This window comes from Xenopus tropicalis, chromosome 7 (genome assembly GCF_000004195.4).
Source record: "Xenopus tropicalis strain Nigerian chromosome 7, UCB_Xtro_10.0, whole genome shotgun sequence".
NCBI classification, from domain to species: Eukaryota; Metazoa; Chordata; class Amphibia; order Anura; family Pipidae; genus Xenopus; species Xenopus tropicalis.
Window position 1 is genome coordinate 43,299,884 of NC_030683.2, and position 534,154 is coordinate 43,834,037.

Consider the following 534,154-nt stretch of genomic DNA (forward strand, 5'->3'; position numbering starts at 1 on the left):
ATAATGGGTGCTAAGTGATGACATATTTGTCATCAGACTTACTGGAACTTTTGTATTTTTATACAAAATATACCCCCTGTTGTAAAATATGAGGATATTAGAAGTCATATTGGAGTTTCTTGACTTGGCCTGCTGTGTCTTTATATGAATCTTGTTGTTAATATCCTTATTATAACTACAGTAGATCTTATTATAAATACTTAATAGAAGAGAACTTTGATGTTGCATAGTCATTTCATATCGGAATACGCCATATTTTAATCTGAGCACTGGTGTAAGTAAATGTGTCAAAAAGTTGCAAATATTTGTCAAATGCAAAGTTAATATGCAAAAAATTCACCAAATTTTTACCCTTATTATGCTCTTACCCCTTTGCAGATGACCTAGAAAAGTCCACTTATCCATAACCTTCGACTTTCCCTCACAAATGGCAAACGTGTGTTGGAAGTTCGAAACTCCGCTTACTGTACAGATATGTCTTACGGTCCATGTAATGTTATTTCTAGCCTCAGTGACCAATTTTGATCTATCGCTGTCTTCATGCTGTAAAACAGTGTTCTATGTGGTGTCTTTATTTTACTGAATTAACTCATTTATCATCGCATAGGATCTGTCGACCTCCCATGAGTAAGTTCCTTTAATTAAGTTACAACAGGGAGCTCTATATCTTTCTTGCCATTAATTTTATAATACACAGAGTAAAATTCACCTACTCTCCATTCTGCAGCTCATTTCCATTTCAAAGTTCTCTGTTAAAAATGTCGCCTAGAGCAAAATCCCATCTCCAATAAGAAAGAGCCAACTTCATTACAGTTTAACATAAAAAGATCAGCTGGTATTGATCCATAATTTGGACAAGTGCCATGATATTGACAGGAAGACAAAATAAGTTAGAATGGCCATGTTTCAAAAAGCCTCCATATACATTCAATCACTGGAACTGAAATTGCAACAGGGTGTATAATAACAGCAGCGTGCACTTTATTTCCCCTGTAGATCAATGCTAATATGAGGTGGGCCTAAGAAGATGGATGGGTGAGGCGCAGTTCGAGCATATAGGCTCTATGCCTTCTCAGATAAAGCATTTCACCACTGGGACTTGGGTTTAAGTGAAATGAGATGTCATGTATGAAATATTTTAGCAGGCTAAATCAGTTACCCTTTGACAACATAAAGCACTCCATCACAAGAGGCCCGAGTGAGTTACCACGCAAGCTAAGTGATGTTGTTTAACCATCAAAGATTCAGCAGCGCACATATAAATTTGTCCACAATTGCAGATTATGAAATGACATTGAAAAGTGCAGATCCACAAATATATTTTCTATTAACTGCAGCCAAAGCTTTATTAAAATGATTGACTCATTTGCACCGTTAGAAAGGCAACAGAAGTAATATCGCTAGCAATAACTGTGTGTAATGATCCTAACTTACCTACTTGCATTTTGCTGATTTTCAGTAATTTCTTTTAACAGGCCCACACTCTCACTCCTTTTCTACTTGTTCTAAATTCTAATTCCTGACAAACAATTTGGACCTGGGTTTTATGGATAAGGCATCTTTCTGTAATTTGGATCACCATTCGTTAAATCTACTACAGAATCATTTAACATTAAATAAACAAAATGGGATTATTTTCCCGCCACTATGGATCCACACAGCTTAAGGTGGCCATACACGGGCAGATTTAAGCTGCCAATTAGAGTCCTTTAGACCAAATCAGAAGTTTATCTGCCCGTGTATGTGGTTCCCCGACAGGCCTCCCCAATTGATATCTAACAAGCAGCTTGAGAAAGGGTCCGGAGGGGCCCAAAACGTTGCTCTTGTTTTTTGTATGTACTTAGGCAAATAAAACACTTTTTTCAGGGCTTGCAACTTCAGTGTGCTACTGGATTTTTTTGCTGTTGGATATTGACCCCCATGCAAGGTGAGGTTCTTCCAGTATTTGCACCCGATACCCGTTTGGGTAAGTTAACAGAGAGTTGAGCTCCCCAATACTGCTATTCCCCAATTGATATCTGGCTGAAAACTGTGTGTCAATTAATCAAGTTTGTTTTTCCCCTATTAATTCTGCATTTTTTATTTAAAGATTAGGGGTCTTTGAATAATTTTTGCACTACCAACCATGCCTACATTCAAGCACCATGAAAGCACAAATTCTATGGGATTAAAAGGTGCATACATATTTGGTCCAAGCTTTTTGCATAAGCAAAACACAAAAGTAACAAAATGATAAAGTGAGCCCAGACTGCTATGGGAGGTGGTAGGTGTTGCTAGACCCTTCAGCAATAGATGTGGTATTTGTAGAAAGGTATGTGCACAGAGCCTGAAATCCCAGTGTTATCCTTCCATTTCAAGAGGGTGGCCAGCAGCAAGTGGGTAGCAAACAAGCAAGCATGAATTGTAGGCAGATGTGGTGGCAGACAATAGGGGAGTGGAGGTTGGCGCTAAGTGCTTGGGTGCACATATTGTTTGTCCAACTCTACTAGTAGGTACAAATCATATCTTGGTGGTACAGAAGGCAGCAATGTAATCTGGTCAGTGCTGTAAGATTTTCTGGTCTTAAGACCCCCTTTGCTACGCAACATTTTGTTAAGGAAATAACCAACTAGATCATTTCTATAAATGTTTAACAAAAATGAGCAGGAGCAATCTTGCCAGTGAAGCCTTACACTGCATCAACTCCCTCCTACAGGGGATAGCCGACAGTTTGGGAACCAATCAAGGTAGGACTGGGCTGCCGGGACACTGCTGCGGGGGGTGCGGGTGACACGACGGTGGTGGCACCTTGGGGGGTGCGGGCCCCTGGGGTGGCAGCCATGGTGGGCCCTGCACCCTCCAGTCTGACCCTGATGGCAATCAAACCATAAAACTGTACTGCACATGCACCATCTATATAAGGCCAAAAGGGAAAATTGACCATTCTATGGGCTTGCTAAATAATACAATATAGATAGATAGATAATTGCCTTTCCAAACTAATCAATTTACTGTCAAAATATTGTTCTTACAGGTATCCACAGGACCAAGCCATCTTCCGACTTTTTAGGCAAGATCTTATTGTCAGTGGCACTGCACGTGCATGGTATGCTCTGGGCTGCTGTTGAAAAATTAAGACTACTGGTCTTTGGATTCATCAGGCAGAAAATGGGGCTCATTTGTCAAAGGCAATGCCAATGTTTCTATGCTGCTGTGTAGTGTGAATCTGAATTAATTACTGAGCAGCGTTGCATTGTGAATTTTATATTATAATTTTGTACTGTATGTTCATAAGCTCAGTTAACTGGCAGCGGCTCGAAGAATCTACTGGGGGCATCATCATTGGAGCAGATCTTCACTGCCAAAAGGGCTATGGTCACCCTGGGTTAATATAAATGTTTAGTTTACTTTTTTGTTAAGCATCAGTTTTTCTTTTAAAAAAAAAGGAATCACAAGTTTAAACAATATATCACACACAAGTTATAAAACAATAAATTGTGGAGAAATTTGGTTTATTCAAATGATTCTGTACTTGTTTGGATTACAGTCGTTTATAGCAGTTCGGTGACCCCTATATAATTTTAACAACATAACTTATACAGACATTATTATGCTGCCTATCGAAGGGATGCTAAATTATCATTATTGTTGACCTCAATTAAAAGACAATAAAAGTTAAAATCACTGGGGGTTCCAATATATTAGGCACCCCCTAGCAATTACATTTGCTAACCCTAAACCCATTCCTCTTCACTGCATATTGCACTAGCCTGGGGTTTGGTTCTTCTGTAAGGTGCCAGTAGCCCCTTGCAACTGTCAGGACCAGACACATGTGCAATACAGTAGGGGCATCACCGGTGATGTTGTCTATAGCAACCAATAAGATATTTGTTTTCTAACTTGTAGGTGGCCATTCAAATCTAATTGCTGACTAGTTGCTATGGGCAACATCAATGGCGACACTATAATAAATATGCCCCTAAATCATTGATTTTTACTGTAATACAAATGCGGATGTTGTAGGACTGCAGCAAGGGACCAGTGATACCACTCTGAGGATTATGCCCCCCTTTGTACCCTTATTTTTTGCACTTACAGGCATGTTTTTCCCAGCAGTCTAAATTTTAGCATAGTTACTAAATACTTTGCTTACTGTCAAAAAAAGTTTTCCCAAAAATTAGGAAAGTCTTTCACAAACTGACACATTTATCAATGTTGGATTGTTTCAAGCAGTTAAACTACATTTTGTAGACTCAGCGCTGCCCCCAAGCTCTAGTATCTCTGATCCCTGATGCAAACTCCAAACCGTGATTAAAAATGTGCCATTGTTTTAAGTGTTGGAAAGAAAATAAGTCATTATACAGTAGAACCCTTATTCTATATACTTTGTATTTAATATTTTCCCAGAACTGATGGCGTTTTTTCGTGACCCCGTACGGACAAGTGGCATGGGGTTTTTTTTCCCAGATTTTATGGTTTCCTGGGATTTACAATTTTTATGCCATACCCCAGGAAACATAACATCAGGGTTCTCCTGTATGTGCAGGGCTTGGCATTGTATAATGTGTTATGCTATATTATTACATTTGTGAATTGTTCATTAGTCAAAGTGGTGAAATGTCACTGCAAACCCATTTCAATGACAAAATTATCAACAGGTAGTAAAATACTGATGATTCATTTTCTTGTTATGACTAAAAGAAGTCTCATCAAACACATGCAAGAAATAAAGAAAAGTGACCAGGTCTGAGGTTGTGAACAAATGGCAGAAATATTTTGGTTAGTGCTGAAGTCCTGTTTAGGTAAACTTTTATAAATAACTGAAGTTTTAATAACCAGTTAAATTGATTTCTTAAATACCGCACTGTATAAATAGAATCCTCTATATTACATAGATTGTAAGCACTTCAGGTCCACCTGTGTCTCTTAACATTTCCCTTTGCTACTGTGCATTTATTTGTATTTATTGTAATATTTGTCCCCTGGGTGTACATTATATTATTACTTGAAAATGTACAGCACTATAAATGTATTATAAATAAAGGTGTATACATACATACTAGCACTTTCCTTAGAGGAACAGTGAACTTGAAACATGAAGTAAGTCTCTTTCATTACTAGAGTGGACTGAGAGTGACATCTAGTGTTAAATAAACTTACTGCATATATAATAAGTTAAGTTTCCTTGATGGTACAGCTGTTGGTACTAGAAGCTTTTGCTTCTGATGTTAGCATACATTTTTTTCTCTTTATGTGATATTTTTATGTACATCTACCTATCTATCATCATACAACAACCTGGTAATAGTTATTTATTCACTATGATTAATTCTTATGATCAGAAGTATTTTCTTTGCTTCTGTTGTGTAAAACAAAGGTACTCCTGTGTTTGACAGACTCTTTCTTAGTATTGGTTTGATAGCCCGGCCACTATTAGACACTTTTCCTTTGAGTCTGTGGATCAGGTTATCCACCCAGACCAACCTTTGCAAAATGATCACAAAAGGCAGGTACATAAGTTTATCCTGTTTATAATAATCTTAGATGCTGTCTGTAAACTATGGAGGATTTGTAACATCAATGTTCCAGTGTCTGACTTCCTCTCTCAGAAACAGCCTTAATTCCTTGGGCCAGAGTCTGCGCAGTTCTCTCCTCTCTGCCCCCTCCCTTAGGAATGTGCAATCACAGCTATAACTGCTAGGGACTGCAAGAAGGAAGCAACTTAAAATGGCAGCTGCTATCTTAAGCAAACGTAGAAAGCTTCTAAAGCTGTTTACTCAGGTATGTTAATGGTTTCTGCAGAATAAATATATAGTTCTTGGTGGCACTAATGTGGCAAATCCATTGTCATTAAAATGCCAATATGACTTTCCTTCTCCTTTAAGCAGCAGTTGGGGGAAACAATAGTTTTTTTTTTTATTTTAAAATAACCCCTGCCAGAACTTGGCTACCCATACTGGGAGAGAGCTCCTGGTGCCAGCAGCCATGTTGTGAAACACACATACGAATAATGAGCAAGTGCCACAACTCGTTCATTATGCCCATGATTGTGACGTAAAAGGGTGAGTGGCATTCACCGCTTCTATGTCAGTTGCATAATAAGAAGCGGGGGAGATTCACTCATTATGCGCATGCGCTCCTAACAACATGGCTGGGAGCTCCCTCCCAGTGCAGGTAGCCTAGGGCTATTGTTTTCACCAACCATAATGGAGGCTCTATTAGCCCACACCTCTGGTGGGGGAAAAAATATGGTGTTGATAGGACAGTTTTTCATGACAATTTTTTGTTCCAGTGGCCAAAATATGATACCCCAGGTAGTAATTCTTCTTCCATGGCCTGTCAATGATGCCTTGAGTTTGTGGTAGAATTCAGAAAATCTCTTCCTAGGCAAGTGACCTCCTTGGTCCCCAACAATCTGGGTTATGCTGACCACAGACACAAGACTTTCAGGCATCAATGTTTTGAAAATCACAGCTTTTTCACCTGTGCTGGTTTTTGGTGGGAACAATAGGACTCTTTCAGACAACACGATTGCATGGCCCCACAGTGATGAGATGGGAACTATGCTGGATTGGTGAGTTTTCTACATAAGGGTAGTGCTCGCCCAAGTTATTTTGCTATTCTGACATGCATGGGTTATGACAAACTGGGCATGTGGTCTGTCAGTGAAAAAGCCCTGCAATAGTTTAGTGATAGGCAGATTTTGTGCACAAAACAAGTGTTTTGGGCCAAAATCGGCTTATCGGCAGCAGTTTTCACTGAAACTAATGATATGCTCATTGGCAGGATTCAGCCGCTTCTCCACAAGCTAAAAAAAATCCAGTGGAAAATGTCCTGTGTTCTATTACCTAGGTCAACTGTAATTCCATTACCTGGCCTACCAGGCTTCTGGAAGCCTGAGAATTCTCGAGTTCAGTAGAAAATGCATTATAGTCATGTGGCCTATGAGACACTTCACAGTGCTGTAATTACTTGTGTTATCCTTTACCCAGCCTTCAGTCCTAATGATACTAGTGTGCTGGTGGAGTGCAATGGCCAATTTTGCACCAAAGAATGGTTGTGTGTCAATAAACCTTTACAGTAGTGATTCTCTGTGAAATTCTGCATTTCACCATTGGCTCATTTTTTTCACAAAACTGCGGCAAAAATTATCCATGGCAAAAAAATTATAGAGGAAGAACACCCATTGACTTAATTGTATTTGGAGTGAGAAAAAATTTGCATGCGTAAAAAAGCCACAGGCATGAAAAAAGTTGCACAGTAGGAGTGTGAAAAAAATGCACATTGACTGTAATACTGTACATTGAGAAAAAAAAGTTGCACTTGTAAAAAAGGTTGCATTCAGGCCTGAATTTGTGGGGACTGGACGCGCAGAAATCTTCAGCATGTACACTCCCCAGTGCTCCATACGTAAGTGAAAAGGGGATGTGCCTGCACGTGATGGGGGGGGGGTGCGGGGGCACAACAAATGTAAATACGCCACTGGTTGCATTTTTCACCTCATCTGAGAGCACATTCAGACCCTCACCTCTACAGCAGCAGTTAAAAATCCCTTACACCATTCACAGCTTGTTTATATCAAAAACTGTAGGTAAAAAATAAAACCCAACTTTAAAACATTTATGATACCTCGATAACAGCGTAGGTACACTGTACATGTCTTTATAGTAGCTCTTTAAATATTACTTTTGTTCACTTTGGGCAAGTTCACCTTTGGATACTATAATCCCATTTTATGTACCAGTCCCTTAGGCTGAGTCAGATAGACCTGCTACTTGTGATGTTTAAACAAAAACATCTAAAAATAATTTAATAGACCTTCTGTGGTTGGGACCAGACTGCTGCCACACATGCATTTTTCAGCTTCAGGACCCCACAAAGAGACATGTCTCAGCCACATTTGCTTTACAGTGGAGAAACACTGAACTGTCTATTCTAATTGTCAGCTCATGACCAATGTTTCATAATGAGTTGAACAAATCCACAATTTTAGCATTCAGGAAAATGTCCCATCTGCTGCATAAAATTTAGCTGAATCTTGAACTAAATCTAATCCATATTTTGCATGTGCAAATAAGCAAGATTAAAAAATGCAGTATACAAGAAAAATTGACAACTTTATTTGCTGGTAGTCAAAGGTATAAAGGGTTTATATTCAGTTCGACCAAGCATTTAGCGAATCTGAATCCTGCCAAAAGGGGATGCATCCCAAAATACCTTTGTATTGCTGCCTATTCAAGTTAATGCATGTAAAAAAACTAAGAAGGTAGCATTTTTGCACGAAAGGACTCTTTACAGCCCGTACTGCAATTCAAAATAAGCCCTAGCATTTCAAGTACACAGAGACCCAAAAATGTCTATGGCATCTTACAGCAGCCCCTCTGGCATTTGCCAGAATTCACAGATCGCCAGGAATGTGCCAGTATTCCTTAAGAAAAACCAAATTAACAGGCAACATTTTTTTGTTTTTGCTTTTCCAAACTTTGATAAATAGGCCTTGTTCAATTGTTAATTTGTTATTATATGTGATGTTAAGTATTTGGCAATTTGTGCATTGTCCACTAGATGGTGGGATACTCACTGACATTACTGTTAAATGTACATACTTATCAAAGCCCATCCGATACATTGCCCTTGGGTGAGTTCCTCAGATACTGTATATTGGCCACAATTCTATTTAGTCCTGCTAAGTTTTGTTCCACATACACAAAAAAGGCCTGTAAAACCTAAGAGATGATTCTCCAAGTAAACATGTTTCAGAAACACTTTCTATTTCCTGTTTTATACAGGAATCTGTTAGTATGACTTTAGTTAGTATGACTTTCTCACTGCTCTTGCCCTCTGCTGCTTACCTGCAGCACCTAGGGTCTGGGACAGTGCAAAGATCTGACTGGCTAAAAACCATGTAAATAGCATAGAGCTGTAGGACTGGGGTAATTGATGTTGCGCACCACATGTTCTGTCATGTATAACTTCACAGTTTTCAGTGGAAAGTGTTGACAGGTGATGCAGCTTGCTCCCTGAGAGCATCCTTTTTGTCAATATGGCATATGTGTGTGGCATACGTTCAAAGCCAAATTTTGTAAAATGGGAGTGTTATTTAGGAGGTGTGGTCACAAAAATGGGCCAAAAATTTGCTCATTTTTGCATGCCATATATTTTGTCCCTATTTGCATTTTTCAAATGTTGAGAGGTATGTTATACGAACGAAGCGTCATTAGCCACTAAATTAGAGAGACTTAACAAGGACCCCAACCTGCACAAATCATTTGGGACTGTGACAGGGGAGTTAAATTAAAGAATTTAGCATAAGGTTTATATTATATACAGGTTTATATCCTTTTTCTGTACTCTATATAATAGTAATTTAAACTGTTACTGTTCTATAATATACTGTTGCCTTAATATTGTCATTATAGTCAGATCCCTGATGCTTGTTTACTCACTTAATAAAAGGGATCTTATTGTTTAACAGTTTTACAAGTATTGTGGTCAGTCTGGGAAAGGCATGGGGTGTCACTGAGAGCGCGCCAAGCAAGCGGATCTTCTCCCGATATCCCCACCTACGGGTGGGCGATATCGGGTAAATGTAGGCTAATTCGATCTTTTGGCCCTGGGGCAGAAATGGGAGCAGTCGGTTCGGGGACCACATAAACGAGCCAATGCGGTTCCCGATCCGACTAAATCTTTTAACCTGCCCGAAATTTTTGTACCGAATGTTAGTAAACAGTGGCAAAACCAATCCGTTTTTTTGCGCAAAAAATACGAAAAAGTCACGCAAGCGGCGAAAAAATAACGAAAGCGCCAAAAAAGTCACGCAAGGTACGAAAAAGTCACAGAAAATATGATTGGACTGATCGAATGAACGCTCGGAGCATTCGTGGATAAGTAAATGTGCCCCTTAGTCTCTCTCCCACAAAAAAGGCACAATTAATGCCCCCAGCAACAAATACAGAAATAGGCAGATTCAGCCCACACTGAAGCAGAAACTATTTGGAACAAACACTGTTTCTCACTAACACAGCATGTGACCAGGCTGTGGCTCAGTCTGAATGCAGCTGCCAGAGAGACTTGTCGTGATATCAGGAGTGAGGCAGTAAACGAGAAGTTGTTAAAATCATAAATGCCATTAGGACATAGGGTACTTGTACCCCTTCCCCTGCTTATGTCTATGCCACCAAGATCTGAAACCTAATACTAATACTTCTGGGGATAAAAGAGAACTTCAGATTATTGAAGAAGCTGCAGCTCCACACAACAGAGCTGAAAAATGCCTGAGTGCGATCGGTTGCTAGGAGCAGAGAGACAGGGGGTGGGACTTGGGTTACTATTGCATAGTTCTAATTGTCACTCACAGTTATGACCATTTCCTGTAGGAGAACGAAAGATCACGCCCAGCCCTCATTTCAGACACAGAGCAGAGAGGATGTCTCTGCAGCTCTGATATAATTACATTTTTAAGAGGTAAAATGCAATTTAAACCATTTTTTTCTGGGGCAATATACATATAAAGGAAGGGGCATATAATACTGGGAGATTAGGATGGTACAATCTGTCCCCTATAAAGTCACACACTTTTTTCCTGGCTTTGTTAGCTTTGTATGGGATGGAACTCAGAATAAAACTAAAATTAAGGATTTGTAGACTGGTAGAGAATTAATAATGTGCTTTATTTTGATTACTATTTTGTGCATATTCAGTAGTTTTGTAGTTATGTTAATTGTGACCAGCCACAGGTTAAATACTGCAACTTTATCCCTTTCAGCAGGATTTTTGTAAAGGGGAGTCACAAAGCTATTTCAGCCTTTACTCTTGATGGGGGGGAAAAATATATTTTCAAGAATTTGTCCCACCAAGTAATGTGCCCTAGGTCATGCTTATAGTGAGCGGGACACTCAGCTTTCTGTGCTGCAGCATGGCTCCTTGTGTGGAGGGCACAGCGCTAGGTGAGAAGTCATTCTTAATAAAATCCCATTGTTTCCACCATCTGAAGTGCTGTCTCTGTTGCCCTGCAGCTCTGGTGTAAAACAAAATGTGATAGACACAGACTCCTGCCATGCTTAATGTGTTAGTCACTCCCACTAATTTGGATCATTGGATGCCGATGCTTGTCTTCACCATCAGGGTGCTATTCTGTTCAGTGCTGTGAATACTTTTATACTATTGCACCAGTGTAAGTTCACAGTTAACTATTGATTAATCCTAATAAAACAACATTTAGTACCTGTACATGTCTTCTATTCAACATATTAACACTGTGGTTATCTCATTATTTACAGTATATTGCTACATATTAGCTAAGTCTTATTTCCACTCCAAAATCCACTCCATGTGCCTGCATCTGGGCCAATGAAATGGCTCTGGGTGCAGGCACATCAATAATGTTTTAGGAGTGTAGGGAGTGGCCTTTGTTTTTCCACAGGCCCGAGAATCCACAATGTGTGGCAGTAGCCTACATGTTACTGTTACACTGTGACTACTACATTTATGTGACATATTTGTGGTATGCGGCGTAGCTCTTGTTCTGACTATTTCTGTTGTATTCTGGCTGTGTTGTTGCTGTGTTATGCTGTTACAGCATGACTACTGTTGTGGATATTTCTTGATGCAACCTTCTCTTCTTTAGCTTTTATATGTAAGTGCTGCCTGTAGGGACATAAGGGAATGACATAATTTATTTACTTACTGTAAATCCCTTTTGAACAGGAGGAGGCATCTGTCATATATGTGTGGCCTTTGGGACTGAGGGAAAAAGGATTTAAGGTAAGTATAAATCCTGTCTTTTACACAGTTTCTTTATACCCCATTGGGTGCCACACAGAAAAGCATTTTGTAATCAAACAGGTATGGGACCTGTTATCCAGAATGATTTTTTGGGACTGTGGATTTTCTGTATAAGGATCTTTTCTTCATTTGAACCTCAAGTCTGCTAAATATAGTTAAAACATTAAATAAACCAATAGGATTTTTTGCCTGCAAAGGATTAATTTTATCTTAGTTGGAAACAAGTACAAGGTACTGTTTTATTATCGCAGGAAAAAGTAATTTTCCAAAATTGAAATTGCATGCTTAAAATTAAGGTTATAGACAATAACCTTTCTGTAATTCGGAGCTTTCTGGATAACAAGTTTCCAGATAATGAATTCCATAACTGTACTACATACAGCATGATAAACAGAATGCCCAGATTTGTTGATATAGTCTGATTTTTAAGCCATTCTTCTTTCTGGCACAAAGTCTTTCCTTGTTCTGTTTCATGTACTCCAATAGAGCTGTGCTTTTTGTTTTATTTTCCCCATCAGGGGAAGAGAACAGGCTTGAAAGGCTATATTTACTACTCCATGGGCTGGTATTATTCTAGCAGCTGGCTGCTCATCAACAACCGGTGCTTATTTTTACTGGTGCTAGAACATTTGCTGTAATCTCTTGTTTCTTGTTGCACAACAGAACAGGACGCCAAGAGCATGGCTTTTGAGAAGATCATCCGTGAATCCCTTACAGGCTTCATACAATGTCACATCCCCCATTCTGACCTCAGGTATGGGCAGTTTATTTGTCGGTGTAATGCTGCAGATTATTCTGAATGCCCAATGCAGAGTAAAAGAAGCAGAGGGGAATGCCAAGGTTAAGGGCAGGGTGATGGGATCAGCCATTATTTATAAGCTGTTTGTTTAGCTCACTGCTGTGATGTCATTTTGCTATGATATGCAGTCAGTAACAGTACTTTGTTTACGTCTGATTTTTTGGCATGTGTTTTCCTGTTTACTTAGCGCACTGGATGAAGTGTTTTATGCCTATGTCTCTGGAGTCTTGGAAGAGCTGGGGTCTCAGTACTCATCAGAAGAGGACTTTGAAATGGAATCCTTCGTAGAAATGCTGGAGGGCTATATTCCAGGATTTTCTGAAATTAGCAGGTTAACTTCCATTGCTATTCTGTTTTCTTTTTGTTTTGTTTTAAATCTCAGAATTTAAAATTTGCATGTTTTGTTTAAATAGAAGTAAGTGGGATCAATTAAAATGAACATGAAAAAGTGCTAGCTTTAAAATCTGTATTCAATAAAATCAAGTGTGGCTGCCATTTTGTGCTAATTGCCAGGAAGGTGCAGCGATACTTTTATACTGCCATTGCCATTCAAAGTGATTATGGGTGACATCATGCACTTTTCCCCCCTACCTGGGTGATATATATGGAATTGATGCAGTAAGACAGTTATATAGAGCATAATGTACCCACTACTGTAAGTTAGAAGTCACCGAGGATGCTTTTATAAAGGTCAGGGAACCCATCTGTGCACTAAAGGGCTAACGCCTTGCCTGTTAGTGCACAGTGATGTCTGGGTGGAGGGAAGTGGATCTTTTTTTTTATCCACGGCAGTTGAGACACTGGCAGAGAAAGCGCCTCTGACTTAAGCCTAAGGTAACTAAGGTAGCTAATTTTAAATAGAATTTTACATTTTAGTAGGGGCACATTATCCTTTGTAATGTAAATTACAACCTTTGTCTCGGATACCATCGTAACAAATGTCTTACTATATTTGCAGTGGGAAAGTATATGATATGTTGTTTGAACTATCTGGGCGTTTAAGTGAAGCACGAGGCAAAGGTAGGTTGGTGTATTTTACAATTACAAGTAACATAGAAGGTGTTTTTGGGTGAGACTCTTACATGTGAATGTGTAGTAAATTAACCAGATTTTACCCTACATAAAATATATTTGCTGATTCTTAGGACGGAGCAGTTCTAGTAGGAAATAGTATTCCTTAGTTTCCTATTTTTGCAGAAATGGAAAGTGACCCTTCCTTCCTGTTATACGGATGTTGAATATTATAGTGCACATTGTTCTGATAATAACGTTATCTGTGAAAGAGACTTTTACATTTAGTGACATGAAGCAGCACAACGATTTCAAATAGGAATGAAATTATTTAATAAGAAATAAACAACCTGGGTGTCGGCTATATTCTTTTTTTTATTTGCAGATTATAACTAGCTCCCCTATTTGCTACTGAGAATTTAGTATAGTTACCTTAACCTGCTTTACCAATTCCACACCACAATTTACTTAGGGATTCTGCAGTCAGTTAACTTAAAGGGCTGAATTTCCAATAAAACAGCTATTTCTACATTAAGGATGTGCATCCCCCCCAAACCTGCTCTGACACTAAAGAGGTAAGCGTGGAGTGGGTGAAAGGCAGTGCCATCAGGGTGCTAGCAGCCCTAGAAATCCAAAAAGAAACTTGCCAGTGCAGGCACTCTATTTCCTATGAAAAGAAGAGGATATTTGCAGCATGCTTTTCATCGAATTGCTTAGTCTTAGCTGTTTCTCTTTTACTACAGGAGAGATATTAAATCTTCACCATGACCCAAAATATTCAACTTGAATAATATTGGCATTAAGAACAGAACCTGTAACTCTCACTTTGTACTGATGCAATAACAACTCTCTAGTTACTTGGACAGTATCACATTATAGATAAGTGTTCATAGAAAGACTAAGCAGAAAGTACAACAACTCTGGCTACATACACTGGACAGCAATGGAAGAAAAACACAGCAAAACATGCACATTAATATAATAAAGCCACCAAATAATTCATTTTCAGAACAGCTAACATTTATACAGTGAAACCCCTTCAACACAGATACCCTGGATAGATAGTACATCCAGTAGTACAATGACCCTAGCACTGTGATCATTAGCTGGCGTGCCTCTCTGTTGGCGACTGAAAGCTGGCATGGCTCACCTTTGGCAGTTAATTGCTTTTGTGACATTTTTATTCAGTAAATACTAAGGATGCAGTCAGTTGTGTTTGGGTTTGAAGTCTGATAAGCAATAACTTGCTTTAACATTATTTAACAAAATTACAGATTTGGCTAATTCTCTTTTTTCCCAGAAGAAAATGTTTCTCCCAAACCTACTGTGGAAGTTTTATTTGTGACACCAGCATCTCCCAGCACAGAGTCCAGCGAAAAGACTACAACAGAGTCATTAGAAGGAGCAGTAGCACAGGTACTGTGTAAAATAAGATACATGTGATTATTCCAGTATGCAGACTTGCTGGCACCATGTACAGTACCTATATATGTGGTATCATAGAATCCTACCAACAAAGCAATCATGTGTTACTTTAGTCTTAGATACAGCATGGCTTGTAGCATACCCATTTAAATCAAAGTCTTAGTCAAACTATGTGACAGCATTTTGTAACAGGGACACATAGTTTAGGATTCAGCCAATCTTAGGACTTAGGCCAGGTCTGAATTGGGATTCAAAATAGGCCCTGACATTTCAAACACACAGAGGCCCAAACAGTCCCCCCACCGCCCACTAAGTAGTAACTGTCTATGACAACTTATAGCGGCATTTGACAAAATCCACAAATTGCCAGTCTGGGCCTGACTTTGGCTTTTGGTCAAATGCTTACTACAGAAACAGTGAAATGTGTTACAGTTCTGCTGAAAAAGAAAGTGTAAGAACATATCTAGTTCTCTGCAGAGAAGAGAAGCAGTGATGCTAAAAATAACCAGAGAAGAAATAATGCAGCTATTTCAGTGGGTATTACTGTGTGGTTAACCCTTGTGTCGCCTGTGTGTGTGGTTCTGGTAAAGGCAAGCAGTGCACTGTGCTCCTTAACCAGCTGCTGTCTCACCTGATCCTTGCAGAGGTTACTGCTAAAGGATGTCCTTTCATTCATAATAAATGTGTTTTTTCTTGGTAAACTAGTTTTTGTAACATTTGCAGTTACAGTAGGGCACATTTACATTTATAAACCATGGAATGATGTCACATAGTACTCATTTGATTTTTAAGGACAAAGATGATCCTAAAAATGATGTTGATCTGCTTTTGGAAATATTCCCATCATGCACTGTGAGCCAAGCTCAAACAGCCCTGTCTATGGCAAAGGGGGACTTGGAAGACGCAGTGCAGGTTATTGTGGATGGAAAGGTGATGGTTGACAATCATTCTGGATCAAAGGTACATACCAATGTAATTGATGTACTGTTGGTTAAGAGATGTGACTGCATGTAAAATTTTAAAATGCAGATTTAGTGTTTTATATTTGGAATTACTGGCTTTCGCCCATGTATTTTATTTTATGCACATAACAGTCATCAAATTTCCAACTATGAATGAGTTGCTTGTGACCTGGCCAATAATATTTTTCACATTCATAAAACTGTGAAAGTGTCTGTTCTGATTGCATTCACTATTAGCCACTAATATTACCTTGGCATTATGGGATTAATCTATGTCATTGAGACTTCAATCAACTTTGTAAATGTAGTTTTTGGATAATATATTACTGAACTCATACTCAGCCATAATCTGTTTTGTTTTTATTACTAACGTTGTTTAAATTCTGTGTAATCTGAAATCCCAAAATATTCATTATGCTTTCAGGATTTGCAAGGAGCTCCAAAAGTAGAAGATCTAAAAGACTTTATTTTACAAAAGTAAGAACTAATATGCCTTATGTTTCCAAATTGTATTCGCTTATTAAAACAGTAATTATTGTTAAAGTACATAGTAAAATCAAAGATATGGAAATATGGCCTCTAGGACTTGTAATGTTGTTGAAACACAGCCAGGTTCTTTAGGATAGATAATCTATTCCATCCATTGGCCACTGATGGCTTTAAATTGCACTAGCCCAACAGATTTTATGAGGAATAAGATTAAATGTTATTGCATCAGTATAATGGATTTGTAAACTGATCGAACATTAGTATTATGTTTGTTGGACTGATATGCAATAGGAGAGGAGAGCATGACCGAGTTATCCTGCCTGAGCTGAACCTGCACAATTAAATTAGATACTATTAAATCAGAGATAGTTAAAAATATATTGCCTGCTTAAGTGAACTACAGATTCAAATACAGCTAGAAGACAGCAAGCTTAGAATTTCCACCAGGATATGTTCTCATTTGTTGTGGAATTTGATGACACTCCAGAACGTTTTAGTCAAAGTGAACAAGAACTTACATCATTCCAGGGATTCTGGGTAGTACATGCCAGGTGTACACACAGTTTGCTGGGTAATTTACTATATCATTGCATCACAGCTACAACACAGTTCAGTTAAATGTGGCATATTGGTAAATTAGGCCAACATAAGGAGCAGAAGATGAAGTAATTTGAGTAGTTGATATAGTTGGGCTGAAAAAATATTATCACACTGATGATTTGTCTTATTTAAGGTACATGCTGGTAGACACTGATGATGACAAAAAAACCTACAGGCCTGTGGCACCAAAAGAGGTAAGCTATTGCTTCCAACAAGATATAAACAAGTATGAGTGACTAAGGTGCCACAAGCAGCCCTCGGTCTAAATGAATGTTTTTTTTTCTTGCTTAGTTTATTTAGAACTAAATAAAATCTGGCTTTTGGCATTAACTAACTATAACCCTTATTAGTTCCCAGCTGGGTCAAGTTTTTACTGAGAAAAGAATGTCCAAGCCATTATTAAGAGACAACCCACTTGGACTCCATGTTATCATTAGGGTTGCCACCTCTTTTGGGAACTAATACCAGCCTTCCTATATTTTTATGTTTATTTACTATTAATAACATTGCCAGCAAGGTGGCATACATAGTAATTGTCCCAGTTTAAATGTATGCAGGTCGGGGGTTTTTATAATAACCATCATACAGTTACAAACTGATACATGGGTGTTTTTTGCTAAGTCAAGCATGTTAAATTAAAAAATAAGCGCTTGGTAGATCAAGGTAGCATCAGGTAGCATTTTACCATTTTCCATGATTTTTTGGCCCATGGATGATATAAGGAGTAATTTACTTATCATGGGGAGTACAAGAGCTTTAATAAGTTTAAGATATGGCCCTTACTGCTCAAAGCACACTTTTGCTTGCGTTCTTTGAACCAGCTAAGAAATCCAGCAACGAGGTGCAGAGTGCAGTGTCAGCATGCCCTTACTTCATGTCAAAAGGCAGGTGGCAAGTATAGGGTGCCATTGCAGCATGTGTGTGCCACTTCTTATTAGGGGGTAGTACAGGGGCACGTACATGCCGCCGCCTCCTGCCACTCATAAATACAATGCTGCCAAAAGTAGGCAGTGCTGTATTCATGGGGACACTGCAGGTCTCTGTGCTCCAAACCAAAGTGCAGAGACCGGTGGCAGTACATATATGCTGGAAGGCAGGATGCAAAGTGCAAAAAATGGTCTGATTGCTCCTATTTTCTGTACTTTGCATCCTGCCTTCCAGATCATAGTATAGCAGCATGCATTCACATGACTAATGCAAATATGCTGATCCACAAGTCTCAGTCTGCATTATAAACTATTTCAATATGTTTGCTGAACATAAAGTCAATTAGTACTAGTAATTAGTACTATTTGGCCTGCTATTCCTTGCTTATGGAATGCAAATTTTCATTTGGAAGACTAGCTTACACTGAAGTATTGCCAAGTTTCATTCTGGATGTGATACTGAACCCAAAAGTACCTGGTCCATATTAAAGCACTATATAAATCTTCAATGCTGTAAAGCAGTTTGTTTCATTCACTTTGGTTAAACTCTCTTGTGGTTCAGAATGTTATTGGGAATACAAACAGGTAGTAGGGACATTTTCAACAGACTATTACTGTTTGCATGGACCTACAGTGCTGGACTTCCCGGTGGTTACCTGGCCAGTACCTGTGCCTAGGGTAACAGCACACTTGTGCCTATATTAAAAGAAAAAAAAAAAAGTTCAAAAAATAAATTCCCCCACCCCACTGATGGACGCATTTTGAATCCAAGGGTGACCTTTTTTTTGCCTTCACTGGTGCGTGCAAGGGGAAAAGGTTTGCTGATGTCTGGTGTCTAGGGCAGTGCCAGACTGACACCTTACCTTACAACAGGCTTCTTCCTTGTGTGTCTTAGGCCAAGTGAAATACGATAGGCCTGTGATTTGCTGAGTTCTTAAATAAGGTTACTAGATCATGTGAGAAATCAAGGACACTTGTAGAACATCCAACCATATGTGCTGGAGAAATTGGGTTGTTCTTTGTTCTAAAAATGCTCTAGTTTGTTTAGTTGGGCTTAATGATAAATCTGTATTTAGATTTAACTCATTACCTACCTGGTGCCTTTGATCTTGCTGAGCTGTGTGTTGCCAGATTCTTTTCAAAGAAAAGGCACCTTAAACTGTTCGTAAAACTGTCCTTTTGTTCTACTTTTCCCTAGGCTCCCAAGAAAATGATCCGGTACATTGATAATCAAGTGGTTAGTACAAAGGGGGAACGATACAAAGATATAAAGAAACCTGAAAGTGAGGAGATGAAGAAAACCTACATAAATCTCAAGCCAGCAAGAAAATACAAGTTTCACTGATTGTTTCTGAGCCGGTACATAATTTTTACGTGACTGGGCTACATTTACTTACTGGATAAACGACTTACTCACATATGTTCTGGTCTTGTTGAAACTGATTGGCTTGCACCAGTGATGGTTAACCTGGTCATTGCTGCATTTCTTCAGTACCCTGAGACTGAGAGTTGCAGTTTAGAAACTACTGACATGTTTAGGTAAGCTTCAACTGACTTCACAGTTGCACTAATGATTCTACCCCAATTCCCCTACCAGGCAAAGACTCACTGCAGAGTTTATGAACTCAGAACAGAATGCAAACAGAACTGTCAATGTGATGTCAGCTGCCACATTTGTACTGGACTGTGTTTTGTATGTATAAAAGATATGTTGCACCTGTCTAAAAAAATGTGTATGCCAGATTTATACTAGGATTAAATAATTGTTAACACTCAAAGTACTTGAAAATGTCCTGTGAACATACAAGCCTCTGTAAAACTTCCATAGAAACTGTCAAACTGTATGAAGTTTAGTTTCTTATGCAATATTATTAATAATACCAGTTTCTATGATGAACTGGCACCTCTTAGGTTTATAACTTTGCCATGGTGATCAGTGATTTGCATTGGGAAGTTTTCTTTCTGTGCTGCTTTTATCTACCTTTATTAATATGGGCAGAATTGTGTGACAGCATATAAAACTCCCTATTGCTACCCAGTGCAGTTACTTAGTATAACTGAGCTGTATTTTCTGCATTTCACATGCACATGTATTTTATTCATTCATTCATTCATTCTGTACTGGCTGCTCTGAGCTGATTCGTGTCCACAACTTCACATGGAATTTTCCCTTCTAGCCAAGCTGCCTGAACAATGCAAAAAAATGCTATTTTTTCTCTTAAAACCACTTTGCCTCCAACCACACCGACTCCCCCACCTGCCAAATTCCATCTGCCTTTCTATCTTTATACAGCATTTACCCTGGCACAGAACTTGGCTTTGTCAGGTACTGCTCTGTTAAGATGTTGGTCCCTTCTGCCATGTACTTGACCCCCCCTACAGCCAGCATCTGATGATACTAAAGCATCATTTGAAAGACTAAATATAAGTTGTGATTAAATAGATATTACAGGTGCCTGCGGTATTTTTTGATGCATAACCTGTTTAAGGAGAATGTTATTGGATAATTAAGATATTTTCTTTTTGTTGTATATATAATAGCTACATCAGTGCTTTTAGTTGGTGCATGCATCTCTTTAGAGTAAGTCTCACATTGATAGAGCCTACTTGTGTTTGACATTATACTTCACACCATACAGACAGTGTTACCTTAAATGGGAAAATGTATGATTATTAGCTATTTAAAGGGTCAGTAAATCCCCCTTTCTCAACATCATTATATTAATATTAAATAGGGCTTGTGCTGTACATTGTTTGACTTTTTAAAAAATATATGGTTGTTTATTGTACTAAGTAAACACAATCTAATTCTAGTCATATTCTACTTCTAGTTCTTAAAAGCACAATAAAAACAAATCATCAGTCCACTGAGAAGCCATGTATATAAATAAACCCTTCCCTTTTCTACTGCTACTACCTTTATTAGGTTTTCATAAGGAGCAGCTCATTGTAAAGACTGCTGATTTGTTTTGTGAATGTAGTTTCAGATTTTGTCAAGAAATAATAAATACAAGAAATATCAAAAAACTATAAATATTTGCTATTTAATATAGTAGGCAAAAAGTTCAATACAAGTCCTGTTTCCACTATTTGTACCATAGATGTTTTGGTTTTAATGTTTAAGGGCAAATGCACAGTGTACATTAAGCCATTCTCAGATGTACAAGTTAGATTTATAGGTTTGTGTACAACCTGACTGCATTTTATTTTGATTCCAGTTTTGAAGAATCTGTTTTGTTTTTGAATGTTACCCTTTATAGGTGTATGTACATATTGTTTCTGTTACTAAATGATGTAGTTGGATTTTTCTCTCTTCTGAATAAAGTTGGGGAAGAACGTTTTCTTTCCTTTTTTTTTTTTTAAGATTTTTCTAATAAGTTGTATGCATTCTGGAGTACAATATGGTACATTTGCTAGAAAAAATGCATTTTAAGCTTATATGGTTCAGAGTATGCTTTGTGTTTTCTTTAGTCTACAGAAGCATTTATCAGTGATGCCTTTCCTTCAGTTTTTCCATCAGCATCAGCTGGCCACACATCTTCAGATCCACTTGTTTTGTGACGGTGCCAAACCAGTGGATGTGTGTTCAATTTGGCCACCCTTGTGTTGACATTATCATTCAAGCTGAGTTGGCAACTTTTATTTCCCCCCGTGTATGGCTAACTTTCTCCTTTAAGATTTGCTGGGTGCTTATTTTCTGTAGCTGCAGTAAAATATGAATTAAATTATCTGAACTAGCACCTAAAATAGCATTAAACCTGGACGGAAAACAACATTCACCCTTAAAGTCACGTGGGACATTTTACCATCACTTCCTGCACGAAAATAACTTTTCACTGTGATCTGTAGGAATCACCTGGAAATGCTACCTTTTGCATTTTTACATAAGTCAAGTGATTTACCTTAGCTGATTCCGGTTGATCACAATAGAATGACATGCTCGGAAATAGTTGTTCATGCAGGACAATATGTCACATGGCCTGCAACAAGTTTTGTGTGACTTTACCCCTAAGAACTGTAACTATGGAGTGTTCACTGCTTTCATTACAGTTTCTGGTCCTGGAATAGAGTTCATGTTGTAGTTGAATCCTGGATGATATAGATATGAATGTAATTTCTTTACAGAATACAATGAACACACCACCAACCAACATTCTGGCAAAAACACTTTAATGATAAGTGTGATTTTGGCTGCCAAAGTATTGTTATGTTCCAGAATCCCTAAACACAAATACTTCTGGTTAAGTTGAGTCCAATAGTTAGTTGCATATTTAAATTAAAACATTTCCATACTGTATGATACAGAATATCATATTTTACTAATTACATTAAATAGTCTATATTATGTTGTACAGAATCATATCATTCACTATAACACTTGGCTCGTGGATCTGTTTCAAGAATTGGATCCCAAGGAGCAATTAAAAACAATTCACGATGATGGTCCAGTTGAATGAGGGCAGTTTACTGCAAGCCAAAAAGTAATACAGTATTCTCTGTCCTCACAGCACCTTTTAAAATAAGAATGTATATTCCACCGCAGTCAGCACAACAAATGGTAGCTAAAGGTATGATGTAATAGGAGCAGCTCTAGATCTGGAGATTTATAAATGGCCCAAAGCCCACAACATCCTGCAGGAGAACCAATGCTCGCTGCAGCGGAGGCTCCACATCGAGCACTACTTCTCTCTTCCGTAGGTTTCCTAGGCTGGATTCCGTGACATTGTGGCAGTGCTTTACTTTCAGGGACTTTAGTTTGGTACAGTATTCAGCCAGGGTCCTGCAGAGAAAAAGAACAGTTAAAAGCTGCACAAGAACACCAACCTCCATAGGTAAGAAAAAGCACTAAGTTTACCCAGTAGTAGCAAGCCATAGCAACCACTAAGATGATTGCAGGTGACCAGTGAATACTACCTTCTAATTGGTTGCTATGGGCTACTGCTCCTGGGCAAACTTACCTTTTATTACATAACCCTGTATGGCTGCAATTTATTTTTCTTATTTAAGTAAATCTTAGTTCAATTAGCATAGTTATGCTTGGAACAGAACAAAACAGATTAATATACGGCAAAATGACAATATACATAATGAAACTCATCGGGTGTTTCTTTGCAACAAATTCTGCTTTACTGTAAGCCTGATCATAACAACTTTAACAGTAGGACTGTCTAGTAACAATATCTGTCTGTCCTAAGAATTGCAGTCTCAACTCAAAGGTGAACAAACCCAGTTCAAAGTTTCAGCGGCTATCTGGTTGTTAGGGTTAATATTACCGTAGCAACCAGGCAGTGTTTTGAATAAGAGACTGGCATATGAATATAAGAGGACCTGAATAAAAAGTAATATAAAATAACTAACAAAAACTGTAGGCTCAAAGAACAATGGTTTGTTCACTGCTGGGGTTAGTGACCTCTGCAAAGAGTTAGAAGAAGGCAAATAATTCAAAAACTATATAAAAAAAAAAAGGCCAATTTAAAAAATTTAGCTTAAAGGTGAATCACCCTTTTAAGGTGGAAATACAAAGTAAAATATGCTGATTTGGCAATATAGCCATATGGGTAGATCTTTACGCTACAAAGCTACCATTGCAGTGGACCAATTAGGAATAATCCAATTGTCCCGTTCCCCCTCTCCCCCAGCTAATGAGCAGATTATAAATAGGGGTCTACCAGTCAAACGAGCCAGGAAAGAGGACTTTATCAACACACCAAAATGGTCCTTATCCAATGAGATTTTCAAACCGGCTGCACTGAAATCTGGATAATTTTTGGGTAGACATTGATTAGGTATGAACTCCCAAAGAACCCCATATATGGATCGATAAGCTGATGGCTAGGTCTGGAGGTGCAGAGTCAGCAGATTATATCGGCCTGTATATGGCCAGCTTTACGGTTTGTTCATAGTTTTAAACAGTGGCCTTTTGAATAAATCACATTTGATTTGAAGTTTGTCAAACATTCAAGTTAAACTATTTTTCTTCTATTTTTTTTTATCCTTTATTTTAAGGCAAACCTGAGCAAGCATGGTATATTTGTAGGTTCTGTCTACTAACTAATAATATAACATTTTTAGTCTATGTAAAATGGACAAAACCAGCATATATTCTTACATTTAATTACTTTGTTTGGTGCCTCTCCATCTGTGGCTGCACCCAATATCCACAATCCTGAAACATAAAATATGCAAGGCACACCCTACAAAAGGCTCTTACAGGCGTTTTTTCTGAATTTAGGACTGGCCAGACCAGGGATGACTTTTGACGGAGTTGGACAGCTTGAATATATTGCAATATATGGATACAAAAAAAATCACTGTTTTGTTTAAAGAGGAAGGCATTTCCTAGTAGAGTAATGCACAAAATGTTTTAATGTCATATTTATAAATTGGTGAGTGCAGAGGAACCCTTGTGTTTGTCTATAGATTTTGTGATCACAGTCTAATTGCATCCCCACATAAAGGTTTAAAATTTTGTGGTGAGCACAGTTATTAATACATTAGCCAAAAAAAATATTGTTAGTACCTAATAGAATCATTTTTCACACGCAGGCATCCTGTTAAATCGAGGTGTTCCAGATCTCTGCAGTTCTTAGCTGTTTCTTCAACAGCAATGTCGCTAATGTTTGCATTGACTGCCAGTGAAAGCGATTTTAATCTTGTGCTCTTCTGCACCAAGTAGCTGATGGTGTCGTCCTTCAACTGACGACAAGCTGTCAGATCAATTGCCTCCAAACATTTGCAATGGTCAACTAAACTGCGCAGGGAAAGACAGTCCACCCACTCACAATGACCAAGGCAAATGTTTTGCAGGTGAGGACAGCTCAGCGATATTGCAACCAATGACTGCCGGGTTAGCTGTCCGCAGCTATTCAAGTTGATGTGGATGAGGTGATGGTTTTGGCCAATGACAGGAAGCAGCTCCTTGTCCGTTAACCAATCACAACAGCTCTGTAGGTCAAGTTTCTGCAATACAGTATTGTTCCTAAGCAGTTCGGAGAAGGTGCTTTTGGGTAAATGTGATCCCAACTGTAAAAACATTTATAATTACAAAGAGATGGATTTTCAAAGTGCACGATATGTACTGCAAAAGATATACAGGTATCGGACCCCTTATCCAGAAAGCCATTATCCAGAAAGTTCCAAATTACGGAAAGGCTATCTCCCATAGATTCGATTTTAATCAAAGAATTCACATTTTTGAAAATGATTTCCTTTTTCTCTGTAATAATAAAACAGTGCATTGTGCTTGATCCCATCTAAAATATAATTAATCCTTATTGGAGCCAAAACAATCTAATTGGGTTTATTTAATGTTTAAATAGTTTTTTTAATAGACTTAAAGGTAGGAGATCCTAATTACGGAAAGACCCCTTATCTGGAAAACCCCGGGTCCCGAACATTCTGGATAATGGGTCCCATACCTGTACATAAAAAGCATAAATAGGCAAAACAACATGACCTTGAACATTGTTACAGATAATTTCTAGAGCGGATATGAGTTATGTTATTTTACCTAGAATGTTAGTTTATATAGGATGAAAAAATTGTATCACACTTGAAAACCTTACATGGGAACTATCATAAAAGCACAAATGTAATCTAAGCATTATCTCACGGAAATGAGTAACTTTCTGAATATTAGAAGTTAAATATCCTGTAGTGTATCTGAATAAATCTTTTTATTCCTTTCAGCAATCAGTCTCTCTACATACACACTCTATGTCAGACACATCATCTAGACCAGTGCAACTTTATTTATATACTTGTTGACATGTTGAGAGGCCAGATTATGACAAATTGATGAAGTCCTCCCAAGATGTCAATGGAGTTCTAAAAGGAGACTTAAAGCTCAACATAAAAGTAGGTCAGAAATGCAGCATATTATGTTTTTGGGTTTTCTACCAGCCCAAGTCAACCAGAGCTCTTTCACAATAAAGATATGTGCCCCTAAAGATGTCCCTTAAGATGTCCTTAAGAAGGATATTAATGAGCTGGAGAGAGTGAAGAGATGTGCAACTAAACTGATAAAGGGGATGGAAGATTTAAACTATGAGGTTAGACTGTCGAGGTTGGGGTTGTTTTCTCTGGAAAAAGGGTGCTTGCGAGGGGACTTGATTACTCCTTATATGTACATGATAGGAGATTAGACAGGTAGTGGGGGATCTTTTCACCCATAAAAACAATAAACACACCAGAAGCACCCCTTTGGATTAAAGGAGGAGCAAAACCTTCATTTGAAGCAAAGTAGGTGTTTCTTCACGGTGAGGGCAGTGAGGTTGTGGAATGCCCTTCCAAGTAAAGTTGTGATGGCAGAGTGAGTGATTGGATGATTTCTTGAACAAGCATAATATCCAAGGTTATTGTGATCCTACAGTTAGATAGATATTGGTATATATAGGATATAATGTTAGTGATCATATAGGTCTATACATGTATGTGTATATATGTGAACTGGGGTTTGTTTGGAGGGGTTGAACTTGATGGACTTTGGTCAAATGAACTATGTATTTCTAAGAGGTTATTAAATCTAATTAGCTGTGTCATCTACTGCTTATATTTAAAAGGTCACTGTTAGAGGTAAAGTCTTCCAGAGAAATTTGAAGATATGAGATCTTATAAAATCTTAATTGCAATTCAAGTGCTGCAAATATCATATATTTTTAAATACTTTGCAATGAACTAAAAAAGACTCCATTAATTAATTAAAAAGTTGAAAAGAATACTCCAGATTGAAGGAGCTACATATAATGAAGTCACATGGAACAAAACTATATTATGAAATCACCAATAACGTATCACACTGCTGCATACACAATTAAATGAAAACAAAAGTTTTAAAGGATATAAATTTATTTCATTGCACCATGCTGTAAACAAAATAAATTATCAGTGGTCAAACAACTAATGTTTCCAAAGAAAGGTAAAAGTGTGTTCTTTCATCAGTAAAGTACATGTCATTCAACTAAGCACATCAAAAGTCAGAATGTAATTTATACTTTATAGTACATTTTTTGCAATGATAATAAATTGTACATGTCTGGGACCTGTTACGTAGAATGCACAAGACCTGGGGATTTTTGGATAAGGGGTCTTTCTGTAATTTGGGTCTCAATACCTTAATACTGCTAAAACCATTAAAATATTGAATAAACCCAATAGGATTGTTTTGCCTCCAATAAGGATTAATTTTAGCTTAGTTGGGATCAAGTACAAGGTATTGTACTCCCATAATTCTGAGCTTTCTGTATAACAGGTTTCTGTATAACACATCCCATACCCTAAAAGTAATTACCTGAGTAGAATCAAAATGGCGGCAGTTGGCAAGATAAAGGTGGACCAGGGACTGAAATGGTTTGCTGACTCTCTGAAGACTTAGTATGTGCCTCAGTGGGAGATTGCGGAGTATATGTGGGACCAACACATCTTCCCAAGGGAGATCCAACAAATGGACACTAAATAAAAATATAGAGATCTGTTTTTTTACATGTATACAGTAGTTATATACCACAAAAGTAATCATCCTGCAACCCTTACTCATTCAAACCTCAACTGAATATCTCTAATATTGAGGTAAAACAGGTCAAAGGACCCTATACCTGGTATTTCATCCTTCCAAATTAATCTCCACAAAACATCACTCTATAGTAACATTCAAGTAGTGTATAAAGTAAGAGATTACCAATTATAAAAAATAAAAAAATAAAGATGTTACTCTTTTTTTTCATTTCTATAGCAACATTTCACAGAAGATTATTAGGTTTTTCAGAATATCCTTATTTTTATAGTTAGTAATATAGTCATTCCACAGAATTACCTTCACTTATTATATTCTAATTATATAACTTCATAGTGGATATAAAACGTATACAATTTGCTATGCCGGACAAATATAATTGCTTTTTATGTGGAGGGGAGCAAAAACCTAGACACTAAGGTTGCAGTGGATGGCAGGCATAAATAGTCCTTTCACTATACTACTACATAAAGCAGAATTGAGGGGGTGAGCCAGGGAACATAGACAAGCAAACTACTCATTGATATAATCAGCAAGTCCCAAGCCACACTGCCACCTGTGGCTCAACCTAAATAAACAGGGGCCAATATACACCATGTCCCTGGTTCTAAACCAAGGAGTTTCTGACAATATTAGACAATAGTAGTTATTGCATACCTTGATTAGACTAGCCCTTTTCTGCTGGTAAATTGTGAAAATATCCTTCAAAGTTGCCTAAGAACTACTGTAGTACATGTGACATGTTATCAAGAAGAGGTTGCCTAATCAATTATACTTTGACCTGTAGCTTCTGGAAAGTACTGTACAATGTGATCAAGGCAAAGGGCATAATTTTTTACTATATTGGCACTAGAACTGTGGTTAAGAGCAAGTATCTTTAGGCAAAACAATGCATGGTTTAGTATATACAAGCATTATTTGGAAAACAGAGTTTCTCCCATTACTACGTACTTATTTTGAGGTAAACATTTTTTTTAGTAATGAAATGCTAGTCCAGTCTCGGCCAAAATAGCCTAAAGCTGCTCATTTAAAGGAAAAGACTGTCTACCGACTTGGTCACTTTTGAAGTCAGCAACTAACTAGCCTTTCCTAACTGGGAGGTAGACATGACCCTGATCCCCCCCTTTCACATGACCCTAACCACTTATTTCTAAGCTCACCCATCGTCATTCTTTTTTTGCATACCCTAAAGTAAAGAAAGAAGTACTGTTCCCCTACCTTATATCTTGGCCATACTTGCAGTGGATAAGGGCTAAAGGCCCTCCTACAATTAGCTGTAAAACTACAGAAGTAGGAATTGCAGGTTATTTTATTTTCTTAATTAATAATATGGCAATTTCGGTACCGCCTCCCTTCAACAGTTACTGATTGGCACAGGCTACTGCCCAGGTGCAAATTTGCCCAGTGTTTATAGATGAGCGCCCAAATGTATACAACAGTGGGAGATAACCGCATCACTTTGAGGGAAAATTTGTGCAGACGTACGAACTCCTTAAAAACTATGAATTAAACCTAGTACCCCAGATCTCAGGGCTAGACACTGTGCCACATGTTGCCAGTAACTGATTGTTGCAGTGATGAGTTCGAATACAGCCTTGTTATTTGCAGTTAGCAATCACTACGTCACTAAAACCCCAGACAATTTCCAGGTCTTGTTTTATTGTCAGAGATAGCAAAATGTCCCTGGCAACCAATCAGTGATTAGCCTTTAACAGCCACCTGTAAGTAGAACAATAAAAGCAAAAATCTGATTGGTTACCATGGGATACTGCCCAAGGAACAAATGACCCCCTATGTTTCAGGAGTTGATGTCAGGCTTTAGGGAAGGGTGCATGGCAAAATTTCCAAAAAGATGCACTGTTTATGTTTATCCTCAGCCTCTTGAGACTTTGGCCTACCCCCCAAGTCTGAAATGAACACCTGTTCTGTTCTGTTGCCACAAATGAAAAGTACATGCACCTTACCTGCTGTTGTCCTCATCCTTAGCCATTTTCAAGGTCACAATCAATGTCAGAATCTATTATCCTTCCTGTTTACACAAAATATTTCATATATATTAATGTCTCTGCTTAGTTTTTTCACACGTACATAACATTTCCTACTTTCCAGTTCTTTTTAAAGCACATAATTTTCCCTAAATCTACCAACTTGCTGCCATGGTTTAGCCTCTAATTTATCTGGACACTATTATTTTACAAATTATTATTATACAATGATTCCTTCTACAAAATTAGATTCATGCTACACCCTTCATTTCAATTATCTCAACCTATGTAACCTTAATACTATTACCAACTGAAATGACAACCTGTCAGAGACAGTTTATTTTTGATAATCTGTCATATTTACTCACTCTCTACTTGGTTGAAATGTTAGAATCTATAGTTGGGAAAGAAATGAATGAAGAGGAACGATCAAAAATCAAGAATATCTTTTAGTTTATTATAATACTAAGCTGTTAAAGGACCACTAATGACTGCTTCAAATGTCTCTCTGACAAAACAAAACAAAAAACAGTATCTATTATAGTATTATAATTAAGTATTATACTTTTCTATCTGATTCTTTCTGGCAATTTATCACTCCCTCTTCTAAATGACTTTTTCTTTTGTTCTTTGACTAGATCACAAGGTCTGCATGACTTGCCCTCTCATATTATTACTCTAAATGGTATGATGTAGGTTACATTATTTTGCTATAAAAAACAGACAGGTCTTTGTAAAGAACACTTTGGATTTTATAGAAAGTATATGCTAATTGTGAATGATACTGTATGAACTCAAGAAAATGCTAGATTAGGCAATCAACAGCATCTGATGCCCATGTGTTGGTGATAAAATGTCACTGGAAGAATGACCTATTTGTTTTCAAACTATGAACCCTTAATACTGATATATTTGCCCTTCTTTGTTTATAAAATATCAACAAGCAACAAGTAAACATTAAACTCACTATTTTCGGTAACAGAAAGAAGAAGGTGAATCTAAAATCCCTACTCTGGAGAGCTATGGGGGACAATGGAGGTAGTTTTGGTGAAGGTTTATGCCCCATTTAAAACATTCTACAATCTATTATTTGTGAGGGACATGGTTATTGTTTATCAAAATGTTTTCATTCCAACACTGGCCACCCATCCTGTTCTGCAGGACTCAAGCATCCTTATACACCCATATAGGAAGCAGCAGCCAGCTCTTCATAATGGTCTGATTCACAGATACCTGCATGCTTTAGCCCCTACTGAATAGGCTACAGGTCTGGAATCCCCCAGGTTCTGACTTAAGCCTAATCAAGTGGAACCTAAATTCAAAACTGCCTGGAAACGTCTCCCACCTAGGATTTAATGGGAAAAAGACACCCCCCCCCTCCCCCTTTTATATAAGCGGTCATTCATCCAGGCTTATGTTAAAAAGGTGCATAAACACTGTATAAACTGCCAGAAATTAACAGACATATTTTTTTTTTAACATTAACATACCTGATTCCTGTTTGAAAGGAAACCATGTATGGAAAGAAATGACCTGCCCCTGACTCGAATGGACCATTTCCCTGCCACCCCCTCCCTGACTCTTTGCGTCATTCCTCCTCCCTCAACGTGCTCCATTTGTGAGTGATGCATTCTGGGAGTTGAAGTTCCTCTACGTTTTAGAGACAATTGCGTACCGCCCACCCTGCCTCAGTTACTCTGTGTGTGTGTTTGGGAGGAACTCCTTATGCCCTCCCCCTGCTCCATACAGTGCAAGGCAGATTGTAATGCCTTCATTCGTCCTTTTCTGCACGTGTGAAAAAACACCTGCTTGTTGATTGGCTAATCGGGTTGTCACTTCACTGAGTGAGTTAAATGCATATATGGGCTCTGCAGGGAGCAGGTACCGTATTGATGGAGTTTTCTGCTCTGTACTGGGCTGCTGAAAGCCTGCGCAAGGTGTTGCAGCGCATTGGGGAAGGATACTTGTGCAGTGTTTCGTGGGAGCCAATGCTCTGCAGCGTATAGGAGTGCGGAATGTTTCCCTGCTATCCTGACTACCCTACAGAGCATTATACAGGGCTTCTGCTTCCAAAGCAAGTGTATTACATAGGCTCACTGCGCACATAGCATGATACAGAGGATTGCACAAATAATCTGCTGCAGAGCATTGCACATGTAATTTGCTCCACCCAGTGCAATGCAGAACATTGCAATAGCAGTTTGATCCTGCAGTACTCTGCAGAGCCTTTCTCAAGTAATCTGCTCCACCCAGTATACTGCAGAGCATTCCACAGACCCTCTGCTCACACTGCACAGGCATTCTGGGAGCATACCAGCAGATGTGTAGAATGTTTCAAATGTGTGCTGCTTTGTGGAGCCAAAGGTATCTAAATAGCTCCAGTTTTATTAGTCACCCTTTAAATTGCCCTACCTTAACTCCCTGATGGAAATGTGTTGTTTCATATGGAAGAGATATTCAGTGTTGGTCATTTTAATACTGTACTGTGGTACAGATGAAGCAATTTCTAGTTAGTCAAAAAGATTATCCTATTATTCCAGCTCAGTGTGCCCAGACGGCAGACTTTTAGCTGCTGTTGAACTACAACCTTGAACATGACAACTTAATGCTATCATTCAGCAATAGCCACAAGGCACATTATAAATCCTTGGTGACTATGGGACATAGCAGCACCTGTGAATCATGTTCCACCTATGGATAATTAAACAATGGTGACATCTTAAAGATCTTTTAGTATCATAAAGCATTTTTTTGCTTTACCTATTTCTGCTGCCTTTTGCTTCTATAAAACTGACAAAGTACATTTTTCCTCACCTTCTCATTGCAACATATACTTTCGTCTGAGCCACTGTCAAATCTGCCAGTATCCCATGGCAACTCTAGTTGACCAAAATTTAGCAAATGAAACACCGCCAGCATGGGACTTTCATTTAGGCAAAGGCCATAATAAGAGGGAATGGTGTTTGATGATGTGTTATTACTGCTATGATTTACACTCTTCACCTGATGGAGACCATTTTATTTGTTTGTTATGTTTTGCTAAGGACCTTTACTTTATTATTCTGTAATGCTTAGTAGAGCTTACATTACGCTTCTGTGTGCCATGTACGGAACAGAGGTTGAGAAAAGGCCCTGGCAGTAGGTACGCAAACAGCCCCACACAGGGCCAAAATATAACACCGGCTCTGGTTGGGGGGGGTATTACAAATCTACAAGGTACATTTATAATTCCCTAATCATCTCCCTGCCCAGTTTTACCACCCATATTAGTCCTAGATTTTCAGCTAAACCATGATCTTTTAAAGTTTATTACTAAATCAGCTTCTCCAGTCACAGTCAAATGAAACAGTTAATCACTGGGGATGCCAGTTGTTAGACACTCACCTTATGAATTCCAATCACTAACCTCAGACCCCAAGCAAGCACCCCTTTTTTCTTAAGAACACACCAGCCCAGGTGCTAATCTATTGAGGATTGGACTGCAATCTTCTCATTTTTCTTGGGATACCTTGTGGCTTCCATGGATTTTGTGCATCTGCATCTAAATCTGAAAAGTTCAGATTTTACTCTGCCACACATGTACTGCATGGGTAACTGCAGGGGTTAAATCAGTTTTTAAATAAGGGAAAGAATATGGCAGAACCACTACTCTGCCTAGAGAAACCTATCCATCAAATCTCAGTGGCCTGGCAAGGAGGGCATTATTAAATGAAACCACAATATGATAACTCTAAAGATAAAGTAGCTGGAAAAAAAACCACAGGTCAGATGGGAGAAATAGCTTGGACACTCCACAAAGCTGGCTTTATGAAAGATTGACAAGAAGAAAGCCATGGCTGAAGATACCCATAGTAATGTTTGCTGTTTGCCAAAAGGCATCTGGGAAATATGTGAAAAAATATTTTTTACGTCTGTTATGACCAAAATTGAGCTTTATGACCTTACTGCGAAACACTATGACCAAACTTATCACCCTGAGGACACTATGCTGACAGTGAAGCATGGTTTTGGTAACATCAGACTGTGTGAAAACTGGTCAGGACAGAAGGCAAGATAGAAGAAGCTAAATAAAGGGCAATTTATGAGGGAAACATTCATCTTTCAGCAGGTCAATGGTCCTAGTCACAAAACTACACTGGAGTGGGTTACAGACCAAGAATTACAGAATCCAGAGTGTAGAAACCGAAACTACGCTGGAGTGGATTACAGACCAAGAATTACAGAATCCAGAGTGTAGAAACCAAAACTACGCTGGAGTGGATTACAGACCAAGAATTACAGAATCCAGAGTGCAGAATCACTTGGCTTGCATTTGTAAGGTACTATTAGGTGTTACCCAGATTATTAGAATTACTTACCCGATACCTCAGGCCAGTAATTATGGTAGCAGAAAACTGCACCGACCTACTTTTGTGCAAGCACCACATTCAGATCTTACTCCTACTTCCTGCCAGGTGTGCATGTGCAGTAGACTAAAAGACCACACTCTTAAAAGACATGTCAACCCCCAAAATAATGTTTTGCCTAGTAAAAGAAAACATAATGCTAAGCAAATTTACAAAATACATTCATTACAACTTTGTAATGGTTTTTTAGTTACTTGTATATACAATTGCTATTAAAAGTTGCATTTGTCTGCCCTTTTCTATTCTCTGCCCTGGTGGCTCTGGCATTTGAAACAATGTAACACTGTAAGTCAGCAGATTGGCAGACTGGAAGAGACTGACCTTTGCAACATTGTTTAACCCTTTCACTGCCAGCCGATTTGGTCATTTGTGGAACTTTTATTGCCAGTCTCATCGGGGGGACTTTTAGTTTACCCAAGAAAACTACACATCGGTTTTTTTTCAGGACAACCTAAAAATAGAATTTTTATATAATTCCACTTCTGTAACAAAATATAGGCATCTAAGTATCTAAAAAATGAAAAAAAAAATATTTGTAATAATATAAACACATATACCAGAAACAAAATTATTTTATGCACAGAAATACAACTGATTTGGAAAGTCCCATGTCTCCCGAATGCGCCAATATCAATATATATAGTTTTATCACTTAACTTGACTATAGGTCAAAAATTCCCAGCAGTACACTACCAAATTTCCAGAGCACTGCTTCAGAAAGTTGCATACTTTAGATTTCAAGCCCCAAAATTCCACCAACAGTAGGTTTACCTTGGAAAGAACAGATCCTGGCTAATTCAGTTAGAGTAGATACAACGTTCTGTCTACTCAAAACTACCAAGTTGCAATGCTTTCTAAAGTTAACAGTTTTTAGAAAAATGTATGAAAATTTTGAAAAATTGCTTCAAAGCTTTCAGTCTACATCATCTTATCTCCTACAGGTCATAAGTTAACCAGATAAATTCCAAATATTAAAGCTAAGGGTCCACTGTACAGTCTGATGCCCAATATGCATAGTTTACCTAACTATATGCCATTTAATTTCTGACATTTCAGCTCTCCTGTAAAATCAACACATTTACACTATTTTATGTACATTTTATGCTACAAGAAAAGTAAGTTCACCCAAGAAAACCATACATTTTTGTAAAGTACAGTCCATCAAATCGAAAACGGGTACAAATGTCTTTCTAGTGCCAAGCCGCAAAGCCTTCCTAAAATTGACAATTTTTATGACATGTATTAAAAATCACCTCAAAGGTTTGATTTGCAGCATCTTATCTCCCACATATCATTAGGTACCAAGTTAAACCAACAGTTTGATACCAATATGTAAAGGTTTACCTAAGTATGTGGTATTTAGCGGTCCCAAGATGAACATATCCCAAATGTGTGTAAATGTATGTAAGTGCTTGTAAGTGTGCAAATAAATGCCACTTACCTGTTCTGAAGCAGGATGGATGCAGGGATCACTTGGAGGGTCCATATTGGCAGTGTTGCACAGCAGGAAGTGAATGGATTGTGCTGGGGTGGGGGTAGGAAGCAAGAGAAGCAGGAGATGCAATGCAATCGCTGCTTGGAGGTTGGTCCTGCAATGATTGAATCACAGGACTGACACCACAGCCCCCCTGACTTGTTGCTCAGGGGGCTGTCATCACTCCTGACTCTCTGCAGGGGCCACCTCTGCAGATAGAAACCTCTATCTGCCCAAGAACATATGCTGTCTATACTTGGCAAATAGAGCTTTTATCTGCCAGCATACATGTTTGGCAGTTAAAGGGTTAAAAAGTCATAACCAGTAGTTATGCAAATGTTGCTTTCAATAGCAATTACATTTACAAATAACTTTTAAAGCACTAAAAATTAGTTAGGCAAAAGAAAGAATTAAAGAACAAAGAAGTGTAAGCATATGATGGATTTGTGGTGGTTAGAGACACTCAGCTAAATTGCTCCAGTGTCCCAGATATCTTTGGGAGCCCTTGTACAATAGAGAACTTCTTTGGTGATTTCTGCACTGCACATGCAACCATCTCTTATGTATGGCTCCACATGTATGGCCCCCTTTACTTACAGTAATATGTAGACTTAGTTGGCAACATACTAGTCTGGGTATACGGCCTTTCCTGATCAATGTCTGGTTAAAAAACGGCCACATATCTATTGTTCAGATTAGAAAATCCCACATGTCCTCTCACAGTGATCCTGGTGAATGTCAACCTTTGGTGGATGTTAGCTGAAGCTAAACTACAGTAGGAGGGCTTTAATGTGGACATCTTTGATCCAGTTATTATTAAAGGAAACACAACTATAATAGACTTTATAAAACTATAATAACATTAATTTTTAATTATACCATCAGCATTTAGTGGCAATGATCTCAGGGTGAGGTTAAATGTTAGGCCTTTCAGCATCCCTGGCCTTAGACTACTGTGCTGCATTATGGGTACAAATGGAACAAGGATACCCTTGATTAATTTATATTTCAGAAAGTTTGAGTCAGCAGTTTGCAATGCATCAATTCCTTTTTGGTCAAGAAGCAGTAGTTTAACCTTGACATAAATATCGTCAATATATTGCAACAGTCTTATATAAGCAATATGGTGCAGCTTATAATATACTAAATATGTCTCTTCCTGTACACTGCAAGTTCAAACAATTATCGGCATGTTAATGTGCACTGTCCTAATGATGTATTTCTTTCTTTCTTTCAAAATAATAATATTAATAGCATAATATATTATGCTATTATCATTTATGTAGCACCAACACATAATGCAATGTTCTCCAAAGAGTCTGTTCATAGTTTATATACCAGTCCATGTCATAGAGGAGCTTACAAAGTTTCATATCACTAGGGTAAATTTCATCAGGCACCAATTAAACTATTTTTAGAGTATGGTAGGAAAATGGAGAACACAGAAACAGAACATGCAAACACCTTGCAGAGATTGCCCTGGTCCGGATTGAACCTGGAGCCCCATATCTGCAAGCTAGCAGTGCCACTTTCTGCTCATGATAAAACAATCATTTGTTTGAAGTAGAATTCATGCAAGATCTTTACATTCATCACATACTTATATCACTATAAATGTATCAGTACTATGAAGTATGGCACTGTTGGTACACACACTGCCCCACCATAATGCCAGTGTTATGTCAATAATTGTTTTGCTTATGCTTTTTCAGCAAATCTAGCTATTGCTTTATTGCAGTTTGAGTAAATTGGCATCATTTTTTTGGACTGCACCTTGTAAGATACCAGCTTTCTCACATATCAATAAGCTACTTCTGCCTGGATCCCTCATCTCAAATTATGGAAGAAATCCAAGAACCAGTTCATCACTGGTTATTCCAGAAGGCTTTTTCTGGTCTTTTGCTGACTTAAACAAAAGTAGTTCTAGGCACATATGCAGTAATGTTGTGCAGCCCAGCCCAAAAACCATGGGTCAGGTACATTTGGGCTGGTCAAATACATCTTTTGTGGGTACCAAGTGGTAATGTCATACACCCTCTGGTAACGTCAGAAATATAAATAATGATAGGTTGGGGTTGGAAGTGGGCGGGTTCTGCCTTGGTGCAGGTTGGCTTTTTTTCACCCTCCAACATCTCAGACTGTGTTGGATTTCACTGTGTTTCCAACAAAGAACCTTTCCTCTGCACTAAACATGACCCTTAGGGGCACATTTACTTACCCACAAACGGGCCGAATGCGTCCGATTGCGTAATGATCGGTATTTGGCAATTTTTCAGGAAATTATCGCGACTTTTTCGTTGCCATTCCGAATGTTGCGCAAAATCTGGCGATTTTTTCGTAGCGTTAAAACTTGCGCGAAAAGTCGCGCCTTTTTCGTAGCCATTCCGAAAGTTGAGCAAAATGTTGCGATTTTTTCGTAGCGTTCGGATTCATTCAAGCTTCAGTATGGTGACTTTTCTTGGGCCAGGTTGGAGCTGCAGGGTGCCATTGAGTCCTATGGGAGGCTTCCAAAATCATTTTTCAAGTCTGAAAGTTTCGCCCGCCGCTTACGAGCGCTCAATACAAAAAAGTCGCGACAAGATACGAGCGAATCGTAATGGCTACGAAAAACTCGCGTTTTTTCGCGAAAATCGTATTGGTAACGAAAAAGTCGCGACAATTTCCGAAAAGTCGTAAAGGCGCCGAAAAAATCGCAAAAAATACGAAAAAGTCGCAAAATGTACGTTTTCCAATCGGAATTTTTCCAATTCGGATTCGAATTCATGTCTTAGTAAATCAGCCCCTTAGGGGCTGATTTACTTACCCACGAACGGGTCGAATGGAGTCCGATTGATTTTTTATAGTACTGATCGGTATTTTGCGATTTTTTCGTATGTTTTGCGATTTTTTCGGATTCTTTACGAATTTTTCGTTACCAATACGATTTTTGCGTAAAAACGCGAGTTTTCGTATCCATTACGAAAGTTGCGTAAAAAGTTGCGCATTTTTCGTAGCGTTAAAACTTACGCGAAAAGTTGCGCATTTTTCGCGTAAGTTTTAACGCTACGAAAAATGCGCAACTTTTTACGCAACTTTCGTAATGGATACGAAAAACTCGCGTTTTTACGCAAAAATCGTATTGGTAACGAAAAATTCGTAAAGAATCCGAAAAAATCGCAAAACATACGAAAAAGTCGCAAAATGTTCGTTTTCAAGTCGGAACTTTTCCAATTCGGGTCGGATTCGTGGGTTAGTAAATCAGCCCCTTAGTGTTGATTCCAAGTGTACTCTTAACAGGGTCCTTCACCCAAAAAATATTTTTGAAGCAAAATGTAGTGTAAATCACTGTATGGGCTTAGGAAAACTTTTAAAAACCATTTCTGTGAGCAACAAGTGCCGTGCCAGCACACTGGACACTGTACAATTATCCCTTCACATGAATGCTTTATATCTACTTAGGTCCTCTTTCTGCATAAATTATCAGTATATCAGGGATGCCACATGACAGTACCACTTTCCTTAGTAAGGGCAATAGCTGGGACTGTTTAGGCCCCCTCTTACCCAGACATCTTAAAGAAGACTTCAGCTATGGCTCAATATTTAAGTGACCCACAAGAAAAAACAAACCAAGAAGTGTGTGGAAACATTTCTTCTTAAATGTATAATGTTACGCACCCCTATGATGGGCATACCTTATATTTATTGTCACCATCTATACAGACATAATTATACATTTCTTCTTTCTTTCCTTTTTGTTCATATCCTTGTAGTTTCCCCTGTGTTCACAGGTTGTATAAACAAACTTTGTCAACATTATATTTAAGATCTGGGTGAAGGAAAAAGAAACTGCAGGAACACACTAAAATGCTAGTCTGCCAGTTTAGTCTGATCCATTCATATAGTATACCAAATGCCCCCCACTTCTTACTTCTCACAAGTCTCAGTAGTTTTTGAAACATTGACGCCCCCATCTCATTAGAGTGAAGCCTATGCCTACAGCAGAGCATGTATTTTATTCAACTCAGTTACTGCCCACATTTGATACAGTTGGGACAGATTTGTAGCAGATATAATGTAAATACTCAGGTACAAGGCTCTCAGGGTATATTTTTCCTCCAATGTCCATAGCTGTAGTCCTTACACTGGAAATAAGTGATAATACTCTTAATTTAATATTAATTTACATCTGTAGTAATAAGTCAAATCAACTTGCTGTGTTTTTCTTAAAGTAGTATGTTAATGAGGGATATGGGTATGCATTTGAACCGTGTTTGTAAGGTTCGGGTGGGTGCATGCATAGGAGGGTGGCCACATTCCCAATTACCAGGGATTATACTGATCTCAGTTAATTATTTTTATATTCTTGCATTAAGAATGAGATCGTTGCCATGCAATTTGGTAACAATATTTCTGACATAAGCACACAATCTCTTTGTGTACTGCAAGTGAATGTAGAATGTCACATTACTCTTTATAATAGTACTGACACACCTCCATGCAACGCAGATAGATAGTTATCTCAGTGTAGGGTGACCCAGCATCCCATAGCAGAAGGCAATAGCATTGCACAACCCTGCACTATTTTACATCCCTTTCTTCCTAGAGTTTGAGACCTGTACACATTTCTAACTTTGATTACACTGAAACTTGCATTGTGCACCTATTTTGCTACTGTTGATCCTTCTTCTCTCTGTTTCCCCCTGCCATTATTTGCCAGCTGTGATCTGTAAACTGAATTCATATCGCCTGCTTCAGTAGAGGGTAATCCTCTATCCTACACATTCTGTGTGTTACTTCATTATTTAGCATGGGAAGTGATGTTGCATATTGCATTCCTGGTGACTGCATAACTGGAAGGCTGACCACACCTGCTCCTGTAATGGCAGATGAGTCACTTTTTGTTGGCATATTAAGCATCTGTAGCTCTCCTAGCCTAACATTATCAGAGTTTGCTGTGCAATAAACAAATATAGCCCAGTAGCTAGAAAGGCGGCCTGAGGATTGCTGATACTGAAGGACCGGCTTTTACCCTTCTCTGCTGATTGCTTTGCCATCCTTTCTTCCAGATCCCTGTATCAAAGAGACTGCACTATCCTCCTCCTTCAGTGGGGCTTCTCTGTCGCAGCTGCAGCTCCTCTTTCCCTTCCTCTGGTCCTGTAAATGAAACGGAATAATAAAATCGAGGGCTTCACATTTTAACCGTGTCAGATCTTGGGTATCCTCCCAGTTTTTTCACCCTGCTTGGGCTTGCCTGCCTATTGTTTTGTTCTCCCAGCCCCCTTGCTGTCTTTGCTGGTTTGTTAAACAAAAGGACCTTATGGGGCCTCAGCAGCAATTGCTAGGCTCATCCTATTTTTGTTCATTCTGCAGCCACCATGGGACTGGCTAGTGTGCAGAAAGGCACATGCGCAGTGAGGCATCTCGGAGCTGTCCGTTCAGCACCATGCGATTCTGAAGAGCAGAAGCTGTGGAACTGTATCCTACATTGGATCCCCGCAAGGAGGATGAGACATTTCAGCACGGTAAGCTCTCCTCATATAACATGTTGTTTCTTGCTCTGCTGATGAGGCCAGTTAGCTTGTGTTTCTATTACCTTGTGTGAGCTTACCAGAGGACAAGTGAATATTAGCATCTATGTGGCTTGAATACATATGGTACATATGGTAAAATTGTGTGGGATTATAGAACCGCATGAAATGGGCACAGGGGATCCGCACCTAATGCAGCTAACAGTGTGCACATTGCATTCAAGATACAGAATTCAGTAACAGTAGCAGTTCTTTGTAACTACCCCACCATCTTATTACTCTGGTTTCCATAACAGCTTAATTTTTAATTTAAATGCTTGATGTACATCCCTATGGTATCATCAATAATAAAGTTGCCAGTTTTCGTAAAATAAAGACAAATGTGTAGGATTTATTTTATAGTGTCTGGATTATTATGCTGCTGTAGGTCATGATTTGTGTTAATAATTAAGGGGTGTATAGAGACTTCTTTTTATACTGTTTAATAATGTGCAAGCTCAGCTTCCAGCGTGCAGATGGCCATACTAATCACAAGGGAAGTCCAACCTGTGACACTCCGGCTGCCCTTGAAATACAGCTTCCAGCATTCACAATACCTGCTGCAGCAATAGAATCAGAGCTCAGGGAAAGTTGTACTTTAACAGCAGGTGGAGTATAGGTAGAACATGCCAGAAATATACTATTAAAAGAACCCATAGTCTAATATTAGATTTTGTACTTTGACAATACTGATCATTTGCTTCATTTCAATATAAGATTAATATCAACCTACAAATCAATCTGTTTGCCTGGGTAATTTCCCTATATTATTACAAGATAGAGAATCATCTGATTAATAACATCTAGAAAATGTACCAGATGAATCATGTTTGACTTTGTTTTACAACAGTTTCTGAGCACAGATCATTATCAGTTCACAGATCATTATCAGTTACTTAAAGACACCATTGGATGCATTTGGATAAAAAATATTTTTTAAACTGTTAAAGCTGACATCTATGCAACTAATATACATCACCTCACTATGTTAACTTTTAGTATGTTTTAGAAAGGTTTATTCCAAGCAACGTTTTAAAGGAGAAGGAAAGGCACCCCCAAGTGACTTTAATCGCTTACCTTTTACCCTGGGCTGGTGTCCCTTTTAGGAGAGAACTGCACCAGCCCGGGGTAGCTGCGAGCGCCTCCTTCTTCCTGTTTCGCGCGCTTGTGCATGTGCAGTAGAGTGAAAAGGAGTAGGGAGCGCTTGCTGCAGGTACCCTGGGCTGGTGCGGTTTTCTCCTAACAGGGGCACCAGCCCGAGGTACAAGGTAAGCGATTAAAGTCACTTGGGGGTGCCTAAGTGACTTAGCCTTTCCTTCTCCTTTAACTGGGCTTTATTTTTTCTCTTTTATAGTTTTTGAATAATTTGCTTCTTCTTCATCTGACTTCCAGCTTTCAAATGGGGGTCACTGACCCCAACATCTAAAAAAAAACCAAATGCTTTATGAGGCTACAATTTTATTATTGTTACTTTTTATTATTTATATTTCTATTCAGACCCTCTCCTATTCATATTCCAGTTTCTTAATGTATGTATGTATGTATAACTTTATTTATAAAGCGCCACAAGGGTACGCAGCGCTGTACAGTCTTACAGAATACAAAATTACACACAGGGAGGACGAGTGATATAATAAATAAATACAATAAATACATATATGTATATATATATATAAGTGCCATGTGGTATGAGACACAGTAGGAAGGAGGTCCCTGCCCCGTAGAGCTTACAATCTGAATCAACTCAATGGCTGCACTGGCTACTAGGGTCATTTGTACCCTAGCAACTGGAGAGCTGGAGAATAAGATAACTCAAAATACAAAAACAATTAAAAAATTAAAACCAATTTCAAACTGTCTCAGTATATCACTCTCTACGCAATGCCAAAAGTTAAAGGTGAACTACCCCTTTAGTATGAAAAACAGATACAGGTCAAAGTTCATATGGTTACTCATGAACTCCCAGCTGCTAGATAAGAATTGCCACTAGCCAGAAGTTCACTCACAGCTCCTTATATTGCTATGTTATAATTAATATATCATGTGTTTAATAAATTGCCCAGATTTTGAGGGTACTGCATTTATCTTCAGTAGTTCAAATTCAGTGCCAGATTGTACACTTGGGTGCAGACCAGCTTCAAACTGTAAATTATTGAATTAGAGAAATGTAACAAAAATAAATATGGCAGACAGGCAAGTTTATTTACACTACATATTAAAGGGGTTGTTCACCTTTGAGTTAACTTTTAGTATGATATAGAGAGTAATATTCTGAGGCAGTTTGCAATTGGTCTTCATTTTGTATTTTTTTTTAATTTTTTTAATTAATTGATTTTTTCAGCAACACTCCAGTTTGGAATTTTAGCAGTTATCTGGTTTCTAGGGTTGAAATTACCTTAGCAGCCAGGAAGTGGTTTGAAGGAGAGGCTGTTATATTTGTGGGAAAGGACCTGAATAGAAAAATAAGTTATAAAAAGTAAAATCAGCAAAAAAATTGTAGCCTCACAGAACAATAGTTACTTTGGCTACTGGGGTCAGTGCCCCCGATTTGAAAGCTGGAAGGAGCATAATTCAAAAACTATAAATAATGAAGACCAATTGAAAAGTTGCTTAGAACTGGCCCTTTAAGGACTTCACTGGCCATTTTTCAAGCAAAGCCTGAAACATGTAGCTTGAATGACTTGCTCTGCTCGGTCTCCCATATTCCTTTTTGTGCTTTACTGGTTATAATTGTGCTCCCATGACAAAGGCGTTTGAGCCGAAACGTTGGGGTATTCTCTCATCCAGAGTATCTGCCTTCATATCTTGTTTTTCAGTTATTACACTGGGGGTATGTATTGATTTGCTTTTTGATGGATATACAATGTTTAAAGTCTGATACTTTTCTGTATCATGTTTAAATGAATAAAATGTTTTTTTAATTATAAATACCTCCCTGGGGAAGTTTTTTCTGGTGTGCAGGGTTTTTGTGGGGTTTTATAATTGTGCTAAAATCAGAAATATATTGCACTTTTTAGAAATACTCTGCTTTGTTCAGTCTTTCATAATCCCTTTCTATGCTTTACTGGTTCCAGTATCTTACTTAGACAGAGCATTAGGGGTGTAGAAAGCACTGCTTGGTCTATAAGGTAGTCATTTTCTTTCTTATCACAATAGGGGTCATATTTATCAAAGCTCAGATTTTTCTCATTTTTATTTTTTCAAGGCATGACTAAACTTCCTACACAGAATGTCAGTCATTTATCAAAAGATTCGACGAAAAAAATCACAAGTGGAAAAAACTTTTTTTAACTTTTTATATGATCGATACCTGCATCTTTATCAACTTGGCACTTGATAACTTCGTCTTTTTCGACTTGTTGCTCAATAACTATGACTTATGATATCACCCAAAAACCACAAAACAAAAAAAGACTTTGAGTTGGGGACATCTGCCATTACAACATGATTTCGACCAGTTTTAGCCGGAGTATCTTCGAGTTTTGTGGCATAATAAATCTTAAAAAAAAGTCTAGGGGTTTTTTTCGGTGAGTTTTTGGTGTTTTGGGGATCAAAAAGCCCAGCTCAAATAAATCACAGCTTAGTAAATGCCCCCCTAAGACTAATGTCACAATATACATGTTCTCTGCTGGCAGGGAAAATGCCAAAACCACTTTGTGTATATAGTAACTGACAAAAATTGTATGCCCAATGGATGGATTTTGTGTAGACAATTCAAACTTTGCAGTAGCAGTTATTTATATGCTAAAGGTGCATATAAACAGAATACAATACAGGGATGGGATCCATTATCTGGATATCCGTTATAAAGAAAGCTCCAAATTACAGTAAGTTCATCTCCCATAGACTCCATTTTAATAAAATAATTCTAATTTTTCAAAAAGATTGCCCTTTTCTCTGTGATAACAAAACTACCTTGTACTTGATCCCAAATAAGATCCTTTAGTTAATCCTTTTGGAGGCAAAATAATCCTAAAGTGTTTAAAGAATGCTGAAAGTTTTTTTTTTTGTAGACTTAAGGTATGGAGATCCAAATTAAAGAAAGAGCCCTTATCCGGTAAACTCCAGGTCACAAGCATTCTGGATAACAGGTTCCATAACTGTATATGTCAATATTAATTTACTTTAGATTACTAATTAGGCTCATTGAGCTCATTCCTAAGGGCTCTGGCACATGGGGCAAATCGCCGTAAAAGCCTTGCAAGTCTTTTTCGGCGATTTCCCAAAATCGCGCCGCCGTGTGTGCCATCCCACCGGCGACTTACATTGTCGCCAGTGGGATGGCTGGGGAAGGCAACTCGGGGAGATTAGTCGCCCGCGAACAGGGAGTTTTGTCGCGGGCGACTAATCTCCCCGTGTGCCAGAGCCCTTAATGTGATTGTAGCTTTTGGGTCTTCAGTTCACCAGATCCTGTGTGGCTTCTTTCTGCACAGCACTACTGGAAGTCACCTACAAAAAACATACAAGAAGAGATCTGAGCATAATACTATTTTTATCTACAAATGCATGTTTCTGGCATAACTTTTGATACTTGATAACAAAACACAACAATTTTTTATCTAGCTGTAACTGTATGTCTAATCTGTTTTTCAATTATTTTCCAACATTCTGGATAAGGTGATGAAACAGTTGTGTAAATATACAACCAGTTCAATTGTTTATTATTTACAATTTAATTGATGCAAGAATATGAAGCAGTCTCTTCTGATCCTTTTTATTCCTAGGGATACCATTGCATTCTGTATGAAGGCAAATATTGTAAATTATTATGTTCCAAGTGAATACCCCTACTCGGGCAAAGCACTGTAATAAATAATCCTTGAACTGCTTCTCATTGCCATACCCTTCAGATTCATGACAAGGTCTTGTAAGTAAAGACTCAGTTAAAGAAGTAAAATGTTGTACCTTAAGAAATGCCTACCAAGACATTAAGTTACATAATACTATGTTAATGACTCTAGGGAACTGCTTACTGTGTAAACTGTATTATCTACAAACACTAGCCTTTTCTCCTCTATTCATTGGCAAGTTACAAGTTACAAGCAATCAGAAAATGCATTAGGGATCATTTACCAAGCTTGAAGCAACATTCAAAGTGCAACTGCCCGCCAATAAACAGGGCTCCCTTGCATCTGTGTGAAGAGATCAGATTTTCAGTCAGACTCAAAGCATAGATTGTACCTTTAACCTGTCACTGGTACAAGTGCAAGGGATTTGTGTATGAGCCCAGTAGGCACAATTAGGACATTGGTTTCTTTTACTATTTTTACTACAGAAGCCCAGTAATGCCTTAATACTGATTTAGGCAGCACTGGTGAGGTGGGGTATTACTGTATATATGGCCATCTATAATACGGGACCAGTACTAAGTATGTAATGTGGTAAAATAAATAGTTTATTTTAACATAATAATTAAAGCTATGTGCAGGACCAGCCAGCAGGTGGCACTAAATCCACCTGAAAGCCTATATAAGGCAGAGCATTAGCCATACACTTCCTCTTTTGGGCCTGATAAGATCAGCAGACAGGCAGATGTCACCAGGTAGCTACCCAAAGCCTTGCTTGGATAGATAGACAGGTAGAAGGAGAAATTAGCTTGTTCTAAGAACAAGAGCTAGACAGGTTAACTAGCAAGGACAGCTTGGGTCCCCACAAGGAGTCAGTTTTTGGGGTAGAGCCCTAGTGGTGATTGTACACCAGATTGGGATTGTGAGTGTGTAGGATCAGGGTAGTGGCCTTGAAGAGGAGCTGTATAGATAGACTACTCATGTGAAGATTGGGCACTGTAAGGAGACAGGGGTACTGGAGAAATATTCCTGGTTGGTTTACTCTGGTTTATTGGTATTACTCTGCCCTGTTCTGCATTCTGAGAAGCCTGCTATAAAGAGGGTTCTGGTTCAAAGCATATCATGTGGTCATGCTGGTCCCAGAGGGAGACGGTAACAACCCCAGATACCAACTTTACAAGTACATACATAAGCTTGAGGTGGCATACAGTGTACTGCATGGAGGTGCACTTTACAGATGTCAGTATACTTTTCTTCAGTGTCCTTGGTCAATGGTATGATTTAGTGCGTATTACTGTTAAAAGGGGTTCACTCAGTGCTCTGGTTCCCCCTAATGCAAACCTTCTTTAGACTAACAATCAACAATGGGAGACTTGTGCATTAGATTTTTTTTCTCACAGTTTACTGCTCCACTTTATTTTACATTCATACACTTTTTCATTTGGTTTAGCAGAGTGCAGTTGGTACAGCATGCTTACATAAAGTAAGATTAAAATTAGATGTTGGGAGGCACATAGAAAGCACTGTATGTACTGTAGGTGATTATTATCTTGCATGTCCCTATGCCCACAAGTCATTATTCCCTTTTGCAGTCTTCTTACAAATGGAACATACAGTCCAGGTTACACCACAATACTCCTCCACACTTCCCTCAAATACTGTGATAAGATTATTGTTTAATGCTAGAACTGATTTCCCTGGGTATAAAGAAAAGCAGAAAATAGCATAGTTTCAGTGTTACCCTGCTCTGAACATAGCAATATTGCAGTTCTCTAGAATGTACTGTCCACATCAGATGCTGGTCGGTATAGAAGTCAGTAAAACAGTAAATAATATGATAGGATAGCAGTAGATAGTTTGCAGTGCTAAACTGTTCTTATACAGGTACATGATCTGTTATTAAGAAACTTATTATCCAGAAATCTCCATCTCCCATAGACTCCATTTTAATCAAATAATTAAAAAAATTTTAAAGTAATTTCCCTGTGCTTTGTAATAATAAAACAGTACCTTGTACTTGATCCCAACTAAGATATAATGAATCCTTATTGGAGGCAAAACAATCATGTTGGATTCACTTAGTATTTACATTTTTTTTTTTGTTGAGCTAAGGTATGGAGATCCAAATTACGGAAAAACCCTTTATCCAGAAAACACCAGATCCCAAACATTCTGGATAACAGGTCCCATATCTGTACTTCACTTAGTAAATTTCCTGAAACTGAGTAATTGGTGGAATGTGCATACAGGAATTGGACCTGTTATCCAGATAATATAAAAAAAACAAACAATAGGATTGTTTTTCCTACAGTAAGGATTTATTATATCTTACTTGGGATCAATTTTATAATCATAGAGGAAAAATATATATATATTTTTTTATTTTTTTCATTATTTGATTAAAATTACATCTATAGGAGATAGCTTCCTGTAATTTAGGATTTCTGGATAACAGGTTTCTGGATAATCATTCCAATACCTGCACAAGCAGATGGAAAAGTAGAGTGAGGAGAATGAATAAATAGTATTATGAATTGAACAGTGTTAAAGATAGTCACAGTATAAAATTACTAAAGCCACAGAGGGAATATTGAGCACACAGTTCAGGAGGATGTGTCTGCCACAAATTATTTTGAATATAAGTGGAGTGCCAGAGTATGTCCCTTCACCACAACATGTATGTACCATTGCCTTCCTGTGCTCCATAACGTCTTCCTTTACCCTCACCTATTCCGCATGCCCCAGATCTCTCCGTAGACTGCAGAATTCAAGTTTTAGGTTTCTTACTGCATTCAGTACTCTGTTTGATAATAAATTTGCTGCCTGTTGCCCTGCTGGCAAATACATTATATAACACCCATAATGTTACACGGGAGCTCAAATCGTATTTAAAATTATAGCTTATCTGGTTGTCTCTGGTAACAACGTACAATTTATAATATCTTATATATCATACCATCCTCTTCACTGAACCTGTCCATCTGCATTCCATGAATCATGAACCATTTCTGCAAACCATCTACTGCTAGCCATTCATATTAGTCATTATATTCTTCTATTTTACATATATATATCCATATATCCATTATCTAGAATGGCCGGTACCTGGGGTTTTCCGGATAAGGGGTCTTTCCGTAATTTGGATCTCCTACCTTAAGTCTACTAAGAAAATTATTTAAACCCAATAGTATTGTTTTGGATCTAATAAGGATTAATTATATCTTAGTTAGGATCAAGTACAAGGTTCTGCTTTATTATTACAGAGAAAAAGAAAACCATTTTTGAAATGTGAATTATTTAATTAAAATGGAATCTATAGGAGATGGGATTTCCTTCATTTGGAACTTTCTGGATAATGGGTTTCTGGATAAGGGGTTCGATACCTGTATATATAGATATATAAATAATGATAAATTTACAGCCAGAAGGTTTTGTTTTTTGTTTTTGCATCTATTAATATATGGGGCTTTAATGGAGTTTTTTTGAGGATAGGCTGACAAGTCATGATTTTAATATACTCATTGAATACATTTCATAAATAGTTATTCACGGAGTGAGAGTTTCCAGTACCACTTATTTTTATTACTTTTGCTGCGATTATTAATTGTGTTATACAACTGTATGTCTTAATATATTGGTGTGTTAAGTTCTAAGTGACTGAGACATCTACTTTATGAGCAGTCTTGGGTTCCTGTTTTGACAGCTGATGCAAATTCATTGAAGTATTTTCTATAAGATCTCTAAGTTTTTATTGTCTTCTATCCATGCACACAGTTCATCTAAGCAGGCCTAGAGGACACATACTGTAGGTGTTTGTCACAAGTTGCTATGGAGTAAGTATGGACACAACTCTGTGAATAGCATCAAGGCACTCTCAATTTTGCATCTAACCATAAGCGATGTGTTTGATATACTGGCCCTAGATGTTGAGTTTCTAGCAGGGCCCGTGACATACAGACTGGATGGCAACCCTAAATCCAGACATTTTGCCATGAAATGGATATTCTTTTGTCTTTGTCATTTAGCATTAAATGCCTGTGAGAGACAAGAGGAATGTGCTGCCAGGGGAAAATCAAAGAAAGTGAGTTTCGTAGCAAGGGACAGAGATGAGGGGATAGTAATGAAAAGGTTATTCTGCTTTCATTTCACCTTCAGAAGAAGCAACTGTAGATATATATATAGCTTCCATATCCATATGCATTAAAAATTAATTGTGTCCTATATTTTCTTTTGAAAGGTAGCAGTTTACTTTATATATAATATATACAGTTTATTGTATATTAGTCTGGCTTTTCCAGGTTTAACCTAAAACAGTATTGTTTTTTTTTATTTTTGCCACACGGTGGTTGAAAAACCATTGTAAAAAACTTTTCAATAGGCTCCATCGCAAAACAACTGTAAAACAACCTGCATAGGGTTGCTACCTGTCCAGTGAAAACAGCCTGTCTGGATTTTTAAATGACGCTGCAATCAGTCAGTTGCCAATTGCTGTGTCATAGCCCCGTCCCTGATGCCACTTGTCTGCCCCCAAAATGACAAAAAAACATCACCTGGCATTATGGACTTTCCCCCACAATGTTCCCACCATGCCAAAACAAAAAAGCATATTTGGAAGTTTGCAACCCTACATCTGCACCATATTTCAGTTTAACAGAATAAATGTTCCATTGTCAAAAATAAAGTCATTGCTTATCACTGTTTATCACTGATCTTAGACTCAGGAAGGCCCGGCTTCACTATCTTCAGTAGCTCAAGCTTAGATTGTTAGGAGTTGAGGAAAAATGGTGGTGCACCATTAAATTAACTTTTTTGTTTGATGTAGACATTAATATTCTGAGACAATAATAATAAGCAATTGCTTTCCATTCTTTATTTTGTGTGTTTTTTTAGTTATTTAGCTTTTTGTTTGGTTTCTCTCCTGTTTAGTATTTCAGCTACAACCAGGTTGCTGGGGACTTATTTACCCTAACGGCCATGGAGTGATTTGAATGAGAAACTGGAATATGAATTACTCAATAGGAAGATACTGATAGAATGTTTGTCTCACAGAGCAATAGTTTATTTTTTGTCTACCAGGGTCAGTGACCACCATCTGAATACTTGAATGAGGTGGAAAAGGAAGGAACATAATTAAAAAAGCTATACAAAATGAATAATGAAGACCAACTGCAAAGTTGCTAGGAATAGGAAAATCTATAACATACTAAAAGGGAACCATTCCTTTGAGACTTGTGTCTAGCAACATCAGGGTTCTGTTCTTTATATTGTTCAATACATTTCCCCTGTTGTCCAGTGCCAGTGACTACATTAAGATGTATTTTCCTAGCTCCGAACAATATCTCCCCCCAATCCATGTTTAATTACAGTGTAATATAATGAAGCCAGAGCAATCTCTGGATATAAGATAACAGCAAGATGCCTGACACTGTGCTTGTAAGCAGCAGTCTCACTGATAGATTGGATTGTATCTGCACATCCTATTGTGTTCAGCAGAATTCTCATTGGTGAGTCAAGTTCTTTAGAGAACTATGGGCACATTGGGAAAATTTTATAGAGGGCATATATCTCTTCTAGAGCAATATTGCTTGATAAAATTTTTCCCCAGCAAGGGGTGGAACTACCGAGTGTGCCCCCCCAAGGCCATGCTGACGCTCGTGCCGTTGTAAATATGCAACGAAAACTGCGTCCGGGGGGGCTCTGCTGCTTGGCCTGCACGCGGGCCCTGGCGCTGATAGTACATTGTCCCCAGCTCTCCAAGTCCAGCAGGGAAAGAATTCCACTTGATCTGTGTAAATCTGGCTCCACTTTTAAAACAATAATTCTATCAGTACACAACTAAACAGCAGTAAGTCCTCCCTTCTGATCATCTCTCTGTGTATAATAACAGCAAGAAAGTTGATGGTAATTCTCATTTGTGAATGCTCTTGTATCTCTAAGTTTTTGCTCAACTACTGTAAAGAAACATTAAATACATTACAGTTTTTTAAAAGGAAGAAAGACTTATAAGTCTAATAATTAAAGGGGTTGTTCAACTTTAAGTTAACTTTTAGTATGTTATAGAATGCCCTTTTATAATTTTTCAATTATTTGCCTTTCTGTTCTACCTTTTTCCAGCTTTCAAATAGGGGTTACTGACCCCAGCAGCCAAAAACTATTGCTCTGTGAGGCTACAATTGTTTTATTGTTGTTTTTTTTTTTTTATTACTTATCTTTCTATGCAGGCCCTCTACTATTCATATTCCCATCTCTCGTTTAAACTACAGCCTGGTTGCTAGGGTAAATAAGACACTAGCAACCAGCTGCTAAAATACCAAATGGAGAACTGCTGAACAAAAAGCTGAAAACTGAAAAACGATCAAAAATAAAAAAAACAAAGACCTAATGCAAATTGTCTCAGAATATCAATGTCTACATCATATTAAAAGTTAATTTAAGGTGAACTACCCCTTTAATAAATAAAATTGTATGTTATGCGCACATACAGTTAATCGAAATTACACACTTTTTGCAAAAAATATATCAAAACATAAAGGATAACTAACCCTCCCTCCACCCTCTGGTTTTTATTGATAGCTCCTCACACAGGGACCCTTTCCCGCTCCTTTAGGGCTCTGGCACACGGGGAGATTAGTCGCCCGCGACAAATCTCCCTGTTCGCGGGCGACTAATCTCCCCAAATTGCCATCAGAGAGCCATCAGTTGCCATCCCACCGGCGAACATGTAAGTCGCCGGTGGGATGGCACACACGGCAGCGCGATTTCGGCAAATCGCCGAAAATGCCTCGCGAGGCAACTTCGGCGATTTGCCGAAATCGCCTGTGCAGCGTGTACCATCCCTCCGGCGACTTACATGTTCGCCGGTGGGATGGTAGTTCGGGGAGATTAGTCGCCCGTGACAAGGGAGATTTGTCGCAGGCGACTAATCTCCCCGTGTGCCAGAGCCCTTACCACATTGATAACAGTGTATAAAAGTCCAGAACAACACATATCTGGGATCTTTATCTGTAACAGCAAAGTTGCATAGCCGGATTAGTGGGCACCATCTTTATCTGTGTCATATCCAGTGTCTGGATCCATGACAGTCATTGCGGAGCAAGGTAACTGGCAGTGCACACAGCAAAACTTTACATAAGATTGCATCCATCCGAATGCAATACACAGAGCTTACTGAGCCAATATATTTTTTTTGTGTTCGTGAATAGCCAGCTGTGTCCACTTTGATGAAAAATGGTGCAAAGTACTGCATTTACAGAGACCCTTTCTATTTGAGAATGCCTGTAATTACTCTGGAATTATGGGCAATAACACTGCATTGTATGTAAAACCATTGCGAGTTGATAATAATATTGAATAGTAAAATGCATAGTGAAATGTATATAAAACTGGGTACATTCCTAATACAATTTAAGGCACAGCATGCAATATCCTTTATATATTCACCATTTTCTATTTAATCCATGGCTTTTATAAACATAGATATTTCATAGACTCAGCAGTCTTTGTATTATCCTTATTATCAGGAACAGGACTAATAGGTCTCCACACAGTGGGTGGATGGGTCTAATTCCTTTCAGGAAGCACAGAAGCCTCATATACATTTCAAAAAGACTAGAACCCAGCCACACATAACCAGCCTGTAGTCTTTCCTATTTCTGTTATTTTTAATATTTTTGTGTATGTGAGAAAACCTGTGCTACTATAATATAATGATGATAATAACAATAGGTAGTGCCCATGAGGTCTTTTTTTTGTTTTAAGTTTTTTAGGAAAAACAGTAAGAGTAGAAATTTAACACTGAGACTGGGTCCAGTGGGATTTGATTCCCATCTCAGATTTTTTGAACCCAAGAGGAATTGCTTCAAGCACAATGGGAAATGCTGTTATGAAGGAAATTTCTTAATTATCCAGAGTAATACAAAATGTATTAGCATTAGTTAAAGGACAAGTCAACCCAAAAGTAATTTTTTACCTTATAAAAGAAAACTTAGTTCTATGCAACTTTTCAATATAGATTCATTACATATTTGTAATGGTTTTTGTGCTGGCATTCGGTGTGCCGCTGCACCACCTCCGACACAGGCACCCCCCGGGTTTACTTGCCCGTTCATTTGTGTGCGCCAGCACGCCAAGTGCACTACTCTTGACAAGCTGCCGACCTGATTTGCTGGAGGAGCCTGACACCTGCAACATTGTATAAAGAGTAACAACCAGGAATTTAGCAAATGCTGCTTTCTATAGCAATTACATTTACATATAACTTTTAAAGCACTAATCATTTTTAATAAATTGATATTGGAAAGTTGCTTAGAATTATGTTTTATTTCATTGGGTAAAAAATTATTTTTGGAGTTGACATTTCCTTTAAAGGAGAAGCAGCAACAAGGTTTGATAGAATATAAATAAATAATGCTAAGTTTGATAAAATATGGAACCTTTGGCTGGCAGACCCACGAATGAGTAGCACAGCACATTAACATAGCCCAGCTGGATGCCCAAGAAACTTTAGTGCAATGTAGCCGTGCAATGCTAAGACCTACATGTGAAATAAAAATGGCCACAACCACCTTCTATCATATTTCCTCTCTTTTCTGTTCTCGTTTACTTCCTATTTTATTACTTGTTTGCAAAAAATCAATAAAGAAAATCTTTAAAAAATAAAAAAAGGAGAAGCAGCAATATTGTTATAGCCACCAGTAAATGAACAAGTAAGGAAGAGATTACATCATTCTATACATAGGGGTCACATGTGAATGAACTGCATCAGTTTTTATCAAGCTGGAATGGGATTGAGTCCTTTTATGAACCAATCACGGCTTAAGCTTCCCCTAGTAATTTAAGAGACAAATTGAAGGTCCTTAATTAATGAAGCCCCGTTTCAGCCATATATGAGGTAAGCAGAGGGGCTCAGTATTGGGGCTGCCACCTGAGGCAGGAATGCCCCTGATGGGCAAATTGCTCTGTTTGAAGGCACCCAAGCAATTCTAGACCATTTATCAAAGTACGATTGAGGCCGAATACAAAAAAAAATCATATTTTTTATAATTTATAAAACTGTATGTATTTTTGTGATTTTTTCATTCACTTGCGCAACTTTTTCGTACCTTGCAAAATCGTATTCGCCGCAATGAGTACGAATGTGTCATATTCATTCAACCGTCGGTATCGTGACTTTCCTTGGGCCTAATTGGAGCTGCAGTGTGCCATTGAGTCCTATGGGAGGCTTCCAAAATGATGCACTGAAGGTTCAAAGTCAGAAAGGTTTTTCCGCCGTTTACAATCATTCGGATACGAAAATTTTGGGACTCTCGGATCGCCAATACAATATTATCACGACTATTACAATTTTTTCGTAAGCATTTTCGTGACATTTCCTATCACCAGACATTAACGTATCTAATCCGAATTTTACCCATTTTGGGATTCGAACTGGTACTTTGATGAATGTGCCCCTATGTGCTTAAGTGGGTCACTGGTGGGTTTCGTTTTTCTTTCTAGCCAACTAACATAGGTATGATTCTACCAGAGCTTGGTTATTCAAATCAATCATTTTGGAGGCCACACACAAAACAATCTTGAAGTTCAGTAAAGAAACATAACAAACTGTATGGGCATATATGGTTACTGTTACATATACAGTACATTATTCCTTTTCAACATAATTGTAATGCAATGAGTTTTTTTAATAAAGGTTTCACCACTCATTCGAGTGGATTCTTCAGTTGAAATGAAGAAGCCACTTGGATGAGTGCTGAAAAGTTTTCAAGAAAACTCAGAAAGTCCAGTTGCTTTAGACTTAATTCTACTAGATATTGTATATCAAGACCTGGATGAATGAGAATCTTCATAGACGATTGTAATGCTACATGTAAAGGAGATAACCCAAACTGTTTAAACCACGGTCCATATTCTGTCTTATAAGAGTGATATTGTGAAAAATCTCAGTCTAACCAAAATGGTAGCTCCCTATCGTCTTATTTTCTATATTAATATTACTGGCATCAAGTACTATTTCTAGCAGCTAGGACAGTGACTGCCATTTAAGTAAACAAAGAAAGTCCACACTCCACACGCTCACGGGTTCTTGTTAACTCAGTCCATTATCCACTGGTGCTGATCCACTGTTGCCTATAACAATGAGCACAAGAAAAAAAGAAAAAAGCACACAAAACGATTTGCTGGTGTAAAAAGATACCTCCAACCTGTTTATTGTGAGAGTTTCACGCCCTCTTCATCAGTGGAAAAAGTACACACAATTCAATAACGATGCCAAACACCCTTACATACCCATAAGCACCACCCTCCGCCTCCGTATAGGAGTCTGACGTAATATGCTAGATTACGCAGAGAACACGTGTATTGGTTACAATGTGCGTAATTTAGCAGGTACATGTCAACGTGCGTGCATAATCTTGCGAGTACTGGAGAAAAATCTGCGTGCGTATCTATGCGATTGGCATCAAAACGCCGATGTAAATATCATTCAGTGCCAACCACATTGTGAATATGGTCGCCATCTTGCCAACCATCTGTATCAGTACATATAAGTGCATTCAATGCCTAAAATAAAAAATAATAAAGCAAATGAATAATCTTATATAAAAATATATCACAATATTTACAATTACCTTATTATAGGAACTGCACAACCAAGGTGCCTACCTAATAAAATATATCGGGTCCAACCTGTATCTTTGGGAAGACCTATCCACTGGTTTTAATTTTACTTAAAAAGAAATGCGGCAAAAGATGATACTCACCCAAATGGAGAGTCCCATATATATCTAGAATTAATAGATACCAACACTTATGTAAACTTTCCAAAAACATTGATATTCAATTTGTTCATTGAGGCCATTAGGCGATACCATATTGAGTCTATATATCCAGTTGGCTTCAAAAAATTTTATCTATTGCCACCTCTCTTTGGTCTGGGAACATGCTCCAAAATTTAAAATCTCAATTGGGATGCATTATGATTTTTCTCTTTGAAATGCCTGGCAATTGAGGTATTTCTACAAAAGTACTTGGACAGGTATCGTACCCAGAGATCGGGATTGCTTTCCCTGTACTAGGATGCATAACACACTCCCCTCTAATCACACTGTTGCACTGGGCACAGTTTCTGCATGAAAATGTCCCATTAACTGGTTCAGATAAGAAAGTTTGTTTTAAACCTTGTCCTGGACTTTCTGCATGTACCAGTCTATTTTTTAAATTTCTTGTCCTCTTATATGCAAAGATAGGCTTTGTTTGAAACAGATGACCAACCTGAGGATCATCTTGTATCAAATGTCAGTTATGTAAAATAATGTCTCTTATTTTGTAGAGAAATTGACAGAAAGTTTGGACACATACTGGTATATCCTTCATCTGTGTTTTGGAGTATACGGAGGCAGGGGGTGGTGCTTATGGGTATGTAAGGGTATTTGGCATCGTTATTAAATTGTGTGTACTTTTTCCACTGATGAAGAGGGCATGACGCTCTTGAAACGTTTGGTCTTTATGTGCACTCTGCAATAAACAGGTTGGAGGTATCTTTTTACACCAGCAATTCATTTTTTGTGCTTTTTCCTTTTTTTCTTGTGCTCAATGCCATTTAAGTGGCAACCCTACATGCACTCGATTAAGTTTTACTCCCATGATTCATAGAAGATAACTTAACCTAATTTCTAGGAATAGCCTTTTTTCTGACTCTCCCAACTGGCACATTTCTATAGCCCACAAATAAAGTTTTCCAACAATCCTCCCAGTGTGTTCCAATTGTTGAGTAGGGCAGGTGCAATGGGCTGCAGGAGAGCATTGAGAACAATGTGTATTACCTTCCAGATCCCTAGTCTTATTCTACCAGCTCTCTTTACTCTCTGACATGCCGTCCGATGGTTGCTAGGCAACCTAAATAGTACCACTCTGCATGGGTTCCAGTGCACTAGGCAGACTTATATTTCTCACAGCAAATCTGTCAGGTTTGGAGTCATTTAGAAAGAGGAAATATGTGCTTGGAATCAAGATGATAAACTGCATTCAATGCGGACTTTTCCATGAGATCATTGCTTTGTAAACACAGAGAAAAGAGCAAAGCCTTCTCAGCATCAGTGGCATAGCCTGGCATCAATCTGTTACTCAGCCATTCTTCTGTCATTTCCACCATGTTGCCTGCTCCTGAATAAAGTCACTATTAATTCCTATACTTTGTAGTATTAAACAACCTAGATATGATTCTAGAAATGTAGTTGCTAAGTCAATAATATATAGATATTAACTTTCAAGAATCTATTTGCTGAATTGGCATGTAAATGACAATTTTAACTCTGTTATTTAACTCTGCCATGACTGGTATGTATAATAGGTACTGAACGTGGCAAGTTTTCCTACTGCCCTGTCATATAAAAAAGTCAGCCCATTCCAAAAGTTCAAATATTGAGCCAGACCAAATGCTTTTGCTGGTAGGGTCTCCTTTAGCATAGACGTGGGGTCCATTTAAATTCAAGGGGCAGTTTTGAAATTCCGTTCTTCTGGAACTAAACCAGGATTGTAACTATAGATTCTAGGTGCATACAATCCTCAGTTGTGTACTAGTGTGATTTGTACAGCACCATCTAACCACAAATACACCCCAAGTACAGAAACACATAAACTTACCACCCAATGCACAAAATTCTAGAACAGTGCTCCCAAGAAGGTATATAAGGTTGCACTATTATATCTCTGTACTGATTACTCTAATTAAATGACACTGAGGTACTCATTTATACATTCAATACTAGGGATGCACCGAACCCACTTTTTTGGGTTCGGCTGAACCCCTGAACCCACCCTGAAGGATTCGGCCGAATCCCAAACCGAATCCGAATCTAACATATTAACATATGCTGATTAGGATCGAAAGGGGTTAAAAATCTATACAAAATCTACAATTTTTTACCCCCTGACAATTTAACCCTTTCGAAGTCTAATTAGCATATGCTAATTTATGCTAATTAGCATTCGGATTCGGTTCGCCCGGTACCGCAGATTCGGCCAAAGCCAAATCCTTCAAAAAAAGCCTGGATTTGGTCTGAATACCGAACCGAATACGGGATTCAGTGCATCCCTATTCAGTACTGTCATTGCTGGATTGGGGGTGTTAGATGTTAGATCGTTAGATGTTAGATCCTCTCTGTTCGATTTCTAAGAGTGGGGTTGAGAAAACTGCCCCTCCCTAAAAGGAATCACATTTTTACATTCATTTTTATACAGTATAAATATATACTGAATATAGTAGCAGTAGCACAGTAGTTAGCATTGCTGCCTTGTACGGGGGTTTTGTGTTCTATTCTTACAAGGCTACTATGTGCAAGATATTTGTATATTCTCCAACACTTCATAAACATTAACTGGTAGTTAAAACTAATTCCTATATATGTGCATCTGTGTATCAGTTATATGGAAACTAGACTGTAAGCATCACTGATGCAAATAAATATAATTTAAAATTAATGTATCTATTGTCACTTGACGAGCAGAAACAGCAATTCATATTACCCCACTAATTTCCCACTTACCCCTGGCATGTGGGGCACTCTTTTTTTCCTTCCACTCTGTAGTAAGCCATATGATGTCATGGTATGATCACATCTTCATGAATTTATTACATTATATGTAAAGTATTATACATTATATTATTATAGTTAATATATTAATAAATAGTTAATATGTTATTATTATAGTGTTATATTATAGTACAGGTATGGGATCTGTTATCCAGAATGCGCGGGACTTGGTGTTTTCAAATAAGGGATCTTTCCATAATCTGGATCTCCATACTTTGTCTACTAAAATAAAATTATTTAAACATTAATTTAACCCAAGAGAATCGTTTTGCTTTCAATAAAGTTTCATTATATATTAGTTGGGATTGCGTTCAATGGGAAATGGCCATCCCATTATTCAGAACTTTCTGGATAACAGGTTTCCAGATAATGGTTCACATGCCTTTTTAATATTAATAAATGTGTCTGATTTTTTTCAATTTCAAGTGTACTTGGTTTATTCATTAAGCAATGTTTCTGCACTTGGGGAAGATATTTTATATCTGGTTCAAGCCATAATAGTATTATGTCTGAACAGACTCTTATTAGTACTTACATTAAGTTAAAATGCATAAAACAGGAAGCTGGGTTTGGTGTGAGACAGAGAAGCACAGATGTAGCTGTTTTTTTAACTGCCTGTATGCAGAAAGGCTCTAGATTAAACAACAGCTCTTTCCTTTGAAAATATCATATCATAACATTTTACACTAGTGGAATCAATTTATTGGGTAATTTACTGACATACGGCTTACATATAATTATTATTCGCAGGTATGTGCAACACCAAAAATGTGATTTGGAACGTAACAACTCCCCAACTCATTGCGTCTATGTGACCCATACTTTGCACCTTGCACCTTATTTAGAAAAGTAAAAGTCTCAGTTGTCCTTGTTTTTTTACTCTGTTAGTTAAAGGAGAACTACACCCCCAAACAATGAAAGTCTCTATAAAAATATATTGCATAAACAAGCTCATATGTAAAACCCTGCTTCATCTAAATAAACCATTTTCATAAAAATATACTTTTATATTAGTATGTGCTATTGGGTAATCCTAAATAGAAAATTGCCATTTTAAGAATAAAGGGCCGCCTCCTGGGATCATAGAATTCTCAGTGCACACAGACTAAGGGCACACATACATGCTAGGTCACATCAACCAATGAATGGACGGCGTTCTGTCTTTTACTCCCACACTTTCTTCCTGTTACAGTTAGAGCTGCATTATTTCTGGTCATGTGATCTCTGAGGGAGCACCCAGCCCATCACTAAATGGTGGCTCAAGGGGGAACATGTAAAAGGGCAATATTTACTGATAGATATATTCCAGTTTGGCAAGATTTTTTCATAGGTCACTTAACATAATATAAACTATCTTTTGGTTAAGTATTCATTCTGGGGGTATAGTTTTCTTATGTCATATGTAGTTACGGCACTGTACAATAATATATAGCAAAAATGTAGCCAGCCCAGCTGTTGTCAAAGTTGCCAGTATTAAAAGACCAAGTAATTTGTTGAAAATGAAACTATGAGAACTGCTGCAGTGGTAAATGGCTTTGCAAAGCACCGAAGCTTGTTTCTATGTAAAAAATGGAGGGCAGTATATGGGTTCTCTTTCTCTCAGCCCTTCCTTGCATGTCATTCATGATATAAAAAGGAGTGCCAGGTATAACCACCAGCTTTTTTACACCAGCACCAAGTGCCTTGCCTTAGTAGATGGGCTCTTTTACGTATTTTAAATGCAGCTTTGACTTCTTTGAGTCTAAGCATGTACAGGATTCCTGTCTTACTCCATTGCTGCGGCTGAAAAATCAATAAGATATTTTTATCGCAGTGGCTCAATAACTGTTACACATGTTTAAAGAAAGCTAAAAATTGTGTTGTGCATTGTGCAAAGGCAGTAAAATCAAACTAAACTGATTTGCTGAATGGATATAATAGGACAATGGTGATCTTGATAAAATGTTTTATATGCTATATAACAGGGGGGTCTCCATTACAAACCCCCCCCCCCCCAACATCAAAGCAAGATAACATACAGTGCTTGATGACAAGACAAGATGGCAAGTTCTTTATCTCCAAAATCTCACCAGAAATCACTTAACATTACAAAATGTTTCCTACATTGGCAACACCCTCAAAGAGTTGGTGATCCCTGAGATCATTAAAGAAACCACCAGGCAACTGTAACAAGCACTCTGCACTGTATTTTTTTCCACTGCTGAATTAGAACCCAGGACCTAATGCCTTTTTTAAGCTATGAATGAAATTGCATTCTCCTGGGTTTATTACAGTAGAATTGCCCCACATGACACAAAGTAATCAGTGAGTGCAAATTGGTTTACCCCAATTGGCATAGTCCACCTATTCAGTTTTGGGCCTCTTCCTCTCATCTTATAAGTTTCAGTTTGCAAGTTCCTGGTTTAAATGTTTCATCTTTAATTGCTTTCCAAATCCCTTATTTGTTGTCCTAATCCTGTATTTCTTGTTGATCGTTTTGTCCTGATTCTGTATTCCTTGTTTCTTGTGGATTTGTTCCTTGGTTCCTGTTCCTATCTGGTATCCTATCTGTCTGGTGTAAGGGTTTGGTGAATATACCCACTGTTAGGAAGGTGATGAGTCCTTCAGGCAAGGGATGGTTATTGCGACCAATTAGGAACAGGACAGTCAGGAGCGGGATGAAGCACACATAGAGACAGGTCAAGGCAGGAGCAGGATGTAGCTTGAATAGAGACAGGAAAAGACAGAAGTAAGTCGGATCAAGCATAGGGACGGGACAAGGCAGGAGTGGAACAGAGTGGGCATAGAAACAGGAGAGACTCATTACAAGAACAGGACCAGAACTAGGCAGGACTGAGGCAGGGCTGGAACAGGATTGGAACAGGAACGGGGCTGGAGCAGGAATGGGACTTGAACTAGAATAGGCAAAAGGGGAGAGAGCAAGAACTAAGGACTAGGTGCTCAAGCTACCGGAAGCTAAAAATGTGGATTCATATAGTATTTTAGTTGCTTCATACATGACATAAGCAGTATAATAACTACGTAAATGAACCTTTCAGTGATCCTTTTATCCTTTTTATCTACTGCCAGACATGGTGGATCACCCCCTTAAACGCTTTAGCATAAAACATCTCAAGTATGCAGTTTTGAGCTGAAATCTGCTCCATGTGCCTGCACCCGGACCCTCACAATGGCTGTGGATGAAAGCACATAATAAAGCTTTTTGAAGTTTTCACTGACAACCATGAGGCTAATCAGACAGCTAATTTCAGCTCTTTATCTTTGCCTTCTTAGGGCTCTGGCACAGAAGGAGATTTGTCGCCTGCGTTTTTTGCCGGTTTAGCATTGGCGTCTTGTCGCTCGTCTTGTCGCCAAATCTCTCTTTTAAAAATCGCCGACGACAAATCTCCTCATATGCCAGAGCCCTTAGCCTGGATTAGTTGTGTTTGTTCCTTCACTTTTTGATTAAGAGAGAAAAGGCAAGGCTGAGCTTGTCCTTGATGAACTCAAGCTCAGTTGACACAGACATAGTTGTAAGGAGTAATTTACTTACCACAAGTGCAGTTGCAGTCACACACAGTTTGCTGCAGTTGCTGTGTGATAAATTCAGTTAATTAAATATACTTGCATCCAAAGCCAAACCGTGCACTACCATATAGTGGCACTTAGAGCTACTGCCCTCTTTCCACTTCCTGCTTTGAATTTTTATGCAAATGCATCCATTGACACAGCAGACCCTGGAGCTACCACCGCCTCAGTATCTCTAGGGTTCCCACAGCGGCCTGTGGGCTGTAGCAACTGGTGCAAAGAACTTGCACCAAAAAGATTGTAAAACGTGGCAATTGCATAAAAAATTGTGCATCAATTCTGTATGAAACACAAGGGAGACTAACATGAATTCTAAAGTTAATTATATAAAAAAAGAAGTTGTTCACTTATGTCTAAATTTATAACTAGTTACCAAAAGTTCAAAGTACTCATGTAGACATGGAGTGTACACCTCTTCTCCTATACAGAAGACAATTGATATCCACCATTTCCACGGCTACTGCCTCCGCCGCAATCATCCTGGACTTATCTGTCATTTATAGAACAATATGCTTTATCTTGAATATTTGATGATCTAATTATAAAACTAGAGCAGTGTCCAATACCAGGGGAGTCCATAATCTTTTTGGCAGAGATTTCTTGGCATTCGAACATTATTATTTTTATATATGTCACTGCCTTTCTTTAACACATTTGTACATTGGTTCCCATTAACCAAGTAGTTCAAGACCAGTAGGGAGGGTTCTTTTTTTACAGTTTTTTTATTTTATGAGGTTTTCTCTATTCATTTGATTGAACAGAATGTACAAATGTACATAGCAGAAGTATGGTGTTCATATGAGCATTGAAAAGGGGACCCAAAAGCAAGAACTAGGAATAGAAGGCAAAGGAGAAAGGCAAGCATGAAGCTAGAGTTAAATAATGAATATTTTTATTGAAAGTCATCTTGCATAACAAGAGAATATCAAAGCTACCTTTCAGTCATTTCTAATATAATGATATAATGATGATGTGGTTGTTTGCTTGATTTGCTTGTCTTAAGATAAGATTTGATGGTGTACTTTTTATTTCTAAATTACACTGTTTACATAGCAAATAATTCACTCTACCATTTGTTCTTGAACCAACAAATGTATCTTTTTTATAGTTGTAATATTGGTATGTAGGCAGCCATCTCAGTGCATTGTGCCTCATCCTGCTCTAAGGAGGAGCCAGGGCTGATTGACAGCTGGGTTTTTTTATGGAGAAGAAAAAAAGGAATTTGGATTTCATGTTTAATTTCAACAGGCCTTTTATTATACAGCTTTTTATGTCTGGGTGACTGGTCCCCTTTATTGTATTTTGGGTGCCACTACTTCTGCCTCTCACTATATAATGTTTTTTGGACCTGAAGTTATTTTTCATAGAAATCAATGTACCATTATTTAGAAATGCAAACTATGTGTATATATTTATATTGTCTTTACTGTACAAGCTAACTGAGGCTAACGGCACATGGGGCAGTTATGGGACAGTATATTTTAGCTGGAGAGAAATGCCTAAAGTCACCCTAAATTATTGTCTGGGAGCTGCTATCTTGCTACCTTCCCATTGTTCTGCTGATCAGCTGCTGGGGGGGGGGGGGGTGGAGGTTACACCACTCCAACTTGGAGGCCCACAGTCACATACAGTAAAAAGCAATGGCACTCAGAGCAGTTACAAAAAGGTCAAGCCCTTGCAAATTTTATTAAGGAGGTGCAATGGTTTGCTGCAGAAAAGCCTTCCTACCTGTCCCCTAACTTGAGAGTCTGCATTCATCAGCAAGCGCAAAGGAGCCCTGTACTTAACACCTTCCCTATTGTACCCTTTATTGCTCTTGCATCAAAGTAAATGACCCCCATTTTTTTAAATAGTATATGTAAATAACATTAAAATAATTGAAAATGTTTAATTTATGTATAATGGAAATGTACTTAGAATTTCATATACCTTCTTTATACAAAATCTTATGTTTCCAAATGTTTTGAAGGCATATTCAAAAATCCAAAGTAGTGATCCCAGGAAATAATGGCATATATAATACCATTACAGTGACAAACTAAAGAACATGCCAAAAGAATCACATGCCATAGGACCACAATATGTTTATTAAAATGTAGATAAAATGCACAGTGCTAATGGTCTCACTAGGTTCATATTTTCAATAAAACAGAACAAAAATGTCCTTTTAAAGCTAATATGAAATTGATATAGTTAGTGAAAGTCTTAGACTCAGACTGTGGTCAGTTGCCCCCTGTGGGTGCCACACACATAAATAATGTCAATCAAGGCACTCATTTGTGACTCCTGCTGGTACTCAGAGCCACCAATTAACTGGAAAGCTGCAGAGAACTCAGTCTGACATGAGGCTATGGGCTAAAAGCCAAATAATTGGAAGCATTTTTTAGGCAAAACAAAAAAGAAAAAACTTTCAAGTCTGTGTTTGAGCCATTCTTCCTGGAATAGTAATAGGACCCGAGAACTCTGCAGGAATATACTGTACTTGGTGGTTGGGAAGCTGATGCTGCTAAATGACCAAAGTGAGTCACAGGATAGCTCGAGAACTATTGTATATTAATTTAATTTTAAAAAGAATGTAAGTTCTGCAAGATAAATTATTCTCTTATGTCTTTATTGGAATATGCAAAAATGTTGTTGTTTTGTTAGTTGAATTAGATCCAATTAGAGGACAAGGAAAGTCATATTTACTGGGGTGGGTGCCAATTTCTGAGGCCCCCCCCCCTCAACTGATTATGATTGCATACCTCAGACTCCAGGGCAATGCTCCTCTTCACTGAAAAACACATGGGCCTGGGGTACCTTGCATAGGAGCTCCCACACAGCCATCACTGAAGTGTTTCCCCGGGGTTCCTTACCAAGATCTAAGACCGATACAGTAGAGCAGTGATCCCCAACCAGTGGCTCGTGTTCAAAATGTTGCTCACCAACCCCTTGGATGTTGCTCTCAGTGTTCCCAAAGTAGCTAGTTATTTTTGAATTCCTGACTTAGAGGCAAGTTTTGGTTGAATAAAAACAAGATTTACTACCAAATAAAGCCTCCTGTAAGCCGATAGTGTGCATAGAGGCTACCTAATAGCCAATCTTAGCCCTTATTTGGCACCTCCATGAACTTTTATGATGCTTGTGTTGCTCGTTTTTCATTTGACTGTGGCACATGTTTAAAAAAGGTTGGGGATCCCTGCAGTAGAGTAAAGTCACCTGTTTTACTGTAATGTGCATTTGCTAGTCCTGCAGTGGAAACCCCTGGCCTAATCCATCCTAAATGCCAAGTGACAGGAATGAATAAAATACACTTGTCACTGTGCACACAATATGAATTTTGTCCAGAAAATGCCAATATGTTTTCTAAAAAATGCCAGGGGAGAAAACACTGTGTGCCATAGGCCTTAGCTGTATAACCTAGATTCTAGAAGAAAGAATACAGAAGAGTTTTATAGTAAAAAAAGAAAAAAAGCCTTGTCTAAAGAAAGTACCAGATGACCTGCAGTGCAGATTAGGGAAGTAGGCATAAAATAGTGCTAAGGGGATTATGTAAACCCTCCAACCTCCTTTGTGCTGATAGGCTGGTTTAAATGGTAATAGATGGCTTTGTCAGTCAGTATATATAGGGTTACACTGGTATTCCCATTGCCCAGTCAGGGCCCCCCCCCCACCAACCCCCAATTTGTTTTTGGGCCAGATGTGGAACAGATTGGCAAGATGGTTGTGTATAGGAACCAATGGGTAAGTTAGGAGGGGAGTTTTTTCACAGTTAATGGGTAGTTTTTAGGCCTGGCCCTTTAGGGGTAGGTAGGCACACCATGAAGCAGATTTAGTTGGGGTGGGACTGTTTCCAGGCCAGCTTGGCAGTTTTCAGCTCTATTTGTGTTGCTATTGTGTTTGCTATGTTTATGCTATATTAAATGTTGGTTGTGAAATATTTTACACTAAAACTTGATTTACTTCTTTAGTAAATGTTCTGTGGCCTTTTCATGCTGCAAGCTTGTGTTTGGTATGTTTATTATAATATTGTATATGTGGGGTTAAGGTTGGTACTTTTCATGGGAGAAGCAATTCAAGACGCTGCATCTTTTAGCGTTGGGGTTCCACCACAATACTTTATAAAAACATATCAGCTATAAGTATATAAGTATATGCATATACAGTATATAAAAATAATGCTATTCAAATAAACCATGTATCAGATAGAGAAGAACCAAATAAGGCAGTATTAAAGTGCTATGCAACATTTGTTCTCCAGGTTGAAAGTGTCACACTAGTGAGGATGAAATCAATGGTATGTTGGATGTTTTCGGAATGCATTCAGCTTGGGAAAAGGAGGCTGCTTCTTGATTGTAGCTACAGATACATAATATAGCACATGCTGGGGAAATGGACCAGTAAACCAAAGTGAGAATATCAAGCAAGGAAGCTTTGTGACCAAGTTGCTGCATATACAAGTGCACTTAAATAGTACATTAACACTCAATACATCAATACATTAACACTCTGCTAATATCACTCACACTATTAAGTTATTCATCTCAGTGATGGTATAACATGGGGGGGCAGTAAAAACTCACAACTAAGGTCAAAGCATCCCCAAAAACCCATCATTATTGTGGACTGGAGAAATAATATGTTTAAAAAGAATAGCATTTGTACTTCATAAATGCAAAATATGAAAACAGTGATAAACTGAAAGCAGCCAGTCTGTCACACATATGCTAGCAGGTCGGAGACTGTACCAGATGGCAAATTTGACAATATGTTTAATAGCTAAAACAAGTCTCATATGGAGCACTCTGGAAAGAAAACCTGTGAAGGCCCTGGCCCTGTTATATCATTGGCAGTTGTGTGATTATATAGGCAATTCATACAGCAAGTCCTTGTTCTAGCCATGACTGCCTATGTTTGAAGTATATTCAGTAATATTGTGGTATATTTGAGTTTCAAATTTTAATTCTTTTAATGTAGGATACATGGCCTTCTCTACACTAGTGAACACACCCTGTCCTGGTCTGAGGAGTATGGCCAGTAAGAGAGCCACCTAACCATAAAACTGACCATAAAAGCCCTGCTTCCTTGTGTGGCAATATGGCTCAAGTGTTTATTATTAATGGTGCCACTTTGATAATGTTGCCATATATTTATTGGAAAATTCAGATTCTGGATTTTCATTTTATTCTGGATGCCTAAGTATTCAGATCTGCATTTTCGTTGTATTTTTAACTTAACATTATGCATTTTTATATGTGGGGGAGTAGGACTAGTAAATTAGTAGCTTTTTTAAGCAGTCTCCTAGTAATTTAGACAGCTAAGGAGGTCTTTAGTTTAGAAGATAGATAAGCTCCTATTATGGGTCAAAGTATGACCTGTTGCAGTTCCTCCAGTTTGGCCACTAGATAGTGCTGGAGACGCTGTGTGCTCAATTTTCAGAAGAATCCCACTTGAGCAGGCAGGTTGGGCAAGAAGTGGAACCTAAGCCAGGTATAGGCCTACTCAGTGACACAATATACTATATAATGTCATAGATCACACTTAATGTGATAGATAGTTTAGGGCTAGCTAGTGAGCAGCTTGAGGTCCAACATGGAGATTTATTGGGATTTGTATACCATGTGCACTACTGCTCAGAGCTGGGACCATGTGTACAGACTTAGGGACAAAGACAATTCACCATGAAAGCTGGGGGGTGAGCCATTATTATTGAGCTAATCCGCTGTTCATTGATTGACCCTGAGGGGCAAAGTATTCTGTTTTTAATAGAATTTTAGAACTCTATTAATTATTGTTAACTGTGTGTAGGCTTTAACCTTTAATAGAATGCAGAATAGTGGCGGAAGCCCTGTCAAGGGCCCTGGGAGGGCCCAAACAGATGGGACAGTACAATTCACAGATGATAAAGTAGTCAGGCCTTGCAAGGAATAGGTCCCCATGTTTTGGTGAGATTGGGGCATGGTCAAGCATGTTCTATTTACCTGGGCATTTTATTTTAACAATGTAAATGCAATAAATACTTAAATCTGAAAATAATATAGGGATCATTTACAAACAGCCAAGCATGGTGCAAGGGGCTTTGGGCACTTTGCACCCTACCACATCATGAGTGCCTGCAGGCAAAATAGAGCACCTATACCTTCCTCCTTTGTGCACACCTTGTACCCTGTACTTTGTTCGTAACTGGAGCATTAAATAGGTTAATACTAGCACTGAACACCTAAACAGCTCTGTGACTGCCCTTCTGATTACAGTGTAATTTTGGCAAGAAAAAAAGCACAGCAATGTTTCTATAAAAGATGACAGAAGAGAATCCTCTTACATCTGTAATTAAGTTTGTAGTGTCTGGAAAGATAGGGGGTGCAAATGGGAGCATTTAATGCAAAGTTTAAATGCCCCTTAAATCCAACACAAATAAGTGAATAAGCATGATTTAGATTAAAAGAATCTCAAAATGCCTGCTAATCACAATAATATGTTCAGCAGTTTTCATATCTTTCTGGGACAGACATCTGAAATTACTTCAACAAATTTTAGCTGATTCACCCAAAACAGCTTGCATGGTGTGTATAGAAAAACAGTCAATGTTTAAAAATAGATAGGAAAATCTAAGGGACAGGGAAAGAATTTGTTATATACTAAAGAGCGTGAAAAAGTAAACAATATTACTAGTTTAGAAGTTACCTTCTCTTTAGTATCCTAGAAATATCTGACTGTTATGATAAGTCAGGATACATTATTCTTTACAAACAGTACATGCAATTTATTTTGTAGTTAAAATTGACGCGAAAAAAACACACGATTCTGAAATGGTCATTTTCAGAACAGTAGTTTTCCGAAAGTAATGGCGTGTATGGCTAATATGGCGTGCGGAAAACGGCGACAGTTTGTGCGCGCTGCGTTAATTAGCGGGCGTTGCGTTAAATACCGCACGAAAATAGTCTTTGCGACTTAAATAACGCAAAAAGCATTGCGTCTAAATTAACGCAAGTATCCTTTTAGTGAATTGTGCGTTAAGACGCGAAAAATAAGACGCAATAAAATTTTTACCGCATGCTATAAATAGCGCTCGTTTTAATGCACCTTAGTGAATCAACCCTAAATTGTATTATCCATATTTTTTTATATTATAAAAAATGTTGTCTTAACTCTATGGGCCAAAGTGCTGAATCTCTATTGTGAAAGCATAGCTGTTTTCATGGGAGAGGTGCAAAGAGCAGTGTGGAGGTGGAACTTAGCCCTGCATTTAGGGCCACCCAGGTTTTGGTGCTCCCTAGCTTGCTCATCCATAGGGACGCACACAATAAGAACACAAAGTTGCAGAATGCAGGCAGAACTATATTCATTTGATTGGAACAGAGTTTGCACTCCATTCCAGTGTCTATGGCGTGGGGCGGGGTGCACTTTTTGAAAGAGGTCTCTGATGTTTGTAGAGAAGTTTCTAACTCAAGGATCCTATTGCTTTAAACATGTCGCTGATCTGGGGAAGCGTTTCGAGTATTAAGGTGTGTTTTATCCCCTGATAACATATTAAGTTGAGTTATGTTATGTTAAGTAGTCTTAATGTTGTAGTCCAATAACATTTGGGTAGACTGTCATTGGACTGGCACCACTGGAATGGAAAGTTCAAGCCCCAAGTCAATGTTATTATTTTAACAAGCAGGGTTTGCCCAACTTGGTACAGTTTTTCTTGGATATTTACTTTTTTCATACACAGCAAATCAGTGATTGGTATGCAGTTCAGTGAACGGATTAGGAATTGTCCATTCCCATCTCTGCATTTGAGGGGAAAGCTGGGTCTTGCTGTGCATATTGATTTCTGTATTACTTCTGACTTATTTAATTATAATTATGGTAGAATAGATAGATCAGAACTCTTGATCTAATTAATCAGCTCACTTTTTTCTTACTACTATATGGACTGCTGGATCATTTTTATGAGAGGCCCAATTCCTGTTGTCTTGTGGTACTCCATGCTCTCTAGGCAGAGCCAAGTGCTTAAAATATAGTACAGGTTGTGCAATCTGTTATCTGAAACCCATTATCCAGAAAGCATCAAATTACAGGAAGGCCTTCTTCCTTAGTCTACTTTAATCAAATAATTCCCATTTTTAATATGATTTCTTTTTTTTTGTAATAATAAAACAGTACCCAACTAAGATATAATTGATCCTTATTGGAGGCAAAAGAATCCTATTGGGTTTAATTCAATTTTAAATTATTTTTTAGTAAACTTAAGGTACTACAATCAAAATTATGAAAAGACCTCTTATCTGGAAAAACCCCAACCCCGATCATTCTGAATAACAAGTCCTATACCTGTAGTATATTTCTGGTATATAGTAGGGGGTCCTTTTATGAGTCTGGCATAGTTTTTTTTATTTTATGTGATACCCCAGAACATGCCTGCTACAGAGGGAAACATATCATGTAATCCCCCTCACCCTCCGTTTAATGCTCGAGACCTGGGGACCTGTGGATAAGGGGTCTTTCCATAAGCTGTATCACCATTTATAAACATCGTGCAGCACAGAATTATTCGCACACTGAATATATTTGCCCTGTCTGTGTTTATATTTATAAAGCTGGACAAGCTTGGTGCATTAAATGTGCTAACATAATTGTGAATTTTTATTCACAGTGAAATTGTCCTTAAGAGCTTTTTAAAGATGACATATTCGCAAATGACAAATATTTATGCACACACTGTGTCTGAGTTACTCCACAACTTTGGTGACAGAAAAAATATTTGCTAAACTGATTTTGCAAATTGTGAATTTATATTTGCAAACTGAAACTTGCTGCTATATATAGGCACAATAAACACACACAGAGGGTATTCTCACAAAAAACGCAATCTCATTTGCAAATTTTGTGCGCAATGCACATTTTACTGCATTGCACAAAAAAATGAAAGTCGGGCACAGCAGTGCAAAATGCAAAAACATGCCCAAAGCAACCATTTGTGAAAAAATATGTGCAGCGTAACCTTCCTAAATGACCCCCACTAAGTATACTAAAAAATTATCTACATTTAATAAACCCAGTAGGATTGCTTTGCCTCCAATAAGAATTCATTATCGAAGTTGGGATAAAGTACAAGGTGCTATTTTATTATTACAGAGAAAAAAGAAATTGGTTAAAAAAAAAATGTAATTATTTGTTTAAATGGAGTATATGGGAGCTTACTGAATAATGTTCTTCCAGATAATGGATCACATACCTGTAACTTCATCCAAAAATATTATTTTTGTGTTCTTTTCAATGTAACTTCATTTATTTCTAATAATTCTTCTTGAAGTTACCTTTTGTTCAGAATTGTGCTGTTAGAACTTTTATTCCAGTTATTGTACATTTCCTAGCCTTCAATTGGATACTGATCACTGTGTTTCCTTGCCTGCATTTGAGTATCTGTTTTTATTGGTACAGAGGGTAGTGTGTGCAAGTATATAGATTGCCCTTCTTACACAGGAAGGTCCATTATCTAACCTGCTGCAGTAGAACTGAAAGAAATTAGCTGCCTTACTTTATGTTCTCAGTGGAGACCTGATGGCTATTTGTTTATGACCTTGCCATCAGCCACCAGGACAAATACACTTCTTCCATCTGCCACCCTGAGTCTTAACTGACAAGACAGGCCCCCTCTACGGTGAACGCAAGCTGACTGGCTGTTAGTGGCGTCCTGCCTTTGAATGACAAAGGATGAGGGAGCGAGAAAAGATTGGGTTTAATCCTGCAGTAGAAGCCTTTTGCTTAACTCTAGCAGCAATGAGATGCTGAATGAATGTAAAAGCTCTACTGTGTGTGTGTCCAGCTACATGCAGCAAGAAATGTCCCTCTTGTGAGGCAGACAAGGCTGTAAACAGGAGAGAAGAGAAGGGAAAAACAAGCGTGACACTAATTGTGAGTATTGTACTATGCTCTATAGCCGATGTTTAATTATCTTAGCTCTTTCTCTCTTCTTCATACAATAGATGCAGAGGGAACAGTATATGAGACTAAAAAATGCCCTGTTCTAGTCTATCAGGCTGAATGAATTAGCTAAATGAATCTGCATCCCCTTGTGCCATAGTGCCAAATCTAAGTTCAGTCCTTTTTTAGATATTACCTTAGCTTTTTTAGGGCTAGCAACTCATTTCTGATGTATTTCACGTTCCTTTGACAGTTTAATAGTTAATTATGCCTTTTTCACTGTATAATTCTTTATTTGGCTATCTCAGATTGTAAACTGTAATATTTATTAAGGTTAAAACCCCCCCATTACAAAGAGTATTTAGTGATGTTGAAACACCCCTATAACAAAGAATAGCACACGGCTGGTGATCACAATCACAGGCGTAGACAACATTTACATGGGAATGGGTGCTGCATGTTAAGTTCCCAAACTGGGTGTTTTCTCATAAAGAAAATCTATAAGAAAGAATGTCTCGAAATAAAACATTAGTATTTCTGTCAGTTTGTCTAATTACTTCTGCAGCAAGGTGAATGTATATTGCTGGGAACATTAAAAAGGGAGTTTAGAAAATAGACAATTGGGACATATTTTTATATTGTCATGGTATATTAATATGCATTTATCTAATTTATCTTAGTGTTCTTTGTGTATTCCATGGCTTTTGACATTCCCTCTTCTCTTTAATGGATCAGAGCCTTTGATTTATATAAAAATATCTATCTATCTATTTATATATCTATCATCTATCTCTATCATATCTCTCTTTTTCTATTTATCTATCATCTATCAATCTATCTATCATCTATCCCTCCCTCTGTCTATTTATCTGTCTGTCTATCTATCGATGTATCACTACCACATTATCAAATTATCACAATAAAGCTTTATCAAACAAAACATAAGTCCGGTTTGCAGGTATCTACTTATATTTTAAATCACACATTAAAATATATAAATTGGCCCTGATTATATTGAACAAATACCTTGCTGTCTGTCGATGCTTACTAGTGTATGAATATATGTATATGAAAGGATAATGTTACTATAATATCTGTTGTATACAAATGTCTCTGTCTGAAGTTACAGCATTTACAGCAAGACCTATTATTCAAACTGTCATAAAAGGAAAGCAGATTTGTCGCTGCAATCGTGCTGCTTATTTCCGATGCCAGGCATATGTTATTCAAAGAGATTTATTGATATCATCCCAATCTGCTTTTCCATTCTGCCCTTCAATCTAATTGGTGTTTCCTGTACTAGCTGAATGAGCTCAACTGGTGGCTCACTGGCTTGTGTTATTGTAAGGCTGGGTTTAGTGATCTGCTATCAACAAATTCATAATCTTGACAGACTGCTAACGTCTTGCCGTTTTGGCATTGATGACCATTGTTATCTTATTATAGAAACAATTACAACATATTAGCAGATAATAGCAAGTAAATTAACTTTGAGTATTAGCAGAGGGATTTGCTCTGTACAGATTTGAAATGCTTCTGTTCTGGTGCTTTATATTTCAATGAATAAAGCAACTTTGTTTGTGGGTAATAATTAACCCTTTACGTGCCTTCATTGTGTTTACATTTGGTAATTAGGCAATAGCTCTTTTGACATACATTCTATGTACTGTTTTAATTAAGAAGCAAATAGTATTTGTTTTTTTCTTGCACCGATCAGTGCAGAACAGTGAACTTGAAAGCAGTTTTTATTGGTTTTTCTTTGGTCATTCAGAGAAATAGTGGGAGGAGAAGGTGCAAATGATACAGTTAAACCCTCTGTATAATTAATTCCTCATTATCTATAAACCTGACAAGCACTACCTTGTTTATACAGGGCTTAATAGGGTTCATGTACAGTCACTTGAGACAGCGCTAGATGCTCTATTGCAACAATCTGTACTGATTCAGGGGGAGGAAGGGGATTTTTAAGGTAAAAATAAGATGATCTGTACTTTATAATAAAAAGAAAATAAAGAAAGATGTTATTGATTGGTATCAAATGTGAAATAACCACAAAATACACAGGTACACCCAGGCCTCCTGAGTAGATTAGCCTGGTGCTCTGGGGAGATGGCACTCCTCCAAGCTGGATATTCCTTGACAAAATCATTGTCAGGACTTGCCCAGCCCATGTCAAATACCGACCCACCCAATCTTAACCAACACCAATAACCACACCAGACATTGACTTGTAGGATGAAAAGGCAACAGAACATTTATTAAAGGAGTATAGTTTTAGTGTGAAACATTCCATAAACATCAAATAGGATAACATAAATAAACACAAAATAACATAAGTTTTGTAAAAAAAACAAGAAACAATTAACTCTTTAACCCTAAAACGGCCCAATATAACTGTCAGCTAGCCTGGAAGCTGCCTCCTCCCCCAAACAAATTTACTTTCTGGAGTACTTACATATCCCTGAGGTGCCAGGCCTGTCAGCTACCCATTAAAAGTGCAACACCCCTCCTTACAAACCCATTATGTCCTGGACTCGGCCACACACCTTGTGCACCGAAACATACCACTCTGAAGTCACTGCCCTTAGCTATTTCCAAAACAGCCAATAAACCCCACAATTCAGAGGGTCCTTAGTGACCTCTGTTTATTGAGAACTCTGCAAATCTAGAGTGGTAGAAGTGGTGCGTTTTTCAGTTTCTTGTTCCTTCGTTTTGCCTTGGTCACTAGTCTTAATTATTGCATTTTAGGTGAGGTCAGTTGGACATCTTCTTCAGGAGGAACATGCATTCAATATAAAAGAAAAGCAGGCTGTGTGCTTAGTCGTTTGCTAATAAATAATATAGTTTTGACTGTAAAATTGTAAAACTCATTACTGTTCACTTGTTGCAATCTCACACATTCCTTTCTTGTGGCAGGGGGCATGAAGACCAATAAACAGCTAATTTTGCAGCTTCAAGGTTCCTGCTTATGCTTATTAGTTACAGTAGTCTGTTATTCTTTCTGATAATGACATTGGATTTGGAATATATAACATACTGCTTCCTTTACATTGTCCAACATCAAGTTGCTAATCAAATGGAAGGCAGAGGATAAGACATAACTGAAATATTGAGTTTTCATTTTTCTAAAATGTTCTGTTTGGGAATCATAAAGTGAAAGGATCACAGGAACATTTAAAATTCATTTTCAAATAAGCATTTCTTTGTTTTTTGTGATGTAAGACCGAATCTTGGGGACATTCATGGAACCTGGTTCTAATCATTTTTTTCACATAAAACTTTCCCATTTTAAATTAGTATTTTACTATTTACTTCTCAGTCACAACCAGCTTTTTAGCAAAGAGCTCCAAAAAGGGCAGATGTTGGAAAAATCCATAGTCAGGCCTGGATTTGTGGAAAGACCACAAAGGCCCGGGTCTAGGGCTGCACAAATTGGGGCATGCCGCCCTGCTGCACCAAAATATTAAAGTTTTTCTCATATACGGAGCAATGGGGACCTCTCCCCCACTGCCCCGTATGCAATTGAAAAGACCCGCGCATACGCAATTGCAACTTACATTGTCGCCGGTGGGATGGCAGGTGAAGGCAACTCGGGGAGATTAGTCGCCTGCGAACAGGGAGTTTTGTCGCGGGCGACTAATCTCCCCGTGTGCCAGAGCCCTTAGGGTAAAGAAACACAGAATTACTAGTAGAGGCTATTTGTCGTGGCTACTAAAATAGACAATGCTAATCTCTTAATGATAATTGTCTCTATGTGTGTTTTAGCAGAGGCAATTCTTAGTATTGTCTTTGGCAGGATATTTTCTGATATTTAGTAGCTGTGACAATTAGCTGCTACTAGTACCTCCATGTATCTTTGCCCTTACTGGTTATTGGTCCCTTATTTCTATAAACGGTACTAAATCTACCAAAGTCTTAGCAAAAATATTCTGCAAGATGGAATATAGAATGGGTGCAATTGGCATTTAGATACATGTTATATTTTGTGGAAAAAATTTGCCTTGACAAAAATTCTCAGACTGAGGAAAAAGTTGGGGTCACAGTAAAAAAAAAGTTATGCACATCAAAAAAGTCATACGTTAGCTGAATCTCACAATTTTTTTGCCATTTCACAAATTTTTCTGCAGTTTTGCAATTTTTTGGTGAAGTAAAATGGGACAGATTTGCTCATCACTAGTGCTATTTTATTAAGGAAATCTGTGAACTATGGATTATAAAGAACACTCTGCCTGAAAATATGTCTTTCTGGCAGATGCAAGGTCTTTTTTGACAATATATAAAGTATAGAATTTTGACTCATATAAAGCCAATATTCCTTCAATTTTTTCCACATTCATCACAAATAAACTGTTTATATTACTTTACTGTGTTGCCTCCTGTATATATTCAATTCTTTTTATGATAGTACTTTTATCTTTGTTTAGTGACTCTATAGCCTTTAATTCAACATTGGTGAGGTTACAATAATGCCCGGACATAGAAGTGCTGACATTCTTCATTTACTAGTGTTTGCATTATTATCAATAGGTATTTTAAATATACCTTTTCCTCTGTATCTTCCTAGGTGCATTGCCTATAGAATTCTACTGTATGGTATTTGAAACCTTTATGATGACACCATAGTTTTAATCTCAATTCCGTATGAACCTTATCAGCCACTGCTTTGTATCTGTTATACATATTAAGCCATTATTGATCATTTAAATACTATTAGTGATAATTTATATTGTCACTTTTTTCTGTTTTGCCCACTGGGTCGGGGTTAGGTTCGCTGCTCCTTGTTCATATACATTTGGTTTAATATTTGTTCTAATTATGGCTTGTGGAAGGGCTCATAGGTCTTTATGCACAAGCAATAAAATTTGGCCGCTTGCCCTTTGCATCTAAAGGTCCAAAGAAGCATCTCGGGGTATAGACACAAAACTCAGTATCACATGTGTAGCCATCACATACCACAGCACAGTTAAGTAGCACCAGAAAAAGGAATAGCACTGAAGAATAAACAGATCTCCTCTTCACAAGTCCAAAGGAAATCAATAGAGCTTGAACAAGCGCCATATCTGCTTGGTGGGGATCAATGATTTACATCCAGGCTGCTATAATGGCAGGGGCTGAGTCGATTTTGTCTCATGCGGTCACTTTGGTGGACGAGGCTTGTGGGTTGCCACTGATAAGTGAGGCCTAGGGAGCGTAAAGGTTGAAAATGGATGGTTTAGTCTATTACACAAAATGTGTGTGTGCAGAGCATTTCTTGTGCTAATTAGTAAGAGTGTTGTGTTATTACTGTTAGCTTTTCAAGATTTTTTGTTCTAGTCCCATTTCACCTTCAGATACTGGGATGTGAGGGTTGTGGTATAAGTCCAGTCCACCGCTGTGAATGCTGATGCTGATGCTGACTTGTCTAGAGCTTACTTGAATATTCTAATGGTCACGTGTAATAGGTGCAGTTTAGCCGGCTGTATTTTTAAACTAGTTGCTATGTACTCTCTGATTATGTGAAATGTTAGCAAACACACGGTGTCATGAACTGAGTATCCAAAACTGAGCTTCACAAGGGATTGTTGAAAGATAGCTAAACTGAATCCCTAGCAATGCTTGCCTATTTCCCCTGAGTACCATTCCTATATCCTTAATGTCTTCTCTTATTTTTAGTATATAACAAGACTTTCTGACATAGAAGTATTGAATGAGCAGGTCACTCGGGTTATTTCTACGTGGGTAGAGGGTTTTGTCAATGAGTGGCTTTTCCAGTTCAGGCTCAGGTCATATCTCCCCTACTGTAACTAGACAACATGCAGTGTGAGTGGCAGCTTATAGTTGTTGTGACACAACATGGCCTCATGTGCTTCATGTGCTAAAGTAAGAACTTTCATTAGCATATCTACATTATTACAGCGTTTCTGGAGTGGCGCTGTCTTTAATAGTCTAAAGCCTTGGACACATGAGCATTGGAGCCCATGCCTTCGGGTAGGACTCACAGGCGATGACCCAACACCGGTTCTGTCTTTAATAGTAACAGTACACAATTGCAGGGGGCCCAGGGGACAGAGGGGCCGGAATCAGGGGGCCTGCTTTCTCTACACTCACTGTTAGTCCCTAAAAAAGTGCCCGTTGCAAACTATCCGCAGCAGGCATGAACACTCAAGCAGGTGGGGAGGAACCAACTTGTTTTCTGTGTGTGCTGATCCCCTTCGAAGATTTGGAGTGGGGCCCAGTGCCGTGTTGATACATTTCCAAATTTATGTCTGTATTAAAGGTTTTAATGTAAGGGCAACTATACATTGACATTTTCTTTCAAAGATGTTCATCATAAGGGATACCTGTACTGGCATAATATTTATGGTCTGCTTTTGTGCAGGCTATGATCTTTGCTAAAAAGACTTTATTTTACCTTCATTTATTTTAACCTTCATTTATTATTCAAATAACCCCCCTGGTTGCTAGGCAACATAGGCAAGATGGAAACTGCAAGGTTTTTGTAATACCTTCATAGAATTTAGAGAATGGGAAAGTAAAGGGTAATAATTATGCATTCCCTTACTATATTAACATTAGACAAATGAAAACAAAAGATATAATGACCCTTTAAAGGCATTTAATGTCCAGATTCCATTTTGTTCTAATTAACTGTTCTGTGTTATCCTAAGTGCAACTGGGCCTCCTGAGGATTTTGTATTCCGTACTGCACTGCTATGTTACCAGGGCCCATGAGATAGGTAATGTGCTGGTCAGCTTGAACTAAAATAATTTATTGCTGGACCCCATTAACCTGTGCCATTAGCAGTGGGTTTCAGACTGGGCCAAGTCACAGCTAGAGTTTGAAAATTTTGACTTGGGCTTGTGTGGGGGGCCCACACATCAATGGTGGGGGTTGGCTGCATGCAAGCAAATGCAGTTACAAATAAGTTAATGGGAGTTAGTTACAGCAGAATGTGGTACTGGACAGGGCTTATAATTCACTGATGTAATATAAGTCAACTACAATATCCACAATGTACAGTAATGTCTTTAGAATGTGTCAGCATTATTGTAGATGGATTCAGTTATGAATTAGCATTTATACATGGGTGTTTCCTTTATATATATATATATATATATATATATATATATATATATATAATAGTCTTTGTCAGGATTGCGGATGTGTCAGTATTTTTAATACATCAGGGCTATCCAACCAAAGGCTGAGATTTCTTGTGCCATGAACAAAACAGTTTGACCCCCACCACCACCACTGGATGTCCCCACCATAATAATGGGGGAAGGGGGAAGAGACTCTTCTTTTATGTAATGGTCAATATTAATCTGTTCTTTCTTTGTACAAGTGGCAAATGTAAGTTCGTGCTCTGAACATTTAGGTAAAGATTAGTGTGACGCTGGTTGAATATAGTCATCCAAAGTGACTACTTTTGGCATTTTTTTGTTACAAAACAGAATGTGCTTTGGCTTCTGCATGGCTTGGGGAAGACTGGTGGCCTGCAGATGAGTGTTTGAGACTACTGTAGCTGTGGCTGACTTTATAACCATGTAAAGAAGGGAAAAATGATCATTGTACCTTTTTGCTATTTTATGTTTTCCTGTAAATGGCCAATAGGTGGCAGCAGGAACTATTATAGCTAGGATGTTATATATACATTTAACCAATAGGTGGCAGTGTCCCTGGAAAATAAGTAAGGTGCAATTCTTAACTCCGGCCACTAGTGGCGCTATAGGCAAAAGGGTATAAAACGGGAACCACACCCATTTTCAATGTATTTATCGGACGGAACGGCGAGTAGGAGAAGGAGAAAACCGGATGTCCCAGAAGGGGCTGGGAAATGTAAGTGGACCGGAAGCTGATTGATTGGATCACAAGAGGGTTTGCTGAAACAGTTTCATCTGGTTTCATCTACAAATTTGTAGCCAAATGTATTTTCATTAGTTTTAAAAATATTTTAGATTTATTTTTTTATTTTTAGGTTGTGATGTCCCTGTGTACTTGGGCACAGAGCTGGACTTACTGGAGCTTTAGTAAAAAAGACAATTGCTTCCCCTGTATTCTGCCATAATATCTTAGATGAAAATATCCCATAGGCTACAGTGCATGTACAATAAATAAAGTGTATGATTGAGTTATCTGTTTAACATTCTTTGCATTTTGATGCCTGTAAGAATTTTGCTACATTGGTTTCTTTGGCACTGTTCACACTAGACTACAGCTGAAGCAGATATTGCCTTTCCTCTTGATCTCTTTGTGTGCAGTTCTAGACATACAGTGCACTGCTGGAATTTTCAGCTACTATTTGGTTTTATTTACTATTGCTAGAAAAATCATACCAATAATAATAAATTGGGTTAAACCCAGGTTGGTTGGTAATTGGTTGGCTGTAATTGAAGCAGTGGAATCAAAGGAAGTTCTTAATCCTAAGAAAATCAACAAATAATATTTATTTTAAATAATTGTCCTTTTAGGGCAATGATTCAAAAAATGCTCTATTTTGTGGCTTATATTTGGGCCAGTGAACCAGTTCTTCCCAATATCTGGAAATATTTTACATTTATAATATGTGGCATGATTATACTTATGTTCATCAAGGGCAGCTAATAATGTACATTAGTGTATGTATGTCTTCAATGACTTTTGTAACACATTGTAATATAGAAAAACAGGCACAAATTGAATCAGTCAACTCAGTGCAATGTGTACATGTGCATGTATGTGTGACTGTGTATGGGCTATGGGTTTTCTATCCTGATCTGGACTCTTGGTTGGTAGGGGTAGTTATGAGGTGTGTCTTTGGGTGATTCTTTTCATTCTGAATAGTATTGCAGTGTGGTATCCTAATAAAGAATAAGGGCTTTTGTATAAAGAATTTTGACCTGATTTTTCTCTAGTTGAAAAGACTTTGAAAAATAAAAGAAAATTAAAATATGATATTTCTAAAATATATAATATATTTATAACATTATATATTGTACCCATATATACTTAAATTGTTGGGTAGCCAACATTCTTGTTTTTCTATTGTCTATTGTTAAGTTGTTTTGTAAAAAGACTAAAGTTTATCAAGTTTGACCCCACTAAATGATCCCTAGTATATGTATAAATATAATTATCAGCCCACTATATATACCTCTGGATCCCCATATCCACACGTTTACTATAATATATATCCTATTTTTACAGTGTAAAACTATAAAAAAAAAAAAACGCTTTCCTGAATGTAACCAATGTGTCCTATGTCTAAATAGCATTATATTGTGAATAATGTACCTTCTATTGTAAAATATTGGGATATTTTAAGTCACAGAGGAGTTTCATGACCATATAAAGGTACGAGGCCAAAGGCCAAGTGCTTTTATACAGGTCATGGAACTCTGAGGTGACTTCTAATATTCTCATATTTTACAACAGGGGGTACATTATTTATTATAATGCACAAGTTTCAGTGAGTCATGTGACTGTCCCTTAAAGGAAAGGAAAGTCTAAGTCACTTGGGGGTGCCAAAATGTTAGGCACCCCCAAGTGACTTAAATCGCTTACCTTTTACCCCAGGCTGGTTCCCCCGGTACGGAGAGAACAGCACCAGCCCGGGGTAGCAGTGATCGCTTCCTTCTTCCTCGTTCGCTGCGCGCATGCGCAGTAGAGTGAAAAGCCGAACTTTGAACAGAGAAGTCGGCTTCTCACTCCACTGCGCATGAGTTTGTCCGGTACAATTGGCAGCAGCGGGAGAAGGAAGGAGGAAGTGCTCTCGACAGGTACCCCGGGCTGGTGCAGTTTTCTCCTAACGGGCACCAGCCTGGGGTACAAGGTAAGCGATTTAAGTCACTTGGGGGTTCCTAACATTTTGGCACCCCCAAGTGACTTAGACTTTCCTTGTCCTTTAAACTAAGCAACATGTCACAGTAAACTGAGAGAACTATCATTTTATTATAAGGGAGGCGGGTGACATTTTTAATAAAAGTTCTCCACAGGTGCGCTTCCTCCACAACTCAGTAGCACTCTGTAATTAGGAAAGAGAAACGCACAATGGTGTAGTAAAATCAAAACAGCATAAAACTGTTCGCAGTATTCTACTTACAAAGTAGATGTTTCATATATGCGTCTCATAGTATGTAAAAACAAGCGTGTATATCACCTCTCCCCGTTACAGTACCTAAACAAATGGACTTTTGGATCCACGGTGTTGACTTGCAGCTGAGCTTTATTTGTATTCTTTCTCTTAGCGCAGTGTTATCACTTTATATACGGGTGACATTTATGTTTGCGTAGGCTACAAATAGAAGCATTCCATTGGAGAACTTATAGCTACATACCTAAACCATTATTGTTTTTCACTTATGAAAACAATGATTTAAACATTTTTGCATAAAATATTTCAGGGATACTAAAGATTTAAAAATGTTTTTTTAGTTACATGAGACAACAAGATTAAATGGAGGGGTACCAAACAGTAGTAAGATCTAGGGATGCGCCCAATCCAGGATTTGGTTTGGTATTCGTCCTTTTTCGGGTTAAATGTGAACACGGAAGTGAAAAATGAACCCTTCCAAATCATAACTAGAGTATGCTAATAAGGATTTGTTTCAGTGTTCATCTGAATCGATGGATTTGGGGGTTCAACCAAATCCGAAAAACTGGGTTCAGTGCATCCCTAGTAAGATCAGCAACAATGCTGCAAACAATAGGCACATGTGAGTATCATAAGCACAGAATATAAGCTAGAATAACAAAAAAAATATTTATTTGATTATCACATAAAGTAGAATTTAACATAGGGCCTTGTCAAGAGACTGATGCTGATCAAGTATTAGGATGTTGCTGTAAGAGCATCATTAAGATTATTTTATCTTCTGGTTATTCAGTGTTTCAAGTAGGGATGCACCGAATGCAGGGTTTGGTGATGATCTATCTATCTGCCTTTTACGGCAGCATAGGGTTCTGCCAAATCCAAGTGCCTGGCCAAACCGAATTCTAGAAATCACATGACTTTTGGTCACATGAACACAGAAGTAAAAAAAAATTTAAGCGTGCGCTTCTATCTAACCCTTCGGTATCCTAATTTGCAAATTTGGGCTCAGTATTCGGCGGAATCTTTCACAGAGGATTTGGGGTTCAGCTGAACCCAAGAATAGTGGACTCGGTGCATCCATAGTATTAATCCCAGAGCCAAACCAAGAGGTTGCAACCAAGGCAAGTACCTGCAATCCCCACTCCCACTTGCTACCCCTGTCACTTGTTCACCAGCTGCTGCCCACAACGGCATGTGATGCCACGGTAACTAAGTAAAAACTAGAGTTTAAGGACAGGATCTCTTTGTGCTATGCATTCCATTATTTCTGTGCATCTTACTCGAGTGTTTCATCCTGAAGTGAATAGACCCCAAGTCGGGGATTCACAAGCATTAGCAGGTTCTTTAGAAAATAAGTCCAATTTCAGTATAAGGCTCTGTTTAAATACAATAAGAATTCTATTCTCATATTTTTTAGATTTTCTCTAAGAACTGTATTCACCATCTTCCCACAGTAAATGAGATAAGTTACATTCAAACTTTGTATTATCTGTAAGAGAAACTTTCCTTTTTAACTAAAGAAAAGTGTCTACAATTTCTTCCCTAACATAACGTACTGTGAATGTCTGTATCCTTGGGAAAAGCTCAATAGGTTGCTCATTCACTTCTCTGTTCCTTAGGATATATTTCAGTCTAACGTTGGTCAGATGTCACAATCCATCAAAGCTGATCCTTACTGAGCACAGAGGAGCCCTGTTTGGTGCTGGAAATCTGGCAGGACCTTCTGTTTGTTCCACCGGATTAAAGTATATTCCCCTTTCAGCAGAAAAGGTTCATCACTTGGTTAAGGGGATTTACAGGGCAGTGACCATTTCTCACTTCCCATGAATGAAACTGAAAGGTATGAATACTGATGGGCTTTCAAACTGTCAAATATAGTGTGACAGGAAACTCTCATTATAGTCAAAATACTTTATCCGAACCTGAAATTCAAGTGTTATTCTGAGCAGAGTTGTATAGTCACAGCTAAAATCTTTTTTTGCTTGCATGGAGAACTTAATATCCTGCAGTTCAGGTGTCTTTCATCTGCATCTTTACTCTTATAAACAGCAGTCTTATGACAAGCATGTCAGATGGAATATTATTGTTTGGCCAAAATCTATATTTACATATCCTGAAAACATAAATATTCTGTTGATTCTGACAAGGAGAGGTATGAGCTGTGTAGCTCTAAGGCTGCCCTGAGAATTGCAGTGATTTAAAATATTTAATATCCATTTAGAATTTTGATCTAATAACCTAAGGTGTTTCTTACATTCCTCCTACCTTTCTACGAGCTATAATTTCTATTGTGGCACAGTAGCATGTCATGCTTTTAGGATCTTTCCTAAGCCTAGATACAGGGTCGAACTGGGGGTGAAGGGCCATCGGGGCTCCCCTGCGTAAAATTAACGCGTCAGTGCAGGAGCGGTCGGGCAGGGGGAGCGCCGCAAGGGTCAGGTCTGGGCCGCCAGGGCCCACTAGAGCCGGTGTCCTGGTGGCCCATTCCGACCCTGCCTAGATAAGAAGAAGCTTTTGTGTTATGTACACTTACCTTGTCTGAGGCCATAAAAATAATTTTATGCCTTCGCAGGACAGTTTTAGCATCTATTGGCCTTTTAAATAGAAGATAGAATATAGGCTAACTAGTGTAAAAGGCTGCAGAGCTCCATGGGCAGGTGAAGGTTTTATAAGGATTTAGAGAAGTAAACTGCACAGTATGGACACAATAGGTTAACATGGTGATGTACATGTCTCATTGTTATATAAAATAGGAAATTGTGCTTTCTGTAGAGTAAGCCAGAGGTGTGAATGATGTGATGCTGTCAGAAGTCAAATTAGAGCAGCTTCATAGCCTATATGGTAATCATGTTTGTAGAGAATTGGGTTGAACACTATTTTACAGTAAAAGAATTTGTTTGAGCAGTTCCACTGATGGGACATTATTTGCATATATCCATAACCAATAATATAACTGGGCCTGACAACAATATTATTTTAGTTTAACTAAACTGCAGGAATAAAACATTATTCATAAACATATATTGAATCTGTCTCACTGGGCCCCATAAACATCATGGGCCCCAAGCAGCCTGCTTCCTCTATAATTATAACCCTGTCTGTAATATTGATGAAGTTATGTATACTTATAGTATTACTGTAATAACATACAGGGCTGTTACCATTTGTTAAAGTAAGGCCAAAAACAGTGCCTCGTAGACTAACATTGCATTCATCCTTACAAGTGCTCCTCTGCCGGTGCACGTAAGATGACAGTTACAGCAAATGGTATCTCTAAGCATTTTCAAACAACAATCACTTGACAATTGCTGGTGTGATTACTTTTTATGAAAAGCTCTTGGCAAAATATGGTACAATTTAGTGAATGAACTTAGTATTATTACTTGAGTATTAAGTATGGTAGTCTTGAACTTTAAATGGGGAGCAAGATCGGGACCAAAACAGAGGAACTTATGCAGGTTAATTCCTCACCTGTTCACTTGCGCACCCAGTCGTAATACTTTAAGCAGGAGTGTACCTCACCTACTTTCCTTTTTCTTTTAAGTGACAGGATGGTTTGGGAATCAAATCAAAAGTAACCTATTGTCTCTTTATGGGGGTGATGCAGTTAAATAAACATTATGATATTTTACTTCAGATTTGTATTTGTATAGGTATAAAAAATGGAATCTGTGTTTTTAGCCATTTTTCTTAATTTTCATAAACAGGCCAGAGCAGAGAAACACAAGGAAACAAATGATGTTGTAAAACAAACTACCCCCTTTGCATGTCCTTCTTCAGACACAATGACATGCTCGATTCCAAGAGATTCAGTCATGGCTATAAGCATGGAATTACATCAGCAGCCTTCCCAGCAACAGCCGCATAAAGCTCCCTGCTCACTCAGATCTCCAATCAGAGTTCTTTAAGAACACACATATAGATATTTTCACTCCAGAGCTACATCCGTAATCTCTTTTACCTGCTAGGTAAAAATTCTCTTGGATTAGGGGGAAACTGAACATAAAATAGATTTCCAGGAAAGAGGAAATGAAAGGAGAAAGAGTAGAAGCAAGGCTAATGCAGTTTACATTATGCAGTTATGGAATTGTGATGTATCCAGCACCGTAAATCATAGAATATCAAAGCAGACATATAAAACACATATTAAAAAAAAAAACTTAAGCAAAAAGTGCCCAACAGGAAAGCAATGGAGCTAAATAACTTATGATAACGTTAAGTTATTTTTAAATGTGTTCAGATCATGTGTGTAAAGAAGGTCACATAGAATATGCTGTGGTGATGCATTCAATAATTGCAGTCATACACAATGTATTCCACTCTCTACACTGCACATTTTGTTTCACTCTCCCTCTACCCTACATCCATTTCTTTCAATGCTCTCCTGTCTACCCTGCATTTATTTATACATTGTGTATTTCTGTCCATTCTCCTCTCTCTCTTTAATAGTTTTTACATGTTTCTACTATCCTATTACTATATCCATGCATTTGTTTCCACTCTGCATTCGTTGTAGCCTAAGTGCATATATTTTCATGTATTTCCCAACTGCATTTCTTTCCTCCCTCCTCTCTTTACCTTAGGCGTTATCCTTTCCTCTCTCTACCATACATTAATACCTTTCCACTCTTCTACATCTACCCTACAATACCCTACTTATTTTTTCTATTCCACTAAATACCTTTCCTAACCTCTTAACACAAAATGAGTGGTTCAATAGAGTGTTGTATAACTAAGATTTACTATGTAGAAAAGCATTAAGGGGATCATATTTGGGCCCTTTAGAGGCACTGGTCAGTGCAGGCAACACTGTGAACTTTGTTCCATCAGTAACATAGTTCAGTCCTTTTGAGGAATTGTGGGGAGGATATAAGTCTCTCTTCCACACTGCTTGTGTAATTTACTCCTTGTTAACTGTTATACCATGTGTTTCTGACTCACTTTCATAGCTAATTGTCTAATTACGTTTTGCTGCCCTTAGTGGTCTAGCACTTGGGCTCACTCATATGTATATAAGCCCTTGAAACGCCTTTAACTTGTAAGAGGTTGGAAAAATGTGCACGGATAATGTAAGGCTGTAATTATACAAATGTGAAATATTTAAATGTTTGTAGATGAAAATATTTGTATTTGTTGTAAAGTGGGAAATCGGCCACAAGATGGCAGCAAGGGCAACTGTATTATATAATGAGGATAAAAATGTAATGTAGGACACCGCCCACCAGGGTGAAGAATAGTGCGTAAAGTATAAAATGTTGCTGAGTAAGAGGCAGGGAGTCAAGAGGTGTGACAGGAAGCAACATCACCTGGAGGAGGGTAAGTTGGACCCAGTGAGAGAGACAGCCACAATTTGCTAGGAATTGCCAGAACAGGTTAGCAACAGTGTATTAGCATACACTGGATGTATGAGGCAGTCAGGAATACCGAGTCAGGGAAGTGATTGTGCTATTTAGGAGGGATTATTTCCTGATGGATACGCCACCAGTTAGGGGCACAGCGCTAAACCAGGACCAGTGTAAGAAATAAGCCATCATTTAAGCCATCATAAAAATGAATTCATATATATTTAATAATCTAGGTTAGAATATAACATCACTGACCAAGAGACAGATGAATAGGCTTCAGGCGAATTACACCAACATGAAAAAGTCCTGTTCAGGTGAGCAAAGAGGCACTGGGGTTAGCCTGGCTGGAGGCTTCAGTAAGAGAAGCTCTGGAAGAGAAGAATGCCACATTGTTAGAAAGAAACAGGTAGGAAAAATGGTGGTGGAAGCAATAATGATGACCTAATGGAAAGGAAAGGAATTGGAGGTGAACTGCATAGAATGTGATGTGCCTGGAATGTGTAATTAAACTAAATAGCAATACCTGTAAGAGATTTTCTTTTTACTAGATTTAAAAAGTCATAGTCTTAAAGTATGCTTAATAATGGATTAAATGTGTACATTAAAATGTGTGAAAATGAGCCTGATGGAGGAGAGTTTGCCTTGTGACGTTTCAGCATATGATTTGGCATTTCCGTTTGATTAAAGAGATCATGGTCGGTGCAAAAACTGGAGTAGATTTTCTATGCAATGCTTTACTGGGATAGTGTGACTAAACAATGTTTTCCTTTTTTTCAGAATTAATGAAAGATGTATCAATGCCATATACATGAAGTTAAAGGATCATAGGGTGGTATCTGGTTCCATTGGATGTAGCTGATACTATCAGTTTTAACTATGGCTCAGGCTGGTGGGGTAGTTCACTTTCTTCCGGAAGGGGACTGCATTCTTTCATCTCCAAGATCTATTCGAGCAATTGATGTTAAGCCATGGCTGTCGTCATTGAGTTCTGATTCAGCTTGTAGTACCCAACGTTGCTTTACACCTACTCTCAACTCTCGGAGAATCCAGGTTTTGAAAAAAAGCCTCACCCCTGAAACCCGACGTTCTCATCTTGGAATGTATAATAGTACAGGGTCTTTGGTTTGTAATCCTTCTGAGACTGTATATAAATCTGGGAGAGTAACAGCACCATGTAGTCCACTCCGAAGCAGAGAAAATGATCCTCTTTATTCCCCTGGTAGTAGGAAACCCTTAGTTTTGCCTCAGAATCTTGGACAAAGTTCTATTGTAACTTTTACATTTGTCAAAAAATCCAGTGTTCAGACTTTAAATGGTGTCTCAACATTGTGTGACTCTGATCAAGACAAGCAACAGCGACAGGAAGAAGACCAAAGAGGTCCATGTTATAACAAAGAAAAAGAGTCAAGCATTTGCCTTGAAAAATCAGCTGTCAATCCGGACTGTATTAGTAATACTGAACTAAAGGTTGGCTCTCCTCAATTAAAATTAGCTTCACACTCTAGAGACAGAACACAATTAGCTTGCAATAGTCCTCAGACAGGACAAAGAAAATATCATTCTGAATTTGGGATACAGAGTCCTTCTTCTGCAAGTTCTCAAGATTTTAATCTGAATCAATCTGTCAGTTCTTCCAGTCAATATGATTGCTCCAAGAATCTGTCACTGGACCTAAAGTCATCTACAAATAGCCCACTTAAAACCTCAAGTCCATCACAAAGTCCATTGTTAAGAAGACTTGCAAATGATAGAAATGCCTGTAAAGATCATATCACGTCTTCAATCCAGGAAACGAATGAAGAATCGTCAAGTAGCGTCAGAAGTCCTAGAAAATCAGAACCGAACCAACAGGTATAATGATTCAATGTTTTTACACAGTATTACCTTTATACTTATTATTTACATTTACTGACCATTTCCTTGTAAAATATTCAGGCTGATCCTTGGGGATTTCCAAAAGAAGTCTCATTACATGCGCAGAAGATAGCAAAGGCAAAGTGGGAATTCTTCTATGGCTCAACTGATTCACAAAAGGAAGGTAAGAGGAATGACTAGTCTACCTTTTTGAAAGTCACACATCAGGTGCATTAAGTATTGACACAGAATCTAAATGTACTCTAAGAAATATCCACACCCAAATGCTATTGATAATGCAGCAACTTTGGAAGTTATTTTAAGGACTTACCTAAATATATAAATGTACGTACTAAATCCTATACAATGACAAATAAATGTTAAAGGAGAACTAAACCCTAAAGGAGACATTTTATATAAAGTTCATATTCAGTTATAATATTCATTCCCCCCCCCCTCAAAATGTGAAATGATGCAGAAATAAAGATGTTTTGAAAGCATTTTACCTCCTAAAACTGTCATTATATTATAGCTGCATAGACAACCTCTGAAGTCAGAAGCCAGAGTGAAATGAAAGATTGGAGTGTCTCTTTAGTCTCCCAAAGAAAGTGGTCACAGCACTGACTGACAGGCTTTACTCAACAGTAGCAGGGAAAGCCCCTCCCAGTTTCTTCCTTCTGTGTCTCTTTGCTTATGCTGCTGCGGGGGGGGGGGGGGGGGGGATAAACTCACTTCTATTTTACATTATTTTACATGGTTTAGTGCATTGTAAAAATGTATGGTATATGTCCCCTTTAAAAATAGTTATGGTTAAATACCATATTTTATATACTGTACTTACTGCACCAGCCTAACGTTTCAACATTTCAATAGCTCCCCATCTGCAACACTCACATGCTCAGTGGGCTCTGGGCAGCCATTGGGAAGCTTAGCTTAGGGGGCCCCAAATTATCAAGCAGAAAGTAAGGGTTTGCTAGTCATATAAGCTGATGCTACAGGGCTGATTATTAAATTGTGATGCTAATTGCAGTGGTTTTAGAGCTGCCATGTAGTAATCATCTGTATTAATTACTAATCACTAATATTGTGACTCGTATTGTATATATACAGTATATTGGGCGCCTGTCCAGTAACTGACAGCAGCACAGAGCATGTGCAGTGAATCAGCAGTAAAAAAAAGATGGGGAGCAACTGGGGGCATCTTCAGAGGAATAGGCCTTCACTGCTAAAGGGCCGTGTTTGCCTTGGGCTGATACAGAAGTCCAAAACATAATCTACAACATTTCTACCCTACTTCTTTAGTTAGGCTTTAGTTCCCCTTTAAATAGTGCAGTTGTAGGAGACCAATAGTGAATTCAAGGTAATTTAAGAAGTTTGCAGAGTTATCCACGCTTATTTATTTTTATACTACTTTCATTTAAAGGAGAACTACAATCAAACAAATTACCACCTCTCAGATTTTTGAAGTTTCCCTTTCCCTCTACTTCAGTGATTTCTTTAGCACTAACCATTAGGCAAAACATGCAGTACATGGAACCTATAAGTTGTTGCAGGTCATTCAGGACAGGTTCAGTTGTTACACAATAGGGTCAAAGTTCATTCAAAGCATCATACAACCTTTCTTCTAATGTATGTCCCATCCCAATTTTACCATCCGCTTTCAGAATTTTTTCACATGGGGATTCCCAACACCCAGAGCAGAACTGGTACAAGACTACCCAGGTGTCTATGGACACACTGCTGAGGTCTTTCTGCTTACAGCAAACCAAGGTCACTTAATCAACTCGGTTCTATCCACTCTGGCCCTAAGTGTACCCACTGGGGTTCTAACACCTTTTACTCCTTGGCAGAGCTAGAGCTGTTCTTCCCTCACTGGACAGTCTTTCTCTTACAGATACAGTTATAAGTAATGGGAAGCACACACTCAAGTCAAACAGGGGTGAGGTTTTAATGTACAGGGATCAGCCCATAGAACAATCCCGAATATGTAATTAAATGCATCAAAAGCAATATCACACTCAAAACAAAACATTTTATTTCTGCAGATTATACATAAAAAATGCCCAATGCATTTCAACCATAGTGGGCTCCATCAAGGGAAGAAGAGTACAAAGAAGTGGTAGAATTATCAAACAGTAACCTTAAGTCTTTTCGGTATATTCATGCCAGGTTCAAGCTACCAAGTGCCTTATATTTTCATTTTCGACTGCAGCATTGCACTAAGCATTAGTGGAATGCATTGCATATGGGTTTCAGTACAAGTATGAGCGTGTGCGTTGGGTCTTTTTGGTACAACCTAAACTCTTCTTGCTCTGGCTGAGCATAGCATCTTCTCCACCTTTTGTAGCTGCCTTGACAAAGTCTGCACCTTAGGCTTTCTAGACGGAGGAGAATATTGGTGATTTAGGTAGGCTTAGCCTCACGAAATAAAAATTAACTGCTATATATCAATTGCAGGCAATGGTATATTGGTAGCCTCCCCAAATACATATGTCCATCTCCCCCATGGGCCCACTTCTTTCTCCATAAGATTCTAGGGAAGTTTCCTGCTCTGGAGCTCCCTCTTCTGGCAACTAATGCTAACTATACATACATCTTACAGTATTTCCACTCACTTTCCCCATCTAGCAGTTAGATTTGCATGTTATAATGTACTATTGGGGGAGTGTAATTAATGGTGAGGACAGAAAAAATATGCACAATGTGAACTGTTTTCATTTGTGCAAATTGAATACATAGTTATATAAATCACATACTGTGCAAATTGAATATATAGTTATATAAATCACATACTGAATGTGGAGTAAAAAAAATACAGCAGTCCATATAATTTCATGAATCCATAAAATTATTTAGTGAGCCATCCATCAGTGCAAATAGTATTTCATTTTATGTAATAAACCTGTTTTCAAAAAAATATTTTTTGTGCTCAAAATATTATGGCAATTTCAAGCGAAATGTGCTAAGTGCATTTATAATATGCAATATAATAACAGTCTAATATTGCATAGTAAATTAAAATTGTTGTTCTTATTTATGATATGATTTTTAAAGAAAATTATCTAAAAATACCAATACACAATTATTGGAGGGCAGTATAGGGAGTTTTGACTATTTACCCACTAAAATTCAGGGCAGTACAAACTGTGCTTATTAGCTCACGTAGGTACTATCAGTTTAGGCAGCTAAATCCTTCAGCATAGGTGTCAGCAAACTGCTATCGGGTTATCTGCCTATTGGGAGGGGGGTGGGGTGCAATCAATCCAACTTGCAACGCAGCAGTAAAGTGTGACTGAAGTTTATCAGAGACCAAGTCACATGGCTGTGGGTGCCTTGGAAAGCAAGGAAATAGTTATCCCCATGTTAAATTTCCATAAAAATAAAAAAAAATATGTTTGCTCTTTTAAAAATGGATTTCATTGCAGGATTCTGCTGGAGAAGTTCTTATTCATTTCGAAAAAAGATTTCCAGTGAAAAAAGTTTTCCAGCTTCAGCAAAAAATAATTCTGAAAGATGTTATAACGATATATAGATGATATATAATCTGTGTTTCCTCCCTTATTACCTGATCCATACATTAACCCCCTGTTATGTGATTGCCGTTATCTTTCAAGCAATCCAGGGTTAAGCAATTTTATAGTGTGTTAACTTGGGCTTTACTGGTTTGGCTTTACTGGCTAGTCATAATAACATGAATTTATAAAGCGCCAACATATTCCACAGCACTGTATATGATGTAAAGATTAATATTCTATGACAATTAGCAATTGGTCTTCATTTTTTATTATTTGTGGTTTTTTTTTAATTATTTCACTTTTTGTTCAGCCTCCCTTTAGTTTGGAATTACAGCAGCTATCTGGTTGCTAGGGTTCAAGTTGCCTTAGTAACTGGGAGTGGTTTAAATGAGAGACTGGAATAGGAATAGGAGAGAACCTGGATAGAAAAAAAAATAATAAAAAGTATCAATTACAATAAAAATGTTAAAATGTTAAAAATATTTAAAAAATAATTAAAAAAATAAAGAATGAAGGCCAATTGAAAAGTTGTTTAGAACTGGACATTCTAACATAAATAAAAGTTATCGTAAAGCTGAACCACCCCTTTAAGGCCCTCACTTAAGAGCATGAGCTGAATTCATTATTGTAAAAATGTAAGTGACTGTTAAAAATAATGGAAATTATCAGGAAAAGGAATAATACTCCCAGTACATATGGTTTGGCAGTTTGATATTTAGATGCTGCATTCATGGTCAATATTATTTTTTCAGGGCATTACATGTCCCTCTCTTGTCCAGTCATGGACTCAGCCTGTGTAAGCAGCACTTACTCATTACTTACGTTCATTTGCGTATGATAATGGAAATAATCATCTTGGTGGCAAGTTGCCCCCTGTAGCAAAATACTTACAGATCAGTTTAAAGCATTGCTACTTAGCTAGAATTGGTACAGGCTGCAAATTGACCATTAGAAGGGAAGAACATAGTTTTAATATTTCCCATTTATTTTCTTTATCATTTTTCACAATTAGCATATCTGTTATAATTAAAATCACATGTATTTCCCATTGGGAATAAGGTGGCATTACCCATTTATCTGCTTAATTAAAGTGCTAAACTTGCTGAATCTATGTTGCAAGCAATCGCGACAACTTCAGCTTCAGCCCAAAGATTCAGTGGTCTCAGTCATTTAATAATTCTTACATAGTGATAGTGTTATTATACCTCTGCTTACACCATGAATGGAAAACAAAGATTGAATCTTATTCTAGGGGACTGGTAAAAAAGACTATCCCTTTTCTCAGGCAGTTCTCTAGAGATTTGGACAGCTAAGGGGTTCCTGAGTTAAATGGGAAATAAGCTCCCCTTCCTGGGTCTAGCCACTTAGAAACATTCCACCTGAGCGGACAGGTTGCAGACATCGGAACCTAAGTCATTGTTAGAGTATACTCTTTCATAGACTCTGTTGCTCCAATGAGTAGGTTTTATGAAATTAGAATCCTTAGTGCACTACTGCCCAGAGTAGGGACCAAGTGTACAGACCTAGGGACTATAGGAGTTCCGTACCACTTGCAGAGAAGATCCTGTAAGAGGGGGTGACCCTTTCTATCAATCTAATCATCTGTTCCTTGATCAGCTCTGAGGGGCAGAGTATTGTGTGAAGATATAACTGTGATATCTGTTTGATGCTGATATCCTTTTAACTTAATGTTAAAGGAGAAAGAAAGGTAAAAACTAAGTAAGCTTTATCAGAAAGGTCTATGTAAATAAATCCATAAGCACTCACAGAAACACTGCACTGACTTCTCTGTGAAAAGATTTCTTGTGTCTGTAATTCCTGTGCCAGGGACACGCTGCTCTCTGCTCTCTCCTGCTCCCCCCTCCCTCAAGAATGCTAAGTACTCACCCCCCCCCTTAGGAATGTGGATCTGAGCCAATCAGCAGGAAACTGACTCATAGTCTAACTAACTGAGCATGTTCACTTGGCCTTGGTCTCGATGCAAAAGTGAGGCATTATGGGAACTTTCTTTACACAGCTCAGCGTTTTTTCTTCCTGTTTGGCCTCTGATCATCTGAACAGGTGAAATATGGGGAGACTTAAGGGCACTATTGAGACAACTGAAGGTATGCCTGCAGCCTGAGATTAACTCTTTAGTAGCCTTTCCTTCTCCTTTAAAGTACGCCTATGTGGATCAGGTTAAGAAAGCCTTTAATATTTGAGTTCAAGAACCACTGATTACTGCTGTCTCCAAGAGATATATTTGGACTACACCCTGCCTCCCAATATATGCATGGGCTCCCACTTGAGATGGAGAGTTTCAGCAGAGAAAAGTATTAGTAAAGCGAATGGTTTTAGGAACTTCATATAATGTTTGCAAGTGTCAGTACATTTTTTTTACCCTTTCTAATGTGTACATTTAATATTTCAGCAGTAATTTGTGTGTAATCTGTATTATGAGTAATGACATTTCATATTGGATTTCTTTACCAGATTCAGAACAGACTGAGATACTTTCTACCCCTTGCTCACCAAATGCCTCTGGTAGTTTAGAAAAGAGACACTGCCATCAGGAAACTGATCTGCTCAAACACAATCTGTGTCATGTGGAAGTAGAAATAGAGACTACCTCTTCTGTGGATCCAAAGCCTGATAGCTGTGAGACAGGCATTATCCGCAGAACTATTAAATACTCTGAAACGGATCTGGACTCTGTACCACTAAGGTGCTACCGGGAGACAAACATAGACGATATACTGGCTGAGAATGAAGGCTTGGACTCAGCTATTGGCAGCCAAAAGGACAGTGAGAGCAACACAGAGACAAGTGCTGAGAAAACCAATGAGCAGAACGAACAAACTACAGTCGAAAACAACCGTGTTTTTGCCAACAATCCAGGACGGGACAATGGCGAAGAGGATGAAGATGAAGTGTTTGAAGCAACAAAAGTTGGAGAAACCAACAGGTAAGGGATATGGCTAAAATCTAATTGCTGCAGTGCAGAATTATCTGTGGAACATTGTTATTTATAATACTTTCTTTTTGACCATTCTTACAAAAGAAAGAATGCTGAGCTTTTTAAGCTTCTCGGATTATTTCTTAGGATGTTATGAGGAACAATTACAACACTGGCTGAATTATTTTTTTAAAGGAGAAGAACAAGATTGCCTTATAGTTGAACTTAACTTACCTTCTGCAGTATGTGTGTTTGTTCTTAGAAAGAAAGACAAATTTCTTCTCGGATACAGTATCTCCTGCCTTCGCTTCTTCTTGTGGTGACCTCAGTATTTGTGTGTTTGTTGCCAGAGAGGATACACAGATGCACCTCAGATCTCCACTGATATCCCTTATTATTATCATTATTAATAAACTAACCTTAATATTTATTTGTTCTTAGGCAGAATACAATCATGGGCAATTTAAGGTGTCAGTGGGCCCAGGGCAAAGATCCCAGTGGTGGGCCTCCTATGGCCATCCCAATAAATTTGTTATAGTGTTACCCTCAAGCAGATGAACTAGAATAAAATAAAGAATTGAGGTCCAGGTGCACCACCCTGAACTATCAGCCATGGCAGCAGATAAACCATAATTACATAATGGGAAAATGAAATAAAGCATGAAAAAAAGTTTTATAGAGATTGTATAACTGTTGTGCTCTCCCAGTGGATTAAAATGAGGCATCTGTCATTTCTGGGGGAATGTTTCAGTCAAAAGTTATAGCAGATGATAGTGCCCCCCCTGTCCTGGTTGGCCCTGGGAATATGCTCCTTGCCTATTTAGTAAAACAGCCCTGAATACAATGATGCACATCAAATCTCCTCTTCCACTTCTTTTCCATACAAAAATAACTGTGACCGTGACAAAATGTGTGACTTTTCTTCTCGAATGCTAGCTGTCGAAAATCACTTTGTTCAATTAATTTTCAATGAGGCTTAAAAACTCTAAAGTTTTAATAAGTGAATGAATAGATATAGACAATTTGATTTCTGTCGAACCTTGCCAGCTTATACTTGCCAAATATTTATTTAATAAATACAGACTATCGGTGGTTTTTACGAACATTTTGTTTCTTCACAGTTTGATAAGTCGACCCCTAAATATAGTATTTTGTTTGTTCCTAGGGTGAATGCACAGCTGCCCATTAAAACCCCACTGCCATTCCTCCTCTGCCATCGGCTTTCAGAAGATGGAATGGACTCATTCAGCAAACATTTTGAAAACATTATGGAATCTCATAGGGCCAAAGGCACCTCTTACTCCAGCCTGGATTCTATTGACATACTCTCGTCTCCAGCTCAGAATCAACACAGCTTCTTCACCTTTGACCTGCCAACTCTAACCTCTGAAACTCAGAAGCAGATCTGCAAAAACGCTCAGCTTATTGAAGATAATTTTGCCCCCTTGGCTCACCTGGAACTGGATTCTGGAACAAGTTCCACCACTGACTCAGCCTGGAGTGAAAGGGAAGATGACACTGTGAATGCTGCAGGGGCAACAAACAATGCATTACGCAGCCCTACCCAGTCTGAAGACAGCTTAATCATAGCGGATGCCATTATACAAAGGTATGTTGTAGAGCATGTATTATATAGTATATAGTAAGTATATATATATAGTAATGTTCAATAGAACACAGCAGATCTCATGCGGTTTTAGTCAGTCTGGCTCCTGCCTGTACATACATAGATTTTAGAATGCTAACTTTTACTTAAAATTTACTTATACTTTAATTATACCTTTATTTATACTTAACAATAAATATTATTTATACTTTAATTTAATAATACCTTTACTTAACAATACATTTACATGACAATGCCTTTACTTTCATTTTAGATTTTTCTTTCATGCATATGTATAATGTAAAGTTCAATAGAATAGATCAGGAAACAAGCCAGGACAGACATAGGGACACATTTACTAAAACTCTATAAATTATTTTAGCTCTAAAAATCCGAATTGAGAAAAAAAAATTATGTTTAGTAAATGGATCTCTATATGTCTCAGTTTAAATTAAAATGATTATTTTTTTGAGGGGGCACATTACTGGTTTAAGATATCTGTTGAAAATTAGTAATTTAGTTGTTATTTATTGTCAGACAAAATATGAGCATATTAAAAAGGTCTGAATGCTTAGGCAAGCAATGTGGGATTAAAAAGGTGGTTAAAATAAAAACCTAAACTTTTGTGCCTCTCTTTGAATTGTAATATGTCTTCTAGGGATAAGTATAATAATAAGTGAGAATGAACTAGGTATCTTTAAATACAGTACATTGTTAGGTCAACCTGCTATTAACTAGGTTGTTTGCAAGGAATATAAGTATTGCTGTGCTGCTGTAAAAGTGTACAGGTATTTGCATTATCTAATGATGCTGTAGGCATGATGCTTTATGCACTGTGACTCTAACAGGCACTAGGTGGCAGTAAAATCATGTCGGATGGAACTGGGGAAAGCCTAGTTAGGATTGCAAATTGCTTTGATGTGCACAGTTTATATATAATTTGAATCCAGATCACTTCCTGAATGTTTTCCTGACTGCAATCTGCAATATTACATTAATGTAGTTAGAAGTAAAATCAGAAATGTTTGCCCTGAGCCCCTCCATATCATTACAGGACCCTCCTGTATATGTGGCGTTACTATCGATGGTAATACTGTTACTGTTATGTGGGACTCAGTATCCCCCTGTAAGCTAAATAGCATGCTTAGTCAGTTCTTTCATCCATAAATAAATGGAAGTAAGATTCTACTAATCAGTACAGACCCATCCCTAGCTAAGCATTTGCAATAAGCATGATCATAGCTGGCAGCAGTCAGATAAGTCTCTTAGGTCCAAAGTGGCTGTTTGGTCTGAATCCAGGGGAAGATTTTGTCTGATAATTACTCTAGCTGCTGCTGCTGCTTTGGATTATAAGCATTAAAGATTATGTTCTTTTGTGACCTGAAAGGTCTAAAAATAGAGTCAAGCACTCACTGAATAGCATTTTACTGTAACAGTGTTGACTGCTTTTTCTACAAGCGTTTTGGTGTTTCAGTTAACTAAGCCCCCCAAAACACCAAGAAGTTTACAAGCCTTAAAAAGTTACTGGCGCTATTTGATACTCAGTTGTAGCTCTGCTGCGTTAGCCAGCATCAAAGATGACCCAAACATGATTTCCCATGAGAAATAACACCTTCCAGTGCAATATGACTACTATGTGTGCATCTTACAGAACCCTTTATCACTTTGATCTCCTTTACCCTCCCTAGTGGGGTAGAGGGTAATTAAGCATTACCCCCACCCTGTGCAGGGCTTTTGCTTAAATATGGATAAATTGAGAATAACGTCAATTTGAATTTTGATAGATCTCACACAAGGGCTCACCCTGAGGGGCTGATTTATTATTGCTCAAACCTTCATGCTAGAGTAACTGGTTACTTAAACCACGCATAACGTTCTCAACTCACGTGTGTTTTCTGTATCCGATTACCTTGGTTTGCAGCTGAACGGGATTTTTTTTGTCCAGAAGGCTTTGGAACGAAATAAAAAGCTTAGCAGGTTTCAGGTGACAAACTTTTTATTTAAAAAAAAAAAACCCAGCTCAGAGAAAAGAAGAGCAGAGGTAATTAGATGCAGAAATTACACGTGAGTTCAGGTTTAAAAAAGAAATACTTATATCCTTGTAACAAGGGCAGGATATAGCTTCTAGAACCACAAAGCTTACATCAATGAAAAAGCAAAAATATATCCTGCAACTCAAAAATTTAAATATTTATAAAAAACATACAGATCCATTGATGCCCTTACACATTTCATACCTCTGTGGTACTGAGGTAGGCAAAAGCTGTGCCTATATATAAGTACGGTGGAGGTACAAAGCATCATGGGGCTATATAAGTTTTTCTTTGTACCAGTTCTGGTAAGTTTTATAGCAGGAAAATGCCAGAACTGCAGAATCATCACATCTTTCTATTTATCAGCTTTTCTTCTTCATTCTTTTTTCTGCTAAAATACTAAGCGGACGGTATTTTGCTATTGGCCTGGCCAGACAGAACTGGACATAACGAATTAAAGATAATGTCTCATGTAAGCAGAAAATAACTTGATTGGTTATGGTAGTCTGCTGATAAAACATAATTGTTTAGCAAGATCCCATTCTAGCAAGAGTTACAAGGATAAAAAAAAGACTTTGCTGCATTGACACAGTTACAAGGACATATTTATTTAATCACTATCCAGCCTTGCTTTTAACTATTAGTTATACAATGACTTCCAAAAGTATTCAGACCTTGACTAATTCTTTCATGTTACTGAATAACAAATGCTAAACTGAAACCTTGTTCTCAATGATATTTGAATTTAGTACCGAAATACCTTTATTTAATGTTATAATGTTTTATGTTTGAAAAATCTGTTGCATAGGTACCAAATTATGGGCCATTTAAGGCAATTTCCCATAGACTTTATAAGCAAATAATTCTAACTTTAAAAAGGTTTCCTTTTTCTTTGTAGTAATAAAAGAGAACTTTGTACTTGATCCTAACTATGATATAATTAATCCTTATTGGAGGCAAAACAATCCTATTAGGTTTAGTTAATGTTTAAATGATCTTTTAGTAGACTTGGCATAGAGATCCAAATTATGTATTCTGGATAACAGGTCCCATACCTGTTATCAGGTATTCAGTCCCCATCATCATCTTTCATCTAGGTAGATTTGTTCCTGGTTGTTTGGTTAGTTAGATTATGCTTGTCTAGCTCAGTTTTCAAATACGGCTGCTAGATTTGTTGGAGTGCTATTTGATCAATTGGATTGAGATTAGGGTTTTAACTGGGTGATTGAAGGACCTTAACGGAGAAGGAAAGGAAAATGAAGTGTATCGATCCTCTTCCTGCTTCTTCTTTCTTCATGCGAGGGTGCATAGGCAGTAGAGTCAAAATCCCAACTTTAACAAAAAAGCCGGCTTCACTCTATGAAGCATGCTGTGGCCCTGGGCTATTGAAAAAAAGTGGAAGTGGATCAAGAGGATCGATCTGTCGTGCTCACTAAGATGAACCCTGGGCCGGTGCAGTTTTCTGCTAACAGGAGCACTGGCCGGGGTATCAGGTAAGCGATTACAATCACTGGGAGGGTGCCTAACCTTTGGCACTCCAAGTGATTTACACTTTCCTTCTTCTTTGACTTTTTTTGTTGTTAAGTCTCTTCAAAATTACTTTGGTCCGTTTTGAAGAACGTGGAAGTAGATCAAGAGGATCGATCTGTGGTTCTCGCTAAGATGAACTTTTTTTGCATTCGTGTTTTTGTTATTTTTGTGTTTACGTATTTAATATCTTGAGTTGTAAGATAGAGTTCCAAGGGTTGCTTACAACCTAAGATATAAAAATAACAAACAAAAACTAGAAATTATAGCCATGGATACTGCTGTACATAGGCACTCCTGGTGATATATAATTTGTGATAACTAGCGGATATATGATTGCAGTTTTTTTCTTTATGTAACCATAGGTAACATCTACTGATCCTCTCCCTCTCGGTGCATATTTGTTTTTGTTACGATAACTACTATTTCAGTTGCATCTGCTATTATGATGGATAATTGATACACAAGACTTAGGTGGTTTGGACAGTTTCTTTATTAAAGTAAAACAAAGGTGTTACGCTCCTTTAAGATTTTGGTTTATGGTTTTCCCATTATTTTTATAAATTTGCTTTGAAATGACCTTTTATTTGTGTGAATTATCTTGGTGTGTCCCTCAGGGTATACGTCATGTATTCACGTCACTGTTTTGTGTTTCCTGCCACACTTTGTATTTAGGTTTGCTGTCTTGTTTGATTTGTAACTTTGAGAAAGGCTGTAGAAAAAGCCGAAACTTCAGTCTTGTTATACTTCAGATAAACCACGTGTTGTTTCTTCATAAGTCCTGCGTGAAGCAGTCCATTTTGTTTGAGTATATATATATATATATATATATATATATATATATATAGATATAAAAAAAATCAACAGATTTTATGAAATGACTCATTAAATGACCACTACAAATGAGTAGATTTTTATAATAGCAATGGAGCATCTATAGGGACTTGGGTCTGGAAGCCAGTGGCACTTGGGTCTGTAGGAAGACAGCAGTGGCAGTGTTTCTAATGACAGCCGTGGGATTCGCTTGTAAAGAGCAGCAGCTGGAGATATTACTCAGCGTATGTCACACCGCGGAGCCCTCCTCTCCCTTGTGTCATGGTGCTTTACCGCCACCACCTGATTAGCACACAGCTGGGATGCATTTATACACGCTCTTGCACACTCGCCCACTCACTCATACGCACACAAGCACGTACGCAGAAGTGTAAAAATAGATCCACTACTGACCACAGACTTGTGGAATTAACCCTACAGTATATTCTGCCAAGTCAATACCATAATAAGGACGAGGACCTTTGGGTTTTGGTTTATTAATTTATGAATAATTAATATTTAAATCTGTAATTGTATTTATTGCCCATAACTGCCATATGTTATAAAGATTCCGGCTAAGTTAATACTATGTGCACCAAAGCAGTTAGCAAAACTACAGACTTTTTCTTTTACATTCTGAGTAAGTTGAAGTTTAACAGCAGCTGGAGGGTCACAAGTTGGACATGTCAGAGTGTTAACTTATATTGGGGCTGTGCCTTTTGTATTGGATCCCCTCTTATATAACTTCAGGCTTGGCGAATGTATTGAATTCTGGGATAGATTTACAAACACAACACAAGATAGAAATCCACAAATTCATTAATGCGTGTATTGCAATGTTCAGTCTGATGGTTTGTAAACCACTGGCACAGAAATTGCCGTAAGCAGATCTTCATCTCTAGGGAACCATTACCATGAAATATTGAGTTCATAATGCAGATACTGAACCAGATAGTTCTTAATATAATAAGAGTAATGGGACAGCAGTATTTGAAATACATAGTTACATGAACCAACAACTAAAAACCCTAATATACAGATGTTGTTATCCATAGTATAGAGGCAGCCACCAGGCATGAAACTCTCATAGCATAAAACTCTCACACCCCACTTGTATTAAATTATGCCTTTAATAATTTTGGTGATAAATGGTGATATCAGCAACTAATAGTAAGGTAACCTGCAGATCTACAGCACTTACAGGGCATCATGATCAATATCAATTTTAAAACTGACTGCACAAAGGGGGGCTGACATTAGAACTATACCAAAAGGAGCACAAAGAGTCAGCTTTGAGCCTTTCTTTAACTGTGTCTTAAATTTGTATTGTCCTTTATGTCTAATGTAGTGTTTATGAATAATTTTTTCCATGGAATTTATCGCTGCAGTTTCATATAAGCAACAAAATTAAAAAATTATAACATGTTGTTTTGAGGTCTTTGGCTTTATCTACTGTCATCTGTGCCTACAAATGGCTGGGCCCACCGTAATTTATATATACAGTTTTATAAACACAGTCTTACAAAGCCACCCACTAGAGATCGTAGACACCATGTAAATACATCCCACATATCATCCCTTAGAATAGGCTCACTGCTCTTTTGGCTTTTGGGAAATCTAATTTTTTGGAGCTTGGTGGGACATGTGTATGTTGCTTACATAAAATAACATACAGTGGAGGAAATAATTATTTGACCCCTCACTGATTTTGTAAGTTTGTCCAATGACAAAGAAATGAAAAGTCTCGGAACAGTATCATTTCAATGGTAGGTTTATTTTAACAGTGGCAGATAGCACATCAAAAGGAAAATCGAAAAAATAACTTTAAATAAAAGATAGCAACTGATTTGCATTTCATTGAGAGTTTTTGAACCCTCTAACAAAAAAAGACTTAATACTTAGTGGAAAAACCCTTGTTTGCAAGCACAGAGGTCAAACTTTTCTTGTAATTGATGACCAAGTTTGCGCACATTTTAGGAGGAATGTTGGTCCACTCCTCTTTGCAGATCATCTCTAAATCCCTAAGGTTTCGAGGCTGTCTCTGTGCAACTCTGAGCTTGAGCTCCCTCCATAGGTTTTCTATTGGATTAAGGTCCGGAGACTGACTAGGCCACTCCATGACCTTAATGTGCTTCTTCTTGAGCCACTCCTTTGTTGCCTTTGCTGTATGTTTTGGGTCATTGTCGTGCTGGAACACCCATCCACGACCCATTTTCAGTTTCCTGGCAGAGGGAAGGAGGTTGTCGTTCAGGATTTCACGATACATGGCTCCGTCCATTTTCCCGTTAATGCGAATAAGTTGTCCTGTGCCCTTAGCAGAAAAACACCCCCAAAGCAAAATGTTTCCACCCCCATGCTTGACGGTGGGGACGGTGTTTTGGGGGTCATAGGCAGCATTTTTCTTCCTCCAAACACAGCGAGTTGAGTTAATGCCAAAGAGCTCTATTTTGGTCTCATCAGACCACAGCACCTTCTCCCAGTCACTCACAGAATCATTCAGGTGTTCATTGGCAAACTTTAGACGGGCCTGCACATGTGCCTTCTTGAGCAGGGGGACCTTGCGAGCCCTGCAGGATTTTAATCCATTGCGGTGTATTGTGTTTCCAATGGTTTTCTTGGTGACTGTGGTCCCTGCTAATTTGAGGTCATTAACTAACTCCTCCTGTGTAGTTCTAGGATGCTTTTTCACCTTTCTCAGAATCATTGACACCCCACGAGGTGAGATCTTGCGTGGAGCCCCAGAGCGAGGTCGATTGATGGTCATTTTGTGCTCCTTCCATTTTCGAACAATCGCACCAACAGTTGTCACCTTCTCTCCCAGCTTCTTGCTAATGGTTTTGTAGCCCATTCCAGCCTTGTGCAGGTCTACAATTTTGTCTCTGACATCCTTGGACAGCTCTTTGGTCTTTCCCATGTTGGAGAGTTTGGAGTCTGCTTGATTGATTGATTCTGTGGACAGGTGTCTTTTATACAGGTGACTAGTTAAGACAGGTGTCCTTAATGAGGTTGACTAATTGAGTAGAAGTGTCTAACCACTCTGTGGGAGCCAGAACTCTTAATGGTTGGTAGGGGTTCAAAAACTTATTTCACTCAATGAAATGCAAATCAGTTGCTATCTTTTATTTAAAGTTATTTTTTCGATTTTCCTTTTGATGTGCTATCTGCCACTGTTAAAATAAACCTACCATTGAAATGATACTGTTCTGAGACTTTTCATTTCTTTGTCATTGGACAAACTTACAAAATCAGAGGGGTCAAATAATTATTTCCTCCACTGTACAATAGTGTCAGTTAACAAATAGATATGAACAACAGTAAACATAGTTGGGCAACAATGTTTTGAAAGCCCCTTCCTGCCCTTCTACACACAATTTCTGCTTGCCACTTATACCTAGCTCCATTAATTTACATGGCATTGTCCTTTCTATACTTCTGGTCTTACACAGACAATTCCCTAGGGACCAAGCCCATGAGGAAGTCCCTGTCCCCCACCAATGATCACTACATTTACCAACATTATTGGTTGCTGTAACTGTCATTATTGTCAATGAACATACCACCACACCCAGCAGACTGACAAGGAACCCCACCAAAAATGCTGTGACTGATTCAAAGAAGGATTAAACTCCCTATAGTCTAGTGTACCCCATAACTTAATGCCACTAGTGACAACTAACAAAAAGAAAAAAACAAAACAAACCACAACCCCCAAGTTGTTTTTTTTTTATTGGATGAATAAGTCATTAGAATAGCTTTATGTATGTCCTATGCATTTACTTGAATATATGACCCTGCCATATTGCTATAGCCATAACAACCATCCAACACATTCAAACAGGTCAACAGAAGATAGCTGCAGATTGTTATCTTTTTATTGCATATCATTTTAAAGGAGAACTAAACCCTAAAAATCAATATGGCTAAAAATGCCATCTTTTATATAATAAACTGACTGCACTGGCTTAGAGTTTCAGCATCTCTATAGTAGCAATGATATAGGTCTTCACAGTAGTAACAGGAGCTCTCCATCTTGAATTCTGTTTGAACCATCTGGGACAGTGTACATGCTCAGTGGGCTCTGGGCTGCTGTTGAGAATCTAAGCTTAGGGGGGGATGGTCTGTCATATAGCTAATGCTATAGGGCTAACTATTCAATTCAGACGCAATCGCCCTGGGTTCAGATCTGTCATGTAATGTGAATCTGATTGAATTACTAATCAGCCTTTTACTGTTACATTTATATTTTGTATATACAGTATAATGTGTGTCGGTCCCTAAGCTCAGTAAGTGACAGCAGCGCAGAGCATGTGCAGTGAATCAGCAGAGAAGAAGATGGGGGCTACTGGGGCATCTTTGGGGGCACAGATCTTCCCTGCTAAAAGGCAGTGGTTGCCTTGGGCTGGTACAGAAACCCCAAACATAGGGGCAGATTCATGAAATCACAAGTTTGAATCCCTAATGGGATAAATTTGGATTGGATACGAAAAAATCGTCACAATAATATCATATTGGCGATCCGAAAGTCACAAAATTTTTGTACCAAACGATTGTAAACAGCGGGAAAACCTTTCTGATTTTTTCGCGCAAGCGTACGAAAAAGTTGCGCGGGCAGCGAAAAAGTTGCGCAAGCAACGAAGAATTTGGCGTAAATACGCTCGGAGCGTTCGAATGAATGCTCCGAGCGTTCGTGTCTTAGTAAATCTGCCCCATAATGTACAATATTTCTGCCCTACTTCTTTAGCATACCTCCCAAGATTTATAAAAATGTAAAGAGGGACAAAAAGAAATGCTGCACGTAACACCCATTATTTTGCAGCCTCAACCCCTAAATACCACCATTTTACTAAATTTGGCAGGTTATTTAAAGTTTAAATACATTTTTGGGGGTTTGGGGTCTTGTTTTTTTGTGTTATTACAGTTTTGTTAAAAAAGCTGAAATTGCCCTATAAGCTGCAAGTCTCAGTTCCCTCAAGAGACCTGTTTAGCTTATTAGTTACAATTGTATTTCAGTGCAGGTGTGGCTTGTTAACTTTCTGGGCTCTTTTATTATTATTATGAAGTTTTAGAAACATTGTATCATTTTTAGCATACAGTGCAGGGGATCAAGAATCTGGACTGAGCTGTTAAACTTTCCTGCAAAAATCTGGACAGTTAGGAGGTATGCTTTAGTAAGGCTTTAGTTCTCCTTTAAGTCTAATTGCACTGTTTATCACAGCTCTGTATTTCACATACACATAGATGTCATTGCACTGGAAGAAAAATAATCATCCCTCCTTTTAAGGGGAGACCCTGTTTCAACCTCACAACATAGGAAAAATATAATTTAGTATCTTCCACACCCTCCTTCACCACCTTAGTATTTCAATACTGTTAGAAAACAGATTAAGAAAACCCCCCTTTTAAATTTCTACATAAAACTTCTGACTTTAATCACAAGTAACTTTATTAAAAAAAAAAAAGGCTGTTCTCTGACAACTTTATTTGCAAACCAGACACAGACGGTAGATTAAAAGATTACAGTAATGACATTACCCCCTAGGGTTGCCAACTTTTTTGAGAAAAAATACCAGCCTTCCAAGATTTTTATCTTTTTCCCTATTAATAACACCAGTCAGGTTGCAACCCTCTTATACCCCCATACCATGAAGTGCCTATAAAGAGAACTAGAGCGGTGTCAGTGATTACATTGGGGGGGGTCACACGCTAGAACAATAAACTTGTAATGAGGCTGAGCACCCAGCCATCTGGCCTCCCCTCTGTCACTGTGCAAACCCTTACCACTGGCAATTACTTTTTTCTTTCCCACTGTCAGTCACTTACGAACCCCATACACTGCCAGAGCCAAAACCTTGCAACTGCACAGCGCCACATACCTCCTGCCCTGATGGGAACTTAACTCACTGCCATTCCAATTTGCATCCCTACCCTGTTGCACTCTAAGCAGCTGCCTATGCTACTTACCCCTACTTCTGGTCCTGGAAGTAGGACTAAGAATTAGGATTCACATATCACGCTTTAGATAGAATGATTTCATTATTCAGTGAGTAAAACTTACAGGAAGACATGCAGTTTCTAACAGGAGAGTTTGGGCATAAAAAAGACAAAGCTCTTGGCCAAAATAAAAGAAAGACATTGGCTGATGTAATGGAGCATGTAGCCATGCCTTTGGTTTGTGTGTGAGCAGAGGGATGGATTTAAAATGTCTATGATGGCAGTTTTTCTATAAGGGATTATTCAATGGTACTAAAATATATTTTTTCATGGAAAGACTTTGTTTCTGTGAAATGTTGTTTTACATACAGTATGTACTGTTTGGTGTGATATGTAGTGAACAATGGACTATTTCTTTTTATATTTGTATGTTGTATTCCTCATCTTTTCTTTATTCACATTTATACGAAAATGAGATTATAGGTCTTGACAGATTTTACATTGAGGTCATTTAACAGCTGTTTTTTTTTTTCAGCTAAGGCTACGGGTACCATGGCAACATAAATGCCCAGAATTGTTATCTGTGGTTTGTAATTAGCAGGAAAGGTCAAAATTCTATACTGCATAAATATTCTTCATAAAGAAGAAAAACAATGGTCTCCCATTTATTTTTTTCAATTAAAGGAGCAATTGTTAATGCATCCCTTCCTTTCTAAGAACTGATTGGTGCATCTTAGTTATAGGCTATATTTGGTTGTGCTGAGAAAATAAGGGTGCATATTAAGGCTGTTTAAGCTCAAGGGTTATCTGCCCCCTCCATATTTTTTCCCTCAAACTGATATTACATGCAAGGCATAATATGAATAATTGATACGTAGGATATTGATATGTAGGATTTACTACCTTCCCCAGTTTATAAAATCAGATGGCAATGTCAAGTATCAAGGGGATGGGACAATGATGTTGAGGGGGTGGGGCAATGATGTTGAGGGGTGGGGCAATTACATTGCAGAAGCAGGTTGAAGAAGTAAGGGGACAGGCAAGAATGTAAGGGGTGGGGAATTGGGCAGATTGTGGGTTCCAGCAGCTGAGTGCTTTTCCCATATGATTGGTAGGTGCGAAGCACAGCTTTGTAATTAACATCTGCCAATTAAGTGAGGTTAAATTAAGTGAAGCTTGGCTTACCCAAGAGACTACCAGTTGCTATATACAAATACTGCATATAGATATAAGCTCTCTGTTATAGATATATAGATATATGCCATCTATTGTGTTACCGGCCTGGCTGGTTAAACACCTGCCAAGGCCAGGGCAATTTAGCTGCCAGCAAATGTGTAATATCCTGAAATTCAGCCCTTGCCTGCGTTAAAAAAGCCACGCGGTACTTGCTTTTTGCAAATTTTTCTATGTTTCATGGATTTTTTCGCAGTTTTTTTCTACAAAAATAAGTGGGAAAGAGTTGCTCATCACTAGCCATCTGCTGTGCCCTACAACTAAGTGCCAGGATCTGCGAAGCTGCATACATGTGTACCAAGAAGTAGAAAGAAGGATGGATTGGGGTGGCAAACATATTGGTAGCCTTACAAAAGAAAATTTGACCCCCCCCCCCCCCCACCACCTGACATATACAACTTATTTAATTTTACTTCTTTTTAAAGGATTTGTTTTTCCTCTATCCAATTAAAAAAGATTAGAGTAAGGAAATGCCACATATTAAAAATAATATTGTAATAACGAAAAAGTGCTAAAACAGTATTGATTATGAAAGGAACTCTGGATGTTCCATTTAGTTAGTTTTCTGCATATTCCCTATAGCTTATTATACATAGTCCCCTCCAGCACTAGCTTTAGCAATATGTGCATTACTGAATGAGATCTAGTACTGCAATGACAAAATGGGGGCACATGGGGGAAAAAGAGTAAAGGGCTGATTTATTATAGATCAAAATGCTGAATCCAGAAGCATTCCCCGCAGTTTGAACTATTTTATGATTTAACAACACTTTCCTGGATTCAGGAACATGTCATATAAAAAGACTCAAGCACCAAAGGCGACACTAATTTACAGAATATAGTATAGTATTTCTGCTTATTTGGCACATCCTTGTTATTTTAATGTACAGTTCACATATATTCCACCAATCTATGCTTAGTAAATTGACTAAACTAAAATCCCTGTTTATTCAGAGGTGAGACTTGGGTAGCCATTGGAAGCTGTGTCCCACCTGATGCATTTTATCTGTTTGGCATCCTCAACATCTAGTAAAGTGTACAGAAACTGACATTTTTTTTTTAAAGCCAATAGATTTGCCAGTTCATCAGCATCTGCTTTAAATAGTCAAATAATGGTCTTCATTTGTTGTAAGCGTCAGAAAGCAGAGCTCCTTACTAACATCTAGGCAAAACGGTCACTAACAATGCAAATCGCATTGCAAAATAATTAAAAATCTAAAAAATCTTAAAAATCACCCTGGTCAACTCCCAACTTCAGCTGTATAAGCTTACCTACTTAGCCAGAGGCTGCACAAGCAAGTTCGAAGGTATTTGGACCCCATGGCTCGAATCCCCTGCAACCACCACTGAATGAAGACTTTCCTGCTCTCCCCTCCTTCTCCCCTCCTCTCTCTTCCTTCCACCTTTCATCAGTTAAAATCAATAAAAAAATACTTAAAAAAAAAACTATATATATATATATATATATATATACAATTATATATGTAATAATATAAATAACTAGATGTTACAGTAAGCAACACTATAAGAGTTAAAAGCATTCTGTTATGATTCATATGGTGTACTTTGTACTTCTAAATTACACTGTTTACTTTGCAAATATTCTGCAATTTACATTTTTATTCTTGAACCAGCAAAAATATTTTTTCTTAGCTGTAATATTGGTGTGTAGGCGCCATCTCAGTGCATTGTGTCTGAGTCTGAGCTTTTAGAAGGAGCCAGTGCTACACATTAGAACTGCTTTCAGATACAAGTAATAGCAAACAGGAAACCTGCATTTTTGTCACTGATCATTGTCTTTCATTGCATTTAATGTATTTTGGGCTAAAGTTCCCACTGCTTCTCTCTGTATTTAATGTATTTTGGGTGCCACTATCCTTTGTCTCTCACTGTATTTAATGTATTTTGGGTGCCACTATCCTTTGTCTCTCACTGTATTTAATGTATTTTTGGGTGCTACTACTAATGCCCCTTACGTTAATCAGGGCACAGTCACATGACTGAGGGCACCTGAGAAAGCAAAGGAAACGGCTAGTCCTATGTCAGATTTCAAAATTAAATATAAAAAAAATTGTACTCTTTTAAAAAACATATTTCAGTGCAGAACTCTGCTGGAGCAGCATTATTTACTGATCTGTTTTGAAAAAAAAGAAAAAAAAACATTTCCCTTGGCAGTACTCCAGTTTCCAAACTAAAAAAAAAAAACAAAAACTGGAATTTGCAGCTAAAGGCTGGTGAGCTTCTGCCAATGGACTCATGCCGGCATCTTGCCAGAAAATTAATGGACCAATGTAAATTTATTTCAATTACTTAACAAGATCAGGGTTTGTAAACATGCTTTCTTTTAAAACACAGATCTTTTACACAGATGTTTTGCCCTGCGTTCTTCTGAGAACTGCCACAACTTGAGGCATTACACATGTGTTTGATGCTTGCATGTGCCTGAATGAGCTTGGTCCAATAAAAAACAATGGGCTGTGCTTTATCCTGTGTTCCTCTAAAATAAAAGTGCAAAATATTATTGAGACTTTACTGTAGCTCTACAGATTCCTATTTTATATCAACAAGCTAAAGGGATTGAGGAGACCGCCTCATACGTATGCAAATGTCATAACAGGATTCTGGGAAGAAATTCCTTAAGGCTCCTAGAAAAGTCCATTTACATGGGCTTTGTTCCATTTACATGGGTTTATCCTATAGGCTAAAGCTCACCCACTGGGTTTAAAGCAGAAGCCAGGATAATAGTTGATCAGATTCCCAACTACAGACCGGTTTCGCCCTTTTTGGGGCTCATCAGCGTAGCGCAGGGTTTTCTGATCAGCTTAGGTAGAGCCAGGAGTGGGGATACACGAACAAGCTAAAGGGATTGAGGAGACCGCCTCATACGTATGCAAATGTCATAACAGGATTCTGGGAAGAAATTCCTTAAGGCTCCTAGAAAAGTCCATTTACATGGGCTTTATATCTATTTTATATCCCAATTACAAGCACACATGTAGTTGCTAAATGGCCCCAGTGGGGTTACTCATATTTTTGAGCGAAGGCATGATTTGCTGTGAAATTCGGAATTTCTCTGTTGGAATATTTTTTCACAATGCTGCTGCAAAATTTCATAGTGACAAAAATTTGCAGAGTGAGGAAAAAGTTGCGGTCACGTAAAAAAAGTCATGGTTGTGTCAAATAAGTTGCGGTTGTGTCAAAGTCGCGGTCGTATCAAAAAAAGGTGCACGCGTCAGAAAAATCATGCAGTAGCCATTTCACATTTTTCATTTCGTGAATTTTTTGCTAAAGTGATTAGTTTATCGTAGTTACTCATAGAAATTAATTAGAACATTGCTTTTTTACTAACTTGCAGTAGAATTTATTAGGAAAACACTTGGATCTTAAGGTGGCCACACATGGGCTGATTAATCAGCTGACTCCTTATTGATCGAGTAGGAAACTTACTTGGCCCATGTAAAAATAGCCAGATGTCAATCAGGAAGGTTTGAAAACTCCATTGGTTAAGGGGTGGCATGTTGATGCATCCTTGGCACCACAGGCTCACTGGATCGTAAGATTCTTGGCCCTAAAAGCAATACATAGCAGCAATGCCAATATGATTTACAGCTCCAGAACTATTTGCACAGCAGGACCTTCAGATTTGGGGCCAAAGAACCCGTCTGTCCCTAGCACACAGCACTTGAGACTGGATAAAGTACATTATTATGTAATGTTTTTGACCTTTATATTGGATTTTGAGTCTAGACTAAAGTTGAAATGTAAATTTAAATGAATTGTACTTTGTCATTATGACATTTTTGGAGATCACAATCTAGTAGGTTGATTTACTCTGTAGAGTTATTGTAAGCATTATTATAATAGTAGTAGTATTCCAATCAGTTAAACAAATAGCAGAATTCAAGGTTATATTTCTGCCATAAACTAATCATATTGTAGATATTTATTAAAACAATTAAATGACAGTAAGTCAGCAAAAAATAAAAAACATACTTTTGGGGAATCTGGCCATTATAATTTCAAGATCCAGATCTATAAATCCCTAATTTGGTGCTCTTTTATCTGAATGAAAAACAAGCAAGTGAAAACAGAAATAAGTAGGCCGAAGACACACGGATCTACTTAGTAGCAGCTACTTGTCATGGCTTTTAAATGCCAGAAATACCCTGCCATAGACAATACTGAGAATTGCCTCTGCTAAAACACACATAGACACAGTTATCAGTAAATGATCAGCATTGTCTATTTTTGTAACTGTGACAAGTAGCTGCTTCTAGTAGCTCTGTGTCTTCACCCATAGAGGCATGGGATACCTTATGCAAAAAAAGTTCCGTGAAAAAATTATTGTTGCATGTAAAAAAAATTGTCATCTAAAAAGTCACACTGTAGGAGTGAAAAAAACATCCATTTGACAAATAGAAATGGCACGTAGCGTGGGGAAAATTTGGGACCACATCCGTTTTTGTGACCACACCCCCTAAATACCACTCCCATTTGACAACATTTGGCAGGTTATTTAGTTTAGTTTGAACACATTTGTGTGGGTTTGATGTTTTATCACAGTGTTGCAGTGAAATTGCCCTTTAAGCTGCAAGTCTTAGTTCCCCCAAGAGACCTGTTTAGCTTATTAGTTACAATTGTATCTCAGTGCAGGTGTGGCTTGTTAACTTTCTGTGCTCTCTGCCAAAAGCTACTTTTAAATTAAATTTGTGTCTTTTTTTAGCATTCAGTGCAGGAGATCAAAGGGAAATGAGGGACTTTTCAGTAAGAATCCGGGACTGTGGGTTGAGCTGTCAAAAGAGGGACTGTCCCGCGAAAATCACAGTTGAGAGCTATGGATTTGCTCATCACTACCCAGAATACTTGGGACCTGGGGGTATCTGGATAAGGGATCTTTACGTAATTTGGATTGCCATATCTTAGGTCTTTTTTAAATCATTTACATAGTTAAATTGGGTGAAAAAAATACCAAAGTTCATAAAGTTCAACCCTTCCAAACAAACCCCAGTGCACATATATCAACATCACTCTGAAGGGCATACCACAGCCTCACTGCTGTCGCCGTGAAGAACAACTCAAAGGGTGGGCCTGGTGTTTTCTGGAAAATGGGTTTCTGTATGAAAGATCCTCTACCTGTATTAATTACAATAAGTATAAAAATATACATTTCAGAATGACAGTTTTCAGTACAGTCCCTATTTATTAGGTCAGTTTTGCAATGCTGTCTTATAATAACCCCAGCAAATAATTGCCCAGATTACCCAGATATATACAGCTTTTCATTTGCCCAAACAATGCATCTTAAATGTTGGAAAATTCTAAAGTACAGAGTAATGAGAGTCTGCAAGATGCAGTTTTCCATTTCCTTTGTTCTCTTCCCACCTGTTGTCAACATTCACTTGATATGATTGATTTTCATGCATTAAGAGTTATCGTTAAAGAAATTCGCCCACGCTAAAATGTAGGTTTGTTTCCACCGGTGATATTGTCCTCTGTTAAACGGCTGAAAGTAATGTGTCTAAAGGTGCTTAAACAGCACACAAACACATAGATAGGTAATTACACACTTACACACATAACACAGCACATATTCCACATGTGGATGAATATTTGTCATCAGCTCCTGGTTTCTGCTCTATTTGCTCACTGTATTAATAGAGAGGAACTTTTACCTCTTTTGGATTTTGCATTTTGTTTGTCCAGTCGGGGTTCTGCAGTACAGGTTTAAATTTAAACTGCTGCCATTCTTTAAATATTAATACTAAGGTCCCCAAACTTTGCAGATCTAGTAACCAGATAACTGCGGTTTAGAGTTAGAAAAAGTGGGTGGAGCCACCAACAGCCAATCAGACTTCACCTATTGAATTTTTTTTGGTTTAAATTTAAAATGCTGCCTTTCTCTTATGCCATGGTTCCCAAACTTTGCACGTATTCAGTGTTAGAAAAAAGTGGGTGGAGCCATCGACAGTCAATCCATTTCCACCCATTAAATTTCTTTGGTTTATATTTAAACTGACGCCATTATTTAAGTATTCCACGGTTGTTAAACTTTCCAAAGTTAGTCACTGGGTATTTGCCGTTCAACGTTAGAAAAGGTGGGCGAGCCACAAACAGCCAATCACATTTCCCTAATTTACTTTCAATGGTGAAGTGTAAAAAACTGTCAGTTCCACAATTTTTATGCCTGAACCAAACTTTCCCACAAAGTTGGTCACTGGGTTGGGCCACTAACAGCCAATTGGTTTACATTTAAAATGCAGTCATTCTCACACTATTTATGCCAGGGTGCCTACTGTTTGTCACTGGGTGACAGTGGGTACACCCACCAACCACCAATCACAATTTACCTTTTGACTTTTATTGGTTTAAATTTAAACTGCTGCCATTCTTTAACTATTAATCCTAGGGACCCTAAACTCTGCCGAGTCACTGGAAACTGCAGTTCCAGGTTAGAAAAATTGGGTGGAGCCACCAACTGCCAATCAGATGTCACTTGTTGACTTTCAGTGGGGAAATTTTGTTTGTTCCCAAACTTCCCTTTTTAGTTTGATAAATATATTCTTTCTATAACCACTACTATTTCTTTACATAGAGTTTGATCCAGAATGTGACAAATAACATTAAAGGAGAAGGAAAGTTATTTTGGTATTCTACTGCCAATAGATTTGCCACGTTAGTGCCACCTAGAACAATATATTTGGTATTGAGGAAAGTTCCCTAGAAGCTTTCTCTGTTCGCTTAAGATTGCAGCTGCCATTTTAGCTTGGTGTTCATAGATGTTCCTGCCATATAGCGCTAGCCATTATTGCTCAGATTACACATTCCTAAGAGAGGGTGTTCTTAGCATTCTTGTGGGAGGGGGGGAGGAGAGAACTGCACAGACTCTGGCTCCAGGAATGAAGGATTTTTCTGAGAGAGGAAGTCTGATACCCAAACAACATGTTTACAAAAAGGGAGACAAGAATTCCTGGGTTTCTTTTGATTGAGGACTGCTTTTCTGTGAGTGCTTATGGCTGTATTTACATAGACCTTTTTTGATAAAGCTTACTTTGTTCTTACCTTTCCTTTTCCTTTCCAATCTTTTACTATAATATCCAATTTTACCAGTAAATGCTACCTACTATTTGGTTGTTGTGGGTCACTAGAGCTTAAGCAAGCTTTATTTATTTAGTGCCATTGTGTCCTTCAGCACTTTACAGTACAAGAGACTATAAAAACGAGACACATACATACAAAAAGCATAATTTTTCACTAGCAGGTACACATTGGTGCAATTCCATTGCGTTAAGATACATTTGGAGGAGGGCCCTGCCGACAAGAGCCTTCAATATAAAAGGGTTTGTGACTTTTCTTACATTACCTCCCCAGTGTAACTGATTTATATTTTTTTAAAAGAACCGGTTGGAGTATATAAATAACTTCTGTTCATTTGGTTTGTTAATAGCTAGAACCTATTTTTTATCAACATCTTTTTGTGATTACCTCTTTGTTTGTTTTATAGTGAACCTCCCCTTGGCAATTTGGCCTCTGAATTTGACTCTGAGATGGATAGCACAGAGCGATTAGCTCTAGGAAGCACAGATACCCTGTCTAATGGCCACAAGGCGGACCAAGAAGCTGCAAAACGTCTGGCAAAGAGACTTTACAATCTTGATGGGTTCAAGAAAGCTGATGTGGCGAGGCACCTGGGGAAGAAGTACGTGTGGGTATTGTAAGAACTATATATATACCAAAGACCTCTTATCCAGTATCTGTGATGTGGTGGACCTTTGGTGGATTTCATCTTCAACAACTTGTCTGTTACCACTTCATATTTACATCTGTGGTGATGCATGTAGCCATGTATGTTTCCAATTATAATCCTCTCAATATGTGTAAGCACTCTTCATGCCATTGACACACTCTGCTCTGCAATATGGATGCACACGATCATATGAATTTGGATGGTCATCCTCTGTGAGCTTTGTGCAGCTTCTGCAAGAATCCCTCATTGTTTAGTGTTAAAGTAGTGGGTTTGGTACAATACAAAAATATAGGGAACTTCTAGTCTAGTTAAAGGGGAACTATCACTTAATTCTACAAGATTAAACTTATAGAATTAAGGATCTTTCTATTGTAATCAAATAAATAAATCAATTAGGTTAATCATTTCTGACCCCTTCTCAGCAATCTGTCTCTCTTCATGCAAAAGTCATATTTTGATTAACAGGTTAAAAACCATTGCCTAGACAATGTATGTTTCAAAGTAACTGACAACAACACAAGTTCCATGTATAGAGACAGATTGCTGATAGTGAAGAATAACTTGATTTTTTAAAAACAGCAGAGAAAGTTAATTATTTATAGAATGTTTCTATTATCCAATAAATTACATTTATATTAACTTTTCATTTTTGCCCATGCTCCCCTTTATTTAATGAATAATGGAACTGCCAAATTTGTTGCAAACACACTAAAGAGGAAAAGACCTGTGTGTATTTCCCTCATTAGGTTTTATTAATTCAGTTTTTGCAAGTACATACATTTTTAAAAACAGGGATATTACAAGTTTTGATAATAATATTTTCCATACTGATGGAATCCCTAAATCAAAGAAGCCTTTTTAAATTTTCAAATTTTATGTAAAAAATGAAAAATAACACCCTTTTGGTGGAGTAATCATATCCACTTTCATAAAATCAATATTAAAAAATAAACATCTGCAGAAGGCACCATTATTCTTTACTGCATAAGCGCTTCAAATTAATTGACCACATAACAAAAAATTCCACATCTCCACCACTATGTAAGGTGTGAACCTTTGCTCTTCATGGTGTTACAAACATTTATAGAAATGTTCAATTAAATTTGTTAAAAACCTTGGCTGCCAGGAGGGCCAAACTGAAGGTTGGAGACAAATTGTGGCCGTAATGAGATTATTGCTGTAAATAAGACACTAGGGGGCCCATTTACTTACTCACGAACGGGCCGAATGCGTCCGATTGCGTTTTTTTCGTAATGATCGGTATTTTGCGATTTTTTTCGGAAAATTATCGCGACTTTTTCGTTACCAATACGATTTTTGCGGAAAAACGTGAGTTTTTCGTAGCCATTCCGAAAGTTGCGATTTTTTCGTAGCGTTAAAACTTGCGCAAAACGTCGCACCTTTTAAGTTTTAACGCTACGAAAAAAGCGTAACTTTTCGCGCAAGTTTTCGCGTTTTCGCGCAAATCGTATTGGTAACGAAAAAGTCGCGATAATTTCCGAAAAGTCGTAAAGGCACCGAAAAAATCACAAAAAATACGAAAATCGCAAAATGTTCGTTTTCCAATCAGAATTTTTCCAATTCGGATTCGAATTCGTGGGTTAGTAAATCAGCCACTAGGCATCCTGTTTGGGAGAGTTGTTGGCCACAGCTTTATCAACCTTTTCAGGAGTCTCCTGTCGCAAGGGAGGTCATAACAATGGTCTACAAGGCTCCCCTGTGGCTAAACTCACCAAATGTGGATTTGTGGATTATCTGGCCGTGACAACAAACCCCCAAAGCTATGACAATAAGAAAAAACAGTGAGCTATGTAATTTGAGATTCAGATTTTAAATATAACCGTTTTTTGGTAAATAATAGCTGAAAACAATTAACAGACCATGGGGCGCTTGATGAACTTGCCAAACATTATACCTTAAGTAGCATCAGATTAAGAAAACGCACAAATATATATTATATTGATAAACCTTTTTATTTTTGCATTTACATTTTGTTTACAATTCTTTAAATCCTAGGAGTGCTGTCTTTGTTCCAGTATATATTATATATATCTTAGATGAAGAACTAGCACTCCTATTTATAAATCAAATGAATAATTTATTTCATATCACATCACCAGACATATGTGATATGAAATGAATTATTCATGCAAGAATTGGTCCCTTATCTAATATGTTATGTATAACTCAATTTTGACCACAAAACCCTTATACACAGGACTGCTGACTTTATGGGGATAATATATATTACACATATTTTGGAATATCATGGTTTAGGGAACTTTTATATTATTCCAGCTCTTACAAACCCATACACTACATACATTAAAAACTAAATACAATAGCATTAGACAATAGCCTTCAAATTTTTGTTGAACTCCAGCTTTTGTCTACGACAACAGACTTGCTGCTCCCCTTGCTCTCACCCTGTGCTTACCTGGAGCACACAAACATGGTGCAAGGTGAGGTGTCCACTAATGTGGTTTCAACCCAGAGTTAAAAGCATCAACCTAAACCTTTTCAAGAAAATCCTTTTCTGATAGCCAGACTGCTTTACTGATATAGAGCCATATATTGAGCACAATGAATTATAGAAACATATTCAAAGCAATAAGAAAAATCCTGATTCTGTTGAAAGCTGAGAGATTCATATAAAATGCATGAGGTTTCTCCACTCAGAAGCCATTCTTCACCCTGCACTGTCCACTATTTGCATATTCTCTAATTTGCAAAGTGCTAGAAGGATTAAATTGCTTCTATTTAGGCCCAGCCAAGAATAAATCGGCCCACCTGCTACTTTCTATCTGGTCACTCTAAGGTTCCGCAATGACCTAGTTAGAGTTACATCACAATCCAGTACAGATCACGACATAGGAGGGAAAGTATTGGGTTGCTGCCAGAGCACTTATTACAAATTTATTGTAGGAAGGTACTTTTCCCACTTTTCGATTGTGGAAAAGCCTTTTGTGACCTAATACAGGAGTATAAATAAGCAGCTACAATTCAGGTGAACAGTGGTTTTTGATTTTTTGCGGATAATCTATTACATGCATGTACAATATAAATATTTTCAAGTGATTTTTTTCTTGCCCCACTTTCCTTGGCCATCCAAATTTCTAGTTAATTCATTCATTCTTGTACATTTTCTTTTGTATTTCTATGGGCTAATCACTTAGTAAAATGTAAAATTGTTATGTCCGCCTTCTGCTCATGATATTGTAAGTATGACTGTAATTAATTAGTTTGCTTGTTCCTTGCAGCAATGAGTTCAGTAAGATGGTTGCAGAGGAGTACCTCAAGTTTTTTGTCTTCACAGGGATGTCTCTTGACCAAGCCCTCAGGTGAGTTTTTTGAAGTACTGCTTTTTACTCAATCTAATGGAATAACACTAACGCTAAAAAACAAAATGATGTTTATAAATGTAAAATACCAGTCTGAGTATTTGAGAGATTACATTGATCTCCTTATGGCAATGCTTGTCAAATGTTTTCAGTTCAACCTCAGTTAAAGTCTGACTTTGGCCCTTTGAAGGACCAATCATTGTTTAGCCTTATTCATTGGCCTCTCTTAACGCACAAAATGAGTACAGATGTAGAAAAATATTGGTGTGTCTGTTATTAGTTTCAAGACTAGTTTCTAGGACAGCAAATACATAGTCTCCCCAAAATCTCATTGTAACTGACCTTCAAGCTAGGCTATTATATATATCTAGGAGCACAATCAGCTTCCATTAATCGTATTCAGGGACTCTACAGCAGTTGGTATCTCTTAACTAATAGACTTGAATTTACAGTTTTGAAGAACTGAAATATGACTTGGAAAGTTATCAAGGAGTTTTCTACCCCTGGTAATGTTCCCTTGAACCTCACATGGGGTATGTGAACCTTGGGTGAGTGCCCAGAGGTGTCTGTAGTAGACAGTAAGCACAGGACTACCTTGAACCTGCCAGTGCTACAATCTTTTTACAAATACAAATTTTTATTCCAGCACTGGAGTTGCAGAGCACAGCAAGCCACTGATGTCACTGATCGGTTCTTATTGAATGAGCACTAAGGGGCTAGATTTTGCAGTTAGGCCTTAAGAAATGAAGAGAAAATGGAAAACAGACTTCTCACCCTATGTAGTGTTTAGGAAGATTCACAGCACCCTAGGGGCTGCTGGCAACAGTTTGTGAACCACTGTGTTGAGGGGTAATATATAGCAGAAATGCTGGATTCAGATGCATGTGTGCCTGTATGATCCTTCACTAGGGATATATGATTCCTGCCCATGATTTATTCTTGGATATGAATAAATACTTGCTCTAATTGAACCTGGCCCCAAAGTTCCCCCTGGGCCTGACTTGAACCTCAGGATATTAACCAGACAGCTTTATTTGAATCATACAGTAATACAGATTATTATAATACGGGGTGTTAAATAATAGTTTATAGCATAAATCTAACATTCTGATATCTACAATATACACAAAAGTTTAGTTAAAATCTAGAAACTCAAATTCACATTTGCATTTTTACCACAAAAACCCATATCGTGTTAAAACCACAACTTTGAATGTTAATAAATATGTATAATAAACCTTTAATGTGTACAAATGTCATAATATCAAATCAAAATTACAACTTAATTTAAAAATAATAAATTATAGTTTAGGGAGAATCAATACATTTCTTGTTCATTTTAGTTCTAGTTACTAGTAATACTGCTTTAAAAGACATCTGAAAAATCAACATGCTATTAAGAAGGTTAAAGAAGTAACTTAAAGAGGTGAAAGAAATTTTGGCAGAGGTTTCATTTTTCACTCTTAAAAGGAGAAGGAAAATTAAAATCTCTGGGAGTGACAAGTTGTTAGGCAACACCCAGTGATTCTTGTTTGTTACCTGTTACTCTGGGCCAGTACCCCTCCTCTTTAAAGAATGGAGCAGCCTAGGGTACCGCTTTCAGTTCAACATCTTCTTTTTCCTCCCAGACTGATGCGGGGCCTAACTGGTCAGGTTCCATAGGCAACAAGGCCAGCTACCTTATACCTCACCTCCACAATGATGAAGTGGTGGGGCAACAAGGGCCCAGGCTAGGGCAACAGAAGAGTTACATGCTTAGTGCCCCCCACTGTTATACCCTAGGCATGTGCTTCTGCCTACCCCTAGGCACCACTGCTACAATTTTGTAGGGCACATGTGCAGTACACAAAGAAGACTTTCATGTGAGGCTTTCAGCAGTACCTTGAGGGATTCTTAGAGAATTGCTGATTAGTTCTGATTTTGCCTTGTAAGAAAAGCACATTGATTAAAGCAATAAGCAAAATTGATGTTCCGCACTATGCTCTATTCATTGAACTAATGTTGAAAAATTAGGTATTTTACCTAAGTTAAAAATAAATTATTGGGGAACTCTGGTCAATAAATCATAGTACAACACACACAAAATAAATATCTATCTATCTATACACTCATGTATAAACTGTATCAGGATGTCAAGATACAGCAAAATTGTACTACATTTTAATATGAATGCCCGTGTTTTCTTCCTGAATGCTTTGTGGTATTAAACTTTATTGCATTAGCTTAGCATACTTATGTTTTCCTACTGTAGGATGTTTCTCAAAGAGTTGGCTCTTATGGGAGAGACACAGGAAAGGGAGAGGATATTAGCTCATTTCTCTCAGCGATATCATCAATGTAATAGCAACAGCATCACTTCAGAAGGTGAGAAACCACTGTGCCATAATTACTATGTTTGGTGTATGCCTGTTATTATAAGTACTATGTTGATAGTTATTAAGGTTATGCATGCTTCCACATGACAAGAACAGCGTAAATTTTGTGGCCCTCTTAAACAACCCTTCACTCTTAGGCTTTTACCTTTTTAGTCCTCTCACACAACAACCTTTTTAACAATAACATATCAATGTCATTAAATAACATAACTTAATCTCATGATAACATAATAGCAAAAAGCCACCGAAGGCTGCTTTGTGGAAGCTGTACCTGCCCCCACCGCAGTCAGTTCCCTGAGGTTAGAAGCTCCCTTTCTCTAACCCCCACATCCCCATTTACCACCGACCTATGGCTGTAATCCCTAGCCACAGGACTAACCTTACGCCTGAATCTCCTTTAGCTATGGAATCCTTGGCTGTGACTATGGTCCTCTACTTCACATCTTCCTTGTTACCACCCCTTTTTCTCCTCAAATAAGGGAGGGAGGGTGGGAGCTGTTAAAGCAAAATGGCCCCTTTCCTCTATGCTCCTGCTTATTCTATTCTTTTCTCCACTTAGCCAATCCCCTACTGGACTACACTACCCATAATCCCTAGCCCCAAAAACTTTCCCGGGCCTTTTTCCTAACTTTGTCATGGCACCGTACAATCAACTCCTGCCTCGTTCTATTCCGGGCCCCCTTCTTGGAATACATTCATGGCAGAGACAAAGCAGCAGAGTAGCCCACACCCTGATACAGTTAAAATACAGCCTGTGTATTTTGGCCATATCACACATGACAGCACCTTACACTTTTCGGAATATCATGCACGTTTCATCACATTGTCCCACTGTACTCTGGTGGGATCTTCTCTTCTTTTCAGACTCTGAGCCAGTCAGAGCATGGTGAGTTTGTCAAAAGAACAAGCAGTCAGCTATCTTTTATAGGAACTAAAGGGAGTAGTGCTTTGAGGTTTGAGAAACTCTACCCATCACCAGCCATATTTTATCACTGATAAAAGAATTAATGTTTGGACATTTTTTGGTCTGCCCAAAATTCTGTTTTTGTAATGGAGCCGCACACACAAATATATGCAGTCGGGGAGCTTACCCCATTTATTGTGACCACCTTGATCAACGTTTCGGGGGGATACACCCTCCTTTCTTCAGGATACAATTCTAAGTGCACACCACAAACTTATAACAAAAAACAATCCTGCCTCCCTTTACCCAGAGCTCCTGGGCAGGAAATAGAGGAAATAGCATGATTTTCTTTAAAGGATCAGTATTCTGATGGTATAGGTATGGGACCCGTTATCCAGAATTCTCGGGACCTGGGGTTTTCCCGATAAGGGTTATTTCCGTAATTCGGATCTCCTACCTTAACTCTGCTAATAAAATTATTTAAACAGTAATTAAACCCAACAGGATTGTTTAGGCTCCAGTAAGGATTAATTATATCTTAGTTGGTAGCTGGTGTTTTATTATTAGAGAGAAAAATGGAATAATATTTAAAAATGTGAATTATTTGACTACAGTGGAGTCTATGGGAGATGGCCTTTCCGTAATTCGGTACTTTCTGGATAATGAGTTTCAGGATAAGGGGTCTGATACCTGTAACAGGTACAAGGGGAGTAATAATGTAAGCAAAACAAAGTTATGAGTTATTAGAAGGTGTCTATTGGGACAAGACAAAAGAGGACATACATATATAGAGAGTTTACAATCACATTTGTATAAACACAACAAAGGTGTATCATATACCAACAGGAATTAAAATGACATAATTATCTAATAAATATTCAGATATACTGAAAGCAAGATAAATGTATGTTCCTGCTATGGCCTGTGATTTATATGATACAGACTTGTTTAGAAATTGGTCACATTTTTGCTTATTATCAAGCATAACTGGTGCCAAGAGCAGCATCACGGTCCACATTATGCTAATGGCAATTACATACCAATATGGAGAGAGTAATGGCATAATGGCTCTTATTTTTAATGATGTATCACAGTTTCTGCCAGTCAATAAGCACTTATTAGTCAGCAGTGACATTTGTTACTGTATGATTAGATTTAGGGATTATGGGGTAATTATTAAATATGTCTTCTTTTTTCTAAGAACAGCAACCAGTGTGTAATACTTTACTCCCTATGAAGCATGAATTTTTTCACAGCCATAGTTGCATGTTGCTAGACAAAAGTCTGATGGGCACATTTGCATATATAAAATATATATTTACATACCTCCCAACATTTGAAAAGCGAAAAGAGGGACAAAAAGATTTGGCGCGCGCACTTTTGTGGCCACGCCCCAATTAACACACCCCATTTTTTTTCTAAAAATACTCCTTTTATATAGTTGAAATGGCGGGATCAGATGCAAATGTGCTGTACCCTCATACTGTACTACCTAAGGAAAACAAAATAGCAACTCCTACATATAAAATACAAATATAGAGAAAAGGCAGTCAGTTATAAGTGAGTTATAACTATCTACCAGTTTTGCCCCCCATACACAGGGGAGACGGTACCCCTCATACACAGAGCCCCCCATACACAGTTCCCCCATACACAGTACCCTTTATACACAGTGCCCCCATACACAGTACCCTTTATACACAGTGCCCCCCATACAGTGTGCCCCCCATACACAGTACCCTTTATACACAGTGCCCCCCATACAGTGTTCCCCCCATACACAGTACCCTTTATACACAGTGCCCCCCATACAGTGTTCCCCCCATACACAGTACCCTTCATACACAGAGCCCCCCATACACAGTGCTCTTCATACACAGAGCCCCCCCATACACAGAGCCCCCCAAACACAGTGCCCCCAAACACAGAGCCCTCCATACACAGAGCCCCCCATACACAGAGCCCCCCCATACACAGTACCCTTTATACACAGTGCCCCCCATACACAGAGCCCCCCATACACAGAGCCCCCATACACGCTCCGACTCCTTGAGCTGCTTCTCTCCTTATGTGGCTCCTTCTCCGGCGGTCCCAGGCCCTTTTATAAGGTTGCGTCCCGTGTGACGTCATTACGCTCGGGCGCAACCTTATAAAAGGGCCTGGGACCGCCGGAGAAGTAGCCAGATAAGAAGAGAAGCAGCTCAAGGAGTTGGAGCGCTCAGCTTAAGACCTCTCATCCTGCTGTCGCGGATCGTTCTATGAATGTCCCGCATTTCCGTAATCTATTACGGAAATGCGGGACATTCAGGGAACTATCCGGGACAGCGGGATGTGCTATAGAAAGCGGGACTGTCCCGCTCAAAGCGGGACAGTTGGGGGGTATGTATTTATAGATCAAGGTGTGAAGAAAAGTTTAATTTTTACATTTAAAGCATGCGTAGTCATAAAGCCATGTAAAAAATGTTGGTGTATCTATATCCATGTATACTATTTTGGTGTAAAAAAGAAGTGTTAGTTTCAAAAAACTGAGCCAAAATGTCTGTGCCACCTGAATTTGTCTCATCGAGATCAGCAGGTTATGACAGGTGGCTGTAACATAGTGACATCATGTTCTCCATGAGTCTGGGGTAAAAGCAATACACAGAAATTACTCAGTCAGCTCTTTGTAATGAATTATTTCTAGAATTGTAAGGCATGGCATAAATTAACATATAGAGAAAAAAACAAAACAAATATGCTATTCATTTTCAATAGACTTTCTTTGTTGCTCACCTTTAAATTAACTTTTTATTTTTTTGTAATGCCAAATGTAGCGTATGGAGCATATTTTTGGCAAGCTGAAAACCGCTTGCTGAGAATACGCTACATATGCTTAAAAATCCTTCTACCTGTGTCTGCACCAGGAGAGCATTGAATACACTTGAGTGCAGACACATGTAGCCGATATCCACCAAAAATGCAAAGTCTCGTGTTTTTTTGGCAAATATTGGCTACATGTGCCTGCACCCGAGCATATTCAGTGCATTTGGGTGCAAGCACATGTCCGAAGATTTTTAGGTGTGTGTATCTTGTTCTCAGCAAAAGGTTTTCGGCTTGCTGAATATACACTTCATACGGTACGTGTGGCATTAGCCTTAGCTTTTCATTCAGCAGCTCTCCAGTTTGGAATTTCTGCAGCATATGCGGATTTTCAATAAGGCTAGGGTAGGCTGAGCCTCCCCAAACCTGCTTGGCACCATAAAAAAAAACAAAAAGAAAAACCACCTCACTCCGTTTCTGCACTGTCCTAGAAATCTTCTGTTCGTGCAATCTCCGGTTCTGCTTTAATCAGCTGTGCTCTGATTGGATCTTTCTTCTTGTGGATTCTCCAATCAGAGAACAGCTTTCTTGACAGACAGAAAAACTGACCAATCAAGGCACAGATGCAGACAGGGCTTGGGCTTGGGGAGCTATTTCAAATGGGGGTCACTGACCCTGGCAGCCATAAAGTATTGCTCTGTGAGGCTACAATTTTATTATTATTGTAATTTTGTATCACTTATTTTTCCATGCAGGCCCCTTAAAGTGGACCTGTCACCCAGACATAAAAAGCTGTATAATAAAAGTCCTTTTCAAATTAAACATGAAATCCAAATTCATTTTTATACTAACACATCCAAACCCATATTAAAGGCATTTAAAAATCCCAGCTGTCAATCATATATTGCTTGCCCCACCTCTATGCCTTAGGCATAGAGGCGGGGCAGACAATAACTTTAGCTTTCCATTCAACACTACCTAGATCACTGCACATCTCACTTTTCCCCTCCCTCCTCCTCATCTAATTGTGTAGCCAGTGCATGGGCATGAGCATCTGGTCCCCCATTCTGGCACATACACAAGATTTTGGCATGATACAAAGCTTGCCTTCATAACAGTGTCCACAAAATGGTGCCTGCCTACTTGCTTTGATTGAGTAATTCCACGACGGAATGAAACAAGATTTATATTATTTATATAAAGTAAGTGAACTTTATGTTGCTCAACTAACAATATAGAAAATAATTTGGAGTTATTTCTTAGGGTGGCAGGTCCCCTTTAACTATTCATATTCCCATCTCTTGTTTTAACCACTACCTGGTTGCAAGGGCAAATAAGACCCTAGCAACCAGATAGCTGCTAAAAATAAAAGAGGACCAATTGCAAATTATCTCAGAATATCAATGTCTACATCATAATAAAAGTTAATTTAAAGGTGAATTACTCCTTTAAGCTAACTGATCACAAACACAAATGTATGGAGAACCCCTCACAGAAGTGCAGGTATAAATACTTTTCCATCCTAAGCATTTTAGGGTAAAAAAAAGCACTCCCACCCACACTTTTGCGCAGTATCCCTGGAAGTCAGTGGGAACCGCAAGAGGTAGTTGGGAGGTTAATTTTTTACACCAGCAGCGAATCCACTAAGTCTCATTAGCTGTAGGTCAGCCTATGCATGGCCCATCTTTAGCCTCCCCAAACAAAAAAGTCACCCTCCGCCCATGTTCTGCAGCTCTCTCCTTGGTAGGGCTGGTTTACCTTAGCAGCCAGGCAGTGGGTTGAATGAAAGACTAGAATATGAATAGGAGGGGGACTGAATAGAAAACTAGGTAATACAAAGTAACAATAAAATTGTAAGATATCAGAGCAATAGTTTGTGGCTGCCAGGGTCAGTGAATACCATTTGAAAGCTAGCAGAAGACAAACAATTCAAAAACTAAAAAAAAAAATAAGACCAATTGCATTCTATAACATAGTAAAAAGTTAATTTAAAGGTAAACTACCCCTTCAAAAAATATGTACCTAACAACATAATGATATCATACATAAAAGACATGTACATCTTATAACTATCTCTCTTAATGAGACACAGAGGTTGATTTGTTAAAATTCAAATTAGGGTTTTCTAATTTGTTTTTCTTAAGAATTTGAGAACATCTTTCCTAAAAATTGTATTGGTGCCTTGGGTGGCACCGGACCCGAATACAGCCATCTACAAGTGCAAGACTAAAGGCTCCTACCAACAGAACCAAAAAGGTACAACATACAGCAAGTCACTGTGCACACAATATCATTAATCCAAACACATACATGATTTTTATTCATCTTTTGTCTAGTTCATAGTTTACAATTAAATAAGCAATGCAAAATGCCCCTTGACCAAAGACTTGAAATGTTGGGGGTATTCTCTTACATGCCAACGTTTATGCCTTGAAAACCTATGTGCTGCTTTTCCCAGTGTCACTGTATGGTATATATTGTTTTGTATGGCTTATTTAATGGTAAATTATAAGAGTAAATTATCATTTTTGTATTAAATGATATTATGTACAGAGTGACTTGCTATGTATTGTACTTTATACAACAGCCACATATAACTTGTAAAATATATACTTTTAAACAGTTCTTAGTGGTGTCACCAATTCTAATCTATATTTAGTGATGTCTCGCGGTTCATATTGCCCAAATGGCTACTTACTCCCTGCATTCATTGTTATTATTAGTTACAAGACATTATAACCTAGAAGAGTTGCATTGGTTTACAATATACAGTATTTGCCCAAAGCAGAGCAGAACATCAGCATTTGTTTTGCTAATGTAATCCAGTCTTGCATAAAATGTGTTCAAATAGGCAGTTAATGTTCTCTCTGGCTAATTTTTGAAGCAGTTGCTAATTTCTTTCGTTTAATATCATCTTAGGTAATTCTTTTGCCTGTTTATTTAATATTTATCTGCTGTTTTCATCTAATAAGTGTTCACACCAAAGGAACACATCTAGCAATCCAATAGAGCTGTTTTATCATCATTTTGCAATCATTTACATTTTCTGTAAACATAAGCAAACCCTATAATGTAAGGAGGCCATGAAAGAACACCAGTCAGGATATAAATTTAATACTGCCCATAAATTACAGGGACTTGGGGATTTTATGTTTTCAAATATGTTATTTGGGGTTTGCCATGTGTGGTAAGTTACAGTGTTCAAAACAATTTTACATTTTAGAAAAGTATAGTTATGCCATCAGATAAATGGATATGATTTTGCAGATTTGCTGCAGGTCTATACTCCTTTATTTTGGATTGCAGAGACTTGCTGCTGCCCCATTTAATACAGTGCTTGTAAGGGGGTCATTTTGGAGTTAATTGCAGTGTTTTGCCACTAGATATTAGTATTGGGAAATGTTAAGTTAGGTTAAGTAGCTTAAGTTGTAGTTTAGTGTCTAGCCACCAGGGGGAGCCAGAGAGGGAAACGCCTAGAAAGTTCAAGAAGGGTGTGGCCAGAGGATATAAAGGAGACAGCACACAAGCCCAGGCACGCTTCATAGGAAGAACATCTACCAGACAGTACCTTAGAGGAAGAGTCATGTCAACACAAGAGTGAGTAGAATAGGTTTAGTTAGCAAAGGATAGGCATGTTATAGCTGACAAGTCTGCAATATTGTGAACAACAGTTTTCTGCCATGTGTCACTGTGATAACATCTTGATCTCTGGGAGAGAATAAAAAGTATTAGTTTGTTGCAACTCCCTGCACCCTTATATTCTTAGTGTGAGTAAACGTAATCAGGAGGGGATTACTGCCTAAATGCTGTCTGTGAATATAAGCATTACAGGCAATGTATATGCTAGTAAATGCAATCAGACCCTTTATTACAACTCATTTTATCCAATTCTGCCCCACCCTCAAGCCCCTCTGGTTATAGCCCCTACCCTACTCATTCTATCCAGGTTTTTTTTTTTTTTAGACCCAAGTGGCAGAGGATTTAAAAAAAAAAAAAAAATCAAAGCTTAAAACGCATGTTAGCTTGCTTAGGGTTTTTTTGGTGTATTTCTTGTTTCTTCCTGTTTGTCTGCACTATAGGCTATTGTCCATTTCTGCCATCCTTTTGTATTAGTCTTGAATATTTCTTAGGCTCATGCCACACTTGGCGTAGGGCTGATTTTTTCGGCAAGCGGAAAAACGCTTGCCGAAAATTCGGCCCTACGCCTGCTACTTGTGCCTGCACCCGAATGAATGAGATACGCTCGGGTGCAGGCACATGTAGCCGATATACGCATGAAAACGCGAGAGAATGCAAAGTCTCGTGTTTTCATGCGTATATCGGCTACATGTGCCTGCACCTGAATTTTCGGCAAGCGTTTTTCCACTTGCCGAAAATTTCAGCCCTACGCCTCGTGTGGCATCAGCCTTAAATCTGTACTAACCTCCTGCAAATTAAAATGTTTGTGGACTCACTACAAGTACAGTGCTACTTGTTGTTATGTCCCAACTCACTGTCTGCACAGCAGAACATTAGATAAGTGGGGGAACAAGACTTCCCTTTATGTCCCCACTAGATATATAATAATTTGTGTCCAGTATGTGACTAGTACAGTCCACCTGTTTAGCACTGACCATGTTGTTTGTCTCCTTTAAGTCCTCCTCACCATAACCCTTTGGTTAAAATCTATAGTTTACCTTACACATGCCTTGATGGATACTGCCAGGAACAATTAAAAGGTAGGACAGGGAGGTCATTTGCCCAGTGAACCCCTGGGGAGAAAAATATGAATTAAAGTACATACATATAATTTTGATTAACAATTGTTAGCTATTATCAGCATTATACAACAGGGGGATGTACCTCTCTGTAGCCCTTTAGCTGTTGTTAAAATGCCTCCTGGAATTACCAGTGGGTTCCTCTCTTCTAATTTAGGCACTATACTCAGAATGGTACACAGGGTCTGGGAGTGCAGGGGCCACCGGGGCTGCCACCCCAGGGGCCCTGCAGGTGCCCCTGCTGGCCGCGTACCCTGCACCCCCTAGGGGCCCATGCTGCACCCCTTAACCACCAGCAAGGGCCCCCATTGAGCCTCCCTAACCCCCCGCAAGGGCCCCAGAGTGATGTCCTCCCCATGTGTAAATTTAACGTGTCAGGGGAGGAACACCGTCGGCAGTGGGAACGCCGGCAAGGGTTGGGTCTGGGCTCCGGGGTCGGCTTTTTTCCCGGTTTCCCAGCGGCCCAGTCCAACTCTGATGGTACATGTGACTATTTGCCACTTTATAGTCCATTATTTTTACTCTGATGCAGTAGAGGTGGCAGGGTATTGGTGTTGGTTTTTGTACACAGATGAAGGAGATGTTTTTCTGTGAATATATAAATTATTTCTTAGAACTGAAAGGGACAGCATTCAGACTGTTTACTACAGGTCCATTTGCATGATATATTGATGGAGTGCTTCAGCAATGAGGCATTAGGTGTAAAGCCAAGTCAAATCCATGAGATCTGAGTTAGCATTTTTAGCATTTTGCAGCAGCTGAGTCTTCATTCACCAGCAAACTGACATAACTGTGTCAGTACAGTAAATGCAAGCTATTCTCTCAGCAGCAAAATGACTAACCTATACATCTAGAAATCTTTAGTCTGAGGTTCTACTTTTAGTTCATTATAGCTTATTTACTTATATTGGCCAGTGCAACCAGTAGTGTAACCAATAAGAAACCTGCATTGATCTGATTGCAGATAAAATAATGAAGTACAGTTCTGTGGTTGGTATAAGTAACTGCACTGGAGTACATTTGTCAGTTAATAAGAAAAATACAAAAAGGGGATTGGGAACAGTCCAAGGCTAAGTGAAATAAAAGTAAAGTATGATGGATGGATGAAGTGCAACTAATCCAAACTACAAAAATTTGGGATTGAGCATATAATATTCAATACAAAGGGGGTTTTCATTACAAGTTGCCAAGCCACTTAACTTTATAACTCAAGTTTAATGTCCAATTTGGGGGTCAAAATCTGTTCTGCAACACCCTTTCTACAACGCTTATTTGCTTAAAACAACTTTACAGATATACAGATATAATGGTTTAACAGTCACTCAATGTACATTGTAGTTACTGGGGTACTGCCTGTTTGTCCCTGTAGGGAGAACAGATCTGTCACTTCCCGTGGAGATCAAGATGCTCATTCTACCCACTTACCCTTCTATGCTACTAGAACATGGCTGTTGATAAAAGTTAACTGATCTAATTAAGGAAAATCAGTAACACACAAGTGCCTTGTTTATATTTTAGTTTGGAGTATTTTATTTTCTCAGGCAAGTGACATATGGTAGATAAAAGGCGAGATATGACTAGGGCAGGCTTCGTTTCAGCATCTGGGAGTAAGGTAAATCATTCACAATTAGGGCTAAACTTTCAAGAATACTGCATGTGCTGCAAAATGCACAGTTTTATAGGTGAGCAATCCTCAGTCTATTTATTTACAACCTACCTACACTTACCATGTTCCCCTTGCAATTATACATGAATTATCTAACTCCCCAATTAATGTACAAAAGAATGAAATCTGTTGATGAACATCAACAATATAACGTGTACATTGAATAATTTTGTTTTGTTATTTTCCTTCCAGATGGTGTCCACACATTGACATGTGCACTCATGCTGTTGAACACAGATCTACACGGCCATGTATGTATAACATTTTACACTTAACACTCTCTAAATACCATAGGCTTAAAGGTGGCCATACACGTAGCAATTTTCGATCCCACATTCAACAGATGTTCAGGGCTGAATCATTAGATATGGAGATAGAAACAATAGGAATTCTACCTCCTTCTGCCGATTCAGCCCTGAACGTAGATTTTGCTCAGGCGCCTTCAGTGGCGCCCGATCAAAATCTTTTAACCCGCCCGATCGGCGAGTCGAACGATATCCACAGCCTTTTAAGATATCGGTGGCCTTGTTGAGCCGCCATACACGAACCGAATGTCGTCCAAAACCTTGTTTCATCCTCGTTTCATCAGTATGTGTATGGCCATCTTAAACCTAGTGTCCTTTTCTTTTAATATATGTGTAAGGGACTGGTAAAATAGCTACCCCTTAGATCTTAGACAGCTAGTGTTGAGGAAATGATCTCCCCATCTTGGGTTAAAATATGACCTTTGCAGTGCCCGAGTTTGGGCAGAAGAAGACAATGTTCTAAAGTATGTAAGCGGGAGCGCACATTTACACCCTGCCTCCAACGAGGTGCGAGGGCCCAAGGAAAGTGAGTCTCATCCAAAAGGTTTATTTTTTTGGTTTTGGGAGCCCCTGGTAGCCCCATTTTGCTATAGATGTGTTTTGTTTCATGTTTCTTTCACATTTTATTTCATGTTAGCTGCAGTAGGTAAAAATATATTAACATTATGTATATTACCTAAGATCCCATACGGTAATTATATCACATACAGCTGTAACAGAGATTTCTTTGATATGTTCAATAAGTATTGTAACCGTACACAGTGCATAGTACTGAGGGCTCTAATGTGGCAAACAACTTTAGGTAGAAATAACCATGATTCTGATGTTCATCATCCACCCTAACCTTACAGCACGCTGCTCAGAACACAGTTTATATTTAGGGAACACATCGTCCAGCTTTCTCGTATGACAGTCCTTCTCCCAAGATAACCATTTAAATGGACATCACTCACACAAATATAAAAATGAGTACTGTTCAAGCTAGCATACAGCATTCTTACCCCCTCTTTGCACAGTCCAAGGACTGTATGTCAGGCTGTTTGTAAATAAAGGAGTATAATAACATAATATTAAACAAACTTTTGTTGTTTTTAGAATATTGGCAAGAGGATGTCCTGCTCAGAATTCATTGGAAACTTGGAAGGTCTGAATGGAGGGAAAGATTTTCCAAGGGAACTTCTCAAGGTAAGAGACTCATCGGATGGCTGTTCTATATATGGGAAAAATGCATGGCCTGTTATGTGCTGTGTTTATGCAATAGCAATGTAAAAAAGAAGTGTATATATGTTGGCAAGAATCAGTTGTTTTTATTAGAGAGGGGGTAATGTTGTATATTTTATCTTTCTCCCTAATATTGCTCATAACAATGCAATTAACAGTGTAAGAATGCCTCTTGGGCCCATTTAAAGATTTTAGCCCTTTAGCTGCCAACAATGTACGGCATACGTCCTTGCAGAAAAAGGGTTTATCTGCGAACGACGTGCGCCATACATTGTTTGGCAGATAAGGATTTTTTAGCGATGACAGCCAGGGGGGCTGTCATGTTGGTCCAGCAACGTGATGGTCACAGAACTGGCCTCCAAGCAGCAGACGCAATCGGATTGCGTCTGCTGCCGCCACCTCACTTCCTCCTGAGGACTGCAGCACAGAGGACCAGCCAAGCAATCCCTGCTTCAGAACGGGTAAGTGTGATTTTTTTTTGCATTTACACATGCTTTTATACACACTTAGACACACTTACATACATTTACATACATTTACATACATTTATACACACATACAGTACACAATTTAGCACAGGTTTTTTTTTATTTTGCACACTTTAGCACACTTGTATACACTCATACACACCTACACACTGTCACACAAATTTTACATGTGTACACTGAAGAAGAAGCTGCAGCATCAGCAGCATGTATGGAGGCACTGTGTGGGGGGGGCTACTCTGTATGGGGGGCACCTGTGTATGGGGGGCTACTGTGTATGGGGGGGCACCTGTGTATGGGGGGGCACCTGTGTATGGGGGGGACCTGTGTATGGGGGCTACTGTGTATGGGGGCTAAAGTGTATGCGGGGGGCTAATGTGTATGGGGGACACTGTGTATGGGGGGGCTACTCTGTATGGGGGGCTACTGTGTGGGGGGGCACCTGTGTATGGGGGGGGCTACTGTGTGGGGGGACTACTGTGTATGGGGGGGTACCTGTGTATGGGGGCTACGGTGTATGGGGGGGCTACTCTGTATGGGGGGCTACTCTGTATGGGGGGGGCACCTGTGTATGGGGGGGCTACTGTGTATGGGGGGGCACCTGTGTATGGGGGGGCTACTGTGTATGGGGGCACTGTGTATGGGGGGGGCAAAACTGGTACATAGTTATAACTCACTTATAACTGACTGCCTTCTCTCTATATTTGTATTTTATATGTAGGAGTTGCTATTTTGTTTTCCTTAGGTAGTACAGTATGAGGGTATAGCACATTTGCGTCTGATCCCGCCATTTCATCTATATAAAAGGAGTATTTTTTTTAAAAATGGGGTGTGGCAATTGGGGGCATGGCCACAAAAGTGGGCGTGGTCAAAAAATTTGGCGCGCTGCGCGCGACAAATCTTTTTGTCCCTCTTTTCATTTTTCAAATGTTGGGAGGTATGGTGTACTGCTGGGAGTTTTTGACCTATACAAGTGAGAAATCTCCATAAAACTATATATATTTGGTATTGGCACGTTCAGGAGACATGGGACTTTCCAAATCGGTTGTATTTTCATGCATAAAATAATTTTTGTTTCTGGTATGTGTGTTTCTATTATGGAAAATTAGATTTTTTTTTTTTTTAGACATTTAGAAACCTATATCTTGTTACAGAATTGGAAAACCCAAAAATTCTACCATATTTTGAAAGCTTAGGTTGTCCTGAAAAAACAATATATTGTTTTCCTGGGTAAACTCAAAGTACCCCCAAGGAAAGGCCCCTGAAGCGAAACAGTGCAAAATGTTTAAAAATACAAGTTCTGCTTTGACCAAAACATCTGGCAGTGAAAGGGTTAAAGGTTCCTTGATTCAGGCTGAAAATGCATTTACTGATCATACATTTCAAGCTTTATTTCTGATGTAGTTCTAAAAAGCTTCTAAAATGTTAGGTCTATGGCACATGGGGCATTTTAATCGCTACTACTAAGAGTCTGACAATAAGATACCCAAAGGGCATTTTTCCTTAGGGTGACGTCACATAGACCAGTTCCGAGGTTTTCAACTTAATGGAGAAATAACATACTGTAAATGCAGCCAAGTTGCTCATTCAGAAGTATGGTCCAATCTTGCTTCAGGTTGACTGATGATCCTGGTATACATACTGCTGTAATTCAGCTGTAATGTTAGCTTAAACTTTAAACATGACTATGGGATTCTAGGGAAATCATTAGGAGTAGGAGTATAGATAAAATTGTCTATCAGGTTATTATCAGTTCAGTTGTGTTTTAAGTGCCCCTTCCCCTTCCTGGATGTATAAAATACATTAGCATATTAAAAACAGAGGAGTTGGAGTCGTGGAGTCGGAGTCGGAAGTATCAGAAACTGAGGCGTCGGAGTCGGAGAATTTATCTACCGACTCCACAAGCCCTGCCATATAGCCTGGTGGCAACTGTGCCGGAATCATGTTCTGTCTTGGGTGCAGCTACCATGGGAATAACAGGATAAAAGGGAACTCTCTCTGTCTGAAACAAAGTTCCAACATCACTTATATGTTTCTCCTAATGATTTTCATGAAAGGCGATGCAATTTTCTTTACTTATTTTTGAACATTCCTCAATATAAAAAAAATTATACTTCATGATAAATGTATGCTTCTGTTTCCCTCCAACTTCTAAATGACAGTAAAAACAAAGTAGCACGTAATCACGTTCCATTATGTTCCAATCATATTTGCAGGTGCAGACACACATAGCTGATTACAGCACTGAAATGTGAAAGTTTGCATTTAGGCACCAAAATCTGCTTTGTGTGACTGCACCCGGTTTACGCAGTTGGCTCTGGGTGCAGTCACAAGAGAAGGAGGATGCTAGTGGAGTGGCTGATTGTTGGCCTGCATTTATTTGCAGGCTGAGAATCAGCCCCATGTGGCATTAGCATAAAGAACAAATGAGACGGAAGTTTAACTATGCATAACACAGTAGCTGAACAAAGATAGCCACTAAGGATAAGAATTGTGTGATAAAAACTTGCCAAACTGCTCTACTTTTTTGAGCCATTCAAAACCATTACATTAAAAAACAAAATTATCTGTCTTGTTTCTCAGATTAAAGGTAGCAAAGCCCCAAAGATCTTAAATGACATTTATGCACACACCAAACAAAGGCAAAGAAACATTAAAGAGAAGCAGCTAAAAAATATATAAAATCAATTGTCACTGGATATTGTGTCTAGACGGGCAGAAATTATGTGATGATTAAACAGAAATACTCTTCTAATGACAGCAATCCATGTAATGCAGTCAAAGTTGTCGAACAGTAATGTAAAACAATAAATCAGCTGCTGAATGGGACCCAGTGGGATGCAATGCAACACTCTCTCCAATTAACTGTACTGGATAGACACACAGCTACAATCACAGATTTAGGATGCATAACACTGGCAGATATATTGTAGGCCTTTTACTAAATGCATCTTGGTGATGGTAATCAGTCAAAAAACCTGCGTCCAATAATAGGGCTAGTAGACTGGTAAAAAAGAAACTTGAGTCGCCGGCTAATTCCCCAACAGTAAGCATAAATAACACAAAGAAGACTTTAACTAGAAATTATATATAGTGGCTTATTTATAGGTCTCCCTGTACCAGCTAAGTGGTGCAGTAGATCTTTGACAGTGGATCCATTGGAAATCTCTGCCATCCAGCAAATTCTCTTCAGCTCTAAAAATTGCTCCCTTCCAGGATTGGACTGGGCCTGGTGGGCTCCACCGGCCCAGATCCGATCCCTGCCAGAGCTCCCTACCCCGATGCACTGAAAGAAAGTTACATTTACACAAGCTTGGGGGTCAAGCACGTGGCGGGGGCCCTTTGGATAGACTAAGGGTCATTTTCTTTATTTGTGGGGGCTCAAGTTCTATTCCCAAGGGCTCAAGCTCTAAAGTACTAAGCAAACCACCTCTCCCGTCACATAACAACCCCCCCCCCCCAAACTGTCAGCTTGCATGAGAGCATTCATTCCCGTGTACACACATAAATAGTGAGGGGGGGAGCGCAATGTGCCAGGACAAGCGTTATGAGCAAGGACGGTAATGGGCCAGCAGTGGGTAGAAGTGGGCAAAGAGTAGAGAAGAACAGGTACACCCCACCACCTTTGCGCCCTAAGCATGTGCCTCTTCTGCCTACCCCTAGTTCCAGCTCTGGTGTTAAGGGAACACTTATTTTAAAACTGTGGCCTTTTTCAGTGTCCACACTGTCTAAAAGGTTCACAAATAACCAATATTTTCTGGCAAGTCAATCTGTAGGAAAATATGTTACATAAGATTTAATTTATTAAAGCAAGCTCTCTATTACTGTTGTTTGTAATTTAAGTATGTTCTGGGGATCTTTTGCTCAAGTGTGAGACTTACAGTGCTCGAAACATGTTATGTATAATAAAACACACATTTTGCAGCTAGTTCTGTCTTTTCTTCCCAAACCTGTTAATTTTTGGCTGAATTATTCTCAAACAGCCCATCACTGTTTCCTATTTGTACAGATTGGGGCACTCTGTATGGACAGAGGCACTCCTGCCTTGGGGCAAGGTAAGAGCTTTGCCTCAGGTGGCAGAGAGTGGCCAGGTACCCAGGCGCCAAAAAGCCACCTCTGGTAAATTTAAGAGGCAAATTTCCATTTTTTAAAATAAAAAATCGGTTCTACTAGCGCTCTCTACACTAGTGATGCAGCCCCCTCCGAACCCACTCCAAAGTTAAAATTGTAAGCGTGGATTGGGGAAGAGGGGGCGGTATCGATGATGCTGCCTCAGGCTGCAGCAACAGGATCGTCGCTGGGCCCAGATCAACGGTTAAAGGAGAATATGAAGCAAAACTGCAGCATGGAAACCATATAGTTGTTTTCATGTTTTTCAGTCAAAACTACTGTTGCGTAAATTCACAGAAGCTAGGGAAATCTGATGGCATTACTGACACCTGGAATAATATAAAATGTTTCCACTGTGAACAGACAATACCATAAGGGCACATTATCCATCATTTTAAGCATATTACCATGGATACTCTTCCTCTGGGCAGTCATTACATAGCATTACCATAGCACTGTATAATTAGAGACAGCAGAACAGAAATAAACTTGCACATATGCAGCATTGCAGACGCAAAGCGATACACAAAATCATATTGCAGCATTTTATATTTGTCTTTACACATCCACTGCATTTCCAGTTCACAACAAATGTTATAGATACGATACAATGATGTACCTGAGTGGGCTAAATAAAGTTTAGAAAATGTTATTAACAGTGTAAAAGCTCCTTGACTCAGGACTCTGCCCCTGGGGCTACACAGCGGGGTATTTATATAAACTATAGTAGGGTTTCTGTAGCAAACACCCCAGCTGTACCAGTGCAGGAATGGCTGCCCCCGGGGCTACACAGCAGGGTATTTATATAAACTATAGTAGGGTTTCTGTAGCAAACACCCCAGCTGTACCAGTGCAGGAATGGCTGCCTCCGGGGCTACACAGCGGGGTATTTATATAAACTATAGTAGGGTTTCTGTAGCAAACACCCCAGCTGTACCAGTGCAGGAATGCCTGCCCCCATACTACACAGCAGCTTATTTATATAAATTATAGTAGATTTTCTGAAGTAAACACACAGTGCAGGGCAGCAGCACATTATATTTTAGTTACTTTTATACACGTTCATTTTTTGGTGTTACTGTTCCTTTAAACTATTGACCATCCATTCCCTTCACGTATACAAGTATTTCTAGTCCTGCAAATTATTTTTACTTACTTAGTTATCAGGGAGAGTTAGGCTAGTTTCACAGTGGGCATTGTGTTCCCTGTAACAGAGGAACACGACGCAGAGGAGCTGCCACACCTTAACTGTCCGTTACGTCCCATTTAGTGAAGCATACAGTCAATGAAAAGCATGCTTCATGGTCGCTCAACATGTTCATTTTGGGCTTTATTCTTATAGCAGAGAAGTAATTAATTATGACTGTTTGTGAATTGGGACATTTAAACTTGCTTTTTTTTTTTTTTTTTTTTTTTAATTCCCATTTAAATTTAGTAGAAGTCGGAGTCGGTTCACTTTTTGCCGCCTCCGATTCCGACTCCAGGTACCCAAAATTGCCTCTGTTACCCCTGTTTGCTTTGCTCTATGCCATGTTACAATGAATGTGAGGGGGCACACACCCATGTACCTGTTCAGCTGGCCCCAGCTCAGTTACCGTTTCTTATTTCTCAAGCTCCATGAACATTGTGTGTGCATTTACTCAGTGCCCTGATAATCTGAACTGTATATAAGGTTTCCCCCTGACAGAGCTGGTATAATGATAATTGGTGGCAATTGTTTCGTAGAGAAAAATAATGACAATATAGTATGGCCAGTTTTTTTTTGAGTCTTTTGGTCATTTACCAAATATATATATAAGCCAGAGAATCCAGGGAGGCTCTTAATTTCAGAGGGTCTTTCCATGGAAGAAACAGTGAGCAAGAGCATTGTGAGAGGTCACATAAAGTCAAACCCACTGAGAGATCTCTGTCTGATACTTGCAGGAGGCTGCATGTGATAGAAGTGGCACGCCCCAAATGACCACGTCTGTAAGATAAAAGAACCAGGAAGGGTACAGTCTACAAGTCTACTCCTGGCAGCCTACTAGGAGTTTAGCAGAATAAGGCACAAAAATCCCTTCCCTCACCTCCATATTTACCACAGGGATTCAAGAAAAACACAGAGACATGTTCAATGGAAAACCTGTTGGTGTTACAGGATTTATTAATATTAGCCAATTTAGTGTTGGACATCCCTAACAGCAATGATCCAGAGGAAGGCAAAAACCCCAGTGCTCAGGCCAATCTGCACTGAAGGGAAAAAATTCCTTCCTGACTCTAAATGGCAGTCGGTTTTACTCCCTGGATCATGGCTTTATATGTTTTATAAGTTACAACTACATACACCCTCCAAAATAGAAAGAAAAGGAAAGCTTGCACCTTCCACACCAGTTATACAAATCAGGTAGGAGTCATCAATGTTTGCCTCCTAATGTTAGATTAATTAGAGTTAGGACGAAGGGAAAATGTGCAAATGAAGTATAGACAAATATAAATAAAAGACGGAAGAGGAAACACCACACAGGTGGTCCTGATCAAGACTTCAAATTACTGCACCATTAACCCAATTATTATCAGGTAGATCAAGTAGTCCATTAAACTGAAATGATAAAACTTAACCTTTATTGCTAATCATTAAAAAAGGAAAAAAAAAAACAAAATAGAAAGATGTGTGTCATTACTCAAATCCCCATTAAAATTCGCAAAGGTGATTATCAGATATAAAATCTGCTATGAGATATGGTAGGGCCGCTGTTATCTAGCCTTTAAAAGGTGATACAATGAATATCAAGGCTCTCAGCACTTAAGTGTTCCTGTGGAGACAGCCAGAGAAAAAAGCTCCTTTGAGTTTGCAACATATGTTGCCAATTCAAACTCGTAGAGTGAAAGGTGTAAAAATGATACAATAAGTACCAAAGGCTCTCAGCACTTAAGCATTCCTGTAAAGACAGCCAGAAATAAACCCCTTTAAGTTTGCAACAAATGTTGCCAGTTCAAGCTCGTAGAAAGAAAGGTATAGCGTTTCTGCCCCTTATCTCATTTCAACACAGAGAAAAACGGAGCCTGTTAGCACATGTATTTGGAGGTGCACAAATGCTCAAATTTTAAGCTATAAATTAGCAAATTCATCAGCCCACCACCTCCCCAACATCAATAGCCACCCGGCCTCTTGTTAGTCTAAATAACACCTCTGCAGTTAAAATCGCACATCAATCGTGTGCCCTCACCTTCCCTCCCTCTCAGAAAAACCGTCCCACATCAACACCCGTTCCTCCCCCCAAAGCCCAACGCGCGTTTCGCTCCCAGATTGTGGAGCTTTCTCAAGATCCTTAAAGGGGTTTATTTCTGGCTGTCTTTACAGGAACGCTTAAGTGCTGAGAGCCTTTGGTACTTATTGTATCATTTTTACACCTTTCACTCTACGAGTTTGAATTGGCAACATATGTTGCAAACTCAAAGGAGCTTTTTTCTCTGGCTGTCTCCACAGGAACACTTAAGTGCTGAGAGCCTTGATATTCATTGTATCACCTTTTAAAGGCTAGATAACAGCGGCCCTACCATATCTCATAGCAGATTTTATATCTGATAATCACCTTTGCGAATTTTAATGGGGATTTGAGTAATGACACACATCTTTCTATTTTGTTTTTTTTTCCCTTTTTTAATGATTAGCAATAAAGGTTAAGTTTTATCATTTCAGTTTAATGGAGTACTTGATCTACCTGATAATAATTGGGTTAATGGTGCAGTAATTTGAAGTCTTGATCAGGACCACCTGTGTGGTGTTTCCTCTTCCGTCTTTTATTTACATACACCCTCCCCCTACACCCACCCACCTATGCATCAACCCACCCCTCCCCCTACACATGAGCCAACCCTCCCACTATACATGCATTTACCCCCTCTACTCACGCACCCCCTACAAATGCACCACCTACACATTTGCCTACCCCCATACATGCATTCACCCACCCCCAATACATGCAACCAAACAAATCCTACATGCACCCAATGCATACTCTGAACTTCATACCCACCCATTTGGCATACATTCACCCTCCCCCTACACATCTGCACCGAACACAAACCCCCCCCAACACAGTCACGCCCCCCCCGTACTCATCCACCATCTACACTCACACCTAACCACCCATCACCCTGCATCCTCCACCCTATATCTGCACCCATCCACCTATCCTACAAACCCATTCCCCAAAACATGCATGCACCCACACACTGCCCACCACACCTTCACATGTTTTCCCCCCTCCCAATCCCCACCCAGACACCCACCACCTACACACCCACACATGCGCCCCTTACTCATACTCTAACACACACATACATAGAGGACATAGTAGAGATTACAAGGAAGGAATTCAGGGAGCAGTGGAGGGTCTGTGGCAACAGAATAGTCTTCTGGTGGAACCCTGAAAAGAAAAGAAAAAGTTTGGAAGGTATTGAAATAAAAAATGACAGATACATACTTGATTATAAAAGACTTAATCTGACTCTACAGTATATCATCTACCTGGAATGGCATCTTTTTTCCTAACATTGATCACCTGGTTAAAAGCTGGGCTGTCTGGGTCAAAACCGAACAGGTGCCAACTTTAAATACAGCTGCCCATCATACCCCCATTGGCCTTTTAGAGAATCCGCTGTGATATATGTGGACTTGGCCAGATCTTTGCCAAGAGTTAGCAGCTTAGTACAATCTAAACACAGCAGTACACTGGCCTATCAATTAGGCACTCTGATGAATCAACCATGAGGCTGAATGGAGAGCTTATAGGGGCATTACTCTATTACTATAACAGCATTTCTATTGTTCTGATCATTTGGGCAGACATCCTGTAGAATTGAAATTCTAGGAAGGGAAGTGGTACTTTACTGACTGACATGCGACTTTGGCAGGTGAAAAGCAATTGCTAATAATAATATATATAAATATATTACCCAAATCCTGCGGAGCCTCTTCACAGCAGCTTTCTTCATCCTTTTTCCTAAGGTTGGCTGCACTGCTTCATGAGGAACTGTTTCTTCCTGTTTGTCTCCTGCAAGGGATTCCTCTTGCTGATGTTCTACAAAATGTTCCTCCTCTTCTTTTCGCTCCTCGCCAGGAGCCACCTCATCTTCTTGCTTCATTCCAGGAGCCACCTCATCTTCTTGCTTCATTCCAGGAGCCACCTCATCTTCTTGCTTCATTCCAGGAGCCACCTCATCTTCTTGCTCCTTGTCAGGAGCCTCATAATCTTCTTGCTCCATGCCAGGAGCTTCCTCTTCTTGCTCCTTGTGAGGAGCTTCCTCTTCTTGCTCCTTGTGAGGAGCTTCCTCTTCTTCATTCTCTGCTCCTTCATTCTCCTCTCCAGGAGCCTTCTCATCTTCTTGCTTCTCTCCAGGAGCCTCAGCAGCTTCTTCCTCCTTACCGGGAGCCTTCCTTTCTTCCTGCTCCTTGCCAGGAGCTTCCGTTTCCTCCTGCTCCTTGCCAGGAGCTTCCGTTCCTTCCTGCTCCTTGCCAGGAGCTTCCATTTCTTCCTGCTCCTCGCTAGGAGCTTCCATCTGTTCCTGCTCCTCTCCAGGAGCTTTCGCCTCTTCCTGCTCCTCGCCAGGAGCTTCCGTCTTTTCTTGCTCCTTGCCAGGAGCTTCCGATTGTTCCTGCTCCTCACCAGGAGCTTCCTTCTCTTCATGCTCCTCGCCAGGAGCTTCCATCTCTTCTTGCTCCTCACCTGGAGCTTCCATTTGTTCCCGCTCCTTGGTATGAGCTTCCGGTTCTTCCTGCTCCTCGCCAGGAGCTTCTGTCTCTTCTGGCTCCTCGCCAGGAGCTTCCATTTCTTCCTGCCCCTCTCCTGGATCTTCTGTTTCTTCCTGCTCCCTGCCAGGAGCTTCCATTTTTTCCTGCTTTTCGCTGGGAGCCTCCTCTTCTGCTTGGATTTCTATAGTAGCTGCCCAGTGTTCTTCAGTGGCTCTGAAGGGGGAAAAAATGTATATTTATCAGTGTTTTCATTTGTTTCCACTGTATCGAGACTATATTTATGGTCACTGGAGGAGTAATATAGAGTTTAGCCTTGTACCTAAGTGTTAACCTTATATCTGCTACACACATGGCCCTACAAATGTGGGCAGTTACTGAGCTGAGTAGGTTACAAGGTCTGCTAGAGGTATAGGCTTTAATCCAATATGAAGGGAGCTCTAATGTTTGGAAAACACCTACTGGCACTTTGAAGCGGTTAGAGGCATTTTGTATATTGTATGAATGTGTCAGACTAAACTGAAAAACTATCACACATGTGGGAAGAGGAATGTAGTTATATGTGCAAGATGCTTTAATTATTATTGCTCCATCCGTACATCCCCCTTTGTATGTACATATGGTTGTAGGCTCCAGAAAAAAGCTGATTCATAAATATGTAATTGATTTTAATATTGATATGGATAAAACACACCATAAATTGTATAACTTTAAAAGGACCTCCATATTTTAAACATATTCAATTCAGTATATATTTTCAATATACAAACCTAGCACGCTCCTCCAACTCCTGTTCCTTCTCCCAGATCTTCAGTACAAGACTGAGAAGGTTTGATCTTACTTTCTGCAAGCACAGGGAAGGTACAAGTAAATGAGCAAAGGGGAATATAGAAGACATTTATGATAATTTCTGTATAGATTAAGACAATAGTTTGTTTATAAGGTGGGGGCAGTGAGAGTGTGGAATTCCCCACCAGGTAATGACAGATTATATTCATGCCTGTAAGGATGGCTTGGCTGACTTCTTGCTCAAGTATAATGTCTAAGGCAGTGATCTCCAACTAGTGGCTCAGGGGCAACATGTTGCTTGCCAACCCTTTGGGTGTTGCTCCCAGTGGCCTCAAAGCAGGTGCTTTTTTTGAATTTCTGGTTAGGAGGCTAACTTTGATTGCATAAAAACCCAGTGTAAAGCCAAACAGAGCCTTCTGTAGGCTGCCAGTCAACATAGGGGCCATCAAATAGCCAATTATAGCTCATTGGCACCCCCAGGAACTTTTCCCATGCTTGTGTTGCTCTCCAAATCTTTTTCTATTTCAATGTGGCTCACGGGTACAAAATTATTATATATATATATATATATATATATATATAAAATCAAGGAAAAAACAGATGCACTCCAGGAGCCTTTAAAAATAAGTAAAATTTTTTTAAGTCATTTTTAAAAATGTATCAGGCGAAAGTTTCGGTCTGCTCCTAAGACCATTATCAAGACCATATATACAATTACAATCAACATATAAATAGATAAAACTTGTAACACTCACCCAATCCCACATTCTCCCACCAGTCATGTGACTGGAAGGGAAGCCCTGTACTCAGGATAAACAATACCCAGAGTATCTATAAACACAGGGACCCGTGCAATCAGGAAAAATACAGTGGTTAAAAACAAGTACATAGTCCCACTGACCAAAGGAAAGCATGTTACAGAAAAAGGATACAGAATAATTTACAGCAGTACAATTACCCACAATGTATCAATCCTACCAGCACATAGTTTCACCTTTGTTCTAAAAAGCATAGCATAGTATTGCTCCTTTCTATGCTTTTTAGAACAAAGGTGATATTACAGTATTTACTGGTGGTCCCACTATCTGCACTCACCAATCAAAACAACAGCTGGGTGCTGACGCACAAAATACATATAGTCCTCCAGAAAGCACTCACGGCATAAGTATCTCAGAGTAAAATTCTTTGTTTGGACATAATGCCTACACGTTTATGTCCGAATAAAGAATTTTACTCTGAGATACTGAGGACTATATATATGTATGTATAGATATTTATATATACACATTTATATTAGACAGCAACAGGAGATACTCAATATATATAGCGCCTTAAGACATGTGTGTTAAGGTACCAAGAAATGCCCCCCCTTTAAGCAAAACAGGGATTGTTTGCCCATGTATTGCAATATACCGCAAGCTGCCCAACTATGTCAAAGTCATCCCCGGTCTGGCCAGTCCTACACTTACTCTGATTCTTATCTAATTTAATAAGAATTCTACTGCTTCAATGTACATTTAACAACTGAGTATTACCAACTTAGTTGCTTTTTTTTAAAACTTCCAAATGGTTGCCCAAATGGCTCCACTGGGATCACATAACTGTAGCTGGTAAGGGTGGGAGCTACAACCTGGAGCTGGCCCTGCTCCTGTATAAACTATAACTAACAAGGAATTTGTTATAGTTATAATTTATACAGGAGCAGTGGCCAGCTCCCTGTTGTAACTCCCACCCTTTCCGTTGTTTGTTATAGTTCTAAATATATAGATTTTGTATTGGTTGGTCCCTGTAGGTACGTGTTTATATCTGTGCACTTGGGGTCATTTGAAAGATTTCAAGTTTCTGGACTGTTATCTATTTTCAAACTTACTGTAACTATTCTTTTTATTGGAGAAAGTAGTACTTGCACAGAATATCTGCATCACCTCTGCACCCAAGATTGTCAGTAAACCAAATACCTTAATAGCAAATCTGGCATGAGCAGCATATTAAGTCAGTAGCAGATAAATAGAGAATACTAAAGAAGTATGTGGTATTGAAAGTGGCTAAAATGCCCAAAAACATGTCGTATTCAATTGCCCTTTTTGCAATAGACTGATCAAACTTAATAAATAAGTGATTACTTATATAAATTATATATTCCCTTAAATATTTGTACCTAAACTGATGAACAGTATATTTCTTTTTTGACAAACAAATTTTGGCAAAAGCTAACAATACAGGTTTATGTTCCCTATAGTCTAAAAAACATTGAGGGTATTGTGCAGAATTTGGCAATAAACACCCAAAAAGCATCAGAGACAGTGATCAGAGAACTTACAATCTGAAGTTGCAGACACTCGACGTACTGCCAACCTTTACGTGTCATCTGTGGGAGAAAAGACTCAATGTTAAGTACTGTTTGTACCAATGCCATTATTGTGGCCATGTGGCCCCTATTAACAAAAATCTGTGCAGTGTCTGTGTATAACCCCATACTGCATTGCAACATTTTTAAGAATTTTGTTACTGGTGAAAATGTTATTTAGATGAGTTAAGCCCCCAGCAAGTGATGCAGTAAAAAAATAATGTTCCTAATTATTATAGAAACACACAGCGAATTGTAACATCTCCAGTAATAAAAATAATGATACTTACAGGAGTCAAAGACATATTGATGTAGAGGACATAATAAGTGTCCTCCAGACGATCCAGATGTTCCTGTAACAAAAAGAAAGTAACAGTGTGAGAAAGGAATCTATTAATCAGTACTATTTCTGCTAAAATCTGACTTATAAGAAAAAGGCTGGATCCCAGAGAAAAGTCTCCTAGACCCAAGTATTGTAGGGGCTCATTTATAATAAAAGCACAACAACAACATCATCTCAGTAGCAGCTGTGAAGCAGAAATATGAGGCAGCGCCACTGTGAAATTACCATTCAGCTGCAGTTTCACTGTAGGGCACTTTATTAATCCAAATGTACTTTAGAAGTAACTGGAAATGGTATAATCCATGTATGTATAGTCACAGAGACTTTAGGAAGACTGACTTGTCACATATTAGCTTTATGCACACTGACACATGGCTCTGTATAAGACCATTATCATTTAAACAGGATAAAGGAAAAAGTTATCAAAGCAGCAGGTTTTAGTTGGAGTCAGTACAGTGCTGGATTCACTATGTTGGGGCAATTTAATATAATTTCTTCCCTATATATAAAAACATCAATTTAGGATTCCTTACCAGGAATGTGATCATCACCAGATAATTGGTGACATTCTCTTCTTCATATCCATGGTCGGCACCATAGCACAAAAGAAAGTGTTCTCTGAAAAAAAAAATCTATTTGAATAAAACATTCTACTATTCCATTGTATTTCTACTATAAATGCACTTATTTATTAAGCTGATACAGTGTGATACCAGACACAGTCGGTCTGATAATGAATTGCAGTGAGCAGATGTTTGGGTATAGGAAGGAAAAGTCAGCCAAAATAACTCTTAAATTAATAATTTATGAATAGGACATTATGGTGGAGCCATTGCCTCAAATCTATACAGTCAAGAGGCAAAAACATAGGAGGGCTTGTATACTATGTATGGGGCAAGGGGATTTGCGTTTGTGTTTGGCACTGTGCACAAGGCACCAGTTTGTGCACCTAAATGTGATGCTGGCGTAGCTGCTTTTACAGGACAGGAAACATTGTTACACCAGGTAGAGAGAGGAGGGGCTTTACTTACTATAAGCCTGTGCCAGGCATTAAATACCCCTTGCTTGTCAGTGCTGCGTTCTGCATCTTGCAGCAGATTTTGAATCTGGCAATAAAGCACAGCCTACAAAGACCAATCTCTAAGTGCATGAAGGGGATGATGTTTCCAACCCTCGTTGCTCTTACAACCCTGGTGCAATGTTTATGATTCTCAACATGTAAAAAGACAGATTTATTTTACTTACAGGTGGACCATTCTTCCAAATTGTCCTCTGTAGTGATGTTCTGCAGGGAAAAATACATTTTTATTAAGCACTGCGCTAAAGAAGAAACAGAATTCACATATAATACATGCTGCAACCTTTGCCATGTTTACACATTTCCCATCTCTTACATTTTGGCCTGAAGTGTCATGTTCTGTGTACTCTTCCAATTTAATATGGTTGTAACTGATTGGGGGTGCCAGTTTTTTAGCTATCCCCATAGAGACAAAAATCATTGCTTTTTTTCCCCCAGACAATGTTGCACTTCTTTAGAAATGCAGTAGCCCAGAGTACCTAGAAAGTGGTCTGGGTGGATAAAGGGAATGTAAAATAACACTGCAGAATGTAAATGGGAATACTGGAAGTTACAGTTTCATAATGGGGAAATACTGTTAGTGGGCTGAGAAACACAATGACTTGATTGATATAAAAGTTTACCATAATAGGAAATGAGGACCTCGCTGTTGGTAGTCTTCGTCCTGAAGTCCTCCAGGACGTCAAAGAGTTTCTGTAAGGGAAAGGAAAGAGTATTAGGGACACAGTTCTAAACAGATGTAAATGCTGATCACAGTCAGTCTGACTTTGAGGATCATAGTGTTTGACCCAAGGTGGTGTATTTTATTTTAAAATGGAGTACCAGCCCAGGAAAAAACTTGGAAATTTTGTTCATTGGGGGTGCCTAATATATTCCCTTTAAGTGAATTAGTTTTTCCTTGCCCTCTAATGCAATTTCATATCTGCACAGAAGCAAATTGTATGGCAGTTTCCTCTTATTTGTGTAAAAGGAAACTGTGACAGAAGTAGGATGCTGTGCAGAGAGACAGAAAGGTGCTCAAGGAGAGGTTATATAGAAAAGTAAAAGGGAAACGGCTTTTCAGATGAGAGTGTATTTTGAACAAAGACATAGAGACAGTACCTTAAGCGGGGGCATCTCTTCTTCTCACGCTCAGCCGCCTAAAAGCATAGATACAAATGGGTATGATATTAGCAACAGCAATATAAGGAGTTTCAGATACATGAATATGCCATTAGCAGGGCAGTTCATCTTCTATTCATCTTCTATTATTCTGCAGTAGTACAGAAGGAATAATAACTTGTAGTTTAAAGTTCCATTATGCCCCTTTTGTTTCCTATGAGCAACTCAAGAAAGGGGGGATTTAATCCATTAGTCGATACATTTTGTAAAGTCAGTGCTACAAAGTGAACACCCTGAGCTTTATTAAGATCAATGAAAACACCAGTTGCTGACATTCTTCTGATGTTGCATCAGGTTTTCACCTAAGGTAGCACATTGGAACAACTGGGGAAAGAAGGGGGCAGTCTGACCTTGTGAAATAACGAACTCTGTCAATTGGATTTGCAAGATTACCTTGTAAAAAAAGCTCTCTCTGTAGAATGGAGGGGTCGGCCCAAGGCCGGGAACCCCAAGGGGTCTCCCTCAGTTGGTTCTTGTTCTCTCTGACTCTAGTTTAGTTAAGAGTGTAATAAACTAAACTATTAAAAAATCAAAAAAATCCAATTCAAATGCAGGTGAAGCACTGAAGCAAAAAAATGCGAAAGCAGGTCGGACGCTACAGCAATATCTGTATAGAGAAAAGAATAAAAGGAACAAGTCAGCTTAAGCAAAATGCATTTAGCACTTAATTTTTCTATGAAACGCAAAGGGAGTCAGAGATCTAGCTATTTACGATAAACTTCAGTTTTTGCATTACTTCCAGCAGGCACTGAGACTTAATTTATAACATACTGAAGGTTTTCTCACAGCAGCCAGCCAATCAGAAATGAGCATTGGTACAGTTAGAATGAGGACATAGTACATTGGTGCTATTGACTTCATGTTTATAAGAAAGGCCCAGTTATGTCCTTTTGGTGACTTTGCTACAGAAGTGCAGGACTTATAGAAACCTAGAGTAAGTTACAATAATTATAGTAATACAAAAGGAGCCAAACTAGGAAAACAGTCAATTAGCAATAAATCAGATAAATATAATAAGTATTGTAGACTACGCCCTCTAGTGACCAAAAAAAGGGAAAATTGCAATCATTAAAGGAACAGTAACACCAAAAAATTAGTGTATAAAAATAATTAATATATTATGTACTATTGCCCTGCACTGGTAAAAGTTGTGTGTTTGCTTCATAAACACTACTACAGTTTATATAAATACCCTGCTTTGTAGCCATGGGGGCAGCCATTTAAATTGAAAAAAGGAGAAAAGGCACAGGTTACTAAGCAGATAACAGATAAGTAGCATAGATTCCCATTGTATTCTACACAGTTTATTTGTTATCTTCTTATGTAACCTGTGCCTTTTCTCCTTTTTTCAATTTAAATGGCTGCCCCCATGGCTACACAACAGCTATTTCTATTAACTATAGTAGTCTTTCTGAAGCAAACTCACATCTTTTACCAGTGCAGGGCAACAGTACATTATATTTTAATTATTTTAAAACATTTTTATTTTTTAGTGTTACTGTTCCTTTAAAGATTAAATCCGCAAAAAGAGAGAAAAAAATTAAAAGTATAAATCTCTATTCTAATCCATTAAAAATCATACCCCATGTATGCAGCCTAACGCGTTTCATGCTAACCTAGCATTTAATCATAGGCTCACCAACATTTATTTGCACATCTATATATACATGGTAAAACACCCACCCACTTTAAATTAAGACCAATCAATGTAGAGTAGGCTCCAACCCCCACTACAGACATCATCAAATACAGACATAGTTAAACAGAGGTTTAAAAAATACATAACATGGGGTTATATAGTAAAAATACAATTGTTTCAGAGTAAATAATATTTTTTCACACAAAGCAAGTAACATCAAAAGTAAAATTCAAACCTAAAGGAATACGTGTATGTAAATAAAAAATCCAGTAAACTTCTCGCTTATGGAGAAGACTAAGGGTATCTCCTCCTCTCCTACCAGTCTTTATCTGTTCTATCGCTTGTACTGAAAAGAACTTTTTATCACTATTATTGCACTCTGCAAAATGTCTAGTGACATTGCTCTTAAATGCATATTTAGTATTACAAATCTGACTAATATTTTCTCTAACTCTATCTTTCAGGGATTGCATTGTACACCCCACATATTGTTTCTTGCATTTCTGACAAGTCACCAAGTATATTACTGCTGTACTGTTGCAATTAAGAAAAGACTGGAATTCCTTTGACACCTTGAGATGTTCACATGTAATGCAGCGTTTTTTGCCACATTCAAAACAGCCTTTGGTGTCCAGAAAGTGTTTTTTTGCTCCACCTCTATTGAAAAAGCTAGGAGATAACCTATCTCTTAAAGGAAAAATAAAGTCAAAGTCACTTGGGGGTGCCAAAATGTTAGGCACCCCCAAGTGACTTTGACCGCCTACCTTTTACCCCGGGCTGGTGCCCCTGTGAGGAGGGAACAGCACCAGCCCGGGGTAGCTGCCGGCGCTTCCTTTTCCTGATTCGCTGCGCGCGCATGCGCAGTAGAGTGAAAAGCCGAACTTTAAATGTTAAAGTCGGCTTTTCACTCTACTGCGCATGCGCCCACCGCTGGCACTCAGGAAAAGGAAGCGAGGAAGACGGAAGCGCTGCGCTCCAGGTGCCCCGGGCTGGTGCTGTCTTCTCCTAACAGGGGCACCAGCCCGGGGTACGAGGTAAGCGGTTAAAGTCACTTGGGGGTGCCTAACATTTTGGCACCCCCAAGTGACTTTGACTTTCGTTTCCCTTTAAAGCAGTGGTCCCCAACCAGTAGCTTGTGAGCAACATGTTGCTCCCCAGCCCCTTGGATGTTGCTCCCAGTGGCCTCAAAGCAGGTGCATATTTTTTAATTCTTGGCTTGGAGGCAAGTTTTGGTTGCATAAAAACCAGATGTACAGCCAAACAGAACATCCTTTAGGCATTCAGTCTATATAGGAGCCACCAAATAGCTAATCACAGCCCTTATTTGGCATCCCAGGAACATTTTTTATGCTGGTGTTGCTCCCCAAGTCTTTTTACATTTGAATGTGGCTCATGGGTAAAAAAGGTTGCGGATCCCTGTCTTAAAGTATAGGCCCTCCTAGCTATACTGTTAATGCCTTTTTTATTTACATACACGTATTCCTTTAGGTTTGAATTTTACTTTTGATGTTACTTGCTTTGTGTGGAAAAAATATTATTTACTCTGAAACAATTGTATTTTTACTATGTAACTCCGTGTTATGTATTTTTTAAACCTCTGTTTAACTATGTCTGTATTTGATGGAGTTAATAGATTGAAGTGTCTGTAGTGGTGGGGGTTGGAGCCTACTCTACATTGATTGGTCTTAAATTAAAGTGGGTGGATGTTTTACCATGTATATATAGATGTGCAAATAAATGTTGGTGAGCCTATGATTAAGTGCTAGATTAGCATGAAATGCATTAGGCTGCATACATGGGGTACGATTTTTTAATGGATTAGAATAAAGATTTATACTTTAAATTTTTTTGTCTCTTTTTGCGGACTTAATCATTAATTGTTTCAAAAATTATAGGACAATACTTTTCAGTTGCTATGGGCAATGACACACTTTACTTATACCAAAAAATCATTTGAGGAAAGACTCACTGATTTGTTAGATTCATATCTATTGTTATTAGCCAGTTACAACCTTATTATCTGGTTGCTATGCTCCCTGACCTTAGCAACCAGATATTTGTGTGACTATCAGAATAAAGTATGAATGTGATATAGCTTGAATAAAAAAATAAGCATTCAGCAATGCTAACAACAACAATTTGCCCAAGGATTCCTGTTGCTAGTGACCCCTAAGCAACCAGTTGGCATTTTCAATTTAGGCATCATAGATGCCTTATTATAAAGAGGAGGTTACATTAGCAACAAATCAGCATTTAGCTTTAACTGGATCTTTAAGTTGTATCACCACTAATTTCACAACCACTGATTTATATTTACCCCCTCAAATAATAAGAAATAGTAAATCAGGCACTGTGTCTATAGTAATACAGTTGGCAAGATTGCACCTGTACATTAACCTATAGCAAAAGTGATGAGTTTTTCAACCAGTTGCAGGCAGAACTTTGAAAGCAAAAATTTGACTGGTCATCATGGATTTCTGCACAGGAGCAGATTTGCCCATTGTTGATAAATGCCCCCCTGCCAAAGGAAACAGTTGGAATGCAGAACAGAGGCTTAAATAAAGAGCCAAAACCAATAATAGCATGTGGGCAGGAAGTGATCAAGGTGCAATTATTCCATAGGGCTGTATATTCCTGGGAAACAATTAAACATTGTTTAATCCAATACAGCCCCTACCATTTACATTATTGCCCCCTCTACGGGGGAGTTTGAAAGTTAAGTGCATGAAATCTACCGATAAATTTTATTCTATAAAAATAAAAAGTAATGGAATTTATTTAGTTAAATTCAGTTACATGTTAGGGTTGGTACATATGAGCAGGACAGATACCCAGGGTAGAGTGTCAAAACTCCAAGGAGCCTATTAATGCTGGAAACAAAAAAGAAGTGTTTTATGATATAAGTCAGGGGTCCCTAAATGGTACTCTATATGGGAGGCCCCAGTGAAAAAAAGCATATTTTTGATGACAGACCGGCATACCCTGCATAATTAACTGCCAAATGCTGGGTCTGCGTCTCCCAACCAGCACTGAGATGAAAGGTCTCAAAAGCCCATTTGAATTTCTCCCAAATTAACTAAAATCTATGAGAATAGTAACATCCACTAGTCTGGGGGGTGTCACCCAACATTTTTTTTAACCAAAATAAGGATTATTTGACAAAAACTATATCAGAAGGACTGTACACCTACCTCTCACCACAGTGCAAACCAACGGACTAAACCAACTGCCACTTTCCAGATTGTGAAGTCATCTCTCATCACATCACAGCTGCTGCTCCTAAAAGGGGAAGTGTACCCTGTTTATGAGTAAGGTTTATATGGTATTTATTTTGCCTTAGATCATCAGCCATGGATTAAATCACTGCTGCTGTGTAACCAGGAAAGGGGGGTCCTTAGCTTTTAGGGTATCCCTTCCTTAGCCTGACTAGTGGAGATGGGGGGGGTTTAGTTTCAACCATAGGAAGGGCCTTGTCTTTAGTTGGTCAAATGGTATATACAAGTTATGTATGGGGGCAGGTATCTTCTAGGGGGCACATGGGTGAGGCTGCTTGTCTGCAGGGCTTTAAACTATTTTCTAACTAGAAACTATTGCATATTGGGAATCAGGAAGTGATCCTGCATGCAGACTGATGTCAGTAACAAAAGATACCATACATGTTAAAAAAACCATAACACATAGGATTAGGGTTACCACCTTACCCTTTTAATACTTGCCACATATTTAATCCAGACCCCTGCATGGCTAGTTAGCAATTTATTTAGATGCATGCTGCATGGTTGCACATAAATCAACATGCAACTAAGTTAATTGCTAATCATTCATGCAGAGCGTATATTCATTATGTGGCCGGTATTAAAGGGGTGAGGTGACAAATCTACAGGACCGTTAATTGGTTACTCCCCCTGTCCCCATAAATATGAACTTTGGACTGGTTGGGTGCAAGTACCAAGAGAAGTTATACACGCAGGTACCTTTAATAAATGGCACCTGTTTCTGCAGTGACTGTGCTGAAAGTCCTGTAGCACCTGGTTTATCAGCAAAGATGAATAAGTGCAGATAGCAAGTTGCATCTTTTTAATCTATTGCTGTTAGTGTGCCAGTGTTTTGACATTCACAAACTGGGAAGTATTTACAGCTAAGGCCGTTGATATGTTTGAATTTATTAGTGCCTGGCTGCTTGTGAATTAGCAGGAAAAGAGGAGCCCCATGCCCAATAAATAGTTCTGCTTGGTGTCACCCTGCACAGAAAAGATAACAGTTAAGTGGCACATACATGGGACCCCCAGTTTTTCTTTGGGCTGGAGCTCCTTTTTGGGAGCAAAATTTATGCGGCGCCCTCTATTGAACTAGGCTTTGCTAGTCCTTTAACCATCTCATCTATATAGAGGGAAACCTCACTCACAAAACTTACTCACTAAAATAAATGGTGCTTTATTCAAGATAACATTTTGGCTAGCAGTTTAACCTTTCTCAAAGTGAAATCAACCAACACAATAAGGCCTCATAAACCAAAAAGTGGTGGCATCATCACAACACAACATAGTGTGAAAAAAATAATAAAGAAATAAAAAATAATGAAATAAAAAAAGAAAAGCAACAGGTATAAGCCAGAGCAGATTGTTAAATGCAGGCGCACATTGCACAATGCAGGTGGAGAGGGTTCTGAATCAGTGTATTCATTTGCCAATGCGCAATGAACAAATGATCAGCTTAACTCTTCCTCCTACATCACCTCCGATGCCAGGCTATGAGAAAGGAGCTTCTCTAAATGCCTGTGTCTTAATACTCAACTTTACCTTCACTACTTTCACGAGACAAGTTGAGAAACTTGCTTTAGGCAGTAGCTTCCCTTTTGCCCCTTTTGATGTGGCCCCCACTCAGTTCCCTCCGACACAGAGAAACCTAAACATGGAGGGGCGGCGTTCTCCAGGCTGCCCCAGCGCAACACTCAGAGACAAAATGTCCCTGGCTATTTAGCCGCACTGCAAGGCCTGCGTGCACTACAATCCCAGGGGGAGGGGCTGATGGCAATGACTTGAAAGCACTGTGACTGGTACTTGCAGTGGGGCAGGTTTATGCAGAGTTTTAAGTTTGCACGTTTTGACATCAGTGTAGATATTTAATATACCCCACTAATTCTTTATTGATTGCTAAGGTATATGATTTATTGCTGCCATGTTGTTGCAACCTGGCTGGTATTTTACCAGTGTGGCTGGTGAAAATTATGCTTGATGCCAATGTTATTAATAGAAAAAAAAAACATGGCTGGTATTTTTTTTTCCAGAAATGGTGGCAACCCTAGTCTCCTACATATTTCACAGTGTAAAAGGAATCCATACTAATATGACTTTAATTGCACCAACATTGATTTTTATTCAGTGACAAACGCAAATGTTTCGGCAATAATGATAAATATATGTAATGGAAGGAGAGACAAATTCTGACATCACATGACATCATTGGAGTGTGACACTATTAAACACAAATACAGAAAAATAGAGATAGTAGAAAAAGAACAGACACCAGGTTATTCAGTAACACAGCATCCCAAATTAAAAAAAGTCAGCTCACTCAAACAAATATGTACATGCGCTCAACAAAGTGTATTATATGCTTCTTCTTAGATACCTGGTGTTAAGAGTATAGTATCCGGAAAACATGTCTTTATGCTTCAAAAAGGACACCAGCACCAATCATTTTCATGTAGTGTGTTTGTAACCACTAACGTGAACGTGGCGAGTTATAGGCCAGCGTAGCAGGTTCTTAGCGATATGTGTAGGACTGCACTTTGTGACATGAGTTGCCAAAACAATAAAATCGCTAATTCACTTAAGCCACAAACGCTTATAGTATTCAGTCCATGGATCCATTTGAGCTCATTTTAAAGCACTAATCGTTTGCCTGCATGTGGGGGGGGGGGGGGGATACAGGTACATGGTCGATATTCATACATCTGAGACTGGCGAGGTTATGATGGAATTGTAGAAAATGTACTGCTACTGTTGTATCTGCTTTTCCAGAGAAAAGAGCATAGTGGATAGCTGTGTGATGGTTAGCCATTCTATCCCTGAAATTGGTGACCGTACATGTGTTCATAAGGGCATTTGATTAAGTAAATGATGTAACTCAAAGTACAGATCACTCTGTATTTATTCTGTGTTGTCATTCCAGAGAGAGGGTAGTTAAATTAGGGACCAAAAATCATCTGTCTGCATGTAGTTCAACCTGTACATCTGTAGCAACCCAGTCTGGTGAGGTGCAGGTTGGTAACAGTGTTGGCTGAGGATCCATTTTTACCAACATGTCCCTAATATTGCGTTATCTATATTTTACTCCTCTAAACATGTGGTTTTTTCAATGTTTTTCGTTTCCCCCTCCTATTTCTAATGATGTAATTTCTGGTTTTCAGCAACAGTACTTCAGTTTAATGGAGGTCAACACATTGCAGATCGAGTTATGGATAAGGCAGTTCCAGATTGCGTTGTGTTGTGGGTTAAGGGTGTGTGCCGTTGGTCCGTGTCAGTCTGGGTTTCAAAAATTGGTTCCAAGCAGGACTCTAGCTTTAGGAAACTACAATCAATTGTTTATCAACTACAGTATCTTTCAATGTATACTTATGTATCACATAATATTATGTAGCAAAAATGTGGATATATAGAAGGAAGTTTGTCCAGCATTGCCACTCTGTAACACATCACCCATCAGATATTTGCTTTCAAACAGGACAGTACATGCTACCTTCTAATTCAGGGGTGGCCAATACGTTGATCGCGGTCCACCAGTCGATCCCCCGTGGATTTCTGGTGGACCACGATCAAGCCAGGGGTGCAGAAGTTCTCTATGAACGAGTACTTACACTGCGTCATGTACGTTTGCATTCACGCCGCACTTCCACATTCTGCGTCCGTCCGGTCAATCGCAACCGAAGAAAGTCTGGCCACCCCTGTTCTAATTGATTGCTGTGGGTGTGAAAGACTTTATTACTGAATGTGTTCAGGTTATAGCAGACAAATTTGCTCCCAAGCTGGCAACCAATTAGATGTTGGTTCACCAACTTGACTAGAATTGCTGATTGGCGGTAATGACCTCCTTGCCTCCTTGGTTATGTATTTAAAGGCACTTAGTTTTCGCAGGAGCAGTATCCCATAGCAATCAATAAAATGGTTGGTTTTAAACTAGTGACCAATAAATACTTCTTTCTGATGCACTTCTTTGCACATTCCCATTCCCAGTGCTCCGTATGTTAGCAAATTAACTGGTTACATGCACTGTTTACTGATCTTGGGCAGACTTGGTGCATTTTATTACATAACCCTTTAATGAAACTGTACTTTGTATTTATTACTGTAGTGACCCCCCCACATTCTGTTTATTTATAGTTCTGCTCTACAGTGCTGTGTACATAAGCAGACCTATACAAATAAAAACATACATATTGCAAGGTTTATTACATTATGCCCACTTACACATCAGTGTGTAATTTGCATTCTGACCCCTGATAACAAAGTTACAAAGTCTTTCCCAGGTAATCACAGCTACCAGTTAGATGTTTGCTTTTTAACAGATTATTAATAAATGGTATCTATAAATTTGACTACAGTGGGTTACGAGTCCTACTGCAAACATTCTGGCCTATATTACATTACTGCATATGTACAGACAGCAGGGTCAGAACAAGGGGTAGGCAGAAGAGACAGCTGCCTAGGGTGCAACGATTAGGGGGCGCCAGGCAGGAGCCTCTCCTGCCTACCCCTAGTCCGCACGCCTTTGTCATTGCCCTGCCGGTTGTCATGAGGTGGGGGCAATGACCCATCGCATTTCCCCTGGTGGAAGGTGCAGGGGCGAGGTGGCTGACCGGGTTGCCTAGGGCGTCCAGTCGGCTTGGCCCGTCCCTGACAGACAGGTAGCACTCCCAGGCCTTGGGGCTTCTCAGCCAGGAGCAGAAGTTGGCAAGTCGCTTATAAAGTTACCTGGGAGGGCTGCCCACCTATACTTCTCCACTTTTGTTCCCTTCCAAACACCATGGGTTTGATGCTTGTAGAACTGCAGCTAACAATTTGGGTTTCATTACACGTACTAATAAACAGAGCAACAGACAACAAATACTGTACAATACAAATACAATACAATGCCGAACATACACCATCTAAAACCTATCAAGATCATGAAGTCAATGGCAGATATCCCTTCATATTCCTGGAAGATCTTTCTTTGCTTTGAAACTTTAGAATTTTTGGAATTTTGATGCTGGCTTTTGTGTCACAGTACGAAAAAGTCACAGTTATCGTGCAAGGAGTTGTAAAGGTTTTGTGACTTTTCTGCAACTTTCTGCACATGCTCTGGATCAACTAGTAGTTAGGCAGGTTATATATAGGCATTATGGTTGAACGTGATGGACGTATGTCTTTTTTCAACCCAACTTACTATGTTACTATGTTACATTTTCAGTTCAGATTTTTTGATAAATGTTAGACATTTGTGGAAATTAGTTTATTCAAATTATTACAAAAAGTAAAATTAGAATTTTAGTAAATCTGCCTTCACTGACTAAGAAAAGTGAATCAACACCCATGTCCAGGGGCACTGCTGACATGAGGCAAGTTGGCAGTGCCATGGAGGTTACCTGGGGCGGAAATTCTGATTTCTGCTATTGCGCTCTGCACGCAAGATGCGCCTCCCCCACCCTCCCCGAAGTGATAAAGCAAAGCACAGTTATATAACGGGAGATCATGAGTATAGAACCTTCTATATATGTACTTTGGTATAATGTAGATCCTATTTTATTGTCATATGTGCACCATCTCAGAACTTCAATGTATTATGCTCATTACAGTTTTTATCCCATGATCCCACTTTACAGATCAGTCACCTGACCTTACAACCCACTTCCTGGGGAAATAACAAATAGCAGGTACCCGGGTGCTACAACAAATGTTTGTTATCTTATAGTTTGTACTTTTTGCTATGTCTGAGAGGCACTTGGATATCAGGGGAGGGAATTGGATTGGTAGAGGAAAAAGAAATTAGTTTTTTGTGCTTCCCAAACATACCCTTCACAGCCCTAAGTTGAACACATATAACAAAATCAAACTTAAGAAAAGGACTGGGTAACACATGTTGCTTTGTATTTACATGGTCCCACCATCCAACAGTGCTTAGTTTTAGAAGCACCTACTGAAATGCTGTATTATAAACATGCCTATAAAGTGACGTGCACGTGGGCCTCTCACTGATTGTCCTTAAACCCCTTCAATTCTCCAGTGTAAGAGGCTGTCACATCTGCATCCAAACTCAACACTTAATGCATATTTCGCCCGATAAATATTTCCACTTCTAATGGCTAAGGTAACAAACAGAGAGTGTCTGAACACTTATTCGGGATTCAATCTAACATAGTAACATAGTAAGTTGGGTTGAAAAAAGACATACGTCCATCAAGTTCAACCATAATGCCTATATATAACCTGCCTAACTACTAGTTCTACTCTATGTATGCAATTATTTATTTGCAGAGGAGGGAAGTGATATCGATCTAACTAAATGTAAAAACAGAAAAAGTTGTCCACTTGGCAAACATTTGTGTCTACATCCCAATGGTAATTCCAATGGACTAAAGGTTACAGTGTTAGAAAATGTTGTGTAAGGCATTTGAGGTTGAAACATTGATCATATTTTATTATCTATAGCAGTGCTGCCCAATTGGTGGCCTGAGGGCTGGATGCCACTTCACGTGGTCCCCCACATGCATCGCTGCTTTGACTTCTTACCTTTGTTTAAGATTTAAATGGTATCAGTACAGAGATTAACTAGCCCCCTGCATTGTACTTTACACCTCAGATTCAGACTGTAATCCCCTGTATTGTTCACACCTTTTAGTCACAGCATTGTTCACCCCCTGCATTGTTTAAAACTCAGGCTCAGAGTTTAAGCACCCACATTATTCACCTGTTCACACTTCAGACTGTAGGAGCAGTGCCAGCATTGTGTCACTGTATTTACTGCCTGTGCTGTCTGTGTGTGTCATTCTCTGCCTGTGCTATGCACATAAGGTACCACATAAGTTGTATGTGCCATAGTCTGCCTGCCCTGTGCAGCCTGTGCGTTCCATACTCTGCGAGTGGTCAAAACTGTCTTCCATTATTGGCTCTTCACCATGAAGGCCAGAAAAATTCCAGCCCTCAAGCCCTCAGTACCACACAAGTTTGACAGCGCTGATCTTTAGAATGTTGATGGATCTAAAGAAAAATTCCAGCCCTCGGTACCACACAAGTTGGACAGCGCTGATCTTTAGAATATTGATGGATCTATAAACTATATACATTGGTCCCTTTTGAGCTGAATGAAAGCCTCTCATTACATACTTACATTGGATCTTAACTTTATTTTGTTTAAACTCATATGCAGAAATTGTTTCTTTCCTAAATATTTTTATTTGTAACCAGACACAACAGATAAAATGCACCTATAATCCATGGGCAGTTGATTGCTCATGTGATAAAGCTGATTAGATTTAAAGTAATTTCCTATGTATTACTGATCTTGAGGAAACATCATAGTATATGCCCCAGCATCAGCAACAAATATGATTGGGGGATGTAACTAACAGAGGCTTTTTCTGATCATGTATTGGCCTTTGACAAAGCCCAGTATGGACAACATGCGCGGCATGTGCTAAAGCTGGAAGAAACTAATCTTGGGGTTTAGGTGAAAGGCGGCAGGCAAAAATTCAATGTTCGGGCAGTGCAGGTGACATGGGCGGGTGGATGTGACTTGCAGCTAGTAGGAAAGACGCCGGAAGGCAGGGACAGCTCAGAGTGAAATATAAGAATCGCCCACGCTGTACCTGTGGAAATGCCAATGCAATAACTGCTTCATACTTACCAACACAGGCTGTGTTAGCCTGACAAACTTATACTATCATAAACTCGCATATATGAATTAGTGACATTGGGCAATGTCACATAGCTATTTTAACGAGTAGTGATAAAGTTGGGATTGGGATATCCCTGATACCAAACACACTCTATACAGCTTTATTTTGCTTTGAACTTGAATGTGTAAAATATAGTGATTTATTTTAGTAATTCATTATAATAATAGTTAAGTTTTAATACAATTCTCCAGCCAGCCATTTGATATAATCTGACATAAAGGATTTAAAGGACAAGGATAGGTTAATATGAATTAAAAGTAAGTCTAAAGGCATGCTTTTTAAGTACTTACTGCATATCTAAATTCCCAGATCGCTGTTTGCTTCTCTGAGATATGGTGCTGGCAGCCTACAGCAGTATGAAGACTACAGTGACATCACTGAAATCTCTCTGTCCTTCCTTTAGGCTGCCAGCGGCAGCCTTCCTATTCTCTGAGCATGTGTGTAACTTGATCCTGTCTCCTGTTCTGAGCTACACATGCCCACCAGCCAATCAGAAGCGGATCTGCAGGAGGGGGGGAGGGAATGAAACACATGCGCAGTATGAAGCAAGGAGGGAAAGGAAGGGAGAATACCTTTTTAAAGATGGCTGCCTGTTCAAGAAAACAGATAGAAAATGTTAAGTAAGTGTGACTGAGTAAATATTTGATTAGGTGAGCCAAAAGGGTGGCGTTTTTACTAAACAATAGGAGGACTATTGGGCAGTATGCTTTTTAAATTTTCACTTGCATTCTTCTTTAATGATGACATTATAAACATCCCAGCAATTCCAGTGCCACAGTAACCACTAGTGAGTAGTGCGATACATTCCTTTGCAATTTATGTGCCATCTTTGAGGTACCAATATATCATTTCAGGTTCTGATCATGTGTAAATTTTGCGAGATTTGACTACACAATAGCCTTTGACAAAGCCAATAAAAGCAAAACATCCATCAGGCATTGAGTTAAGATGCAGATGTGGTCTGACTCTGGGGAATTAATGGGGTGGTGGGACAATCAGTGCTTCTGAGAAGCACAAGGATCGCTTATACTATCGGTTGGGGATGCAAGGGATGGTGGGAGTAGGAGGATTTAGATGGACAAGTATCAAGTGAATAATATATTTTGTGTAGTGCTTTCCTTAGAACAGTGGTTCTTAACCTTCCTAATGCCGTGACCCTTTAATACAGATCCTCGTGTTGTGGTGATCCTTAAAGGGAAACGAAAGGCAAAATCACTTGGGGGTGCCAAAATGTTAGGCACCCCCAAGTGACTTTAACCGCTTACCTCGTACCCCGGGCTGGTGCCCCTGTTAGGAGAAAACAGCACCAGCCCGGGCCACCTGGAGCGGATCGCTTCCTTCTTCCGGCTTCCGTTGCTGGAATGCCAGCGGTGGGCGCATGCGCAGTAGAGTGAAAAGCCGACTTTAATGCTTTTCACTCTACTGCGCATGCGCGCGCAGCGAATAAGGAAGAAGCAAGCGCCGGCAGCTACCCCAGGCTGGTGCTGTTCCCTCCTCACAGGGGCACCAGCCCGGGGTAAAAGGTAGATGGTCAAAGTCACTTGGGGGTGCCTAACATTCTGGCACCCCCAAGTGACTTTGACTTTCTTTTTCCTTTAACCATAAAATTATTCCTAAAACCATTAGAAATGTGTGTTTTCCAATTATCTTAGGCAGAGCTGTGAAAGGGTCCTTCAACCCCCAAAGGGGTCCTGACCCACAGGTCGAGAACCGCTGCCTTAGAACCTCTGAGAGGCCCACATGCATGTTGCTTAGTCAGATATTAGCAGCACTAACTTTTGTCTGTATCTTTTGTAACTAAGTTTACTCAGAGTTGAACTGGGGTGCCTATTGGGGCTTCCGCCTGAGGGCCCCCCACTCCAGTCTGTGCACCACAAACTGCACCCCCCCCACCACAGTTCCAGACAGGCCATGGGGGAGTGCAGGAACACATGTGGGTGAAGCAGTAGTGGGCCGACGGGAGTGCAGCTGGGGAGCTGTAGGGGCAGGCTTTGCCAGCGGGGTCCATAGGGCCAGGGCCCACCGAGTTTTTTCCCGGTATCCCGCCAGCCCAGTCCGACCCTGAGTTTATAATACAGCATTGTGGTAGGTGCTTCTGAAAAGCACTAAAGTAAGACTAAGCACAACACAAGTTACCCAGTACTTTGCTTAGGTTTGATTTCGTTAGATGCCTCTGAGAGGCAAAGATGTGTTTAACTTAGGGCTGTGATGGGCTCATTGGTGAAGCACAAAACTCTGCAGATCATTCAGCAAATGTAATTTTTCCTCTACCAATCCAATTCCCTTCCCTGATTTCCAAGTGTGTCTGAGAGTCTTACAATCCTAAATACTTGTTGTAGCACCCGGATACCTGTTATTTCTTATTTCCCCAGGAAAAGGGCTCTAAGGCCAGGTGACTGGTCTGTAAAGTGGGATCATGGGATAAAAACTGTAATGAGCACGATACGTTGAAGTTCTGAGATGGTACTGATACGACAATAAAATAGAATCTACACTTTACTAAAGTACATTTATAGAAGGTCTTATACTCATGATCTAAGAGATTTCATTAAAGGCCATATATTTGGTAATCACACAATAAAAGAAACAGATCCAACACACCTTTTGTTTTTAATTGCTTTTAAATGTTTTTAAACATTACACGTTATATAACTCAGTTTTAATTACAGTTAAATAAATGTAATGTTTTAAGTGACTTGTTGCTTTCTGAAATACAAGTACTGCTCACACACTAGGGTGCTAGGTGGCATGGATGTTGATCCCTTTAAATTCTTTTGTGATTCACTTCACAGTTACTTGTATTTATGACTAAGGAATTGCTGCTGCTTGTGGCTCCCTAATTGGCCAATTTGCGCACTGAAGTCCTCCACACCAAAGGACCTGCTTAGGTGGCTGCTTAATTGCCTGGCAATCCTGGGGATTCCCGAGGCCTCATTTTCCAGAGGGGGGCTGCCTACGGGTACATATTTGCACTGGGACAGCCCCTCCGAAACGAGGTCAATCAGGGACACATGGTAACTTTCATTTATGACACTCCTTACCTTGTGTTACATGATTCAGTACGATTTATAAATGGAACCTTGTACTTAAAAGATCATGGGATGTTTTTTCACTAATATATACACATTGGAAATAGGAGTTTTTAATATCACATCCAGATAACTGACTGTGTGATGTAATTAACCTTCTTTGAAGCTTGCCTTCATTTTCTTTATTTGCATCACCAGGACACATTCTATTACATATGGATTCAATAAAAGGACTACCATATATCTGACAGTATTATACATCATGAATGAAAGATTATCTGTGATGGTAACCGTGCATCTATCCAGTGCAATTAACTGGGAAAAGTGTTGCATTGAATCTCACTGGCTCCCATTCAGCAGCTGATTTATTGCTTTACGTTACTGTTCGACAACTCTGACTGCATTACGTTGATTGATGTTATTAGAAGAGGAGTATTTCTGTTTAATCATCACATCATTTTTGAGTGTCTAGACTTGCTCCTCCACAACATCCAGTGATGATTGATTTTATTTACTATTTCTAGTTCATTTGGTCCTCAATTTATATTTGCCTCTGATTAGTGCACACATACATTTCATTTAAGACCTGTGGGGCTTTGCTTTCTTCAGTCTGAGCAGCAAGACAGATTTTTATTTTGTCAATGTAATACTTTAGAATGGCTCAAGAATCAGAGCAACTTGGCAAGTTTTTATCACACAGTTCAACATTCATTCGCAGAATATTAGTCTCTCTATGTCTCTTATCTTCTTCTCTCCTTAATATCGTAAGCCTGAGTACAGGCCACGTGGCATCCCTAATATCGGTGTGTAGGTGTATGTGAGGGTCTCTTACATAACAGTATTCATTAGATGGCCATTTGTCCAGGCTTCAACTGTTTGTGTTTTCTGATTTCTGCACAAGTAATTAAGTTTCATGTTGTCTTCTGAGCTTCTGATTTCTACCCTTATTAAACAACCGGCAGCAATGATATATATTATGAACTATTGGCCCTGCCATGGTACTTATAATCAAATAGTTTCATATAATGCAAAATGGTGGTTCATTTTCTTTGAGAATAATAATTGAACCATAATATCACTTGATTACACACTACTGTGTATTTACTGCCATTTAGAAGTTGGTGGAAAACAGAAGCAAAACCTTTATCATAAGCTTTTTTTGTATTAGGAGTTTAGTGGAATAGGGCACAATAATCCCTTACCTCCCCTCAATATTAACCATAGGAATTCAAGAAAAACACAGAGACATGTTTATGGAAAAACCTGTTGGTGTTAACAGGATTTATTAATTTAACAGCCAATTATGGTTTGGGCATCCCTAACAGCAAATGATCCAGACGAAGGCAAAAACCCCAGTGCTCGGGCCAATCTGCACTGAAGGGAAAAAATTCCTTCATGACTCCAAATGGCAGCCGGTTTTACTCCCTGGATCATGGCTTTATATGTTTTATAAGTTTTACAAATATAAATAAGTGCAATTCTCAGTGTATGCTCCTCACTTCAGATACCTCGTGTCCCAGGTCAAATAAAATTCAATAAATAACTCCAAAGTGCCCTCTTCTGCTTTAGACTTTGCGATGAGGTCTTATGAGGAAAAGAAGAAAAAGAAAAAAAAAAAAATATATAGTGTAATACTGTTATTACTTCACAATGTGCACTCTCATGTGCTTTTTAACACCAGTGATGACTTTTACTTATATCACCCTTTTGTGCCCAGTTGTGATATCCCTTTCCGATTGCCAATCTACTTACAGACCCCCTTGGGTTTATATGGCATCCAATTGGTTCACTTGTAGCTCACGACTCTCTGCTTTCCCACCTCTTAATTTCAGGCAGTATTAGGAACCACTTCACATAGGTAAATTTCCAACTTTAGCAACTTTAGGTTAATTCCACGACCTTTCCGCTTCCCTTCCCCTTCTGTGCACTTACTGTAGGATAAATGCATACGCCATATGTGTAAAAACTTAAATACTTTAATATAAATAAAACTTCCCAATACACTCACAAACAGAGTCAGGAGTCACTGGTATGGATCAGGTGGCTGCTCCTTTTTCTTTCCCTGTTCCCGACCTGCAGTGTCGTTTCTGGGTTCAGCAGTCCTGCCCTGTATAGTGCTCCTCCTCTGCGTCCTCTCTCACCGCTGACGCGTTTCGCCACTTCCGGCTTCCTCCTGAGCGAAGGGCAGGACTGCTGAACCCAGAAACGACACTGCAGGTCGGGAACAGGGAAAGAAAAAGGAGCAGCCACCTGATCCATACCAGTGACTCCTGACATGCGCATCCTATACTCTGTTTGTGAGTGTATTGGGAAGTTTTATTTATATTAAAGTATTTAAGTTTTTACACATATGGCGTATGCATTTATCCTACAGTAAGTGCACAGAAGGGGAAGGGAAGCGGAAAGGTCGTGGAATTAACCTAAAGTTGCTAAAGTTGGAAATTTACCTATGTGAAGTGGTTCCTAATACTGCCTGAAATTAAGAGGTGGGAAAGCAGAGAGTCGTGAGCTACAAGTGAACCAATTGGATGCCATATAAACCCAAGGGGGTCTGTAAGTAGATTGGCAATCGGAAAGGGATATCACAACTGGGCACAAAAGGGTGATATAAGTAAAAGTCATCACTGGTGTTAAAAAGCACATGAGAGTGCACATTGTGAAGTAATAACAGTATTACACTATATTTTTTTTTTTTTTCTTCTTTTCCTCATAAGACCTCATCGCTAAGTCTAAAGCAGAAGAGGGCACTTTGATGTTTTATAAGTTACAACTACATATTCCCTCCCCCTACACCCACCCACCTATGCATCAACCCACCCCTCCCCCTATACATACTTCATACCCACCCACTTGGCATACATTCACCCTCCCCCTACACATCTGCACCCTCCCCCTACACATCTGCACCCTCCCCCCCTCCACCCTATATCTGCACCCATCCACCTATCCTACACACAAACCCATTCCCCAAAACATGCATGCACCCACACACTGCACACCAACTTACCCACCACACCTGCACATGCTTTCCCCCCTCCCAATCCCCACCCAGACACCCACCACCAACACACCCACACATGCGTCCCTCACTCATACTCTAACACACACATACATAGAGGACATAGTAGAGATTACAAGGAAGGAATTCAGGGAGCAGTTGAGGGTCTGTGGCAACAGAATAGTCTTCTGGTGGAACCCTGAAAAGAAAAGAAAAAGTTTAGAAGGTATTGAAATAAAAAATGACAGATACATACTTGATTATAAAAGACGTAATCTGACTCTACAGTATATCATCTACCTGGAATGGCATCTTTTTTCCTAACATTGATCACCTGGTTAAAAGCTGGGCTGTCTGGGTCAAAACCAAACAGGTGGCAACTTTAAGTACAGCTGCCCTGTGTGAGTTATCATACCCCCATTGGCCTTTTAGAGAATCCGCTGTGATATATGTAGACTTGGCCAGATCTTTGCCAAGAGTTAGCAGCTTAGTACAATCTAAACGCAGCAGTACACTGGCTTATCAATTAGGCACTCTGATGAATCAACCATGGGGCTGAATGGAGCGCTTATAGGGGCATTACTCACTATAGCAGCCTTTCTATTGTTCTCATAATTTGAAATTCTAGGAAGGGAAGTGGTACTTTACTGACTGACATGCGACTTTGGCAGGTGAAAAGCAATTGCTAATAATAATATATATAAATATATTACCCAAATCCTGCGGAGCCTTTTCACAGCAGCTTTCTTCATCCTTTTTCCTAAGGTTGGCTGCACTGCTTCATGAGGAACTGCTTCTTCCTGTTTGTCTCCTGCAAGGGATTCCTCTTGCTGATGTTCTACAAAATGTTCCTCCTCTTCTATTCGCTGCTCGCCAGGAGCCACCTCATCTTCTTGTTTCATTCCTGGAGCCACCTCATCTTCTTGCTCCTTGCCAGGAGCCTCATGATCTTCTTGCTCCATGCCAAGAGCTTCCTCTTCTTCATTCTCTGCTCCTTCAGTCTTCTCTCCAGGAGCCTTCTCATCTTCTTGCTCCTTGCCAAGAGCCTCATGATCTTCTTGCTCCTCTCCAGGAGCCTCAGCAGCTTCTTCCTCCTTACTGGGAGCCTTCCTTTCTTCCTGCTCCTTGCCAGGAGCTTCCATTTCCTCCTGCTCCTCGCCAGGAGCTTCCGTTCCTTCCTGCTCCTCGCCAGGAGCTTCCATTTCTTCCTGCTCCCCACCAGGAGCTTCCATCTCTTCCTGCTCCTCTCCAGGAGCTTTCATCTCTTCCTGCTCCTCGCCAGGAGCCTCCATCTCTTTCTGCTCCTCGCCAGGAGCTTTTGTCTCTTCCTGCTCCTCGCCAGGAGCTTCCGTCTTTTCTTGCTCCTCGCCAGGAGCTTCTGATTGTTCCTGCTCCTCGTTAGGAGCTTCCTTCTCTTCCTGCTCCTCGCCAGGAGCTTCCATCTCTTCCTGCTCCTCAGCTGGAGCTTCCATTTGTTCCCACACCTTGCTAGGAGCTTCCAGTTCTTCCTGCTCCTTGCAAGCAGCTTCCGTCTCTTCCGGCTCCTCGCCAGGAGCTTCCGTCTCTTCCGGCTCCTCTCCTGGATCTTCTGTTTCTTCCTGCTTTTTGCTGGGAGCCTCCTCTTCTGCTTTAATTTCTATAGTAGCTGCCCAGTGTTCTTCAGTGGCTCTAAAGTGGGAAAAAATGTATATTTATCAGTGTTGTCATTTGTTTCCACTGTATCGAGACTATATTTATGGTCACTGGAGGAGTAATATAGAGTTTAGCCTTGTACCTAAGTGTTAACCTTATATCTGCTACACACATGGCCCTACAAATGTGGGCAGTTACTGAGTAGGTTACAAGGTCTGCTAGAGGTATAGGCTTTAATCCAATATGAAGGGAGCTCTAATGTTTGGAAAACACCTACTGGCACTTTGAAGCGGTAGAGGCATTTTGTATATTGTATGAATGTGTCAGACTAAACTGAAAAACTATCACACATGTGGGAAGAGGAATGTAGTTAGACCTCCATTTTTTAAACATATACAATTCAGTATATATTTGCAATATACAAACCTAGCACGCTCCTCCAACTCCTGTTCCTTCTCCCAGATCTTCAGTACAAGACTGAGAAGGTTTGATCTTACTTTCTGCAAGCACAGGGAAGGTACAAGTAAATGAGCAAAGGGGAATATAGAAGACATTTATGATAATTTCTGTATAGATTATGACAATAGTTTCTTTATAAGGTGGGGGCAGTGAGAGTGTGGAATTCCCCGCCAGGTAATGACAGATTATATTCATGCCTGTAAGGATGGCTTGGCTGACTTCTTGCTCAAGTATAATGTCTAAGGCAGTGATCCCCAACTAGTGGCTCTGGGGCAACATGTTGCTTGCCAACCCTTTGGGTGTTGCTCCCAGTGGCCTCCCAGTGAATTTCTGGTTAGGAGGCTAACTTTCATTGCATAAAAACCCAGTGTAAAGCCAAACAAAGCCTTCTGTAGGCTTCCAGTCAACATAGGGGCCATCAAATAGCCAATTATAGCTCATTGGCACCCCCAGGAACTTTTCCCATGCTTGTGTTGCTCTCCAAATCTTTTTCTATTTCAATGTGGCTCACGGGTACAAAAAAAAAAAAAAAAAATATATATATATATATATATATATATATATATATATATATAAAATCAAGGAAAAAACAGATGCACTCCAGGAGCCTTTAAAAATTATAAGTAAATTTTTTTTAAGTCATTTTAAAAAAATGTATCAGGCGAAAGTTTCTGTCTGCTCCTAAGACCATTATCAAGACCATATATACAATTAAAATCAACATATAAATAGATAAAACCTGTAACACTCACCCAATCCCACATTCTCCCACCAGTCATGTGACTGGAAGGGAAGCCCTGTACTCAGGATAAACAATACCCAGAGTATGTATAAACACAGGGACCCGTGCAATCAGGAAAAATACAGTGGTTAAAAACAAGTACATAGTCCCACTGACCAAAGGAAAGCATGTTACAGAAAAAGGATACAGAATAATTTACAGCAATACAATTACCCACAATGTATCAATCCTACCAGTACATAGTTTCACCTTTGTTCTAAAAAGCATAGCATAGTATTGCTCCTTTCTATGCTTTTTAGAACAAAGGTGATACTACAGTATGTACTGGTAGGATTGATACATTCTGGTGGGAGAATGTGGGATTGGGTGAGTGTTACAGGTTTTATCTATTTATGATAATGTTAATTGTATATATGGTCTTGATAATGGTCTTAGGAGAAGATCGAAACGTTGGCCTGATACAATTTTTTAAAATGACTTGAATAAAGAATTTTGACTTTAAATTTTTAAAGGCTCCTGAAGTGCACCTGTTTTGCCTTTATTTTCTGAATAATTGTGCATAATCTGGTAGCACCCATTTTTTCTGGTGGTGTGCTGAAATTCTATGGACTGTATATGTATATATATATATATATATATACTGTATATATATATATATATATATATATATATATATATATATATATATATATAGCAAAAAAGGGAAAGTTGTGCTCAACCACTAAATTTTAAACCATTAGGCGGGGGTGCAATGAGGTTGTGACCACAAAATACATAGAAACAAAATATATATATATATATATATATATATATATATAAAAAGTCCCACTATCTGCACTCACCAATCAAAACAACAGCTGGGTGCTGACCCACAAAATACATATAGTCCTCCAGAAAGCACTCACAGCATAAGTAAATTCTTTGTTTGGACATAATGTCTACACGTTTATTTCCGAATAAAGAATTTTACTCTGAGATACTGAGGACTATATATATGTGTATAGATATTTATATATACACATTTATATTAGACAGCAACAGGAGATCCTCAATATATATAGCGCCTTAAGACATGTGTGTTAAGATACCAAGAAATGCCCCCCACTTTAAAGTGGACCTGTCACCTTAAAGGAACAGTAACACAAAAAAATTAAAGTGTTTTAAAGTAATTAAAATATAATGTACAGTTGCTCTGCGCTGGTAAAACTGGTAAGTTTGCAACAGAAACGCTACTATAGTTTATATAAATGAGCTGCTATGTCAACACGGGGGCAGCCATTGAAGTGGGGAAAAAGGAGAAAAGGCACAGGCACATAGCAGATAACGGATAAGCTTTGTAGAATACAATGGGGTTTTATCTGTTATCTGCTAAGTAACCTGTGCCTTTTCTCCTGTAAATGGCTGCCCCCGGGGCTACACAGAAGCTTTATTTATATAAACTATAGTAGTCTTTCTAAGGAAAACACACCAGTTGTACCAGTGCAGGGCAGCATTACATTATATAGTAATTACTTTTATACACTTTCATTTTTTGGTGTTACTGTCCCTTTAAGGCAGGCATTATATGATTGACAGCTGGGATTTTAAAATGCTTTTATAATGGGTATGGATGTGGTAATAAAAAAATTATTTTGGGTTTCATGTTTAATTTGAAAAGGACTTTTATTATACAGCTTTTTATGTCTGGGTGACAGGTCCACTTTAAGCAAAACAGGGATTGTTTGCCCATGTATTGCAATTTACTTCAAGCTGCCCAACTATGTCAAAGTCATCCCCGGTCTGGCCAGTCCTACACTTACTCTGATTCTTATCTAATTTAATAAGAATTCTACTGCTTCAATGTACATTTAACAAAGGGACTGAGTATTACCTACAACTTAGTTGCTTTTTTTTAAAACTCCCAAATGGTTGCCCAAATGGCTCCACTCGGATCACATGACTGTAGCTGGTAAGGGTGGGAGCTACAACCTGGAGCTGGCCCTGCTCCTGTATAAACTATAACTAACAAGGAATTTGTTATAGTTATAATTTATACAGGAACAGTGGCCAGCTCCCTGTTGTAACTCCCACCCTTTCCGTTGTTTGTTATAGTTCTAAATATATAGATTTTGTATTGGTTGGTCCCTGTAGGTACGTGTTTATATCTGTGCACTTGGGGTCATTTGAAAGATTTCAAGTTTGTGGACTGTTATCTATTTTCAAACTGACTGTAACTATTCTTTTTATTGGAGAAAGTAGTACTTGCACAGAATATCTGCATCACCTCTGCACCCAAGATTGTCAGTAAACCAAATACCTTAATAGCAAATCTGGCATCTTATGAGAAGCATATTAAGTCAGTAGCAGATAAATAGAGAATACTAAAGAAGTATGTGGTATTGAAAGTGGCTAAAATGCCCAAAAACACGTTGTATTCAATTGCCCTGTTTGCAATAGACTGATCAAACTTAATAAATAAGTGATTACTTATATAAATTATATATTCCCTTAAATATTTGTACCTAAACTGATGAACAGTATATTTCTTTTTTGACAAACAAATTTTGGCAAAAGCTAACAATTCAGGTGTATGTTCCCTATAGTCTAAAAAACATTGAGGGTATTGTGCAGAATTTGGCAATAAACAACCAAAAAGCATCAGAGACAGTGATCAGAGAACTTACAATCTGAAGTTGCAGACACTCGACGTACTGCCAACCTTTACGTGTCATCTGTGGGAGAAAAGACTCAATGTTAAATACTGCTTTGTACCAATGCCATTATTGTGGCCATGTGGCCCCTAGTAACAAAAATCTGTGCAGTGTCTGTGTATAACCCCATACTGCATTGCAACATTTTTAAGAATTTTGCTACTGGTTAAAATGTTATTTAGATGAGTTAAGCCCCCAGCAAGTGATGCAGTAAAAAAATAATGTTCCTAATTATTATAGAAACACACAGCGAATTGTAACATCTCCAGTAATAAAAATAATGATACTTACAGGAGTCAAAGACATATTGATGTAGAGGACATAATAAGTGTCCTCCAGACGATCCAGATGTTCCTGTAACAAAAAGAGAGTAACAGTGTGAGAAAGGAATCTATTAATCAGTACTATTTCTGCTAAAATCTGACTTATAAGAAAAAGGCTGGATCCCAGAGAAAAGTCTCCAAGACCCAAGTATTGTAGGGGCTCATTTATAATAAAAGCACAACATCATCTCAGTAGCAGCTGTGAAGCAGAAATATGAGGCAGCGCCACTGTGCAATTACCATTCAGCTGCAGTTTCACTGTAGGGCACTTTATTAATCCAAATGTACTTTAGAAGTAACTGGAAATGGTATTATCCATGTATGTATAGTCACAGAGACTTTAGGAAGACTGACTTGTCACATATTAGCTTTATGCACACTGACACATGGCTCTGTATAAGACCATTATCATTTAAACAGGATAAAGGAAAAAGTTATCAAAGCAGCAGGTTTTAGTTGGAGTCAGTGCAGTGCTGGATTCACTATGTTGGGGCAATTTAATATAATTTCTTCCCTATGTATAAAAAGATCAATTTAGGATTCCTTACCAGGAATGTGATCATCACCAGATAATTGGTGACATTCTCTTCTTCATATCCATGGTCGGCACCATAGCACAAAAGAAAGTGTTCTCTGAAAAAAAAAAATCAATTTTAATAAAACATTCTACTATTCCATTGTATTTCTACTATAAATGCACTTATTTATTAAGCTGATACAGTGTGATACCAGACACAGTCGGTCTGATAATGAATTTCAGTGAGCAAATGTTTAGATATAGAAAGGAAAAGTCAGCCAAAATAACTCTTAAATTAATCATTTATGAATAGGACATTATGGTGAAGCCATTGCCTCAAATCTATACAGTCAAGAGGCAGAAACATAGGAGGGCTTGTATACTATGTATGGGGCAAGGGTATTTGCGTTTGTGTTTGGCACTGTGCACAAGGCACCAGTTTGTGCACCTAAATGTGATGCTGGCGTAGCTGCTTTTACAGGACAGGATACATTGTTACACCAGGTAGAGAGAGGAGGGGCTTTACTTACTATAAGCCTGTGCCAGGCATTAAATACCCCTTGCTTGTCAGTGCTGCGTTCTGCATCTTGCAGCAGATTTTGAATCTGGCAATAAAGTACAGAGCACAGCCTACAAAGACCAATCGCTAAGTGCATGAAGGGGATGACGTTTCCAGCCCTCGTTGCTCTTACAACCCAGGTGCAATGTTTATGATTCTCAACATGTAAAAAGACAGATTTATTTTACTTACAGGTGGACCATTCTTCCAAATTGTCCTCTGTAGTGATGTTCTGCAGGGAAAAATACATTTTTATTAAGCACTGCGCTAAAGAAGAAACAGAATTCACATATAATACATGCTGCAACCTTTGCCATGTTTACACATTTCCCATCTCTTACATTTTGGCCTGAAGTGTCATGTTCTGTGTACTCTTCCAATTTAATATGGTTGTAACTGATTGGGGGTGCCAGTTTTTTTAGCTATCCCCATAGAGACAAAAATCATTGCTTTTTTTCCCCCAGACAATGTTGCACTTCTTTAGAAATGCAGTAGCCCAGAGTACCTAGAAAGTGGTCTGGGTGGATAAAGGGAATGTAAAATAACACTGCAGAATGTAAATGGGAATACTGGAAGTTACAGTTTCATAATGGGGAAATACTGTTAGTGGGCTGAGAAACACAATGACTTGATTGATATAGAAGTTTACCATAATAGGAAATGAGGACCTCGCTGTTGGTAGTCTTCGTCCTGAAGTCCTCCAGGACGTCAAATAGTTTCTGTAAGTGAAAGGAAAGAGTATTAGGGACACAGTTCTAAACAGATGTAAATGCTGATCACAGTCAGTCTGACTTTGAGGATCATAGTGTTTGACCCAAGGTGGTGTATTTTATTTTAAAATGGAGTACCAGCCCAGGAAAAAACTTGGAAATATTGTTCACTGGGGGTGCCTAATATATTCCATTTCAGTGAATTAGTTTTTCCTTGCCGTCTAATGCAATTTCATATCTGCACAGAGGCAAATTGTATGGCAGTTTCCTCTTATTTGTGTAAAAGGAAACTGTGACAGAAGTAGGATGCTGTGCAGAGAGACAGAAAGGTGCTCAAGGAGAGGTTATATAGAAAAGTAAAAGGGAAACGGCTTTTCAGATGAGAGTGTATTTTGAACAAAGACATAGAGACAGTACCTTAAGCGGGGGCATCTCTTCTTCTCACGCTCAGCCGCCTAAAAGCACAGATACAAATGGGTATGATATTAGCAACAGCAGTATAAGGAGTTTCAGATACATGAATATGCCATTAGCAGGGCAGTTCATCTTCCCAACCAGTTCTATTATTCTGCAGTAGTACACAAGGAATAATAACTTGCAGTTTAAAGTTCCATTATGCCCCTATTGTTTCCCATGAGCAACTCAAGAAAGGGGGGATTTAATCCATTAGTTGATACATTTTGTAAAGTCAGTGCTACCAAGTGAACACCCTGAGCTTTATTAAGATCAATGAAAACACAAGTTGCTGACATTCTTCTGATGCTGCATCAGGTTTTCACCTAAGGTAGCACATTGGAACAACTGGGGAAAGAAGGGGGCAGTCTGACCTTGTGAAATAACGAACTCTGTCAATTGGATTTGCAAGATTACCTTGTAAAAAAAGCTCTCTCTGTAGAATGGAGGGGTCGGCCCAAGGCCGGGAACCCCAAGGGGTCTCCCTCAGTTGGTTCTTGTTCTCTCTGACTCTAGTTTAGTTAAGAGTGTAATAAACTAAACTATTAAAAAATCAAAAAAATCCAATTCAAATGCAGGTGAAGCACTGAAGCAAAAAAATGCGAAAGCAGGTCGGACGCTACAGCAATATCTGTATAGAGAAAAGAATAAAAGGAACAAGTCAGCTTAAGCAAAATGCATTTAGCACTTAATTTTTCTATCAAACGCAGAGGGAGTCAGAGATCTAGCTATTTACGATAAACTTCAGTTTTTGCATTACTTCCAGCAGGCACTGAGACTTAATTTATAACATACTGAAGGTTTTCACAGCAGCCAGCCAATCAGAAATGAGCATTGGTACAGTTAGAATGAGGACATAGTACATTGGTGCTATTGACTTCATGTTTATAAGAAAGGCCCAGTTATGTCCTTTTGGTGACTTTGCTACAGAAGTGCAGGACTTAGAGAAACCTAGTGTAAGTTACAATAATTATAGTAATACAAAAGGAGCCAAACTAGGAAAACAGTCAATTAGCAATAAATCAGATAACTATAATAAGTATTGCAGACTACGCCCTCTAGTGACCAAAAAAAGGGAAAATTGCGATCATTAAAGATCAAGTCCGCAAAAAGAGACAAAAAAATGAAAAGTATAAATCTCTATTCTAATCCATTAAAAATCATACCCCATGTATGCAGCCTAACGCGTTTCATGCTAACCTAGCATTTAATCATAGGCTCACCAACATTTATTTGCACATCTATATATACATGGTAAAACATCCACCCACTTTAAATTAAGACCAATCAATGTAGAGTAGGCTCCATCCCCCACTACAGACATCATCAAATACAGACATAGTTAAACAGAGGTTTAAAAAATACATAACATGGGGTTATATAGTAAAAATACAATTGTTTCAGAGTAAATAATATTTTTTCACACAAAGCAAGTAACATCAAAAGTAAAATTCAAACCTAAAGGAATTCATGTAAATAAAAAGTCCAGTAAACTTCTCGCTTATGGCGAAGACTAAGGGGCTGATTTACTAAGACACGAATTCGAATCCGAATTGGAAAAATTCCGATTGGAAAACGAACATTTTGCGACTTTTTCGTATTTTTTGCGATTTTTTTCGGCGTCTTTACAATTTTTGCGAAAAAACGTGAGTTTTTCGTAGCCATTACGAAACTTGCGCAAAGTCGCGATTTTTTTTGTAGCATTAACACTTGCGCGAAAAGTCACGCCTTTTTCCTAGCGTTAAAACTTAAAAGGCGCGACGTTTCGCGCAAGTTTTAACGCTACGAAAAAATCGCGACTTTGCGCAACTTTCGGAATGGCTACGAAAAACTCGCGTTTTTTCGCCAAAATCGTAAAGACGCCAAAAAAATCACAAAAAATACGAAAAAATCGCAAAATACCGATCATTACAAAAAAAACGCAATCGGACGCATTCGGCCCGTTCGTTGGTTAGTAAATGTGCCCCTAAGGGTATCTCCTCCTCTCCTACCAGTCTTTATCTGTTCTATCGCTTGTACTGAAAAGAACTTTTTATCACTATTATTGCACTCTGCAAAATGTCTAGTGACATTGCTCTTAAATGCATATTTAGTATTACAAATCTGACTAATATGTTCTCTAACTCTATCTTTCAGGGATTGCATTGTACACCCCACATATTGTTTCTTGCATTTCTGACAAGTCACCAAGTATATTACTGCTGTACTGTTGCAATTAAGAAAGCTACCTATTTTATAAGTTTTATTTGGAACTGAAGACTGGAATTCCTTTGACACCTTGAGATTTTCACATGTAATGCAGCGTTTTTTGCCACATTCAAAACAGCCTTTGGTGTCCAGAAAGTGTTTTTTTGCTCCACCTCTATTGAAAAAGCTAGGATAACCTATCTCTTAAAGTATAGGCCCTCCTAGCTATACTGTTAATGCCTTGTCCCAAGGTGTCAAAGAAATCACGGTCAGCATATAATATTGGCTGAAATATTTTTACAGTCTGCACCATTTTATTATATTGTCTACTGTATCTTGTAATAAAGGATATTTTATTTTCCCAAACTTTATCTTGTCTTTTAGAAGTAAAATTTAATAGTGAGTCTCTACATGTTTTGCTTGCTCTGCTATATGCATATTCTATATCTGTTTCACTATACCCCTGTTTCACTATCCCCTTTCCTTAGGAACTGACCCACCGGTATACATTTAATTAAATCCTTAGGGTGACAAGAATGAGCATGCAAAAGTGTATTACCACTACAAGGTTTCCTATATCTGTTTCACTATACCCCTGTTTCACTATATCTATATAAACATGCAGATAAAGGTGGGCTGGTAGTGATGTTAGATGTGGAAGTGTATAGATCAGAGGCTTTGAGACAGTTAAAGGATAGAACAGCTTATATAGAGCTAAAATCTGACCCCACTAAGTTATTTATCAGTAAATTGACCACCTTAATTGATGAGGCAGTTGAAAAGGGCCTAATCACTAACTTGAAAAAGATTTTCTTGTTCCCAAATATCCTGTCATTGCAACTTTTTATCATCTTCCAAAGGTACAAAGAGCAGAGGCCCCCTATTGGTAGAAATATTTCAGCCAGCACAACAAGTAAAGTGCAAGCAGGGCTTAGCCCTTGCGTGTTTATTCAAAATGCAACGTTTCGGGGCGTACCCCTTCGTCAGGCATACAGACACACACCAGTGCACATGATTAAATAATAAATTTTCATCTGATGAAATTGAATATTTGGATTTGAAGTTGACTGCAACCAATAATAGAATTCAGACTACTATTTATAGGAAACCTTGTAGTGGTAATACACTTTTGCATGCTCGTTCTTGTCACCCTAAGAATTTAATTAAATGTATACCGGTGGGACAGTTCCTAAGGAAAGGGGATAGTGAAACAGATATAGAATATGCATATAGGAGAGCAAGCAAAACATGTAGAGACTCACTATTAAATTTTACTTCTAAAAGACAAGATAAAGTTTGGGAAAATAAAATATCCTTTATTACAAGATACAGTAGGCAATATAATAAAATAGTGCAGATTGTAAAAAGATTTCTGCCAATATTATATGCGGACCGTGATTTCTTTGACACCTTGGGAGAAGGCATTAACAGTATAGCTAGGAGGGCCTATACTTTAAGAGATAGGTTATCTCCTAGCTTTTTCAATAGAGGTGGAGCAAAAAAACAATTTCTGGACACCAAAGGCTGTTTTAAATGTGGCAAAAAACATTGCATTACATGTGAACATCTCAAGGTGTCAAAGGAATTCTAGTCCAGTTCCGAATAAAAATGATAAAATAGGTAGCTTTCTTAATTGCAACAGTACAGCAGTAATATACTTGGGGACTTGTCAGAAATGCAAGAAACAATATGTGGGGTGTACAATGCAATCCCTGAAAGATAGAGTTAGGGCTCTGGTACACGGGGAGATTAGTCGCCTGCGACAAATCTCCCTTTTCGCGGGCGACTAATCTCCCCGAAATGCCATCCCACCGGCGAAAATGTAAATTTCGGGGAGATTAGCCGCCCGCGAACAGGGAGATTTGTTACGGGCGACTAATCTCCCCGTGTGCCAGAGCCCTTAGAGAACATATTAGTCAGATTTGTAATACTAAATATGCATTTAAAAGCAATGTCACTAGACATTTTGCAGAGTGCAATAATAGTGATAAAATTTTCTTTTCAGTACAAGCGATAGAACAGATAAAGACTGGTAGGAGAGGAGGAGATACCCTTAGGGGCTGATTTACTATTCCACGAATCTGAATCCGAATGAGAAAAATTCGGATTGGAAAACGAACATTTTGCGACTTTTTCGTATTTTTTGCGATTTTTTTGTCGCCGTTACGACTTTCCCGTAAATTGTCGCGACTTTTTCGTAACCGGTATGACTTGCGCGAATTGTCGCGACTTTTTCATAGCCATAACAAATTTCGTGAATTGTCGCGACTTTTTCATTGCCATTATGCCTTTGGAGAATTGTCGCGACTTTTTCATTGCCATTATGCCTTTGGAGAATTGTCGCAACTTTTTCATTGCCATTATGCCTTTGGAGAATTGTCGCGACTTTTTCATTGCCATTACGACTTTCGCGAATTGTCGCAACTTTCGTATTGAGAGCTCGAAAAAGTCGCGACAATTTGCGAAAAAGTCCGATCATTACGAAAAAACGCATTTGGACGCTTTTCGGACGTTCGTGGATTAGTAAATGTGCCCCTTAGTCTTCTCCATGAGCGAGAAGTTTACTGGATTTTTTATTTACATACACGTATTCCTTTAGGTTTGAATTTTACTTTTGATGTTACTTGCTTTGTGTGAAAAAATAGTATTTACTCTGAAACAATTGTATTTTTACTATATAACTCCGTGTTATGTATTTTTTAAACCTCTGTTTAACTATGTCTGTATTTGATGGAGTTAATAGATTGAAGTGTCTGTAGTGGTGGGGGTTGGAGCCTACTCTACATTGATTGGTCTTAAATTAAAGTGGGTGGATGTTTTACCATGTATATATAGATGTGCAAATAAATGTTGGTGAGCTTATGATTAAGTGCTAGATTAGCATGAAATGCGTTAGGCTGCATACATGGGGTATGATTTTTTAATGGATTATAATAAAGATTTATACTTTTAATTTTTTTGTCTCTTTTTGCGGACTTAATCATTAATTATTACAATAATTATAGGACAATACTTTTCAGTTGCTATGGGCAATGACACACTTTACTTATACCAAAAAATCATTTGAGGAAAGACTCACTGATTTGTTAGATTCATATCTATTGTTATTAGCCAGTTACAACCTTATTATCTGGTTGCTATGCTCCCTGACCTTAGCAACCAGATATTTGTGTGACTATCAGAATAAAGTATGAATGTGATATAGCTTGAATAAAAAGATAAGCATTCAGCAATGCTAACAACAACAATTTGCCCAAGGATTCCTGTTGCTAGTGACCCCTAAGCAACCAGTTGGCATTTTCAATTTAGGCACCATAGATGCCTTATTATAAAGAGGAGGTTACATTAGCAACAAATCAGCATTTAGCTTTAACTGGATCTTTAAGTTGTATCACCACTAATTTCACAACCACTGATTTATATTTACCCCCTTAAATAATAAGAAATAGTAAATCAGGCACTGTGTCTATAGTAATACAGTTCGGCTCATGTATCCACAATGTGCAAGATTGCACCTGTACATTAACCTATAGCAAAAGTGATGAGTTTTTCAACCAGTTGCAGGCAGAACTTTGAAAGCAAAAATTTGACTGGTCATCGTGCATTTCTGCACAGGAGCAGATTTGCCCATTGTTGATAAATGCCCCCCTGCCAAAGAAAACAGTTAATGCAGAACAGAGGCTTAAATAAAGAGCCAAAACCAATAATAGCATGTGGGCAGGAAGTGCTCAAGGTGCAACTATTCCATAGGGCTGTATATTCCTGGGAAACTCGCTGGGAAAGTAACAATTAAACATTGTTTAATCCAATACAGCCCCTACCATTTACAGTATTGCCCCCTCTACGGGGGAGTTTGAAAGTTAAGTGCATGAAATCTACTGATAAATTTTATTCTATAAAAATAAAAAGTAATGGAATTTATTTAGTTAAATTCAGTTACACGTTAGGGTTGGTACATATGAGCAGGACAGATACCCAGGGTAGAGTGTCAAAACTCCAAGGAGCCTATTAATGCTGGAAACAAAAAAGAAGTGTTTTATGATATTAGTCAGGGGTCCCTAAATGGTACTCTTTATGGGAGGCCCCAGTGAAAAAAAAGCATATTTTTGATGACAGACCGGCATACCCTGCATAAATAACTGCCAAATGCTGGGTCTGTGTCTCCCAACCAGCACTGAGATGAAAGGTCTCAAAAGCCCATTTGAATTTCTCCCAAATTAACTAAAATCTGTGAGAATAGTAACATCCACTAGTCTGGGGGTGTCACCCAACATTTTTTTTAACCAAAATAAGGATTATTTGACAAAAACTATATCAGAAGGACTGTACACCTACCTCTCACCACAGTGCAAACCAACGGACTAAACCAACTGCCACTTTCCAGATTGTGAAGTCATCTCTCATCACATCACAGCTGCTGCTCCTAAAAGGGGAAGTGTACCCTGTTTTTGAGTAAGGTTTATATGGTATTTATTTTGCCTTAGATCATCAGCCATGGATTAAATCACTGCTGCTGTGTAACCAGTAAAGGGGGAAAGGGGGGTCCTTAGCTTTTAGGGTATCCCTTCCTTAGCCTGACTAGTGGAGATGGGGGGGTTTTAGTCTCAACCATAGGAAGGGCCTTGTCTTTAGTTGGTCAAATGGTATATACAAGTTATGTATGGGGGCAGGTATCTTCTAGGGGGCACATGGGTGGGGCTGCTTGTCTGCAGGGCTTTAAACTATTCTCTAAGTAGAAACTATTGCATATTGGGAATCAGGAAGTGATCCTGCATGCAGACTGATGTCAGTAACAAAAGATACCATACATGTTAAAAAAAAACCATAACACATAGGATTAGGGTTACCACCTTACCCTTTTAATACTTGCCACATATTTAATCCAGACCCCTGCATGGCTAGTTAGCAATTTATTTAGATGCATGCTGCATGGTTGCAGATAAATCAGCATGCAACTAAGTTAATTGCTAATCATTCATGCAGAGCGTATATTCATTATGTGGCCGGTATTAAAGGGGTGAGGTGACAAATCTACAGAGGACCGTTAATTGGTTACTCCCCCTGTCCCCATAAATATGAACTTTGGACTGCTTGGGTGCAAGTACCAAGAGAAGTTATACACGCAGGTACCTTTAATAAATGGCACCTGTTTCTGCAGTGACTGTGCTGAAAGTCCTGTAGCACCTGGTTTATCAGCAAAGATGAATAAGTGCAGATAGCAAGTTGCATCTTTTTAATCTATTGCTGTTAGTGTGTCAGTGTTTTGACATTCACAAACTGGGAAGTATTTACAGCTAAGGCCGTTGATATGTTTGAATTTATTAGTGCCTGGCTGCTTGTGAATTAGTAGGAAAAGAGGAGCCCCATGCCCAATAAATAGTTCTGCTTGGTGTCACCCTGCACAGAAAAGATAACAGTTAAGTGGCACATACATGGGACCCCCAGTTTTTCTTTGGGCTGGAGCTCCTTTTTGGGAGCAAAATTTATGTGGCACCCTCTATTGAACTAGGCTTTGCTAGTCCTTTAACCATCTCATCTATATAGAGGGAAACCTCACTCACAAAACTTACTCACTAAAATAAATGGTGCTTTATTCAAGATAACATTTTGGTTAGCAGTTTAACCTTTCTCAAAGTGAAATCAACCAACACAATAAGGCCTCATAAACCAAAAAGTGGTGGCATCATCACAACACAACATAGTGTAAAAAAATAATAAAGAAATAAAAAATAATGAAATAAAAAAAGAAAAGCAAAAGGTATAAGCCAGAGCAGATTGTTAAATGCAGGCGCACATTGCACAATGCAGGTGGAGAGGGTTCTGAATCAGTGTATTCATTTGCCAATGCGCAATGAACAAATGATCAGCTTAACTCTTCCTCCTACATCACCTCCGATGCCAGGCTATGAGAAAGGAGCTTCTCTAAATGCCTGTGTCTAAATACTCAACTTTACCTTCACTACTTTCACGAGACAAGTTGAGAAACTTGCTTTAGGCAGTAGCTTCCCTTTTGCCCCTTTTGATGTGGCCCCCACTCAGTTCCCTCCGACACAGAGAAACCTAAACATGGAGGGGCAGCGTTCTCCAGGCTGCCCCAGCGCAACACTCAGAGACAAAATGTCCCTGGCTATTTAGCCGCACTGCAAGGCCTGCGTGCACTACAATCCCAGGGGGTGGGGCGGTGGGCAGAGGAAGATGCCACAGGTTATAGGGGAAAGGGAGGGGATACGTAAAAGGAAAGCAAAAAATAAACCAATTGCCTTACTGATGGCAATGACTTGAAAGCACTGTGACTGGTACTTGCAGTGGGGCAGGTTTATGCAGAGTTTTAAGTTTGCAAGTTTTCACATCAGTGTAGATATTTAATATACCCCACTAATTCTTTATTGATTGCTAAGGTATATGATTTATTGCTGCCATGTTGTTGCCACCTGGCTGGTATTTTACCGTGGCTGGTGAAAATTATGCTTGATGCCAATGTTATTAATAGAAAAAAAAACATGGCTGGTATTTTTTTTTCCAGAAATGGTGGCAACCCTAGTCTCCTACATATTTCACAGTGTAAAAGGAATCCATACTAATATGACTTTAATTGCACCAACATTGATTTTTATTCAGTGACAAACGCAAATGTTTCGGCAATAATGATAAATATATGTAATGGAAGGAGAGACAAATTCTGGCATCACATGACATCATTGGAGTGTGACACTATTAAACACAAATACAGAAAAATAGAGATAGTAGAAAAAGAACAGACACCAGGTTATTCAGTAACACAGCATCCCCAATTAAAAAAAGTCAGCTCACTCAAACAAATATGTACATGCGCTCAACAAAGTGTATTATATGCTTCTTCTTAGATACCTGGTGTTAAGAGTATAGTATCCGGAAAACATGTCTTTATGCTTCAAAAAGGACACCAGCACCAATCATTTTCATGTAGTGTGTTTGTTACCACTAACGTGAACGTGGCGAGTTATAGGCCAGCGTAGCAGGTTCTTAGCGATATGTGTAGGACTGCACTTTGTGACATGAGTTGCCAAAACAATAAAATCGCTAATTCACTTAAGCCACAAACGCTTATAGTATTCAGTCCATGGATCCATTTGAGCTCATTTTAAAGCACTAATCGTTTGCCTGCATGTGGGGGGGGGGGATACAGGTACATGGTCGATATTCATACATCTGAGACTGGCGAGGTTATGATGGAATTGTAGAAAATGTACTGCTACTGTTGTATCTGCTTTTCCAGAGAAAAGAGCATAGTGGATAGCTGTGTGATGGTTAGCCATTCTATCCCTGAAATTGGTGACCGTACATGTGTTCATAAGGGCATTTGATTAAGTAAATGATGTAACTCAAAGAACAGATCACTCTGTATTTATTCTGTGTTGTCATTCCAGAGAGAGGGTAGTTAAATTAGGGACCAGAAATCATCTGTCTGCATGTAGTTCAACCTGTACATCTGTAGCAACCCAGTCTGGTGAGGTGCAGGTTGGTAACAGTGTTGGCTGAGGATCCATTTTTACCAACATGTCCCTAATATTGCGTTATCTATATTTTACTCCTCTAAACATGTGGTTTTATCAATGTTTTTCGTTACCCCCTCCTACTTCTAATGATGTAATTTCTGGTTTTCAGCAACAGTACTTCAGTTTAATGGAGGTCAACACATTGCAGATCGAGTTATGGATAAGGCAGTTCCAGATTGCGTTGTGTTGTTGGTTAAGGGTTTATGCCGTTGGTCCGGGTCAGTCTGGGTTTCAAAAATTGGTTCTAAGCAGGACTCTAGCTTTAGGAAACTACAATCAATTGTTTATCAACTACAGTATCTTTCAATGTATACTTATGTATCACATAATATTATGTAGCAAAAATGTGGATATATAGAAGGAAGTTTGTCCAGCATTGCCACTCTGTAACACATCACCCATCAGATATTTGCTTTCAAACAGGACAATACATGCTACCTTCTAATTCAGGGGTGGCCAATACGTTGATCGCAGTCCACCAGTCGATCCCCCGTGGATTTCTGGTGGACCACGATCAAGCCAGGGGTGCAGAGGTGCTCTATGAACGAGTACTTACACTGCGTCATTTACGTTTGCATTCACGCCGCACTTCCACATTCTGCGTCCGTCCGGTCAATCGCAACCGAAGAAAGTCTGGCCACCCCTGTTCTAATTGATTGCTGTGGGTGTGAAAGACTTTATTACTGAATGTGTTCAGGTTATAGCAGACAAATTTGCTCCCAAGCTGGCAACCAATTAGATGTTGCTTCACCAACTTGACTAGAATTGCTGATTGGTGGTAATGACCTCCTTGCCTCCTTGGTTATGTATTTAAAGGCACTTAGTTTTCGCAGGAGCAGTATCCCATAGCAATCAATAAAATGGTTGGTTTTAAACTAGTGACCAATAAATACTTCTTTCTGATGCACTTCTTTGCACATTCCCATTCCCAGTGCTCCGTATGTTAGCAAATTAACTGGTTACATGCACTGTTTACTGATCTTGGGCAGACTTGGTGCCTTTTATTACATAACCCTTTAATGCAACTGTACTTTGTATTTATTACTGTAATGACCCCCCCCCCACATTCTGTTTATTTATAGTCCTGCTCTACAGTGCTGTGTACATAAGCAGACCTCTACAAATAAAAACATACATATTGCAAGGTTTATTACATTATGCCCACTTACACATCAGTGTGTAATTTGCATTCTGACCCCTGATAACAAAGTTACAAAGTCTTTCCCAGGTAATCACAGCTACCAGTTAGATGTTTGCTTTTTAACAGATTATTAATAAATGGTATCTATAAATTTGACTACAGTGGGTTACGAGTCCTACTGCAAACATTCTGGCCTATATTACATTACTGCATATGTACAGACAGCAGGGTCAGAACAAGGGGTAGGCAGAAGAGACAGCTGCCTAGGTGCAACGATTAGGGGGCGCCAGGCAGGAGCCTCTCCTGCCTACCCCTAGTCCGCACGCCTTTGTCATTGCCCTGCCGGTTGTCATTATGAGGTGGGGGCAATGACCCATCGCATTTCCCCTGGTGGAAGGTGCAGGGGCGAGGTGGCTGACCGGGTTGCCTAGGGCGTCCAGTCGGCTTGGCCCGTCCCTGACAGACAGGTAGCACTCCCAGGCCTTGGGGCTTCTCAGCCAGGAGCAGAAGTTGGCAAGTCACTTATAAAGTTACCTGGGAGGGCTGCCCACCTATACTTCTCCACTTTTGTTCCCTTCCAAACACCATGGGTTTGATGCTTGTAGAACTGCAGCTAACAATTTGGGTTTCATTACACGTACTAATAAACAGAGCAACAGACAACAAATACTGTACAATACAAATACAATACAATGCCGAACATACACCATCTAAAACCTATCAAGATCATGAAGTCAATGGCAGATATCCCTTCATATTCCTGGAAGATCTTTCTTTGCTTTGAAACTTTAGAATTTTTGGAATTTTGATGCTGACTTTTGTGTCACAGTACGAAAAAGTCACAGTTATCGTGCAAGGAGTTGTAAAGGTTTTGTGACTTTTCTGCAACTTTCTGCACATGCTCTGGATCAACTAGTAGTTAGGCAGGTTATATATAGGCATTATGGTTGAACGTGATGGACGTATGTCTTTTTTCAACCCAACTTACTATGTTACTATGTTACTTTTTCAGTTCAGATTTTTTGATAAATGTTAGACATTTGTGGAAATTAGTTTATTCAAATTATTACAAAAAGTAAAATTAGAATTTTAGTAAATCTGCCTTCACTGACTAAGAAAAGTGAATCAACACCCATGTCCAGGGGCACTGCTGACATGAGGCAAGTTGGCAGTGCCATGGAGGTTACCTGGGGCGGAAATTCTGATTTCTGCTATTGCGCTCTGCACGCAAGATGCGCCTCCCCCACCCTCCCCGAAGTGATAAAACAAAGCACAGTTATATAACGGGAGATCATGAGTATAGAACCTTCTATATATGTACTTTGGTATAATGTAGATCCTATTTTATTGTCATATCTGTACCATCTCAGAACTTCAATGTATTATGCTCATTACAGTTTTTATCCCATGATCCCACTTTACAGATCAGTCACCTGACCTTACAACCCACTTCCTGGGGAAATAACAAATAGCAGGTACCCGGGTGCTACAACAAATGTTTGTTATCTTATAGTTTGTACTTTTTGCTATGTCTGAGAGGCACTTGGATATCAGGGGAGGGAATTGGATTGGTAGAGGAAAAAGAAATTAGTTTTTTGTGCTTCCCAAACATACCCTTCACAGCCCTAAGTTGAACACATATAACAAAATCAAACTTAAGAAAAGGACTGGGTAACACATGTTGCTTTGTATTTACATGGTCCCACCATCCAACAGTGCTTAGTTTTAGAAGCACCTACTGAAATGCTGTATTATAAACATGCCTATAAAGTGACGTGCACGTGGGCCTCTCACTGATTGTCCTTAAACCCCTTCAATTCTCCAGTGTAAGAGGCTGTCACATCTGCATCCAAACTCAACACTTAAAGGGGACCCGTCACCCTAAGAAATAATTCCAAATGATTTTCTATGGTGTTTGTCATGTAAAATAAACTTCACTTACACTATAAAAATGGTTTTAATCTTATTTTCTTTAGCCTTGAAATTCACAATTGCAGCCATTGAAGACAGTCTCCATTTTGTGGACACTGTTATTAAGGCAAGCTTTGTCTCTTGCCAAAATCTGTTTTCTGTGCCAGTATGGGGGGGCCTGATGCTCATGCCTATGCGCTGGTTACACATTTAGATGGTGGGGAGGGAGATTGAATGTGAGGATTGCAGCAACATCTAAGAAGTTCTGAATTGAAAGTGAAAGTAACTGCCAGCCCCACCTCTATGCCTAAGGCATAGAGGAGGGGCAGGCAATATATGATTGACAGTTGGGATTTTTAAATGATTTTATAATGGGTATGGATGTGTTAATAAAAAAATGAGTTTGGGTTTCATGTTTAATTTGAAAAGGACTTTTATTTTACAGCTTTTTATGCCTGGGTGACAGGTCTACTTTAACGCATATTTCGCCCGATAAATATTTCCACTTCTAATGGCTAAGGTAACAAACAGAGAGTGTCTGAACACTTATTCGGGATTCAATCTATGTATGCAATTATTTATTTGCAGAGGAGGGAAGTGATATCGATCTAACTAAATGTAAAAACAGAAAAAGTTGTCCACTTGGCAAACATTTGTGTCTACATCCCAATGGTAATTCCAATGGACTAAAGGTTGCAGTGTTAGAAAATGTTGTGTAAGGCATTTGAGGTTGAAACATTGATCATATTTTATTATCTATCGTAGTGCTGTCCAATTGGCGGCCTGAGGGCTGGATGCCACTTCACGTGGCCCCCCACATGCATCGCTGCTGTGACTTCTTACCTTTGTTTAAGATTTAAATGGTATCAGTACAGAGATTAACTAGCCCCCTGCATTGTACTGTACACCTCAGATTCAGACTGTAATCCCCTGTATGGTTCACACCTTTTAGTCACAGCATTGTTCACCCCCTGCATTGTTTAAAACTCAGGCTCAGAGTTTAAGCACCCACATTATTCACCTGTTCACACTTCAGACTGTAGGAGCAGTGCCAGCATTGTGTCACTGTATTTACTGCCTGTGCTGTCTGTGTGTGTCATTCTCTGCCTGTGCTATGCACATAAGGTACCACATAAGTTGTATGTGCCATAGTCTGCCTGCCCTATGCAGCCTGTGCGTTCCATACTCTGCGAGTGGTCAAGACTGTCTTCCATTATTGGCTCTTCACCATGAAGGCCAGAAAAATTCCAGCCCTTAAGCCCTCAGTACCACATAAGTTTGACAGCCCTGATCTTTAGAATGTTGATGGATCTACAGAAAAATTCCAGCCCTCGGTACCACAAGTTGGACAGCGCTGATCTTTAGAATATTGATGGATCTATAAACTATATACATTGGTCCCTTTTGAGCTGAATGAAAGCCTCTCATTACATACTTACATTGGATCTTAATTTTATTTTGTTTAAACTCATATGCAGAAATTGTTTCTTTCCTAAATATTTTTATTTGTAACCAGACACAACAGATAAAATGCACCTATAATCCATGGGCAGTTGATTGCTCATGTGATAAAGCTGATTAGATTTAAAGTAATTTCCTATGTATTACTGATCTTGAGGAAACATCATAGTATATGCCCCAGCATCAGCAACAAATACGATTGGGGGATGGCACTAACAGAGGCTGTTTCTGATCATGTATTGGCCTTTGACAAAGCCCAGTATGGACAACATGCACGGCATGTGCTAAAGCTGGAAGAAACTAATCTTGGGGTTTAGGTGAAAGGCGGCAGGCAAAAATTCAATGTTCGGGCAGTGCAGGTGACATGGGCGGGTGGATGTGACTTGCAGCTAGTAGGAAAGACGCCGGAAGGCAGGGACAGCTCAGAGTGAAATATAAGAATCGCCCACGCTGTACCTGTGGAAATGCCAATGCAATAACTGCTTCATACTTACCAACACAGGCTGTGTTAGCCTGACAAACTTATACTATCATAAACTCGCATATATGAATTAGTGACATTGGGCAATGTCACATAGCTATTTAAATGAGTAGGGATAAAGTTGGGATTGGGATATCCCTGATACCAAACACACTCTATACAGCTTTATTTTGCTTTGAACTTGAATGTGTAAAATATAGTGATTTATTTTAGTAATTCATTATAATAATAGTTAAGTTTTAATACAATTCTCCAGCCAGCCATTTGATATAATCTGACATAGAGGGTTTAAAGGACAAGGATAGGTTAATATGAATTAAAAGTAAGTCTAAAGGCATGCTTTTTAAGTACTTACTGCATATCTAAATTCCCAGATCGCTGTTTGCTTCTCTGAGATATGGTGCTGGCAGCCTACAGCAGTATGAAGACTACAGTGACATCACTGAAATCTCTCTGTCCTTCCTTTAGGCTGCCAGCGGCAGCCTTCCTATTCTCTGAGCATGTGTGTTACTTGATCCTGTCTCCTGTTCTGAGCTACACATGCCCACCAGCCAATCAGAAGCGGATCTGCAGGAGGGGGGGAGGGAATGAAACACATGTGCAGTATGAAGCAAGGAGGGAAAGGAAGGGAGAATATGTGAAGTAAGTGTGACTGAGTAAATATTTGATTAGGTGAGCCAAAAGTGTGGCGTTTTTACTAAACAATAGGAGGACTATTGGGCAGTATGCTTTTTAAATTTTCACTTGCATTCTTCTTTAATGATGACATTATAAACATCCCAGCAATCCCAGTGCCACAGTAACCACTAGTGAGTAATGCGATACATTCCTTTGCAATTTATGTGCCATCTTTGAGGTACCAATATATCATTTCAGGTTCTGATCATGTGTAAATTTTGCAAGATTTGACTACACAATATCCTTTGACAAAGCCAATAAAAGCAAAACATCCATCAGGCATTGAGTTAAGATGCAGATGTGGTCTGACTCTGGGGAATTAATGGGGTGGTGGGACAATCAGTGCTTCTGAGAAGCACAAGGATCGCTTATACTATTGGTTGGGGATGCAAGGGATGGTGGGGGTAGGAGGATTTAGATGGACAAGTATCAAGTGAATAATATATTTTGTGTAGTGCTTTCCTTAGAACAGTGGTTCTTAACCTTCCTAATGCCGTGACCCTTTAATACAGATCCTCGTGTTGTGGTGATCTTTAAAGGGAAACGAAAGGCAAAATCACTTGGGGGTGCCAAAATGTTAGGCACCCCCAAGTGACTTTAACCGCTTACCTCGTACCCCGGGCTGGTGCCCCTGTTAGGAGAAAACAGCACCAGCCCAGGGCACCTGGAGCGGATCGCTTCCTTCTTCCGGCTTCCGTTGCTGGAATGCCAGCGGTGGGCGCATGCGCAGTAGAGTGAAAAGCCGACTTTAATGTTTAAGTTCGGCTTTTCACTCTACTGCGCATGCGCGCGCAGTGAATCAGGAAGAAGCAAGCGCCGGCAGCTACCCCGGGCTGGTGCTGTTCCCTCCTCACAGGGGCACCAGCCCGGGGTAAAAGGTAGGTGGTCAAAGTCACTTGGGGGTGCCTAACATTTTGGCACCCCCAAGTGACTTTGACTTTCTTTTTCCTTTAACCATAAAATTATTCCTAAAACCATTAGAAATGTGTGTTTTCCGATTATCTTAGGCAGAGCTGTGAAAGGGTCCTTCAACCCCCAAAGGGGTCCTGACCCACAGGTCGAGAACCGCTGCCTTAGAACCTCTGAGAGGCCCACATGCATGTTGCTTAGTCAGATATTAGCAGCACTAACTTTTGTCTGTATCTTTTGTAACTAAGTTTACTCAGAGTTGAACTGGGGTGCCTATTGGGGCTTCTGCCTGAGGGCCCCCCACTCCAGTCTGTGCACCACAAACTGCACCCCCCCACCACAGTTCCAGACAGGCCATGGGGGAGTGCAGGCACACATGTGGGTGAAGCAGTAGTGGGCCGACGGGGGGGCAGCTGGGGAGCTGTAGGGGCAGGCTTTGCCAGCGGGGTCCATAGGGCCAGGGCCCACCGAGTTTTTTCCCGGTATCCCGCCAGCCCAGTCCGACCCTGAGTTTATAATACAGCATTGTGGTAGGTGCTTCTGAAAAGCACTAAAGTAAGACTAAGCACAACACAAGTTACCCAGTACTTTGCTTAGGTTTGATTTCGTTAGATGCCTCTGAGAGGCAAAGATGTGTTTAACTTAGGGCTGTGATGGGCTCATTGGTGAAGCACAAAACTCTGCAGATCATTCAGCAAATGTAATTTTTCCTCTACCAATCCAATTCCCTTCCCTGATTTCCAAGTGTGTCTGAGAGTCTTACAATCCTAAATACTTGTTGTAGCACCCGGATACCTGTTATTTCTTATTTCCCCAGGAAAAGGGCTCTAAGGCCAGGTGACTGGTCTGTAAAGTGGGATCATGGGATAAAAACTGTAATGAGCACGATACGTTGAAGTTCTGAGATGGTACTGATATGACAATAAAATAGAATCTACACTTTACTAAAGTACATTTATAGAAGGTCTTATACTCATGATCTAAGAGATTTCATTAAAGGCCATATATTTGGTAATCACACAATAAAAGAAACAGATCCAACACACCTTTTGTTTTTAATTGCTTTTAAATGTTTTTAAACATTACACGTTATATAACTCAGTTTTAATTACAGTTAAATAAATGTAATGTTTTAAGTGACTTGTTGCTTTCTGAAATACAAGTACTGCTCACACACTAGGGTGCTAGGTGGCATGGATGTTGATCCCTTTAAATTCTTTTGTGATTCACTTCACAGTTACTTGTATTTATGACTAAGGAATTGCTGCTGCTTGTGGCTCCCTAATTGGCCAATTTGCGCACTGAAGTCCTCCACACCAAAGGACCTGCTTAGGTGGCTGCTTAATTGCCTGGCAATCCTGGGGATTCCCGAGGCCTCATTTTCCAGAGGGGGGCTGCCTACGGGTACATATTTGCACTGGGACAGCCCCTCCGAAACGAGGTCAATCAGGGACACATGGTAACTTTCATTTATGACACTCCTTACCTTGTGTTACATGATTCAGTACGATTTATAAATGGAACCTTGTACTTAAAAGATCATGGGATGTTTTTTCACTAATATATACACATTGGAAATAGGAGTTTTTAATATCACATCCAGATAACTGACTGTGTGATGTAATTAACCTTCTTTGAAGCTTGCCTTCATTTTCTTTATTTGCATCACCAGGACACATTCTATTACATATGGATTCAATAAAAGGACTACCATATATCTGACAGTATTATACATCATGAATGAAAGATTATCTGTGATGGTAACCGTGCATCTATCCAGTGCAATTAACTGGGAAAAGTGTTGCATTGAATCTCACTGGCTCCCATTCAGCAGCTGATTTATTGTTTTACGTTACTGTTCGACAACTCTGACTGCATTACGTTGATTGATGTTATTAGAAGAGGAGTATTTCTGTTTAATCATCACATCATTTTTGAGTGTCTAGACTTGCTCCTCCACAACATCCAGTGATGATTGATTTTATTTACTATTTCTAGTTCATTTGGTCCTCAATTTATATTTGCCTCTGATTAGTGCACACATACATTTCATTTAAGACCTGTGGGGCTTTGCTTTCTTCAGTCTGAGCAGCAAGACAGATTTTTATTTTGTCAATGTAATACTTTAGAATGGCTCAAGAATCAGAGCAACTTGGCAAGTTTTTATCACACAGTTCAACATTCATTCGCAGAATATTAGTCTCTCTATGTCTCTTATCTTCTTCTCTCCTTAATATCGTAAGCCTGAGTACAGGCCACGTGGCATCCCTAATATCGGTGTGTAGGTGTATGTGAGGGTCTCTTACATAACAGTATTCATTAGATGGCCATTTGTCCAGGCTTCAACTGTTTGTGTTTTCTGATTTCTGCACAAGTAATTAAGTTTCATGTTGTCTTCTGAGCTTCTGATTTCTACCCTTATTAAACAACCGGCAGCAATGATATATATTATGAACTATTGGCCCTGCCATGGTACTTATAATCAAATAGTTTCATATAATGCAAAATGGTGGTTCATTTTCTTTGAGAATAATAATTGAACCATAATATCACTTGATTACACACTACTGTGTATTTACTGCCATTTAGAAGTTGGTGGAAAACAGAAGCAAAACCTTTATCATAAGCTTTTTTTGTATTAGGAGTTTAGTGGAATAGGGCACAATAATCCCTTACCTCCCCTCAATATTAACCATAGGAATTCAAGAAAAACACAGAGACATGTTTATGGAAAAACCTGTTGGTGTTAACAGGATTTATTAATTTAACAGCCAATTATGGTTTGGGCATCCCTAACAGCAAATGATCCAGACGAAGGCAAAAACCCCAGTGCTCGGGCCAATCTGCACTGAAGGGAAAAAATTCCTTCATGACTCCAAATGGCAGCCGGTTTTACTCCCTGGATCATGGCTTTATATGTTTTATAAGTTTTACAAATATAAATAAGTGCAATTCTCAGTGTATGCTCCTCACTTCAGATACCTCGTGTCCCAGGTCAAATAAAATTCAATAAATAACTCCAAAGTGCCCTCTTCTGCTTTAGACTTTGCGATGAGGTCTTATGAGGAAAAGAAGAAAAAGAAAAAAAAAAAAAAATATAGTGTAATACTGTTATTACTTCACAATGTGCACTCTCATGTGCTTTTTAACACCAGTGATGACTTTTACTTATATCACCCTTTTGTGCCCAGTTGTGATATCCCTTTCCGATTGCCAATCTACTTACAGACCCCCTTGGGTTTATATGGCATCCAATTGGTTCACTTGTAGCTCACGACTCTCTGCTTTCCCACCTCTTAATTTCAGGCAGTATTAGGAACCACTTCACATAGGTAAATTTCCAACTTTAGCAACTTTAGGTTAATTCCACGACCTTTCCGCTTCCCTTCCCCTTCTGTGCACTTACTGTAGGATAAATGCATACGCCATATGTGTAAAAACTTAAATACTTTAATATAAATAAAACTTCCCAATACACTCACAAACAGAGTCAGGAGTCACTGGTATGGATCAGGTGGCTGCTCCTTTTTCTTTCCCTGTTCCCGACCTGCAGTGTCGTTTCTGGGTTCAGCAGTCCTGCCCTGTATAGTGCTCCTCCTCTGCGTCCTCTCTCACCGCTGACGCGTTTCGCCACTTCCGGCTTCCTCCTGAGCGAAGGGCAGGACTGCTGAACCCAGAAACGACACTGCAGGTCGGGAACAGGGAAAGAAAAAGGAGCAGCCACCTGATCCATACCAGTGACTCCTGACATGCGCATCCTATACTCTGTTTGTGAGTGTATTGGGAAGTTTTATTTATATTAAAGTATTTAAGTTTTTACACATATGGCGTATGCATTTATCCTACAGTAAGTGCACAGAAGGGGAAGGGAAGCGGAAAGGTCGTGGAATTAACCTAAAGTTGCTAAAGTTGGAAATTTACCTATGTGAAGTGGTTCCTAATACTGCCTGAAATTAAGAGGTGGGAAAGCAGAGAGTCGTGAGCTACAAGTGAACCAATTGGATGCCATATAAACCCAAGGGGGTCTGTAAGTAGATTGGCAATCGGAAAGGGATATCACAACTGGGCACAAAAGGGTGATATAAGTAAAAGTCATCACTGGTGTTAAAAAGCACATGAGAGTGCACATTGTGAAGTAATAACAGTATTACACTATATTTTTTTTTTTTTCTTCTTTTCCTCATAAGACCTCATCGCTAAGTCTAAAGCAGAAGAGGGCACTTTGATGTTTTATAAGTTACAACTACATATTCCCTCCCCCTACACCCACCCACCTATGCATCAACCCACCCCTCCCCCTATACATACTTCATACCCACCCACTTGGCATACATTCACCCTCCCCCTACACATCTGCACCCTCCCCCTACACATCTGCACCCTCCCCCCCTCCACCCTATATCTGCACCCATCCACCTATCCTACACACAAACCCATTCCCCAAAACATGCATGCACCCACACACTGCACACCAACTTACCCACCACACCTGCACATGCTTTCCCCCCTCCCAATCCCCACCCAGACACCCACCACCAACACACCCACACATGCGTCCCTCACTCATACTCTAACACACACATACATAGAGGACATAGTAGAGATTACAAGGAAGGAATTCAGGGAGCAGTTGAGGGTCTGTGGCAACAGAATAGTCTTCTGGTGGAACCCTGAAAAGAAAAGAAAAAGTTTAGAAGGTATTGAAATAAAAAATGACAGATACATACTTGATTATAAAAGACGTAATCTGACTCTACAGTATATCATCTACCTGGAATGGCATCTTTTTTCCTAACATTGATCACCTGGTTAAAAGCTGGGCTGTCTGGGTCAAAACCAAACAGGTGGCAACTTTAAGTACAGCTGCCCTGTGTGAGTTATCATACCCCCATTGGCCTTTTAGAGAATCCGCTGTGATATATGTAGACTTGGCCAGATCTTTGCCAAGAGTTAGCAGCTTAGTACAATCTAAACGCAGCAGTACACTGGCTTATCAATTAGGCACTCTGATGAATCAACCATGGGGCTGAATGGAGCGCTTATAGGGGCATTACTCACTATAGCAGCCTTTCTATTGTTCTCATAATTTGAAATTCTAGGAAGGGAAGTGGTACTTTACTGACTGACATGCGACTTTGGCAGGTGAAAAGCAATTGCTAATAATAATATATATAAATATATTACCCAAATCCTGCGGAGCCTTTTCACAGCAGCTTTCTTCATCCTTTTTCCTAAGGTTGGCTGCACTGCTTCATGAGGAACTGCTTCTTCCTGTTTGTCTCCTGCAAGGGATTCCTCTTGCTGATGTTCTACAAAATGTTCCTCCTCTTCTATTCGCTGCTCGCCAGGAGCCACCTCATCTTCTTGTTTCATTCCTGGAGCCACCTCATCTTCTTGCTCCTTGCCAGGAGCCTCATGATCTTCTTGCTCCATGCCAAGAGCTTCCTCTTCTTCATTCTCTGCTCCTTCAGTCTTCTCTCCAGGAGCCTTCTCATCTTCTTGCTCCTTGCCAAGAGCCTCATGATCTTCTTGCTCCTCTCCAGGAGCCTCAGCAGCTTCTTCCTCCTTACTGGGAGCCTTCCTTTCTTCCTGCTCCTTGCCAGGAGCTTCCATTTCCTCCTGCTCCTCGCCAGGAGCTTCCGTTCCTTCCTGCTCCTCGCCAGGAGCTTCCATTTCTTCCTGCTCCCCACCAGGAGCTTCCATCTCTTCCTGCTCCTCTCCAGGAGCTTTCATCTCTTCCTGCTCCTCGCCAGGAGCCTCCATCTCTTTCTGCTCCTCGCCAGGAGCTTTTGTCTCTTCCTGCTCCTCGCCAGGAGCTTCCGTCTTTTCTTGCTCCTCGCCAGGAGCTTCTGATTGTTCCTGCTCCTCGTTAGGAGCTTCCTTCTCTTCCTGCTCCTCGCCAGGAGCTTCCATCTCTTCCTGCTCCTCAGCTGGAGCTTCCATTTGTTCCCACACCTTGCTAGGAGCTTCCAGTTCTTCCTGCTCCTTGCAAGCAGCTTCCGTCTCTTCCGGCTCCTCGCCAGGAGCTTCCGTCTCTTCCGGCTCCTCTCCTGGATCTTCTGTTTCTTCCTGCTTTTTGCTGGGAGCCTCCTCTTCTGCTTTAATTTCTATAGTAGCTGCCCAGTGTTCTTCAGTGGCTCTAAAGTGGGAAAAAATGTATATTTATCAGTGTTGTCATTTGTTTCCACTGTATCGAGACTATATTTATGGTCACTGGAGGAGTAATATAGAGTTTAGCCTTGTACCTAAGTGTTAACCTTATATCTGCTACACACATGGCCCTACAAATGTGGGCAGTTACTGAGTAGGTTACAAGGTCTGCTAGAGGTATAGGCTTTAATCCAATATGAAGGGAGCTCTAATGTTTGGAAAACACCTACTGGCACTTTGAAGCGGTAGAGGCATTTTGTATATTGTATGAATGTGTCAGACTAAACTGAAAAACTATCACACATGTGGGAAGAGGAATGTAGTTAGACCTCCATTTTTTAAACATATACAATTCAGTATATATTTGCAATATACAAACCTAGCACGCTCCTCCAACTCCTGTTCCTTCTCCCAGATCTTCAGTACAAGACTGAGAAGGTTTGATCTTACTTTCTGCAAGCACAGGGAAGGTACAAGTAAATGAGCAAAGGGGAATATAGAAGACATTTATGATAATTTCTGTATAGATTATGACAATAGTTTCTTTATAAGGTGGGGGCAGTGAGAGTGTGGAATTCCCCGCCAGGTAATGACAGATTATATTCATGCCTGTAAGGATGGCTTGGCTGACTTCTTGCTCAAGTATAATGTCTAAGGCAGTGATCCCCAACTAGTGGCTCTGGGGCAACATGTTGCTTGCCAACCCTTTGGGTGTTGCTCCCAGTGAATTTCTGGTTAGGAGGCTAACTTTCATTGCATAAAAACCCAGTGTAAAGCCAAACAAAGCCTTCTGTAGGCTTCCAGTCAACATAGGGGCCATCAAATAGCCAATTATAGCTCATTGGCACCCCCAGGAACTTTTCCCATGCTTGTGTTGCTCTCCAAATCTTTTTCTATTTCAATGTGGCTCACGGGTACAAAAAAAAAAAAAAAATAAAATATATATATATATATATATATATATATATATATAGCAAGACAATGAGCCGCACACGCAGGGACTTTTTTAGAAAACAAAAAATTTCTTTAATGAAAACGATCGGATCGTTTTCATTAAAGAAATTTTTTGTTTTCTAAAAAAGTCCCTGCGTGTGCGGCTCATTGTCTTGCTATATACATGGTTTTTGCAAGCACCTGGGGCATTTGATTACTATTAGGGTGTGCTCTGTTCTTTTCTGTATATATATATATATATATATATAAAATCAAGGAAAAAACAGATGCACTCCAGGAGCCTTTAAAAATTATAAGTAAATTTTTTTTAAGTCATTTTAAAAAAATGTATCAGGCGAAAGTTTCTGTCTGCTCCTAAGACCATTATCAAGACCATATATACAATTAAAATCAACATATAAATAGATAAAACCTGTAACACTCACCCAATCCCACATTCTCCCACCAGTCATGTGACTGGAAGGGAAGCCCTGTACTCAGGATAAACAATACCCAGAGTATGTATAAACACAGGGACCCGTGCAATCAGGAAAAATACAGTGGTTAAAAACAAGTACATAGTCCCACTGACCAAAGGAAAGCATGTTACAGAAAAAGGATACAGAATAATTTACAGCAATACAATTACCCACAATGTATCAATCCTACCAGTACATAGTTTCACCTTTGTTCTAAAAAGCATAGCATAGTATTGCTCCTTTCTATGCTTTTTAGAACAAAGGTGATACTACAGTATGTACTGGTAGGATTGATACATTCTGGTGGGAGAATGTGGGATTGGGTGAGTGTTACAGGTTTTATCTATTTATGATAATGTTAATTGTATATATGGTCTTGATAATGGTCTTAGGAGAAGATCGAAACGTTGGCCTGATACAATTTTTTAAAATGACTTGAATAAAGAATTTTGACTTTAAATTTTTAAAGGCTCCTGAAGTGCACCTGTTTTGCCTTTATTTTCTGAATAATTGTGCATAATCTGGTAGCACCCATTTTTTCTGGTGGTGTGCTGAAATTCTATGGACTGTATATGTATATATATATAGCAAAAAAGGGAAAGTTGTGCTCAACCACTAAATTTTAAACCATTAGGCGGGGGTGCAATGAGGTTGTGACCACAAAATACATAGAAACAAAATATATATATATATATATATATATATATATAAAAAGTCCCACTATCTGCACTCACCAATCAAAACAACAGCTGGGTGCTGACCCACAAAATACATATAGTCCTCCAGAAAGCACTCACAGCATAAGTAAATTCTTTGTTTGGACATAATGTCTACACGTTTATTTCCGAATAAAGAATTTTACTCTGAGATACTGAGGACTATATATATGTGTATAGATATTTATATATACACATTTATATTAGACAGCAACAGGAGATCCTCAATATATATAGCGCCTTAAGACATGTGTGTTAAGATACCAAGAAATGCCCCCCACTTTAAAGTGGACCTGTCACCTTAAAGGAACAGTAACACAAAAAAATTAAAGTGTTTTAAAGTAATTAAAATATAATGTACAGTTGCTCTGCGCTGGTAAAACTGGTAAGTTTGCAACAGAAACGCTACTATAGTTTATATAAATGAGCTGCTATGTCAACACGGGGGCAGCCATTGAAGTGGGGAAAAAGGAGAAAAGGCACAGGCACATAGCAGATAACGGATAAGCTTTGTAGAATACAATGGGGTTTTATCTGTTATCTGCTAAGTAACCTGTGCCTTTTCTCCTGTAAATGGCTGCCCCCGGGGCTACACAGAAGCTTTATTTATATAAACTATAGTAGTCTTTCTAAGGAAAACACACCAGTTGTACCAGTGCAGGGCAGCATTACATTATATAGTAATTACTTTTATACACTTTCATTTTTTGGTGTTACTGTCCCTTTAAGGCAGGCATTATATGATTGACAGCTGGGATTTTAAAATGCTTTTATAATGGGTATGGATGTGGTAATAAAAAAATTATTTTGGGTTTCATGTTTAATTTGAAAAGGACTTTTATTATACAGCTTTTTATGTCTGGGTGACAGGTCCACTTTAAGCAAAACAGGGATTGTTTGCCCATGTATTGCAATTTACTTCAAGCTGCCCAACTATGTCAAAGTCATCCCCGGTCTGGCCAGTCCTACACTTACTCTGATTCTTATCTAATTTAATAAGAATTCTACTGCTTCAATGTACATTTAACAAAGGGACTGAGTATTACCTACAACTTAGTTGCTTTTTTTTAAAACTCCCAAATGGTTGCCCAAATGGCTCCACTCGGATCACATGACTGTAGCTGGTAAGGGTGGGAGCTACAACCTGGAGCTGGCCCTGCTCCTGTATAAACTATAACTAACAAGGAATTTGTTATAGTTATAATTTATACAGGAACAGTGGCCAGCTCCCTGTTGTAACTCCCACCCTTTCCGTTGTTTGTTATAGTTCTAAATATATAGATTTTGTATTGGTTGGTCCCTGTAGGTACGTGTTTATATCTGTGCACTTGGGGTCATTTGAAAGATTTCAAGTTTGTGGACTGTTATCTATTTTCAAACTGACTGTAACTATTCTTTTTATTGGAGAAAGTAGTACTTGCACAGAATATCTGCATCACCTCTGCACCCAAGATTGTCAGTAAACCAAATACCTTAATAGCAAATCTGGCATCTTATGAGAAGCATATTAAGTCAGTAGCAGATAAATAGAGAATACTAAAGAAGTATGTGGTATTGAAAGTGGCTAAAATGCCCAAAAACACGTTGTATTCAATTGCCCTGTTTGCAATAGACTGATCAAACTTAATAAATAAGTGATTACTTATATAAATTATATATTCCCTTAAATATTTGTACCTAAACTGATGAACAGTATATTTCTTTTTTGACAAACAAATTTTGGCAAAAGCTAACAATTCAGGTGTATGTTCCCTATAGTCTAAAAAACATTGAGGGTATTGTGCAGAATTTGGCAATAAACAACCAAAAAGCATCAGAGACAGTGATCAGAGAACTTACAATCTGAAGTTGCAGACACTCGACGTACTGCCAACCTTTACGTGTCATCTGTGGGAGAAAAGACTCAATGTTAAATACTGCTTTGTACCAATGCCATTATTGTGGCCATGTGGCCCCTAGTAACAAAAATCTGTGCAGTGTCTGTGTATAACCCCATACTGCATTGCAACATTTTTAAGAATTTTGCTACTGGTTAAAATGTTATTTAGATGAGTTAAGCCCCCAGCAAGTGATGCAGTAAAAAAATAATGTTCCTAATTATTATAGAAACACACAGCGAATTGTAACATCTCCAGTAATAAAAATAATGATACTTACAGGAGTCAAAGACATATTGATGTAGAGGACATAATAAGTGTCCTCCAGACGATCCAGATGTTCCTGTAACAAAAAGAGAGTAACAGTGTGAGAAAGGAATCTATTAATCAGTACTATTTCTGCTAAAATCTGACTTATAAGAAAAAGGCTGGATCCCAGAGAAAAGTCTCCAAGACCCAAGTATTGTAGGGGCTCATTTATAATAAAAGCACAACATCATCTCAGTAGCAGCTGTGAAGCAGAAATATGAGGCAGCGCCACTGTGCAATTACCATTCAGCTGCAGTTTCACTGTAGGGCACTTTATTAATCCAAATGTACTTTAGAAGTAACTGGAAATGGTATTATCCATGTATGTATAGTCACAGAGACTTTAGGAAGACTGACTTGTCACATATTAGCTTTATGCACACTGACACATGGCTCTGTATAAGACCATTATCATTTAAACAGGATAAAGGAAAAAGTTATCAAAGCAGCAGGTTTTAGTTGGAGTCAGTGCAGTGCTGGATTCACTATGTTGGGGCAATTTAATATAATTTCTTCCCTATGTATAAAAAGATCAATTTAGGATTCCTTACCAGGAATGTGATCATCACCAGATAATTGGTGACATTCTCTTCTTCATATCCATGGTCGGCACCATAGCACAAAAGAAAGTGTTCTCTGAAAAAAAAAAATCAATTTTAATAAAACATTCTACTATTCCATTGTATTTCTACTATAAATGCACTTATTTATTAAGCTGATACAGTGTGATACCAGACACAGTCGGTCTGATAATGAATTTCAGTGAGCAAATGTTTAGATATAGAAAGGAAAAGTCAGCCAAAATAACTCTTAAATTAATCATTTATGAATAGGACATTATGGTGAAGCCATTGCCTCAAATCTATACAGTCAAGAGGCAGAAACATAGGAGGGCTTGTATACTATGTATGGGGCAAGGGTATTTGCGTTTGTGTTTGGCACTGTGCACAAGGCACCAGTTTGTGCACCTAAATGTGATGCTGGCGTAGCTGCTTTTACAGGACAGGATACATTGTTACACCAGGTAGAGAGAGGAGGGGCTTTACTTACTATAAGCCTGTGCCAGGCATTAAATACCCCTTGCTTGTCAGTGCTGCGTTCTGCATCTTGCAGCAGATTTTGAATCTGGCAATAAAGTACAGAGCACAGCCTACAAAGACCAATCGCTAAGTGCATGAAGGGGATGACGTTTCCAGCCCTCGTTGCTCTTACAACCCAGGTGCAATGTTTATGATTCTCAACATGTAAAAAGACAGATTTATTTTACTTACAGGTGGACCATTCTTCCAAATTGTCCTCTGTAGTGATGTTCTGCAGGGAAAAATACATTTTTATTAAGCACTGCGCTAAAGAAGAAACAGAATTCACATATAATACATGCTGCAACCTTTGCCATGTTTACACATTTCCCATCTCTTACATTTTGGCCTGAAGTGTCATGTTCTGTGTACTCTTCCAATTTAATATGGTTGTAACTGATTGGGGGTGCCAGTTTTTTTAGCTATCCCCATAGAGACAAAAATCATTGCTTTTTTCCCCCAGACAATGTTGCACTTCTTTAGAAATGCAGTAGCCCAGAGTACCTAGAAAGTGGTCTGGGTGGATAAAGGGAATGTAAAATAACACTGCAGAATGTAAATGGGAATACTGGAAGTTACAGTTTCATAATGGGGAAATACTGTTAGTGGGCTGAGAAACACAATGACTTGATTGATATAGAAGTTTACCATAATAGGAAATGAGGACCTCGCTGTTGGTAGTCTTCGTCCTGAAGTCCTCCAGGACGTCAAATAGTTTCTGTAAGTGAAAGGAAAGAGTATTAGGGACACAGTTCTAAACAGATGTAAATGCTGATCACAGTCAGTCTGACTTTGAGGATCATAGTGTTTGACCCAAGGTGGTGTATTTTATTTTAAAATGGAGTACCAGCCCAGGAAAAAACTTGGAAATATTGTTCACTGGGGGTGCCTAATATATTCCATTTCAGTGAATTAGTTTTTCCTTGCCGTCTAATGCAATTTCATATCTGCACAGAGGCAAATTGTATGGCAGTTTCCTCTTATTTGTGTAAAAGGAAACTGTGACAGAAGTAGGATGCTGTGCAGAGAGACAGAAAGGTGCTCAAGGAGAGGTTATATAGAAAAGTAAAAGGGAAACGGCTTTTCAGATGAGAGTGTATTTTGAACAAAGACATAGAGACAGTACCTTAAGCGGGGGCATCTCTTCTTCTCACGCTCAGCCGCCTAAAAGCACAGATACAAATGGGTATGATATTAGCAACAGCAGTATAAGGAGTTTCAGATACATGAATATGCCATTAGCAGGGCAGTTCATCTTCCCAACCAGTTCTATTATTCTGCAGTAGTACACAAGGAATAATAACTTGCAGTTTAAAGTTCCATTATGCCCCTATTGTTTCCCATGAGCAACTCAAGAAAGGGGGGATTTAATCCATTAGTTGATACATTTTGTAAAGTCAGTGCTACCAAGTGAACACCCTGAGCTTTATTAAGATCAATGAAAACACAAGTTGCTGACATTCTTCTGATGCTGCATCAGGTTTTCACCTAAGGTAGCACATTGGAACAACTGGGGAAAGAAGGGGGCAGTCTGACCTTGTGAAATAACGAACTCTGTCAATTGGATTTGCAAGATTACCTTGTAAAAAAAGCTCTCTCTGTAGAATGGAGGGGTCGGCCCAAGGCCGGGAACCCCAAGGGGTCTCCCTCAGTTGGTTCTTGTTCTCTCTGACTCTAGTTTAGTTAAGAGTGTAATAAACTAAACTATTAAAAAATCAAAAAAATCCAATTCAAATGCAGGTGAAGCACTGAAGCAAAAAAATGCGAAAGCAGGTCGGACGCTACAGCAATATCTGTATAGAGAAAAGAATAAAAGGAACAAGTCAGCTTAAGCAAAATGCATTTAGCACTTAATTTTTCTATCAAACGCAGAGGGAGTCAGAGATCTAGCTATTTACGATAAACTTCAGTTTTTGCATTACTTCCAGCAGGCACTGAGACTTAATTTATAACATACTGAAGGTTTTCACAGCAGCCAGCCAATCAGAAATGAGCATTGGTACAGTTAGAATGAGGACATAGTACATTGGTGCTATTGACTTCATGTTTATAAGAAAGGCCCAGTTATGTCCTTTTGGTGACTTTGCTACAGAAGTGCAGGACTTAGAGAAACCTAGTGTAAGTTACAATAATTATAGTAATACAAAAGGAGCCAAACTAGGAAAACAGTCAATTAGCAATAAATCAGATAACTATAATAAGTATTGCAGACTACGCCCTCTAGTGACCAAAAAAAGGGAAAATTGCGATCATTAAAGATCAAGTCCGCAAAAAGAGACAAAAAAATGAAAAGTATAAATCTCTATTCTAATCCATTAAAAATCATACCCCATGTATGCAGCCTAACGCGTTTCATGCTAACCTAGCATTTAATCATAGGCTCACCAACATTTATTTGCACATCTATATATACATGGTAAAACATCCACCCACTTTAAATTAAGACCAATCAATGTAGAGTAGGCTCCATCCCCCACTACAGACATCATCAAATACAGACATAGTTAAACAGAGGTTTAAAAAATACATAACATGGGGTTATATAGTAAAAATACAATTGTTTCAGAGTAAATAATATTTTTTCACACAAAGCAAGTAACATCAAAAGTAAAATTCAAACCTAAAGGAATTCATGTAAATAAAAAGTCCAGTAAACTTCTCGCTTATGGCGAAGACTAAGGGGCTGATTTACTAAGACACGAATTCGAATCCGAATTGGAAAAATTCCGATTGGAAAACGAACATTTTGCGACTTTTTCGTATTTTTTGCGATTTTTTTCGGCGTCTTTACAATTTTTGCGAAAAAACGTGAGTTTTTCGTAGCCATTACGAAACTTGCGCAAAGTCGCGATTTTTTTTGTAGCATTAACACTTGCGCGAAAAGTCACGCCTTTTTCCTAGCGTTAAAACTTAAAAGGCGCGACGTTTCGCGCAAGTTTTAACGCTACGAAAAAATCGCGACTTTGCGCAACTTTCGGAATGGCTACGAAAAACTCGCGTTTTTCGCCAAAATCGTAAAGACGCCAAAAAAATCACAAAAAATACGAAAAAATCGCAAAATACCGATCATTACAAAAAAAACGCAATCGGACGCATTCGGCCCGTTCGTTGGTTAGTAAATGTGCCCCTAAGGGTATCTCCTCCTCTCCTACCAGTCTTTATCTGTTCTATCGCTTGTACTGAAAAGAACTTTTTATCACTATTATTGCACTCTGCAAAATGTCTAGTGACATTGCTCTTAAATGCATATTTAGTATTACAAATCTGACTAATATGTTCTCTAACTCTATCTTTCAGGGATTGCATTGTACACCCCACATATTGTTTCTTGCATTTCTGACAAGTCACCAAGTATATTACTGCTGTACTGTTGCAATTAAGAAAGCTACCTATTTTATAAGTTTTATTTGGAACTGAAGACTGGAATTCCTTTGACACCTTGAGATTTTCACATGTAATGCAGCGTTTTTTTGCCACATTCAAAACAGCCTTTGGTGTCCAGAAAGTGTTTTTTTGCTCCACCTCTATTGAAAAAGCTAGGATAACCTATCTCTTAAAGTATAGGCCCTCCTAGCTATACTGTTAATGCCTTGTCCCAAGGTGTCAAAGAAATCACGGTCAGCATATAATATTGGCTGAAATATTTTTACAGTCTGCACCATTTTATTATATTGTCTACTGTATCTTGTAATAAAGGATATTTTATTTTCCCAAACTTTATCTTGTCTTTTAGAAGTAAAATTTAATAGTGAGTCTCTACATGTTTTGCTTGCTCTGCTATATGCATATTCTATATCTGTTTCACTATACCCCTGTTTCACTATCCCCTTTCCTTAGGAACTGACCCACCGGTATACATTTAATTAAATCCTTAGGGTGACAAGAATGAGCATGCAAAAGTGTATTACCACTACAAGGTTTCCTATATCTGTTTCACTATACCCCTGTTTCACTATATCTATATAAACATGCAGATAAAGGTGGGCTGGTAGTGATGTTAGATGTGGAAGTGTATAGATCAGAGGCTTTGAGACAGTTAAAGGATAGAACAGCTTATATAGAGCTAAAATCTGACCCCACTAAGTTATTTATCAGTAAATTGACCACCTTAATTGATGAGGCAGTTGAAAAGGGCCTAATCACTAACTTGAAAAAGATTTTCTTGTTCCCAAATATCCTGTCATTGCAACTTTTTATCATCTTCCAAAGGTACAAAGAGCAGAGGCCCCCTATTGGTAGAAATATTTCAGCCAGCACAACAAGTAAAGTGCAAGCAGGGCTTAGCCCTTGCGTGTTTATTCAAAATGCAACGTTTCGGGGCGTACCCCTTCGTCAGGCATACAGACACACACCAGTGCACATGATTAAATAATAAATTTTCATCTGAAACAGGGGTATAGTGAAACAGATATAGGAAACCTTGTAGTGGTAATACACTTTTGCATGCTCGTTCTTGTCACCCTAAGAATTTAATTAAATGTATACCGGTGGGACAGTTCCTAAGGAAAGGGGATAGTGAAACAGATATAGAATATGCATATAGGAGAGCAAGCAAAACATGTAGAGACTCACTATTAAATTTTACTTCTAAAAGACAAGATAAAGTTTGGGAAAATAAAATATCCTTTATTACAAGATACAGTAGGCAATATAATAAAATAGTGCAGATTGTAAAAAGATTTCTGCCAATATTATATGCGGACCGTGATTTCTTTGACACCTTGGGAGAAGGCATTAACAGTATAGCTAGGAGGGCCTATACTTTAAGAGATAGGTTATCTCCTAGCTTTTTCAATAGAGGTGGAGCAAAAAAACAATTTCTGGACACCAAAGGCTGTTTTAAATGTGGCAAAAAACATTGCATTACATGTGAACATCTCAAGGTGTCAAAGGAATTCTAGTCCAGTTCCGAATAAAAATGATAAAATAGGTAGCTTTCTTAATTGCAACAGTACAGCAGTAATATACTTGGGGACTTGTCAGAAATGCAAGAAACAATATGTGGGGTGTACAATGCAATCCCTGAAAGATAGAGTTAGGGCTCTGGTACACGGGGAGATTAGTCGCCTGCGACAATCTCCCTTTTCGCGGGCGCGACTAATCTCCCGAAATGCCATCCACCGGCGAAAATGTAAATTTCGGGGAGATTAGCCGCCCGCGAACAGGGAGATTTGTTACGGGCGACTAATCTCCCCGTGTGCCAGAGCCCTTAGAGAACATATTAGTCAGATTTGTAATACTAAATATGCATTTAAAAGCAATGTCACTAGACATTTTGCAGAGTGCAATAATAGTGATAAAATTTTCTTTTCAGTACAAGCGATAGAACAGATATCTCATGTCAAACACAATACGTAATTTATTGTCTACAATGTGAATGTGGTTCCCTCTATATAGGACGTACTATAAGACAGCTGAGAACAAGATTAGGAGAACATCTGAGAGGTTTAAAGAATAAAGATAGTGATAATCCGTTATATAAACACTTTGATTATGTGCATAAAGGAAAACAAATGAAATTTAATATGTTTGGCATAGATAAAATAGATGAAAAAAGTGAAGGGAATTTGGTAACCAAACTTTTACGATTGGAATCTAAATGGATATTTACGCTGGATACTGTGATACCAAAAGGAATGAATACAAAATTTGAGCTAAAACCTTTCCTTATATCACCTTGGAATTAAGATAAAAAAATGTTGAACCGAATAAAACTGAAAAAACTGTGTAAAGAAATTGTATACATTGTATGAATTGTTATTATGTTAAACTGAAAAAATAGTATTAAGTTAACTGGTCTGGGTCATCACGGTCATGAAAAAGTTATGAAAAAATCATGGTTATGAAAAAATCATAATTAGAAAAAATTCATATTAAGAGTCTGTAATATGTAGTTTTATATTGCATATATTTACTGGTTTTATTATCTGTATTGAGTACTAGTGTACACTTAGGATGTTGATGCATCTTGGAGGTCTCAAGGGTTTTTATGTTTAATATTAACATCTATAATAAAGGTATATGATATGAGGTTAAATTGATTAATTACTGTTATGGCCATATGGCTATAATACTAGCCTTTGGCATTTAGGGAATCTCCAGGATGCAACAACATTAAGTGTTTTTTAAGTATTATTGGAATAGAATCCTATGCACAACTATGCACAATTATGCACTTTAATATGTGGGATCAATTATGATATTTGTCTTTACAAGCTCTTTGAGCTGTAGATTTATTGATTTATTTATTTAATTAATTATGTGATTACAATTTTGTTTATGTTTTGAGGTTTTTTTGTGTTTCGAATTTATTGGTGTGTTTCTAATATAATGATATAATATGTGCTATATGCAGGGCGACCTGAAAGCCCACGGCTATGTATGTCTTATAAATTTGATATGCTATTAGCTTGGTATGGGGTGTTTAGGTAGCCCTGCACACTGTATATTTAATAAATTGAGGGTATATAAGGGAAGTGACACAAGTAAACCACACCTCCTCTGATGAAGCGCCACATGGTGCGAAACGCGTTAGGAGATTAGGATGCACCTGGTCATTGTTTGGTATAGTATGCTTTTCATATAATTTATGTTGTTGTTAATTTGAGCCAATAAATGTTGTTGTTTTTATTCCACTGAAAATCTTTGCTATTTATTCTCACCCTATATCTGTACCCATCCACCTATCCTACACACAAACCCATTCTCCAAAACATGCATGCACCCACACACTGCACACCAACTTACCCACCACACCTGCACATGCTTTCCCCCCTCCCAATCCCCACCCAGAAACCCACCACCAACACACCCACACATGCGTCCCTCACTCATACTCTAACACACACATACATAGAGGACATAGTAGAGATTACAAGGAAGGAATTCAGGGAGCAGTGGAGGGTCTGTGGCAACAGAATAGTCTTCTGGTGGAACCCTGAAAAGAAAAGAAAAAGTTTAGAAGGTATTGAAATAAAAAATGACAGATACGTACTTGATTATAAAAGACTTAATCTGACTCTACAGTATTTCATCTACCTGGAATGGCATCTTTTTTCCTAACATTGATCACCTGGTTAAAAGCTGGGCTGTCTGGGTCAAAACCGAACAGGTGGCAACTTTAAGTACAGCTGCCCTGTGTGAGTTATCATACCCCCATTGGCCTTTTAGAGAATCCGCTGTGATATTTGTAGACTTGGCCAGATCTTTGTCAAGAGTTAGCAGCTTAGTACAATCTAAACGCAGCAGTACACTGGCTCATCAGTTAGGCACTCTGATGAATCAACCATGGGGCTGAATGGAGAGCTTATAGGGGCATTACTCACTATAGCAGCCTTTCTATTGCTAATAATAATATATATAAATATATTACCCAAATCCTGCGGAGCCTCTTCACAGCAGCTTTCTTCATCCTTTTTCCTAAGGTTGGCTGCACTGCTTCATGAGGAACTGCTTCTTCCTGTTTGTCTCCTGCAAGGGATTCCTCTTGCTGATGTTCTACAAAATGTTCCTCCTCTTCTTTTCGCTCCTCGCCAGGAGCCACCTCATCTTCTTGCTTCATTCCAGGAGCCACCTCATCTTCTTCCTCCTTGCCAGGAGCCTCATGATCTTCTCGCTCCATGCCAGGAGCTTCCTCTTCTTGCTCCTTGTGAGGAGCTTCCTCTTCTTCATTCTCTGCTCCTTCATTCTCCTCTCCAGGAGCCTTCTCATCTTCTTGCTCCTTGCCAAGAGCCTCATGATCTTCTTGCTCCTCTCCAGGAGCCTCAGCAGATTCTTCCTCCTTACCGGGAGCCTTCCTTTCTTCCTGCTCCTTACCAGGAGCTTCCATTTCCTCCTGCTCCTCGCCAGGAGCTTCCGTTCCTTCCTGCTCCTCGCCAGGAGCTTCCGTTCCTTCCTGCTCCTCGCCAGGAGCTTCCATTTCTTCCTGCTCCTCACCATGAGCTTCCATCTCTTCTTGCTCCTCTCCAGGAGCTTTCATCTCTTTCTGCTCCTCACCAGGAGCTTTTGTCTCTTCCTGCTCCTCGCCAGGAGCTTCCGTCTTTTCTTGCTCCTCGCCAGGAGCTTCCGATTGTTCCTGCTCCTCACCAGGAGCTTCCTTCTCTTCCTGCTCCTCGCCAGGAGCTTCCATTTGTTCCCACACCTTGCTAGGAGCTTCCGGTTCTTCCTGCTCTTCACCAGGAGCTTCCGTCTCTTCCGGCTCCTCACCAGGAGCTTCCGTCTCTTCCGGCTCCTCTCCAGGATCTTCTGTTTCTTCCTGCTCCTCGCCAGGAGCTTCAGTTCCTTCCTGCCTTTCGCTGGGAGCCTCCTCTTCTGCTTGAATTTCTATAGTAGCTGCCCAGTGTTCTTCAGTGGCTCTGAAGGGGGAAAAAATGTATATTTATCAGTGTTGTCATTTGTTTCCACTGTATCAAGACTATATTTATGGTCACTGGAGGAGTAATATAGAGTTTAGCCTTGTACCTAAGTGTTAACCTTATATCTGCTACACACATGGCCCTACAAATGTGGGCAGTTACTGAGTAGGTTAAAAATAGTCTTTGGAGAGTGAACAAACACTCATAAACTCAGCGCTTCTTGGTGATAATCTCTAAATATCAAGTCTCCAATGTGATGAAAAGTGAACTTGTGCTGCTTCCTCTTGATATAAGCTCCCCTTCAGATGAGCCTCAGAATATATGTGCAGAATGTCGATGGAAGCGCATGGAAATAAAAATAAAATATATATAGTGCAAACAAGTAAAAATAAACGGAACAATAAATAAAGTGAGTGCTTTAGTTGAACACCACTGATACATGTGACCCCGATTCTATATATGTTCAAACTGCTCACCAGAACCACATATCAAGGAGCATATAAACCACACCCAGCTGGGCATTTGATTGAAGTGGAATCCAATTCAGCAGTATATATAGGATAGAAGATGAGGCAAATATAGTGTGAAACTGTTTAATAGGTATAAAAGGCCCTGCGCTCTGCAGGCTACTTACAGTACAGCAGTAGTATAAAAGTATTCAACAAACGAAATGTCCTCAAAAGCTCGACGCGTTTCGCGTGCTATACTGCACGCTTCCTCAGGAGCAGTTGAAATAAAGTGTACAAAGTAACATTACCATAATCAATATTTAAACACTTGTAATCAGGCTGAATCCTGTGATTTTACTTTATAGCCTGATTACAAGTGTTTAAATATTGATTATGGTAATGTTGCTTTGTACACTTTATTTCAACTGCTCCTGAAGAAGCGTGCAGTATAGCACGCGAAACGCGTCGAGCTTTTGAGGACATTTCGTTTGTTGAATACTTTTATACTACTGCTGTACTGTAAGTAGCCTGCAGAGCGCAGGGCCTTTTATACCTATTAAACAGTTTCACACTATATTTGCCTCATCTTCTATCCTATATATACTGCTGAATTGGATTCCACTTCAATCAAATGCCCAGCTGGGTGTGGTTTATATGCTCCTTGATATGTGGTTCTGGTGAGCAGTTTGAACATATATAGAATCGGGGTCACATGTATCAGTGGTGTTCAACTAAAGCACTCACTTTATTTATTGTTCCGTTTATTTTTACTTGTTTGCACTATATATATTTTATTTTTATTTCCATGCGCTTCCATCGACATTCTGCACATATATACTGAGTAGGTTACAAGGTCTGCTAGAGGTATAGGCTTTAATCCAATATGAAGGGAGCTCTAATGTTTGGAAAACACCTACTGGCACTTTGAAGCGGTTAGAGGCATTTTGTATATTGTATGAATGTGTCAGACTAAACTGAAAAACTATCACACATGTGGGAAGAGGAATGTAGTTATATGTGCAAGATGCTTTAATTATTATTGCTCCATCCGTACATCCCCCTTTGTATGTACATATGGTTGTAGGCACCAGAAAAAAGCTGATTCATAAATATGTAATTGATTTTAATATTGATATGGATAGAACACACCATAAATTGTATAACTTAAAAAGGACCTCCATTTTTTAAACATATACAATTCAGTATATATTTGCAATATACAAACCTAGCACGCTCCTCCAACTCCTGTTCCTTCTCCCAGATCTTCAGTACAAGACTGAGAAGGTTTGATCTTACTTTCTGCAAGCACAGGGAAGGTACAAGTAAATGAGCAAAGGGGAATATAGAAGACATTTATGATAATTTCTGTATAGATTATGACAATAGTTTCTTTATAAGGTGGGGGCAGTGAGAGTGTGGAATTCCCCGCCAGGTAATGACAGATTATATTCATGCCTGTAAGGATGGCTTGGCTGACTTCTTGCTCAAGTATAATGTCTAAGGCAGTGATCTCCAACTAGTGGCTCAGGGGCAACATGTTGCTTACCAACCCTTTGGGTGTTGCTCCCAGTGGCCTCAAAGCAGGTGCTTTTTTTGAATTTCTGGTTAGGAGGCTAACTTTGATTGCATAAAAACCCAGTGTAAAGCCAAACAGAGCCTTCTGTAGGCTGCCAGTCAACATAGGGGCCATCAAATAGCCAATTATAGCTCATTGGCACCCCCAGGAACTTTTCCCATGCTTGTGTTGCTCTCCAAATCTTTTTCTATTTCAATGTGGCTCACGGGTACAAAATTATATATTTAAAATCAAGGAAAAAACAGATGCACTCCAGGAGCCTTTAAAAATTATAAGTAAAATATTTTTAAGTCATTTTAAAAAATGTATCGGGCGAAAGTTTCAGTCTGCTTCTAAGACCATTATCAAGACCATATATACAATTAAAATCAACATATAAATAAATAAAACCTGTAACACTCACCCAATCCCACATTCTCCCACCAGTCATGTGACTGGAAGGGAAGCCCTGTACTCAGGATAAACAATATCCAGAGTATCTATAAACACAGGGACCCGTGCAATCAGGAAAAATACAGTGGTTAAAAACAAGTACATAGTCCCACTGACCAAAGGAAAGCATGTTACAGAAAAAGGATACAGAATAATTTACAGCAATACAATTACCCACAATGTATCAATCCTACCAGTACATAGTTTCACCTTTGTTCTAAATATCATAGCATAGTATTGCTCCTTTCTATGCTTTTTAGAACAAAGGTGATACTACAGTATGTACTGGTAGGATTGATACATTCTGGTGGGAGAATGTGGGATTGGGTGAGTGTTACAGGTTTTATCTATTTATGATAATGTTAATTGTATATATGGTCTTGATAATGGTCTTAGGAGAAGATCGAAACGTTGGCCTGATACATTTTTTTAAAATGACTTGAATAAAGAATTTTGACTTTAAATTTTTAAATGCTCCTGAAGTGCACCTGTTTTGCCTTTATTTTCTGAATAATTGTGCATAATCTGGTAGCACCCATTTTTTATGGTGGTGTGCTGAAATTCTATGGACTGTATATATATATATATATATATATATATATAAATAAATATATATATATAAAGTCCCACTATCTGCACTTCTGCACTCACCAATCAAAACAACAGCTGGGTGCTGACCCACAAAATACATATAGTCCTCCAGAAAGCACTCACGGCATAAGTATCTCAGAGTAAAATTCTTTGTTTGGACATAATGCCTACACGTTTATGTCCGAATAAAGAATTTTACTCTGAGATACTGAGGACTATATATATATGTATAGATATTTATATATACACATTTATATTAGACAGCAACAGGAGATCCTCAATATATATAGCGCCTTAAGACATGTGTGTTAAGATACCAAGAAATGCCCCCCCCCCCCCCCCTTTAAGCAAAACAGGGATTGTTTGCCCATGTATTGCAATATACCGCAAGCTGCCCAACTATGTCAAAGTCATCCCCGGTCTGGCCAGTCCTACACTTACTCTGATTCTTATCTAATTTAATAAGAATTCTACTGCTTCAATGTACATTTAACAAAGGGACTGAGTATTACCTACAACTTAGTTGCTTTTTTTTAAAACTCCCAAATGGTTGCCCAAATGGCTTCACTGGGATCACATGACTGTAGCTGGTAAGGGTGGGAGCTACAACCTGGAGCTGGCCTTGCTCCTGTATAAACTATAACTAACAAGGAATTTGTTATAGTTATAATTTATACAGGAGCAGTGGCCAGCTCCCTGTTGTAACTCCCACCCTTTCCGTTGTTTGTTATAGTTCTAAATATATAGATTTTGTATTGGTTGGTCCCTGTAGGTACGTGTTTATATCTGTGAACTTGGGGTCATTTGAAAGATTTCAAGGTTGTGGACTGTTATCTATTTTCAAACTGACTGTAACTATTCTTTTTATTGGAGAAAGTAGTACTTGCACAGAATATCTGCATCACCTCTGCACTCAAGATTGTCAGTAAACCAAATACCTTAATAGCAAATCTGGCATCTTATGAGAAGCATATTAAGTCAGTAGCAGATAAATAGAGAATACTAAAGAAGTATGTGGTATTGAAAATGGCTAAAATGCCCAAAAATACGTTGCATTCAATTGCCCTGTTTGCAATAGACTGATCAAACTTAATAAATAAGTGATTACTTATATAAATTATATATTCCCTTAAATATTTGTACCTAAACTGATGAACAGTATATTTCTTTTTTGACAAACAAATTTTGGCAAAAGCTAACAATACAGGTGTATGTTCCCTATAGTCTAAAAAACATTGAGGGTATTGTGCAGAATTTGGCAATAAACATCCAAAAAGCATCAGAGACAGTGATCAGAGAACTTACAATCTGAAGTTGCAGACACTCGACGTACTGCCAACCTTTACGTGTCATCTGTGGGAGAAAAGACTCAATGTTAAGTACTGTTTGTACCAATGCCATTATTGTGGCCATGTGGCCCCTAGTAACAAAAATCTGTGCAGTGTCTGTGTATAACCCCATACTGCATTGCAACATTTTTAAGAATTTTGTTACTGGTGAAAATGTTATTTAGATGAGTTAAGCCCCCAGCAAGTGATGCAGTAAAAAAATAATGTTCCTAATTATTATAGAAACACACAGCGAATTGTAACATCTCCAGTAATAAAAATAATGATACTTACAGGAGTCAAAGACATATTGATGTAGAGGACATAATAAGTGTCCTCCAGACGATCCAGATGTTCCTGTAACAAAAAGAGAGTAACAGTGTGAGAAAGGATTCTATTAATCAGTACTATTTCTGCTATAATCTGACTTATAAGAAAAAGGCTGGATCCCAGAGAAAAGTCTCCTAGACCCAAGTATTGTAGGGGCTCATTTATAATAAAAGCACAACATCATCTCAGTAGCAGCTGTGAAGCAGAAATATGAGGCAGCGCCACTGTGCAATTACCATTCAGCTGCAGTTTCACTGTAGGGCACTTCATTAATCCAAATGTACTTTAGAAGTAACTGGAAATGGTATAATCCATGTATGTATAGTCACAGAGACTTTAGGAAGACTGACTTGTCACATATTAGCTTTATGCACACTGACACATGGCTCTGTATAAGACCATTATCATTTAAACAGGATAAAGGAAAAAGTTATCAAAGCAGCAGGTTTTAGTTGGAGTCAGTGCAGTGCTGGATTCACTATGTTGGGGCAATTTAATATAATTTCTTCCCTATGTATAGAAACATCAATTTAGGATTCCTTACCAGGAATGTGATCATCACCAGATAATTGGTGACATTCTCTTCTTCATATCCATGGTCGGCACCATAGCACAAAAGAAAGTGTTCTCTGAAAAAAAAAATTTATTTGAATAAAACATTCTACTATTCCATTGTATTTCTACTATAAATGAACTTATTTATTAAGCTGATACAGTGTGATACCAGACACAGTCGGTCTGATAATGAATTTCAGTGAGCAAATGTTTAGATATAGAAAGGAAAAGTCAGCCAAAATAACTCTTAAATTAATCATTTATGAATAGGACATTATGGTGAAGCCATTGCCTCAAATCTATACAGTCAAGAGGCAGAAACATAGGAGGGCTTGTATACTATGTATGGGGCAAGGGGATTTGCGTTTGTGTTTGGCACTGTGCACAAGGCACCAGTTTGTGCACCTAAATGTGATGCTGGCGTAGCTGCTTTTACAGGACAGGAAACATTGTTACACCAGGTAGAGAGAGGAGGGGCTTTACTTACTATAAGCCTGTGCCAGGCATTAAATACCCCTTGCTTGTCAGTGCTGCGTTCTGCATCTTGCAGCAGATTTTGAATCTGGCAATAAAGTACAGAGCACAGCCTACAAACACCAATCTCTAAGTGCATGAAGGGGATGACGTTTCCAACCCTCGTTGCTCTTACAACCCAGGTGCAATGTTTATGATTCTCAACATGTAAAAAGACAGATTTATTTTACTTACAGGTGGACCATTCTTCCAAATTGTCCTCTGTAGTGATGTTCTGCAGGGAAAAATACATTTTTATTAAGCACTGCGCTAAAGAAGAAACAGAATTCACATATAATACATGCTGCAACCTTACACATTTCCCATCTCTTACATTTTGGCCTGAAGTGTCATGTTCTGTGTACTCTTCCAATTTAATATGGTTGTAACTGATTGGGGGTGCCAGTTTTTTAGCTATCCCCATAGAGACAAAAATCATTGCTTTTTTTCCCCCAGACAATGTTGCACTTCTTTAGAAATGCAGTAGCCCAGAGTACCTAGAAAGTGGTCTGGGTGGATAAAGGGAATGTAAAATAACACTGCAGAATGTAAATGGGAATACTGGAAGTTACAGTTTCATAATGGGGAAATACTGTTAGTGATCTGAGAAACACAATGACTTGATTGATATAAAAGTTTACCATAATAGGAAATGAGGACCTCGCTGTTGGTAGTCTTCGTCCTGAAGTCCTCCAGGACGTCAAAGAGTTTCTGTAAGTGAAAGGAAAGAGTATTAGGGACACAGTTCTAAACAGATGTAAATGCTGATCACAGTCAGTCTGACTTTGAGGATCATAGTGTTTGACCCAAGGTGGTGTATTTTATTTTAAAATGGAGTACCAGCCCAGGAAAAAACTTGGAAATTTTGTTCATTGGGGGTGCCTAATATATTCCCTTTAAGTGAATTAGTTTTTCCTTGCCCTCTAATGCAATTTCATATCTGCACAGAGGCAAATTGTATGGCAGTTTCCTCTTATTTGTGTAAAAGGAAACTGTGACAGAAGTAGGATGCTGTGCAGAGAGACAGAAAGGTGCTCAAGGAGAGGTTATATAGAAAAGTAAAAGGGAAACGGCTTTTCAGATGAGAGTGTATTTTGAACAAAGACATAGAGACAGTACCTTAAGCGGGGGCATCTCTTCTTCTCACGCTCAGCCGCCTAAAAGCACAGATACAAATGGGTATGATATTAGCAACAGCAGTATAAGGAGTTTCACATACATGAATATGCCATTAGCAGGGCAGTTCATCTTCCCAACCAGTTCTATTATTCTGCAGTAGTACACAAGGAATAATAACTTGCAGTTTAAAGTTCCATTATGCCCCTATTGTTTCCCATGAGCAACTCAAGAAAGGGGGGATTTAATCCATTAGTTCAGCGTTTTTCAACCACTGTTCCGCGGCACACTAGTGTGCCGCGAGATGTTGCCTGGTGTGCCGTAGGTGAAGACAAGACTCCCCCGGTCCCCTCTGGGACACCTTCCACTTCCTGGCTCCATGATGCCCGGAAATCGTCACTGCCTGTGACGTCATCCGGCATCAGATCCAGGAGGGCGGAGCAACCAGAGAGGAGAGGCAGCTCTATCCTGCCCTGGCACAACCCGACCGGGGGGAGCAACTGCCCAGGCCCTGCCCCGACAGACCAGATCCACCAGGGGCCAGGCCCATGCACAGCCGCCCTACTCCCCACCGGAGGACAATCCCGGGACACCCCTGGATGCCGCAGCCTGACATGTAAGAAAGCAATTAATAATAATATATATATAATATAAAATTTTTGTGTGTATAAAAAAAAAAAAAAAAATCAGTGGGGGGGTGGGTTTGTGGAGAAAATGTCCCGGAAAATACTTTCTTTGTGTTTATATGATTCCTATTCAAGAGAATTACTTTATATATAGTCAATATAGGCACAGAGTTAAATTTTTTAACATTTTCTAATGGTGGTGTGCCTCGTGATTTTTTTCATGAAACAAGTGTGCCTTTGCCCAAAAAAGGTTGAAAAACACTGCATTAGTTGATACATTTTGTAAAGTCAGTGCTACAAAGTGAACACCCTGAGCTTTATTAAGATCAATGAAAACACCAGTTGCTGACATTCTTCTGATGCTGCATCAGGTTTTCACCTAAGGTAGCACATTGGAACAACTGGGGAAAGAAGGGGGCAGTCTGACCTTGTGAAATAATGAACTCTGTCAATTGGATTTGCAAGATTACCTTGTAAAAAAAGCTCTCTCTGTAGAATGGAGGGGTCGGCCCAAGGCCGGGAACCCCAAGGGGTCTCCCTCAGTTGGTTCTTGTTCTCTCTGACTCTAGTTTAGTTAAGAGTGTAATAAACTAAACTATTAAAAAATCAAAAAAATCCAATTCAAATGCAGGTGAAGCACTGAAGCAAAAAAATGTGAAAGCAGGTCGGACGCTACAGCAATATCTGTATAGAGAAAAGAATAAAAGGAACAAGTCAGCTTAAGCAAAATGCATTTAGCACTTAATTTTTCTATGAAACGCAGAGGGAGTCAGAGATCTAGCTATTTACGATAAACTTCAGTTTTTGCATTACTTCCAGCAGGCACTGAGACTTAATTTATAACATACTGAAGGTTTTCTCACAGCAGCCAGCCAATCAGAAATGAGCATTGGTACAGTTAGAATGAGGACATAGTACATTGGTGCTACTGACTTCATGTTTATAAGAAAGGCCCAGTTATGTCCTTTTGGTGACTTTGCTACAGAAGTGCAGGACTTATAGAAAGCTAGTGTAAGTTACAATAATTATAGTAATACAAAAGGAGCCAAACTAGGAAAACAGTCAATTAGCAATAAATCAGATAAATATAATAAGTATTGCAGACTACGCCCTCTAGTGACCAAAAAAAGGGAAAATTGCGATCATTAAAGATCAAGTCCGCAAAAAGAGACAAAAAAATTAAAAGTATAAATCTCTATTCTAATCCATTAAAAATCATACAGCAGCCTAATATGCATATAGGAGAGCAGGCAAAACATGTAGAGACTCACTATTAAATTTTACTTCTAAAAGACAAGATAAAGTTTGGGAAAATAAAATATCCTTTATTACAAGATACAGTAGGCAATATAATAAAATAGTGCAGATTGTAAAAAGATTTCTGCCAATATTATATGCTGACCGTGATTTCTTTGACACCTTGGGAGAAGGCATTAACAGTATAGCTAGGAGGGCCTATACTTTAAGAGATAGGTTATCTCCTAGCTTTTTCAATAGAGGTGGAGCAAAAAAACAATTTCTGGACACCAAAGGCTGTTTTAAATGTGGCAAAAAACATTGCATTACATGTGAACATCTCAAGGTGTCAAAGGAATTCCAGTCCAGTTCCGAATAAAAATGATAAAATAGGTAGCTTTCTTAATTGCAACAGTACAGCAGTAATATACTTGGTGACTTGTCAGAAATGCAAGAAACAATATGTGGGGTGTACAATGCAATCCCTGAAAGATAGAGTTAGGGCTCTGGTACACGGGGAGATTAGTCGCCCGCGACAAATCTCCCTTTTCGCGGGCGACTAATCTCCCCGAAATGCCATCCCACCGGCGAAAATGTAAATTTCGGGGAGATTAGCCGCCCACGAACAGGGAGATTTGTTGCGGGCAACTAATCTCCCCGTGTGCCAGAGACCTTAGAGAACATATTAGTCAGATTTGTAATACTAAATATGCATTTAAAAGCAATGTCACTAGGCATTTTGCAGAGTGCAATAATAGTGATAAAATTTTCTTTTCAGTACAAGCGATAGAACAGATAAAGACTGGAGGAGAGGAGGAGATACCCTTAGGGGCTGATTTACTATTCCACGAATCTGAATCCGAATGAGAAAAATTCGGATTGGAAAACAAACATTTTGCGACTTTTTCGTATTTTTTGCGATTTTTTCGTCGCCGTTACAACTTTCCCGTAAATTGTCGCGACTTTTTCGTAACCGGTACGAGTTGCGCGAATTGTCGCGACTTTTTCATAGCCATAACAAATTTCGTGAACTGTCGCGACTTTTTCATTGCCATTATGCCTTTGGAGAATTGTCGCGACTTTTTCATTGCCATTATGCCTTTGGAGAATTGTCGCAACTTTTTCATTGCCATTATGCCTTTGGAGAATTGTTGCGACTTTTTCATTGCCATTACGACTTTCGCGAATTGTTGCAACTTTCGTATTGAGAGCTCGAAAAAGTTGCGACAATTTGCGAAAAAGTCGCAAAGTACCGATCATTACGAAAAAAACGCATTTGGATGCTTTTCGGACGTTCGTGGATTAGTAAATGTGCCCCTTAGTCTTCTCCATGAGCGAGAAGTTTACTGGATTTTTTATTTACATACACGTATTCCTTTAGGTTTGAATTTTACTTTTGATGTTACTTGCTTTGTGTGAAAAAATATTATTTACTCTGAAACAATTGTATTTTTACTATATAACTCCGTGTTATGTATTTTTTAAACCTCTGTTTAACTATGTCTGTATTTGATGGAGTTAATAGATTGAAGTGTCTGTAGTGGTGGGGGTTGGAGCCTACTCTACATTGATTGGTCTTAAATTAAAGTGGGTGGATGTTTTACCATGTATATATAGATGTGCAAATAAATGTTGGTGAGCCTATGATTAAGTGCTAGATTAGCATGAAATGCGTTAGGCTGCATACATGGGGTATGATTTTTTAATGGATTATAATAAAGATTTATACTTTTAATTTATTTGTCTCTTTTTGCGGACTTAATCATTAATTATTACAATAATTATAGGACAATACTTTTCAGTTGCTATGGGCAATGACACACTTTACTTATACCAAAAAATCATTTGAGGAAAGACTCACTGATTTGTTAGATTCATATCTATTGTTATTAGCCAGTTACAACCTTATTATCTGGTTGCTATGCTCCCTGACCTTAGCAACCAGATATTTGTGTGACTATCAGAATAAAGTATGAATGTGAAATAGCTTGAATAAAAAGATAAGCATTCAGCAATGCTAACAACAACAATTTGCCCAAGGATTCCTGTTGCTAGTGACCCCTAAGCAACCAGTTGGCATTTTCAATTTAGGCACCATAGATGCCTTATTATAAAGAGGAGGTTACATTAGCAACAAATCAGCATTTAGCTTTAACTGGATCTTTAAGTTGTATCACCACTAATTTCACAACCACTGATTTATATTTACCCCCTCAAATAATAAGAAATAGTAAATCAGGCACTGTGTCTATAGTAATACAGTTGGACTCATGTATCCACAATGGGCAAGATTGCACCTGTACATTAACCTATAGCAAAAGTGATGAGTTTTTCAACCAGTTGCAGGCAGAACTTTGAAAGCAAAAATTTGACTGGTCATCATGGATTTCTGCACAGGAGCAGATTTGCCCATTGTTGATAAATGCCCCCCTGCCAAAGAAAACAGTTAATGCAGAACAGAGGCTTAAATAAAGAGCCAAAACCAATAATAGCATGTGGGCAGGAAGTGATCAAGGTGCAACTATTCCATAGGGCTGTATATTCCTGGGAAACTCGCTGGGAAAGTAACAATTAAACATTGTTTAATCCAATACAGCCCCTACCATTTACAGTATTGCCCCCTCTACGGGGGAGTTTGAAAGTTAAGTGCATGAAATCTACTGATAAATTTTATTCTATAAAAATAAAAAGTAATGGAATTTATTTAGTTAAATTCAGTTACACGTTAGGGTTGGTACATATGAGCAGGACAGATACCCAGGGTAGAGTGCCAAAACTCCAAGGAGCCTATAAATGCTGGTAACAAAAAAGAAGTGTTTAATGATATAAGTCAGGGGTCCCTAAATGGTACTCTTTATGGGAGGCCCCAGTGAAAAAAAACATATTTTTGATGACAGACCGGCATACCCTGCATAAATAACTGCCAAATGCTGGGTCTGCGTCTCCCAACCAGCACTGAGATGAAAGGTCTCAAAAGCCCATTTGAATTTCTCCCAAATTAACTAAAATCTATGAGAATAGTAACATCCACTAGTCTGGGGGGTGTCACCCAACATTTTTTTTAACCAAAATAAGGATTATTTGACAAAAACTATATCAGAAGGACTGTACACCTACCTCTCACCACAGTGCAAACCAACGGACTAAACCAACTGCCACTTTCCTGATTGTGAAGTCATCTCTCATCACATCACAGCTGCTGCTCCTAAAAGGGGAAGTGTACCCTGTTTTTGAGTAAGGTTTATATGGTATTTATTTTGCCTTAGATCATCAGCCATGGATTAAATCACTGCTGCTGTGTAACCAGTAAAGGGGGAAAGGGGGTCCTTAGCTTTTAGGGTATCCCTTCCTTAGCCTGACTAGTGGAGATGGGGGGGTTTTAGTCTCAACCATAGGAAGGGCCTTATCTTTAATTGGTCAAATGGTATATACAAGGTATGTATGGGGGCAGGTATCTTCTAGGGGGCACATGGGTGGGGCTGCTTGTCTGCAGGGCTTTAAACTATTCTCTAAGTAGAAACTATTGCATATTGGGAATCAGGAAGTGATCCTGCATGCAGACTGATTTCAGTAACAAAAGATACCATACATGTTAAAAAACCATAACACATAGGATTAGGGTTACCACCTTACCCTTTTAATACTTGCCACATATTTAATCCAGACCCCTGCATGGCTAGTTAGCAATTTATTTAGATGCATGCTGCATGGTTGCACATAAATCAGCATGCAACTAAGTTAATTGCTAATCATTCATGCAGAGCGTATATTCATTATGTGGCCGGTATTAAAGGGGTGAGGTGACAAATCTACAGAGGACCGTTAATTGGTTACTCCCCCTGTCCCCATAAATATGAACTTTGGACTGGTTGGGTGCAAGTACCAGGAGAAGTTATACACGCAGGTACCTTTAATAAATGGCACCTGTTTCTGCAGTGACTGTGCTGAAAGTCCTGTAGCACCTGGTTTATCAGCAAAGATGAATAAGTGCAGATAGCAAGTTGCATCTTTTTAATCTATTGCTGTTAGTGTGCCAGTGTTTTGACATTCACAAACTGGGAAGTATTTACAGCTAAGGCCATTGATATGTTTGAATTTATTAGTGCCTGGCTGCTTGTGAATTAGCAGGAAGAGGAGCCCCATGCCCAATAAATAGTTCTGCTTGGTGTCACCCTGCACAGAAAAGATAACGGTTCAGTGGACTTTGCTAAAGTGTTTGATAGTACCTCACAGAAGGTTAATGATCAAATTAAGGAATATCGGCCTAGAACATAATATTTGTAATTGGATAGAGAACTGGCTGAAGGATAGATTACAAAGATTGGTGGTAAATGGAACATTTTCTAATTGGACCAGTGTGGTTAGTGGAGTACCGCAGGGGTCAGTCCTTGGTCCTTTGCATTTTAACTTGTTTATTAATGACCTGGAGGGGGGCATAGACAGTACTGTTTCTATTTTTGCTGATGACACAAAATTGTGCAAAACTATAAGTTCCATGCAGGATGCTGCCGCTTTGCAGAGCGATTTGACAAAATTGGAAAACTGGGCAGCAAACTGGAAAATGAGGTTCAATGTTGATAAGTGCAAAGTTATGCATTTTGGTAGAAATAATATAAACGTGAACTATCTACTGAATGGTAGTGTGTTGGGGGTATCCTTAATGGAGAAGGATCTAGGGGTTTTTTGTTGATAACAAGTTGTCTAATGCCAGGCAGTGTCATTCTGTGGCTACTAAAGCAAATAAAGTGCTGTCTTGTATAAAAAAGGGCATTGACTCAAACATAATTTTGCCTTTTTATAGGTCCCTGGTAAGGCCTCACCTTGAGTATGCAGTGCAGTTTTGGGCTCCAGTCCTTAAGAAGGATATTAATGAGCTGGAGAGAGTGCAGAGACTGCAACTAAACTGGTAAAGGGGATGGAAGATTTAAACTATGAGGTTAGACTGTCGAGGTTGGGGTTGTTTTCTCTGGAAAAGAGGCGCTTGCGAGGGGACAGGATTACTCTGTACAAGTACATTAGAGGGGATTATAGGCAGATGGGGGATGTTCTTTTTTCCCATAAAAACAATCAACGCACCAGAGGTCACCCCGTTAGATTAGAGGAACGGAACTTCCATTCTCAAAGTGAAATCAACCAACACAATAAGGCCTCATAAACCAAAAAGTGGTGGGATAGGTGACATCATCACAACACAACATAGTGTGAAAAAAATAATAAAGAAATAAAAAATAATGAAATAAAAAAAGAAAAGCAACAGGTATAAGCCAGAGCAGATTGTTAAATGCAGGCGCACATTGCACAATGCAGGTGGAGAGGGTTCTGAATCAGTGTATTCATTTGCCAATGCGCAATGAACAAATGATCATCTTAACTCTTCCTCCTACATCACCTCCGATGCCAGGCTATGAGAAAGGAGCTTCTCTAAATGCCTGTGTCTAAATACTCGACTTTACCTTCACTACTTTCATGAGACAAGTTGAGAAACTTGAGAACACAGAGAAACCTAAACATGGAGGGGCGGCGTTCTCCAGGCTGCCCCAGCGCAACACTCAGAGAGAAAATGTCCCTGGCTATTTAGCCGCACTGCAAGGCCTGCGTGCACTACAATCCCAGGGGGTGGGGCGGTGGGCACATGACCCAGGCATTACCCACTGCATCCTCACACTGACCTCTCTCACCAATAAAATGCGTGACGATATCAGCTTGGAGTGATACTGGCCACAGCTTTATTAACATCAGCAAATTCAATGAACATAACAAAGTAATCATATACAGATCCAAATTCTCATTACAGTGACATAAAAAACATATTAAACCTTGCAACAATGTAACTTCCAAATCACATGAGCCCCTGTCAGTCTGCCCTTCCTTACCTGAAGCCTTATCCTCCAGCCGTGAAACATCCTGGCTCAGAGGATATGCCGTCCCAACCATAATTATCAAAGAGCCTCCACCTTACCTGGAGCGCCCGCCATCACCATTGAATTTTCCTTCCAAAATAATGGTCACCCACCTTAGGGGTCAAACCATCCCGCCAAGATAAGCCTCTCTTACCGGGCCCAATATTTCCCCAGCAGACTGACATGGGCCCGCCATTGCATGCATAGTTGGACCCCTTCAACTCTGCATGCGCCTCCACGCCTTCCACGCCATTTCAATCGACTCCTGTAGGGTCATGTTGAACAAGTCCAAACCCACTTAGTTAAGGTGTACCCCGTCTTGGCAGAAGTAGAGGGGCTGGCTTTCCAGATCCTTATGCCTGACTGCTAACCAACCCTTGTTCTGGATATATTTGGTAACTGCCCTCTTAACTTTTATCCTGGCCCTGTTTATGGCCGCCACTGACTTAGCTCCCCGCCAATTTTGCCTTGGAACAATGTCAGACCAAATCAGCACTATACCCGGGAAAGCTGACTCCAGAGTGGAAAGGTCAATCTTTATGTTCCTGATCAGATATTTCATGGGGCAGAAACCCAAATCATTACCCCCACAATGTATCACCACCCCTCTCCGCTTTTTGAACCACTCATGGTAGTAATTCATCCCAGCGAAGCCCTCCTACCCCTAGCCATGATATGATCACCTGTGACCTCGGGAACCCCAACTGTCTCCCATTGTGCTGGACCATGGCACGCTTCTCGGCCATGCAAATGAACGAATGCCCGACGATCCATACGGAAAACGGGGTAATACCTGAAAAACATTTGTAAATAACCAAAATATATATTTTTGTTTTTTTTTTTTTAATGCTTTTTGACCTAAGAATTCTACCCTAGCCGGTCTGATGTAGGACTTGAATCTGTTAGATTCCCACCTCCCGATTCGCCTTACCTCCTCTGCGCCTAAACCCCACCGTGCCGCTTCCGTGGCCGCCCCAATTCAGAAGGAGTGGCTGCCATACTCACCTGCTGCTAAGCCCAATGCTGTTAGCGCCCTTCTCAACACTGCTATGAACTGAAATCTTGATAGGCATGTACCATCTAGGTGTACCATGTATGTGCCTTGCCCTTTGGGTCTGACTTGCCTGTACTCCTTGTTACATTTTATCGGGCATGTGCGGCAGTTTCCCACCCCAAATAGAGGTACTGTAAGCCCTTTCCCTCCCTTGTCTGTTTTGGAATCCCGTATAATAATAATCAGACCTTCTTCTGTTTCCCCTACGTCCTCTGTCTGGATCCCCCCCGCCTTTATGTTTGCTTCCGCTGATCAACTCTGAAATCCTGAAAGCCCCGTAAAAGGCCCAGGAGAATGCTAGTTGGAACAAGGCCACCTCATAAGGTGTTTTTGCTATTTCCTGTAGTTGATTAAATATTCCCTCCAATATGTTCAGTGTGATGGGCATCTTCTGTCTGTTCTCCCTTTTCCCCTCTTGAAACCTTTTACTGCTTGCTTGATAACAAATTCTTTTGTGAGGTCTCTCCACCCCAACATTTTGAATAGGAATGCCCATGCTGCCATTTTTTTGTCCAAACTACTCACTGAAATGTTAGCCTCGAAGTCCTGTGCCAGCCGCCATAACAGAAGGCCCAGTTTAGCGTTATCCGCGGCCATTCCGCCAGCCCCTGCTTCCAACTCAAACCACTCTGCCCATACTCGACTATATCTCTCCCATGTTTTTGGTGCTACTGACCGTTTTACTCAGTCCAGCATACCTGTCAGATGAGTTTCCAGACCGACTTGGGGCAGGGGTCTCCCTGGGCTGCCGCATCCGGGGCCAGCCGCCGAAACCTGTCCCACTGAAACCGGGAAAGAGAATCCGCAATTTCATTAGTGTAACCTGGTACGTGTTTTGCCCTAAATCTTACATTCAGTTGGAGGCAACGTAGCACCAAGTGTTTGAGTAGGACTAGTACCGGCCGGGAACCCGATGTGAGGTTGTTAATCGCCATTACTACCGACATGTTGTCTGTGTAAAAAACTACTGACTGATTTTCTAGTTGTGTGCCCCAGAGTTCCACTGACACTATAATGGGGAAGAGCTCTAGCAACGTCAAGTTGCTCGTGAGCTTCTGTTCCACCCATTTGTTAGGCCATGTCCCAGCGCACCACCTTCCTGCAAAATAAGCCCCGAAGCCTACTGACCCAGCTGCATCCGTATGGAAGTGCAGTTCCCCGTTTGCACGTGGCTGACTTTGCCAGTAGAGTCTGCCGTTAAAGTCTTGCAGAAACACCCTCCAAACTTCTAAATCTTCCCTGTGCCCTTCATTCAGCCGAATGAAGTGATGCGGCTGGCGAATGCCTGCTGTCGCCATCGCTAGGTTTCTGGGAAACGCCCTGCCCATGGGTATGATCCTGCACGCAAAGTTTAATCTTCCCAGCAGCGATTGCAACTGTCTAAGCGTTATCTTTTTTGCTGTGCGTGCGTACCCCACTTCCTCTTTCAGCTGTTGGACCTTGTCCTGGGGGAGCCTGCTTTCTTGCCTTACTGTGTCTATTTCAATCCCTAAAAAACGCAGGCAGGTATTAGGGCCTTCCGTCTTGTCTGGTGCTAATGGGATGCCAAACAGGCCTGCTACCTTTTGTATTGTCTGCAGCAAGATTGCACAGAGCATGGAGTGTCCTGGGCCTACACAAAAGAAATCGTCCAGGTAATGAATTACTGTGTTTGCCCCTGCCCATTTTCTGACTACCCATTCTATGAATGTGCTGAATGCCTCAAAGTAGGCGCACAAAATGGAGCAGCCCATGGGCAGGCAGCGGTCCACGTAGTATCCCCCCTCAAAATAGCAACCTAAAAGATGTAGGGACTCCTGATGTACCGGTAGCAGCCTGAAGGTGGATTCAACGTCCACCTTTGCCATTAGTGCCCCTTGCCCTGCGTCCCTGACCAATCGGATTGCTTCGTCGAAGGATTTGTACCCCACTTTAACTAGTTCCCGGTCTATTTCATCATTTACCGAGCCGCCTTTTGGGTGCGATAGATGATGAATCATCCGGAACTTCCCTGTTTCTTTTTTGGGCACCAAACCCAATGGGGAAACTCGGAGGGCTGGTTTCGGGGGGGTGGGGAATGGGCTTGCCATCCTGCCCAACCTCACCTCCTTTTGTAGTTTTTCCAGCACCATGGCTGGGTTGTCCCTTGCCGACCGTAGGTTCTTTAAAGATGTCTCCCCCCCCCCCTCCTTTGGCTGGTATTCTAAACCCAAATTGGAACCCTTCCCTTAACAGTATTGCCTTCTCCTTGTCCAGGTATTCACTTAGCCAGGGGAGCATCTCCTTTACCCTCACTGGCGTATCCCCCTTTTCCAAAGCCGCCCTTTGTTGCACCTGCCCGGCTGCGCTTGAAACATTTACTATATGGGTGGGAGCAAGGTTAAGATATCTATGTATTCCCTCTTCCCCACTTTTTCCCTGATCTCCGGTTTCAAGTGAGCTCCCAATGGGCCTTCGAAACACAGATTTGCGTGGCCCTTGGCTGCGTCCGAAACTGGGACTTTCTTTGCTGTGGTCTTCTCTGGTTGTGGAGTGCTCGCTGCTCCCCCTGCGACCGGGCCCCCCTGGCCTTGCTCTGCTGTGGTCTGGAGGGGCACGGCTGTGCTGACTGTTGTGCTCCCTGCCCCTTCCTTGTCCCCAGTACTGCTGCTGGGGCCCTGTTTTTCCCACTGGCCTAGTAACTGGCGCATTCCAGTCATAAACCTTTCCCATGCTGCTTCAACCGGTGGTTGTTCAGCCCCCCCGTGTGTTCCCCTGTGCTGGTTGTGTGGTTGTGCTGATGTAATTATATTAGGGCCTGCAGTGCTGTTACCTGCCTGTGTGGCTCTCTGGGTGCTTGGTCCGCTGCCTCCGTGGCTGTCAGTGCTGCTCCTGGTTCCCTGTGGGGAGAGAAGTGGGAGGAGGGGACAGCCTGCCTCCTGGCTAATCCCTGCCGTAGTTCCCCCCCCCACCGCTGCGCCTCCTGGGGCCTGGGAGCCTTGTTCCCCTTGCCCCGCCATGTTGGCGGCTTCTAGCCCCAAGCTCATGGGCTGTTGGGCTGTAGCTCCTCTTCCCACTCCCACTGCTGTGGTGGTGCGCTCCTGTGCGGCACCCACCCCCGCCCTGGAGCCGTTTTCCTGCTCCGGTGCCATTGCCGCCCCCCCCCTGCTGCTAGCCCCCCTGCTGTGCCGGGGCCGCTCCAAACCCCCCCCTCCAAGGGCGGGTAGGCCGCTGCTCCGGCCCTGTACCCCCCGCTTGCCTCACTTGTGCCCCGGGACCCCCCTCCTGCCGCCGCTTCCCCTAGGCCCGGCTGGATAAGGGACCCGCTCCCCCCCCCGAGGGCTCATTCTTGTCTCGATTCTGCGCCGGACGGACCTGCCCCGCGTTGCTCCTGAGGTTGTCGCCGTTCTCCTCTGCTTTCCGCTCCATCCCGTCGCTGCCGCCGGATCTCCTCCTCGCCGCGCTCGTGGACTCGCTCCCGCTGGCTCCTGGTCGATCGGCGCTGGGTAGGTGGGGGTCTGCGCTGCTCTTTGGGCTACCCGGGGGGACCTTCTGCTGTGGGTGGGCTCCTCGCTCTGTAGGGGGACTGCCCTGCTGGTGCTGGCCCTCGGTGTCGTCGGGCTCCGGCCGGCGGGCCTCCTTCTCCTGTTCGGGGGGGATGGGCTCAGACGGCTGGGGGGCCTGGATCTGCGCTGTCCTGGCGGGTCCGGTACCGCTGGCTGTCCCGCGGCGGTGGGCAGTAGTCATCTCAGCCAGTCTTCTCCCCGTCTGCTGGCTTCCTCCCGCAGGCTTGCGAGCATCTCTTCCACTCCCGACATGTTCTGGGGGGTTGGTTGCAATGTCGTGGTGTTCTTCTTTTCTTCTCCCTGTGCGAACGTTTCTTTCCTCTGGCTTCCCACAAAATGGTGACCAGGTATCCTTTCCTGACTCTAAGATGGCCACTTGCTCCACCCCCCGTAGGGTACCCTCCCCTTTACTTAAACCCACCTATGGGGTGCCTGCAGGGGTTGAGCCTGGGTCATGCCGCCCCTCCTCCTACTTCGATGTTATCCGTGGCTTCCTGGAAGATGCCACGGGTTATAGGGGAAAGGGAGGGGATACTTAAAAGGAAAGCAAAAAATAAACCAATTGCCTTACTGATGGCAATGACTTGAAAGCACTGTGACTGGTACTTGCAGTGGGGCAGGGTTATGCAGAGTTTTAAGTTTCAAGTTTTAACGTCAGTGTAGATATTTAATATACCCCACTAATTCTTTATTGATTGCTAAGGTATATGATTTATTGCTGCCATGTTGTTGCCACCTGGGTGGTAAAAATTATGCTTGATGCCAATTTTATTAATAGGAAAAAAAAAACATGGCTGGTATTTTTTTTCCAGAAATGGTGGCAACCCTAGTCTCCTACTTATTTCACAGTGTAAAAGGAATCCATACTAACATGACTTTTATTGCAGCAACATCGATTTTTATTGACACACGCAAATGTTTCGGCAATAATGATAAAGATATGCAATGGAAGGAGAGACAAATTCTGACATCACATGACATCATTGGAGTGTGACACTATTAAACACAAATACAGAAAAATAGAGATAGTAGAAAAAGAACAGACACCAGGTTATTCAGTAACACAGCATCCCCAATAAAAAAAAAGTCAGCTCACTCAAACAAATATGTACATGCGCTCAACAAAGTGTATTATATGCTTCTTCTTAGATACCTGGTGTTAAGAGTATAGTATCTGGAAAACATGTCTTTATGCTTCAAAAAGGACACCAGCACCAATCATTTTCATGTAGTGTGTTTGTAACCACTAACCTGAAGGTGGCGAGTCATAGGCCAGCGTAGCAGGTTCTTAGCGATATGTGTAGGACTGCACTTTGTGACATGGGTTGCCAAAGCAATAAAATCGCTAATTCACTTAAGCCACAAACGCTTATAGTATTCAGTCCATGGATCCATTTGATCCATTTAAAGCACTAATCGATTGCCTGCATGTGGGGGGGGGGGGGTACAGGTACATGGTCGATATTCATACATCTGAGACTGGCGAGGTTATGATGGAATTGTAGAGAATGTACTCGTTAGCCATTCTATCCCTGAAATTGGTGACCGTACGTGTATCCACAAGGGCATTTGATTAAGTAAATGATGTAACTCAAAGTACAGGTCACTCTGTATTTATTCTGTGTTGTCATTCCAGAGAGAGGGTAGTTAAATTAGGGACCAGAAATTATCTGTCTGCATGTAGTTCAACCTGTACATCTGTAGCATCCCAGTCTGTTGAGGTGCAGGTTGGTAACAGTGTTGGCTGAGGATCCATTTTGACCAAAATGTCCCTAATATTGCGTTATCTATATTTTACTCCTCTAAACGTGTGGTTTTTTCAATGTTTTTCCTTACCCCCTCCTACTTCTAATGATGTAATTTCCAGTTTTCAGCAACAGTACTTCAGTTTAAGGGAGGTCAGCACATTGCAGATCGAGTTGTGGATAAGGCAGTTCCAGATTGCGTTGTGTTGTGGGTTAAGGATGTGTGCCGTTGGTCCGGGTCAGTCTGGGTTTCAAAAATTGGTTCTAAGCAGGACTCTAGCTTTAGGAAACTACAATCAATTGTTTATCAACTACAGTATCTTTCAATGTATACTTATGTATCACATAATATTATGTAGCAAAAATGTGGATATATAGAAGGAAGTTTGTCCAGCATTGCCACTCTGTAACACATCACCCATCAGATATTTGCTTTCAAACAGGACAGTACATGCTACCTTCTAATTCAGGGGTGGCCCATACGTTGATCGCGGTCCACCAGTCGATCCCCCGTGGATTTCTGGTGGACCACGATCAAGCCGGGGATGCAGAAGTGCTCTATGAATGAGTACTTACACTGCGTCATGTACGTTTGCATTCACGCCGCACTTCCACATTCTGTGTCGGTCCGGTCAATCACGACAGAAGAAAGTCTGGCCACCCCTGTTCTAATTGATTGCTGTGGGTGTAAAAGACTTTATTACTGAATGTGTTCAGGTTATAGCAGACAAATTTGCTCCCAGGCTGGCAACCATTTAGATGTTGCTTCACCAACTTGACTAGTATTGCTGATTGGCGGTAATGACCTCCTTGCCTCCTTGGTTATTTAAAGGCACTTTGCAGGAGCAGTATCCCATAGCAATCAATAAAATGGTTGGTTTTAAACTAGTCACCAATAAATACTTCCTTCTGATGTACTTCTTTGCACATTCCCATTCCCAGTGCTCCGTATGTTAGCAAATTAACTGGTTACATGCACTGTTTACTGATCTTGGGCAGACTTGGTGCCTTTTATTACATAACCCTTTAATGCAACTGTACTTTGTATTTATTATTGTAATGACCCCCCCACATTCTATTCATTTATAGTCCTGCTCTACAGTGCTGTGTACATAAGCAGACCTATACAAATAAACATACATATTGCAAGGTTTATTACATTATGCCCACTTACACATCAGTGTTTAATTTGCTTTCTGACCCCTGATAACAAAGTCACAAAGTCTTTCCCAGGTAATCACAGCTACCAGTTAGATGTTTGCTTTTTAACAGATTATTAATAAATGGTATCTATAAATTTGACTACAGTGGGTTACGAGTCCTACTGCAAACATTCTGGCCTATATTACATTACAGCATACGTTATTAAGCCTCTGAGAGGCACTTGGATATCAGGGGAGGGAATTGGATTGGTAGAGGAAAAAGAAATTTGTTTTTTGTGCTTCCCAAACATACCCTTCACAGCCCTAAGTTGAACACATATAACGAAATCAAACTTAAGAAAAGGACTGGGTAACACATGTTGCTTTGTATTTACATGGTCCCACCATCCAACAGTGCTTAGTTTTAGAAGCACCTACTGAAATGCTGTATTATAAACTTGCCTGTGAAGTGACGTGCACGTGGGCCTCTCACTGATTGTCCTTAAACCCCTTCAATTCTCCAGTGTAAGAGGCTGTCACATCTGCATCCAAACTCAACACTTAATGCATATTTCGCCCAATAAATATTTCCACTTCTAATGGCTAAGGTAACAAACAGAGAGTGTCTGAACACTTATTCGGGATTCAATCTATGTATGCAATTATTTATTTGCAGAGGAGGGAAGTGATATCGATCTAACTAAATGTAAAAACAGAAAAAGTTGTCCACTTGGCAAACATTTGTGTCTACATCCCAATGGTAATTCCAATGGACTAAAGGTTGCAGTGTTAGAAAATGTTGTGTAAGGCATTTGAGGTTGAAACATTGATCATATTTTATTATCTATAGCAGTGCTGTCCAATTGGCGGCCTGAGGGCTGGATGCCAATTCACGTGGCCCCCCACATGCATCGCTGCTGTGACTTCTTACCTTTGTTTAAGCTTTAAATGGTATCAGTACAGAGATTAACTAGCTCCCTGCATTGTACTGTACACCTCAGATTCAGACTGTAATCCCCTGTATGGTTCACACCTTTTAGTCACAGCATTGTTCACCCCCTGCATTGTTTAAAACTCAGGCTCAGAGTTTAAGCACCCACATTATTCAGCATTGTCACTGTATTTACTGCCTGTGCTGTCTGTGTGTGTATTGTGTCACTGTATTTACTGCCTGTGCTGTCTGTGTGTGTATGTATGTACAGTGGTGTGAAAAACTATTTGCCCCCTTCCTGATTTCTTATTCTTTTGCATGTTTGTCACACTTAAATGTTTCTGCTCATCAAAAACCGTTAACTATTAGTCAGATAACATAATTGAACACAAAATGCAGTTTTTAAATGAAGGTTTACGTTATTAAGGGAGAAAAAAAACTCCAAATCTACATGGCCCTGTGTGAAAAAGTGATTGCCCCCCTTGTTAAAAAATAACTTAACTGTGGTTTATCAATTTCAATTTTCAATTTCAATATCAATTTCTGTAGTCACCCCCAGGCCTGATTACTGCCACACCTGTTTCAATCAAGAAATCACTTAAATAGGAGCTACCTGACACAGAGAAGTAGACCAAAAGCACCTCAAAAGCTAGACATCATGCCAAGATCCAAAGAAATTCAGGAACAAATGAGAACAAAAGTAATTGAGATCTATCAGTCTGGTAAAGGTTATAAAGCCATTTCTAAAGCTTTGGGACTCCAGCGAACCACAGCTAGAGCCATTATACACAAATGGCAAAAACATGGAACAGTGGTGAACCTTCCCAGGAGTGGCTGGCCGGCCAAAATTACCCCAAGAGCGCAGAGACAACTCATCCGAGAGGCCACAAAAGACCCCAGGACAACATCTAAAGAACTGCAGGCCTCACTTGCCTCAATTAAGGTCAGTGTTCACGACTCCACCATAAGAAAGAGACTGGGCAAAAATGGCCTGCATGGCAGATTTCCAAGGCGCAAACCACTTTTAAGCAAAAAGAACATTAAGACTCGTCTCAATTTTGCTAAAAAAAACATCTCAATGATTGCCAAGACTTTTGGGAAAATACCTTGTGGACCGACGAGACAAAAGTTGAACTTTTTGGAAGGTGCGTGTACCGTTACATCTGGCGTAAAAGTAACACAGCATTTCAGAAAATCATACCAACAGTAAAATATGGTGGTGGTAGTGTGATGGTCTGGGGTTGTTTTGCTGCTTCAGGACCTGGAAGGCTTGTTGTGATAGATGGAACCATGAATTCTACTGTCTACCAAAAAATCCTGAAGGAGAATGTCCGGCCATCTGTTCGTCAACTCAAGCTGAAGCGATCTTGGGTGCTGCAGCAGGACAATGACCCAAAACCCACCAGCAAATCCACCTCTGAATGGCTGAAGAAAAACAAAATGAAGACTTTGGAGTGGCCTAGTCAAAGTCCTGACCTGAATCCTATTGAGATGTTGTGGCATGACCTTAAAAAGGCGGTTCATGCTAGAAAACCCTCAAATAAAGCAGAATTACAACAATTCTGCAAAGATGAGTGGGCCAAAATTCCTCCAGAGCGCTGTAAAAGACTCGTTGCGAGTTATTGCAAACGCTTGATTGCAGTTATTGCTGCTAAGGGTGGCCCAACCAGTTATTAGGTTCAGGGGGCAATTACTTTTTCACACAGGGCCATGTAGGTTTGGATTTTTTTTCTCCCTAAATAATAAAAACCCTCATTTAAAAACTGCATTTTGTGTTTACTTGTGTTATCTTTGACTAATAGTTAAATGTGTTTGATGATCAGAAACATTTTGTGTGACAAACATGCAAAAGAATAAGAAATCAGGAAGGGGGCAAATAGTTTTTCACACCACTGTATGTATGTATAACTTTATTTATAAAGTGCCACAAGGGTACGCAGCGCTGTACAGTCTTACAGAATACAAAATTACACACAGGGAGGACAAGTGATATAATAAATAAATATAATAAATACATATATGTATATATATATATAAATATAAGTGCCATGTGGTATGAGACACAGTAGGAAGGAGGTCCCTGCCCCGTAGAGCTTACAATCTGAGTGTCATTCTCTGCCTGTGCTATGCACATAAGGTACCACATAAGTTGTATGTCTTCCATTATTGGCTCTTCACCAGGAAGGCCAGAAAAATTCCAGCCCTCAAGCCCTCGGTACCCTTGGTTGGACAGCCCTGATCTTTAGAATGTTGATGGATCTACAGAAAAATTCCAGCCCTCGGTACCACAAGTTGGACAGCACTGATCTTTAGCATATTGATGGATCTATAAACTATATACATTGGTCCCTTTTGAGCTGAATGAAAGCCTCTCATTACATACTTACATTGGATCTTAACTTTATTTTGTTTAAACTCATATGCAAAAATTGTTTCTTTCCTAAATATTTTTATTTGTAACCAGACACAACAGATAAAATGCACCTATAATCCATGGGCAGTTGATTGCTCATGTGATAAAGCTGATTAGATTTAAAGTAATTTCCTATGTATTACTGATCTTGAGGAAACATCATAGTATATGCCCCAGCATCAGCAACAAATACGATTGGGGGATGGCACTAACAGAGGCTGTTTCTGATCATGTATTGGCCTTTGACAAAGCCCAGTATGGACAACATGCACGGCATGTGCTAAAGCTGGAAGAAACTAATCTTGGGGTTTAGGTGAAAGGCGGTAGGCAAAAATTCAATGTTCGGGCAGTGCAGGTGACATGGGCGGGTGGATGTGACTTGCAGCTAGTAGGGAAAGACGCCGGAAGGCAGGGACAGCTCAGAGTGAAATATAAGAATCGCCCACGCTGTACCTGTGGAAATGCCAATGCAATAACTGCTTCATACTTACCAACACAGGCTGTGTTAGCCTGACAAACTTATACTATCATAAACTCGAATATATGAATTAGTGACAATGTCAATGGCAATGTCACATAGCTATTTAAACGAGTAGTGGTAAAGTTGGGATTGGGATATCCCTGATACCAAACACACTCTATACAGCTTTATTTTGCTTTGAACTTGAATGTGTAAAATATAGTGATTTATTTTAGTAATTCATTATAATAATAGTTAAGTTTTAATACAATTCTCCAGCCAGCCATTTGATATAATCTGACATAAAGGGTTTAAAGGACAAGGATAGGTTAATATGAATTAAAAGTAAGTCTAAAGGCATGCTTTTAAAGTACTTACTGCATATCTAAATTCCCAGATCCCTGCTTGCTTCTCTGAGATATAATGCTGGCAGCCTACAGCAGTGTGAAGACTACAGTGACATCACTGAAATCTCTCTCTCCTTCCTGTAGGCTGCCAGCGGCAGCCTTCCTATTCTCTGAGCATGTGTGTAACTTGATCCTGTCTCCTGTTCTGAGCTACACATGCCCACCAGCCAATCAGAAGCGGATCTGCAGGAGGGGAGGGAGGGAATGAAACACATGTGCAGTATGAAGCAAGGAGGGAAAGGAAGGGAGAATACCTTTTTAAAGATGGCTGCCTGTTCAAGAAAACAGATAGAAAATGTGAAGTAAGTGTGACTGAGTAAATATTTCATTAGGTGAGCCAAAAGTGTGGCGTTTTTACTAAACAATAGGAGGACTATTGGGCAGTATGCTTTTTAAATTTTGACTTGCATTCTTCTTTAATGATGACATTATAAACATCCCAGCAATCCCAGTGCTACAGTAACCACTAGTGAGTAGTGTGGTACATTCCTTTGCAATATATGTGCCATCTTTGAGGTACCAATATATCATTTCAGGTTCTGATCATGTGTAAATTTTGCGAGATTTGACTACACAATAGCCTTTGACAAAGCCAATAAATGCAAAACATGCATCAGGCATTGAGTTAAGATGCAGATGTGGTCTGACTCTGGGGAATTAAAGGGGTGGTGGGACAATCAGTGCTTCTGAGAAGCACAAGGATCGCTTATACTATCGGTTGGGGATGCAAGGGAAGGTGGGGGTAGGAGGATTTAGCTGGACAAGTATCAAGTGAATAATATATTTTGTGTAGTGCTTTCCTTAGAACAGTGGTTCTTAACCTTCCTAATGCCATGACCCTTTAATACAGATCCTCATGTTGTGGTGATCCTCAACCATTAGAAATGTGTGTTTTCCGATGGTCTTAGGCAGCCCCTGTGAAAGGGTCCTTCAACCTCCAAAGGGGTCCTGACCCACAGGTCGAGAACCGCTGCCTTAGAACCTCTGAGAGGCCCACATGCATGTTGCTTAGTCAGATATTAGCAGCACTAACTTTTGTCTGTATCTTTTGTAACTAAGTTTACTCAGAGTTGAACTGGGGTGCCTATTGGGGCTTCCGCCTGAGGGCCCCCCACTCCAGTCTGTGCGCCACAAACTACACCCCCCCCACCACAGTTCCAGACAGGCCATGGGGGAGTGCAGGCACACATGTGGGGGAAGCAGTAGTGGGCCGACGGGGGTGCAGCTGGGGAGCTGTAGGAGCAGGCTTAGCCAGCGGGGTCCATAGGGCCAGGGCCCACCGAGTTTTTTCCCGGTCTCCCGCCAGCCCAGTCCGACCCTGAGTTTATAATACAGCATTGTGGTAGGTGCTTCTGAAAAGCACTAAAGTAAGACTAAGCACAACACAAGTTACCCAGTACTTTTCTTAGGTTTGATTTCGTTAGATGCCTCTGAGAGGCAAAGATGTGTTTAACTTAGCGCTGTGATGGGCTCATTGGTGAAGCACAAAACTCTGCAGATCATTCAGCAAATGTATTTTTTCCTCTACCAATCCAATTCCCTCCCCTGATATCCAAGTGCGTCTGAGAGTCCTAATAAAGAGTTTAACAGTTATACATCATAGAGACACAGCAAAAAGTGCAAAGTATACAATTCTAAATACTTGTTGTAGCACCCGGATACCTGTTATTTCTTATTTCCCCAGGAAAAGGGCTCTATGGCCAGGTGACTGGTCTGTAAAGTGGGATCATGGGATAAAAACTGTAATGAGCACGATACGTTGAAGTTCTGAGATGGTACTGATATGACAATAAAATAGAATCTACACTTTACTAAAGTACATTTATAGAAGGTCTTATACTCATGATCTAAGAGATTTCATTAAAGGCCATATATTTGGTAATCACACAATAAAAGAAACAGATCCAACACACCTTTTGTTTTTAATTGCTTTTAATTGTTTTTAAACATTACACGTTATATAACTCAGTTTTAATTACAGTTAAATAAATGTAATGTTTTAAGTGACTTGTTGCTTTCTGAAATACAAGTACTGCTCACACACTAGGGTGCTGACATGGATGTTGATCACTTTATAGTCCTTAGTGATTCACTTCACAGTTACTTGTATTTATGACTAAGGAATTGCTGCTGCTTGTGGCTCCCTAATTGGCCAATTTGCGCACTGAAGTCCTCCACACCAAAGGACCTGCTTAGGTGGCTGCTTAATTGCCTGGCAATCCTGGGGATTCCCGAGGCCTCATTTTCCTGACGGGGGCTGCCTACGGGTACATATTTGCACTGGGACAGCCCCTCTGAAACGAGGTCAATCAGGGACACATGGTAACTTTCATTTATGACACTCCTTACCTTGTGTTACATGATTTAGTACGATTTATAAATGGAACCTTGTACTTAAAAGATCATGGGCTGTTTTTTCACTAATATATACACATTGGAAATAGGAGTTTTTAGTATCACATCCAGATAACTGACTGTGTGATGTAATTAACCTTCTTTGAAGCTTGCCTTCACTTTCTTTATTTGCATCACCAGGACACATTCTATTACATACGGTTTCAGTAAAAGGACTACCATATATCTGACAGTATTATACATCATGAATGAAAGATTATCTGTGATGGTAACCGTGCATCTATCCAGTGCAATTAACTGGGAAAAGTGTTGCATTGAATCTCACTGGCTCCCATTCAGCAGCTGATTTATTGTTTTACGTTACTGTTCGACAACTCTGACTGCATTACGTTGATTGATGTTATTAGAAGAGGAGTATTTCTGTTTAATCATCACATCGTTTTTGAGTGTCTAGACTTGCTCCTCCACAACATCCAGTGATGATTGATTTTATTTACTATTTCTAGTTCATTTGGTCCTCAATTTATATTTTCCTCTGATTAGTGCACACATACATTTCATTTAAGATCTGTGGGGCTTTGCTTTCTTCAGTCTGAGCAGCAAGACAGATTTTTATTTTGTCAATGTAATACTTTAGAATGGCTCAAGAATCAGAGCAACTTGGCAAGTTTTTATCACACAGTTCAACATTCATTCGCAGAATATTAGTCTCTCTATGTCTCTTATCTTCTTCTCTCCTTAATATCATAAGCCTGAGTACAGGCCACGTGGCATCCCTAATATCGGTGTGTAGGTGTATGTGAGGGTCTCTTACATAACAGTATTCATTAGATGGCCATTTGTCCAGGCTTCAACTGTTTGTGTTTTCTGATTTCTGCACAAGTAATTAAGTTTCAGGTTGTCTTCTGAGCTTCTGATTTCTACCCTTATTAAACAACCTACAGCAATGATATATATTATGAACTATTGGCCCTGCCATGGTACTTATAATCAAATAGTTTCATATAATGCAAAATGGTGGTTCATTTTCTTTGAGAATAATAATTGAACCATAATATCACTTGATTACACACTACTGTGTATTTACTGCCATTTAGAAGTTGGTGGAAAACAGAAGCAAAACCTTAATCTTAAGCTTTTATTTTTGTATTAGGAGTTTAGTGGAATAGGGCACAATAATCCCTTACCTCCCCTCAATATTAACCATAGGAATTCAAGAAAAACACAGAGACATGTTTATGGGAAAACCTGTTGGTGTTAACAGGATTTATTAATTTAACAGCCAATTATGGTTTGGGCATCCCTAACAGCAAATGATCCAGATGAAGGCAAAAACCCCAGTGCTCAGGCCAATCTGCACTGAAGGGAAAAATTCCTTCATGACTCCAAATGGCAGCCGGTTTTACTCCCTGGATCATGGCTTTACAGTATATGTTCTATAAGTGGCAACTACACACACCCTCCCCCCACCAACACATACATCAACCCACCCCTTACACATGCACCAACCCAACATGCACTACATATGCATTTACCCCCTATATTCACCCCCCCATACAAATGCACCCAGTGCATACCCTGAACTACATACTGCCCTTCATACCTACTCACATTGGCATACATCCACCTGCACAAGCATACAACCACTCACCCTCTACACACATCCGCATCCAACATATAGCCCTCCATGCAGTCACCCCCCTACAAACAAACTTTCCTACACATGCACCCACTCACTTACAATAGCACCCATCCTCTGCCTACACAACCTGCACACCCAATACCCTACCCCCCCCAAATACACATGCATTCACCACCCTATATCTGCACCCAACCACCTATCTTACACAGAAACCCACTCAACCCCATACATCCACACAAACCCCATACATGCATGCACCCATTGCACATCAAGTTACCCACAACACCTTCACACACATTCCCCCTATACACTCTTTCCTTACCACATGCACATTCACACACTAAAACACAGACCCACCCACCCCCTACACACCCACAAATGTGTCCCTCCTTACATGCAAACCCATCCCCTACACTCCCACACATGCATCCCTCAGGGAGCAGGAGAGGGTTTGTGACAACAAAAAAATCCTCTGGTGGAACCCTGAAAAGAAAAGAGCAAGAAAGTTTTAAAATATTATTATAGCAATAAATTACAGACAAATACTTGGTTTTTATGATATAAATTAGTCTGGCTCTACAGCATATCATCTACTTGGAATGGCACCTTTTATCCTTACATTGGTCACCTGGCGCCAATCAAGTTCTTAATGGTAAAGCCCTTTCTAAAAGTTGATATTTAAGACAGAGCTACAGCTGCCCTGTGAGAATTGCCATACCCCTAATTGGCCTTCTAATTAGCAGTGATATCTGTAGACTTGTGAAGAATATTGGTCCAAGATCATGGAAACTTTTATATAAAACCAGGCCTGTACTTAGTTATATATATATTTATATATATCACACAAGAGATAGAAGGAGACCTAGGGACAGATGGTAGGGAAGTTTCTGTAACACAAAGAAAGAGTAGAAGGGGACCAAGGAACCAATGGTGGTAAGAGTCCTTAACAGTTGTGGTCTGTTGTAATAAGGCCTTTGTATGAATGGGGATGACCATATGGTATTTTGGAGAACCAGACTAAATAACATAATAAAGATAAAGGATGTATATACAAAGGTGGTCTCAGGACATGAGTGAGGGGACCCAACAGCTGACAAAACAAAGTTAAGTTGGGTAAAATCTTAGGAATTTATGGACCCCTCTATGAGTTGAAAATCATGTTTTTTATACATACATTTTAGTACTGAATCCATAATGTGTTTGTTATATATTTGGTATTATATGTTTTAAGACTATTTAGCTTTATATTGTTAATCAATTATTGGGTATATGTTTCTTTAAATTATTTCAATAATATTGTAAAGTTTGGGATATTTAAAGAGATATGCAAGATAGGGGAATATTGGTTCTACGTCATATGTGATCCAACAGTGACACCTTGTGGTGGTTACACCAAGGGATCTTCCCATTTAAAGACAAAGGACTAATTTCCCATTGGCTCAGAAGTTCATCAAAGGAATTCCTGAACTAAAATTGTATAAAAGACTGCTCCAAAAGTTTGATGGTAGCTCAGCTCAACTTGACTCAACTCATCTTGACTTCTTCTTCTACCACCATCTAGAAGATTTGAACATCCAGAGCTCACATATAAACTGGAGAGGAAGATTCCACCACAGGAAGAGAAAGGTATTGACTTACCAATACTGGGGGAGGGAAGAATTTCTCTCTCAAACCTCTCACTGCTTTGTTGCAGCATCTCAGAACTCTGTGTCTGTCTGTTACAGTTATATCTTGCATAGCTTGAATAAATCCTTCCTTTATTAAGCCTAAAAAGGTTGGACTGGAGTTTGTTAGAGACACTATTTTTCTAACAACTTGACCAGATCTCTACCAAGAGTTAGCAACCTAGTACAATCTAGGCAGCCATGCACTAGCCTGTGGGCTGAAATGATAGAGAACTTATGAGGGCCAGTTCTCACTATGGCTGCCTTTCTATTATTCTGATTATTCAGGCAGTCGTCCCGAACAATTGGAACAGCAGGAAGGGACTTGGAGCTGTAATGACCAACATGGGGCATTGGCAGATGAAATTGAATTGTTAGTAAATAAATTTATTACCCAAATTCTGCGGAGCCTCTTTACAATGGCTTTCTTCATCCTTTTCCGTAGGGGCGGTTGCATTGCTGCAGGAGGAGCTGCTTCTTCCTATTCTGAAAGAGCTTCCTCTTTCTGATATTCTTCAAGAGGTCCCTCCTCTTCTTCATGCTCTTTGCCAGGAGTCTCTGCATCTTCTTCCTCCTTGCCAGGAGCCTCTACATCTTCTTCCTCTTTGCCAGGAGCTTCTTCGTCTTCTTGCTCCTTGCCAGGAGTCTTTTCATCTTCTTGCTCCTTGCCTGGAGCCTTGTCATCTTCCTTCTCCTCTTGTTCATTGCCAGGAGCCTGATCTTCCTCTTGCTCCATACTAGGTGCCTCTATCTCTTCTTTCTCCTTGCCAGGAGCTTCCTCCTCTTCAAGTTCCTTTTCAGGAACCTCTTTATCTTCTTGCTCCTCTCTGGAAGCCTCAGCATCTTCCCTCTCCTGACCAGGAGCCTGTTTGTCCTGCTCCATGCCAGGAGGCTCCTCTTCTTGCTCCTCAGCAGGAGCCTCTTCATCTTCTGGCTTCTCACCAGGAGCCTGCTCTTCTTCTTGCTCCTTGCAAGGAGCCTCCTCTTCTTCTTGCTCCTTACCAGGAGCCTCCTCTTCTTGCTCCTCGTCAGGAGCCTCATCATCTTCTCGCTCCATGCCAGGAGCCTCCTCTTCTTGCTCCTCAGCAGGAGCCTCTTTATCTTCTGGCTCCTCGCCAGGAGCCTGCTCTTCTTCTTGCTCCATGCCAGGAGCCTGTTCTCCTTCTTGCTCCATGCCAGGAGCCTCCTCTTCTTCTTCCATTACAACAGGAGCTGCCCCATGTTCTTCAATGGCTCTGAAAGGAAAAAATGTAAATGAATCAGTGTTGTCATTTGTTTCCTAAGTCCTGAGACAACATTTATGCCACTGGAGGAATAATATACCCTGATAGCCTTGTACCTAATTGTTAACGTTATATCTGCTACTTACCTGTCCCTGCTGTAATGTGTGGCCAGTTACTGAGCTGAGTAGATTACATGCTCTGTTGTAGAGATAGGCTTCACATTGAGAAGAATGATTCAGGGTTTTGGACCTACTGCCACTTTGAGGAAGGGGGCATTTGGTATATTGTATAAATGGATCAGACTAAACTGCTCCATCAGTACATCTTAGTATGTATGTAATCAAGAACTAGAATCCTTTTTTTGCCATAGATTGATACAGCCATACATGTGGTTGTGGGTGCCTAAAAAATGCTGATTGACAAAGATTATATGGTTTTTATTATTTAGATGGCTGAAACACACCCTAGTTTATATAAAGTTAAAAACAGACATATTGATCATGTGTCAGTAAATAGAAATAAAAGTATAATTTGCAATATACAAACCTAGCAAGCTCCAGCAACTCCTGTTCCTTCTCCCAGATCTTCAATACAATGGTGAGAAGGTTTGATCTTACTTCCTGCAAGCACAGGGGAAGGTAGTTTAATAGTATAGGTAGGTATGTATATATATGCACTTGGGGTCATATGGAAGAGTTCAACTTTAACTGTATTTGAGAAAGTAGTATTTGCACATAATATCTGCATGACCTCTGCACCCAAAATTGTCAGTAAACCAAATACCTTAATAGCCAACCTGACACACCTTATGATCAGCATATTCTGAAGTCAATACTAAAGGATCATGTGGTATCATAATGATCCCTGAGCATCCATATTTCTTTGGTTATAATAGGGAGAAAACCAGAGGGCAAAATGCCCAAAAGTGCCTCATATGTAATTACCCTGTTTGCAATAGACTGACCAAAGCTAATAATTAAGCCATTACTATTGGTTACTGCATAGCACTATATATTATATATTTCATTAAATATTTATACCTAAACTGATGGACAGTATATTTCTTTTTCACCCAGTTTTGGCAAAAGCTCACAATACAGGTTCATGTACCTTTATAGTCTAAAAATATTGAGTATATCACTCAGAATTTTGCAGTATTTACCCCAAATACCCCAAAAAGCAGCATTAGAGACAGTGGTCAGAGAACTTACAATCTGAAGCAGCAGACACTCCACATACTGCCAACCTTTACGTGTCATCTGTGGGAGAAAAGACTAAATATTACATTCTGCTTTGTACCAATGCCATTATTGTGGCCATTTGGCCCCTTGTAAAAAAAATCTGTGCAGTGTCTGTGCATAACCCCATACTGCATTGCAACATTTTCAATACTTTTTTTTACTGTTGAAAATGTCATTTAGGTGAGTGAAACCCCCCAGCAAGTGATGCAGTGAATAATAATGTTCCCAATTATTATGGAAACACACAGTGTGTAATTATAATAATAAAAATAACACTTACAGAAGTCAAAGACACATCAATGTAGAGAACATGAGTGTTCTCCAGACGATCCAGATGTTCCTGTAACATAAAAGAAAGTAGCAGCGTCAGAAAGGAATCTATTTCTCCTATAATCTGATTTATAAGATAAAAGGCTGGATCCCAGACTAAGTTCTCCAAGCCCCAAGTAGTTTGTGGGACTCCCTGATTCCTTGGGGCTCATTTACAATAAAAGCACAACAGCAACATCATCTCAGTGGCAGCTGTGAAGCAGAAATATGAGGCGGCGCCACTGTGCAATTACCATTCAGCTGCAGTTTGACTATAGGGCATTTCATTAATCCAAATGTACTTTTTTGATTGCTTACCAGGAAACTGATCATCACCAGATAGTTTCTGATGTTCCCTTCGTCATAACCACGGTCGACACCATAGCACTGAAGAAAGTGTTCTCTGAAAAAAAAAAACATCTATTTAATAAAACACTTTACTATTCCATTGTATTTCTACTATAAATGCACTTATTCATTAAGTTGATACAGTGGCTCCATAATGTATTGCAGAGAATGTTTGGGCTCTGCTTATTCTGTATGAGGTTTTAATCCAAAACATTGACAATAAAAAGCCACTAAAACTATTTTTTGGCAGAAACATAGGAGGGCTTATTTACTATGTATGGGGCAAGGGGATTTGTGTTTGTGCAAGGACTGCACCTGTCTCTAAATGTGATGCTGGCGTAGCTGCTTTTAAGGACAGGATACATTGATACACCAGGTAGAGAGAGGAGGGGCTTTACTTACTATAAGCCTGTGCCAGGCATTAAATACCCCTTGCTTGTCAGTGCTGCGTTTTGCATCTTGCAACAGATTTTGAATCTCACACAAAGTACTTCAATTCTCAACCCTCATTACTCTTACACTTACCCCTGGTGCAATAGTTAATGATTTATTAACATGTAAAAAGACTGTTTTTATTTTACTTACAGGTGGACCATTCTTCCAAAATGCCCTCTGTAGTGATGTTCTGCAGGGAAAAATACATTTTCATTAAAAACTGAGCTAAAAAAGGGAAATGAATTCACATATAATTAACAAATAACACTAACATTTCTCATCTCTTAAATTTTAAGCTAAAGTTTCACGTTTACAATCACCTCAGTGATTGTAAATTTCCGTGTCCTATAATGTGGTTGTAAACTAAGACATTACTGCGAGACGAAAATAATTTATTTTTCCCCCAGCCCGTGTCACACTTCACCCCAGCAGCCCAGGGTTCTTCCCTACAGAGTGCCACAGCACCATTTCCCTCCCAGGTATCCCTTCCATTGGTTAAAGCTGGGTACGTGGGCAATCAGGTACCAAGAAAGTGATTTGGGTGAATTAAAGTTCACCAAATAAAGCTGCTGAATGTAACTGCGGATACTGGGAGTTATTTTCACTATGTTGGGGGAAAGACTTAGTGGTTTGACAAGCACAGTGACTTAAGGAATTGATGAATAATATAGAATTTTACCATAATATGAAATGAGGGCGTCGATGTTGGTGTTCTTCATCCTGAAGTCCTTCAGGGCATCAAAGAGAATCTGTAAGTGAAAGGAAAAAGTATTAGGGAAACAGTTCTAAATGCTGATCACAGTCAGTCTGACTTTGAGGAGAATGTTTTTTTTTCCCCAGGATGGTGCATTTTATTATGAAGGACCAGCCCATGGAAAAAAATCACTGGGGGGTGCCTAACATATTGACTCCCTCTTAGTGAATTAGTGTTTTCTTACCCTCTGATGCAATTTTCTATCTGCACAGAGGTAAATGCAATGCTAGATTTCTGATTATGGTGCACAGAGGCCACCATAATTAGCCCCCACGATCGTGCACATGTATCTATTTAGCGCACATACATAGCACTTTGGACAGGACGTGCTAAACTTTTCTACCTATCCTGTCCCCATTCCTCCGTATTTGAGCAAAGTGTAGGTGCAGCTGGGCTGCATGCCACCTCTAAGTTTGTGCCCCCTTAGGCCCGGGCCTTTGTGGCCCCCCACAAATCTAGGCCTTGGTAAATGGTATGGCAGCTTTCTCCTACTGTATATGTGCGAAAGGAAACAGTGACAGAAGTAGGATGCTGTGCAGACAGACAGAAAGGTTCTTAAGCAGAGGTTAAATAGAAAAGTGAAAGGGTATCGTCATTTCAGATGAGAGAGTATTTTGTACAAAAGAAATAGAGGCATTACCTTAAGCGGGGGCATCTTCTCTTCTCAGCAGCCTAAAGGCACAAATACAAATGGTATGATATTAGCAACAGCAATAGAAGGAATATCAATTATACCTGTTATATGGGACTTGTGGTCTTTCCCAGGCAAGGATTTATTATATCTTAGAATCAAGTATAAGGCACTGTTTTATTATTACAGAGAAAAAGGAAATCATTTTTAAAAAATGTACTTATTTTATTAAAATGGAGTCTATGGGGATGGCCTTTCCATACTTCGGAATTTTCTAGATAACAGGTTTCAAAATAATGGATCCCATACCCGTATGTCATTAAAGTGGGACTTCCCCTCCTAAAACTCTTTTTTAGGTTCCATTATTCTGCAATATTACACAAGGCTTGGCCCAGCACTGCCAGTGATACACCAATTGCTGTCGTTCTTCTGATGCTCTGTCAATATTTTGCCTAACGTGGTAGTTTTCTGCATTGTAGGCCATCTTGCACCAGCTTCCCAGCATCCTTCACGTCTTCAGACTGGGCACAGATACAATAAGGATCTCTTTGGGAAAATGTTGTGCTGCACCAACACTAAGGGGCACATTTACTAATCCACGGACGTCCGAAAAGCGTTTTTTCCGTAATGATCAGTATTTTTTGCGATTTTTTTTCCGTCACCGTTGCGGCTTTTTCGCGAATTGTTGCGACTTTTTCGTCACCGTCGCGAAAAAATCGGATTGGTTTTCCGCCGTTTACAATTGCTCAATACGAAAAAATTGCGACGACGAAAAAGTCGCGCAAAATACGATAAAGCCATTACGGGGACAAAAAATAGCGCAAAATACAAAAAACCGCAGCACCGATGAAAAAGTCGCGAAATTTTTCGTTTCCAATCCAATTTTTTCCCATTCGGGATTCGTATTCGTGGATTAGTGAATGTGCCCCTAAGTCTGACTAAGAGACGGGATGCTGGGAAGCTGGGGTAGGAAGGAGCCAGCCATGAATTCTGTCAATTGGTTTTGCAAGGTTACCTCTTAAAAGAAGCAGGCTGTGTAGAGAAGAAGGGCCGGCACAAGGCCGGGAACCCTAAAGGGTCTCCCTCAGTTGGTTGTTGTTCTCTCTGACTCTAGTTTAGTTAAGAATGTTATAAACTAAACTAGGGAAAAATCCAAAAAATCAAATCCAAAAGCAGGTAAAGCACCGATTCAGAAACCGCGAAGCAGGTCAGACGCTACAGCAATCTGTATAGAGAGGAGAATAAAAAGAACAAGTCAGCTTCAGGGATAATGGATTTAGCACTCAATATTTCTTATAATATACAGATGAAGGACTCATAGTGAATAGTTTTGATTGGTGTAGATCAACTTACAGTAATTATAGTACATTTTTGTTTGATTGCTATGGGTAATGACACTTTTTTACTTATGGCAATTCACGGAAAGACTTGTCAATTTGTTAAGATTCCTATCTTTTGTTTAGTAGGCAGTTATACATAATAATGATTATGGCAGGAATGCACCAAACTCATTTCTGCATCTAATAATACTATTTAATATATGGTTGCTAGACTCCCTGACCTTAGCAACCAGGCATTTGTGTAAAAGTTTAAATGTGTAAATGTGATATGGCTTGACTAGAAAAATAATCCTTCCACAATACCAACAATAATGCAGTGTGAGGAGTAAATTAAACAGCTCAAACCCAAAATTGAATCAGTTACTGGACTGATAGCAGACGGAATATCACATGCGGGCAGTAAGTGCTCAAGGGGCAACTTTCCCATAGAGCTGTTTATCCCTGGCCACTGTAACACTTAACTATTGTTTAATCCAGTGCTGTCCAACTGGCGGCCCGAGGGCCGCATGCAGCCCGCGACCCCCCTCTGTGTGGCCCCCCCACCTGTCTGGCTGCTTTGATGCCTTACTCTTGTGTAAGCTTTAAATGGTATCAGTACTGTGATTAACTGCCCCCCCCCCCCCTGCATGGTTCTCACCTCAGATTCAGGCTGTAAACCCTCTGTATTGTTTAAATATGTAATCCCCTGTACTGTTCACACCTTTTAATCTCTGCATTGTTCACCCCCTGCAGTGTTCACACCTCAGGCTCAGGCTGTAATCACCCCCATTGTTCCCCTGTTCACACCTCAGGAGCAGTAGAAACCCACAAATAATCCCTGCATACTACAAAAAGAACATATACTGAGGTGGTACTGCAATTACAAAGTTTTTTAATATATAGTTATTGTGCAGACTATAGGAGCAGTGCCAGCATTGTGTCACTGTAGGCTGCCTGTGTGTGCCATACACACAGGCAGCATAGGGCAAGCAGAGTATGGCACACACAGGCAGGGTAGGGAAGGCAGAGCATGGCACACACAGGCAGAGTAGGGCAGGCAGAGTATGGCACACACAGGACAAGTTTGGCACAAACCAGCCAAGAATGGCACACACAGAGAAAGTATGGCACGCAGGCAGGGTAGGGAAGGCAGAGTATGGCACACACAGGCAGGGTAGGGCAGGCAGAGTATGGCACACACAGGCAGGGTAGGGAAGGCAGAGTATGGCACACACAGGCAGGGTAGGGCAGGCAGAGTATGGCACACACAGGCAGGGTAGGGAAGGCAGAGTATGGCACACACAAAGGCAGGGTAGGGCAGGCAGAGTATGGCAGGTTTTTGCTGTACTACAACAATTAATATGGGTATGGTCATGTGATAACATGGGTGTGGTTTCAAGTGGGTGCGGTTTCAAAAAGGGGAGTGGTCAAAACTGGCTTCCATTATCGGCCCTCCACCACGTAGGTCGGAAAAATTCCGGCCCTCAGTACAACAGAAGTTGGACAGCACTGGTTTAATCCAACCCCTACCATGTACCCAATTGCCTCCCATAGGGGGTATTTGAAAGTCATGTGCATTAAATTTACGAATAAATGTTATTTTGTAAAAATTAAAGAAATTAATTCAGTTATAAATGAGCTACATGTTAGGGTTGGTACATGAGAGCAGGGCAGATACCAGGGAGCAGAGGAGCAAAACTGCAAAGGAGCCTTTCAATACTAGAAACAAAAAAGATATTTGTAATGGTATGGTACAGGTGTCCCTAAATGTTACCTGTTTATAGGGGGCCCATTGTAAAAAAAAATATTTGATGGCAGCCCTGTGTACATAACTGTCAAATACTGGGTATGTGTCTCCCATCCAGTGCTCAGAAAGGTCTTAAAACCCATTTTTAAATTCCCCAAATTAAATACAGCCCCTACGATGTACCCTATTGATCCCTCACAGCAAGGATTTGAACTTAGTCCATTAAATTCAGTTACACGTTAGGGTTGGTACATAGGAGCAGGGCAGATACTCGGGAGTAAAGGGGCAAAACTCCAAGGGGCCTATTCTAGAAACAGAAATTAAGTGTTATATGGTATGGTTCGGGGGTCCCACTTGGGTAATGTCACTTTTTTTTTTACTTATAACTGTGTTATTTGTAGGTAAAATAAATAAACTAATAAATGTTTTTCTGGAAAAGTAAAAGTATAAATGTATTCTTTTAAATTCAGTTACATTTTAGGATTGGTACATAAGAGCAGGGCAGATACCAGGGGGTAGAGGGGGAAAAATCCAAGGAGCCTATCAATATTGGAAACAAAAATTATTTTTTAATGGTTTGACACACACAGGGGTTCCTAAAATTAACTTTTTATGGGGGGGTCCCAGTGAAAAAAACAAAACATATTTTTGATGGCAATCCTGCATAACCTTCAGGCATAACTGTTAAATGCTGGGTCTGTGTCTCCCAACCAGCGCTGAAATTAAAGGTCTCAAATCCCGTATTAAAATTCTCCAAATTAAATACAGCCCCTACCATGTACCCTATTGCCTAACCCCCCCCCAGCCATGATATTTAAAGCTAAAGTGCATGAAAATTACTAATACATGTTATTCCAAGGTGCCTATTAATGCTGAAAACCTACTAAAGGGGTCCCTAAATGGTACTTTTTATGGGGGGCTCCAGTAAAAGAAACATATTTTGGATGACAGACCGGCATACCCTGCATACGTAACTGCTAAATGCTGGGTCTGTGTCTCCCAAACAGCGCTGAGATTAAAGGTCTCAAAAGCCCATTTACTTTTCTTCAAATTAACTAAAACCTGTGAGATTAGTAACATCCACTAGTTTGGAGGGGTGTCACCCAACAATTTATTTTCTTTTTTAACCAAAATAAGGGTTATTGGCAAAAACTGTATCAGAAGGACTGTACACCAACCTCTCGCCACAATAGCAACCAACAGACTGAACCAACTGCCACAATCTGAGGTGTAAAGTCTAAAATCCCGTATTAAAATTCTCCAAATTAAATACAGCCCCTACCATGTACCCTATTGCCTAACCCCCCCCCCCCCCAGCCATGATATTTACAGGTATAGCTGCTAAATGCTGGGTCTGTGTCTCCCAACCAGCACTGAGATTAAAGGTCTCAAAAGCCCATTTACTTTTCTCCAAATTAACTAAAATCTCTCATCACATCACAGCTGCTGCTCCTAAAAGGGGAAGTGTACCCTGTTTATGAGTAAGATTTATATGATAGAAACAAGGTATGTAGGGTGGGGGGCAGATGGGTGGGGCAGCAAAAATCATTCATTTCTCTGGCAGGGACCAGGCTGCTTGGCTGCGGGGCCAGGAAGTGATCCTGCATGCAGACGGATGTCAGTAACAAAATATACCATACATGTTAGGTAAAAAAAACCATAACACAGAGGATTAGGGCACAGATTTGTGCAGTGACTGTGCTGAAAGCCCTGGTACCTGGTTTATCAGCAAAGATAGCAAGTTGCATCTCTTTAATCTATTGCTGTTAGTGTGCCAGTGTTTTGACATGTACATACTGGGAAGTATTTTCAGCAAAGGCCGTTTATATGTCTGAATTACTTGTGCCTGGCTGCTTGTAAATTAGCAGGAGAAGAGAAGCCCCATGTAGAGCTGTCACACCCCCTCTTTTTTTTCTCCCCCAGTTTCCTGTCCCCCAACAGCATTCTCCCAATTTTTATGAAATCTCCCAAAGTCCTGCACTTAATTTCGTCACCTTAGGCATTTGCAATTCTGCAGGTAAAAAATGTGGGCTTCTTCTGGGTTTTTACACAAGCCCATGAAGCCTACATGATGTCACTTCTTTAACCATCTCATTGTAATACCCCATGAAAGAACAAGTGAACTCTGGCTCAAGCCATCAAGGTGGCCACCAAGGTTGCCTAGAGTTATATGTAGCCCAATATGAGGGGTCATGTGTTTCATTTTAGATGCTGTGGATTTTTTGCTCCACCATAATATTTTTTTGTTTGATGGGGTACATTATCTACAAATCCAAGGCATTGCCATGGGGGGGGGGGGCAAATTTCCCCCAGTTAAGCAAATTTGTTTTTAGGCGAATGGGAAAGGTATGTCTTTTCTGCTAAAGAATTTAATTTATACCTTAGCCATATTTTAAGGTGGCACAGGTATATAGGCAATATGATAATAAGACAGGGGTCTGAGGATTTACTTAAGGAATTTATTGCCAAGAAAATGAATAATATTAGTTAATTTGCATTTTGATACCAAATGTTTAGAGTTTGTGGACCTTTGTCTAGAGGTTGATGAACATGGTTTAATTCTGGTTTAATTCCATCTGTTTTGGAAAAGGACCGCTAGTAATAGTTTACCGCATGCGTGTTCTATGCACCCATAGAGCTGCATTGAGGATGTTCCCAAAGGGCGGTATTTGAGGTTGAGATGGATTTGTTCGTTCGATAAGGAATTTAAAAAACAAGCCTATGACCCATATGTCGGTTTAGAGCATGGGTTATAGAAGTGGAACCCTACATAAAACCAATCAGCGGCCATTATCTCAATCTAGAGGATCTCTTCTTTATACCTCAGTGGGCACAAGAAGGCTGAATAGGGAGTTCAGCAAGAAGGATAACAATAGATATATAATAACATATAGTGATAGTGACAAAGTGGATAATGTATCCCTTACACATTGTAATCACTCCGAGGTGACTTTTAATAGAAATTTTAGTAGGGGTACATTATCTATAGAATCTACAAGTATGTGTATATGACAAATTTATTTAAATTAATGAAGAGAAGATATTATATTTTGTTCTTAATATTTTATTAAAGGGAAACTAAAGGTAAAAACTAAGTAAGCTTTATCAGAAAGGTCTATGTAAATGCAGCCATAAACAAATGGAGGGATCTTCTAGGACTATTCTTCTAAGACTTTTCTGTCTGCAGAATAAATATAGTGTTCTAGGCGGCACTAATGTGGCGAATCTCTTGGCAGTACCTTTCCTTCTTCAAGTTATTGGTGAGGTCTGTGAATGAGACATCATTTGTATTTTTTTTTGTTAGTTTTTTAAATTTGGGTTTAAGTTTTTATTCATACATTTGTAATATTTTGTAACAGTATCAATTTGAAGGAACTTTGAAATCCAGTAGGCTTTCAAATCTAATGTTTAATCAGATTCTAAGCTGTATAATAATTTTACTTAATAATTTTTGCCCACAAAGAGATTCCAGTGTATTTTTGGTAGTTCCTGCCTCTTACTGTTGGAAGGAAATGTTCGTAGCCAGTATTGGTTGTTCGCTTGTTGCCGATGATGTGGATTGTCATTCATTTTGTGTTTCTTATGGAATATTTATGTTTGCGGTTCCTTCATCAGTTTTTTGTAAGATTTTTGCCATTGCCAGATGTTTATTTTTCATTTAGTGATGCATAGTTAATTATGCTGCTTAGACTTTTATGTCTAGATATCTGACCAATTTCTGTTGGGGCTATATTGTTGTCTACTAGCTTCTGGATAGTGGATTTTCTAGTGGAGTTGTATTTTTTTGGAGTCTATTAAAGATGCCTTTAGTTTCATTAAGGTCATCATCATTATAAATTTGTGTATCCCTATCTTCATTGTTCTAAACCAGCTACAGTTGGTGCTAAATAGAAAGGGATGCTAGGCTTATTCATGCTCTCTGGGCGGTTATCTCTGTATCTTTTATATGCAGCTATTTGGGGGGTTTCTGGTGTGCTGTACAATCACAGTTTTATCAGATGGAATCTCTCCGTTTTTGTTTGCGCTCATCGTACTCAAGGAATTCTTTGGCAGTGGAGTCTTTTTTGGTGTCACCCCATTGTAGGTCATATTGGTCCTCTGTTCAAAGTGGAAAATATATTCCTTTGTTGTAGAATACTAAGTTGAATAGGCTTGTTGGATTATCTAGGGACATTGTGCCTAAATAATTGAGTCATAAAATGAATTTATTTCTTCAACTGTTAATCCCTTTGCCTTGTCCGGCTGATTTCCTTTTCCTTCTTTCTTTAAGAATTTTCATTTTTGCAGATAAAGATTATTTGGTTTGCTGGCCCAAACATAATGGCATGTGGATATTTTTTGTTTTTTAATATCTGTCAACACTGCTTAACATACAGTGCAGTGTATGTGGCTCATATTCATTTGAATCCTTTCTGTGAACAGATATTATGACTTGCTAGAATTTTATCTAGTTCATAGTGTGGAATCTCTTCAATTCTTCTTTAAAATCTCGTTGCCATCTCTGTATACACTGAAACCTATTTGAAGAGGTAAATAAATTAGTGTGACTCACAGGGTTAGTTTGCCTTTAAATAAACTTTTTGTATGATGTAGACAGTGGTTTTCTGCAGTTGGCGTTTCTCTCTGCTATTTTTTCATTTTAGTTTTTAGTTGTTTTAACTTTTTGTACATCAGCTCTTCAGTTTGGGATTATACCAGGCAGTGGTAACAATAACAATACATTTGTAGTCTCATAGAGTATTAGTTTTTTTGGCTGCAAATAATTTGTAAAATTTTAAAAAATGAAGTTAAATGAAGAATTGAAATGCATTGTATTACTTATTAAAAGTTTACTTAAAGGAGAAGGAAAGGCAAAATCTATAAATGATACCATTCAATAGTGCTACTACTGTTAATGAAAAACGCCATAGTTTTGGCTCTCTTATTGCAAGAATAGCTTAGTTAAACTTACTTCAAAGTTTAACCTTGCTGAAGTGAATGGTGCCGCCATCTTGGAAGTGGTATGCCCACTTCCTTTTCTTCAGCACACTACACTGCGCATGCGCAATATTCACTCCCCCGAGCGATGGCCGGATCGATTCCATGTATAGCGCGTCACCATAGCAACCGGACGCTTGCTATTGGTGCGCGCTCATAGACGGTCTGTTGGAAGGCAGCGCTCCAGTTTGTGCTCGCTCCCAGAAGAGGAACATGCGCATGCGCCGCCTACAATGCTGGTCTCAGTGTCTGTGCAGGAGAGATGCATTATGGGAAACCTCTTTACCCATCTGAATGATCGAAATATGGGGAGTCTTAAAGGCACCATTGAGACAACTGAAGGTATGCCTGCAGCTTGAGATTAACTCTTTATTAGCCTTTCCTTCCCCTTTAAAGGTGATTTAACCTAAGAAATATTTTATTTTGTATAATAAGGGGGGTTTTAGGATGTGCAGGTGAATGATGTTTATGCTTTGGGGGCTATAGTGTATTTTATTTTATTTTGGGTTACCACTGTGTTTTGTCATATAATATTTGGGGGCCAGAATGTCCATGAAATGCTTGGGGTGCACAGTGTGTTACAAAATAATTGGTCATTATAACGTGTCATGAAAAGCTCGGGGACCACAATACATATCTCCATTTTGAAAGTGCAAAGAGAGACAATTAATTGTCAAGCATATCTTGCATAAAATGTGTATAAAAGTGAGGGTTTTTTAAAGCTTAATTTCCATTTACATTTTTTTTAATAAATAATGTTATATTATATGGGTGTGTTGTAGTTCCATTAATTCATTTGACGTATTTGTATATATATATATATATACATACACAGGTATTGGATCTGTTGGGACCTGGCGTTTTCTGGATAAGGGATCTTTCCGTAATTTGGATCTCCATAACTTAAATCTGCTAAACATCATTTAAATATTGAATAAACCCAATAGCCTTGTTCTGCCCCCAATAAGGGGTAATTATATCTTAGTTGGGATCAAATACAAGATACTGTTTTATTATTACAGAGAAAAAGGAAATCACGTATATAAATTAGAATTATTTGCTTATAATGGAGTCTATGGGAGATGGCCTCTCCATAATTCGGGACTTTTGGATAACGGGTTTCCGGATAAGGGATCCCATACCTATATATAATGTAATTTTGGGAGGGGCTTTACTTACATTAGGATTATGCCATAAACTGCTTCTTGTGGTGCTCATTTCAGCGCTGGAAGATTACCGTAGAAACAGTGTTCTATTTGGAGGTTTGTTTCTGAACATAGCAGCTGTCAGCGAATGGTTTTGTTGTGGTTCTGGTATGATGATGATGAGGGAGCTGATTTTAATTTTCCCGCTTTTGTTCCTAGAACCGACATTTCGAAATTTCCCATAATTCATCAGTGCAAATGCACTTGCTCGCCAGTAGTGCTGCACTTTTGCAGTTTCTGCCGATTGGGAGCTTCGGGCATTTAATTCCTATTTCAACTTCCTATTTCCAGTATATAGCTGATGACTTTTTTGTTTGCTGGCACCTTCCATGTTTTCTGCAGGTTAGGAAGAGCATGGGAGGGGGAAAGGAAAGGGAAGAAGAGAGACTGAGAAGAGAAGAGTGTGGGAGGGGGAGTGAGACTTCAGTGGGAAGTTGAGAGAAACTCGAAACGTTGAGAGCTAAAGAGGGAGCGAGGCAGAGAGGCATCATGCGAGGGGGGAGCCAGATGGAGTTGACATGTATAGACAGGGAGAGTGAAACCTGAGATGGTATGAGGGACCGTAACTGAGAGGGAGTGAGAAAGGAGGAGCATGCTGTGCCGGAGAGCTGAGCTGGGAAATTAGATGGGAGGGAGCAAGAGTGGAGGAAGAGCTGCAGGGAGAGAGAAGTTAGTGGCAAGTGTCTATGAAGATTCTCATTCATCCAGGTCATGATATACAGTATCTAGTAGAATTAAGTCTAAAACAACTGGACTTTTCTGAGTTTTTTCTTTTCACCACTTATCTGAGTGGCTTCTTCAGTTCAAATTCTGTGTGAGGTTTGTCACTTTATAAAACTCTGCAGCAGATAAAAGAGAGTTGAGGCGGGGGAGAATTGAGGGAAGGAGCCAAACCTAGAACAGAGTGAGAGCAAGACCTGGGAAGATGGAGAGTTACCTTAGTTTGCCAACAAGACAAAAGGAATTCTGGGAATGAATTCCAGACTCTTAAAAAAAATCCCATTTACATGGGTTTATCCTATAGGCTACAGCTCACCCACTGGGTTTGAAGCTGAAGCCAGGACAATAGCTGATCAGATTCCCAACTACAGACCAGTTTCGCCCTTCTTGGGGCTCATCAGTGTAGTGCAGGGTTTTCTGATCAGCTTAGATAGAGTCACCATGTGGTTCTACAAACAAATAAATAGGGTTGAGGAGACTGCCTCTGTAGTTGGGAATCTGATCAGCTATTGTCCTGGCTTCAGCTTCAAACCCAGTGGGTTTAGATTTAGATTACACATCTTTGGATCTGAATTCAATCAGCCAGCACCAGGATTATTAGATTTAACGCATATATTAACTCATATAGAATGAAGGTTTCAATCCAGTCCGCACCCCAACAGATGATAACAGTCGGGGTAGTTGAGTAACAGGCAAAATGCTGATTCAGTTCTGCCTTTGCCATCAATGCTTCTGTCCCCGCCTTCCTGACCACTGGCACAGTGTGATCAAAAGATGTATATGAAACTGAACTCTGGGTGTATATCTTCATTCACTGACCCACCATGACAGTATAACTAGTGAGTCAGTCTGAACATCCCAGGCTCCTATAGATTCCATGTGCCATGTGGCCCAGTTGCACCTCCTTTTGTAGCTTCTGGTATGCTGTGTCTGGATTCTTCAGCTCTGCCTTCAAGTACCAAACCCCCCCCCCCCCCATTCCCTGGGCATAAAACCAAAACCCTGACCCAAACCTCTCTACCAACAACTTTGCATCCTTCCTTCTACTGTAATGCGCTAACTATGGCTGCATTGCACTGAGCTTCACTGGTGTCCTCTCCCTAAGGAGTCTTGTCTGGCTTAGCTGCTTATCATACCACCAACAAGCCAAACCCTGTGCATCCAAAAGGCATCCCTGATGCCATCTACCCTAACTCATGTCTTGGTTGCAATTCACATTCTGCTCCCTGTCCACTGCCCCGGATGTTGTCTATCTCATGTCTGGCAAACCCTGTCCCCACAGCTCCCACAATAGGGTTGAGCTCCTGCAACCAGTCCAGCAAACCATGGCTCCTTGATACTGCTGCAGACTCAGCACCGGGGCGTCCCACCACTCCTCAAACCTGGGCTGCTGCTCCAGTGAGTAATGTGCATCTTCCTTCAGCTGTCCTGGTGCCTGCTCCTGCCAGCCTCTGTCCACAGCTGACCTCCTGCCTGGCGGGCTGATGACCGGTGACTCTCCATTCCCTCTTGATGCCCAGCCCGTGCTGGATCCCAGCAAGCAGATATAAGATGTGAGTGGGACCCTAAGGGCCCTGTGCCCCCTGCTGTGCTGTGACAGGAATTTCCCCTTGCTCTAGCTGGGAGATATCAGGGAGATCTAGGGAGTTTTTACATAAATGGTTGGGACCCTTACAGAGGAAGATTTCACCACTGCATGCACTGTCCACTAGGGGATCACCTCCTACCACCTCATTGGGGCTGATCTGCTCCAAGGGCTCATCCTGCCATGTCTCCCCCAGCCAGACCCTCTGTATCTGATTGTCAAAAGGTCCTTTCTTATCCTGTCCTGTCTTTTAAGCACCTGTCTAATCCCATGCAGTGTCTGGTTTGCCATCCTGAAGAGCTCTCCACTGTCTTCACTCCTTTGGTCCACAAGGTAATGACCAAAATCTTCCTGTTTCCTGCCTATATCCCCTGCTTTCTGTTCCTTACAAACTACAACTCCTATCACCCCCACCTAGTTAACCTATCCAGTCCTTTTTACATAGTTAAGTTGGGCTGAAAAAATACAAAAGTCCATCAAGTTCAACCCTGCCATGTAATAAGCGACCCCCTAATTATGTTTAATACTACCAGTGGGCAATACTTAGCTCTAAAAAAAGAGCACTACAGCTCCCTGAAAAACTGAAGAACAGAGATGTAGGCAAATGTGTCAGAAGAAACAGATGGGAAAGGTCTTATGCTTCTGATGCTGGTGAGGGAAGCCTAGAACTACTGCCATGTTCTGAGGTATCGGCATCTCCAGGGTTCCTGTGTCAGTAGGTGCAACAGCAAGAATTTGGAACAGGAGGCAGGAGTGACTGAGAGGTGCCAAGTGCAGGTGCAAATGTAGATGTAAGTTCATTTCCTTATCCTTTTGTGCAATTGACTGTGGGGAAATCAGCAAGCCCATGATTGCGGCAGTGGTCATAAATGACCCCTACTCTGCATATTCTGTAATGCGTGTTCTGTAATGCATTGAAAAGGGACTCTGCTGGTGTTGGGATATATTTTGGGGGCAGGGTGTCAGATCAGTGGATCACTGGACTGTGTGATGTCACTTTTGGTGCCAGGACAAATGGCAAAGGCACCCAAGGCAACCCCCAGCCCTTGTTTGCCCCAACCCCCCCACCCCCACCCCCCGCTCAATGCTCTTCACTTGTCACTGTCAAGTGAGGAGCGTCAAGCAGGGCTTAATCAATACTCCCAGGTTCATTAACATCAAATGAAAATCCTGCTGCTCCTTCAGCCGACAGCCGGAGTTACAGAAAGCTGAACTAGAAGGCAGCCAGAATTTTGGGCCTGCATACATACATGTTATGCCCCATAGTGCTTATATAGGTAAAAATCCCTGATTCTTTGTACATCCTGGTCCAGGGCTGCTCTCTTTCCCATGGGCATAGCTTGGTCCACCCCATTGGTTGCTTTTTTCACACTAGAGGCATTGATTACACCAACCTGTAAACAAAATTAGTGCCCTGAGGGGTTTTCTTGAAAAATGAAAAATAACATTTTACTGTATAAATAATATATACATATATTATATGTGTGTGAACTTTCATTAAGTGCCAATTATTATTGACTGATCATTGGACCAGCCTGAAATCTGCGATACCTGCCAACAATCCCCCACCCTTCCCAGCCCCTTTATTCCTTGAGTCTAATTTGGAGCGCTCCAGTCCATTCAAATCCAGACTGCAAAAAATTTGCTCTATTGAGAGACTGCACAAAGCCACATGATGTTTGCAGGATACCAATAGCATGTGATAGAAGCAGCACACCTGTGAAACAAAACACCAGGAGGGGCACTGTAACCCACAGACTACAAATGAAGGCCTACAGGTTGGGCATCACATGGGTTGTACCCACCCTGCTTGTCACTTGGCAAATCCCAGCAATATAAATTACCCCATCACACAATTGGTCAGTCACCTTTAAGGCACAGGAGCCTGTTCCCTCCCCTCAATATTCACCATAGGTATTTAAGAAAAACACAGAGACATGTTTATGGGAAAACCTGTGGGTGGTAACAGGATTTATTAATTTAACAGTCAATTATGGTGTGGGCATCCCTAACAGCAAATGATCCAGAGGAAGGCAAAAACCCCAGTGCTCGGGCCAATCTGCACTAAAGGGAAAAAATTCCTTCCTGACTCCAAATGGCAGTCGGTTTTACTCCCTGGATCATGGCTTTCTTTCTATTTTCTACAAGTGACAACTGCACAAATACCCTTCCCCAACACATAACCACCCACCCACCTATACACACACCAAGCTACCCTCTCCCATACATGCACCAGCCCTCCCACTATATTTACATTTACCCCCTCTACTCCCACCCCCCATCCAACTACATATGCACTCCTACGCATTCACCTACGCCTTATACATGCATCCACCCACGCCCCATGCACACATTGACCCACCCCCTACACACTCACCCACCAAAATCCTACATACACATTCATGCATGCCCCACAATACCCACAACTCTAGCTTGCGCCCATCCAACACAAACACACACCCTACACATGCATGCACCCACCTTTTATACACTAACTTACCCACTACAAATTCACATGCTTTCCTCCTACACATTTAGGCACCCTTCCCCACACCCCATACACGCACCCACCCTCCCTCTACACGCTGATGATCCAGAGGAAGGCAAAAACCCCAGTGCTCAGGCCAATCTGCACTAAAGGGAAAAAATTCCTTCCTGACTCCAAATGGCAGTCGGCTTTTAACCCTGGATCATCATAACGTGGCCCAGGTTAGACACACACACACCCTTACACACACCCATACACACACATGCACACAGAACATAGGTGGAATTACAGGGAAGGGATTCAGGGAGCAGGAGAGGGCTTGTGGCAACAAAGGATTCTTCTGGTGGAACCCTGAAAAGAAAAAGTTTTAGAAGTTATTGAAATAAAAATGAATTACAGACAAATACTTGTTTTATATAATTTAAAAGGCCCAGTGATTTACCTATTTGCAAAAGTTAATATCTAAGCCAGAGCTACAGCTACTATACCCCCTTTATTGCCCTACTAGAGAATTTGCAGTGATATCTTTAGACTTGGCCAGAGATCTACCGATACTCAACAACTTTGTACAACCTAAAAGCAGCCATACACTGGCCTGTCAGTTAAGCACTTTGATGAATCTTCCCATGAGCTGAATGAATAGAAAGCTTTCTATTGATCATTAAGGAGGACATCCCATACACTTGAAACAGCAGGAAGGGAAGTGGAGCTGCACTCACTGACATGTGGTATTGGCAGATGAAATAAATGCTAATAAATAAATATATTACCCAAATCCTGCGGAGCCTGCTCACAATGGCTTTTTTCACCCTCTTCCTTAGGGTTGGCTGCAACGCTGCAGGAGGAGCTGTTTCTTCCTGTTCTTGATGTTCTTTTCCACAAGCTTCATGTTGTTGCTCCTCGCCAGGGGGCTCCTCCTCTTCTTGCTCCTCGCCAGGAGCCCGCTCCTCTTCTCGCTCCTCACCAGGAGCCCGCTCCTCTTCTCGCTCCTCGCCAGGAGCCCGCTCTTCCTGCTCCTCGCCAGGAGCCCGCTCCTCTTCTCGCTCCTCGCCAGGAGCCTGCTCTTCCTGCTCCTCACCAGGAGCCCGCTCTTCCTGCTCCTCGCCAGGAGCGGGATCTTCTTGCTCCTCGCCAGGAGCGGGATCTTCTTGCTCCTTGGCAGGAGCCTCCTCTTCTTGCTCCTCGCCAGGAGCCTCCTCTTCTTGCTCCTCGCCAGGAGCGCAATCTTCTTTCTCCTCCCCAGGAGCCTCCTCTTCTTGCTCCTCGCCAGGAGCCCGCTCTTTTTGCTCCTTGCCAGGAGCACAATCTTCTTGCTCCTCGCCAGGAGCCAGATCTTCTTTCTCCTCGCCAGGAGCCAGATCTTCTTGCTCCTCGCCAGGAGCCAGATCTTCTTGCTCCTCGCCAGGAGCCCACTCTTCTTGCTCCTTACCAGGAGCATCTTCATCTTTTCGCTCCTCACCAGAAGCCAGCTCTTCATGCTCCTCGCCAGGAGCCTGCTCTTCATGCTCTTTGCCAAGAGCCCGATCTTCTTGCTCCTCCCCAGGAGCCCACTCTCCTTGCTCCTTGCCAGGAGCCTGCTCTTCTTCCCACTCGCCAGGATATTCCTCTTCTTCCTTGTCTCCAGGAACCTCCTCTTCTTGCTCCATGGCAGGAGCCTCCTCTTCTTGCTCCATGGCAGGAGCCTCCTCATTTTCTTTCATTAAAGCAGGAGCTGCGCCTTGTTCTTCAATGGTTCTAAAAGGAAAACCGTTTAAATTAATCTGTGTTGTCATTAATTTAACGAGGGGGGAGCTTGAATGTGTTGGTAGAGATAGCCATACATGTGGTTGTGGGTGCCTAAAAAATGCTGATTCACGAAGAGTATATGGTGGTTATTATTAAGATGGCTGAAACACACCATAGGTTAAGGTTAAAAACAGACACCCACTTTTTAAACATATTGATCACATGTGTCAGTAACTGGAATTAAAAGTATAATTTGCAATATACAAACCTAGCAAGCTCCAGCAACTCCTGTTCCTTCTCCCAGATCTTCAGTACAATGTTGAGAAGGTTTAATCTTACTTCCTGCAAGCACAGGGGAAGGTAGTTTAGTAGTATAGGTATGTATGTATATATACTGTATATATATATATATATATATATACTGTATATATATATATATACACACACACATATATAGGCTTTTTTGGGGGTTTTATTGGTTGACCCCATATGGAAGAGTTCAACTAACTGTACTTGAGAAAGTGGTACTTGCACAGAATATCTGCATGACCTCTGCACCCAAAATTGTCAGTAAACCAAATACCTTAATAGCAAATCTGACACACCTTATGATCAGCATATTCTAAAGTCCCTGAGCATCCATATTTCTTTGGTTATAATAGAGAGAAAACCAGAGGGCACAATGACCAAACGTGCCTTATATGTAATTACTCTGTTTGCAATAGACTGACCAAAGCTAATAAGTTATTACAGCGCTGCGTACATAAGTAGCGCTTTATAACTAAAGATATACATAAATACATACATACTATTGGTTACTGCATAGCACTATATATTATATATTTCCTTAAATATTTGTACCTAAACTGATGAACAGTATATTTCTTTTTCATGAAAATAGTCTAAAAACATTGAGTGTATCGCTCATAATTTTGCAGTATTTACCAAATACCCCAAAAAGCATCATTAGGGACAGTAATCAGAGAACTTACAATCTGAAGCACCAGACACTCCATGTACTGCCAACCTTTACGTGTCATCTGTGGGAGAAAAGACTCAATGTTAAATACTGCTTTGTACAGGTATGGGATGCCTTATCCGGAAACCCATTATCCAGAAAGCGCCAAATTACAGAAAGCCTGTCTCCCATAGACTTCATTTTAATCAAAAATTCAGAATTTTAAAACTGATTTCCTTTTTCTCTTTAATAATAATAAAACCGTACCATGCACTTGATCCCAACTAAGATATAAATAATCCTTATTGGATGCAAAACAATCCAATTGGGTTTATATAATGGTTTATTGATAGTAGACTTAGTATAGAGATCCAAATTACAGAAAGACCCCTTATCCGGAATACTGTTGGTCCCGAGCATTCTGGATAATGGGTCCTATACCTCTAACAATGTCATTATTATGGCCATGTGGCCCCTTGTAACAAAAATCTTAGCAGTGTCTGTGCATAACCCCATTGCAACATTTTCTATAATTTTTTTACTGTTGAAAATGTGAGTGAAACCCCCCAGCAAGTGATGCAGTGAATAATAATGTTCCCAATTATTATGGAAACACACAGTGTGTAATTATAATAATAAAAATAACACTTACAGAAATGAAAGACACATCAATGTAGAGAACATGAGTGTTCTCCAGACGATCCAGATGTTCCTGTAACATAAAAGAAAGTAGCAGTGTGAGAAAGGAATCTGTTAATCAGTGGAATTTCTCCTATAATCTGATTTATAAGATAAAAGGCTGGATCCCAGACTAAGTTCTCCAAGCCCCAAGTAGGTTTTGTTACTCCCTGATTCCTAGGGGCTCATTTACAATAAAAGCACAACAGCAACATTATCTCAGTGGCAGCTGTGAAGCAGAAATATGAGGCGGCGCCACTGTGCAATTACCGTTCAGCTGCAGTTTGACTATAGGGCATTTCATTAATCCAAATGTACTTTTTTGATTGCTTACCAGGAAACTGATCATCACCAGATAGTTTCTGATGTTCCCTTCGTCATAACCACGGTCGACACCATAGCACTGAAGAAAGTGTTCTCTGAAAAAAAAACCCATCTATTTAATAAAACATTCTACTATTCCATTGTATTTCTACTATAAATAAATGTATTCATTAAGCTGAAACAGTGGCTCCATAATGTATTGCAGAGAACAGATGTTTGGGCGCTGCTTATTCTATAAGGTTTTAATCCAAAACATTGACAATAAAAAGCCACTAAAACCATTTTTGGTAGAAACATAGGAGGGCTTATTTACTATGTATGGGGCAAGGGGATTTGCCTTTGTGTTTGGCACTGTGCACAAGGCACCAGTTTGTGCAAGGACTGCACCTGTCTCTAAATGTGATGCTGGCGTAGCTGCTTTTAAGTACAGGATACATTGATACACCAGGTAGAGAGAGGAGGGGCTTTACTTACTATAAGCCTGTGCCAGGCATTAAATACCCCTTGCTTGTCAGTGCTGCGTTCTGCATCTTGCAGCAGATTTTGAATCTCACACAAAGTACTGCAATTCTCAACCCTCATTACTCTTACACTTACCCCTGGTGCAATAGTTAATGATTTATTAACATGTGAAAAGACCGTTTTTATTTTACTTACAGGTGGACCATTCTTCCAAAATGCCCTCTGTAGTGATGTTCTGCAGGGAAAAATACATTTTCATTAAAACTGAGCTGAAGAAGGGAAATGAATTCACATATAATTAACAAATAACACTAACATTTCTCATCTCTTAAATTTTAAGCTAAAGTTTCTCGTTGTGTTGACTTTTTCCATTTAAAGGAAAAATCACCTCAGTGATTGTAAATTTCCGTGTCCTATAATGTGGTTGTAAACTAAGACATTACTGCGAGACGAAAATAATTTATTTTTCCCCCAGCCCGTGTCACACTTCACCCCAGCAGCCCAGGGTTCTTCCCTACAGAGTGCCACAGCACCATTTCCCTCCCAGGTATCCCTTCCATTGGTTAAAGCTGGGTATGTGGGCAATCAGGTACCAAGAAAGTGATTTGGGTGAATTAAAGTTCACCAAATAAAGCTGCTGAATGTAACTGCGAATACTGGGAGTTATTTTCGCTATGTTGGGGGAAAGACTTAGTGGTTTGACAAGCACAGTGACTTAAGGAATTGATGAATAATATAGAATTTTACCATAATATGAAATGAGGGCGTCGATGTTGGTGTTCTTCATCCTGAAGTCCTTCAGGGCATCAAAGAGAATCTGTAAGTGAAAGGAAAGAGTATTAGGGACACAGTTCTAAATGCTGATCACAGTCAGTCTGACTTTGAGGAGAATGTTTTTTTTTCCCCAGGATGGTGCATTTTATTATGAAGGACCGGCCCATGGAAAAAAATCACTGGGGGGTGCCTAACATATTGACTCCCTCTTAGTGAATTAGTGTTTTCTTACCCTCTGATGCAATTTTCTATCTGCACAGAGGTAAATACAACGCTAGATTTCTGATTATGGTGCACAGAGGCCACCATAATTAGCCCCCACGATCGTGCACATGTATCTATTTAGCGCACATACATAGCACTTGGGACAGGAAGTGCTAAACTTTTCTACCTATCCTGTCCCCATTCCTCCGTATTTGAGCAAAGTGTAGGTGCAGCTGAGCTGCATGCCACCTCTAAGTTTGTGCCCCCTTAGGCCTGGGCTTTTGTGGCCCCCCACAAATCCAGGCCTTGGTAAATGGTATGGCAGCTTTCTCCTACTGTATATGTGCGAAAGGAAACAGTGACAGAAGTAGGATGCTGTGCAGACAGACAGAAAGGTTCTTAAGCAGAGGTTAAATAGAAAAGTGAAAGGGTATCGTCATTTCAGATGAGAGAGTATTTTGTACAAAAGAAATAGAGGCATTACCTTAAGCGGGGGCATCTTCTCTTCTCAGCAGCCTAAAGGCACAAATACAAATGTTATGATATTAGCAACAGCAGTAGAAGGAATATCAATTATACCTGTTATATGGGACTTGTGGTCTTTCCCAGGCAAGGATTTATTATATCTTAGAATCCAGTACAAGGCACTGTTTTATTATTACAGAGAAAAAGGAAATCATTTTTAAAAAATTTTATTAAAATGGAGTCTATGGGGATGGCCTTTCCATACTTCGGAATTTTCTAGGTAACAGGTTTCAAAATAATGGATCCCATACCCGTATGTCATTAAAGTGGGACTCCTAAAACTTTTTTTTAGGTTCCATTATTCTGCAATATTACACAAGGCTGTCGTTCTTCTGATGCTCTGTCAATATTTTGCCTAACGTGGTAGTTTTCTGCATTGTAGGCCATCTTGCACCAGTTTCCCAGCATCCTTCACCTCTTCAGACTGGGCACAGATACAATAAGGATCTCTTTGGGAAAATTTTGTGCTGCACCAACACTAAGGGGCACATTTACTAATCCACGAATGTCCGAAAAGCGTTTTTTCCGTAATGATCAGTATTTTTTGCGGTTTTTTTCGTCGGCGTTGCGGCTTTTTCGCGAATTGTCGCGACTTTTTCGTCACTGTCGCGAAAAATCGGATTGGTTTTTCCGCCGTTTACAATTGCTCAATACGAAAAAATCGCGACGACGAAAAAATCGCGCAAAATACGATAAAGTCGTGACCGTGACGAAAACATTTCGCAAAATACGAAAAAAACACGAGGCTTTTTCGTTTCCAATCCAATTTTTTCCCATTCGGGATTCGGATTTGTGGATTAGTAAATGTGCCCCTAAGTCTGACTAAGAGACGGGATGCTGGGAAGCTGGGGTAGGAAGGAGCCAGCCATGAATTCTGTCAATTGGTTTTTCAAGGTTACCTCTTAAAAGAAGCAGGCTGTGTAGAGAAGAAGGGCCGGCACAAGGCCGGGAACCCTAAAGGGTCTCCCTCAGTTGGTTGTTGTTCTCTCTGACTCTAGTTTAGTTAAGAATGTTATAAACTAAACTAGGGAAAAATCCAAAAAATCAAATCCAAAAGCAGGTAAAGCACCGATTCAGAAACCGCGAAGCAGGTCAGACGCTACAGCAATCTGTATAGAGAGGAGAATAAAAAGAACAAGTCAGCTTCAGGGATAATGGATTTAGCACTCAATATTTCTTATAATATACAGAGGAAGGCAGAGGAGGACTCATAGTGAATAGTTTTGATTGGTCTAGATCATCTTACAGTAATTATAGTACATTTTTGTTTGATTGCTATGGGTAATGACACTTTTTTACTTATGGCAATAAATGAGTCTTGACCCAATTGAAGGAAAGACTTGTCAATTTGTTAAGATTCCTATCTTTTGTTTAGTAGGCAGTTATACATAATAATGATTATGGCAGGAATGCACCAAAATCATTTCTGCATCTAATAATACTATTTAATATATGGTTGCTAGGCTCCCTGACCTTAGCAACCAGGCATTTGTGTAAAAGTTTGAATGCGTAAATGTGATATGGCTTGACTAGAAAGATAAGCCTTCCACAATACCAACAATAATGCAGTTTGAGGAGTAAATTAAACAGCCCAAACCCAAAATTGAATCAGTTAGTGGGCTGATAGCAGACGGAATATTACATGCGGGCATTAAGTGCTCAAGGGGCAACTTTCCCATAGAGCTTTTTATCCCTGGCCACTGTAACACTTAACTATTGTTTAATTCAGCCCCTACCATGTACCCAGTTGCCTCCCATAGGGGGTATTTGAAGGTAATGTGCATTAAATTTACGAATAAATGTTATTTTGTAAAAATTAAAGAAATTAATTCAGTTATAAATGAGCTACATGTTAGGGTTGGTACATGAGAGCAGGGCAGATACCAGGGAGCAGAGGAGCAAAACTGCAAAGAAGCCTTTCAATACTAGAAACAAAAAATATATTTGTAATGGTATGGTACAGGTGTCCCTAAATGTTACCTGTTTATAGGGGGCCCATTGTAAAAAAAAAATATTTGATGGCAGCCCTGTGTACATAACTGTCAAATACTGGGTATGTGTCTCCCATCCAGTGCTCAGAAAGGTCTCAAAACCCATTTTAAAATTCCCCAAATTAAATACAGCCCCTACCAATGTACCCTATTGATCCCTCACAGCAAGGATTTGAACTTAGTCCATTAAATTCAGTTACACGTTAGGGTTGGTACATAGGAGCAGGGCAGATACTCGGGAGTAAAGGGGCAAAACTCCAAGGGGCCTATTTTAGAAACAGAAATTAAGTGTTATATGGTATGGTTCAGGGGTCCCACTTGGGTGAAGAAGAGCAGGACTCATAGAAACTTCATAACAAATAGTTTTGATCTAGATCAAGTTACTGTAATTATAGTACATTTTTGTTTGGTTGCTATGGGTAATGTCACTTTTTTTTTTACTTATAACTGTGTTATTTGTAGGTAAAGTGCATTAAATTTACTAATAAATGTTTTTCTGTAAAAGTAAAAGTATAGAGATGTATTCCTAATAAATGTATTCTGTTAAATTCAGTTAAATGTTAGGATTGGTACATAAGAGCAGGGCAGGTACCAGGGGGTAGAGGGGGAAAAATCCAAGGAGCCTATCAATATTGGAAACAAAAATTATTTTTTTAATGGTTTGACACACAAAAACCATTAACTTTTTATGGGGGGGTCCCAGTGAAAAAAACAAAACATATTTTTGATGGCAATCCTGCATAACCTTCAGGCATAACTGTTAAATGCTGGGTCTGTGTCTCCCAACCGGCGCTGAAATTAAAGGTCTCAAATCCCGTATTAAAATTCTCCAAATTAAATACAGCCCTACCATGTACCCTATTGCCTAACCCCCCCCCCCAGCCATGATATTTAAAGCTAAAGTGCATGAAATTTACTAATACATGTTATTCTGTTAAAGTAAAAAGTATTAAAATTTATTCAGTTAAATTCAGATACATGTTAGGGTTAGTGCATAAGAGAAGGGCAGATACCCGGGGGAAGAGGGGCAAAACTCCAAGGTGCCTATTAATGCTGAAAACCTACTGGTTCAGGGGTCCCTAAATGGTACTTTTTATGGGGGGCCCCAGTAAAAAAAACATATTTTGGATGACAGAATGGCATACCCTGCTAAATGCTGGGTCTGTGTCACCCAACCAGCACTGAGATTAAAGGTCTCAAAAACCCATTTACTTTTCTGCAAATTAACTAAAACCTGTGAGATTAGTAACATCCACTAGTTTGGGGGGGTGTCACCCAACGATTTCTTTTCTTTTTTAACCAAAATAAGGATTATTTGGCAAAAACTGTATCAGAAGGACTGTACACCAACCTCTCCCCACAATAGCAACCAACAGACTGAACCAACTGCCACAATCTGAGGTGTGAAGTCTCAAATTCCATTTTAAAATTCTCCAAATTAAATACAGCCCCTACCATGTACCCTATTGCCTAACCGCCCCCCCCTCCCCCCCAGCCATGATATTTACAGGTATAGCTGCTAAATGCTGGGTCTGTGTCTCCCAACCAGCACTGAGATTAAAGGTCTCAAAAGCCCATATACTTTTCTCCAAATTAACTAAAACCTGTGAGATTAGTAACATCCACTACTCTGGGGGGGGTGTCACCAAGCAATTTATTTTCTTTTTAACCGAAATAAGGATTATTTGGCAAAAATTGTATCAGAAGGACTGTACACCTACCTCTCACCACAGTGCAAACCAACGGACTAAACCAACTGCCACTTTCCAGATTGTGAAGTCATCTCTCATCACATCACAGCTGCTGCTCCTAAAAGGGGAAGTGTACCCTGTTTATGAGTAAGGTTTATATGATAGAAACAAGGTATGTAGGGTGGGGGGCAGATGGGTGGGGCAGCAAAAATCATTCATTTCTCTGGCAGGGACCAGGCTGCTTGGCTGCGGGGCCAGGAAGTGATCCTGCATGCAGACGGATGTCAGTAACAAAATATACCATACATGTTAGGTAAAAAAAACCATAACACAGAGGATTAGGGCACAGATTTGTGCAGTGACTGTGCTGAAAGCCCTGGTACCTGGTTTATCAGCAAAGATAAAGGGGTGCAGATAGCAAGTTGCATCTCTTTAATCTATTGCTGTTAGTGTGCCAGTGTTTTGACAATTACAAACTGGGCAGTATTTTCAGCAAAAGCTGTTTTTATATTTTAATTGATTAGTGCCTGGTTGCTTGTAAATTAGCAGAAGAGGAACCCCATGCCCAGTAAATGTGCCACCACCAGTATATTAATTAAAGTTTTTTTTTCCCTTTCCCTTTTTTTCTTTTTTGGGGACAAAACTTTAATGGCACCCATTTTTCATGGGATAGGCCTGTTAAAGGGGTCCCAACATGGTTAGAAGATGAAAAGTCAACCCAGTAGGTGTAGGGATTCTTTTAGAATTCTACAAAAGAAGACAAGGCCTGCCTAGTGGTTGGCAGGAGAGGCACATACCTTTGGTGGAGGGCGCTAGGCATGTACCTCTTTTGCATAGCACTTTGCTGTGACAGTCTGTGTTGCTACATTTGTGCAGCTTTATTTCTGTTCTGCTCTTTCTATATAGCCCTATGTAATGACTGCCCAGAGTAGGAGTATCCATGGTAATATGCTCAAAATGATGGATAATGTGCCCTTATGGTAATGTCTGTTCACACTGGAAACATTTCATAATTATCCAGTTGGCAGTAATGTCATCAAATTTCCCTAGCCTTGGTGAATGTATGCAACAATTGTTTAGGCTGACCAAACCAAACCAAAGGGTTTCCCTGCTGCAGTTTTAACCAGACCAATGTCCCTTCTGGGCTGCCCCTATCTTCAGATTCTCCTTTAACCTTTGATTTGGGCCAAGAGGACTATGGTGCAGGGGCCACAGCAATTTCCACTGACTGTACAAGCAGGGCCCAATGATGGGCTGTTTAGCAATAATTTATGCCAAATGTGTGTTTTATTGAACACAACATGTTTAAAACACTGCGGCCCTTTGTTACATTTGATTTTTGGCTGAATTATTCCCAAACAGCCCATAATTGTGCTCTATTTGTACAGAATAGTGCAATTCCAGAGCAAAGGCTGCAAGGTTCATTATTTGGAGAGTTCTGCAGTGCTGCTTATGGAGCAGTCAGTGGAAATTGCTGTGGCCTCTGCACCATAGTCAGGCCCAGATTTGTGGCAAGGCCAAAAAGGCCCAGGCCTAGGGCGGCATAAATTTTGGGGCAGCATGCATTCAGCACATTGTGTCCCCATTGCTTTGTATGCGAGCTGCAAGAATGCACATGCACACGGTCCTGATGTGGGCTGAGGATGAGGGCGGCTTCTGGGTGCCCGTGAAAGAAATCCAACGTTGACCATAGAATTCTTGGCCCAGATCAAAGCTTAGAGGAGAACAGAAAGCAAAGAGTTACTTTTTAGGGGTGTCAACACCATTTATTTCTTTAGGAGTTACCCGTTTTTGAAGGCTCTTCCCTGTTCTTCCATTCCCAGCAGCATTCTCCAGATTTCTCTGAAGTCTCACAAATCATGTGCTAAATTTCGGGTGCGAATGCACAGTAAGTGTTTCGTGATATCATTTAAAGAGGTTGATATTCTGAGACAATTTGCAGTTGGTCTTCATTTTTTATTATTTACAGTTCAACAGCTACCCAGTTTGGAATTTCAGCAGCTATCTGGTTGCTAGTTGCTAGGGCCTGAATTACCATAGCAACCAGGCAGTGGCTTAAATGAAAGACTACAATATGAACAGGAAAGCGCCTGAATAGAAAAATAAGTAATGAAAAATGTCAAGAACAATAATATTGTAGCCTCAAAGGCCCCCCATTTGGAAGCTTGAAAGAGTCAGATGAAGAAGGCAAATAATTGAAAAACTATAAAAAAAAAAAAAATAATGAAGACCAATTGAAAAAAATGCCCATTCAATCATATATAGTAAAAGTTAAATTGAAGGTGAACAACCTTCTGCATTAGAATTTTTCAGCTTCAGCGGTGATTTTGTGCATGTGTGTGCCATCAGTTTTAGAACTGGGTTTCCCCTGGGTATTGGGGGGAAATTTCGGCAGGGGCGCTGATGTGCGCCCATAAGCTGCAATACATGGTTTAAAAAAATCTCTCCACTCTCCGTACATGATCATCCTTTTCGGCTTTTTCTCTGTCTTTTATCTGCAGTACCCCTACTGTTTTATATGTGTATTACCTTCTACCTTGCTCTATTTTCTGCCTTCTTATAAAAGCAGCTCTGTGTCGCCACCCTAATAAGTGGAGAGAATGCTGCTTTTATTGTACTCTGGAGCTTTTGCTAATCCAATCTAATGAAAATACAATAACCTAAATAATACTGGTATTAATATAAATAAGAAAGAGTTTTATAATAATTAAATGCTCCAATTTATAAAATACGGTCCGTACCTATCCAAATAATTATGTCCAGGTGTGAAAACCCCGGACCCGTCGCAAGTACTATTAAGGAACACAAAAGTCAAGTATAGTCAGCGCGAGTCTGAATAGCTCACCGGAATCCCTGGCTGGTCCGGGTGCTCGGGGCCCCGAACCTGTAGCTGAGCCTGACGTGTTTTGTATGCTATGCACACTTACTCATAGGCTTAAAACAATTCAACATCAGGAGGGTTTAAATAGCATATACAAAATGAATAGCATGATCAACAAGTCGATTCAGCTGGCGAAAAGGCGGAGAATACTACTCCGCTCACACACCCCCTAGTGAAGGAATACTAAACAACTTTAATGAAACATAAGACATAACAAACAATACTAGAAAGACCCCATTATAAAAGTATATAATGATCTGAATTGTTCTTCCACATATATATAAATTACCTAAACAAGTTGTTACATAAATGTCATAAAATACATCATAGAAAGTCAGTGCGTCAATATACATCAAAATTGATAAATATAATCAACCAATACTGATAAACAAATAAATAAATGAAAAAATAATCAGGCTGGTAAATAGAAATTTTGTTTTGCAAAGAATTCATTTTGTAATTCTGCTATACAGCATTCAGTGCCTTTTATGTTACTATTAAAGGACAATGAAAGCATAATTCAGGTAGGGGTGCCTGAGTTGCTTACGTTTTACTGTCGTTTGACACTCCTCATCTATAAAAAAGAAAAAAAAAATCACTGGCCCCAAGTTTTTGGTATCTGATTTCCCATAAATTTCCCTATGGCTGTCCATATCCATTTACTTGCACTGTATAGTCAAATTTCTGATTGTACTGCTCTTGCACGGATTTCAGTGTCCCTATACTATAAGTGAAAAGTCGTGCACAGCAGAGCCATACGGAGAAATTTGCCCACCCTTAAGGTGGCCACACACGTGGCGCTCTGCAATCTTTTGTGCGACCATCGGTCGCACGAAAGATCATCAGACCCGCCACTAACCTTCAGGGCTAAAACGGCAGATAAGGAGGTAAAAACAATAGGATTTCTGCCGATTCAGCCCTGACGGCAGATTTTGCTCAGGCGCCTTCTATGGCGCCTGATCAAAATCTTTTGACCTGGCCGATCGGCGAGTCGACCGATATCAGCAGCATCCTGCAATACCGGTCGACTCGCCGACTTGCCATACACGCACCGAATATCGTACGAAACGAGGTTTTGTACGATATTATCGGTGCGCGTATGGCCAGCTTTAGCAAATTTCTGCCCCTTACACTGGGTGCCAGAAATAGACCCATCCCCCCTTCCCAGTTCCTTTGCCATTGCTGCTGCCACTTTCAGGAACAGGAACCAGTTTTTTGCACCTTAGAATAGCCCCCCCCCCCTGGGTGTGGCGCTCTGGGCAGTTGCCTACCCTGTATACCCTAGTTTTGGCCCTGCTGCACAGTTGCAAGGGATCTGTGGGAAATCTGTAAAGTTGGTGGCAGGATGATCAGAGGGAAAAGTATAATGTGTCAGTGCAGAGTAAAAAGCAAGCAATTTGAATGACTGGGGAGTGCCAACTTTCCTCAGGTATATGCTTTACTTCTCCTTTATTTATGATGATGTATTAATATTTATTAATTATTTATCTAATTTTACATTGAAATATTTAACCCACTTTATGGGAGATAAAACTCAAGTCTAAATAATATAAAGTAAACTAATTCAGTAAAAAATGGTACTGCCATTCCTTCAAATCTTATATCACTTCATCCATTTAGAACATGTTCCATATATTTTAAGGGTATAAACACGCTTCTGGTCAGGAGAAATGATTCAGATAACATTTTATCAACACAATCTGTGACTGTCAGCCATTCTGTTCCTTCCAAATCATTTTGGATGGTTCTTTTCCAAACTAAACTGAGACTTTGAACATTCTGGCAATAGGGAGCCATTTTCAGAGCTGGAGCAGGGTTTGCAATACAAATATAAAAGAGAATTTGCTGGATGGCAGAGATTTGCAGCGGGTTGGGTTCCAGCACATTACTTTCTGAATTTCATGTCAGCTGTTTCATTCAAGCAATCTGAATACACAGTTACAGCTACATTCAACATATTAGGAGGGGTTATTTTCTAAGTAGAATTCATATTTGGCTATTTTTTTTTTTTTTTACAGAAATATGTTTGGAGGTGTAATAGCCACAGGTGTTAGGACTACCTCCAAGCCCTAAAAGTTAAAAGACTTTATGGGAACAAATCATTTGATAATCTCCACATTCAAGGGGTAAGAGTAGCTAGAGAGACTGAATGAAGAATTGTGATCATTTCGGAACATTCTGTTTGTGGAAAGTAAGAAGGTGACCTGCACTTAGCACCAACACTGTGATCCTGTCAAAAATAAGCATAAAGTCAACTTATATCATATCTGGTTTATGTCGATGTACTGGTGCAGACTATAACATTTGTAAACTTTCTACTACCGTTGGAAGTGGTCACTTAACAGTTTCTGCATTTGCAAAAGTTATATTAAATTTGTGCAAATTTGGGGCTTTTAAATCCTTAAAGGAGAAGGGAAGGCTAATAAAGAGTTAATCTCAAGCTGCAGATCTCAACCTTAAGTTCCCTCAATAGTGCCCTTAAGTGTCCCCATATTTCACCTGTTCAGAAGATCAGAAGCCAAAAAGTAAAAAAAATGCTGTAAAGAAAGTTCCCATAATGCCTCACTCCTGCACCAAGACCAAGTGTATATGCTCAGTTTGTAAGACTATGGGGCGCATTTACTAATCCACGAATCCGAATGGGAAAAATTCGGATTGGAAATTAACATTTTGCGACTTTTTCGTATTTTTTGCGACTTTTTCGTAGCCATTGCGAATTTTTCGTAAATTGTCACAACTTTTTCGTAGCCGTTACGAATTGCGCGAATTGTTGCGACTTTTTCGTAGCCGTTACGATTTGCTTGTATATTGTCGCAACTTTTTCGTATGGAGCGTAAACGGCGGGCAAACCTTTCAGACTTTGCATGATTTTGGAAGCCTCCCATAGGACTCCTTGGCACTCTGCAGCTCTAACCTGGCCCAAGGAAAGTCTCCCATAGGGCTCAATGGCACTCTGCAGCTCCAACCCGGCCCAAGGAAAGTCTCCCATAGGGCTCAATGGCACTCTGCAGCTCCAACCTGGCCCAAGGAAAGTCTCCCATAGGGCTCAATGGCACTCTGCAGCTCCAACCTGGCCCAAGGAAAGTCTCCCATAGGGCTCAATGGCACTCTGCAGCTCCAACCTGGTCCAAGGAACATCTCCCATAGGGCTCAATGGCACTCTGCAGCTCCAACCTGGTCCAAGGAACATCTCCCATAGGGCTCAATGGCACTCTGCAGCTCCAACCTGGCCCAAGGAAAGTCTCCCATAGGGCTCAATGGCACTCTGCAGCTCCAACCTGGCCCAAGGAAAGTCTCCCATAGGGCTCAGTGGCACTCTGCAGCTCCAACCCGGCCCAAGGAAAGTCTCCCATAGGGCTCAATGGCACTCTGCAGCTCCAACCTGGCCCAAGGAAAGTCTCCCATAGGGCTCAATGGCACTCTGCAGCTCCAACCCGGCCCAAGGAAAGTCTCCCATAGGGCTCAATGGCACTCTGCAGCTCTAACCTGGCCCAAGGAAAGTCACGATACTGAAGCTTGAATGAATCCGAAACTTTCGTACTCTGCGCGACGGCTACAAAAAAGTCGCGACAATTCGCACAAATCGTAATGGCTACGAAAAAGTCGCGACAATTTACGAAAAAGTCGTAATGGCTACGAAAAAGTTGCGACAATTTACGAAAAAATCGCAAAGTACCGATCATTACGAAAAAAACGCATTCGGACGCTTTTCGGACGTTCGTGGATTAGTAAATGTGCCCCTATGAGTCAGCTTCCTGCTGATTGACTCAGATCCACATTCCTAAGGGGGGGGAGGTGAGTTCTTAGCATTCTTGAGTGAGGGGGGAACAGGAGAGGGAAGAGTCTGTGGCACAGGAATTACAGACACAAGCAATCTTTTGACAGAGAAGTCAGTACAGCATTTCTGTGAGTGCTTATGGCTGTATTTACATAGACCTTTCTGATAAAGCTTACTGAGTTTTTACCTTTCCTTCTCCTTTAAAGCAATGTTTTACACATACTGGGAGGGCTAGAAATCACAGTTTGAAGGCCTCCCTGGATTTGCACAAACAATAATTTTTTATTACTGAAGGTAGATCTTTACTGAGCAAATACATTTGCTTCTTTTACTGAACTCTGGAACATTTGGGATTCTTGAAGAAGAGATGGTTGGGATACACATTTCTTGATGACCATAAAGTTGGCTATAAGCAAAAAGGTCACTAATGGGCAGGTCACTAATATGTCAAAATTTACCCATTTTGACCATCCAAGAAGTGTTCCAAATAGTGCTAGTTTGATCTTTATGAAATGAATCCACTTACTGATAAAGGGGTTGAGCAGAGATGTCAGTCACTGAGTACAGCCATAACCAGATGATAGGATTTCATCCAGCACAATCAATATCTCACTGAGCTAGGGTTGCCACCTGTCCAGTTTCGACCCCGACAGCCTGGTTCTAGGAAAGGGCTGCCCGGGTCAAAACCTCCTGCCCGGTTTCCCTAATTAGGAATTCAGACAAAGAGGCCATTTGCCTGTTGATCATCTGCACTGTCACTACATGCTGTCAAACACAAAAACTGCTCTCCCATCACACAACCTTTGTCCCCACACAAATACTGCCACCATTATGCAGAAAAACTCCAAAAACAGGTTCATTACCAGGCCCTGAACATGCCATTCCTCAGGCCACCTATCTGCACACCAACTCCCTCCAAGATAGGCAACAAAGTGTGTACTCCCAGCTGTGTCAGTGTAGAACTGCAGCTCCACACTGGAGACCTCCTCTCCTGGGAAGATCAACTTCTGTTGAATGACTCCAGAAACATTTCCAACACCTTGAGGTCCTCCCGCACTTTCTGTAGCAGGTGATGAATGGAGCTCTCATCCATGACAACAAACTCCCTAACTTGCAGTAAAACAGAAAACAGGTCAATGACCCTACTGTTTTATCAGGTGCTAAGGGTACAATAAATTCCTTTCCTACCGTGTACAGTGTGGGCAGAATGTGGTGATGCTTGTCGGAGCCTGCAAGTCCCACACAAAATATTGTTGCACTAATGGATCAAACTAGTGGACTGAGCTCTCTGTCACACAACCTATTTCTAGAAGGCATCAAAATGTCTCAAACACAGGTTGACATAAAAGTTCCCATCCAGAGGGTACCCCAACAGATAATGGCAGTCTAGGTGGATAGATAACAAGTGAAATGCTGATTCACTGTCTGCCTGTGTCATCAGCGCTTCTGTACCCACCTTCTGACCACCACCATGGCATGATCAATAAGACGTATACAAAACTGAACACTGTTCTGGGTTGATATCATCATTTACCAACCCACCATGGTGGTAGGATAAATGGTGAATCAGCCTCAACTTTCCAGGCTTTTTCTTAGGAACCATCGACAGGGGTGGCACCCCCAGGTACACTAAAGGAGAGGCTGCAATGCAGCTCAGTTCCACCTTCTTTTGTAGCTTTTAGTGCAGTATCTCTAGACTTTGCAGCACTGACTTTAAGTTGAATCCAAACCCTGACCCATCCCTCCTACCACATCGCACTAACCATGGCCGCATCGTGCTGAGCTTTACTGGTGCCCAGCACGATGCGGCCATGTGATAGACGGAGCACATCTGTAAACCAAAGCAACAGGAGGGGCACTTTAACCCACAACCATAGCAGCCTACTAAGAGTTCTACTTATACAAAGGAAGGCCTACAGGTTGGGCATCACATTTAAAGTGTTAGTGTTAGTCATTTTTACCCACCCTGCTTGGCATTTGCCCATTCTGAGCAGCCCCCAGCAGTATAAGTTACCCCATCACACAATTGGTCAGTCACCCTTATCTGAATAAGACACAAGAGCCTGTTCCCTCACCTCAGTATTTACCATCGCGATTTACGAAAAACACAATATTTTTGTTGTGACAAAGTGTGCGCTGTATTTTTCGCATGCACGCTATTTATCGCATGCGCTAATTGTCACGACGTTACGCACGCGACAATCGGCAGCATAAAATTGGCGACATTTTGCCCTGGGAGAGCACAGAGTGCTAGAGAGGTGAAAATACGCTACATACTAATTAACGCAAGTTGTTGCCCGCGACTATTATTTTTTGAAGCCTTTGTCAATTTTTGGACGTGCGGGGAATTTTCGAGTGGCGAATTTTTTTATGCGTTTTGCCATTGGCAGATTGTTTTGCGAAACGCATGAAAAAATTTGCTGCGGAAAAATTCGCCACACATCCAAAAATTTGCTGCGAATCCTTGCCTGGCGAAACATTTCATCACTTGTAGCCGCATATAAATAGTCGCGCAAATGAACGCACACCATGTTAGCCATACACACCAATACTTTCGTAAAATTACTGTATTAAAAATGACCATTTCCCTGCAAACTGGCGGCTGCGTCACTCTAGGGGAAACACATACTTGAATAAGTAGCACTGCAAAGTCCATATTTTATTGGCAAAAGCACATTTACTGTACTTTTCTATAATTATTATACCTAGTAATGTATTTTGTGCGACAAAAGATTTACCGCTATTGTACTGTATAATATCGCGACTAAATTTTTACCACTATTATACTGTATATTTTGACGACAACATATTCACTGCTATAGTACTGTATATTTTGGCGACTAAATATTTACCACTATAGTACTGTATAATAGTAGCGAAATTCCATACATGCCAAGACTTTAGTAAAATTGAGTAAAAAGACACAGACTTGAATAAATAACACTGTAAGTCCATATTTTATTGCCAAAAACTCATTTACTGTACTTTTCTATAATTTTTCGCCTGCCTGTAGTAGGTGTTAATTTTCGCATAGCCGAATGAGATATTTAGCACGCCTAAGTTATAGTGAATCATGCGATCGTATACTTTTCAGCGTGGAAATTAACGCATGCGTTAAAACTAGCGCGAAAAATACAGCATGCGAAAATGGCGACTTAACGCACGCGATAATACTATGGTGAATCGCGCGCTAATTATCGCGACTTAACGCAAAAAAGCATGCGATCATTTTTATCGCACTTTAGTGAATCGGGCCCTTAGTCTGGCTGTGCAGCATATCAGCTACCTGGAATGGCACTTTTTACCCTTACATTTATTACCTGGTGCCAATTTAGTTCCCATTGATAAAACCATTTCTAAAAGTGGATTTTTAAGCCAGAGCTACAGCTGAAAGTTACCGAGAGTCAGCAACAACCTAAAGGTAGCCATACACTGGCTTATCAGTGATGGATCAGCCCTCAAGCTGAATGGACAGAGATTGTTCTGATCATTTAGGAAGATATCCCATACAATTGGAACAGCAGGAAGGATAGTGGAGCTGCACTGACCAACATGGGAAATTGGCAGATGGAAAGTGATTGCTAGTAAATAAATATATTACCCAAATCCTGCGGAGTCTCTTCACAACAGCTTTCTTCACCCTTTTTCTTAGGGTGGGCTGCAACGCTGCTGGAGGAGCTGCTTCCTCCTGTTCTGCAAGAGGCTCCTCCTCTTCTTCCTCCTTGCTAGGAGCATCCTCCTCTTCTGGCTCCTTGCAAGGAACTTCATGGTCTTCATGCTCCTCATTAGGAGCCTGCTGTTCCTGCTCCTCGCCAGGAGCCTGCTCTTCCTGCTCTTCACTGGGAGCCTGGTCTTCTCACTCCTCGCTGGGAGCCTGGTCTTCTCACTCCTCGCTGGGAGCCTGCTCTTCCCCCTCCTCCCCAGGAGCCTGATCTTCCCACTCCTTGCCGGGAGCCTGATCTTCCCCCTCCTCGTCGGGAGCCTGCTCTCCCTGCTCCCCGCCAGGAGCCGGGTCTTCTAGCTCCTCGCCGGGAGCCTGCTTTTCCCATTCCTCCTCGCCGGGAGCCTGCTGTTCCCACTCCTCGCTGGGAGCCTGCCCTTCCCGCTCCTCATCGGGAGCCTGATCCTCCTGATGCTCCTGCTCCTCGCCGGGAGCCTGATCTTCCTGCTCCCCACCGGGAGCCTGCCCTCCCTGCTCCTCTCCTGGAGCCTGCTCTCCCTGCTCCTCGCCAGGAGCTAGGTCTTCTTGCTCCTCGTCAGGAGCCTGGTGTTCTCGCTCCTCACCGGGAGCCTGGTCTTCCTGCTCCTCGCCCGGAGCCTGATCTTCCTGCTCCCCGCTGGGAGCCTGCTCTTTCTGCTCCACGCCAGGAGCCTGCTCTTTCTGCTCCTCGCTGAGAGCCTGCTCTTTCTGCTCCTCGCCGGGAGCCTGCTCTCCCTGCTCCTCGCCAGGAGCCTGATCTTCTCGCTCCTCGCCAGGAGCTTCCTCATTTTCTTGCATTAGAGCAGGAGCTGCCGCTTGTTCTTCAATGGTTCTGAAGGGGAAAAATGTAAATTATACAGTTATGGCCCCTGGAGGAATAATGTACCCTGTGCCTATGTGTTGACATTAAATATGCTACAGACCTGTTCATACTGAACCAAGTAGGTTACATGCTCTTCTGTAGGGATAGGCTTCACAGTGAGGAGGGAGCTTCTATTGCCATTTTTAAGAGGGGGGCATTAGGAATATTGCATGAATAGATCAGACTAGACTGCTCCATCTGTACATCCTCCATAGTATGTGTATAATCCAGAGCTAGAATTCTTTTTGCCTAGATATACAGCCATACATATGGTTGTGGGTACCTAAAAATTTGCAGTTTTTTTTTTTTTTTAACAATTCTGTTTATTGAGAAAATTGCATTGGGTGTACAAACATATAGATTGGAGAATAATTTTGGTTGTACAGATTTCTCATGGTTAGTTTAATACAAAACTAAATAAACAATAAGCCTGACATTCTGCTGTAAGCCATGTTTTCAGCGTGTTTATTTCTGGTGCTCTTATATTGTAGGGCGTTGGGTTTCCCAGTGGGGTGTAGGGGAGGTAGTGCATGTTATTGTTAAAAGATTTTTGATATGGAACCATGGGGGGAGGGGGGTTGCCTTGCGTAGAAGTGCATAAATAAATGGTAGAGTGGTGGGTCCCTTTAGAGCCTCTACCCATCTTCTTCTACGTCTAACCAGTTGCCCCAAACTTTTTGGAATTTTTCAAGGCAACTCCTTCTCATGTATGTTAGTTTATGCACTCCTTAAATACCCTAAAGAAGTTTCTGTACCTGCCCAAGGCAATGACAAACCTTGAGCAGTAAATATCTGCCCCTCCTAAGATGCCCGTAGTAGCTCCCCATATTCTTTTCTGCTGATTCACTGCACATGCTCTGTGCTGCTGTCAGTTACTGAGCTTAGGGGCTGATGTCACCAATATACTGTATATAAATGTCATTGTACAAGGCTGATTTGTAAATAATACAGATTATTACTGCATGGCAGCTCTTAAATCAGTGCAATTAATAATCAGCCCTGTAGAATTACCCTCTATGACAGACAAACCTAATTTCTGCATAATAATTTGCTGCAACCTCTAAGCTTAGCTTCTCAACAGCTGTTCAGAGCACACTGAGCATGTGAGGGTCACGGTCACTTCTAACAGATTCCAGTTTGGTGACCCCCTGTGACAATTTTGAAGTACTGGATCATTGCTACTATAGAGATGCTGAACCTTTAAGGTGGTTCAATAGGTTTAGTATATAAAATATTGCATTTTTAGCCATATTCATTTTTATGGTTAAGGTCTCCTTTAATATGGCCAAAACATACCATAGCTTATAAAAAGTGAAAAAAGACGCTAATTTTTTAAACATATTGATCATATGTGTTACAGGAATTAAAAGTATCATTTGCAATATACAAACCTAGCACGCTCCTGCAACTCCTGTTCCTTCTCCCAGATCTTCAGTATAAGGCTCAGGAGGTTTGACCTTACTTCCTGCAAGCACAGAGAAAGTACAAGTATATGAGCAAAGGGGAAAGATAGAAGACATTTTTAATCATTTCTGTATAGATAGGATTTCTTTTTCAACAACCAAATTTTGGCAGAAACTCACAATACAGGTTCATGTTACTTTTAGTCTAAAATCACCACAATAATCACCACAAAAAGCATCAGGGACAGTGATCATAGAACTTACTTTCTGAAGTAGCAGACACTCCACGTACTGCCAACCTTTAGGCGCCATCTGTAGGAGAAAAGACTCAAAGTTAAATTCTGATGTGGCCCCTTGTAACAGAAATCTGTGCAGTGTCTGTGTATAAGAGTATAAGAGTTTTGGTACTGGTGAACTTTAGAAGCCCCTGAGGGGGCTTGATTATTATTATTATTATTATTATTATTATTATTATTAGTAATAATACTTATAATAATAAAGACACTTACAGGAGTCAAAGACACGCCATTGTAGAGGAAATACTCCAGATGATCCAGATGGTCCTGTAACATAAAAGAAAGTAGCAGTGTGAGAATCTATTAATCAGTGCTATTTCTCCTAAAATCTGACTTATAAGGGAAAGGCTGGATCCCAGAGTAAAATCTCTAAGACCCAAGTAGTTTTAGATACATGGATGGTAGCATTTCCAGTTATTTCTGTAGTCACAGAGACTTTAGGTAGACTGACTCCTCACATATTAGCTTTATGCACACTGACACAGGGCTCTGTATAAGTCCATTATAATTTAAATAGGATAAAAGTTATCAAAGCAGCAGGTTTTAGTTGGAGTCAGTGCAATGCTGGATTCACTTATCCAGTGTTATCGCCTGAGCCTTGTGCCATTTCATCATGTGGTACAAAGGTCCAGACATAAAATTTGTTGGGGCAAAAGTTGGCAATTTAATATAATTTCTTTCCTAAACATCTATTTTGGATTCCTTTAGTGGACTAACAAGCAGAATGATTTAAGGAATTAAAGATTGATATAGAATTTTACCATTTTCTCCTTTATGTGTAAAAGGAAACAGTGACAGCAGTAGGATGCTGTGCAGAGAGACAGAAAGGTGCGTATGGAGAGGTTATATAGAATAATGAAGGGGATGCAGCCATTTGATGAGAGTGTTTTGTACAAAAGAAATAGAGACAGTACCTAAAGCAGGGGCATCTTCTCTTCATACACTCAGCAGCCTAAAGGCACAGATACAAATGGGTATGATATTAGCGACAGCAATAGAAGGAGTATCAAATATACTAACATGCCATTAAAGGCACAGTTCTCCTTCCTAACCACTTTTTAAGTTCCATTATTCAGCAGTAGTACAACAGGAAATATGACTTGCAGTTTAAAGTACCATTATTTCATTTATCATGTTTCCCACGAACAGCTCAAGAAAGGGGGTCAATCACTTTTAAAAAGTTAAAATTGAATTTATTAGTTAAAGGAGGAGGAAAGGCTAATAAAGAGTTAATCTCAAGCTGCAGGCATACCTTCAGTTCTCTCAATAGTGCCCTTAAGTCTCCCCATATTTGTCCCATTCAGATGATCAGAAGCCTCATAGGGGAAAAAATGCTGAGCTCTGTAAAGAAAGTTCCCATAATGCCTCGCTCCTGCACCAAGACCGGTGTACATGCGCAGTTTGTAAGACTATGAGGAAGATTCCTGCTTTGACTCAGATCACAAATTCCTATGGGGGGGAGGGAGTTCTTAGCATTCTTGAGGGAGGGGAGAGTAGTAGAGGGGAGAGAGCTGCGTGTCTCTGGCACAGGAGAACAAAGAGACAACAAGTCCTGTTTCTTTTGACAGAGAAGTCAGTGCAGCGTTTCTGTGAGTGCTTATGGTTGTATTTACATAGACCTTTCTGATAAAGCTTACTTAGTTTTTACCTTTTAACGTCAATGCTATCAAGTAAATTTCCTGAACTTTATTAATAAAAAGGATACGCTAATTGCTGACTTTCTTCTGAACCTGCATAAAAAGTGCCCCCATAGACAGTACCCCCCATAGAAAGTTTTCCATTAGCAACTCATGTGGTGCCCCATGAAAAAAGTGCAATGTTAATGCAGCATTTTTTTCCCAGAATTCCTAAATGTTGTGTCTATCGCAATTGTGTTTCGCCTTATGCAATTTTGGCTGATGCACACACTTCTCTTTAAATCAGACACAAAGTTTTCCAAATCTGCTTGGTGTTTCTGGTGTTCAGCACAAAAGTGATGTGTACATTCAATTCTTTAAAAGCAAGTACGCTGTGCCTATTGACGCAGGGAGTCATGGGAACTCTGGACCTACCACATGGTCTGAGGTGGTGGTAGCTCTGCATCAATAGCCAAGCAGCGCTTGATTTAAAATGGAAGGCAGGAAGGACCTAACTGCTCCAAGCACAACTATGCAAAAGGTGGAAGAGAGCGAGTGATGACATCATGATGGCGGGGCAATGACGTCACAGTGCAGCAAATGGGCTGATAGGGGGACAAAGTAGATGGATCGGGGACAGATTTAGAGCTGCCTGTTGTTAAGATTGGGCATAAAGAGCTCAAAGGAAGTTCTGCTAATTTAATAGCTAAGCTGGTGAAATACTGTCCGCCATGCTGCAAATGCTGGTTTATAAGAGAAACCTGGCCGGATATCCATTGATTGAATACAGTCACTAACTTTTGGAAACACCCCCCCCCCAGTGATCGTGACTTTCCTTCTTTTTTAGTAACCTGTAGCATGGAAGTACAGGTATGGGATCCCTTATACGGAAACCCGTTATCCAGAAAGTTCCGAATTTCAGAGAGTCCATCTCCCATCGACTCCATTATAAGCAAATAATTCTAATTTTTTAAAATTATTTCCTTTTTCTTTGTAATAATAAAACAGTATCTTGTATTTGATCCCAACTAAGATATAATTAAGCCTTATTGGGGGCAGAACAAGGCTATTGGGTTTATTCAATATTTGAATGATGTTTAGCAGATGTAAGTTATGGAGATCCAAATTACGGAAAGATCCCTTATTCGGAAAACCCCAGGTCCCAAGCATTCTGGGTAACAGATCCATAATACCTGTACATAAAAAAATACATGTGTGTAGGAGTCCTTTCTCCTGGTGCTGCCATCCCAACTATGTAAAAAAGGGATATGTATTTCCTAATTGAGTGTGATTTTTTACACAAAGTGGAGATGGTCATATTTTTTACTGTTACACATAATAGTGCACCTTTTTCATTTTTTAAATGTTGAGCATTTTGTAAGTATTATATAAATGCAATAACTTAATAGATGTCTCCTTATATTATGGAACTGTATCAAGAATGACTTTATGACTAAAGCAAATTTGTGCCCTCACCTGTTTTGTTTTCAAATGAAAATCTAATACATCACAGCTCCCCATGGCATAAATACAAATAAACCCTGCCTATGTGTTCTACAACATTATCAGATTTACTATTGCTAGGGCAAAGAACATGGGATAAGTTAGATCATCTTTGCATTATTCCAGTGTACTGGCAGACAGTCAGGCTAAAGGGCACTGCAGTTGACTGGATGTCCTATACAAATTATAGCCTGCAGCGTCAGCCTAACTCTGATTTGAGAAATATTGGGCAGCTTTTGTTGATAGGGGGCAAAACCAAACCAGATCTCTTTCCATTTGGTTATGAAAGTAAAGCCTATAAAAAGGCAGGCATCTTGTGACTATCTAAACCAAAATGCATGAAAGACAGGAATTATTGACGTGTTTATGGTTTTAGCTGCAGAACTATCTTAGGGTACTTCCTTATCTCTCCCCCCCGCCCGTCCTGCTCTCTCTCTTTGTGTGTGTGCTTTGCTGCATTACTGACTTACTTCTTCCATTCTCCCCCACAAAGCGATTTTGCTGCTGTGAATACTAATTGCTTATACTGTTGAGATGCTTGCTATTGGCGGAATCTAGTGAGTGTAATTTTGTTTCTCCTGCCTGCCCTGCTCTGTTAGATTGACTCACTCCTTATAGAGATCACAGCTGGCCTTCATCTGCAGCAGAAAGCAGCGTAAGATAGAGGGGGAGGAGGAATAGTTTCTAGCCACACAAGAGCTCGATCCTGTTGTCATTGGTGACTGGCAGTGGAAGTGAAGCGCAGGGGAAAAAAATCATCTTCTTGAACACAAATGAGTTGTGAGCTGTATGGTAGCAATGAGGAGGGAAGAATATTTTCAACAGGCTTTCTCCAGGTCCCTAGCCTTCTGACACTGACAGACTCAGCCTGCATCACATCTCATTCCAGCATCAGCACCGAGGAGGGCATCTCAACAAATCGTTATCAGTAGAAGTGCTAAGGTCTTTTCACCCAGGGATTTTGCTGTTTTATTCAGTTAGGACTTAACTAGGATTGCACTTTCCCTTGCAAAGATGATTGGGGTTAACAGCATAAACAGCAGCGCTGGCCGACTTCGCTCTCGCTCCATGTGCTCAGTGCGCTATGGCCGTAACTACAGGGGGATGGAGACGTTATGTTATGGCTGGCCCCAACGTTCCAGAACGCTGAAGCCTGTGCTGTACACTGATCTTGTGGTTAGCCGTCTTCAGAATCGAAGGAAGAAGAAATCAGTGAATGGCAAGGTTAGAACAATAAATGATATCTAAAAGAATATATATTTGTATGCCTGTATGCAGTTAGACATTTAGATCAGCTTGATTTATGTGCAATAGGGAAAGATCACTTTTCTAAAGAGATTTCTAGGTCTCCTAAGTTGAATATACTCTGTCAAGACATCTGACAGACCCAAGAAGTCTGAGTCCCTGTACAACCCCCCCCCCCCCTCCTCCAGCTTCTGGTACTATCTATTCAACATCCTCTCCTTCATTCAGGCTTTCATTTAACTGTGGGAAATTTATATGTATTTTTTGCTGGCTAGAAGCTTCCTTGTTGTAATGCAATAGAGGAAAATTAGGTTAAGGCAAAGGGTTTGAAAAACAGAGGAACTGGGACGTTGTCACACAATGCAAAGAGTGTGCAAATTGGATCTGTAGAAAGCTTGCTGCATATCATATTTCTCCAGTGTACTACATAAGGATCCATAGCAGCACATTTCCATTATAAATCCATCAGTGTGGCAGCAGAGTCTCTGGCACTAGATTTGGGAAACTGGCCTGAGCCACGTAATCCTCGGATGTTTATATAGGGCCCTCGTTACCTCTTGTATTGGGTATCGGTTGTTTGTAATCTGTATGTTTAGTGCATGAACCCTCTATTGCACAGCACTGTAGAATATATATTGGCACTTTTTAAATACATACTATTCATTATAATTAATCTATGTTATTGATCTTCCCTGTGATCAGAAATTATTAAGCTTAGAATACATGGGATAAACCAAATAAACCTGTCACTTTCATACATAACAGTACATGGTAATATACCTGACTTTAACTCCAGGAAGGCCAAGATCTTTTTGATTTCTATATAAACAATGGCATAAACCTGTAGTATGCCAGCATATGACTGGTACAAATCTGTTTTCATATCAAAACAACTGGCTTTAATTGTAATTGAAAGCTGATATTATTAGCACATCACCTAGAGCTCCCGAGTGGCAATGTGACTACGGTCGTTCACATCCTGCTGGTATTTTTGGATACTGTACCCACAAATTCCTTTACATGTGACTTATGCCAGTAAATGTTATTTATAAAGAGCTCTTTTGCTTGCTCGATGGGAATCTATAACTGACTGGAGTTCCAGTAATCTCACGCTTCCTTTCTTAATAATACAGACATAGATTTTAATTGTATTTCAGTGCTGTATCCCTGGGGTACTGCATGATTACTCATTAGATTGAACCAATTGCAATATAACGCTAAATCTAAAAAACAGTTTTACAAGAAGAACAGCTGTGATAATTCAGATCTAATGACAATATGGATTGATATTCAGAAATTACATTTGCAGATCATTACCATTGTGATAAGTAGATTTATTGCTTGACATAGAGGTAAATGCCAGTCCACTTTAGCCCCTGGTCACAAGGTACATCATGTAAGGGTTTTTCAAAAGTGTACAAGGAATTTGTATACATTTTACCAAATTTCACCTCCCAAATTTATCTTTCTTGCTTTTTCTGAAATAAATTTCACATATTAGCTTTCATTATTATGATATATATTATCCACTATCCATGACATAGATTGCTCTCATTGTTGTGATAAAAATAATATTTACTGTATATATATATATATAAGTTTGATTCATTCATCATTGATATGCATATTGGTAATTATTATGGATAAGAGCAGTCAAGGTCACTTAACAGACAATAGGTGCTCTCAGAGCCTGTCGGGCCACATACCCCTATAACTAAGTACAAAGTAGTGACTGTTTGGATGATGTTTGGGACATTCAGAGCTGCAGCTGCAGATCAACCCTAGGTGCCCAAAATATTTTGTTTTACTCATTAACACTGCATACTAATTTAGGTATTCCTAAGTTTATTATTCTTATTTTTGCTACATTAATAAATATTACTGTGTTAAATTATACACAATAGCAACTTCTGTTCTCACTTTACTGTCCCTTTAATACACTTGTTTGGAAATCCCAGCACTAAATCAACCAGGATGTATTGTTCAATCATATAGGTCTCACTGTTTCTGCTTTACACCTTTATTTTCCTTCTTTGGAGCTTGTTTTGCAACTTTATATGAACCAATGTTCATATAAAGCTCCAAAGAAGGAAAATAAAGGTTCCAAAGAAAGTGGTGTCCAGTTATATTTCTGTTGCAGGTCACTGAGACCCAGTACTGAATAGCTCTGAGTAATCTGCAATTAATTAGCAAACTCACTTTAGACAGTTTTATTGGATTTCTGTATACAGACACTCTTATATGCGGAACCAAACAATAATATTGTATTGTTATTATATATATTTTTAAATCCATGAGTCAGATAATAGTCATTTTAAAGCATCAGCTCTTAAAATGCAAATTATATAAGTACTAAAAAACTATTATAACAAAGCATTAAAATAGATGCCTGACTTGCCACTATGGACCTTTTTCATTTTAACTGAACAGTTGTTTGTTTTGAGCCTCATCTAATCCTTCAACATCAGTCTAAAGAATGTCATGGAAATGCTCATCCCTTTCCTACCCCCTCCTGTGTGGCATACAGAATCGCATTGTATTTTTACAAGTACAGTCTTTTCTATAGACAGGAGAAAGCAGCCCTTGCTATGATCTTTTGTTAATAAACAATATAGACACAGTGCCAGTGGGAGGAACCTGGAAAATGTTTAGGTATACCAAAGTTTATTGCTGTCCTCTCTTCTCCTCAGTATAATAACATCCCCAGCTGCATTAGAAAATCATTTTGTAATACTTTTTCATTATTTTTAAATATTATTATTTGTTTGTTATTTTTCTTTTCTTTTTTTTCTTTATTCCAAACATTTTGAGGCAGATTAATATTCGTTTTTGTGTAATCTTACTGGTTTTTTTCAACCTTGGCTTAACTCACATTTGTTTTAAAAAAAAAGCACAAATGTTTCCTTATTTATTAATTATCCTTATTTATTAAAAAAAAATCCAAAAAAAGGTAAAACACAATCACAGAAATGCATAAAAAAGTGCAAATATCTTGCATTGTAAAATTTAAATAACTTTAATAGTGTTACGGACTGTAGTGAAATGGAGCCCATTGTAGGAGGGCACTGTTCACCAACGCCCTTTTGGGGCCCCACAGGGATCCTACACATGGCCAATGTATTCTAGTGAATGCAGTACAAAAAGAATCAGGCAAAAAGTCAGTGGCAGGCAGCGGACATTCGTGAGTCAATATTCAGGCAAAAACCAGCTTTGGCAATTAAAACAAGCAGAAACCAGAATTTGGCGCCAAGTGTGCATGCATGCGTCTAAGGCCAGTGCATGCTGGATGGCGCTGAGGACAGACGCGCGCAGGAATGTGCTTCACCAGAGGAGACCGGGGTCTACTTACAAATAGCTTGATTAGCTCCCCCCAAAAAATTAAAAAAATCGAATATACTTCCAAGTGAAAGGACTGCAAAAAAAACAAAAAAAAAAAGCTCCCATTGACTTCTATATGACCGTACAAGCTTTCAAACACATTTGTGTTATAAGCAGTTTTGACACATAGCGGGACATTTACTAATACTTGGATTTTTTTTTTTCCGATTCGGAAAAATTCAATAAAAGTCGCAACTTTTTTGAGATTTACTGTGGAGCTAAAAAGTAGAGGTTTCAGTTCAACAATTTGAAAAGCTGCAGTTTTTCGACTTTTCTGTGACTTTTCCCCACACTGAAATTTTCAGTTCAGACTTATAAGTAAGCCCCAAATATGCCCCATAATAAAAAGCATAACATATGTATTTTTTTTAGATATAAAATTGTGATTATTAGCTCAAACAAAATGAATGGCGGAAAAAAAATTGACCGTTATGCTTATTACCCTTTCCCGTTTCTATGACAAGTACAGGTATGGGATCCCTTATCTGGAAACCCGTTATCCAGAAAGCTCCACATTATGAAAAACCCGTCTCCCATAGACTCCATTTTATCAAATAATTCAGAATTTTAAAACTGATTTCCTTTTCTCTGTAATAATAAAACAGTACCTTGTAATTGATCCCAACTAAGATATAAATAATCCTTATTGGATGCAAAACAATCTTATTGGGTTTAATTAATGTTTTATTGATTTATTAGTAGACTTAAGGTATGGAGATCCAAATTATGGAAAGACCCCTTATCCCGAATACCCTTGGTCCCAAGCATTCTGGATAACAGGTCCTATAAAATAAAATAATAATAACAATAAAACCCCTCTCTAAAAAGTCCATTGAAACACTGCTTCAGCTAAAAACTGTGCCTCTCTTAATAAATACTTCTCAAAATATTCTATGTTCTGCATAAGATTTACTATTTTTTATCTTGCAACGGCACTTTTCTTTCTCCTACCTTTTTCTCAACCCATAGTCCCAGATTCCCACTGAAAAGTCCCTCATTTCCCTTTGATCTCCTGCACCAAAAAAGATACAAATTTATTTTACAAGTAGCTTTTGGCAGCGAGCCCAGAAAGTTAACAAGCGTCGCCTGCACTAAGAAACATTGTTTCTCGCATTTAATTAAAAAGTAGCTTTTTGCAGAGAGCCCAGAAATCTTAAGGAGCGTCACCTGCACTTAGAAACATTGTTTCTCACGTTTAATTAATTAAGTGGCTTTTGGCAGAGAGCCCAGTAAGTCACAAGCTACACCTGCACTGAGATACAATTGGAACTAATAAGTTAAACAGTTGTCTTGTGGGAACTGGGACTTGCAGCTTAAAGGGCAATTTAATCTTTTTTAACAAAACTGTAATAACAGATGAAACACCCAAAACCCCCAGAAATGTGTTCAAACTTTAAATAACCTGCTAAATTTAGCCAAATGGGACTGGTATTTAGGGGGTGTGGTTGCAAAAATGGACATGGTAAAAAAAAAATTTGCTGTGCTGCATGCAGCTTTTCTTTTTGTCCCTCTTTCCATATAGAAAATGTTGGGAGGTATGGTTTATCCATCCTATTCTAAATCTTTAAAGTTTCCTGAAAATCCATCTCTTTAGAAATGTCTAAAGTTGACCATACGCAGGCAGATTTCAGCTTATCTTCCCCTGTATGGGCACCCCGACATGCCTACAATTGGCCAGGAAATTGGGATCACCATACCTTATATCTGCTAAAAAACATTTAAAAATTAAATAAACCCAATAAGATTTCGGCTCTTCTAGTGCAGAGATCGCTTTCTGCCTAGCGATGGGGGGTTGTTGTTGGCACCAGTTGGGCTGTTCACGCAAACTAGGGCCCCTGCTGATGCCATACCTGTTAGTGATGTGTGGGCCGGGCCAGTACCCATGGGACCTGCGTTTGGGCCGAACTCAGCATATAACTTGCGGGTCACGGGCAGATTTGGGTTGAGCTCTACCGCTCCCCTTCCCACCTGTGCGCGTAGTGTTTTTTTAGTAATATATTATTGTGCCAGTTTGCATAAACCAGGATTGCGGTTTGGCATTACATGTTTTTCTTTTTCCACATTTTGGTTGGTTGGTTGTTTTCCAAAAATATTTAAGAAATAGGAAAAATAATTGTAACTTTAGATAATCTTGTACATCTTTATGGGCCCCGCCAACCCAGACCCCACTCCCCATGGACACTGCAGATACTTCCCTGCTCGTTCACAGCTGCAAGTTAAAGAGGAGGTAAAAGGTAGGCGCCAATGAGAGGACGGGGGGGGGGGCAGAAGCCAGGAGAGAGGCACTTGAGGTCGTAAGGGGAGTCCTTAAAGCTGCAGCACCTATGGCCCCAAACACCCCTGTCCAATACTGCCCTCAATTTAGAATCCTATTACTTGTTTTCTTCTGTATTATAATGTTAATATTTTACCCATATGCATTCATGCCATACCAATTATGCACATCCATGCCCCTCATGTCCCAAAACTCCTGTCCCTTTTCAGTTCTGAAACTGACCCACCAAAACAGTTATGAGTTTTACAAACACGGCAGATTTTGTTTGCATTGACATAAGTGCATTCTAATGACCATCAGACAGGCCCAGGCTGGCATTTCAATATACAGAGGCCCAAACAGCCCCCACCAGCCCAATCAGTGACTGTCTATGGCATCTTATAGCAGCCCTCTGGCATTTGCCATTAACCACAGATTGCCAGTCCAAGCGACCAATCAAGAATTATATGGTGTCATAAATTAAGACAATAACCTTTGAAAAACTAAAGTGATTGTGTCCTTTTAAATATTAACATTTATTTTATGCATTCTCTTTAGGAGTACAACTATATATTTATAACTAAGATAGTAAGATAGAAGGCTTATTTAATAAACTTTGCCTAGGAAATCCCCCGCTGACTTCTCCATGAACTCACAAGCTTTTACATTTGATTTGTTTAGATTTTTTTTTTGCGCTTATTATATCGAACATTTGCGTTTTGAAAACCATAATTAGAACTTTGGGAGTTTTTGCAGCAAAAAATTGAATGTTGATAAATCACCCCCCCCTTAGAGCTGAGCATATTGTATTATTTACTGTGTGCACTAATGAGTTCTCCACACCAAATATACAGTATGTATATATATCCTAGAACTATTTCCAAGTCTTGGGAGCCCCAGTGCTCTTGTGGAGCTGAATCTTCATATGTGTGTACTCATATATGAGCGATAAATTAACAACATAAACAATGTAGGCTGCTAGCTTCCACAATTACTACATCAAATAGAAAAACACATACATTCATATGTTAATTAAGTGCATGCCCTCAAGGGAGTCCTACGTGGCTTTCTGATTTATGGTATTAATAGATTTAATTTTTACAAGAAACAATAGCAAGATGCAATGTAATTTTACAGATGGCAAAGGTCGATACAGTTGATGAAACTGTAGACCTGTTCATTTTACATACAAAGTTTGGGTATTTTTAGGCATATACAGTATATGCAGCATTATAAATAATAATAAACAACTATAAACTAGAAAAAAATCTTGAAGGGTTCATCATAAAATTAATATCCAGATGATGTAGACTGCTGATACATTGGCTCAAATGTGCATTTTTGGGCTAAAATGTACCCACAGTATGTATGCACAGTAACAGATATTCCTCATTGTTGATTAACTTTGGCACACTTGTTCTTATATAAATATCATGGTTTATTTTTCAGTTTAGCCATCATTTTTTGAGAGACATATCCTCACTTTGCAAGGAAAAAATGACGCTGATAGATGTTGCGTATTTACCAAGCATTTGCAAAACCTGTTTCGCGCCTTAGAGCAGGTGCACACCATTATTCTCCTGTGGTTTCTTTCCTTATATTACTGGACATTTACCTGGCAAAATCTTGTTTTGCCTTATTGCTGTCAAGAAATTACTTATGGAATTTAAATTTTTAATGTGAGCATTTTCAGCTCTATGAAAAGCTAAATTCCATTCCACGTAAGTGGAGGAATGGAGCCCCTATGAAGTTATTGGTACTTTCTGTTCTGTTCTGAAAGGGCTATAATTCATAGTATGGCTTTAGGATAAATATTCCTGGTTTTGTATTTCTTAAAGGAACAGTAACATCAAAAAAATGAAGGTGTTTTAAAGTAATTAAAAAATAATGTACTGTTGCCTTGCACTGGTGTGTTTGCTACAGAAATGCTACTATAATTTGTATAAATGCCCTGTTGTGTAGCCATGGGGGCAGCCATTCAAGCTGGAATGAAGGAGAATCTGCTAAGTAACTTGTGCCTTTTCTCCTTTAAGTGGTTGTAGCTTTGTATATATTAACTATAGTAGTGTCTCTGGCGCAAATACCCCAGTTGTACCAATGCAGGGCAACAGTAAATTATATTATAATTACTTTTATACACTTACTTTTTTGGTGTTACTTTTCCTTTAATGTACTGCATTGTGTGATGATGTCCTTTTTTTAACACATTTCTCTTAAAAGGTTATATAATGTTCAAGGACAGTTATTGTGTATCCAAATACATAACATTATAGGTATTCAGATACTGAGATTTTCCCAATTACTGTCACTGAGCCTTTACAGTACCTTCATAGAGAGTTACATTTCCTAACTAACCCCTTTAGATATTGGTGGCCAAATAACTTAACAAATGTTAAAAATTGTTAAAACTAACAAAATAACACAAATGATGGGTATAATGGTGCAGGTGTATACTTTCCTTCTTTTTGTTGTTAGCCAACGTACATATTAGTAAACTCTGTGCTGATAGTTAGGCTTATATATTATATTCATGATAAAATATACCATGTTTTTGGTCTGCATTAGGGAGCACTATATTTATGTGGGGTGGGAGAGGCACATAGGCATCCCCCCAACTTAAATAGTTTTATTTGCCACAAGTTGCAGAGCACAGCAAAGTCCCAGATACAAGTGCTGGGTATGAGCAATTTTATATACCTTAGTGGTCTGTCACTTGCATCTGGGGTTTTTGTAAATTACCGTATATACTCGAGTATAAGCCGACCCGAGTATAAGCCGAGGTACCTAATTTTACCTAAGAAAACGTGAAAAACTTATTGACTCGAGTATAAGCCGAGTTTGGTCCTTGCGAGGTAAATAATTGGATTTCTAGTGCACAGATAAGCAGAATTCCATTATGCTAGAGGATTACCGGTATCTGTGGACTGGTAAATTAAAAATATAATAACCCTGTTTAACAAGCCACTAGCCAACAGTCTTGAAATATAATAAAAACCTACATTTATTGAGGCATACCTAAAATATAACCCATAAAAACATGTCTGGAGGTAAAGGGGCCCCTTCCTCTATTCAATAACAATTTGTTGCAAATGTCTGCTTTTAATCAGCATTAAAAAAGGCACAACTATAGCCACCAGATAATCTGAGAATCTCAAATTTTAATTACCGTACAAATGCTCCATCCCTCTCACACCTGCCACACTCCCATTGGGCACGAGAATATCCAGAAGTGATGGTCTCCATTAGCGCATACATTGGTATGCAATAAGATAGGTGCATCCAGGTGGTAAAGGCTGCTGATATCTGTGGGAACGGGAAGCGCTGGCAGGGCAGAAGCGTGCAGGAAGGGGGGCGCGTGACGTCACATCCGCCCAGAAGTGCAGAAGAGCGCAGTATTAGGAAGTCTGGCGGCGGCTCTGTTGGCTCTGGCACTTGCAAAGGCTGCTGATATCTGCGGGAATGGGAAGCGCTGGCAGGGCAGAAGCGTGCAGGAAGGGGGGCACGTGACGTCACATCCGCCCAGAAGCGCAGAAGAGCGCAGTATTAGGAAGCCTGGCGGCGGCTCTGTTGGCTCTGGCACTTGCAAAGGCTGCTGATATCTGCGGGAACGGGAAGCGCTGGCAGGGCAGAAGCGTGTAGGAAGGGGGGCGCATGACGTCACATCCGCCTAGAAGCGCAGAAGAGCGCAGTATTAGGAAGCCTAGCGGCGGCTCTGGCACTGGCAGGGGAGGCGGTAAGATCTCTACTTTGGCTCGAGTATAAGCCGAGTTTTAATTTTTCAGCCCTTTTTTGGGGCTGAAAAACTCGGCTTATACTCGAGTATATACGGTAACTTTAATGTATTGATGATTTATGAGATGCAGTACATGCACTTCCATTAGTTCTGGATGGGTGTGTGAATTCTGTATGTACATGTATGAACATGGTGGAGACGCATAGCATCTTTCATTATGAAGAGGAAGACTTCTCTTGTCAAAATGATTGATTAAGGATTAAAAACATATTTGGCCTTGAAATGTATTAGGCTAATTGGATTATTTGATTTTTAGTCACCAAATAGTATGGAGATGGTATGCTGCAAGGCAAAACACACAAATGTTGTATGTACATATAAAATACGAAATATACATTTTCGGATGAATTTTGATCTGCTTGAATGGTAGCATTGGCAGTCTGGTAGCATATTTCACTACAAAGTTGTGATTTATTGCTTAAGATGATACAATATGGGACTTTTCACAGATTGATTTATTGCTTGATATAATACAGAGTCAAAGCCACCACATTTGTGATTTATTTCTGTAAAAAAAATACAAGAGGATAAGGGTTTTGCTCCCTTTACTTCTAAGTTCAATTTTAGCCAGGGTAGTATCTTCATTAAGTTTGTATATTCCCCACTTGTCTGTGTGGGTTTTCTCCTGATATTCCATGTTTCTGGCACTACAAAAACATAAAGGCAGGTTAAATGGGTCCTGATAAAATTGATCATACTGGGGCTCATTCATTAACACTGGGCAGATTTGCCCATGGGCAGTAACCCATAGCAACCAATCAGCGATTGCCTTTTTTCAGCTAGCTGCAAGTAGAACAATGAATGGTTGGTTGCCATAGGTTACTGCCCATGGGCAAATTTGCCCAGTGTTGATAAATGACCCCCTCAGTGTGTAAATATAATAGGGGAATTAGATCAGGCCTAAACTGACAATTTGTTGATTCTGGCAAATGCCAGAAGGGCTTCTGTAAGATGCCTTAGACAGTGACTATTAAGTGGGCTGATGGGGGGCTGTTCGGTCATCTGTGTACTTGAAAATGCAAGAGCCTATTTTAAATTTCAGTCTGGATCTGCTTTAGATTGTAAGCACCACTGGGACAGGCACAGATATGAAGTGCTACAGAAATGTGTGGGAGCTACAAAAATATCTGGATCACTGCTTTGTGAGCTAATCAACATTTACACTTGTTTCACAGCATCAGAATTGCCATTGGTGGTTTTATTCTTCGAGTCATTGGTTTTTGTCCCCTGGCAGTTTGGGGCCCTAGTTTGAGGCACACTTTACACTGGTGGAATCACTCCATTCTACATGCTGAAGTGCTATGGCACAACTATGCTACCCCCAAATGTTTTTGTATGATAGATGAAGTGATAATGCCACATTACATGTTCCAGCATACTTTTGTTGCTTCAGGTTTGAAGTTTAAATTGATAGTAGCAACCACATAATAGTTGAATGACAAACTAGTTAATAAAAGTTAAATAGAAATATCATACCTGCTTCACCTTTTACATTTTAGGTTTGAAATAAGCAAAGCAAAATGTTAAACAATACAAAAACATAATGAGTCTAAATAAAAAAAGAGATAAACAGGCACCAGATCTTACCGTTTGAATTATCATTTCTACTGCTCTCCACCTAATTCTCAAGGAATCATTCAAGGCATAAATAAAATATGTCCTTTATTGATTTGTTGGGTCGATTTAGTAATCATGTTGTACAGCACTGTGTTTTACTGTATATGTATATGGTAATTACTGCAAACATACTGCAATTAGTAGGACAGTTGCCCAGGGAGAGGCTACAATGTTAATGGGAGATGTGTGCGTGTATGGCAACAACAGGGCTACCTCAGGTTACTTACGCTAGTATTAGCAGATAGTGATGGATGCTTTTTAATGCCTGTTATTTAGAGCTTTTACTCATTGGAAAAAAGAGAGATATTGTGTATATGTGCCAGCATTTTCTGCCATTGGATAACTACACCTCATCACCTCCCACAACACCCATTGACTTGGATGGGAATCATGCAGAAGTGCAGGTGTGAATGTTTTTTTTCACTCTGTTAGTAACGGTCAAACATGATAAAAAAAAACATTTTGCCGCAGGAAATTCTTTAAAACAAATGCTAAAAACATAAATGGCACCACCTAAGTTCCGTTGCAATGTCACAATGGTCAGTGGGAATTACACCTTCAGCATTCAAGCAGTTTATCAACTGCATGGAAAAATACAATTCACAACTTATCTTTAGCTGTGAGTAAATTAATAACATACTGTGGGAAAGTCCTGGTCCAGGTTACTTATGATTAGCTGCAATTTTTGTTCTTGCAATCACAACGTTTAAGGGCTCTGGCACACGGGGAGATTAGTCGCCCTTGAGAGTTTCCTCTTAAGGCAACTTCCGTGATTTCACTGAAATCGCACCGCCGCGTATGCCATCCCTCGCCGGTGGGATGGCATTTCGGGGAGATTAGTCGCCAGCAAACAGGGAGATTTGTCGCGGGCGACTAATCTCCCCGTGTGCCAGAGTCCTAACACAACGTTTAAGTTTTTGATTGATATGCCCCCCTGTGCCATTAGTTGAATCACTCCTCACTCAAAATGGTGATAGAAAATATAGTCTCAAAATGCCTGGAGTGGATCATTATCACCCTAATGACATGAGGATATTTGACATCTGTGTACAGATAAGATATATGGGTTATACCTTTCACTTTAAAAGGAAGAGATGAATATCTGTCTCTAGCAGCTGAAAAAAACTAATCACTCTCAGGATCATGTAAAGGTAAAACTCCAGTAAAATAACCCTTATATGTACTGCAGTTACAGGGACTATAACGACAATGCAATTCTTTTCACATCACAGAATCTGCTTACAGCAAAATGCGGTGCCCTTGACTGTAAATAATAAGGTATACATGCTAAGCAAGACTGGGTGCACAATGTGTGTGTGAGAATTGTATGTAATCCTAAAAAGGTATCTCTGCTTTCTAAACTTATCCCTTAGTACCAACCCCCTTATTTCTGGGTTAATTCTGTTGCCAAATATGCAGTAGACTATTTCACTTTAAACAAATACCCCCATTTATAATTACAGATTTAGCAAAACAAATAAATGGCAAGTGCCAAAAGATTCACTTTTGGAGCACATTTTCAAACAAACCAGGTGCAACATGGAGGCAAGGTATACATTTAATCTATTGTCACCTTCTTGTCTAACTAATAGATAATACAGTGTATTCAGCATCCCTATCCTATTTGCAATCCTATGTTGCAGCCATGGGATCTGTGGGGTTTCTATTCCCAAGCCAGTCTACCTATACCAAACCCAACACAATTCACTGTCTCTACAGCTTTGTCAGGGGCGTAATCCATAAAACTAACAAGGGTGTTCCTTAAATACTTTTAATTGCTGTTTACTGTCTGCAATTGTGCCTATAATAATAGGGCACATGTGCAAGTGTAGTTGCAGCCCCAACAATTTCCCTGCAGTAATTATGTCAAAATGCACACCTTGCTTGCTTGCTTTCATATAGTTGCACTAGTGCTGCTTAGTCCTTCCTGCCTTCCATTCTGAATCAAGTGTTGTTGTGCCTATTAACATGGGGAACCCTGGAGCTACTGCCACCTCCTGAGCAGGTGGTATCTCCAGGCTTCCCTTTGCACCCAGCGTCAATAGGAGCAGCACCCTTTGGAGAATTTGACACAGGTCACTTGCACACCACACACCACAAATAACGCCAGATGGAATTTCATTAAATTGTGTCTGATTTGCAACAAAATGCATGCACAGTTGCATTTATTTTGGCAAATAAGTTGCAGTTGGCACAGCTGCACTTAACACATCGCTGGAATTACTAGTACAAACATTGTGGAAGCAAAACATGGCATTTGCACTCGAAATTGCACTTTGCTTCCTGCACTTGCCAATGTACAGTAAATGATACCTAATGACTTTTCCCTCACACTGTCAGTATTAGGCATGTCTGAATGATGTCACCTATCCTCATAGTCCATACCTATTTCCCTGAGCTACCATATTAGAATACTGTGAAATTCTGCTTTGTATAGCAACAAAACCATTCTTGCAACCCTCCAACTGTTTGCTGCTCTGTAAATTCCATCATCCTCCACTGGCAACAAACTGTTTTGAAGAATTTTGGAATGGTTCATCAGCAACTGGAAGACCTCAGATGTGGCATCCCTATTATCATGCGTCAGATCAGAGAAATTGCCTAGCAACGCTATAGATGTGAACCCACAGAGCCTTATCCCTCCCTACTGTTTCATCAAGCAGAGCTATTTTGCTTGAGAGCTATTTTAAAATGCATCAGGTAGAACAAAATCACGTGGCTTTTACAAATAAATATAGATTCTTTTTTGTGCTCAATGAACATGAAGGCAAGATGTCAGGCACATGCTAATAACACGAGAGGAAGATCATCTCTTTGTCTATGTAATTACCTGCATTGTGAGGTGGGCAATAATTGAAAGTGAATGGGAAATGGTAGCCTAACTGAAATGACATTCAAGCTGTCTCTTTCTAGTCTTTCCTTCAGCCCGCTCTGCCAGAAGAATGTCCCATAATCATATTTTGCCAGTCAGTTTGTACAGTACTTCTCTATACATGATTTCTGAGTATATGAATGTGAAATAAATAAAAGTTACACATTTGCTTTCCCTTCATCTGGAAGGGTGGAGTGTTATCTGAAAACCTTTGTTCCAATTTGTTTCAACAAGGAATTAGAACTGTATTACGAGCTAAAACTGATGTGCAGCTGATGTCACTTTCCACATGGCCAGTCGTAGCACTGGTAGGGCATATGGTATTACTCTGTGTGCCAAAGCTCTAGAGCAGTGTTTCATAAACTATAAGATAAACTTCACTTTATAGAATGGAGTATGCAGAGAAGGGATATTTTGTGCAAACAACACGTTATGCCATAATTCTTGACTGTATATTTCCTGGAAAATAACTGTCAGATAGATATTGCATAACAATTTTATGTCATCTTTTGGTGAGGACCCAACCAGAACATAAAGGAGAAGGAGAAGGAAAGTTAATCTCAAGCTGCAAGGCATATCTTCAGTTCTCTCAATAGTGCCCTTAAAGTGATACTGACACCAAAAAATGTATTTTAAAAATATGAACCTACTCCCAAACCTAGCTATAGGTCATACTGACTGCTTTTTCCTAAAAGTCCTGTTTCTCTACATAAATCCTACTGAATATCCTGAACCCGACAGTCTGGCAGCCCGGCTGTAGCTTCTCAATCTGTCAAAAGTACTACGTCATAAACTGGGAGGATTCAGCTTGCCGTTTGCTTCAAAGAGTTCCCCCTCCCTCACTCGCTCCTCGCAGCGCATTGTGAACTAGATAGCAGGCAGGCTTGATCTTTCCATTACCTGCCTGCTTCAAAGGGCTGTGCCCCTCTCTGCTCTTCCCACGAAGAATTAAATAGCAGGCCTGCTTAAGCTTTCCCGTGCCCCCCCCATTACACATAGACAACGGAGCTGAGCTTGTCACACTGGCTGAAAGCAGAAGGGGCGTTGCAGGTTTGTGATTGGGCATATTTATTCACATTTAATTCACATTTAAATTAAAACCCAGAAGAGGGGAAAAACATGGCTGCTCCGTGGGTCTGTAATTCGTGCTACCATAATTATGAAGTGAAAAAACTTTGCAGATTTAGTTTAGAAGGAACTTAAAGCTGATACAAATTGAAACACAAGAGCAGGTGTAAAAAAATTTTTTTAACTGGCTGTCAGTATCACTTTAAGTCTCCCCATATTTCATCTGTTCAGATGATCAGAAGCCAAACAGGAAGAAAAAACGCTGAGCTGTGTAAAGAAAGTTCCCATAATGCCTCACTCCTGCACCAAGACTGGCGTAAATGCGCAGTTTGTAAGACTATAAGGAAGCTTCCTGCCTGGCCCAGATTTGTCAGTGCCAGTGTTTGAGGCTAGCACCAGCAGAGGCAGTGTCCTCCAATGGCTCACCAGAGTAATGCAGGAACTGTTCAATATGCAGGACTAGGTTCAAAGCAGGACAAATCCCAACACATTATGGCAAATGTATGTAACAAAAATACTTGCTGTTTGTACATGGATACTTGTACTTGTAGAAAGTAGTTGTCAGTGATATATTCCCTGATTAGACTAAAGTTCTATGTGATTGGACTAAAGTTCTTCCTTTGGACTGGTGCCAAAAACTGTGCAGCATTTTTAAGGTGAGGTCTTACTAGAGATATATAGAGGTGAAATGATGCTTCACCCATCAAGTCGTAGCTTTATCAGATGCTGAGTAACACTGCCTTGAGTTACTTTCCTTGGTAACCTTCAAATATTTACTTATTTAGTAATAATGTAATCAGTGTTGAGTTTCTGTTCATCTTCTAGCAAAATTCAATTCGATTTGTCTCGCCAGATCTATTGTGTACCATTATGGCACATACTTTTGGGGGCAGATTTACTAATCCACGAATTCGAATCCCGAATGGAAAAAATTCGGATTGGAAACGAAAATTTCTGAAGATCGCAAATATCCCGAAAATGCTTACGAAAATAATCTTATTAGTCACGATAATATCGTATTGGCGATCCGAAAGTCACAAAATTTTCGTACCAAACCATTGTAAACAGCGGTAAAACCTTTCCGATTTTTCCGCGCAAGCATACGGAAAAGTCGCGCAAGCGTACGAAAAAGTCGTGCGGTGTACGAAAAAGTCGTGCGGCGTACGACAAAGTCTTGCGGTGCACAAAAAAGTTGTGCGGACATCCGAAAAATTAGGCGAAAATACACTCGGAGCGTTCGTGCTTTTTTAAATGTGCCCCTTAGTGTCTGAATTTTATATGTATTCTAATATCTTGTTCCTTTGTATGCCCTCCAAAATCCATCCTACCATGGATGTTTCTTTATATATACATTTCACTAACATTTTGGTTTGGTCTTCTCCCTTTATGTGAATTCATTCTCTTGTAAACTGTACTTAATTGACTTGTGATGGACTCTTGTTGAAGCAATATGGTAATATAATCGACAAAACTACAATTTCCTTTTTCTACATGCTTCACATGTTGCCAAGACAAACTGTGTGTGTGTTCCCAAGAATTGTGTTTATTTTTGCCATTTGCATGGAATTGATCAGTCTAAATCAATATACGCCTGTGACAGAAAACCAATATTCTTTGCATTACTGTGACTGCATTGATTTCCTTGACTGAACAAGCTAGTGCATCAGTTATAAGGAGTTTAAAACATAAACAATCCCAACTGTAAACAGACAAAAATTGATTTAGGTCAAAGATTTAAAACAGTTTTAGTTACTTGGTAGGCTGGAACCAATTTAAGCTCCTGGGGACATAGAAATATTTTCTTATATCTGAAGGGTGATTGTGCCATTAAGGAGATCAAGACTGGAAAAGGTGCTAGTGCAGTTAAAACAGTTCCATAAATGAAAGAGGCTGTATTAGACATATAGTGCAAGTGTATGTTTTAAAAACATTTTTTTGAAATCATTAAATGATTTTTTATGGCTGCTAGTTTTTAGCTGTAAAACCTCTATTTAGTCATTTTAGCGAGACACAAATAATATATAATAAAGACCCAACATTCTTGAATTAAGCATCACCTACAGTTGCATGTGTGTACATGAAGAATCTTATCATGCAAGTGGATTGAGCCATACTGTTACTGCTAATTGGGAATTATTCTCTTGAGCTTTATTCTTCTCTTAATCTGCAAGATTATGGCCTTGATTTGATGATGATTTTATCATGATTTGCAAGCATATACATTAAAAAGTTTTAAAGTTATTATTTACATGAAGTTTATTGTATATATGTTGTACATATGTTTGTTTTGTAGCAATTTTGTTGCAATCTTCAACAATCGTCATATTTCTGTATAAGCCTTAAGAATGCTAGGACTTTTAATTTGTTAATTATAAAGAGCATGGCAGTAGAAGTTGGGAAGTTCTGAAACTGAAAAATGTTCACTGGTTTACATATGTTTGTGAAGGTTCTCATTCAACCAACCAGGTCATGTTATATCTGTAGTAATAAGTCAAACCAACTGCACCTGCATTGTTTTTCTTGAAAACGTTTTGCCAGTCAATTCTGAATTGAGAAAGTCAGTCGGATGCAAATCCAGCTGATCTGACTTATTACTACATTGGTTTATAGTTGTTTGCTGTAATTGCAACTACAATCTACTTTGGCTGTGTCATAAAGAGCCTTCTTGGGACCAGAGGACATGATTGAAATGATTATATGTGCTAAATTGTTGGGTAGAAAAATGGTGGAAATAAGAAAGGTCTAAAGCTAATTTACTTACTTTACTTACTTTGGGACCTGGACCGACCAGGAGCTTCTTTGGTTCTCTCCTTGGAATTGAATAGGTAAAATCAAAGTCAAAACACTATAACCATCTTGCAGTAGGGAACTGCTGTGATAGAACACAGTCAGCAAACTGCAAACCATTAAGACCCACATTAATGAATGACTCCAGCAATAAGGCTTTCCTAAATAATTATTAAAAGTTTGGCAGGTTTTAGGTACCAAATTTTTGTTATTTAAGAAAACCTGCTTGTGAGTTCCTTAACTCACGCGGGTTTCCTTTATGATTGCTCAAACCAAAAGTGCCCCTAAGGAAAGAAATGCTGGAGAGCTTAGAATATGAGTGGGACTGGTGCTATAATTGATTATAAGGATAGCCTCCTTCATCTTGTAGTGTTTGATATCATTTAACTCCCGGGCTCTTGCAAGGCCCCAATAGCATGGTACCCATGTTTGCTCTTTCTCTTGACTTGTTCTTGGCCCTGATGTCAACCAGCTTAAATAAAATGAAAATTATCAAGGTCAATAAGTTAAAACCTTGTTTTTCTGTTTTCTTAAGGCTTTATACAGCTCCATAAAGAATGAGAAGTTACAGTGGACAATGTAAGTAAACCCTTTTAAAGTTGTCTCTTGTGAGCTTTGTTTGGTATACAGTATTGGTGCATAACCGTTTTCAACCTTCATGCAGTCATGATGGGTCACATGTGTCCATAGGCCATAAGCAATACATAATGCATTTCATATAAAATCTGTTGTTGACAAAATGGTGTATGCTTTGTTACACACTATTAATGGGCATATTCGGTTACAGGAATAAATCAGGGAATATTTTCCAGGTTACATCTGTAAGTGTTACTGTCAATGCCATGTTGAACACTGGTCTTTTAGTTTTATTTTCTTTCTATACAAAGCTGTTTTCTCAAGCACCGTTATTTTATACTGTTTTTTGCCACTGTCCAGTCTTCAAAAAATCTCCATGTTTTTGTCTTTATCATACCTATGTGTGTTTAAAGATTTTAAGAATTCTTTCTCCTTTTTTACGTGTCAGTCTTCTGATTGCTTGACTGTAGTTACTTTCATAGGGATCTTTAAACTAAGAATTCTTTTTTTCTGGTTCTTTCTTAAGCATGAGTTCATGTTTAATTACTTCAATCGTTTTTCACTTTTATCTGACCCAGTTTTTTGTCAGCAGTTTCTCGGATTGAATTTCTTTCTGCATACATTACAGTGTTTTGCACATATATGTTCCCATTATACTGACATTTTCATATATTTCAGTTTCCCATCACATGTTCTGCATAAAGTTTAAAGACATAAGGTGAAAGAATGCAGCCTTATCCGATTATTTTTGAGGTGTTTAAAAACCAGTAGGTTTGGTTTGTTTTAGAGTTGATGCTCATAGCCTGAATGAACATTTTCTACAAACTATTTCTGAACATGAAGTCACAAGAACTTTTTTCATGCTTTCATGCCTATTTTACGTTGTACCATGGAAAATCAGTTTTCGGCAAATAGGAAGGCATTTGTGCTCATACTGTTATCTGATTCTGTATTCATTAACAGTTTATGTTGAGTATAAGGGTTATGTCAAGGATAAAAGCAGAAAAACATGACTATGGCATGGAACTGCCTTGTGTCTATGAGCAGTGGCATGAATGATATCTTTCTATATTTCTCTGCCATCATTTTTCTACCAGTGGGGAAGACACTGTGTGTAACACAGCACTTATATAAACTGTGACAGCAGCGCAAGTAAATAATGGTGAAACATCAGGTTTTACCATACACAAAATTAAAAAGTTCAATTTTCAAACAAGAACACCAAAACTTGTCTACACACATAGCTAAAAACCATTAGAGGGAGCATTGTCTTAACATAGTTGGCTTCTTCTTTCCACTATGGAGGAATAGCTACAAGCTCTCCTGAGTAATAGATGAATGGGTGAAACTGCAGAAAATTTTGCAAAACCGCAACATTTTGCGGAAATGTAATGGAGTTAATGGGAAGGCAGAATCCCAGTCATTTTCACTCAGCATTAGCATATACATTAACCTACCTTGTTAGAGAAACTCCATTTCCCCTAACTGTTCTTCAAAGTAAAAATGTTCTTAAATAATTTGTTGCAAGGCTCTGATTGGTTGATGTGGAAGGCAAGGGGAGAAAATGGAGTTTGCAAATTAGACAGCACAGTGAAATCTTGAGTGGGGAATTCGCAAAAAAAAGTTCACCACTCATGAAACCATGAATTTCATTGTGAAACCGTCATCCCTGCCCCTGAGTTGTATAGATTATGTGACCTGGGTTGCATCATGCTCACTGTAGGCTCCCTCGGTGAAAGCCTTAAGGGCTGTTTACATAGCAGTATAAGTCAAGTTAAAGTTGTTATTTTCAAAAGGTATTTTGAAGCAAATATAAAGAGAGCTTCTCAAGAACTTCAGATTTTAGGACCACAGTTGCTTGAGCTGAGAGTACTCTGAAACTCTCTCTATATGGTAATAAACCAGAGAATGGATTGCTCAGAGTTTCTGGGCTGAGTGGAACCCGTTAGATAGGAGTTAAAAAACAAACAAACCTTTTCTTTCCAGATGCCATAGTTGATGAACTAGAAAGCTAAATAGTATTTGTGAATGCCTATTTAGCAACCTTACGTACATAACCATTATTGTGTTAATGTTTCTGCCATTTCATTAAAAGAACAGATGGTGAATTTCATTATTGCTAATGTTGATCTAAGGAAATTTCCTTGTGCCATACATTGGGATAGTTCAGTTGGCTTCTGCTAGGATTTGTAAACTTCTATTGGGAGAACAACACATTATTCTGTTTTGTTTTCTATTTCATGTAACTTAGCAACTCATTTTACTGCTTTTTAATTCTTTTTTTGTATACGTCAATATTTGTGATTTTAGAAATTGTTGTTTTTGTAAAATGACTAATTCTATTGGGTAGAAACTATGTTCTCTGTGCACAGGAGTATCTAGCAACTGAACAGCTGCGTCTGAACTTCAGTGCTTATTATCAAAATAAAATGTCACATAGTCGTTGAGGTTGAACAAGGACATGTCCAAACATTTAGATCCCCAACCAGCGGCTCAGGCGCAACATGTTGCTCACCCGCCTCTTGGATTTTGCTCCCAGTGGCCTCAAAGCAGGTGCTTATTTTTGAATTCCTGGCTTGGAGGCATGTTATAGTTGCACAAAAACCAGGTGTACTGACAGACAGAGCCTTCTGTAGGCTGCCAATCAATATACAGTCAACCAAATAGCCAATCATAGCCCTTATTTGACACCGCCAGGAACTTTTTTTTATGTTTGTGTTGCTCCCCAACTTTTTTTACATTTGAATGGGACCCTTGATGTACTATTCTAGTGCTATTCTGAGACAATTTGCAGTTGGTCTTCATTATTTATTATTTGCATTTTTTAAATTATTTCCCTAGTTTTTAGCAGCTATCTGGTTGCTAGGGTCCAATTTAACCTAGCAACCAGGCAGTGATTTGAAAGAGAGACATGGATATGTATAGAGGAGGGCGTAAATAAAAAAAAAAGATAAGTAATACAATAACAATAAAAGTGTGTCCTCACAGAGCAACAGTGATGAAAATAATTCAAAAACTATACAAAATAGAAAATGAAGACCAACTGAAAAATTGCTAAGAATAGGCCATTCTATAACATACTAAAAGTTTACCTCAAGATGAACCACCCCTTTAATTATAGCTGCTCCAGAGGAAGGTTAAGACATCTCCAAAGAAAAAAATTCTTCCAACAGTATTCCTTCCCCTTTGCTATTCAGCATTTGTTAAGGCACCCTTACATTGTAACAAAATTCAGATACAAGTATGGGAGGGATCCTTTATCCAGAAACCCAATATCCAGAAAATTTGGAATTACAGGTAGGCCATCTCCCATAGAGCCCATTTAATCAAATAATTCAAATTTTTAAAGATAATTTCCCTTTTCTCTGTAATAACAAAACAGCACTTTATACCTGATGTCAGCTAAGTTGCATGAATCCATATTGGTGGCAAAACAATTCTATTGAGTTTGATGTTTGAATGATTTTTAGCAGACTTCTTTAACAGAAATATGGTGATCCAATTACTGAAAGATCCCTTATCAGAAAAACCCAGGTCCCAGAACTCAAGGTTCCTGCTCACCTCCTCGTAAAAGGCAATTAAATTAGTCTGACAAGATCTGTTATGTATAAAACCATGCTGGCACAAACTTATAGTAAAGTGATTTGCAATGGATTCAAGTACCCTATCCGTTATTACCCAATTCAAAAGCTTTCCTACCAGTGATGTCAGACTAACAGGCCTATAGTTTTCAGGCTGAGAATGGTATCCCTTTTTAATTAAAGGAACCACATTAGCAATTAGCAAGTCTCTCGGCACCATGGCAGACCTCAGTGAATCCTGAAAAATTTAGTGAAGGGGTTTGTCAATCAAAAAGCTATGCTCGTTTAATACCCTGGGATGAATACCTTTACAAATTCTAGTCTCTTTTGAATTTATCACTAGAACTGGGCATATTAAAAGAGAAGCCTTGATCAGCTGGCTCCTCAGTTGTGTAGACAGATGAAAAAAAAAGAGTTCAGAATTTCTGCTTTTTCCCCATGTTCATTAACCAACTGACCTCCCTGTAATAACTAGGGTCCCATCACCTTCTTGCTTCATTTTTTTTACTATTTACATATTTAAAAAATACTTTTGGGTTCATTTTATTCCTAGCTGCAATACCCTTTTCATCTCTATTTTAGCCTGGCATTTATACTTGTTAAGCAGCATTTCCATATGTGACACATTGCAGAGATGCCCAAAGTCTGCACGTCTAAAATTGAGCGTTTTAGTTACTCCCTTATAGAGCTGTCTCTGCAGCATTATCTCAAAGGAGACCATGTTGTGATCACTATTCCATAAACGCTCACCCACACAGATGTTAGAGATAAGTTCAGTATTATTGGACATCACCAGGTCCAAAAGAGAATGATTCCTAGTAGGTTCTTGAACTGCCTGAAATAAAAAAGTTGTCAAATAGCATATTTACAAACCTTGTAATCATTTAAATTCACAGGCCAGTCACATGTTTCATCCCACCAGGTCTCCGTGATACCAATTAAATCATAATTTTTAGTGCATGCAATAGACTCCAGCTCTCCTAATTTCCCTAACAAGCTCTGTGCATTAAGCTGGCCATACACGTGGCGATCTCACGATGTTTCGTACGACCGTCGGTCGCACGAAACATCGTCAGATCCGCCACACACCATTCAGGGCTGAATCGGCAGGTAAGGAGGTAGAAACAATAGGATTTCTACCTCCTTCTGCCGATTCAGCTCTGAAGGGAGAATTTTGGTCAGGCGCCTTCTATGGCGCCCGATCAAAATTTTCTAACTTGGCCGATCGGCGAGCCGACCGATTTCAGCAGCTTCCTGCGATATCGGTCGGCTCGCTGACATGCCATACACGCACCGATTATCGTACGAAACGAGGTTTCGTACGATAATATCGGTGCGTGTATGGCCACCTTTAGGCAGCATGCAGCGGAGATTACTTCTCCCTCTGATATTTGCATTAGGTAATGGAGAGTTAGATCTAAGTTTAATATTATGCTGTTTTCCATGTAACAGAGGAATTTCCTTAGCTGTTAAACTGTATGCCCCTCTGTATGCCTCCCCCATGACTCCTTGCTAATTCCTGTGCCAGATCTACACTAGCTTCTTAATAATGCTGTAGCTCAACCCCCACCCCCCATGCCTAGTTTAAACACTCCTCCTTAGCCATTCTCTCCCCTAGCAAAGCGGACCTCCTTCCATTTAGGTGCAATCAGGTCACGACTATAGATTGTACTGCAAAGAAAAGTCAACCCAGTGCTTTAGGAACCCAAACCCTTTTTTCCTATACCAAGACACATTTAGCTCCCTGAACTTACTGTTTAAGGTCCTTCACCTACCATTAGTTTTGTCATTAGCAGGCCTGGATTTGTGGAAAGGCCACAAAGGCCCGGGCATAGGGCGGCATGCCGACCTGCCACACCAACATTTTTTCCCATACGGAGCAATGGGGACCTCTCCCCCACTGCTCTGTATGCGAGTGTAAAATTTGCGCATGCACATGTGGGGGGGGTGCGCGGACATGGGGCGGGCTCGGGGCGCCCGGATTACAAATCTGGCTATGGTACCAAGACAGTTGGGTCACGCCCAGCCCCACCCAATAATTTGTCAACCCGATCAACCACATGCTGAACCCTGGCACCAGGAAGATAGCAAATTGTTCGGTTGTAGCGATCTGGACAACAGAATACTCTGTACACTTTCCTAATGATTGCATCCCCTATAACCACAATCTGTTTTAGGTTTATCTCTTCTCTCCCGGCTGTTAGAGAGATCAGCCTCATCTAGAACCGCCAGTCCAGAGTTCACACTCCCATCTTCTTCACACAGTATGCAAATCTGTTGGGATGCACAAACCCCAGAGCAGCCTCCCTTTTCCTTTTTCACACACCATATTTTCTAACTGTCACCCAGCTTACTGCCTCATCATCCTTCGGCTGTTCTCCTATCTCACTATCTGACCCCACTAGCACCAGCTCATCCCCACCACTCATCTCAAGATTGTCAGTCGAGCGCAGTGTTGCAACTTGTTCCTCTAGGGCTTTAACACAAGCCTCTAAAGTGGCAATTCGCTCATATCCACAACCGAGGTAAGCACTTTGGAACTGCCGTTACAAATCTGCAAACATGTGGCAGACCTTCAGTCTTGCATCCACTCATCTCCCAGGTACAGAAAACAGTTAAACAAAACTAGGGGGAAAAGACTTATAATAAATTACAAACTTCGTACCTTGTTTTAAACTACTTAAGTTTTTAAAACTGGGGTTTATAACTCTACTAACAGAGCACCCATTTCAAATGCAGTCACTTAAAGGAGAAGGAAAGGTAAAAACTAAGTAAGCTTTATCAGAAATGTCTACATAGATACAGGAATGCTTCATCTGTCAAAAGAAACACAGGATTTCTTGTCTCTTTTTTTGTAAACATGATTTTCCAGTGTCTGACTTCCCCTCTCAGAAACAGCCTTAATTCCCTGGGCCCAGAGTCTGCGCAGTTCCCTCCTCTCTACCCTCTCCTGCTCTCCCTCCCCTCTCCTGCTCCCCCTCCCACCAGAACTCACTCCCTCCCTTAGGAATGTGTGATCTCAGCTATAATGAATAGAGACTGCAGGAAGGAAAGCGTCTAAAGCTGTTTACTCAGGTTTGTTAATGGTTTCTGCAGAATAATTATATTGTTCTAGGTGGCACTTATGTGGCAAATCTGTTGGCAGTAAAATGCCAAAATTACTTTCCTTCTCCTTTAAAGAGCAGCAACAACCAGAGCAAGTTCCACTGGAGTCCCAGTTCTGTTTATGCTGTCTGTTCAGGTGCAACTAATCAAACCCCACCCACCTCAAACTGAAGAAAATGTAACTACAAAGAAACGCAGCTTCTGACAAACCGCTGTAAGCCTTATAGTTTACCAAACTTTTATAATTTAGCACCAAAAACAGCAAAAACTTAAAAAAAATTAAACCACAAAAGTTAAACAAACTAAAATTAACTTTAATAAAATATAAGTATATAAAGTTTAGGAACCTCTGATCTAATGTAACTGCCAGTGCTATTATGGGGAAACAAATCCTCAGCTTTACAGCTCTTACTGTAAAAATAAGGCATTCTGTGCCCCTTTTGGAAATCCCCCTTCTCCTTGCCTTACTTGATGCTCTCATGCCTTGTGGAAAGATGAAACACTAAACAAGTTACCAGAGAGTTTGTTGTTGCTTGAAAAAAGTACATATGGTTAACTTTTTACTTATATACTGTATTTCCATATGAACCTTCATATAGCCTCTGTCATTTCACCTGACTGTTGGACTTATACTGTATGTATAGTATGCTGAGCACTTGTCCCCTTTGAGTGCATCAGCTGCATTGCTGGACCCTCACCGAAAGCAATCTTGGGCAGATCTATGTCAGTGCAGTTTTTGCACTGTTGTAAATACTACATGTGCAGAGATTCCTTGCCATTTACAGTGCAGCCACAACTGTATTGTACATTCTGGCTAGTCAATCAAAACATGAGAGAGAGAGCGCCTCTGTTACTGTAGGAACAAATGTGCCTTGGCCCCAATGAATAAGTGGTGCTTTATTCTCTTATACCAGTGCTGCCCAACTTTTGTGGTACCGGGGGAGGGAATGTTTCTGGCCTACATGGTGGAGGGCCAATAATGGAAGCCAGTTTTTACCACTTCCCTTTTTTAAACCGTACCCACTTCAAACCACACCCATGTTATCAAAAGAGCTTATTTCATAGGTGGAGCTCATCACTGTCAATTCTACCTTAGGGCTGATTTACTAATCCACAAATTCGAATGGGAAAAATTTGGATTCGAAACGAACATTTTGCGACTTTTTCGTATTTTTTGCGATTTTTCCGTCGCCGTTACGACTTTATCGTAGATTGTCGCAACTTTTTCGTAGCCGTTACGACTTGCGTGAAAAGTCGCAACATTTTCGTAGCCATTACGATTTGCTTGTATATTGTCGCGACTTTTTCGTATTGAGTGCTCGTAAACGGCGGGCAAAACTTTCAGACTTTGCATGATTTTGGAAGCCTCCCATAGGGCTCAGTGGCACTCTGCAGCTCCAACCTGGCCCAAGGAAAGTCTCCCATAGGGCTCAATGGCACTCTGCAGCTCCAACCCGGCCCAAGGAAAGTCTCCCATAGGGCTCAATGGCACTCTGCAGCTCCAACCTGGCCCAAGGAAAGTCTCCCATAGGGCTCAATGGCACTCTGCAGCTCCAACCCGGCCCAAGGAAAGTCTCCCATAGGGCTCAATGGCACTCTGCAGCTCCAACCTGGCCCAAGGAAAGTCTCCCATAGGGCTCAATGGCACTCTACAGCTCCAACCCGGCCCAAGGAATGTCTCCCATAGGGCTCAATGGCACTCTGCAGCTCCAACCCGGCCCAAGGAAAGTCTCCCATAGGGCTCAATGGCACTCTGCAGCTCCAACCTGGCCCAAGGAATGTCTCCCATAGGGCTCAATGGCACTCTGCAGCTCCAACCTGGCCCAAGGAATGTCTCCCATAGGGCTCAATGGCACTCTGCAGCTCCAACCCGGCCCAAGGAAAGTCTCCCATAGGGCTCAATGGCACTCTGCAGCTCCAACCCGGCCCAAGGAAAGTCTCCCATAGGACTCAATGGCACTCTGCAGCTCCAACCTGGCCCAAGGAAAGTCTCCCATAGGGCTCAATGGCACTCTGCAGCTCCAACCTGGCCCAAGGAAAGTCTCCCATAGGGCTCAATGGCACTCTGCAGCTCCAACCTGGCCCAAGGAAAGTCTCCCATAGGACTCAATGGCACTCTGCAGCTCCAACCTGGCCCAAGGAAAGTAACTATACTGAAGCTTGAATGAATCCGAATCTTTCGTACTCGGCGCGAAGGCTACGAAAAAGTCGCGACAATTTGCGAAACATTCGTAACGGCTACGAAAAAGTCGCAACAATTTACGAAAAAAATACCGATCATTACGAAAAAAACACATTCGGACGCCTTCGGACCGTTCGTGGATTAGTAAATCAGCCCCTTAGTGTTCTGAAGTTACCTATGAACTCCTTAGTCAAGAAAAAACTGCATCTAGTTTTGCAGGACTGCAACTGCAGGTCATAAATGAGTCCATTCTGATGCCATAACCAGCACCATAACTGGTAAGTGCCGGGCCCCCCACCAAAAAAATATTTAGAGGGCCCCAGCAACAGCAGTACTTCATCCCTGGCCCCCCTCCCGCTTGCTACTGGCTTGCACCATGATTCTAGTTTTCAGCAAAGCTTAAGGTAGGGGTACAGCTGGGAAGGGGGCTACAATCAGCAGAACAGAACCAATGCTCTTTATGCTAAATTTTTTAAAGAAAAAAACCTTCCTATGGGCCCAAGGATTACAAAATGTTGTAGTTTCCAAATGGTGACAGTATCACGTAGGTTCTTTCTTGCAGCTGTATTTGAAGACTTTTAAGAGCACAGTAAGTTGCATAACAACATTTCTTTTGTATAAGAATAACACAACATCAGCTGGCTGAACAAAACAGAGATTTGCTGTGACCCACAGCAGGCTCCAATATATATCACAGCAGTTGTGTGAAGTTCATTACTGCTGAGGTGGCAATGATGCTTTAAGGCCATATAAATATATGTATTCCTGAATTTCACTGTTCTGCTTTACTGTCAAGAACAGTCAGGTCAGTGCAGCCAAGCATTGGATAGGTTTTCTGACAAGCATTCGCTGACATTTAAGATGACTATAGACATCCTGCCAAAAATGAAAGGTTTTTGTACTCTGGCAGTATGGTCACAGCAAGGGAACATGTCCACCAGATGGTTCAGTACTTCCATCACCCATGAGGAGCGCATAATATATACATATTACATCCAACCTGGACTACAAAGTGCCAGAAAATGAGCTAAACCTGAACTTATGTATTTTATTATCAGTGTGCAAGCCTAACAGTGCCCAACTCCTTGCTCTGTGTTTCATAGTACAGTTACTTCTCTATATTATTTGCATATAAACCAAGAATATCATGTTCCGAGAACAATACGGGGGCTAAGGCTTTCTATTAAATGTAGTATAGAGTTTTAAAAAAAGGTTTGACTTTTAATGCTTTCTTTGTTTTTATTTCTCATTGAGAAATTTACTTGCTTTAATCTTTGCTTACTGGGTTTCTCTGATCTTTCATAAAATGTTAAATAGTTACATTGTAATTTAGCTTAAAAAGACTCGTGTCCATCAACTTCAAACTTTTTGTGCAAGCTGCCTAACTGCTCGTTGATACAGGAGTAGGTGGAAATGTATTTTTTTTTATATGGGGAAAGAATTCCTTACTAAGATATCAATTCCCCCCCACTATGGACCCTACTCCATGTAGAGAATGTACCACTGACAGCCACCTTTTGTACAAGGCTAATTTTCTATCCATGCATTACAAAGACCAACAGACCTTGGTTTATAAAGCAGATTTTTATGTGGCATTGTATCAAATGCAAGTACCTCATACCTACTGCAACCCCATTCTCCAAGTTCCTTCTTACTTTATCATAAAAAGCAATTACATTTGTTTGACAATCTGTCCTTTATAAAGCCGTGCTGATTCCTACTTACAGTATAATGCCAGAAAGACAACACGTGGCATGGAATCAATTAGAGAGTACCAGGAAATATAGCTTCTAGTGTGCCATCAGTCATTTCCTATACCACTGTAGAATTTTCCATCAGTGACGAGCAAGTGGTGTCTTTTTCAGCCAAGTATAAGTTATCTGTAACAGCAGTGTGGTGTTCTTTCCTAACAGAGGCCTGCACAGTGAGAATACAAGCCGAGCATTGCTTTCTATGTGAGGGAGTGTTTGTTGAGATGAATGAACTTTGTATGCCAGTGGCACATTATATAAATATATTACCTTAATAATCCATATTTACTATCTGGCCCATGATGCACCAGATGTTTGCTTAAAGGAGACATATTAGATAAATGGAAAAACCCTAATTATTTAGGCAATTATGAATAATAAATGGTGCTGGTTTCACTTTGGGCTAAAAATGAATCCGATCCCTAAAAATGGCCCCTTTATTGGAGCTCCCTATAGATCCTATCTCTTCTCTGTCTTTGTTTGAAATGAAGAGTGGGCGTGTCCTAACAGTCCCTGCCAGAAGCACAGTCGGAGGGAGAGAGCCAATCACAGCTTTGCACTCACACAAGCAAAGACAGACTTCAGTTCCCTATCAGGTCTGCCTAGCTGCTGATTGGTTCCTATCCTACAGTGCCGGGTACTGAGAGCCTATGGCTCCCCTGCACATCCAGAGAATTCAGCCAGCGGGAAGTGGAACAGATGGGCGGGACTAGTGGGGTTTTGGAGGAATTTCTCAATAAATCAGTCTGAAACACAACTTTTTATGCCCAATCCTTCTATATCTAGAGGAGTATAATTCACTGGTACAATTATAACTTTTATAGGATATATATATATCTGCTTTAACCAGCAGAAATATGTTCAATGGTAACCACCTATCACCAGTGGTGACAGGCTGCTTTCTCCCCAAAAGCATGTGCATTTTCAAGCCAAAATCCTGCTTTTCACTAGTTGTGACAGGCAATTTTCTGCAGGTCCAAACCATTCTGGATTGTATACAGGTATGGGACCTGTCCCTGAATGTTCAGGATAAGAGATTGTTCTTTAATTTGGATTTCCATACCTTAAGTCTACTAAAAAATAATTTCAATATTAATTAAACCCATTAGGATTGATTTTCCTCCAATAAAGACTAGTTATATCTTAGTTGGGATTAAAGTATGAAGTACTCTTTTATTATTACAGAAATGAATATTACAGAAGAGGAAAATCATTTTTATTAATTATAATTATTTGCTTATGAGAAGTCTATTGGAGATGGCTTTCCCGTAATTTTGAACTTCTGGATAATGGGTTTCCAGGTAACGGAACCATTTGTACATGGTTTTTAGTGCCTTTCATTGCACAAGAGTAAATGTTCAGCTCTACTTTTTAAAGTATTTAAAAATAGGCAATTGTAGTCATGTCATACCTTGTCATGAGGTGAGATTTTCAGATGCTATCTTTTTTTAGAGTTACATTTAGAATATAGGTAATTTGAAAAGTAGAAAACAGATTGGCCCAGTGCATAGAATTAAAACTGTAAAAGACAGAAAAAGAAAAAAACTGAAATCTAGATTAAAAGCTCATCCAAGGTGACCCCTTTCTAAAATATGTTTGTCTAAATTTAAATTATCCACTGAGACGCTGAAATAAAATGATCTTTATTTTGCATTGAGTTTTAATTAATTCTAAAAAAGGTTGATTATTTGTCATTATGTCCATATAATCAGTGCAAGCAATAGGCAAATGTTTTCTGGTGAGCTATGTGATCACTGAGGGGTTGCATGCATGTGTATGTATATTTTTATTTATATAGTGCAACTTATATACACAGCACTGTACAGCAGAACAATAAATTAATAAACAAACAAACAGGGGAGTCATTACAATAATAGATAAATAAATACATAGTTCAATAATGAATACAAATAACTAAAAACTACAGTTACATTAAAAATTCCATAAAGCTAAGTGACGAGACAAGAGGATGGAGGTTCTTGTCCCATAGAGCTTACAATCTAAATGTGGCCCAAAGTTACCTGCTGGGCATTAGTGGTTTTACTGTGCACATGGGAATTCACACCTTATCAAAACTCACTTAAAGCCATGTTGCACAGGACAGGCTGGATTGGAATTCAAGTACACAGATGCCCATACATACCCCAAGAGCCCACTTAATAGTGACTGTCTATGGGATTTTAGAGCAGCCCCTCTGGCATTTGCCAAAATCTACAGATTGCTGGGCCTGGCACTAACACACCAGCCCGACAAAATAAGTTTCTCTTAGGCTGTACATATAGACACCTGTTTGTTTGTCAGGAAAATAGAACAAATATTTATCTGCATTTACAGTCTTACTAGTATCTGAGTTTGACAATGGGCATATACACCCCATTCAGCTAGTACTCATAGTAGTGTTCTGTTAGTGAGTATAAACATACCATATAACTAGTAACCACAGTAGTATACAGTTAGTGAGTGTAAACACGCCATACAACTAGTAACCACAGTAGTGTGCCGTTAGTAAGTATAAACACGCCATACAACTAGTAACCACAGTAATGTACAGTTAGTGAGTATAAACACCCCATACAACTAGTAACCACAGTAGTGTACCGTTAGTAAGTATAAACACGCCATACAACTAGTAACCACAGTAGTGTACCGTTAGTAAGTATAAACACCCCATACAACTAGTAACCACAGTAGTGTACCGTTAGTAAGTATAAACACGCCATACAACTAGTAACCACAGTAGTGTACCGTTAGTAAGTATAAACACGCCATACAACTAGTAACCACAGTAGTGTACCGTTAGTAAGTATAAACACGCCATACAACTAGTAACCACAGTAGTGTACCGTTAGTAAGTATAAACACCCCATACAACTAGTAACCACAGTAGTGTACCGTTAGTAAGTATAAACACGCCATACAACTAGTAACCACAGTAGTGTACCGTTAGTAAGTATAAACACGCCATACAACTAGTAACCACAGTAGTGTACCGTTAGTAAGTATAAACACCCCATACAACTAGTAACCACAGTAGTGTACCGTTAGTGAGTATAAACACGCCATACAACTAGTAACCACAGTAGTGTACCGTTAGTAAGTATAAACACCCCATACAACTAGTAACCACAGTAGTGTACCGTTAGTAAGTATAAACACGCCATACAACTAGTAACCACAGTAGTGTACCGTTAGTAAGTATAAACACCCCATACAACTAGTAACCACAGTAGTGTACCGTTAGTGAGTATAAACACGCCATACAACTAGTAACCACAGTAGTGTACCGTTAGTAAGTATAAACACCCCATACAACTAGTAACCACAGTAGTGTACCGTTAGTAAGTATAAACACGCCATACAACTAGTAACCACAGTAGTGTACCGTTAGTAAGTATAAACACGCCATACAACTAGTAACCACAGTAGTGTACCGTTAGTGAGTATAAACACGCCATACAACTAGCACTCACATTAGTGTACAGTTAGTGAGTATAAACACCCCATACAACTAGTAACCACAGTAGTGTACCGTTAGTGAGTATAAACAAGCCATACAACTAGTAACCACAGTAGTGTACCGTTAGTGAGTATAAACAAGCCATACAACTAGTAACCACAGTAGGTTACAGTTAGTGAGTATAAACACCCCCTACAACTAGCACTCACATTAGTGTACAGTTAGTGAGTATAAACACCCCATACAACTACAGGTATGGGACCTGTTATCCAGAATGCTTGAGACCTGGGGTTTTCTGGATAAGGCATCTTCCATAATTTGGATCTGCTAAAAATCATTTAAATATTGAGTAAACCCAAAAGAATTGTCTTGCTTCCAATAAGGGGTAATTATATCTTAGTTGGGATCAAGTACAAGGTACTGTTTTATTATTACAAAGAAAAGGGAATCATTTTAAAAAATGTGAATTATTTGATTATAATCAAGACTATGGGAGATGGCCTTTCTGTAATTCGTAACTTTCTGGATAACGGAATTCCGGAAAATGGATCTAGGGATGCACCAAATCCACTTTTTTGGATTCTGCCAAACCCTTCATAAAGGATTCGGCCGAATACCAAACCGAATCCTAATCCTAATTAGCATATGCTAATTAAGTTTTGGAAGGGTTAAATCTAGGAAAAATTTTCAACTTCCGTGTTTACGTAACAAAAAGTCACATGATTTTTAGGATTTTGATTTGGTTCGGCCAGAGGCATGGATTCGGCCGAATCCTGATGAAAAAGGCAGAATCTTGGCCGAATCCCGAACCGAATCCTGGATTCGCTGCATCCCTAAATGGATCCCATACCTGTACTCACAGTAGTGTAAGTAAATGGGCTCACGTGCCTTATGCAACTAGTACTTCCAGCAGGCTACATTAAGTGGGTATACACACCCCTTACAACTAGTACTCACAAGTCACAGCAGTATACAGCTAGTGGATACTCCCAATGCAATTGATAGAGCAGTGTACCGATTGGTGTGCAATCAAAACTGCATTTTAAGAACTCTTTGAGGACTTCCCATAGAATTTAATATAAAAGTAAATTGATATATCTAAGCTTTATGAGTCAGAAACTATATTTCTTTTCAAATACTGAAAGAATCATTCTGTGATGAATCTCACTCTGTATTCACATGTTCTGTCAGTCTCCATTGTTGGACAAGATGGGTTCATTCATGTTTATTTAGCAAATTCTTTACATAGAACAGAGACACATTAAAAGCTCATTGACTGTAAAATTATTATGGTCTTGTATTAATGACACTTTTTCATGCTATGCCATTCAACCTCTCCAGCTTTTATTCACATAAAAACAATGTGTAGCTATTTAAAGCTGTATTTTGCAACCTTTTCAAGCCACTCATCATTACAAATGTCTCTCTGTATTTTCTTAAATATCAGGCTCCCTGACATCAGCTGAATGAGTAAGGGCACAAAATGCTCAGATATAGGAAATCTCTTAAATAAAATATTTGTTGTTGAGCAAGCACACTAATGAAAAGCCAAAGAGTCTCACCTCCAGATACTTTTACGTCTTGAGTAGTTGGAAAAAATATCTTAATTTGGATAAGAAGTGGAAAGAGGCTGATATGTAGCTGTAGAAGTCTCCATTCAAATGAGTATATATATCATTTTTTGTAGTAAATTGCTATTGTGTTTCTGCAGGAGTGCAAAACCTGGGTTTTTCCATGAGCATATGGGAGGAACTCTTGTAAAAGTAATAAGAGAGAAAAGATTGAGTTAGTATATGCTTGAATAATGTTGTATACAAAGTACTTAATATGGTCGCCCATCACTGTTATCCCTTTAATATGTTTGTGTTTTCTAATTCTGGTGGCAAGGGGTTCCACCAAGAGAACCAAGTAGTAAGAAGGAACACCCTGTTTTATCTTAAAGTGATACTGACAGAAAATTAAAAAAAATTTTTACACCTGCTGTTGTGTTTTGATTTGTATCAGCTTTAAATTCCTTATAAACTAAATCTGCAAGTTTTTTTGCTTCATAATTATGGCATCATGAATTACAGACCCACAGAGCAGCCATGTTTGTTCCCCTCTTCTGGGTTTTAATTGAAATGCCAAGTGAATAAATTTGCCCAATCACAAACCTGCAACTCCCCTTCTGCTTTCAGCTGGTATGTGACAAACTCAGCTCCGTTATCTATGTGTAATGGGGAGGGGGAGGGAGAGCCCTTAGAAGCAGACAGGCAGTGCGAAGAGCAGAGAGGGGGGGAAGCCCTTTGAAGTAGGCAGGCAATGGAAAGATCAAGCCTGCCCGCTATCTAGTTCACAACGCCATGCAATGCTATGCAAGGGAGGAAGGGGGAACTCTTTGAAGCAAATGGCAAGCTGAATCCTCCCAGTTTATGACGTAGTCCATTTTACAGATTGAGAAGCTACAGTCGGGCTGCCAGACAGTCCGGTTCAGGATCTTCAGTAAGATTTATGTAGAGCAGGGATCCCAAACCAGTGGCTTGTGAGCAACATGTTGCTCCCCAACCCCTTGGATGTTGCTCTCAGTGCCCCCAAACCAGGGAGTTATTTTTGAATTCCTGACTTGGTGGCAAGTTTTGGTTGAATAAAACCAAGATTTACTACCAAATAAAGCCCCCTGTAAGCTGATAGTGTGCATAGAGGCTACCTAATAGCCAGTCTTAGCCCTTATTTGGCTCCTCCATGAACTTTTATGGTGCTTGTGTTGCTCTCCAAGTCTTGTTACATTTGACTGTGGCTCACGAGTAAGAAAGGTTGGGGACCCCTGATGTAGAGAAACAGTCAACGTGACCTATAGGTAGGTTTGGAAGTTGGTTCATATTTTTAAAATAAGTTTTTTGTTGTCAGTATCACTTTAAGGTCCTGGCAATGACACCTCAGGCACCTAATTGTTGCAGAGACCATGAGGCTTGGGGAATTTTCATATGTTAAAGTAATACATAATACATTTTTAAATACTGGCCTCACCATGTAGAAAATTATATATGGAACCTGATTTAAAATTGGGCAACAAACCAAACCATCAATACCTTTAAAACACCTTTATTGGAGCTTCCCTTTCATACTCCCTGGTCCATGTCTGTGAGCAGTGGTTATGATCCTACACAAAAAAGTTTAACAGCACACTTCTTCTATTTTAATGGTCTCTAATATAATGGTAAAAATGTTTTTTCTTAAAAAACATTTTTTGTTCTCTTGACATTAAAAGTTCTCATTAAGTTGTTACCTCCTCTCCTGTAATCTGTTATTGAGTCTTTGTGGTTACTATCTGGAAAATTTCAAGAAATCTTGGTTCTGTGGGTAGGGGCTGGTTCAGTATCAGTAAAATTAGTACAGTTCTGGCTTTGTTTATTTAGCAACATCATTCATTTTGGAGCTTGTTGTCATGTAAATTTTGAAGTTAGAATCCTATTGGCTTTGTTGCCTGTAGACTCATAGCATGCAGGGTATGTCCTGGTGTTATTTAGGCAGTGAAGAATTGTAACAAACCCAGCCCAGGAGCTAATTAGTTTTAAAGGGGTTGTTCACCTTTGAGGTAACTTTTAGTATGATGTAGAGAGTAATATTCTGAGACAGTTTGCAATTGGTCTTCATTTTTATTATTTGTAGTTTTTTTAGTTATTTCAAATTCCCTTAGCAACCAGGGAGCCATTTGAATGAGAGGATGGTAATTGAATAGGAGAGAAGCCAAATAGAGAAACAAGTAATAAAAAGTAACAATAACAATAAAACTGAACCACCCCTTTAACTATAACAAGCTCCTCTGCAGTATGTAGGCGATTCTTTGATGGCTGAAAATCCCTGGCAGAGAATATGTCCCATGAGAGTTAGGCTAGAACTTCATTTAGTATATAAAATGTCCAGACTAGGAGAAATTTGTTCAGCAGACGGGGCAGATTTTAATAGTGGATCAATCTGAAGGTCTGAGTGATTCTTAGGGAGAAAGGTTAATAAATATAAAATAATTAATACACTGTAAATTTCATATCATATTAACTTTTTGTCAGATACTATTCAGTGTATGTTCATGACCACCTACATAATTTTGCCCCCTCCTGGGAACTTCAGCAGAGGCTATCACTTGAATTTGAGTTGACTGTCTGCTTATGTTACACAAACTGTAAAGGTGCTTGACTTATAATTGTATAACCCTTTGGTTGGAATAGTAATTTCACCCTGGCATGCTTTACACAATTAGACAGGTGTTTATGAATAAAAAAATGATCCGTTATCTGTCGGGGTGGTGCAAGGTGCAAACAAGCAGCAGAAATGCAGAATGTTTTTCTCCCACAATGAACTGCTTCCTCTGGGGTGGAAATTGCTGCTGGCCAGGTTTGCACCTCCAGAAAGGAGTGACACATAGGCAGGATGTGGGCCTCCCCTCACATGCCTAAAATATTGTAATTGGAGAGCACCTTCCATTAGTTTAGACAGAACAAAAGTAGGGTGTGCAGAATACATGTATGACCCATAATGACCCATAATGTTGCACATCCACCTCCTTCACACTGCTAGTATGAATTTCTCCATAAATGTAACCTTTATTGTAAATATAAAATGAGAAACAAAAAGCTAGTGTTCTAAAACGAAATAATTAAAAATAACATTAAAAATCACGCTTTAGGTAAGGACTAACTGATAGCCAGCCTAGTGATACAGCAATAGTCAAGCAACCTGCATGATGTTTATATCACCTCCCCAAGGTACTGGATGAGAAAGTCGTTTTAGTACAAAAATGCTAAATTGATATAAGCCAAATAATGGCAGGCAGTCGGTAACTGGTACCCTGCAGGCTTGGGTGATGAGCCTAGATGGTTTAGTCTGTGGGCATATCTCATATGGGGTTTGGGAGTTCTCTACGCCTTGCTTTCCACACTCTTCTCTAAATACTGTAAAGTGGGTTTGGGATTTTCCCTTACACCTGTAAATCTTGTCTCAGAACAGGAGATACTAAAAATGTATTTATAAAAAAGGTTATTCATAAATTAATTCTAACAAAGTCAAACTGCTAAAGTTGTTTGTTTAGAAGGTGTCCATTATTGTTTCGACATTATTATATTGCTGCCAGAAATAAAAATAAATATTAAAAGTTGATAAATTTCTACCTCAGTATGATGTAGACAGCAGTATTGAAACCCATGCAATTCTTGTTTTTTTTTTTATTTTATTTGTTTTGTTGAATGACTAAATTTTTTTCTACAGCTCTGATTTCATCTCTAACAGAAGGTAAAAATTAGAAAACAGAGAACAATTTAAGCAATTATCTATTTATCTAGATATATAGATAGATCTACTTTTGTCTGCATTGGATGCTCTGGGTTCTTCCCACACGAAAAAACATACATTGATGCCTGATCACATTGACCATAATGTGCGTAAGTGTAATAGGAATCTTAGATTATAAACTCCCCAGGGGCAGGTAATGATGTGAATGTTTTATAATCTCTGTAAAGCGCAACAGAATATGTTGGCACTATATGAATAAAGGATAATAACAGGCTGAGGATTTTTGTGTATTAGTTGCCTTGCTGGTTGCTGTTTACAGTAACCTCATTATCAAAAGTCTCTGTTGTCTCGAGGCTACAAGACATCTGGGGCTTAAATATGCAGTAACCAAGAGCATGAGATGAAGCGCAGAACGGTTCTTAACCCCTTTAAAGCTGTGGAATCAGAGGTGCATTGCTTTGTAATATATGACAGATGCCTCTAGCATAGAATGAATAAAGGGGATAATATTGTTTCACCTCACCAGAGATTTCAGGCTTCCGGTATCAGAATGGGGCGCAATCCTCATGATCAGATAGCTGCTGGGAAATCAAAAGCTGTGAATAGGCACCCAGGGGATTGAGACTGCCAATGGGATATACTTAGGAGTTGATGAGACAGTTGGTTTACAGACTTGTCTACCAGTTATCATAACATAAACATAATCCTAGCTATAAAATATTGAAGGCAAATTTAAATAAAATAATAGCAGCTTCATTTTAGATACCTACATGTAATTCAAACCCTCTCTCTCTGATGTATAAAACAAGCATTTGCTGCACAGCTAAGGGAACCATGAAAGGTTTTTAGCGTAGTTAAATTTATTTAATTGAAAAAGAGAAGTTATCTTCATGCAAAAAGAAGTTCTGTTCCATCAGAAAAGTAATAACACTTTCTTTTTAAAAAAAATGAGGCTGATGCAATATTAGGTAATCAGCACAACACGGCTTTAATAGGCATTGTAGCTTTGAACTGTAGCAGTCAAATATATGAGTCCATGTACACTCAGGTTTCTTTAACTGACAGTACATTTATACAGGTTGCAGACCTTTAAGGAGACTTCAATGGGCATAAGAAGGGAGAAGAAGATCCTTCTCTTGGGGTCCAGGGATTAGGGGGGCCTTGACTTATAAGAAACATATAAGAAACATATGCATGAAAAATGTTTTTCTTCCTGGCGTTTTGTATTTATGTCACTAATATACTTTAAACATTGACTACATCACTTGTGTTTTTGGACGGTTTTGTGGATTATTGTCTTTTTACCTTTTGATTACTATAGTTAAATAGAACCAAATGGCAGATACTGAAGAGAAAATATGGATATACAGTATGTCTCATATACCCAAACATTACTATCATGGGGTTTTCTTACCGTGAAGATGTGCCTTCTTGAACTAACACAACTGATATGTATTGATAGACTGCAATTAGAGTAGAGTTAAACTGTGAGACAATATAATAAATATGATTACAATTTAAAGAACCAAGTCCTATACTCATTTACCTGTAAACGGAATGATTTCACAGGGAAGTCTGTCCTGCTGTTGTCTATGATTTTCATTTTGGGCACCACTTCTGTAAATAGGTTTGGCATAGGATGAAGTGTGAAAATAAGGTTTGAGCACTGTATTTGTTAATATTTTTGCTCCTGTCAGTACAGGAAAATGAGCTTGTATGGAGTGCAGTGCACTTAAAGTTGCTGGAGCTGTCACTTATTTGGATTATCGCAACTGTGCCCATAACTGATTTAAATGGGAGAAGGCACTGAGGTCTGAAAAAATTGGATGCATGCAGTGCTAGAGTAGTAAATTAATAACTGAAGTGACTTTCTTAGTTCTTATATATGGTGCCCAGTCATGTTATAGAATACTGATACAAAACTTTCACTTCCTAGCTAGGACTGAAGTTGTTTATGAACAACATTCTTCGGCCTTGGAACTAGAAGGGTGCTAGATGTGGTCCTAACTAGGAATAAATTTAATATTATCTATATAATATAGTGCCAGCTACCCTAGCTTGGAAACTATACATATGTTTGGTAGACTCTGTTAATATAGTACATGCTCCAGCTGCCTGTCTATTACACTGTGCACAATGTTACACATGAAAGACTTCTTGGTTGCCATGCAAATCAGCACAAGCAAAGATTGGTTCCAGGTTTCAGTTGGTCGCCATGCTGGGAGTACCATTTAGTTCATAATAGGCTTAGAAAGGCATTTCAAAGCAAATGTGAACATTGCCTTCTGATTAAACCATCCAACCCCTGTATTTGAATGTTGGCAACTTATGAACCATATCATTTCTGTAAAGAAGAAATACATCCCAGTGACTTAGTATTGCCAGACTACATTACACGAGGCAACACAATCTAAATAAGGAAGATGTGGAGTTTTGTGGGTGGCTCATAAAATTCAGTTGAGTTGGTTGTGGCACCAGATCTTTAGTGGGTATGATGCGGGGGCAGTGCTCGGTTAGATTCTGAGGCAAACTATAAATGTATTAGTCAGAGTTCCTGGCTAAAACTTGGATTAATAAAGTTGTTTGTGTACAGTATTCCTTCTAGTTATCTATAAAAGCATATTCCTATATGTCTTTCCTAGCTAGTCTTCCTCTCTGCTATGTACAATCACCATCTAAATATCTTTTGTTTGTATACTGTTGTCACATTGCCATAATGGCGCAGGACTTTTATTTATCATCCAACAGTTGGTATCTAAGCTGCCTCGGAATCACGGGTGTCCTCAGTTAATTTTCTGGGGGGAGTGCACAGCAAGTTTTTCTAGGTAATTTTATAGGAAATGTATGTAATGGTAAAACCAAGCTTCTTATTGGTTTCATAATTTTGTAACTAGGGAAGATGTTACAGTAGAGAGGGTAAATAAAAATGTGCACTATATATAACACAATATTAACTTAAATCATTTGGGAGGAAATCTTCCATCCTTATGCCACAGTTTAGCAAGGTTGCCAAGCAAGCAGATCTTTGCCTGATTTGACCACTTACATACATGACTAGATTGCGCTGATCTGATTGTTTGGTCTCCAGCTAATTGTCGAATCATAACAGACACCTCTGGAAGCCCATTGAGAAGACTGCATCAACATAATACTGATGAGGTCCTTGCCTAATTGCCTGATAGGATTTTCTAACTTGCCCAACACATATCCAGCAAATTTTTGACCAGATATTTATTGGGAGGTAATTAGCTGGTGCCCATACACCAACAGAAAAGCTGCCAGTTCAGTCTGAAAGGGCCCGTTTTTGACCAGCTTAAGGCTTACACAGGTGCCCAGTAGGTTGATTTAGCTTCATTTATGATGTCCTGGCTACCTACGTAAACTGCACTTACCCACAAGTCAAATCCATTGCCCCCAACAGCGGCCACATTCTTAAGAATATAAGAAAAGAGATGCCAGTGAGGCAGGACTTACACCTAAACTTGGCAGTTTGAACGGCTCTTGGCACGGTGTGGTAGAATCTTGAGTAAAAGAGATCAGATATCCCTTTACCCCAGAGTCTAACACCCATTTATATTTGCTAATATGTAATAGAATACTGTTTTCATCAGTTACAACAAAGGAGTAGTTTTTCACTGTTTAAAAGTTGATAGATTTTTTCAAAGTCAAATTCTAAGATCTAAATAATCAGGAAAGTGCACCAAAGGGTGCTGCCATAAACAACACTTTTGCATATGGGAACATTTTCAGTTTTTTTAAAAGATTTCTAGTTTTCCCAATTATTAGTTTTCGCTCCTTTTTAAATTTTTCTACCACCACTTTATATAAAGATGAATTGTGATTATAATATTGTCATTGTGTTTACTTTAGATGATGAATGCAGCTGTTTACATAAGGAACAGTTCATTATTCACAATGCACAGAGGGAGTGTTGCAGCTGTAATGTTTTGGGCAAGTAAATGATTGTTATGGTTGTGTCCTCCAAACCTGGGAAAGATGACCTGTTTCTCCGAACTTTTATAGTATCATCACAAACCAAGACCAGCAGGGGTGAAACTATTGAGGAAGCAGACCCTAGGGATCGTTTATTACCACAAATGCAACGTACAATTTGGTCATGTCGCCATTTTTTAACAACAATGCAGTGTTTTTCACCAACAATGCAGAATTTTTTAATTCTAGTGTTAGAGTTGGTGATGCGCTTGACACAATTACAGTTGATGTGTTAAACGTGCAACTGTGTATGAGCTTTGATACAGATTGGATCTAGTAACACTGAGAATCTACAGTGTTCAGCTTCGAAGTGGTGCTCACACAAGGGTTCTCCTGCCTCAGTACACTGCACGCACTTCACCAGAGGAGGAAGACAAACCCAGGAGTGCTGTACAGGAGTGGCTTTGGATGTAAGAACTGTACAGAACTGTGCACAAGTGGCTTTGGATGTAAAAAATTCTAATGAATGGCATTTATTTGTTTGGTGTGCTCTTGGTCAGTGAGCCCTCCTGCGGGGTCCTAGAAGGAATGGGAACACAGTGAAGCACTGATATGCATGTCTTATTTCCAAAGTTTGGTGGGGTCCAAAAATGATGTTGCTGTGGGGCCCTTTGACTTCAAATCATGCCATTGAGACAGACCCAGTGATCTTTTGTCACTGAAAACATGAATGTTCTAAGTCAGTGATCCTCGACCAGTGGCTCAGGAGCAACATGTTGCTCACCAGCCCCTTGGTTGTTGCTGCCAGTGGCCTCAAAGACCATGCTTATTTTCGAATTTCTGGCTTGAAGGCATGTTTTGGTTGCATAACCAAACAGCTAAACAGAGCCTTCTGTAGGCTGTCAGTCCACATAGGAGCTACCAAATAAGGTATAATAACACCTCAAAGCTCCAATCATGCTAATACAATCAGAACTTCACCTTCATGAGATCCCTGATCCCATGCTGGTTATGATAAACAGATTATGCTGATTGGAGCAACATTCCAGGGTATTTATTGCAGGGAGAACTTCTGAATTGAGAAAGCCAGTTGGATGACTGGTGAAACGTCTTCAAGAAAAAAAAAAACACAGCAAGTCCAGTTGATCTGACTTATTACTACAGATATACCATGACCTGGATGAATGAGAATCTTCACAAACAATTATAGTTCTTATTTGGCACCCCTGGAACTTTTTTCATGCTTGTATTGCTCCCCAACACTTTTTCCATTTGAATGTGGCTCATGTGTATAAAAGGTTGGGAACCCTGTACTAATTTGTAGCCCACCCTGAGGTGTGCCCTAGAACTGTGCTAATGGGTATACTCCGGCAGCGCCCCCTGGTTACACCCCTGAGATCCAGTAACCAGGAACACTTGCCAGTGTAACAGGCACTACCTTACTTTTTTAAACAGTTGAGCTTGGAAATTCTGTTTGTTGGGGTGGTGGCAACACAAGATGCAGATGTGTCCATTGGTGAAAGTATAAAGGGTGCTCCCTCTGGTGCAGTTGTATGTGGGAATGAATGCATTGCTGTCAGCCCTACTTATGATCCTTGCAGGTAGATAAAGTAGCCAGGTAATCCTGGAAGTCACCTCAGCAGCTCTGTGGGTTCACTGGAACAACAATCTCAGATGGTAGCTGTGGCTTAGGCTACAACCCAGGATGACAATGGCTGCTGCTGCAAATTTCCCTCCACTGAACAACTAGAAACAAGCGCCAGCAAGCTGCACATTGTAGTGTATCCCTCTGCAGATTAATAACACTCTCTCTTTGGCTGGTCACTGAACAGGCTGGATTACAAAACTGGCAGTCTCTAAGGGGCAGATTTAAGATGCAGTGTAAAAAATGGTGACAAAGTTTGGTACACAACGCTAGACTTGGTCACATAAAAATGGAGTAAAATCAGCGTATTGTTATAGGTCTGGGCAGCCATTGGGCTTCTCCATTGACTTCCTGTAGCTACGGCTTGTAGGAAATGTGGTTCTTAGGCAATCTCCAATCCAACAGTGCTGCCTCAAAAAATATCAAATGCTTGCAGTCTCTGTGTTGTTACAGGTGTCAGATGAGCAACCTAGTAATGCATTGTCTATATATACTAATATTTGTCCCGCAATATATTGTTCACACAGTCTGTGCACAGATTATATTTAGCAAATAAAGCAATCAGGACATATAGAGGAAGGCAAACATGCTTCTCAGGGATGCTACAAGCCTATTGGTTGTCAGATGAAATCTAAACTGTTTTAAACAATCAAATAAACAGTTCCATGTTGAAAAGCTAGAAGCATATACACTTCTTGGTGATATAATGTCACCAGATCTTTAGCAAAATGTCTTGGCAGCAGCCTGTAGCTTTATGTCCTCAGTGTATTTTGGTGGAAAATGCCTTTTTAATCAGTCTTTTCTTCAGAACCTGCCATGTATACCTTTTGTGTTTGCTCAGGTTTATTTTGGTGCCATTTATATTACATCCTATATAAAATACAGTTCTCTGTTACTAAGCAACCACTGAAGCAATATTCCTGTTTTGGTTTGCATTGCTGATCAGTCACTGAGTCCATGTCAGAGATGTGACTGGCATGAGAAGGAATATTTCTGTCACACCATCTAGATTCCAAAATCTTCACAAGGATAAAGCAAATGTATTGAAAATGTAGGATAAAACTCCTGCCCTGTTTGCAAATTAAAATGTAAAAAAGTGCCCTTTGTGGGGGGTTTTTGTTTGTTTTTGAGGTTTTTGCATTTTTTTTGTGTGACTATGATCCTCTTTATTTCAAGACAGGACAGTAATATACCACAGTGATTAATTATGACACAAGGTAGAGTGCAAAGTGCAAAAATCAGGAGCAATCTGCCATTTTTTTGCATTTGCACACTGCCTTCTTCTGTTTTTGAATTGACAATGGTTTCTTGCTCCATCTTGGAGCACAGAGACTTGCATCTACCCCAATGAATGCAACACTAGCTGCAACAGGATAACTGTATTCATGTGGGGCATGAGGCACATGGGTGTCCCTTCTCCCACCCCCTATACATTCCTCGACTTGCTTGCCATTGCATGCATGCCCATATATATATTCAATAAATATACGTGGGGTGCACCCTGAGAGCCTTTCTCAAGAATACAGAACTAAAATATCGACTCTTAATAATTTCTTATTAATTTTTAATAAAGTCCCTTGAGTGCACCTCATTTATATTTATTGGATGCACCTACACTAGCAGCACCTGTGCATCAGTTCATCAATGCCGCTGTCATCATATTATTTATATATATATAAAGATAATAGCTAGAGAAAAAATAGGTATATATGAAAATAAGAAATAGATATGTTTGTTGTCGCGCTAAATAGATAGATATACATTATTCCAGGCAGATTTTGTCCATATTGTTCAGCTCAGGTGGATTATCCTGTGCTCCTTAATTTTCAAATAGTGTCTTAATTTCCCTGTTATGGTATGAGGTCTTTTATGGGGAAAGCTAATATCCAAAAAGCTCAAAATTACAGGAAGACCATCTCCCACATATTAAGCAAAAAAAAGAAAAAAAAAAGTCCCATACATTCTAATAGATCCCATGCCTGTATTTTGCACCAGCTAGGAGTAGAAACCAGGGGTAGGTAGATGAGGCATGTGCCTAGGGTGCAATAATGTTGGCGCTAGGGCCCTTAGCACATACCTTTCCTGCAACTCCAGCCCTCCAGCAAACATGTGGAACAGAGGGGGTGCTGGTGGTTAGGTGGAGAGCGAGTGACAGGGAATGGACGCTAATGACAGCAGTCAGATGATTTCATCCTTATATTATGACCCAGCTCTGCCTGCTTATGAAAAGCAACCCTACAGCATCATGTAGATGTTATATTTGTACCAAACATATCGCTTAAAGAGGATGAAAATTCACCCCACTAAGTTTAGAGATACTGTTAAAATTCCTCAAAAGAAGCTAGTTTGTAATATATATATATATATATATATAAAAATATATATTTAAGGACTGAGCACACCAGCAATGGAAAATAGGGTTGCACAGGTGACAACACCTCCGTTTTGGAATAGACACCTGTGGGGAAAAAACTAATTCTGCATTATTGTTCACCATCTCAACTATATTTATTGTAAAGGCCTGGTTACATTACAATCATCTGAAGCTCAGATTTTTGTGTAAGGAATGCAACATTGTTTTTTTTCAACTGAAAGTTTTTCCAGATCTTCCTCCATCCCTCCCTCTCTCCCTGTAATTGTCAGAGGCATTCTCCGAGCCTGCCATTTCAGGGGGATTAGTGATACTGCCACGTAATCTATGCATTCAGCTGCCCTAGTCACAGTTGCCATGGAGACACAGAGCAGATGCTGAGAGATTCTTAATAAGCATCTATTTCAAGCGTTTTTGGGAAAAATAAAATATAAAAATAGACATTTATTTATTGTTTTTTTACTTTCGGTTGAACCCCTTTGTTTGCTGAGGCTTAAAGAAAAAAAAACAAAATAATGTCCAGGACCTGCAACTATACACCCTGCCAGGTTTGTTTATTCCTAGCCTGTGTTCCAAAATAGGAATAGATACACACTTCCCCTTATGAGTACTGATAGACTTAAAGTAAGACTCGCTAATTAGCTATTATTAAATCTTGTTTTCAAAAATAGTGCCTTAATGAGAAAACTAGATTTATAGCTGGAAAATGAGTTATTCCATAGTTGTGAACTAATTTTTACTGGCAATATTTTATTCCCCTGTTTGACATTCAAATGAGTAAGTTATTCCATACATACATCATGCAATGGTTAATGAAAAGGAGCAATTATAACATATCAATATCCATGAGGCTGTATTTATCAAATCAGAGCGCAAAAAGCTACACATTGCTCCAGAAGGTGCTGCTTTTGGAAGCACTGCATTCAGAAAGGGTGGGTGGTGGAAAGCATGCTGGTGTTGCTGGAATGCTCAGTCTTAGGATCACCAGGGCCATAAGGTAAACACCTGCCTATTGCTAAGCAATTGTACCTATGCACAAGTCAATAATAATTCAGCTCTTTCAGCAGTAGATCTGATGCATTATGTTTCCTTTAAGGGCAACTTGCAGCATATTATGCTTTGGCTCAGAATGAAGGTGACTTAGGCAATGAATGGAAATCATTTTGCACAAAATAAGACAAAATGTTTGTTCCCTGACAAAATATACTCTCCACTTTTAGCAAAAAATTAAAATGACCCAACAAAACACATGATGAATTACATAAATGCCAACATTTGTGGTGTGTTTTGGGTAGAAGGGGACATTATAGGATTAAAGTCAGAAAGGGTCCTTGAGAAAGTCGCTGCCCACTGTCAAGAAAGCTTTAAAGGGACAGAAGTTGTTATTTTTTTATGACAGAAATCCAAAGCACACAGTTAAAGTTACAGCTGACTGTATAGGAACAACTAAACACACAGAGAAGAAGCATACACTGATATTTAGTTACAAGACACAGGGCAGATCCAACTGGAAAATCTCTTTGATAGATTTAGTGCAAATTGAATAATGAAATCAATTATAATGGGTTTACTGCTCAGGGAAATGTTTGAGCCAAATTGTTTTATCTTCTCCGTGGTCATGATTATGGCTTTCCAAGATTAATTTTTCTACAGTATTATCATGACTACTTCATTATCCCATATATCATTATTATAAGTTATTAAGTTGAGTATGTAAGTACTGTAAGTTTTTTTAGCCAAAATATCCAGCCATTCTGTCATCAGAAACCAGAGCAGGAACCATACCATCAACAATTTATACTGATGGAGCTTAAATGTAGTTACAGTAAGTAGTCTGGGCTGCTGATTAGTATTTAGGGTCAGACTAGCCTGTCAGAACACCAGAGCGTCTGCCAATGGGCCCAGGTCAACTCCCATCAGCCCTTCTTTGCTATTTCCACCAAAGGTTCTCTATTGCGCCTTAGGAGGTCCAGTCTGACCCTGTGAGTATAACTGGATAAAAAGAGCCCCTCTTTTAGTAATATGTCTTATTTGTGCAAATAAATTGTTGGCAGTAAACTATATGGGTTAGATTTACGCGAATTCCATTGTTGGTAAATGTATCAAAATAAAAATGTATCAGCAGGTATCATATATTACAAATTGAATTGTTGGCTAAATGGTCAATGTACTTTCCTGTTTGGGCAACTACTAAACAACTAGGTATGTTTGTTAATCTTCTATGAAGCCACATTGACAAATGAAAAGCCTGTAGGCTGTTGAGTGAACAACCTTAAAGCTGTAACAATTGGAACATTATGCATGAGTAAAATACCAAGGATGTGGCTCTTTATTCTCTTTTTCTGTTTTCTTTTTTAATCATAAAAATGAGAGTTTATTGGAAATACAGGGTCTCATTGGAAGGACATTGCATTCTAAGTAATAGATTCCCTTTGATCTGTGATACTATAAAAGAAGCTTATTACTATAGCAACCTAGCACTAGTGAGCCACTGCTGAATAGTTTATGCTAATACTGTAAGTAATAAAATACGGAACATACAAATGTATAGAAAAGCCATTGGGGTCGGAATAAAGGATAAGATACAAGAAATGATGGCACCATGGTGCAACATTTGAACAATAAGTGGAAAAATGATTCTATTATAAATATAAAATAAATTGGTAATAATTATACTATTTGTCTGATTGTCTGTAAAGAGTATCTATGGATAATGCCTGTGATGTCACCATTGTATTTAAATAACAATATTATGTTATGACATTATTTCTGGAGTAATATGATCCCAAAGGGAAATAAACCAACTGTATAAAAATGCAGGAACATACTGTATTAAGATATCAAAAGCTAATCTAAAGAAGTAGGCCATAAATGTTATACATTACTTGTTGGTCTTCTGTACCAGCCCAAGGCAACCACAGGCCTTTAGCAGGGAAGATCTGTGCCCCCAAAGATGCCCCAGTAGCCCCCCATCTTCTTTTCTGCTGATTCACTGCACATGCTCTGTGCTGCTGTTACTTACCTGAGCTTAGGGACCGATGCATAAAATACTGTATATTTAGTCTATAAAACATACAATATGAAGCTGATTAGTAAATAATACAGATTATAAGTACATTGCAGCTCTTAAACCAGTGCAGTTAGCACCAGAAGTTAATAGTCAGCCCTGTAGCATCAGTTTATATAAGAGGCAAGCATAATTTTCTTTTTGGTAGTTTGCAACGACCCCTAAGTTTAGTTTCTCAACAGCTGCCCAGACCACACTGAGCATGTGCGTGTCACTGACATTTTTTAACAAAATCCAGTCTGCTGATTTCCTTTGACAACTTTGAAAGGCTGGATCATTGCTGCTATATAGATGCTGAACCTTCTGAACCTTTATGCTGGTGCAATCATTCAATATATAAAATATGTCATTTCTAGCCATATTAATTTTAGGCTTTAATTCTCCTCATTAGAAAGAAGGATTTGAGCCTGTTAACTTCTGTTGGTGGGTCACTCCTCCGCTTCTTTAAATAGGGTGAAGAATAGACAGTGTAGGAGCTGAACAAGCAAAGATCATTATTCTGAGACCAGACAGGATGTAGTAACTGTAATGCATTGCTTAATCAGTTAGAACCACAATTTTAACATATATCCCTTGCAATCTGGAAAACAGCAACTATATTAGCGGTATCAAAGCAGTAATGTGATTGTGAATGTGAAACGAGTGGAGCCAAGTGATTCCATTACAGAAGGTTTGGGGGCACAAAAAATGTGATTGACTGGATATTAAAGGGGTATTATTATTAGGGGTCATTTACTAGACAATGGATAGAATGAGCATTGAATGACACATACAAAGAGAACTTCTATCCAGGGTCTGTCTTAACTCTGCACCAGATTTTGCATTTCATAACTTTTACATCTGAACAATATATTTGTGTAGGGTTGCCACCTTTGCAGGCTTCTTGTTCCAGGCAGGGGGCAGGCAGTGACATCACAGGGGGTGGGCAGTGAGATCACAGGGGGCAGGGGCCCCACGGGGGTGGGTCGGTGAATTTGCTATGATGCGGCGATGAGAGATTGGCCATTCGCCACGTCAATGTCAGCAAGTCCTAGGAAAACTGGGATGACAGTTTTGACCCCTTCTGAAAACTGGGCTGTTCAGATCAAAACCAGACAGGTAGCATGCCCACATATGTTCCTTCACCTGACAATTACGGGGGAAATATCAGGGGAACACAGGTCTTTTCTTTTTAATGGATCACAAGGGTGCCAAGTGTAAAAACTTTGTGCCCTGCCCTGCACATAGTAAATGGCCTGCATTGTTTTTAATTAGTACAACATACATAATTTGTTTGCTTTTCCCCCCAAAATTTCTCCTCTTCCTATCTTACCCAGTAGCAGCAGTGCACCTTTTATAGCCCCCCATATCCTTTAATTGCAAAATAGATCTGATGTCATTTTACAGACATTCATTGTTTCCTGTGGTCTAAAGGGTGTCAGTATTGGTAATAATAGCTGATATGTTGAGCGAGGCACACATGTAACACAAATATATATATATATTTAATGTTAATAAGAGTTTTCTTTCCCTGTCTGGCACTAAGATAGAGACTTGGCATTTCCTGCCCCAAGGTATGGCAATCTGTCAAGCAAAACAAAATCAGTACAAATGAAAGTTGTGGCTTCATGTGCCGCCCCCCCCCCCCCCCCATACATAGAAGTAGCATTCTAAATTCAGTAGGTTGCTAAGTGTCATGTTATTTCTATTATAGCTTCATCCAGATCTGAGCAGGCGGAGTTGTTGATGTACTTCTATACACGTATTTGGTCAGATTGTGTTGTTCCATGCTTCATTTTTCTTGGCAAGCAAGATTTCATTTTCTCCAGCTAATTATTGAACAGACAGTTCCTGCATGTGTTGTACAGTTTTAGGGCAATTATCCAATCTAGCTGTGATTTATAGCCGTGTTCAGCAGCTCTTAAAATAAAAACAATATATAATCCTGCTTGTTGGCGTATATATCAATTAATATAGATACGAATGACACCGAGATGTGGCAGAGCCAAATGTTGCCTTTGCATTTTTATTGCTTGAAACAGTTGGTTTAATTTTATTCATTTGATTCCTAGTCACAAGAATGCCAGTACAGTAAATGGTTATATCATATTAAAGTGACAGTATAATAATCAGTAAACAGTCTATATACAGAGAGTGTAACATTTTCTGAATGGAGTCTCTGAATTATTATATACAGTATTACAGCTCCAGCTTGTATGAATAAACACAATGTTGCATCAGGGTCCCTACATTTTTCTAATAATTTAAAGTGAAAATTCAGAGTATTTCAGGACATGCCATAGTCCACTATGGTCATATCTGGCCAAACATACTGATACGAGAAGGGTCATTTATTTACTTACACTAGTGCAACATGCAATTTTGTATGTAATCTGCCATTTTGTTTCACCCAGAATACAGTGTTTTCCAACAATTCCAGCATCATTGTGTGCTGCAGTTTAGTTCAGCACAACTGCACCCAATGCTTGAAAACTTCCAGTTATGCTGGGATTTACATGTACAATTTGACACAGGCCACATTGGGAATTACCAGCTTAAAGGTGGCAGTAGGTCCGGGGTTTCCCCTGTGTCAATAGGTGCATTTGCATGTGATTCACAACAGAGGGTAGGGCGCATTGCTGAGCCCAACTATAGGAGTGTCTTTGGTTGTGTGAGTGCAGGGCTGTGATTGGTTGTCCCCCTCCTGCTGTGCTTCTGGCAGGGACCGTTAGGATACTCCCATCCTTCATTTCAAACACAGAAAGAGAACTGATAGGATCTATAGGGAGCTCCAATAAAGGGGCCATGTCTGTGTAACTGTGCATGGGGTCTGCACAAGGGCTACAGATAGCATTAAAGGAACAGTAACACTAAAAAATGAAAGAGCTTTAAAGTAATAAATATATAATGCACTGTTGCCCTGCACTGGTAAAACTGGTGTGTTTGCTACAGTAACACTACTATAATTTATATATAATAAGCTGCTGTGTAGCCACGGGGGCAGCCATTCAAGCTGGAAAAAAGGAGAAAAGGCACAGGTTACATAGCAGATAACAGACAAGTTCTGTAGAATACAATAGTGTTTTATCTGTTATCTGCTATGTGCCTGTGCCTTTTCTCCTTTGAATGGCTGCCTCCATGGCTACAGAGCAGCTTATTTATATAAATTATAGTAGACTTTCTGAAGTAAACACACAACTTTTACCAGTGCAGGGCAGCAGCACATTATATTTTAGTTACTTTTATACACTTTCATTTTTTGGTGTTACAGTTCCTTTAATGTTTAGCCAAAGTGAAACCAGCACCGTATATTATTCATAATTGCCTACAAGATTAGGGTTTTTCCATTTATCCAATATGTCTCCTTTAAACTAGCAGCTCTGGATGTATGGTTGGCCAAAGGGACATCAATGAATAATTTGCCCATCTCTGCCTATTTCAAGAGACTTTTCACTGCATTAGTTGCACACTGGAAGACGTTTCAGCTTCTGTCAGCCCATCTCTGTCCAACATTCTTCATACCTTACAGTATGGAAATTACTTAATCTGTTTTAATTGCAGTTTAAAGAGTTACAAATGTTGTCTTTTGCTTTGTAACATGGGATTATATTTCTACAGAGATGAAGAGGAACTTAGAAGATCACTTTCAGAGCTGGCTGACCCTAACCCCAAATCCATAAAGCGCATTAATAGCTGTGGAAAACCTTTCCTGGACTTCTCCCAGGACCCAAACATTACTACCTATAAATATGGGGTACTTGTGCGCAAAACCCATGCTGATCCAGACTGCAAAAAAAGTGAGTAGCAAAGCTCTTCAGCAAAGAGTAATTTCTGGTGTTCAGTGATGTTGTAGATGGAAGTTCCTTGTAGATACAGAAAGTAGATAAATATATCCTTGCATTTTGAGCTTTTCTTAGAAACATCAGACATTGATTTACCCAGCATGATGGAAAATGAAGAATAGCTGGCCTGATGGATTAAGTTAATAGCTGGAGAGAAGATACAGTGACATAGGGTGCATTGGGGTATTATTGTCTTTTCAAGTCTGTTTTCCAGCAGTTTAAGGAACAGTACCACCAAAACATGAGTGTACTGAAGTAATGGGAGCCATGGGGGTAGTTCATCAGTCTGAAAAAAGAGAAAAACTCCCTGTTACATAAAGATAGCAGATAGGGGCCAGATTCAATTCAGCAAGGAAAAGGTTAATTCAATTCATAAAAAATTATCTCAGCTGTATTGAAGTCTATGGGATAAAAACTGAAACTGAATTTGGAGAAAAGGTTTTTCTCCACAAATTGAATCTCGCCCATGAGTTTTCTTGTTATAACCCATGAAACTTTTTCTCATTGAATTGAATCTGTCCAAAAGTGTGTATATTTGTATTCTATCTATATCTGTTATCAGCTATGTAACCTGTGCCATTTAGCCCTATTTAAACTTTAATGGCTGCCCCCATGGCCACACAGCAGCTCATTTATATATATATATATTATAGTAGTCTTTCTGAAGCAAACACACTACTTTTACTAGTGCAGTGCAACAGTTCATTATATTTTAATTTCTGGGCAGGCGTCTGAGAGTTGATTGGGGAAGGCAAAGGGATAATAATGACATCTGCTTTTTTTTCTGGAAAACACATGGTAAAACTTTAATTCAGATTCACAACAATTTTCATTGCAGGTCAAACTGTACGAGACAAAATTGTTTTTCTCTTCTGAAATTCTGAAATTTGTTTTACTACTTCCTTGCTTTATGGCTGAATGTATGCTATCCCTGTAACAAAGCAACAATGTAAATAGCCACTGGGAAATCATATGCGTCACATCAGCTTCCGAAGTTTCCTTGCGAGGCAACTTCGGGTGACTTCAAAAAGCATTGGCGTAACTTGGTCCCGCCGGGTTACACCACTGTCTGAAAGCCAAAGCGACACGTTTTCCCAGGGGCAATTTTTATTGTTGCCAATGTGAAAGCATTTAGAGGAGAGAAGTTGTCATCGCTAGAGGAGATGACTTGCAAGCAACTAATCTTCTCCTCTGTCATTAACCTTAGAGTCACAGGTCCTCTTTTTATCAACTGCAGAAGGCTGGAGAGGCTTTAAAAGCATTAAGTGAAGAGTCACTTAACTTTACTAACTGATTTTTTATTAGCTTTTTTTCCCTTTCCTGGAATATTCTTCTTTTGCTTCAAAACTTTAGAGGTTTAGGATTTTTTATGATGGTTTTGTGTGTGACAATTCAAAAAAGTCTCAGTTTTCATGCAACAGGTCAGAAAATTCAGGATCTTTGCGACTTTTCTGTGACTTTTCTCGCGCAGACTTTTTCAGTTCGTAATGTAAGACATTCGTGGAAGCGAGTTTATTCGAATTTTTTAAAATAAAAAATGAGAAATGTTAGAATTTTAGGAAATGTGCCTCCTAGACTGTCATTTTATACAAACTGGCTTCTTGTTACTGTTATATATTTGAAAAATGTGCTAAGCTGCAATGTGCTAGCTGCCGTCAGTTCATTCTTGACATACATGGATAAGATGATTGTAAATAAAAGGTGTTTATGTAACAATACATACATAAAGACTTTGTTATAATATCTCCCCGAAAGAACTGATAAATGAATTGTGTTATGCAGACAGTTAGAAACACTAATGATATCAGACAGAATTTAAATTGCATTTTTGCCTTTTTTAAATGCCAAGTTGGAATTATAGGGTGGCCTGCACTTACCCAAGAGTGACAGGTTAATAACATAGCCCGGAACATATAATTAGAATTATGCAACACCCTTTTTATACCCTTATTTAGTCAGTGCTTATAAACAAAATATAGGAGAGATAGTTCAGACACAGATCCTGGCCAATCCTATCCACAAACATTAACTGAATAGCAATACAGCACTACTGTATTTGATGCCAATAAAATGAATATTGATAATGACATATTTCCACACCCCTGTATTCTAAGGCATTATATGATCAGTGCTGTGCAAGTCCATCGAGTTCAATTCACATAGGAAGACAACAGACCCAACCACACAGTGACGCATAAGCCAATTTAAACACAAGGGGGATAAATACGTTCCTTCCTTATCCCTGCCAGGCAATCAGGTTTCTCCACAGATGAATCACCGTTTGATTATTTTTAATCAGTTATAACCTTGAAAACCTTCACTTGTATATAAAGCCTGCCTAATCTTAAAGGGGAAATATACATGTGCCAATCATTCAATCAATAGGACTTTATTACATGTATTTGATTGTCATCATTTGATGATGAATGTTGATGTCAAATTCCCCATTTTAAAATAAACTTTTCTAATATTTACCACCTTCCATCAGGTTTAATATATAAGCCAGACTGGAAATCTGTGGATTCTGGCAAATGGCAGAGGGGCTGCTGTAAGATGCCATAGACAGTTACTATTTAGTGGGCTGGTGGGGGGCTGTTTGGGCCTCTGTGTACTTGAAATGCCAGGGCCTAGTTTGAATCCCAGTTTGGGCCTGGTATTAGCATGGTCTCCTTCGTAGATAGCAACTAGCAAGAAGGCTTTTCCATATCTTATTTGACATGGCAAACAGAAAGACAAAAACAACTGGACCACACAACAGATAATTTTAGCCTGGCCATTTTCAGGGTGATTTAACAAAACCCTGCTTGCTTTTATAAAAACCTTGCACTTTTGTGTCAGTAAATAGGGTCTTGCAGTTGGGAAGTATGCTTGGGTAAGCTATGTAGCTCTCATAGAGTTGGGTGGGAACAGACTTACAGGTACCTCTATACACATTTCACGTTTAGGAACAAATTAACCTTAAGGACCAAGGGCTGCGTTTTTGCATTCACCTTACGCTTAGGGGCTGATTTACTAAGACACGATTTAGAATCCGAATTGGAAAAATTCCGATTGGAAACAAACATTTTGCGACTTTTTCGTATTTTTTGCGATTTTTTCGGTGTCTTTACGATTTTTGCGTAAAAACGCGAGTTTTTCGGCGTCTTTACGAAAGTTGCGCAAAGTCGCGATTTTTTCGTAGCGTTAACACTTGCGCGCAAAGTCGCGCCTTTTTCGTAGCGCTAAAACTTAAAAGGCGCGACGTTTCGCGCAAGTTTTAACGCTACGAAAAAATCGCGACTTTGCGCAACTTTCGTAATGACGCGGAAAAACTCGCGTTTTTACGCAAAAATCGTAAAGACGCCGAAAAAATCGCGTTTTTACGCAAAAATCATAAAGACGCCGAAAAAATCGCAAAATTACCGATCATTACGAAATAAACGCAATCGGACGCATTCGGCCCGTTCGTGGGTTAGTAAATGTGCCCCTTAGTGTCTCCTAGCATTTATGGTGCTATTTGCCCAGTTATTGAAATACTACACGTAAATGGCAAGTATACACCTACTCTTGCTATCACCTCTCTGTCCTAGACCCCAGTAGAACACATCTAAATAGAAATGTAAATGAAATTGTGTGATTTTTGGGTGTTGTGAAAATCAGAGTAAAACCTGCCTGGAGAATGAATGGCAGGGAATCACATGAAGGACATTTAAAGACACCTTTATATTTGTTTCATTTGAATGGTTATGCACCACATTTATTTTCAATTTGTATTTATTTTCTTCTCCCCTTTATCCCCCTTTTATATTTGTGCCTACTTTTTCATTAGCTCCTAGAGGAAAGCGAGGATGGAAGACATTCCATGGGATATTAAAAGGGATGATCCTCTATTTACAGAAGGTAACAGTGTTAACTTAGATAAAGGCTATGTTAATTAATTTTATACCTTGACTTATAGGAACCATTATGCTTCTAAATGAAGTGTTCCTACTGTTGCAGAGGGCATAAATACATACTTCAGCATTTTCTACCTGTAAATGTCTATCACCACTAGTAACAAGTAATGCCATTCAGGCCTATGGTAGACGAACGGAGTGGCAACAGGTGTTTTTCTGCCCATGCAAATGGCGGGTGTTAAGGGCTTAAAGTTGTGGTTCACATACTCTGGGGCTGGTCCCAAATAGTGCCTGTATTTTGTTTTGTTAAACCTCTAAAGCTGTCCATACACGCACCAATGATATTTTACGAAACCTCGTTTCGTACAATATTCGGAAACAATCTTTCATGCGATCGAAATTGCTACATGTATGGCCACCTTAAGGGATCCCACACCTTTTTATTTTCTTGTGAATAACATTTTGGTGGAAAAAGTGTTGGGCATCCACACAAGCATTGAAAAGGTTCTTTGGGGATGGCAAATGAGCTGTGATTGGTTATTTGGTAGCCCCATGTGGACTGCTGGCTGCAGGAGGTTCTGCTTGGAGTAAAGCTGTGTCTCTGTGCTTCCAAAACTTGTCTGCAATCCAGACATTTCAAAATAAGAACCTGCTTTCCAGTCACCGAGAGTAACATCAGGGGGGTGGAGAGCAACATGTTGCTCACAAGCCACTGGTTGGGAATCGCTGCAAGGGGCTTAAAGCACTATAGCCAGAGGCTGCTCAGAGCTTATTACTGCTGCTTGCCCTGCTGGGGTCTCAGGTTCCAAGGCAGCATCTGCAAGCAAAGCTTTTTTTATTTGTTTATTTATGCAACACTTATCTTTTGTGTGCACTTTTTAAAATCAGAATAAGTACATTTTGTGTTTTCAACACAATTTTTCGTGTGCAATGAACTTAAAATTTGTATGATCCAAATTATGCCAAGACCCCTTATTCTGAAAACCACAGGTCCCCAACATTGTAGAATTTTGCTTGAATAAAGTTCATTCCTATGATGCTAGTCAGATACAGTTCACATTACAAGACTCTCAGCTCATGGAATTCTCATACTGGATAATCTAAATGAATGCAATGGGAGCAAGCTATCACATGTGCATGAAGTTTTAGATGTTACGTGTTTATTTTATTGACTTTCAGTTGTTATTTTTATTTTAGGAGGAGTATAAGCCAGGAAAACCGCTTTCCGAAGAAGATTTAAAAAATGCCATCAGTATCCATCATTCTCTGGCCACTAGAGCCTCCGATTATAACAAAAGGCCAAATGTCTTCTACCTTCGCACTGCAGACTGGAGAGTATTCCTCTTTCAAGCTCAGTAAGTTTTCTTTAACACCTAGGTTTCCATGTTTCCATCTTTTCGTTGCAGATGCTCATCGCACACAGATCCGGATTACTGCGAATGCTGTGCTCATGAAATAGCAATAAATGTTCTTACAAATGAGTTTGGAGACATAAATGCAGCCAAATTTAGTGCCTTCTCCTGATAATCAGGAAGCAGCTGCATGTACTGCATCATTGGCAAGAGCCCCTCTCCAACCTTCTCTGAGGCCGAAAGTCTTCCCATGAATGCTCCAAATATCACATTTACATCAAAGAGAATCAGTTAAAAGCTTATTTATTTTCTACTAACTCAGAGAACAAATATGCTTTTTAATTATCTAGGCAGAAGAAAGTGCATAAGTAACTTGAATTCATTGCAACATAAGAAATCCAGGCAGGAGTTTCAGGGAAGAGATACAGTAACAGGCATACATGCAAAATTAGGATGTTTGCTAATGGGTGCGTAAATCCACACTGAATTCCTAAATAATTTCCTCCATACCTGGATTTAATGAAGAAAATCTGCAGGGTAAATGTATTTTACACTGACTCTACAAGTTGATTGCCAGTTTTAAGGGGAAGTTCAACTTTAACTCTTTATTTTAAGGAACTTTTAGTTGGCCATGATTTCTTAATATCTTTATACTTTTTTAGTTATTTGTTTTCCGTTTCTGCTATGGCAGGTTGTAAGTACAGGGATGGCCTGAATACCCTGATGCAGTGCTCTGCACCTAGTACCAGACTTTCAATCCAGCGCTAGTGCAGGGTACAGCCTTCCCTGGGAAATGTAAAGGACCCCTATTGCATTACTTTATATGCCCAGAGGGAGCAGTCATTTTACATCAAAAGGCTTATTTCTCTTTAAAAAAAATGTGTAAATAAGTCACTGGCTTTGGGCTGTGACTATTCTTTTCCTTCCTTGCTTAGTATATACAGTATATTCCAATACCAGAATTTTCCTGAATGCAACTGAGAGCTAAAAGTTCAGACCAGAGTGCACATCGGATGTTGATGCTCCTCAGTACAGATGAACTGATATGTGATTATGAGCGTCCCGGTCACAGCAAAACTGCGAGCCTGACCCCCAGCTCTCAGAATTCCAATTTCATGTACTTTCCTTACTATGGAGCTGCATGATAATTATACATACATTTGATTTCCATAAAACTAAATGCACCACGTTTTTTATCAGATGCAATTTGAATCTTATTAAAATGACGCTTGATGTAAGTAGCCATATCCGGCATTTGTCTGCGTCTGACAGCTGCAGCCTCACATTCTGGGAGTGCCTATTCTGTACATTAGGCCCAGGAGGAGAATACAGATGAACCTATTTCCTGTAAGTCATAATAATGACATATGCTATCAGCCCCCATCTCCAGTATGGGCATTCATCTTGCTTAAACTGAAAGTGATCCCACTATCTATAAAAAATGATTGCAATGAAATACCCAGTGGAACAGAGTCTCTGACTTTAAACCAAATCAGCTATGGAAGGTTTAGCAGATCAGCCCTGGTCTGGGGTTCCCAGGAGATCACTTGTGCTATTTCTGCTTTACAAACGTTCAGGTTACTTGACATTTTGTAATGTTAACCTATAGACCATGGCGTAACTAGATGGTACTGGGCCCCACAGCAAATTCAATTTAGGGCCCCCAAAACATTAGTAAACATTAGTAATTGAACTGTTCTACAAGATATATTGAATTCTTGTTTTTCAGTTTCTACTAAATTATTTATCCAAGGATTCCAAACTGCAATGTCATTGTAACAAATGCCAGGGCTTCTTTAACCCATGTTACATTCTAAGACTAATTCCACAGCTTTATTCTACATTCTCAATTCTATTTTTGTGCTTCAGAAATCCTGAGCAGATGCATTCCTGGATCACCCGCATTAATGTTGTGGCAGCCATGTTTTCTGCCCCACCTTTCCCTGCTGCTATTGGCTCCTATAAGAAATTCAGTAGGCCTCTCCTGCCAAGTTCTATAACACGGCTTTCCCAGGTAAATATTTTATACTCATTTTTTAGTCATCTCTGAATGCTATGACCAGTAGAAATGCACTTTATATGGTCTTGCAACCCTTCAGTTACACATAATATCCTCTAATTTTATATTGTAACTCACTTTAAAAAGTGCAGAACTTTATAAAGTAATAGCAACTATAATAATGAAATATTTAATAGTGAAAACATGGATAGGAACCAAAGGAAAGGAATATATATAATATTATTTCCAAAGGTGATAATGAATGTCTTATTGCCTGTATAGTCTCACTGATTGTGTAGTAAGATGTGTCAGTCTGGCTGCAATTGCACAGGCGACAAAAGATAATAAAGAACTGTGATTGGTGTAAATACTACCTTCTTAGGTTTTTGGGCAGGAAAATGCTGTTAATGAACAGAAGGTAAATGAGAAAAGTCCTTAACATGGCTGTGTGTATGTAGGAATGGCAAAATGAATTAAGAAGGGAGTAGGTTGTTACTGATGTTTCAGTGGTTTCATCATAGGAGGAACAGGTGAAGACCCACGAATCTAAGTTCAAGACCATGTCATCAAGTTTGATAGAACATCGATCATCTCCCCCAGACAAGAAGATTAAAGGAAAAGAGATTGAAGAATTTAAACAGAAGGAAGACTATTTAGAATTTGAGGTATATCGCATAGACACCATGATTTTTGTTCCTGTCTGAAATCCAATTCTGAAATTGGAATCATTATTTATTATTATACAGCATAACATTGAATAGAAAGAACTGTACAAAGCCCTTATCAGAGACATTGTCCTTGTAGTGCTGACATCTAATCTGCCTGCAGGGTTAGCTTTAGTGCAAAGGAGCGTGGCCTAGGACCTCAGCATCAGAGGGGCCCATGGAGATATAAACATAGATAATAATAAAAATAGTTTTCATTACTACGTATTTTAGTATAATGATATGGACAATCTGCAACCTTCCAGCTGCTGTTGTATTTCAACTCAGTAAAATGGTCATTGTTACACAAATAGCCCCTTACAGTATTAGGCTGCCCGCACTGGGAGGGAGCTTTTGGTTTGGGAAGCCATGTTGTGGCACTTGCATGTATACAACAAGCGAGGGCCACAACTCATTATGTGCACATGTGTGACATGAGGGTGAGTCGCATCCACCCCTCCTACATAACACGCATGCGAATGATGAGCGAGTGGGGAGTCTCGCTCTGTCTGGAGTGGGAGCTTCTTCCTGCTGAGGTTGGCCTAGCACCAGTGGGGACTCTCTTTTCTTAAAAAAAAACTATAGTTTCGTCCAACCACAGTGCAGGCTTTATTAGCCCGCCCTGGGGGGAAGTAAATTAAGGTGATAGGTGCCCTTTAAATTTTATATTTCGCAATGCTATATATCACTATATATTGAATATGGCCATGCCAGGTTACCTAATTACACCTGGCCACCCCCTTAGAGGCTCTAACTGTTAGGCTGATGGTGGAATGCTTTGATAAGGTCATAGACACTAAGCAAAGAAGGAAAAAACCTTAGGATGTATTACATGCACATTTTATGAAGAATGGATATCTATGTCCCTACAAAAAAACAGGAATATTATAGGATGATAGTATCCCTAAACAAATGAAGATTGGATAAGGAATGGCCAGGCCTGGATTTACAAAGTCACATCCCAAGGCCCCTCCCCTTTATCCAATGCTTTGGACCCAATTAAGAAGCATCAGCTGGGTGGCATGCCGCCTATAAAGTCTTCCTGCCCTAGACCCGGGCCTTTGTGGCCTTGGGAATGGCATATCAGATGCATATCTATACAACCTCAAGCATATGTCACAGGCAGAGTGTGCTTTCACTGAAGCTAAGGAAGAAGAATAAGGAGAATAAGTGCTCATTTACCTTTTCATATTTTCATTAGACAAGTACTGTACAAATGAAACATGAAGATTAAGGCATAACATAGCTTCATTTATTTTTTCCTATAAAATCCAGATCCATCCAAAGTGGTATTAACTCATTTATTTATTTATTGCTGTAGAAATCGCGTTACGGCACCTACGCAATGCTCCTCAGAGCCAAGCTCAAGGCAGGCACAGAAGACCTGGAAGCATTTGAAACAACTTTGTTTGACTCTGCAGAGAATGATGATGATGGGCTAAAAAAGTCTCGTTCTAGTCCCTCTCTAAACATTGACCCACCACCTGCATCTACCAAAGCCAAGTGCCACGTGTCCTCTCGCGGAAGCTGCAGACCAGCACACAGCAGCAGTCGGCAGAAATCCTGAATAATCTGTTTGCTGCTATGTTGGAGAGATAACATGAGGCCCTTCCTTCCTCTATACCTAGCCCCTAAGGTTCAGAGCTGGTACCATGAAGCGTTGCATGATTTAATTCCTTTTTGCAGGTAAGCACTTTGCCAAGCTAAGCCTCTGCAGAGCCTTTGAGAACAGAGCTGGAAATCCCTGCAATCCTGGATTATGAGAATCTTGTTGTACAATCGCTATTAGCACTGCCTAGTCGTACTGTAGGAGAGTGCGCAAGGGGCAAAGGGCAGGTGTGAAAAGCTGCTCGCTGTGTATTTACCTGTGGCCACAAATGATTCTAAACTTCTGTTTTTATATTTAAAGCCATTAAAATCCAGTGGGACCATATTTTAGTTGTAAACTACCAAAAAAAAAAAAAAAGAAAGAAATTCTGCTCAATTAGCGTGGGACTATTTTACATACCTAAGTGGACTTCATTGGTAAATCTCATACAGCACATGAACTTTGCTACAATGTAATCTTTTTTTATGAGAACAATTAAAAGATTAAGGCCTAACATTCTTAACAAAAAAAGGGCAATGTACAGAATTTCTAATTTTCTATTTAAGATGCCGAGTCTTGATGTGGAGAAACGTTAGAACTGAGAACACACACTGGATTTCCCAGAAGGCTTTGGCGTATCGGCTTCTTTATTTTAGGACGGCGCCATTTTGAACCAGTTTCTTACTGGATTCCTCCTTTTTGTGATGTATTTTTGCACTTTTCCTATTTGCTGAGTCTAAGATTGTCAGGCTGATTTTTCTACAATCTATACTCTTTTTGAGGGCTGGGAAATATTCGTGACTAAACTTTTTGAATGTCAGACTCCATTAAAGCTCTGAAGGGAAATTCACTTTCGCACAACAATGGCAAGAGCAATGCAAATCTCTCTGCATGCGCAACGAATGATGTGACAACGCTGACTTTTCCTTCCCCATAGACAATGGAACTGGCCAGTCATCAACTCTTTTTGTTCTTTTTAAATTGGACACCTGATATATACCAGCAGAGTTTACCTATATCAGAGCTACTGAAGTGTGGGAATATGGGAATGTAGAATATAGCTGTTATCTCTTGTGAATTACCTAGGTATGCTACCCTGGCAAGTGATGTCAGAGGTGTTGTGTGGCCCTTCAATTTTGTGAACTACAACTCCCAGCATCCCCTAATTTGCAGCTCATAATAGTTGGTGGGCCACATTTCTAATGCTTGGTTGATAAAAAAGCAAGTGTTTCACTCTTTAACTTAGAACAGGCAGAGGGCAGATAGGAATAGGATAAAAGGTTTGTCATTTTTCAACAATGTTTGCTTATTCCAGTTTTAAAGTACCATAATGAATACTAACAGGGTAGCCCAAAATGTCATACTAAATGATATACAATAATAATATACAATTCTTGTGAGTAATAGGATATTACTTCAAAGTCATATGGGTCTCATTTATTACATTTTGGGCAAATCTTCCTCTGTGCACCAATCAGCAATTGTCTTTTAGAGTAATGGATAAGAATCTCTGATTAATTGCTGTGGGTCCAGAAATGATATTTAATTAGAATGGTACAGATATCCTTACACAGACTGTTTCATTTATCCAGTGATGTATTAGGAAATGAAATGTACATTGCGGTTGTCTCACGTGGAAATGACTATTTGGTTTTGGTCCCAGAAGCAAAATAAATTAATTAATCTTATATAGGAACTCAAGCAGACTTCCCTGCAGCAAGTTATATTCTCTTAACCAACCCCTCCATTCTCCTCAAGTACAGAATTAGGCAAAACACAGGTACAGTGAGAATTTACTGATATATAAAAGGTAAAACTAGAATGCACATATTGTTACTAGAAATAAAAGCCATAGCATCACAGGAGATAGGCCCCTTTACTATTCTTCTTGTAACAAACAGAGGAAGGATGGGGGGTATTTAAAAGGCATAAAAATGCATCATAGTTCTAGCTAGCTTTAAACGCAAGTCTGGCTAAATAAATATATATAGTGTTAATGTCTTTCCTTCACAAGTCGTCTTGCTGGTAAAAACAAGTTATTTTTATCTGATGCTCTCTAAAGAGAAAACAAAAACTTCTGTATAGGGTGTATAGGGTTCCCTTCACTTCTGGTAACTTAGCGGTAAAGGTCATTCTACCCTTGTAGTATTGTTTTCTTATTTTCAACTATTCACAAGTTTAAGTTTTCACAGTGTCCATTCAAATATCCAAATCTATTTCATAGGCCTCATTCAAAATAGGAGTCAAAGCTATCACAAATGAATTGGAAAAATTTTGTTTGAACAAGGAGACTTAAAATTAGTTGAGAAGAAGCCTGACTGAGAGCCAGAGACTTGAATTGCCTGCTTGTAGTGTGAAATCTCAGCAAAGGGTTAATGCAAGAACAACGCGAATGGAAGCCGCTGATACCAGATATAATGCTGTGTTTTCCCATGCAGGAATAGACCCAAGTCTTGACCACTGTTTGTTACCACTCAAAACTGTGAAAATAGATTTTCAAAACCCCAAAATATGGGGAATGCATTTTCCTCATATGTAGTTGTGTAAAATTGTGCCAAATGTAAACTTTAAAGACCTCATTGCTAGAATAGGGCCTGGAGGCTGCCTCCCTGAGCCACTAAATATCTCTGTCTCAGTTCTGCTCCTCACCTACTAAACCCCTCAAATCTGTCCTACAAGGAGTTCAGTCACTGGGACCTATCCCAAAACGGTCCTTCAACGGACATATAATGACCCATGATGCTTTTCATTTCTACTTTTTAGATTAGAAAATAGTCTCATATATCTAAAATATGACAAATGTGTATAAAATATATATTTAAGATGTTCTGTTATTTATTTCTTGTTCATATCAGTGGCTTTTGGTTTTGCAAGTAGAGTACTTAAAGTTAAACTGCAAAAACTACAAACTGACCACACGTTTCTCTTGAGCAGTAACAAAACCTGCTAAAAAAATCTATTTATTCTTTTATCCAGATAAAATTGAATTTTCAAACTGTTAAAAATTCAAACCAGTATAAAGTTATGTAGTAACAAACTTTAATTAAGGTAACTATGGTACTTGCCACACCCATATTGGGCTTCTATAAACCTTGTCTTTTATGATATATATGTAATTTCCCAAGAAAGTTTGTATTGAGAAGTTAAATTGAATGTAATGTTTCTAGAATTTTAAGCATGCAGCAGTTCTGGAGAAGCCTGGGAGTTGTGGCACATTTACATATATATATAACCAATAGGAGGATTGCAGAGTACATTGGTGTAAAGTGCAAGTAGAGTGAGGTCTATGTTATTCATTGTCATTTATAATCAGTGTTATTTCTGTGGGCCAAAAAGTCTTTATTAGAGACTTGAACCTAAAAATAACTAAATTCAGTATTTTATGATATCATTCACAAATATATGTGTAAACATTGTTATACCAAGACAGATCCCAGGGTATTTTAGCAGGCACACTCGCTATGTGAGTGCCAGGCAGCTATAGTTATTTTGTCAGTGACTAGAGACACAAAGCCCAATGTGCCTAAATATAAAGATTTAAAGAATATGATTTATTTCATGATCACAGACATAAATGTCACAATAATACATTTACTATCTATGAATTTCTTCAGAAAAGGTCCTGGCAAGAAACTATGGGAATTCCTGCAGACTGCTTCATGGTATAAGAAAATGGGGAATAGCCATGAGAATGACTCACAAAAATGCAAAAAACTACAAAAATGATCAGCAGACACTAAAAATGCACTCACGATCATTTCAAACTATGAGCTGAACTGAGCTGTTATGCGATTGGCAGCAACTGAAAATTCACAGGGGTCCCAAGTGGCCCAACACCAGTATGAAGCTTCTCTCCTCCTCTCCTCACAGCATTCCTGTAACTGTAATAGCAAGAAATGCTGTATGTTTCTATCATCACAGGTATTCTGAACTATGGTCTGGTAACCATGTAGGGGTCCTCAGCATATATATATTTGTGAATGTTGCTAGCCACTTGTGTTTCAGGCTTTTTCCAAAGAGTCAGTCTGACCAAAAAAGGCCTGAGATTGCAAATTCCCATAAGAAAAGTGGATTTTACTTATTGCCAAACGACACAATTCCAACCAGCAGTTCACCTGGACACCAGCGTATCACTGGGAAATGCCAACAGATGTACATAAGGCAGTTAGCAGCTCCCAGAATGATCGTACAGCAGTTACAGCCATTCTTTATGTAGTCTGGTCCTTTTCTGGATCAAATCATTTCATTTTTCTGAAATATATTTTTTATTTCACTGTGAGGCAGATTTATCAAAGTGTAAAATTAGAGCTCACTACAATAACATTTCTATGGGATTTTTAGAGGCATATTCAGTATATGGTGAACTCTAACTTTCACCTACAGTATTTATAACACACCTGAGCTCTAATTTCACACTTAAATAAATCTTAATTTTACATGACAAGGGTTTTTTTTGTCAAATCGAGGCACTTACAGTGTAGGGTTCATACATTATACACACTGGGGATTCAAGTACAATTTTTGCTAAAATAAGAATAATATGATATAAAATGCCAGCAACACTCCAAATATTTACAGATTACATTAATGCTCACCAATGTAACAATTTCCTTTTCAGTTATCCTTCATTGCATAGGTAGTAGACTATAAAATGACAGCAAGGGGCAGAATTATATAAGTTTGGAATTAGAGCTCATCTCAGAAACATTCACCCACTCTCCGTTTCTTTAGAATTATCAATGGGTGAAAGTTAGAGTTTCCTATTTGATAAATACACTTCTAAAAATCCCATAGGAATGAATAACAAGTGGGTGAATTTTTCTGTGCTGAGCTCTAATCTCACATGTTTAGTGTCGGACTGAGATGCCAGGGACCCACCAGGAAACCTTGGGCCACAGGCCCACTCTCTAAACTATTATTCCTCCTCTCCTCCCTCAACCTCTTTATTATCCAAGTCTCTTCTCTATCCTTCCGTCTTATTTCCCTTACAGAAATAGGGAATGCCCATGCAATTGGCCAAATAGTTAGAAGCAGCAGGGCCCACTAACACGTGGGCCCACCGGGTGTTTTCCTGGTATCCTGATGGGCCAGTCTGAAATTGCACATGTTGATAAATCTGCCCCCAAGTCTGTATCCAACCTAAAATGAAAAATATCTTGCTAATTGGAAACATTTGTAGGATACCCTGACATTTCTATTGGAAGTGTTAATGGGACAATTTCAACTAACAAATGTGACTGGTTCCGACATTAAACGCTAAAACGCTACTCCTGGTTGCCAAAGTCTGTAACTTTATGTAAGAAAACAGATTTCCTGTGTCTTACAGTTTTGTAATGTTTTCTATAAATCCCTGGGAAACAGAACTTTTCAAATACTTTTATAAGAAGATAAAAATGCTAAATGTGCCCCAGTGTAACCAATTGAGAGAAAGGAAGGGGAGGTCCCTACAGATGTTCCAACACACGGCAAGATCAGATTTTGCTTTGTGGCTCTGTAGCCGCAGGCGCTGAGTGCAGAAAAAACTGATCACGGTTGTGAATGCATTTAATGCATATGAAATTACTACGTGGCGAATGTCTGTGGCTATGTACCATAACAAAACCAGGCGTCTAGGTGTTAATATAGCTTGTGAGTGCTGTTTGAGCAACAGTAACAGCACAAAATTCCCAGCTTGCACTGCATTTTCTATTAGTTTCCTTCCAATGATTCCCTTATACATCATCTTCATTATTACATGTCATCAGTGGGCTCTGTAAATATCAGTTGCAGAACTCCAAATTATACAATGAAAAATGTTTTGTAGAATTATAATGTGCGAAGGACACCAGTTCTGCAGCCCCTTTATCAAGCTTGGTAACAGATAAGAACAAAATGTTTCCCTCCATCACGTGTCCGAAGCCAATAATATATATATAACTGCTCCACGGGTGCACTCCGAGTTTATATGGTATAAACCAAGTTTACTTATTTTGGGACATGGCAAATAAAAAATATAGTGCCATTTGCGTAACAAAGTGTTAAAATAATTATTCTGTATACATTTCAGTTCATTATTTTTAATAATTTAATTATAATTCCATAGGGAAAGTTAATGATCCCAAACTGTTCCTGTGATTTGCTGGAGAGATAAAAACTGCATAAATGGAAGTATTTGTAAATGGAAAGAACAAGAAAGTATATGAAGTTCATCTCAAACAGACCTCCTGACTGGCCCTTGGCTAGTAGTCCTGCTGACTGCCAGGCAGGTAGAAGAGTCATGTGACAGCACCCCCTTCCCCAGTTTATGTGCAACAGACCTCGGCCAGAGAGAGCAATTTGAATGTGGATATATAGCAAGTGGTTCCGTAGCAATACCATTCCCTCTACTTCCTGTGCCTGATACGGGCAGGGTTTGCTAACCATGATGGCCTGCAGGAAAAGACATTAAGCTTAACATTTAATTCTCAAACATAGGGTATCTACGCCTCCTATCTTGGCTAAATATCAGACGTGCTGATATAATTAAAAGACATTATTTTATGGCCACTTTGCCTGTGATGACAGTAGCATAGTCCTAAATATCTGTGTGCCCGTGGCTGAGGGATCATCTCTCTCTCTCTCTCTGTAATACTTTGACCTTTCTAAAAAAAATCTAGTGGAAAGGGGATGTAATAGTTCTCTGGTTTCTACCTCCTGATGTGATCTCAGTGGTTGCCAAGCAACAGCACAGAAGACACTAAAAATGTATAAAAGTGGGGACTTTTGGGGTGGAAACATTTCTCAGAATGAAAACAACACATGACTACATCACTGGTATTATTCCCCCTTACAATTTTTAAGTAAGTTAAATGAGCCCCAACAGGTTTGGGAAATCATTTTTATATGCATTTTATCATAAGGAGTTGTATGTATCATTCAGTGCAGATATATAGATGCCACCTACTGCCATTTGAAGGGAATATTTGATTAACATAATCATTTTAGTTCTGGGTTAATATTCTTCTGTTCATGTCAAATTCGGATTCCACAAGCAGAACGGAATTTTCTCCACAATAAATGAAAGCTATTGTACGTAAGTAGAAGATGGAGTGATAGAATATGACATAGAGGTCAGCGCTCCATACGTTCCAGCCTTAAGCAGCACATATTTCCTGGCTAGACTGCGACTGTACGAGCTTTGCCTTGAGACGTTCCCTCATTATCCAGTGGTTGGTGTGGATCAGCGAGTGAAGGTCTGACAAGCCCTGACCCTGTATGCATGCTTTCAGCAGCTATTTCATACGCAGGGGCAAGATATTCGGATCTCAAAGGGGGGTCAGCAATGCATTTCGGTGTATATTGTGTGTGAACACGGTAATGGTTTTTCTTTTCCTGTTAGATCAGTGCTATGCTTTGTGTAATCAAATAAAGAGCATGATTTTCGTTTCCTCATTCCTTTGTAGTTTTGGGATTGCAATGTTCTGCGCATCCTGCAGCACAAAAGGGCCCTGCGGTTTCTGATCAATGTTCTTTCCTAATGTTTAACCCTTTAGCTGCCAGAAGGACTGGCTCCATGGCTGTGCCCCTTTAGCAGCCGAAGGACTCTGTTTCTAGACATGAGGCCAGTGGCTTGTACGTATTTTGCTCAGAGGATGTACTTACTGTATCACTAGTTAATAATGCTAAGAATGTTGAATACAATGTTTTTCTTTTCTCTTCTGGTTGACTGCAAGTCATGCAACTGAAAAAAATGCCAAACTGTTTTTCTTTGTAAAAAAAAAAAAAAAATATGTGTTCGGTTTTTCCATACGTTTATTAAATTAAAACAACACTGTTACTACGGATGCTTTGTATTTATTTGGAATCTATAGGATGATTGGCAGCGTGTACAGGAGGCCAATTCAGATGCAGGGAGAAATGACCAATTGCAGGAATTCTTAGTCAGTGAACTGAGTAGGATCCAAATTACCTGAATGATCAGGCAGTGGTTTGTATGAGAGACAGGAATATGAATATGAGAGGGACTGAATAGAAAGAGGAGTAACAGAAGTAGAAATAATAAAATTAAAGCCTCAAAGAGCAAAAGCTAAACGCTGAAAAGAGTCAAAAAGAGTCAAAAGATGGGTGCAAATAATAACAATTATAAGAAATAAAATATAAAGACTAATCAGCTATTCTCTAACATATTAGAGGTTAATTTAAAGCTGAACTACCCCTTTAAATGCAAATAGGCTAAAAGAACAAGAAAAGGTTACATCTGATAATAGCAGTGTCTATATACTCAGTAATACTGCAGCACAGAGTTAGGCAGCAGGTAATGGCTGGAATGTTCATTACACCATGGTATAGTGGTGGGGGAAGATGAAAAAAAAACAGATTTCTTGTTCTCTGGACATTTACCCAGTAGGTATCAGAATAGCACTCAATAGTAAGAAATCCAAGTCTGGCTTGGGACTCCTCCAGTTACATGGGAGTAGGAGAAACAATAGGTTACCTGAAAGCAGTTCTAATGTGTAGCACTGGCTTCTTCTGAAAGCTCAGAATCAGGCACAATGCACTGAGATGGCGCCTACACACCAATATTACAACTAAAAAAAATACATTTGTTGGTTCAAGAATAACATATTAAATGGTAAAGTGAATTATATTCATGTAATGCAGTGAAATCAACAACTAACTTATAGCCACCTAATAGTCTTGCCAGAGGTGGGCCAAGCTGGCTGGGGGCACTAGGCAACCCAAAAGCCCCCAGCCCTTCCCATACATGAGTCTGCACACCTACAAGTGTGTGATTGTGATGTCGCCAGGGGAATGCATGGCGTCAAGTGGCGGCTGGGCCAAGAAAGCCTGGACTAGGCAGAAGTACCTGACTCACGTGCCTCCCCCAGTTGCACCCTAGGAAGGTACCTCTTCTACCCTTTGGTTGGGTGGGTTTCAGCCGATGAATTACTTATCAGCAGGGAGCAGGCCTATGCTCTGTGATGATGGGCTGTAATTCATGCCAGCATTTTTGATTTATAAACTTTTGCCCACCCCCAATGATATTAGAGATGGGCGGGGGTTTATAATTCATGGCAGCGCAGTGGGCCATGATGCGTGAGTGGGACATGCAGTCATTTCCTATGGCTCATACAATCACAAAAAAACAATTTGACTAAATTACATTTATTTGTAATAAAAATAAAACATTTAAATATTACATAAAAGAGTAAAGGCAAAGATGGACAGAACCACACAGTAAAACAATTAAAAAAATAAAAATATTGCTTGGGAAAGGAAAATCACCCGCAGAAGTTAAAACCCTATTAATGACTAGTGCATCCATTTTCATACAGAAGAGCATATTATTAGAGTGAAGAGTTGACCAGAGGGCAATTTTCCAGATCTCAATTCCCTTGTATAGGATTTTTTAGGGCCATTTTTTTTGTCTTCACGCACCACCAAAAATCCCTGGGGGACTGTGGGGGGCTGTACATGAGGTTGTCACACCTCTTTATTCTCTTACAGGTTTATTGCATATTCCTGAAAATGATTACTGCAGCCAAGCATTAAAAACAGCCAGTGTCTCCTTATCCAGATCTTTCAGTATAAATGCTTAAAGTCAGAATTGTCCATTGACAGCACAACTACACTTGGGGTCAGACAGACTCGAGGCACGGAGTTCGCAGACCTCAGGGTAATGTCACAGGTCCAGGCACTTTTCTCCTCCAAAGAGCACTGTGTGATTGGTGCTTACTGTCCAATAGCTGGCTCTGTGGTTGGGGAAAGCTCTGCAGACGACTGATCCACCTCCATAGACTGACTTTCATAAGCGCTGTCGTTCTTCCCTTCTGCTGGTGAGAAAAAGGCAACTTTAAAAAAACCAAAACAAACTGCACAACAATGGGCAACACTTTAACTGTACTGGAATTGAATTACATTTACCGTATATTGAAAGTGACATTGTTAAAGGGGATGTTCACCTTTAAATTAACTTTTAGCAGACATAGGCATTAATATCCCGAGACAATTTGTAACTGTTTTTCATTTTTCTATTATTTGTGGTTTTTCAGTTATTTGGCTATTTTTGAGCTGTTCTCTGAATTGGAAATTCAGCAGCTGGTTGCAAGGTCTTGTTTACCTTAGCAACCAGGCAGTGACTGGAATATGAATAGGATTGGGCCTGAATTGAAAGATAAGGAATAAAAAGTAACAATAATAAAATAGTAAGATCACCAAGCAATAGAGTTTTAGCTGCTTGGGTCAGTGACCCCCAATTAAAAGTTGGGAAGAGGCAGAACAGGAAGGGAAATAATTTAAAAATTGTAAAAATTAAACAATGAAGACCAACTGCAAAGTTGCTAGGAATAGAACATTCTACTATCATATTAAAAGTTAACTTAAGGGTGAACCACCCCTTTAATGAAATAATATACACTTGGTTGGACAAAACACTCTAAACCAAAGGCAGACTCTTCCTATTTTACTGCCTATGGTACATCCCAGCGTGTACTAAGCAAGTATCACAAGAGAACAATGGCTTCCACCAGATCATTCCCAATTCTGCAGAAGTGAAGAGAATTACAGCTATGAAACACCCCACGTGCCATTACCTATTTGCAATCTCATAAATGGCCATCTGGCTACCGGAATCACTGGCCCATGCATGTGTGTGATGCCTGTAACTGACCATCTTCGTACATGCACGGGACACTGATATGGAGAGTAAAAGCCACTGTGGGTGCACGTTTGAGATGAAACATAAAGAGTGGAGTAAAGGCGCACTAACTTGGATAATTACAATAATAAGCAGAACAGGCTTTCAGAGCATGTTTTAATGTGATTATTATTAGAGCTCCTTTGGTCCACTTTTTGCTATGTTTCCTCTTCTATAAGCTTTTGATTGGCTAACACAGTACAACAGCTTTGGTTTATTATTGAGTCACCAAGAATTTCCCTCTTCAGCAATGAAGGTGCCACCAAATCACACTGTTCCCCCTACCCATAGTTATTACTTGTTTCAAATATTGACAGTTTTTAATAAGATTTCCAAAATACAATGAGTGGATACTAACACGCAAATTGTATAATAAAACATTTTCCCATTGGCGCCTATAAAAGTTATAAAACATCAAATGTAGACAAAGGGCTAAAAGAGAGATGAGCAATTACTCCGCCAATATGGCAGGCTTTGTTCTCCTTCTAGATGTGACTCAGATGTACAATAGCATGCAGCTTAGTGCCAACAGATTCACAGCACAGTAGCAACACTTAATAAAAATGTCAGTAGGTCACTTCAGGATTGCTGAATAGGATATAAAGAAAGAGTGATGACATCGAGCTATTTGTGTAACTGCAAGACAAGTCCTAAAAGGATGAGCGATGCTGTTTAAGTTTCAAGCTGAACTTTTAGCACAGAAGTCACTAAGTATCTCAGCAGGAACTCATTCATTTAATAGAGTGGCTTAACACAGAAGCATTAATACTCCAAAGCAGAGGCTAAATATGTGCTGGGAGCAGCTTGGGGATACAAGGGCATTATACCAGCGTGGATTTCTTTGGCAAATATTTTGTTTTAGCTTAATATGTGCAGTAAGGGTGATGGCACACCTGCCCATCTGAACTGTCAAGAAAAATACATTTTTTATTTTTATTAAACAGACATACCGGGTTTCTCAGATAGAGAGGCATGATAGTCTGCTCATGACTTGAAGGGAACATTTACTCACCTCCCCTGAAGTCTCTCTGCTTTCAAGTAAATCTGTGCACCTCCCACCCAAAAAAAGCAGGAGGAAGTCAAGGGGTGGGGATGGAGAAATGTTCCTTGTGAGCCAGAGGCAGGGCAACATGGTTCCACAACATGGAACAAGGTGAGGCATAATCATATGACTATGGTTTCCTACTAATTATAGGAATTATATATATTATATATATATGTAAAAATATATATTTATTTTTGCCAGGTAAGAATGAATTTCCCTTTAAGAATTAAGAAGCACAGGCAAACCTGTAGCTGCTAACTAGCGATGAGGTTATAGACAAGTGAGTCACATGAACTGCTAAAACATATATTTTAGGTTATAAACATGAGCAGGGTCAGACTAAGAGGAATTACCTGGACTCTGATGTTTTGCATAGGTTTCTGATTTACACAGGAGTTCTACTCCTTTATTCAATCCCATCGACTGGAGAGTGTTAATCAGTTCTGTAAGACTGCCGCCAGCAAGCTACAGAGAAAAAAAGTGCAGATTTATTTTGAGTTTCCTATTTTGCACTGAATAATGGCTGCTACAGCAATTAGTTTAAAAGGATAAGATGTGAATCGACTCCGTACTTCATAGCTGCGCAGGAGACTCTCAGTAGGTGAGGAAGTGTTCCTATAGGTTTCCACTAAACTCTGCAGTCTCAGCCTTGACGCGAGTTCTGTCCAGTCTGCCCCAGTCTGACCTTCGTTCAAAAGCTTTTCAAGGCGCTGTACTGTGTTGGTCTCCAGAGCAAGAACGTTTACTAGGATTCAATATAAAGAAATGTAAGCGCGACGGATCAGTGAAAATAGACTCCATCTGCAGTGAGAGTGATAATGAGAGTGAATCTAGAGTCATACACTACCTGGCTCTGGTTCTCTCCGCTTCCAGGATGCACTGCCAGGAGTGTGTTTAGACAAAATATCTCGCACCTAATGAAATCAAAGTATAATATTAATTTATGCCATTGAGAAATAAAAGCAGCAACTCATTAGTTACATTTTCAAAATCAATTTGTAGGGTTCAAGTTTGGAGATTCTTTATTTTGAAAAGTTTTGATTTCATTTTGCTGAGCTAACAGAAAGGTTTTACACACTTAACAGACAGGGCTTATGGGTGTAGGAGGAAGCTAGAGGGCAGTATATATTTTGGCCAATATACAAGATAATATGGCAGCAAATATACATATAATATAGTATGCCACTAAAGAGGTTGCATGCAACGTTAAGTATGTTTTTTATCCTATAAGTAGTGATGCATTCATACTGCATTCTAAACCAAGGCTGCCATACCTGACCTCTGCTATAAACCAGGGCCCCATCTGACAAAGGTTAAAGAAGACATATAGCATAACTGAAAACCTCTCTAATCTTGTAGGCAACAATAAATAATAAATGGTGCTGATTTCACTCTGGGCTGTCTGGTCTCTTTAAAAATGGCCCCTTTTTTGGAGCTTCCTGTAAATCTGCTACAGACCCTGTCCCTGTTTCAGATAAGGGGTAGGTGTGTTCTAACAGTCCCTGCCAGAAGCACAGTAGGAGGGGGATAGCCAATCACAGCCCTGCAGTCACACGCAAGGACAGGCTTCAGTTCCCTATCAGGTCAGCCTAGCTGCTGATTGGTTCATGAGTGCCGCCGGCTCCCCTGTACAGCCTGGGAAGTGAAGCAAGAAGTGAAACAGATGGGTGGGACTATTTAGGATTATGCAGAAATGTTTAAATCAGCTCAAAACTTATCTTTTCTAAGAACATTCTTTCTATAGATAGAGGAGTTTAATGCACTGGCACATGGTTTTTTACACAATATGTCTCCTTTAAAGGAACAGTAACACCAAAAAATGAAAGTGTATAAAAGTAACTTAAATATAATGTGCTGCTGCCCTGCACTGGTAAAAGTTGTGTGTTTACTTCAGAAAGTCTACTATAATTTATATAAATAAGCTGCTATGTAGCCATGGGGGCAGCCATTCAAAGGAGAAAAGGCACAGGCACATAGCAGATAACAGATAAAACACTATTGTATTCTACAGAACTTGTCTGTTATCTGCTATGTAACCTGTGCCTTTTCTCCTTTTTTCCAGCTTGAATGGCTGCCCCCGTGGCTACACAGCAGCTTATTATATAAATTATAGTAGGGTTACTGTAGCAAACACACCAGTTTTACCAGTGCAGGGCAACAGTGCATTATATTTTTATTACTTTAAAGCTCTTTCATTTTTTGGTGTTACTGTTCCTTTAAGTTTTAGGCCTAAAAGTGAATAATAGTTTTACTGATCTAACTGGAAAAACTGCACTGCATCTAGTTTTTTATTAATTGTGTATGTATGTGTGCAGATCCATCCTTATTAAAATATCAGACAAACTTGGGGAACCTCAGAGAAACTACCCATGCAAGCCAGGGACACTTTTTCTAGCCTTTTTGTGACCAAGACTTTTAGCCAAATGATACAATCCCAGCTGGTCATCTTGGGTACGCTGTAGCTTTTATTAAAGCAGTTGTTCTTCATATTACCCCATATGTACTAACTCATCTCACCAGACTTTCAACTATAAACCATGTCAAAATATTACACAGAGTCTGGAAGGAAGCTTGCACCAGTGCTTACACAGATAATGGCAAATATCTCACCTTCTGGCTTTTTGTTAAGTCTAGAGCAGTGTGACCCGGGTATCGTCTCTTCACTGCACAGTGTGGTCTGATACCCCTTTGTTCCTTACTGTGCATCTCCTCTGCACTGTGCTCACAATCTGAGTCCACAGCTGTGCTGCTGTCTGTATCAGAGCCCCCGTGGTGGTCAGAATCTGTGTCCATTTGCACATCAGAGTCACTCTCGGAAGTATCACTGTTACAGGATGGTAACTTATTTACAGGTTCGTCATTCTCTGAAAGAACATTGGCTCCTGCGCAGCGAGAAGAAAATATGTAGCATTCAGGCGCAATATTGATTGTACTGAAGCATTTTGGAAGGGATTGTGGGTTAATGTGACTGTAACAAATTTCATAACCAGTATGGCAAATGGGCAGCACAGCACATATTTCAGAGAATATCCCTTATAAATAATTGACAACTTTGTATCCTATTTCCATAGTGTCACATCAAAAATTCACCTTTATTATCTGATCTCCAACAGACAAAATTAAGAAAATGTAATCAATTTAAAGGAGAACTATACCCCCGAGCTATAAAAGCTCCCTTAATTAGCACTGCCTTGACCCCCCTCACCTCTCCCTTATCGCATAGTTTCTAACTGTCTCTATCACTAACCCCAACCTAAAAGAGCAGAGTAGAGCAGCTGCGTACCTGGCTGACATCTTCCCTGCAAGTGACCAGTCTTCGGGTCTCTGCCGATGCGACCTCTGCTTGCGCATGCGCAGTTGGTAGTAGCAGGAAATCTGCTTCAACCGTGTCGGCGGTGAGACCTGAAGACTGTTCAGTTGCGGGGAAGATGTCTGGCAAGTACGCAGCTGCGCTACTCTTCTCTTTTAGTTTGGGGTTAGCCTATACTTTAGTATATACTTCAGTTTTCTTAGTTACCTTCATTGACAAGCATCTTGGTAAGCATTGGAGAGCCACGACTGGCAGCAAGGTGCAGGGGTGTGTTTCCTCCATATGTCTTTGCATTGATATCAGCATGCGACTGAGGAAAAAAGCATCATAGTATGTGTAAAGCTTGGCACAAGTAACATGGCCCTGTCTTTTACTGGCTATAAGTACAGTGCCCTGTGTACATACTTCTATATGTTAACATGTGATTGTTTTGGGGTGTCCTTACCTTCTTCACCAAAAATATAGCCATATTTAGGTTGTCCATTTCAACAGCAATATGAAGAGGGGATTTTCCACTCTTCCTCTCTGGAGAATTGACATTTGCTCCCGCTTTTACCAACAGCTCTAAACATTTCTCATTTTTCATTTTAACTGACCAGTGAACTGGACATAAACCTGTGTGGAGACATCTGTGATTAATATGAAATACTCAATGCACCTATTGCCTTTATATTGTGTATACTGTATTTTTTTTAATCTACATATTTCAACATTGTGTAACCCTTTCATTGTCTCCTATCATGTCTAATAGTACAGTGTAGAAAGCTTTGGTCCAGTGAGTGCTCAGAATAGTTCTTGTAGTGCTGGAATGTATGTACTGCTGAATTGTATGTACTGCCTCCATGTCTGTGTAGGTTTTCTCCCACACTCATTGGAGCACAGACACCAGGATAAATAAGTGCTACATGGCATGTATGTGCTATATAATAAAGCAACATTTTTAGGCCAAAAGCACTAAATGCAACACTGTGCAGTCAAGCTATTTCTATGGTCGGAGCACAGAATATCAATAAAACCAAACATGTCATTCTCACCGTGGTAATCTGGCATGTTCAGGAGATCCTTTTGGCCTACAGATGGATATTTCAACAGGACACTAAGCATCTTGTCATCCTCAGCCTGAACAGCCAAGTGCAAAACTGAGTTTCCATATCGGTCAAGGATGGTGGGATCTGCCCCTGCTTTCAGAAGAAAAGCCACCACACTATATTGTTTGGTGATTACCCCAAGGTGCAGAGGAGTCTAAGTAAAAGATGGTGAAGAAGAACATATGGATGGAATAAGACAATGACTATTGGCAACAGTATAAAGAAATAATAGAACTCAAAGTCTAAAGCAGTTGGGTTTAGAAGAAATTTAGGAATACATGCCACACATTACAGTGAAATATAATGAGGCTATGAACATCACTTCACTTCTAAACAGCCCAGTTAACTAAAAGACACCCATATATCTGTATAAATCCAGAAAAGTACTGTCATAACATAATATTCATATTAAGGACCAATTTGTTTTTCAGAGGCTTAAATTATGGTTCCCAAACTGGGGGCTGCAAACAAAGGGACCCAAAGCAGTGGATGGGGCATTCAGTCGAAAGGGCAATAAGTATCCTAACCCAACTTGACAAAGTGAATATGAATGACCACATTAATTCATATAGTATAAGAAAACCTTTGCATGAAGATATAGCCGACCTTTGCTTGATTATCACCACTCATTTGCATCCAATTGGGAAACCATGTTTTCAAGTTCATCCAGTAATAAAAACAAATTTCTAGAATTTTACCTTAAGGTAATGTTGTGTAAACAAAATGCATTCTAAATCCACCAGCACAATTTACCATGTTTTGTTTTATCCATGATGCACTCAACTTTTAAGCCTGTTAAGGCCATTTTAATCATTGGTGCTAAATTAAATATCAAAATACTAGAAATAATCACACTAAACTTAAAAAGATCAGTCTATGCCATACTGTAAAGCACAGGTTCCAAAACGGAGACACACTTAGGGTGAAGACACACAGGGCTACTAGTAGCAGCTACTTGTCATGGCTACTAAAACAGACAATTGTCTATGGCAAGGTATTTTCTATTTAGTAGCCATGACAAGTAGCTGCTGCTAAGTAGCTCAGTGTGTCTTCACCCTTAGGTGGCCATAAGGATAGACCACCTAGATGTGCCTAAAATGTTGCCTGCAGTCTTTTGTGAGAGTTGCTCTATAATAAATGTTTATATTATAATCCAAGAATTAAGTGTAAAGGGTATGCTGTTATTGCAGGACTGACGCAGGTTCTCGTACACAAACAAATCAGCAATACATTTTATTACAGTACTGAACACAAACACAGTTTTTGGCTGCTATTCTACTTAGCGTATGGGTGAGGCATTCAAGTACAGGCAGATCAGTACCTGTTGAAGGTGATTACTCATGTTAAGAATCTGTTGATTTGGGATGCTTATAATGACTTGCACCAGTTGCTCAATGACTGAAGGCTGCCCATGAATGACTGCAAGATGTAGTGGCCTGAAGATGAAAAGAAATGCATTAGACATTAGGAGACACACTGTGTGAAAACAAGAAGGTGCCAGTTCATTATACTTCTCCAGATACTGAAGGAATGAGCTTAAAAAAGTTTCAGGCTGATTTATTAAAAAAAAAATTCTGCAAAATCCCTGTTCCACTTCCTGCAGCCTCCTTTCCCAAGCTGTGCAGGGGGGCATGTAGCACTCACCACTCTGCACTGTAAGTTAGGAATCAGCAGCTAGGTTGATCTGATAGGGAACTGAAATCTATCTTTGATTGGCTATCCCCTTCCTACTGCAAAACCAAAAATAAAGGCACAAAATGACCAACAGTGCACCAGCCCCAGAGCCTCAGCATGGGGTACATAAAGCAGAAAACAGCCATGACTAAGTGCCCCTAGGGCATGAAACACATATGGTTTTTGGAGATGTTTTAATGTAACTTTGAATAAAGTCTTTTTTACACACAGTGATTGCTGTTGAATCACACGCAGGGAAGATTTATTAGGGAGATCCAATAAAGTGTTTTTTGTTTTAAAAAATAATCTTAATATTTAATCCAAAGTGAAACCAGTGCCATTTATTTTTTCATTACTGCCTACAAAATTAGAGGGATTTGTTGTTATTCTGTATGTCTCAAGAAAGTAGTCTTTCAAGCTCTAGACTATAAGCTCACATAATCATTTTTAGTGAACAGTGGTGAGCTGTCTCCAAACAGAAATATGGTTTCTTGTTTTATAGGAATACCCTGCTCAGAAGTTTCTGTGGAGATGGTTTCTTTGTTTGCAGCCCAAGTGGACTGTAGCAATGAAAAACATGAAAATAGCACTTTCTTACGTGTCTCCATTTTCATCTTGTGTCGCTATCAAATGCCTCTGTACAGCTAACAGCATGCGAGGGTCAGCGGTGATAGCGTAATCCAACAAAGCCCTGGAGGTGCGCTGAGTAAGGGAAAGCATCCTCATATTGCACAGGTTTGCTGCAAGTATAAGTTAAAGACAGATCAGATGGACCATAAAGAGCACAACTGGTGTGAAACTAGTAACATTTGCTACATGCCAAGCAGTTTTAAGGAGCAGTCTGCTAAGCAGAAACTCTTGTCTCCTGGGGCACTAGAAAAACAAAGCCTCAGACACATTTTATATACCATATGTTATTTCTTTTGTTAGATAAAAATCTGCTAGCCCATTGTAAAAAATATAAAACAGAAACAGCACTCACTTTAATTATTCAAAGGAATAATATAAAGAATTGCTGGACTTGACTAACAAAGGTCTGTGCCAATTTCTATTCTATATATTTTCATTGAATTGTATGGAAAAGTCTGGCCTGGTATCCAGGGGAACAGGAATACCACTGAAAATAAAAGGTGTGCAGGTAAGAATATATTCACAAATCACCTGGCAACGCTCTGCATTTGGAGAAGAATAGTGATTTCCCCTTTTTTTAGCATTTTTATTTACTTCTGTAATGGCTGCCAGAGGAAATGTGATACAGTCTGGAATCCATAAACATTAAATCAACATCAAAACAACCTTGGCTCCATAAGCAAGTTTAGAACAAATATGTAACAGCAGTGCCAAATGCTTCCTCTCCAATGGCCCTAGGTCCACCGCCTCTTCTACTTTCTCTGATTTTCTCTGATTTTTTCTGATTTTTTCTCTTGACTTTTTATTACAGAAAAATAAGACACCCTCATGATGACACAAATTATATGACATGGTAGGAAATGTTAAAATTGGAGAAAGACAACCACCACCTAAAAGACTTTGTTTCTAAAGAGTGAAAAAGCAGGTAAAGGATAGCAAGCACCGGGGCCATATATGGCACTGGAGACCCTTATACTTTTGTTTGCCTATGGCAGACAACACTACACTTTGCACAACCTACCTCCTGAGCGCAAGGGCTCCATGGATGGGCACAATTTTGCACCTCTTGGAGCTCCAGCACTTGCACCCATTAGAAATGGTAAATGAGCCCCAGTTATTTAAAATGCATGAACACATCACCAGTTCACAAGGCCATTTTTAAGATGCTAAGACTGAGGGTCTACTCTTGTAAGTTGGTTCATACAAATTCTAAATTCTATGTTAAATAGGAATTTCACCTTAAAATGGTTACAATATTGTTACAGTGGTTACAATATTACAATGTAGACTTTGACACTGTTAGATAATTTGCAGCAAATTTTCTGTTTTCTGTGGTTTTTGAAGTATTCTGCTTTTTTTTACTGCTTCCCTGTCAATTGCTGAGGTAAACAAAGTACAGCAATTAGCAACATTCTAAGGTTGGATTTTTAATGCTGTTACTTTACTTAGCTTTTATTCAGACCGTCTTCATTTAAGACCATGGTATTTAAACCACTCATCTGATTACCAGAGTAACTGCAAATGTCCGATTACCAGATTAACTGCAAACTAGAGAGCTGCATAAAAATATCAATACTGTTAGTAACCAACAAAACAAAAATAAACTAAATGAAAACCAACTGCAAACTGTCTTATCATCATACTAAAAATGCATTTTAAGCTTAAGTAACACATACATGCAAACATGTACACATATGTCCATATTCAGGTGTACAGTGTGCTTACCTTGATGCATAATCATTTGGCACTGGGTTTCTTTCTGTGCAGATGTAGATCTCGCTTGTTGGGAACATGCAGATGCCTCTTCCCCTTCTTTCTTGATGTTTATAGATGGCGCTTGGTTTTTCTCAGAAGAGTTTGCTGCTGAGCAATGTTTCATCATATGCCCACTGCTATGGTAGCCTCCTCCAGCTGGAGAGCTCATGTAGAATGCAGTCTGCATCCCTGGGTATGGGTAGTTTATATTGCTTCCTGGCGATTTTGGAAAGGAGACAATTAGGAAAATAAATTGTCAAAAAAGAATTAAAAGAATTGTTACTAAACAGTAGACATGACAAGGATTTTTGCTTGCCTTCTGTTCCTTATGTCTATTTTACTTCTTTTTTTGTTTTAAGTATTTTGATGCCTTACTTTATTGTTTTTTCCCTGTATCACTCAAGAATTCACCTGCATTATGCATTTGTCTAGTCAAAACCAACACACAGCCAATGAATCACTGGTCAGTGAGACATCACATCAGGATTTAGGGAGAAAATACTATAGTATAGTATTTCATATAAAATACTATATGAATTATACGTTTGACAATTCACTCCCCAGTTGCTGAGGCATTAGGTCTAGAAACGCTGTTGACTAAGATGGTGGCAAACAAAGGTAATTCTGCTATCTACAACTATGAGCAAAAAACCATACCTCCTCCTCCTTGGCCAAATGAAGAACCTCCTCCAGCACCACCCATAGGAGATCCACCACCAAAGAAATGGTTATTGAAAGTTGGGAGATCTTTCCTTCGCTTTCTGTCCACTTCTTCTTTATCTGGAAAATGCACCACATTAGGCCAGGACACAAGAACATATCTTGTATAACATATGCAAAGTCAAGGACAGGTACATAGCAAGACATTTCAGATCATTTCACTTAAATCACATTCTTATTTTCTAATAATGCCTGATTGTCCTCTGAGAATATTATATCAGTAAAATTAATTTAATATACTAACTGTATACCTTAGATTTGGGCTTTCTGTAAATTCCACTTAGTTAGAAACCCCTTATGGGCAGAGTAGGTGGGTCACCTTTTTAGAATTAACTTACCAGTCAGCTGAGGAAGTGTAAAAAGGGGTGGTTTGTGATGTATTAGGGTGGGGTTATGACAAAAGAGTTGGGGCTATGATATCAGGGGCCAAAGGGGTATGCCATGGGGATATGTTCAGTATTACAAATTTAACAATAAAGCACTCTACCTTGCTCCAGGGGATAGTAGGTGAACTGTTTGGAATCACTGACATCACCTCCCTTTTTGCGTTTCAGCTGTAAAAACACTGTAACTGGGCGGTCAATCTTCTGTGTGTGGTATGGTGGGGTCCGGAAAACAATTGCATACTAGAGCAGTAAAGGAAACAAAATGACTGATTAATATAAAGGACTGTTTAGCAGCAATATAATTCTCCCTACCTTATGCACTACACATTTTATAACAACCACCACAGTTGATTATTTAGCTCAAATATGGTTTAAAATCTTTCCTCTCTAATAAAAACAAACTCTGCTGATAACACCAAACTATGAAAGTCCAATCACCATGTTTTTTGCCAGAAATCCAGCAACATTGTGCTTGGTAGAGAGAGGTTGTAACCCAATTGCGTCTGATTTGTTAATATTAATGCAACTGCAATTACATTTCATCACAAATCGGACGCAATTGTGTGGAAGTCCACCTTCAGGAGACAATGGGGATTACTTCAAAAGTTTACATACCTATAGGGCAAGCATATGAGTTTTCAATTGAGCTGAGAGTTTATCACATTTTAGTCGATGTAAATTAAACTAATGTCACAAAGTAATACATAGCACCACAGCTTGCTGAATTTGCATGGCTTCCCTCATAAATATTACAGTACAGTCAGGGCCAGCTTTAGCACAATACCTGCTTATGAACATCTGTTGGAGCAAAATCCCCAAAAGATTGCCATCCATTTTCATCATCTTCATAAAACCGCACTTCTATGTCATCTGCAAATATTAAAAGAATATTCACCTTTATAATTGTGCATAAAGCTGTGCTTTTCTAACTCACAGCTAGGGTCAGTAATTCAGATGGTAGTCTTCTGCATACATATGTGGAGGCAGCAAAGTGTTTAGTTCAGTATGTACTATGACAGCACTATATACTCAAACTATATGGCTCCATTGCCATTGTCAGTTTTTGTTTCATTACTGGAAATAAAACTGCACAATGTGTAGTGGGAACCACGATTCTATGCCCTACCAATGCCTTGAAATCAGCTGTTATATATACTGGGCTTCTGACCTGCAATTGTAAATGAACCCACTTGGCTTGTGGTGAAAGATAGTACTCATTACCACCTCTAGGACACTTTCACCAACCTGTTTCAATTTTAACTGAATGGTTCATTTTTTATCATCATTAAATGTAGTTAATGTAGTATCTGTGAATGTGGCACTGGAGTCCTTTCGGATGTAATATTTTGGGCATCCACCAGTGTGGTAGCACAAACCATCTGCAATCTTCTGCAAATTAATGCATGTAATATAAATAATTACCCTGTCCTATCCTGTCCTTTTGTCCAAACTGGGGAAGGGGTTAAACTGATTCACATAACTGAACCCATGTGCATGTCTGAGATATGATGAGTTCCAATGTGCTTTGCTTCTAAATATATATAAATGGCTAAACAATTATGAATTTATTTACATTTTTATACATTTCAAGAAGCATTGAGAACAATTCTAAATATTATTAAAAAAAATGTAATCTGTGAATAAAACAAAAAAGTGTGTGTGCCACTTTAGCCCAGCTTCCACATCACAGAGCATTGTGTGGGTTCTTTAAAAACCAACATTGTAAAGAATGATTATAGGGCTGTAGCGTACTATTTACCTTTTTGGACCTTATCACACAGCAAATACACTTCATCGCCTCCTTTAACTGAGCCAGCAGTTTTGTCCATTCGAGAAATGCGCAAGTTTGATGCCCCTGGAGATTCTGGAAAGAAAAACAAAATAATAAATATCCTGGATGCAGAAAGGCCTGCAAAGGCCTTCTAATCTATGTAGCAAATATATTATGCACTGGGTGATACCATTACATTGCACAAGGCTGCTCTATATGAGGACAAGTATCCACTAAACTAGATATTTCAGGGAATAATATATTCAAGCTTGTGTTACTTATTATTTTTGTGTATACTTACTAATAGATTTTGAACTGAGAATTTACCTTAACAAATCACAAATTTAGATTCAATGCTGCAGTTCCAAACACCACCACAAGGTGCCAATACATTCATTCCAAAATTATTTCTCAATGTTACAGGCAATCCTTTAGAAATAAAAAATAACAAAAAGTGGCATAAAGGTGATACCTTTATTGACTAACAAGCTTTCAGATTTTAGTTCCTTTTTCAAGCTAATTACAATGAAGCTGTGGTCCTCTGATATATACAATATTCAGCCCATAGATCAAGTGACAAGCAAAAAGGAATATCCATCTGTGTGCGAGGCGTAACAATACACTTTCTACTTAGCAGCAGTACTTATTTTATTTTAAATATTTGTTTTCATAGAAATCCTATAAGCTGCTATCAAACCAAAAGGAAAACATAAATTATTTTGCAGTTGTAGAGATTGTGAGCCTATAACTGCGTTGTCTAGCTAGCTTGACAAGTGGTGTAACATAAGAAAAGCACACCATATCACCTGCAACCCCCCTCCCATTTACATCATTACATTTATACTGCCGTGTGTTGTGGGGTATTATAAATGAAATGTATAAATATAAATGTCCTTAGTGCAGACATGATGCCATCAGCAGATTAGTTTTGCCCTCACTTGGGTTCATTAATTTCTGATGAGCAAATATGAAGCTAATAGCACAAAGGAATTTTACTTTACATACACACCAAACATTTACAGAGTATCAATTCATTGTGAATATAAGTGCTAGGATAGTACTAGCCAATATTCCTGCCTGACTCCTGATTAAAGGACAAGTCAACCAAAAATATATTTTTTGCCTAATAAAAGAAAACATAATTCTAAGCAACTTTGCAATATACATTCATCACACATTTGCAATAGTTTTTGACTTATTTGTATATATAATAAATCAAAAGCAGTGTCTGCCTGTCCTTTTTTATTCTCTGCCCTGGTGGCTCTGGCGTTTGAAACAATGTAACACAAGTCAGCAGACTGACAGACCTGTCTTGCTGGAGGAGACTGATCTTTGCAACATTGTTTAAAAAGTTACAACCAGGAGTTAAGCAAATGCTGCTTTTTAAATCAATTACATTTACAAATAACTTTTAAAGTACTAATAACTTTCAATAAAGTCATAGAGGAAAGTTACTTGGAATTATGTTTTTTTTTACTAAGCAGAAAAAATATTTTTGGGGTTGGCATGTCCTTTGATATAATCTCTAAATCTCTGTGTACAACCCTGCACTACATAAAGATATACAGACTGTTTGGGTTTAAGAAATCTAAAAACTGAATGTGGTTGCTATTTCCTGTGGTATGTGGGTGTTTGTTAAAACTCAGGTACCTAAGAATCTTCCTTAGGAAACTCCTTAAACATTACAAGGCAACGAACAGTAAAGCAATGTATTAGCCCCCCCTTATTTACAAAGCTCCAACCTAGGCTGCAGGAAATAACACTCTAGGTATAATAGTAATGGCCAAAAGTAAACCACCTTTAAGCAGTTTTTAAAATATGCACCATGCACTGAACTACATAATGTAATAACAGTCAAAGCATATTAAACTGCAAAATGCACATTATCGTTCTTATTTATGCAAATATTTTTCTGATTACAAATTAAATTATATTTTCCCCAAATGCTTTTGTGCATTAAGATGAACCAGGACATACTCACTGGCTGTTGGTGTCCCAGGATTACAGAGGACATAGTGAAAGCTCAGTTTCAACAAATACACATTTATATAAGCACATAAATTGGGGGCATGGCTGGCCCTAAAAAGATTTTGCTATGCGGTTCAGTAATTTCCAATTGCTAATCAGCTTGTAAAAAGGTGAAATATCAATAGTTAACACATTAGTTTTCATATAAGGTGGCAGCAACCTCTAATTCTGGCCCTGTAGGGAATTCCCCTAGAAAATTTCCAGAGCGGTATGTTTCAGCCCTGAAAACCTGTACAACGGGGGTGGGAAGAGTCTCTTTGGCCTCATGAACATCTGCTAATGGTGAAAACCTTTTAAGCAGGTGCTTCCTCAGTCCAGGCTGGAGAAGCTGTCCATGGTAGGTGCTACTTAGGGTTATGCTCTAATAAAGTGATCCCCAACCAGCGGTTTGTGAGCAACATGTTGCTCCCCAACCCCTTGGATGTTGTTCCCATGGCAATTGCTCATTTTTGAATTCCTGGCTTGGGGGCAAATTTTGGTTGCATAAAAACCAAGTATTATGCCAAACAGAGCCTTCTGTAGGCTGCCAGTCAACATAGGGGCTACCAAATAGCCAATTATAGCTCTTATTGGCACCCCCAGGAACTTTTTTCATACTTGTGTTGCTCCCCAACACTTTTTCCATTTGAATGTAGCTCAGTGGTATAAAAGGTTGGGGATCCCTGCTCTAACAGCACACCTCGGAGGGTAGAGGCAGATTGGTTATCAAGCAATGGCAGATTATGGCCTAACAAGAATTTTAGTGCATGGGATTGAATCCTGAAGACAACTTGGCAGTTAGGGATATTACTGTTGACGTGTAGGTTAGTGGGAACCTGCGGGGAATAACTAGTGAGGGCACTTTGAAAAAGTCGTGCACTGCAGTGCTGGACAAAATGGAGAGATGGGGGAATAACACTTGTCAGGTATCCTGCAACATAACAGTTAATGGGACTCTGTCCATGTACTATTCAGGGTACAGAGGTGCACTGGAGGGTCCATGTTAATTAAGAGGATGCAAGTGTCCAAATGTCAGATGTAGAGGTGTTTGTGAAGTTTATTTTTAAGGCTTGCCAGCGTTGAGAGGCTATACTACTGTTCAGCCCTGTGATATATTGTGACAAATAAAAGTTCTACATTGGTTTAAGGTGTCTTTGTGTGTCATGTGTGCTTAACAGAGTAAACGCTTGTTGCAGCAATTTTCCTACCACAGGTGGCCCCATTAAAAGCTCTTAGGCTAATGCCACACACAGAATCTGCCGCCTGTATCAAGATTTTAGGTGAATAGGACAGTTTGTACGCTGGGCAGCAAATCAGGGATATCTAACCTGTAGCCAACAATTATCCCACTCTTCTGTAGACAGTAATTTGCTTGTAGCTGCAATTTGGAAGTTGTGGCCCCTGGGCAAATGTCCTTTCTGCCTTGCTGCTGCGGATTAGGGAATTAAAGGACATGTCAACCCGTAAAAAAATTTTTTGCCCAATTAAAGAAAACATCATTCTAAGCAACTTTGCAAAATACATTCATTACAAATGTGTAATGTTTAAGTTATTGGTATATATAATTGCAATTAGTGTTTGTCTGTCCTTTTCTATTCTCTGCCCTGGCTCAAACTTTTGAAACAATGTAACACAAGGCAGCAGACTGACAGACCTGACCTCCTGGAAGAGACTGACCTTTGCAACATTGTCATAACCAGGAGTTAAGCAAATGTGGTGTTCCATTGGAATTACATTTACAAATAACTTTTGAAACACAAAAAATTTTCAATACCTTTATATTGGAAAGTTGCTTACAATTATGTTTTCCTTTATTGGGCAATAATAAAACATCCTTTAAGTGAATTAAATTTGTGCCTGCATTTGCAATATATATTTATGTGGGAAAACTGGGAATAAGGTGAACATAGTAATCATTTGATCAGAGATGAATGGAACAGGAAGCAATGTGTAATCTTTATTTAGTGGGTGGGGTAATCTATAACCACTTTGTGCATTTGAAGCCAAGATATCTTGGTTTTCCCCATATTATAATTCTTGTTTCCTTCTGACAGCAGTAATAACCCTGAGCGGCTGTGTTGCAATAGCTACTTTTTAGACATCATTGAGTTCAGAATTTTTGAACGCCTTGATTTTTTTCCATTCTGCTTTGTAAAAAAATGTACAAGAAATACAATGCAGAAATGCCTGAATAATGTTTTATGTAAGAAAATATAATAATAATTATTAAGAGCAATCAAAATAAAATAATTTTGGCCTCTATAAAGGTAGAGAGTGATCTGTCTTCATTGCTGAATAAAGTAAATGTTTTGTGGTGTTTCTGGGCAAATTCCTGTAAGCCAATTATGACATTACATTTTTTTTCCATACACACACACACCCATTTTTGCAAATAAATCAGATTGCTGCACTTTTGAAAAATGTTTATTTTAATGTTTGGAAACCGATTTATACCAGGGATTTTATATATAAATGTATATGGAATTTGTGCAGCCTGTGCTTTGCCACTTGTGCTCAATCCATTGCAAAGCTGCAAAGTGGGAAGCCAGGCATAACAGGGCCACTTACTACAAAATGCCAGGCAGCACAAAGCTTAGAGAGGACTCTCTGTACTGGAAATACAATACCCCATGCCCCTAGTAAAGTGACAGAAAAGTAAGTGCAGGGGGAAAAGGGGTGTAGGCATCGGGTCACTGCCTGAGGTGGAGTTAATCTTCATAACTCCACAGAATGCAGCCAGTGCTGTATCCATGGGAGGAGGCAACTATTAAATTCACTTGAAAAACATACAGGTTTTAACAAACACAGCTCACTTACTGCTGTCATGGATGGGATCGGAAATAACTGGTGGCAAGCCAAGGGTGTAGGCACCATTACTGTCGGGCAGGTAAGCTGTAAACCTGAGTCGCACAATGCTCAAATCGGTAACTTTCTTCAGCTCTTTAACTTCCTGCTCAATTCTTCGTTCTTCAGCTTCTGTGATAAAAAATTTTTTGAAGAGTTCAAACTATTTCTTTTTTGCCACATAAAGTATGCTGAAATGATGTGACATACTATTTTGAGATTGCCAGACAGTTTGTGTTATTAGAAAAGTTTTTGTGCAGGTCCTATTGTAAAAAAAAAAAAAAAAAATCATTTTCGTAAACGTTACTGCCTGTTTAAGGTCAGCACTAGAAAATATAATATGAAGCTTGCATAGGAGCTGATTTAGCAGCTTGTGTTTTAAATTTATTAAAATATAATGTACTGTTGCCCTGCACTGGTAACACTGGTTTCCTTCAGAAACTCTACTATAGTTTATATAAATACCCTGCTGCGTAGCCAAGGGGGAAGCCATTCAAGCTGGAGAAAAGGAGAAAATGCAAATGTTACATAGCAGATAACAGAAAAGTCCTGTAGAATACAATGGTGTTTTATTTGTTATACCCTATGTAACCTGTGCCTTTTCTCCCTTTTTCCAGCTTGATTGACTGCCTACATGGCTACAAAGTAGGGTATTTATTTAAACTATAGTAGGGTTTCTGAAGCAAGCATATAACCTTTACCAGTGCTGGGCAATAGTAAATTATATTGTAATTACCTTGATAACTTTTCATTTCTTGGTTATACTGTTTCTTTAAGAAACCCTTTTTTATGCCCCCTGCGGATGTCAATTGCCAGCACTGAGCTTTCCAGATAAATAATCTGTGCTTCTCAGTTTCTGAACTACATGACAGCTGATTGTGGGGCAGGACTGAAGTAAAATTGTTACAAATAAGCTGTTATTGTTTATTAGACTAGACACTACTGCTCTGTGGTTTAGAGAGACAGAATGTATCCACACCCCTGCTTCAGAGGCTGGAAACCATACCTGTGAGCAAGTTTCTTCCTGTGTGTCTTAAAATTTGTCGCTTCATCTTTTCTTTCAAGATCTCAGTCTGGCTCTTCTTGGTGACATGTACAATGCCCAAATTGTTAAATCTGGAGAAGACAGGGGTAACAAGAGTCAACTCATGCAGTGGTGCTTAAAGGGATACAGTCATGATTTTTATAGTGTACTTTCTATTTCTAAATTACACTGTTTACATAGCAAATAATGCATTCTACCATTTAAAATGTTATTCTTGAACCAACAAATTATTTTTTTAGTTGTAATATTGGTGTGTAGGCGCCATCTTCGTTTTCTTTTGATTTCTGTTATTGCAGTGTATTAAAGCAATAAAAAAAGCTTATATAAAAAAAAAGAATCTGAATGGTATTTCTAAATAATGGAAAAATAAATCCTGCTTAATTGCATGTTTATTCTCTTGCATCTTCTCTTCTGTTAATAACCCATTACTAGTTGATTAATACTTCTTCCATACTTCTTTCCTTGTGTGACATATATGTCATATAAGAAAAGTTCCCAAGTTAATTTCTCAGTTTTCTCCACAGTCAAAAGCTTGCCAGCACGGAGAACTCGGTTTTGGCCCTCTCCATGATGCGGCAAACAAAAAATTCCTCTGCTTCATACATGTGTGTAAAGACAGGACTGTAATACTCCTGTCAGTGCACACACACAGCCAATTTGAGCCAGAAAATGCACACGTGGGCAGATATAGAATTTTTAACTGCTCATTTAGGGATTTATTGATAACACTGTTTTAAGTTACTTCCTGTTAGGCACTAATTTCATTATCTTTTATTTGTTTTAGTAAACTATTGGCAACTATTCTATGAGATTAATGTATGATTTCTGGTGCCTTCGGCGTGAGTGGCAACTTTTAGGTACCAAAGTTTTTCTTCAATAAAAAAGCCCAGTTTATGAAAATTGCTGAGCTTTTTTGCCCCAAACCCAGTGTGTGAGAAAACTCACATGGTTTCCTTTATGACTGCGTAAGCCCAAAGGCTCAAGCAATCATAAATTAGGCCCTTTGTGTCTGGCATGAGGCATCTGATTAGAGAAAAATGTCTAGAGATTTAGGTAAACCCCTAAAGGGTCTGGGAAATCTGTCATTGAACAGTCCCTAGCAGAATACAATTCAGTGTGCCTTTCTGTGATTGTATACAGAATAACCATTAGCTCTACACTGTGGATTGGAAAAAAGATAATTGATAATGTCCTTTAAAGGGAATAAATTATATCATACGTACTGAGCTGTCATGTCTTCAGGTCCTACAGTTACTACACAATTTCCGGTTTCATTGGAATGTTTTCCCACAAGGCTGTGAGCATGAACACGTGGTGGGTCTATGTGTGTCACTAGATCCACTTCAATCCTAGCCATTCCAACATAATTGAATATCTAGAAGAAAAGCCAAAATACAGTATTACTGCTAAGATTTCTAACAGTAAGGGCTACCGTTGCACATTAATGAGGAAATCTACCACATTCTGAAAACCTCATTACCCTTAGCTTAATACAGTGCTTAAATACAGTAGCCCTGTGCAACAAATATTTTGAGCACCTGTCCTCTACTATTTTACATCTTTGATACTTGTCAACCATGTGATCAGTTGAGGGATGGTGCACTTGTGCAAGTAAATGTAATTAGGAACACGCAACTCACTCAAGTTTAAAGGAAAAGTAACACAAATTTTTCAAGTGAAAAATCTATTCTACCCTGCCCCAGAATAGATTTTTCACTTAAAAATTTTTAGTGTTACTTTTCCTTTAAACAGTCACAGAGGATGGGGGTCATTTAAAAAAAAAAAAACACTAGGCAAATTTGCACCTGGGCAATAACCCATGGCAAACAATCAGATTTTACTGATTTCATTGTTCTACCAGCAGCTGCTTGGAAAAATCTAATCGCTGATTAGTTGCTACAGGTTACTGCCCAGCATTAATAAATGAGTCCCAGTAGTGAATTCAATGTTTTGGAAGGGAAACTCTCTCTTTCAGGCAAGAGGGAAGTTCCCCTTCCCAGACATTGAAATCACTGTGTCACATCCGTGGTTAATAATAAAAGGCTAACAGCCACTTGAAAATTAGGTGACTTGCATGTTCCTCTTCCTAATTTAATGTTTACATTGATGTTTGTCAGGTGTTTAAGGAGCACTTGCACAACCAATATACCTGCAGGATAGATGTACATGAGTAGTAAGGACTAGGCACATGTGCAGATGACAAATTAGAAGGCAATCAGATAAACCAGAATATGGAAGTTAGGAAGTGAAAGGAGAAGGGGAGTGGGTCAAAAATTTAGCGTGATAGTGATGTTGTAAAACAGGAAAACGTTGTTTGCCTTAATACAAACTTACAAACAAATAAGATTCAGGCCATTGGTTTACAGCCAACTGATTTGTGGAGCGCATAGCCCATGAATCATAATTTCTGTAAAATAGTCACTGAAAGAAGAATCAGTCTTAAGCTTCTAACTTACTTTTACAGTAGGATATGTTTTCTTTCCTTTCTCGCTGGATGCTCCAGGCAGACCTCCGTGTGATGGCCCTTCACATACATAGCGAAAACGAAAGCCTCGCTGGCAAACAAAAAAACAAACACACTATTCAATGGGATTAGTTGTTTTAAAGGCAAAGACCTTTCATTTTTCAGTCACTAACATTTTAGAAAATTATCTATAAGGGCTCTGTCACACGGGGAGATTAGTCGCCCGCGGCAAAACTCCCTGTTCGCGGGCGACTAATCTCCCCGAGTTGCCTTCCCCTGCCATCCCACCGGCGAACATGTAATTCGCCGGCGGGATGGCAGACGAGGCGGCGCGATTTCGCTCAAATCGCCCCGCCACGTCTGCCATCCCACCGGAGACTTACATTGTCACCGATGGGATGGCAGGGGAAGGCAACTCGGGGAGATTAGTCGCCCGCGAACAGGGAGTTTTGCCGCGGGCGACTAATCTCCCCGTGTGCCAGAGCCCTAAAGGTACTTGCGACAACATGCACTCCTTGCACTTCCGTTAAGGTTCACTCAGTGCCACTGTCTGCCTCCTGTTCCAAACTTTGAGCAGTTGTGCTTAATTACGCAGGGGAACCCTGGAGCTACTGCAATCTCCAAAACAGAACTCCAGGGTTCCACAGAAGCCTGTGTCAACCACCACAGCACAGTTAAGCTGAGAGAATAGTAAGCACACGTCACTCTCATGCCAAACACCTGGAATTACGCCAACTGGACTTAGTAATGGAAATTTCTCAGCACAACTGTGTCCAATTTGGGTTTTGGAGCATACACTACTGAATTAATTTTGATGCATTGTGCACAACTTCCCCTGGTGACGCTGCAATTATGTTAAAAAAAAAACCTACATTGTGAGTAAAAACATGGCAGTTGCAGCTGAAATTGCACTTTTCACAATGTAAATAAACAACCTCTTAGGTGTATATGGATTTCTGTACTATGCAGCAGCATTACTTAAAGCTAGTAAAAAAACATGAAAAAAATTGAAACAAACCAATAGGATTAGTTTGCCATTAACATGAATTTATAGTAGCTTAGTTATCATCTAATACAAAGTAATGTGTTACTTTAACAGAAAAAGCAAATCAGTCAACAAAGAAGCACTATTTATTTAAAGAGACAGTAACATAAAAAAATTTAAGTGTAAAGTGAAAGTAATTATAATACAATGTACTGTTGCCCTTCACAGGTAAAACTGGTGTGCTTCAGAAAGACTATTATAGCTTATAAAAATAGGCTGCTGTGTAGCCATGGGGGCGGCCATTCAAAGAAAAGGATCAGGTTACATACCAGATAGCAGATAAGATATGTAAAATATAATGGTGTTCTACAGAACTTATCTGTTATCCACCATGTAACCTGTGCCATTTAGCCCTATTTCAATTGCCTCCATGGATTCACAAATAGTTTCAATCCAAATGGGTTTATAGACAAACATGAGGATTTTTCTTATTTTAGACATCCTATCATAGAATAATGGAGGACACCAGACACTGCAGGACTTTGCTGCAAATTAGTGCAAAATGGGCAGTGATTGTATTGTGCTTTTGCTTGGTATATGTATTTCCTTTAAAGCTACATTGTGGTGGAAGACCAACTGCTTGGTAGTTCCTGGGCCATGTATAAAATATAATTGGTCTTTGAAATGTTTTTTGGGGTTAGGCTCCTAACTGAGTGACCTGGAGCAGTAACCCCTCCCTTGGACTGCTTGGAACCAATGGGGTTAAGGGGGAGGTTGGATTTGGGTCTCTGAACAACTTAAATGTTGTTTGTTCAGATATTATGTTGTTCACTTGAAAAAGGGCTTTGCCCGAAACATGTATTGGAACATGTCAATAAACACTAATTTGCAGCAAAGTCCTGCAGTGTCAGGTGTCCTCTATTATTCTATATGATGTCTACGTTTAATTTGTGCTACAAAAGGTGCACAGGAGTGATAGCCTCTCTAAAGGAGTTAGCTGAACTGGAAGACTGCAAAAGGACTTTGATTTTTCCTATTTTCTTTTTACGTTGCTGCTGTTTATAGCATTAGGTGCAGTTACACTTCACCACTAAAGCTACTGAGACCGAGCTAAAATGGCAGCTGCTATGTTAAACAAACAGAGGGAGCTTCTAGGGCTATTTACGGTTACAGTTTATGGTAAAGCTTTCTACAAATTAAATATAGCGTTCTAGGTGGCACTGATGTGGCTAAACTATTGGCATTAAAATGCCAAAATGCCTTTCCTTCTCCTTTAAGGACTTAGTTTGGAAACAGGCATTTAAGTTTGAAAAAAAAAGATAACATAAGGAATAAGTAGAAGGACAATATATCAAGATCATAAATCAGAATCTGTCATGTAAATGGGATCATGCATCATATTACAGAAAAAGAGAAATAATGAACTTCAGGGAAAGAAGAAATCATACATACCTGCTTGGGTTGCTCAATAATAGAAAGAAATGCCACATTAGCTGTAAAAGGGGGAGGAGTAAAGTTACTGATTACGTAAATATTTCCAAACAAACCTGGTTCTAATAAAGAAGCTTTAAAGTAAAGACAGAATCATACTACAAAACAAAATGTGTAATTTGTATGTCTTTATTTCTTACCATAGCTGTTTTCTAAAAGTAATAATGAAAGGTTAAAGTGGTGCAGACTAATACAGTAGGTTTTACAATTGTGTTCCTATAACTTGTACTTTAATTGTACCTGTACTGGTTAGTGTACTTACCCATATCCTGCCCTAGAACTCTAGTGTCCAGCAATGATGAAGAATAGCCAATACCGTTACTCTCTTCAATACCATTACAGGAGTACTGTTTGGGGGGAAAAAATAGATAATTCTATCAATCTATACTACATAACTGGGGTGGAAATGTTCACTTTCTAGCCACCAGCTAATAAAAGAAGTAGATAAAATAATAAATAATAATAGTAGTAAATCTTAGCTACCTTAGGCTATGCACATCTAGATGTACAAAGATTTTTTAATTTTTTTTTCTTGTCCTTTGTCCATAGTGTAGAACAGGCAAATCTATAGTTTTGTTATTGCATCCTGTCAGAGTTGAGTAAAAATCACAAACACTAAACTATAATCAATAAAGCTATACGCTCATATTAGCTTACATACAAGAGGAGAGGCTGTCCTCAAAAATTCAACAAAGTATGGGCATCATGGATGGAACCCCCCCAAGACTCATAACTTTACCATAAGCTAGGGATGGGCCCATTCCCCAGTCTCTTCCCTAACCACCCCTCAGCCCAAATTTTAACACTCAAAGGAGGAATTTAATAAGGCCCTAACTTACTCACTCATGACCTATATGCCAAGAGGACACAAGGAAGAATGTTAACATTGTATATACATTGTGTATACAAACATTGTGTATACCAACAAAAATGACACTGTAATGTTTTTGTTTTCTCTGTTACTTTATTTAGTTAAATTTCTGTACAATAAGCATTAATGATATTGAAATCATTATACTGCAAAATATGTAAATTCAAACTTCAATAAAAGAATTGTTACACTGGGCAAATTCAGACAAAGAAAAGAAAACCTTGATCTCCTTTTGTATGACAGTGTGCTTGTGATTTTTTTTTTACCCATGTAGAGGGGAATACTTTGGGACACATTGATCAGACAGTAAAAATAGAGTTCATTGCATTTTACCAGAGGAGAGCTCATCAGCTCTCTATTCAATCTTAGGTGGTGTATTTTATAAAAGGGTGAAAGTAGCATTTATTCTGTTTTTCACCCACTTAGGCAAAGTTAAAGGATGCAATGCATATATAAGTGTGTGTGTTTGTGTGTGTACGGGTGTGTGTGTTTGTGTGTGTGTCTGGGTTTTACTTTATCACATAACAAAATTAGGGGAAATTGATTTAAAGGAGTTCTATTGGGACTTCAAAAACATACTTGTCTTGAGAAAGAATACCACCGCAGAACCAAAACTTTGGGTAAAAATATACTGTCCCATGAGTGCTCCTTAGCTTATTGTATGGACATACCTTTTTTATTCAAAGGAGCATCTTGGCTATCAATTTCGTTTGCACTGGAGTGCATCACACTGACCACACTGCTGTGTAGTCCATGAGCTACAGATACCAGTATAAGGGGGCTGGTTAGGGGACTGAGCATTAGTAAGGGCTAAAAATTTTTAAAGCGATACTATTTTTATAATAAACCATGTTTATTGGTCCTTTACTATTCTCTGCCTGGTGGCTCTGGAATTTGAAACAATGTAAGCGATTGACAGACCTGCCTTGCTGGATGAGCCTGGCACTTGCATCATTGTTTAAAAAGTAACACTCAGGAGTTCAGCAAATGCTGCTTTCAATAGCAATTACATTTACAAGTAACTTTTGATAATTTTTTTTATAATTTAAATTAAATTCATACGGGAAAGTTATTTAAAATTGTTTTCTTTCATTAGGCAAAACATTATTTTTGCGGTTGACATGTCTTTTAATACAAAATATATCAGAACTTTATATGCTTGCATGGAGAAATCCATTTTTTGTTAGTTATGTGACTAAAAAAAAAAAAAAAAAAAACAGTAGCCCTATTCCAGATTTATATTAGTCATACAGTTTTTCTGCCTGTTCTTTTTATTAAAAAATATCTATGTGTTTTGTTGAACTAAACAAGAAAATGAAACTAATTTCACTTTCTAATTTCTTGTTACTTCCTGGTTCTATAAAGCAGAGGAGAAGCTGGTAAAATAAATTACCTGCCCAAAGATGAGCCCTCTGTATGATAAGCTATGATAAGTGTGTATATAAGTCTATAAAAAGGCTGGTTAGTATTGATACACAGCTCAGTATTCCCCTTTTAACAAATTATAATGAAGGAGAGAGGAAGTGAGTTCAGTGAAAAACAAATTTGTTTTCCATTCATACTTATATATTCATACATACTTGTATTGGCAACAAATGTGAAAAATATAGATTATGGAATTTAAAAAAATACATTGATCAATACCAGGTCTATTTATTGTGCTTATTGTTTTGCAAAGGTGTATATAGGTGTATACTGTCCCTTTAAGTGATGACAGCATCTCTTTACATTAAAAAACTCTTGCATTTATAGGGTAATACATTAACTCTATGGCACATATGCATTGCATGTTACGTTGATTTAATGCATGCTTACATAAGCTTTAAATACAGCACTGCATTTTCACATTCAGTCTTTGTCCACAGTAAGCTCTGTGGCATAACTAATGCAATAAACACATACACCCAAATATACTGAGACCTATAGCCAGAAGAAGGGTAGCTAAAAGTGAGTGCTCTTAAAATACTCCCCAAGTACGTCACAGTATGACACACAAGAGAATGTACATAGAACATTTTTAATGGTAAATGAAATACCCAACAGCTTCTGAATCACACAGATTACTAATAATGTTCCCCAAGAGAATTACAGGGAAGTACTGATGAGTAAATATTAAAACGTTAAACAATGCTATGGGTTCTCATATTTGCAAAGTACAGACACAGAATATCACCCCAACTGCACTCATCATTTTCTGCTTGAAATGAATTGTTTGTAGGTCTGAAAGTATATTACAAGATAAGGAGAAAGACTCCTTAATAATTGCAAAAGAAGGGGCCTACTGTGCAATTTGGACATCAACTTGGGTTGCCAAAGAACATAAATTTGTTGATTAGGGCTGTCGGTGGATAAGCTCCAGAGAAGTAGTAGTTACATCCACAGGCTGGTCTGTTGAAACTGCCCCTACATGCCCTACTAGTCAGTCAAACTGCCTGACAAGATCTAGGCATGTTACAACCTTAAAGGACATGTCAACCCAAGAAATAATGTTTTGCCTAATAAAAGAAAACTCTAGAATAAAATTCTACGCAACTTTCCAATATTAATTTATTAAAGATTTTTAGTGCTTTAAAACTAATTCCTGGTTAACATTTTTAAACAATGTTGCAAAGGTCAGTCTCCTCCAGCAAGACAGGTCTGTCAATCAGCTGGCTTGTGTTACATTGTTTCAAATGTCAGAGCCACCAGGGCAGAGAATAGAAAAGGGCAAACACTGCATAGCAATAATATATACAAATAACTTTTGATTATAATAATTTCTAACTAATGTATACTGCAGATTTGCTTAAAATTATGTTTAAGTCATGTTTTCTTTTATTAGGCAAAAAAATATTTTTAGGTTGATATATCCTTTAACCCTATGACAAAGAAACATATCTGTGGATGTTTTTTTCTGTTGGTTAATATTATTTCAAGACTGGACTATAAAAGTACCATCTAACTTTTTTTTTTTTATTGCTACACCAGAGATTGGAGGCCTATGCCACAAATATATTTTTTCCAGGTTCTTACCATTCCCCCTGCCCAATAAGCATTTATCAGGGTCACATAGTATCATAGATAATTCCTGTTAGTAATCCATAGCAACCAGCAACAAGTTGTTAATGCTTTGCTGCTCTACTGTATTCCACAGCTTGCTCAGTTATGTTATACTGTCATATAAAACACACTGCAAACAATCTCATCTCCAAAGAAAATCAGGATGTATAGCTATTGAAATCAGATTCTGTTTGTTCTGGATTTTTTTTCCATGCAAGCAAAATACTGAGCAGAAACAAATGATTTGTGGCTCTTATTTACATGGTGCATTGAGCAACACTGGGTGGTAAAAATATACATAGCACTGACAGGCCAGGAGGAAATTCATGTAGACAAATGATACCTCTTGGCCTTTGAACAAAACTCAGTGATATTAAAACAGGGGCCCAAGTCGCAATCCTTACTATTTACTTTCTGCAAAACTAACAGCAAATTATTGTAAGATAATGCCTTCCCTAATGCAAAATATTAAAGGTTGCCCTTTTAAAATCCTTTATCTGTGACTATCCTACATATAGGAGTCTCTCATAAGAGTGTACTGACTCGAACTAACAGCACCATGTCCAGTACCAGGTCCAGTACCAAGGCTGTGGGAGGTAATACAACTTAAAAAAGCACACACACAATAACAACCATAGCAATTTGTGTCTAGGAGGCAGCTGGCACACAGGTACATCTCTCTGCTATTGCTAGCTCAGCACTTGTTTATTCTGTAGTGAACAATGGCTTCTGTAATATATATAGTGAATAATGTACCCCCTATTGCAAAATATATATTTATAATGTTCATTTGCTTGATTACACAGTAGCAGAAGCTAGAAAAAAAGTTATTTAATGGTTTTTACGGTAAGTATTATAATAATAAAGCATTCTGAAACACTAGATGCTTATCAGGAAACACGTTAGCCCAGATTGTTTCCAATGGTTCTAGCAGGGAAACAATATAGCAATATTTCAGTACTTACAGGATCAAAGTTTTCTATCTTCAGAGCAGACATCATGGAGGAGCTCCTTGGTTTCTTCTGGTATAAGTGTATCGAAGGGATAGAGGAGCACAGTTTATCGCTTGATAAAGAAATAAAAGGGTCGTATTTCAGATCACCTTCCTAAAGACAAGCAGCATAGTCAGTGACGTGCAGGCATCCTGGTGTCCCCTTCTTCAGAAACCAAAGTGAATCCTGCTTACAGGAAATGAGCAAGACTGATATGTAGACAGAATCAGGGGGAAAAGAGAAAATGTACAGCGCACAGGAACCGAATTGACACACATAAAAGGAGCAAAGGGGACCAGCCCCAGGAAAGTTGGAGCGGCTGAGGAAAGTCCCTAAATTACCAGCGCTGCGAGAAGTGACCTCATAGTCACGTGAGGAAGAGGGACCAATGAGCTTAAAGCAGGAACAAGGGCAGCGACGAGATAAATAACCCTTTCTGCAGTGTAAGATGGTGGCTGTGTAGCCTGCTGCCTGCTGAAGCTGCTTGGTTTTCAAGAAAAAAAAATAAAGAATATGTAATAGTACACTATAGGGTCCTCCAGCTTAGGCAGCACACACCTTCATACGCGCACAAACAAAATCATTTTTTTGCCGCTTATCCCATGTACGGTTTTGCTCGCCGTCATTATAACTGCAGAGCAGTAGAGCGCAGAAAACAAGTGCAAAGCGGAATAAAGTGGACGCAATTGACCATATTTTTCACCAAGTCTAATTTTAGCCACAGCGAGTGCAGCCAGTGCATTTAAATGGGTGAAATCGAGTTTTCGTCAGATGGCGAAATTCCCAGTGCTTGCCTTTAGTTACAAGTATGCTGCTCGTATTGACGCAGGCTCCAATGGGAACCCTGAGTACCACCACCATGGGATGGCATACGCAGCGCAGCGTTTTGCCGCAATCACTGAACAAATCTCCCTGTTCTCGGGTGACTAATCTCCCCGAGTTGTCATCAGCTGCCATCCCACCGGCGAAAATGTAAGTCGCCGGTGGGATGGCACACGCCTCGCGAGGCAACTTCGGCGATTTGCCGAAATCGCATGTGCAGCGTGTGCCATCCCACCGGTGACTTACATTGTCGCCGGTGGGATGGCAATCCAGGGAGATTAGTCGCCTGCGAACAGGGAGTCTTGTCACGGGTGACTAATCTCCCCGTGTGCCAGAGCCCTGAGAGGAAACTGCAGCAATTTCGGCGCCGCGTATGCCATCCCTCTGGCGATTTACATTCTAGCCGGTGGGATGGCATATCGGGGAGATTAGTCGCCCGCGACAAGGGAGATTTGACGCATGGCGACTAATCTCCCCGTCTGTCACAGCCCTAATAGGCGCAATAGCATGCTTTTGATCAGAAACGACTGGGCGGCCACTTGGTGCAACTATGGAGCTGTTTAGACATAAGCACCTATAATAAATGGTGTCACTACAGGAAGCAACTGCATCCATTGTTACGTGACTGTACTTGTGGCTGTGATAGTAAATAAACCCTTAGGTTTTCAAAAGGTATCTTTAAGTTATTACACACTGAAATACACAGACCCTATTTGCTACCCAATAACTGGAAGGTAGCCAAAATTCAATATTAAATGTGCTTGTGTGGTACATAACATTAAAGAAAGAAGTGCAAGTAACTTACTCTCATAACTTAGGTGTTTTCCTTGTAAATGTTTTTTTTGGGGGGAAACTTACATACATTTTATTTTTGGTTTTTTTAATTAGCTACGCCCTTTTCCCCAATGAGAAAATACCTAGACTCCCTCTTCTCCCACTCACTCCCACCAAGACTTTTCATTAGTTCTTTCTTCTATATATTAAAAGCTCTTATTTGCTTGATCCTTTCCATCTTTTATATCAGACAGCCTACATTTGTGTGCATTGTTTGTGTGCACTGTTTCCTGTTTTCCAGCAATGGGAAGTCACTGGCAGCTAATGGCGGCTTCATTCCGATAAAGATAATTTGGGCCTAAATTATCAGGATGCATTTATTGGCAAAGTGCAAAAACTAATGCAATTTTGTGTTCTTTGAAATACCATACAGAAAGACTATGCCAGGCTACTTAATGGTGAGGGGCTAATTTATTCATTTCAGGGATTTTTCCATGTTCATTTTTTTTCTGTACTTGCATTTCACCTATAACCAGCCTAAATGGTTTTAGAAATTGCAAAATGCTTGGAACCGTATGCGCCTACTTTTCATGTTCTTCTGTATGAAAAATACTAGGGGTCAATTATTATTGCCATTGTGACAAATGCAGGTGTACTAAAGGCCAAAAACATTCCCTTTAGTGGTCATTCACTTTGGACTTTTAGCAGGGGGAGTGCTGTGCTCTGCACCTCAAGCAAAATTAATGAAGCACAAGTTAGGAGGGAGGGGATAATGTTTATGAGCGTCACCCTCATATCTCATGAAAACATAGCTGGTGAATGCAGGAAGTGCTGTTTTTATTGAGGAAGCGCAGGTCTCTTTGTTTTGGAGACCCAGGGTCAGAGTGGGGGGTGCAGGGCCCACCGGGGCTGCTACCTCAGGGGCTCCTGTACCTATCTAAGGAGCCCGTGCAGGGGCCTCCACAACCCATCCGACCCCGAGCACACGTAATTTTCACTTACCTTTAGCGCCTGAGGTGAGGGAGACAGTTGGCTCAGGGGAGTGCCCGGTGGGGATCGGGTCAAGGTCAGTGGGGCCCACCAGGTTTTTTCTCGGTGTATGTATGTATTTGTGTGTGTATGTAAGTATCTATGTATTACTAAGCATGATTTAAATGGGAAAGCTCAGCTGGAGGCAATAATTGCCCAGCTACCTGAAGAGCCTTGCTCCACACTTACTGATGTGTCTGATATGCTTGGGTGACCTACAATGCATTTCTGGGACTTCAATTTTTTACATTTATTGTCTGCCAATTATTTCATGTTCAGGACATCCTCTAATGTTTTAGTGTTTTATCCTACAATTTGAATCTCAGTGTTAGTTTTAGATCATTGCATTTAACCGTATGATTGATATTTGAAAGTTCGTCGGAAGAAGACTAATACCTGGATGTGAATGGCCAGCTTTATACCTTGTTGTGGGTGATGAAATCTGATGAAAAGTTATATGGTTACAAGGTTGCAGTTGTTCTATATTCATGTGGCTACTGACCAGTTCAGGCTGCAGATGTGTATTTCAGGTACAGACTGGTTGAATTGTATCCAATTCTGGTGCTCTCAGTTGCCTGCTGACTCCTATTAGGCCGCAGCTGAGCTAATTAGCCACTTTCCTGTAATAAGGGAGCAGTGCCAGGCCTAGCCAGCCACCTCTACCAGACCCAATCTCCACCAGAACTCCCCTGGCAAAATCTCCCTCCCTTGATGCATTGAAAGTAAATTTAATTTACTTGTGCTCGGGGGAGGGAGTCAGGTGGGTGGTAGGGGCCCCTGAGGGGGGGTGGAGCTCCAGTTATTCTATACTCTGTATATCGCTGGTCCACTCAGTAATTGTTTACTGTACAACACTACTACTATCCTTTTGCATTTAGGGCCATTCAGCAATTGTGAACTGTGTATATCACTACCCACGCTTTAAATTATTGACATTTAGTAAAAAAACTGGGTGGGTTGGTCTTTCTAGGTCTAAAGCCCTTGACCATACAGATACTGGTACCACGGCAGCTGGCCATGAGTGATCCTTGATGTTTTATGCCATTCTGTATATTTATACTGGGTTGTCAGGGTAAGACCTCGACCCTATCTAGACCCTATCTAGAACCTTTAAAATTTTTTGTGTGCCACTGCATATAGTCAATATCAGCCTTTAGGATGTAGGCCATTTAATATGTTGATGCTGGATTTTCAATGTTAGCCAAAGTCGTTTACTAAATTGTGTTATTTAGGCAAATCCTTCTGTCAGTTAGATCCAATACCATTTAGCATTCTGTATACAGTTTAGCACTGGGGATTTCAATGCCCTTTTGGGTTTAGGCCATTCAGTATTTTAAGATTGTGTTTATTATTACAAGCCCCAAACCATTCACTTTAGTGCTCTGCATATTATTGAACTGAATACTGGTCCTTTGTGATGAGGATCAGTTTAATTCTAAGCTGTTGCTCATTCTAGTTATATTTGGTTATAATAAGGAAAAAGTGAATATGGAACATGTATTTGTTCTGCTGTTTAGTATTAGGGATTAGGGATTCTGCCATGATTTTTATGGTATACTTTTTATTTCTAAATTACACTGTTTACGTGGCAAATAATTCACTCTACCATTTAAATTTTTTTCTTGAACCAACAAATGTATTTTTTTTAGCTGTAATATTGGTGTGTAGGCGCCATCTCAGTGCATTGTGCCTGAGTCTGAGCTTTCTGAAGGAGCCAGTGCTACACATTAGAACTGCTTTCAGGTAACCTATTGTTTCTCCTACTCCCAGGTAAATGGAGCCCCAAGCCGGACTTGGATTTCTTACTATTGAGTGCTATTCTCATATCTACTGGGAGCTGTTATTTTGCTACCTTCCCATTATTCTGCTGGGGGAGGGGGATGATATAACTCCAACTCTTGCAGCTCAGCAGTAAAGTGTGACTGAAGTTTATCAGAGCACAGGTCACATGGTTGTAGCTCCCTGGGAAATGAAAAATATGGCTAGTCCCATTTCAAATTAAATATAAAAAAAATCTGTGTTTTTGAAAAGCGGATTTGAATTTAGGATTCTGCTGGAGAAGCTCTTTTAACTAAAAACATGACAGTATTCCATTTAATTACATACTTCCCAACTGTCCCGATTTTAACAGCTCAGCCCGCAGTCCCAGATCTTATTAAAAAGTCCCTTATTTCCCTTTGATCTCCTGCACTGAAGGCCAAAAAAGATACAAAGTTTCTGAAACTTAATTAGATAAGGAGGCTTTTGGCAGAGAGCACAGAATACTCTACTATACTATAGAATACTATACTTTTTGACAGTTTGCACAACAAAATCGTATTTGTCACAACGAGTACGAAAGTTTAGGAATCACTCAAGCTTCGGTATCGTGACTTTCCTTGGGCCAGGTTGGAGCTGCAGAGTGCCATTGAGCCCTATGGAAGGCTTCCAAAATCATGCACTGAAGGGTCAAAGTCAGAAAGGTTTTTCTGCCGTTTTCGATCATTCTGATACCAAAATTTCATGACTATCGCAAACGAACATTTCAATATGAAAATTTCGGATCGTCAGTACGAAATTTTCGTATACAAACGGAAATCATTTTTGTGACATTTGCGATCATCAGAAATGAACAGATTTCGTGATTCAGATTATATACTGTGCAGGAGTGCTCTTCTCTTCAGTGTATATAATTCTGAATATATATATATATAATTTGAATTCTTGGTATTGTTTTTTTCTGCTATGATCTTTTTTTTTTTTTTTACATAATTATCTGTCGACAATTTTTTAAAATTTTTTTATTCTTTTCTTGCATTTAATTACAGGAACAGCATTGATTTCAGAGAGAAACTAATTGGAAGAAGAAAAAGGGTAGAGAGAGATCGAGAAGGAAGGAGGAGGGAAAGAAAATGAGGAGTACTGGCACCTAGATAGGAAAGGTAAATACTGTTTCTATATGCATACATAGATACACATTACTTGAGCTTAAAGTTAAGTTCTGTGAAGCAGGTATGGGTGGGTTTCTGTGGCTCTTGGTTAGGGTTTGGTTCTGTTGTACATTGTCTATCCTCACTTTTGTGAGGAGAGGGCAAATACCTTCTCCTATAGTTGGATACGTTCTCATTCTGTTTGTATATCTAGTATGGTGGGAAGGGTGTCTTTTTTCCAGTTCCTTGCAAGTAGACTTCTACTTAGTGACGTCCCTAGTGACGCATGGGTCACTAGGGAGGAAATTCAAAAGAGACTTGAACATGTAAAGGTAAACAAAGGTCCAGGGCCGGATGGGATTCATCCCAGGGTATTAAATGAGCTGAGTGCTGTGATTGCCAAACCTCTTCACTTAATTTTTCAGGATTCATTGAGGTCTGGCATGGTGCCGAGGATTGGCGGATTGCTAATGTGGTGCCGTTATTTAAAAAGGGATCCCGTTCTCAGCCTGAAAACTATAGGCCTGTTAGTCTGACATCAGTAGTAGGAAAACTTTTGGAAGGGGTAATAAGGGATAGGGTACTTGAATACATTGCAGTTCACAATACTATTAGTCTGTGCCAGCATGGTTTTATGCGTAACAGATCTTGCCAGACTAATTTAATCGCCTTTTATGAGGAGGTGAGTAGGAACCTCGATGCTGGAATGGCAGTTGATGTCATCTACTTGGACTTTGCTAAAGCGTTTGATACAGTACCTCACAGAAGGTTAATGATCAAATTAAGAAATATTGGCCTAGAACATAATATTTGTAATTGGATAGAGAACTGGCTGAAGGATAGAGTACAAAGAGTGGTGGTAAATGGAACATTTTCTAATTGGACCAGTGTGGTTAGTGGAGTACCGCAGGGGTCAGTCCTTGCTCCTTTGCTTTTTAACTTGTTTATTAATGACCTGGAGGAGGGCATAGAGAGTACTGTTTCTATTTTTGCTGATGACACTAAATTGTGCAAAACTATAAGTTCTATGCAGGATGCTGCCGCTTTGCAGAGCGATTTGACAAAATTAGAAAACTGGGCAGCAGACTGGAAAATGAGGTTCAATGTTGATAAGTGCAAAGTTATGCATTTTGGTAGAAATAATATAAACGCGAACTATCTACTTAATGGTATTGTGTTGGGGGTTTCCTTAATGGAGAAGGATCTAGGGGTTTTTGTTGATAACAAGTTGTCTAATTCCAGGCAGTGTCATTCGGTGGCTACTAAAGCAAATAAAGTGCTGTCTTGTATAAAAAAAAAGGGCATTGACTCAAGGGATGAGAACATAATTTTGCCCCTTACCAGGTCCCTGGTAAGGCCTCACCTTGAGTATGCAGTGCAGTTTTGGGCTCCAGTCCTTAAGAAGGATATTAATGAGCTGGAGAGAATGCAGAGATGTGCAACTAAACTGGTAAAGGGGATGGAAGATTTAAGCTATGAGGTGAGACTGTTGAGGTTGAGGTTGTTTTCTCTGGAAAAGAGGCGCTTGCGAGGGGACATGATTACTCTGTACAAGTACATTAGGGGGGATTATAGGCAGATGGGGGATGTTCTATTTTCCCATAAAAACAATCAGCGCACCAGAGGTCACCCCTTTAGATTAGAGGAACGGAGCTTCCATTTGAAGCAGCGTAGGTGGTTTTTCACGGTGAGGGCAGTGAGGTTGGGGAATGCCCTTCCTAGAGATGTGGTAATGGCAGATTCTGTTAATTCCTTTAAAAGGGGCCTGGATGAGTTCTTGAACAATCAGAATATCCAAGGCTATTGTGATACTAATATCTACAGTTAGTACTAGTGGTTGTATTTATAGTTTATGTATGTGAGTGTATAGATTGGTAGGTGTGGGTTAGGTGTGCTGGGTTTACTTGGATGGGTTGAACTTGATGGACACTGGTCTTTTTTCAACCCTATGTAACTTGCTAGTATTATCTGTAGAGCTGTGTGTTTTTGTTGTTTTCCTATTTATTGTGGGAATAATCCCAGTAGGGCAAGGGCTGGTTGTACTGTGATTGTTATGCCTGTGAGGGTCTTTATAAGTTGCTCCGTCTGTGCTGGGCTATTGGATAGGTCTACCATATATGAAGTAATGTACCCCTATCTTTTTGACATCGCCAGCATCTGATGTATTTGGGCATGCTGTATGTAGACTTTCCGGGTCCTGTACCACCTGTACATTATTTTTATAGTTCTCTCTTGATGGGCTTGAGATGTTTTAGGTGTTTGGTTAAATAAATACTTAATAATAAATAATTATAATAATTTAATAATAAATAGTGGGTCTTGTTCCCATTTTTTTTATTGCCAGTGGAGTCTTTTTAGTGTGTTTTTCTATTAGTAGGTTGTATATGGTGGCGATACCTTTCTTTTTGTTTGGGGTTAGCCAATATTTTTGTTCAAATCTTTTCAGGTGGGTGGTGGTTATGAGTTTATTGGATTGCAATTAGTGCTGTATTCGCCGGAATGTATACAGTTGGCTCTTAGGAAGACCGTATTTTGTTTGCAATGCGGTATATGTTTTTAGGCCTTCTTGGTCATAGAGGTAGCCCAATTTTTTGATACCTATTTGTGTCGATTGTTGTAGTTTTAAGTCCAGAATGACTCCTTCTATAATGGTAATCGGTGCTAGAGCTTTTGGGGGTATTGTGAGTGTTTGATTGGTTTTCCCCGCATACCATATCCTTAATGTTGCTTTGATTGGTGCATTTTCAAGGCCCGAGTTGGGATGTTTCCCAAATATGTGCTGTTAGGGTGTGGCTGAATTGGGTTTTGTATGTCCAGTTTTGCATATCTAACCATTTTTTGGTTCCTGGAGGGGAGTGCCAGTGCCATTTGATCTAGTAGTGTGGCTTTGTAATACATGAGTAGATGTGGACTTGCTAAGCCTGCTTTCTTCTTGCAGGTAAACATTACATTTTGTGGAATCCTTTTTTTTTGTATTCCAGATAAAAGTCACAGTTTTTGTGCTTGTTGGAAGAAAGATTTTGACAGTGGAATGGGTAGTACTCTAAATTTGTATAACAGTTGGGGAAGAATTAAAGGAACAGTAACACCAAAAAATGAAAGTGTATAAAAGTAACTAAAATATAATGTTCTGCTGCCCTGCACTGGTAAAAGTTGTGTATTTACTTCAGAAAGTCTACTATAATTTATATAAATAAGCTGCTATGTAGCCATGGAGGCAGCCATTCAAAGGAGAAAAGGCACAGGCACATAGCAGATAACAGATAAAACACTATTGTATTCTACAGAACTTATCTGTTATCTGCTATATAACCTGTGCCTTTTCTCCTTTTTTCCAGCTTGAATGGCTGCCCCCGTGGCTACACAGCAGCTTATTATATAAATTATAGTAGTGTTACTGTAGCAAACACACCAGTTTTACCAGTGCAGGGCAACAGTGCATTATATTTTTATTACTTGAAAGCTCTTGCATTTTTTGGTGTTACTGTTCCTTTAACATTTTTATAGCATTTATCCATCCAAGCCGGGAGTGTAGGTGGTTTTCAAATTTTGTATAGTTGACTGTATCTTTTGTTGTGGTGGTGTAGTTTTGTTGGCACAGATCTATCGGATTGGCTGTTATCTTAACTCTGAGGTAGTTAATTACTGTGGATTGCCATTTGTATTCCATTTTTAGTAGTTGTAGTTCTTTTTTTGGTATGAAGATCAGAAGTGCTTGGGTTTTTTCAGTGTTGAGCTTGTAATGGAATAAGCAGCCAAACTTTTCTAGAAGTTTAAATAGTTCCTGTAAGGCAATTGCAGGGTTAATTAAAGTGAGTGCAATATCATCTACAAACAATAAAATCTTATGTTCATGGGGTCCTATTGTAATTCCTCTTATCATTTGGGATTGTCTTACTGCTTGGGCTAGCGGTTCTGTACTTAGGACATAGATCAGTGGCAACAATGGGCAGCCCTGTCTAGTCCCATTTGTTAGATTACATGGGTTTGACAAGAATCCATTAACGTTTACCTGTGCAGTGGGGTTTGCATATAGAACCATGATGGCTGTAATGAATGATGGAGGTATGTTACATTTCTCCATTACTTGTTTGAGGTATGCCCAACTGACCCTGTCAAACGCCTTTTCGGCATCTAATGCCAATAGTATAGCTGGGGTATTTTGTCTTTGCATTTGTTGTGAGGTTTATAAGTCTTCTGGTGTTATCATGTAGCTGATGTCCTTTTTTGAAACCTGTTTGGTCAATATTAATTAAAGTTGGTAAAACTGTTTGTAGGCGGTTGGCTAATATGGTTGTGTATATTTTAATTTCGCTATTTAATAGGGATATTGGGCAGTAAGTCTCACATCCGGTGCTGTCTTTGCTTGGTTTTGGTATTGTTATGTGTGATATTAACATTTCTTTGGGAAATTTACCTGCAGTGGCTGCATGGTTTAGGGCTTTTGTGAGCTGGAGGGCCACTAATAGGGAAAAGGTTTTATTTATTTTTATTTTATTTGTTTAGCCCTCTGGGACTGAAGCTTTGTTCTGTGCTTGTTTTTTATTGTACTCAATACTTCTTCTGTTGTGATTGGAGCTGTTAGGCTGAAAGTTGTAGCTTGTAGGGAAGGTAGGTTTAATTGTTCTAGGAAGAACTGAGTCTTGGCTTCTGAGGGTGTAGTTATGTTAGGGTTCTTTTGTAGATTGTAAAGCTCACTATAATTTGGGCAAACGAGTTTGCTATATCTGAAGGGTTTATTCTAGGTCCCTGTGTTGGGAATTGATTTTTTTCTATTCTGTGTTGTACTACTTGTTGCGTTAGTTGTTTTTTAAGATTGCTGTTGCTTTGTTTCTCATGGCATAGGACTTGCGTTTTATTTTTACTAGTTGGTTATGGCATCTGTGGAGCATCAATAGGTTGATCTCCTCTTTTAGTTTATTTAGGTGCTGTGTTGTTTTGGGGGAGGGTGTGGTTTGCTTTTCTTGTTCTAATTTGTTTATTTGCAGTAATAGCTGATTTTGTTTGGCTTTATGGGCCGCTATGCTAATCACATGTCCTCTGATTACTGCCTTATGGGCACACCAAAGAGTGGTGTCTTGCGTATCTGAGTTATCATTCAGTGAGAAGAAATCTGTAATGCATTCTGCTATCTCAGTGCTGTCCAACTGGCGGCCCACGGGCCGCATGCGGCCCGCGACCCCCCTCTGTGTGGCCCCCCACCTGTCTGGCTGCTTTGATAGTTTACTCTTGTGTAAGCTTTAAATGGTATCAGTACTGTGATTAACTGGCCCCCCTGCATGGTTCTCACCTCAGATTCAGGCTGTAATCAGGCTGTATTGTTTAAATATGTAATCCCCTGTGTTGTTCACACCTTTTAATCTCTGCATTGTTCACCCCCTGCAGTGTTCACACCTCAGGCTCAGGCTGTAATCACCCATATTGTTCCCCTGTTCACACCTCAGGAGCAGTAGAAACCCACAAATAATCCCTGCACACTACAAAAAGAACATATACTGACATAGACATACTGAGGTGGTACTTCAATTAAATTTTTTTTTAATATATAGTTATTGTGCAGACTGTAGGAGCCGTGCCAGCATTGTGTCACTGTAGGCTGCCTGTGTGCTATACACACAGGCATCATAGGGCAAGCAGAGTATGGCACACACAGGCAGAGTATGGCACACACAGGCAGAGTATGGCACACACAGGCCAAGTATGGCACAAACCAGCCAAGAATGGCAAACACAGGGAAAGTATGGCACACAGGCAGGGTAGGGAAGGCAGAGTATGGCACACACAGGCAGGGCAGGGAAGGCAGAGTATGGCACACACAGGCAGGGTAGGGAAGGCAGAGTATGGCACACACAGGCAGGGTAGGGCAGGCAGAGTATGGCAGGTTTTTGCTGTACTACAACCATTAATATGGGTATGGTCATGTGATAACATGGGTGTGGTTTCAAGTGGGTGTGGTTTCAAAAATGGGAGTGGTCAAAACTGGCTTCCATTATCGGCCCTCCACCACGTAGGTCGGAAAAATTGCGGCCCTCGGTACAACAGAAGTTGGACAGCACTGTGCTATCTTATTGTGCATGGTAGTGTCTTCAAAAAGTGTGTTGTTTAATCTCCATGGTGAATTGATGTTGTTCTTGTAAAGTAATAATGACAGCTGAATGGTCTGTCCATGTTGTGTTCATGATATTGCTGCGTGATTTAATTTTCAGGGTCTGAGGGTGCACCAGAAATAAATCAATTCTGGTAAAGGATTTATGATAATGGGAGTAGTACGAGTAGTCTCTAATTGTTGGGTTCAAGGCTTGAAACACATCATAAAGGTTGAATTGTGCTGATAGTTTGGTAACGTTATGGGCTTTTCTGGTTACTGTTTTGCAGTATGTTTAAGGTAGTGCAGATGCTTGTGGTGTTCTGTCAATATTAGGGTCTAATATGTTGTCGAAGTCTCCGCCTATTATGAGAGTAACTTGCTGGATGTTTGTGAGTTGGTCTAATACTTGGTTTCAGTTAGGAGAATATATATTCACTAGGGTATATTGTTGCTGATTTATTTTACATATTATTATTAAACATCTTCCATTGGAGTCAGCCAAATGTTGTACACCTGTTATGTTTAAAGGAACAGTAACACTAAAAAATGAAAGAGCTTTAAAGTAATAAATATATAATACACTGTTGCCCTGCACTGGTAAAACTGGTGTGTTTGCTACAGTAACACTACTATAATTTATATAATAAGCTGCTGTGTAGCCCCGGGGGCAGCCATTCAAGCTGGAAAAAAGGAGAAAAGGCACAGGTTACATAGCAGATAACAGATAAGTTCTGTAGCATACAATAGTGTTTTATCTGTTATCTGCTATGTGCCTGTGCCTTTTCTCCTTTGAATGGCTGCCCCCATGGCTACATAGCAGCTTATTTATATAAATTATAGTAGACTTTCTGAAGTAAACACACAACTTTTACCAGTGCAGGGCAGCAGCACATTATATTTTAGTTACTTTTATACACTTTCATTTTTTGGTGTTACTGTTCCTTTAAGGAGTGCTACGCCTCTTTTTTTTTTTTGTTTTGGATGTTGTGGCAGCTATCATCTTGTAATGTTTGTTTCCTAGAGATAGTTGGTCTTTTGTGCGGAAGTGTGTTTCTTGTATCCATATAAAATCCGGGTTTGCTGTTTGTATTCTGCCAAGGCTAGGAGGAGTTTGTGAGGGGTATTTAAACCCTTTGCATTTATGCTCATACATTTAAGTGCCACTGAGTTTGTTTATATATGATTGTGTGTATACATTTGGCTGTCTATTTTGCCATTCTTTCAAACAAGGGATTGATATTTGGTGCCAGTATCCTGTTTAGATATAGAAGGAAAGTTAGGGAAATCAAACCAGGATATATAACATAGTATAAAGAATCACCGTTAACAAAACTTTTATACACTTTTGCTACGTAAGTAGACTTATCCCATATTGCCTGCATGCCTCTGGGGCAGGCAGTTTTGCACAACTTGGGTGAGAAGGGGGGTTGATGGATTTGAAAGGTTTTTAGTACTGAATGTTGGGCAGCTTGCTTCAGTGCCAGGAGCTTTTTCTTTGTATTCTGACTTCTGGCAGAAATCTGGTCTGGATTGTTGGAATTTTAAGCTTTAAGGTCTTTGCCTCTTGCCACTCCTTTTCCATGTGGATTCTCCCCTCTGTGTTTCCATGGGGATATTCCACTGTTTTAATGCTGCTTTGCCTTCATCTATTGTAGAGATTATCTTTTGGGGATTTTACCATTGAACTATTAGCTTCGTGGGGTACCCCCATTTGTATGGTATCCCCTGTTGGTGTGATTATTCCTGCCAGTTTGCTCCTTTTTGCCATTGTAGCTGCTGATAGATCTGAAAATATTTGAATTTTTCCATACGGTTGCAGGAGTGATTTGTTATGTTATGTGTAGCTCATGAGCTCTTCTTTAATGTGGTAAAAGTAAATTTTAAGTATGACATCTCTAGGTGCACTGGTTGGACCGTTTCTAGGTTTAGGGATCCTGTGGATCCTGTCTATAATGATGTGGTCTGCAGGGGTTTCAGGTAATGTTGTGAGGATGAGGTCTTGCGCATATTGTTTTAGTTGGGGTTGCGCGATGTCCTCTGGGACTTCCCTTAGTCTCAGGTTGTTCCTTGCCATTGTGTTATGCACCTCTACCAGCTCTGCCATTTTAGACTCTAGATGGTCAGTGCATTCAGCGACTGCTTGTATATCTGACTTCAAGTCTTGTAGGACTCTTTAGTGTCTGTGCAAATATCCTCTCATAGTTGGGAAAGTAATTACATAGTACATAGTTACATAAGGTTGAAAAAAGTCCATCAAGTCAACCCTTTCAAGTAAACCCAGCACACACAACCTATACTTACCAATCTATACTATCACATACATAAACTATATATACAACCACTAATACTAACTGTAGATATTAGTATCACAATAGCCTTGGATACTATGCTTGTTCAAAAACTCATCCAGGCCCCTCTTAATGCTTTTAAGCTTGATTCTATTATATTTTGCATGCGCATATCATACTTATCTGCCTGTTGCTCCGTTTCAGTTTTACTGTGTGACAGAGATGATTCGTTTGAGGAGGGCTGGGCTTCCTTCCAGCAGCAGGGCTTTCAGCTGTCATCTGTAGAATGCGGTAAGTTGCAGGGATTGTGACTTGGTTTTGTGTTTGGTCATGCCTGTATTTCGACAAACGTGTCTTTCTCTCTTTGCCGAAATGTCATAATTATACTCCTATGATCCTCCACTAGGGATATATGATTCTTGACCACAGTGAGTAAGTCACTCTTGGATTTAAATAAATACTTACTCAAATCGAGTCTTGCCCTGAAGTTCCCCCTGGGCCTGATATGAATCATTCAGATTCACAAAGGATATTAACCAGACAGCTTTATTGAGGTATACATTAATACAGAGTATTACAATACAGAGTAATAAATAATAGCTCATACATCCTGAAAGCTTGTGAGGATGTGATGGGAACAAATTCAAGTACAAAAATGTTGCCATTTAACAATTTCTTCCAACATGGGCCTGATCCCATGGCAGCCAATCATTAGCCTTGTTTTAGCATAACTGTGTCTCTCTGTCCATCTTTAGAGAAGCACAATCAGCACAGTGTCCTAAATGGTATTTGTGCAGTTGATGTTTATGAGACTATTTGTGACGTTCGTAACCTTGCACTAGGGATACTTGTGACAGGAGACAACAGATACATTCCTTTTAAGACTCAAGCAAACAGAATGATGTCTAAAATCATCCTACAATTGCAGTTGTTTTGTACTTGTGTCCTTTTCTAAATCTTTGTTCTTTGATAATAACTAATATAAATGTGTTTATAGCAGAAATTTAAAACACCAATATCTACAATGCCTTCTGGTTTTGCTCCGCTGACTCTGGCTGACATAATTCTGATGGCAATTCCAATTTCACCATTGTTGAGTAATTTGATACAGTCCCAGACATTGCCATCAGTGTCGAACTGGGACCCCAGGGACCCACCAGAAAACCTTAGACTATAGGCCCACTCTCCAAACTAGTTTTACTCACTCAACCACTTTATTCTCCATGACCATGGAGTAGGCCAAATGGTCAGGAGCAGGAGGGCCCACTGACACCTGGGCCCACCGGGAGTTTTCCTGGTATCCTGGTGAGCCAGCCCAACACTGATTGCCATACTGCTAGTTTTGTGAAGAAAAGTTGTGAATAAAAAACAGACAAATTCCTCTAAGTTCAAGGTTTACACTTGTCACAAGCCTGTGCCAAAGGAATCTGTATTTAGGAAATATCCCCATTGCTAAATAAAGCTGTGCCACTGATTCATAAAACTGGCATCTAGGAAGTAACATGCTAAAATTAAGCCCAACACATTAGTACATCCTGTCCCAATCATATCGAAGAAAGAGGTGTATAACTAACTCGGCTCTATATGTACATGTGGTGGGTGGGAAAAAATTCAGAGGATTTTTTTTTCCACTTCAATCAAAGGCAGCTGTACACTTATCTCTCTAAAATCACCATATTTAGTAGGTATAGTCCCTGGGACTCTTTGTATGAGCAAAACTTTGCCTTTAGCTCGACATTGTTTTGCAGAAAGGTACATTCCGACATAATAAGTGAGTAAAAATTCCTATACAACATAGAAATGCTCTAGGACTTTTATTTTGTAAGTATACAACATATATTTTTCATTTTTAGGCCAAATTGTCACTGTTGGCTATCACTGTTGCTTTGTTTTTATAGATACTGCCTCTATACTCATGTAAATATGTAATACTATAATACTTTGTTATGAATAGTAAACACCTCATCAGTGCCAGTTGTTCCCTTCTGTCTTTGTATGTACACAATTTTTATTTTATTATTTCTTTTTCTTGATCAACAGAATTATCCCACAGTGACATTCTCTGGGTAATGAGATGGCAACATCGCTGTTTGTATAGGGTGTTTGTGTTTATGTTATTGGCAAACCAATCACACACATTTATTGCATTCTGGCTGCAGATGCCACCTGTGATTATAAGTTTTAGTCTGTGCCTTATTGGCTCCTGGTATCATTTTATTTGCCACATTTGTTTTAGATTAGATGGTTGCTCCTATAAGGTTCCTTTATTGGCTCCTGGTATCATTTTATTTGCCACATTTGTTTTAGATTAGATAGTGGCTCCTATAAGGTTCCTTTATTGGCTCCTGGTATCATTTTATTTGCCACATTTGTTTTAGATTAGATGGTTGCTCCAATAAGGTTCCTTGGCTATAAAAACTGACAAGAACATCTTCATTGTCAAGCATAAGATTAGATTTGTGGTTGGTGCCACAAACACGCACACTCCTGGCAAGCTTTATTTTGCCGCAATGAAAAAAATAATTTGAAAGCAACTTTTTAATATATATTCATTAAACATGTTTTAAAGTTATTTGTAATTATAATTTTGTAATTATCGCAACTGAAAGCAGTATTTGTATATCCCTTTTGGTTCTCTACTTCTGACTCTTGAAATAAGCTGAAGCTGAAGTCAGTTCTCCTCCATGCTTTTTAGTCAGCTGCTTAAGCTATATTGTTTCAGATTATTTAATATTTGCCTTCTCTAAAACCCATTTTTATGTAATATCCCTTCTTCATTTCATAATTTGTGGATTATGATTTACATGATATGATTTGTGGATTTACTGTGCTGGGACACCACTACTTTCTCTTCTTTGTCAGAGACAGCCCATTGCCATTGCATGCGCACTCAAGGCCATATATTCAATATATTCAAGGATTTCTATTATTCATTTATTTTTTAAATTTGAAAACTAGTCTGGAGTGAGTGTAGAAAGGAAACCAAGAGTGAGGTCAGGGGGAAAACAAGAGGGAATGGGAGTGCTTTAAACATGGATACCATGGATCCACACCTATATATGTAATTTATGTAATATATAATATATATATATATACATATTACACACCTATAAGAAGGACCAGCACACCAGATTTATTCACTGTGTGATCCAATGTTCATCAAGGTCCTTGATAATGGTTGTTTTTAAGTACGCCTTAAAAGGCATTTGGAACATACCTTATTGTGCTCGAGTCTAGCTTAGTACTAAGATGTCAGCTGGTTTCCTTAATGCTTATAATAAATATTAAACTTTTGCTAATTTTGTCATTCATATCCTTTCCTGGTTGCTATGGAACATACAACGGTGGACCAAAACAAGCAGAAAACAGCCTGAATGGAATCTTTCATATACTGATTATGTGTAAATATTTGTTTTTACCACATTGTGGTATATATTTGGGGGGGGTGTTATTAGCATTTGGGTTAAACCACGACTAAATTCATTTCCATGAATATCAAAAAATCTGAATTAAAAAAAGCACAAACAAAAAAAGTTGTGGGAAAAAACATGGGTTTTCTGATTTGTTGCATGAAAACCGTGCAATAATAAGTGCCCCCCTTAAGTTGGCCACACACGTGGCAATTTGCGATCTTTCATACGACCATCGGTTGCACGAAAGATTGTTAAATCTGCCACTAAAGTTCAAGGCTGAAACAGCAGGTAAGGAGGTAGAAACAATAGGATTTCTACCTCCTTCTGCCGATTCAGCCCTGACGGCAGATTTTGCTCAGGCACCTTCTATGGCGCCCGATCAAAATCTTTTAACCTGGCCGATCGGCGAGTCGACCGATATCAGCAGCCTCCTGCGAAATTGGTCGACTTGCCATACACACACCGAATATCGTACGGTGCAAGGGCATACATTACTCTGCATAAACAGTTGCAAAGCCAGCTAGTCTGTACCATGCAGCATACCAGTAGAACAGTTAACATAAAGGAGAACTAAAGCATAATAAAGAAGGGGTAGAAATGCTGGATATTATGGTTGGGGTTTCTGTACCAGCCCATGGCCACCACAACCCTGTAGCAGGAAAGATCTGTGCTTTTGAAGATGCCACAGCAGCTCCCTATCTTCTTTTCTGCTGATTCACTGCCATCAGTTACCTGAGCTTAGGGACTGACACACAATATACTGTATATATTGAATATAACACAAAACAAGGCTGATTAGTAATTGATTCAGATTCTCATTAAATGGCAGCTCAGCAATCAGCACAATTATCTTCAGACTTTAATAATCAGCTGTGTAGCATCAGTTTATTTGACAGACCAACTTAAAAGACCAACCTAAATGTCTTCTTGATTTCCATAACCCCTAAGCTTAACTTTTCAACAGCTGCCCAGAGCACGCTGAGTCTGTGCAATGCCACTGACAAGCCTAACAAAATCTAAAATGGTGAGCCCCTATGCACAACTTTGAAGGCTTGGACTATTACTGTTATATGGATGCTGAACCCGGTGCAGTACATTCTGTATATAAAATAGAGTATTTCCACCAATATTGGTTTTAGTTCTCTCTTAACCCTATAAATATTAGTAGATGGGGAAATAGATAAGGACCGTAATAATTCTAGCAGAGACTGCTATCAGTTGACTGATTCTTACAACATTGCTAACTTTGGAACTGTTTTGTTGATCCCCAACCTTTTTTACCCATGAGCCACATTCAAATGTAAAAAGACTTGGGGAGCAACACAAGCATAAAACATGTTCCTGGGGTGCCAAATAAGGACTGTTATTGGCTATTTGGTAGCACCTGTATGGACTGCCAGCCTATAGGAGACTCTTTGGCAGTACACCTGTTTTTTATGCCTCCAGAACTTGCCTCCAAGCCAAGAATGAAAAAATGGGCACCAGCTTTAAGGCCACCGAGAGCAAAATCCAAGGGGTTGGAGAGCAACGTGTTGCTCATGAGCCACTGGTTGGGGACGACTGCTCTAGGGAATGAGGAGAGATCAGCTGATAAAAAAAACTAGTGCTGAACTCATATTATTGCTTTGCATTAAGGCTAATGCCACACAAGGCATAGGGCAGATATTTTCGGCAAGAGTAAAAGCGATTGCTGAAAATTCCGCCCTACGCCTCCTACATGTTCCTGCACCCAAATGAATGAGATACGCTCGGGTGCAGGCACATGTAGCCGATATACACATGAAAACGCGAGATAATGCAAAGTCTCGCATTTTTATGCGTATTTCGGCTACATGTGCCTGCACCTGAGCATAACTCATTCATTCGGGTGCAGGCACATGTAGGAGGCGCACACACCTTGTCTGGCATTAGCCTAAGATGCAGAAGAATTTAACCCATATTGCATTACTCTCAAACCAACCTGACCTCAAAATTTTCCAATCTTCCTGTTAGATCCTTAATAGTGATGAGTGAATCTGTCCCATTATGCTTTGCCGAAAAATTTGCGAAACTGCAAAAAATCCACAAAATGCATTTGTTGCGCAACTTTTTTGTTGCCAGCGTCTTTTATTGTCGTTATTGCCTTTTTTGACAGGCAACAAATTTTTCCCCGACAAATTTTCGCAAAACAATTCGCCAAAATTCGGAAATTCCCTGCAAATCCATACCTGGCGAAAAAAAATCGCTCATCACTAATCCTTAAATATAGTCAATATAATAAGGGAGTCATTTATAAACGCTGGGCAAATTTGCACCAGGGCTGTAACCCGTGGCAACCAGTCACAAGTTTGGTCTATTTGTCCTGCCTGCAGCTGGCTGGAAAAATCTAATCACAGATTGGTTGCTATGGGTTACTTCCCAGGTGGAAATTTGCCCAGTGTTTATAAATTAGCTAACTGACTCGTATTGGGCAGATTATTTGAAATAGCATGAGTTGTAGTTCACTCTTGTACCAAAAGGTGGCAGTGGAAGGATACATTTTAAAATCCTTGCCATGCAAAATAAGATCAAACGCTAGGAAGAAAATATGCATTTAAAAGTTTGACATGTCCACATGTTCAACATTTTAATCCCAATATGAAACAACCCCCCCCCCCACAGCATTTTCTTCTATTTTTACTGTATTTCTACAACATAAAATGTATGTGTTTAAACTTATAAAACCCTAAAACTATTTTACAAAGATTTTTTTTTTCTTCACTCTCGCTTTTCCTAGTGAACCAAGATGTCTGATCTTTAGTTGATCTTTTTGTCAATAGCATCTGTATCCACTGGTTAGGTTGTTGCCTGGACTTTGAAAAATATGATTTTGTGTTATAATATTACAAAAAAAAGTTTCCCTTTAATTTGATATTGAGCTTCACTGAAAATAATTTCTTATTCTGATTCTTTATTTGTATGGTGTTAACTTTTTTTTCAGTGCTTTAGAGAGATTATACACCATTTCCATCAGTCTTGTTTTAATGGAACTTATACTTTATAGCCTATATCACTTATACACTGTTTTAGCAAGAGCCAATTAACCTGCCTGTATGTTATGTGTGAGTGTACCTGTGAGTGTACCTGTGAGTGTACCTGTGAGTGTACCTGTGAGTGTACCTGTGAGTGTACCTGTGAGTGCACCCGAGTACCCAGGGAAACCCACACACGCATGGGTAGGCTGAACAAGCCCTTGCAGATGTGCCCTGACTGGAATCAAACCTAGAGCCCTAACATTACTAGGCAGCAATCCAAACAACAAATGCTTCTTGAAATTTGAAATTACAGTTCCCATGGTGCAATTTTTGGTTACAGAATGGAGCAATTAAAAACCTCTTGCATCATTAAACATACGTTAGAATACTTTAAAAAGTTTCAAAACCCAATATGTATGTGTTGGCCTTTACGGACTTAAGGGCAGCAGCAGAAGTTAGAATAAACAGCGAGGCACAAATACTGCTGTATCGCAAAATACTGCATTCCCTGGCTATAGTCCAAACCCATCACACCTGGTCTAGAAATGCATAGCAACCAATCAACAGGTGGTATATATTGGTCAGCTGTTTAAAATCACATTTTATTGGTTGCTGTAGGTTACTAGACCTGGCCAAACATTGCATCTTTAATGACATCACCATTTAAATGTTTTAAATAATGCTGCGCAGTGTTTGAAAACTGAGTAATTGTATATTGTATGTAGATGTAAGAGGGCAGGGTCTTACTGGATGCCTAAAAAATAAAATCTCAGGCTTTCAGTGTCTCAAGATAGAGAATACACATTTTGACTTGAAACTGTCTTAGTAGAAATCCAAAAAATAGGAAAAAAGCTTCAGCAGGTTTGCTGCAAAACATTTATTATGGGTAGTGGTAACAATATGGGTAGTGTGTTACGACTACCCATAATAAATGTTTTGCAGCAAACCTGCTGAAGCTTTTTTCCTATTTTTTGGATTTCTACTATTGTATTTGGCTGCAGCACAGAGCAACAACTAGGAGCTAAAACTTTATTTCGCAAGTATTTTATACAAAATCTCACCCCAACTGGCCTTCAGGCTGGGCCCATGATCCACTGCTCCAGGCTCCCTATGGGAGGAGAGGCTGACAGTTTGCGAATCACTGCTACAGGGGCATATTTATTACTATATATTAGGGATGCACCAAACCAAGTTTTTTGGGTACGGCCGAACCTCAGAATCCATCCCATACAGGGGTTAGCATATGCTAATTAGGATCTGAAAGGGGTACAATTTTTTCACTTCCGTGTTCACACGGACATTCAACCCTTCCAAATCCTAACTGGCATATCCTAATTAAGATTTGGATTCGGTTCGGCCAGGACCATGGATTCGGCTGAATCCGAATCCTGCCGAAAATGGCCGAATCCTGGCCAAATACCGAACCCAATCCTGGATTCAATGCATCCCTATTATGTATAAGCCAACATCACCAGTGATGTTGCCCATAGCAACCAATCAGCGATTAGATTTAAACCTACAGGTTAGAAAACAAAAGCAAAGATCTGATTAATTGCTATGGGCAACATGACCGGTGAAATTAATTTACACACTATAATACACATTACACATAATAAACAGATGTCTGTGGTGGTGCTGTAATGTACATGCTGTTATAGCAATATGCAAGCTGGTATGGTAATACACAGGCTGGTATAAAGGAAATCATGATGCACTCCAGATATAGAGCCCTGTTCTCTAATAAGCTACAATAGTAATATGCAAGGTGGTAATAAAATATGCATGTCAGTGGGCTAAAATAATGGGTTTTAGGCATCCATATGCAGTTAGTTCCTGACCAGCTTTAAAATGCATTATCTTCAGCTACATTCCAGCAATATAATAAAGCATTTGCTTAATGTGTCACGTGATCATAAATGATTCTAGTGTAGGCAGTGTAAAAGGTGGCCATGCACTGTCCAGTCCTTTGTGGTAACCAAGCAAAACATCAGCCCCATTCCAAAAGAAAAAACCCACACAAGTAACACAATATTACATTGTACAAGAATATTGAAGCACAAGTACAAACTTTCTATTTTCATAATAGAAGAGGTAAAATAAAACCGGTTTTAATGTATGGAAGCAGTTCCAATAAAATGCAGAAAGGTAGCATAACTTGGGATTCACCGGTAAAATCATTTTAGGCCTGGGGAAGATGATCATTCACTCATCAGACCTCAACCGTGCCCCTTATCTTCAGTGGCCCACAGAAAACAATGGATCTGTTGTCTGTCTATGGCCCTGCTAGGAAAGGAATATCCATCAATAACAAATACAAGTCTCTTGATTAAAATGTGAAGCCATGATTTGATACAGTGATTGTCTATTGAGTAAAGTCAGCTAAACTTGAGATGACAAAGTCGCAGGAAGAACATTTGTCTTCAGTAATATGGTTTGGTCTGCATTCAGAGTAGAATTAAGGACACAGAGAAGGGAATTGAGCGGTACATTTATGCATCACTGTGATGCTGAAAGCTAATTAGATTTAGAGGAGACAGAACTAAGACAGTAATGTAGCGTGGGTCAGAAAACAAGAGCAACCCTTTAGCCCAGGCAGCTGTTGCCACACTCACATGCTGTTCAAATCAGAAGTGTTCTAAAGCAACCACTTAGTTATTCTACCCTCTAAAAGCTAAAGATTCAGGCATTTGACACCTTTCATTTATAATTTACAAAATAAGAAAATACATCCTTCCACTAATTACAGTATGTATTAACAATTATTTTCATAATTAGATAATAGCAAAAGAAAACTTGTATAAAGTGAAAGCTATATTGTTTATCTCAGCGGAAATCTAGAACCTTCATAACATCTGGAGCAGCAGCATCTGCAGTATGTATGGCCAATGAATGGTGCCCCATGTCTAAGGAGGATGTTTGAGCAATGGCAGGGAGGAAGCCCCCACAGATACTCCAGAGAAGATATTCATAATTTACATTGTGGTGGAAAAACAAAAGGGATAATAATCAGAAATATATAGGACCTGTTTTCTGTTAAAGGGGTAATTTACCATCTAACTTTTAGTGTGATGCAGACATTACTTGCAAATGGCCTTTATATTTATTTTAATAGTTTTTCAGTTATTTAGCTTTTTGTTTAGCAGCTCCCCAGTTTGGTAATTTAGCATTTATCTGGTTGCTAGGGTCTTATTTACCCTAGCAACCAGGCAGTGGTTTGAACAAGAAACGGGAATATGAATAGGAGAGGGTCTGCATAGTAAATAAGTAATAAAATTGCAACCTCACAGAGCAATAGTTTTTTGGCTGATGCTAAGCGAAAGTGGCGAGAAGGGAGCAGCATACAGGGGGAGCAGAAGCTGGCCAGGCACCCTAGGCGACCCGGTTAGCCACCTCGCCCCCCTCCTATCTAGTGTACAACATTGAACTGGAAGAGATTGCTTATCTATATTACTTGTACAAATACATCTGTAAATACCCTTTGATCTAATTACGATTAACCTGCCTAAGGGCTCACCCGTGACAAAGGAAATCTCCCTTGTCACGGGCGACTAATCTCCCCGAACTACCATCCCACCGGCGAAAATGTAAGTCGCCGGTGGGATGGCACACGATGCGCAGGCGACTAATCTCCCCGTGTGCCAGAGCCCTAAAGGTCCCCATGCACGTTGAGATTTGCTCGCTTGGTGAGATTGCCAAGCGAGCGGATCTTCACCCGATATCCCCACCTATGGGTGGGCGATATCGGGGAGCGTGTAGGTAAAAAAAAAAAAATAATTTGATCATTTGGCCTTGGGCCTGGTCGCAACACTCACTAACATTGCTGTATTTAACCTCGAACCTTTCTGTCTCACTGCCCTTTACATTTGGAATGCTATCCCTGAACTCTTGAATCTTCCATTAGTCTCTTGCATAACATCTGACCCAGTACTAGCACTTATGATGCAGTGACAACCACTGTATACTGCAGCACTTAAAGGGGAACTATCATGAAAGGGAATCTGCTTAACTCGGCTGAGTACTGACAGGCAGGCAGCTTGTGTTCTGATCAGAGAGGAGTGGGAGTGGTCCAACCATTTTTGACTGACATCTAAAGTTCAACCCCCACCTGCCAATCTTTCTTATCTGATAGAAAACCTGGAAAAGATTTTAATAAAAATCTATATATTAAAAAAAAAAAATCAACCCAATTCACCTATACATTGTCTGACATTTTCCATCTCACTCACCTGAGTCACAAGCACACAGAAATGTATTTATGAGAAAACATGAAATAAGATACATATCACTTGCTTTTTTTTGCTGAGCAGCATCAATTGAGTTATTTGGCACAAAGGTCCAGCAATTTGAAATGTCAATGCCAAGTGAGCTGGGAGCGATTCTGTGAGTTGTAGTAAAACAATAACTTTAGGGCATCCACTTGCACATTCCCATCAAACTACAATTCTACTTTTGTATAACGTATAACTAAAAGTTGTAGGAACAGTAACTAGTGCTACTGTTTGTGCAATAACATTGGAGTCACTCTATGGGGCTGATTTACTTACCCACGAACGGGTCGAATGGAGTCCGATTGCGTTTTTTTCGTAATGATCGGTACTTTGCGATTTTTTCGTATGTTTTGCGATTTTTTCGGATTCTTTACGAATTTTTCGGATCCAATACGATTTTTGCGTAAAAACGCGAGTTTTCCTATCCATTACGAAAGTTGCGTAAAAAGTTGCGCATTTTGCGTAGCGTTAAAACTTACGCGAAAAGTTGCGCATTTTTCGCGTAAGTTTTAACGCTACGAAAAATGCGCAACTTTTTACGCAACTTTCGTAATGGATACGAAAAACTCGCGTTTTTACGCAAAAATCGTATTGGTAACGAAAAATTCGTACAGAATCCGAAAAAATCGCAAAACATACGAAAAAGTCGCAAAATGTTCGTTTTCAAGTCGGAACTTTTCCAATTCGGGTCGGATTCGTGGGTTAGTAAATCAGCCCCTATATGTATGCAAGCTAATCAATAACAGAATATATGGACATTTCTGAGAATACATGGACTGGCTTCAGGCAGGGTTATGATCCATTATCATTCACTAGAATTATTTTTTCTTTTTCTTTTTTTACTTTGTTTTATTTTTTCTTTTTTTTTTTTGTTACTTTGTTTTTAAAAGAGACATCACTCAAAAGGCAGATCAACCAGGTCAGAGGAAAACAAAAATCCATTAGAAATATAAACAGTGGCATATAAACAGTGGCCCCCCTGCAAACAATCTTTGGAGGGGCCTGAATCTCACTGAAGCCTAACCTGCCCCCCTTCACTGCAGGAAGGCGCGTGTGCCAATGAATGAGTGCATGCCTCTGCTAGCACTGGACGCAGACTCTTTCAGTGGCTATAGAGGAAGCAGATCCTGCGGTCAAGCCTGAAGTGCTGTATGTGGATAAAAAAAAAAAAAAGATATAAACAATAAACTGCTTTACTGTTATATGTTCAATTACAGCTTCATCAGCACCAGCGCCCAGCTTCATTCCTTTACTTCCCCTCTGCACGTTTGCCGGCAGGGCACCAGCACCCGGCTCCATTCGTTTACTTCGCCACTGCACATATTTGCTGCCGGGAGCACCCGCCGGCGCACCTAAAAGTAACTGTATTGTATGTGCTCTCAGGGGAGTGGGTTGGGCAGTGGGGCCATGACAGGGGTGTGGGGGCCCCTTGGGAGGCAGACCCAGTGGGCCCTGCACCCCCCAGTCCGACCCTTATCAATAGTGCAGCAACCCTAGTTGTGTCTTAGATTTCCCAACAGTTTCTTTTTGTCACATAAAGATGAAAATTTTAAATTTTTCACCCACAAGTTGTCCTTAACCTTTCCTTATCATGATTTGTCTATGCAAATTAGGATTCAGATTGGTTTTGGTATTGGGCTGATTCTTTTGCAAAGGATTCGGGATTTTGCCAGATCCTAAAATAGTGGATTTGGTGCATCCCTAGTATCTAGGTACCAAGCATACTGGTTGATTTTGCAATTGGGTGGAGCATAGGCAAATGTACACTGTTGTCACTTCAGCAAGTAGTTGAAATGTCACGAGGTACATTACCTTTCTATATACTCTTTGCGGAGTAAAATGTTAAGAGAATTAATGTAAAAGCCAGGATAACACAAACACACAAGTTATTTAATGCCTGAGTGCTTTGCATTTATTATACCATACTGAGTATTTTAATGTGGGTAGTACATAATGTAGCCAAATACTGTGCTGGTTTTGCGGTCTTGCTCCCGCTGTCGCTATAACTGTCGTCAACATAAGAAAGAAGCTGAGTTGGGTACATGTAAAACAGGAAACAGAATGGAAGAGAGCATTACATCCCAGTCCTGCTTTGTGATTTCTGCTCTCCGCAGGGAAATATAGACTTTTTGGCAACTTTCATCACCAAGTTAAAAAGAAGGCAAAGACAAAAACACTGAACATGAGAATACAAACATATCTTTGGTAAATCTAAAAATATCAAATATTTGGTTGAATCACAAAAATAAAGTGGCCAGTTGTTCAAGCTTAACCAGAATTATACATTTACAGCGCCTAGTTGATCTTGCAAAGTATAATTAGCAGTATTAATTAACTAATAAACTACAGCAGCAGAGCGAGGCCGCATTCGGCACTACAGCTATTAGCATATAATATAAATTAGCTCTTAGCGCCTCCTTCTGGTTTGACCAGAGTGGAATGCAGTGAGCTGCAAAAAAAAATTGTTATTACAGATATAGGATGTATTATCAGAATGCTTGGGTCTTGGGGTTTTCTGGATAAGGAATTTTCTGTATTTTGGATCACCTTACCATTAAGTCTGCTAAAAAACATTTCAACATTAAATAAACCAATAGGATTTTTTGCCTACAATAAGGATTCATTATACCTTAGTTAGGATCAAGTACATGGTACTGTTTTCTAATTAGAGGGGGAAAAAAAAATACTTTTTAAAATGTAAATTACTTGCATAAAATGGAGTCTATGGGAGATGGCCTTTTCATAATTCAGAGCCTTCTGGATAACGGGTTTCCGGATAAGGAACCCTATACCTGAATTAAAAATTTCACTTAAATGTAGTGGATGCTTAATAATTCTTTTTCTCAAATTGCTTTTTTTTCCTGATAGTTTCCGTAATATAAATTGTTATTTGTGTGCTTCATCAACCTAACATTTTCCATTACAGCAAACATGCTGTTTGTTGGTGTTGCCCTGCACAATGCTGACTTGTGCTGGAATCAGCCAATTATAGCAGGAGAAATCTCTTCACGACTAAACTGTGCAAGTTGTGTTGGTAGCAGCCAGTGAAAAAATGTTGGGTTGAGAAACACAGAAATATATAATTATATAATTAATAAGGAAAAAAAAAACTATTTGTGAGAAATAAGAATATTTATAATAGAGATTGTTCCCTCATTTAATAAATGCACTTCCAGAATTTCTACCCTGGAGTATTAAAAGCCAAAACACAGTATCTAAACCAATTTATAACATGGATAGTATATCCATATGGATAGTATATGGGCTAGTATATTGCCTTCCCATGAACCGTTGCTAATACTTTAAGGGGGCACGGTTAGTCCTTTGTAAATTATACAGAGAAATTCATTTCTGGACCTCAATAACTGTTGCAGATTTCCATGGCATGCAACTGCATAGCTTTGTAACCCTGACTACTGCTGATTAGGGTAATCATAGAACTGCAAATACAGCCTTAGCCCTATGGCACATGGGGCACCAAAACTGCCGCCATTTGACATGAAAAGGTAATGCCTGCAACACCAGTACTGCCACTTTTTAGGCTCAGTGTTGTAGTGTAGGTTTTAAAGGGGTTTTTCACCTTAAAATTAACTTTGAGTATGATGTAGAGAGTACTATTTTTAGACTATTTGCAATTAGTCTTCAGTTTTTTATTATTTGTGGTTTTGAATAATTTTTCTTCAGCAGCTCTTCAGTTTGGAACTTTAGCTGCTATCTGGTTGCTAGGCCGCAGTCTGACCTAGTAACCAGGCAGTGGTTTGAAAGAGAGACAGCAATATGAATAGACAAGGACCCCAATAGAAAAAAAAAAATAATACAAAGTAACAATAGCAATAGTTTTTTGGCTGCTGGGGTCAGTAACCCCCATATGAAGGAGTCAGAAATAATTCAAAAACTATAAATAATAGAAAATGAAGACCAACTAAAAAGTTGCTAAGAATAGGCCATTCTATAACATACTTAAAGTTGACCTAAAGAACCATTAGCCTTATTATTACTGTATATGTTTGTCTGCCCCACACTTAAAGGAGAACTAAACCTAAACTAAAAACAAATATGCGTCGAAATGCTGTATTTTATATACTGACCTTCCTGCACCAGCCTAAAGTTTAAGAGTAATAATTCAGGCCTTCAAATTTGTGCACAGGAGGTCAATAATCTGGATTTTTCTAGAAGTGCCAGTGACGCTGACATGCTCTCTGTGCTCTGGGCAGCTAATCATAGGGGTTGTTGCCAATCATCAAGGAGAAAATGATGTTACTACATGGTTGATTATTAAATTCTGATGCTAACTGCACTAATCAGCCTCATATTGTGACATTTATATTCTGTATATACAGTATATTGTGAGTTGGTCCCTAAGCTCAGTAAGTGAAAGCAGCGCAGAACATGTGCAGCGAATCGGCAGAAAAGAAGATGGGGGGCTACTGGGGCATATTTGGTGGCACAGATCTTCCCTGCTAAAGGCCTGTGGTTGCCTTGGGCTGGTACAGAAACCCCAAACACAATGTGCAGGATTGCTAACCTACTTCTTTAGTTAAGCTTTAGTTCTCCTTTAAGCAGAACAGCAATTCTTTTTCAGAGGGATGCTAGAATATCAGGGTGAGCATACACAAGTAGCAGTCAGATCTACAAATTCTAATGGATTATGGTCAAAGGCAAATACCTCTACTGGGCCCACCAACAGGCAATCACTGTTAAATATAAGGCCACCTTGGTGATTTAGGAATTCTTGAAAACTATAATCTCTGAGCTTGTACCATAACAATAAAAATACATTGCAACCAAGGATTTAGATAAGGCTTTCAGGTAATACATATCATCTGTACATATACATGAAATGACTAAGGCCTGTTTGCCTTTTATCCTAAAGAATGGAAGTCAGGCATCTCGCCTGTTCCTGAACTTCATTATCTACTGCCATCCTGTGGCCGCTGTAGTTCAGCAACAGCTGGACTGGAGTTTAATGTCACCATGCTCTAGGCTCTTTTATCATAGAAATATGCTATATCAAAATATACAAAAATTTATATGGCTAATGCATTAATGCCCTATACATAAATTTGACTCATTATAACTTTTCAACTACTACATAGTACATATCAAAATTGTGAATTTGTTTCCTAAACAATTACTTTAAATATATATATATATATAATTTTTTTTTTGGTCATGTGACTAGCCCTTCTCATCGTCCACAATGCAAAGTAAATTGGTCTCACTCCTTAAGGACCAAACGTGGAATTTTCCTATCATGTCCATACATGACATACTGTCCAGTGTTTTCAAATCATAGCCATGTTCTCAGAGGTGCTGTGAGCATGAGGTGTGGCAGGGGTACTGGTTCCTGCCTTATAGCTTTTTGGGGCTCTGCTCGCTTTGAGAAGCACCAAGAACGTATCCGTTGATATCGCACCAAATTCAAAGGAAAAGGTCCCATAGAAGATGAGAACATTGATAATAAAGGTCCACTCGCAGAGGGCTGCCAGATGCTGCAATACAAAGCCTTCCTGGATGAAGAAGACACCACCTGGAAAGGCATAGTTAAGGAAATACTGTATGTTCTGAGCTTGTTAAACTCTTGCAAAAGAAAAAATGATACTATTTAATCAGTGAATATCAGTTAATCAATGACAATAAAGGAATGTTAAATATATCAGCTATTTTACTAAGTCTTTAGTAGATCAACCAGCAAAACAAAATAAACCATTTTTTCCATCCTGAAGTCTGCCATCCTGCAATTGCATAATATTCACCTTTGTTCATGCACATGTACAACCATCAGTCTTTAGTCTGTGCATTTAGTTCATACTTTTGAGTTTTGCTTAGAAAGCTGAAGTTATGTAAAAAAGCAGAGACGCCGGAGCATGATTATAGGAAAATGTACATCACAAGGTTCCTTTTAAATAACCTGTGTGTTTTTCACCCCACATCATCAATTAAGCGGAAAAAATAAAAATACCAAGTACTTTAAGTATAACCCTGCCAGAACATTACTTGTTACAAAAAAAATACAAAATGACAACAGGATACACAATTAAAAAAAAATTGAACAGATATTAAATTGCTCTCATCAAAGAAAGTTGTGCTGTACTTGCTATTACCAGCTGAAAAAAAAGGGTGGAAAAGATGACATAGGGCACTGTTTATGTCAAAGCCTTATATGAGTACAGCTATGGGACCAGTTATCCAGAATACTTGGGATTTTCTGGATAAGGAGACTTTCTGTACTTTGGATCTCCTCTCAGTGGAGACTATGGGAGATGCCCTTCCTGTAATTTTGAGCTATCTGGATAACTTGTTTCCAGATAAAGTATCCCATACCTATATCTGCTTCATGTAGCTGGACAGAAATACAGTTTTATTGGTATATGTGAGACATATGTTCTGTAATGCCCCAAAGGAAACAGCCAAACCATGCCTAATTAGCTATAAGTTGCAGCTATTAATCTTCCCAACTGATATAAGCTAAAAGGCCATATATAGCAAACAAAAAACAAATTTTCACAAAATTCTGCAAGTACCATCTCCTCCATAAGCAAACCTTTATTTCCTACATGTTGTGTGCAGAAATTCTACCTAACAACAACTGTGCCAAATTCATGTAAAATATGATTGAAGTAATCAGTGGAGATCCATGGGTTATATACTGTACATAAACATACAGTTCTTTGCTTAGTTCTTCTACTTTGTATTAAGGATCATAGGAAAAGAAAGATTAAAGCAAATTTTGGAAAGGCATAAAACACAAAACAAAATGTTGTTTGATCAATCTGATTACCCAGAGCCAAATGCAGTAATCTTTTATTTATTCCAAGCATTTAGGCAGGAAAGAAATAAACCAGAATGTATTAAAATGAGAATAATCTAAATCAGAATGTGCAGTCAAGTAATCCAGAAATCTTATTAAAATAGTTAAAATAGTTAGCCCATTTTTCCAAGTTCTTTAAAGGGCCACAAAAGCCTCTTTTCAAAGGAGAACTAAAGCGTAACAAACATTCTGTACCTTATATTTTGAGCTTCTGTACCGGCCAAAGGCAACCATAGCACTTTAGCCCCAGTAGCTCCCCATCTTCTTTTCTGCTGATTCACTGCACAGTCTCTGTGCTGCTGTCACTTACTGAGCTTAGGGACTGACTCACAATATATTGCATGTACAGAATATGAATGCCATTATACAAGGCTGATTAATAAGTAATTAATTTCAGATTCACATTAAATGGTAGGCTAGTATTAAATACTTATGCAAGACTACTGAAATATCATCATTAAAATATATCATTAAAGTGTTCCCAGATTAAGGATAATAATTTCCCAAGAGGCTTTTTTTCTGTTATAAAGTAGACCTGTTCCATGGAATTGACGAATCTGTCTTTAACTGTGTTGCCTTGCACTGCTATAGGTATCACAATTTAAAAAAAAAAAAGAAATGGTTTAACCTTAAAGGGGTGGTTCACCTTTAAATTAACTTTTAGTATGTTATAGAATGATGTATTCCTAGCAACTATAATTATTTCTTATAGCTTTTGAATTATTTACCTTTCTCTTCTGCCTCTTTCTAGCTTGGATGCCGCTGACCCAAGCATCCAAGAACTATTGCTCTGTAAGGCCACAATTTTATTATTGTCGTTACTTTTTATTACTTATCTTTCTATGCAGGCCTTCTACTATACATGTTCCCATCTCTTGTTTAAACCACAGCCTGGTTGCTAGGGTAAATAAGACCATAGCAACCAGATAAATGCTAAAATACACAATGGAGGGCTGCTAAAGCTAAATAATTGAAAAACCATAAAAAATAAAAAATGAAGGCCAATGTCAAATTGTTTTAAAATATCAATGTCTACGTCTTATTAAAAAGTTAATTTAAAGGTGAACTACCGCTTTAATTAGATACGTAATGTGCCACTACTGTAGCTGTGTAGTTGTCAATAGCAACAAATCAGATATTTCTTTCATTTTCTATCTTGCAGAAGACTGATTAAAATAAATTGGTAAGTAGTAGCTACAAAGGAGCACGGGCGCAGTCTAGAACCTACAGTATATCAGTAAAACCCCCTTTGTAATGCCTGTGATTATTCTGTTCTACAATGGGATCCAAAAAGCACTGAACCAAATCAAGGCCTCATTAAAGGAACAGTAACACCAAAAAATGAAAGTGTATAAAAGTAATACCAATATAATGTACTGTTGCCCTGCATTGCTACAACTGGTGTGTTTGCATCAGAAAGACTACTATAGTTTATATAAGTAAGCTGCTGTGTAGCCATGGGGGCAGCCATTCAAAGGAAAAAAGGCACAGGTTACTTAGCAGATAACAGATAAACCCCCATTATATGGGGCTTATCTACTAGTTATCTGCTATGTAACCTGTGCCTTTTCTCCTTTTTTCCAGCTTGAATGGCTGCCCCCATGGCTACACAGCAGCTTATTTATATAGTAGCTTTTCTGTAGCAAAAACACCAGTTTTTTGCAGAGCAACAGCACATTATATTTTAATTACTTTAAAACACTTAAATTTTTTGATGTTACTGTTCCTTTAAGGCACTCCCTGCCCCTCACAACTGCTCCAAACCTCACTATCAAATAATGAAAGATATATTTTCAATGACACTACTATAGAGGCTAACATATATGCAGAGAGTTGTTACAATGTTGTGGGAACTGTTATGCCTTTTGCTGTGCTTCACAGACTGCTAGATATTAATAACTGACATTTATCATTGAATAACAAACTATGTGCTGCTTCCTTCAGCCACGAGTCACAGTCGAGGATAAATTAATAATCTCCATTTATCATTCAATAACCAGCTACGTGCCATATCCTAAGTAAAGGCACAGATGGCCGTGTTTAATTATTGCCTAAGTAAATTCTGTAAAATTAATTGAAAACATAATTAGTCGTTGGACTTTCAATGATTCAGTTCCACAAAATTATGACTTGGTGAGGGGGAGGTGTGTGTGTGGGTGCTATGTTGCACATAAAGTGCTAAATTGGTCACTTTAATGTGTATTAGATAGGGGCTGAGCAGTATATTGACTAGGACATAGTTAATTAAACAGGACTAGCAAAACGGAAGAAAAATATGTACAGCAAGTTTCAGCTCATTGCCTCTTTTTAGTACTAACATAAGTTAGTGTATGGCTAACGCCAGACGGGGCTGATCCTCTAAAAGGTGAATATACACTTTGGTGCCAAAATGCGCTCCAAATGCCTGCACCTGGGCTAATCCAACAGCTCTGGATTCAGGTACAGGGAAAGGCTTACAACAGTGTAAAGGTGGCCATACACGCACCGATAATATCATATGAAACCTCGTTTCGCACGATATTCGGTGTGTGTATGGTATGTCGGCGAGTCGACCGATATCGCAGGAAGCTGCTGATATCGGCCGACTCGCCGATCGGACCAGTTTGAAAATTTTGATCGGGCACCATAGAAGGCGCCTGACCAAAATCTCCCTTCAGCGCTGAATCAGCAGAAGGAGGTAGAAATCCTATTGTTTCTACCTCCTTACCTGCCGATTCAGCCCTGAATGGTGTGTGGCGGATCTGACAATGTTTCGTGCGACCGATGGCCCCACGAAACATTGTCAGATCGCCACGTGTATGGCCAGCTTAAGAGTGGATTCTTGGCCTGTGTTTGTCTGCAGGCAGACAATCAGCCCCAGACAAACGCAGCCCCTATTCCATTAAAGCACACTGATGATGCCTGACATTGTGGGCAATTGAAGTTATCTACATCAGATGAGAAGGGAAATTATTTACTGATCTGTATGATGGTGTATGAACCAGATTGTAGTGTTCTTCTGTATTATATTCACGTGGTAGTTTAGAGTAGACCTCACAATGCAAAAGATTAAAGCAATAGGTCATGCCAGCTTCCAAAAGGTAGCAGAAGGTGGTATAATAATTTAAAACAAAGCAGTGCTTGAATATGTGAAAAAGAAATACTTCACGTTAGGTGTCTTCAACTGCACTGGAATGTATTGTGTAGATTATGACTCCGTCCCCATTTAAAATCTTTAGCTCTCCTTCACTTCTAAATTTGCTATTATTACAGAGATGTCCCTACATTTTATTGCTGGCTCCTGAGGAAGCGTGCAGAGAGCACGTGAAATGCGTTGAGCTACTATCTACTAGCTGTTGTTTTTATATCGCTGTTACACTGTAAGTAGCCTGCACTGAGCAGGGTTTTATCATTCATTAAACGATTTTATACTATTTTTCGCTTCCTTTTCCATTCTATACACATTGAGGATTGTGATCCCACTTCAATCAATGCCTGGTCTGGTTTACCTACATGCTCCATTTTAATGTTGTCTGGTGAGCATTTATATTAGACACACTGAGTAGGTGTGTGCAATTTGGCTTATGGTTTAAGCACTTTTGGTGTTTGGTTCACATAATAACCATTTGATCTGCACTATGTTTTGTTCTCCGTTTTGATTTTATGCGCTTCCACTGACATTACCGCACACATATTATTACAGAGATGTCTGTCTATCTTGGAACATTTTCCCACAGCCATTATTTATCCAAATATGTCAAAGATGTAAAGGATACTGAGAACTAGAATGACCAAGCCAAAGAGAGTGAGAAGGGTGCGAATATGTCCAACATAACAGCCCCAGTAGGCGTGCGCCATGCGATAGGTCAGGAGGGACTGAAGGAAAATAAACAGCATGCTAGTTGGAAACGCAACACCTGCTCCAATGTAATGCAGAACCTTTGCATGATCCACCTAAAAAAAGACAAAACAATATGATTAGATAAAAGGATTAGATTAGAAAACATTTTAGCTGTACTGCAAAAAATGCAAACCTTGAACTACATGGTGCTTGTGTATGAGAGAACATGATATAGAAAGATTCACACTGAATATGAATACACTATATAGCCAAATGTATCCAGACACAAATTGTCGGACTGAGCTTGTTTGGTTTTACCAGGAACCCAACCTCTACAGCTTGCCACAGATCCTTAACATAGATACAACCCCACCAAACCTGCAGTTCCTGGCTTGTCATGGGAACTTCCCCACCCCACTCCCCTACTGTTTACCCTAAGCTTTCAGCGGCACTATAGCAGGTAGCGTAGGGTGGAATTAGTGAAAGGGGGCCAGAGGCCAGTTGTCCCTGCAGACACAAGCTGCACACGAGCCTTACATCCCCATATTATTATTAGTAATAGTAGTGTAAAGCTCACAAACAATTATTCTTTACTATCTGACAGTCCGAGAGACAAGTCTGTGTCATGTCTGAATGCATGCTTCTTGACAGTCCCATGATTCCTATTTTCTGGCAACAAAGTAAGAGAATATCCTTGGCAGTTAAATACAATATAGTCCCCAAGTCTAAATAGAATTGATTTGCTGAGATGGGAGTGGAAAAATACAAGTGGCCTTTACAGTCCTGACCTCAACCCAACTGAACACCTTTAAGATAAACAGGAACTCCAGCTGCCTGTCAACTGAACCCCACACTGAGCAATGGAAAAGCTCAAGAAAGTAAGAATGAGTACAAAGGAAAAAATAATTTATTAAGTGAATGTGGAAGAAACAAACAATTACAGTCTAGAGCTGTGTTAAGACAACTAAGGGCTCTGGCACACGGAGAGATTAGTCGCCCGCGACAAATCTTCCTGTTTGCGGGCGACTAATCTCCCCAGATTGCCATCCCACAGGTGAAAATGTAAGTCGCCGGTGGGATGGCACACGCTGCGCAGGCGATTTCAGCAAATCGCCTTGCTCTTCTAAATGATTTGTACGGTAGGGGCAAGCAAGAGGAGGCCTACATACCTCCTCCCCCTGTCTGATTCTCTAGGATCCTGTGCTAACGCAGTCAGGGCTGTATCCAAAATCTGTGCTGCATGTCTCTTGTGGTCGGGTTGCGGTCTTTTTTTTTTTTTTTTTGCCCTTTGGACAAATAAAGCAACTGGAATTGTCATGTAATCAACATTCCAGATGCTTCTTCAGAGTAGTGGGGGGAATTCCCCCAGCATTTTAATCCCTAAGGTGGGATCTCCACCAGTAGTTTTTGAGCTGGAGTACTGCCTGGTTGTATCTTTTCAGTCATTCAGTTCAATGGAAACTACTGAATGGTGGAGAGAGTACACATGTATAAAACATGTATTATATATCTATATCTATATATCTATATATCTATATATATCTATATATATATCTATATCTATCTACAGTGGAGGAAATAATTATTTGACCCCTCACTGATTTTGTAAGTTTGTCCAATGACAAAGAAATGAAAAGTCTCAGAACAGTATCATTTCAATGGTAGGTTTATTTTAACAGTGGCAGATAGCACATCAAAAGGAAAATCGAAAAAATAACTTTAAATAAAAGATAGCAACTGATTTGCATTTCATTGAGTGAAATAAGTTTTTGAACCCTCTAACAAAAAAAGACTTAATACTTAGTGGAAAAACCCTTGTTTGCAAGCACAGAGGCCAAACGTTTCTTGTAATTGATGACCAAGTTTGCGCACATTTTAGGAGGAATGTTGGTCCCACTCCTCTTTGCAGATCATCTCTAAATCCCTAAGGTTTCGAGGCTGTCTCTGTGCAACTCTGAGCTTGAGCTCCCTCCATAGGTTTTCTATTGGATTAAGGTCCGGAGACTGACTAGGCCACTCCATGACCTTAATGTGCTTCTTCTTGAGCCACTCCTTTGTTGCCTTTGCTGTATGTTTTGGGTCATTGTCGTGCTGGAACACCCATCCACGACCCATTTTCAGTTTCCTGGCAGAGGGAAGGAGGTTGTCGTTCAGGATTCCACGATACATGGCTTCGTCCATTTTCCCGTTAATGCGAATAAGTTGTCCTGTGCCCTTAGCAGAAAAACACCCCCAAAGCAAAATGTTTCCACCCCCATGCTTGACGGTGGGGACGGTGTTTTGGGGGCCATAGGCAGCATTTTTCTTCCTCCAAACACAGCGAGTTGAGTTAATGCCAAAGAGCTCTATTTTGGTCTCATCAGACCACAGCACCTTCTCCCAGTCACTCACAGAATCATTCAGGTGTTCATTGGCAAACTTCAGACGAGCCTGCACATGTGCCTTCTTGAGCAGGGGGACCTTGCGAGCCCTGCAGGATTTTAATCCATTGCGGTGTAATGTGTTTCCAATGGTTTTCTTGGTGACTGTGGTCCCTGCTAATTTGAGGTCATTAACTAACTCCTCCCATGTAGTTCTAGGATGCTTTTTCACCTTTCTCAGAATCATTGACACCCCACGAGGTGAGATCTTGCGTGGAGCCCCAGAGCGAGGTCGATTGATGGTCATTTTGTGCTGCTTCCATTTTCGAACAATCGCACCAACAGTTGTCACCTTCTCTCCCAGCTTCTTGCTAATGGTTTTGTAGCCCATTCCAGCCTTGTGCAGGTCTACAATTTTGTCTCTGACATCCTTGGACAGCTCTTTGGTCTTTCCCATGTTGGAGAGTTTGGAGTCTGCTTGATTGATTGATTCTGTGGACAGGTGTCTTTTATACAGGTGACTAGTTAAGACAGGTGTCCTTAATGAGGTTGACTAATTGAGTAGAAGTGTCTAACCACTCTGTGGGAGCCAGAACTCTTAATGGTTGGTAGGGGTTCAAAAACTTATTTCACTCAATGAAATGCAAATCAGTTGCTATCTTTTATTTAAAGTTATTTTTTCGATTTTCCTTTTGATGTGCTATCTGCCACTGTTAAAATAAACCTACCATTGAAATGATACTGTTCTGAGACTTTTCATTTCTTTGTCATTGGACAAACTTACAAAATCAGTGAGGGGTCAAATAATTATTTCCTCCACTGTATATATATCTATCTATATCTATACTCAGAGTAGGATTGACAGCACACGCAGGGTTTTCATATGAAAAATCACAAAGGTGTAGATGAATAAATGTGAGGCTTTATTCAGTCCGACGTTTCAGTTCCTATCTGGAACTTTCCCTTAGTCTGGGTAGGTCCGCTGTACACCCGGGGGGTAGGCGTTTCCCCCTTACCCCAGGTACGAGTATAAGCCCTGCGGAGGGCTCTGGCACCCGGTATGAATATATGCCCTGCGGAGGGCACCAATCTACACTGCTATCTATACCTCCAAGTGTGAGCCCTAATGTTGGCTCTACATGGTCCTCGGACTCAATACATTGCGCACCCCGATTTTGGCACGCTTCTCATTAGTTTGGGGGCCATTGCAGAGACACTGGGTTCACCTTTACGGTGACCCAGAGGTCTGTTGCTTAGATGTGCCTCCCGGGAGTTGTATGAATCTGGCATACTCCTGATTAACTAGTGAGCTTATGCGGCGACACCGGGTTCACTATTATGGTGACCTGTGTGTCTGCCGCTGGCTCCTTATATATCCTCTCTAGACGGCTGAATACGATGTGGCCTACGATGCCCATTCACTTCTGTGGGGTTGGTTGCCTAGCAACGGCGACGCTAGCAGTATGCTAATGTGCTTTAAGTTCCGTACCTTGGTGTTGGCCTAATGTACTAGCGGTTCCTGCCCAGCGCTATGGGAACAGAGAGTGGTTGGGGCTTTTCATGTTTTGCAACCTTATATTGCTACAAAACGACCAGCTATTGCCATATACTGAGATCTTTTCTTTTATGTACCCTTTGGCCCTGGACACATTGTCCTTATATGTCTATACCTATAAACACTTTTTGTAATCGTTTTTTATGTTTTTTTATGTCTTTTTGTGTTTTCCAGTTGATTTTGTCACTTTGTATATGTGTTAGTGGTTGCCTAGCAACAAGCTTGGCGCCCTTTTGTGCTTAAAAACGTTTGTACTACACTGAGATGTTGCTGTCCCTGATGAAAGTTCCAGATAGGAACTGAAACGTCGGACTGAATAAAGCCTCACATTTATTCATCTACACCTTTGTGATTTTTCATATGAAAACCCTGCGTGTGCTGTCAATCCTACTCTGAGTATCTATACCTCCTGCACGAGCACCCAGGTATTATCTTGTTCTTATGGTGTGCAGCTTTCCAGCAACTCGTTTCTATATATATATATATATCTATCTATATATCTATCTATATATATATATCTATATATCTATCTATATATCTATCTATATCTATATCTATATCTATATATATATATATATGTATATATGTATATATGTATATATGTATATGTGTGTGTGTGTGTTGGCTAAAAATCAATAAGGTATGAATGTAAAGATCACCATGATCCAATCACAACGGAACCATGAAATTCATTGAGGCAGGAGTTACACTGACAGGTACAGATGTTAAAACAGCACTGTATGTTGGTGACAGGTACCATCACAGTCCTCCCTTTTGTTTAGGGATGGTTGTTCCATCTTGGTTCTGGTTAGTGTATTCATGTATGGGATCCATGCAGCAGGCCATGACAAAAGATAAAATTACATTTTGATGCAGTAGAGGAATAAGTTCATCAAAATACAACACACACAGAATCAAAGTTATGCAAAACAAATATGGGTAGATATGCAATGTATTTTATATCCTGAACTTATTGCACAAGCCTAAAGTTTCAGAATCTCTCTCTATGACAGCAATGACCCAGGCCTTCAAAGTTGTCTATAGAGAAAGTGTCAGTGACACTCACATGCTCAGTGTGGTCTGAACAATTGTTGAAAACTATACTTAGAGGTCCTCCCAAATTATCAAGCAGAAAATTAGGTTTCTCTGTCATAGAACCCATGCTACAGGGCTGATTAATAAATTATGATGTTAATTGCACTGGATTCTGAATCTGAATTAATTGCTAATCAGCCTTGTATTCTGACATTTATATTCTAAACATACAGTATATTGCGAGTCGGCCCCTAAGCTCAGGCAACTGGCAGCAGCACAGAGCATGTGCAGTGAATCCGCAGCAGCAGAAAAGAGGACAGAGCTACTGGGGCATATTTGGGGGCACAGAAGGTCACTGCTGTGCCGTTTGTTTGTTAATATTTAGTTCTCCCTTAACCTAACCTAAATACCCTTCTGGGAGGTGCAGTAGGTGCCCTGGTGGACAATATGTAAAAGGTAAGTTGTTTACAGTGACACTATTATACTTATGTATTTGTTGGTATGTGGATTTTATTACAGTTCAGCATGGTAGTTTGGTTAGGTTAATTATGCTGGCTCTGGGTAAGGGTAGGGTAATGATGGGGGCGATAATGTAGCAATTGGCGACCCAGACAGCCCTCCTGAAAACCAGGCTGTCTGGGTCAAAACTGGGCAGGTGGCAAGCCTAAGGGTGAAGCAGTATAAGAAGTGGCATACAGTAGCCTGTGATACCCCAACCCCTATTGTAATAGCAACTAAAGCAGGCCATACACTGCCAACCTGGGCTTAATTTGGCTACCCATGCGCAGGACTATATTGGACTGATCTGATCATTGGCTCAACAGACAAGTATTGTATCTACATGCAGATCACAGTCTGATGAGATTGTCAAACTTGCCCAATATATCTAGATGATTTCGGGCAGATATCGGTTGAGCAGGTCCATTGATGAGGCCCAAATTGGTCCCTTATGTGCAGGGCCAAATCAAACTGATTAGATCATTGGACCAACCTGGGACCTATGAAGGCCAATGGGAAGAGGACTGCATATCAATGTCTTTGTCCAGCATGATTGTCAAACCCTGCTTAACTGATATCTGGAAAATTTGTGGCCAAATATCAATTAACCTCATGTATACATCCTTCTATTCCCAGAGTGAAAATCAGGAGTGTTAAAATAGTTACATCATGCCATACCTTGCCACACACAGCCATGAACATAAAACTGGCACAACAAGGCAATTAAATGCAGGGAACTTCCCCTACTTTTACTGTGTCACAATACAATGGGTGGGCCCTTTTCTCAGATATCTATATACAGTATAAGATTTCCCTTTCAATTAATTACCGATAAAGAAGTTGCCCAGGATGACACAAAGGTGTACAGTTTTAAAAGTCTGTAAATTAAAAACATAACCTATCACATATATGTATTTCAGTATTCATGTGACATATTATATGAATGTATAGGATATGAAAGCTTTTAAAGTTCTACTGTTATTGGGGATTAGAGCTTCCTGGTGTGTTATATGTTATGGCATGAAATAGATATGGACACCCTCACGCTAGTAGTAACTAGCAGCAATCACGTACATGTTCTCTAGCACCACTGCGCTCCTTCTGTTCAAATGTCAGACATCAATATGTTACAGGAACTGCAGAGTGCAAAGGAAACGTTCTATTCTCATATATCAATAGATGGAAAACAATAATTACCTTTATAGTGTTTTACAAAAATTAACACCTTGAATGCTGCTAATAATAAAAGCATAGGTAATATTAATGTATACTTAAACTAAATGTTAATAAAGGAAAATGCATCCATTGCCACCTTCACTCCCGCTCTAGTCCACATCCTCCCTATGATTCCCTTCCAAACTTCTATGAATCTACCATTTCCCTCACATGCCACACATTTTCCATCATCCCATGATTTTTCCCTATCTCCCATCACCCCATGCTTCCCACCCTCCTTCTTACATTTTGACATATGCCTAATTCTTCCTTTCACCTCCGTATCAACCCGTATTGATAACAAAAGCCTGTGTTCAGATGTGTTGATTAAAATGCTTTCTTTCATGCCTTGATACACATAGGCTTAGCTGCATATAAAATTGTGTCCTGTATTCAAGAATAAGGCACAAATGGCTGTTCTTTTGCAATAATGATGTTTAAGTGACCCATTAAAACCCACTCAGTTGAATAAGAATCATCGTTAAGTAGTCATTTTTCACTGCACATGTTAAACACTTGCTGTAATACAATAATGCCAAAGATTTGTGCTTTTCAGGCACTAAAATGTTCTTGGATACAGCAAATAACACAAAGTTTGGATCACTTAAGTCTCTGTAAGATATTTACAAGTCCCTGAAACACTGTTTTATGATTTCCCGTTTGTTCTTACATATGGAATTCCTTAAGACTTGCTACAGAATGAACCCTCCTGGCTGTTGAATGACTTTCAGAAATCTACATAAAATGTTCTTTTTGTCTCCACTTTCCTACTCCAGAGATGATCAACATGTGTTTCTCCAGTCTGGGCTGAGCAAAAACTCCCAAAATTCAATAGCGACCTGTGGGCGCTTCATGCAACATTTCAGCACCAATGGTAAAGTACACATTGTGGATTGCTGGGAAGGAATTTACAAATACATCAGTTTTTAATGACTGCCCTGTCCCATTACGAATCTGTATCACACTGCATATTATAAAGTAGGTAATACAACTCCCAACATCCTTAGACAGCAGGAGAACCACAGGCTGGCTATTATTTTGATTAGGTCCTCTTACCTGAAAGCTTCCAACCATTGTAAGGCCAGCTGCACAAATCCATCCCAAGATAAATGCCACTGTATTCAACAGGGAGGGACCATAGCGTTCAATAACAAAGGCATATCTGAGTAGGCCAATCAGCATCACTGCAAAAGAAAGAAAGTGCAATTATTTACTGTACAGCAGACTGACAGAAAAAAATTAAACCTCCAACAACAATCAAGATTTTAACAAAAGTAAAAAAAATCAGTAAACCAGGATACAATCAATTTCATAAATCAGATGCAATAGTACGATGATTTCATTTGCACATCATCTCACATCTGCACATCAAGACAAATTGTTGAGACAATGGCTATGGCTATTGGAGAGTTCACCAAACGAGCAGATCTTTCCTCAGTATGACCACCTTGAGATGAGCAATAGTGGATTGCATATATGGGATGCAGGCTATTGGGGAGAGGAATGATGATGCACTTTTCGTCCCAACGGAATTTTTAAACCTGCCCAAGCGACATCTGGCCGCTGTAGGGTGGAGATGTCGGGTAGGCCCGTCAGAGGGCCCCCCCCATATATGGGCCGATAAACTACCAGTGTGCTCTGTCGGCAGCTTTTATAAGCACGTGTTTGGCCACCTTTATATTACAAATTTTTTGTCTAACCCGAGTCTCTCCTAGCAGAAGTCTATAGGTTTATAGCATTTGCTTTGCCCAGGTATGAGTAACCATGTATGCATAAGAGATGCTGTCCTTAAACATTTTAAATCATTTCACAAAGCATTTATGTAGGTAATACAAATTTCTGGTTTTCCCACAAGGAGATTCCTATTACACTTTATGAAAATAAGTGTGGTTTTAGCATATCACAGGATTTGTATTTATTGACTGGAGACACTGAGGATCACTATACATTGATATTTCTCTATAGATTTGCTTAATGCATACATTAAACCTACGTATATTTAAATTTCCATTTTTCTAAACCTTTTCTGAAGCTTTTACGTTAATGTTAGTGAAAATCCAATCAAAACCACCTGTCGTTTTTAAAGGAAAACTAAACCTCCTCATCAACTCTCTCTTCACACCACCATCAAAAGTGGCCATTATGTTTGTACCTGCTATAAAATGCAGGGTTGGCGGGCGCCATCTTGCACCACTTTGGATTCTCTTCTGACAGCTGAAGCATGCTCAGTTGAAACTAGGTCTGAATCAGCTTCAACTGCACATGCCCTGAAATATTGAGTGCTGGAGATCTATCAGAAGAGCATTCAAAGTAACATGAGATGTCACTGGCCAAACCTGCTGGGCAACTCTGTATTTTATCGTATCTGTGCCAGCAGAAAAAAATTGCTGTGTGTGCCACTAGCATAAAGTCTGTATATAAAATATAGCATTTATACCCATCTTTTGTCTAATTTAACTAATGGTTTGGGTCCCAAAATTCAGTCCCCATTGGAATCACGTCGCTTTCTATTGCCCATACTCTAACTGCAGTGCCAGTTAAGGTGGCCCATACACGTAGCAATTCCGATCTTTCGATCATTTGTTTCCTCCACTGACATTCAGGGCTGAATAGTCAGATGTGGAGGTAGAAACAATAGAAATTCTACCACCACCTGCCTATTCAGCCTTGAACACAGATTTTGTTCAAAATCTTTTAACCCGACCGAGACGACCGATATCCATAACCGTTGCAATATTGGTCATCTTGTTGATCCATGCACCGAATAATGTACAAAATGAGGTTTCGTACCATATCATCAGTGCGTGTATGGCCAGCTTTAGCATATTATTATATATTATAAGTATTGTATTGTATATTTTTAGTATCATATTATTGCATATTATTAGTATTATATCTACTATTAGTAGAGAGATTTGCTTGGACCAAATACATTGAAGCTTTGTTTCACACATAGTACAATAAAAATTAATTTCTGGCAACGTTGCAATGACAGAACGAAGCAAAGAGTACCAAGTGTTATTGTGGTTTTCGACTTCCCCTTATCAGTTTCCCAGTTTTCTAATTCATATTCCAAAACTTTGCTTATTGTGGTTTCTTTTCAACAGTCAGGCTTTGGTCTGTCAAGTGTTAACAACTTACAAACAGCGGATGTTTATAAAAAAAAAAAATGCAGAAGTAACAGTGAAATTACACAAAGAGGCATGTCAAAACAGAAATTCTGAAAAATCGCTGGGAACCAGTATTACCTCTAAACTGTGCGTGCACCGGGTATGACACAAGCATACAAAGGCAAAATGGTACAGGTATGGGTTCCCTTATCCGGAAACCCATTATCCAGAAAGCTACGAATTACGGAAAGCCTGCCTCCCATAGACTCCATTTTAATCAAATAATTCAGATTTTTAAGATTGATTTCCTTTTCTCTGTAATAATAAAACAGAACCTTGTACTTGATCCCAGCTTAGATATAATTAATCCTTATTAGAGGCAAAACAATCCTATTGGGCTTGATTAATGGTTTATTGTATTTTTAATAGACTTTAGGTATGAAGATCCAAATTATGGGAAGATCCCTTATCCTGAATACCCTTGGTCCCGAGCATTCTGGATAATGGGTCCTATACCTGTATATTATATATCTATATTTAGTAGTTGCTTATTGATACCTACATTTTACCCAGCTTTCAAAAACAATGTTTTGCATGAGATGAAATAAATGTGATGAAATGAAAGAAAGTTGAGAAATAACATGGGTTGAACTCTTTTCTTACTTTATCCCAGCTACAATTTCCTATAGCACCCTGAGTTCACAGCGGTTAAGAGTTAATTTTCTAGGATCTTTGGGTGAGTCAACTAGAGATTTTCCCAGCATGATTACAGGTAGATAAATTGCAATGATTCCACACAACTTACATTTGCCCTACAGTGTGCCACAAATTCAGTTCCTGCCCCATATGGGTACTGTGTGTTGTAGAAGTGCCACTTTTTCAGAGTTGAGATTATTGGGGGTTTGTACATGGAATTTCTAAAGCAAATGAATTTTTTTTTTCCCAATTCCCTGAATGTTATATGCTGAATGGAAACAGGAAGTTCAGGCCCATGTGCCAAATCAAAAAAGTTCCACATGTGTTTAAATCTTGGATTGAAAGCATAACATGTTACAAGTTTCATGCAGGCAGTCCTATTAAACACACACAGCACAGGATGATCCGATTATGTAATGGCTTGGTGTGCAATCAGATAAAAAAACACTTCAGTTCATAAGGGAGATGCATTGATATTGGGTTATGCCCAATCACCACCTGCTGTTTGCTTGGGCAATCACTTAAAAGCAAAAAAGCACCGCTATCTGCCTCATGTCCAAGCAGCAGGTGAAAGGACATGAAAGGTAATGGGGTGATTTTGGACACTGCCTCTGAGCTACTACAAATTCCCCAGTGGGCTATAGGTCTTATGTGCAGTGTAGGACCAGGGAATTTGGTGTCAACCGGAGATCATCACTTCAAGGGTCCACCGGCCTAGCTGCCAAGCCCTTTCCTTTGCCACCACAAACACATATTTACCTCCAAACCCACCAGCATTTCAATGCTGCTAGTGTGGATGTTTATATGGATGTATGGTTGGCTTTCCAATTGAATTAACTTAAGACAGTGAAAAATTAAAATAAATTTACATCAAATTTACATCAAAATAGTGTAAATTCATAAAAATCAGGCAGGTGGCTACCCTAATGATATTATCGCTTATAAAATCTTAAAAACATTCCTTGTAGGGATACATTTCTATGCCATAATCATGAATTCATTTTACCAGTTTTATTTAAAGGAAAAGTAACACTAAAAATTTTTAACTAAAAAATCTATTCTACTCTCCCCCAATAATTGCCCTATCCTGAAAACCATTTGTTATTTTGAATGCCTTAGTAGAAAATACATGTAAAAAACTTGGCTTCCTGTCATTTGAACAAAGGCGATACGGCGATGCCGGGAAAGTATCAGGAGATGCATCAACTATGCAGCGATCGATTGATCGAGCCTAGCCTGACTTCTGTATAGGAAGGAGTCAAGCTAGGCTCTATCAATCGATCGCCGCATAGTTGATGCATCTCCTGATACTTTCCCCGGCATCGCCGTATCGCCTTTGTTCAAATGACAGGAAGCCGAGTTTAACAGGTATTTTCTTCTAAAGTATTCAAAATAACAAATGGTTCTCATTATAGGGCAATTATTGGGGGAGGGTAGTTTTTTTAGTTATTTAATTTTCAGTTTAGGAGCTCTCCAGTCTGGAGTTTCAGCAGTTTGGTTGCTAGGGTCTAAATTACCTTAGCAACCAGGGAGTGGTTTGGATGTAGCCTCACAGAGCAATAGTTTTTCTCTGCCAGGGTCAATTACCCCCATTTTATAACAAATAAATAATGAAGACCAATTGAAAAGTTGCTTAGAATAAATCATTCTATAACATACTAAAAGTTAGCTTAAACCTGAACCAACCCTTTAAGTCTGCTAAATATAATTTAAACATTAAATAAACCCAATAGGATTAATTTGCTACCAGTAAGGATTCGTGCTGCATTATTAGGATCCAGTACATGGTTCTGTTTTATTATTACAGAGAAAAAGAAAATCACTAGAATTTGTATTATTTGTTTGAAACAGGCTCTCTGAGAAATTGCCTTCCAATAATATGGAGCTTTCTGGACAATGGGTTTCCGGATAAGGGATTCCATATATCACAAGGCAGTTATTTTCAAGCTTTGTGTGCTGAGGAAGGAAAATAAAATAAAGATGTCTTGTGAAGTTAATGGCAGGAAGCCACAGTAAACAGCAGAGCACAGGGTAGCACTTGGCCTTAGAAAAGAGACACACCAATACAAACTGAAAGAGGGCACCATGTAAATCCATCCATTCTGCCAGAATTTCAGTAGCTGCTCATCAGAGCATTGGGAGCTAAGGATGAAGAGACATTTTGGGGGTCTGTTAATCCTTCCAGTAACAAGAGCATGAATAGGAAAGATGCTGTTATATTATACAACTTAACAGTATGTTAATAGTTTAAATCATTTTTTTTAAATATTTTTCACCATTGGCTTTGAAATAAACCTGCATTTCAACTGTGCGGTTTTTTGCAGGGGCACAGAGTAAAGCTTTATTACACAAATACCTGCTGAGCATGCTGAAAACTTGCAGGCCATGGCCAAGAACAACAAACAATGCAGAACTAACCCATTGTGTAGCAAAAACAGCCATGGATTACAACTGAGGCATAATAAAAGGGCCGTAGAGGAGATCTGAAGTTCTATAGTCTGTATATATGCACCTAGCCTGTGGCCTTTGGTCACATAACTCCTCTTTCACATATGTAAATCATTCTTACTCAATCGTACAAAACTGACAGTTGCTGTAGCAGTACCTTATCAGCCAAAAAAAAAAAAGATCAACATGACTTACAAGTAGTTTTTAGTGTCAGTGTCACTTTAACTACATTCGCCATTGTCAGAAACCTTTTTGGACCAAATAGCAGCCTCAAGAGCAAGGCCATTAGGTATGGAATTTTAAGGTTGTGATATAGGCATGGACCTTTGGTTGATAGGTCTATAAGTAGGGGTAGTCACAAAAAAACGAGCACTTTTGGGCCAATATGAGATTATTACGACAGCTAAGGAAAAGTAGACTAAGTGGGAGTCCAATGAGATAGTCATGGCATCCACACCAGTGGCTTTGGGATCATAATAGTACAGTATGATATGGCTTGTTGACTGAAAGTTTATGCCATCAGGTCTATTTGTGACGATCCCCACCTGCAGGTGATTTGTAGTTATATATCCTGGTTTCAATTCTCTGTGATCCAGGGTTTGGCAGCTTAGGAAGTTCACCTTCATATTTTCTTGGCATTTAATGTTGATGGCAGTGATTTGGTTTGCATTCTGTTCTGCCCAAGACAGGATATGAAAAGCAATTTCCAAGTTTACTGTATTGTGAGTGCCCCCTTGAAAAATATGTTTTGTTGCATTGATTTGTACCCTGGAGGAAGTCTGTCCAAAGTTGCAATGTATGTCTAATACGAAGTACACTGATCGGGAGTTGTGGAAGAAGAACAGGTTTGATTACCTAGCAGCATGAAGAAGCATTGTGAAGGAATCTTCACACTGCTATAGCTAATGAAGAGGACCTTGCTAGTAGCTGGAGAGTATCATATGTAGCATTACATAAAACTGAACTGCATTGACCATTTTTGTGAAGGGGGAAAGTAGATCAAAATCTATGAGAAGGGGTGAGTTCTCTGGATACATGTGTTGGCAATAACTTGTTTGCAAGATGAAGCGAAGGAAGTATAAATGTTCTTGAGTAAGCTATTTGTTTCGGGATTTATGGGATCTTAATGGAATGGCCATCCTCCAGAGGAATATTAGTGCACTGTGCCAGTCTAGCATATGGCCTGGAGTTTTTCTTTCCACTGCTTTTTGATGATCTTGTCTTGATTATCACTGTCTTACAGACCAGAAAGGTTCTTTGGGTTTTCCTGGCAATGCCAAAAGTTTGTCAAGGGCTTTTTACCTCTTCTTTTTTTCTTGGATTCAAGTGATAAACATATTTACTAGAAGGGATTATACTGCCTCCGACTGAGATCTTTTAGGCACATCTCCCACTGCTATTGGTTCGGAAGTATCTACTTTTTCAGGAGAGAGTTCATCCACAGATGGTTCAGCAATCGCAATGAGGTTGAGTAAAGATAAAGTAGTGGTTACAGAATTGTTTTTTTGCGTTGCCGCTGCTGTGAGTTTTTCAATGAAAGCAGTCATCCCTATAAAGGATGCTTGCCAGGCACCATAAGAGGGGGTTCTGCCCTAGTGGGCAACATTCCTGACGTTTTGGCTCTTCATTTTTTATTTATATATTTTTTATAGGTTGAATGGGGGTTATTGACCCCAGCAACCCAACAATTTTATTGTAATTATTAGTTTTGACTTTTTATCTTTGTATTCAGTCTCTCTCCTATTCATCAGTCTCTTATTTAAACTGTTTACTGGTTGCTAGGGTAAACTGGATCATATCAACCAGATAGCTGTTGAAATGGAAAACTACAGAGTTGCTTAAAAAAGCTAAATAATTCAGCAACTATAGATAACAAAAACGAAAGACCAATTGTAGGTTGTCTCAGAATATCTATGTCATACTAACAGTTAATTTAAATGTACCCCCCCCTTTTACTCCAAATGGAAAACATGCAAAGAATGAGCAATTTTCTATTCTCTCATCGCAATAAATGTTTCTTTAAGAAGACAAATCATTTAAACTGTACCTGGCACTATTCCCAGTTGTATAAACTTAGCATAGTCTGTTTTGACGTTCTCTTGTTTTTGATGTAGTAGGCACGTTACATTTTTCATTGCAGTACATGTAAAAGAAGGTGTCTTTTGACCTTTTAGCTTATAAAGCAGCATTAGTGACTTCAGACTCATTTACCACATTAAACCACAGGAATGATTAAAAAAAGCCTAAATGAGTTGCTTCTGTATGTGCTTTGCCTATTGGAACATTTAAATAATTCTGCTATTGTGCTCTCGCTTTGCAGCAAAAAAGCTCACATATAATAACTATACTAACTTGATTTTGCACATTTCCTGCACCCATGTGTCCATACATTAAATGGTCAATAGAAAGTGGACACCACTTCTACTTATTGGAAGTTGGCTATTTAAGCCACAGCCATTTTTGACAATTCCTTGCTTTTCTACTTCCTACTTTGCTTCCTATTTCGTAGCAACAATAATCCCCATATGTGGAATATTAGTTCTATATAGAGATGGGAGTGGAAGACTGGCACCTTCAGTGCTCACCCCAACTCATTATGACAGCACACTGCCCCATCATTCTCTCTGGTAATATTAAAAATGGGTTTTTGAGCTATAAAGCTAAGGCAGGCTTACTAAAAACAGGCAAACATACAGTCACTTAATGGTCCAAACTAAGGGACAATAGTATCACATCAGAAAATCAAGTGCACACAAGAAAAAAAGAAACACATGCATCCTGCACCATGGTAGAGGAGGCACTGGTCTCTTTTAATAAGGCAGCTGTATAGTTTAAAATATATTAAATTTTATTAAAACTGTTATTTTAATTATTTATTTTATTAACGATTATTTTAATAAAATAAATTTTCCATCAGGACAAATAGTCCTCAATTCACCAGGATTATTGTTTTAAACAACTCCCCCAAATACAAGTTGCCTGGGCAGTAAGGTCAAATCAGCCAAAACTGCCCGAATAAATCTGGGCATATATGGCCAGCTTAAGCCTCAACAGTCGCCTTGGAAAAAAGTCCAACTACTGCACTTGTGAGGCACATTATAAGCTTAAAAACCCACAATGTGCCCCTAGAAAAAGTAATTTAAAAAAAAAATCCCTTGGGACAGCAGTTCCATGGTTTGAAATCTCTCCTCCGCAGCATTTTAAATGTATGATGCATGCAGTACAGTAAAGTAAATATGCCTGCCAAAAAGAGAGACATAAGGGCTTTCTAGCACCTAATATCTCTAAGAGCCATACGCAGAGTAACTGTCCTTGTCTTCTCTCAGAAACAGTACCTGGTCCCAAGGTATTATGTCTTGTTGAAAACCCAACAAAATGCACCATATTCTATTAACCCCATGATGGCTGCAAATAAAGCAATGGCCATTTAAAATGATTGACATTTTTAAAGTTACTATATAAATATAATGCATTAAACTCTTTTGGGCAGGGTCCTCTCTACCCCTTGTACAGGTGTGGGACCTGTTATCTAGAATGCCTGGGACCTGGGGTTTTCCGGATAAGAGATCTTTCTATAATTCAGATCTCTATACATTGTCTACTAAAAAATGTAAACATTAATTAAATCCAATAGGATTATGTTGCCTCCGCTAAGGATTAAATATATATTGGCTAGGACCAAGTACAAAAAAAAAGTACGGTTATTGTTATTACAGAGTAAAAGGAAGTAATTTTTTAAAATTAGAATTATTTGTTTAAAATTGAGTCTATGGGAGATGGCCTTCCCGTAATTCAGAGCTTTCCTAGATAATAGGTTTCCAGATAAAGGATCCAATACCTGTATCCGTTTTTAACTGTTTTAGCATAAATCTGTGTGTTCAATGTATATACCCATTTATTTTACAGTGCTGTGGAATATTTCCATTTTATAAATACGTGTTAATAATAATTGATTATTCATGCAACTATGTTTTCCTAAACCCTTGCTACACATTCCCACAGTATCTATTGAAATTACATTTCCAAACAAAGATGATTTAGAAGGAATTTCTGCAGATAAATTTAAGCAGCTTGCATTTGTCTTTTTATTCAATGTTATTTTCAGTTATTTGAATTTCTGTTTTGGTTTACTCTAAAGCAGCGTTTTTCAACCGCTGTCTAGTGTGCCGCGAGATGTTGCCTGGTGTGCCGTAGGCAGGGCCGCAATTTTTACTTTAATAAAATCCAGGCCCTGTCATTGGTTGCGCCCCGTGTGTACGGGTGACGTCAGTACGCACGGGGCGCACCGTTATAAAAGGGCCTGTGTGCGGTCGCGTGTAGGCAGAAGTGCAGAGGTGGTGCGCGTGAGGGGAAGATGCTGCTGAAGCCGCCGAAGAGCAGAAGTAAAATGCTGCTGGGCACCAATGTATTAGGGGGGGCCACGGGGCACACTGACTTATGGGGGCACTGCTGCTGGGCACCAATGTACTAGGGGGGCTGGCTCTTGGCACCAATGTACTGGGGGGCACTGCTGCTGGGCACCAATGTAGTAGGGGGGCACTGCTCTTGGCACCAATGTACTAGGGGGGCACTGCTGCTGGGCACCAATGTACTAGGGGGGCACTGCTCTTGGCACCAATGTACTAGGGGGGCACTGCTGCTGGGCACCAGTGTACTAGGGGGGCACTGCTCTTGGCACCAATGTACTAGGGAGGCACTGCTGCTGGGCACCAATGTACTAGGGAGGCACTGCTGCTGGGCACCAATGTACTAGGGGGGCACTGCTCTTGGCACCAATGTACTAGGGGGGCACTGCTGCTGGGCACCAGTGTACTAGGGGGGCACTGCTGCTGGGCACAGAGTTAAATTTTTTAACATTTTCTAATGGTGGTGTGCCTCGTGATTTTTTTCATGAAACAAGTGTGCCTTTGCCCAAAAAAGGTTGAAAAACACTGCTCTAAAGAGCAATGCTATCTGCTTTTCTAGGGTCAGTGAACCCCTCAACCAGAAAGCTGACTTTTACACTCACATAAAAAACACTGTTTGGTTTTAAGTGTAATACTGGTGTGCACTGCAAACACCAAAATCTCTGATACTTAACAATGATCTTGGCTTGAACACTCTGTAATATCACGCTCTGCTATAAAGACATCTACAGTCATTAAGTTGCTGACATGTCCCAGATAATGAATGGCACGTGGCTAGCAAGAAACATATTTCTCTAAGTTTAAAACTAAGTCGTTTTTTTTTATTATACTCAGTAGTACATAATCATTCAAAAGTGTTCTAATGTTTAGGAGCAAAGGCTCAATGACATCAACATTCATTTGGCTCTGAGGCCCCAAAGAAATACTTTGCATCATAAATACTGAAAACATTCCAATAATAGATTCTTCTCATGCCTTCTCAAGGGCCACTAACACCAAAATATAAAAGCTTTCATATGCATTTAATGTTAATATACTATTACCTTCAGAAACACTACTATGGTTTATATAAGTAAGTTTTTGTGTAGCCATTGGGGCAACCACTAAAGTTCAGCAAAAGATACATTTTTACAGAGCAAATTGACAAGCTGTGTAGAATACTTTTAGATCTTTAACTGGCCCCTTGCATTGTTTACACCTCAGATTCAGGCTGTAAACCCCTGTATTGTTTAAACAAGTAATCCCCTGTACTGTTCACACCTTTTACTCCCTGCATTGCTCACACCTCAGACTGTAAGTCCCCACATTGTTCACCTGTTCATACCTCAGGCTATAAGAGCAGTGCCAGCATTGTGCCCCCGTATGTACTGCTGTATGTGTCTGCCATACTGCTTTAGACCGATTCACCAGCTTATCTGCCTGTTTATGAGGGCCCCCCAGACCGACTCCCTGATCGATATCTGCTGAAAATCAGCCAGGTCTCAAATGGGCAGGTTACATTTTTAACGCATTGGGGACTGCATCAACTCCTATGCCTGTAGGCCAAACAATCAAATTAGCCCATTATCGTCCACTTTAGGTGTTAACAAGTATGACCAACTTTAGGCTAGTGCCACATGGGCAGACTCTTGGCTTGCAGATAAGAGCAGGCCGATAATCTACCCCTCCGCTTTAAAATTCTGCAAGTTGCACCTCCGGGTGTAGGAATTTATCAGCCTGAAACTGTATACTTGAGCAGTTTCCAGCATGTGTGGGACTAGCCTGTTTATAAGCAAGTCAGTAATCAGCACTGTGGCACTACCTTTACAGGAAAATAAATAGGGGTCAAATGTGTTCATAGCTCTAAATGTCAAATGACTGGTATCAGTACAATCCCTCCACCATGATCAGGTTCCTAAAGCTGTCCATTCATGGCGGTGTAATATATTTGTTGCATAATGTACATATCCAGCATATTATTTTACTACAGCAAGAAGAGACCTGCGCTACCAGGAAGGAGGCTAAGCAAAGGAGGAGCAGTGTAGTGTCTAGCCAGATCATTGCAAAACTACTTCTGGGCACAAGCTGTACTTCTGAAAAACAAATATATTTACATATTTCTGTACTTTGGCAGCAGGTCATATTTTAAGGGTATTATTTTAAAGATTCAATATATTAAGCAACGTATAAGTCATCACTGGTTTAAGATAAAAAATTATAAATCCTTTCAGTTGCATTACTGATGCTGTTCATTCACAGTTTCCCAATTTCCTTCCTTGCTCTTCTATGCGGCCACTTTAAGCCCCACAAGAAAATGAATGCAAAACTTGTAAAGCCTTAAAACCACAAACATCTTAAATGGAAAATTACTTTATTTGTTTTTTATAGTAATGATTTATTATATTATTTATATATTTAATAAGCAACAAAGATATATCTTTGCCAATTTATGTACAGCTTGAATAGTCAAGAGCCAGGTCTGAACGAGGAGTAAGCAACAGTGTGCCTTGGGCGAAACCGTGGAGGGATCAAATTAGATATTTTTTTATAAAGCGTTACATATGTATGCAACGCTGTACAGTAGAATGTATTAATACAACAGGGGGTTAAGTATAACAATAAATACAAGGTACAGTTGCAATAAGTTAAGAATCAACGAGACAAGATAGAGGTCCCTTCCCTGTAGAGCTTACAATCTAAATGGGAGGGTAACTTACAGACACAAATAGGCAAATATAAGTGCTGTAGGTCACAGTGGGTGACACTGCAATATAAGTGCTAGTTCCCAGATCAGGCGTTATGCGAGTGCTCCAAAAGGTAGTCTTTAAGTTTAGTTTTTAAAAGACTGAGGGAGGATCCTCTCTGGAGGAAATCAGGGAGTGCATTTCATATGTAAGGAGCAGCAAGGCAGAAAGGTTTAAGGGGAACAGTAGTAATAGTGGGGGGTGCAACCAAACAGTTGCTCTGTGAGGAGCGGAGGTGTCGGCCAGGGTGACAAAGAAAGCAGAGAGCTGAAAGAGGGATCAACTCAGTAGGCCGGGGGTGATGTTAGAAGTTGGTTGGCTGAGCATGTGAGTGTGAGAAGGCAGGGCATCAGGTCAAGCAGTATTGCCTTGGGCGCAATCAATACCTTGACTTGGGAACAGAGTCAAAGATGGTGGCTGCAAGCTCTTAAGTATACCTGGTTCTTCCTTTTTTTGTCTCAGAAAAAAAAGTGCTGGTCTGTGTTGGCAGGTTAGTTATTATGACTTATAGTGTTATTCTTTATATTAATATTTTAACAATGCTTGCTAAAACAATCCGAATTGCTTTTACTTTGTGAATAGAGTGCAGTCTTTTTCTATCATTTTCTATTTTTTGTTTTGTTGTTTTATAGAGTTTCATAAGAAACTCTTTTTCTAGTTTAATTTTGTTTAATTAGTTTAAATATAGTGCCACATAATTTTTTTATCTTCTCCACTCCCCCATTTTTTATCTCCTCTACTCCCCATTTAAAATAATAAAAGCTTCACAATACTCTACAGTATTTATCTAAAACATTTCAATTGGGAAAGTTTCAATAACAGGAAAAAAATACACACACAGTTTATGGGATCTAATAACCCAGAAGGCTCCTATTAATCAAACAATTATTATTTTTTAACTTACCTACTTTTTCTCAGTAATAATAAAACAGTACTTTGTACTTGATAATAATTAAGCTGCAATAATCCATATTGGTGGCAAAACAATCCTATTGGGTGTATTTGATGTTTAAATATTATTTAGAATTTACAGAAAGATGCCTTATCCAGAAAAAACGAGGTCTCGAGAATTCTGCCATCCATCAAGTTCAACCCATCCATCTAAGTGAACCCAGCACAAACAAACCCATAGTGACCTATCTATACACTGACATACATAAACTATACATACCAACATCAATACTAAATTGTTGTTTTTTGTATCCCAATAGCTTGGATATCCAAATTAAATAGCATTAACAGAATCTGTCATCACAACATCACTAGGAAGGGCAAAAAAACCCAAAACACCTACGCTGCTTCAAATGAAAGTTCCGTTTCTCTTATCTAAAGGGAAGGCCTCTGGTGCACTGATCATTTTCATGGGAAAAAGAACGCCCCCTGTCTATAATCTCTTCTAATGTACTTGTACAGAGTAATCATGTCCCCTCACAAGTGCCTTTTTTTCCCAAAGAAAACAACCCCAACCGTCTAATCTCAGTTTAAAACTTCCATCCCCTTTACCAGTTTAGGTGCAGTCTCTGCACTCTCTCCAGCTCATTAATATCCTTCTTAAGGACTGGAGCCCAAAACTGCACTGCAAACTCAAGGTGAGGCCTTACCAGAAAACTTTATGTTTTCATCCCTTGAGTCAATGCCCTTTTTATACAAGACAGCACTTTATTTGCTTTAGTAGCCACAGAATGATACTGCCTGGAATTAAACAACTTGTTATCTACAAAAATCCCCAGATCCTTCTCTTAAAGATCCCCCCAACTTTGCACTTTTCAACACTGACCCTGATTTTCCGTTTTGCTGCAAAGTGTCCACATCCTGCATGGAACTTATTGGGGCTGATTTACTAACCCACAAATCTGAATGGGAAAAATTCCGGAAAACGAACATTTTGCGACTTATTCGTATTTTTTGCGATTTTTTCGTCGCCGTTACGACTTTTTCGTAACCATTACGACTTGAGCCAATTGTCCCAACCTTTTTGTAGCCGTTACGATTTGCTTGTATCTTGTCGCGACTTTTTCGTATTGAGCGCTCATAAACTGCGGGCAAAACTTTCAGACTTAGCATGATTTTGGAAGCCTCCCATAGGACTCAATGGCACCCTGCAGCTCCAACCTGGTCCAAGAAAAGTCACGATACTGAAGCTTGAATGAATCCGAAACTTTCGTACTCGGCGCGAAGGCTACGAAAAAGTCGCAACAATTCGCGCAAGTCGTAACGCTACGAAAAAGTTGCAACATTTTGCGAAACAGTCGTAACGGCTACGAAAAAGTTTCGACAATTTACAAAAAATCGCAAAATACTGATCATTACGGAAAAAACGCATTCGGACGCCTTCGGACCGTTCGTGGATTAGTAAATCAGCCCCATAGTCTTGCATAATATATTATCATCAGCAAAAATAGAAATAGTACTCTCTATGCCCACCTCCAGGTCATTAATAAACAAGTTAAAGAGCAAAGGACCAAGGACTGACCCCTGCGGTACTCCACTAACCACACTGGTCCAATTAGAAAATGTTCCATTTAACATCACTCTTTGTAATCTATCCTTCATCCAGTTCTCTATCCAAGTACAAATATTACGTTTCAGGACAATATTTCTCAATATTTTCATTAAAGGAGAACTATACACCCAGGGGCTAAAAGCCCCCTTAACTATCACTGCCTTGACCCCCCTCACCTCTCCCTTATCAAACAGTTCCTAAGTTTAAACACTGTTTAAAGCACATTTGAAATCACTGGATGCCATGCTACTAGGTGTGTATCCTACTTTATCCAAAAAATGCTGACTTTTCATCTATTAACAGCATGCAAAAAATGAATAGCAAGACTCTGTGACATACATGGAGCTAACTTTAGTGATTACATGAAGGTATTGCACTCTTTGCATTAGTAATGCGCCTCTACTAGTGATTCAGCTTCCACTAGGCCACTTTAGTGACAAAGGGAGGGTGTATACCCCCGATCAAGGTGGTCACAATAAATGGGGTAAGCTCCCCAACTGCATAAATTTGTGTGTGCGGCTCCGTTACAAAAACAGTTTTAGTGAGCATAAGGACCTGCCAGTCCTACGGAAGGCTTGCACTACTAGTGCAGTGGATGTAACAGTTACGAGTGTGTGGCTTAAATAAGTGTGGTTAGTGCAGCATTTACCACCGAAACACCCCTGGTGGGTCATGTGCAGGTATAGAAGTCAGCATTGTAGGCCAGGTCAGTCTCAGCAAGACTCTATTGCTCTCGAGGAAACTCCTATAAAACAAAGCACTGCAAACGTTTTCCAAATGGTGATTTATGTTATTGCTGGTGGGAAAGCATTTGGAGGAGATTAGTCATTCACAATAGTGAAGATTTATCACGGGTATCTAATCTCCTCATGTGCTATGATCCTTAGGGTAGGTCACTGTGGGTCAAAAAAGGTCCTTATATGCTTGGGAAGGTGACAGTCTCCATATGCCTTAGGTTAAATTGCATGATCTGCAGGACATAATTTATTATATATGCCTCAACATTAATGTGTAACTATAACTATTAGCTATCAGACAAATAGACAATGCAAACATTGTATAAAATACTGAAACTGTAGTTATTTATTGATTAAAAAGAAACTTACCCATAAAAGCACCCAGACTGCATATTAGACTGAAGAAGCAGCTCTCTGGTGGAAGGTTTCCACATTTACTGAAAGAATAGACAAAATATTAAAGAAATGTTGCTCGCTAAGCAAAAAGCAATGAAAAAAAAATATTGTTATTAAGAAACAGAGGCTACAACAGTTTAACCTCTTAGGAATTTGGAAAGTTCTCTTTCAGCTTTATATTTTAAATTCTTTATTCAGCTATGAACAGCATGGATAGAGAGCAGCAAGCTGCGCAGGGTCACACCCATGCCTGGAAGGTTTGAGCTGAGAGAAGAAAATCTGATACAGAAGCCCATGCGTACACAACAGAAGCAAAGGAAAGTGTGTTTCTTTTGACAGAGAACTCAGAGCAGCAGTACTGTAAGTGCAAGGTCAGACAAAGCGTATTTCCGCTTCTTTCAGCTCTGAACTTTTTGGCCAGGCTTAGAGAAGCGGATCCTGCATTAAAGACTATGGCAATTGCCCGAGCATGGGCACACAGAGCAGATCGAAAGTTGGCCTGGGAAGTGTTTGCTTTCACGTTTTCCATGCCGACCTCGGATTCACTCTGCTCTGTGCGCCCACACTAAGGCAGTTACCATAGTCTTTAATGCAGAAGAGCATACAGCCTGGCAAAAAAGCGCAGGGCAGAGAGAAGCAGATATACGCTTCGTCTGACCTTGCTCATAGTGTTTTCTGGTGTTTTTACATAGCTTACTTAGTTTTAACCTAACCTTCTCCTTTAGACATTAAATAAACCCAACAGGCTTGTTATGCCTCTAATAAGGATTCATGCAGCCTAATGGAGAGCAAATACAGGGTATGGTTTTATTTTTACAGAAGGGAATTTATTTTAAGCAAATAATTCTAATTATTAAAAGTGAGTCTACGGGAGATGGCTTTCCCAGAATTCTGAGGCTTCTGAATAATGGGTTTCTAGATAATGGATCCTATACTAGTATCATTAGAAAAGCACCAAAATATTGAAAAACATAGTTTTACCATAAAATTGATTTGTACTAGTTTAGTTAATAAAGAGAGGTTTACATGAAAAGTAGTCAAAAATAGTTGGAGTGCTTTAATACAGCAGCATATTATTTCTGTAGGGATCAATGCAGCTCACTATTGCAATATGCAATTTTAGACAATCTGCCTCTGCCTCTATTTCCAGCTAAAAATTGGGAAGTTCCAGACATGGTGGTAAAACCAGCTGGATGATCCTTATGTTATTGTATACATATTATTATTATTATCCTTATGGATTACCTGACCGACCAATCAATCAATCAATCTGCTAAAGGCCTGTAACTGGCTTATGCTACCCAAGAGAAGCACTAGCAAATGAAGCATCTAACTGGCTGGCCCCTAGGATTATGTCCAATTTGTGTAGTGAAGGGAATGAACATGATCTACCTTTTACCGTGGGTGGGTGGATTTTAAGCAGAACTGCAAACACAAGTGTTTTCTGGCCAAAATCTGCCCCCGCATGAAGTGGCAGGAGGCTCACATTCATTTTTTAGCACAGGATATTTTTTAGTCTGTCTAATCAATAACAGAACAAGCCTATGCCAAAAACAGACCAGGCAGGGGCCCAAGTCAGAGTGCAAGTCAGCAAGCAATGACTGCCCTGTATGGGCACCTGTTGGGATTGCAATGTAATATACTCTTAGAAAAGAATGGACTTGGAGGTTTGGCCAAGCTGCCATAGACAACGTCTGACAGCAGTGCCTGCATGGTCAAAATAAGAGAAATAGTAACGAAAGTAACATAAATCTATATTTTCTTGTACTAGGGGTAAAAGGCACTATTTTCTGAGGTTAGTTTTCCTTTAATGAACTAGGATTCATTGCTGTTCCATCATTAGGGAATAAAATATTTATTCCATTCTATGCTTTTAGTGTGCAATGTATTTTACTGCAAAATGCTAACCTTTCACCTAGTTTCCCGGCAATGGAGACAGGAAGATGAAAAAGGAATCAATTGTGCCCAATTTCGTCTTCACCCTGTCCTTGCCCAGACAATGAAGTGCATCTGTAACAAGGAGTTTGTTCTTTTTTTCCTATATAGGAAACCCATTAAGGAAACAAAACAAACACAGCAAAAAACATACATTTTTACGTAAAACTTGCTTTCTGAGAAAACTCAGTGCTCCACCAGAGGACTTCAAAAGTGCTATTATAACAGATATATCTGTATGTCAAGTTCAGCTACTATTTTACCATGCCCACCATGTAGACCTATGCCTACAAATTAAGTTCATTGTTTTTCTTTTAGCTACAAAACTTATATCTCCAAATTTACAAGTTACATTAGTTAATGTAAACAGCAGGAAATAAGCCATCTTATCCCAAGTGACACCAGCTTGCGCCCAGCTATGGGCCAGCCCTAGTTATCAACAGACGAGTGCTTCATTGTACTTTGACTCTTGACAATGCAGCCATTTACCAGAAACCTCTATTATAGTCACATTGCCTATTAAATAGTGCCACATGTGCCACTGCGAGCAGTGTCTGGGAAAGATCTGCACATTTGGCCACCTCCAGCAGTTCTTTACTGCTTCAAATAGCTTGCCTATTAGCTGTGGCTAAACCTCCGATGGCTTCTGCATTGATAGTAATGTTTGTCCCACACACAGATTTCATTATGCAGATTACATATTTCCAGGCACACCACAATATCATTTGAGCATGTAGCCCCTGCCAATGTGTAGACTTTAATGCCAACCCAAAAAGGCATAGGCCCCATTTTACTGAAGAGTGCAATCTTAGACTGTGGCTCTCAGGCACCACTATGGAAAATTACATTGTAGGTCCACTCTGCAAAATTAAATTTGGTCAGCTGAATACAGTCCAATATAAAAATTGGGGGTAGTTATTAGGAACTGCCCCCACTGACAACTGCCAGTAGATATAGGCCCAGCATGCCACATGGATACTGCAGTTCAGCTATATTGTGTTTGGCAGCGAGTGCTTAGCCCCTGCTGGTCACTTCTAAACTTGGCTGGATGTCAGAATGCAAAGCAGACACTTTCTCTAAGCCAGCTAAGAATTGCCAGAAAGAGTCTTTGCATCCCTCTGCCCCGTTGGACACCCATTATTCCAAGTGATGGGTCTTTGCTTTGCATGTGCAACAAATTGGCATAGCAAGGACATAAAATGCTAGGTAACACTCAGAAATGCTCTGGGTTATTGTGTGTGTTTTTGCCCTCTGATTCCTTATTAAACAACTCAGTGTGAGATATCATGCAGTAAATTCCAACATTTTTGGCAGTATGAAAAGGTTACAGTAATTTATCAAATATATAATACATAAAGACTTTATACTCCTAAACACATTCCTATCAGACACAGGAATTTTGCCAGGATAACTAAAACATTAGGTAGTAGTTTTCTTTTTTATTTAATTGATTAAAAAAGAAAGAAAAATAGGCTTCATCTAGGACCTATGGATTTCTGACCACCAGATATCTAAGGGAAGAGTATATATGTATGGATTTCAATAATGAATTAATATGCTAGTACAGGTATGGGATCCCTTATCCGGAAACCCGTTATCCAGAAAGCTCAGGATTATGGAAAGCCCGTCTCCCATAGACTCCATTTTAATCAAATAATTCAGAATTTTAAAACGGATTTCCTTTTTCTCTGAAGTAATAAAACAGTACCTTGTATTGATCCCAACTAAGATATAAATAATCCTAATTGAAAGCAAAACAATCCTATTGGGTTTAATTAATGTTGTATTGATTTTTTAGTAGACTTATGGAGTCTTAAGGTATGGAGATCCAAACTACGGAAAGACCCCTTATCCGGAATACCCTTGGTCCCGAACATTCTGGATAATGGGTACTATACCTGTATCACTTTGCATATTGTACAATAACAAAGCCTTCCTATTGATTGTAACCCTTATCAAGTATAAACAAGTCCCATTTCTTCCAGGCACAGACGCCATTTCAGACATGTAATCTTTATAGTTTGCTCTGTGAGTTACAGTTCCCTGTTATTTGAAACCCCTGTGGTTTAAACACATTTTTTGGATGGAAGGAAAAATGAGGTTCAAGTATAAATGATTTCCCCCCACCTCTGGCGGCTGTAAAGTTGTAAACTGAAAGACTTTCAAGAACATTTAGGAAAGCAACTAAAGCTGGCAAAACACATGAAGATCCCCTCATCTGGCAAGGTTGCGATGTGCAACTCACAGTTACGGTCCTTGGTCCAGAGGGGAAAAACCAGGGCCGCTGCTGGCCAAATGGATGCCCTAAGCAGAAATTTACTTTTGTGCCCCCCTCCCCCAAAATATTACGGAAGTAAAAATAAAATAATAAAAAAAAAAACAAAATAGAACTTTATTCAAAGTAAATACATAAATAAATTGTATCATTTATAAATTACAATTGTAGCTCTGTCTAAAAAAACCTAAAATTACACTTTAAATAAAACATTTATAATAATACACAGAGCCCCAATTGCCCCATAGACAGTAGCCCCCAATTGCCTCATACACAGTACCCTCCATAGACAGTAGCCCCCAATTGCCTCATACACAGTACCCTCCATAGACAGTAGCCCCCAATTGCCTCATACACAGTACCCTCCATAGACAGTAGCCCCCAATTGCCTCATACACAGTACCCTCCATAGACAGTAGCCCCCAATTGCCTCATACACAGTACCCTCCATAGACAGTGCCCCCAATAGAAAGTGCCCCAATAGAAAGTGCCCCAATAGAAAGTGCCCCAATAGAAAGTGCCCCAATAGAAAGTGCCCCAATAGAAAGTGCCCCAATAGAAAGTGCCCCAATAGAAAGTGCCCCAATAGAAAGTGCCCCAATAGAAAGTGCCCTCATACACAGTGCCCCCAATTGCCCCATAAACATTACCCCCCATAGACAGTAGCCCCCACACACAGTGCCCCCAATTGCCTCATACACAGTACCCCCCATAGACAGTAGCCCCCACACACAGTGCCCCCATACACAGTGCCTCAATTGCCCCCATAAACAGTGCCCCCAATTGCCACATAGACAGTATGCCCCATAGACAGTAGCCCCCAATTGCCTCATACACAGTACCCTCCATAGACAGTAGCTCCCACACACAGTGCCCCCAATTGCCCACATAGAAAGTACGCCGAACAGACCAAGTCATCGTTGGCGGGCCGGCGGCTCCTTCTCTCTTATGCTGCGGCAACAGGCACTTCTATAAGGTTGCGCCTCGTCGCTGACGTGTGACGTCATAAGCACGGGCGCAACATTATAAAAGGGCCTGTTGCTGCCGCATAAGAGAGAAGGAGCCGCAGCCGCCGACGATGACTTGGTCTGTTGGTGCCCTACGCAGACTGCATACTCTGCGTCTAGGGAGCGGTGGTACTGGGAAAAACAAACCTCCCCAATCAATATCTAGAAAGTCTAGAAAAAACCTTCAGTCTGGGCCCACAACTACCGTTTACACCTCACCTTTGAAGGTACCTACCGAGGCACAAGGTGTACATGTTAAGCATAAGTATCCTTGGTAAAACTAAACTAGTTTGCATAGCAAATGACCATGTTTTTCATCCAAAATGCAGCATAATTTACTGAGAATTAAAGTGTAACTGTTGGCAAAAGAGGAATTGTGTCACAGTAATTGTGACTCGTATCAAAACCACAATAGTGCAGGCGGACAAATCAGTTGCAAGTTGCACTAACATTTTCAGAGTGAGGATTGCCTTAATTCTGTCATGAAGCATTAAAACAGTGTTAGCATGTTATTCCTTTGCAGCAAATCTGCTTTGATCACTAGTGCAACCCAGTGTGGGAGCCCTAGATTTGCAGTAGATCCAGGGTTCCACAGTATCAGAAGGTGAACTTGCAAATGATTCAGAAGAGCAAAGAGAGTGTGTGTCGTAGCTTCATTAAAGGGGACCTGTCACCCTAAAAAATAATTACAAATTGTTTTCTATTGTGTTTGTCAAGCAAAATAAACTTCAATTACACTATGTAAAATTTTTTAAAACTTATTTCCTTCAGTACTGGAATCCACCATTGCAGAAAACAGGCAGGCACCATTTTCTGGACACTGTTATTAAGGCAAGCTGTGAATCCTGCTACAATCTTGTTTCTGTGCCAGTATAAGGTGGGACCTCATATCCATATCCATGCACTGGTTACACAATTAGATGGTGAGGAGGGAGGGGGAATATGAGGAATGCAGTGACATCTAAGAAGTTCTGAATTGAAAGGGAAAGTAACTATCTGCCCCACCCCTATGCCTAAGGCATAGAGGCGGGTCAGGCAATATATGATTGACAGCTGGGACTTTTAAATGCTCATATAATAGGTATGGATGTGTTAATGAAAAAATGACTTTGGGTTACATGTTTAAATAGAAAAAGGCTTTTACTATACAGCTTTTTATGTCTGGGTGACAGGTCCACTTTAAATGGCATCAATAAGCACAACATCTGTGGCAATTTTAAAAGAATCACACCTGCGGAACATATTTTTTGTGATGTTCAACCTACAATGCTTACAGGGTCCGCATGGAAGGTAGTGGGTTGATCATGTTGCTTCTGAATAAAGATTTACAATGCAAACCCTATAGATACAAAAAAGCAATTTACAAGACTGACACTAAGGGCAAATTCAACTCCAAGCCTCCAAAAGAAAATAAGTTAATGGCTGGCATCAAACTTATATTCAACTGGGAGATGTCTGACACCCATGGAATAAGCTGAATTTAAAGTCTACACAATGTATGCAATGGCTGGCATGCAACTGACTAAGAATGACATTATTTCTGTCAGAAGTTCAAGATAACTGAACTCAGTATGAATCCTGAGGCTGTGGTTTTAGAGCTATAACAAAAAGGAAGTGTTGATTAAAGCTTGTATACTAATAGTGATTATAGTATACAAGTAGCAGAAAGTGCAGACAGCTGTCCACAAGCAACTCTTGTAGTGCCTATTATTCCTACCTTTTGTCAGGTGATCTTTGTGGTGTCCAGTAAAAAAAAAGGACAACCAGACTCGTGAGTCTTTTTCGGCGATTTCGGGAAATCGCGCCGCCGCGTGTGCCATCCCGCCGGCGACTTACCGTACATATTCGCCGGCGGGATGGCGGGTCATGGCAACTCGGGGAGATTAGTCGCCCGCGAACAGGGAGTTTTGTCGCGGGCGACTAATCTCCCCCGTGTGCCAGAGCCCTTAACTTGTAAAAGGTAAAAACCTAGTCCCTAAAAAATGCATAATAAAATGCTAGAATGCCTAGTGAATCACATGTAAGATACCACACTGTATAGACAAACAATACCTTCTTTGTTTAAAGGGGATTAGGCTTTTAACTAAATTAAAGGAGAAAGTAACACACACAAGTGGGTGCATGCCAGTGTCTACAATGCTCAACTTCAAAGTCAGCCACCATGACTCTCCTCAAAAAACATGAAGGGAATTCATGGTGATGCCACACTTTGTAGGAAATACAGTTTTAAACAACTACAATGGCCCAGTGATCCATCTGTATTTAAATATTACTCGCTGGTAAAAAAAAAAAAAAAGGTTGGGGACTCCTGGCCCAGAGTGAGTGATTAAATTCACTGGTGGTACCTCAATTTCTGGCTACCCCTACTCAGTCTCACACCAAACCCCCCTCTTTCTAATAGCTGCTTAGCTTTAGCAAGAAATAGAGGATGCTCAGCACATAATCAAGCCTATGGAATTTTCAGTTTGAGTCTATTGGATCCATTTTTATTTATTTTTTTCTTTTTAACATGCATACTATGTAAAGCATGTCAATAATTTCAGGCAACTGAATGTACAATCAGCACAAACAAAACAGCATGCTTGTATCAGCAAGTACAATAGCTTTTACATAAATAAGCTCATTTGTAGCTGCTGAAGCGGCATCCAGGAAGTTGTTAAGGCTCTAGGGCTCAATCTTCATAGCAAATTACTCATAAACTATTAAGGATACAATTAAGCCGGTCGTTCCAAAACCTGAAGGCCATTTATAAAGGGATTTTGGGTTAAAACTTGTTTGCTCTCATAGATACTCATGAAAGCTGGATCAATGGTCTGTTGAAGTACCATTTAGGGTTAACACTTATTTGCTTTCCTAAATATTCCAGGAAATATGATAAAATGGCAGGGTTGTCACCTTTGTTCCCACTCAAGTCCAGACAGGGGGACAGGGTGGGGTTGATGATGTGGTGGGGTTGATGATGTAGTGGGGTGAAACAATATTGTTTTGGGGCTGGCTGGTGACATCATTGGGCAGGGCTATAACAGGACAACCGATGATTGACTGGTGCCACATCAACCAGGGAAGAGTTTTAGAAAAAAAAGTAGACAGGAAGTTTTAAACTGGACAGGCCACAACCCTACTGAATGGTAATCTGTTATAAGCTATGGTCAGTTTTGCCCAAACTCCAAAGGGATCTTTAGCCAAAAAAAGTCTGAAAACCTCTAGGCTATGTACTTAATGGCAAATTAAGTAACAAACTCGGGTATAATAAATAATGTACCCATTTGAAAAATATGACAATATTAGAAGTCACCTTGGAGTTCCATGACCTGTATAAAAGCACTCAGGCTTAATGGGATTCTGTTACAGGAAAATATGTTTTTTTGTTTTGTTTTTTTTAAACAGAAAAAAAGCAAACAAAAAAACCCAAGTGCTCCTTCAGTAAAAACCTAAACTGAAATCCCTTTTGCAGAAGTGAAAACAGTTTTTTTTAATTTAATTTTCAAATTTGATGTGGGGCTTGACATATTCTTAGTTTCTCAGGTGACTTGTGCTCTGATAAACTTTAGTCACTCTTTAGGGTAGTCACACATAGGAAGATTTGTACACACAATGCTTCTTTTTCCAAAGTTGCCCAAAGTTTCCTTCACATGAAACTTCGAGTGACTCCAGAAAACAAAGTGCCTTCCCACCATTCATTGTTGCACGGTAGGAAGGCATTTCAGGGAGACTAGTTGCCCAATATAGCCATGACCGCAGGGCTGTGTGTCACTGCCCTTTCTGCTGCACTGCAAAATGGATTATATCACCCCTCCCTTTTCCCACCAGTATCCTAACAGAACAATGGGCAGGTAACAAGATAGCAGCTCCCTGCATTGCTAAAGATGTTCCCATCTTTAGCAAAATTCCGCCCTCCTACATGTGCCTGCACCTGAATGAATGAGATACGCTCGGGTGCAGGCACATGTAGCCGATATACGCATGATAACGCAAGACTTTGCATTATCTCACGTTTTCATGTGTATATCGGCTACATGTGCCTGCACCCGAGCGTATCTCATTCATTCAGGTGCAGGCACATGTAGGAGGTGTAGGGCAGAATTTTCAGCAAGCACTTTTACACTTGCCGAAAATATCTGCCCTACGCCTCGTGCGGCAATAGCCTTACAGGTACTTTTCAACCCAGAGTATTTTAGCAAACTTTTATGGTGCCAGTGATCGTTTCCTTACATTCCCATTCATTTAAATAGAAAAAATACTAGGCAGTGCAGGTGTAAGCACTTTTTAGCCCGAGGATGCCTTGGTGAAAGTTTTTAAATAAAAACAAAAAAAAAGTATTCACACCAGTGCCCCATAAACCAGCCAATAAGCTACCTACACCTGCACACTGCTTTGTATTGCCCCCTCTTCATATCACCTTATTTACAATAAAAACACAATATCCCATATTGATATGGCCTTGTGCTAAAACAAGTGCAGGTGAGAGAGCTGTAGGCCATAAAATCGTACCTCCTGTGGTAGTGTAAATGAAATTGTTAGAAAGCTGGAAACTGGAAAAATGTATAAGAAGGCGGCCAATAAATTGAAAATGATAAAAAATAAATAATGAAGACCAATTGCAAAGTTGCTAGGAATAGGTCATTCTATAACATACTAAAAGTGAACCTAAAGGTGAACCCCCCCTTTAACATAATATAGTGTATATTATGTTGGTTAAGAGTTCATTCTGGGGTATAGTTTTCCTTTAATAGTTGTTTATTAACAGTACTTATTTTAGTACTTTCTGCTTCCCCCTCCCAAGTTGTGAGTTTGGGTTTTAAGCAGTTTACCCCCTCCTTTGGAACCCTACTGCCAGCTCACATTGCTAGGTGCGTGTACACGCATGCCAATTATTCTGAGCTTGGCAACACCTGGAAAGTGCCATGTTAGGCATCCCGGTTTAAAGTAACAGTTCCAACAGAAAGATACTGTTGTCCTATATTTATATAGTCTCAACATCTTACAAATATCTTTAAAGAGACTAAAGGGCCTTGTTAACAAGCATAGGTGCTAAATTGCACCTTTACACTTACTTATAGCAACCAAGTAACTACTTTTAATCAGTACACTACTAAATAAAGCAAAGGAATGCTCTGACTGGTTGCTATGGTTAACTGTTCTAAGGTAATCTAATAAATTAGACATGCAACTTCAAAGTTGTAAAACTGCAAGATTTAAACTTTGTGAATATTATTGCTACGGTTTCCAGCTGACAATTAAAAACAAATCTGGGCCGGTTCATTCTGTAACTGACAGGGAATTTGCTTTCCTACCTCCATAGCTGTCAGATAGACTAGATGTATGCCGAGGTGCTGTGATTAACAGACCACAGAGTGAGTTGCCCTATACAGCTAAACCATTAAACTTCAGCAGGCAAGTGGTTAAACATGCCTACACTGGTACCAACAGAAGAGATCAAACTGGAATTTTGGCACTGGTTCTCTGGAATTTGCTAACCGTGCTTTCCAGAATTTCCTCCCCCCCAAATCCCCATTTACAATATTTCCATTTGTCAAAGAAACTAAAGGTTCTGTTTTGGCACGTTATCCTTTCTGCTATACTTTATGTTTGTGGAATAATAGTTTTTCTATAACTTTTTTGTATGCAGAAACTGTTCCCTTAGTAACAAGTTAATCTAACTTAAAATACTCCAGTTGTACAGAAACTTACACTGTGACTTATGTGTTTAGTAAATCTAAATACACAGGTCACTGTGTGGGACAAAATGCCTGTATAAAATAGGACTTTATTTGCTAAAAGTGGTGACAGACATGATATGATGTAGTAGATTTATGTTGCTAAAGGAAAATATATCAGTGTATCCTTAACTAAAAATAGATATCGTGCCTTCCAAAAAGCCATGTTTCCCATAGGAAACAAGTGTTTGCAGCCAACTACAAGGAAGGTTTGGTCTTTAAAAAGACAACGGAATTCTCAACAAAAGACCCCCTCATTTTGTTTGTATTTTAGGCAAAAGACTGTGTACCACTCCCAACAAACTGAAGCCCTATACAATGTTAGTTTTACCCTTTATTCTCCACCTACTTAACTTACAGATTTCTTTGGTATAGCCCATCTATTCTCTTTGTAATAATACTCTTCCACAGTATGCTGGGTACTGGTGCACACAGGGCTGCTGTATGTGGGAAGTGGTACAGCAACCATGTCTTAACACATGTAGTTTATGATTATTTTACCAACCGGTGATGAATCTCAGTTTCATGTGCTAATTATGTGGCAAAGGAGGTAGATGCTGTGAGCAACATCATGTTTGTTAATAAATACACCCCCAAGTTCACTACGCTACTCCCAACACTCCTTGTTATTCTTCTGGCTTTTAAGTTATGCTGATGTTTGTTGTTTAATAAATGGAAGGCAGTATGTTTACATCTCAAGCTTTACTCTTGATACTGCAGTACAAATTCAGGAACCACTAATTGGAAATATTAGTGCACTAAAGAGGTTAGAATAAAACAAGAAAAGTGAAGTGTGAAATGTTTATTCTAAATACTTCACAGCCAGTTAATACAAAGTCAACAGTCTACAAGTTTAACTGAGCTGTGTCTTGCTCAAGTCTTTAATCTTGATGCATTCCTGACAATGGTTTCTAAGGAGGGCTGGAGATACATGACTTTCCAGTAACTTGAGGGACATATTACAAGGCTAGGTTTTGACTATTCACAGGGGCCTTTACCTTGAGCCTCTTGAGAGACCCAAGAAACAAATATTGCTTGACTGCCTCTTTACCCCCTTTATTGATTTAAGTTTAAGATGTGGTATTTTGTGTGGATTCCCAGAGAATGCTTATTCTTGGACACTGGGCACTGCTGGATAAATAAGGAACTGTGGTGGGAACAGCAAACATAGAAATAGGACATCCTGAAAGTGTAAAAGGGTATTAATATTCTGTAAAATCCAGTGGGAAAGGCAAAAATCTTTATTGCAGGGCTGCCTCCTTGCTTTAATGTTATTCCTTAAAAACATTTTGACTTATTTTATCAAGAAATTGCTGCTATTAAATAGCATATATTTAATATGTTTACATCCATAAAGTATGATCAGATATTACCTTTATTCCTATGACTGCTAAAATGTTGTCAGTTAGGGCTCCTATTCTATTAAAAGGTGTTATTTATTTCCTTCTAAACTTCTCTGTTATTCAGTGCATAATATAAAAATAAGAGTGGAGGGTAGTATAAACAAAGGAAGCATGGACAAAAAAAAAAAAAAAACACATATAAACATATAACATATAACAAATAACATATAAACATGGGACCTGGCTAACTTGAAAACTAGATAGCATTAAGCCATTTAAAACCATATTAAAGGAACAGTAACACCAAAAAATGAAAGTGTATAAAAGTAGCTAAAATATAATGTGCTGCTGCCCTGCACTGGTAAAAGTTGTGTGTTTACTTCAGAAAGTCTACTATAATTTATATAAATAAGCTTCTATGTAGCCATGGAGGCAGCCATTCAAAGGAGAAAAGGCACAGGCACATAGCAGATAACAGATAAAACACTATTGTATTCTACAGAACTTATTTGTTATCTGCTATGATGTAACCTGTGCCTTTTCTCCTTTTTTCCAGCTTGAATGGCTGCCCCCATGGCTACACAGCAGCTTATTATATAAATTATAGTAGTGTTACTGTAGCAAACACACCAGTTTTACCAGTGCAGGACAACAGTGCATTATATTTTTAATACTTTAAAGCTCTTTCATTTTTTGGTGTTACTGTTCCTTTAAAAGACAATGTTTTGGTCATTTTGAAGACTGAAATCCAGTCGTTCTGGTGCAGATGGTGCAATGGAAAAGCAACTTGAAAGCAGTCGGGAGTTTCATAAGACATAATCAGATGTTCCTATAGAACAAAAGAGCCTTTTTAATCAGACTGAAGCTCAGTCATACACTCTGCATGGGGCTTTCACAACAGTTCAAAAGGGTCTTCAAAAGGCCATTTATTTAAAAAAAAAACTTTTTACATGTTATCATTGTGATTTGGAAAGATTAGGGCATTGGCTAACAGGGTTTTTCCCCCACCAAGGTTTACTGAAGCCAACCATGTAGGGCAGTGCTGTCCAACTTCTACGGTGCCGCGGGCCGGAATTTCTCTAGCATACATGGTGGAGGGCCGCTAATGGAAGCCAGTTTTGACCACTCCCCTTTTTGAAACCACACCCACTTCAAACCACACCTATTTTATCACAATGGTGGTAGCACAGCAAAATCCCAAATGCTTGGTCCTTACTGTGGGGATATCAACCATCATTCATATGTGAAAGAATTATGTCATATTAAGATATACCCTTAAATTCCATATGCCTCCTCCTCCCCTGTGGATAGCAGAGCAACCCCCAGTACATAATTACACACCTTAGGGACCATTTAATGGCTATTTCCAACTGCTAACAAACTCCCACAACAAACCCCTGCCAGGTTCACCTCCCACAAGCAGCATAGGGCAAGCACAGTATGGCAAACACAGGCAGCACTCTGCCTGTCCTATGCGGTCTGTGTGTGCCATACTCTGCCTGTCCTACCCTGCCTGTGTGTGCCATACTCTGCCTTCCCTATGCTGCCTCTGTGTGCCATACTCTGCCTGCCCTACCCTGACTGTGTGTGCCATACTCTGCCTGCCCTACCCTTCCTGTGTGTGCCATACCCTCCCTGACCTATGCTGCCTGTGTGTGCCATACTCTACCTGCCCTATGCTGGCTGTATGTGCCATACTCTACCTGCCCTATGCTGGCTGTATGTGCCATACTCTGCCTACAGTACCTATGTCTGAGGTGTGAAGAAGTGAACAATGGGAGTGATTACAGCCTGAGCCTGAGGTGTGAACAATGCAGGGATTAAAAGGTGTGAAAAACACAGGGGATTACATTTTTAAACAATACAGAGGGATTACAGCCTGAATCTGAGGTGAGAACCATGCAGGGGACCAGTTAATCTCAGTACTGATACCATTTAATGCTTACTCAAAGGTAAGCCATCAAAGCAGCCAGACAGGTGGGGGGCCACACAGAGGGGGGTCGCGCGGGCCGCCAGTTGGACAGCACTGATGTAGGGTAAAATCAGCAAAATATGCTACTTCCCATAAAATGTGAAAGTGCCATGAATGCCTTACATAATGTAACACTTAAAATATAGAAAATATGGAAACAGTTTGCAGGCTAAAGCCTTTTTATTTCCCTTTCACAAGGCCATGCTTCTTGTCAGGTGACAAAATTTAAAGTGGGGCAGCAAGAACATGTGAAATCAAAAGTACTTTCATTTCCTAACTTGCTAAGAAGACCAGAAAATGTCATTTATTTCACATCATACACATAATTGGCTTTTCACAAACAAAAACAACCGGCGTTGCTTGCTATGGATTACTAGACCTGATGCAATTGCTGCCACTTATACATTAACCTATGCAAGCTTCAGTGGGGCAGAAATAAAATTGTAAGCAATAAATTGTTTGTAAATAGTAATTAAATGTAACCATATAGACAAAATGCAGCCTACCTATAAATAGGGATTTCATATTGAAGCACTTAACACAGCACAGAAGGCTGATTATGCAACTATCTCAAGAAACTTTATAAAAATATATTCTTTAATGATTAATATTCCTTTGCCTTTTAACTGAATTAGATGTTGCATGGAATTTCTTTAAGAAAGTCAGGTTTGGGGCTTTGCTATAAAAGAAAAATATTTCCTTGATTATGCAAGCATAGTGGGTGCAGACTAACAAGGACTGGTTGAAGCAAGCATCTACAGAGCTGGAAGGGCAGAAATTATTATTTGTATAGTCATTAGCCTGACAAAGGACAAATGGCAAAATAACTGCATTATATTAAGGCATTAAGAGCTCGAGAGAATGAACACTGTGGAGAAAGAAGGCATGGAAGGCTTATTCCGATTCAGGAAACCAAGCAACAACAGTACACTCTACTCCTTACATTAATGGGATCAGTGGTTGGAGTTGGCTATTTTAGGAGACATGGCATGATTCCATTTATTGAGAAAGATGTAATTTCCTAAATTAGTTACCAGATTTCACATAGATTTCCGTAGACTTTTATATGTGAAAAACTATATAAAAGTGATTCTTAACAAAATAATTCTGACCCAATTACAATCAGAAGCATCACATTAAAACCCTTGGGGAGGATCATTTACACAGACTAATGAGGTCCTTGCCTGACTAGATATTCCACCAGGCTCAGGGGAGTTTAGGCTGAGCTCCAACCGGGTATTTTTAAGAAAGGGCATGCCAATAAAGGTGGCCATACACATTAAGATCCTACGTTAAGAACTGCAGCTACAATTGGCCCATGTATGGCCACCTTAAGTGGCTGATTTGACAAGACATTTGGGCCCCTGTATGGCCATACAAGGTCATAAATATTTTTGTTTTTAATAAAACATTTAATCCATGTGAATGGTTATTTAACCATTCTATCATTAAGAATGGCACATTTTCTTAAACTAGGGATTAACAAAATGCATGGAAAAAAATGTCATAGGACTGAATTAAAAACAGAAGATTCCAACTCTCACAAAAAGAAAACTACTATAAAGACACCTCTGCCTTGAGAGAGTGGAATAGAACAGCACTAAGCTGCCACATATATTATGCACTTGTTACTGTTAGAGATGGGGCACTCACTGTATAATCTCTCATTTTATTCTATATAGGACCTCTGACTGTAGAGTATACAAATGTTTAGAGAACAATAGTCTCCATAGTTATTTTTAAAACAGAATTTCAGTCATACAGCCAAAGGCATAGCTGCAGTACACAGTAACTGAAGAGGTTCAGGATATCAGTCCATTTGAATGTTCCACCAATTGTGGTATGTGCCCAATCCCAAAAATCAAACCCATATGACAAATACGTTCCCACCTTACCTGACAAGCGGTATATGATCCATCGTACAACATGCTCCATCCTCCAGAGAGTCACAAGTGTTATTATAAATCCTGCAAACAAAACCAAATTATAAATACAGAGAAGGAAAAATAAGGATGTCACTTAATTTTGGCACGGACTATAGTGTAACTTGGACACTAACAAATGAGCTGTAATTATTTCAGTTACATGGCATAGAGCCTAACATGCACAGATTTTTTTGTATAGCTTGGTCATTTTGTGTAGGTGGTTTGCCCCACCAAAGTTTATTGTAAAAAGAGAAAGTCAGTCTCCATCCCTGAAACGCAAATGAGATCCAACCAATGGGGCTAAAGATCAGTGCATTTTGGCTATTTGCATTAAAATATTTTGTCATGATTTTTATGCTGTCTTTATTATTTTTAAATTACACTGTTTACATTGCATATAATTAGTTGTAATATTAGTGTGTAGGCAGCCATCTCAGTGCATTGTGCCTGATTCTGAGCTTCCAGAAAGAGCCAGTGCTGCACATCAGAATTGCTTTTAGATAGCCTATTGTTTCTCCTACTCCATGTTACAGGATGAGTCCCAAGCCTGACTTGGATTTCTTACTATTGAGTGCTATTCTGAGATCTACTGGAAGCTGCTATCTTCTCATTGTTCTGCTGATCAGCTGCTGGGGAGGGAAGGGGGTGATAACACTTCAATTTGCAGCTCAGCAGTAAAGAGCGACTGATATTTATCAAAGCACAGGTCACATGGCTGCAGCACCCAGGGAAAGAATATGGGTTAACCCCATGTGAAATTTCCAAATTAAATATAAAAAAAAAAACCTGTTTGCGTTTTTGAAAAACGTATTTTAATGCAGCATTCTGCTGGAGAAGCTCTGTTAAATGATGTTTTCCCATGACAGTATTCCTTTAATATCTACACAGCCTTGGGTCAGATGAGTGAAACCAGTCCCTTTGGCCAGGTCCCCAGTGCACTTAGATCATGACCCTTGGTTTGCTATTCCAAACCTCCTGTCAGCATCATGGAAAAAAATCTAAAATGAAGCTTAAAAAACACAGAGTTCAAGTTCTCCCCTATTATTCATATATTCTTGAGATTAAGTGCATAAAATGTGTGGTTTTATCATTACAAGTATGGGCTTAGCATCAGAGTAGTTTAAAACAACAAAGGGCTCTTAAAAATCAACATAATAAAATTGTCCTGATTATAGGAGGGTCGGAAAGGGCTATATTTTATATCTGGTCTATTGTTACAACACAATAGCGAAGTAAACATCCATCTTATCTGATATGATCAATTACAGTTCCCCTACATTACCCCTCTTGTCTCTTGGCTGTGGAGACAAGTGGGTGTACAAATCTTAATAAAAGTAATGATGTTATGTTGGATAACGTTCTATTGTTTATAGTAATGTCCCACGGGGAGATCAGTTGCCTGCGATAAATCTCTGCTACCGCGGGTGACTAATTTCCCTGAAAATCCTCTCCATCGGCAATAATGGGAATCCCCAGCAGAAAGGCCTATGCATTGCATTGGTTTACCGAAGTCACGCAAAGTTTCCTCCTGCAGGCAGACAGAATTTCTAATAACCCTCCAAATAAAAGGGCCCTAAATTCTAATCTAGATTTGGTTTAATGTCCATTATAAGTAAATATCTATGCTAGGAGCAGGCTCATCATAGTTGCCTTTTTACAGATTCTGAACATGCTTCTTATTCATTCTGCTCTTGGTTTTGTGTGGTTCCAACATTTTTAGCTAGTAAGGTCTCCTAGAAGTCAAGTTAACCCGAGGCCATGTCTTCCAGTGTTATGATGTGAATAAGACACTGAATAATGATTCTGAAAGAAAACTAGTTAAGGCGTTGCAATTTGCCGAAGTTACCGAAGTTTCCTCTCAAGGCAACTTTGGTAAATTGCAGAGGCGCGTATGTCATCTCACCGGCGATTTACATTCTAGCCGGTGGGATGGCATTGCAGGGAGATTAGTCGCCTGCAACAACGGAGATTTGTCATGGCGCAACTAATTTCCCTGTGTGTCACGGCCCTTGAGGTAGCTATACACTGGCTACATTGTTTACTTAACAGATAAGGTTTCAGGCCAATACAGTAAGAGATACTGTTGAACAAATAGCATTATGAACTTATATATTAAATATTTTTTCTTGGAATGATTTGAAAAATGATCATTCACAATTCTCCAAAAGCATGGCAGAAAGGCTGTTGATTTGAAATTCAGAACTTAATGGTAAAAAATAAAGAGAGACATATATTTATATAACAGTCGTGGTGTTCCAGTCCTCTGATCATCCCTTTGCCTTAGGGAAGGGGGGGTACAGGGGGAGATTAGTCATGCCGCAACAAATCTCCATTGTCGTGGGTGTCTAATCTCCCTGCAATGCCATCTCACCGGCTAAAATGTAAATCGCCGGTGGGATGGCATATGTGTCGCTGTGATGTCCCGCAGTGGCCTGAAGTTGTCTTCAGAGGAAACTTCGGGTGACTGAGGGACATCGCAGCGACGCCATTTACATTCTAGCCGGTGGGATGGCATTGCAAGGAGATTAGTAGCCCACGGCAATGGAGATTTGTTGCGGCACGACTAATCTCCCAGTGTACCTCTGCCCTTAGGGCTCTGGCACACGGGAAGATTAGTTGCCCGCAACAAATCTCCCTGTTCACGGGTGACTAATCTCCCCGAAATGCCATCCCACCGGCAAAAATGTAAATCGCTGGTGGGATGACATACGCGGCGGCACAATTTCAGTGAAATCCCGGAAGTTGCCTTGAGAGGACGACTAATCTCCCCGTGTGCCAGAACCCTTAGGGTAAAGACTCAAGGAGATACTTAGTAGCAGGTACTTGTCAGGGCTTAAAAAGCCAGATACCCTTCCATAGAAAACACTGAGAATTGCCTCTGCCAAAACCCAAATAGAGACAATTATCAGTAAATGATCAGCATTGTCTATTTTTGTAGCCATGAAAAGTAGCTGCTATTAGTAGCTCTGTGTGCCTTTGCCCCTAAATTTACATTTCCTGTTTCCAGGAAACAGCTGATCACAGTCCTTCACACCTAAGCTAACAGATATCAACAAACTTTATGTTACACCAAGATGTCACAGGGCAACACCTACGCTAAAGTGTTTTTAGTTAAATGTGGAATATGTTTGACCAGGTAGCACAAGATTCCTTGTTAAAATAGAAGAGTGTGTTAAGGTCATGAAGGAGATACGCCAAATGTTTTTCCTCTTTGTCAGGTTAAAGTAGTTCCTTTCAGGAGACTGGAACATCTGGTCAAACAGTGCTACTGCGTCTAAGTAAGCATGATTAAGGTTTCCTTAGTAACTTTATGGATCTAGCCACCAATGTTCCCTTGCAAAATTGTGTGCGCAGACATATATGCTTCAGAACAAATTCCAAATCATGTTTTCTCACACAAAATACTTTGAGCACCATAATTAGTTTGGAGGTAAAAACACTAGCCTCTTTTGTCCTTCATCAACAGTTCTGTAAAAACCTGGGGGGGGAAGGGACATGAACTCCAATTCAGACAAAAATGTGGTCTTCCATAAATAATATATTATGTACTGTAGCTCCTTTGCCACAGAATGTCTTGAAATGCGCTAAACAGAGAACACTTTGTATGCCCCTACTGCATGATTACTTATGACTACTATTTGGCCATGTTTTCTTTCTAAGATATACATTGTGTTTACTCCTTCATTTTCACTCAGCTACTGGCATGACTCTTATCCAAACTAACACAAGTAGAAACCAAGCAGCCATATAAAAAGTTAAAGACTTCAGGCTGGAGAGGGTACCCAAATAGCAAAAGAAAAAAAAAAAATGGAAAATGAAACAGTGATTGACATCTTCTTATATAAATAACAACTAACAATACTAAAGCAGCATTGTTTTTTTTTGTATTTGAGATTTTGTTCAGGCCCCCCATAAGTTTACAGATACATTAAAACATATAACAGTGATATAGTTCTATGAATACTATTATCTACAAAAAGAATCTGAAGCGACCTTTAAGATGGGCTTCCCAGAGTCTAGGAGAGTGGTCCCCAATCAGTGGCTCAAGAGCAACAAGTTTCTCACCAACCCCTTGGATGTTGCTCGTAGTAGCTTATAGAAGGTGCCTATTTTTTATTTTCTGGCTTTATGGAAAGTTTTGCTTGCATAGAAACCAGGTGTATGACCAAACAGAGCCTCCTGCAGGCTGACAGTCCACATAGGAGCTACCAAATAACCAATCACAGCCCTTATTTGGCATCCCAGGTACATTTTTCATGCTTCCCACTCTTCTCACATTTGAATGTGGCTCACAGGCAAAAAAGGTTGGGGACCCCCGATCTACAAGATCACTACATTGATCTAAAAATAGGGCTTTTGCTAAACATAACTTCCACCTATTATGTTAGCTAGGACACATGATGTCTTGCTCTAAACAGGACAAAATCTAAAACTTAAAGTGAAGTCAAATTCCATTTCCAGTCTATAGAAACAGAATTCACTTAAACCAGCAGTCCACTGAGAAGCCTCTGTATAATGAGTTAATCCCTACAGCCCAACAGGTTGCTGCTGAGGTAAGGAAGGGGTTTGTTAATGCAGAGGGTATTTCGATGGACTGCTGTTTAGTTTTGACTGTGCTAATATGAATCTAAAGTGGAATGTGACCTTGTTTTTAGACATTTATGCTTTTATGTTTAATTTTGAAATTTCACATGGGGCTAGCCATATTCTTAATTTCCCAGGGTGCCACAGATATGTGACCTGTGCACTAATAAACTTCAGTCACACATTACTGCTGAGCTGCAAGTTGGAGTGATATCCCCCCCTTCCATCAGCAGAACAATGGGAAGGTAGCAAGATAACGGCTCCCAGTAGATATCAGAATAGCACGCAGCGGCTCCCAAGCAAAATCTTTCATTCTGCCCGATCGATCAATGAGACGAACAATATCCGAAGCTTTCGGGATATCTGTATCGTCAATCCACCATACATGCACAGAGTATCGTACAAAACTAGGTTTTGTAAGATAATATCGGTGCGTGTATGGCCACCTTAGGAAATCCAGAAGTTCAGTTTGCGACTCCTCCACTTACATGGGAGTAGGAGAAACAACATATTACCTGAAAGCAGTTCCACTATATACATGGGGTTTTTTTTGTTGTTGCTGGCAACTAATCTCCCTGATATGACATCCCACCGGTGAAAATGTAAATCGCCGGTGGGATGGCATACGTGGCGGCTCTGGCACACGAGGGAGATTCGTCGCCCGCGACAAATCTCCCTTGTTGCGGGCGACTAATCTCCCCGAAATGCCATCCCACTGGAGAAAATGTAAATCTCTGGTGGGATGGCATACGCAGCGGCGCGATTTCAGTTTCCTCTCAAGGCAACTTCTGCGACAAATCTCCCTGTTCGCGGGCGACTAATCTCCCTCGTGTGCCAGAGCCCTAAGACATTTTGATTACCTCTGGCTGTAACATCAAACAAAATATCTGCTACCTGCCATAGATTAGTTTCCACTGCCATAAACTGCCTCATGTCACCTTGTGTGGGTAATTATTGCCAGAATTTTTGTGTGTGTGTGTACAGTACCGACCTTCTGGTGTAAGGGCAATTCATGACTTTTCCTACTGATAAGCAAAGAGGGTTATAAACAAGATGTTATAGCACTTCAAAGATGAATTGGTGTGAGACCAATATATTAGAGTGACTGACAAAGCTAAGCTCAGAAAGTTTCAAAAAGCAAAGGAAAGTATTGGATGGATTTATATAGTGGCAGTAATTGTAGATATCTGTGGTGGTGTAAATACCACTAAAAGATATTAGCCTTTTGCAGCCACATTTTAAGGGTTGCTTGCCTCCACAAACTCTCTTTATGTAGCAATAAATGCAGTTATGTGTAAGTTATTCGTAGTAATTGCTGGCCTTTGACTCATGATGGTCATGCAGCATTCTGGGTCAAACTATAAATAAAAGGGTGAAAGATTCCTGCAGGCCACTCCAAACTACAGTCCATTTGTTTAAGGTGGTTTAGAAAAAGAACAAATACCAGCCTGGGGCATTAAATACAAGAACCTCAGTATTTACATAAAACAACAAACACTGTAAGCCAGTTGGAGACACTAGGCATTTTGAGCTGCACTATTTGTTTCCATGATTAAAATCAAGTAACTTATCATAGGTTGCTTTCCACTGATATTGAAAAGACAATCATCGATAGACTGCAACCCACTTAAATTTTCCAGCTGAAACCACAAGTGTGATATTTGGGCATTTTATAACCTCCAGCCTCCAAGAGAGTTTTATGCCCCCAGACTGTAAATGGGCTTCACAGACTCCTTTCGTGACATGAACTATTCAATATAATTCAGCCCTTGAACACATGGTATGACAAATATTTAACCCATCACATATAAAACGATGCCCAGCACTGATCTAGGTAATGTTAGGAGTTTGTTAATTATGACATAACTACTAACATAACAGCAGATATTCTTTTATTAAAGGACAAGTCAACCCCAAAAATATTTTTTTGCCTAATAAAAGAAAACAAAATTCTAAGCAATTTCCAATATCAATTTATTAAACAATATTAGTGCTTTCAAAGTTATTTGCAAATGTAATTGCTAGTGAAAGCAGCATTTGCTGAACTCCTGGTCGTTACTTTTTAAACAATGTTGCAAAGGTCAGGCTCCTCCAGCAAGGCAGGTCTGTCAGTCTGCTGGCTTGTATTACATTGTTTCAAATGCCAGAGCCACCAGGGCAGAGAACAGAAAAGGACTGGCAAACATTACTTCTAATAGCAATTATATATACAAATAACTCAAAAACCATTACAAAAATGTAATGAATGTATATGAATATGTATATGAATGTAAGTTGCTTAGAACTTTTATTAGGCAAAAAATTATTTTTGGGAATGTCCTGTAAGCACTTTATACTGGGCTTTGTGAATGGTATTTGTGGCCCTCTCCAAGCAAGGGATAAATTACCAGATTATGGCAGTTCTGCTCATAAACAGGCTGTTAAGCCCAGCATTACGATTATCAAAGAAGTCTGTGTGCAATGTGCTATATATTAGCTGACTGCATATATATTTAGGCCCTGGTCACACAGAGCATTGGCTCCGCTTTTCTCAGGCTGCGATTTTTTGGTAGGTGAAGAGAAGCAGATCTGCACTCTTCCACAGCTCTATTTAGCTGCACAGACAGGCATAGCTGCTGCCCGAGTGCAGCTACATGGATCTGAGATTTGCCCAAAAGTACCTGTTCTTACTTTTTTCAGGATGATCTCCACTGTGTATAAGGAGGTTTTTTCAGTTGTCCTTGATAGTACACCAGAAATAAAGTATTTTTTAATTGCTTTCTATATTAATTTTTGACAATTTTTCATCTGCATGTCTCCCTAGAAGAACTCTAGGAGGGTGGTCACTTTGCAAACTGTTCTAATCTGATACATGCAATTAACCCTAAGGGCTGTGGCACATGGGGAGATTAGTCGCACGTGACAAATCTCCCTTGTCGTGGGCGACTAATCTCCCTGAAATGCCATCCCACCCGCGAAAATGTAAATCGCCAGTGGGTTGGAATACGTGGCGCCGAAGTTTCCTCTCAAGGCATTTCGGGGAGACTAATCCCTTGGGCGACTAATCTCCCTGTGTGCCAGAGCCCTAAAGGCAGCTATTATAATTGATACAATTGTTGCTAACATTCCACAGATGCAGTGCCTGGATTAATGGGGTGCCGAACTGAAACATTACAGAGAGGAACTTTAAAGCTTCAATTTTAATTTTAGAAAAATGGATAAAGAAAAAAAATAGTGAAGCAAATGAAAAAAAGTCTTTATTTCTTATGTGGTGTATGAAAACACCTGAACTGTAAGTCAAAGCGTTTGGCTGGTGAGCAACCCTACATTATAGAATGGCCCATTCTTAGTAACTTTTCAATTGGGCTCCATTTTTTATTTGTCATTGAATTATTTGCCTTCTTCTTCAGACTCTTTCCAACCTTTAGATGGCGGTCATTGACTCCAGCAGCCAAAAAGCTATTGCTCTGTGAGGATACAATGTTATTGTTATTGTTACTTTATATGACTTTTCTTTCTATGTAGGCCCTTCTCTATATTCCTATTCCTTTTACAAGTCACTGTCTGGTTACTAGATTAAATTCCAACCTGGAGAGCTGCTGAACAAAAATCTAAATAATTTCTAAACCACAAAAAATAAAGACCAATTGCAAGTTGTGTCAGAATAACACTCTCTACATCACACAAAGTAAATTCAAAAGTGAACAACCCTTTTAAATGTGTCAAAGAGTTCAAAATTCCTTTTACAAAAAGTGAAGTAACACAATAAGATATTTGAAAGTCCTTGAAGAACAAAACTAACATAGCACATCCCTACAGATGACTTTGGTGTGGTTTAACCGATATGTTTTGCACCATGACAGTGTGAATAGCAACAAGACAACAAACTGCATGCAGCTAATGAGAATACATAAAGCGAATGTCAAGCAATATCAGCTTAGAACTGGCAGAAACCACTGGGATTTTGGTACACCCATCTACAGTCCCACCAACTCCTATCAGAAGTGGTGTTTCTGGAAGAGCTGCAACCAAAAGGTCATTCCTTGAAAGTTAGAAACAAACTCAATTGAGCTATGCATGAAAATACTAGGACTGGGGTTTAAAATTTAAATAATAAACAAATAAATAAATAAATAAATAGCTTTAAATATCTGCCAGGCCATCTGCCAAAGGGCTGGACTATGGTACATGGAAGAAATGTCTGCAGGCAACAGGGAAAAACAATGGAGGTTTCCTGCAGGTTTGGGATGCATTTTCACAAATGGAGTTGATTTAATCAAAACTGATATCACACTCGCTGTTGATAAGTGCAGGCAGATTCTGCTCCATCTTGCAGTACCATTAGGGCAGCATGTGATCCATTCTGCAGCATGAACATGGCGAAAATCATAAAGAACTATCTAAAGGGAAAACAAGGAATTGTGCAACAGATGGCATGGCCACCACAGCACCCTGATCTCTACATGATCGAACAAGTCTGGCATTACTTGCAGAGACACCAGCAAGTAACATAGTCGTAAGTCTGCAGTAGCAAATTCTCCAGGATGCTTGGAACAACCTAGCACATCCAAAGTACTGAGCAAATGTTTTAGACACTTGAGAAAAAAATCTGTATAGCAAGAATTCATTAAAAAAAATTAAGTTACTTGTTTAATAAAAACCATTCATGTCACTGAATATAGTACATTCCTGATTCCATTTGGTAAATCATCTCAAAATCATGCATGGCTGCCATGTGAGTTACACATCTGAACTCTTTAGCAGCTGTTTCACACACTGACTAAGCAAGGCAACATGTATTATAAATATAGCAAAGGTAGCTATTTGGTTATGCCCGTGGCCACATATTTCCTCCTACAGTCTCGTCTGAGATCTCGTGGCGCTTGAAAACAAATAGATTTAAAATTATCATACCTTCTGGTCTAGCCTCAAACTACATAAAGTAGAAGAAGAATTCTCCAGCAACTAGCTTAGACAAAGAGATGCTTTCACTACAGCATACAGAGCACTGTCTTATTCTTCAAGGTAAAGTTTATGAATGGAGTGTATACAGCATTTAAAAAGTATTTTTATTTTTAATTTCCAGTAAAGAAGTTTTAAGTAGACTGTATTGGGGTATTGTATGCTTTTAATTAAGCTTATTGCATAGTTACATAGTTAATTTGGGTTAAAAAAAGGCAAAGTCCATCAAGTTCAACCCCTCCAAATGAACCCCAGTGCACATATACACATATACTCATACTGACCTATTTATATACTCACATATATAATCTATATATACCAATACTAATTGTGGATTTTAGTATCGCAATAGCCTTTGATATTAGGCTTGTGCTTTTCCACTAGTGTTGCAAATAAGTCTGTATAATCTGTATAATAAGTGGGCAATTCTGGGCCTGTGGATAAACACAGGCTGAGAATCCGCCCCTACGCTCCTTAAAGCTTCTTTATGTGCCTGCACCCAGGGCCATTGCGTCAGCCCAGGTGCAGGCACAGGGAGCGGATATTGGTATAGAACTACTTGAGTATGCAGTTCTATGCTGAAATCCACTCCATATACCTGCAGAGATATCAGTGAGGGAGTGCCTAACATATATGCACAACCCGGTGAATTTGCCTTTCCTTGTTCTTTAAGGGGTATGTTGGAAAAGCAACAGAACTGATATGACTAAGGGCTAAATTGCAAATGACTTCCATGGGAACACAAATAATTTAAGGTCTGTTTTTACAAATGAAAATGTGATTTTGGACAATATTTGCCAGCCACTAGCTTTTACTGAAGTCAAAGGGAAAGTAAAAGCTACAAAATGCTGTGTGTGCCATTGCTCTTTATTTGCATGTTTTGTATAAATTATAAAGGAATATGGAACACTGCAATCTAATGCTGCTATTCCTGCTATCACCCTAAAATGCATATGTTATGCAATGGCACACAGGAAAATTTTGGGCATTCTGACAAAATTTGTTAACCTTCCCAAACTTGATGTCAAAACTTATAAAATGACCCTATATAGGCCACAAAGAGACTCATTTAGCAGTCATTGTACAAGCAAGTAAGTTGCAAGTAAATGACCGGGATGACTTTGACATAGTTGGCCAGCTTGAAGTATATTGTAATACATGGGCAAACAATCCCTGTTTTACTTAAGGGATGGGGGGACATTTGTTGGTAGCTTAATGTCCTTTATATATTGAATTAGCAAGTGCAGAGGATCTTTTGTTGTTATCAACAGACCCTACATTCATTTTATTTTTGTTTGTTTGCTTGCAGAAGGTGGCTACAGGCAACAACATTGCCTATCCCTGGAACTCCCAGTAGATGTGGATTCCTGCTAAAGCCGCCATATAGACATTCAAAGTATAAACACTAGTTGTTCTGGGCCAAAACTTTGGCATTTTTCCAATATACAAATCAAAATTAAAACTAAACAATTATAACAAATATTCATATTAAAGGTGGGTAAAGCATCCAGTGAGATTGAGGTAAAAGCCTAGAATATTTAAAGCCTTTATCACCTGCATTTCAGGCTGTGTGTGGAAGGCTCATTTAAACAAAGCAACGTGAGCTGACTCGGGGTGGTAAAGAGGGCGAAAACAAAGAAAAACATTTACTGGAACTAGTGAAGAGTGGGTGGAACACATATGGAAGTAATATGGGGGAACAGAATGTTCATTTCATGCAAACTGTTAGGAACTTTCAGCAGGGTTGGCAAATACACAGCCCTGTGCAAATGTTGTCAGTTTTCTACACACGCTGTCAGCAAACGATGCACAGGCGACCCTGTCGCACACTGCAGGTGAGAATCCTGTGCTTAGCATTTATATTCCACAGCCTTATAGACTGGGGAGTCCAGACTTTCCAAAGAATAAACAAAACATTGGTAAAGCTATTATTACAGCTCAAGAGTCATCCTGCCATGGAAAGTACAGGTATAGGACCCATTATCCAGAATGCTCGGGACGAAGGGTATTCTGGATAAGGGATCTTTCCGTAATTTGGATCTCCATACCTTAACTCTACTAAAAAATCAATAAAACATTAATTTAACCCCATAGGATTGCTTTGCATCCAATAAGGATTGTTTATTGTATATCTTGGTTGTGATAAGTTAGAAGGTACTGTTTTATTAATACAGAGAAAAAGGAAATCAGCTTTAAAATGATTAAAATGGAGTCTATGGGAGATGGGCTTTCTGTAATTCGGAGCTTTCTGGATAATGGGTTTCCGGATAAGGGATCCCATACCTGTATTATTAGCATTCCAATGAGAGAAGAAAAGAGTTGTGTTTGTTAATGAACAAGATCCCTTTCTTTATCAAAAATCAGAATAAAGGAAAGTAACCAGTTCTATAATGTGGACAAAGCTGGGCCTACTGTAATCCATTGTATAATCGAAAAACCACCGGCAGATTACAATCTGCTGTCTGAAGACCCCTGGTCTAAAGTCTTGACACAAAAGTATAACAATATAGTAAGTAAAGTAAATATCCAGGCTGGTGTCTATCAGCTGTCACTAAACTGCAATTCTTAGGGTAAGAGCACATGGGGTGGCTGACAATCTGCCCTTGCCCTTAAGGTGGCCATAAACTATAACACAGCTGTCCAACTGGCGGCTTGTCCCCACCCCCCCCCCCCCCCCCCCCCTTGTGTGGCCCCCGTGACTGCTTATCTTTGTGTAAGATTTAAATGGTATAAGTAATGAGATTAACTGGACCCCCTGAATTGTTCAAACCTCAGATTCAGGCTGTAATCCCCTGTATTGTTCACACCTTCAGACTGTAGGCTCCCACATTGTTCACACTTCAAGCTGTAGGAGCAGTGCTGGTACTGTGTCACTGCAGCACAAACTGTTAATGTTGGAGTGGTAAATTTCCCTGTCTCTTTCCCTATTATGCCTGCTCTGATCTGCCTGTGTGTTTCATACTCTGTCTGCCCTGATCTGCCTGTGTGTGCCATATTCTGCCTGCCCTATGCTGCCTATGGGAAATGAACCTGGCAGTGCTCTGGGAGTTAGTTAGCATTTTGAAATACTTATTAGGGGGTCCATAAGGAGTATAATTATGTGTTGGGGTTGCTGTGCTATATACAAGGGAGGAGAAGCCACATGGAATTAAGGGTATGTCTTAATATGATATAATAAACTTACATATAAGTGAAGGGGGATATCCCTGCGGTGAGCACCAATTATTTGTTTTTTTTGGGGTGCTACCACCTTTAATGTGGATATAGTCTTAAAACAATTTAATTACAATGACAGGAATAGGATCCATCGGAGCAAGGACCGCATCAATGAGCCAATGCGGTCTCTGATCAGACGGGAAATTCAAACCTGCCCTATCAATATCTGCCTAATTTTAGGCCAGATATTTATCAGGTAGGCCAGTTGGGGTGCCCATACATGGGCAGATAAGCTGCTCAGGTAAGGACCTGAACCGGCAGCTTAATTCTGCCCGTGTATGAGCACCTTTAAGATTCTATATAAGAGTAATCTCACAGAGAGATTTGTAACCCGCATTAAAGACTTGCTACAGCAGGCAAGTAAATTGCATTACTTGGTGTAATTTGGCTTAATCATGGTAAATGTGAAAGTAGGCATTACATCGCAATTATGCCTAAATGCAACAAGCAATGTCATTTACTTGCTGTGATCACAAAGTGGTAAATTTTTAAGACAGGGAACATATCTCCCTGTGTGTCACTGCCCTAAGGCCGACGTTGTACATCCACTTTTCTCTGACTGTATTTTCCATGCACTCAGAAAAAATCCAATGCGCTCCCATCTGCTTTTTCTTACAAGTCCACACGGAAATCCGCAGGTGGAGAAAAGGTGATGAGCTCCCATTTACTCTGTGTGCATTCACTGTGCTGGTCAGTTTACTTATAAGAAGGAAACAAAGTAAGTCCATACACTCACCGTTCCTTGTAAACTCAGTCCGTTATCCACTGGTGTAAATCCTCCTGATGCACCTGGCCAGGTGCCTATAGTAATGAGCACATTCCCCCTTTCTTTTTGTGCTCATTACTTATAAGAAGGAGCTGATGAAAGTGCATCAGCTTTTAGAAAACACGGATTGAAAAGCAAACAAATAGTCCTGTGTGCTACCAGCCTAATGTCATACATAGCATTTTCTGTACCAGTAGAGAAAACACAGAGTTAGCCTCACCATTTGTTCAGTCACTGAAGGTACAGAATCCACCGTGCTCAGTGAAACGGGGAATCCATGCCTGCCAATGACACTATGGGCACATATCTATGGTTTTAACCTTCCATCGAAGAAAATATGACAGCCTAAGTAATTACAAAAGGTGGAGGTTTCTGACCTAGATAGAATAAACCCACAGAGATAAAAGTATATCATATATCATTACTTATTAAATAGGATGGTTTTGTAGTGTAGCCCAAGTGTAATGTAGTGTTAAAGATTCTAGCACTAAATACTTCAAAAATCTTTGTCACACTCTCAGCATCTGCACCATGCAGCTGTGACAGTCCCTCTATTAAAATGAATAACCCCTTTGTCACTATGCAATGTGTTTATCTTGAGGAGCTGTAACTGTCTGTGCTACTGATGAAAATAAACACATTGCATTATTTTTTCTGCTAAAACTGGTAATACTGATCTGTGTCATGTTCAGCAGTCAAAATATACCCAAACATACCCAGAAAGACTTTAAAGGGAGAAAGTTAATGAAGTACCTAGTTAACAGAAGCATAAGTGCCACTGTGTTATTTAAGCACCCAAGCAAAAATATGCGCGATAATGATTATCATTATCTCTCAAGGAAAAATGCACAAATATTGTTTATTCTAAAGGACATGTCAACCACCAAAATAATTTTTTGCCTAATAAAAGAAAACATAATTATAAGCAACTTTCCAATATCAATTTATTAAAAATGATTAGTGCTTTAAAAGTTATATGTAAATGTAATTGCTATAGAAAGCAGCATTTGCTAAATTCCTGGTTGTTACTTTTTAAAGGAACAGTAACACTAAAAAATGAAAGAGCTTTAAAGCAATAAAAATATAATGCACTGTTGCCCTGCACTGGTAAACTGGTGTGTTTGCTACAGTAACACTACTATAATTTATATAATAAGCTGCTGTGTAGCCATGGGGGCAGCCATTCAAGCTGGAAAAAAGGAGAAAAGGCACAGGTTACATAGCAAATAACAAAAAGCTCTGTAGAATACAATAGTGTTTTATCTGTTATCTGCTATGTGCCTGTGCCTTTTCTCCTTTGAATGGCTGCCTCCATGGCTACATAGCAGCTTATTTATATAAAATATAGTAGACTTTCTGAAGTAAACACACAACTTTTACCAGTGCAGGGCAGCAGCACATTATATTTTAGTTACTTTTATACACTTTCATTTTTTGGTGTTACTGTTCCTTTAAACAATGTTGCAGTGCCAGGCTCCTCCAGCAAGTCAGGTCTGTAAAATCTGCTGGCTTGTATTACATTGTTTCAAACACCAATGCTACCTGGGCAGAGAATAGAACGGACAGGCAGACACTGCTTTTATAATAATATAATAGCAGTTATATATACAAATAACTCAAAAACCTTTACAAATATGTAATGAATATATATTGAAAAGTTGCTTACAATTAAGTTTTCTTCTATTAGGCAAAAAATGACATGTCCTTTAACTGAAGAGTGCAAAAATAACGTTCACTATCATTTTTATACGTATTTAGCCTTTTTTCCTTTTTGACAGAGATTAAATGCAAAAAGCAACCCATATGACTCATGATTAAGGTGGCCATACACACGTAAGATTCATTCGTCTGACAAGGTCAGCAAATGAGCAAATGTTTTCCCTGATATGCCCATCAAGGGCCAAACAATCACATTATAATGTAGGGGATACGTAAAGTAGGAGCAAGGACCACATCAGTGAGCTGATCAGACAGAAAAATCAAGCTTGCCTGATCAACAGCTGGACAATTTATGGCAACATATCGGTTGGGGAAGCCTGTCAAAGGGCCCCATACACAAGCAAATAATGTAAGCTGCCAAATTAGTCTAAAGGACCTTAAATCTGCCCTGAATTAGTCTAAAGGACCTTAAATCTGCCCATGTATGGTTGCTTTTAGAGGTGATATAGGCAATCAAGTCTATTCCAAAAAAATCTTTGGTTTGGTACCACAAAAACCAGAGACTGGCCTTAATTTATGGGTAGTTAGTATAAAGATGTATACAGATGCCAGTGCAAACTTGCTCTCACATGTATGAATTTTCCACAGTATTTAATGCTGAATACAGCAACTCTAAAAAGTAAATCATTTACATAAATATTAAAAGCAAACCCAACTTGTTGTTAAGTTATAGGAACTTTCTGCATGCATGGAGAAGTACATTTTTAACCTTTTTTCAAATGTAAATACAGGTATGGAATCAATTATCCAGAAGCCCCTGAAATACAGGAAAGCAAACTCCCATAGAGTGCATTTTAAGCAAATAATTCTATTTTTTAATGATTCCCTTTTATATGTAGTAAAAAAAGAATTTTTGAATAATTTTATACCGATGGCAAAACAATCCTACTGGATTTTTTTATTTTTACTTTTCTAAGTAGCAGATTTAAGGTACAGGTATCGGACCTGTTATCCAGAATGCATAGACTCTGCAATAACAGAACATAGCCTACCATTCCAAATAGACTTTAAAAATGACCATAACCAGCTCTAACCTCTAAAACTACCTAGGAGTAAGATTCAAAAATGGTTGCACACTGCAGGTTGGTTTAGGACCCAATAATGTTTTATTTAGATTCAGCATAACACACATTCCATGGCACTGTCAGCAGAGCTATGTAATAAGTTTTGCCCAGCTGCAGTAACATATAAAGCCAACCAGAGTATAGCATTTACTGGTCACTAGGTTACTGGACACGGGCAAACTTTAGTGCCTTTTATTATATATGGATGCATGTATGCCAATGAGAAAAAAAAAAAAAAAGTAGTGTCTTAGTGTTCTGCCGGAAACAGACACACAATTTAACAACTGGTAATAAACAGAGCCTTTTAACTTCTTGTTACAAAATACTCACTTGTCAGCACTGGGACCCCAGATGTTGCAGGACTATAATTTCCAAATTCCTTTAACAAATAACAATTTAAAGCATGCTGGGACTTGTAGTCCAGCAACATCTGGACATTCAAGATAAAAAATCAAGAGACTAAAGGAACAGCTTCTTTATAAACATCTTAGAACAGCCCCATTATAATGCTTGTTGACCACCATACAAATGTATCCTCCTTCAAATTTAAGAAAATAGTACAATGCTACCGACATCAAATATATTATACAATAAAAAAACACTTTTTTTAAAGTCTTTGTAAGTATTCCGAAAGCTATGTTATAAGCTGTGGCTTTAATTCTACAGACCAAAAGGATTTTTCTTTTCGTAAATTCTTCATCCTGCTCATAAATGTTTACTATATCCTGGACACATAAATACAGTCACTCTGTACTCTAGGTGTTGATATTGGCCAGCTGCCCTCACTAAACCTGAGAAGTCTGGGATGGGCCAAATAGATCAGCTTCAAAAAAGCACTCAATTGCTTTGATCAAAATGACCAAAATACATAGCAAAAACACACAAATGTGAGGGGAAAAAATTAACAGTGCCAGGTTGCAGAGAACAACTCTGTAAATTGATGTCCACATGTAGGAACCATCAGTTCATAATTAAAAATTCTTCTTTTTTTAACATTGTCCATTTTCTATTTATGGCAAAAAGTATGTGTTTTGCTCAGTAAAGCCACACAAGCATTATACCAATTTTCATACTATATGGATGCAAAGCTTACATGCATAATTACCTCTCTCCATATAGGTTAATAAACATCTTATTACAGAAACAATTTAGAAATAATAGAGAAAGTGTAAGTAACCCATGCATAATAGAAAATATTTGTGACCTTACTTACCAATTTGACACAGGGCATATATGGTTGTTTGACAATGCCATGGCATACCTGGAAAAAAAAAATGAGTTAGTTCACAATTTTTTCTGACATTTATTAGCAGGTATATTACTTTGCTTTTGTGGAGTTTTAACTTAGCAGAAGACGTGTGTTAATAAATACAATAGTGTCAACAAATGTGTCCAGTGAAAAATGATCTACATCTATAGGGTTTTGCAGAAAATTAAATCAGTATTAAGATTCACATCTTTAAAATTCCATATATAGTATATTTGCAGCCTGGCACAAGGAGCAGGAAACTGGGGCTCCCTGCAAGAAACAAAGCTTCTCTGTTGGGGTGAAGGGTAATCAGTACATTATGTCATTCAAATGTTTTACCCACCACTATTAACATTTAGGCATTTTGGGCTCAAAGGGAGTGCGAATTCCTCCAAGCGACACCACATCCCATGTGCAATCACCCTTACAGTAACACATACATACCAAACCAGCCCTTCTGCTTTTAATTAATTGGTCACATCTGAAAACTCTAACCGAAACCTATGTCTCATATTACCTCTCAGTGGCAATTTGGTGTTTAATGGAAAACAATGTCCAATTAAGTATAAGTCTATGTAATGTCTAGGTGCTGACAAGCCCTTTAGCACTACTGGGCACAATACATACATACAAGGTTGTCCTCTGTGTGTTCCTCACAATTTAGGTTATAAGCTCCACTGTGGCTGGAACTGATATGACTGATAAACAACCTGTAAAATGATACGTCCATCTCTAACCATGAATATGAATAGTGAATCACTTTCACAGCAACTAATTTATACGTGGATACTGACATTTATCACTGATGGGCAACAACAAGAATAGCTGTGCCCGAGGTCAATTCATGCAAGATGGTCTGATAACAATGGTCTTAACAATATGATTTTAATTTGAATGAAAATTAATAAAGAGGATTTTTTATTATGGTGCAACAGGCAATGAGGAGATAATTCAGACTATGATGGGGTGGTTCTGTTTTGTTAAAGAACTGCACTGCTCATAACCGAATGTATCAGGGTGTGAGTTTAATAAAGAACGTATGCTCTTTTATCATTTGTCATCCTTTCAATTCCAAGTTCAAAACGAACCATTACATAACAATTTTAAAGCTCCAGAGTGTTGGTAAAAATTACATGAATATAAAGAAAGCTATCATCCAGAATAATGGCCCTTTACTATTTACTGCTGCTTTTCTAAAACTATTTACAGCCTTACAGAAATGGATTATTCCTAGTAAGCAGAATAGCTTTCTCCTTAGTAAACAATAACAGTTACCATAACTGGAGACTGGAAATCTATGCAGCTCTGCACGCACAGGAAGTCATTATCTCACTACAACTACTATTTATGTGCAGGAGGATAGAAGTAGGTTGCATTAAGACTAATGCCAGACGGGGCTGTCTCCATGCCCAGAGCCATTTTGTTGGCGCAGAGGCAGATAGAGAGAAAGGCTGATGCCAGCATAGGGGGCTGAATCAGCACAGTCTTGCCTTAGAATTCAGAAGTTTACTAGCTTGCATTGCTCTAGATCAGGGCTGATCAGCCTGCAGGCTGTTTATAGCTCTCCAAAGGGTTTTTATGACCACCAAGTTACTCTAGGGCTCCAAAATGACATAATCATTTTAATATAATCTGGCCCTAAACACAGTTTATGGGCAGTAATCAGCCTGCTACATGTAAAACAGACTAGTGTCACATAAGGGATTGACTGACATCTGGCCTAAAGCTGGCCATACACGCACCGATAATATCGTACGAAACGAGGTGCGTGTATGGCATGTCGACCGATATCGCAGGAAGCTGCTGAAATCGGTCGACGCACCGATCGGCCAGGTTAGAAAATTTTGATCCGGCGCCATAGAAGGTGCCTGACCAAAATCTGCCATCAGGGCTGAATCGGCAGAAGGAGGTAGAAATCCTATTGTTTCTACCTCCTTATCTGCTGTTTCAGCCCTGAACAGTGTGTGGCGGATCTGACGATGTTTCCTGCGATCGTCAGATCGCCACGTGTGTGGCCACCTTAAAACTGTCCAGATCTCGATTGGGCAGGTTTGATTTTTCCCTTTGGATCAGAGACCACATCGGCTCATTGATGCAGTCTTCAGTCCACAACATCTATGCCCGCCATTTTAATTTGCCCTTAGATGGGCATATCGGAAGAAGATGCACTCGTTTGGTGACCTCACCAAATGATCGGATCACAACATGTACGGCCACCTTAACAGTCTTGATTTCCTAAGATACACAGTGACATGCACACTAGGACTCAATTGCCATTGCAACTGGTGTGTCTGCTGTATAAACAATTCTCTATATATTTATTTACACATATTTGCCCCTTGAATTACAAGGCCAGACAATGTAAACACTTAATGATGAAGCATTTGTAAAGCCTCTGCACATTTTTTCCTCCAGCTTTGAATAAACATGGAAATCTTTGTCTGTCCTTTTGTAGATTTTATCAGAAAGTGCAAAAGTGTCAGTGATCATTGTTCTTGAAACAATCCATTCTAGTTTGAACAGCTTGTTTATAAATGTGTAGATTTACATCCATCCCAAGCATCTTTAGGAAGCAGGCCTGGAAGGCGTATGAATAGTCAAGAAATACAGTCACGCACAGTTTAAGTGGAACAGCCAGGGACTGGCCTGCTCCAGACAGAGCAGAAATATTAGCCATAAGCTCCACAATTATTCAGTAACACACTTTATATTCTACTCTATAAAGCAGTTGGTAGGAACTGATAAAAACATTCAAGAATTTTTGTCTCTGTACTACTATACTACAGAGGTAATACGGGTAAGTAAAATTATCTAGAAACCTGTTATCCAGAATGCTTCAAATTACAGGAAGACTATCTCCCAATAGACTACAGAGAAGGAAAGGCCAAGTCACTTGGGGGTGCCACAATGTTAGGTACCCCTAAGTGACTTTAATCACTTACCTTGTACCCCAGGCTGGTGCCCCTGTTTGGAGAGAACCACACCAGCCTGGGGTTGCTGCAGCAAGCGCTCCCTCTTCCTTGTTCGTGCTTGAGCATGCGCAGTAGAGTGAAAAACCGAACTTTAACAAAAAAGTCGGCTTTTCACTCTAATGCGCATGCGCCGGCCCAGGGATTAAAGTCACTTGGGGGTGTCAAGTGACTTAGCCTTTCCTTCTCCTTTAAACAAATAATTCAAATTTTTAAATAATAAAAATATAATTAATCCTCCTTGGAGGCAAAACAATACTATTGGGTTTATTTTATGTTTACATTATTTTTTAGTAGTATGGAGATCCAAATTACAGAAAGTAGCCCAATGACCCGTAGTAAAACGTAGGGAAGCAGGGGCATGACAGACGCGTTGGACAGACTTAGCCACTCCCAGTTGCAGGTGATTGGTTAGTTCGTAAGGGGTATAAAATGCGGGTAACTGTTCCCGCTTCTCACTCCATTTTAGTCAGCAGAGTAAAACGCCCACCCTCCCTCCCTATAGAGGTGGAGGTAGCGGAGTGTCGTTGGCGGGGTGATTAAGTTGGGGGAAAGCAATGGTTGGGTTAGGAGGGGAGTTTTATAGTTAAGTGGGGCTGGCATGCTTGGAACCTCAGGGGTAAGAAAGTGGATTAGGAGGTGAGTTTTGTTGGGTAGTTGGTTCCGGGCCAGAAGGGCAGCTGGCAGCGCCAGTTGCGCTGCGCAGTTATTGGATTGTTACAGTGTTTGGCTATTTAAAAGTTGATTTGTTTGTTATACAAACATTTGTGTTATGTTTGAGATGTTGTTTCACATTTGTTATTTATGTTATGTTTTAAATTAAAACTTCACTTGTTGTTAATAAATTTTCTGCGGCCATTTTTATCCCAAGAATTGGTGTCTGTGTGTTTATTGGGGATGGTAAGTAAAGAGGTAAAAGGGGGTTGTTGGTTGGGAGAAGGGCGGGTCAAGTTCCAACGTTACTCATGTCAAGATCCCTTATCCGGTAATCACCAGGTCCTTAGCATTCTGTATAACCACCCTTTTAATTAAAAATATTTAATGGAGGCAGTATATGAATATTTACTATCATTTTTGGGACACATTTAATCACCTTTACAAATATAACTAATTTTTTGTGGGGTACCCATGGGACATTCAGTGATTAATTTGCTAATAATTTTTTTTATCTGGAAACATTGTTAATGTTTTCAACCCTGCAGGAATCCCAATAAGGTCCAATAAAGTCACTACAATGTATACCACTACAAATTGTTAGGCTGATGTCCCATGGAGAGATTTAGTCACCAGTGATCTCTGACACAGCGGGCAACTAATCTCTCCATATGCCTTTCCACCGGCAACAATACGAATTGCCAGTGAAAAGGCCTATGCATCGCTTCACAGTAGCAGAACTTTATTGCGGGGAACTTTATCTCTCCATGGAACATCAGCCTTAAGGTCCCCATATATAAGGCGATGTCGCCAAGCGAGCGGATCTTCACCCGATATCCCCACCTACGGGTGGGCGATATCGGGTAGCAAGTGACTTTAAAAAAAAATAATCCGATCGTTTGGCCATGGGGCAGTCGGTTCGGGGACCGCATCAACGAGCCGATGCGGTCCCCGATCCGACTGGATTTTCTAACCTGGCTGATCGATATCTGCCCAATTTCAGGCCAGATATCGGTCAGGCAGGCCGCTCGTTTCTGCCCATACACGGGCCGATTAGCTGCCGAAACGGTCCAGGGGACCGATATCGGCAGCTTCTATTGGCCCGTGTATGGGGGCCTTTAAGGTAGCCCTACACTCTTAAGATCTACTTGTTTGGCGAGGTCGCCAAGCAAGCAAATCTGCTCCCGATATGCCCACCTATGGTGGTCTAAAGAACCGTTATCGGCAGCTGAAATCGGCCTGTGTATGGCCACCTTTAGACATCTGCAGGCTTATCTGTATATAGCAATTAAAAAAAACTAAATAAATCAGCAACATTAAGAAATACTGCATTTTAATACAAAGCCATTACTGTAAACTGATATTTAGTAAAGACTGATGAAAACAGCTTATTAGCAGCTTTTGAAATTCCCAGTCTCCTCGAGGGACTGAACTATATATATTGCTACACATTGGCAAATTCAGACTCTTTCCAGCACACATTAACAGAGTTCCTCCATCAGATGAACAAGATCTTATTTTGTTGAGTTCAAGATGAGGCTAAATACCAATCAGGGTCTCCGATGATTATAATAATGGATGCACAAAGACACTTAAACATTAAAGCAGGCAAGTGCAGCCAATGCTGGAAAGAAATGCAATGTTCCTGACAACAATACAAAATATAACTGACGTAATGTTTTACAGATGATGCCAGCACGCTGGAAAAAAAAACCTATTCTGCTGCTTTCTGGTAATCATTATTTGAATGCTGAAAGCAGGCAGCAGTGTATTCATGGGAAAGGCACAGGTCTTGCATTCCACAACGTATAACCCATGGGCACTAAACATGACGGAAAGATCCCTTGTATGGAATTTCCCAAGCTTTCAGAATATTTAAACTATGGGACCTATTATTTACTTTTACCAGTACAGGGCAAAATAATATTTTAATTACATTAATACACCTTTAGTTTTTGGTGTTACTGTTCTTTTAAGTAGCAGGGAGTGTGGGAATGATAAGAATTGGGCAATTGTTGGAGGTTTCTGACCCCAGCAGCCAAAAACTATTGCTCTTTGAGGACACAGTTTTATTGTTATTGTTATTTCTTATCTTTCTATTCAGCCCCTCTACTATTTATATATCAGTCACTCTCTCAAAGCACTCCCTGGTTACTAATATAAATTGGACCCTAGCAACCAGATAACTGCTGAAAATCCAAACTTGAGAGCTGCTTAACTCGAAATCAAATAACTAAAAAAACTACAAATACTAAAAAATGAAGACCAAATGAAATTTGTCTCAGAATATTTTTCTCAAAATCATGCTAAACGTTAACTTAAAGGTGAACAACCTCTTTAAAAGAACTTAATTCTTAAAATGAATAGGACTAGAAATGTCATATTTTATATACTAAACTTATCGCACCAACCTAACAGTAATGCCCCAGGCCTTCAAAGTTTTCACAGAAGCTAAGCATCTTGGATTTTGTTAGGAGTGTCAGACACTGCACATGCTTAGTATGCTCTGGGCAGCTGTTAAGAAGCAAAGCTTAGGGGTTGTCACAAATCATCAAACATAAAATTATGTTTTTCATAAGTTCATTTTTTAAATTCTATATTTGCAGCCCCTAAGCTAAGGTAACAGACCGCAGCACAGCGTAAAGGTGGCCATAGATGTCAAGGTTCCCGTAGTTTGGCGAGGTCCCCAAATGAGCAGATCTTCTCCTGATATGCCCACCTAAGGTGGACAATATCAGGCTAATTTGATCATTTGGCCCAACAGTACCACCAAAAAATTAAAGTGTTAAATTTCTAAAAATATAATGCACTGCTACTCTGCACTGGTAAAAGTGTTGTGTTTGTTTGAGAAATCCTATTATAGTTAATAAAGAAATAAGCTGATGAGCAGCCAAAGGGGTAGCCATTCAAGCTGGTAAGAAGGAGAGAAGGCACAGGTTACATAGCAGATAATAGATTATTACATTATGTTTTTCAGGTTTTCATTTTTTGTGTATCAATCTTGAAAATGATGAAAGCAAGAATGTATGATTAACTTTTGTATAACAAATGAAAAACTATATGTTTTACTTTTTCAATAAAGCAGATCATTAAATTTCCTCAGTAGTAACTAGTAAGGTAGCAATGCAAAACTTCAATAGTTTTAGTCCCAGCCCTCTGCATTCCAGGATTGTGAGGGCACCACCTAAAATGTACATCTGGTAATCCTTGGTAACACCATGTATTATTGTATTTATATAACAGGAACTATATGACAACTTCCATGTGAATTCATTTCTCAAGCTTGCATACAAAGAACCTACAAGAAAAAGTGAATTATTGTTTTGTTTGCCAGGAACTGTTCTTGTTTCAGGCAGAAGAAACGGAGGCCAATTCGAATATGTAATATCTAATGTGTAAATTGCTGGGTGCTCAAGAACAGACATGGGTCCACTCAACCCTGAGGCAAGAGAACAAAAGTACAAGCCTAAACCCACAGGTATATGTAAGTACATGAGCCATTTCCCAACTTCTGGACCATTTCCCAGGATGACAACATGGGCACCGATGTGAATACTAGAATCCAGGGAAGGTGTAGCTTGAGTTTTTTTCCTCTTGCACAAAGACGTTTTTTGTGCACATTGAACACCAATTTAGTTCCACTAAGGGTTATTTTAAACTTAGCGCTTTCACAGAAATTTTATTTTTTCTGTGCATTTCGGCCACACCTACATACTGTAGGCCCTTACTAGATCTGCCCAATGCTGCCTGTATCTGAGGTAATTTTGGAATAGTTAAGAGCCTTTTTCCAATTGCAAATAATGGGGAGTAAGAGACTGAATTGTTACAGATGGGGAGGTAAGAGCGAAGATAAAACAAGGTGATTCCAAAAAAATTTACGTCTCTTTTTTCCAAAAACAACTAACAGATTTTCACGCTGATAGACCCTTAGGGTATATTTATTATGCTATTTAAAAAGTGGAGTGAAGCATCACTGGTAATGTTGCTCATAGCAGCCAATCAGATGCTTTGGTATGGTTTTCTAACTTTTGAAATCTAATTGCTGATGGGTTGCCCTGGGCAACATTACCGCTAATGCTTCACTCCACTTTTTACATAGCATGATAAATATACCCCTTATTAGTGTAGCTCCACACAGGCCCGGTGCCTCAGGCGATGCCAGTCCTGTCAGCTGAGTTACAGGACGAAGCGCATGAACGCAAATTAGCTTTCCTCCACCTGAGTACAAAAAATGGAGGAAAGTGGACAACCTGCTGGAGTGCCTCTAGCCTTAAGGTGACAATACACAGTAAGATTTGCTCATTTGGCAAGGTTGCCAAACGAGAAAACCTTTCTCCTGATAAACCCATCTTGGGTGGGCAATATCGTACTATAGCAATCGTTTGGCCCTAGGACCAAACAATTGCATTGCACTGAAGGAGATAAGTTGGAGCAAGGACCACATCAATAAGCCAGTGTGGTCCCCGATCCGACAAATATTCAACCCTGTCTAATTGTCATTTGGCCAATTTTTGGCCAGATATCGGTTAAGGAGGCCTGTGTGAAGGCCCCTTTCAAGGTAAGATAAGTTGCTGAGTCGGTCTTAAGGACCTGAATCGGCAGCTGAAATCTGCCCGTGTATGACCACCTTTAGAAACAAGAAGCCAAAGTTTTGTGCCACACCTTAAGGACAGGTAAAGCAGAAACCCCACTAAATGAAGATTGTTTTACTTATCTGGCTTAACAATCCACTAGCTTTAGAATTCAGTAGTTTAGAAAAACACAATTATAAACATAAAATCAGTTCGTAAATTAAAGAGTCTACAAGCCATGAAGTGTGCTACAGTGCCCTTTCAGTTATTGGTTTGCAGAAACATTTCCTAAGGATATAACGACCAGAGCTTTTGAGTAATTTATATAGTTCCTGTTTTCCCCAGCACACACAGCCAGTATTTCCTCTATCAACCATATACAGTTGGCCATCAGTGATAATAGGTATTACCCTGTGCTACTATATAAGGGACTTCTTACCACATTGGAAATTCTTGATTTATGTACATTCTTAGGGCAATGGCACATGGAGCTACTTGAAGCACCTACAAAATAGACAATACTTCTCAGAATTGTCTATGGCAGGGTATTTTCTAGCATTTTGTAGCTGCGACAAATAGCATTGTGTGTCATAGCCCTTATACTTATCTGAGAACAGTCTACAAAATCTAGCCCAAGAGTTTCTTTACTAATGGCATTCCAGAAGCACTTGATCATTTTTTACATCATGTTTCTTTGGTGACAAAATGAAGAGCACTATTCTACACATAGTTATTAAGATAATAGCCTGTGAGTATAGCACATGAAAAGGAAAATTCTCTTTTTTTTCTTAGCAAAACCAAGACATTAGCCTTATGCAAACTAAAGGATGAAAAACTTATGAAAAATAATGTTTGGATGACCTAGTTCAAGACAGTAACCAAAAGTAAATGTTGTGTTTTGTCCTATTTTTTATTTTTTGCATACAAACCTAATATTTGAAAAAATAATACAAATATGATTTCTTCAGAGAAAAAGAAAAAATAGTATATTTCAATGAGGATACACTCTGCTACATTATTAATGTGCCCTTTAACAGAATAGACTGGTTGAGCCGCTGGTGGTACAAAATCTGCATGAGTGCAGAGAGAAAAGTATGTTATTCTGTGGGTTTTAATGATAAAATACTTACTTTAAAAAATAAACATCAAAAAGTATACACACTGTTTTGACTTCTCACTGGAGTGAAATCATTTTCATGGTTGTGGCACACTGGGTATAGTAATGTTATTTCCAAAAAAATGTGATTTGCAGAGATCAATACCATCCAAAATAAACTTTTTTTTTGGTAATGTCACAATAAACATTCTGATTGCTGATACTTGGTAATGGTAACTGCTAGAAATTTTCATTCAAAATGAACAGTATAAGTCATGGTGCTTTTAATTGCAGTCAAAATGCCTAGTGTACCAAAAAGGTTTGAGGAATTGGGTACTTTCTGTCCCTGTAAGGAGAGGAAATGTATTAAAAAAAACAAACTAACAGACGAAGAGAGAAGCAGTATATAATCTAAAGAATCTGGACTTCAGGGGTATTGCATGCACTTAAATATAATACACTGTGTATTTGCTTCAGAAACAGTACTATAGTAACAAGCATTATTAAGTCAAGGACAAAACTTCAGAAGAATTATTTTTTATGTAATTATAATTATAATTTTTATGTAATTATACAGGATTGTCGCATGTAAAGTGTATTACATACAGCGACTCCAATACAGACAGATTGTAAGGTACAGGTATCGGACCCCTTATCCGGAAACCCGTTATCCAGAAAGCTCCGAATTACGGAATGCCCATCTCCCATAGACTCCATTTTAATCAAATAATTCAGAATTTTAAAACTGATTTCCTTTTTCTATGTAGAAATAAAACAGAACCTTGTAATTGATTCCAACTAAGATATAATTAATCCTTATTGGGGGCAGAACAATCCTATTGGGTTTAATTTATGTTTTATTGATTTTTTAGTAGACTTAAGGTATGGAGATCCAAATTACGGAAAGACCCCTTATCCGGAATACCCTTGGTCCCGAGCATTCTGGATAATGGGTCCTATACCTGTATTATTGAGCACTTTGTTACCCATGGAAGATGAGATTTTCCCACAGGTGACAAAGCGCCCCCAAGTATCATTGCCCTTAAAAGGAACAGTAACTCAAAAAAATGAAAGTGTATAAAAGTGACTAAAATATAATGTTCTGCTGCCCGGCACTGGTAAAAGTTGTGTGTTTACTTCAGGAAGTCTACTATAATTTATATAAATAAGCTGCTATGTAGCCATGGAGGCAGCCATTCAGGGCTCTGGCACACAGGGGAGATTAGTCGCCCGCGATAAAACTCCCTGTTCGCGGGCGACTAATCTCCCCGAGTTGCCTACCCCTGCCATCCCACCGGCGAACATGTAAGTCGCCGGCGGGATGGCAGACGCGGCGGGGCGATTTCGCGCAAATCGCCGAAAAAGACTCGCGAGGCTTTTTCGGCGATTTCCGCAAATCGCCCCGCCGCGTCTGCCATCCCGCCGGCGACTTACATGTTCGCCGGTGGGATGGCAGGGGTAGGCAACTCGGGGAGATTAGTCGCCCGCGAACAGGGAGTTAATCGCGGGCGACTAATCTCCCCCGTGTGCCAGAGCCCTTAAAGGAGAAAAGGCAAAGGCACATAGCAGATAACAGCTAAAACACTATTGTATTCTACAGAACTTATCTGTTATCTGCTATGTAACTTGTGCCTTTTCTCCTTTTTTCCAGCTTGAATGGCTGCCCCGTGGCTACACAACAGCTTATTATATAAATTATAGTAGTGTTACTGTAGCAAACACACCAGTTTTACCAGTGCAGGGCAACAGTGCATTATATTTTTATTACTTTAAAGCTGTTTCATTTTTTGGTGTTACTGTTCCTTTAACCTCTCCTCGGTAACAATGTTTAATATTTACTGTAATAACGTTTGAAAGCAAAAAATAAAATTTGCAAAGTCACTTTTGTGCTGATGTAGTGAAGTATAATTAATTGTTTATTTCTCCTTCTCTTCCCAAAGCAGGAGATTTGTCACACATTATGACTGAGACCCAAGTGGTACAAATGGTCTGGTACAGTATGAAACCAACTATTAAAAAATATCAGTTTCTAAAAATAAAGTTTTCACTATCAGATTTCACATTCCGTATGGGGAAGCAAGAATAGGATTCTCAAAAGACACCTCCACTGGCTTATCTTTTCTCTCTGCATTTGGTGCCTACCCCCATTGTGGGCAGCCATGCTGGGAAATGTATACACATACTAATCTTGCCGATTATGAACATGTGAATAACTCGTAACTGAAAAGATTATATATATCACACTATGCATATATATGTACATTTTACTGTTAACATGAAATCATTTACAATGATAATAAAATGTAAAGGATTCTCTATCTTAAAGGAGAATGCAAGTCAAAATTTAAAAAGCATACTGCCCAATAGTCCTCCTATTGTTTAGTAAAAACGCCACACTTTTGGCTCACCTAATCAAATATTTACTCAGTTCATACTGTACATGTGTTTCATTCCCTCCCCCCCTCCCCTCTGCCAGATCCGCTTCTGGGCATGTGTAGGTCAGAACAGGAGACAGGATCAAGTTACACACATGCTCAGAGAATAGGAAGGCTGCCGCTGGCACCTACATGAAGGACAGAGAGATTTCAGTGATGTCACTGTAGTCTTCACACTGCTGTAGGCTGCCAGCATCATATCTCAGAGAAGCAAGCAGGGATCTGGGAATTTAGATATGCAGTAAGTACTTAAAAAGAATGCCTTTAGACTTACTTTTAATTTATATTAACCTTTCATTGTCCTTTAAGTATTTTTTTGCAATTTGACATCAGATGCAGATACTGAGTTTATTTTTCAAGTTAAAACTAGGCTTTTTTTATATAATAAACATTAAGAGGCTTGTGATACGATTGTTGTCTTTGCAATACTATCTTAAGTGTAAATGCTGAAGAATGTGATTTTTTATCAAAGAAAGATAATGGCAGATGTGTTGCTTATCCACTAGGCACTTCAACAATGTACCTTAAAGGAAAAGTTCCCATTTTAAAAGCTTATTTAAATGGACTGTTTCATTGTTATATTTAACATATCTTCAGTGTGGTTTACTTAAAAAAAAAAAAAGTTGCATAGATATCTACATGGGCAGGTAATGTTTTGCCTATCAATAACTCCCTGTTTCTTCGCGGCCTGCTGATAAACACAAGGTTAGATCTGCCCCTATGCTCTAAAAATTAAGTTCACAGAGCAGATTTCATGAGAAACTGCTTGAGTATGCAGTTTCACGCAGAAATCCACTCCATGTGTCTGTTCCCGGGCCAACGCAATGGCTCTGGGTGGCAGAGGCTGCCCAAGACAGCCAGGCGCCCTAGGCAACCCGGGTGTCCACCTTGTCCTACTGCTTCTCCCCCGACGCGTGTACAAATGCATGTACACGCGGGGACACTCTAGAGGGGGGAGATCAGCAGACAAGGTGCGCAGATCCCGTGCAGGGGGGGGGAGGGCCAGGAAATTCGCAGTTGTGGTAACAGATCCCGGAAAAGATGTTGGCAACAGAGGTACCTGCCTAGCGTCCCCTCACTGTCGCGCCCTAGGCAAGTGCCTCTTCTGCCTACCCCAAGTTCCGGCCCTGCTGGGTGGAGGCACATCAAGCTTTTTAGAGGACAGAGAATCCGGGGTGGAGCGTGTGGCAGTGCCGACTTGTCATATCCACCCACCCAAGCTGTGTACGCTAACAAGGTTAGTGCAATAAAATCACATGCAGCGAGGAGAACTAAAGACAACATGAGCTATTTTACAGCAGAGGAAACATTATTTATTACGGTACACAAGTTTCAGTGAGTCATGTAATAGAAGTTACATCACCAATTAAATCTGATGACATCACTAAGTACGGTTTATTTAGTCATTAATGTACCCACCATTGTAAAATATAAGGATATTATCTGTCACCGATAGGGTTACAATCACTAAGCACTGATTATAATTGTTGATATCACTAACCACTATTAATATGGATACAATTTACAGGATAGTCATCATAATCATCCTTATTAATAAAAAAAAGTACTTACATTTCCAAAAAATTACCACAGAGTTACCACTGCCACTTTGGTATAAATAAAAGCATATTTATAAAGCAATTTTCATCTACATTTCCAGTTATAACACTATTTGCTATTAAAATTGTGCATGGTTATAAGTTTAATTGTTGCACTTGCAAGTAAAAATGCTGTGTAGGATATGGGACCCATTACCCAGAATGCTTGGGACCTGGGGTTTTCCGGATAAGGGGTCTTTCCGTAATTTGGATCTCTTGCCTTAGGTCCACTGAAAAAATTATTTAAATAGTAATTAAACCCAGTATTATTGTTTTGGCTTTGGATTAATTATATCTTAGTTGGGATCCAGTACAAGGTACTGTTTTATTATTACAGAGAAAAAGAAAACCATTTTTAAAAATGTGAATTATTTGATTAAAATGGAGTCTATGGGAGATGGCCTTTCCGTAATTTGGAACTTTCTGGATAAGGGGTCCAATACCTGTACTACAGTGTAATATAAGTATGCAATAGTGTACAATAACTGCACTTAACACTGGTTCACTGGAGGAATTACATACTGTATTCCCATCCAAGAGAAACGTGATATTTAGCACATTTCCCATACCACTTTATAAATATATAATTAGTTGCACATCTATTCTTGCATGTTTTTCTAGCATAAAATGCTATCTTCATAATATATATCACATGATACCTGGATATGCATATCTCGTTTCTGCACATTATTTACACACTAATTTATAGATTAGACTTCATAAAATCCTCTACCTGACCTTGAGAGGTATACGATATGCACAGGCCCCAGGAATAGAAAGAACCAAGCTTATGGAAATATACTGACAAAGAGCAAACCAACTTAGCTCTGTTGCAGATGGTAAGGTCACACGACATTCAGAGTAAGAAAAATGTCCAAGGTGAAGCAAAGGTTCATCATAAATCTTTTGATTAGCTATTTTGTGCGTTCATATTTAAGTATAGCCAAATATAATCTGCAAAGATGTTTAGAGCATACTTGACTCTATAAACAGAAAATGTCAGAAGACCTTTCCTTTTAATTCTGACCAAAGAATGGCACAAACACAGTAAAGTACAACTATCCATACAGAACTGCAACCATCCACAGACACAATTATTTCATGCAGGAAAGACTCTTTATCAAACCACAGTAATGTCAGGCTCATAAGCATTTTAGCTTTTCTTAAACACATCCATTTGCATACCCCCCACTTAAAGCAGGACAGTCCCGCTTTCTATAGCGCATCCCGCTGTCCCGGATAGTTCCCTGAATGTCCCGCATTTTCGTAATAGATTACGGAAATGCGGGACATTCATAGAAGGCTCCGCGACAGTGGGATGAGAAGGTTTAAGATGAGCGCTCCGACTCCTTGCGCTGCTTCTCTCCTGTGGCTCCTTCGCCGGCGGTCCCTAGCCCTTTTTAAGGTTGGGCTCTGTGTATGGGGGGGCACCGTGTTTGGGGGGTACTGTCTATGGGGGCCTGGGGGGCACTGTGTATGGGGGGTACTGTATCCCCTGTGTGGGGGGCAAAACTGGTAGATAGTTATAACTCACTTATATTTATTATAACATTTGTCCTCCCTGTGTGTAATTCTGTATATTGTAAGATTGTACAGCACTGCATACCCTTGTGGCGCTTTATAAATAAAGTTATACATACATACATACATACATACATAACTGACTGCCTTCTCTCTATATTTGTATTTATATGTAGGAGTTGCTATATTGTTTTCCTTAGGTAGTACAGTATGTGGGTATAGCTCATTTGCGTCTGATCCCACCATTTCAACTATATAAAAGGAGTATTTTTAGAAAAAAATGGGGTGTGTTAATTGGGGCGTGGTCAAAAATTTTTTATCCCTTTTTTTGTTTTTCAAATGTTGGGAGGTATGCATTTGCCATAACTGCTAAATTGCAAATTACTGGCTCTACACAAATATGGCCACATTCTTGTTACATCACTTCTATATATAAATGTTTCTACACAGAGAAAATAAAAGGGACAGATTCATCCCTTTCATGCAGCAGACCTAGAAGCATTAGGGAAAAGGTATGGGATCCCTTAACCTTGAAACCTGTTATCCAAAATGCTCCAAATTATGGGAAGGCCATCTCCCGGGGACTCCATTTTCAGCAAATAATAATATAAAAATTCTGAAATGATTTATCTTTGTCTCATTTTTGTACAGCACAGGAACCTGACATTTTATCAGGGGTGTGTAGACTTTTTATATCCACTGTATGTATTACAATATTTATTTAATCACTCCAATAAGCGGAATCTGTCTTATTATTTCGACCCCCAGCACTTAGGGCTTATAGCAACATGCTGTGTTCGGCGCTGGCATGTGCCCGTGCTAGTGAAGCCCCATTAGTAAGAATAGGATGCGCTTCTTCCTGCACTCCTCTGCGGTGGACCACAGAAAAACAACACTGCAGGAGAACGCAGGAACAAATGCTTGCTGATTAACAGACCTGTAGAACTAACTTGTGCGGTGTTTCAATAGTCAGAATCAGAGGGGGGAAAAAGGGATTGAAAAAAATGCTGCTTTTAGTTGCAATTATGATAACTTTAAAAGCACTGTTTGTTTTTTTATTGAATGAAAATTAAAAAGTTGCTTAGAAAGCTGTTTTGAATATCAATATATATATATATATATAAAATAAATATATAATCAGTTTTTTTATATCTACATAAAAGAAGTGTAATGTAAAAAAGGACATGATGTCTATTTGTTAGGCAAATTTTGACCTGGGGCACTGTCTTTAAAAGTGTTACATTTAATGCTACTAGTGTTTAATTGCTTCCTCCTGTGATCATATTTCTAGGTGGTACGTGGTCCTAATAAACTGGCTGTATGAGAGCATCTAGGTAGAAACCTCCAGTTATAGTAGACTCACAAGTAAGTGTTGTAGCTGCCATAAATGCTGCTCCATAAGACACATTCTGTATACCATTACTTTATGTAGATCACTGGAGAAAAGTTGCAACATGTGACATGATCCTTTTAAATCTAGCTGATTTCTATTAAATATTTTCCAGCTACTAAAGCAAAGGTAATGTTTTTCTTTTTTCAAGCAGACAAAAATTCCACGGAATGTGCTTAACACTACTGGACCTTTACAGAAGTCTTTGTTCCCACAGGCAACGGCATTAGTACTTAGTCATAAAAGTCAGTTTAAACTGCTAAACTAGCTAAACTAATCCCAAAAGGAAGAGCATAAAAGTGAAATGGGCAGTTAAAACATTCTGATCAGCAACTACAAAGCTCACAAACATGGTCCTAGTAAAAAAAAATACATAAATACACAAATAAAGCCTACAGGCAACAAAGAGGATTAGAATAACAACTGGTGCATGTCTGAGTATAAATTATAAAACTCCAATGAATTGACTGTACTTATAATCCCCCCCCCAATGCAGACACTATCAAAAGAATAAATTGTAATGTAAATGAGAAGAGTTTTGTTAATGCTAGCACCAATAAATCATACATACCTATTTATACAAAACAAAATAAACAAGAAATGTTCATAGGAAATAGGAAGTGCTTAAGGGCTCTGGCACACGGGGAGATTAGTCGCCCGCGACAAATCTCCCTGTTCGCGGGCGACTAATCTCCCCGAGTTGCCATCGCCTGCCATCCCACCGGCGAAAATGTCGCCGGTGGGATGGCACACGCGGCGGCGCGATTTCGGGAAATTGCCGAAAAAGCCTTGCGTGGCTGATTCTTGGCCTACACTGCCACCTCTTTGGACCTTATATTGAGAGTTTACAGTAACAGCTTCCAAATGCAAATTCCACACTTGAAATCAAGTCCAGACCTTTTACTTCTTTAGGGCTCTGGCACACGGGGAGAAGAGTTTTGTTAATGCTAGCACCAACAAATCATACATACCTATATATACAAAACAAAATAAACAAGAAATGTTCATAGGAAACAGGAAGTGCTTAAGGGCTCTGGCACATGGGCAGATTAGTAGCCCGCGACAAATCTCCCTGTTCGCGGGTGACTAATCTCCCCGAGTTGCCATCACCTGCCATCCCACCGGTGCAAGTGTAAGTAAATCGCGAGGCAACTTCGGCGATTTGCCAAAATCGCCTGCACAGCGTGTGCCATCCCACCGGCGACTTACATTGTCGCCGGTGGGATGGCAATTCGGGGAGATTAGTCGCCTGCGAACAGGAAGATTTGTCGCGGGCGACTAATCTCCCCGTGTGTCAGAGCCCTTAACTGTTAATGAAATAATGAGGAAATTGCCCACGTCTGGTGACAAAACAATTTGCCAGTCAACTAAGGGCTCTGACACACGGGGAGATTAGTCGCCCGCGACAAATCTCCCTGTTCGCAGGCGACTAATCTCCCCGAATTGCCATCCCACCGGCGACAATGTAAGTCACCGGTGGGATGGCACATGCTGCGCAGGCGATTTCGGCAAATCGCAGAAGTTGCCTCGCGAGGCTTTTCCGGCGATTTGCCGAAATCGCACCACCGCGTGTGCCATCCCACCGGCGACTTACACTTGCGCCGGTGGGATGGCAGGTGATGGCAACTCGGGGAGATTAGTCGCCCGCAAACAGGGAGATTTGTCGACTAATCTCCCCGTGTGCCAGAGCCCTAACTGTCAAGTTACTTTTGTCCTTTGAAATGGAGGAAACAACATACAGTTATTTTTAAACCATTCACCCAATGTAAATACTTTCAAGTTAAAGCTGGCAGACAGCCCTTTAAGTCCATGTTTTTTTATATAACTTCAACTCCAATATTTTGGTAAAAAGTTAAAATAATAACTTTATCAATGTCCAAATATTTACAGACCCAACTACATGTACATGAACAACCTCTTGTATCCCTCAGCAGCCTAGGTGGTCCTTTAGGAGACTGAAAAAGAGTACTAAGATAGATATCATGTTAACTGTTGCACAGTCTAAATGAAATAAGGCTTTCACCATGTTTGTGGGTTGCATTTAGTGCAGAGTATAATAAATATTGGCACTACAGAGGGTCAATAAAAGGGTGCATTTCACTGCAGTTCTACTGTCTGTATAAAAATAATGCTAGATACAAATTGAAAATTTCTCCTTGTAGATTGTAAGCTCTTTTGGGCAGGGCCCTCTTCACCTCTTGTATCGGTTATTGATTGCTTAATATATTACTCTGTATGTCCAATGAATAAAACCCACTTATTGTACAGCGCTGCGGAATATGTTGGTGCTTTATAAATAAATGTTAACAATAATAAAATAAATTCTGACTTTTCAAGCAACTGCAGAACGCATGGGTGGCAGTTACAGTAAAGTTACAGGGTGAAGATTTTTCCTCTAGAGGGAAGAATATGGTTCATTAAGGATTATATCCCACCAGTGAGTCTATCAGCACTTTGTCATGATGAAACACTGTTTTCAGGAAATGTAATCGCAGCACAGCCCATGGAATTATCTCCAGATACCTCCCAACAAGGATTACAACATTTGACACAAAACTGGCATTTGCACAATTGTTATTTAAAAAATGTAATTTTAAATAATTGTGTGGGTGCCATACGGTGGTCATAAATGGGTCGATTGGAAACACTCTCCAACTGATTGGCTTAAAGAACTCATCAGGTGGAGAGAATATGACCAGCAACCGTATGGCAATCTTACTATTTCAAGTGCCAACATTTGAAACAGCATGACCCACATGGATGGTGCTCAACACAAGCCAAGCTGGTGTTTTGTAACAAATGCCAACAATATGCGCTAATATAGTGTGTTAAGCCACCCAACTTTCTAGCCAGGTCTCATTTCTCTGCTTCCCCCTAGCTCTGGCCCCAGCACATGTCATCGCTTATTGCAATGTCCTAAGATATCCTTGTAAAAGTATTTGAGAGGCCTTTGTAATAGACATTACTTCTTTTTTTTTAGGTGATCCCTATATATCCTACAAATCAATTGAAACATGATACATTTTCCAGGAAAGGTGGCAACCCTAGTGATTTTGGCATTTTTATGCAATTTTATTAAACAACATATACCCAATCACTCAAGGTGCCAAAAACAGTCCTGTGTGCCAGTACTATGCATGCTTTGTCTGTAGCATGTTTGTACCTCTATATGTGTACCAGAAAAATCATTAAATATGATTAGAATAGCTTTGCTGAAATAAAGTACATGGAACTATATAACTAATACAGAGAAAAGATCGAAATGACAAAATAAATTGTTTGTTAGCACATTATGCAAATGGTACATTTCATATACAGAGGCACTGAAAGTCAAATTGAGAAAGCTGTAATATCCAATAACATTTTATCAATAAATGATGGGAGATGGTGGGAATAATCATATCTGCATATTACAAACCAAAGAGCTGCACTCCAGTGAGGCAACATCTGCAATTTGATACTCTGCGTGAAAGCACAAAGGATGCTGGGGCACCAGAAGAGCGGGTACCCCAGGCCAGGGCATTTTTTGGAAAGAGAGTCCAGTGAATTAAACAACTAGAATCACTGGGGGTTTTTGATAGCTGGGCATCACTTTAGTGATTCTAACTTTTCTTGTCCTTTAACTTGCACACACAGGCTCAACATTGCTCCAATCAGACCTTGGGCCAACGTGATAGAAATTCAGCCCAGCTTTGCAGTAAATGTAACAATGACATCTTTGAACTTTTTAGTCACTGAATCACATACAGTGGCACTGAGAAACTATTTCCAATTCTAAATCTTATATTAAAAGAAGCAAAAAAGATGTCTGTATTTTCTCTTCTTTTTCCAGACATGAATGGCACACGCCAAGCCAACCAATAATTATCATCTCTTTATACAGGGCCAGCACATTACAAAGACCTATACAGTAATACAAAGTAGGAGTAATAATACAGTAACTAAAAAAATAGAGTTTGGACTGGTGAAGGTATTTTACTGTTCACTGGGCCTGACAACAGGAGTCAGTTAGACCTGGCCTCCTAATCATCAGACTTGCTACATTGTTTCAGAGTCGGAGCCAGCAGTGCAGAGAATGTAAACAGAAGGACACACACAATTATATTTACAAACCCACTGAATATTGTGAATCAATGTATATTGTAAAGTTTCTTAGAATGAAATTCTCTTTTGGCGGTTTTTGGATGGAGGACTATTTACGCATGATAGTAGGAGGTAGCAGCAGAAAGCAGTAGCGGGCAGTGGGATGGCTGAGTGCTGGGAAATGAGTGAAGTATATTAAGTTTCCCAGGAGAATGGAGGGAGGAGCGCCAGCCTAGCCAAACTTTGGCTTCCACACGTCTGTGCTGGTGTCATACCTTGCTCTCACACACAAAGACCCCCTTTGATCCCACAACCCCACTCCCCCCCATGCTGCAGCCGCACTTACACTATCCACATGCCGGTGATGGTAAAGGCTGGGAGGGTAACGGGCAGGAGAACCCACCCGGGCATCTTGGAGAAAGGCATCCAGGCAATTGTCCGCAGCTATTTGTATCCGAGAAAAGTGCCAGGGCTGGTAGTTAGAGCGGGGCGCATCCAGGTGGAGGCTTCTCCCAGTATCTCCAGTGAAGTTTTACATGGAATCCTCCCATAGCCCGGAGAAGAAAAGCACTGACCGCCGCTGAGGGCTGGGGCAGGGAGCCGAGCGCAATTTACAGGAAAGGAACTTTGCCCATGGCTGGCGGCTGCGCTAGAGCGGGCTGAGGAGTCCCCGGGCCGAAGCTTCTCGGGAGGTATGAAGGGAACAGGGAGAGCCGAAGCGGCGCTACACTACGAAGCCAAAGCTAAGCCCAGAGTGGGTCTAGGCTGGCCCCGCCCTGGGAAGGCTTTCCCATGTAACTCCGCCCACTCACAGGCACTGAGGTAAAGGGGGGAGGCAGTTGAGTTATGTCCCACTGAGTCTGGTGTAATGGTCCAACCTGAGACCTTCCAGCTGTCCTGAGCCTGGAATTCGGCTTGGGCTTTGCTGAGATACTCATATTTGTACGGGACACAATGCTGGGTGCTGTGTGATGCACATGAAAAACAATGGGGGATATGCAGTCCTCACATATACATTCATTTAAATTTGTCAATAAATTTAAAATGTTGTTTATCCATTTCTCTGGTTCTGACTCTGGACATGGTGTAGAAGAAATCAGTCTCATTCCAGCTTTTTTAATGAGCTGGCTTCTGATACATTGTTCAGTTCTAGGCCAAAAGTGAAAAGCATCCAAGACAGGATCCCTGGTAAACACTTCCCACTGCTTCTAAGCATGCTGTGCAATACATTTAGCACCCCCACCAGTGCCACCTTGGCACCTACCTTTTCTGTTTTCCACTAGTTCTGGCCCTGGCATTAAGAAATTAGACCCAAGAGGGTAGAGCATATAAACAGAATTTGCTTTCAGTAGCAACATAAAACCATTAAAACACTGAATACACAGGCATTTCTACATCCCAAGCTGCCCCTGGGAAAGTGCAGCTCACTGTGGCCTGAGGCAATGTACTCTCTTTCCTTTATGACTGTAGTAGGACTGTTTAAATTGTTACTTTAAAAATTGCTTACAATTAACATGTCTATTTTGGATATTCTCTGGCAATTTGTGTTTCCTACAATTTCAGCTTTCAGAACAAATGTATGCGAGACACAAACTGTGACATCCTACCTTTGTAATCAGGCTTCCTCCATCCTCTCAGCCCTCATGTACGCGTTATCACTGCTCTTCTCTTCTCTCCTCACCCTAACCCTCTCCTGAACCCTAACCGTAAACGTGCAGGTTAGTTTCAATTAAATGTTATAGCTAGGGTGGATAATGGAGAACAAGAGAATGCTCGAGAAAGGAGGATACAGGGATACAAAGACCATGGTGAATGAAGCATCAAAGGTCTGATGGGGGAACATTGCCAGAAAATGTCCTAAATTAAAAAAAAATATAGAAATACATTTTCTTTCATTATGTTCTCCTAAAAGGAAGAAACAGGAGTACCCAGAGGAAACCCACAAAGACATGGGCAGAACATACAAACTGTTTTTCTTCTGTAAACCTTTTATTTTATTTGGTTGATGAATAGATAAATATATAGTGAATTGTGTACACATGTATGTATGTATAACTTTATTTATAAAGCGCCACAAGGGTACGCAGCGCTGTACAATCTTACAGAATACAAAATTACACACTGGGAGGACAAGTGATATAATAAATAAATACAGTAAATATATATATATAAGTGCCATGTGGTATGAGACACAGTGGGAAGGAGGTCCCTACCCCGTAGAGCTTACAATCTAAGTGGTTGGGTAACATACAGGCACAGATTGGAAGGTAAGAGTGCATCAGGTATGGGCATTTGCCCTTAAGCGCAGGACTGGGCAAAATTATGTTTTAGTGCTCCAGAAGGTAACAGCTGAGCTTTTTCTTAAAAAGAGTTAGTGACATGCCTTCATATAATTATGAAACTCCTCTGTGTAATATAATATCCTTATATTTTACAATAGGGGGTACAGTATTCACTATATATTTATCTATTCATCAACTCAATCAAGAAAAGGAGTTTGTATGTTCTGCCTGTGTCTTTGTGGGTTTCCTCTGAGCACTCTGGTTTCCTTCCACACTCCAAAACCAAACAGGCAGGTTAACTGGTTTCTGTTACTGGGTGTGATTGTGATAGGGACCTCAGACTGTAAGCTCTACTGGGGCAGGTAATGATAAGAATGATGTATAATCTCTGTAAAGTAGCTCTACTGGGGAAGGGAATGATATGAATGATGTATAATCTCTGTAAAGTAGCTCTACTGGGGCAGGTAATGATATGAATGACGTATAATCTATAATGTATAATCTGTAAAGTGATGTGTAAATGTGTTGGCTCTATATAAGTAACCAATAATAATAAAGGGGTAAAAAAGAAAGATAATCATAGTTTTAAAGTTATTTAAAAGAAATTGCTGTTAATTTCTGTCCCTTGTTATTCTCTGCCCCGGTGGCTCTGGCAATGCAGTAGCCAGCTGATGAACCAAAATGTTATTTTTGCGTTTACATCTCCTTTTGGGGTTATTTCCCATGAGAATATTAGTTGCCTATGATAAATCTCTTCTACTGCAGGCGACTAATCTCCCAGAAAAGCCTTTCCACTGCCAATAAAAGGAATCACCAGTGGAAAAGCCTATGCATGGTTTCAGCTTTCCAAAGTCACACAAGGCTTTATCCTGCAGGCAACTTCATGGGACCGAAGCGATATGTAGGCTTTTTTTACCGGCAATTCCTTTTATTGCTGCCTGCGGTAGCAGAGATTCATCATGGGCAATTAATATCCTTGTTGGGAATTACCCTTAAAGGGTATGTTAACACAAAAATAACATTTTGGTGGTGTTACTGTTCCTTTTAAGGGATACTGTTGTTTTTTTATGGTATGCTATGGTTTTATTTCTAAATTACACTGTTTACACAGCAAATAATTCACTCATCCATAAAAATTTTTAATCTTGAACCAACAGATGTATTTTTTTTTTAGTTGTAATAATGTTCTATGTTTTTTAAAAACAGAACCTTGAGAACCTCGAGAAGCTATATTAACTGATGTGTTTTAAAAAAAACAAAAAAAAAAAAACAGTTTTCCCATGACAGTATTCCTTTAGGGTTTACCTATATTAGAATTACAAGGATTGCAGGCTTGAGTGATAACATGTAGTGCCAAAGAATGTAGCGTTTATGGCAATAAAATAATAAATACAGTAGTTAACAATATAATTATGGTGCCTTGGCCGTGGCATTAGGGATCCCAAGTTAGATGATGATTCTCAGGTTTCCCTCCTATTATGGCTAAGTATAGCTTATCTTTTGTGTAGGCAATCTCATGTAAAGACAGTTAATGATAAAGTGCTAGCAATCTAGTTGTGCATGGTTACCTTACCAGTAACAATAATTTCATGAATAGGTTTTTCCACTATCTGCGCCATCTAAACAAGTTCTGCCACTGGTTCCTACTGTCTAGCATCTGTGGGCAGGCACATGTCTAGAGAGAGAAACAGAGCAGTGGAGCAGTGCAAGAGAAGGAGCTTATTGTGTACCACAGTGATCACATCAGGACTGAGATTTAAAATAGATCCTGACATTTCATGCACATAGAAGCTCAGTCAGCTCCACACAGGACAACAGACGTGCCCACTTCCCACCATTGCACCCAAGGTACATGCTTTTTTTGCTTACTACTAGTTGTGGCACTTTCCAATTCTAACTCGCCCGCTCCCAGCCCAAACCCTACCTGACCCGGCTAGTCCCCTCTGTTTATAGACCCACGGCCAAATCCACGGTCCCAGCCGAACCAAATCCTAATTAGTATAAATTAGCGTATGTTAATAATAATAATATAATATGCTGCACGTGCAGCGATTTTTAACCCTTTCCGGTCCTAATTAGCATATGTTAATTCGGTTGATTCAGTTCGGGATTCAGACAAATCCTTCAGGGTGGGTTCGGGGGTTCGGCCAAACCCAAAAAAGTGGGTTCGGTGCATCCCTACTGTAAATATACTGAGTTTTCATTTCTTACCTCTGGAGCAAATGTATTTTAGGGTTCTGGCCCTGCCAGTAGTGGTATAATCTAGGAAAATGTTCTGCTTTGCCAGGCCAAAGTCCAATATTTTAACATGGCCCTCATGGTCCAGTAAATATTGTGGGGTGTCAGATCTCTGTAACATAGGGATTAAAGGAGTTACAAAATAAAGACAAGGGCTGCTGAATGTTACAAAAATAAAGAAATCGATATCAATCAATGGGTTATCCCCTTGCAGTGTAGGAATTGCAGGCTGCATATCATCTTCACAGAATGGAACCTTTTACACAGAGAAGTGATGGTTACCTCCATAAAGCTTATCCTATAAATGCTCACTTTAATAAAATAAGAAATAATTGACAAAAACTGATGAATATGGTGCTTTCTAGTGTCAAAATGTATATATTGTAGTGTTATATTATAGTGTAGTGAATATTGTTCCATCCTTTTTACAGATCCGTTTAAGAGTCAGTAGAATGGTTAAAATAAAACACAGCTATATTTGCCTTTATTATTGTTACCAAATTAGGGCAAAATATACTTTAGCTACAAATGGAAGAAAAAAGAGCAAATATAGGTGCCATTGGTATAAAGCTATTTGTTAGTGATATAGTACACCATTTACCCCATGTACCACTTACAGCACTCTGTTGATGGGTAGCTGGCCGTGTCGCTTCAGCTCATCATGAAGGCTTCCCCCACTCAGGAACTCCAAACAAACAATATAGCTGGTGCCAAAAGAAACAACCAAGCCTCTACAATTTGCCTGAAAGGGGAAAATTTCTTTCTGAATCCAAGATGGCAGTCCCTAGACCAGTCCCTGGACCAACTTGAACTATGAGCTATCTTCCATAACCCTGTATTTCCCTAAATTTGCTACTTGTTAAAAAGCCATCCAACGCCTTCTTAAAGCTATCTAATATATCTGGCAGCACAACTGATTCAGCGAGGGAATTTCACAGCGCTCACTGTACAAAACTTTCTGAATATTTCCGAGCATATCGTCATTTCTGTTGATATTAGGCTAACAGCACATGGGCTGTTTTGTCCTCCACTCATGTCTGGTTTTGTGGTAAGGCCACAAAGGCTTGGGGCAGTTAAATCTTAGGAAGCAATATCCCACCAACAGATTCCATCTGCACTGGAGAATGGGTAGCAGGAGATTTGGTGTAAATCTCCCACATGCCCAGTCCCTTACATTTCCATGAATATCCAAAAGGCTTTGGCCATGAAATGAGAAAGCAAATTGGATTCATTTCAAACTGGTGGCCTTTTAACAATAAAATACTGGTTTTGACCCCAGTGAAATCCTTAGTGTGGTACAATTTTATGTGTTCCATTGCATGGCAGAATAGGTTAAATGATCTTCAGTGTAGGCCTGTACCCACGGGAGTGGACAGCAATCCTGCGCAGCGTGTGCCATCCCACCGGTGACTTACATTTTTGCCGGTGGGATGGTAGTTCGGGGAGATTAGTTGCCCGTGACAAGGGAGATTTGACGCGGCCGACTAATCTCCGCGTGTGCCAGAGCCCTAAAACTCACTCCATTGCCTACAGAATATGGAAATACATACCTTAACATGCAGTTATTACATGGCTTGGTCTGACATTATAAGATATAGTTATGTGACCCTTTCTTGGCCATATTGCCAAAATCCAGCTGCTCTCAGGCAGAACACTGTTACATATGAGACCCTCTCTCTCAGATGAGCCCTAGCAATAGCTGGAGGAAGGGGATAGGGGAGCCTAAACTGTAACATGCCATGCACACAACTGATGAAACAATAAAGGGCACCTGTGGTTCTTGGACCAAATTACAGTTTATTAACAGGTAGCAGTAGGTACTTATCAGTATATAGAATAAATCAGCTGTACACACTTCTTTCTCTTGGGGTTAACTCACAAACTGCAGGGGTCCAGTGTTTCAAACTCACACTGAGCGTATCGCGTATATTTTCGGCAAGCGTTGCACCACACGCACCATATGTCCCCTACGTGTGCCTGCACCAGAATCAACGAGACACGCTTGGGTGCAGACACATGTAGCCATTATCCGCATAAAAGCACATAAAAAACAAAAGTCTTGCGCAAGTAATCCTCTTCCTCCTGTCTTATTTCTTGCGATCTCAGAGCCGATGCATGCACAGTACAGTGAAAAAGTTGACTTTTATGTTAAAGCTCAGCCTCTCACTCTACTGTGTATGCACAAGCGACAGTAGAAGGAAGAGAATCACTTACTCACAGGTCCCCCAGGCCTGGGCAGTTTTCTGCTAAAAGGAGCACCGGGTATCAGGTAAGTGATTACAGTCACTGAGATTGCCTGACATTTTGGCAACCCCCAGTGATCATACCTTTTCTTCTTCTTTAATAATTCACTGATAATACATTTATAACTACCATTCTTCCCCAGTGCAATCACTTATTTTCGCTGCTCATGGTAAAAAAACAACTTTACATCTCTCTCACTATACAGTTTCTGGGTTTGCTGCACATAACGCCACTCTCCAGGTAGTGATAAAAACTGGCGATAATTCTAGTGATAATCTTTAGTAAAACTTGAGAGACAACTTACATAGCAGGAATGCTAATAATATAATGTATATATATGTATAAATATGTATTATGTATACATTTATGCTGCTGACAAGTGTTCCAATGCTGTGTGGTCAGTTAAGCAGACAGCCATGTACCCAGCACTGGCTCGAGAACTAATAAGTTTTGTAGGCACATTTGCAACAATGCTGTTTCTCATAAACTATAGAATAGCATGATCTCATTGATTGGATGGCAGGCGTTTGATTTTGAAGTAAAGGGTGGCAGATTAAGGCTCAGCACAGAATTATTACCTTCTTTGGCATAAGGCACTTCTCAGTAGTTCTGCAATACTACCGGTATGGTATGGCACAATATTACAGGCCAGAAGGGCAGGTGTGTGATTTTGATGCAAATAGGTGGCAGGTAGAAACTAAACGCCTTCGAGAACTCCTAGCTAGATATTATGTCCTTTGGCACAATGCCCGGCTTAGTAGTTCTCCAAAACTATGGAATGGCGCAATCTTTCTTCTTTCCATTGGACTAATCAGATTGCGCCATTCCATAGTTTTGGAGAACTACTCAGCAGGGCATTGTGCCAAAGGACATAACATCTAGCTAGGACTCTAGAACTGATTTTGGCATAAACAAATGGCAGATTGAAGCTTAGGCAAATGCAAGACAGGCCTGATTCTTGGCTTGAGGATAAAGGCATGCGTATGCATTCTGGTGCCGAAATCTACTCCATGTACCTAAAAACTGGGCCAACATAGAGGCTCAGAGTGCTGGCACTGGGAATCACTAATGTCAGCATAGCAGTTCTTTCTTGGTCTGTCTATATCTGCAGACCATTTGATCATACACTATGGAATGCTATGATTAGGTGCAATTGTAGCTGCTGTGGGCCTGGTGGAGTTTTTTCATAGATCTATGTACTATCCCTACAAAGTTTAGTTGCATTTTGTGACCAAATGTAATGTGGTAACAATAAAAACCTTCAGACAGGGCCCCGATATGCAGGGGAATTACATGCAGGCGCCCCATGTTTTTTTAACCAAAAGTACTTGTTTGTATCCTAGTGGATAAAAGCATGGTCCCCAAAAAGCTTAGTTGCATTCTGCCATTTAGAAAGTGCAACTGTAAATTAAATTAAGTGGCTGGATCACAAATCACTATGTTTTTACCCATAATTAAGGTAAAGTTGCACAATTACATGAGATGCATCAAAAGAAATACAATTGCTTGTGTTCACATCTTGATACAAATGGGGTGCAAGTTGCTTCTAGCATTTTTAGAGTGGGGTTTGCATTACCTCCAGAGCGTGTTTTCAAAGCGTTTGCATCCGATTCCCTGGGCATAAGTCTGATGTGCTTTTAATGCTGTAGGTATTCTATAGTAGGTACGGGGTGGGGGTAGCTCCAGGGTTCCCCAGCACAACAGACTCAATTGCACACAGTTCAACAAAAGAGTCAGGATGGATGCATTGGCAACCATGTAAATCGCTTAAAGACATGTGCCAACATGCACTATTCTATTGCATGCATTTTAGGGCACCTGCACATGCCGGTACATTCTTATATTAACCCTTGTATCTTTTACACATTTGAGATGGCTGAGGGACAACTCCAACCCTACGGTGGTGGCTACAAATGACTGACTAATTACAAATACAGTTAGGATCTGATTTTAAGTTTTCCAGGGGACTGGGGGGAAAAAAGCAAAATCTAGGAAAACAGCAAATGGAGATATAATGGTGGTAAAATCCAGATTATTCTGTATAAACAATGTAAACCACAAGAAAAAACTTGCAGTGGAAAATTGGGTTTTAAGGCAAATTATGGTGTAAAATGTGGGAAATGGTCATATTGTCCTATTGAAATACAGTAGAACATAAAGGGACTGTAAAAGAAAAAAAAAACAAAATAAAAACAAACAATAAAACAAAATCTGGGAAAAATGGGGCATATAAAGTTGGGGTTTGACTGTAATTTACTTATTAGTATTTAGGTTTTTTTTTTCTTTTGCCCTCTCTAACTCTCAAATAAAACTAGTTTGTTCTAATATCCTTTCTGCACCCCCTAGTGTCTCTCTAGGCATATACTGTAGTATAAAGTCATTCAGTGTTTTAAGTGCTTTAAATACGTCAGTATTGAATATGGATACAATCTGTACAACATAACTTTTACCAGTGAACTGCTTGGTCACTAACCCTTCCTATTTTTACTTCCCAGCAGCTGTGAACAAAAGGCTCCTGAGAAAAAATTTTATATAAAAGGTCACATGGTATAAGGCCATCTACTGAGATCAGACCTAAGTAGCAGCACACCTAAGGTACCACAAATTTCCCTGCAGTCAGTTGTGCTAAAAATTGCATTTATTAAAGGTTCTTACTTTCACATGCACTCCCTGTACTCCTGTATACTTGGGCTCAGCCTTTCCTCTGCCTCCTGTTTAGAACTGAGTGCAGTTACGTCTATTGATGCAGGCCACTGTGGGACCCCTAGAGCTACCACCACCTCCAAACCAGGTGGTAGCTCCAGGATTCCAGAAGAGGCCTGTCTCAATATGTGCAGTGATGCCAAAAGATTGTGGCACACACATCACTATTTTGCTGAATGATACCAACTTGCTATACCATCAAGTACCATATTAGACCACTTTTTAAAATCATTCTCAGTCTAATATTTTAGTGTGTATGATCATCTTTGACCTCAATCCTGCAACTTCAGAGCATAGCTTTATGTCAAAGGAGTATATATAACATATATATATGTGTGTGTTATATATGAAATTCAGGCCACAGGGAGGGTTGCCAGTAGTGTTGTGGGCTGTCCCGAAACCCACAACAGTTAAGCTGGTTTTGAATAATAACATTAATAATAATAGTATAGCTGTATATAAGAAACTGCCACTCTGAAACTAGTTGGGTAAAGTTGGATGTGGTTTAAAATAAGTAAAAATGTAAAGTAATGCTGTCCAACCTATTACATGTAGTGGGCTGATTATTTCTAGAGCCAAATTAAATAAAAGTAATGTCAAACAGTGAAATCTATAGAGCCTTTGTGAAGACTGGGGGGCTATAGAAAGCCACGTCTGACCTATAGACATTTAGTTGGAGAGCCCCAATCTAAACCAACTACTAGATCTTGTCTTACCCTGATGCAGAGTGAGAGGCAGTGATGCAATGTGTTGCTGCCTCCTAATCATGTGGAACTCATACTGTGATAGAACAGTGATAATTAAGAACTCAATTAATGGTTATTTCATACCTTCAGTGCCATAACTGAATGTCAGGATTCCTAACTGTAAAAACATTAACAATCTAGCTCACATGGAGGAGTCAAAATAGGAATCCAAAGCCATTTGTGGCGTTTTAGCCCCAATGCAAGTTGAAAATGCAAGGACAGATGTGGGATTACTGCCACCTGGTGGAGCAATAGGATTATTATTTTATTCATATACCTGAATTTTAATGCAGTTGTGCAGCAACAGATTACACACACTTGTTTGTCTTGCCATATGCAAACTATTTATATTCTGTCAACCCACAAGTTCCTCTGCTGCTAGGTCCCTCCATTCCCTCGTTCCCTCCATTGACGTTCTCTCACTGGTCGCAGGAAAGATCGTTTGCTCCCTCCATTGACTTTGAGGGCTAAATCTGCAGATATGGAGTTAGAATTCAATAGGGATTCTCCCTCCACCTGACGATTCAGACCTAAACGCAGATTTTGCTCGGGCACCTTCAACGGCACCCAATCAAAATCTTTCGACCCGTTCAATCGATAAGACGACCCATATCAAAGCTTTTGCGATATCGGTTGTCTCGTCGATCCGCCATACATGCGGTAGAAACCAAAGTTTCATATGATACTATCGGTGCATGTATGGCCGGCTTTAGGCTAATGCCCTACGGAGAGATTAGTTATCCCCGATAAATCTCTGCTATCGCGGGCAACTAATCTCCCCAAAATGCCTTTCCACCGGCAGTTTTCTGCAGGAGAAAACTTTGTGTAACTTCAGAAAAACATAGCAATGCACATGCATTTCCACTGGTGATTTACTTTGCTGGTGTAAATGCATTTTTGGGAGATTTGTCACCTGTGGTAGCAGGGATTTATTGAAGCCGCCTAATCTCTCCGTGGGGCATTAGCCTAAGGGCTATGACATGTAGTTTATAAAAAATAAATTCTTCTATACAGGTGCCATTCTATGTTTTAACATTTCTGTTTACAAATAGTGTCACAGTTACTACAGTCATTATATTATTATACCAATAGTTGCCAGCTACCTTGATTTAGAGAGTACATCTAATTAAAAAAATATTCTGGAGGGGTTTGGTGTCTTTAGATATACGCAATGGTCCTCAGGTGATAACACTGTACACTTTTAAAAATTAGTGTGAGGAGTTAGCTGCTCAAAATTTAAGCTGTTGCACAGTCCCGGGTTCCCTAAGCAACCTCGTCAGCTTGACCCGCCTACTGCACAGGTACCACACCCCCCCCCATGTGTGTGTCTGATAATCGGATAATCTAAGGCAGGGATCCCCAACCACATTCAAATGGAAAAAGTGTTGGTGAGCAACACAAGCATGAAATGGTTCCTGGTGGTGCCAATGAGAGCTATAATTGGCTACTTAATAGCCCCTATGTGGACTGGCAGCTTACAGAAGGCTCTGTTTGGCTTTACACTGGGTTTTTATGCAACCAAAACTTGCCTCCTTACCAGATATTCAAAAATAAGCACATGCTTTGAGGCCACTGGGAGCAACATCCAAAGGGTTGGTGACCAACATGTTGTTCCTGAGCCACTGGTTGGGGATCAATGATCGAAGGGGACCCCCAATGGGCCTACCCAACCAATATCTGGCCAAAAATTGCCCAGGTGTAGACTGGGCAGGTTTGTTTTTCAGAACGACTGATTGATACGGTCCTTGCTCCGATTACTTCTATACCCGTTGTTGTAGCAATTAAATTATTCCAATATCACCCACCATAGGTGGGCATATTGGAAGAACTGTCTCTTTGTTTGAAGACCTCACCAAACATATGAATCTTAACATGTATGGCCACCTTTACTATTTGAACTTTGTATCACTGACCTTTTGTTATCACTTCTTTTATCTCTACTGTTATTGTGTTTTGGGCTTTACCATTATGTCTTCAATGTTTACTGATAACAAATGCTCTTTGTAAAGCAAATGTATAACATGTATGTTTAGTTAATGTGCCAAGTTGCAAACCAGGATGCTTTTCAGTGTTAGGTAGGCCCAATAAAAGAAGAAGAAATGGGTGGAGCTTGCATTTGTTTGGTAGTGATCATAGTCAAGAAGAGAGGTAGGGAGAGTTTAGGGCCCTAATAACTGGATTCAAGAAGGACTGTGGGCATAAAAGGAGGTCTCACCAGGAAAATGGTAGTAGCATCTGGTCTCTGCCAACTAGGGCTTGACTGAAGGTCGCTAAGGTCACGAGGCCATGCCAACTTAATTGTGAAAGTGTCCTCTACAGTGGGCTGAAGGCTGATTGCTGAGTAGCTCATGATTTACACTTTCAGTGCCCATACTTCTCATTCCTTTTGTGCTGAGGAATCAGTAAAAAAGGTTGAAAAACAATCCAAGGTCATCAGAAGCTAGAGAACACATAGCACTAAATAGCTGGGCTAATGTACTAAAATAGACAAAATATATGCACCAAAGTCCCAACATTGCCAAAGCAGGATTAATATGTATGCACACCCTTGCTGCACCCTTTACCTAGCAATGCATGTTAATGAGATTCTATACACTATGATATGCTGTCAAGGACATGCACCATTAAAGAGAAAAACATGATAAGTGACTGATAACTACTCAATTACATGGTTATACTTTGTATAACCGTGTCACTACCCTGGGGTCAACTCTTTTCATTTAATCATAACTAAGATGAAAAGAATAAAAAGCATTCAATTCCAGCCAATACATCCCAGTACATATGGTATATATATTGTACAGCTATTCTGTACAATGTCATTTTAAAAAAAGAATGTCACCTTTTGGGGTACAGCAGGCAGAGCTATGCATTATCGGAATATCATTCTTTCTTTAACTTGTTTGATGAGTTTATCAATAGTAAAACATTTTTCTTTGATCATAATATGACCTGTTGTCTGCTCTAGGGCAGTAACGCTGTAAATTATTGCAAGTGTTCAGTTCTTTTGCTGCACCTAGGACGTCATGTAAAGTTTCACTTCAAATAATATCATGACTTTAGATGAAGAAAACACACTGCTGTGTAATCACTATCCTGAATACACAGTATGACCAAGACATGTAGAGGGTGCAACTTGTGCCATCTTACAACTAGTGTGAGTGCTTTGGCGACTTATTGCGGTAATATTTTGCATTGTGAGATATGGCAGCAGGTATGGCCAGTCATTTTGTGTTCATTTTTTAAAATAATGTGACCTCTGGATGCTACTGTTTTAAGAACGTAAGCAACATAAAATCTTTATAGGATAATCAATTAAAAATTAAATTAAAAAAAAAAAAGTGTTTGAAATGGTCTACTTGACATTTTCCTTTTCTGTAGTCCAGTGATCAGTACATGCACATATGAGTATTAGCGACCTGTCAAACCGTGATAGAGTTCAAAACAGGGGTGTAAATAGTGTGCACCGGCCCCCTTGAAGAAAATCTTCGGAGCAATACATAACCGACCCCAGCACAAACAACCCCCCACCAGTCCAGTAAATAGTGACTGTCTATGGCATCTTACAGCAGCCCCTCTGGCATTTGCCAGAATCTACAGCAGCCCCTCTGGCATTTTGCCAGAATCCACAGAAACTTCTGCGATTTCGGGAAATCACAGCGCCGCGTATGCCATCCCACCGGCGATTTACATTCTAGCCGGTGGGATGGCATTTCGGGGAGATTAGTCGCCCACAACAAGGGAGATTTGTCGCGGGTGACTAATCTTCCCGTCTGTCACAGCCCTAATGCAGCATTCAAATGCCCAGGAGAAACTTCAACAAGATGATGGGTTGTTGGAAGAATTCGAAGGGAAAGGACACCTCCCACTGAGGTGACAGCCGCTGAGGGTGAGACAGGACTGGACCTAGTGGAGGAGTGGCAGGAGTGCCGAACCAGAGCGTCAGAGCAAAATCGAAAGGCAGAGAGCGTAGTCAGGTAGGCGATGAGTCAGTGCAGGCTGCGAGGGTCAAATCCAAAGTCAGGCCAGGTCAAAATCAAAGTCTTGGTAACAGGAATAAATGCTTGATGTTTTTCAAGAGAAAAGATCACTGCGCAGTGATTCCAGGCCTCAGGCGTCCTTTAAAGCGAAATGCGCATGCGCAGAACGGCAGGCACAGATGCAAGTGCCCGCGTAAAAATGGCCGAGCGTGTGCATGCGGCACAACAGCCGCGCGCATGCACGGAATGGAGGGACGCTTGCCGTGCGCATCTGCACTGTCCGCCAGCGCCGCTGTGAAGCCCAGTGGTTGGCCTGGACAGCCCCAGGTTCCCTACAGGTGCCCTGAAAAAAAAAAGATCATCCTTAATGGAAAGTTTCCAAAAGTTTCCCTTGGAGAGTTCATATCGGAGAACTAAATTCTCCTTGGCCAAATGGTATGAACATGAGTGCTGCAGTTTGATCCTCCCTTATTTTCTAAAGAACTCTCTGGATCATTGGTAAAGGTAGAAAAATATAAATAATAATAAAGTCCAGGGAAGAGACATTGGATTCAAATGTTCTGGATTGCCTACATTTCTCAGGGAGCAGATTGGAAGGTTGTTGTTTGATGGAGAGGAGCCACCAGGTTAATCTGCAGCAGACTGTAGCAGGAACTTGAAGGATAAAGCAGCAAAGGCTCCTGCACCAAAGTCAGAAGCTTAATATAGGTACAAAAAAAGGGAGAGTACATAAGCCACATTAACACTTTCTTAGTCCCTGTCTTGACCAAGAAGCTTTACCCAGCATTGTGATGGAACACATCAGGACTAAGCACTCAAGATGCCTAAACAGAGCAATCTGTTGGATTTTCAGAGCAGAAGCAATACCAAGTTTCCACCCACTTGCCTAAGGAGACCCATGCTGGTATGATCAAAACTTTTGCCCAAATGTCGTATACTGAATCCCTCTCGTTCTTAATGCTTAACAGTCCCCACATGGGAACATTCTCCACCTTTTGTCCCAAGCTAATCTCTAACTTAGGCTTGGACTATACTAGGCATCCCTCTGCCTGTAGAAATGCAGGTTAAGATAGGCTGATCCGCTGTCTTCTGACAGTGATAATTTCTGAGCAAAAATTCATTCTTTTGCGGTTTACTGCAAAAATCTGCTTTGTGTGTTTACTGACAAGACTAGGCAGGCCAAGAGGCCCCCATACACGGGCCGATAGAAGCTGCCGATATCGGTCCCTTGGACCGATTCGGCAGCTAATCGGCCCGTGTATGGGCAGAAACGAGCGGCCTGGCCGACCGATATCTGGCCTGAAATTGGCCGGATATCGATCGGCCAGGTTAGAAAATCCGGTCGGATCGGGGACTGCATCGGCTCATTGATGCGGTCCCCGAACCAACTGCCCATGGCCGCAAATGTAATCCGATCGTTTGGCCTCAGGGCCAAACGATCGGATTATTTTTTTTTAAAGCAACTTCCTACCCGATATCGCCCACCCATAGGTGGGGATATCGGGTAAAGGTCCGCTCGCTTGGCGACATCGCCAAGCGAGCGGATCTTATAGTGTATGGGGACCCTAAGGGGCTGATTTACTAACCCACGAATCCGACCCGAATTGGAAAAGTTCCGACTTGAAAACGAACATTTTGCGACTTTTTCGTATGTTTTGAAAAAAAGAATCCGAAAAAATCGCAAAACATACGAAAAAATCGCAAAATACCGATCATTACGAAAAAAACGCAATCGGACTCCATTCGACCCGTTCGTGGGTAAGTAAATCAGCCCCTAAGTGTGCAATATTCAACTAGATAATAGTTGGCTGTGGAATCCTATCCATCCCTTGGGTAGGGATAAAAAGAGGGGATGCTGAGGGTGAAGGGTTGAGAAAATGGCACATGGGGCGGGGGTAAATGAGAACAGAGTGGTGTGTGGTTGGGGTAGTAAATGGAGGAAATGGTATGTGGATTCCAAATCTCACCAGTGCAATTACCCACAGCAGCTAATAAGATATTTGCTTTCATTTTTGCTTGCAGTATACTAAACCAGTGCTGTCCAACTTCTGTTGTACCGAGGGCCGGAATTTTTCCGACCTACGTGGTGGAGGGCCGATAATGGAAGCCAGTGTTGACCACTCCCCTTTTTGAAACCACACCCACTTGAAACCACACCCATGTTATCACATGATCATACCCATATTAATGGTTGTAGTACAGCAAAAACCTGCCATACTCTGCCTGCCCTACCCTGCCTGTGTGCCATACTCTGCCTGCCCTACCCTGCCTTTGTGTGTGCCATACTCTGCCTTCCCTACCCTGCCTGTGTGTGCCATACTCTGCCTGCCCTACCCTGCCTGCGTGCCATACTCTGCCTTCCCTACCCTGCCTGTGTGTGCCATACACTGCCTGCCCTACCCTGCCTGCGTGCCATACTTTCACTGTGTGTGCCATTCTTGGCTGGTTTGTGCCATACTTGGCCTGTGTGTGCCATACTCTGCCTGCCCTACTCTGCCTGTGTGTGCCATACTCTGCCTTCCCTACCCTGCCTGTGTGTGCCATACTCTGCCTGCCCTACCCTGCCTGCGTGCCATACTTTCACTGTGTGTGCCATTCTTGGCTGGTTTGTGCCATACTTGGCCTGTGTGTGCCATACTCTGCCTGCCCTACTCTGCCTGTGTGTGCCATACTCTGCCTTCCCTACCCTGCCTGTGTGTGCCATACTCTGCTTGCCCTATGATGCCTGTGTGTATGGCACACACAGGCAGCCTACAGTGACACAATGCTGGCACTGCTCCTACAGTCTGCACAATAACTATATATTAAAAAACTTTTTAATTGCAGTACAACCTCAGTGTATGTTCTTTTTGTAGTATGCAGGGATTATTTGTGGGTTTCTGCTCCTGAGGTGTGAACAGGGGAACAATGGGGGTGATTACAGCCTGAGCCTGAGGTGTGAACACTACAGGGGGTGAACAATGCAGAGATTAAAAGGTGTGAACAGTACAGGGGATTATATATTTAAACAATACAGTCTGATTACAGCCTGAATCTGAGGTGAGAACCATGCAGGGGGGGCAGTTAATCACAGTACTGATACCATTTAAAGCTTACACAAGAGTAAGCCATCAAAGCAGCCAGACAGGTGGGGGGCCACACAGAGGGGGGTCGCGGGCTGCCAGTTGGACAGCACTGTACTAAACAAAGTTAATTAGGTGATATTGGCAACAGCATTTGCGTTATTTAGCACAATGTTAGTAAATCAGCCAATGGTTGATATTTCATATGATATCTCCAGGTAATAGTATACAGGCTGGGGCAAAGTTTACAAAACAGGTGGAAATTTACAGAGTATTAACCCAAAGGTACCAAACAGAAATGAACTTACTACTGTGAAAAAGTGGTTTTAAATATTTGTTCTGATACTGTTCTCCATGATAATGTAATATCTGTATGGGTGCAATGTGTGTATGCTATTAGTTGTCATAAAACAACTGATACATTATAGGACCCACTCTGGTGCTTAAAATTGGAATGTTCTGTTCCTGGGAGATGTTTCATTCAAAAGTTATTCCATAGGAGGTGGTTCTGTCCTTTGCTGTCTGGGGAATGGATTTGCCCCTGGCAAAAGATGAGACATGGAACAGTAAGTGACACAGCAACATCTTTGAACTACAATAATTTTAGAATTGGGCAACAGGCCAGAATATTTTCCATTCATGGAATGCAGCTTCTCAGCTGAGGAAAGGTGTTTTCTTTTTTTTTCCAGATATTCCTGAATGGAACTTGTTGAATGAAACACCCTTTGAGCCATTACCCTTGTGCCCCATAAATGGGTGCAGTGTCTTACGTTACCTTACATTACTACCCTGCAAAATTTCTACCATTATTTCTGCTCATGCCTTATATGTCTCCAGCAGGGCATTACTCATACAGAACTTGTCATGAAACCCAAGAACTTTATTATTATTATCCTTTATATAGTATTGACATATTCCACAGCAGAAATGACATATCATTCACATCAGTCCCAGTCCCCTAGGAGCTTGAGTATGAGGTGCAGAACTCAGTTATTGCTGCAGAATTATAAGCCAGGAGTTGACTTCCCACCAGGTCTGGGAGAGCGAATGAATCAAACCAAAATCTGTATGGAAAGTGAGGAAATCTTGGCTTTTTCTTAAGCAATTAGAAAAACAAAAATGGCTACTTACTGCAATGGTGCTGACAGCTCTGGTCACCTTGTTCTATTGTATGGTATTCTAATGTTTTGTAGACCTAAAGTCAAAGTGTTCAGATTTCTGTTGCATGTATAAACATATTCATAAGCACAGCACTAAGGAACAAACAGCCCAATCTGATTGGATGTATTAATCCCAGCACTAACAAAGGAAATAGTATAAGTGGGTCTTCTTTGTCTCATTCCTGGAAATGTTTTGATGGAGGTTTTTGATGCTCTATGTTCGCTCCCTAAGGCGAAAAGGAGTGTGTGCCTTGCAAGTAATTGCCCCGTAATCCCTGCCTCACCCTGACTGGCTGGAGAAGGGTTTAAGAAGACCACCCAAAGTGCCAAATGTATCCTAAGCAATTTTCCTCCACAGCCTCACAGCTTAATCCCTACAAATAAACTTTGGTAACCCTAAACACAATTAGCTGGAAAGGAGGATCAGGTTTGCTGGTCCATTAGCAAGATGACTTCTTTTACTGAGCTACGTCTCCCTTTATGCATACAGGCATTGCTTTGCAGAATATTACACCATTAGATATGTGCCTAACAGGCTCTCTGCAAGGGTTAAAATGTTAACCTATTTAATGCCAAGGGGACATGCCACCCATGGTGTTAAATGGGTATAAAAAGCAGACATGCATTATCCCTTACTGTAAATGTAATAATGAACATCAGCTGTTCAATACATTTATTTTCACTAACATTTTGTAATGTTTTTTAGGTTACTGCCAGGTTGTCAACTAATTACAGTATATTAGGAACAAGTGCAGCATTTTATAAAGTGCATTTCTAAATGTAAATGTGACATCACTGATTATGTGATTAAATAATAGCTCTGAAAAGTATATGGTGTTTCCTTAGGCACTAGAATGTTATTTGTTTGTGACTACAAACACTTACCCTGATGCAATGAGCATAGTACAATTTCAGGCGCATTTGCCATTCTTTTTCTACAATGCACCAGTTTTTCCCAGAATTCTCGAGTCATTGCATGTGCAATGCAGGCGTTGAATCACATGTTACTGCGCTGCATCTGACTCTTGTGACCTTTAGGGCAGGGGTACATCCGTTGTTGTGGGCGACTAATCTCCGGCTAGAATGTAAATCGCCGGTGGGATGGCATACGTGGCGCTGGGATTTGCAGAAATCGCTGGAAGTTGCCTTGCGAGGAAACTTCAGACAACTTTGGCAAATCGTGACGCCGCATATGCCATCCCACTGGCGATTTACATTCTAGCCGGTGAGATGGCATTGCAGGGAGATTAGTCGCCCTCGACAATGGAGATTTGTCGCAGCACAACTAATCTCCCCATGTGTCATGGCCCTTAGATGCAACTTACTGCAGGGAAAAGTGCAAATGCCCACTGCTTCTGCTGATTTAAATGAGCCCTTGGGGGGACTGAAATGGGGATTAGGTCAACTCAAGACTTCAAAGTACCAATGCATGATGATATATAGTTATTGTGGTATCTTTGTACCTAACCTGGTTTATACTATCGTAAGACTACAGTAATATAGTAATACCAAATGTCCAAGTGGTTGCAACAATTCTATGTATCTTATGTATCAAAAAATATATGTAAAGCCACTGTTAGGAGGTAGATAGACCAATGTATTGTTCAACAGGAACTCATTCTGAGAAGATTCTACTAAGAAGAGAGCCTGCAAAATGTGTCCAGATGTACATTGGGCCACCATATGGGGGTATGAGGCTTTTCATTGTAACATTTTAATCTTAAATTTGTATTTTAAACCTTCTGTTTTCTTCCCCATTACTTTATGGTCCTGCAACAAATTTAAAGAGTGGGCTAGGGAATGTGTTTTTAATTTTTGTTTCCTGATTCTTTACTAAAATGTTTCAACAGGTAACCTGATAATTAATAATTACAATTAACTACAAAATTATGATAATAAAATTGTCATGCCAATATACCACGTCAATCTAAACCCCAGGAGGATCAAGCACTGACACTAATGCCTTGGTCAGGAGACACTTTTCCCAAGAAATGCAACCATGTAGGGAGTTGCCAGCCTGTGAAATGTAACTAAAACCTCCTATTTTTGAAAATGTATACACAGATACTAAATCACTAGTGAAACAGGGGACCGAGGAATGTGCACGGATCAAACCCTTCTCTTTTGTATGTTGTAGTTATTATAGCCAGACTAATTACACTTCCATTTACAATAACACTTATACTTTACTTAGTCTTTGAGTGCTCCCACGCCCTTGTTTGTGTGATCTGAAACTAGCTTATTATTTACTACAGCACTAGACAGCTGCCCTTAGTAATATAGTCTGAACATTCTGTATATCCTTGCTATTGGGCTCCATGATTATAATGTATATTGGTGTCCTTCTTTGTGGAATTTTTTCAACATGAATTCAATAAATCAAGCTTGTGCTGAACATACTGTACCTTTCAATTGCAAAATATTGATGGTTTTTGTTATTTCTTAAACTAAACTGGGCAAACAGGAAAACTTAAGTTACCCCATGTCAGGCCCTTGCAATGCAGATAATTATATTAAAGGAACAGTAACACCAAAAAATTCAAGTGTATAAAAGAAATTCCAATATAATGTACTGTTGCCCTGCACTGGTACAGCTGGGGTGTTTGCCTCAGAAACACTACTATGGTTTATATAAAGAATGCAGCTGTGTAGCCATGGAGGCAGCCATTCAAAGGACAAAAGGCACAGGCACATAGCAGATAACAGATAAAACACTATTGTATTTTACAGAGCTTATCCGTTATCTGCTATGTAACCTGTGCCTTTTCTCCTTTTTTCCAGCTTGAATGGCTGTCCCCATGGCTACACAGCAGCTTATTTATATAAACTATAGTAGAGTTACTGTAGCAAACACACAACTTTTGCCAGTGCAGGGTAACAGTACATTATATTTCTTTTACTTTAAAACTCTTTAATTTTTTGGTGTTACTGTTCCTTTAACAGAGCTCAGAAAATTCCCCTGGATTCCCGCTTACAAAACAGCGACAACTATGGGAGAACTGTTAATCAAATTATCTAGCGTCCGAAGACCAAACATGACGTGGTTTAAATTTTCCTATTTGCCCAATAGCAATAGCTCAAGAAATAACAAAAAGACAATTAAAAAACAGATAAAAAAGTAAGTTCATCACAAGCCCTATTTATTTAATTGATGTTGAACAAAGGGTTAACGACTGTATAAAGTTTCCCTTGCATGTGAACCCATGCATAATTGTTCTTTTAATAGAATCATTTTACTGATAAGAGCTGGCATGGAGTTCTCGCTTGCACTTTACACCCTGTTTGTGTAATTGCAGATGGATCCACAAGAGAGAGCATTAGTTCTAATTCATATTTCAGTAATTTAAGAATGTCCTCTATTGGATTTCTAATTGCTAATTAGACCAGTTTTGTAGAAAAACCCTGCACAACCCAGTGGGATTAGAATACATGCAGTTAAAATGTTTCAACTTCATGCGCATCAGAATAGAGTACTCATATATTGTTTGATCAAAAGGGTTTAAAGCGTGGACCAGAGAAGGCGTTTTCTTGGAAGCTCTCCACTACCGGAGTTTACACATATTTTCCATATTAGTTGAGAACTTAGAGCCATCAAATGAAAACAATAACATAGCTTTCCCTAATCCCACCTATGTGCTTTTATCTACTTGTAAGTCTTTCAGGCTGTTAATGGGAGTGGCTTGGTGGGGATAATATGCCAGTCAAAATACAATTTCTGATTGGGGAATTTCAATTTTCGTGCCAGCTCATCTGACATATGTTATGTTCCTTTACATCACTCTGTCCTTAAACTCCAAAAGTAAAAATTGAATAGGAGCCTAACAATATAGACAGCAGACAAGGTAAATGCTACAAGGGTGTGAAACAGAAGATGTAGTAAAGTTGTTAAAAATAAATGATTTTTCTGAAAGCTTTGTGATATGGGGGGGGGGTCTTTTAAAAAAGTCTGGTGTAGGGCTCAGTAATGTCTGTTACTTTGGATGCTCAGATTTTAGTGGACTACAAATTCTAGCAAGATATATCTTGTGATTATTAATTGAAGGTTTCTGGGAATTGTAGTCCAGCAAGATCCAGGGACCACTGGCTGAGAAACAGGGGCTCTAAACCAAGAGGGTATGCTAGATTCAGTGTATCCATTCTTTATCAGGGTAAATAATTCAAGTAGGTGTATTATAGTTATTCTAAAATATAGAAATATGCTACCAGTTTTACACTTAATATACATCAGAAACAATGTCACTCCACAATGAGAGACAACACGCATTTCTACTGTTTTGCTGCATTTTGTTCCAAAATAACCCTAGTGAAAGCAGACACAATTGAATTGCACTTGGTCCCAAGAGCTTTGTGGCGCTAAGAGTGGAAGCAATTGTCCTGGCGGATTGCAGGGAATGGGACCCAAAACATATTCCTCAACTGGGCCCAATATCGTCTTAATCCACCACTGAGCAGTAAGTGAAAATGATCTTATATATATTTATTTATTTACATACTGTACATAATCAGAGCAAAGATGAGTTATATACCATTAGTAATAACAACAGACCATTTATCTAGAATGTGTGTGGGGGGGGGGGCATTGTAGAAGGATGTAAATTCCTTTTTACTGTATATGTACATTGTTTACGTACCTGGCTGACTGGCCATATCCCTCTTTCCATAACTTCCCTTGTGAATGAAAAATCAATCCTATTCTATATAATTTGGTTTTAAAGCTAAAAAATATATTTTTCCATTCGCTAGTTTTAATCTTGAAGGCAATGGCAGCAGAAGAGTCAGATCAAGAGATGTCTTGTGTTTCCTTTTAGAGCCATTCACATGGATATTATTTTGGAGGCTCCCATCTGATTCAAATCACAGTGAGTGTAATCCAAATCCTTTCATAAAAGTTTCACATCAAGAGTTTTTCTTTAGCCCCAAGCTTTAGGCACCGGCCTAGTGAAAGCAATGGCTAATACAGGCAGCACGTCAGCCAAGAATGAGGTGAGGTCTCCAAAGTGCATGTCCTGTGAACTGCTGCTGTTTCTGATTTCTGTCTTAAAAAAAGAATAAACATTGGAAGGATAACAGAAACACGAACACAAAGAATGATTCCATTATGTAGTTAGGAGGTCAATAATTCAAAAATAGCAAAATAAATATATTGGTAGCAACCAAATATTTTTTATTGCTCAAGCTGTAGTGAAAATTAGGTGAAGGACCGAGGAGGAAGAAGCTGTTTTCACAGGTACGATGGAAAAACAAAATGTGCATTAAACATTCAGTGGCATCAGAACAGCATTTTTGCATGTACAATGACATCGCAAATGTCATCACTAGGCCACTCCCCCCCAAATTTAGGGTGTCATGCTCGGCACTGACCTCCTGGTTTTGCTTGCTAAATTTGACAGCTTTGTCTCTGTCAGGCCCCGACTGAGATTTGAATTAGGCCCTGGCGTTTCAGGTTCACAGAAACAGCAATCCACCAGTCCACAAATACTGACTGTCTATGGCATCTATGGCCATTAACCACAGATTGACAGTTCGGGCCTCTGCACTTTTGTGGAGGTCAGATCCCTTCACTGTAATTTTTTTCAGAGCAGTGATTGATTTTCAGATAAGACTGAGCTGGAATTGCATGACTAGAGCATTACAGATAGACCCATGTGTACCAAGTGTTTTCACTGAATGGCAAACAATGGCAGGCAGGGCAGGGAATGATATTTTGACTGCTCTTCTCCCTAAGAACACAAAGGATGCAAGGGTCACATATCACAAGTGTAACCGAATTAGCGATAAATAATAGAGTACATTGTACCCTACTCTATGCATTTAGTTTGTAAATTACTATTGTATGCAAATCTATGTTGTTATAAAAATAACAAACATTGTAGACTAAATAAATAGTAACAAGAGTATTTAAGAAACTCTAGCCTTTATGGAAGTCTTTTATTTTGATACACTGTTGATGCAACTTATGCTTCATATTGTTTTTTAGCACTTTGTTTTTCACAAACTACTGTTACCCATTGCAACCAAATATAGTGTTGTGATTTCTTTTCTAGCTCAGGCCTGGAAAAATCCCATTATATTCTATAGGAAAGAACAAAATTGTTTGGGGAGTCTTTGTCTGTGCAGTTCTGTGCATCATTGGCATTTAAGGGCTCTGGTACACGGGGAGATTAGTCGCCCGCGGCAAAACTCCCTGCTCGCGGGCGACTAATCTCCCCGAGTTGCTTTCCCCCTGCCATCCCACCGGCGAACATGTAAGTCGCCGGCGGGATGGCAGACGCGGCGGGGCGATTTCGGGAAATCGCCGAAAAAGCCTCGCGAGTCTTTTTCGGCGATTTGCGCGAAATCGCGCCGCCGCGTCTGCCATCCCGCCGGCGACTTAGGGCTCTGGTACACGGGGAGATTAGTCGCCCGCGGCAAAACTCCCTGCTCGCGGGCGACTAATCTCCCCGAGTTGCCTTCCCCCTGCCATCCCACCGGCGAACATGTAAGTCGCAGGCGGGATGGCAGACGCGGCGGAGCGATTTCGCGCAAATCGCCGAAAAAGACTCGCGAGGCTTTTTCGGCGATTTCCCGAAATCGCCCCGCCGCGTCTTCCATCCCGCCGGCGACTTACATGTTCGCCGGTGGGATGGCAGGGGGAAAGCAACTCGGGGAGATTAGTCGCCCGCGAGCAGGGAGTTTTGCCGCGGGCGACTAATCTCCCCGTGTACCAGAGCCCTTACATGTTCGCCGGTGGGATGGCAGGGGGAAGGCAACTCGGGGAGATTAGTCGCCCGCGAGCAGGGAGTTTTGCCGCGGGCGACTAATCTCCCCGTGTACCAGAGCCCTAATGGAACAGTTCAGAAGCTGCTTGTCCAGTGTAAAATATGGTAGAGATATCAGAGATATAACTGTTGAAAGAAAAGAGTGAAATTCACCCATAACTTACGATTCCACATAGCAGTGATCACTGCTTTGTGTACAAATAAGATTTTCCTCTCCCAATTTGCCTTTTTCTTGGACAGTTGTTTATTCCTTTCTCTCATTTTTGTCATCAAAACAAAACAGCAGCTGTATCTTTGATAACATAGAGTTGCAATACTGTGGTTGAGAACCATAGTTAGAACTGAGTGAACTTTTTGTGAAATCATACTGGGCCCTTCAGTCAACTGAAATCACCTGAAACATGTATTTGGGGTGACCATCATGGCTCTGTCACTACATATGGCTATGGCAGCCCACAGCATAGTCTAAGAAAACAATGATACAATGGTAGTTTTGCAAAATTATGTGCTGTTGGGAATCTGGAAGAATTTTGTCACCCAAGCAAGAGGTGGTTTCACATGGGTGACAAAACATCTGCCATTATTCTAAAGAGAAATTGTACACGCATTTTCAACTCAAATTATTTTCCTGTTCAGACCTGGTGTAAGCCTATCATAGGAAATAAAATTAAACAATTGTGGTCAGAAATTTTCAATGTTGGGAATGTTGGGAGTCTTTCAGCACAAGTAAGTGCGGCAGCTGCGGTATCCATGGAATAGCTTCAGGGTTCCCCAGCATCAATAGGCGCACTTGTGCATGATTCATCTGAAGAGGCATGGCGGTCATAATGACGTTCAGCAAGAATATGGGAAATGCACGAAGCATGTTGGGACACAAGCACCTTTAATGAATGTCATTAATACACAAAACATTTGCATCTGTTTTAGTGTTAGCACTTGCAGTCAGAAATGACCCTTTATACAGTAACTCTGAGTTCAAATTCCTTTAGTAAACTAGGAACCTAGTCTTGAACCCTGGGCTCATGGTCTGACGTTATTGTGGAGCTAGCCAGGTAAATAGAACAGCTGATAATTCTTCATAGGTAGCATTACACTCTGAGTGTTTTCATAGCATAGCAAAGTGCAATAGCATAAAACTATGCCAATTTATGGATCAGACCTGGACTGATTTTCTGTAGGTTCTGGCAAGTGCTGGAAGGGCTGCTGTAAGATGCCATAGACACTTTTAACTGAACCTGTGACTGTTTAGGCCCCTATATACTTGAAATATCAGGGCCTCATATAAATCTCAGTCCAGACATAATACAGATATCCCCTCTACTAAGCTCATTTCCATAAGGCACTTTATGAGTATAGCAACTGTTATAGTCAATAATTAGTAGTCAATAATTGCATGGTACTTAAAACTTTTTTTTTTTTTTGCTTTTGTTGGCTGCACTGTTATCCCCAAAAATTGATATAAGAGGCAGGCCTGCATGCAGCAAAAATTTCCATGGATTTGGGAGGAGATAAATGGTGCGTGCTGGAGCAGTCATTGACACAGCCTAATCCAGGAGAGTGTTATTGGTGAATGCACCTGACATGTTTATTCTATGTTTTCCCATAAAACTGTCGTGCTCACATTCCCTGATCATTCTGTAAGATTTTACTCTTTTGATCAAAGCTGAATGGTAGTGGTTACGTAATGTTTCAGTGTCTGCTTCAAAGTAAGATATTTAGCTTCAGGGATGTGTAAGAGGTGTGTGTGGGCGGCAAAAATCCGCTCCTGGTAACTTCAAGAGCTGAAATTCATTATCGCACTTTCTGCACTAGCAAACGGCCACATCAGGGCAGCCAGGGGGCCGGCAACGCACATGGTATTGTAAAACTAAAACTCCCATCATCCATAGCTAGCCAATAATTAAGTATTCCAATAAATGCTGAATTCCTTCAAAAGGGTTATTACTGTATACAGGAATACTGTCATGGCAAAACGTGTTTTTTTCCCAAACGCATTAGTTAATAGAGCTTCTCCACAGAATCCTGCATTGAAATCCTTTTTTCAAAAACACAAACAGATTTTTTTATTTTTAATTTTAAAATTTACATGGGGCTAGCCATATTCTTCATTTCCCAGGGTGCTACAGCCATGTGACCTTTGCGCTAATAAATATCAGTCACACTTTACTGCTGAGCTGCAAGTTGGAATTATATCATCCCCCTCCCTTTCCCCCCAGCAGCCGACTAGCAGAACAATGGGAAGGTAGCAAGATAGCAGTTCCCAGTAGATATCAGAATAGCTCTCAATAGTAAAGGTGGCCATACACGCACCGATAATATCGTACAAAACCTCGTTGGTATGTCGTATGGTATGTCGTATGGTATGTCGGCGAGTCGCAGGAAGCTGCTGATATCGGCCGACTCGCCGATCGGACCAGTTTGAAAATTTTGATCGGGCGCCATAGAAGGCGCCTGACCAAAATCTCCCTTCAGCGCTAAATCGGCAGAAGGAGGTAGAAATCCTATTGTTTCTACCTCCTTACCTGCCGATTCAGCCCTGAATGGTGTGTGGCACATCTGACGATGTTTCGTGCGACCGATGGTCGCACGAAACATCGTCAGATCGCCACGTGTATGGCCAGCTTAAGAAATCCAAGTCTGGCTTGGGACTCCTCCAGTTACATGGGAGTAGGAGAAACAATAGGTTACCTGAAAGCAGTTCTAATGTGTAGCGCTGGCTCCTTCTGAAAGCTCAGACTCAGGCACAATGCACTGAGATGGCGCCTACACACCAATATTACAACTAAACAAAAATACATTTGTTGGTTCAAGAATAACATTTTAAATGGTAGAGTGAATTATTTGCTATGTAAACAGTATAATTTAGAAATAAAAAGTTTACAAAGATAAAAATCATGACAGTATCCCTTTAAGTATGATTGCAAAAGCATCTGCCTGTCCAAGGAAGCAATGTCAGCATTAGAATAAGTTACCACAAGTCTAACAACTTGTGAAAGTCACCCTGGGGTGGGAATAGGCTACTTACCTGAATGCATAACAGTAAAGGTGGCCATACATGGCTTATCAACCTGTATATGGGGCCCTCATAAAATCAGCCAGATGTTGATCGATCGGGCAGGTTTAAAAACACAAACAGATCTCTGGGTCACATAGAAGACAGGTCTTCTTTTAACTCCATGTGCAGGTATAGGACCTGTTATCCAGAATGGTTGGGACCAAGGGTTTTCCGGATAAGGGGTCTTTCCGTAATTTGGATCTCCAAACCTTAAGTTTACTAAAAAACCATTAAAACATTAATTAAACTGGATTGTTTTGCATCCAATAAGGATTATTTATATATTAGTTGGGATCAATTACAAGGTACTGTTTTGTTATTACAGAGAAAAAGGAAATCAGTTTTAAATTTCTGAATTATTTGATTAAAATGGAGTCTATGGGAGACGGGCTTTCCGTAATTCGGAGCTTTCTGCATAACAGGTTTCCGGATAAGTGGTCAGATACCTGTACTACATATTACCCTGCAGTACATGATACATCTAATGCAATAAATCATTAAACACTGCTTCCCCCAAATTCCTCCAACTTTCATTTTAGTTAATTAATGGTAATTTAAGTAAGATGAGTAGAAAAGCAACAGCCCCCAAAATGCTGAACATTGCTAATACTTTAACATATTTAAGGATGAGGATTCCCTGTTTCACCATTAGACTGAGCGAACTGCCTTTTGTTGCTACTAGCTTCACAGCTACCAAAATTATGCTGCCATAACTGGACAAAGTTTGTCTATATGTAGAGACAAAACAAAGACATACCCACCAAAATATGTTGTGCATTAGTCGACCATGTTCATTAAGCTGAACATACATTGAAAGATCCGCCTGTTGAAGTCACCAAATGAGCAGATTTTTCCCTGACATGCCCATATTGAGGTGAGCGATATTGGGCTTATCTAATGAGTTTGCATTAGAGCCAAACAATTAGATTACAATCTAATTCTGCCTGTGTATGGCCATGTTTATTATATATGAGTGATCCTC

The 534,154-nt window shown here is 39.5% G+C and overlaps 8 protein-coding genes across 17 annotated transcripts; 2 read left to right on the forward strand and 6 right to left on the reverse strand.

The window, feature by feature from the left end:
* The first annotated feature begins 10,336 nt into the window (after window positions 1-10,336).
* Window positions 10,337-21,335, forward strand: cuedc2 (CUE domain containing 2). Of its 4 annotated transcripts, XM_018095262.2 has the most exons (11): window positions 10,337-10,443; window positions 11,686-11,742; window positions 12,427-12,517; window positions 12,750-12,893; window positions 13,521-13,582; window positions 14,874-14,989; window positions 15,791-15,958; window positions 16,385-16,437; window positions 17,183-17,243; window positions 19,174-19,334; window positions 19,573-21,335. In XM_018095262.2, exons 3-10 carry the CDS (start codon window positions 12,444-12,446, stop codon window positions 19,318-19,320), a joined length of 825 nt encoding a protein of 274 aa, XP_017950751.1. In that variant the 5' UTR covers window positions 10,337-10,443; window positions 11,686-11,742; window positions 12,427-12,443; the 3' UTR covers window positions 19,321-19,334; window positions 19,573-21,335. The 4 variants fall into 4 exon arrangements, with proteins under 4 accessions (XP_017950751.1, XP_031760677.1, XP_031760678.1 ...); XM_031904817.1 differs by having other exon boundaries at window positions 19,174-21,335; NM_001126757.1 differs by having other exon boundaries at window positions 10,367-10,443; window positions 14,877-14,989; window positions 19,174-21,005.
* A 793-nt stretch (window positions 21,336-22,128) lies between these two features.
* Window positions 22,129-31,006, reverse strand: fbxl15 (F-box and leucine-rich repeat protein 15). 3 transcript variants are annotated; one of them, NM_001011123.2, is given in 5 exon segments: window positions 22,129-22,755; window positions 24,496-24,998; window positions 27,265-27,424; window positions 29,451-29,515; window positions 30,962-31,006. In NM_001011123.2, coding segments are annotated over 4 exon segments (879 nt in total). In that variant the 5' UTR covers window positions 29,477-29,515; window positions 30,962-31,006; the 3' UTR covers window positions 22,129-22,565.
* A 9,411-nt stretch (window positions 31,007-40,417) lies between these two features.
* Window positions 40,418-361,041, forward strand: psd (pleckstrin and Sec7 domain containing). 3 transcript variants are annotated; one of them, XM_031906335.1, is made up of 18 exons: window positions 40,418-40,852; window positions 84,403-84,623; window positions 88,906-89,979; window positions 90,064-90,166; window positions 95,970-96,441; window positions 97,598-98,041; window positions 117,077-117,277; window positions 120,580-120,660; window positions 122,912-123,024; window positions 133,354-133,412; window positions 134,562-134,651; window positions 309,510-309,553; window positions 343,505-343,683; window positions 347,537-347,607; window positions 348,801-348,958; window positions 350,825-350,969; window positions 351,476-351,619; window positions 352,980-361,041. In XM_031906335.1, the coding sequence occupies exons 3-18, from the start codon at window positions 89,005-89,007 to the stop codon at window positions 353,223-353,225; spliced, it is 3,525 nt and encodes a 1,174-aa protein (XP_031762195.1). In that variant the 5' UTR covers window positions 40,418-40,852; window positions 84,403-84,623; window positions 88,906-89,004; the 3' UTR covers window positions 353,226-361,041. The 3 variants fall into 3 exon arrangements, with proteins under 3 accessions (XP_031762195.1, XP_031762197.1, XP_031762196.1); XM_031906337.1 differs by having other exon boundaries at window positions 117,077-117,271; XM_031906336.1 differs by lacking the exon at window positions 84,403-84,623.
* Window positions 169,283-178,045, reverse strand: LOC101735002 (cilia- and flagella-associated protein 251). The gene is made up of 10 exons (XM_031906340.1): window positions 177,836-178,045; window positions 177,383-177,420; window positions 176,905-176,974; window positions 176,448-176,487; window positions 175,728-175,812; window positions 175,148-175,210; window positions 174,830-174,877; window positions 171,392-171,465; window positions 170,047-171,001; window positions 169,283-169,532 (listed from the first exon to the last, which is right to left on the reverse strand). The coding sequence occupies exons 2-10, from the start codon at window positions 177,395-177,397 to the stop codon at window positions 169,482-169,484; spliced, it is 1,401 nt and encodes a 466-aa protein (XP_031762200.1). The 5' UTR covers window positions 177,398-177,420; window positions 177,836-178,045; the 3' UTR covers window positions 169,283-169,481.
* LOC116412298 (cilia- and flagella-associated protein 251-like) lies at window positions 198,142-207,053 on the reverse strand. Its single transcript, XM_031906339.1, has 10 exons — window positions 206,844-207,053; window positions 206,391-206,428; window positions 205,913-205,982; window positions 205,457-205,496; window positions 204,737-204,821; window positions 204,157-204,219; window positions 203,839-203,886; window positions 200,251-200,324; window positions 198,906-199,860; window positions 198,142-198,391 (listed from the first exon to the last, which is right to left on the reverse strand). The coding sequence occupies exons 2-10, from the start codon at window positions 206,403-206,405 to the stop codon at window positions 198,341-198,343; spliced, it is 1,401 nt and encodes a 466-aa protein (XP_031762199.1). The 5' UTR covers window positions 206,406-206,428; window positions 206,844-207,053; the 3' UTR covers window positions 198,142-198,340.
* LOC108648088 (cilia- and flagella-associated protein 251-like) lies at window positions 264,688-271,317 on the reverse strand. Its single transcript, XM_031906338.1, has 10 exons — window positions 271,139-271,317; window positions 270,199-270,230; window positions 269,484-269,553; window positions 268,932-268,971; window positions 268,285-268,369; window positions 267,925-267,984; window positions 267,307-267,354; window positions 266,583-266,656; window positions 265,360-266,323; window positions 264,688-264,940 (listed from the first exon to the last, which is right to left on the reverse strand). The coding sequence occupies exons 2-10, from the start codon at window positions 270,211-270,213 to the stop codon at window positions 264,890-264,892; spliced, it is 1,407 nt and encodes a 468-aa protein (XP_031762198.1). The 5' UTR covers window positions 270,214-270,230; window positions 271,139-271,317; the 3' UTR covers window positions 264,688-264,889.
* Window positions 361,042-362,353: 1,312 nt separating the features above from the next.
* Window positions 362,354-394,767, reverse strand: nfkb2 (nuclear factor of kappa light polypeptide gene enhancer in B-cells 2). Of its 3 annotated transcripts, none has more exons than XM_012966427.3 (22): window positions 394,616-394,767; window positions 387,378-387,462; window positions 387,077-387,117; window positions 384,632-384,730; window positions 383,399-383,550; window positions 382,137-382,246; window positions 381,104-381,262; window positions 376,268-376,372; window positions 375,293-375,378; window positions 374,610-374,748; window positions 374,060-374,182; window positions 373,373-373,618; window positions 371,616-371,757; window positions 370,665-370,779; window positions 369,290-369,497; window positions 368,701-368,870; window positions 368,463-368,565; window positions 367,556-367,827; window positions 365,793-365,859; window positions 365,518-365,690; window positions 365,299-365,410; window positions 362,354-363,037 (listed from the first exon to the last, which is right to left on the reverse strand). In XM_012966427.3, the coding sequence occupies exons 2-22, from the start codon at window positions 387,379-387,381 to the stop codon at window positions 362,937-362,939; spliced, it is 2,727 nt and encodes a 908-aa protein (XP_012821881.1). In that variant the 5' UTR covers window positions 387,382-387,462; window positions 394,616-394,767; the 3' UTR covers window positions 362,354-362,936.
* Window positions 394,768-420,229: 25,462 nt separating this feature from the next.
* Window positions 420,230-505,687, reverse strand: bc014685 (cDNA sequence BC014685). Its single transcript, NM_001016634.2, has 7 exons — window positions 505,291-505,687; window positions 484,592-484,639; window positions 467,059-467,130; window positions 450,888-450,955; window positions 434,952-435,079; window positions 427,168-427,345; window positions 420,230-422,131 (listed from the first exon to the last, which is right to left on the reverse strand). The coding sequence occupies exons 1-7, from the start codon at window positions 505,353-505,355 to the stop codon at window positions 421,887-421,889; spliced, it is 804 nt and encodes a 267-aa protein (NP_001016634.1). The 5' UTR covers window positions 505,356-505,687; the 3' UTR covers window positions 420,230-421,886.
* Window positions 505,688-534,154: the final 28,467 nt, after the last annotated feature.

Bases quoted from the DNA above. Each gene is read 5' to 3' on its own strand.
- fbxl15 (XM_012966505.3), bottom strand. From the start codon at position 29,476: ATGGCTAAGGATGAGGACAACAGCAG. The intron at 27,425-29,450 runs GTAAGGTGCATG...ATTTTTATTTAG, and splicing joins AAGGATGAGGACAACAGCAG to TGTCCATTTGTTGGATCTCC. The intron at 24,999-27,264 runs GTAATTACTTTT...ATGTTTTTACAG, and splicing joins GCCATTTTGATTCTACTCAG to TTGGGATCACATTTACCCAA.
- nfkb2 (XM_012966426.3), bottom strand. From the start codon at position 392,026: ATGATGTCTGCTCTGAAGATAGAAAACTTTGATCCT. The intron at 368,871-369,289 runs GTGAGAATGACA...GTCTCCACACAG, and splicing joins GAACATGCCAGATTACCACG to GTTTATGTCCAGTTCACTGG. The intron at 365,411-365,517 runs GTACGGAGTCGA...TTTTCTCTGTAG, and splicing joins GTCTCCTGCGCAGCTATGAA to CTTGCTGGCGGCAGTCTTAC.
- cuedc2 (XM_031904817.1), top strand. From the start codon at position 12,444: ATGGCTTTTGAGAAGATCATCCGTGAATCCCTTACAGGCTTCATACAA. The intron at 15,959-16,384 runs GTACATACCAAT...TTATGCTTTCAG, and splicing joins ACAATCATTCTGGATCAAAG to GATTTGCAAGGAGCTCCAAA. The intron at 16,438-17,182 runs GTAAGAACTAAT...GTCTTATTTAAG, and splicing joins AAAGACTTTATTTTACAAAA to GTACATGCTGGTAGACACTG.
- psd (XM_031906335.1), top strand. From the start codon at position 89,005: ATGGCTCAGGCTGGTGGGGTAGTTCACTTTCTTCCGGAAGGGGACTGC. The intron at 117,278-120,579 runs GTGGGTATTGTA...TGTTCCTTGCAG, and splicing joins CACCTGGGGAAGAAGTACGT to CAATGAGTTCAGTAAGATGG. The intron at 134,652-309,509 runs GTAAGAGACTCA...TGTTTTCTTAAG, and splicing joins TTCCAAGGGAACTTCTCAAG to GCTTTATACAGCTCCATAAA.
- LOC116412298 (XM_031906339.1), bottom strand. The intron at 205,497-205,912 runs GTAAACTTCTAT...TTTTCCCTGCAG, and splicing joins GGTCCTCATTTCCTATTATG to AACATCACTACAGAGGACAA. The intron at 200,325-203,838 runs GTAAGTTCTCTG...CTGTGCTTGCAG, and splicing joins AGTGTCTGCAACTTCAGATT to AAAGTAAGATCAAACCTTCT.
- LOC101735002 (XM_031906340.1), bottom strand. The intron at 176,488-176,904 runs GTAAACTTCTAT...TTTTCCCTGCAG, and splicing joins GGTCCTCATTTCCTATTATG to AACATCACTACAGAGGACAA. The intron at 175,813-176,447 runs GTAAGTAAAATA...TTTTTTTTTCAG, and splicing joins TTTGGAAGAATGGTCCACCT to AGAACACTTTCTTTTGTGCT.
- bc014685 (NM_001016634.2), bottom strand. From the start codon at position 505,355: ATGCCCGGGTGGGTTCTCCTGCCCGTTACCCTCCCAGCCTTTACCATC. The intron at 484,640-505,290 runs GTAAGTGCGGCT...TTTTTTTTCCAG, and splicing joins ATCACCGGCATGTGGATAGT to GTATGCCATGGCATTGTCAA. The intron at 427,346-434,951 runs GTAAGAGGACCT...GTCTTTTTTTAG, and splicing joins CAATGGTTGGAAGCTTTCAG to GTGGATCATGCAAAGGTTCT.
- LOC108648088 (XM_031906338.1), bottom strand. The intron at 267,985-268,284 runs GTAAGCAATCAA...TTTATGTTACAG, and splicing joins TGGTGATGATCAGTTTCCTG to GAACATCTGGATCGTCTGGA. The intron at 266,657-267,306 runs GTAAGTTCTCTG...CTGTGCTTGCAG, and splicing joins AGTGTCTGGTGCTTCAGATT to GAAGTAAGATTAAACCTTCT.